At 35.4% G+C, this 576,716-nt stretch overlaps 4 protein-coding genes, 1 long non-coding RNA gene and 2 pseudogenes across 6 annotated transcripts; 1 reads left to right on the top strand and 6 right to left on the bottom strand.

Moving 5' to 3' along the window:
* Positions 1-23,953: 23,953 nt before the first annotated feature.
* Positions 23,954-57,861, bottom strand: RASSF9 (Ras association domain family member 9). Of its 2 annotated transcripts, XM_037028448.1 has the most exons (3): positions 56,746-57,861; positions 51,774-51,824; positions 23,954-26,397 (listed from the first exon to the last, which is right to left on the bottom strand). In XM_037028448.1, exons 1-3 carry the CDS (start codon positions 56,790-56,792, stop codon positions 25,140-25,142), a joined length of 1,356 nt encoding a protein of 451 aa, XP_036884343.1. In that variant the 5' UTR covers positions 56,793-57,861; the 3' UTR covers positions 23,954-25,139. The 2 variants fall into 2 exon arrangements, with proteins under 2 accessions (XP_036884343.1, XP_036884344.1); XM_037028449.1 differs by lacking the exon at positions 51,774-51,824 and having other exon boundaries at positions 56,746-57,857.
* A 3,660-nt stretch (positions 57,862-61,521) lies between these two features.
* Positions 61,522-62,202, bottom strand: LOC118974863 (male-specific lethal 3 homolog; annotated as a pseudogene).
* Positions 62,203-78,215: 16,013 nt separating this feature from the next.
* LOC118974862 (uncharacterized) lies at positions 78,216-82,118 on the bottom strand. Its single transcript, XM_037028436.1, has 4 exons — positions 81,873-82,118; positions 81,567-81,779; positions 79,917-80,458; positions 78,216-79,245 (listed from the first exon to the last, which is right to left on the bottom strand). Exons 1-4 carry the CDS (start codon positions 82,116-82,118, stop codon positions 79,131-79,133), a joined length of 1,116 nt encoding a protein of 371 aa, XP_036884331.1. The 3' UTR covers positions 78,216-79,130.
* Positions 82,119-101,068: 18,950 nt separating this feature from the next.
* On the top strand, positions 101,069-111,811 carry NTS (neurotensin). Its single transcript, XM_037028450.1, has 4 exons — positions 101,069-101,235; positions 103,403-103,464; positions 108,156-108,368; positions 111,479-111,811. The coding sequence occupies exons 1-4, from the start codon at positions 101,163-101,165 to the stop codon at positions 111,629-111,631; spliced, it is 501 nt and encodes a 166-aa protein (XP_036884345.1). The 5' UTR covers positions 101,069-101,162; the 3' UTR covers positions 111,632-111,811.
* Positions 111,812-123,560: 11,749 nt separating this feature from the next.
* Positions 123,561-125,347, bottom strand: LOC118974872 (uncharacterized). The gene is made up of 3 exons (XR_005063965.1): positions 125,243-125,347; positions 124,722-124,727; positions 123,561-123,572 (listed from the first exon to the last, which is right to left on the bottom strand). It is a non-coding gene; the product is annotated as an uncharacterized LOC118974872 (long non-coding RNA).
* A 61,083-nt stretch (positions 125,348-186,430) lies between these two features.
* On the bottom strand, positions 186,431-548,317 carry MGAT4C (MGAT4 family member C). Its single transcript, XM_037028454.1, has 4 exons — positions 548,260-548,317; positions 198,002-198,151; positions 191,635-191,782; positions 186,431-188,917 (listed from the first exon to the last, which is right to left on the bottom strand). The coding sequence occupies exons 2-4, from the start codon at positions 198,143-198,145 to the stop codon at positions 187,776-187,778; spliced, it is 1,434 nt and encodes a 477-aa protein (XP_036884349.1). The 5' UTR covers positions 198,146-198,151; positions 548,260-548,317; the 3' UTR covers positions 186,431-187,775.
* Positions 365,949-368,261, bottom strand: LOC118974877 (hyaluronan mediated motility receptor-like; annotated as a pseudogene).
* Positions 548,318-576,716: the final 28,399 nt, after the last annotated feature.

Genomic DNA, 576,716 nt, shown 5'->3' with positions numbered 1-576,716 from the left:
ACAAAAATAAGTAGCAAAAATAAGTAACTAAACAAAGGGGAGTACATTAAACTAAAGAGTTTTTGCACAATGAAGGAAATTATCAATAAAACCAAAAGAAACCTACTAGATGGAAGCCAATGATACATTCCTAAGGGGTTAATATCCAAAATATATAAAGAATGCATACAATTTAAAACTAGCAAGCAAGCAAGCAAGCAATCTGACTAAAGAAATGGGCAGAGGATGAATAGACACTTCTCCAAGGAGGACACACAGATGGCCAATAGACATATAAAAAGATGCTCAGAGTCACTAATCATTAGAGAGATGCAAATTAAAACCACACTGAGATAACACTTTATACTGTCATAATTGCAAACACTTTAAAACAGTGCTTGATTCACAGTGGGGACTGTGCGTGAGTTCATATTATCGTGTAACCCTGTTCTAGCTGCCAAGCGTATCTTTCTATGGAAGAAAGGCTTTAGGTAGAGTTCAAGGCATAGCACAGAATTTAGGGGACTGATGACCAATCTGAGGATCTCAAAAAGCAGAGCCAGTAAGTGTAGTGTTTTCCGCAAAACCCAGCCTTTCAGGAGCATGCAAGGTGACAGCAATTGAAGATCAGACTTATTTTCTTGTTCTTTTTCCTCTTTCCTGGTAGCTCTTAGAGTATTCTATGGATGTACTTTCAATTTTGTTTTAGTTTACAGTGTCAATTCTTAGTCTGCTGCAAACAAATACTTAGAAAACGTTTGGATTTTGAAAGTAATTTTAGACATCGTTTTACAGATAAAATAAGGCGATTCAAAAATAATTAATTGATCTTTCTTAGGTCACAAAACTAATCATGACAGTTAACCCCACACTAAAGTTAACTAGTAAGACTTCTGTTATTAACTTCATACTATGTTCCATATTCTAAGGTGAATAATAAAAGCCAGAGATCAAAATACTTCCATTTGGGAGCACATCATTATAACCCAATCAACCAGTGATTTAGTGAAAAATGAAATATGTAAATTATAAAAAAATAAATTATGTTAGTACTAGAAGCTACCATGCTGTCCAAGTTGAAATTACAAGGCACAATTTGTAACCCATAATACCTAATAAAATTTCATATTCCAAAGACATCAAAAAGTATGTTGTCCTATGTAAGTTTCACTTGCTTCTCTGATGTTCCATCTCGCGGTGTCGAGTAGCATTCTCTTAATGAGAATGACAATCTGGGGACTCATCCTTGACTTTATCTTCTCTCTTGCTCCTACTTTGTTAAAAAGCCTAATTATTATACCTCATAATCTATTTTTATTTCCTCTTTAATTCCTTTCCTTTTACAATTTCTCCCTAACTTCAAGCTTTCACTAGCTTTGCTTTGATTTTCATCTGTCCTCCTCTTCACTTGTCTTCCAGCTTAGTCAGGAAATTCCAAACCATAACATGAAATATACAAGCCCTGTATAAAGTGACCCAGTCTGCATGTCTAACTCTATTTCTTTCTTTTTTATTTATTGTTATCATATTTTTCCATTACCATTTAGTCCCCTTATACCCCTCTCCTCCTAGCAATCACCACACTGTTGCTCATGTCTATGAGTCCTTTTTCCTTTTTCCTCAATCCCTTCCCCCGGTCCCTATCCCCCAACACTAGCTGTCATCCTGCTGTCCATTGGTGAGTCTATCTTCATTTTCTTTGTTAGTTTAGTTTGTTCAATAGATTCCACATATGAGTGAAATCATATGGTTTTTGTCTTTCCCTGGCTGGCTTATTTCACTTAGCATAATGCCCTCCACGTCCATCCATGCTGTGTCAAAGGTTAAAATATTATTTTTTATCACCAAGTAATATTCCATTGTGTAAATTTCCCATAGTTGTTTTATCCACTCATCTACTGGTGGACACTTGGGCTACTTCCAGAGCTTGGCAATTGTAAATAACGCTGCAATGAACGTAGAGGTGCTTATGTTCTTTAGAATTAGTGTTTTGGGTTCCTTTGGATATAGTCCTGAAAGTGGGCTCTATTTCTCACCAGTACCCTGTCTTCTTCGCTGCAACCCTTCACAGCTGTTTTGTTGTTCTCCAGAAGTGCTACCATGTTCTTATGTTTCCATGACTTTGATACCCTTTTCTGCCTCCTCCTCTCTATTTCTTGTGTTGAGGTTCAAATATCTTCTCCTCTGAATTTCCATATTCTGGGTTAGCCATTGAGGTAGTTATTATCTTGCTGATATCTTCTCAAATCCCCTTCCTCACCTCTTGCAAAGGTGGAGGGGGGAATCAGTTTGGTCACTCGCAGTGTTTGTGCTTCACCGGCAATAGTTACTGGTCTAGAACTGATTCAGCCTGTCCAATTCCAGTCCCTTCCTGGCACGTAGACAGGAAGCGTGTGACTGTAGGTCATCCAGCGGCCATACTCTCTGTCACTTGAAAAAGCCTATCTGTAGGACAAAGAATGCTGCCAAGTTGAGAGGAGAGGTAGATGGTATTGGCAGAGCTGAATCCTCTTCTAAACCCTGAGGTTCTCAGAGATGCCAGGGTTGCTATAGAACTTCCTTTAATTGTGAGAATTTATTTTTCTTTTCAACAGAACTTCTTTTTTGTATAAGCAAATTAGTTAGGTTTCTGTCATTTGCAACCATGGATTCCTAACTAATAAATGTACCCACCCTGGACTACATATATCAAAGCACTCTTATTTTCTATTGCGTTTTATTTGTTTATTTTATTACCCAAATAGAATGAAATTATTTGTGGGGGAGTGAAGGGTGCTGGGGACATGGTGGTGCTTCATGCCTGAGTCATCAAAATATTAACAAAGTAAATAATATATAATTGTTGAATAAATATGTTAATATATCACTAACTTGGCAAAGCTTTAAAAATAAAACACAAACACTATATATAATTATTAACTTTGAAATGACAAATTTTTATAAATTACATTTTGTATTTCTCATAACAAAATTATGCATTATAATATTTGCCTGCTGTAGTCATGTAACCCAATGTTATCATTTTGCAGATGGAATATATAGGTCCTCCCAAGTGATGGGACTTACACAATTGCATGGTTGGTATGTGATAATCTTCTCAAGCTTACACTGGAAAGAGAAAAAAATAGTAAAAAAAAAAGAATTTCCAAGCAAAAATAAATGAATTCAATTAGATAAAATTACTTAGTTATCTTTGTGCGTTTGCTTTCATTTACTTACAGCTGTCTTTATTTATATTTATTGTTTCTGCTTTTAACAATAAGTTTTTCAGAAATTAAAATTCTAGTCATTATAAGAAAATTTATTTTTCTGTTCTATATATTTATAGGTGTCCAATAGAGAGTAAGTAAGAGTGACGAAGACAGTGAGTTTGTCCAGATCACACTCCAGGATACATAATAAGTTCTTTAGGCTTTGACATTCACGCTGAGTAAGTACTGTAAGTATCATCCATCAAGAGTTTTTAAAGATTTTTTATTAGAAAAATAATCAGTGAAAATTGATGTGAATAAGTCTTATAATTTTTTTTCTGAGGTAGACTTCTCATAGAGTACTTAGTGAGAAAAAATCTTGAGAAATATGTGTAAATATTTTAGTGTTAAAGTTATAAAGCTTTCTAAACCAAATAGCATGTAGAGTTTAAAAAGGCACCATTCACTTTTTTCAGTTAAAAATGTTATTTTTAAGAAACCTCTAGTTTAAACCCTTTATATGAAAACTCTGTTAGTAAAGATAGTCATTTCATCTATTTAATTTATATCTGTAAACAAACAAAAAGTCTCCAGTGTCTAGTTAATACACCACATCAATTCTTAATTAGTCTCTGTGCTTTCCTCTCTATTATACCCTACCTTCAGCTTTCTGTTCTACATACAATACCCATAAGGATGCTCTTGTAACATAGCTTAGAAGTTGTCTCTCCTGTGCCTTCCCAGTTTACCCACAGAAATTATAGCCCCTGCAATGACCTGCCCCAGGCCTGTGCAATCTAGCAGTTACCTCTCAGACTTCCAAGTACTAAGTCCTTCTCTGTGCTTCCAACAACCCCCTCCTTCTTACTGTTATCTAAACAAATCACGCATTTTCACAATTTAGGCCTTTCACTTTCTCCTTCCTCTGAAAGGCTCAACACTGTCATTTATATGTATTATTTACTTCTTTTAAGTATCTGCGCAAATGTTACCTATCCACAGACACCTTGAATTACCATTTTATAAACTCTCACACACACACACACACACACACACACACACGTGATCAAGAACATTCAACATGCTTTGATTCCTTATAGCAAGTATCACCAGCTAAGGTGTTGAATATTTACTTGTTTATTTTTGATCTCTATTCACTATTATTATAAGATACAGGAGAACAGGGACTTTTTTTTTCACAGCCCTATCCTGGGAACAAGTAAGGACTCAAAAATATCGACTGGATAAAAGAATAAATGAAATAGCAGCCTCAATAATCTATACTAGCATTTAAGAACATTTATTATTTGTAGCTATCAAAAGTTCAATGACATTCATTTCAAAGTTCATGGGTTTTACTGTAACTGATTTTTAAAAAATTACACAATAAAGTTAGATGTGTGACTTTAAAGTAAGTATGGTAGTTTTTCCTTATCTCTGGTTTTACTTTCCATGATTTCAGTTGCCCACAATCAACCTTGGTCCAAAAGTATTACATGGAAAATTTCCAAAATAATAGTCCATACATTTTATATTGCCTGCTATGCTGAATGGCGTGATGAAATCTCTTGCTATCACCCTCCCTCCAGCCAAGGATGTGAATCATCTCTCCGTTCAGTGTGTCCAGCCCTGCAAATGCTACCCACCTGACAGTTGCTTAGTAGCTTTCTCAGTTATTAGATGGACTGTTGCTGTATCACAGGGTTAGTGTTCAAATCATCCTTATTTTCCTTAATAATACCATATTCACATAACTTTTATTACAGCATATTTTTGTAATTGTCCTATTTTATTAATAGTTATCACTGTGAATCTTTCACTGTATATATCGTAAACTTTTCACATAGAAAAAAAAAACACAGAGTAATATAGAATGGGAAACTCCCCAGGGTTTCAGGCAACAACTTAGAATCTTGGAGCACATCCCTCCAAAACCAGGGGGAAGTACTGCATGGCATGAAAGTGCGTTTCTTCCAGGTTACTGAGCTTGAGAGTGTATCCTTCTCAATGTGAGTCTTCTCAGTGTGAGACCACCTTGCTTATAGCCTGTGAGAGCTTCTGAAGGCGAAGACCCAGCTGCCCTGTTCCCAGGTTGCTGTTGCTGACCCACAGAAACTGTGAAATAATAAAATTTGTATTGTTTTTAGGCTGTTAAATTTGGGGATAGTTTGTTATGAAGTAATAAGTAGTTAATCAGATTAGATAATTTTGCATCAATTTACATGTGGATAGAACCTGACAGGTAATTTTTGTGTGTGTTTCCTAAAAACATGTATTCTTTTTTCTTTTTTGGCAGTTCAGTAATTTATCATTAGCAAAATAAAATTTCTCCCAAAATAAGTTTGTTAGTCCTTGAAGGCATCGTCACCATATCCAAGAATAATCAAAAGTTTGTTGTTTTTTAATTTTAATACAAGATGTTAGATAAATTATTTCATCATATATTATATGTAAAAGTTAAATATGAATTTTTAAAATTGTGTTCAGTTGGTTTCCCTTATACTGTATTTGTTTTTCAAAGTTATTTATCTGGGAAATTTCCACTTCTTACGTCTCACAAAGCCTTTTTGATTGTTTATTCTGTTTTTGTTTTTGGCACATTCCTGAAGTTATTTTTTGCCTAGATAACTTTTCCCGTAATTTTACGAGCTCTCTTTTATTCATGACTCACTATTTTTTTCTTTTGACTCACTGTCATTTTCCCTCACAGTCATGTACTAACTTGTCTTCTTTTACTTTATGTAAATTAATACATTGTATTCCAAAACAAAACCAAGCAAAACCAAAATCAACACCAGAGGCCACCAAGAATGTAGGGGTTCCTTTTATACTTCAACAAAATCACCTTAGGACATCTTTGCTTTAGTATGATAATAGGTTATTTTTATAAGCAAGAAACTCAAGAAGAGATTTTTAAGGGATAAAGAATTGACTATAGCTAATGCTAACAGAACAGAGAAGTTACCAGCACCATTAACCTAACATTTCTGTTTCTAAAACTCTACAAAAGAAGTGGGTGGTCAATATCTTGAGTAGGAAGAAGACCATCAGATCAAGTAAAGTATGCTCAAGTTTCAACAGGTGAGGATTGAAACAGAGTCTTATTAATTTCATCCTAGAAAGAAAACAATTACCATGCCCTTTTCTTCTATTAGTGAGTTGCATTAAATCTCTTTGTATAATTAAAAGTTTACTGTAACCTGGCCTAAACCCTTTACCTCAGTAGATTCCCGGAAAACAAAACAAAACAAAACAAAAACAAAAACTACTATATTTCTTTATCCCCATCACGTATGTCTCTTTGGAGCTTAATTTTGTGTCTTTAATATAACGTGACTCAAACTATTAATCATTTGTCCTTAGAACTCCTTACCTTCAGACATAAGAAAATAAGAAAGAAAGAAAAAACAGGATGGCTTTTCAATCCTGAAAAACAAAAGCATGTATTTTCTTGTTTCAAGTTATTTTCTTTTTTTAAAAGATTTTATTTATTTATCTTTAGAGGGGAAGGGAAGGAGAGAGGGAAAGAAACATCAATGTGTGGTTGCCTTTTGTGGGTTTCCTGCTGGGAACTGGCCTGCAACCCAGGCATGTGCCCTCACTGGGAGTCGAACCGTGATCGTCTGGTTTGCAGGCTCGTGCTCAATCCACTGAGCTATACCAGCCACGGCTCAAGTTATTTTCTACACAGGAACTGGTCTCCAGCAGATACATTCTATTGCAAATGATTAACATCCTGATTTCCTGAAAGTTAAAGTGTTAGTTTGTGCCCAATGAAATTGCATATTTCTTAAGTGAAAAAATGGTTTAACAGCAGTAATTTTGTATTAGTCAACCCAGAAGAATATCTGACTTCTAATTATTCTTTTAACAAACCTTAACCTATATTTGATTTACTGTTCTCTTGAAAGGAATATTTGTTCCCCATATTATTTTTAAAACTTATTAAACTCATTTGCATATGAGATTTTTATCTTCTTCTAACTCAAACATAATCCTATTGCTCAGCATATGATCAGACCTGAGGCAACACAGTATTACATAGAACACCAATTAAAATGACCTGTTGACCCAGGTGTGGACCTGCAGCTGGAGCAGGCTCATATTTGTGTTTCAGTTTTCTGTTTGTAATTTGCTGTGGAACATACGTCAGCCTTTTAAAGCCAGGACTGAGCTTCTGTTGTGATCAGTGGAATATGTAGTCAAGTTGACTTTATGTTTTTATTGCAGATGTAGTATATATACGTTGTAGAAAGCTTAGAATGTGTAATCGGGCCAAACACAATAACGAAACCTATTATTACATGGAATACCCCCATTACTATTCGGATATATGGTCCTCTAGTTTTCTTCTCCTGTATTGTGTGTGTGTGTGTGTGTGTGTATATATATATATATATATATATATATATATATATACACACACACATATTATGTAGTATGGTTGATGAGCCTGTTTACATTCTTTTTCAGAATTCTCATTACTATATTATCCTCTTTTACTCTGCATATATGGGCATTTTGAGTCAAATTCTAACCCATTAATAATTATTTTATATCATATTATTTACAAATGAGTATTTATATATTCCTTTAATGTCAAGATTCAAGTGTGTGCCTCAACTTGTGCAAAGTCAAGTGTAATAAAAATTAATCTTTGTGTATTGAGTTAAATGCAACATAAAAATCAGTGGGCTAATGAATTTAATAAATAAAGGAAAATTGGAAAACATAAGAGATCCCAACTAATTTAACTGCTTCTCATTGAATATGAAAAAAATCATGCTAAAACTGCATTTTAATTTGAATTTGATAGGCCAATGCTTTCCAAAATGTTTCATAAAATGCTATTTTAATGGGTCTTTTCAGGTGAATCAGAAAAAAAAGCGTGTTCAGTAACCAAATAAGTTTGGACATAATTAAGTGAAGCAGATTTTTTTGTTGTTGTCATTGTTATTTATTATTGTGTATTTTTTGTCTTCTTCTTAACACACACATTCTCAAATCTTTTAATATACTAAAGTGCATTGCAAATGTCCATAATAGAAAGTAGGATACAAATTTTGCCCTTGGAACTCCTTCACTCCTTTTATTTAAAAGGTAATATTAGCATTTCAATGAACAATTCTTGATGAATACTTTGGATAAAATTATCAAAGAGTATTTGAACACTTAGCATATTGTTTCCTTTTGTAGCTTCTATTTAGTGGTCTTTGTAGACTAGACTATAAGCCTTATGCAAATTTTCTAAGATGAGTGATAGCTTCACATGCCTTTAAACTCTTTCCATTTAGTCACTTTTACTTCTCCAACTCTTTTGTCCTGAGATATTTTGATATCAATATCTACTTGTTAAATCTAAAATATTTATTTTTTACCACTTTCTCTCTCTTCTTTCTTGACTTGAGACAAGTTCCCAATCACTGGGCATCACAGTATTTCAATGCACCTCTTTCTTTTTTCTCTCACTTTGACTTTGTTAGTGAAAACAATTGGGCCCTGGCTGGTGTAGCTCAGTGGATTGAGCGCGGGCCTGCGAACCAGAGGATTGCGGTTCGATACCCAGTCAGGGCACATGCCTGGGTTGCAGGCCGGTTCCCTGCAGGCCAATTCCCAGCAGGGGACGCACGAAAGGCAACCATACATTGATGTTTCTCTCCCTCTCTCCTTCCCCTCTAAAGATAAATAAATAAATAAAATCTTAAAAAAAACAATTGGAACTACAAGTTCAACCATTTTTATAACATGTTTACTATTACAAGTTTCTCAGATTCTGTTGACCTTCTATTCATCTGTCCTTGTTAATTTCTAAACACGTTTGAATCATATCAATAGCAAACATTTCACAATCACCCATCCCAACTTCTCTAAGTACAGAGCTTTATTGAAAGATGTCTCAAGATTATGCTAATAAGATTTACCACAAATTCCTGTTATGTGTCCTCATTGAGCCTTCACTACTACTCTGAAATTTGTGTGTGAGTGTGTGTGTATGGCTTATTAATAACATTACCATAGTTTTCATGAGACCTACTCCATGCAGACAGTATCTATGATACCTTAAAGCCCTGAGAAAAGTGTCTTGTCTCTTCATTTTTTAGAGAATCCATAGTCACTCTTTCTATTTTTCATCATTTTTAAGAACAAAACTTCTGTGCTTGCTAGGACAAATCCTCTGTATGTATGTTGCTTTTCATTGCTTCTTAACTTTCTCCTGGGTTCTCTTCCTCAGTCTTCTAGATATATCTTCAATCTTTCTCAAAATCCTACTTCTTTTTCTTCAGCTTAAAATGTGCATAGGTCTGCCATAATATGTCACCAAAATCTTCAATTCAATCTTTTTCTTCCTCAGCTCCCAGACAACTTATTTTCCAGTGTTAGTTTACATGAACTAACTCCTTTTTTCAACATCTTGTCTTGCTCGATTGTAACATGACCTTTACTGTATTCCTGAAACTGATTCTCTAATCAAGAGGTACTTGCTTATCAGAAAACCTGAACCCTTTTTTTAGTCTTCTAATTGTGTCTGGAAAGTTTGTCCATTGAGTAGGTCTTCTTCTGTGACTCCATTGCTTCGCCTTTATGTTTTTGCATGTCCACTTTTTCTATCTCTCTGTGGCCTCTAATTCTCTGTTCCCTTTGCTGACTCAGCATTCTGCAGTGAGTGAGTATTGACACAGCAGGCGATGATCTCATCCATAATCACAACTTCACATCTCACCCTCTGTGGCCAGGGCTCCTCCACCTTGGCTGCACAGGTTGAGGGAAAGATTGGAAAATGGTTGAAGTCTAGGTCGTCCTCCATTATTCTGATTTAATTGACCTGGGCACAACCTGCATTTGGGGATCTTTATAATCTTCTAAAAGTCATTACAACAAACAATGGATCCCCTGCTCTGTGGATCTTCTTTCGGTTACAGCAACTCATTGTTTAATTCTAACAAGGCCTCAAAATCAGCACATCAGAATCTTTCATCTTTTATCTGTTCTTGATTGTACTAGGTCCGAATCAATTTACCATTTTATATATTTTTTCTTCTTCCTCAATCATAACCCAATTTTAAAACACTTTCCTACAGAGAATATTGCTAAACATCTCTCATTTTTTCCCTCTATCAGCCCAAATGTAGGCTTCTGTAGTGCTGCATTGCCTCCTGTCTAGAATTTGTAATAGCATCTCATCAGTGATAATATTCACCACAGTCATGGTCTCCAAAAATTCTTGATCATGGTATTGATCATTTATCGACTATTCAAATTTAATACAACCAAATGTATTTATTTATCACTTCTCTTATCTGTTTTCTTTAACCAGACTACACTATTCAGACCTTTTTTGCTTATTCATTTACCTTTCTATTCCTTTGCTTATGATGGTATTTTTCTAACTTTCCAAGTTCTTCAGAGTTCAAAATAAGGCCTTTGATATCATGCATTTAGTTTCAAATCTCACTGTATCATCATGGGAAATTTGCTCTCTTTTTGTCTCAGTTTTTAAAACCTGTGAGTTGGGGGTGGGGGCAGGGCTTGGGATATAAGACAGAAAACTGTACTTGAACAAGAATTAAATTAAAAAATAAATTTAAATTAAAAAAATAAAATAAAACCTGATAATCTTTCTGAATTATAAAATTGAAATAAATTAATGATTGTAAAGTTCCTGGCTAAATACAGATTCTCAAAAATATTATGTTCCTTTCCTAGCTGATTTTCCCTTCCATTTAGGCCTTCCTTAAATTTTTCTCATGCTGTCTTTACCATAGTCATCTCTCAACTCTTTTATGGCTGTATGTTTTGCTTCCTCAAAAAGTTCTTACAGTCTGCACCTGTGTCTTGAATTGTACCTTTTTATATTCACAAAAACATTATAATGTATTACATCCATGGCTGGCATCATAAAACATTTGTTGAATGGCTTTTCCTAAGTAAATTATACATTTTTAATTTAAGTACAAACCAAAATCTTGCAAGTTTAAATTTTGAAAGATTTCATCAGAGTTCATAAATTTAAAAAGCTATGTACCTTTTGGTATTGAAACAAGGAAAGGAAGGAAGGAAGGAAAGGGAGGATGGAGGGAGGAAGGGAGGAAGGAAAGAAGGAGAAAGAGAAAAGAAAAATTCAAATCTTATTTTTGAAAAGAAAATGTATATTCAGTTTAAGATTTGATACTGATATGAGCAAGCCAGAAAACCAGTTTTATCCCTGCCTACAGTGTTCCCCACAAGGTAACGCTGAGACAAAAACACTGATGTGCTATAGCTTGAACATCCCTAAAATGTAGGTAAGTTCACTTTTAACTCTCATCCACGTGAATTGTAATTGTAAGACAATATCATTTATGGATGTATGTTGAGGTTTTTGTAAAGTTTCAAAGGGCTGCATATATAAAGTGATACCATTGCATGTATTATAAGTATTGTGTAACTGTGTTTCTTCCCAGATACAGAATGTCTAATTTGTTCCTATAATTTCTTCTTATTAGTTACGATTTTGTGTTTACATATTCCCTATGCGTACGATCTATCTTCTTCCCTGGCCTCTCTTGCTGACTGTGTTACCTGAAGTTAAGGCCTATCTATATTCTGTTTCCTCACCCATCCCTAAGGTTGTATACATTAAGTTTCAGACTAACACCCAAGATGCCTTTATTATAATTACACTAGAGTACACTCTCGATTGTCTATGATAATGGATTACCGGGAGAGCTGGCTAAACAAATTGGCTTGGATATTTGTCACCTTGAATGAACTCTCCCACACGGGCCCTTGGGAGTGGCAGAAAGGGTTGGGTGAGAAAACAGGCACAGTGACTGAAGCTCCAGCCAGGTAACTTCACAGATCATTCTGGAATGTCCCTGTGTCATTCTCCTCTAAGGAGGAAAAAACTGAAAAACTGAGGTCCTCTAGCAGCAAATGTTTGTAGAGTAAATGAATGAATGAGAGGACAACCTGGAGTGTCTTCCATAAAGGACAGGTTCTTTTTTTTTTCCCATCACAAGTCTGGAGTAAATAAATGCGTTCAAGACGGAAAGACTGTGGTAGTACAAACACTTTATTAAGGAAGCTATACTTAAATGAGATATTTTCTCTCAGATATTCTATAAAATATATTCAAGTATGTTGCAATGAAGGAACACACAATAAAATACTTAAAAACCAATGCTAAATATGGAATAACATTTCCTTAAAGATTGTCAGATATTTATAATATTCAGAAACAGGCCCTCCTCTGCCTTTTTGGAAACTGCTGCTCATTTTCCTGTAGTCGATACACAGAAAAGTACAAACTGATTGTTGAGATAGGTGAGGAGGTACATCCTTGTAATTGTGCAACTGGCTGGCAGGGGACTGAGGCAATTTAAATTGCTTCTAAGGGTGAAGGATTTGAAGTGAGGCTCCAGCTCTTACAGGACTACTTAATACTTTTCTATCTGTTCTGTTGTATTTTCCAAAGAGGGAAATGACGCAAAGGAAAGCTACAGCTTAATTAAAACATTAGAATTGGAATAGCAAGTGTTACTTAGGCAACTGAGTGTGGGGAATCCACTTTTGTATTGGGAATTCAAAGGCCCAGATCTCAGTCCTATTCCTCCATTACCTACGTTAAAAACTCCAGCTGTGCAGGACTCCCTTTACTGTTTTGTAATATAAGAGATTTGGACTACATGAACTCTTAAATTACTCTCAGACACCAGCTGCAATAAGACCATGATAAGAGAAAAATGGCACTTTGAAAAATACACTCACAGATGATGAAACTAATAGGTCTTGGGACATGAATATGACAATTTGATATGAGGAGTCTGAGGAGATTCTGAGGATTCCAATTTGGATTACTGATGTCAAGGTGACATTTTTAGAGAAGTTCATAAACTGTTAACTCCCTCAAAATCCAGGCAAAATGAGGAGAAAGCAGCAGCCAGGGTGATTCACATATTTGACAATGGAGCACTGATTGCCTAGGAAAACTATAACCTTTTTTTTTCTTCCTTCTCTGGCTTGTGTATTCTAGTTCTAAGCATCTGGAAAAATTCCTCTGGCATTACGCATAAAAACTCATTACTCACTTAGCATGGAGAAAGCATAGACACTTCAAGCCTCATTTAACTTGTATGTACAGGGAGCGATGAATATGAAGTATGGGCTCTAATTATGAGTTTGAGATCGTGGGGTGAAGCATAAGGTAGTGGCCACCCATGATCCCAACTAATGATGGCGTCGCATGCAACAAGGCAGAGACAGAGACCCATGGAGCCAGGGGCAGCTGAGTCTCCACGGTGACCTAGGCCTAAACGCAGAAGCTGTCTGTGTGGAATGACAGGTCCCCGCACCAGGGCTTCAAGTAGTTAACTCATATGCTCCAACTCCATTATTTATAGAAAACTGCTTATTTAGCTGTTTGAAATATAAACAAATATATGTGAAAAGTTTGAAATAATTTAAGATCTAAATAAGCAGATAATTTTGTCTTTTTGTAGTGATTGGGAATTCTTCATTCTCAGTCATTGTAATGTATATTTTGTAATATAATAGCAATGTAATTTTTTCCCTCTGGTATTTTTATCAATTGTCTCTCTAACATATTGGTTGCTAAAACAATCCTTTAAAAATTATAACACTAGGATAAAGGTCAGATATGGTCTATTCCCAACTGTTTCGTAACCATCATGTAGTTCCTTACATACCAATTTTAGTCACTGATTGCCTCCTCTCTAGCTCACTAAAGTGAAATAAAATTAGAGGAAAATGGTCAACAATCTCTTGCTACTTTTGGAACTGGGACTTGACTCTGTCATACTTAATGTAATATGTTATAAAACATCTCATAAAATATTGTGTGTTAGGCTCCTTAGGATATAATGGCAGCAGTGGAATCACCAGGTCAAAGGCAGTTCCATTTTTAGTTTTCTGAGGAAATTCCATACTGTTTTCCACAGTGGTTGCACCAGTCTGCATTCCCACCAACAGTGCACTAGGGTTCCCTTTTCTCCACATCCTCTCCAGCACTTGTCGTTTGTTAATTTGTTTATGATGGTCATTTTCACTGGTGTGAAGTGGTATCTCATTGCTTTAATTTGAATTTGCCTGATGGCTAGTGATGCTGAGCATCTTTTCATATATCTCTGGGACCTCAGTATGTCCTCCTTGGAGAAGTGTTTGTTCAAGTCTTTTGTCCATTTGGCAAAATACCTGAACAGATACTCTTGCCCAATAGCCAAGAGTTGGAAACAACCTAAGTATTCATCAGTAAATGAATGGATCAAAAAATTATGGTACATCCACACAATGGAATACTACTCAGCAGAGAGAAAGAAAGAACCCCTACCCATTGTGACAGCATGTATAGAACCAGAGAACGTTATGCAAAGTGAAAAAATCTAGGTGGTGAAAGACAAATACCACATGATCTCACCTTTAAGTGGAACCTAATCAACCAAACAAACAAACAAGCAAAATATAACCAGAGACATTGAAATTAAGAACAATGTGACAGTAACCAGAGGGGAAATGGGAGGAGATAATGGGAGGAAAGGGGGGAAGGGTTTTCAGGAACAACTATGAAGGACACATGGACAAAACCAAAGGGGTGAGATCAGAGGAAGAAGGTGGGGATTCCTGGGGTGGAGGGGGAATGGTGGGAGGTAAATGCAGACAACTGTACTTGAACAACAATACAATAATTAAAAAACAATAAAAAATAAAATACTCTAAAAATACAATGTATTTACATATTTGCTCAAAAACAGTTTTGACAAATAAAAGAAACTCTACATGCGGTAGCATCTTTAACCAACATTTATACTACTTCATATTTTTATTATTACATTTAGGTTTCAGTTTTCCTATTAAGAATACCTAAACTGTTCTATATTGCTTTTGAGCATTGGCAATTATGACTAGTTTATAAATTTGTAAAATACTGGTTTTTAGAACAAATATTTTTTAACTTGATTTCTTTATCTTGAGAAAAATAAAAAATCTATAGTCAATAAATGTTTCTTGCTATAACTTGATTCCTTAATATAATTAAATTAAATATTGCTGAAAATATTTTTCTCCTGAAAGTCAGTCAGATGTTTTTGACAAATTGTCACTTGGTAACTAAGAGACAGGCTTCGCAACACATAACTTACTCACTCTAACAACATCTCTTAACTGAAAATTCTGTCATCTATTCTGAGACTCTAGGCAATTTTACTGCCTTTATTTGCATTGTCTGTTCTGTGAATAAGCAACTCCTTCATAATGTGTTTCAATGATAAAATATAGTGCAACTTTATCTTGACTTAACTGGGTTTTATAAAAGATTTTTTAAAGATTTTATTTATTTATTTTTAGAGAGAGGAGGAAAGAGGGAGCAAGAGAGGCAGAGAAACATCGCTTTGATAAGCATTGATTGGTTGTTTCTCGTATGTGCCCTAACTGGGACTGAATCTGCCACCCAGATATGTGCCTTGACCCGGAGTAGAACTGGTGACCTTTTGCTTTTTGGGACAACGCCCAACCAACTGAGCCATACCAGTCTGGGCAGCTTTTGTAAACCTTTTGATTGTTGCCTCAAATTAAGTATAAACACACAGTCATCCTCCAAGGAAAAATGCACGCACTTCTTGTAAAACTTGTATTAAATACCTTATTTCAGAACTTATTCATGTCCTCTTTTCTCCACATGTACATTTTTAATTTTAATTCTGGATTATAGTAAAATATGTTAAGTCAATTTTTATGATGTACTACAAATTGTATATGTCTCCAGCTAAAATGGCAATGAGATGAATAGATAGACACTCTATAAATAATCCCATGACACTGAAAATAAACACTACAGCATAAGTTACTTTTAAACCTAGTGAGCATCTAAATGTTTTAACTTAAATAGAATAATCTATGCTTCTTTTACTATCATCAGCATATAAAAAATAATAAATTCAAGAAAGTATTGTGGTAGTAACAGTTGCCATGATAATAAAAACCTGCTGTATTCCAGATGCAATGCTAGGTATTTTTTATGCTACGTTGCTTATCCTTAAAGTATTTCAAAAAGTCAGATATTATTATCTTAGTTTTTCAGTTGGGGAAACTCAGGAAGAGAATGCTTTAAAAATTTGACTAAATTCTTAGAGGTAACACAGGCTGGAATTCAAATTTGAACTAAATCCATCTGGCTTCTTGAATGAGAACTGTCTTGGCTATTTTGTAGAAGAAATCACATTTAACTTGAGCCAAGAAAACACAACACTTTTGGACAGTTCATCATTCTTAATATGCAAGCATGTAATGGCACATTTGAGGAAAAGAAGGTAACATCAAAACATCTGCAGTACCCCTATGGCCACACTAGTCCCCGTAACAGCCTGATTTCTTCTATCATTTTCACCTCAAATTAAGCGCTATCTAAAGAGAGGACAATAAACCTCTAGTCCTTGGTTAGGAGTCTTTGGAGTTGCCTTTTAATAAGTTTCTGTTTCCAGATTGCCTTTGGCTTTGGCCCCTAGAACTGTTTATGTCTTCTCTTGGTCTCCTTGAGAATGCTTGCTCTTCACACACACCCTTTCAGGTTTGCTTAGTAAAGGCTGCAGTTGCTCCCCAGCTCTGCTAGAATTAGTAAGCCACACTTGAATGCCACTGCCTTAACAACATTTGGGTAGCTATTTAAAAGCACAAAAGCTGGGGCCACACTCCAGACTTCTTCAATCAAACTTTCCAGAGTAAAGTCCAAGAATCTGGATATTTAACAAATACTTTCTGTGATTCTGTCATGGAGACAGGTTTTGGTAATTACCACAGAAAGACTCAAGGCTCAGGGTGGCCTGAAAGTAAAATCACCAACCCAGGGCGTTCTCCTCTTTAGTCTGTGCTGTTTCGTAATCACCATTCCCAGGCAGCAGTACCATGCCCGATCCCTAATAAAGCTGCTCCTTCTCTCAGTAGGTGGCATTTGTGCATTCTATAGTCATTTGGAAGATGAGCTCAGAAAATGATGTGGTCGGTGGATGCTGAAAAATGATAGTTAGCCCTCCTGTCCATCTTTGAGCTTTATCCCCCTCAGAAAATTCAGGGATTTTTGTTTGTTTGTTTGTTTGTTTTTGTCAGTGTTCTCTACTTGAAAAGCAGAAAAAGCATTAACAGTCATTATGTGAAACACTTGCCCCTTGCTAGAGGAGCATGACTCATGAGAATTTCACATACCTAAAATATAATGCTAAGAAACATTTCAAAATCTTAATTTCAGTTTGGAAAAGGTATAAAGCTCTCTACTCTCTTGTTTGGGAATGATAAATGCTACTTAGAGTTAAAAAACACTTACAATAGGGTTTGGAAAGGTAAAACCTTATATTGAACATGTATCTGTATGAGTACAGTAAATTTGTGCTGGGTGACAGATAATGATTATATATATTTTTCCAAGATACTTAAATAATAATTAAAAATAATTATTTACAGAAAGGGAAACAGGTAGTGTTTATTTTTAAGATAGTATATAAGCATACTTTACCTTAAGAATAGAAGCTTCACTTTTTTATTATTTACATTTAGACAACTATGCTTATATTCTGGCAGATGTACAAGACCTTTAGTTATATGTCTAAGTTTATTAATGTTTCTGGCAAAAACTAGGTGCAAATCTCTGTTAGATACGAGGGAGATATAAAAATAACAAAGACAGGTTACTTTCATTCCCACCTCTATTTCTAGCATAGTTTTTCTGTTCTGGAAACATAATGTTTTTTTTTCCTGGCCATATATTGTTTAACTAATATAACCATGACTCATTTTTCTACCAAGGCCCATACTAATAACTCTACAGCCTTGCCTAACTAATTTAGAAATAAATAAGAGGTAAATGTTCAGAGAGGCAGAGTTTTGAGTTTTACTTACTCTTTCAAGAGTTGTTGGACTACTTTAATTTAATTTTGTATAAACCAGAGATAAAAAGAAGAGTATAGAGCCAAGAACAATAAGCAAATATCTATATTTATTGTGCATGTACCAAATTCATTGAATGCATTACCTTATATAATCTAACCAAGTTGAAAGGACCTTAAGGAATATCACATTTGATTTTTTAACTTTTTTAAAAAATTATTTTATAACTAGGAACCTGGCTTCCTTGGACTCAAATGCTTTGCCTGCAACATTCGGGCTTAGTTCCCAGTTAGCTGATCTTGTCAGTCGTTCTTGTCACCATACATCACTCTGCAGTTGTTTGATATTCCGAAAGGTCTTGGAAGAGCCTCAGCAAGGAAATAAGACAGGTCAGAGGGATATCATATACAGGGTTATATTTAATGTGTTTAAGTTATACGTTTTTTATTTTGAAATATATATATGAAAAAATACACTATGCCCAAAATTATTACTTTAATATAAAAACTCTTAAGAAAATTATGCATTTTCATTTTATATGCATTCATTTTATGGTAGGCCCCAAGTTTCTTAAATCTTAAACATGGTTAATTTATATAGATTTCTTTCATTTTCTTTTTTTAAACTAGATTGTACAGTTGTGTGATCTTACAAGCATCAGAATTGTTTTACAAATTAGTCACATAAATAATACCTCAGAACTTACCTAATACTTCCTCAATTATTGGGCTTTCAATTGGCTGTTATAGGTAAAACTATGATAAATTCCTAAATGATTTACAGTCCTGAAATATTTTCTTGTCTTTTATTATAGGAATACTGACTAAAAGCTATGAATAATTGAGGTTGTTGGTAGAAGTACTCTCCAATGTGCTATATCAATCTCCATAAGCAAATCGAGATGAGTCTCAGGGAAGGTCATTTCTTTCACTTTATTTTCAAAATAGGAAGTCTAGTAACCTAAATGGGGGGTAGCTAGTAAGTGGTATCAGCACAAATTCTAATAACATCAAGAAGCATAAGGACCAAATGCCTGAACCCTAACACAAAAGCATCATTATGGATATATTTAATAACAGTGACAAGTAGATTTTGAATCTTTCTCGCTATTTTTTGCTTTCTTATCTGGCCATTATCTGGAACCTTGTAGCCTTATAATATTCTAACCTGACCAATGACCAAATATTAATGGACATTCTGCTTTATTTACAGTCATGATTATTGCAAATATTACCAGTCACACTTCATGGAATCTGTCTTACATTATTAGAAATGTTAGATTTCTTCACATTCAAATTTTCTTTTATTTAATATTTTCAGTCACAGAGTGTTTCCAGGAGTAAAATACATGGCCAAATCAATGAAATGGTATAGAAAGTCCAGAAATAGATCCCAGATCTATACTAAAGTTTGAGTCGCATTCAAAGGTGATATTTAAAATCAGTGGAATAAAGTTATATGAACAAGTGATGTGGGATAACCAGTAGCTATCAAAAACACAATGTCACACTACTTTTAAACACTGTAACAGAATAAATTGTTGGTAGTTCAAATGTTTAAAAGTACAATATAAAAAACTCAGTATAAAGGAGGCATGAGAGAAATTTATTTTTAAAAATAGTTATGCAGTAGATAGGCCTTTTAAAGAATGACTAAAAACAACTCTCAAGTTTTCTTAATTTTTATTTATTGATTTTTAGAAAGAAAGATTGTCATTCCACTTATTTATGCATTTATTGGTTAATTCTTGTATGTGCCTTTTCCCAAAATTGAACCCATAACCTTGTTATATTGGGAAGATGCTATAACCAATTGAGTTACTTGGCCAGGGCAACTTAAAAGTTATTAATGAAACAAATACACAAAGTCAAATTAAAACATTAAAACTAAATATTTTGCATTAAAATAAAATAAAAAGAAAACACACTGTGGGAAGGAGGAGTATATTTCCAACTCAAGTCATAAGGGGTGAATTTCGTAAGAATAATTAGAAATGTTTTTTTAAACTTTAAAACATCCATTTGACACAACATTTCTACATGTAGTAATCTAGCCTCACAGAAATACATTGATAGGATGACATTGTTCATATAGTAGATGATTGAAAAGCACATAATGTGCATCAGGAGAGGACTTGTGAAATAAGTTGATAATCTTGCAAAGCATTTCATGATGCCATCAAATAGAGTGAGAAGTCTCTATACTGACAATATAAGATTATATATATACCTGTATCTGTATAGACTATCTTCAGAACAACTCATAAATAACACTTAACACTGGATATTTCTAAGAAGGATAACTGGGTATTTTGGACATGGAGTAGAAGGGAGACTTACTTTTCATGGTATGTATTTTTTGAGTAATTTGAACCACAGTAATAATACCAATAATTTAAATATCATATGTCTGTTTTACTTAGAAATACATAAAAATGATATTATATATAAACATATGAAATGTAGGAAAAGCTGTAGTAGTCTTCTGTAAAAATATGTCTGACATTCCACTTAAGAAAAATATTTGATTTTTTATCAAAGTAATTATTCGAGTTTTCACTTTCTGATGTTAAACTTAATTATGAAACTTAAAAATTGTGATTCAGAATCCTAACAGCTATTGAAAATACAAATGAATTCTGGATTAACAAAACTATGGTCTTTCTCTCCTTACTGAGATACACTGGCTAAGAAAATAGTGTTAACTTATTTCAAAGTGTTGTCACTGAATATTACAATCTTTTTTAGATAACCTTTCAATAGTTATTTTATAATGACTTACTGAGTGAGCAAATAAGTTTCCTTATTTTTCAAATGATTTAGTTATTAAAGACAGTCAAAACTAAAGACCTATTTTTAGAAATAAGTGCGGCAGCAAAATGAATAGTAGCAGAAAAAATTTTTACACTAAAATGGATTTTACTTTAGAATGCAAGACACTAGGTCATAAAATCTGCCATCCAGCACAGTAGTCCCCTTATCCACCATTTCCCTTTCTGTAGTTTCAGCTACCCATAGTCAACTGTACCCCTAAAATATGAAAAGAAAAAATCCAGAAATGAACATTTTGTGAATTTTAAGTCATGCACAGTTCTGAGTGGTGTGACGAAATCTCTCACCGTCCTGCCCTGTCCCACCTAGGACGTGAGTCATGCCTTTGTCCAGGGCATCCATGCTGCACTCACCACCCGAGTGTTAGTCACTTAGCAGCTGCCTTGGTTATCAGATTGACTGTGTTGGTATCACAGTGCGTAAGTGCCCTCATTTTACTTAATAATTGCCCCAAGGCATTCATAAAACTTTTATTATAGTATAAAATTATAATTTTTCTGTTATTATCAGTTATTAATCTCTTCCTGTGGCCTAATCTATAAATTAAACTTTATCATAGATACATATGTTTATGAAAAATAGCATGTGTATGTATATACGTATAGGGTTCAGTACTATTAGTTGCTATATATTTATATTGTAATAAAATATCTGATCTGAAAGTGTGTGTTAGCTGACAAATTATATAATTCCAACTGATAGATAACTTTATTTTTAATATACCCAAGTAACACACCCAGAAAAAGCAAGCAATGCCACACGAAAAGGTAAAACTATTTCTTTTTTTATTCTGAATTAGTTACACTTGAAAAAATTATATATATTTTATATTTACCATGTCAGGTTTATTAAACAAATCAGCTAGTATGAAAAAATAGCCTAATATTAAAATATCTATACCTGCATTAGAAGGTTTTCCTTTTGTCATTAGAAAATATATATGTTAAATAAAACAAAAATCCTACTTTGAAATTTATAAAATGTAGCCACAGCGATATATTTTGTCATGCATAGTAAATGTTTAAATAAATATAAAAATAAATTTTAATGAATTAGAATACCTTCTACATTTTAATGAGGGGCCATATTTTTAATGAAAAAGAGAAAGTAGGCATTTCATTTTGGATATTTTAAAGTGATTTTGTGTGTCTACCACTTAAAATTCAACTCCATGAAATGTAACTTTTCTTACATGCATAAAATGCAGAGAAAAGTACTATAATTTAACTATTAAGGGGCTCTTAAAAATGACCCCTGTTTGCATTGTTTTAAACCAGTAACTGCTAATTTAAAATAAAATAAAACAAGAGATACCACATTAAAATTTTTTTTATCATATGAAGATTTAGTACCTCCTCCCCAAAATTTACAAGTAGAATTACTGCTAATGGTTTAAGTCTGCTATAATGCATATTTATATATAACATACACAAGCATCATTTACAAGGATTAAAAACCATTTTTTAAGTCACAATTTAGCAATTGTAAAATCTAAAATTTATCAATTCATTCAGTTCAAAAATTGAGGAGGGGCAAAAGGTTGATTAGAGGGACTAGGGTTAACAAGATAAAAGACAAAGTAGTAAGACAATACATTGGGGGCAGAAAGTTAAGTATATAAATAAATATAAGTTAAGCCACAATATAAATGCTCCTCTCTAAAAGTACACCTAAAATATTTGTATGCTCAGAAATAAAATGTTTGAATTGATTGAACGCAACAATATTTCATAGACGAGATATGCTACAGACTGAGAATGGGTAGAACTGCACTGTGTGGCAGAGAGAGGAAAAGAGACGTTCGAAGTGGAATGGCAGACAAGGCACAGCTGGTGAAAACCGAATTCTCGTTACAGGAAGGAAGGCTAGTAAGGTTGGTTTGCTACTTCTAGCTGCACACAGCAGTTGCAGTTAACCTGTAGGGTTTACTCAAGAATTTATAAACACTTTATTTTAAAGCTTCTATAAAGTATTAAAATATTGAAGTTTATATTAAGTTCTATATTCATGTTATTTAATATTGTTTATATTAAGAACTTAATATTATTATATTAAGTTCTATATTCAAATTCTCAGTTAATTTAATAAACACTAGTTCAGTCTCCAGAGATGAAGGCATGGTATTTTATTATTTTTATTTCTGTTAATATAATACTCTAAATTGGAAATTCACCATAGTAACTGATGACTTAATATTGTCATGAATCAAAAGCACACATTTATTTGTATAACTGAAGGAGACATGGAAATTCTAGACTGAATTTAAAACTCAATTGTACTGCATTCAGACAAGAATTTTTAACATTATTTACTGTAAAAATGTGGGAAATTTGGTTTTCAGAATACATCACTGGGATTAACTGTGTTAATCCCAAATGTTAATTCAAAGTTTCTAAAACATAATTCTCTGGTTTTATTTCTGTATCAGACCCTTTTTTTTAAATTCAGAAAGCTAAGCAAATTATATAGCAAATAAGTATTTTTAAAATTATTTTCTTATTAAAGAGTAATCCAAAGTGATTACTTTTAGTTCAGGAAAACTGATTTACAATTTGTTATTGATGATGATCTAAACTCAATTCCCCAAAGTAACAATAAATATATTGCTGAATGATTTACTAGAATGTTAGGCAAATAAATAACCCTGTTTTAGATGACTATTCAATCTCTTCAAAAATTAAAACCATGTTGGCATTATAAATACTCTTTATCACTGTACTTGTTCTGGAATGAACTTTTCTTACCAGCCAACTTCAAATAAAGCATTCAGCAATATCCTGGTGCAAGAAATAATAACATAGATGCTCCTCAAAAGTGGAATTTTAAAAATTTTCCCAAATATTGGTGAAAAGTCTGGGTGATGGAGCGGTGAAAAAATAAATTAAGAAAGTGAAATAAAAGATGGACTACACAGTAAGCATAAGACTAAAATGGAAGAAATGAAAATTCTGGGAATCTTAACCAATATTCACATATGTGTTACTCACACATAAGTAAAATAATATTTCTACCTACATGTGCACTGACATCTAAGGAAAGTGTGGGCTAAAGAAATAACTAAACTGTGGTGGCATTCACTTCGCAGTACAATGAAATTGTTTCACTGTTATTGTACCATGTGTTCACTGACCACAAGCAAGGAAATGAGAGGAAAAGGGGGAAAGACAGGAACTTCTTAACTAAAACCTAGGCAAATCCAAGCAGTCTCGCATTATAATGATTGTTAGTTAGTCAAGGCATGGTGTAAATAATCCAATTTGTTGTATATTTACTAGAATGCTTGGGGGTAGAGGATTGAGCTCATGCTTTTTTTGTTGTTGTTTGCACCGTAGACAAAGCACAACAAAGGCGATCTGAATTATAGTGCAGCAGAATAAAGTTTTCCTTGTGAGCTCCCCTCTGCGTGGTCAGATAAAATGGCCTACAGAGCTCTATTTTACCCACACAAAGGACCCTGAGTTGCATCCCTTCAACTTTTGTAGGGAGTAAACAAACAGGGCTGTGACCGGGGATTTTCTCTGTAACCCACACAGTACCTTATTCAAGCAATGAAGCTGCAAAGACCACTGGTGTGATCTGGAGACTGGCAATGTTAGCTGGAGAAAGCACATACATACAACTTCAGGATCTTTGGAAAAATCGCTGTTGCATGCAGGACTTGGCCCCTCCTCACCAATACCCCACTCTGATCCACTGCTGGTCTTTGTACACATCCCACCAACAGCCCTTCCCGCTGCTGTGATCTAGGTCTGGGAAGGCAGAGAAGTGCAGGAAGTGACAGAGATAATGTACTTTCTAAATATCAAGAGACAACCCCAAATTTCAATTAATATAGTTACAATAGAATAGCTGTCGTGTACTTTACAGATTTAAAAATTTTAATTATACAGCATTGAAAAAATATATTACAGCATATTTTATCTATTCATGTGTGCAGTTTGAATATATTGCCTGTCTAATAATAAGAATTAAAGTTTATATAAATAATTTATTTTAAATTATGGGAGATTATAACCCCACCAAATTACTTCTCTCATATACTTGCAAGCTATTTGTGTTCCATTCCTAATAAACAGTTCATCCTTTGTACTTGGAATAAGTATCACCTTGGATATCTTAGATCAAAAACAAACTTACACTTTCTCTAGTTTTTATTAACTATGGAATATTCTAGCAGGATTTACATTTTTCAGAATATAATATTTAAAATAAAGTTTCCTATTAAACAAGCATGAACCCAGGAAAGTGGGTCAGAAAGAAGCCAATCAAATTAAGTTGACAATAGCAACACGTCCCCCACGGTTGTTTCTGAGTCCTGACTGTGGTTGGAACTGATGCCAGTGTCCGAGTCTGTGTCATTTGTATATATGTTAAATACTCTTTGAGTGAAGGGAGGAACCTGCCCACTGCTGTTGGGGGCCTCAAACTCCTCCCCTCTATTCTCCTTCAGCTGGCATCCGTCGTGGCTGATATGAAGTGAACTGAACTCCTTGGCCAGGAGCTCATATTCTTTTGCTTTCATTTGAAGCAATGAGTCACTGTATTTAATCTCTTTCTGGATGCCACTCAGGTGAGAGTGGATTTTCAAACCCGCTTTCATGCTTTTCTCCAAATCACACTTAACAGTTTCTAAATTGAGGCTTTCAAGTTCACTCGCAGCTGCCCCTTCTGCATCTTCATGCATCCCACTGCAGACACTTTTTACCTCTTTTTCTATTTCAGTGGAGAGTTTGTCAATGAGCATCCTGTAATATGTTAGTCGTTCCTCCAGCTGTAGGATTCTACCGCTTTTACTTAGGTCCTCCAGAATCTGGTTTTCATCGTACTCCAAGTCTAGCTTTTGCTCAATTTCACTAAAACTGGGCATTAAATAAGCATCCTGGACATAATTTTCTCCATCATTTTCTACCCGATCGAGGTGGAACTTTGCCTCACACTTCTCAATTTCCAGATCCAGCTCTTTCATTCTCTTGACTTGCTGATGAATAGTATGGTCCTGGGAAATAATCAGATGAACTAAGGTCTCCATGGTATCTCGATCATGGGAAACTGTGTCCTGCTTAATTTTAGCCAGTTTCCGGAAAGTTTTTCTGACTATTCTTTTTTGCTTATCTGGTGGTAACGTCTTCATGTAGTTCACTGGACTGAGTTCCCATGGTTTTTCTGTGTTTTGCACTAATTTGGTTTCAGCTGTCCGCCACAAGGGAACTGGTAGAAAAGCATCCGCTTTGACCAAAACAAATTGCATATTGGGCTGCTCATCGCCCCATGCTTTCCAAAGCTTCAGGATCCTAGTCAGTGGAGGAAGAACTCGTTCCGAGCCTCTCCACTTTTCTATGATGCAGTAATCACTGGGCTTCCCCAGAAGAAATCGTTTCTCTCCATATGCAGTCTCATGCTCCTCAAGCAAAGCCTGGATGACATCAGCCGAGGTGGTGCGTTTAGTTAAACCGCAGACAATCTTCTCTTCTTGGCAAACCCAGACCACAATTTCCTTCTCTTCCGAATCCATGTCTTTAGTTGGAGATCTGAAAAAAAAAAACAAATCACATTATATTCCTGTCATCACCTGTGTAAACTCAGAAGGGTGGTTTAACTTTAATACCCTTAAACAGAGACGCATTTTGAGGTTGAGACTACATATAAGCAGAAGTTTTATTGCGAGAAAAAATTTAAAACCATGGAAAATGCCTTAATTTTCTTCTAATTTGTTATTGGGCTCTGGAAAGAGTAAATTCTTACCAAAGGCAACTGAGACTATTTTAAGTCATCTTTAGAAGTCAATGTAAGTAAGCTAAAACTGCTAGAGTTAAGACAATTATCAAAGTGGGAAAAAACCAGTGGAGATGGAATGAGGCTATTTTTGCTGGAGCCTAAGGACCAGAGAATGACTACAAACACACAGGATTGTGAACACTGATGAAATGATATTGGAGTCATAGAGTTGAAAATAGTCCACTTTTGAAACCTGTCATTCTTTCACTCAGCAAATGTTTATTGTATATCAACCATGTGCCAGACATGTCTGACAAGCTAAAGATACAACAATAAAAAAGAACATGAGGACACAAACACAAATGTCTAATTAATATAATGCCAATAGTAGTAAAATGCTAGAAAAATATTAAACTGGATAAAGGGACACTGAATGACTTGGAAAAAGAAGTGTATTTTATTTAGAGTGATTAAGAAAGACTTCTCTAAGAAGGTGACATTTGAATAGGGACGTTAGTTATGAGGAGGCAATCTGAGGCCAAAAGGAAAAAATCCCAAAGGAGTGAACAGACCACAAGGGTCGTGAAATATGTCCGAGGAACAGAAAGAGCATGGATGCAGTTGGAAGCTGAGGACAGTGAAGCTGAGGGTTGTTGCTGGTGGGAGAGAGAGGACAAGCGGCAGGTGACGATGTCCAGTAAAGAGGCACAGCTTCGCAGGCCGTGATCGAGTATCTGGATTTTGTTTTAGGTTTAGTGAGAAGTGATGGGAGAGTTTAAGCAGAGGAAGGATATAATCTAACTTATGTTTTAAGTGTGTCTGGATTCTGTTTATGGAATGGACTGTAAAAAGGGCAGAAAGTAAAGGCAGGAGGGCTCAGCTGAAAGCCTAGTGGAGAGGTCTAAGAAAAAGATGAGAATTGCCTGGACTAGGGTTTTAAGAGTAGATGTACTCAGAAGCGGTTAGAGTTGGGAACACATATATCAAGTAGTGACTTGATAGTAAATTCCTTTATGATATAGAGGAATGCAGGGGAAAAAAGTTTTTGGAAGTAAAAAAGACACAGGTGGTAAAGAAGCAAGACAATTCCGTAATTTCTAGGCTATACCTTTTGGAAAATATTTACAATCACATTTGCATCATAACTGTAAATAAAATCGACTTTGTCTTTCATAACATCTCTTTAAAATAGTGCTAAGAAACAATTGATATGAAATAATCATAATCCATGTGTTTTATGGAGGCATAAGATTTTGGAGTAGTTAATTAGACTAGTGAAAGTTAGTGTCATTTATCACTTTATTCACATAGTACCCTCAAAGTATATGCTGGAAAAAATCTCCCTGGCTTCTAGAATCATTAAATACTTAGAATTTAGCTTATAGTGTTCATGTTTTAGTAGCAATAGTGACTAACCCTATGATAATATCTTTATTTTAAGTTACTGATTGTTATGCTTTAGTTATTGATTCTCCTGAAATCATAAAGTGACTACTAACGAGGAAAGAACAAATCAGTGACACCAAATAACATAAAAATTAGATCTAGTACATTTTTTACAGATTTTATTTATTTATTTTTAGAGAGAAGGGAAGGAGAAAAAGAGGGAGAGAAATATCAATGCGTGGTTGCCTCTTGCATGCCCCCTACTGGGGACCTGGCCCACAATCCGGGCATAGGAATCAAACCAGCAACCCCATTGGTTTATAGGCTGGCACTCATTCCACTGTGCTACACCAGCCATGGCTAGATCTAGTTCTTAAAGAGTACCTGATAACCAAGAGTACCATTTAAATATTCAACTGTACTAATAAACTTTTAAAAATAATTATTCAAAAAGTCATTTTGAGTTGTGATTGCTATCTACTAAAATATTTTATATTTAATGACTCAGCATTGAATAATGTGGTATCTGATAATATTTGGCACACAATGTAATAATCTAAGCAGCAAAACAGTAGGTTATAACTTAAGATAAATTATTGTCATATTTCAATTAGTAGGAAAATGATACACAGATGCATTCTAAACAAAAACAAATATTCTCCAAGTAACTAACACTAACTACTGTCTGACTTGTGACTGACTATACAGGACAGATTACCTCTAAATTAATCCTTACCTTGATATATGATTTAACCCACAAAATAAACAAGTTTAACACAAACTTATTTCTATACTGTGTAGTTAGTTTACTTACTAAGTTGGGTAATTTGAAAAAAATTAACACATACCCAGCGCACATACAGTATGTTAAATTATAACTGATTTTCATATGAATTTTAATAAATAATGGTAAATTAACAAAATAGATGTCATAATTATTAATCTTATGAGATAATAGCATTTGCTATGATGTTAAAACTAAAGACATCTTTACTTATTTTATAGTATTTTTTAGTTTTTAAGGTAAAACTCTAAAAGAAATCCTATTGAAAAAAAGCAGCAATAAAGATTATAATAATCAATTATAAACATTTAGTATGTACCAGAACCTGTTCAAAGCTCTTATATGTATTAAGTCATTTAATCCTCACAACTCTGTGAGGTAGGTAATGACATTATTTTACAAACAAAGAAACTGAAGCAGCCCTGTCTGGTGTAGCTCAGTGGATTGAGTGTGGGCCTGTGAAGCAAAGGGTTGCCGGTTCAATTCCCAGTCAGGGCACACGTCTGGGTTGCAGGCCAGGTCCCCAGTAGGGGCCTGTGAGAGGCAACCACACATTGATGTTTCTCTCCCTCTCTTTCTCCCTCCCTTCCCCTCTCTCTAAAAATAAATAAATAAAACCTTTTCAAAATAATGACTGTTCATTACTGAATTTAGTCAATAAATCTTTCATGCCGAGTATAAGCATCATCATTTTTAAATTCTGCTTTGTAGCAGGCTTAGGAATTTGAAAACTATATTTTATTGTATTGCTCTGACTGAGTTTCCATTGATTCGACAAGTATTTGCTGAGTGCGTCCTGTGTGTCTGGCACTGTCACGGACATGTGGATGGTACAGAGACATATACAACTTAAGAGAGTGTCCTGGCCTATTGGGGGAAAGCTTGCTAGAACTGGACAGGAAGCACATTAGTGTCAATTCTAGTGCTTTTATTCCACTAGTGGTTCCCAGAAGCTATGGTGATGGTCCTCAGCATCATATCATAAAACAAGAATATTCAAATAAAAATACAGAAAAGATGTAAAATATTCATCAAAATTAAAATAATTTGACAATCTGAATACTATTTGTAGAAGTAATTGTTTTCATTTGTTCACAGACCCATGCAAATCTAGTCATCTGATAAAATAAAGAATGTAACCCTAGTACTGGGACAAAAAATGTTTCCTTCCAAATCACTGGAAATTTACTATCTAGTATAAGTAACGGCATCTACAAACACATACAAAACACAGGCTAAAACTACAAACTTAGGCAAGATGAACTGGTTTGTCATGTAGTATAATGTAACAAGCAGTTCTTACCTAATGATTCAAATCTAGTAGTCGAAATGTATAACCTCCAAATCTAATGCAGCAAAATAAAAATAAATATATACATTGCATGCCTAAGAATGCTGTTTTTGCTTTGCTTTGTTTTTGTGTGTATTTATTGGAAAAAAGTGATAAAAATTTTACTGGGTCTTAAACTTCCCAGAGTACATACTGTAACCATATAGAAATTGAAAAATCATATCTCAGTAATTCACTTGTACTTTTATTTTTATCCCAGTGGTTTAGTTCCATTTATAATCATCACTGTCAATCTAATTAGTGTTATTAAAGTTTTTTATTTTTCTTTTTAGCTCCACATACTCTGCCTTTGCTCACTAAATGTTACTTAACAGTGTAATTGTTTTCCTGTATGTCTATTGAAAGTGTTTGTTAATATTTACTGTTTCCAATTCAACAGAGTTACTTTTTATTTTAGATGGGGTTTTTTTTTGGTTTATAGCATCTTTTGATTTTTAAAACTCATGTGTGGTAGTTATTAATATCATTTCCATTTTACAGAGGAGGGGACTGAGACAAAGAGGCCTAGGTAACATGCCCAAAGTCATAAAGCTAGGAAGTAGGAATGTTCCTCCCAAGTCTGGGATTAGAGTTATTTAGTTTTACTTTTAAGACAAATACCTAAAAATAAGTTACAATAGCCATTATGACTATCCACTTAACAAATAATTCCTAACTTATGAACTGCTTTTATTTCAAAAGTGATTTTAAAATTAGTTGTTTAAAACTCAATGCATTCCCCCGTATAAAATTAATGCCCCACCTAGTTTAATCAATTAACTCCTGGTTCGAATGCTTTTAAGCAAGCCTTCTTCAACTTTGCCTTCCTCAACTTTCATTTTGGGCAGGCAATGTAAAGGCAAGTACTGAGGGAGTCCCATACATCTGACTCCACAGTGTTAAGGGAGTGGGGACTCCTTGAATGGCAGCAGATGGTAAGGGTAACATGGATGGTGGTGGTAGGATTCATTCTCTCTAGATACTCTGGTAATAGGTAACTGACAAGTGGGCTTCACCATGGGATGTAGGAATACCACAGGTATTTTCAGGCATATATAAATTACAATTTAGCTGGCTATAAAATGGGAATTTCTTGAACTGTAGGATTTACAAGTTGTGTGTTACATTACAGGGTACAAGTACAAAAAAAGTACATTAACAAGAATAAAGTGACTACTATACTCACATTTAACTCACAATTTAAATTTGGAATCAGGTTAATTTAATAAATGTTCATTCATACAATTCTCAAATAGATATGTAAGCCAGAATTTAGTCAGATTATGGCTTCAAAGTATGGTACTAGCATTCCTAATATCTTATTATCCATTAAATTTCTTGAATAAATTATGTAGACAGGGATATTTGAATCTGTTATCTACATTACAAACATATAATAATAAGGTTATTTTCTTTAAGTTACCCACTTTAGAGAGGCACAACAAGGAAAAATTAAAAATGCTTTAGCCCTGGCTGGCATAGCTCAGTGGATTGATCACAGGCTGTGAACCAAAGGGTCGCAGGTTCAATTCCCAGTCAGGGCACATGCCTGGGTTGTGGGCCAGGTCCCCAGTGCGGGGCCATGCAAGAGGCAACCACACATTGATGTTTCTCTCTCTCTCTCCCTCCCTTTCCATCTCTAAAAATAAATACAATCTTAAAAAAATACTTTAAAATGCCTTATGTAAGTTGGGTATCTCAAATTTTGCTTCTGGTTAAAACAAAAATCTGACAATGAAATAGGTGTTAAAAAGTTGAAGAAGTTATTACTGTGCTTTGACTTGATTTGAACTAGTTTGTCTATTTCAAGAGTGGTTCATAAGAAAAGAAAAAATGCCCATAATAGGTAAAATATGACTCCTGTCAATGCCTGCATGTTTTAGACAATCATTTGTTACTATAGTTGAGTGATGGGAACTGTATTAAAATAAATTTGAAACAGTATTCAACAGACTTTACTATACACTCTAAGCTTAGTATATTATACCACATCTGTAACAGTGCAGTATATATGTATGACATTTTTCATGAACATAGTATTTAAAATTAATTTAATATTTTATTAAATTTGATCATATTGATTATATCCTAAGATTCTCATGAAAATATTGTTTTCTTGCTTAGCTCACTTTTGTTTAACTTATTTTAAAAAGTTTATAATCAGAAACTATTTAAATATTATTTATATATACAGAAGAAAATTTTAAAAAATTCATACGTGCTAAGTATCTATTTTATCAAACACTTTCTTTTTTCCCTTTAAAACATTAATATGATTTATTTGTGAAGATTTGCAAAAAATATAGTAAGCAAAAATGGACTGACATTTTAAATTTATTATATTATCTTAACTATCACTAATATTCATTTTGAGTTGTGATAAATCATTTTTCTTCTAATCCTCTGTACTCTGTAACAATGCAATGGGCATATCTGACTTCCAATTCTCACAAGGTTTCTGTAAATATCAAATATCAAATAAGTAAAAGTGCTTTGAAAATTATAAAAATCAGCCTGATCCCTGGACGTGTAGCTCAGTTAAAGTGCTATCCCAGAATGCCCGGGTTGCTGGTTGGATCTCTAGTCAGGGCACACACAAGAAGCAATCAATGAGTGCTTCAGTGAGTGAAATGACAAATTGATGTTCTGTCTCTCTGTCTGACTCTCTCAAATAAATAAATAAGCAATCTAGCTAAATATGTCTTATTGACACTAATGATAAAATTACTGTTATTTAATTCAGAGCAGGGCGTAGTGTTTTTTTACTATTGTTATTCAGTAACTTTATTGAACTTTCTCTGGTAGTTAACAATATTGTTTTACAAATACTTTCCAACCTATCCCACAATATTTTTTCACCTGTTTCACAATATTTTTGCAGGTATACTTCCATTATTGACATAACTGTTGAGCTAATAAGACATATTTAAAAAACATCATTGATGTAATCTTTGGATCACAAAGGAGCTGAGAATGTTTTTAATATTACTCTGATTTATAATTTTGATATTATTAAGATTGTGCTAATGAGGCATATTGTACCAAAAAGATATATGTATATGTAGATATATGATTATTCTTCTAATTATTTCATTATTCAGTTCTGCCTATATGTAATATACTCATCAAAAATTAAGAAAATTTACATGCTGAATAAAACGCTGTAACAATGTATGTTACCCTCACAGGCACTTTTCCACATTCAGTTTGAGCTAAGAGTGAAAACCAGACCTGAGACTTTTGCATTAACTCTATTATCAATCAGAAACTTAAAAATGGTTCCCCATTGATAAATAATTTAATGCCTATAAAACAATTACATAGAATTAAGATGATTTGGCTTATAAATACAAATGAAACATTCATAAAATATTTCTTCACAAATTTCCACTGAGTAACCACTATGCACAAAGCATTAGGGAACAAGTCAGCTATTTATATTTTAAGTTTTAAAGTAAAATACTGAATATGATATTTCAATGGCAAATTTAAGATCCCATAAAATGTAAAGGATTTCGTGTAATGACAGAGATAGACAGACAATATTTGGCCATGTTTACTCAGTTGTCAAGAGGAAAAGGAAGTGAATTTCGGACACAGGAGAATGTAATGAAGGGCATCATTTCTTCACATATATACATATATAGTAGACATTAGAGTTTAATTGAAATTTAATGAATAAAATTATCAGGACAAATATCTCATATTAAACTCTAGTTTTAAACCAATGGGAATCATTAAAATGATAAATTATTAATTAATAATAATTACATTATTTTTAAATGCCTGTATATGAGCATGAGAATGTAAGCTATAGATATTTATGAAAAATGTTTGAACCTCTGAATGCATTTTTACCTTCAGAACCTATGTTATGATGCAATCTACAGATATGTATAGAAAATGTTCTAACTTTAGAATGCACTTTCCTGTAGAATTTATGATACAGTTATTTCTTAGACCAGCCTGGACAGTATGATTCTGATGCATTCTAGCTGCCATGTATAGGAATGAATTGAAGCAAAATCATTTTACTGCTTGACTCCCTGTAGGACCACATTCTAGGGCTGGAAATCAAAAGTTAGAACTTTTCAGTTCCAAGCTGTCGGTGTCACCTTTACCTGGAGACTAATGGTAGGATACGTCGGATGGAAGGGTAAAGAACTGTGAAGGTTGGTGGGGGTGAGGAGTATCCAAGTTCTCCTTGCCCACCACTCAAAGATTTCTGTTTCCTTTAAATCACCATTACTTATTCTTTAAATTGAAGATTCTCTTCTTCTAAATCAATGATTCTCTACCAGGAATGATTTTGCCAGTAGGAGACATTTTACAAAGTGTGGAGACCATTTTCTTTCTCACATCTAATCTAGGGGTGCTACTAGAATCTAGTGGACACACACAGGCCAGAAACTTCAGCATCCTACCATGCGCAGACCAGGGTCCTCGCAGCAAAAAATTATTCAGCCTAAAATGTCAGTACTCATGCCACTGAGTAATGCTGTTCCAGATTTACAAACATACTTTCATTGTAGCTTCACCCTTTCCATTTTTTCCTACATTTTCTAGATAAACTAATGGTAAAATATATAAAAGCAAAATTTACAAAAAGAGAGACATTTCCAAATTCAAGGGGTCTAAAATAAATGATGGAAGGTGACGCTCTATCGAATGGAACATACATGGACCTTTTTTTCTCCTTTCACCTCTAACCAGTTTTATTCCTGTTGTTATTCACCCTACACGACTGGAATCCCACTGCAGATCCCAGAGCTGTTCCTAAGAAATACTGATATTTGCATTGAGATGCTACAGAAACAAACTCTATCTGGAGTAGGGTTAATTTTAGTTCAGGAAAAAAACTTACATTCACACACTAGTAAATCTCTATTCTTCACTAAGAAATAATATTTGAGCATCTGGTTGCCAAAGATGGGGAGTGAACTGTGGGGTAAAAAAAACATGCAGAAAGTATGACATGATGGTTATGGTCAAGGGCACCAGTGTGGTGCCAGGAACCCACAGGACTGGCCTGAGCAGAAAGGTTTTCACTGTATTTCTCTTTTCCGCCTTCTTTGCAGTCTATTTTGCCCTGAACAGAGGGAATGAAGACCAGATTAGCAATGGGGATTTCTAGGCACACAGAGTTTGGGTGAAGAGGAAGCCAAGATAATATCTGTAGTTTTTAAAGGGTGAAAGGGAAGTTCCCAGAGACAACTGGGAAATAGGATGAGAGAGAGAGAGAAAAAAAAACAAAAAACCCTGTGCTATCACCTAGTAAGTGTTGGAGGCATTGTAGGCAGGTAAGCTGCGCCTGGGTAAGTCAGAAACAGCCTTTAAAGATTCCTTAGCAGTAAAACCACACTGAATACTACATTATCTTGTTTTGGTTACTCAGAAGACAGTCTGCACTGTATCACTGTCCTGAAGTCAGTCTTACTCAAATGAATTGATATGGGAAATGCACATTTTTAAAAATCTTGTTATTTGTACTTTTGGATGGCTGACTAGAAAGCAAAGGCTGCTAATATTTTACATTTGTCAGTCTTCTGGTCAAGTTAAGATACTGCTAGATTTTTGGCATGCAGTTGAAAATAAATATAAATAAACAAAATAAAACTCTCTATTAAGTTTACCGTAGTAATCATTTTTTTGCATGCCGTTGAAAATAAGAAGCTTTGCAAACTTCTCATTCCATAGGGTAATGAGAATCGTGTCCCTCATATTTTCTTAACACATAATACAATTAATGTCATTCGAATTTTCATTTAATATCAAAACACATTTATATTCCTCAAAAGATACAAGTTACCCTAATATTACTATGCAATTCAAAGCCATAGCAAGGCTTAGCCATAATTAGTACAACATACAGTATTTGTTTATGTGTTCTGTGTTTTGAACATGTAATACAAAATAACAATACAAGGAAAAAACTGTTCCTGCAGAGAGATTCTGATCCAGCAGGAAGCAAATTAACCCCCCACAATAGACAAATTTTTAATGGAAAAGATGGATGACTGAGAAGTTATGAAAACCTTTTTTGTGCAGTCTTTTCTCAAAACCTCTTAAGCAAATAAGTTATGAAGTTTCACAGAGAATGATTTCCAGTGTATTTAAAACCCCAGTTTTTAGCTCATTACCTGCAGCCAGAATATCTTAACAATACAAGGTTTAGAAATGATGATTTGGAATGGGAACAATAAAAATGAATTTCATGTCAGTATATTTATCTCAGGCTCAAAGCTCACAGTACCTTGTAGAAATTCACTTTGCTTTAAATCAAAGCACATAATTCTTTAAAGAATAAAGATGAGCAAGAATAAAGAGCAAATTTACTATATTAAGTTCTGTCAAATGTTATAAACCAGTATTTATTTGAGTATGTAACAGGGCGCAACCAAGAGGGTCCCCCCAAAAAGGGATTTGGAATAGGGTCCAGAACTCAAGGTGTCCAGGAAATATTAGAAAGACATATAAGATGTCCTCACCTCTTAACTCTCCCCAACAGGTGTCATTTAGGGGAAGGGACAAAAGAAGTAGGGCCATTGAGAGATGTTTTGCATAGCAGTAGTTTCATAGCTAACCTATGGAATGGTCATTTAACATATCTGTAACTTTTAACTGGTTTCATAGATATGTTAAATAGCTGTGGTCATGCTTTGAGCCAGGAAGAAGGGAGTGACTTCTACCAGGATGTAACTGGGGGCTGGTCCCCTGAGTTACAGCGCCTGCGTGAAAGCTTGGAGTTGATTGGCTCCACACCATGGGGCCACACCTGCCTGGACTCACTCACTATGGTGGCCCAGTAAGGCTGGGGGAATAGGAGAGTCCTGGCAGGTGTAACCAATTGTAGGAGGAGTCGGAAATGGGGCTGCAGAGGAGGACTGGTGCTGGGATTTAAAGGCAGATGGGGTAGCCATTGGGGAGGGAGTTATACAGTTTGGGGCAGAGTGAGGACCCTCTCTTGCCCAAGTGAGAGAGAGCCACGCGGTTTTGGCAGAGTTCGGACCTCCTCTTGGCCATGTGAGGAGGAGTACCATGTGGCTTTGCCAGAGTGGGGATCTCTGCAGCTGGGGATAAAGAGAACCATGCACTTTCAGCCAGATTGGGGACTCCCACAGGCATGTGAGAGAGAAGAATCATGTGGTTTTGGCCAGAGTGCAGACCCCTGCAGCTCTGGTAGAAGAGGCCCACGTGGCTTTGGGGTGCTCCATTTGGCCTCGTGGCCTGGGAAGCAGGAGAGGCTTTGCCTGGAAAATGGGTACAAAGAATTCTTGTCAGTGGGTCGTGAGAAGGTGACACATGCCTTTGGATTAATTGGAGATCCTGCCTGGGCAGCGACAGAGCTCATGGTGCCAGCGGCCTGAAACACAGACATGTGCTTCTTTTCCTGAGATTCGGCACCCTCAATTAGTGCAGGGGGAGAAGGAAGCACTGCAGGTATCCTAAAGGACTTTGAGATATTAATGGGAACATTGGGTCACTACTTTAAGTCTGTATAGCTTTAAATAAACCTTTCTTTTCCTTTTCACAAATCTCTGGCATTGAGAGATGTCTTTCCTCCAACAGTGGACAGACGAATGAGCACAGTAGGTATTAGTATACTGCCCTTGGGAGGGGGCCCTGTTTTCTGTAACAGTTTTTGGCATCCCTGGGTGGGCCAAATATTGCCCCCGCCTTGGATCTCTGTTCTGTAACAAGCATACAAACCCGCTATACCAATTTCAAAATTTAAAATGCTGAGGATGCTGTAAATAATCAGTTTGGATGCTAAAGGTTTAAATTATATGTCTCAGCTATTTTCAGACTGAAAGATCATATTTGAAGTCGCTCTTACTTCAAGATTATACTTCAAAATTTATTAGCATGTTTTCCCTGTAATCAAGATTATCACAGTATAAATATAATTGGTTTAGCTAATAAATTACTTAACTTCACCATTATTATGTTAAAAATTATATTTTGTATAATACAATTGGGTGGCTTTATAATAAGGAAAAAGTGATGATCCAAACACAAACAGATATTTAGAGACAAAATTGGTAAAAATAAAAGCTTGAACATATAATTAGAAACAAAACAAAGTCCTAGGTAAATCAATTGAATCCACTCTTATTTATTTACCCACTAAATAAATGGTTCATTTTGTATTATGGTATATAAATTTTTACAACTTGCTTTATTTGTCAATGGAACTATAGTTTTAGCAAATGGGAACAAGTGCTGAGGAGAAAATGATATAGAAGATAAGATGGTCTTTATGTTCAAGAATTTGTGATACAGCTAGGAGGAGAAAGTATGTCTAGTGAGAAAGAGAGTTGAAAATTTCAAGACTGTGCTCAACATTATTGAAATAATACTATACTCTGTACAAATGTGCTATAAAATTTCAAAAAATAAAAAGAATAAAAATTATGTAATATTTAATAAATAATAAAAAGACATAGACAGTCTCTATATCTCCAAGTCATCCTCAGTTCTCGTAACCCTCTGTGGAATATCAGATTAAGTTAAAGAACCTCAAGAGATTTAATTTGGGACAGGATGCTGACTTGGATCTTGTCAGTAAGGACAGCCCTTTGAAATTGCGACAACATGATAATGTGTGGGCCTGGGAGTTAAGGAACAGGTATATAAGAAACAACAAAGTGACTGGGGAGAAGATGGGTTTGTGTGAAAGCATACATCAGATAATAAATGTTTATTGAATGTTTAGTACGTATCAGGCATTGTTATACATATTAACTCATTTATTTTTCATCAGAACCCTATCAGATAAGCCGTAATATCAAATTCATTTTACGGGTTAGGAAACTGAGGGACAAAAGATTAAGGACTTGTTCAATACTACTTTCAGTGGAAAGTGGGGAAAAACAAGAATATCAAAAAATAATAATACTTTGGATAAATAAGAATTGAATGGAATCATTTATGAATTCTCTATTAAGTTTACTGTAATAATCAACATATTTCATTGTTTTGTCTCTGAAAATGAGAAAGCAAATCAGAGTCAGATATATGAACAGGATTTTATAACATCATGAGAAAAAATATACAAGCAAACAGATTATCACCTACTTCAATACACTGTCAATGCACACAACATCAACTATCAATGCAATATTCAATAACTGATGTTTTTAGAAATCTGAAGGCTTGCCATTACACAGACTCTTAATTCTTTTACCTGGTTAAGCAGCAACTATAAAATTGACTTGCAGTTATTTTGTAGATGCTTGAATAAAATATTAAATTGCCCATTCAATTCATATTTTTAAAAGATTTTTAAAATTGGTTTAAACAAAGTCTCTAGGACATAAAGTTTTCTCATATCTAGGTCTGCTGCCTATTTTTATATAGCCCATCAACTCAGAGTAGTTTTCACATTTTAATACTTCTAAAATATCAAAAGAATAATTATTTTTAAAACATGAAAATTATATGATTCAAATTTCATTGTTGTGGGGGCAACTTTGCCTGCAAAGTCCCCCATCCTCCATGGATGAAAGTAAAACTATCAAGACATGATCTGCTTGGGGAGGAAATGTGGCCGATCCCTCAAAGGAGAAGGGCCAAGAGCCCCTTCCTCAAGGGGCTTTTACTGGGTTCGTTTGCACAAGAATACAGGCAAGGATCAAACTATAGATAGCACTCAAAGAACTATGAAGGCTTATTCTCAGTCAGGGTGAGATAGCTAAAGAGCCATAAAACTTTGAGGAACAAACTTCTTGCTTGGACTCTTATCATTTAAATGAGAGCATTCTAAACAAAGCAGGTTTCACAGGATTCTCCATATTCTTTCTTATGCCTGATCATCGCAGATCCCGCTCTAGCCCACAAAGGGCTGTACCACCTTCCCTATCATAGGTTTTTAGGCTTAAGTGGATTAGAGCCAGGAAGAGCTTCTCCCAGATGGAAATGGGGACTCAGGCTATGTCAGAATAGCCAGGGGGAGGAGGGTCCATCACTCCCTCTTTGTTGCAGCCCCCCCTGAGTCCGTCCATGATGGCCTCCCAAGAGATCATGTTTGGCTTAGGCTAACTGACCAAGCACTGGGGGAAGGGGACAAGCTTTGTCTCCTTAGTGGCTTGCATTCCGGAGGTTGCCCATTCAGCCTTAGTCATGGAGGGCAGTTACAACTCCTAAAACCAGGCAGAGTGGTTCCCAACACATTGTCCATAAAGTTTTATTGAAACACAAGCATACTCATCATTTACACATATTCTACAACTGTTTTCACAATGCAATAACAAAACTTAGTGGCTAAGAGAGAGAGCTTATGGCTAATAACCCCTAAAATATGTATCCGACCCTTTATCAGAAAAAAAAGTTTTCTGACTCCTGGGTAAACAAGGTGAAAAAGGTTTTCACTGTGGATTCTTAGAGCATTTAATGTGCTAATGTTACATGGTAATACCCCAGGAAAAGGAAAATAAAGCTAGTATATAGTATTTCCTAAACTTACTTGACTTTGTTGGTATGGCATCCCACAAAATTCATGATTTACAAGAAACATTTGCAATGCACAGATTTAGCAATTTTCTTTACTATATCAAATGCAATGTCATTATTCACACAAGCCACCACTATTTAATAAAAAATTACAATATTATCTCTTTTATGTAACCAAATAATGATTACACAGAACTCCATAAAAGATGCTGATGTACAGAAAACATTCTAAGTTTTGAAAGAATAGATATTGAATAACAACCTATGAGAGAGTTACAGGTCTTTTTTAAGTTTTAGAGAATTGTTCACAAATGTAATTTTTTGTCTAAAGCACAGTGTGTTCCCCATTCTTTCAGCCTGTAAAAGTTACATTGACCTTTTCTATCAATTTTAAGTGTGCTTGGGCTATTTTCTGTACTGTGGAAAACTGATGGCATTTGGAATGAAGCAAATATGTTTAATGAGATTCAGGGCACAATAGCCCTAAATATGGCACCTTGGTATATTGAATACATTTAGCATACAGAATCGAGAAAATGAGAGAAGGAGGAGGCTCACTCAGACTTTCTACCTGCGCCTATCTCGTGAAACAGGTCATGACACTTTTATGTGAGAGGTGCCCTCTCTATACCTGGAGGAAGGAGCACAATTATCTCTGAAGACAAAAGAACAGAAGAATCCAACAAAGGAGACTTTCTAAGTTTCCTGCAGTTTACTGCACTTCCTTCGTGTTATTTGACTTATTGTACTTCTTCACCATTGTCCACTCTTCATCCAACCTAGCATAAAAATTCACAAGTTTAACCGTTTTTTGCTCTTTGTTTTCTTAGAAAGGCCCCCAGGCTTGCAAAACTTGCAATAAATGTATATCCTCTTTTCCTGTTAATTTGTGTCAGTTTAACTTTCAGACCTACCAGGGACAACAAAAGGGTGGAGGAAGTTCCCCCCCTCCGCACTATACATAAAATAGAAAAGACAATGTTAAATGACAGTTTCAATTGTATTTCTTTGAAGTGTGTGTGTGTGCATGCATGTATGAGCACGTGCATGCATGTATGAGCACGTGCACACAGACACACACACAGCAAAGTTTAAGCAAGTTACAATTAATAAAGCAAGCAAATAGTGAGGCAGGGCTGGACCACAAGCTCACTCTGGTTATTTTCCTCACAGTGTGGCAAGTGGCTTCTGAAATAACATTTTGATATTTGGGGGGACCGCAGAGCTACAGCCCCTGGAAGAGAAAATCACACAACCTCTGAGCCAGAAATAATACATCTTTCTTAGGGCACTAAGAAAATATGAATCACTGTTTTGATGAAAAGTAATGCTATTAAACAGCTTTCACTAAACACAAATCATTAACACTTTATTGTAGATGTGTGGATAAAAAAAAGCTGTGATCCATTTACATAATGGAATACTACTCAGCTATGAAAAAGGGATTCTTACATCATGGATGGACCTGGAGAGTATTATGCTAAATGAAATAAGCAAATCATAGAAAAATGAATACCATATGACCTCACTTATAAGTGGAATCTAATGAACAAAATAAACTAACAATGAATTAGAAACAGACTCATAGACAACAGAGAACAGACTGACATCTGTCAGAGGGGGTGGAGATTGGAGGGCTGGGTGAAAAAGGAGAAGGGGTTAAGCAGAGAAAAAACTCAGACACAGCCAACAATATGGGGGTTACTAGAGGGAAACAGGGGTGGGGCAAGGTAGAAGAGGGAAAAGGGGGAATACATGGTGACAGGAGGAGACTTGACTTGGGGTGGTGAACACACAATATAATATAGAGATGATGTATAGAATTGTACGCCTGAAACCTATCGAATTTTATTAGCCAAGATCACGCCAATAAATTCAATTAAAAATAGTTTTCAAATTGGAGTCCTTCAGAAAATCAAATGTTCTATGAAAAATCGTAACAGTCAAAAATGAATTAAAATTACCCTGAAAATAAAAATTTCACATATATGTGTATATACACACACACATATAACAATCACTATTACATACTCTAGTAGTGCCATCTTAATTTTCTAGGAAGTAATAACATGTGCCAGTCATGGAGGATAAGAAAAACCCTAGACATCCCATAATTATAGAAAAGCCATGATAATAATTCTCATTAACAGAGAAAAGGGGAAGGGATGTATAAAGAATGTGTATTGGAGACTAGTGAGGTTAAGTAAACAAAGCTCATAGTTCAGATTCCGGAAATTGATTATAATCAAAATGCAAATATTTAACCTGTAGTATTTGCCTGATGAAATGCTGAGAAAATATACAATCTCATTGGAAATTCTAGTGCTTATTTTCCAGTGTTACCTGTGCCTGGCAAATAGCCTAAGTTTCCTTATTGATTTGTACTTTGTCAAGAAATATTTCAAACAACAAAGCATAAGCATATTTACTAAAGGAAAGTTACCTTGGCTGAATATTTAGTTTAATGATAGATGTAGTTATGTCAATGTTTGGCATCTGTGTTCCTGTTGGCAGCTAAGTCCCTAGCTGGTTCTGCTTTCTCACTGAAAGATATTTCCTAATGATGGTAATTTTTGACTTGTATCTGCCTGCAGCAACTTAATATTCCCTCTCTAAATGTATCCTGAGATATGTCGGCATATTTGAATGGCACTAGAAATATGTAAGAATTTGAATTATCCCATTGGATAGCTGAAAGTACAAGATGAACTCCTTTGTGCCCGATCTCCACTTTCTGAACAATCTTTGTAGCAAACTGTAATAATGGGAGAGCTCCAATTGGGAACTTATCTGAAATAATTAGCTCTTCACTTTAGTCATAGATAAATTACCCAAAGGCAACAATAAATTAATAATTTGTAAGAACAAAATATACCAGTGCCTGCCCTGTCATTTTGTTAAGAAAAAGGAGATACTGAAACCATGATCGATAAGGGAAAAACACTGTTTATTTGTGTCAAGTGTATCTTCTATCCGTTTACTTTTCCAACATTTTAAACTCTTTAATATTCTCTGAATTTCACAGCCTCCACCTGTGAAGAAATTTGCTTTATCTTTTATGTCTGTTAACCTCTTTTTATCTTCTGCATTTTCCTCTGGTTCTTCATACTAACCTGACACTTTGTAACAACTAGCATTTGACCACATATTCAACTCATCCCTTCGTCACAAACCCAAATAGCAATCCACAGCCACTTTCTCTAGTTTGTCACTTTTACAGGAACAACAGCACACCATCATAAGATGACCTATACCCTCATCCACCCCCAACAGACAGAATTCTTCTTAGGTTTATCAGAGAACTCCTAACTGCCAAATCCAACAGCCATTTTCAGCACTGAGCTGACCTGACCTGTCGGTAACGCTACGCATTGTGACCTTTCTCTCCCATCCCTGCAGCAATCAATTGCTGGATTTCTTGAGTTCAGTCTCCTGTTCCTTCACCTTTCTAGCTTCTGTGTCTCCGTCCCTGAATGAGTCTTGCTTCCTCTGCACACTCAGTAGATGTAGGAGTCATGCAGGAGTAGACACAGATTCTTTGTAGCTGAACGGAGGCTGTTGTTTGATGAAAAAGCCTGAGGTGAAAGACCGGGTGACGAGAGAGACCCAGCCATCTCACTTGTCCCATCTGCACCTCATCCTCAGCCAATCCTCTCCTCATGAGAGCACCCGGGAGAAACCAGCAGAAGAACCACCCCAGTTTACCCCCCAAATCCTCACAAATAATAAAATTTGGTTTTCAACTACTGATTATTAGGATATTTTATTATGCAGTAAGTGGTAACTGATATAATTGGCATCCCCTGGGTTTTCATGACTCATTTCTTGTTTCGCTATACACATTTTATGAGTGACTGTAATATCACCCCCAACTTTATCAACCAATTATATAATAGTTCCCAAATCCAAATTACTTTGCACTTGAACTCTAGTCCCTTATTCCCAACTTCCTTTTTTGCATGTTTACTTGATATTTATGTTTGTATAGTCCAAGACACTTCAGTTTCGACCCATCAAAACTAACCCATCATCTACTCCTCTCATTCCCCAAACTTTTCTGTTTCCTGATTGCCCATCTTACTGAACATGACCATGGCGCCCCCGTCCTGTCTTTCAAGCTTGTAAACTCGGAGTCATCTGATTCTTTTCTCTCTCTCCCTCATCCCGTTATATTATTCTTCCCTCCAAATTTTAAAATATGTATCCTCATTTCTATCACCATTACAATTTAGATAGCTTTCCCTTTTACAACAGATTTCTGTAGTCAGATACTAAAATTATATTATCAACTCTTGCCCACTCACATGTGTGCTCCATGATATTGGCAGACTGCCCTTTTAAACTTCAGTCTGCATGTGTACCCTCCTTGATTAAAATCCTTACATGGTTTCCAAGTCCTTTATTTTAATCACTTAACCTTTCCTTCTTCTCCATCTGACCCCCTCCCCACTCTCTCTGTCTCACCCCCTTCCTCCCTACCCCCAGTCTGTCTCTTCCCCCTTATCCTAAGATTCCTTTCATGATGTGATGACTCCAATTCATAGCCAAGTACTCTTTAAGATGCATATTCATCCAATGATTCCTAACTTTCTGCTGGCCTCTGACAGGTCTAATATGAGGGCAACCTGATTGTCACATATACCTTGGATTGACTATATTGTCATATTTTTGTTTTCACTCTGGGCTTTTCTACAACCTGTTTCCTTGGCCTGAAACACACTTCCTCCTTCTTCTCCATCGGACTAACTCTTACTCATCTTCAAATATCGCTTCCTCTAGGAAAACTTCCTTACCTTCTCTAAATAACACAAATTCTACCACGCCAGATAGAAACAGATTTCCATTGTTGATGTGTTTACAGAACCCAGTGACATTCTGTAATGGAAATTCTACATCTATCTTTTTATAGTTTTTTAGTCAGGTCCTGGACTGAGTCTTTCATCTTTGATGTCTACGTGCCTAACATCAATATTAAATGTTTCTTTCATTTTTGGAATAGTGGTGGGCTGGAAGCTTGGGAGATGGGATTGTAAATGGGAGATAAATGAAGGAAATTTCTTAATCAATCAGGGCCTAGTAGTCACAACAGTTCCACCACATTTTTTGGTAAATAAAGTTTTATTGGAGTATAGTCATGCCCATTTAATTATGCATGGCCTACAGGTGTTTTCACACTATATTGACAGAGCTAAGTATTTGAGAAAATAATATTATGGCTGGAAAACCTGAGATATTTATTATGTGTCTGTTTACACATAAAAAATGCCAACTTCTGACCTAGATGATTTATCTGCACCAAAAACCTAAGTTTTAATTTATTTAAATACTAAAACATTCTTCGAACTCCAGTACCTACACAATGATTCTCAGTCTGATTCTCTAAGGGATACAAAGATAATAACAACATGGTCTTTAAACAGAAGAAATGAACAACCCCATGGAAGTGATGACCGTGGTTAGAAGTCATTGCAGCCAAAGGCAATGGTTAAAGGATCACTAAAGTGATGGCTGCTAAATGTTTCATGGAAACAGGGTGGTTTAATATAGGATTAGTCAGCCTGAGGGCCCTGACTGGGAAACAATGTGTTTTGCCTTTAAAGCCCCATTGCAGGTGCAAGATGTCCCACGCTAATCAGCCTCATATGGATGTTGGAGGTATCAAGTAGGTTGGTTGAAAAGCTGCTTTTGCTGTCCCATCACAGGTGCAGCATGTCCAAACACCAGGTGTTTGGAGGTGGACTATTTGGAAACATTCAAATGGCACCTTGAATTTTTTTACTCATCACCCTGATGTTCTTCCCTCTCCAAGTTATTCTTGCCATTATTTTCTATTCTTTATGGTGACACACTCTATTCCCAGTTACTCAGGCCTAAAACCGTGGTTATCATTGACCCCTTTTTTCATCCTGATATTTTCTACTGCTCCTTGTTAACTCAGTTTTGAAATCCTCTAAATTCTGCCTCTGTCCTGACTCCTAAAAGTAACTGCTACCTGAAATTTTTTGTTTCAAATTGTTTCATTTATTGTTTGCCTGTCTAGGACAGCACTGTACATTCAATGAGTAGTGACCTTGACTCTCTTTCTCACTGTTTTATGCCCAGTGCACATAAATACGTATTTACTGTTGAACATATGTATTTCGTTAGCTTTCAAATGTCTGCCTTGTTTCCTAATTATTTAAGTATGTCTGTGTGTCTCCTAATCAGCAAGCTCTTTAAAAGTATGCTTCATATCTACTTTGTCTTTAATTTTTTAAATGCCCCCCCCAACGTGTGGGGTTCATTTACTAATATTTCTGGATTTTTAAGAATCATTGAATAGCCTTCATGTCGAGTCACAGCATGCTAAATATATACAAGTAGATGCCAAATCTGACAGCCTGGGATAGCTTGTGAATGTTTTGTTTTTAGGTGTTGAGGTAGATAAGAAAGCGATACAACAGAATGCCTGACTTCATAAAGCATTACACACCACAAGCTGCCATTTTACTTAATCCTCTGAACTGTGATTATAGCAAGTTCTCCTAACAAAACAGCAGAGCCACTAAAAATAATCAATATTCTTAAAAAGTAATTTAGTCTGTCTCATGTCTATTATTAATAGTCCTAGGGAGAAATTCTCTGACTTTTAGCACTAGAGGAGATGAGCAGGCAGCCCCGAAACCACAGCTAATGCTGTGTGGTCCGCTGCTGTGAGTGCCTGCCCACGCTGCCAGAAAAGGACTCTCCAAGGCTCCCTATAGCTGTGGAAGTGCTTTTTCTAAATGTGTGAAACTTTTCTTCATGTGAGGTTATAGTTATTTTATGTCTACCCAGTAGAAACAGCTGTGTTTTTCAATAGCATGCTTCAGACCATCCAGGTAAAATTAGGGTCCTATGTGCAGAGCTAAAATTAGGTATCTTCAGACCCTGCTAGGAAAGACTGTGGTTTCCCCAGATGAATGCCCCGCTACTAGATTGTAAGTACCCTCAGTTATCCATACTGCAGAAAATTCCAGAAGGATTCAAAAAGGTCAGAGTAAATGAGGAGCATTAGAATAAATAAAGGCACTTGAGGAGACGAAATGTCTTAGTCACTGGCTGAGAACAAGCATATGTACACTTTGCCGTATACTGATTAGCTCAGACATAAAACTCCTACCAGTTATACAACAGAGTCAATGAGCATGAAAATCTGCTGATGTTAAACCACTATATGCATTAATGGGATTAAAACTCAAAAGGTAAACAAAGTAGTAGAATAACCCAATCCTATGAATTGATAATCTGACCAATCCAACATGATAATTAGAATGAGTAGCAGTTAACTACAATTGACTACAAGTCTAATACTGTTATAAACACATCTTTAACATTTTCCTCTGCACTTCCTCAGTTGTAAAACGTTGTTTTCTAACAATCTAACCAAGATTATAAATTGTCATCAAACAGACCACATTTCTGCCTGCTTCCAAATTCTTCTCTTTTGATTATCCTATCTGAGTCAGTCCTATTAGCTTTGTGTGATTCAAGCCCATGCTACATCCTTTTCTATAACTTATTGTGTCTTGTCCAAGCCTGTCATCTAACTGTAGGAGTTTAATAAGTGCTAATTATAATGATGCTCCTTTTATTTTCCTTAACCTTCATTTATTTCTCTCTTATAAACTTGGAGTCGATCAAAAACATTAATTGAGCACCTAGTGTACAGAGAAAAAGCCTTCCTCCACTCCAAAATATTATACTTTCATTTTCTTAATTGTATTATAAAGATTGTGCTTTTATCTACCCTTTCAAAGATAGCTTCCCATGAAAGAATGATTTAAAAATAAGTTCATGCATGAGATATTTAACTATAATGTAGTTTTCTCAATTAGGAGTTTAATCTCTTAGGAATGGAGTTGTGTCTTTGCATGTCTGGGACAATACAAAATCCAAGAGTTTACCATTCCTAAAGAAGTAAGTTAACAATTCATAAAATTTACACACTTGCTTAGCAGATATTAAACACTCAGTTATTCTTAGATATTATAACTTACAAACTCATCATATCTAATTATCAGTAGAAATACACACATTGACCTTTGCTACCTTTTTCATGGTGGAGGGTATGGGGCAACACATTATATTTTAGGTAAAATGAAATCACACACACACAAATTCCTCTTAGAATTCTTTTTTCTAAAGTTATCCTGAAAAGATAAACAAAGAGAGAACAACCCTAATCTGCAGAAGGTATTTTAGAATTATAGAAGCTCAGACATGAAAAAGACTTTAAATATTTGAAAAAGACTAACCTTATTAAAGAAAAGGCTCACCTATTTAAAATATGTATCTCTTCCTATTATCAAAACTCCACAGACACACATAGGGAATTTTCCCTAAAATCATGCTCTGCTACGCTATGCAAAATCATTCATGGTCTCGCCATTTGGCTCAAAAAAAGTGCAAGCACGAAACTAATCTAAAAGACTTCAGAAGTCATATATTTCATCAAGATCCAAGATGGTCTGCATATTTATGCACTCATTTATCGACTCATTTTTTATTTTATTCACTAATTTATAATCTACTTTTTTATAGATACAGGGGGGAAAGAGATGAGTGATCGATACAGAAGTTTTAGTAAGTCAAGGTTGAGATTTTTAAACCCCAAATATCACATCCCATTTAAGTATTAAAAACTTAGATATACTTTATAGCATTTTTAATCTGACAGGGCTGAACAAAGAGTGAATATTTTGAGATTTCATTACATCCCAGCATTGTGTCATTCATATGGCATATTTAAAAGTATGGATTTAAATTTTTGTCTTTGCCACTTACTTGTTGCAGTCCTCTGTGTCTGTAAAATAGGGACGATAACAGAACCTTCTTCAAAGCATTATTTTAAGCATTGTGTAAATTATTTAAAGCAGGCTTGGCACACAGTGTTATAAATAGTGTGAGCACAGTGGATCCACCCTGGAGCTAATGAAACGGAAGCACAAGGGCTGCCTTATTTGCATGGCCACCTTCCAAAACCCCAGAATGACCTTAGCAATACTTTTATTCATAATTGTGTATTCTTTTCCTTCAAAAACCTCCCCTCTAATGATCAAACTTGGCTTTGACTTTGCATGTTGTTGTTGTTGCTGTATTAGAAAGGTTAAGTATTTGCTCTGGGGCATACAACTAGTAATGGCAGATCTGAGATATGACCTAAGGTCTATGTGAATAAAGAGCTGTAATTCTTAAGCAAGATATTTTTTTGCCTATTTCTAACATTTTTCTTTCTGCCTCATAACTGTAGTTATGCAAAGAGCATAAATCCTTCTTTCATGTGAGAAAACAAATGTTCCACTATCCTATTTCCTGATTCTCTCGAGAGAGGGAGGAAATGCTCACATTCAGCGGTGGTGTACACAGTAGCCATACACCATAGTCTGCCAAACCTCACTTATACATACTTGGTTGTCTAGGGAGCATGAAGTTCAGGAAGAGTATCTCTATTGAAGAATGAGTTACCTTGGTTTGTTTTCTACCTGAAGTCAGGTAGTCTTTTATAGCATCTATTTGTTAGATATGTCCCTTCACCATGTGACAAGAAGGAGGAGTTGAGCTAGGATCAGGAATAAAAAGAGGTTGACTTTGAATTTCTGGATTCATTCTTTAGGTTACTCATGCAACAGAAACACTGGTCTATTACTGTGAACCAAGTAGTGTATGGGAATCAACTCTCTTGGTAAAGCACATGATAAATCAACTTATTGAACTATATAAATATTTATTGAGCACCTACTCACAGATGACCCAGAAAGGAATAAAATAGATAAAGTCCCTGCTCTCACTAAGACTAGGTATACTCAATAAAAACTTTTATAACTATCTTAAGTTACTCTATTTATAAAAAACAGAGGGCTTCCTAGACCTTTGTTTTCTTGATCAGCATATCTAATTCTCATTGATTATTATTATTATTATTGAAATATCTTGTCAGGGCTAAGTATCTTCCCAAAGCTCTATTTAATGCACATAAAGTACTAACTTTACCCTTGGGTAACCATTCACATCAGTAATTTCATTATAACCAACCAATATGCAAACTTTCTCTAGAAAGTTTCCAGAAACTGAAACAGGTTCCAGAAAATGAAATGAAAATTTACTTCATAAAGTAAATTATCAATTCTTAAAGAATCAATGTTTTATGTGTGTGTATTTAACCAAAGGAATGTCTTTAAATCTCTTAAGCAAATTTACATTAAAAAACATGATAACACCTGGCTGGTATAGCTCAAAGGATTGAGCACGGGCTGCGAATCAAAGAGTCCCAGGTTCAATTCCCCCTCACGGTACATGCCTGGGTTGTAGGCCAGGTCCTCAGTAGGAAGCCATGTGAGAGGCAACCACACATTGATATTTCTCTCCCTCTCTTTCTCCTTTCCTTCCCTTCTCTCTTAAAACAAACAAACAGGTGGGATTGCAGACTGGTAAAACCACTATGGAAAGCAGTATGGAATTTGCTAAGAAAACTAAAAATGGACGTGCCTTTTGACCCAGCAATTCCACTGCTAGGAGTATATCCCAAGAGCCCTGAAACACCAATCCAAAAGAACCTATGCACCCCGATGTTCATAGCAGCACAATTTACAATAGCCAAGAGCTGGAAGCAACCTAAATGCCCATCGGTCGATGACTGGATCAAAAAACTATGGTACATTTACACAATGGAATCCTATGCTGCAGAAAGGAAGAAGGAGCTCCTACCCTTTGCAACATCATGGATGGAGCTGGAAAGCATTATGCTGAGCGAAATAAGCCAGGCAGTGAAAGACAAATACCATATGATCTCACCTTTAACAGGAATCTAAACAACAAAACAAACAAGCAAGCAAAATGTAACCAAAGACACTGAAATACAGAACGAGCTGACAGGGTCCAGAGGGTAGAGGGGAGAGAAGCACAGAGTAAAAGGGGATGGACTCACATGAATAAGTATGAAGGACACATGGACAGTAACTAAGATGGGGGGCAGAGATGGGAGGGGGGTGGGGAGCACGGTGGGGTGCAGGGCTGGGAATACAAGAAAGAAAACTGTACTTGAATAAAAGGTAAATAAATAAATTAAAAACAAACAAACAAACAAACAAAAACATTAGAACACAGAAGTACACTGAATTTCTTTGCACGGACATGGTGTAGATATGTTGCCTTGCTTTAGAAAACCCATGTGCTAAAGACAAAGAGATTTGTTTTCAGGAACTGGTACCCACACATACCTGAAAGAGGTAAACTCGTACCCCCACTTCAACTTTCTTCCACTTTCAGAACTAAAATTAAAAGAGCCACATTTTTGTGAATTACTTAACACTATTATCAAATCTCCTAGAAATACATACCAATCAGAACTTACATAAATAAAATTGTTAACCAGCTACAAACTTTTTAAAACTTATTTTCAGAAAAATCTATTTAAGAACTTTATACCTTGACATTTCAAGAATTAGTACAGAGCACAATAATACACCTCATGTAGTAGATTCTAAGTTGGCTGTAGTTGTTTGAGTAACAATTCAAGATTTAACCTAGAGCTCAATTTCACCACCGCTACTGCTCTCGGGCTATTTTTGCCAGGAATGGAGCATTCCAGTCATTGTTCTTAACAAGCTCTCTGCTGCCAACTAGTAGCTACTTAAATTACCAGGTATCATTAGGGGAGATCTCTTTCAGGAACTCCTGGGAACTAAGAAGATGTACATACTCAAATATCTGAAATTCTAACTCCAGTTTGGGGATCATTTAAAATACTTAATAAAGGTTAGACAAAAACACTACATAATAATTTCCCATTTTGCAGAATTCATGAATTACTATCCTTCTAATTATTAAGAAAAAATATCCATCCTGCCAGCAAAACTTAAATCTTCTAACCAGAAACTTAATTGTTCCTTCTGATGAAGCATTCGCGGTATGATGCATTTATAAGAGAAATTTAAAGCGCCTGTTTTTTTTTAAACTTGGCTAGATATGCTTTAATTGCTTCAAAAGCAAATTTTAATACACATTTTATGTATTAATCATAAACGACAGAGCTGAATTTTTATTTCTGATATATTTATTATAAATATATTTTAGCAAATTTTAATCTGAAGTTATTAGGACAGAGTTTCCTATCATCTGGGATAGACCCATGTCCATAGCTATGAGAAAAGACAACGGACAGTCAAGAGCAGACTGAGCAGCACTTGATAATAATTATGAAGGCCACACTAACTGCATTACATCCCACCATAATTATTGTGAATTTTCCTTTCTCTTACAAATCGCCTAAATGAACTATTCTATTCTAAATTTTCAACAAATGTATAAGATGCTGCTTCACTATGACAATTTTCTGTTTCTAGCAAGGTTTGGTAAAAAGTTCAACCAATTCTCTGCCCTCAAATTTCATTAATTAAAACCCCAAGGAATCATGACTCACAAGCAAGGATCCCTAAAAGCTTTACAGTGACATTCTACCTTTCTGAACTTTAACAACAGTGCTGATTGCTATTCAGTAGCACCGGTTTTTGAAACAACCATTATCTTGAAAGCAGAAGGAACATAAAGATCACAAATAAAACCTATGTGAATATTTGAATATGTTAATAATCTAAATCCAATTATTGAATGTTCATATGAATGCTAAGTGAAGTTAGTCTTCATTATTTGCTTCTTAGGCTTTTATATGAAAACCAATATATATCTAGTGACTTTTAGAAAACATTTTTCAGAACTTTGACTAGTTTATTGAAAAGGAAATATCAAGACTCTCCAATAATTTTATTCTTCATGTTGAACAAAAAGCTGCATAAGATCTTTCAAAAGCTCTTGTGAAAACTACTCTTCCTATTAAATATGACTACACTTAGAAAATAAATATCAATTATGATTGTAAACATAAAGAATTTTAGATTGGCTTCATTTCTTTTATTTCTAAGTATCTTAGAAATAAAAGTCATAAAAGGTTTGCATGCTCACATGCAATCATTTTGTGACCATACTCTCAAATTTCCTGAAGATTGTTTCCCAGATTTTTGAATTAAATAATTTCTTAAACTTGGAAGAGATAATCTGATAAGGTAGAATAAGCTTAGTGTCCAAGCTCATATAATTATTTTTCTATCTCCCTAGGTTTTGAATTATATCAAATGCCAACTAAACCTCTATAAAACATTCCCTTTTATATAATACCAGCTGACATCAGATGATGACTAGAAAATAAAATAATTATTATATTTTGGTTTGAGTACAAATGATAATTCCAGCTTACAAAATTATATAAACAACTCTATCACAGGTCCGTGGTGGGTCAGGCACTGTTCTAGGCAGGAAAACACAAGGGTGACTAGACATAAATGCCCCGCCCTCTCCGGAAATCCCAGCTTGCATCTTTGCAAAGTTTTTATGCCACATAAAGTTTCATTTGTGTCTTGTCTGTCTGTAAAACTCTCAGATATCTATGTATAATGAGAATATTTACAGACCTATCTCAGGTAGTTCAATCTTGAATGATTAAATATCACTCTAAGAGAGGAGAGAATGAAGAGGATGAATAGGATGCTGAGAAGTTCAATAAGCAAACTTTCTCAATTTTTTATGATTTCAAATTCTTAATATTCTTTCTAGTAATTTGCATTTTCCCTGATGACAAGGATGCAATTATGTTCAAGTGGTTCTTTTAGTTTCATGGATTATATATCAAGAGGTATGCAAATATATTACTCAAATTCTTCCTTTACATTCTACAAGGCATTTTATACAATGTTTCAGGAATGAATTTACTGTTATCAGAAAAGTGTTTTATTATCAATCACATTTTCTATGAAAGGATAGAAACTTGTCATTTAAGAAAAGATATTTGTTTTTTCCATGTCCTAGTAGGATTATGTAACTCATTATAGAATCAAATATGGTAAAAGAAATAGATAAACTTAATCATGTAACTAAGTTTTACCTGTAACTAAGGTAAAATCATGTAACTAAGTTTGTAACTTAGTTATGTAACTAAGTTACATGTAACTTAGTCATGTAACTAAGTTTCTACCTTCTCAAAAGTGGAAACTTTTGAGAAGGTAGAAAATAAAATAGAAGAAAACAAAAATATCTCATTAATAGCAATACTTAATCTGAAAAAAACAATAGACCCAAATTATATTTCAATAAACCGCATGGCCTATTTACTGCTTAATTTGAAATACAACATATGTACAACATAGTTGTATGTACTTGACTACCCCTGTGGTTTACATTTTTCTAAAGGGTTACAAAATACAAATCTGGAAATAGAATGCACTCAATTATAAGAGGAACTTGATATCCTGTTACCACTTTTGCCAAAACAGGTTCAAAATAAAGCATCATCTTTGGGAGCACCATCCCATTTTCTCAGAGAAACTTGAAATACTATGAAATTCCTCACTTTTTATTGTTGTTTATTTCCACTTTTTTCATAATTTTGCATAAAAAAGTCGCATACTTACCTACTTCCTTGAGCAAAAACTAGTTTTATGGGCAGAGTCGATGAGACGCTGCGGCGGCAAAACTGAGGTAATGACAGTGGAAATGTACTCCCCCGAGGGAAACTCACAGCAGTGCATGCAGAGCTTTAGGGCACTGTTATCTGCCATACCAGTGACAGAATTCTTAAATTTATAACAATAAAAAACAAACCAAAAAAAAAAAATGAACACATGCGCATGCGCACAACGATCCCAAACTACAGGGGAAGTATTCAAAAAGATCCGTATGCTAGAAATACAACTTGTCTTATAAAACCATGAACTTTCCCAAAGTAATTTTAATGTCTTTTGGTAGCACTTAAATAAATATGCTCAAATAATGCTACTGAATAATTATTTTTAAAGTAGTAAGGATTTCCTGTGGACAAGGGGAGTATTGTGGAATTTTTTAATGTACTAAAATACAAACCTACTTTTGAGACTCATCACTAACATATTTTTGATAATACCCAAGTACATATTTGTATTTTACCATATAGTTTTATCAATTACCAGAAATACCATATTTGTGGTGTAAGTTATTAGCAAATAAAATGGATTTAATTTTTTGGAAGTATTAATCACTGCTGTTTTAGTTTCTTAAGCAAACTTAGTCAACTAGATCATAAATACATTGGCAATGAGTTAGAAACAGAATGTTTCAAGAAGACATTCTGTACAACTTAAACTGGAAATTTACTTTAAAGTTGTGTCACTCTACATTCCTACATAGACACTTTGATTGTATCATTTTCTAGCATCTAATTGTATGCTTTTAAATTTACACTAAGTAAATTACAAGTACAAACAGACATGATTGAGAGACGATTTGTGGAAAAGCCCTTATGCCAAAATAAATATATTTAAAAAGTAAAGCCCGTGCGTAAAGTTATTCTCACTTTTTTTGGCACAGAAATATAACATTCGAGATGTTAATAAAACATTTATTAGGACTGAAACACATTATTGGCACACAAAGCATCTGTGTGTGTGAAAGAGTGAGACAGAGAGAGGCAGAGAAACAGAGAGATTTACTTAGACTATGAACATCGAAGGCTTGAAAGAGCAAAAGAAATAAAATCAAATTACAATATTAATAAGGATTAAGGAGGACAGCTGTTTGAATCATCCTTTGGCCCTTAAAATCACCTAAAGTTTGCAAAGATTTTGAAAGATTCAGCTCATGAAAAGTTTCTGCACTGGGCATTTTCACTTCAGGCACTGTTCAGGTTTCAGGATTGCCCTCCTTTAGAGGAGCCAAAGCATTGTTTCAGGATTCTATCAGCCTCTGTGTTTTTCCTTCTAATTAATGGTTAACGAATTTTACTTATATCTTCATAAAAAATTTAACTCATCCTATAACACACTAAAATTTTGTCTGAAGCAAAATGAGATTTGCCAGCCCACTACTCTCAAATATGCCAGGCAACACAAAGAGATTTGGGAGATGCTGGCTGTGGAACAATGGCCAAAGAGGGACAAGTGAATTAAAATAATGATTATCTTCCGCGATCCTTGCCCTGGCCACTGCAGTCATTGTTAGGGAAACAATATCCTCACCAGTTAAGTATAAATACAAGACCTAACTCCCTAGGCCTTTGTCCCCTAAGAACAATTTTCATCAAAATCTAACTGAAAACAACAACAACAACAACACACACACACACACACTTTTACACAAACTCGCGAGCACACACACGCTGGACTTTACCTGTTTTTATGCCGAGTCTTTAGTAAGTTTCTTCCAAAGGGAGCCATGGTCCAACAGACAGTTGAACAGAAAGGATCTTATCTCAAAAGTTATCTGAGGGTGGGGGGTGGGGGGTGGGGGTATCTGGATTTCTGGGGTGAAGGGAGGAGGATTGGGAGCCTCCTCAGACGTTCCTGGCTTTCAGCTCATTCGTAACCGGCTAAGAGGGTTGCTGGAAGTTGTGCAACTGCTTAGCTGGGAACTGCGAGATTGTTGTGGCTGCTGCACCTTTGGAGACCTGCCCAGCTTCAGCCTCGAAGAAGGCTTTTGAAGGCAGGAAAAGAAAAAAGAGAGGAAGGGAGGGGGACTCTATTGTGTTCTGTACTTATTTGCAGACTTGCTAAACTTCAAGGACTGCCAACCCCACAGGCAGGGTAATACCCACGGAATGGCAATTCCACCCCATTTGGAAAACCCCCTCCCTTCCTTCCACACCCAGCCACACAAGGTGAACTGAACATACATAAAAGAATTAAAAGTAAATAACCCACCTCCCAGCAGCTTCAGTCTGTGAAAAGTAATCTGATCGTGGCAAGCGGGAGCGAGGGCCTAGAACACTACCTATGGATTCGATACAAAAATCCCCCGCCCGGGTGTCAGTGCTGGAAAATATGCGGAGGAGGAGCGAAGCGGGAGAATCCAGGTGGTGGCAGACCACTGGGGAATCTGAGTCCCTGACTTCATGATCCTAAAAGTTTCCCTCAAGCCCACTGCTACACACTCTTTTTGGTTCACCTTCCAAGCAAAAGGCTCCAGATCACAGTTTTGGCCTAGGAAGCAGCCGGGGGTTGGGGGTCCGACTTCCGAGGCGTTTACACCAGCCTCTAAGTCCTCTTGGGCATTTACTGGGCCTTTGGGGGCGTGGAAGTTTGAAGGAAGAGTCAACAGTTTGCTCCCACCCCTAACTGAAGTAACTAGTAAAGTAGCAGTAGCGCCTGGAGGATCTCACGGAACTCGAAGTGTGCAAGGGAAGTCAAGGGGCAGGCATCACCGGTCCCGAGCGAGCTCCGTCCTACTACCCGGGTGGCAGGGGCAGAGCTGGGCAAGGGGAGGCGAGTGCGGGCGGCTAGCTGGGCACCGACAGCCCACACGCCCCCGATGCCGTGGGAAAGAACTGTCAGGACGCAAGTGCCTGCAGAGTTTTCCCAGGACAATTTTTTTCTGGGATTTTGCCCCTCTAATTCCCCTCCCTCCTGCCCCTCCTACCCTTCCTGCGTAATGCTTCTGATCATTGGCTTCTGCGGCAAAGGGAGAGGGGGAAAGGAAACCAAAAGACTGCGGTTTCACCCTGAATCACACTTCAGATTAGTGGGTCTCTGGACCTTGGCAGAGAACACGAATGGCTCACACTTTCTCTGGGAGCCCCACCCCACCCCCAACAACATCAAACAAACAAACAAACAAACAAACAAGTGATCTCAAACGTTACTATAATTTTATAGGTACTGATTTATTCAGGATTCTGCAGAGCTCAAAAAAATGAATTTTTTAGTATCTACTACCTTAATTCTTCTCCAGTCCTCTATATCGAATATTTCTATATGTATATATACATCTGTGCACTTTGTATATCATTTAAATACATTATTTTTATAGTTGTGCTTATTGTATATTAAGCTGTATATATATATAATTGTTACACATTAGAAAAGGTTACAATAGCAAATGCTTTAATTCAATTACGATATTTCTAGTTCTGGAAAATAGGATGACTTTTTAAAGACCACTTTTAAAATGGATCTATAGCAATAATACCAAGGAAAACTTTTAAAATACCAAAAGTAGCAATGCCATATTTTGTTTTACATGTGTGTGTGTGTGTGTGTGTGTGTGTGTATGTTGAAGGACCAGAGAGCTCCTGATCACAGCATTGGCATAGAAGACAGCCAGGTTCCTACATTATATAATCACATCTACATTTTGCATACCATAATCTTGGGTATACATCAGTTTTGATTCTTGATTTTATTCTACAAGCACATCACAAAAAAATGATTTAAACTATTGTGGAAGATGACCCAGTTATTCTAAATTGTTCTAAACATAATACATTAAAGCTAAACTGTTTACTTATTAATATAATGCTTGCAGTGATTTTGCAAAAAAATTCATATTTACAAATATATTTTCCTGTAGTTTTGGTTCTCCACCCTTATTAAGATTATTTATATATGCAGTTTTCACATAAAACAGTTTTGACTAAAGTTTTAATGGAGTGAGAGGAAACAACATTACAGTTTTATTAGTATATTTATAATCATACATTGAGTTTCAGGTTAGCACAAATGAATCTCATTTATGATGCTGTTATTCTTCACATAAATTATTCTATTACTACTGTTCATGACAAGCTCTTTGATGTGTAAGACTTAACCACAGGGTTAATGTTCCTCTGATATTAAAAGCTCAAAGGATTTAAAACATAGGCACTAATATCCAAATAGAAAAACAAGCAAATAACAATTTTTAAAGAGAATAACAAAACTAGGCTAAAATTTAACTTTATTAGTAACCAGATATTATATAGGTAAATTGAAATGAGATTGCATTTTGTCTCTACCAAATTGCCTGGTTTTTAGAATGATAATGCTATACTCAGTCAGCGTGATGGTCAGAGTATATTCCTCTACATGAGTAGGATAGGTTGGTATTTCCTTTGTAGAAATGGATTTGGCCATGTACATCAATGATATTCCAAATATGTACACTATTTTATTCAAGTTTATTTTCCTAAGGATTTTCTTACAAGGAAATAATCAGTTTCATAAAAGTTTTATGTGTATGACTATTCATTTGAGAACTAAATGAAATAGGGCACACAAGTGTCAAAAAAGTATTAGACAAAGTACTATTTCTTTTAACAGGAAAGGCAGGGAAGAGAGTAGTGTAAAAAATTATCCTAAAAATAAACCAAACAAATGACTGTATGCCTTTTCAAGGATATAGTGGAGCATTGTATAGCAGTTCCTCCCAAAATTGCTCACTTCTTTGGAAGAAAGCATTTTAAAAAATATATTTTATTTATTTTTAGAGAGAGGGGATGGGAAGGAGAAAGAGTGGGAGAGAAATATCAATGTGTGGTTGCCTGTCATGTGTCCCCTACCAAGGACCCGGCCCACAACCCAGGCATGTGCCCTGACTGGCAAGGAAACCATTGACTTTCTGCTTCACATGCCTATGCTCAATCCACTGAGCTACACCAGCCAGGGCAGAAGAAAACATTTTTTTAAACATACTTTTTACTATTGGTTAAGCTCATACTCTGAAAAATCAAATGTTAAATTAAAAAAGAAGAGCCAAAAATAAATTTTTTTCAAGAGTGGTACAAGTGATTTTTGTTTAGTAGGAAGATAACTCAAAAGGTTATGACTGTATTGCCCTATAGGACATCACTAATTTTATATCTAACTTAGCTTGATTTCTGTATTCTTTCTTTAATTCACTAATTGTATGTAGCAGTCTTTCCTATCCTCTTTTGGATCAGGTTTATAATTCTGCTGGATCTCTCAGTAATAAACTAAGCCAATTGTTATACTTGCCTATAATATATTTGAATGAGATTCATAAATCTCAAAGTTTTATTTTAAATTGTGTTTTTGAAAACTCAGAATGCATCAGTTCTTTTCTGAACCAATAGGAAATCTTCAGTCAGACAAAAAAGATTGTATATAGTCCCTACCTTTCTAAAAAGATAAAATGTATAAAATAAGTTTTGATGGTAGAAAATAGTTAAAATGTCCTATTGCTCATCCATGAGTTTGAAGCTCAACCAAATGAGATAGAAAAGGTGTATCTCCTTATATATTTATTTTTTTAAAATTATTGTTGTTCAATTTCTTCTTATATATTTAAATTAGCATGGAAAATGACATGGAAGATGGTATGTTACACTTGATAAAAAATAAAGGAATGAGTGAATACTTTTGTTGATCAAATGAAGATTATTTAATAAGTGCTTGAGACGATCTCAAAAGCTAAACAGTGTTAAAAGATGCATTGTGATAGAAAACCAATGTTTTGTTGTTGTTTGTGAGGGGTGTGGGGCTTCTGCTTTATTTAGAACATCAAAAATAACATTTTATAGAATGGGAATCATAACATTACACAACAAAGTATAGCTGTAAAATCGCAAACAAGTCAGGCAACACTTCTATCTTTAGATCACCCAAAATAAGACTTTATAAAAGCAAAACTGTAAAGGCAAATGTACAGCCACAAATTTTCTTTTGCCTTCAATATCAATTTTCCTCTCAAATATTTTGGGGCTACTTTGCAGTATCCAAGCAAAACTAAAATTTGTTGGACAGAATTGCTCAGTATTAACATAAGAATGAAAACAGTTTGCAAAACAATTTAGCTTTGTGCTAATAAATAACTAAAAAATGTGGTTGTTGCTAATAACTCCAACGTCCAATGGGAACAGAGCTGCTTTCCCCCCACTGTTACAGATGACTGTACAGTGGCCAAGGTGAGCTGTTGAGACCGTTGAGGCACCAAGGGAGTGAATACCCTTTACCAGAAATAACTGTAATACGTAACAACTCAAACAAAGAGGCCTGCATCTGCAAAGTCCCGCTGGGGTGGACATTGCATCTCCCCCCATTTCCCCACTTCTCCACTGGGAACTAGCATGCAAAGCTACCCAGAGAAGAAGCTCTTCTTCCGGAGCCCTGGAAACTTGAATAAATCTCCATGTGACTGATTCTTAATGCTATTGTGTGCCTCATAGGCAGTTGCCTAGGAAAACTGGAGGAAGAAGTCATCATGTTACTCTTCCAGAAACCTCAGAAAGAGATCAAACTGCTCCAATATAGCCTTCAGATTCTTCAGCTTTCCAAGAATTTCTGGAAGTTTCACTAACAATTGCATCGCTTTGCCCCTGGAAATGTAAGAGGGTAGAGGTGGCTGGGTGACTGTCAGGTACACATGTCCAAAACAGAACCTCATTTGTTTCATGAGTTCTCCTGCCTTCATATCTGGCAAACCCCACTCTCCCTTTCTTGCCTGGGGGCCCCAGGAACAGGTGAGGAAGATCTGTTATTCACACGTGTCTTGAAGGTGCAGGAACAGCAGGGCCGTGCTGGCTTAGGTGTCCTGCTGCAGGCTCTTCGGCTGAGGCATGGTGCTGCTCTCAGACGGCATGTGGCTGTCGGCAGAGAGGCGTGAGGACCACCTCAGAGACTGCAAGGCTCACTTCCACGCCTTTGGAGGGGGGCCAGTTCAACTGTGGTCGCCTGACTCTCCGTGGATTTCGTTGTGGACGGATTCCTCAAACCGGGCTTGGAAAGAGCTCCTCCCGGTTCTTATTAGCGTTTGTGGAACCTTTCCTTAATCAAAAGGGGGAAAAATGGATGATACCACCTTTTTATACTGAACTTGTTCATACAAATACAACACTCTCTCCACTTGCTGCTTCATCCTTCACTACCGTCATCAGGCGAGGGGCTTACTGAGTTCTCATCATTTTTATAATTTCCTTCAACAGGGAGGATTTTAAAGACACGATCGACCAGGCAGCAGCTTTTCCTTTCTTCCTGTGCTAAGGAAAGCTACAGCTTTTCTTGCCAATGTACACTGTAATGCCCGATTTTGACCCGGGTCATAGAGGACAGGATCTTCAGCTGCCTACCTACCCCAGCTTCTTTTCCAACCGTTAAAATGAATCAGATATTCTGGGATCTTTCTGCCTCTTTCATCTTTCCCAACAACAAATCAGCAATCTGGGTCAGTTGGTGCTCTATTCAGAATGAGGAGAGATTGAACAGCGGCCCTCCGGGATGCCTGGACCTCGCTGGTGTCCACGAGCGCAAATCCGTGCCCCAGCCACAGCCTCTCCACAGCGTTTGCGTGAGGCTTCAGACTGCACTGCGCAGTCAGCTGCACTGGGCGAAAGCAGAGACCCCTGTGTCTGAAGGAGGTACAACCACGAAAATACATGTTTCAATTATTGGTCTAGTTCATTGGCGGAACCAGCCTCTATATTAAGGAGCTGTTTGTTTGTTTGTTTTTATTGAATTTTTCCAGTTTTATTGAGATCTAACTGATACGCACCACTATATAAGTTTAAAGTGTACACCATAATGGTTGGATTTATATATATTGGTAAATGATAGCTGCTAAAGTTTAGTTAGCACCCATCATCCCATACAGATATAGTAAAAAGAGAAAACAAAAAAGGAAAGAATATTTTTCTTGTATTGAGAACTCTTGAGATTTACTCTCTTAACAACTTTCATATATATTTATATGTGTAAGTACACACAATAGTGTCAGCTACAGTCGTTATGCTACACATTGTGTCCCTAGTGCCTACTTATCTGGTACTGGAAGTATGTGCTTTCTACCACTTTCTTCAATCCAGCACCTGTCCCCACCTCTGGTAATCACATTCAAGTGTTTTCTTAGTGAACTCCTCTGACTTTTAGCTCTAGGACATAAAACTACTGAAAGGGTAGCAGATACAGGGCAGGAGTTAAGAGCACGAATTTTGAAGCCACGGGGCCTGGAATGCTGAGATGCATGTTGAGTTCTGCCACTGCCTAGTGGAGCTCTGGGATCAATGCCTTAACTCAATTTTCTGATCTGCTAAATGAGGAAAATAATAAAATGTATTCTCATTTTTCACTAAAATAACTTTAAGAGGATTTTTTCTTTAAAAAATATTGTCTTGTACAGGTGTGTTGTATTTTTATTACAGTTCTAGAAGTTACTCTTCACATCTTAATGATTAAATTGATTTACTGGTACTATTATGCACGTCTATGCTGGTAAGACCAGTTTTCCCAGGGCTCGCATGAAAAGCACAGCAGATCCGAAGGTCTAGATCTTGGGTTACACACCGTCACTTGACTCTGAGCTAATCTGTCACTACTTACATGGTAATTTGTGAGGAAATAACATACTATACAGTTTGTTGTAATAAACAAGTTAATCTGGTTTACTCAAAATGCTAATTAAAGATAGAAAAATACATAATCTGTTTTGCTTGGACATCAGAGAAGTACTCAAAAAGCATTGAAAATGGCCAGAGAGTGGGCTCAACACTTGGATGAGAATCTTTGGACAATCAAGATGTGGCAAACGGCACCATGCGGAACAGGGTAGTTCGTAGAAAAGGTAGAAAGTCTCGAAAAAGTTAGTGGAGCATTAAAATAAAACTGAATTCCAGACTTGTTATTTTTTATTATTATCCTAATGAAGATCTACCTTTAGAAGTTTTACTGCCTTAAGTTTGATCATGGTAAAAATAAATCATGTCTAAATATCGGAATAGATATAATTTTTCTCACAGGATCTTTTAAAAAATGGATGTAGATATCCTGGCAGGGAACCAATCTCTCTAAGAGATTTGAGCATGGAAGATAAAGTATCTGGAAAGTTAGGAAAAACCCAGAAGTAGAGAACATATTTCAGCTCTAGGATTCTATGGTGGGAATGTTCTTTTGACTTTCCAGAAAAGTTTAGAACGGCACTGCTAAGCTTTTATAGGACTTACATAATCATGTGTCTAATTAGTCATCCAGCTTCAATAAGCTTTTAATTAATTAAGTAGTATTTGAATAGCTGACTTGTTGGGCGTTGGCTAGATACATATAGTCCTAAATAAAAGGCCAAATTTCTTCACTTTGTAGCCATACCTTTTATTAAGTCTGAAGAAATAAAGTAACAAATAACTACAAGGGAAGGTGTTACTACAAACTGTTCAACTTAAAAGAAAGTGTTGTGAAGTACAAATACTTTATAAAATTAAATGTGTGTATATGAATATATAAACACCCTCAAATAGACGTTCACCCACTGTACTAAGTAATAGGATCATAATATGATATTGTAGTGTTTTACACAAATCATTTTTATATCTGATATTTCATTTGATACCAATATAGTCAGCAAAAAGAAAATATTATTTCAATTTTTTAAATTAAAAAACTGAGATTAAGAGCCATATCATGATTGAACTATTATTCAAAACAATGCAGTCATATCTCAGATTAAGATGACTTTAGAGTAGGTTAAAAAGATACCCTCTATTTAAAGTCCTCATGTAAACAAAGAACATGAGACTTGGAGAGAAATGCACTTGCTGAAAGACATGTTCTAACATGGAGGAAAACCAAGGACAGACTTCGGCACTGTACTAAAAACTCAGATATAGCTTTTTAGTTAACATGTAAAATAGTCTGCAGCAAAAATCTAGAGACTTAAACAGACCATAGAATTCATTCATTCAAAGACCAATTTTTCTGCTATGGACAGCAGACGATAAGTTAATTTCAAAACCACACAATAGTGGGCTTCAAACACAATTATCCCAATTTAGTATTCTTTTGAAATTGTATAAATGTATAAGTTTGTTCTTTTTTATCTTTTTTGCCATTGTTCAAATAAAGTTGTCTCCGTTTTCCCCCAACCACTCCCCAGAACCCCAACCATTCCCACCCACGCTCACAGACCTAAATGACCTCTTTTGTAATTTAAATATTAAATCTACACATTTTCATCCACTCATGGTTTTAACTGTTTTCCACTAATTTTTGCTAAGTTGTGTTTTCACTACTATTTACTTAAAATATTTTTCAATTTCTTTGTAAACTTTAATTTGATCCAATCTGATTCACTGATCAGGTTGGGGTCAAAACACTAGCATTTCCAACAAGTTCACACAGGATGTCAAGGCCTCTGTTCTGGGGACAGACCTGAGAGACCATGGCTCTCAGGATGGTTCCTATTCTCAAGGTGTGGCCTTTCTGAGTTTCTTCACTCCAGCAGTTTGGAAATCTAACTCCTTCCAACACCTGGCTACCTCTAGGATCTCTGTGCTGCTTTCATTGTTCCAACAATCCTTCTGTGCTAGACCTGTGGAGTCAAAGCCTTGCACTGCAATGATCTGTGTTTAGCCAAATGCCTGAAGGGACCACTGTGCAGATTTCTGAGGCCCCTTCTCTGTGCAACTCCCTCACTCTGCTGCTTGTGCCACAGAACACAGCAGACTTGCAGGTCCCAAACAGAACCGCTGTTTTCCCTGCCTAGCGAGGCTGTTCTCTTCTTTTTGGGTTCTTCTCTCCCATGTGGAGCAGTTTGGGAAGTGCCCAGGCAGAAAACCAGGGTGAATGGGGACTCAGCTTGTGAGTTGTCCTTCTCTCAGGAATGACAGTTATATGCTGTGTTGTCTTGGTAGTGTTTACTTTCATCCGTGGCCAACAGGGGGACTTTGCTGGCAAAGTTGCCCCCACAAGTTAGTTGCTCTTCTTTTCTTCCAACTCGTACTTATCACTCTCCAATTCCTACTCTGATCATAAAAGACATGCAGCACAATTTACGATAGCCAAGAGTTGGAAGTAACCTAGATGCCCATCGGTAAATGACTGGATCAAAAAGCTATGGTACATTTACACAATGGAATACTATGCTGCAGAAAGGAAGAAGGAGCTCCTACCCTTTGCAACATCGTGGATGGAACTGGAAAGCATTATGCTGAGCGAAATAAGCCAGGCAGTGAAAGACAAATACCATATGATCTCACCTTTAACAGGAATCTAAACAACAAAACAAACAAGCAAGAAAAATATGGCCAAAGATACTCAAATACAGAACAGGCTGACAGGGACCATAGGGGAGAGGGGAGAGAATCACAGGGGAAAAGGGGATGGACTCACATGAACAGTAAAAAGGACACATGGACAATAACTAAGGTGGGGGGCGGAAATGGGAGGGAGGTGGGAAGTACTGGAGGGCAGGGCTGGGAATATAAGACAGAAAACTGTACTTGAACAAGAATTAAATAAAAAAGACATGGCAAAATATTTAATACTTCGGACTCAATTAAATGAGACCATCAATGTGCCAGAAATTACTCTCTAAGTAGCACTTTGATGAAAACAAGGTAAATAGCAACAAACAACCAGATATCAAGGAATCAGTCTTTTTTTGTTGTCGTTCAATTATAATTGTTCCATTTCCCCCCCATTGTTCTCCCCTGCCCTGCCCACCCCTACCTCTCACATTCAATCCTCTGTCCCAGCCCTCCTTGTCCATGGGTCCTTTATACATGTTCCTTGCCTTGACCCTTTCCCCTCCTTCTCCTATTATTCCCTCCCTTTTCCCCTCAGGTCAGTCAGCTTGTTCTTTATTTCAATGTCTCTGATTCTATTTTTCTCACTTGTTTGTTTTGTTGAGTAGGTTCCATAATAGGTGAGATCATGTGGTATTTGTCTTTCACTGCCTGGCTTATTTCACTTAGCATAGTACTTTCCTCCAGTTCTATCTATACTCTTTCAAAGGGTGGGAGTTCCTTCTTTATTTTTGCTATGTAGAATTCCATTGTGTAAATGTACCATAGTTTTTTTATCCAATCATCTGCTTCGGGGGGAATGAGGCTATTTCCAGCACTTGGCTATTGTAAATTGTGCTGCTATGAGTATTGGGGTGCATAGGTTCTTTTGTATTGGGGTTCATAGGTTCTTCAGGGTTCTTAGGATATAATCCTAGCAGAGGAATTGCTGGGTGAAAAGGCAGATCCTTTTTTAGCTTTCTTAGAAAATTCCATACTGTTTTCCATAGTGGTTATACTAGTCTGCAATCCCACCAACAGTGCACTAAAGTTCCCTTTTCTTCACAACCTCAGTAGCACATTTGTTTATTTGTTAATGATGGCCATTCTGACCAGTGTGAAGTGCTTTTAATTTGCATCTCTCTGATGGTAGTGATGTTGAGCATCCTTTCATATCTCTCTGGGCCTTCTGTATGTCCTCCTTAGAGAAGTATCTGTTCAGGTACTTTGCCCATTTTTTAATTGGATTGTTTGTCTTCCTGGTGTGAGTTCTTTACATATTTTGGAGATCACACTTTTGCCCAAAGTATCATTTGAAAATACATTTTCCCATACCATTGGCTCTCTTTTTATTTTGCTGTTGTTTTCTTTTGCTGTGCAGAAGCTCTTTGATTTGATGTAGTCCCATTTGTTTATATATTTTTTGCCTAAGGGACCTATCAGTGAAAATATTGCTACATGGGATATCTGAAATTTTCCTATGTTTTCTTATAAAACTTTTATGGTGTCACAACTTATATTTAAGTCTTTTATCCACCTCGAGTTTATTTTTGTATATGGTATAAGTTGGTGGTAGATTTTCATTTTTTTGGCATGTAGCTGTCCATATTTCCTAACACTGTTTGTTGAAAAGGCTAGTTTTATTCTATTTTATGCTCCTGTCTCCTTTGTCAAATGTTAATTGACCATAGAGACTTGAGTTTATTTCTGGGTTCTCTATTCTGCTCCAGTGGTCCATGTGTCTGTTCTTATGACTGTCTTGATTACTGTGGTCTTGTAATATAGTTTTATATCAGCTATTATAATCCCTTCTACTTTGTTCTTTCTCAAAATTGCTGAAGCTATCTGAGGTGGTTTATTGTTGTGTATACATTTTTGAAATATTTGTTCTGTGTCTGTGAATATGTCATTGGTATTTTAATAAGGATTGTATTGAATCTATAAATTGCTCTGGGTAGTATGGACATTTTAATGATGTTAATTCTTCCCATCCATGAACATGGTATATGTTTCCATTTCTTTGTGTCTTCCTTAATTGCTTTCTTCAGTGTTGTGTAGTTTTCTGAATACAGGTCTTTTACTTCCTTGGTTAAGTTTATTCCTAGGTATTTAATTTTTCTAGTTGCTATAGTGAAAGAGATTTTTTTCCTAATACCTGTTTCTGATATTTTTGTGTGTCCAAAAATGCTTTTGATTTCTGAATATTGGAATCTGTTTTTGAATCATTCATTTTTAATTCATTCATTTTATTTACATTTATTGAACACTTACCCTATATAAAGCACATAGTTAAAGATGGAGGATTGGCCAATCAATAAGAGAAATATTTATTTTATTATAGTTTTGAGAGATAAGGTCTGAAAGAAAAATCTCATTGTGGAAAAAAAAAAAGAACACTCCAATGGCCTAGATGCCAAGCCCTCTCTTTTGTTGGCATTTATCTTGATGATTTCATCATGGTTTTGGATCCAGAAAACTGTTCATTCCTTAGTTCTAGATATAATAATATCCTCAGCAACAAATTCATGATAACTGAATGTACCAGAAAGTAAACTAGATTAGCAGTTTCTTAATTTACGCTAAGACCTCTAATTACCACAGTGTCTGCACTCTCCCCCTCAGGCCAAGACATTCTTTCATTGAATGAAGGTCTATTACAATCAGGGATTGTTTTGTGAGAATGATGTCAGCACAGAGACTCTTTAATGATAAGAACATTTTCTGGCACCAGGCTCTGAATTGCCTCATCTCCACAGCAATAATTGTTAATATTTATTAAGCCATTACTTTCTCACAGAATTTCAATGTGTTACATACAATATCAATCCCTACTTTATAAATAGAAACACAGGAACAGAGAGCCTGAGTAACTAGTAAGTGGTAAAGCTGGGATTTCAACACAGGAATTAAAGTTCAAGAATTTGAACTCACAGGAATTTGGCTCAAGAATTTAAGTTTTCAACTACTCTGCTACAAGACTATGCAGAATCCAAAATAGCAAGATCTAATAAATTGATTCTTGGGATGGTAGTACATATACTGAGATTGCTACACAACACGTCCCTTCTTTCTCACTATATTTGCATGTTTCAGTGGCTGTCTAATGTCTCTTTAACTAAGTTATTATTTCTTTAGATATAATAATGAATTCAATCATATTTTAGTGAAGTTTGTCAAGTAGCTTTAAATAATTCTTCTCAACCCACTATTGTAATTTTATTTCAGCCTGGACCACTGTGGGTGATGTCTGCTCCCAGAAATATTATATTCGGTTTTAGCATTTTTTAAAATGTAATTTGTTGCTCTGTTTAATATGACAAGATTCCATACTTTTAAAAAATCAGATTCTCACAGGTTCTTTTAAATAAAATAAAAAATTTAGAAATAATGGGCCTACATGCTACAGAGTGGCAATCTACTGGAGCTATCTGCACCACTCTGTTCATTAGCATCGCCTTCTTAATAACTTGAGGCATTTTCATTAGTGATTCTTGATCTATGGTTTAACTTGAAGAAAAATAGAAAAATAATGGCTGATATTATTTCATCAAATTGTATAGGAATCTAACTTATTTTCAATATTCATAGAATTGTTTATAATTGAAATGCATTATTTATTTAAACATTCTCTCATTAAAATACATTCAAAATATTTTGTTTTATGAGAAGCAATCTATTGTAATTGTTAAGAGCATGGCTTTGAAATCTGCTCTGCTGCTAGTAGCTTTGTGACCTCAAGGAAGTTATCACACTTCTCCGCATCCCAGTTGTCCTTATTTATAAAATGGCTATTAAAGAATGAGCATATCTCATAGGCTCTTATAAAGTCTAAGGAATGTCTGATGGATAATTTGTTTTTCACTATTGCATACAGTGACACAAAGTGCACCTTTTGGGGCACTTACACTTATTCCTTTAGGTTAATATTTTCGAAGTTGACCTACTGAGTTAGATATGTGTGGTAAACATTTATAGATACCATATTGGAAAATTATCCCCCCAAATGTTTCAATTAAGTACTAACCAATATTATGTACCCTAGTAAATATCAGGGATTATTGTTTTCTTTTTTCAAATTTGGCCAATCTAATGTTTAAGAATCAACTTTTTTTCATTTTATATTTCTCTATTATCTAGTGAGTTGGGTTGTAATAGTTATTTAACTCTGCGTGATACTGTGATTTATAATAAGAAATACACATTTGGTCTTTGTCCCCACTTGTGGCACAGAGGTCCTAAACCCCTTGGACCTTCCTAAGTGAGAGAGTAGTAAATGTGTCTTCTGTTATCTTAATGAGGTAGATCATGGACCCCATCTAAGGATGAGGGACTGATTCCCAGGAGAACCAACCGTGAGTCTAGAGGAACTTTCAGTCTCCCAGCCCCTATCTCCAGGGAGGAAAGAGGAGTTGAAGATTTTCACTCAACAATGGCTACAGATTGAATTAACCATGCTTAGGTAATGCAGGCTCCATAAAACCCCAAAAGGGCAGGGTTCAGAGGGCTTCCGGGTTGGCGAACACTTGGAGATGTAGAGAGTAGTGCATCCTGAGATGGCACAGAAGCTCTGCACCTTTTCCTCCAAACCTTGCTCTTTCCATCTCTTCCATCCACTGTGCCTAAATTATAGCCTTGTTGTAATATGCCAGTGACAGTAAGTAAAATGTTTTTCTGAGCCACTCTAGCAAATTAATCAAATCTGAGGAGGGGGTCAACAGGAACCTTTGATTTTTTTAAAAAAAATTTATTTAATTCTTGTTCAAGTACAGTTTTCTGTCTTGCATTCCCAGCCCTGCCCCCCCAGTGCTCCCCACCTCCCTCCCATCTCTGCCCCCCACCTTAGTTATTGTCCATGTGTCCTTTATACTTGTTCATGTGAGTCCTTCCCCTTTTCCCCTGTGATTCTCTCCCCTCTCCCCTCTGGACTCTGTCCTTTGATTTTTTTGTCAGTCAGTCAGAAGTGCAGGTAACAACTTGGATTTAAGATAGGAGACTAAAACGGGGGGGAGGGAGGGCATGGAGGACCACAATCTTGTAGGACTGCCTCCTCCAGCACTGGATCTGGTGTGTCTCCAAGCAGACAGTGTCATGATTCAGTTGAATTGTTAGGAGACCCAGCGGGTGTCAGGAGCACTTCTTGGTGGTACCAGGCAAAACCCTTTTTCTTTATCCAGCCCATTGGAATTGTGATGGGGACACAAATACTTTGTGTAACAATTTACCCCAAAACTTAACAGCTAAAAAAATTGATCAACTCAGACAGTTTGAACAGCTTTGCTGGATGGCTCTGTTTCCAGGCCTCTCATGAGGTTTAAGCCAAGCACTTGGGCATGGCTGCCATACCTGAAGGGGCTGGGTGACTTTTTTATAGGGCCACTTCATGTGGCCATTGGCAGGAGGCTTAAGTTCCGCACTGTGTGGGATTCTCCACGGGGCAGCTCACAACATGACATTCCCCATAGCAAGATGGAAGCTACTTGCCTTTTTATAACCTGATATTAAAAAAGGCACAGCATTACTTCTGCCATTTTGTGTTTTAAGGAAGTCACTAAGTCTACCCTACTGCTTAGTGAAACATATCACTAAGACTTGTCTGCCCTCTAGGAGGGAGGAGCATATAAGAATGTGTGGACATGATTTTAACACCTTAGCACTGAGCTTCTTTAATCCTCTGTGGACTGCTTGTTCACAAGTGTGATCATTCACTCCACTACGTATGAGATCTACAAGACCTAAGCCACTATACTAGGCGACAATATAGTCACGTTATTTGTTTCTCCCATCAATTACTTTAGTGAATGCCTGTATCCCCCAGTGGATACTTGAAATAAAGATAGTACTAGACCCTATATATGCTATGTTTATTCCTATACGTACATACCACTTTTTTGATATATCCGAATCGCCAACCTTACTATTCATGTGCTTTGGGACCATTATGAAGTCAGGTTACTTAAATGCAAGCACTGTGGCTCCATGACAGTCAATCCGATACAGAGATGGCTACTAAGAGACTAAGGGCGGGCACTACGTCCAGTGTGGATGGAGCAGGTCAGCAAGAGAGTTCATCACACTACTTAGAAAAGCACCATTTGAAAACTTATGAAATCTTTATTTGTAGAATTTTCCATGTAATGTTTTCTGACCGTTCTTGACCATGGGTATGAAACTTCAGGAAATAATAAATAAGGGAAGACTACTGCATTCAGAAAAATCTAACATTACTGCTCCCTCTCTCCTGCATTTCTCTCCTTATTTATATAACACAGCAGTCCTGCTTATAGAGCATATGGGAAGGAAAATTTAAAAATGTGAACAACGTATTTGCCACTATAGCTTTTCAGCTGCCCTAATTTCTATCGCTCTCACAGGTTTCCATCTCAAAAACTGGATCCACAAAGTCAGATCTGTGCCCGCTGACCTAACATGCACAGATCCCAGGTAGGACAGAAAGGGCAACTTTGAAGGTCACAGATTTCTTTGTTAAGAAGAAACCTACACTAACTAGCTAGAAATTTAGAAACTTAGCTAGAATTTGAAAATCTATGATGGTTGTGTCTTGAAAATTTCCCAGAATGAGTCCTTCCTTGTAAGGCTACAGGTGTTTCTGTAGAACCTTCGTGAGAAAGATACAACCTGTGAACTTCCTCACAGTTGGTTTTAAAACACCCTTAGCAACCCAGGAATCCTGTCAGTACAGAATGGCACTTTTAGTCATTGAGAAATTCTATAGCATTGGATCTGAAAGGGAAGGTGTGAACTGAGATCCATGATCCAAGTGCAAACTCACCCACCTGTTCTCCCAGGATGCAAAGCAATTAAAGGAAATAGTGTCTTTCCAAAAAGCAAATGGTACTATGATGTTCTTCCCCAAGGAAAATTAGTCCAAGTCCATATGCCTCATATTATTGGTGTATTAGTTGGCTCAGGTTATCAAAAATACTACAGACTGTGCAGACCAGGTATCTTAAGCAACAGAAATTGACTTCCTCAAAGTTTCTGGAAGCCAGAAGTCATTCCTCAAGATGCTGGTAAATTCGGTTTCTGGTGAGAAATCTCATTCTGGTTTGCAAAGTGCTGCCTTCTCTCTGCTTCCACATGGCCTTCTGTGTCTCCTCAGCAGAAGAGAGCTCTTGAGTCTCGTCCTATTCCTATAAGAGCACCAGCTCTGTGGGGTTAGGAGTCTACCCTTATGACTTCATTTAACGTCATTTAGACAACTCCCTACATGTCCAGTGTCCACATATAGTAACATTGGCGGTTAGAGATTCAATATATTAATTTTGGTGAGACACAATTTAGTCTATAACAATTGGGTGTTTTGATACATGTGAGGCTAATATGTTCTTTGTACTATAATGAAAGATGGCTGGTAAGGTGGTGAACTAAATTTGCATTCACAAAATCTTTTATAGTTTAAAAAAGGAAACACTTCTAAATTTACTTAAATATCAACTGCTAATTGTATTATGATTCTTAACCATTAATGTTTTTAATGGTTAAGAATTAACCATTGTTATACCAATAATAACAGCTACTTCTCAGTTATTGTAATTTTCTTCAAGTTTCCTTAATAGATTTAATTGCTTTCCTCCCATACCATCATTATACTTGATTCATAACTTAGTTCAAAAAATAATACTTTATATTATTATAATTTTCCATACAATCCAAGTTCTTTGAGAACCAGAAATGGGTCATTTAATCTTTAAATATTAGCCTTTTAATTCAGTGTCTTACATACTCCAGGGTTCAAGAAAAACCCTTATTATGCCAAAGAGCTAATTATCTCCAAGTGAATGCACTTGTTAAACCAGAACCAAACTTACAAGGTAAAGAATATGATTAGCAGATTTATTAAGATTACATTTGTACATTTTAACATTAATAATTTAACTATTTAACCCTTATTAATAATCAGCAGCATTTGTTACTGTAAAGCATTATCTCAAAATTCCTACAGATTAGCTTGAATCATTCACATAAGGCATTTCATAGGATAAGACATATTGAAGGTTTTAATAATATTTGAGGCAAATCTAAGGCTCCTAAACAAATGAATAATTATCTGTTTAACATCTTTTTAAATGCTCTGAGTTAAGGATATTCTAATTATTTTCTACTGTGCAGATATTGACTCCTTTTTAGTATTTACCAATAAAACCTATAACCTAATCAGAAACAAAGAAAGACTGACCATCAATTTGTAATTCATTACAAATAATAATTCTAGCAATTTCATGAGTGAGTAGGTAAGAAAGTAGGAAAAGAAAAGGTGCTCCTACTTCTTCTAGAAACAATGTATTCTAGAAAAATGATTTTTGACTGAGTCATACATACCCCAAATGTCGGGAACTGTTGGGAGATAGAACTAACATGTACTGATTACATATAATATACTTAGTATGTGGTATGTATTAACTATAGTAATATTCAAAACCATGATATTAGGTACAATTTCTATCCACTGGAGATTGGGTAGAAAATTAAGGTTTAGAAAGTTTAAATAAACTCAATGTTTCAATGTCACATACCTAGTAAATGACAGAGGCCAAATTCAAATTCAGGTGTGTTAGATTCCAGAATTCTTGATCTAGGTTAGTAAGAATGTATTACATAGCCGAAGTTCTTTAACTCTCTTTGAGAGTTATCTGCTATTTTTCTAAGGGAAGGGAATATTGACTGAGAGTTTTCTACTACCAGTATAAATCAAGTCTTGAACACTCCCTGTTATATATTTTTATTTACATAAGTTATGCAGTAAAATAGGACATATTCAATGGCTTTGCCTTTACTCAGCCTCTCACCCTTGGTATTATGTAATATCATGTCCCTGAATTTTTCCCCACACTGAGCGTATACACAGAAAGTGTGTCTTTTCTCTCTGGAACTTTCCAGGTAGCTATACGAGGTCTGTCCAGAAAAAGTCCAGCCATTGTTAATGCAACAGGAACAGTTTGTATGACCTCATGACATCAATGTAAACTGGCAGCCAAGGAGAGTGGACTGGAATGTGCATGTGTGAACAATGACGACTTCATTGTACTAGTCAGTGGAAGTGGTAGACACCACTGAGTGAGCCTGTGTCCTGTGTGGCCATCACATTCAGAATTACTGAGTGGGGAGACAAATGAACTGCATCTCATTTTGCATTAAGCTTGAACTTTCCTCCATGGAAACTGTTCAGATGATTAGAAGTCTAAGCTATGGGCAACTGGTGATTGGCAGCTTCATCACGACAATGCACCCACCCACTCATGCATCATATCTCATGCAGAGCTCAGTGACACAACATCAAATTACCCACGTGACTCAGCCCCCTACAGCCCACATTTGGTGCCCTGTCCATTCCTGGTCTTCCTCAAAACTAAAATGACCTTTGAAAAGGGAGAGGTTCAGACCATTTATGCGATTCAGGAAAATAAACCAGGGCAGTGGATGGCAATTGGGAGAACTCTGTTAGACCCCAAGGTGCCTACTTTGAAGGGCACATGTGGCATCGCTGTCATATGTACAATGTTTCTATATCTTGTACCTTCCTCAATAAATTTAGTTTTTATATGACATGGCTGGATACCTTCTGGATAGACCTCATACTTTGACAAACTACCTAATATCAAATGTATATAATTTCATTGTTCTCAGCTTTACATCAATATTTTCCACCATGTCAGCAAGGTTAGAAGCCTGAAACTATATTTCTTGGACACTTTGCCAAACTCAAGTGCCAAATTTCTTTTAAATACTGACATTGAGAAATATGGGCAGAAGTTTTGAAAGTGGGAGTATCTGAGAGATTTACAAATATTGACCCAGCACATTGGAATGCACACTTCAGGTTGTTGTTTTCCAGGAGGAGCCCTGAGCCCTGTACTTTTTAAACTGGTGTGGTTGGTCAAAGAAGTTTCTCCAGCAGGCCAGGAGACATGGCTGGTCTATGGCTTCCTGAGCAGGTGTGGTAGCAGCTTCCTGGTTGTTTCTCTATTCTTTTCAACACTTGCGTAACTCATTCTCTTCACCAAACCTTGCTTGGCTTGAGCTGCCTAAAGTGGTGTTTGTGTCAAGACTGAAAACATAGCATTTTCTTTTCTTATCAGCTTTTATTTCCTTATCAATTTTGTATTTGTTAAAGGATACTTGTGAATTTTAAAATTATTAGTAGTCTTTGACACATTAAAACTTGAAAACTAAATTTCTAGTAATAAAACACATCACATATCCTTGTAAAACTTAATATTTTTCCAAGAAAATTTTGGTAGTACTTCATGAGTTCATTGAAATTCTTGTCACTGGATTATTCTTTGCCCAATCCTCCATCTTCAGCTTTGTGCTTTACAAAAAATATAAATAGACTTAATGAATTAAAAATGAATGAATAATCCCAAAACAAATTCCTTGATATCTGGTTGTTTGTTGCCATTTACCTTGTTTCCATCAGTGCTACTTAGAGAGTAATTTCTGGCACATTGATCGTCTCATTTAATTGAGTCCCAAATATTAAATATTTTGCCATGTCTTATAATCAGGGTAGGAATTGGAGAGTGATAAGTACCAGTTGGAAGAAAAGAAGAGCAACTAGCCATTTGAGAGAACATCTTTCATCCTGAGAGGGTAAGGAGTCACACTAATGATGTATGAGTACACACAGGGCCAGTCTGGCCTCAGCAGAGTGGTTACCTTCCTGCCACACAGGTCAACAAACAAGGACAAAATGTATGTGGCCACTGCGTTCAGGCTGTGGGGAAAACACAGCATATAACTGTCATTCCTGAGAGAAGGACAACTCACAAGCTGAGTCCCCATTCACCCTGGTTTTCTGCCTGGGCACTTCCCAAACTGCTCCACAAGGGAGAGAAGAACCCACAAAGAAGAGAACAGCCTCACTGGGCAGGGAAAATAGCGGTTCTGTTCGGGACCTGCAAGTCTGCTGTGTTCTGTGGCACAAGCAGCAGAGTGAGGGAGTTGCACAGAGAAGAGGCCTCAGAAATCTGCACAGTGGTCCCTTCAGGCATTTGGCTAAACACAGATCATTGCAGTGCAAGGCTTTGACTCCACAGGTCTAGCACAGAAGGATTGTTGGAACAATGAAAGCAGCACAGAAATCCTAGAGGTAGCCAGGTGTTGGAAGGAGTTAGATTTCCAAACTGCTGGAGTGAAGAAACTCAGAAAGGCTACACCTTGAGAATAGGGACCATCCTGAGAGCCATGGTCCCTCAGGTCTGTCCCCAGAACAGAGGCCTTGACATCGTGTGTGAACTTGTTGGAAATGCTAGTGTTTTGACCCCAACCTGATCAGTGAATCAGACTGGATCAAATTATAGTTTATAAGGAAATTGAAAAATATTTTTAAGTAACTAGTAATGAAAACACAACTTAGCAAAAATTAGTGGAAAACAGTTAAAACCATGAGTTGATGGAAGTTTATAGATTTAAATATTCATATTACAAAAAAGAAAAAAGTTAGAAATAATTGTTTTAAGCCTAATCTAAAGAAAATAATTAGGAAGAAAAACTTACATCCAAGTAAGTTAAAGAAAGTGATAATAATGATAATGTTACGGGAAGAACTCAGGCCAAACACTGGAGGAAGCAAAGCGGTTCCTTTATTTACGCGCAAGGACCCAGAGGAGGCAGTCTCCAAATTCCGGCCCCGATCAGCAGGGAGCAATTGCCTATATAGGGTGAGGGGTGGTCTGTCACTTAGACCATTACTTCTGGTGGGAAAGCAAGAAGCAGCTTACAGGAGCGGAATGTTATCTCTCGCACACAGAGACACAATGTGGTCTCTAACACACAAATGTTATCTCTAGCAATCGTTATCTCTGGTGCACAGGGACAAGCAAGAAACAAAGGGGAAAAAAACAACAAGCCATTCCCTGGGAGCTGTTCTATGTTTTAAAATAACTGCCAAGTTCCTCTCACATTCCCCCCTTCTGATGCTACAGGCCATTATTGGCTACTTTAGCATCACCTATAGCTGGCTGTTATCTAGGCTAGAAGACTTCAGTAAGTATTGATTGGTACCTATATTGGTACTGTTGGAGGGCAAGGACCTTTGCTCTGTCCCATCTAGTCACTATGGCCTCTAGAGTCTGGATTATGGTCCACAATATGAAGGGCCCAAAGCTTATTCCTAGGAAGATAATAATTAGGGGTCCTAGAAAGGGAAGCAGCCACTGGAGCGAGGCTTGAGGATTTATTCTCCAATTTCTCCAATTCCAACCTTCTATTTCTTTTACTGCCTCTTTCCTGGCTGCTTCAAATTCTGCCTGGCTAGGGCTACTCAGCTGTGGATAGTGGTTCCAGCAGACCTGTCTACCTGGGGGCCCATGAGGTGCACACTTCCGGCTCTGGTACCCTGAACTCCCGACCATAATACATGTCTGATACAGTTTCCCTCCCCAGCTGCAAAGCGACGAGCCTCTAACACAATCTGAGGACATAGAGGTGCTTGTCGTGAAGTCTCTTGGCTCCATGTACCAGGATGCTATGCTGCCTCCTATCCCGATTCTTTCTCCTGACGTGCTGCATTTGCAAACTGGGGCTGTAGCAGGGGCTGAGCAAGCTAAGCAAAACATATTAAGTATCCAAAGGTACAGACAATACAGAGGTGGGCTACCCCAAGAGCAGCCCGCTCCCCAGAACTCTATTCCGGGGAAGTTACGGTCACTAGTCCAATTTCTAGGATTACTTCCAAGATGCCGACGAGAGTCAGGTATCCCCAGGAAGGCAGGAATCCCCAGGAACAACGATCCATTCGCCGAATCCTTGCTGGTGACTGGTCTTCTCCTTAACCTCAAGGTGGGCAGCCTCGGCGATGGTGTCTCTGGATCGTCGTCAGCCCTCTGGTCCTCAGGGTCTGCTGCTGTCTTGGCTCGGCTGTAGTGAATCCAAGGTGTAATTCCTGCAACCTTAAGGGCAGTTGGGGGTAGTTAAAATGACTAAGTGAGAACCTGTCCGTGTGGGTTGGAGGGGCTCCTTTTTCCAATCTTTTACCCATACATAGTTTCCAATCTTTTACCCATACATAGTTCCCCACTTATGTGAGTGGGCCGGCCCCCCTAGTAGACAGGGTTCTTGGCCTAATCCGGCCTGGTGTATTTGGCTAAGTGTTTCCCCTAGCTTCTGGAGATACCTAGTCTGCCCTGCTTCTCCAAGAACTTTAAGCTCTCCCCTAGGCAGGGTCAAGATAGCTGGTGGCCTGCCATAGACTAGCTAGGTGTGTACCCAGTGGGATTTGGGGCATTCCGAACTCCGAACAGTGCTAATGGCAGCAGGTCAGGCCAGGGTAGGTTAGTCTCTTGATGAAATTTGGCCAGTGTCTCTTTCAGAGTCCGATTCATGCATTCTACTTTTCCTGAGCTCTGGGGGTGGTAGGCAGTGTGTAATTTCCAATTAATCCTTAGCTAAGTTGCAAGATCTTGGATCACCTTGGATCACCTTGGATCACCCACCTATAAAGGCGGGTCCATGGTCACTCCCTACAGTGGTGGGCAGTCCAAACCTTGGGATTACTTCTCTGAGTAGAGCCTTTTCTACTTCTCTGCTTTTCTCTGTCCCAGTGGGGAACGCTTCCACCCACCGGGAGAATGTGCAGACCGTCACGAGGAGGTAGTTGTATCCTTTGCTAGGCTTTACCTCCGTGAAGTCTATTTGTAAATCTTCGAAAGGCTGCAGTCCTTTGTATTGGACTCCCACTGGAGTTTCTGGGTGGCCTGCTGCATTGTTCCGGGCGCAGGTGAAGCACTGTGCTGAGGCTGTAGCACACAGCATAGACATGTTGGGGAAGTAATAGTATCTCTTAAGCAAAGTCTCTAGGGGTGTTTTTCCCAGGTGAGTGAGGGCAGGGCATTGCCTGACCAGGTTGCTGGCTTGGCCCTGCGGGACATAGAGCTGGCCATCTGGCAGCTTCCATATCCCAGAGGCTGTTGGTAGGCAGCCCTCTTTCACTGCCCACTTCTGCTCCTCTGGGGTGCAGTCTGGCTGATTTATATCCAGGTCTATCGGGGGTCTCTGCAAGGCCGACAGCACGGTTGTCACCTCTGGGCTTGTTGCCGCCACTTTTGCTGCCTGGTCAGCCCTCTGGTTTCCCCTGGCTACTTCGGTTTCCTCTTTATCATGTAGCTGCTCCCATCGGCATAGAATGTCAGCTCTGGATTTGTTAGGGGCTGGTCTCGCAGGTCAGGCCGGCTGGCGTGGATCTCCTCCCTCACTTCGAGGCAGTTACGGTCAGGTTCTCCCAACTCCGCCAGGAGAAAGGTGGGTGGGTTAATCTGCCAAACAGTTTTGACTTCTATGCGGGGATTTTCATGAAAGAGGCCCTGATATTGAATCAGTCTTGGGTTAGAGAGCCATTCATGTCCCTGTCCAGCAAGGAGGCTGGTCACCGCGTGTGTCACATAGATATTGATCCCCTGTCCTAGTGTGAGCTTGTAGGCCTCCTGCAGGAGGCTGACTGCAGCTGCTACTGCTCTGAGGCAAGGTGGCCAGCCTGCTGCTATATTGTCCAGTTGTTTGGATAAGTAAGCTGCTGGCTGCTGCCAGGGCCAAACTTGCTGGGTGAGAAGGCCCAGCGCTACTTTCTCTTTTTCATGTGTATATAGATTGAAGGGTCGGCTGGGGTCTGGTACCCCAGTGCTGGGGCTTGACTGAGGTGGTCCTTTATGGCCTGGAAAGTTTTCTTTTGCTCAATGTCCCAAGAGAGAGACACTGTGTCCGGCCCCTTTAATACCTGATATAAGGGTTTTAATACCTGATATAAGACAGGGCAGCATATCCCAGGATTCAGATTCTGCAGAACCCAGCTGCCCCCAGGAACTCTTGGAGCTCCTTCCGTGTGGTTGGGGCTGGTAGGGCTATGATTACTTTCTCTCTTGGCCTAGGACTCGCTTTCCCTGAGAGATGATAAACCCTAGACATTTCACCTGAGTCTGGCATATTTGTGCCTTTTTCCACGACACCCGGTACCCTGTCCTAGTCAGCAGTTCCAGCAGCCGGCAAGTGCCCTCTCAGCACCGGTCTCGGGTCAGTGCTGCTAAAAGGAGGTCATCTACATACCAAAGCAACACCAGGTCAGTCTCCCTGTCGGTGAACGGCCTTAGGTCCCTGGCCAGGGCCTCTCCGAAGAGAGTGGGGGAGTGTTTGAAGCCTTGCGGCACTCTGGTCCAGGTTAACTGGGTTTTAACACAGTGCGGGGATTCTCCCATTCAAAGGCAAAGAGAGGCTGACTTGCCTTCGCAATCCAGAGGCAGAAAAAGGCATCTTTTAGGTCCAGACAGGTGAACCGCGCGGCTCCTGGAGGGAGCTGACTGAGGAAGGTATACGGGTTTCGCACTACCGGGTGTAGCGTGATTGTTGCCTCGTTCACTGCCCTCAGGTCCTGGACCGGCCTATCCCCACCTCCATCTGGCTTCCGTACTGACAGAAGGGGTGTGTTCCACGGACACTGGCAGGGTAGGAGTACGCCTTCTCCTAGATGCTTGCGGATGACTTCTGCAGTGCCTATCCTGGCCTCTCTGGAGATGGAGTATTGTCAGACCTGCCTTGGGCTGGCTCCTGGTTTTAGACCTTTTAGTATAGGCGGATGGTTTTCGGCCAGTCCTGGCGGGTTATCTTCCGCCCATACTTGGGGATAATTTTCTGGCAGGTTGACTTCTTTTTCTTCTGCCTCTCCCTTCCAGTCCCCTTCAGCCCCTGATATAACCGATACTCTTCCTGGGGAGGGAGGCGGGGCAGGACTGCGATGAGTCTTGGGGTGCCAACCTGCAGCTGGGCTTTTCCCCATGGATGGAAAATAACGCGGGCTCCTAGTTTTGTGAGCAAGTCCCGCCCTAGGAGCGGTACAGGGCATTCTGGTAGGTACAGGAACTCACGCTTTATCTGGTGGCCCCCAAGTTCAACAGTTGGGCCTGGCAGAATTGTTTGGGGCTACTGGGCCATCCCATGGCTCCGACTATAGAGATTTCACAGCCCGACAGCGGTGCAACGGGCATAGTCACCGCCGAGTGTTCTGCCCCGGTGTCTATCATAAACGGGAGTGTTTGGCCCCCTACTGTCACGTTGACCACGGGCTCATGGGGACGGAGACTCAGTGAGCCCGGTCCCTCCTAGTCTGAGTCCAAGCCAGCCGGGCTGAGGACTGTAGGTGCCTGTGACCCTGGTTCCTGTTGCCCTCCTGTCGGCCTTCTCCTTTTCTTATTATAGGGGCACTCTCTTTTCCAGTGTCCTTTCTCTTTGCAATAGGCGCACTGGTCTGGGTCTACTTTTGGGGGTGCCAGTCTATTTCCTTTCTCAGATGGCTGTTTTCCTCCTCCTTTAGTCAGCCCTTTCTTGCTCGGTAGGGGGTTACCAAGAGCAGCTGCCAGGAGAGATACCCTCTCCCTCATCTTTTTCTGGGCCTCTGGTGCTGCCATCTCCTCCCTGTAGTTGTAGACTGTGTTAGCAACCTCTATTAACTGGCTTATATTCATGCTGCCAACCCCTTCAAGTTTCTGAAGTTTCCTCCAGATGTCTAAGGCTGACCAGGAGATGAAAGCTGTGTTGACCATTCTCTGGTTATCTGGCCCTTCTGGACTGAATGGGATGTAGACCTGATAAGCCTCACAGAGGTGCTCATAAAAATCCCCTGGGCACTCACTGGGGTGCTGGGTGACATCGGCTACTTTGCACATGTTTGGCGGTCGCCGGGTCCCCCCTCGGATCCCTTGGAGGAGGGCATCCCAGTAACACTGGAGGGTGGCCCTCCCTTCCTCTGTATTGTGGTCCCAGTCAGGCTGGGCCTCAGAAGCCACCATCCCGGCCCACTGGACTGGGTCAAGGATGCCACTGGTGCTGCAGTCTCTAAGTATTGGTGGGTTTCCTGGGGGATACGCCTCTGCTCCTCTGTGTTAAACAGGGTGAGGAGCAGTTGCCGGCAGTCATGCTAGGTGGAGCAGTGGGTCTGCATAATGGACTCCATGAGGTCTATCAGGGCCTGGGGCTTCTCTGAGTAGGAGGGGGTATGGTGCTTCCAGTTTAACAGGTCGGTGGTGGTGAAGGGCTGGTGATAGAGAATCGTCTGCCCTGGCTGTTCGGTGCCATCTGGCCCGATCTGCGGCAGGGCCTGAGTCTCCCTTAAGGGCATCTGGACAGCAGGTCGGGGTCGGAGCCTTGTCATAACCGGGGAGGCAGGTGGCTCAGCTGGAGCTGCGCAGGTGAGACTGAGGGTGGTGGAGTTTCAATCTCTGGGGCCTGCGGGAGAGTTCCCGGAGCATGTGGGGGAGGTAGGCTGACAGGCAGCTCTTCCTCTGGTTCTCCTTTGAAAATGGGGTGGGGGGCATGTTTCTCTTGAGCGGGCAACTAAAACACTGGATTGCGCCCCTTTTCCCCTACCGCCAGCCTTTCCTACCGTCTTAGGCTTCTGACCTGCACACTGACGGCATGCCCTGCACTGATTCCTGCCATCTGTCTATGTAAGTATACTGATCTGGGTGTCCTGGCTTGCCTGTGAGTTTTAGATGTACTGCCCGAATTATCCTTAACTTCAGAGTTCCCTCAGGTGCCAGCCTACCCCAAATGTTGGCCACTCTGATGTACAGAAAGTTTCTAATTGGTCTCGAATCATATTTGGGTTCTGGCCCCCAAACTGATCAAAGCTCTGCAACATGCAATCTACTACTGTTGAGGGTCCTGCGCCCATGATGTCCCTCCCACAATGGTGCAAACAGAAGGATGGGGCTTTCGTTTCACCCGCCTGGCTTCCCCCCTTTTGGGGAGCTTGGGTCTGTCTCAGCTAAGGCTGCCCGTGTAGAATCCGGGTTAAACTCCCAGCCATTGTGCCATATGACAGGCTCCACAGAGTTCCCGAGGCCACCTCACCGGAGGCAAACGCCTGCTCCTGTGAGTCGTCTCCCGGTCAAAGAACCAAAATGTTACGGGAAGAACTCAGGCCAAACACTGGAAGAAGCAAAGCGGTTCCTTTATTTACACGGGCAGACCCAGAGGAGGCAGTCTCCAAATTCCGGCCCCAATCAGAGGGGAGCAATTGCTTATGTAGGGTGAGGGGTGGTCTGTCACTTAGACCATTACTTCTGGTGGGAAAGCAAGAAGCAACTTACAGGAGCGGAATGTTATCTCTCGCACACAGAGACACAATGTGGTCTCTAACACACAAATGTTATCTCTAGCAATCGTTATCTCTGGTGCACAGGGACAAGCAAGAAACACAGGGGGAAAAAAACAACAAGTCATTCCCTGGGTGCTGTGCTATGTTTTAAAATAACTGCCGAGAGAGGAAAATGGCAGCGGAGTAGGACGGAGCGACTGCAGTTCTCCTACACCTGGGAGAAAATCCTGGCAGATTTACAGAAGAACAGCGCAATCAATTCCCCAACCAACAATTCCCCAGCATTTATGAAAATAAGAGACCAGAGATAGTGACGAACCAGACAGCTACAGGTCGTTGGGGTCTCAGGGACGCGAGTAAGCACGGAGGCGGCCAGACCGGCGGCAGCCATTAGCCGGCGCGTAAAGACCTCGGAGCCGCGGCTGCCGCAGCGGTTGGAGCCCAGAGGCTTCCTTCTGTCTGTGCCCAGCGACAGGGACGTCTGCCACGGAGAACTCATCGGGAGCCCGGCAACACTGAGAAAAGTCAAGGGCAGCGGCAGCGGTGGCAGTGGGACAGCAGCCATTGGCCTGCGTATAAAGACCATGGAGCCTTGGCTGCCTCAGCGGTCGGGGCCCAGAGGCTTCCCCCTGCGCCCAGCGACAGGGGCGTCTGACACAGAGGACTCATCAGGACCCCAGCACCTGTGAGTAAAGACAAAAGCGGCAACGGCAGGGCCGGCTGCCCTCGGGAGCCAGGCACCCCAGAGTAAAGTCAAAAGCAGCAGCTGCGGGACCAGCAGCCATTGGCCAGCGCGTAAAGACCTCAGAGCTGCTGCTGCTGCAGCTTCCAGGGCCCAGAGGCTTCTGTCTACGGCCTGCGTCAGGGCGTCTGCCACAGAGGACTCAGCGGGAGCCCAGCAACTGTGAGTAAAGACAAAAGCGGCAGCGGTAGGACCGGCTGCCCTCGGCCAGCCCAAAAAGCCTCGGAACCGCTGCTGCCGCTGTGTTAGGGGTGTAGAGGCTTCCGTCTGTGGCCAGTGCCACAGAGGACTCACAGGGAGCCCAGCACCCAGTGGAGCATTGGGCCGGCTGCGGGGTCCCTGGAAGAGCTGGCTCCCTCCCTCACCATCTAGGTGGGGCTGGGTGGCAGAGACCTGTCTGCCTAGGTGTGCAGGGAGGGTGGCAAGGACAGGGGGCCGTGTTCAGTTGCGATCTCTGTGGTCGCCAGCCCACCAGCCTGCCAGTCCAGGAAATTTGAGAGGAGCTTTGTCCTAACCAGTCAGGTTGGGGACTGGGCTGGGCTGAGAGGCACGCTTTCTGGAGAAGTTTTTACTGGAAAGTGGACTGAGGTGTTCTGTGAAGGCAGCTTGACTTGCTTCTCACCCAGCCACAGGACAGTACCAGATCCCGTGGGACCAAGGCAGCCTGTCAGGTGGGCGGGCGCCTGCACCCCAGTCTGGTAGCCTGGCTGGTGGGCGGGTGTGCGCCTGGGCCTACAACCCAGTCCACAGAGGGGTCCCACCGAAACCAGAAAAACCGGATTGGACAGTTTGAAACCAACAAGGAAGGAGTTTTTGTTGTTGGGTTTTTTTTGTTTTTTTGTTTTTGTTTTTTACTTTTATTTTTAAACTTTTTTCAGTAATCGTATATATTTTTTAATTTTATTGTTGCTGTATCTTTCAGTACTCTGTTCCTCTCCTTTCTTTTTTCCTGTTTTAGTCCCTCTTCATTTCACCCCAAACTTATTGCTTTTTCCTCACTTCTCTTGCCCTTTTTTTGTGTGTTTGTTTGTTTGTTTGTTGCTTTCTATAGCACTGTAAATACTTCACAACACATCTCTCCAGTCTTAGCCCACTTTACAGGTTCCTGAATTCTATTACTGTAGTGATTAACTCTACTTGCTCACACGCTACGTCTATTTACTATTCTTTACTCTCACCTTACCTCAAAATCTGACCACCCGCAACCTCACTGCTTTCTAGATACAACTCACAAGCCTTCCCTCCCCAACAAGAGGCTTATCTTTGGTCTATCCTTTCCTAGAGGTGGCAAATTGGGTTGAAGATTACAGTTAACACTATATAGAGCCTAAAGATCTTCTATCTCTTCTCTGCCAGCTGTGACTGTAAATATCATAAAGTACTCTCCTGCTGTCATAAACCATTTTGCCTCCCCCTCCAGCTGATCACACACACACAAAGAAAGGAGTAGGTGGAAGCAGAGAACATCAAGATACCTGCAGGAGACTGTACCACTGAATTTCACAGGAATTCTACCACAGAAGTTCACACCATAAACCTAGGGAGTCAGAACAGATCAATTTAAGAAGCTGAAGCTAACAAGAAGAGTCTCATAAGCAATGGGAAGACAAAGAAACAATGCCCAAATGAAAGAAAAGGTGGAAGTCTCAGAAATAATGTTAGATGAAAGAGAGGCAAGTCAGCTATCAGATATTGAATTCAAAGCACTAGTTATCAGGAAATTCAAAGAGCTCACAATGAGCTACCAGAAACTAGAGGGGAGCTACCATGAGCTCTCCGCAAACTATATCAACATGAAAAAGGAAATAGAAACTATCACCAAAGGACAAGAGGAAATGAAGAATACAATTTCGGAACTGAAGAACACAGTAGAAGGAATGAAAAGCAGGATCGATGAGGCAGAAGATCGGATCAGTGAGTTGGAGGACACAGTAGAAAGAATCTCCCAGAAAGAGCAAGAAAGGGAAAAGAGGCTCAAAAAGAATGAAGATGGGCTAAGAGAAATGCAAGATAATATGAAACGTAATAATATCCGAATAATAGGAATACCAGAAGGAGAAGAAGAAGAACAAGGGATAGAAAACCTATTTGAAAGAGTAATGATGGAAAATTTTCCTAATTTGATGAGAGAAAAAGTTACACGAATCCAGGAATCACAGAGAGTCCCATTCAAGAGGAACCCAAAGAGGCCCACTTCAAGACACATCATCATTAAAATGGCAAAATTTCAAGACAAAGAGAGAATCCTAAAGGCAGCAAGGGAGAAAAAGGAAGTAACATACAAGGGAGCCCCAATAAGGTTAGCTACTGACTTCTCAATGGAAACACTCCAAGCAAGAAGAGAATGGCAAGAAATATTTCAAGTAATGAGAACCAGAGGCCTACAACCAAGGCTACTTTACCCAGCAAGGCTCTCAATCAAGATAGAAGGCCAAATAAAGAGCTTCCAAGACAAAAGAAGTCTAAAAGAATATGCCTCCACCAAACCACCTCTACAAGAAATACTAAAAGGGCTGCTTTAAGGAAAGGAAGGAAAAGAGAGAGACAGAGAGGAACTGTGGTACAAAAATGGCAATGAATAAGTCCCTATCAATAATAACCTTAAATGTAAATGGATTAAATGCTCCAATCAAAAGACATAGAATAGCTGAATGGATAAGAAAGCATGACCCACACATATGCTGCCTACAGGAGACCCACCTCAGGACAAAAGACCATCACAGACTAAAAGTGAAAGGCTGGAAACAAATTTTCCAAGCAAATGGACAAGAAAAAAAAGCCGGGGTAGCAATTCTAATATCAGACAAAATAGACTTCAAAAAAAGGGCCATAAAGAGAGACCCAGAAGGTCACTTCATATTGCTCAAGGGAAGAATCCAGCACGAAGACATTAACATCATAAATATATATGCACCCAACATAGGAGCACCCAAATATATAAGAAAAATCCTAGAAGACTTCAAGAAAGATATTGACAGCAACACAATTATAGTAGGGGATTTTAACACCCCACTGTCAAAAATGGACAGATCTTCCAAACAAAATATCAACAAAGATATAGCTGCACTAAACAACACCCTAGATGAAATGGACTTGACTGATATATATAGAGCGCTTCATCCCAAAGAAGCTAAATACACATTCTTTTCAAATGCACATGGAACATTTTCAAAGATAGACCACATGATAGGACACAAAATGAGCCTCAACAAATTCAAGAAAATTGAAATCATACCAAGCATTTTCTCTGACCACAAGGGACTGAAATTAGAAACCAACCCCAAAGAAAAAAACCCAAAACACTCCAAATCATGGAGACTGAATGGTATGCTATTAAACAACGAATGGGTCAAAATTGAAATTAGGGAAGAAATCAAAAAGTTTCTGGAAAGAAATGAAAATGAACTCACAACAACCCAAAATACTGAAAGTTCTCACCCAAATACTTAAAGTTCAAGCAGAGTAAATAAAAAATAGAAAGGATAATAAGACAAGATATAGTGAGGTTTATTCCAACCACAAACATGTTAATTTATTATCTTAAAAATCAATAAAAATAATTCAGAATGTTAACAGAAAAGGGACAAAAACTCATATGATATACTAATAAATGTAGAAAAGTATTTGACAAAAATTAAATACCCATTAAATATAAAAACTCCCAGCAAACTGGGAAAAGAAAAAAAGAAAAATACTTGAGTTAACATAAAACTTAATTGTGAAATGTTAAACTCCTTTAACTTAAAATCAAGAATAGGGTAGGAATTTCTGCTCTCACTACTTTATTCAACATTGTACTGGAGGGCCTAGCAAATTTAATTTTTAAAAAAAGCAAGAAAACAAATGACTTAAGTTGAGAAGGAGCACCCGAAAGTGTTTTTCTTGGCAGAAAACATGGTTGTTTGTTTAGGTAGAATAACTTAAAGAATATATTAAAAGCTGGTAGATATGATAGGTGAATTTAACAAGATTTCAGGATACAGTGACAATATATAAACATCTCTTGGGCCTATATATGAACAAACAAAATTTACAACTCAATTTAGCAAACAGAACTCTAGCTGAAAAGTTTGTGCAGTGTTGAGATTTTTCAACATTGTTTAGAGAAGTTAAGTCATAAAAGACCTAAATAAGTGGAGAATATACAATATTGAAGACTCAATGTTTTAAAAATATTGATTATTTCTAAATTGACCTCTAGATTGAAGCAATCCCAAATAAATGATGCTGGAGCAACTAAATATCAAAAGGTAAATTTGAATATGGACCTCTATGGCATTCATTAAAATAACTTGAGATGTTTTATAGAACTAAATTTAAAAGGTAAAATTATAAAGCTTCTACAAGCAAATAAAAAGAAACATTTTCAGAACATTGGGGCAAGCAAAGATTTCTTAGGCTATTAAGAGCACTAACCAGAACTAATAAAGTACTACATTAAGTTTCATCAAATTTAAAAACTTTTGCTTAGTGAAAGACATTATTATAAAGAGCACAAAAGAGTTCACATCATTTGTCATCAAGGAAAAGTAAATTAAAGTCAGAAAATACTTTACACCCAATATAATGGCTAAACCTCAAAAGAATGGCAACACCAAATGTCAGCAAGGATATTGAAGGTGGTGTTTTAAAATGGTAAATCCACATGGGAAATTGTCAGTTTCTTTTCAAATTAAGCACATATCTATCCTATAACCCAGTACTTTTATTCCAGGTATTTATAAAGGAGCAGGGAAAGTATATGTCCAAGAAAATACTTATATCTGAATGTTCAAAGAGTTTTATTCTTAAAATAGCTCAAAGTGGAAAAACACAATGTCCATCCCACAGGGGATGTATAAACAAACTACAGTGTATTTCTAAAAAAAACCCTGATGATCAGAAATAAAGACCTACACACAGCTGATATGAGTGATAATATAAATCAATCTCCAAAACCTATTGAGTGATAGTAGACACTTGCAAAAAAGCACATAGTGTTTCATTCCATTCATATGAAGATCAAAAATGGCCTATGGTGTCAGAGGAATTTACTGGGAATATGCCTGAGAAAATTTTAGTGTGTGAAGAAAATAATTTTCAACTCTATTGGGGTTCAAATTACACTAATTCAAGCACTTGTCAAAATTCATTAATCTTTATTCTTAGGGATCTATACCTTTTATTGCATGTAAATTATATTTCAATTAAAACACAAGCAACCGAGGGACAAAAGTTATGTGTTGGACTACCATTAAAAGCCCTCAAAATTGGAAAGCAAAGAAGGAAAAGAATGTTCCACTTTGAAGAGATGGAAGAAGTACAATGTTCACAGAGAATCTCTGAGATGGGAGTCTAATATAAGATTCAGATATGTAAACCGATATGTATGATTTAAAAAAATAATGGATAAAAATGTAAAGTACCAAGAAGGCAGGAAAATAAGAACAAGCAGGAGGAGTGAGAGCAGCTTACAGTCAGATGCACTGGCTAATATTTATTGAGTGACTGTTATGTATACACCCTGGTATATATGTGACTATATAGGAACAAAAATAGACCATATCACTATCTTCAGTAATTACTATTTTTATATTATAGATGATGAAAGAGGCTCAGAGAATTAAAATCTAGGCTCCGAATGTAGAAAGAAATAGGGTTTAAACCAGGGACCAGCAAAATGGTAAATCTTGAGGATGAATTCAGTACATAGACATTTCAATTTTCTGAGTGTTTAAAAAAAATGAACTAAATATATTTAATTATTGTGACATTTCCATAAAAATCTAAATTTATGGAAAATGTTTTTTCTTTTTATTGAAATATTTAGGGTGACACTGGTTAACAAAAGTGTACAGGTTTCAGGTGACAATTCTACACAGCATCTGTACACTGCATAGTGCGTTCCCCAGCGCAAAGTCAGGTCTTCATTCATAACCTCTACATCCTTGATACCCTGCTCCACCTGCTCCCAGTCCTTCCCACTGGCAATCACCACACTGCTGTCCATGAGTTTTTTTCTCTTTGATCAGTCTCTCCAATTCACCAATCCCCACCCTGATGGCTGTCATCCTGCTCTCCATCTACGAGTCTCTCCCTATTTTGCTTGTTCGTTCATTTTCTTCATTAGCTTCCACATATGAATGAAATCATATGGTATTTGCCTTTTTCTGATTGGCCTATTTCACTTAGTGTAATACTCTCTAGATCCATCCATCCTGTCTCAAAAGGTAAGATTTCCTTCTTTCTTTACAGCTGAGTAGTATTCCATGTGTAAATGTCCCATGGCTGTATTATCCACTCATCTGTTGACAGGGACCTGTCTCCATAGCTTGGCTATCGTAAATAATGTTGCAATGAGCATATAAGGGGGCAAATACCCTTTCAAAGTAGTGTTTTGAGTTTTTTCAGATAAATTCTCAGGCATGATAAAGTATTAGAATATATACTATTTTGGTTCTATGTTTCCACAAGGAGAAAAATCACCTGAAGTTCAGTAGCAAGTAGATGTCCCTTTTTACTAGACTTAAATAGAATGTGTCACCTACTGGTCCTTGTATATATTTGAATAATGACCTCCAATTCGTGACCATGTTTATCTGATTTCAGTGCCAGAGAAAACATAAAAAAGTGACAGTATTAAACAGTGAAAGTAAGACAGAAGGTCATATTAGTGGAGAATCCATAATTTAGGAGATATAAGATTTTTTAAATTAAAAGATAACAATGGAAAGTGATATTGCCAAAAGTACACTATTGTATAACAGAAAAAGACAAAAAATTGAGGCCTGTCCAAAAGGAAAAGTCAATTTTATAGTGACTCATACCCTTTGGATGTTTTCCAACTTGTGGGGAGGCTGTACTAATGGTTAAAAAAAAAAACCTCTCGGAAGATAAATTGATTTTTTTATTTTTCTTTTTTAAACTATATTTTATTGATTATGCTATTACAGTTGTCCTGATTTTCCCCCTTTGCCTTCCCTTGACTTGACACCCCACTCTTTCAGGCAATCCCCCCACATTGTTCATGTCTATGGGTCATGTGTATAAGTTCTTTGGCTACTCCATTTCCTCTACCGCACTTTACATCCCCATGGCTATTCTGCTATTACCCATTTGTACTTCTTAATCCCCTCACCTCTTCACCCATTCCTCTACACCACCCTCCTATCTGGCAACCCTGAAAACACTCTCTATATCAGGGACCTACCTGTCTCTGTTCTTCTTGTTTGTTTAGTTTGTTTTTTAGATTCAATTGTTGATAGATTTTTATTTTTGGCCATTTTATTGTTCACAGCTTTGCTTCTTTTTCTTAAATATTTAAGGCTCTTTAACATTTCAGATCATAATGATTTGGTGATGATGAACTCCTTCAGTTCTTTCTTGTCTGGAAAGCTTTTTAATCTTCCCTTCGATTCGAAATAATAGCTTTGTTGCATAGAGCAATATTAGCTGTAGGTCCCTGCTTTTCACAACTTTGAAAATTTCTTGCCAATCCCTTATAGCCTACAAATGGCTATTTTCTCTTGAGAAATCAGCTGACAGTCTTATGGGTACTCCCTGTTGGTAACTAGCTTCTTTTTTCCTGCTGCTTTTGAGGTTCTCTCTTTATCTTTAAGCTTTGGCATTTTTATTATGGAGTGTCTTGGACTGGGCCTCTTTGGGTCCATCTTGTTTGAGACTCTCTGTGCTTCCTGGACTTAAATGTCCTTGATTTCCTTCACCAAATTAGGGAAATTTTCTTTATATTTTAAATAGATTTCCAATTTTTTGCTCTTTCTCTTCTCCTTCTGGTGCACCTAAGATGTGATTGTTGGAATGCTTGAAGTTGTCCTAGAGACTGCTTATACTATCTTCATTTTTTTAAATTCCTTTTTCTTCTTGTTTTTTGCATCCTTATATTCTAAATCATTGGTTTGATTCCCAGCTTCATCTACTCTCCCGTTGTTCCCCATAAATTGTTCTTTATTTCAGTTAGTGTACCCTTCATTTCTGACTAGATCTGTTTTATGCTATTGAGGTCCTTACTAAGTTTCTTGAGCATCTTTCCAACCAGTCTTTTGAACTCTGCATTTGATATATTGCTTACCTACATTTCATTTAACTCTGTTTCTAGAGTTTTGATCAAGTCTTTCATTTGAGCCATGTTTCTTTGTCTCCTCATTTTAGCAGCCCCCCTGTGTTTGTTTCTATGTATTAGGTAGAGCTGCTTTGACTCTGTATCTTGGTAGTGTGAACTACGGTGTCCTATAGGGTCCAGTGGCACTGCCTCCCCTATCACCCAAGCTGGGTACTTGAGGTGTGCCCTTTGTGTGGGCTGAGTATACTCCCTCTTGTTGCTGAGGCTTGGTTGCTATTGGCAGATCATGAGAGGAATTTACCCTGGCCTGTCAGCTGTGAGGATGGACTTGTTACCACCAACTTCCACCCTCCATGGAGGATCAGCTGTGCAGGGACAGGATGGTGGTTCTCCAATGTGGTCTGTAGTTGACAACTGGGTGTTGTGGCCCTGGGGTTTTCTGGTTGGCGTAGGCCAAGGTCAGCTCCCACTTGTGTTTTGCCCAGGGCCACCCTGCTTGAGCTATAAAACAATCTGAGATGGCTGCTACTTCTGCTGGGCTTGAAGATCCCAGGTGCAGTGTTAATCTAGACTGGCTGCTGCTAGTGCCAGGCCTGGGGCTAACTGAGGCCAGCTGTTGCTTGTTTGATAAAATTTAGGAAGTTGGAAGCATGAACCAAGAGCAGCCATTCATATGCAAAAGCAGCTCCGGTGGTCCTGTGAATTGGGTGGGGCAGAGTCTCTGAGGATCCCGTAGGCGGGTCAAACAGCCTTAGTCAGGTTGGTGGAGTCTCAGATATGGCAGCAGCTTGTTGGTTCTGTGGCAAGGAGGGTTTAGAAAAGGGACAGTGGCCTCTGCTCACCTTGATGCTGAAGACTTCAGTCTCTTCCTGTACACCATTGGTGCCTTTCAAGTTGCTACTCTGGTGCTGGAGCTCAGAGGGATTGAGTCTGAATAAGTCCATGTGTGGGTTCTTTAAGAAGAACTGCTTGGGGCTCCAGAGGTTTTTTCTATTGACAAAATCCCTGTTAATTTTCACAGCCAGAATTTTTGGGGACTTATCTTCCTGGCACTGGAACCCTGGACAATGAGGCCTGGCACGGGCCTGGGACTCCTCATTCCAAAGATATCTCTCCCTGGTTTTTATCCACCGCACGTGAATAAGAGACCAGCCTGTTCTAGATCTGTGCCCTCCTCCCAGTCTGGGTGGATGTGGTTTCTTTAATTCTGTACTTGTCAGACTTCCATTCAACTTGATTTCTGATGTCTCTGAGTGATGGTTGGTGTACATTTTAGTTGTAATTTTAATGTGGTTGTGTGAAGAGGTAAGCCATGTCTCTCAACACTACCATCTTGACCGGAAGAGCCACGATAAATTGATTTCTTAAAATAGTTTGACAAACATTAGAGTAACCTTTCTCTGGGATAAGAAATGGGGTTGGACTTGGAAGAGTTAGGGTCAGATTGGGTCAGTTAGGGACTTGGGAAGAGTTAGGGTGTGATTAAGAATTAGAAAGTAGAGGACATTTTTAACCTACATAGAGTATCTATGTCTGTCTGTCCTCCATAAAATTAAAGTATAAGACTAGTTGTTCCACACAGTCCTTTTAATCTTCAACACCCTTTGATTTAATGAATTAAGGTTACATTACCATGCTGCCTGGTACCCCAAGAGCCCTTGTCTGCTATTTTCCTTCTGTATGTGCTAGTGCCCCCACCTAGAGGACAAAATGGGAAATGTTCTCTTTCCCAGGCCAGTTGCTGTGATGGCCCATTGCTGAGACCTCACTTTTCTTTCTGGTTCTTCTTTGTGTTTTTTCATCTCCCCCACCCCAGTTAAAATGATTCAATGTATGCATAGTCCATTTAAGTACCCCATAGTCTTTATTATAAGAAGAAAGATTCCTAGATAATCAGTTATTTATTTGCTTAATATGTGTAACACACCCAAGCCTGGAAAGGGAACAACAACAAAAGGTTAAAGTGATGAAGTAGGATTATTCTGAGAATAGAATTCAACCTTACTGTTTATTAAGTGTACCTTTAGGTTAAAATGCCATATACTTTTCCACAACATGTTAATACAAGATTTCTTGGACTTGTTATTGAATCCGGCATTAATATTAAAAAGATTAGCTATTGCTTTAGAATTGAAAAGCATTGTGTAGTGTTATTCAAGCTCTACTAAATAAGTATACTTATCCTTACTTAAACTTTCTGTAGCTCTTTATTTTTTAAAGCTACACAATAGGAGAATAATATCATTCTGTGAACGCGGCTCCACAATATGCTATGTTACATGAAGTAAAATTAGCCTGGCACGGTGCCTGTCACAGAGTAGGTTTTTAATACATGAACTTCGAGTTTAATCTTTAGATTACTCAGAGGCCTGTGGTATCAGGTACGGAGGCTGTTCCTAGACCCAGTCTTCTATACTGTTCACTCTAGCCCTCTGCCTGGAACCACTGGCCCCTACCTCTTCTTTCCCCACAGGTTGACTCACCAAATTGGAAACTATATGTCCCTCTCTGACCACCATACTTCCACTTTTCCTTAATGGCAAGTTATAAAATGTCAATTGCAATTCCAAAATAATACTCAGAACTCTCTTTAAGGAAAACATGGTCTCATACCATTTGACTAGGAATCTCTCCAGAAGAGATTTGCTTCCTGGGTTTCACTGTTCACAGGTTGGAGAACAAAAATGTTCTTGTGAGAAATGAGTGAGAGATAGCTAGCCTGAAACTACCAGGGGGAGATGCTACTGAGTGCCTGCTATGGAGAATTATTTCATATTTTCTTTTTTAGTTTTGATAATGGGAGAAGCAAAACAAAAGAAAGATACCTGCTTTCACTTATGAAAGACAAAAAAAATAAATGAACAAATAAAGTGTCTAGAGACTGAATGGGATAGCTGTCAACTACGATCACAAAAATGCTATACTTTTGTGAAACTCAGTTACTTAAAACCAATCATTTAAGCCTCTTCACATGTCTGTAGTTGCCTAGGGTGACCCAGGTTCAAAGTTTTGCAAGACAGCTAATTTGGCTTTGGTTCTTGTTTCTCCTCATTTGGGGACCATGCAGTCAAAGGTTTTGTGGCAGTAGAAGAGGAAGAAGAGGGCAAGCTGCATGAAGTAAACACTTACCAACTTTTTGTTTTTCTTATGTCTGCTAACATCTCATCAGCTAAAGCAAACCTCATGGTCAAAATCATGGTCAAACAGTGGGAAACTATATTCCACCCACTCTGGAAGAAGCAGGAAATAAGTATTTGCTGAACAGTAATCCAACTACAGTCTTTATGGAAGATCTCTGAGAAAAGGGTTGGCTTGTTTGAGAAAAAGCCTCAAGTCCATTGTGCTGGAAGTGTATAGACAGAGGGGAGAATGGTAGGGTTCCAGTGGAGAGGGAGGCAGAGGCCCTCTAAGCACAATACCGGCCACTGTCAGGGATTTGTTTTACGTGTAATCAGAAGTCTTTAGATGATTTTAAGCATAGAATAACATATATAGATTTACATTAAAATTTTTTCTCTGACTACTATGTGGTGACTGCATCAAGACAGGTGAAGACTGTTGGGAGGGACACTGTGTGGCTCTTCCTGCAGCTCAGGGGAGTGATGACTGCTCTGGGCGACGGCAGTGTAGTAAGAGACAGTCCTTGTATTTGGAATGTGTTTTAGTGGCAGATCTGCACTCCAGGGGGTTTTCGTAACTTAGACAAAGGGCTTCTAGTTTTTGGATTTGTGCTGCAACTCAGTCAGTGATGTTTTTAATTACTGAAATGAAGAACACTAGAGGAGGAAGATATTTTTAGAGAGGTGTTAGGAGGAATCAAATGATTCATTTTAGGCAGTAAGTAAAGCTGCTGAGGATGTGATTGGTGACACAATCTGGGTAGTCAGAGATGTAAGTCGGGGGTAGCCAAGGCATAGTTACAATTTAAAGCCATGGGACTTATTAGGGTCACTAGAGGAAGAATCTAATTTGAAAAAATAGTAAAACTACAAAGTGCTATTAATATAAACTATTGTGTTCTAAATTCAACATCTAATGTCTTTTTGAGGTAAAGAAAGTGTTTTACTGAATCCGCTCCTGGTAGCACAGGTGCATCTGTTCGGTTCGGGTGTTACAGGTGCTAAAGCAATTTTCTTAGATTTTGTAACATAAATGAAAGGGGACATTTTTCTTTCAATGAAAATTTATTTCATTTTTTACTCTATATAATTACACTTTAGTTTGTAAAACTAAGGAAAACAAAACCATTAGAAACATTTTTTCTGTAATGATTTTATTGTAGTTTTATAAAAAAGGAGACTTACAAGGCCAATAGCTTGAGCACTAGGCATAGTGGGTAGTTAATTTTATGGACATCACAGTTTTTTAAATATGAGAAACATGATTATAAAAAGATCAGCAGTAACTACAATGCGGAATGTCTTTCCTTTAATACAACTCGTTATCATGTGAATCTCAGGCAAAGCTTGTGTTATAATTATAGTTTAAGTAGGAAATTGTTTTAACAACAGAAATCTATCATCAATTTTTCCAATTGCCTATAAAGATGCAAAAGCAGAGACAGGGAGAACCAAAAGGAAATGAGCTGGGTATTTGTAGAGATTATGGACAAAGCATGGTTGCATACAGATTGGGAAATTGAATATGTGGTTCACATTTACTTAAGTCTCTGAGGTCTGGGTAATGTGCATTTTGTGTAAGAGATAGTATATGAAGGTGAGGGTGTGTGCATGCATATAACTATCCATATGTCTAGAAAATAGACTTTAATTGAACAGAAAAATCAATTCCGTTTATAAAGAGATTAAGATAATTTTTTGCTCAGATGAATTCGGGTTAAGGTTCCAAACCAGAGACTCATTTACAGGAATGATGTAAACCCACAGTTTATCCTAAGCACTCAGCTGCTGAATGCACATAATCCCAGGGTGCAGTTCTTAAATACCTTTTCAAGTTGACATTCCCATTTGGCAAGTGGGTGGGTGGGGAGGCAAGAATGCCTGGAGCAAATGCTGAGAAAACTGACCTAGTTAAAAGCTCACATCAAATATTAAGATTAATAATAAAATAGTTTTAAATCACTGAAATTAGAGATGTAGCTGAAAGAAATGTTACAAATGGAAACATGAAAGACATGTTAGGAATTTAAAATAATCAGTATTTTGATTCAATTCAGTAAATACATATTGGCCTTTTGAAACATGAAAAACGTGTTAGGAATTTAAAATAATCAGTATTTTGATTCAATTCAGTAAATACATATTGGCCATTTAAGAATTATAAGACTTGGAAGAAGCAGATATAGGCCAATGAGTGACGGTTCTTCCCTTCTACAAGTTCCCAGTTATAGGAAAGTAAAAATAATTTTCCCTCCATATTTCTAGGTTCTTGGCTGAAACCCTTTGCAATAAAAAGACAGACTAAGCCCTGGCTGGTGTAGCTCAGTGGATTGAGCACGAGCCTACGATCGTGGTTCGATTCCCAGTCAGGGCACATGCCTGGGCTGCAGGCCAGTTCCCAGCAGGGGACTCACGAGAGGCAACCATACATTGATATTTCTCTCCTTCTCTCCTTCCCTTCCTCTCTAAAGATAAATAAATAAAATCTTTAAAAAAAAAGACAGACTAATAGAACAAAGAAAGGGAAGAACATATTTTTTAAAATACCAACTAGAGGACAGATAAGATATACACTTATATATAATACAATTATATATATTAACTATATATAATTATATGTATATAATTTTTAATTATATATAATCTTACTACAAAAAATATTTGTTTTTCTCCAAGAGAAACACAGTGCATGGCATCTATACAATTTTAAAACATTTGACATATTTTCCTACTTTTCCCAGGCCATGTATTTAAAACAATTCTCACATTGATACCTAATATCCAAGCGATATACTTAATTTTTAAAATTTATTCTCCCCCTCTTTTTCTAATTAATTACAAATAAATATTGTCAACATCTCCATGAGCTTCATGTATTTAAGAAGTCACTTGATAAAAATAGGAATCACACTTTTCTTTTACAATTAGGCCACTAGCTAGCACACATTTTAAAAGATTATTCTTTGTATTTGCAGTTCAAAAGAAGACAAAACAACCAATTACATATCATGCAAAAATACATACTTTCTTTAAAAGTGGTTTTAAAAGTATTCTATCACAAAGATGCTCTAATAGCAAGAAGAAAGTAAGCAAAATCATAATTCTGTGATATTAAATGAAAATAAAGCCTTTTAAACTTCTATTTTGCCCTCTAGTGGCAAGAAAGAAAAATCCAGACATGTATTTCAAATTTCTTTGCCAATTACCAAGTAGCCTTTATATAAAGCTTTCCTCAAGTGAGTCGTGTTCAATATCATGTCATATGCAAGTCTGTAAGCTAAACTAAAAGAATAAAAGCATCAGCTGCTGTTAAATTCCTGAATATTAAATTATATGAATGGCTTGCTGATTTAGGTAATTATGAAATGTTAAAAATTAATTTATTTCTTTAAGTTTAAGGCAAAATGGAGAAGTTAATGTCATAGACATATACCATATAAATCAACTCTCAGTAGAAATCAATCCAGATTTCTTTTCTTTATGGCTACTACATGATTGACAATATCTAAAAAGTGAAAAAGCCTGACACAAATCTTTACTTTCATATATTCACATTCCTGAGAGCAGATGACTCCATGTAGCCTGAAATCTTTAATGCAAATGCAACAGGATCACTTCACTCCAAAAGACATTTTTGAGCAATTTTCTTCTGAGAATTGAGAGAGGGAATGAGTATCATTGTAACTTACAAAATGTGTGAAGATGTTTTCTTAGAAATGTGACTTTGGTGAATGGTGGTTATGTAGGATTGCCTCGTTTCTGGAAGTGCAGCCTCATTTTTATGACCATAACAGGAAAAGAAATGCATGCCGGGGTGAAGAGCAGTGAGAAGGAGGTTATACAATGAACAGGAGTCAAGAATGACAGGGAAAAAAAAGAAAAATATCAGAAAAAAGCAATTGGTGATACAATATTTTCCGCCTGTTATCACACAATTTATAGTTAGATTTCATAAAATCATGAAATTATTTCCCAAAGACAACTAATTAAAAGTCAGCATACACAATTAAGTCACTCTCCCTGTTACTTATTATACAACCTTTTTAATTTATTAGGAAATAATATCCTGTTTTTCTTAGGGTTACTGGTATTTCCTAATTTTTTTGTTTTATCTAAAGTCTTTTGCTTAACCCCAATATTGTAACTGGTTCTCTGGTGATCTTTTACTTTCTTCCTCCTTTTAGCATGTGTTATGTGAGATCTATTTTAGTCCTGGAACCACAAAACATTCAAAAGTGTGAGTTATCAGAAAAGGACCCTAACTCTGTAAGAACTTCCAGACCTAAAGAATCACTCGTGTCAGGCATTCATCTGGAGTTGTTGCTTATTAGAAATGACAGACTTCATGTTTCACAATATCAAAATGACAACTTCTTAGAGTCAAGGACTGGAAGGAACGGGGAAAGATCTGTACAGGGAGTTCTCTTCTACTGTGTTCTCTATAGAATTGCTTTTGAATGATTCCTTCTGTGTCAGAAATCTGGAGTAGTAGCTGCAATTAGGGAAGACGTCACCTTCAGTGGAGGTTCAGAAATGGGAGGAAGACAAAGGAAAAGGGGAGGAGGGAGTGGGAAGAGGGGAGGGATGGAGATGAAAGGAGAGAGGGTACATCCTGAAAAGATAATCCCTGTATACTCTCATGACATCATCCTCCTGCATATGTATATATATAAGGAATGGCCAAAGCAACTCATACTTCAGCCACTTTCCAAATCAGCTGAAGGCAAAAGGAAGCATTAGGGAGAGCCTCCCCTTAAGCCTGTCTCTGACGTTTATGAACTTGGCTCCCTAGGAATCTCAAGGAGATGATGGCAGGAATGAAAATCCAGTTGGTATGCCTGGTACTCCTGGCTTTCAGCTCCTGGAGTCTGTGTTCAGGTAAGCTCAGCTGCATTTCACAACTCCCTGAAGTGATTTCTTTTTCCTATTTTGTAGTGTATTGTTACTTACGTTAATGTATCCAGGGAGAAGAGATTCTCCCTTATTCTGGATTTGCCCTTTATTAATAAAAGGAAGCTGAATATTTTTCCCTTTTTTTATGATTACAAGAACTGAAACATTTTTGTTTTCAAATTTTCAAAGCAATAAAAGGGATTTTAATGAAACACTTCATGTCCCTCTTTGGAATATAATTACTAGAGGGGGAAAAAAAACTCTGAAACTAAAACTAGGCTGGTCCCTGTGTAATGAGAAGTACAGATTCAGTGCCTGTCAAAGTGCGAACCCTTAATTAAAACCCATTCCATTCAAAACGCTTTTCCTCATCCGCAGTTATTCTTTTAAGAGGCAGTGGTTTCTACCTTCCCCAATTTATTTTTAACTGTATGTGTGTTACGATGAAAGTTGATGACTAATGAATAAATGAGGAAAGCATTATTTGTAAAAAATTATTTCCAGGAAGATACAAAAACCTTCCAACTTCTTTTTAAGAATACGTTTTATATAATATTTCTATCATTGCCTGTGAGAAATAAAAAGCATCCTATTAGCTAATTATTTTTGCATGCCATTTAAGTTAATGCAAAATATATTTGGAAAATTAACATTCTTCTTTAAAAAATTATTTACATAGAGTATTTTGCATGTGATAGGAGCAGCCAACTATTTTTAAGTATTCATCAGTAATTTACTTTGAAAATAAGAGTTAAATTTAGAAGAGTAATAAGAAATATAATGATTGTGATAAACTTCACTTAAATGTTTGAAATAATTAAATGATCATATCAAAATAAAAAACAGTAAGTGCAGGAAAATAATTCAATCTGTTTTATAATTTTTATTTTATAAATAAGATATTGAAATGTTTAATTTAGACTCTATGATTTTAGTTAAATTATAAAATTTAATTAAAATATATAAATGCTAACTATCAAAATTTTTAATTCTTTTGAGCTTTAAAAAGACCTTGAACTTCTAAGTTTACAATTTTTGTGAAATAAATACCAAATTATCTACACTTATATAGAAGTATACTTATAGCTGTGAGAAAAACTATTATTAAGTACTTTGTTTATTAAGTTTTGTAACTTCTTGCTCTGATAAGCCAAAATTTGTGTTGATTTTGGTATACATTTTTAATAATGGCTAAGGGAACTTGTCATTCTTTGTTAAAAACAGAGTAGGTCCCTAAAAAATAGGAGAAAATGATCTCTGGTGTATTTAGTTTCTAGATACAGTTTAACAAATGGCTTCTCCAATGTCACACTTCTTTTTAATAAGAGTGTAAAATGCAAGGAACTAATTTCCTTGTTTTAGGACATCTAGGTTAGTGAGTTTGAAGTAAGTCATAATATTGTAGTGTTCTTTAACTTTATTTTTTTACATTATGGTATTTTTAGAATTATTTTCTCTGTAGAATATTTATTAGTGGAAACTGGAAAGGATATTCTTTTGAAAAATCAGAAATCCATTTTAATGATATTGTACATTTATTAATGGACATCATTTTTACTTAAATAATTTTTAATGGGCTATGATAAAATTGTTGAGTATACATAAATCTAAATTCTGGTTTAAAGTAGAAAAATAAACTTTCTATGTGTGTTTTGTAAAATAGTATCTCAAGTTAAGTAAATCTGAGTCTTTCTTATTCTAAAATTATCAGAAAGCAATTCTCTTGTCTTAAAAACTCTCCATACACCCCTTTCATTATGTTGTTTTTTAAATGTCAATATGCACATGTTCTATATATGTAGACTGTTGCCACTGAAAATTAACTAACGTATTTGATGACATTACTGTTATACCATTTAATCACTTTTTTTGATTTTGAGATTTATAGAACAAACAACTCCAAATCATCAATAGCCCTCTGGCATATAATCAGGTTTTCACTGTCTTAGAAGTGCTTCAATTATTCTGGCTTCTTCTTAATCTAAAAGGAAACTATGTGTTTTTTTTTCTGAATACTATTTTAAGTGGAATACATACATAAAAATACAACATACCTCAGATTATTTTTTAGATCTATCTAAAATCTGTAGGTTAAAATGTAACTATATGAAATGTGGTTATATAGTAATCATGTGGTTTTGATTTTACTCAGATTCAGAAGAGGAAATGAAAGTGTTAGAAACAGATTTATTGACTGATATGTACACATCAAAGGTAAGTTGTTTCTTTTTTTAAACCAAAGATTGAAAAACATAAGAACTTTCATTATAAATATGGTATCCTTTTCCTATAGTGATAACTTCTGCAAAAGACTGAAAAGTTGACAGGGAGGCATTTCCTTTTTCGGGAAACTTTTCCTTAAGTTTAAAGGAGTTAAAGGTGTTGATGTGATAAGAAAAAAAAATTATAGTGACTATCAATCAGTATATTGTAACTTTAATTAGATAGTCACATATTATTTATGTGGACATGGACATGTATTTAAAAAATACTGTTTCCATTCTTCTCAAGTTGTGTGTGATGAAAAGTACACTGGCCTCCAACTACATGCATAAATGAGGATTTAGTAAAGTATTTTGCCCTTTTCATTTTATTGGGGAAAGTAAAGTGAAATTCCTAAATTACGAATGAAAGTTCATGCCAATCCATGAATGATGTGTGGTAGAGTGTGAAGAGCCACAGACTGGGAAGCAGGAACCTAGAGATTTATTCCTGCAGCTGTGATTATGGCTTCTTTGCTCTTAACCAAGTGGGTAGTTGACATTGTTTGCCTTCTTTTTTTTTTCCTTTTCTAATTTTTAAGTGCTGCAGTTGGAGTTCATGATCTCTTAGACATTTACATTAAATTCATGCCTGGATTTGCATTCTTCCTATAGTAGAAGCGTTATCTGAATCTGCTCAATGTTTTTATTGAATCAAGTAAAACTGTATACTGGACCCTATTATTTCTCTCCTGGGGTCTTGAAAACAAGGTTCCTAGACCCTAACCTGTACTTAGGAATAAAACTTAGTTAGAGTACACCTGATTACCATGCTACCACACTAGGTTTATTTGTGCAGTGTGTATATAAATGTAGAGTTAGGGAACAGGGTTCCCCGCCAAAAGATATTTCTCAAAGAAAAGTAAGTTTTGGGGATGAGACAGTCACTGCTATAACACTGGGATGCCAAGGCTACAGGAAGACTCAACAGATGTCCTGGTAAGAAAGTAAGTGTCCCAAACTCCTGTCTAGAAACTCAGGTCCTGCCAGCTCAGGTTTGGATGAGCATGTTTTAGATACATCAATTTGTACTAGGTATGTAGAATTATGTTTGCTCATTCTTTGGTGTGCTTTTATTAAGAAAGAGAACCTGGTACATTATTTCTTCAGGCTTTCCAAAAATTGCTGGAATGATGTAATGTTCTATGATAAAATCAATGCATTGTATGCAACACAAATTTAATAAATATTTATGAACTCACAATGGGAATCTAGGATTCATTAACAACCCTCACCTTTTGCATTCAACTGTAAAAACTTCAGGGTTTCACCACAGATGACTTTAATTATTTTAAATTTAGTGAAATGCTTAAATTCACAATTTGTTGAACTCATCTGAGTTCAGTTTATTATAGGTAGTATTAATCATATAGATTAGGTTCCATTTAACTGAGGAAACAGAAATTGACCAGGATTTTATTCAGTATTAGAAAGTTAAATCAAATAATGGTAAGTAGGAACCACAAATATTCTAGTTTTCCTTATCTCAAAAAACAGGAAGAAATGTTATTCTAAATTTCTTATCTATAAGTTTAGAACTATTATAAACATTTGTGTAAAATGATTTACTAAGATTGTTTATTGTTAAAGAAAAATTATCCATAACATTTGTTAAAGATAGTAAGAAAGAGTTTATTCAAGAGGACCTACTACAACGGGGGTTTTGCAGAGATCGGACCCAAAACCCAATCCAATGAGGACAAGTGTGCATTTATAGTGAAGGAGCAGGGTGGGGTCAGTGGATAAAAATTTACTGAGAGAAAGCATTAGGCTAAGAGGATTTTCCTCAATGGTTCTACAAGATTCTGATATTGAGGGGGGGAATCTGATTAACTATCAGATATATCTGGGGTGATCAATACCATGGGTGATAAATTTTCTTTATTCTGACTCAGCAGGATTTGTGCCACAACTGGACTAAGCAGACCAGAGGCAGAACCCAAAGGCTCAGAGGAGCCCTTCTCGGATTTGGTCAAGGAGAGGCTCTCTGTCCTTCTCCTGACTGAAATAGTTTAAACCTTATACTAAACGTTCTCAAACACATTACTTAGACATCCTTTGGTCAAGCGTACTTTCTCTGCTGTGCTTCCTAGGTATAATAGGGGTTAGTTAATGTGACATTCAACAATAGTGTTGAGTGATGTAGTGACTATTTTAACTGGCAAAGGGGAGGATGATTAACTGTTTCCTCAACAACAACAAAAAATAATTGACAACCCTAGTCCTGACAGATACTTTATGAATAAATCATTCTGTGATCAAATTAGTTTGGAGAACATTGCATGCATTATTGGTACCATTGAAAAATTATAACACATGTTTGAAAGTCAAAAGTGCTGAGGGGACCTCCATTCAGAAGACTTACACTTTCGTTTAAATTGAAGGAGTCCAATGGGCTTGACAATGGCATCATTTATTTTTAAACCAGTGAGAGCAGAACCAGTGTTCTAAGAAATACACTATAGAAAATGCTTAAGATGATCTCTGAAGAGCTTCCCAAACGTAAACTTATATTTGTCCCAGTAACTGGCAGAATATAAGGTGTTGTGGCCACACAGTCGAGCATGTTGCCTCTAAGTTTTCATAGCAGAAAAATTCAAGTAATGACTGGCTAATCATACTCAGGTGATATAGGTGAAAGAATTTCCAAACCATTGAAAACATTATGGGGAATGTCTTTGTACTCACAGATTTTCCTGCCCTTACAATAAAAACCTTAATAAAAGATATGAACACTTATGATTTTAATGCATATTGCCAAAACATCCATCAAGAAGTTAGGCCAATCTACACCCAGACAAAATATATTTATGAAAGGAAGTGTCTCTGTCCCCAGGAACCATTGAATGCACTTGTATTTTTTAAAAAATCTGATCTAATGGTAGCTAAGCTGAACATCATTGTATATACTTTTTTCACACGTGATTCTGTGACGTGCTTGCCCGCATTAGTATCCAAGGTTAAATTTAATTTTTTTCAAATTGGGTTATTCACCTATTTTTTGTTGTTTTTTGACAAGCTTCACCTTTGTTAAGAGTACTAACACATTGTGTCAGCTTTCACACTGTAGCTGGTTTTGATTTTAGGTCAGGGTGTTCATTTCCCAGAGAGATAATTTACCCATTTATGTATTTGAATTTTCTTCTTATTTATGGATTCTGGTTGGATATTTGTTTAATAAGATCTTTCCAGGTTTGTAAAATAAACTTTATATATTTACATACCATTATGTTTTTATCCATGTTTAACCCGTCTGGACATTATTAGACTATAATATGTCAAGAAAAGTTATAACTAGATCTATATCCAGATTTCCACGTATCTCAAGAACTTCAAATGCAAACATTGTTATATGCAATACTCTCATATATATCTGGATCCATTATTGAACACTACATTCTATTCTGTTGAGATTTATGTTTTGTTTTATTCTCCATCAACTCCTTTAATTCCTGAAATTTAAAAAAAAAACAGTTTAATAACTGGTAAAAAATTACTCATTACTTTATTTTTCTACATCTTTTTAGTTATGCTCACAAGTTCATACTTCCAAATTAACTTTATAATTATTCTGATAAATTGCCTCTTCTAAATTCCAGTCTCCATATTTTCCAAATTGAAAGTTTGATTTGCAGTTGGATTACATTTGGATAATACAGTGAGAACTGACACCTGAAACTATTTTTACTGAGCCAACCCATGATGGCTCGGCTGTCATTCAAATTTATTTTATGTCCTTCAGGAAAAATTTGTGCTTTCTTTCATCTAAGCATTTTGAAATGTTTATTAATTTTTACAAATTATTTCACATTTAAGTTCTCCTATGTTCTTATCTTTTCTCATTGGTTATTGTTGGCCCATCAGACAAATCTAGAGAATATTATAGTTTGCAAATATATGGTGAGCTGTGGTGCTGCCTGTGGCAACTCTCAATGTGTGAACTAGAGTAGTGGTCTCTCGCTACCCTTATTGTCCACATCCGTTAGTAACATCTTTGTCCCTGTTCCGTTAGACAGCAAACTGAAGTGTAACTAAGAGGGAACGGCACTCTGGCCAGTGTGGTGCAGTTGGTTGGAATGTCGTTCTGTAACCAAAAGGTTTGATTCCCTGCCAGGGCACATACCTAGGTTACAGGGTTGGTCTCTGATCCTCCATCACCCATCTTGGTCCCTACATCACCATCCTCACGTACGGGAGGCAAAAAATTGATGCTTTTCTCTCATATCAGTGTTTCCCTCTCTGCCTTCTGCTCTCCCTCTGAAAGCAATAAAAAAAGTGTCCTCAGGTGAGGATAAAAAATAAAGAAAAAGAAAAAGAGAAAGGTATATTTAATATTTTCATGTGATATTTAATATTTCATATATGAGGTGACTTATGTATTTATATATTTCTAGTTCCTGTCATTTTTTCTTTCTTGTTTTGCTCATATATGAGTGTATGGTATGTCTGACTTTATTTTTTTAATGGATAATGTGAAGTATTGGCTCTATTCGACTTTGTGATATGAAGGTAATAAATTAATGACAGTGTACTTAGGGTGGAGTAATAATTAAACCCTAAAATATAATGGCTTAGCCCAATAGAAATTTATTTTTTATTCAAATAAGGTTTAAATGCAATACCTATTTTTTGTTTGTGTTTCAGATCAGTAAGGCAAGTGTTCCTTCTTGGAAAATGACTCTGCTGAGTGTCTGCAATCTTGTAAATAACCTGAACAGCCAAGCTGAGGAAACAGGCGAGCCCCTTATTACCAGAAGGAAATTTCCCACGGACTTAGATGACTTTAGCTTGGAAGCTATGTTGACAGTATACCAGATCCGAAATATCTGTCACAGCAGGGCCTTTCAACACTGGGAGGTAAACCGAAAATAAAACATGAATATAATTATAGTTATCTCTTATTTATACCTTTTAACATTTTGGTCATTATCATAACAGGAAGACAGAAATATTAAAGAAGAATAAACCACATACTGAGGTTAATATTCCCTCAGGTCTTCAGAGTGTCTTTCAAATGTTTGGAGTTGAGAAAATTATTTTTTCGTTCATCTTAAAAGGAGAATATGCCTTAAGGTGGATTTTGATCCAAATGTTTAAATAAATAGGCAATTTTTTGGTGGTGGTTGTGGTAACAATGCATGAAAAATTTAGAGAAATCAAACTGTTTTCTTAGAATCACTAAGTCATGTGTGTTTATAAACAAACACAAAACCCAGAAAGGTCTATTAGTATTTGAATATGTTAGGCAAATAAAACCAGAATGATAGGGGTATATGTTAATAAATACACACACATGTTTATGTGCATGTATATATGTATATATATGTGTATATATATATATATATATATATATATATATATATCCTTATTTCATTGAATGTGTGGATTGTAGGCATTGGTAGCAGCTAAACCAGAGCTACCATGGGCAGGACAGCCAGGTTTTATCACACAGAACAACAGCAAAGTGCCACATGGAACTGTTGGAGTAAATAATACCCTGGCCACCACCTCTGATTTGGGAAGGTCCTGTTTGTTTGGGAGAGTGACAGATGCTTTAGAGAAAATGAAATACAGAACAGGCTGACAGGGACCAGAGGGGAGAGGGGAGAGAATTTCAGGGGAAAAGGGGAAGGATTCACAGCAACAAGTATAAAGGACACATGGACAATAACTAAGGGGGGTGGAAATGGGAGAGAGGTAGGGAGCACTGCGGGGGTGGGCTGGGATGGGAGTAAAAGACAGAAAACTGTACTTGAACAATAATTAAATTAAAAAAAAGAAAATTTTTTTCCAACAAGAGAAACATTTTTTACTCAGATAAACCTCTAAAAGTTATTTGCATAATGTTTTATATTACAGGCTTACATCAGCTCTAGGGATCTGAGGGGGCCTTCCCTGTTAGTATAAAATTTTCTATAACTATCACAAATACCCTCTGAAAATGAGGAAAGACAAAACAGAAACAGTCTGGTGTTTGACCTAACTCACACTCAAAAGATGTTCTAGATGAATAACCATGAAGTTAGTTATAGTTTTACTTGTTGAACTAATCATCTCTTAATTTGTATTCCAACTAAATGGTTTAGTCCTTGAAATATTAAGTCGTTAATACTTGAAAGATACTAAGGATAGGGAAATGTCAATTATATTTTATACATCCATTGGAAAAAACCTCAATAAAGTATTATACAGACAAATCAAGTGCACATAAGATAAGAACTTCTGCTATTTTTAAATGTTATTGAGTGATCTATAACAACATGATAATATTCAGAGCATGGCACAAGTAATTACAGACTGTATGCAGGGAGAAACAAAAGACTAAGGAACAAGATTGTTTGACAGTAGCTTTTTTTATGCTCTAAAATTGAATAGTTGTGGATTGAAATAAAGTACTGCTGGGACTTGTGATACACTTCAGTGCATGTGCATTAACAATGAAAAACTTAGTCTTCTGTCAGTATTAGTGTGGCATTCCAAATTTTGGAAGTCACTCACCAATATGAACACAATTCTTATCTCAACCACTTATTTTTTAAATTTTATATAAATTATGCACAAAACTCTACAAAGAGTTCTTAAATATGGTATACGTAGCTGGAAGTTTTGAATAAAAGCAGAATTATCAGAAAATATGTTTGGAACTAATTTTAGAATGGAACATACTTTATGAGAAGACCTTTGGGCAATATTCTACCCACAAAGTAACTGCTTTAGTTATTGTATCTGAACTTGCTTTTAATTATGAAACATCCCAGTCTAAAGAGATCTTTACTATTTAAACAGAACTTCTACATGTGTTAATTTATATGACTAAATGTGTTAGTTGGTATTTTCTCTATGATTGAGAAAAGGATCTTTGGGGTGGATTTTAAGTCAAGTCATAAATAATTGAACATAAAATACTGTTGATTTCTAAATTTGTTTTACTAGATTCAACACTATTTGTAGTGATTTATACTATATTTCTATAACATTTTGGTCTGATATGAATTTAAGCCTGAAAAATACTAAAAAGTCCTATTAGGCGTGTTCTTTCAGTTGGAGGTATTAGTGTGTGGTCTTGACATGTTAAAAAAGCTAGTTTGAGGAACTAGGAAGAACACTGAACAGAGAGTCAGAAAAAAATCATTTCTCATTCTTTTTCAGCCACCTGATAGCTATCTGCTCTTGGACAAAAACAAACAAACAAACAAAAATCCAGCACTTAATTGCTTTGCACCTCATACATCTCATTCATATATGTTTTACTGTCTAAATAGTACCTGAGATAAGATGTAGAAAAATACCCTGAAATGGAAGGCCGTGTGCTTGTAAGTTTTATTAACATTCTGTCTCTCTTGCAGTTAATTCAGGAAGATGTTCTTGATAATGGAAATGAAAAAGATGAAAAGGAGGNCAGAACTTTTACATGTGTTAATTTATATGACTAAATGTGTTAGTTGGTATTTTCTCTATGATTGAGAAAAGGATCTTTGGGGTGGATTTTAAGTCAAGTCATAAATAATTGAACATAAAATATTGTTGATTTCTAAATTTGTTTTACTAGATTCAACACTATTTGTTGTGCTTTATACTATATTTCTATAACATTTTGGTCTGATATGAATTTAAGCCTGAAAAATACTAAAAAGTCCTATTAGGTGTGTTCTTTCAGTTGGAGATATTAGTGTGTGGTCTTGACATGTTAAAAAAGCTAGTTTGAGGAACTAGGAAGAACACTGAACAGAGTCAGAAAAAAATCATTTCTCATTCTTTTTCAGCCACCTGATAGCTATCTGCTCTTGGACAAAAACAAACAAACAAACAAATAAACAAAAAACAGCACTTAATTGCTTTGCATCTCATACATCTCATTCATATATGTTTTACTGTCTAAATAGTACCTGAGATAAGATGTAGAAAAATACTCTGAAATGGAAGGCCTTGTGCTTGTAAGTTTTATTAACATTCTGTCTCTCTTGCAGTTAATTCAGGAAGATGTTCTTGATAATGGAAATGAAAAAGATGAAAAGGAGGAAGTTATAAAGAGAAAAATTCCTTACATTCTGAAACGACAGCTATATGCAAATAAACCTAGAAGACCCTACATACTCAAAAGAGGTTCTTACTACTACTGAGAGGATAAATATTTTATTTCCATGTGATTGTGACATCACTTTTTAATTAAATATCAAATTATATCTGTGTGGGAATGTGAGAGAACACAATTCCATTGTCTCTTCTACATTGTGGTTTACTGGATGTAATTATTCTGCACTAATGGAAATTGGACTAAATGTTTTCAAATAAATTTACATTTTGAGCATGATGTGTTGTGTATAATTGGAGTAGATATCGATTATGTCACATAAAATGTTTTCTAATTTTGCAAATAATTTAATGGGTTGTTTAAACAGTCAAAATGTTTGACATTTTAAACCAAATTTTAGGAGATTGTAATAGAGTCCTATGGCAAAGTCTAGCTTATGTATCATTACTCAGAAAAACAATAGTACTTCTTTTATTATTTGACTGATATATATAATCATATATATATATATATATATATATATATATATATGATTTTATTTATTTATCTTTAGAGAGGAGGAAGGAGAGAAGGAGACAAAAACCAATGCATGGTTGCCTCTTGTGAGTTCCCTGCTGGGAACCGGCCTGCAACCCAGGCATGTGCCTTGACTGGGAATCGAACCATGATCATGTGGTTCGCAGGCCTGCACTCAATCCACTGAGCTACACCAGCTAGGGCTGATATATATATTTTTTAAATTGAGGGAAATATGTGGGTTTTTTCCAAGACTCAACTCCTAAATCTCTTTGGTATGGGAAGTAATAATGATAAAATCAGATCATTTAAAAAGAAGAATTAATGAGACGCTAATAATTATGTCTATCTTAATAAATGACTTTCAATTGAATTTTTTGTTAAATGAAATTAATATCCAGTAAAGAGACAATAAGCCGTCAGATTCACATTTTCTCTGAAGATTTACTTCCATCAGAAGAGTTACCATTTATTGTTTTTCCCCTATTATGATTTAGTAAATGATAGCTGTATCTTCAACATCATTGAGGACTGTGACTAATATTTTTCCAATTGGGAGGGAATTTTTGAGGCAAAAAATACTTGAAATACCTCACCGCAAATTATGTTTGAGACCATATTTACAGTGACTTGCAAGCTTTCACAGTCCTGACATTTTGCCATTGGTACTGGCATCCTAGACTCTCTCGCCAATGTCTAAGAGGATCTTTTCTCACAGGACTGCAGCCTGGTCCATGGCATCTGTGAAAGACAACATCAGGGTATAAGTTGTTCTGGAATTAGGTCTTCAGAACTCCATGTCCTTTGACGAGTTTGCCCATCCTCTAGGTTAAACCTCACTCAGTAGTATGTAAGAGCAACCAAATGACCTCTGAGTTTGCCTGTTAGAACTGTGCTCTCTCACAAACACCACCACCACATCCTGTACCATTCTATCAGCTTCAACATTAAAAAGTGCCCAAATCATTGATCCTAAGAAGGAAACTATTTCATAGTGATTGGAGTTCCCAGATTCAGCTCCACTATTCACTAGTAACCTTGGATGGCTTATTTAACCAGTTTGCTCAACTAAAAAAATGTGGGAGTGATGAGGTGTGGAAGAGGATAAAATAATCTGATATATGGAAAATGCTTAAAAGTGTTGCCTGGAACATATTCATAACATACATTTAACAGTTTTTCTGGCCACTTTACACAGTGTTTTCTTTTTCCTTCAAAAACTATAGAGCATAACACAATTTCATGTATTAATTCTTTGTGTTTGGAAAACTGCTGATCTTCTACTTAACCCCTTGCCTTCATTCATTATCCTTGAGGACTTCCACAAGTATTAGCAAGATCTACTCAATAATCTTCCTTCTCAGTCCCTGACATCTTCACTTCCAGTAATAAACATTGTACCTATTTCATCCCATCCAGTTGCTTCCATGGTTGTCCCACAGAACTTCTCACAACCAATAACTTAAGTTTCTCCAAAACACCACTGTTAAGCACGCTACTCTCTAAGCATCATCTTTCTTTGCAGTTCATCTAATCTAACACTCTCAGTACAACATTTATAATCCTACTTAATCCATAGTCCCCACTTTTTTATTTTCACTCTTCACTTTCTACTCATGCCCACACTTTGCTCTTCATTTTACCTAGATTCTATTGTCCAAATTGAAATCACTCTCTTGTGGCCTTCAACCTTCTGTCCTGTATTAGACAAGCCTGTGACAATACTACTGAACTAAAATCACCCCCAATTCTGGCCTTACCTGAGAAGCTGAGCATAGCTGGAGGAAAGCACTAAATGCTGTTGAAAAGTCACACTTGCATTTTGTGTAATCATGAATCTCAAGTAGGTCTTTAGTGCTGCTCAGCACTCAAATCGCATCTGCTTAATAAGTGTTGCCTCTAATTCTAACTGAAGTTCATTTTATACCTTCTCTCCTTTCTTAAGTTGCAACACTCATCATTCTCCTCACATCAGATGACTTTCTTATTATTTCACTAAAAACTAAAAACCACAAGGAGAAAACTGTACCTTTTCTTTACCATCCTGCTTTGACCCCTAGAGCTTCCCTTTCGATGGAGGAACTAACATTTCAATTAGAGAGAGAGCCTATTCTTTCCTGAAGTTCACTCCTTCATGTTCTCGTGTCAGTAAATGTTCCCACGCCTTGGTCGGGCTGAAAACCAAGCAGTCATTCTTAACTCCTCCTATTAATACACACCTGCCATTTCATCCATTAAATACTTTTGTTAGTTTTACACTCGAAATGCATCTCAAACCCACCTACTTCTTTTTTTAAATCAATTTTTGGAAAAAAAATTGATAGAGAAAGAGAAACATCAGCTTGTTTTCCAATTATTTATGCATTCATTGGTTGATTCTTGTATGTGCCCTGATGGGGATTCGAACCACAAACATGGGAATCAGGATGGTGCTTTAACTGACTGAGCACCTGGACAGGATCCACCTACTTCAGCCCTAAGCCACAGTTCTCACCCTGGGACTATGGCAAATTCTTCCTAGCTGCTCCCGTTATCATTTTTATCCATCTACATTCACATAGCCAAATGCATTTTTAAAATTAGGTAAGGCCATATATCCCTTCTCAAAACCCCACAATGCCTTTCCATTGCACTTTGAATAAAACCCACATTCTGTTTTAGAGAGCCTCAAAAAATCTGGCATTTGTCTCCTTCTCTATTCAATTTCACTCATTCTCCTCCAGTCACACTGGACTCTTGTTATTCCTCTAATACATCCAGCTTGTTTCTGCTTATTTTAGCTTTAACAAGTGGGGAAACCTCTTTTTCTGAAAGGCTCTCAGGCAGAGAATGCTTTTTTCCTGAGCATAGAGAACAGACATCCAGGTAGAGACTGCATTTCCAGCCTCCCTGGTCACCTGGAAGGACAGTAGTTGGAGCTAATCAGACATGGAGTGGTGGGGTGGGCGGGGGCTGTACAACACCTGGCTCTTTTATAATGTAAAGAGAAACTGCCTTTCTTGAATTTGGACTTATTTTTCTAATTTTTTGTCTTAAATGTCAATTTATGTTAACCACACAAATGGATACAGTTCTCTTGAGGAAGGCACTGATCAATATAGCTTAAGGCCTTAGCTACTTGTACTATAACGCTGTCTTGCTATCCTGGACCAACCAGATTGTTACTTGATAAGGAAATGCATTTTTAACATTTAAGACATGGCATTTTCAGCCTCACTGATACAACATATAAATAATTATTTTAATTATTACCATCTTCTCCAGGCCTTTCCATAATTTTTTTCTGCACATCATTTAGATATCTGCACATGTATGTATGTACAATAAAATCCGTCCTTTAAAATTTTATTTATTTATTTTTAGAGAGAGGAAAAGGGAGAAAGAAAGAGAGGGAGAGAAACATCAATGTGTGGTTACCTCTCACATGGCCCCCACTGGAGACCTGGCCTGCAACCCAGTCATGTGCCTTGACCAGGGATCAAACCAGGAACCCTTTGGTTCGCAGCCTGCACTCATTCCACTGAGCTACACCAGCCAGGGTGAGGCCTGCCCTTTACTTTAAAAAAATATTTTATTGTTTATGGTATTACAGTTGCCCTCACTTTTTCTTCCTTTGCCCACCTCCACTCAGACCCCCTCCCCTCCCTCAGCGAATCAAGGCCTTTTAAAAAAATTGTTGTTATACAAAAATGCCTTTGATTTCTTTCTTTTTTTTTAGGAAAGTAAACTTAATTTTTGAATATTTTTATTTAATTGTTCAAGTATAGTTTTCTGTCTCTTACTCCCATTCCATCCCACTCCCCAGGTGCTCCTCACCTCCCTCCCATTTCCACCCCTTTTAGTTGTTGTCCATGTGTCTTTTATACTAGTTCCTGTATATCCTTACCCCTTTTTCCCCTGAAATTTCCTCCCCTCCCATGGTCACTGTCTGCCCGTTCTCTATTTCAGTGTCTTTGGTTATATTTTGCTTGCTTGTTTGTTTTCTTGTTTAACTTCTCAAGGCCTTTTTAAAAAGATTTTATTTATTTATCTTTAGAGGGGAAGGGAAGGAGAGAGGGAGAGAAATATTAATGTATGGTTGCCTCTCGTGGGTCCCCTGCTGGGAACTGGCCTGCAACCCAGGCATGTGCCCTGACTGGGAATTGAACCTCGATACTCGGGTTCGCAGGCTCGCGCTCAATCCACTGAGCTACACCAGCCAGGGTCTCAAGGTCTTTTTTTTTAAATATCCTATCTTGAACAATATTTATTTCTGAGTCAATGCAGCCATTTAATTTGCTTTATTTTTCTTCATATTAAAAAAAGCAGCTACTGATAGCCTTCATCTGGCAGCTGGCCTGGCATCAACAGCCAGGCTGTGGTGTTCTCCTGGCAAACGCACGCAATTTCACGGAACTGCAACTTTTGATGGGATCATTCTAACGATGATGGCACAAAACAATAAACAAGGCCACTTTGTAGTCATGTCTGAGCAAAGACAAAAACAGGAACACAACCAGCTACAACAATGATTAAATNTGTTTATGGTATTACAGTTGCCCTCACTTTTTCTTCCTTTGCCCACCTCCACTCAGACCCCCTCCCCTCCCTCAGTGAATCAAGGCTTTTTAAAAAAATTGTCGTTATACAAAAATGCCTTTGATTTCTTTCTTTTTTTTAGGAAAGTAAATTTAATTTTTGAATATTTTTATTTAATTGTTCAAGTATAGTTTTCTGTCTCTTACTCCCATTCCATCCCACCCTCCAGGTGCTCCTCACCTCCCTCCCATTTCCACCCCTTTTAGTTGTTGTCCATGTGTCTTTTATACTTGTTCCTGTAAATCCTTACCCTTTTTCCCCCTGAAATTTCCTCCCCTCCCATGGTCACTGTCTGCCTGTTCTCTATTTCAGTGTCTTTGGTTATATTTTGCTTGCTTGTTTGTTTTCTTGTTTAACTTCTCAAGGCCTTTTTTTTTAGATTTTATTTATTTATCTTTAGAGGGGAAGGGAAGGAGAGAGGGAGAGAAATATTGATGTATGGTTGCCTCTCATGCGTCCCCTGCTGGGAACTGGCCTGCAACCCAGGCATGTGCCCTGACTGGGAATTGAACCTCGATACTCTGGTTCGCAGGCCCACGCTCAATCCACTGAGCTACACCAGCCAGGGGCTCAAGGTCTTTTTTAAAACATCCTATCTTGAACAATATTTATCTCTGAGTCAATGTAGCCATTTAATTTGCTTTATTTTTCTTCATATTAAAAAAAGCAGCTACTGATAGCCTTCATCTGGCAGCTGGCCTGGCATCAACAGCCAGGCTGTGGTGTTCTCCTGGCAAACACACGCAATTTCACGGAACTGCAACTTTTGATGGGATCATTCTAACGATGATGGCCCAAAACGATAAACAAGGCCACTTTGTAGTCATGTCTGAGCAAAGACAAAAACAGGAACACAACCAGCTGCAACAGTGATTAAATACCCGTCTTTCCCACATCATTTGAGTGATTGCTGCTTCTTCATTGCTGCTTTTACTTTGCTTTCTCCTTCCACCTTCGGCATAAACACAACAACCCTAGAATTGTCTTTACTGTCATAAAATATCCAAGCCAAAACAAAACCCCACTTCTGGAATATTATCCAAGTCTTGTAACGCAAGCCTGAGTCCTCTAGTAGGCCTCTATTTGCCCCTGAGGCCCCAGGATTTCCCACAGAGTGAGATCTCTGGCACCAGCAAACCTGTCTTTGAGCGAGTGTCCTCCTGCTGGGGTCTGGCTGGTGGGCACTGGCATGGCACCCAGTAACTTGAAACTGTAGTCGTTTACATGTTTCTAATCTGCCACTCACCACTAGCAGGCGCATGTTTTGTGAGGACGAGGGTTTTTTCTCACTCAAACCTGTGTCTCACGTTGGGAACAAGTATTGGTTGAAATGGGAAAAAATGAATTTGTGAAACACGAAAAGAAAGCACTCACATAAACTGGTACCTCAATGTATATGTATATCAAATCATCATGTTGTATACTGTGTCCTTTAATTTTGTCAATTTTATCTCAACAAAGCTGAGAAAAATACTAAGCCCAGCCCCCATCCTCTTGGAACTGAAATGCTTCTAATAAACGCAGACTTTAATGCAAATCACATTCAGAACTGTTATATTGTATGGAGATGTCTGTTTCAGGCATCCACTTTAGAAATAATAATATTTACAATATAATTTACATATTAACTCTAAAGTCTGTGACCTTGTCATTCAGTTCCTGTATGTCTCTCATTAAGAATGCAACATTATTAATCAGCTTAACAATAACCCACAACCTTCGGACCAACTAAGAATGCAATATTGATGCCATACTTGATATTTAGATGGTGAGATTCTGTTTTTGAAGTTTTAAATAAATAATGGCTAAAATATTTAACTAGGATCTTTTAGTAGATGAAGAAATAAACATAGTAGTAGCACATACATTAATGTGCTAATATATAAATTGTCAAATTAAATATTTTAATAGACTTTAATCTTTTATATATACATCTCAGTAATTAAATGAAGAACTGTTTGAAGACTTTTTAAAGTATTAACTTTTCAGGTACATTTGTTAAATTATATTTATGTATTTCTATTTCTGTTTTCTTTTGAATAAGTTTCTGTTTTCCATGAAAAATATAATCATCAAATGACCATAATTAAATGTCAACAAAATTTTATTTTATATTTTTAGCATAACAAATATGGAAATCTTTTTACATTTTTGACAAATGAAAGGTTAGCTATTATCCATTCACATTTATTTGCATATGAACAATATAATTCAGCTTTTTATTTAATGCCAAAAAGAAGATTTTGGAAAAAAGCCATCTATTTTCCCCAAATGTGAGCTCCTTTGTTGTACTAAAAATAACATAAATTGTTTGATTTTTACCAATCTTTTATTATTTGTGAAACACAACAATTAGTATTATAAAACAAGTCTCTTAATCTTTTGCTTAATGTAAAAATATATTAAGAAGGCTTTTCAAAAAACAACTTTATATTCTTTCTTGCCCTTTACCTCCTATTAGGATGTGCATTGCAAATAAACTGATTCTTCTCGGGCCTGATACCTAGAAAATATAAAACACTTATGAAGATGAGGGCTACTGTTAAGCTAAACTAGAAAAAGGTAAACTTCCTCCCAGCGGACACAGCTTTGTGCCTGGGTGCAAGACCAGAGAGGCCACCCTTGTGCCCACCCACTCTCTGTTCTGGATGTCCTTGTGCAGGATGTCCAGACGTAGGCATTGGCCAGGTTGAAGAACTTTGCTTGTCCACTCAAACATTAGCTGGATACTAATCTGAGTCTTAATTTAGAGTATAAGAACAAAGAAGTTTTCTTCTGAAACTCTGGTATTTACTGTTCAATAAATGTTAACTTATTACGTGATAAAAATGAAAAATTAAATTTTAAGAAAGAAACTTAATTTCAAGTTTATATTTATGCTACAATTAATTTGGGAAGTTAGAGTTGATCCTGGACAAATCACGATTAAGTAATTTTCCCTGAATTACCTCCCAGTACCCAGTTTGATACTTTTTATTAAAATCTCTGGATGACAACTTAGAATGAGGCTCTCAGATATTTTTATTTCTCCATAGTAAGTTTATTAGCATAATTGTAATTGCTTCCTCTTGGAATCAAACCTTAACTCGAAGGGAGGAATCTCTTACTTTGAAACTATTCATAGCAGCTATAAAAATATTAAAACAAATTAGCCTCATCTATTAATTTACTCAACAAATATACCCTGCACTTATTGGGGTAGGCACCACAGTTAAAGCTGTGAACAGGACAGACTGGGCTCTCTCCCCAGGACCTTACAACAAGCCCTGCTGCAACATCCCTCTTCCCTGACCTTCGAGTTTGTGGTCAAGTTTGCCCGAAAGTCCCCTAGTCCATCCATCATGGATGAAGATAAAACTGCCAAGACATGATCTGCTTGGGAAGGAGAGGTGGTCGATCTCTCATAGGAGAAGGACCAAGAGTCCCTTCTTTAATGGCTTTTATTAGGTTATAAGACACAGGAATACAGGTAAAGCTCATCAATCAATGCCAGATATCAAGGATCAAACAGTAGATAACATTTCAAAGAAATGTGAGGGCTTAGTCTGAGTCAGTGTCTGTCAGGTAAGGGGGTTGCAGAAACTTTGGGAGACATACTCATTTCCTGCTTGGACCCTTATCATAAGGATGAAAGCACTCTTAGCAAAGCAGGCTTTACAGGACTTCTAGGAATTCTTTCTTATGCCTGATCACCCCAGAACCCACTCTAGCTGGCAAAGTACTGCACCATCTTCCCCATCATACGTTTTTAGGCTTAAGTGGATTAGAGCCAGGAAATGCTTCTCCCAGATGGAAATGGGGACTCAGGCTATGTCATAATAGTCAGGGGGCAAGGATCCATCACCCCCTCTTTGCTACAGCTCCCTGAGTCCTCCCTTGAGGGCCTTCCAAGTGATGGTGTCTACCTTAGGTTGCCCTCCTTCTGAGGGGTCTTACCCATAACTGACTAACCAACCAAGCCTTGGGGGCAGGGGATGAAGCAGAAGCAGCATTTGCTGCCAGAGATAAGCTTTGTTTCCTTAGTGGCTCACAGTCTGGAGGTTGCTCACTCAGCCTTATCCATGGGGGGCAGTTACAACTCCTGAAACCAGGCGGAGTGGTTCCCAACACAGGTTCTGTTTTTTCTTCCTTTTCACTGATTCTGCATGTAAAGCCCCAGAGGCACGTGCCCTCTGGAACAGCCTCTTCTCCTGTGGAAGAGGAACACGTGTGCTTGTCATAACCATGCTCTCTTTGGTTGGCTGTGAGGGAAGGAGACCTGTGATCCCTCCTATACAATATATTCGACTTCTTCTCAGACAGGAAGGTGGAGATAGTGAAATGACATGCTTTAGGGCCACAGGACTAATTAATTGCAGACTTGAGGTTAGAAACAAGATCTATTTATTCTTAATAAATTCTTCACTAAGAAAGACTTTGTGGTCAAATAAAGCTAGTCCATTCCAAACAATCAAATTAATCACTGAGGTTAGGTTTACTTAGAAATGGAGGGCAGAAGTACCCAGTTAAGGCAGGGAACTTGGTGGAAACTTGCTGTTACTGTGGACTACAGACTCTAGACCAGTAATTCAAAATGAAGTTTGGTTTATTCATCTGATTTAAAGATATACATTCTATGACTTGATTGTAGATTTAGTAAATCAATCTCTAAGAGTTAAAAGTTGATATTTTTATTTTTAATAAGCTACCCTGGTAATTTGAATAGTCAAATGTGGGAAACACTTTGCTATTAGGCATTTTTAGAGACTTATTTTCTACCTGATTAATCTATGCTTGGTTTAAATAGATTCGACTTGTATAAAGTTCCAGGCTAAAAAAAAAATCAGTATTAACTTAGATTAGGAAACCAATAAAGAGAATTTAGGTTGTGCTAAAATTTCCCAGTTTTTTAAATATGGTTATAATGTGATATGTGTGAAAGTACTAGAAATCTTAACATAATTTTAAAAAATTTTAGTATGTTGCCCTCCACTACCACTCACAAATGCAAATTTGTTGAGGAGAGAATAGGGAGGCACCATTTTTTTTTTTAACTTCTCTGCCCTGATTTCTTACTCCACAATGCCTCCATCCCACAATGAGATGGGAAGTCTGCTGAGGTGCCACATCTAGGGCAAAACTTCATTCTGGTAACTGCAGTTTTTGAATCAATAATCTGAGTGACTGTTGAATGGTTGCTGAAGGTACGGAAGTACTCTTGAAATCAGGGGAACCTGATATAACAAAGCATTCAGACATTTTATTTCACAGAATCAGAAATAGTACAAGGGTTTAAAATTGTTCACACAGATGAAACGTAAAACTAATGAAAATGAGCTTGAATTTGCCTGTGCTCTGAATTCCTTTATCAAAGTAGAGCTGGACAAACCACAAAGCCTCTAGTGTGGTGCACACAAATATGTAGGATATGGACTAACTCTCGGCTTCATCTTCTCTCATTTTCACTCTGTGCATTTACACAGATGCTTTTCTTGTGTTTTCAGCTCCACAACTTTTGCCATGCCATTTCTTCTCCTTCAGAATTACTTCTACCCTTGTCCAGGGGATTGTGTCCCATTCTCCTTGAGGCTAATGTAATATGTCACTTTTTGGAAGAATTTTCTAACTTAGCAACTCAACACTCAAACACTCTCTGTGTTTCTTCTCCACATTGCTGTAATGCATCGAGTATGTCTCTGTTAGCGCATTTGCTGCATGGTATCATAATAGACTGAGAGCTTTTCTGAAAATAGTTGAACATTCTTTAAGTTAGCTATTATGGCTCATTCATCTCTTTTCCCTTCACAGTTCCTGGCACACAGCACACAGTCATGAAGATGCTTGTTGAATGAATAGATCATTGCACAGCTAAGGCAGACAAAAGGCATGACTGAAGCCTTTCACCCTCATCAGCTCCTTTGTGGATAACCCTGTAGACACATGACCTCTAGAAAGAACCAGATCTACTCCTTTGTAAACTCAGCTATTAGATCCTCTATGCATACAGGGATTCTACTTACAGCAATTCTCAAATTCTTATTTCAGAATGCCGTGGAGTCCTCCCCAAATACAGTGCCATCAGTATCTTAATGAGAGAGTTGCTCTAGGGATTTACTTATCCAGTTCAGTGTGTGATCAGTAGCATAGACAGCAACGTCCTTTTCAGAGAGAGTAGTCCTAGCTGTATGATATCTATGCAGCAAGCATCCAGAGCTTAATTTTTTTATAAAGCCCCACTACCCTGGAAAAAAATCGATTCCCTCCATTGGGCATTGTCAACCAAGACTAACACGAACCAGTTTTTCTCTGATTAAGAACAACAACCTAAATGCAGTTAGACTTTCTTTGACAGAAAATCTTTCAGTGTGTCCGAGCATTTTGCAAATCATGGCACCGGATTTCACCTTGTTCCAATTTAAATTACTTTGGAGTTTTACAGTGTATTCAATATATGGATTTTCACTTTAGGGCAATAATTCAGATAAATGCTGAAATACCATCCATTGGAAATATGAGCAAATGAAGCTAAATAAGCGTTTTTGAGTTTTCTCAGCAAAGTTCTGCAGAAAAATAAAGTAAGGGAAATGAAGCCATTTCTTACGATCTTATTATCAGTAACTTTTAAAAGGCAGTATGAAGTAATATACTGTGCAGCTGCATTAACCATAGCACAGCCTAATGAAAGACAAGGCACCTGACATTTACAATAAGAGGCTTCATGTTCCTGACTTTAAATTCAATGAGTGTCAAATAACCGTTGGTGTAGCATTGTAAAGTTAATTCCTGCTCACTTAAGTACTTACCACTCCTCTAGTAGACAGAAGAAGCCTGCTGTTTAACTGTATTCAAGGAAGCAATCAGACTCCCTAGCTGTTCTTACCCAAATTTTAATTAAGACAAAGCTGCCTACAGACCGAACAGTTCAGGAACGTTCAATTTCTTTCTTTCTGAAATATCTTCCTGGGATAAAAAATGTGCCCAAATACAACTGAGAATGGCCAAAATATTTTTATGAATTCTCTGGGAAACAGTCATGAAGACACTAGAGTGAGTATCAATTCCACATTAGCTTTCTGAGAACATTATTCTTTGGGGCCTTAGATTTTGTTTCATTTTTAGAAATTTTTCCAAAAATTCTGATTCTTATTTCATGAAGATGGAAAATAGTTTTCTTTTATTATTTTATGTATTCTTTTAATTAATAAGTATTTTCTGAGTATATACCCTTAGAGGCACTGTGCCCACCATGGCGAAGACCAAATTAAAGACATACTTCTTGCTGTATACAGTATCTTTCCAAATTACGTGCTGTGTCTATGAAACTAAGTTTGGCCACTGGGTTAAAAGAGGATGTGTTGACATGGCAGCTTCCTAGTATTTCCTTGAACAGACAACTGGAACTAGTTCTTTGTACTGATGTTTGCTCTCTCCTCCACCCTGCCTCCTGGAACACAGATATCATTTTGCATTTTAATGTCTGGAGAAACATGCTCGGTGTGTCACAATAGTGACCTGGAAAGAGCTTAGGTCCCCCAGAAATGCTGCCCATTTACCTTTCCTGGATCATGTACTTCTGGAGTTTTCATGAGAAATAAATACTTATGTATTACTCAGCTGCTAATAATTTTAATGTTTCCTGTTACTGAAACGATACTGAATCATGATCAAATCACTTCCACTCCCCTTTTGTCTTATAAATCCTGACGTATAGACCCGAGATTATTACTACAGAAAGCATTCTCTGACAAAGCCCAACAAATCAAATAAAATTTAAAGTAAAAAAACAAATAAAATAAAGTAACATAAATGATCCATCACACATAAAAAAGAAAAAAATGACAGAGAAGCTAAGAAACATAGAATATTCCTAACTGTTTATGTCAGCTCTGTGTTCAAATTTTTGAATACTGTTTAATTAATTTGAAGTTATAAAACTGAATGACAAATTTTTAGCAAATGGGAGGTTAGCTATTTCATATATATTACCTGAACCTAATATTTTCATGTTACTTCATGCTGTTCCATGAATGAACATATTCTCTATGCCTGTCATTCTATTAAATGTGCTCTCCATCACATGCCATGAACCCTTATCTGACACCTACACGTTACTCTTTGTAGTTCAACTTAAGTCCCACCACTCCCAGGAGTCCTTTATTATCATCACAGTGCTAAATAAGGTGCGCTTTCTGTGGAATTTCACAGTACTCTGTCCATAACTCGTTCATAGTACCTTCCACACTGGGAAATTATAAAATGTGTTAGGGAAAACTTAACTAGGGTTAGGTTTCCCACGTCTGGTTTTCACAGGGGACACAATTCAACCCATGAACAAATTATAGTTCAGGAGCTGACACTGGTTCATACTGGTTTCTATGTGTGTCTGAGACATTCTTTGATATTCTCAAACATAAATTGCCTAGTAAGTGGTTGAATATAGGAGACAGAGCTTAAAGGAAATAAATAGCAGTTGATGCTGTTACAAATGGGGGAGAGAGAGAGAGACTTGAGTCAGGAGATCTTTCTATCCCACCCTTTGGTTCTTCTCCCTCCCTCAAGAGAAAAATTCAAAGAAGAAAGAAACACGTATAGTGGACATGAGGTAGCAAGTTCATGTGTGAAATACACACAATCATGGAGCTCCAAGTAGGCACCCAGCAAGTCTAAATGCCCCACATATAGAGGAAAGAAAGTTGTTAGTAAGTTAGTGAGTTTGTTTTATACACTTGGGCTGAGGCTCTAAGTGGGTACTCAACTAATCTGAGTAAGCTGACTGAGTATTGGGGGTCAGGGGTTATATACCTCAGCTGGCTTCTAGGTGCCCCTTTTTCTTCCTTTTGGCAATAATGCCCAGCTACAAAGGCTTTCTTTCTCAGTCAGTGAAGCTCTTTGTCCTAGTGAAATTGCTGAGAGGCCCCCTTTCCCATCATAGGCCCCCCTCTTCCTCCTGTGCAGTTCCCACTTCTTCAGGTCACCCGACAATCTTAGTAAGGTTGTTCCAGAAGCCCCTTTTCTCAGTACAGTCTGAGGACTCTTCCCTCCTCCTGTGCTATTTTGCATGTGATGCTTGGGAACCTGGCAAATCTTATCAAACCGAGCTCAGGATTGCTGAGCTAATTGGTGAGACACATCTTCCTTTTGCTTCTAGTCTCCTGTATGAAGTTCTTTGTTAGGTTGTAATGGCCAGGGCCTTGCCTTTGTTTGCCCTCAGGCTATTCATTCCTAGAGGTTACCTAACAATGCCAGATGCATTGCTGACATTAATTCAGAAATGTTAGTGAAAAGAAGAGAATTAAAGACTGCACATTGAGCTTTATTGAGGAAAAATGACTGGGATCATATTCATTCATAATGTAATTATTTAAGTATCTGAAAGAGCATATAGGCAGTTCTACATGAAGACAGAAACATGAAAGTCATTAGTTAAAGAAAACACATTATTTTTTAAAACACAATAGAGAGGTAAGATAGGCTGAAAGTCACTGAAGTTCTCTCATTCCCATAACAATTGACTTAAATACTATTTCCTTCATTGCATGCATATTAGTGACTGATGGTTAGAGGTATAGAAATGAAAATTTGGAATGAAGATATGCTAATGAAAACTTTAAAATAAACTTTACTTTGAAGAATGGGTAAAGTTATTCCAATCTAATGTGTTTTTCCACCAGCCTCTGACAACCTTTTCAATTTTTTCAGTTTTTCAATCCTATTTTGAGAAATAATAAAATAAGTAAACATGCTGAGACTAGAGTCAGAGTCACAATCTCTACATATTTATGGACAAAAGCCCAACATGTACTTTGGACATTTATCGGATCTACAAAGGAGCACGACAACTTCAAAACAATTTCTGATTTCCTGCAAGGAGACTATAGGGAATCTTATTTTTTCCTCTTTCCAGGAACCCAAACAACCTTTGAAACAAGTACACAGCTCTATTTGGATCCCTCAGCAAGATGCAAAGATGAAAAGTACCCAGTATTTGTTGTCTACATCTTTGAAAGGAATCTCTTCATCTCTCTAGTGGGTTATGATTCAATTTATGCCATCTGTATGCCTTTGGCAGTAGGTGATTTCTGAGAATCACTCACTGCAGCTCTTATTGAAGCAATCAGCATGCTGCATCAGTGTAGAGCAGTTTTCAGTAATGATGCAAAACCTTCTGTCGCCTCCATTTTTTTTGTGGCTAAAAGCTGGAGAAGTAGCTCCTAGAAGCATTCTGCCTCTGCAACAAGGTCACATTCATTAACTGCTGGAAAGGGACAGAATTATGCCTTTCCGCAAAGGCTCTGGCCCATGGGTCAGAAAGGTTGCCATAAATACGTAGAGGAAAATAGTCTCTGTGATTTTATTAATGGAGCAGGGAAATTTATGCCAATTTAAAGGTGGAGGAAGAAAGCTTTTCCCTTTTCTGTAGCTCAGTGACAGGGAGTGATGAATCGCTTAACTTTACAATATGAAAAGAAAAATTGAACAAAATACATGGTTTGCTATATTTTGAACCTTTTTTTTTCTGAAATAAGAGTGACCCAAGTTTTACCTCCAGGTTGGAATGTCCTAAAAAATATCAAGTTAGCTGGCATTGACTATATTTATAGGAAAGCAAAATATATACATGAAAATTGAAACATGGTCAGTGTAGTTTCACCCAAGGATTACGTAGAATACATTTTCAGTAAAAATATTCAGTTAATGTAGATGCATTTATTGCATTGCCTAGCTTAGTTTTTCTAAGACACTTAGATATAATACTAGTTCCCTGGAATATTAAAGGTGTTACTGTTGTTTTTTAAAGTGTTCTTCTGATGGAGGAGGCCAATGGGCCTAGTATGGTCAAGTATGGTCATTCCTTGCAAGACACTGCTCACAAATTACATCCTGGGACTGCTACCACATTGTAATGTCAGAAGACCCTCGTGATTTTTACTGTCTGATCATAATTATAACACAGGCCATTGGAAGCATTTATATTGTAAACCCAGAGGTGAGATCTGAGAGGTACAGTCTGTACCATGGACTTTTTGCCACTGTATAAGGTAGTTATGCTGAGATTTCATGGTGACATATTTAGGATACAAGGGGTTTGAAAACATCTATTCTGAGTTTCCAGTGACCTGAAGGACCTCTTCTTCTAGGGCTGACAAAACATGGTAAACAGCTACTCAGTTGTGTCTTCCATGAGGAATTAGGGACTTGAGAAGCCACTTCTCACCAAATATGTCCACAGTGTGAGAACTCCTGAATGTTCTGTTGAGTTTGCCATAATTTTTTTAAAGTTTATTTTCTAGACTCTTCATTTGGGGCAAGTGTACAACCTATTACTCTCAGAAAATATTTCACACACATTTTCAAAAATGCCCTGATCAGCACAGTTAAAACATTCACTTAACTTTAAGATTCTGAAAGTGTTTGATACACTAATATAGATTGAATATCACCATAAGTAACATATAAAGTATATTTAATGAATCAGAGAACTCTGCTATGTCATATTTCTTGAGGATATTCATAGTATATTTTGAGAAATGTCACAGGCACCAACATCAACTTAATATTTTCTGAACTTCTAGTACATGTTAGACAACATTGTCAGTATTAGGGACACAGGCCATTGTTCCTTTGAGTTTATTTTCTAGACCTGGGGACAGAGATAATAATAAATAAACAAACAATGAAATGACAGAAAGATCTAACTTACTAAGTAGGTTTATGAAGAAAAATAAAACAAGATGACATGAAAAATCATGGGGACAACTTGAAGTTGGGTGACCAAATCCTCAGACTGAACATGAAATGGCTACATTCTGGGTTAAAATTTCAGTTTTAAAAATGCATTATACTTGGGTTAATTTTATAAATCTTTGTAAACTTTTGGTTTAATTTTGATGAATTTCTATTATTCTTAGTAAATATAAACAGGAGCAAAACGAGATTAAGTGTATATTTTATGTTAAAAAATTTTACTGGGGAAAAATGAAAGTAGACCATCTTCTTATACTATACACAAGAATGAACTCAAAATAAATTAAAGACTTAAATGTAAGACTCCAAACCATAAAACTACTAGAAGAAAACAGGGAGTATATTCTCAGACATTTCCCCTAGCAATGTTTTTCTTTTTTCTGATATATCCTCTCAGGCAAGGGAAACAAAAGAAAAATAAACAAATGGGACTACATCAAACTAAAAGTTTTTGTCCATGAGAATAAAACTATAACAACAACAAAAACAAAACCAAAAAAATCAACTAAATGAAAAGACAACCTGCTGAATGAGAGAACATATTTGCTAATGACACATCTGTTAAGTAGTTAAATATGAAATTTATAAAGAACCCATACAACCCAACACCAAGACAAAACAAAAGCAATCCAATTAAAAATGGACAGAGAACCTAAATAGACACATCCAAAGAGGACATGCAGAGGGTCAGTAGACGTGAAAAGATGTTCAATGGCACTAAGCATCAGAGAAATGAAAACTAAATCCACGGCGAGATATCTCATGCCTGCCAGAATGGCTATCACTAATAAATTCACTAATGATGAGTGTCGGTGAGAATGTGTAGAAGAGGGAACCCTCATGCGTGGTTGGTGGGAATGTAGATTAGTGCAGCCACTGTGGAAAATGGTAAGGGGGGTTCTTCAGAAAATTTAAAGACATGAAACTGCTTTATGACCCAGAGATTCCACTTCTGTGGATTTATAGAGAAACAAACAAAAAAATCACCTCAAAGCACTGATTTGAAAGAATATATACAACTCTATGTTTATGGCAGCATTACTTACAATAACCAAGATAGGGAAGCAACCAAAGTGCTCATCAATATACAAGTGGATAAATTAATTTATATTTCTTTTATATCAATGAAGCTGAACATTCTTGCATTTTTTTCTGGCTATTTAAATATCCTCATTTTATTTTTTAATACTTAGAAATCAATAATAAGTTAAAATAATATTAAAAGAAAATAAGATATAAAATGCACTCTATTGCACTATAATATAAATATCTTTTAATATTTTGGTGGTGTTTTAAACTCTTTTTAAATTAAAAAGAGTTTAAAATTAGTAGGGTGACATTGGTTAGTAGGATCATTTAGGTTTCAAGTGTACATTTCTATGGCACATTATCTGCATATTGCATTATGTGTCCACAACCCAAAGTAACATAATCTTCCACCACCATGTGTTTGGCCCCCTTTATTTTTTGACTATGACCCCATCTCTTCTCCCTCTGGTAACCACCACACTGTTGTCTGTATCTATGAGTTTCAGTTTTACATTCCACATATCAGTGAAAGCATATGGTTCTTAGCTTTTTCTGCCTGACTTATTTCACTTAGCATAATATTCTCAAGTTCATACATATTGTCACAAATGGCAATGTTTCACCTTCACTTATGGTTGAACAGTGTTTATCATATAAATATCACATCAGTTTTTTAAATTCATTGTTTTCTTTTTCATTACCATGTACCCCCCATGCCCTCTTCCACCTCCACCCTCCCCTGCAATCACTGCACGGATGCTCATGTCCGTGAGTCCTTTCACTTTTTTGCTGGATCCCTCCACTCGTCCCATCCACCCCACCCCAAGCTGTCAGCCTGCTATCTCTGAGTCTGTCTCTATTTTGCTTGCTAATTCACTTTGTTTATTAGATTCTACATGTGAGTGAAATCATACGTGTACCACATCTTCTTTATCCAGTCCTTTATTTATGGACACTTCATCTGTTTCTATGTCTTGGTCACTGTGAATAATGCCACAATGAACACAGGGCTGCAAATATCTTTTCAGATAAATCAATCGATCTGAGATTTTTGTGTGGATACCTAGAAGAGGGTTTGCTGGATCATATGGTAACTCTATTCTTAATTATTTGAGAAACTGATATAGTGTTTTCCATAGTGGCTGCCCCAGTGTACATTCTCACCAGCAGTGACTGAGGGTTCCCTTTTCTCCACAACCTCTCCAACACTTGAGTTACCTGTCTTGTTGATAATGGCCATTCTAAGAGGTGTGATGTGGTATCTCATTGTAATTTTGATTTGCATTTCCCTGATGGCTAGTGAAGTTGAACATCTTTTCATATACCTGCTGCCTGTTTGTGTGTCTTCTTGGAGATGTGTTTGTTCAGGTTCTCTGCCCATTTTTAAAACTGATTGTTTGTTTGGAGTTGAGGTGTGTGAGTTCTCTCTATATTTTGTTGGAGCTGTGGTTTGCAAATATTATTTCCCATTCTGTTGGTTGTTGTTTATTTTTTTGGTGGTTTCTTTTGCTATGTAGAAGTTTTTTAGTTTGATGTAGTTCCAATTCATTTATGTTTGAGTTTACTTCCCATGACTTTGGGGGTTGAATTCATAAAATGTTCTCTGTGACCAAGGTCTGTAAGTTCAGTACTTATGTTTTCTTCTATGTGATTTATTGTTTCAGATTTTATATTTAAGTCTATGATTTATTTTGAATTAATTTTTTGTATCTGGGAACAAACAGTTATCTAGATTCATTCTTTTGAATGTCACTTTCCAATTTTCCCAGTATTATTTATAGGGGAGGCTTTCTTTTCTCCATGGTGTTTCTAAATAAATAATTATTTATAATTCTATTATAGTCAAATTTGTAAATTTTGTCTTCATGATTTTTCTTTTGCTGTCTTATGAATTTTTGTAACTTTCTAGTATTTTACTTTTCCTGTTGAATTCCCACTCACCCTCAAGTGATTTTTGTTTAAATGTGGAAAAAAATGAAATTTTCCCATATGAATATTCATTTTTTCTGAGAATCGTTTATTAAAAATGATTTTCTTACCCCACTATACTATAGTGCCCAACTTATCAGGAGTCAAGTGTTTCTTTACCCTTGGATTATAGTCTATAGTCTCTACTCAGTTACATTGCTCAATTTTCTTTTTTTGAAGAAATATCACACTGTCATTATTCCTTTAACTTCATAATATCTTGTTAAGCAAGTCTATTGGTCTTGCTCTATTGGTCTATATGTCTGTCTTTCTGTAAGTACTACACTGTTTCAATAACTGTAGTTTTGAAGTAAATTTTAAAATCATGGAATGTAGGCTCTCTCACTTTGTTCTTTCTTATCAGAATTGTTTTGGCTATTTATGGCCCCTTAAAATTTCACGTGAATTTTGGAAGGATTTTTCTATTTCTACAAAAATCTTCATTGACATTTTGGTTGGTATTGGATTAAATTTGTAGATTGCTTTGTGTGCTGATATTTAATAATATTAAGTATTTTTAGTCCATGAACATGGATGTCTTTACATTTATTTATGTCTTCCTTAATTTTTCTACAATATTGTTCTGTTTTCATTGTATATCTTTCACCTCCACGATAAATTCCTCAGGTTTTTTTTTATGCTGTTGCAAATATAATTGTTTTCTTAATTTCCTTTTTGGATTGTTTACTTTTACTATAGACGCAACTGATTTTTGGTGTTGATTTTGTACCCTGCCTCTTTACTAAATTTGTTTTTTTAGTCCTAAACATTTTCTTGGTAAAGAATCTTTAGGGTTTTTTATTAATAGGATCATATCATCTGTAATAAGATTGTGGAATCAGCAATTTACCCTGAATGTGTCTTCATTTTTTCTAATACTTTTATAGCAATAAAAATGAGTTGGCATTAATACGCATGGACAATTTTAAAAGGACAATAAATAATGAAAGGCAGTTTGGGGAATGTTGGTAGAAGTGTGAAAGGTTATCTAAACTATAGGTTATCTGCCTTGTAGGTTAAGGGCTTGGTGTCCGTAACCCTGAGCTCCCAGACCGTGGAGTTGACCTGTGCTCCTCAGTTGACTGCTGCTTTGAGTTTTTATGACTCTCAGGACTTAATTCTTATGTATCCTGGTGGGTCTTCAGGACCCTCCTTTAGAATAATCAAAGATGAGGTAAAGAAGAGACTATATTTAAAGATTTTAATTGTTTTGGAAATAGTGTTGTGTTTATTCTTTAAAAAAACACAAAATTTATTTCTTGATCTTACTAGAGAAGAGAGCCTATACATTATATTTCCACATTCTAGTGTTTTTATTTACATCTTTATAGGTTTTATTTTAAAGTTATCATTACTATAACTTTCTGTTGTAATTATGTATGTACAAGTAACTTCACTTTCAAGTGTGTAAGGCAGATAGGGTCTCTTAAGCAATTCATAATTTTAAAGACATGGCAGGGGGAAATAAACACAAAATAGGTGAAAAATACAAAATAGAGTATGGGGTCTAATTCTTGAATTAAAATTTTAGGGAAGCATAAGACTATTTGTGAGGCAAAGCAAATGTAGAGAAATTCCTTTTAAATGATTTTTATTGTTTGCATTATATTGCCACCTAATGGTTACAAGTGGAATGAAAAGCAAAGTTTCTGTTATACTTTGATATCAGAAAGTCTCATCATAATCGACACACAAGGAAAAGAGTGAAGAGATGAGTATAATGCCCATAATCCTTTTGTTAGATTATCCTAAAATTGATCGAAGAGTGGTCACATATTTTCAAATTGGTGGGAGACTGACTCAATTTTAGGCCACTCACATACTTATGAATATGTTATTATGTGCTCAGTTCTTACCTGCTTATTATAAAACTGGATCCTTAGAATCCCAGCCAGATTCAGGAAGGAGATAGAGAAAAAGATCAGAGGAGTTTGCAAGCATAGAGCCTGAGTTTTCAGGCTTTCCCAATCCTTCTGAAAAACTCACTTTAACTGAAAGATCAGTGAGTTGCTGTGAATTCTTTGTTTTGTCAGAGAATAAAATGGATTTTCAGATAAATTCAAGCTTTCTGGTTGGAGAGTTTATTGCTAGAATTAAATTTTAATGAATCAGAATTGTGGCTAAATGTATCCTTTTTTACTTTTAACCTCCTTTGGACTTAAAATTTTGAAAATATCTGGTCATTTATATGTTATCGAGTTTGGTATTTTTAACTAGAATTGACGTTAATCCATAGTTTTAAGATACACTTCTGTGCCACACAGAAGTTTTCCTAGTCACCCTCAACAGGAGACAAAAGAGAACATCAGAGAATGGGGCTTCAGTTTCCCAGGCAAGGGATTCTTTCCTTCTGGGCGTCTCAGAGACCCCCAGGCTCCTGTAGGGGAGGGCGTGTGCTCAGCGGTCCACCAGCTGATGAGGGGAACCCTGACTCTGTCCTGCGTCCTTCACGGCTGTCCCTCGTGCCTACGCACACACCGAACTCTGATGAGGACATTAGTTCTTTAATAAAGGGTTAATATGGGCACTAAAAATCTGCATAGAGGTTGTTGTCTTATTTAGATAACATATACTCATCTGTTCCATGAGCTTATATAAAAGAAGGTAGAAGGAGAAACTAGGTTTGTTACTGATTAAGCTTTCAGGATCCTATGTGTGTTAATGTTCCCTTATCCTATTTTCTTTCTCTTTCAAAATTCACCTCGAATGTTTCTCACAAGTCCTTCTTTAAACTCATCATGATCCTTTTGGCATATCGTCACTCCTCAGAAGATAATTAAAGCCCGGTCTCGTATTCCTTCTTATTTCCTGCATATACTTAAATATATGCTTCTTTCTATTTCTTTTTCTTCTTTCCATCTGCTTACAAAAATGAGCACTGGCTTCCTAGAAGGCAGGAGCGGAACTGGTTCAGGACCTGCCCGCCAAAGTGTATGTAGCTCACTTTCTCCTTTGTTACTCACCTATAGACAAGCATCCACCATAATCATGGATATTGATTTCTTTACAAAGACTACATTGTCCAGGACTTACCAAGAGTATGCCTCCTATTAAATGGCCTTGGCTTGTTATGCTAAAGCTTCAAAATCAGTTTAGAACTAAAATCCTCAGGGAAATTTCAGGGCTATTTCACCTGTAGTGAAAATAGTCATGGTTCTACAAATAATGTGTGTCTTCTACCGCTGCTACAGCAACCCCCCCCTCCCCCAGATTTAGTGGCTTGAACAACACAAACCTATCTTTCCCGTTTGGAAGGCCAGAAGTCTGAAATCAGTTTGATAGGCTAAGCTAAGGTGTCTGCAAGTTGGTTCCTTCTAGAGACTCTGAAAGGGCATCTGTTTTTTTATTCTTTCACCTTCAAGTGGTTGCCCATACTCTGCATGGAGCTCTGTAGCACTTTTCTCCATCTTTGGAGCTCATCACTCCAACTACTGCATCAGTCATGACATCACCTACTCCTCTGCCTTTTACTCCTGCCTTCTTTCTATGAGGACGGTGGCAATCGCATTGGGTGCAGCCAGATAATACAGGGGGGTCTATCACATGACCTTTAGCTTATTTCCATCTGTAATTTTCCTTTTGCAGTACAACATTCTGCAAAGTAACACATTTTTTTTTAATTTGAAGGTTTTGATGCATGAAAAGAACATCCCAGAAACAGAACAGGCATTGACTTATTAAAGATGAAGCACGATATAAGCGCCCTCTCCCTGCTTAGTAATAGTAATATAGTGTAGATAGACGTGAAAGAAGGTGAACACTTCAGGATTAGCTGAAAATCCTAAAGTTGTATCCGACACTCATATGTGGCTTATCCCATAGCAATAATAGCTTCATAACAATGCACATGCCATCCATACTTATTGGTAAGACATGTTTGACTAAAAAGTTAACTAAAATGTTGAAGAGGTAGTTTTGCCAATGCAAGGTGAGAGAAAGGTTTTACCTAACCTTGCTTTATTTTTTCCCTTCAAACACCTGCAACTATTTCTTTCTGTTGTAATTTCCTTCCAGATAAGCCAGGAAGATAATGATGCTTTAGAAGTAACCAATTCAAAACCCTTTAAGAACTGATTTCCCCAAGGGGACAGTGCCACCTTTGAAACTGCTGCTTTGGGCAATAGGAATTGAACATATCTGGGTCATTTATTCAGCTTACTACAGTCTTTATGTAGCTGAGGTACATAGTTATGAATTTTCACTTCAAGTGCAATAATTTTGTCAGCAAATTAAATTACCATAGAAGTATTTATGGACATTGATAATTATCCAAATTAATCTCCTATTTGAATATCAAGTAATAGATTATAAACATTTTCATTTACTACATTTTGTTGAATTCTTACTCTCTTTACATTTCATTTTCTATTCTATCAAGGTTAATTTATTTAACCGGAGTGAAAATTAAAAATATACATTGTTTTTATACACCTCATGTATTTGTGTCATTCTCTTTGCAAGTAACCATGTTCCCATGGGCTCAGGATACTTTTCACTTGCTTTTATTGAAAACTCAAAATTCCAAAGAAAGAAAGATTTTATGGAAAGTAAGAAATAAAGTGAAGAAGGAATAGGCAGAAGAGGTACCTGCATCAAGGAACAATTGGAGAAGCACAACATGGTTGACCACCAGGCAGTATTACCGATCCAAAGAGCTGTGGGAAAATGGATCTCTGAAGCTCAGTTCTTTTGGAAGTTTGTTTGTTTGTTTATTATTGATGTGCGTATGTGTGCATTTAGTCATTTTGTTATTTTTGGCCTAAATTTAATGTAATATTTAAATTAATCAATGGGTAGTTTGACATAAATAGTGTGCCATTAAATTTCAATGTTACATACACATACTTTATACTACACAAACACATTTTTTAAATGCAGAAATAGAACAGTTTATAGATAATATTTCAGTTTTATAAAAAAATTTGTTTCTATATTAAAGTATTGGATTGGCCAAGAATGTTTTTTCTTTTTCTGTAAGATGGCTCTAGGAGTGCTTGGTAGTCATTAACTTCATTCAAAATAATTTTGTCAGATTTTATTGTGACAGCTGTCATATCAGTGTGCATTAAAAAAATAAACAAAAATTGGTGAATTTTTGTGTAGCCATTTTAATATCAATGGTAGAAAAAAATCAGCATTTTCCAGCAGATTATGCTTTGTTATTTCAAGAAAGCTAAAAACACAACTGAAACACAAAAAGGAGACATGTGCAATGTGTGGAGAAGGTTCTGCGACTGATCGAACGTGTCAAAAGTGGTCTGTGAAGTTTTGTGCTAGAGATGTCTTGCCAAATGACGCTCCACAGGCAGGTAGACCAGTTGACGTTGATAGCAATCAAATTCAGAAATTAATTGGAGACAATCAACTTTATACTACGCAGGAAATATCCAACATACTCAAAACATCCAAATCAGTAAGTTATTGTGAAAATGAAAAATATGTATTTTATTTTTCAGAAAAAACCTAACTGTACTTTTTGGCCAACTGTGCTAAATTTTGAGGTAAACATTTAATATTTTCTTCAAGTTTATCCTGCATAAAAATAGGCAAATTAACTTAATGTTTGTAATTCTATAATACTTATTTTTTTTCAAGTTGTCACTATTCCTGTCATATTAAGTAATCTGGTTTGTGAATTTATTACTGCTTAAGAATTGAAATTAATTTTTAAATATGATTAGGAAAACAAAAGTATCTCAGACTTCTGTAAAATGCAGATAACAATGTCCAATTTTCTTTATCTATAGTGATTGCAAAATGATGTTTATAATGGCTTGCCAACCATAATTTTATATATAAGTATATAATTCCTATAATTATAGTAATTATAGACATACTATTATTATAATAGTTGATTTGTGATTGAAATCAATGAAAAATTACTTATTGATAAAAAATGTGTTATCTTCTATGAAAATTCTATACTTTCCTTAGCTCATTTTTAGTAAGATCTCAGAATGATATGACTAGAATAGATGCCATTTTCAAATGGAAAGTGAGTATCTTGTAAGTGACAATGACAGAATTAGACTCAGATCATTAAACACTGGAATGGGCAGGGGCGGTTTGGAGGGAAGAGTTCAGAATTCTAAGTAAGGATCCCACTCCACTATTCATTATTTAACAGCAAAGTGTGCACGTATTTTCAGAGATGTATGCTTTTTTGTAATACAGAAACTCACTTAAATGAATTTTTATTATAAATTGGAAAAGAGTATTTTTGTAGTTTCATACAGGCCACAAGGCTTAGAATTAGAAAACAGGAGCAAATAGTGACCTTATGTTGACTTATTCGTTCTAGTTCTATTAAAGCAGGATTTAAAAAATGTTATTCATAGTAACTAATTCTATTATTTTTTCTGTCATGAAAAGGCTTAGAGAAAGGAGCACATTAGAATTGATCCACTGTATAAAATCCAAAACCCCACCAAATGTTATATGTTGTTTGAGATGGTACTGGGGAAGACAAATGCTTACCAAGGTGATAAGGAATATTCAGGGGAGGAGCAGAACATTTTAGCATAATTACTGAGAAACTCCATGTCAGTTGACCTCTATAATCTGTATCTGAATATAGAGGATGTTAGTATATCTAGGCTTATCAATAGCAATGAGGATGAAAGAAAGAATCTAAGAACAACAGAGGCCAGGTGGTACCAGTTAAATATCAGAAAAACTGGGTAAAATTCCCATAATAATCAGTAAGCTTGGAATGGTGATTAGAGAAACACAATATGTCCACATGGGGAACACAAATGGAAGAGATACTGTTTCCTAGGGACACGATAAATGAGCAGTCTACAAGGTGTAAATTAAAATATATAATTAAAAGGGATCCAGAATAAATGAGTAGAAGCCTGAGGTAGGACTCCATTAGACCATGATGATCTCATGACTAGTTTCCAGGTTTGAATTATTTATCAGACCCAGAATCTTTCACTTGAACAAGAACCCTGTAGCAAAAGGCAAGTCTATATCCCTTTCTATCTCTTCCCAAACGGTATCCAACTGTTTACTCAGATAACTGTACACTAGGGAAACAAAAATATTGTCCTCTGAGAATTTTTTGGCACAATGTCTGTCATAGTTATGTGCTGAGGGTATCCAAAACACTATTACACCCTGTCTCAGATAAGAGATGTGTAGTGGCCAGGTATTCTTGGAGTCCTGGTCTAGTACCATGTCACAATGGGTCCAGTGGTTCCAAAGAGTTAGCTGGTGGTCCTTCCACCAATAGCTGAATGGTAACCTCAGTGGAGGTATTTTAAGTTGTCAAAATTGTCCCTTGGATTTCTTGCTTTATAAACTAAGATCTACAGTAGTAGTCAAGGCCAAGTGTGAACTCCTAAATCTACAACCCCAAGCCAAGAAGGCAAACAAAAGAAAAAAAAATGAATCCCAACAGGAATGACACAGACTAGTGTTATTGTCAAAATTATAAAGAATACGAAGAGGCAATTATCATCCTAACTGTAATTTAAGTCACCATAAGTTCTTTTAAGAACTCTACGGATTATGGCAGATAGCAGTAGACTATAACAAACTCAATCAAAGAATACCCTTAATTGCAACTTCAGTGCCAAATGTGGTATCTTTATTACAACACATTAAAGTGGTGTCTGGTGGATGTTCTAAAGCTGTTGACCTGGGAAAATATGTTATTTTCAATACTCATCAGGAAGGGAAATCAGAAATAGTGCACATTCACTTGTAATGGACAAGTATATATTCATGGTCTTGCCTTTGGGCCATGTTAATTCATCTAACCTATGTCTTGGTGTAGTTTAACAATCTGTATATTTCCTTGTGTACTAGGTTTATTGGATCTGATGATCAAGGCATTGCATATTCTCTAGAGGCTGAGGAAATACTTGCACTCCAGTCTGTAAGAGTAAACCTTTGAAAGAATCAAGAATCTGCCACATGAGTGAAATTATTGTGGTTCTGTGGTCTGGGTCATTCTGAGACCTCTTTTCCAAATTAAAAGCTGAATTTCTGAGCCCTACATCCCATAACATAATTTCACTCATGTGGCAGATTCTTGAGCATCCCATACTGCTTTGACCTACTTATCAGGTAATGTGGAAGGCAGCAGTTCTGTGTTGGACCCAGAACAACAAGTGTCCTGCCGCAGAGTCAGTGTGCTGCACAGGTGGCTGGCCCTGCAAGTGCAGCAATGTAACCAGGCAGCATCAAGGGTGAAGACAGTGGTGATCTGAAACCTCTGGCAAACTATCAGGAAAATTGCATTGTAGATCCCTACATTTTTGGAGAAAGGTGAGGGCAAATACAAGAGGGCAATGTGCATCACCCAAATAGCGGCCCCTTTTGGGCTACTAGGTCTAATCAGGGGTGTCCAACCTGTGGCCCATGGGTTACATACGGCCCAGGATAGCTATGAATCTGGCCCAAAACAAAATCACAAGTTTACTTAAAACATTATGATATTGTTTTGGTGATTACATGGCACAATGTATTTAATGTGTGGCTCAAAATGCCAAAAGATCGAGTATCTCTGATAGAGACAGAGCATTTAACCATTAGCTATCAACTGACCATTGGCTATAACTACCCATTATAAGTCGGACATTTTAAGATCTACAAAGTCAAAAGACAAAGGCATCAATAAACTATTATAAACATTGTAAAACTAACATGGGATATCAGATATCAAGCTTGATCTAAAGGGTACAAGTAAACTACACATTGCCTACACACAAGGCCATTATATAATACTGTGTCCCTAATAGGCAAAAATTGGTCAAGGAACCAAGGACTGGTGTTTCCTGTCATCATGACTTCCAGTTACCCATTTGTAATTTGGAGAATGTATGCTTTCCATTCCTGCTTAAATATCTTTGGGTCAGGAAATTCTGTTCCTAGAAGGAAGAATGCTTCTAACTTGGAACAGAGCGCTAATAAATTCCAAGTTCGCCATAACACTGGTAGCTTGGGGTAAAATTGGCAGGGCAAGTTGAGATACTGCCTGAGGTAACTGACTCAATTCCATGAGGCAGTAGGGCTGCACTTACTTACGGAACGTGCTCCACTGATGCCCTGGGGACACTCCTGGTACTTGCCCAGCACCACCTCGGCAACCGTGAACTGATGAGAGCATGGGGATCCGGGCCACAGATCCCTGAGACGTGAAGGTGGGTCATCCCACCGGGCCACCTAGACTAATTTGTCTTGTAGAATTTGTGGTCAAAGGGGAAAAAAGAATTTATAAAGGGGAATTTATTAGAAGTAGATAAAAATCAGTAACGACTCTGGGAGCTGAAGATAACAATAAAATGGAAAATGAATACATACCTTTAACATTTGGATACATAACCTCACTTGTTGGTCATTGAAAATAAATTAATTATATGGAATTATATTTAAGAACGGCAGAAATGGATATATTTCAGAGTGAGGCAATATTATGTAAATGATTTAAAGACAGGAAAACAGGACTTAGGTGAGATATGTCAGTATATTAAAAGCATTCAATCTGAAAAAGAAAAACTTTGTGTTTTAAAAATATGAGTTCAATTCTTTCCTTATGAAAGCGGCTATATAATATTTACTAACTCAGCCAAAGGCATCTAATGCATGAGTTTGGAGCATAGATCATTCAATGAAAGTCTTAAAATCTGGACTCCACTGCGGCTGCAAAGATACTTTGTATTTTATCCCTGATGGGAGACGAGGTGTTAGGGAAGAGGCAGGAAGAGATGAACTACGCCCCTGTCAATCCTTTGAATACACAGTATGTTAAATGTTTCTTTGCCACTTCTCAAGAGTAGATATATTGTGTGGTTCCTGTCAAGATTATTTCCTTCCTCCCAGTTTGCTTTAATTTTCACACTTTTAAAACTACCTTTTTAGATCATTAGTCATTATCATTGTTAGTTGGATTACAAAGATAAAAACTATAGTTGCATATGTTGAAATTATAAAGTAAAAATCTGAATTTTATTTACTCACTATTGTAGTTCACTACTTAGCTCTAGTAACTACAGTTCAATAATTTGCAGTTTGAAAATGTGAGAATCTGTTTTATGGAAATTATCACTTAATAGAAAAAAACTACTAAGAATCTTACTAATAGAATAAAGTCTTAGCTTTTTAAAACAATAATAACTAAAACAAACTTTATTCTTTTTTTCCTTCTAGGATAAGATGGATGTTTGAATGTGTTATTTTCTTGTCAAGAACATAATTTAATATAGATGTATAATTTTGATGTCATTTTCTCATGTGATGAATTTGTCTTTTGTTTAAAATTTCCAAGAGAGTTTCTAGAGAGAATATAATTGAAATAGTGCAATCATTCAAATCAAAAAGTATGTTGGCTTCAATTATCTACACTTTCAGATTAATGTATTAAACAGGATCTCAATTTTCTACTTCAATTCATGTAAAACAGAAAGGTAAATTCTCTCAGAAGAATTAGAGATTAATGAGGTAGAATGCTGTTATACTATTTATTTTTAAATGTGCTTCATGTCTCTTACCCTTAATCCAGATATGTACCCTGGACACTCTTTGCTGATTGGCTTCTTGTTGGACTTAGTCAATGAATATTAAAAATAACATTTAAAAATATTTTTTTGTTTTCTGGATTAATCCTGCTGTTGTCAGGGAGAAAATCCTGGATTCTTTCAGTCCTTGAAATTTGGTGAGACTTGATATCTTGTCAGTCTACAGTGAATTAAGGTGAAACGCTCCATTCTAAACAATGTTTATTGTATATCTGTTAGTGGGCAGCTTTATTAACATAATCATGGATCAAAAGAAAAAAGACACAATAGCCATTGATGCCAAGTGTTATAACCCTATGAAATAATGTCAGAGTAATGTTTCACGTCCTTATTTGTATTTTAAGGTACACATTAACCTGTTAGCAGATATGCAGAAAAGAATGATACCTGAAAAGCTACAGAACAATTTGCTTTCTTTTCTCTACATATATCATGACATTTAAATGTGTTTTGCTTATATAATTTATGTATTTTTCTTTATATTTGTGAATGATATACTTTTATATCTCTTTTGAGGATTGCCCAAATAACAATTTCATAACAAAGTAGCACAGTATGGAAAACAGTATGGAATTTTCTCAGAAAACTAAAATTGGACTTGTCTTTTGACCCAGCAATTCCACTGCTAGGATTGTATCCTAAGAACCCTAAAACACCAATCCCAAAGAACCTATGCACCACAATGTTCATAGCAGCACAATTTACAATAGCCAAGAGTTGGAAGCAACCTAGGTGCCCGTCAGTAAATGAATGGATCAAAAAACTATGGTACATATACACAATGGAATTTTATGCCGCAGAAAGAAAGATGGATCTCCTACCTTTTGCAACAACATGAATGGAACTGGAAAGCATTATGCTGAGTGAAATAAGCCAGGTGTTGAAGGACAAATACCATATGATCTCACCTTTAACAGGAAGCTAAACAACAAAACAGACAAGCAAGCAAAATATAACCAAAGACACTGAAATAGAGAACAGGCTGATAGTGACCAGAAGGGAGAGGGGAGGGAATTTCAGGGGCAATAGGGGAGGGATTTAGAGGAACATATATAAAGGATACATGGACAACAACTGAGAAGGGTGGAAATGGGAGGGAGGGGGGAGCACGGGGGTGGGATGGGATGGGAGTAATAGACAGAAAACTGTACTTGAAAAATAATTAAATAAAAAATTGGAAAAAAAGCAAAGTAGCACAGCATTATGCATGTAGATCATTTTCATATTCTGAAAAATGTATACTTCAGAAATTACAAGTTATAAATTTCAAAATATTTGCATTATCATTTTTAAATATATAATATCTACCCAACAATTGTAACTAAAAATTCATGCACTGATATACTTTATACTTTTCCTTGACATATACATGACTGCTGAAGATTCACATTTTTAAAATTATAATTTTAAACACAAGAATTATTTTTACCTGTTGCAAATCATAAAAAAGCTGAGATTATTTTATGGTTAAAATCTCTCACATATATACCTTTAAAATAGATGATAGCTCTTTATTTTTATAGTGATATTCTAAAGTCCTTTTTAATTAATGTTTTTAAATTTAAAGTATTATGTTAGGGAATAAGAAAACAAAAGTGATTGCAATTTTTTAAAACTTTTTTTGTAAAGGTTATTTATTTGTTTCTAGACAGAGGGGAAGGGAGGGAAAAAGAAAGGGAGAGAAACATCAATGTGTGGTTGCTTCTTGTGTACCTCCTACTAGGGACCTGTACCACAACCCAGGCATGAGTCCTAACTGGGAATCGAACTGATGAACTTTTGGTTCCCAGGCTGGTGTTCAGTCCACTCAGCCACAACAGCCAGGGTGTAATTTTTTTTAAGTTAACATGATGAGGATTCCTAAGGCAAATAACCTCTATGACCTATAAGTTGGAAGTGAGATAACTGAGTTTGAAATTCAGCCATTTCAAGCAGAGTAAACAAATATATGTCAAATTTACAAGTTTAATCTGATTTTGTTCTTCTTATAAAGAAAAAATATTGATTATTAGGAATTTCTATATATTGTGTTAAGAGAATTAACTTGGATGGTACACAGAAACATCCTTAGGTATTTTTTCTTTTCAATTGATTCATTAAAGATAAATTTCATTGCAATGAAGGAATCAAATTTATGAATGAGTATTTTCTATATGGAAATTAAGGATGTTGTGTCGCTAATATTAAGCTTTCTTTGGACACAGGATACAAATGCTCTTGTGGCAGCAATTTTGAGGCAGTTCTCTGAAGTTTACTAGATATCGTAGGAGTTGTCTCAATGTATACACAAAAACACTCACAGAATCATGGGTCATAGCATGAAGTCTCTACTCTGATAAGGATGCCCATTTTAGGTACTCAGTTGCACATACCAGTTTATTGATAACACAATAAAACTTCCATGTATAATTTTTGCTACATATGTAGAAAACTGTATAAAAATGAATTAAGAGGTAAAATATTAAACAAAAGTCAGACTGTTTTTAAAGGTTTAATGATCTGAATGCCCAGGTATAATGGTAAATAGTCTCCAGATAAATATAAAAGTTACCAGTCAATAGTAATTTGCTAATAATATATGTCAAATATCAATATTTATTATCTTGAAGTGACCTTCTACTCTCTTCCTAGCAGCAAAACAGCTGGTTCTACAGTTGTATTCACATATCTTCTCTGACAATAAAGCACCAAGATATTTGAACAATTTCTCATTAGAAATAACCCAGTAAACATTTCACTGATTTGCTTTGTGACATTATAATCTGTTTTGGACTGTGAAAAACTTGTGGAAATAAGAAATTTGTCTATGAAGGAGAAAAGCAAACCAGAACTGGTAACACTACAATATGGATCCAGTCTCTATCAATAAACATTGCATAAACATTTATTCATGCATGCAAACATGGTTAAGATTGAGTGGAAATTCTACCCACCTCACTTACTTTCAACTTTGCTTTCTCAGTCAAGATTTCAGGTGGATGTGACACACACATTACATTATGAAGCCATAGCCTTTATGATATAGTAACCCTCCTGAAATGTACTTTGGGAAATAATGCATTTTTAAAAATAATTTTAGAGCCTCAAAACTAATTCAGTTAGACTTGCTTCTTATCTGCCGTACATGTCACAAAGTATAATTTAGACCATTTTAGAATTAGTACAATCGTCAATACCATGAATCACTAAAGATTTATACTTCTGCTTCCTGAAGCTCTAACTTGTTGCCTGAGACTAATCCAGTGAACAAAGAACAGAAATCATTTACGTCTCTAGGGAGTTACCAAAATCTAAGGAAAAGCGGGCCTGCTCCTGCTTTCCACAATAGCAGTGGATTCCCCAAGCTGAGGTTTCCTCAGCTGCTGTGAAGACCAACCACATGCAGAGCTTCTGTCTGGGTCCCTCTATGTCATCTTCTCAGAACTTGGGGCTCACAGCACAGGAAACATGCTGATGTTCATGCTGTTTGCTGTGTTTTGAGTAATAACATATTTTTTAAATATTTGAACCAGGAGTCTCACTCTTTCTGGTATCATCCATGAGACAATAATTAATCAAAATCACTAACTTATTTAGCTTGTAAGTAAGGTAAAATAAAATGCCAGTCTTGGACCACTGAAGAACATTTCATAAAATCCCCAAATCTGAACTTTTTACAATTTTCAGAATATCTGTATGAATAACCGGAATCTCTCTGGATACATTCCTTCTATAGCTACTATTGCTATTTAAATATCAATAATATAAAAGCTTTATAATAATTATTTTTTGCCCTGGGTGATGTGGTTCAGTGGCCTGCAAACTAAAGGGTTACTGGTTCGATTCCCAGTCAGGGCACATACCTGGGTTGCAGGCCAGGTCCTCAGTAGAGGTGTGCAAGGGCAACTATATATTGATGTTTTTCTCCCGCTCTTTCTCCCTCCATTCCCACTCTCTAAAAATAAGTAAATAAAATATTTTTAAAAATAATCTCTTGATGGGAAGGAAGTTCAGGAAACTACCTATAAGCTAAATATATACCTTAGACTCAGTCTAAGGATACTTCAAAGTTGAACCTAAGTTGATAAGGCATTAAGTATCTCTACTACTTATTTTTTCATTTAATATTCCTTATCTCTTCCAGTAGCCTCAATTTATTTCCCAGGAGACACTTCTATCACAAATATGTAAGCAAATCCATTGAGTTTATTAATAGATCTGTAATCATAACTTCATACAGGTTTTATATATGCTCAGTTTATTTTGTGAAAGTAGAATTAGCCAATCATAATCCTGCAACATAGAATATGGTTACATGTGGACAACTTAAATAATTCATAAATGACTACTACAAATACTAAGAATGATTTAATAGAAAACTAAAACGACAAAAAATCGTTTCTTCCTTTGGTGCTTAAAATATGGCATGAATAGTAGCATTCTGCACGCAGATAGCATGTAGCCAACAATACAAAACAAAATTTTTACAGCAAAGGCAGTTGAAGAAGAAGAATACATAAAAACATTAAGTTCGATTTTATAAGGTAGCCATTTACCATTATGAATATTAAATATTTTATATATTATTGAGATAATGCTACTTTTTATTTTCACCCAAGGACATACTTATTGATTTTAGGGAGAGATAAAGGAGAGAAAACACCAATATGAGAGACAAACATTGATCTTTTCCCTCTCACACATGCTCCAACTGGGACTGACTCCACGCCCCAGGCATGTGGCCTGACCAGTTAAACCAATGACCCTTCAATTTATGAGACCACTGCCACCACATAAGCCACACCAGCCAGGACAAGATAATTCTTAAAAAATGTTATTAAAATATATAAGAAATATTTATTAATTATTGTACATGAATTATTAAGCTGAGAATGTAACTCTAAATAAAATTAACTTGAAGAAATATTATTACTTTTAAATAAATAAAATAAAAATAAATTTTTCAATTAATTAGAAATAAGTTGGACCCCTTTTATAAATCTAATTATTTTATTTTATTTCGCAATTTAGTGGACGTATACACAATTGAACATACATTTGAAAGACCACATGTGTTCTTTTCTTTGTGTGTTGGTAATCCTAAGAAATCCTAAGAAATCCTAAGAAATCCTAAGATCACTACCAACACATGGGAACTGCAGTTAGCTTACAAGCATTACTCAATAGAAGGTCCTAGGTTTTAAAGTTCAGAAGTCTTAAAATTTACACTCACAAAGTACATAGCTTCAAATAACCTTTATTTTTTCGAGTTCTTAAAGTTTATTTATTTTTTAATTTTGTTTTTATTGTTGACATTATTATGAATGCCTCTTTCTCCCTCCTTTTACCCACCTCTACCTAGCCTCCCACACCCCTTCCCTCTGCCATCACCACACTGTTGCCTATACCTACCAGTCGTGCACGTGTTCTTCGGCTAAGCCCTTCCCCTCATTTCTTCCAGTTCCTCCACCTCCCTCATGTCTGACAGCAGTCAGTCTGTTCCATGTATCCATGCCTCTGTCTCTATTTTGCTTGTTTGCTCATTAGATGCCACATATAAGTGAGATCATATGGTATTCATCATTCTCTCAGCCAGCAATTGTGACCTTCTGGAAAGAGGGTGAGGGTCGTGATTAAAAGGTTTTAAGAATTTGTCATATTCACACTTGTTATGTGAAACACAGGGTGCCAAATGGTGAGCCTGGGTTCACACACACACATAAGGAAACAGTTTCTTTTTCATCAGTGCTGGAGGAAGAACTGGGCACAGCTCCAGAATCGCATGGGGAGGTCGACTCAGAGAGACAGGTAGAGGACCTGGGATGCATAAGGTCCATGGGTTTGGTGTTTTGAGGTTTCCATCTAAGATTGGTCAACTCAGAGAAAAGAGGGGATTGTGATGAGCTCCTTAGGGGCTATTTAAGGGGCACATACAGAGCAGGTGTTGGAGTCAGGGGAAGTTGTTGATCACAGGCTTGTTGGGGAAGGCATATCAGACACTTATGTTTGCTTGTGGCTGCGTGCAGCTACGTAGGGTGTGCACTGCAGGCCTCTGGACCAAACAAGTGGCTGCTGACGCAGGCGTACCACCGAGTGACATAGCCAGACCCTTGACGCACGAGAAGTAGGAATGGCTCTGTGGTGCTGGTAACAGGCTGTTTTTGACTAAGAGGAGTAGTGTTTATATGACTGTGTTCACTTTAAGAAAATTCAACTGTACCCTTTTGATTTTTGTGCTTTTCTATCATAATTTCACTTTCAAAAACCCCCAAGAATTTATAAAATGATTATTATTCATTGTGTAAGCCTATACATTTTTCACTGTATAAAACAAACTGTATATGAAATGGACATTGTCAGGTTGGTACAAACTGAGTATTTTTGCTTCTGTTTTTATGTTTCATGAGTCATGGAGACCCATTCCTGTTTTTACTAAGCCTTCTCAACCTTAGTTTTCTGTATAATTTAATGAGTGAACATGCTGAGATTGGAGACATAGTCTTTTTTATGAACAAAGAATTGACAAGTTTTGTGACTATTTCTAATGATCTACAAAAAGGCACGACGACTTCAAAAAATCTGAGATGCGACGCATGTCAGTCTGGGTATTCTAAGTCTTTTTTTGTGTGTCCTCTTCAAAGTAATCTCAAACTGTCTTTGAAATAAATACACAGCTTTGTTTGGGTCTGTTCGCAAGGTACAAAGATGAACTATGCTGGAAGACCATTGTCTGGTTGATTTGAAATGAATCCCTTCATGTTTTCTTGGTGTACTGTGCAGTGAATTAGGTCACCTAGCACCTTGAAAGCAGGAACATTGTAAGACTGGTGTGGATAACTCGTAGAATCATTCTAGCTCTTCGTCTATGTCCTATGAAACACAATGTAGCATTCAGCTAGACACAGTGTATGTCCTAAAGAACATAAAGACAGCCCTAAATATAAAGAGAAGTGGACCTCTTTGGGTTTTACAAAGGAAGTAGAGGAAATGTATACCAATTTAGGACTGGTGAAAGAAGGCTGCTTCCTCCTCCACTTCCAGGTTTCAATAAAAGAGAATTTAATGTCAATATTTTATTATAAAAAGGAGGTTTGGATAAAATACAACTGGTAGACTAACTAAAATTTAGCTAACTAACTCAGAAAGACTAATTCAAAATTTAGTTGTAGATTGGTGTGGTGTAATGAATAACATGCTGTCATTAACTGTGGTTGCAGGATGGCAAAATAGTTATGTGACGAGTACAGCATGTTATTAAATACAGTTTACTTTTATTGTATTTTATATTTCAATTACAGTTGACATTCAATATTATTTTATATTAGTTTCAGGTGTCAACTTTAATTTTATTAATTATTTTGTCAGTAAAAACAGAGTCCCACGTACCACATATGGATTGCTCATACAGCCCAATTTACAGTTCCTGTGATATTTTTCAAAAACTTGAATTTTTGAAAATATTATTGTGCTCTCTCTACACACTGTTTTACACACTCTCTCTTACACATGCAGTTCGTGCTCCATATACAGACACAAAACTCTATTATTGGCATTCTCACAGGCGTGTGTTCTTTTCCCAACTCACATGCTTGCATGTGTGCCCATGTGCATGTGTGCCCGTGTGCATGTGTGCCCGTGTGCGTGCACCTGATCTCTCCAACAGAGCAGACCCAGGGCAGGCCCGCTCTAGTCTCTTTTTCTAAGCAGTTCGCACGACTGATTGGACATGTCTGTAGACTGGTGGCTGGTGCATTCAGCCTTACACAGCTGTAATGTGAACAGGTATGGTGTCAGCTCACCAATATACTTGGTGCATAACAGTTGGTGCTGTGGAAGAAGAAACTCATAACTTGAACCTTTCTTCACATCAAAATAATACTGTTTGTCAAAGGCAGTTTTAGAAATCTAGAAATGCCCTGGCTGGTGTGGCTCAGTGGGCTAAGAGCTGGATTGAGAAGCAAAGATTCACTGGCTGAATTCCCAATCAGGGCACATGCTTGGGTTGCCATCCAGGACCCCAATAGGGGACACGTGAGGGGCAACCATATACTGATGAAATAGATGAAACAAAGATAAAATAAGCATTCAGGGAATCATTGGAAGAGAAAAGTAAATAACATAGGTATGCGTTTAAGGCTTCCTGGGGAAAGCAGGAAGGTTGTCCAAACATTATTGTGGAGCGGGTGGCAGTGGGACGTGGGGAACAAAGGTCTCCATGACCTCCGGAGACGCTTTTCTCAGGCTGCGGCCTGGACCACTTCCCATCCTGAGAGCCAAACCCAAAATTCTCAGAATGCTATATCATTCCAAGTGACTTTGGAATTAGCAAAGATGAAATCTTATTTACAAAGGTTTAAGAGAAAGACATTCCTACTGCCTTTTAATTGTTTTGAAAAATAGGCTACACATGGTAATTCAATTAAAATGCATTTTCTTATTTTAGAAAAGTCTTATTTATATTTAAAATTAGACAACACCCATTTCTACTATTCTTCAAAATTACATTTGCTACTGAAATTTTATCTTTGGTGACAGCATGGATGGACCTGGAGATTATTATGCTAAGTGAAACTAGATGGTCAGAGAAAAACAAATAACAAATGATCTTAGTCACATGTGAAATCTGATGAACAAAACAAACGGATGGACAAAATAGAATCAGAGGCAAGGATATATGCAACAGTCTGAAAGATGTCCCAGGGAAGGGGAAGCGGGGTGGGGGGACTGAATAAGAGAAGGTGAAGGGATTAGCCAAAGATCATATATATGTAACACAGAGACATAGACAACAGAGTGGCAATAGCCAGAGAAAAAGGATTTAAGTGGAGGTGGGCAAAGGGGGAAATGGGTTGGAAAGAGATTTTGCCTGGAGCAATGTGTGTGTGATGCCATGTGCAGGTGCTTCTTTGTTGAGTTGTACACTTGAAACCTGTGTGTTTTGTGAACTAATGTCACCTCAGTAAATTTTTAAAAAGTAATCTTAAAGGTGGGAGGGAGGTGGGGAGCACTGGGGTGGGGCAGGGCTGGGAATATAAGACAGAAAACTGTACTTGAACAAGAATTAAATAAAAATAAAATTTTAAAAAAGTAATCTCAAAAAACTAAGGAAAGAATTATAATCAGTAGATTCCTGATATGGTCAAGTAGTTAAAAAAGAATTGTATGTATTTGAGGACGTTTTTTTCCCCTATAACCTAACATACTATCCAAAGGCTTGGTAGGAGGATTATGAATATAAATAACAGGGTTTTATTTATGGGTCAAACATGCATTAAATCTATAGAAATAATTCTCCAGGTAAAACTTGTCCTTTAGATTTTCTTGGTTTGTACTTTTCATTACATTGCCACCTAGTGGTTAAATAGATATTAAAAATAAATGTAGTAGTATAATACAACTTCGTATCAAAGGGCCGGCATATAATCAGACACATAGATTTTCTATAAGAGATAGAAATATAATGTATAATGCTATTTTAAGTCCAGAATCTTTAATTCATACTTAAATATTGAAAGAAGGAAGAAACCCTAGGCACAAATGCAATAAAGCTACAAGCAAGGACCCCAATCAATCTATCAAGTAATTCATCTTTACTGATTCTATGTTGGTGCTTGGTGCTTGCTTAGTGTTTATACACCGTCTGTTTTCTCGCTTAGAAACACTGAAAAATCAAGCGGGGGCGGGGGGTGGGGCGCTGCTCAGACTCAACAGAAGAACTTATAAACGTAGCTATGTTTTAGCGCTTCTTACTTTACCTCACTCCATGAGAGACCCTCATTTCTGGCAAGAAAAGAAAAGGAAAACAATCACAAAGAAAAAACAGTTGTTTGCATTGGAATTTTCTAAGTCATTGTACAGTTGCATAGTAATACAAATCTTGTTGGATAAATTAATAAGAGATATTCTTATTAGGGTTAAATTTTGAATAATTAACATAGGAGACATTATGAGGAAATAAGGGAATCTTAATATTAAATATTAGGTTTTACTTATCTTAAATTCATGTTAAGGGTTCAACTTTACTTAAAAATAATATTTTGCTGAGCATGGTTATTTGCCAAATTTGAATTGGATGTCCACCAACTAAAGAACACCTAAGTGTGGAATATATAAAGCCCATTCTTACTATTGGCAAAACATTTGTGCTTTCCCTCTGAGATTGGGACTGAGAGCACTCCATCACTGTTCCTTAGTTATGAAAAATGGTGAAGACTTAGAGAGGGAGGAAGGAAGGCTGGAACATATCACAACCTGAGAAAGTCAGGGCTATTCTGGGTGAACCAGAGGGTATGCTAGTCCTAGCGATGGCTTCCTTCGACACTTTCCTCAATATATTGGCCTAAAATACAAATTACTTTCTTGGAACCATGTAAACTATTACCTATTATTTTGAACTAAGCAGTATGATTTATAGTTTCTGCACTGTAGTGTAATTTTCCCTAGTCTAAATGTATTTTTGACTTTATTGATAGGTGGTTCATTGATTCACTTGAAAAACCACTAGTGATTATTCTTGACCCTGAAAAATTGTTGAGTATACAATTTTACTACAAATATCAAAGCCTGCACTTTCAGCGTCTACCAACATATATATACCATCACTAATGCAACATGTATACTTGAATATCATTGATGGCCCATGGGATAGTGAATCTTTTACATTTTTATGCTTTGTTGTTGTTGCCTACTTGCTATTGTTTAAACTAGTGTAGTTAAATATCACTTGTGGTCTGGAATGAAAAGAGAATGAAATCTGAGGGTAAGTGAGGAGAGAAATGTTATTTTCAGGGCATACGACATTAAGGGTCTATGTGTGTGTGCGACTTTAAGGGGTGTGTGTGTGAGAGCGCCTCCTTCTTTCTGTCTTTCCCAGCTGGCTTTTACCCAGTTGGCTGTTTCCCTGAAGCCATTGCAGCTGTCAGTGGCCCCAGCAGTGCAGGGGTCCCTAAATTCATTCCTACGTTTTCTGATTGGTCTCATTTGCTGGAGTAGAAAAATCTCTCTGGGCCCTGTTTAAGGATTTGGAGTCTGAAGACAACATGGGAAGAACAGGACTGGATATGCCTAATGTTCAAGTTACAGAAGTTGAAAAATCTTAATTATTAAAAAAGAGTTAAGTTGTTTACTCTGTAGACATTTTACATAAGAACACATAGTTGAAATTTTCCTAGTTAAAATCCATATGGATATTTATATTTTATTTTGGGGTATTAGTAATGCAATTTAACCATTGCTTTAAAATTTAAAATATTGCTAAAAGTTCAGATTTAAATTTGTGTGCCCCTGTACCTGCTTGGGGTCATTTCCATTTCAACCAAAAGAGCCACAGCTTCACAAATGATTGATTCATGACTTACAAGAAAAATACTTATGTACTTTAAGTCGTAATTTTGTTCTTAGGTAATTTAATTATCACTTAATTTTATTATGTGGAGAAAAAAATGCTTTTTTTGTCAGCTTCTCTTCAGTAAACACGAATACTTTTTACGGAACTTGATAAACTACTAACGACATCAAACTCCACTAGTGTTTTCATTGAAACTTTGGATGGTGCTGACAAAATGCTGTATGCTTGTATGTATATGTTAGTTTTTCAGTTTATATTGTTTTCCAACTTTCTGTTATTTTTAAATTATTATTAATACTGAAACAGTAAAAGTGGGGATGAAACGATAAAATTTTTTACATGGTGCAATTGTTGACTTATGCATTTATGCTTTTCACTTTTAAGTAATTATGTGGTTATAGATTTAAATGGTTTTCAGAGACTTCTAAAATTTATAAATGATAAACTAAAAATATATTCAAATCAGAACTGAGAATAAGGATTTTTGAGGCACTTATTTGAGGGGATCTGAAGTATGACCACTAGATGGTGCAACTACCCCAAGTATCTGTAATTAGTCTTCAGGAACTATTCCCATATTTTTTAAAAGTTCAGTCATTTTATTAACTTGAGTGAGATTTTTATTTTATTTCATAACACATTTAATTCAGCATGTAACCATTTCTGGTTATAGTTTCATCAATTTTACTCTCATAAAATAATGTTTGTATTTATATGCCCACATAATTTGAAAACAAAAGAATAGAAAGAACAAAATAGATGTTTTCTTCTCATTTCAATTCATATGATTCCTTTTAAAGTTTTGCTCAAGACAAATGCAGTTTTATTTTTCCTTTTGGGGACAAGTACAAGGTTCAGTTGATGAAAATACATATTTATAAAAACATACACAATGTTTTTATACTCTAGTCAGTACAATTTTGTATAATTCTCAATTTGTTGCTTCAAATTAGTCATAAATTGCAAGCACAGGCATAAAAACAGCAAGCATACTAATTCATTATGTTACAGACTTTAAAAATTACAGAGTCAAGATTTACAATAACTATCTTGCTAGCTAATGAAGAAACATTTAGATCATTAGTTTTCTTATATTTATATATGTATGCATTTCAGTCAATAAATGTTGACCATGATATCAATAAAAGGGAATTCTTCAGAACACAATGAACACTACTATTTTTGATGAAATTAAGTTCATGGACACATATAGTAAAAAAGTTAATAGAAGCTTGATTTTTACAAAACCAGATTCACAAAAAGTAGTAATAAATACCACAACTAAAATTTCCAAATGACAAATGATAGATCTAAATGGTAGGTAGTTCTGATAAATTTAATAGTTTTTTCTGTTTGCACATAGCGTTTGATCTTTTGTGGGGGGAAACTGTGGGAATTGCAATAATTTCTTGAAAACTCGCTTATGTTAGCTATGCAAACATAGAAACATCGAATTTTCAGTCCGACCAATTGGTTGCCACCTGTCACACTGGCAGAGAACTGAAATTATAGATTGCCTGATGACCTACTTGTGTGGAAGAAACTTGATGAGCTGTTTACACTGGAGTGAGAATCCCTTCTCCATGGCTTCGGTATTTTGTTTGTGTGAGAAAACAGATATACAAATTATGTTTGCATTTCAGATAACTCAAGGTAAAGATTTTTGAGTTGTCAAAGAAATTTAAAAATCTTACTAAAACATAGTTTAATGATTGGAGAAAACTCACAGAGCACTGTTTGGATTACAATTAATCTTTAGAAAATATCTGATTTAATCAAATAGCAGTACTTGGTATAATGTAGGAAAACAAAAGGGACATTAAAATGTTCAGTTTTCAGCTTGTTGGGTAAGATTTAACTCAAACCGCAGGGGGCAAATTACATAATTAGACAAGGAAGCAGAGGCCTCATTCTATCACCAGCTGACGTTAATCATGAAAATATGAAACAAAAACTAAGAAAACATATAATTCATTACATAAGACTGAAAAATAATCCTAAACCACAAAATTTTATCTTTTCTTTTGTCGTTGCCCAACTTACGGTTGGAATAGATTGTGTCAGGAGCTTTGTTGAACTGACATAAACAAGCACAGAAGTGAATTTTGAAGTAAGTTACAAATTGCTCTGTGGAGGTCGTCCTACTCTGGAAACTGATTTTGAGGTTATAGGTCTTTCAAGTACATACGGAATCATTATTGGTCGATCAGGCAAAGTGATGACAAAATGTAGGTGAAAGCTCTTTGCCAGTGTCAAAGTTTAAAAGATATAGGCGATTATTTTGTTGTGTATATGTTCTCAGAGCAGATCACTTAAAAGATGGCTATTCAGAATTCAATTATCAGAGAGACAATGACAACATCCTCCCTGGTTCCAGGCAAGGACATGCACGAGCTATGTTTATGCTTAATTTTTATTTTTGTTTTCTGGGTCATTTATATGATTAACCTAATTTAATTTTTGTTATCATTTGTGAAGGAACAAGGTTAAGGATCTTGCAGGTCTTTCTGTGATGAGGGCATGGCGCTCTATTTACTGCAAAAGCCCCAGAACTTTGTTATAGTTAAGTTTGGGGGGGGGGGCATGAGCCAGAGGCGTACGTGCAGAAATTGCCCTGCCAGTCTTCCTCTCTCCACACACATGCATTCGGTAGCAGCTAGAAAGGAATTCAGAGTTTTGGAGGTTGAACTACAGCCCTGAAGAGATACTTTGATGTGTCCTGAAAATATCAGTCAGCTACCAAAGAAGAAAAAAAAATGACCTTTATCCTAGGGTCCTTTCTCTAAATATAGCTGAAGGCAGTTCTGTTTTGTCAAAGAAATCCATGAATTTCCCTTTCATTGCAGAGCTGGATAAAAAAGCAAAACAAAGAAACAAGCAAAACAGAAAAAGCAGAACCTATCTGTTGTGAAAAGAGTGATTCCAGACAAACCACATGGTAACAATACAAACTGAGATCTTTCTGTGAAAAGATTTCTTCCTTTTAGAGGAGTACAGACGGTACAGAGTCTTTCAAGACAGCTTAAAGTCCTAGGGCTTACCATGGGTTGTGGGGCAGCATTGTTTGTTGGCTTCTGTTCCTCTTTTTCTTTGTAAATTTGGAAACTACTCACGCGGCCCCAATTATTTTGCTAGATTCCGTCTAGCCGAGTAAGGGAACTGTCATTAACCTGTAACAAATTCTACAGTACAATTCACCATTTCTCTAAATGTGAGACTAAATTAAGTGTTAATTTTTATTATATTTCATATTATGTAAGTTTACACCAAGTATGCTAATCTCTCAAATTCATTTAAGCTCTCTACGGATCAATTTTCTCATTTCCTCAGAGGTAAATTGTCGTAGTACTTCACATCGAGTTTCTACAGTTGACTGTGTATTGTGAATAACAGTGTAATATGTGAGGAATGGTTAATTGATATTTTAAAACTAACTGGAAAACATCAAGTTATTTAATAAACAAGGCTAATCCTATTTTGTTGTCCAGTGAGTGTTGGCCAGTAATAATTAAGCTTTGAAAATTTTATTTAGAATTAGAAATTTTACAGTGACTTATTTACTAAATTGAGCCTCCTTCAAAAAGTGTTAAGTATATTTTTAAGGTTAAAAACAAGTAGCCATGGCAAGAATAGTCAAGTTAACTAAGTTTAATTAACTAAATTGTGCATAATTTTACAAAGCCTATGTTTTAGTATACACCTATCCTCCTAGCATTTTGAAATTTAAAAAAAATGTGAGTGAGTGAAAACAGGAGAATCGTTAGTTACTTTCACTATGTCATTTATCTCTATTTTTAATACAATATGTACATTCAGTATTCAAACTATATTCTTATTCTTCATGTCCTACCTGATAATATGGTATAGTAAAGAGAAATATCTCTATAACTTTAATGAAAATCACAGGATTCATATTCAAGGCATGAGAATTCTTAAGTAACTCAAAATATCTATAGTCAGAAAACTGATTTTTTTAATCTTCCCACAAGGACACATTTTATTGATTTTAGAGAGAGAAGAAGGGAGAGAGTGGGAGAGAGACAGACATTGATGAGAGAGAGAAACATTGATTGGTTGCCTCCCATATGTGCCCTGCCCAGGAATAGAACCTGCAACCTTTTGGTGGGCGGGACAATGCTCCAACCAACCGAGCCACCCAGCCAGGGCTCTTTAGGTTTTTCTAGGTAGGATAATAATAGAAGAGGTATGGAATATAAAGTTGGGCAAATGTGTTTAAATCTTTGCTTTTCAGGTTTTAAGTTACAGATTTTTTTTGCCTGTCCCTCTCTCACTCCTTCATAACTACCTACCTTCCTCTCCCTCCCTCTCCCTGTATCTCAACTTCTTTCTCTCTTCTTCCATTCACTTATTTTTGCCATCTCTTCTCAAGAGCTCTTATAATTTCAAACCTTGAACATTAGATTCGATTTAAAGAGAAAAATACATAAGCAGCTTTAGTCTAAGGCTATTCTACCATCTTACACAAATGGAGAAAACTTTATTGACATGTTTCATTGAAAACACTCTTCAAACCCGACACAGCACTTCAAGCCGTGCTGCAGGCCCACAGAGCCACCTCTGCACGCCCCTCACTCACTTTAACCGTTTTCATGGTTTCTGAATTTTTCTTTTTTTTGTCTGGTGCATTTGAGATCAATATTCATTTTCTTTCAGGTTAACTCTCTTTAAAGTTAACTGAAACAACGAGCTTTGTGATTTTTGTGAAACTACATTTAAGTAAAATGTTGATGTTGATTTATTAATTTTATTATGTTTTATGTTTATTAAAAGATTAAAAATCGCCTTTAAGTCCCCTTAGATCAGGACTAATATTTCACTTCTCTGTAGAATTGTAAAAATAATATCCTGCTCTCCTTATCTTGCAGTTTTATTGCGATGATAAGTGCAGTAATTGCTTTATAAGATACAATTCAGTATCCAAGAAAATTGCTTCAGTGACTGCATTGATTGGAGTGTGATGTTAGGGAGATATAGCTTGTTTCAGTTATTTTGTTTTGCTGACTGGTGGCCACAGTGTATCACTAGCTAGCCCCTGGCAGACTCACAAAGGCCTAATACAACTGGAAGATCGTTTCATCGAACACCCTTATCCTACTCCCCTGATTACACAGATGAAAACAGTGAAGAACAAAAAAGAAATGACTTCCTCATTTGGTAACAGAGTGAGCATCCAGGATATCATTCTTTGGGGGACAAATTAACAGGAGGAGACAGAAGCTGGTGTTTGAACACCACCTCCACTACTAAGTACTGTGTCCTCACTGGTGGAAGGCAGACAATACTTACCACACAGATGTGTGGTTTGAATTAGGTGAGGAAAATAGATGAAAAAATCTAAAACCTGGGTTACCATGAGGCAAGCCCTCAGCCAACCTCCCTCTCTCCTTTTCTTTAATCTTCAAATTACTTTGGAAAGTGATCATTGTTCTGTATGCTGTCCATGATTCACACATAGGATAAGCTGCACTGTCTGTATCTGGAACACTGAGCAAAGTGAGTAATAGAAAAACACGTTGAAGCCTGTCCTGAATGACTCGGATGGGCAGCTTTCAGTGGTTGGCGTTTCTTTGCTATGACACGAGGGAGTCCAAATAGTTAACTTATTAAACTGAATTGCCAAAAATAATAATTTGATATGAAAGTCACAGGTTGAAAGAATTGCCTTCAACCACTGGTTTGACTTTTACTGACCCTCTAATTTTACAATTGCATTTACTTAAATTATAACTTATACAAGATATAGCACTTTATTTTATAAAACTACACTTAGCTTAAAAAATAATTTTACTCACACACCTTTCCAGGGCCGTATGCATTTTTGATAAGATTGATTTTTTACGCCTGATCTTGCTTATGTGAGCATTCCTGCTTCATATTACCTGTAGACAAGTTGATATACACTTTTCATTGGCCCAAAATAATAATTTGATGAAGACAGGGGACTTGGTTCTATTGAACACAATTTGAAGCCCTATTCAATAGGATCTTTTTAAAAAATATTTTATTTATTTATCTTTAGAGGGGAAGGGAAGGATAGAGGAAGAGAAACATCAATGTATGGTTGCTTCTTATGCATCCCTTGCTGGGAACTGGCCCCTGCCGGGAACTGGCCCCTGCCGGGAACTGGCCTGCAACCCAGGAATGTGCCCTGACTGGGAATTGAACCACGATTGTCTGGTTCACAGGCCCGTGCTCAATCCACTGAGCTACACCAGCCAGGGCTTCATAGGATCTTAAAGTTACTCTATGATGATGGAGCTCATGAAGTAAGAATTGATTTCCTATTGTCAAAATCATTCCCCATCTCCAAAACTGAGTACCAAGACTGTGAGTGATGTGCAGTTTTATCACTCTCTTTGTACACTTGAATTAGATATGTGGAAAACACAACAGCAAAATGTATGTACAGTCCCTATAAAAGCTTGATTTTTTTTTAAAAAATATTGATTTTAGAGAAGAGAGGTAAAGAGAAGGTGAAACATTGATTTGTTGTTCCACTTATTTGTGTATTCATTGGTTGCTTCTTGTATGTGCCCTGACAGAAGATTGAACCCGTAACCATGGTGTACCTGGATGACACTCTAACCAACTGAACTACCTGTCCAGGGTCTCTCTTAGGAACTTTTAAAACTGTAATTTATAAAAGTCATCCAAATACATTCCAGGGGTGTGAAACTCATATTTACTGGGGGCCCCAACAGCCTTGCGTTTGCCTGCCAAGGGCCAAATGGAATTTTAGGACTGCATAAATGTACTCTTTAACAGTTCAGTGAAAGCTCGGCATTGCTGCCAGCTAGAAACTAGGTGCCAGACTGGAAAAAACAAGGTAGAGGGTTGGATTTGGTCCATGGGCCTTGTGTTTGCTGCCTGTCCATCAAGAGTTTTTTAGGAAGGAATAAGTTTCCAAGTCAGTGGGCTTGATATTGTCCAGCTAGTGAGTATCAAAGAGAATGTGGAAGACTTTCTACAGTAAGTATAGTAACTTGTGTCAAGACTACTGTCAAATACGTCTTGCCTGTAGTTTTATCATACATCTCCTGCTCTTAAAAACCACCATACCTTTTTTTTTTGAGATCTGTAGAACAAAGTCACTGTCGGAACTTAGGTAATGTTACTGTGACTATTTTATTTCAAGAGTGTAATTGCTAAACCAATGGTTTAAATAATCAAAACAATTTGCAAAGCCCAATGAAGTAAAATTTCATCATGTTATTATTTGAGTCATGAAATAGGTACAGTAATTAAATATTGACAGCTTCATTTTGATGTTCACAAAAATTCAACATTATATGTATTATTACTAAACCTATTTTACAAATCATGTATATCAAATAAGTAATGACTAGATTAAGCCTTTAAATAAAAGCAGCAGTGAAAGATAATAGATTGCATTTATTAAATTTGGTGAAAAGTATAATTTGCACTGTAACTCATTAATATGTCTGTGTCATCAACTACATTTTATATAGTTAAAATGTTTATATAGTAATAAACAAATCTGTTAATTCCAGGACAATATCCATTATAAGACCTTTATTTTTCCTCAATAAACTGAAAAACAAATTACATGTAATTGACCAAATAATTAAACCAAAATATTTAGCTGTTGTATTAACATTGTGAGGTTAATTAAGCTCTTTTTTTTTTACCTTACCTTTGTCCACAGAAAGATTGCATAAACTCCAAGTATTTACTAGGGTTAAAACATTGGTTCTTTTCAATAACAAAGTGTCTTATAAGAATGTAGTTAATATATACTTAACAGTTTTTAAAAAACAGCTTTTTATATGCTAAAGTGATATTTATTATATATTGCCATTAAAATATTTTGGCTACAGAAAACTTTTATTAATATAATTATTTGTGTACTTTCAAATTGTTTTGAAGGCTGTTACAAAATTAAATCCTAAAATGTTAAACTGGACGAATGGTAAGATTAGGTCTATTGATTTCTCATATTTGAAAACTACAGATTGTTCAATTCTGCTTATGTAATGAATATGTTTGTGTAGAAAACATTCTTTTAACAAGACTGATGTGTAGCAGTGGTTCTTAACCATTTTGGAGTTCTGAAACACTTTTAAATGTATTGGGGTGACACTGGCCCACAAAGTCACACAGATTCCAAGTGTACAACACAACATCATCTGCACACTGTGAATACACCCATCGCCTCTAGCAAAGACTCTTTCCATCCCTATTTATGTGCATTCCTCCCTTTCCCACCTCCACCTACCTCTAACCCCCTCTCCCTGTGACTATTATCACACTGTTGTCTGTGTCTCCGTGTTATAGGAATATGTTTTGTGCTTAATCTAGTCATCTTTCATTCAGGCCCCAACTCCCCTCCCCTCTGACAGCTGTCAGTCTGTGCCTTGTTCTATGCCTCCGTTTCTATTTTGTTCAGCAGTTTATTTTTATGATTAGATGCCACATATAAGTGAGATCATGTATTTGTCTTTCTCTGATTGTCCAATTTTACTTAGCATGGTAATCTATAGGTCTATCCATGTTGTCACAAAAGGTAAGATTTCCTTCTTTTTTACAGTAATTGGTATTCCATTGTGTAAATGTACCACAGCCTTTTTCTCCACTCATCTACTGGTGGTCACAGGCTATTTTCAGATCTTAGCTATTATAAATAACACTGCAATGAACATAGGGGTGTTCAAGTTATTATTTTAGGTTTCTTCAGCTAAATGTCCAGAAGTGGAATTGCTGGGTCGTACAGCAGTTTCAATTTTAATCTTTTGATGTAACTCCATGTGGTTGCACCAGTCTGCATTCCCACCAACAGTGCACTAGGGTTCCCTTTTCTCCATAATGTCACCAGTACTTGTTGTTTGTTGATTTATTGATGGTAGCCATTCTGGCAGGTGTGAGGTGAAATATCATTATGGCTTTAATTTTCATCTCTCCGATGATTAGTGACATCGAACATTTTTTCAGGTGTTTATTGGCCCTCTGTATATCCTCTTTGGAGAAGTGTCAGTTTAGGTCTTTTGCCTATTTATTAATTGGGTTATTTGACTACTTGCTTTTGGGTTGTATGAGTTCTATATGTATTTTGGAAATTAAACCCTTATAAGATGCATAATTAGCAAATATGTTCTCCCGCTAAGTTTTTTCCTTTTTCATATTTTCAATTATTATTTTTTGCTGTGCAAAACCTTTATAGCTCTGTTTGTTTATTCTTTCTTTGTTTCCCTTGACCAAGGAGATATACCTGTAAAAGTATTGTTACAAGAAATGTTTGTAATTTTACTGCCTATGTTTTTTACTAGGATTTTTATGGTTTCACAACTCACATTTAAATCTAATCCATTTTGAGTTCATGTTTGTGTATAATGTAAGTTGGTGGTCTAGTTTTATTCATTTTTTGCATGTATCTATCCCATTTTCCCAACACTATTCACTGTGGAGACTATCTTTATCCCATCGTATGTGCTTGCTTCCTTTGTCAAATATCAATTTACTGTAAAGGTATAGGTTTATTTCTGTGCTCTCTATTCTGTTCCATTGATCATATGTCTGTTCTTGTGCCAATACTATGGTATTTTGATTACTATGGCCTTGTAGTATAGTGTGCTATCAGGCAGTGTGATACTTTCAGCTTTGTTTTCTTTTCAAGATTGCTGAACTTATTGCGGGTCTTTTGTGGTTCTGTATATGTTTTTGGAATATGTGCTCTGGATCTGTGAGATATGCCATTGGCATTTTAAAAGGAATTCTGTTGTATTTGTAGATCGCTTTGAGTAGTATGGACATTTTAATTATGTTAATTTTTCCCTTTGAAGAATGATATATTCTTCCAGTTATGTGAATCTTCCTCAATTTCTTTATTCATTGCTTTATAATTTTCTGATTACCAGTCTTTTACTTCCTTGGTTACATTTATTCCTAGGTACCTAAGTTTTTGTTGTTGCAATAAATGGGATTGAGTCATAATTTCTCTTTCTGATAGTTCAGAAATGATGTATAAAATACACTAATTTCTGAATTTTAACTTTGTATCTTGATACTTTGCCAAATTAATTTATAAGATTTAGTAGGAGTTTTGGGGGTGTAGTTTTTAGGGTTTTCTATATACAATATCATATCATCTGCCAATAATGACAGTTTTAATTTCTCTTTCTGCATTTGGATGACATTTGTTTATTCTTCTTACTTGATTGCTGTGGCTACAACTTCAAGTGCTATGTTAAATAAGAGTGGTGGGAGCAGTTATCCCTGTTTTGTTCCTGATCTCAAGGGAAATGCATTTAGTTTTCTGCCCATTGAGTTTGATGTTGGCTGTAGGTCTCTCATATATGGCCTTTATTATGTTGAGGTATAATTCCTCTATTCCCACTTTGCTGGAGTTTTTATAATGAATGGGTGTAGAATTTTAAAAAATATTTTTCTGCATCTATTAACATGGTCATGTGATTTTTATCCTTCATTTTGTTTATGTGATATATCACATTTATTGTTTTGTCAAATTTGTACCAGTATTGCACCCCTGGTATAAATTCCACCTGATCATAGTGTTTGTTTTATTTAATGTATTGCTAGATTTCATTTGCTAATTTGAAGATTTTAACATTTAAGTTCATCAGGGATAATGGCCTATAGTTTTCTTTTTTCATAGTGGTGTTATCTGGTTTTGCAATCAGAATAATGCTGGCTTCGTAAAAAGAGCTTGGAGGCCTTTCTTCCTTTGGCACTTTTGGAATAGTTTAAGAAGGATAGGTCTTATTTTTTCATTGAGTGCTTGGTAAAATTCACCTTTGAAGCATCAGGTCCAGAACTTTTGTTTGCTGAAAGTTTTTCTATTATTGTTTTCATTTCATTAGCTATAATTGGTCTATTCAACTTTTCTGATTTTTCCTGACTCACTTTACATGTTTGTGTATTTCTAGGAATTTATCCATTTCACCCAGGTTGTCTTCTTGCTGGCATATCGTTTTAGAATCCTTTGTATTTCTATGGTGGCAATTGTTACTTCTCTTTCATTTCTGATTTTATTTAGTTGGGTCTTCTCTCTATTTTTCTTGATGAGTCTGGCTCAATGTTCATCAGTCTTGTTTGTCTTTTCAAAGAACCAACTCTTGGTTTCATTGATTTCTTGTAGTGTTTTATGGGGTCTGTCCAGAAGATATCCAGCCATGTAATATGAAAAATAGAGACATTTATTGAAGAAGATACAAGATACAGGAAACACTGTGTGTAGGACAATGACACCTTAGTCCCCTTCAAAGTAGGCAACTTGGGACCCCACACAGTCTCCTCATTACAATCAGCTACACCTTGTATTTTCCCAAATTTTATCGATAGTCTGAAATCTCTCCCCTTTCAAAGGTGATTTAATTTTGGGAAAAGTCAGAAGCCACAGGGTGCCAATTCTGCTCTGTAGGGGGGCTGAATCACCTGGGTAATTTGATGTTTTGCCAAAAAACTCTCTAGGAGATGTGGTGCATGAGTGGGTGTCTTATCATGATGAAGCTGCCAATCAGTAGTTGTCCATAGATATGACCCTCCGAATAATCATCTGAATAATTTTTGCAGAGGAATGTTCAAGCTCAATGCAAAATTTGATGCATTCATTGCTCTATTTGCTCGGTCATTTTGAATGCCAGGGCCACACAGTACATTTGCTCACTCAATGATGTCTACTGCCCTCATTGACCAGAACAGTAAAGTCATCATTGTTCACACATATACATTCCAGTCCACTCTCCATGGCTTCCAGCTTATGTCGATGCTTATTGATGTTATGCAAAGCATTCTCGTTATATTAACAATGGCGGGACNTACACCTTGTATTTTCCCAAATTTTATCGATAGTCTGAAATCTCTCCCCTTTCAAAGGTGATTTAATTTTGGGAAAAGTCAGAAGCCACAGGGTGCCAATTCTGCTCTGTAGGGGGGCTGAATCACCTGGGTAATTTGATGTTTTGCCAAAAAACTCTCTAGGAGATGTGGTGCATGAGTGGGTGTCTTATCATGATGAAGCTGCCAATCAGTAGTTGTCCATAGATATGGCCCTCCGAATAATCATCTGAATAATTTTTGCAGAGGAATGTTCAAGCTCAATGCAAAATTTGATGCAGATTCATTGCTCTACTTGCTCGGTCATTTTGAATGCCAGGGCCACACAGTACACTTGCTCACTCAATGATGTCTACTGCCCTCATTGACCAGAACAGTAAAGTCATCATTGTTCACACATACACATTCCAGTCCACTCTCCATGGCTTCCAGCTTATGTCGATGCTTATTGATGTTATGCAAAGCATTCTCATTATATTAACAATGGCGGGACCTTTTTTGGATGGACCTTGTATAGTCTGTATATCATTTATTTCTACTCTAACATTTATTATTTCTTTGCTACTATTCTCTCTGGGCTTTGCTGTTTTTTTTCTCTTTTTTTCCTAGTTCTTTTAGGCATATGGTTAAATTGTTTGCTGGAGAATTGTCTCCCTTCTTGAGGTAAGACTATATTGCTATGAACTTCCTAGTTGAGAAGGCTTTTTTTTATGATTCATACATTTTGGACTGTATGTCATTTTGATCTGTTTCCAGGAAACTTTTGATTTCTTTCTTGTTCTCATTATTAACCCATTTCTTGTTTAATAACACGTTATTTAGCCTCCGTGTATTTGAATGTTTTTCAGGTTTTTTATTGTAGTTGATTTATACTGCAGTTGATTCATAACATTGATTTATACTGTAGTTGATTCATAACATTGTGGTCAGAGAATGTGCTTGATAACACTTCAATCTTCTGGAATTAAGACTTATTTTGTTTCCTAATATATGGTCTATCTTTGAGAATATTCCATGTGCACTTTAAAAAACTGCATATTCTACTTTTGGAGGATGATGTGCTCTATAAATATCAATTAAATTTATATGATCTAGTGTGCCATTTAAGGTCTATGTTGCCTTTTTGATTTTTGGTCTAGAAGATCTATCCACTGACATCAGTGGGGTGTTAACATCTCCTACCATGGCTGTATTTCCCTCAATCTCTTCCTCAATGTCCATCAAATGTTTTAAAAATATATATTTAGGTGCTAATTTGTTGGGTGCATTTCTGTTTGCAAGAGTTATATTCTCTTGGATCGATTGCTTTAGTATTAGATAGTGACTTTCTTTGTCTGTTGCTATGGCCTTTGTTTTGAAATCAATTTTTTCTGATATAAGTATTGTTACTCCAGCTCTCTTTGTTTGTTTCCATATGCATGGAATATTTTTCCATCCCTTTACTTTTAGTCTGTGTGTATTTGTTGTTCTGAGGCAGGTCTCTTGTAAGCAGCACATACGTGGGTCATTTTTAAAAATCTATTCAGTTATCTATGCCAAGTCATTGGAGCATTTAATGCATTTATATTTAAATTTATTATTGATAGGTATTTATTGACATGTTATTCTTTATACCTATGTTCCTCTTTCTCTGTATTTCTGCTTCTTAAAACAAGTTCTTTAATATTTCTTGCAATACTGGCTTGGTGTTGATGAATTCCCTTGGATTTTTTTTTCTGTAAAACACTTAATTTTGCCTTCAATTTTAAATGATAAACTTGATGGATAGAGTATTCTTGGTTGTAGGTCATTGCTTTTACTCATTTTCAATATGTCATGCCAGTCACTTCTGGTCTGAACTGTTTCTGTCAAGAAATCAGCTGAAAGACTTATGAGAACTCCCTTGTAGGAGTAGAAAATTAGTCCCTTGTAATTTTCTCTTGGAGCTTTTAAAATTCTCTCTTTGTCTTTAACTTTTGCCATTTTAATTATGATGTCTTGGTGTTGTTTTGGGGGGTACATCTTGATTGGGACTCTCTGTGCTACCTGAAATCATGTGACTTTTTTCCTTTATCAGGTTAGGGAAGTTTTTAGCCACCTTTTTTTTCAAATGGGTTCCCTATCTCTTTCTCACTCTCTTCTTCTTCTGGTATCCCTATGATATGGATGTTGTTAAACTTGATGTTGTGCCAGAGGTCCCTTAGATTTTCCTCATTTTTAAAAATGTTTTTTTCTTTCTGATGTTCTGCTTGGGTGCTCACTGTTATTTTGTCCTCTAAATTGATGATTTGACCTTCTGCTTCATTTAACCTGCAGCTGATTCTTTCAAGTGCATTCTTCATTTCAGATATTGTATTATTCATTTTTGGTTCTTTTTGTGTGTTTTTTTCTGTCCTTTTTAATGTTTACTATTTCTTTTTTAAGTTCTCACTGAGATAATCCATTCTTCCCCTAAGGTTTTTCAGCATTCTTGTACCGCTGTATGTGGTATTTTGGTTTTGCATTCCATTTAATTTTTTCTGGGGATTTCTTTTATTCTTCATCTGGAAGCTATGCCTTTATCTCTCCATTTTATCTTTGCTCATTAGGTAAATTTGCTATGATTCCCAAACTTGTTATGATAGCTTGTGATATAGATGTTTTGTTGAGATCAGTAGCACAGTCTTCCACATCACCTGAGTTCAGCTCTTCAGAAACACTTCTTGGGGGTTTTATGCACCCTCCTCTTATAGTTTCTTGAAAGCTGTTGATCCTTTCCTGATTGGAGTTAACCCTTCCAGCTAGTGGAGTATAAGAAAAAACCTTGATCACTGTGTAGTAGTCATAGTGTAGGGGTTGCCCCCTGAGGTAGGGTTGTTCTCAGCAGGGTCTTGAACCTGCTGGAATCCCCTTTTGGTGTGCCACTTGTGTGGGTTCCTTGATTAAGCTCTGGTGTTATCTGAAGCCCTCCACTGGTTGTGTGTGTTGTGTGTCCACTTCGTGGGGTTCAGGTACAAGTTGATGTCAGATGTTGTGTTTAATCAGCTTTGGGCTATCTGTCCGAAGCTACAATGATATCCATCATTTGTGGCTGCAGTTACTGGGCCTGTGTGTGTGTGAATGGGAGGGGCCAATCTGCACACAAGGTTTGGCTTCCTCCAACTTAGAGTTGGGGGCATACCTATAAAAGTCCCAAAGTTCCATGACATCTGCATCTACCTATCATCTTTGCTTCCCCCAGGGGTTGCCTATTCTTTCTCCAGAGCCTTCCAAAGAAAGACTGTTGAGTGGGTGCAGGGTGATGGCAACACACAGACCCATCCACAGATCCAGAGCTCCGTAGGGCATGGCTACTGGTGCTGGGAGGATAGGGCTAGTGGTTCCCTTATTTAGGGGCCACACAGCCAGGATCTTGATGAGGGGACAGTGACTCCTACTCCAGAGCCAATCCACTCAGTCTTTGCCAAAGTCTTCAACTAGAGCTCTTTCAGAAGGAACACACCACAGGTTCAGGTTGGGTGCAACCAGCTGTCTTCTCTGCAGAGGCGAGCTCAACAGCATAGACACTGGGGCTAAGGAGAGCAGATCAAAAGGTTCTCCTGTTGAAGTTAGTGTCAGCCAACTGCAGGAGAGAGCCAAGCACTTCTTCCCAGTCCCAGACAATAGCCTCTGAGAGAGACACATTCTGTATGTACCAGCTTCAAGCAGCACACACAAACCCTGGGGAACTGAGCTCAGTAGGTTGGGGCCACCGGGACTTGGGATGGTGGATCCAAACAATATCTCACTGGGGAATATTACCAGCAAGCCGATAGGATGTGGGCAGGCACTTCTTCCCCTTCCCAAATAGTATGGGCTGAGCTTGCAGGAGAGCAGCCACCCCGTAACGTAACCATGCAACCCAGCATCTGCTGATCTGGACCTGACAAAATTCTTCCCAGGAAACTCTCCAAAAGTCCCCAGCTTCTATGACACTCTGATCCCCCTGAGTGAATGAACCCTGCAGGGCAGGGCGACAGAGTGGCAGGGCAGGCCCAGAGATTCAACAAGTGGAGGGGGCATGCTGATTGTGCGTTTGAGCTGGGAAAGAATCGCTCTTTTTCCAAAGCTGCACAGATTCATCACTGACTGAGATTCCTCAAAAGCTTCTTCTTAAAAAAAATCACCCCAAAGGTCTCTTTGGGGTGTAGCCAGCAGATCCCTCTGCAGGACCTGTGCATGGCAGAGTGGTATAGCCAGCAGCTGGGAGACCAGGTGGCGCACTCCATAGGTTGGTGCTATAACAATGGATTCCCTGACCCTGGGGAGCCGGCAACTGGGTTTCTAACAGACTCTCTTATCTCCCTGGCAGACAGTATGCCTGCTGATTTTCACTACCTAATGTTATGCGGGCTCCTCTCTTCCCATCTCTGTTGCTCTGGTCTGAGGATCCCTGCATGAGGTTGAGACCTTTTTCACTCCTTGGGGGGAAGGGAATTTCGCAGCCAAGAGATCCATCAGCTTCTCAGCTCCTCCACATAGGTGTAGAGGCCTGCTGTTTCTTCATCTCCACCCTTCTTACCGATCTCCATGTAGCTTCTTCAGCAAATCCTTAGTTATATTTCTGTTCAGCTAAAACCTTCAGTAGGTTATTCAGGTTGATTATTCTACAACTTACTTGTAAATCCACTTTGATGCTGCAAGCAGGTAAATGTAGTTTCTACCTACTCTGACTCATCTTGGAATCCTTTTGATAATGTGATGAAAGCATAGACATTCTATCCAGGAAAACTTAAGACACACACACCTGTGGGAGGACATGCACACACACACATAGAGCTTGTTATTAGTTCAAGAAGTTTAAAGGTCCATAAAGACTATTTTTAAATTCATCTTGAGTCTTAAGCACCAAGTCAAAGACTTTAAATTTCTTGTCTCAACAAATATTTGATTGACAGAATGAGAGATTATCAGTGGCTATCAGTGCTGATATGTTTTCAGAGCCTAGTTATCAATGACACAATATCCATCAAAAAGATTTAAATAGATATTGCCAAGGTCCAAAGTTGTGAATATAATAGATAATGCAGAATATCTTGTTTTAATGTATAAGTGGGTGTTGGGAGAGAAAATATGAAATAAAAATGTGTTAAATCATACATACAAACAGTAAAACCAACAAAATAAGTAAAAGAAGAGAAAGTGGAAAGGTAAGGAATTTAAAGTATAAATATAGACAAAAATGAAAGTCACTGGATAAACTTAAAACATTATACTAGATACATAATGTCCATATTAATTATCCCAATGTAATACTCCTAAAGTACCAATATCTTGTGTAGTTCTTAAGTTATAACTAAGATTATGGTTTAGCAAAATAAAATAATCAGAAAATAAAATTATGGGATAAAGTCAAAGTAACATAAAATAATTTCTGGTGTTGAGATAACAGAAAAGATATATCAATTTTCATCTAACCTGTAAAAAAACATGAAAAGATGAAACTTAGACAATTCGATTCTGAGATGATAAAGGTGCCACAAGAGTGTATTAAATCCTAATGCCCTCATCATCTTTTACACCACTGACAAAGTTCCCCAAAGCATTTTGAGATTTAAAAATTAATTTTACTTCAAAATCGTCTATCAATTGTACAATAATTATATGGCAAATTAATAGATTCTGTTTGGTTACCTAATGATTTAATAGTCACATTAACCATAGAAACATAGATTGCTAGGTATGGAGGAATTTTAGAGATTTTTATATTGGGATGGGCTAATAGCATCATTCTATTTCAGGACCTTAAGGAACCTCCCTAAGACTAGACAGCTATCTTGAATAAACTATAATTTAAACCACAAGGGAATCTAGGCAAGAGAAACTTACTAGATTAGAACAAATATATTTACTAATAAAAATATTAACTATTTATGATATTTATTATGTATCTGATATAAAAGTCAGAAAACTGAAGTACTTCTGAAAATTACAATTATATTTTCTCAACATTGTAGCTCGGTTTTAAGCTTTCATTTAATGTTTCTTCTGACACTTCTATAGTAAATGAGAACAATTATCAGCATCAATACTTTTTTCTTACAGTCAGCCATATGGATAAGTAGAATTAGTTGCCACATAGGTAATGTGATTTTTTTTTAAAAGTCATCTTCCTAATTTAGATGTTCTATCTGTGAATTAATGAGCAAAATTCCTGATATTGTACTTGCTTTTCAGGTAACAGAGTGAGGTTCCAGGAAGTCCTTGGAAAATGCAAATAAACTACCCCTTCGAATTATTATGTAGAACTTGATATTTAATTCTTTGTCAAGTGTGGAGGTCATGAATCCTTCCTGGTAGCTAGGGGGGAAACTCATGAAATTTGCATTAACTTCTGTAGATATATTTTCTTTCAGTTAAAAAGAGTTGTTGAATATTAAGAGAGGATTCACCATATTGCTTTTAAATTTGTATTTGCTTTATTGCTATCAAGAACAAGAACCACAAACTTAGTAAAAGGACACTTTGAACAAGTGAACAAGAACCATATTGAGAGCCAGAGAAATAATATTATGAACCAACGTGACTTTCATGAAGCAAAAACTTGAATTTGAAACGGCGTTTGTGCTATATTCTGAATGATCAAATCTTTTGACTGTCTATTAACTTAAATTCACTTAAAACTGACATATGTTGTGTAATTATTTGAGCCATAGTTCATGCCAACTCTACAGATTTAAAATTATCAAATCATTTGCCTTTTTAATTATCTGAATTGTTTCTTCATTTAAAAATAGACAGATTTTTATAGAATATTTCTATTTAGTAAAGGAAGACAAAACACACTTGTAAGGCTTTAGTAAGAAAAGAATATGCCTGGAACAACACAAAACACTCCCTAAATAGCTGGTATATAAGTAAAATTTAGTTGTATTGAAGAATTGGAAGTATCAGTGTATAATTTCCCTATTATCCAAATTTTCTGTTACAGTTATATTATCTATGATTGTATACAAAATAACTTTTAATACATTTATTTTATATTACTAAGAATCAGAGTAACAACAATGCCATTATAGAATAAAAATGATATCCTAAAATTCAATCATTAATTTGAAGGCCATTCTCTAACTATTTACTTATATTTACTCTTATCTAATTTGGTCACATTCTCTCACTTTCTCTATGCTAAACTTACAGATGGAGCTGTGGGTTTTCCTTTCCAAAACTGACATATAACTATATTCATTGGTCTATCACCTGTTTATCTATCTTCCTACCTACCTACCTACCTACCTACCTATCTACTTACCATCACCCACCACCTATCATCTACCTAGATTGAAACCTGTGGCATTGCATAAGAATATGAGTACTTAGTCAAAATAGTCTTTTTATTATTTGTTAGTGAAACTATTAAACACAACTGTTTTATTCTACTGTCTACCTTAACCACATAACCAAAAGTAGTATTTTTTAAAATTTTACTTCTTTGCCTGAAAAAATTTTTTGAAATTTGAAAACTTAATAAAAGATAGAGCCATAGATCATGAAGAAGCAACATTGATATGTGTTTTTGTCTTTGACATTAACTAGCAATAAAAGTGAAAAGAATTGTTGAAACTTCTGACATTTCAGATTCATAGTGTATCAGTTGAGGTATTCAACAATAAATATTTTGTTTTGAGTAGCATTTGACAAGAACAAGCTTTGCTTCATCTTAGAGGGAAATATTACTTATTTTACATTACTCAATAAAACATTTAGATATAAAAATTGGTTATGTTGAATATAAAATACTGATAGGAAATCCATAAGAAATCAACTAGCTTTAAGAAGTATACAAAATCCATAAATTCAAGCTTAACACCTTACATTTTCAGTAGTGTTTGCAAATTACAAATAAGTTACACAAATGAATATTCATGAAACTCTAATTTTATGTAGATTGAATCTGAAAATCACATGAGTCCAATGTAAAAACTGATTTGAAAATATTATGAGGTCTTTTCAAATACCTTGTGCAAAAAATTAAATAAAAATACCTCATTTTAGCAAGAGACCTTGTGCAGAAAAAACTACATTTTGGGATAAGATAAAACATAAAAATATGAATGGATCAAATGCTCTCAAAAAGAATAAATGACTAGATTTTATTAATTAATTTGATTAGATAATGATGTTTCTCTTAGTTGGTATCGATGCACATATATGAATATGCATGTTCATATAGGTATGCATGTATGTGAACATAATTTATTACATTTATTGCCTTTTCTGACTCAAATGTAAGATTTGATACTTTATAGACATGCAAGAAGACACTTTAATTTTTCTGTGGTAACATATATCAAGCTCTACATCCAAAAAGTTCATACTCTCTAAACACTCAGAGCAAGTCATTGTATTCTCTGTCTGATAACTGAATATAAAAACTTGACAAATATATCTTCAAAGTACCCAGTTCCTCAAAAACAAAATGCACTAGATATTTGGATAATATGGGCTATTACTGAATGAGGATATATATACACATATTTATAGAATTTATGAAAAAGTCTACTATGGAAAAGTTGAAACAAAGCTTAAGGACATTGTAATTTTTTCTACATTTTTCTTGAATAAGTTTACTTAACTTCATGGAAAGAAGAGGGTGATTCAACTCAAACAGCTGTGGGAGAAAAGCATTGTGTTTTGCATTCTTGTTACTTTAAAAAGCTAAAAAGATGGCACTGTTAGATGTTATGTATTAAAATGAAGACTAAGATCAAGTGTAAAATGAAGACAACTAGTTGATAATTATTGTGATGTAGATGTCAAGACTCATTTAAAAACACACTGTTTTGCAGTTGTCCCCAATCTAGAATCCCAGGTTCATAAGAAGGCATGTATGGTGACCTCTATAAACTCAGCAATAGGAAATTGGATGAAGCATTTGTTTTTCATTCCAGCTACAATAGTGTTGAAATAATGTGCAAGTACAAGAAAAAAACATGAAAAATTCTGCACCCGCCATTTTGACTTCTAATCTGTGAGTTTGCAATTTGCATAAGTGAGAAACTGTGGAATTTTACTGCTGCACAGTAATTTTCCATTGCATAGTGGTTCCCATTCTGGGTGCACATTAGAGTCATTAAAATACTGATTCCTGGAAATTCCAGAACATTTATGCTAAACTCTAAGAATGACGAGCAGGAATGGGTAAAATTCTTCCTTGGTAAAGTTAACAGCAGCCAGACTAAAATTTACTAATTTGAATGAATTGGAATAAAGAATAATAGTGTTCAGGAAAACTGGGCTTAGAATTTCATTAACAAAGTCAGAGTGTTGGTCCACCTCTACTGTGTAACCTTAAACGAATTACTTAACTCTAACCCTGAGATACCTTATCTGTGAAGTAGGAATAAAAGTCAATATTTACTTGATACAGTTGTAAAAATTTAATGCATGATTTTAGAAAGGAGTTCATGAACCACCTGCATCAGTGTTGACTGGAATATATTAGAAATACCAATTTCTGGACCCATCCAAATATATTGGTAAAAATCCAGTAGTCTGGTATATGCATTTTCAATAAAATATCTGGGTGGTTCTTTTGCATTAGGAGTTGCGATAAGCTTTTTATTGGTAATGGAAGTAGCCATCAGGAAAATATTTAGTGCATATTAAACACTCAGTGCATGTAATCTATAAACTGATTAATGCAACTTTAAAGCTTGTTTGTATTTTCCCACCTAGATTACCTGAAAATTTTTAAAAATTAGGTTAGTCAACCAAAAAACTGTTTTCAACATATTAACAAACTACCAGTTTGGCAGAATAGGGCCTGGAGCTATGAAAGATCATAATATAATGCTTTAATTGAATGCATTATATTACAACTTTCAGAGTCCTTTAATATACCCAGAATCCATACATTTGGTTTATGTCCTAAATAACTAAAATCAGAAAAAAATCTTAGACTTTCAGGCTGTCATTGAATTCAGTGAAATAAATTGTAGTTGTGTCTTATATGTTTAAATATTTTAAAAATTAAAAAAATATGAAAGAACTTCTAATTATCTGTTATTTTTCTTTTAGTATTATTTTATTTTATTTTTTAATTTTTAAAAAGATTTTATTTATTTATCTTTAGAAGGGAAGGGGAGGAGAGAAGGAGAGAAAAGCCATCAATGTATGGTTGCTTCTCATGAGTCCCCTGCTGGGAACTGGCCTGCAACCCAGGCATGTGCCCTGACTGGGAATCGAACCGCAATACTCTGGTTCACAGGCCCACACTCAATCCACCGAGGTACACCAGCCTGGGCTACTTTTATTGTTATTTTAAATATAATCATACTCTCTACATAAGTACCTTATAGCCAAATGCAGTCAATTAATTCATCCAGGTAAGAGTGGGTAGGATCATGGATGTTTGAACTACATAGGCCTGAGATAGAATCCACTATGAATCCCTTATTAGTTTATATGATCTTGGGTGAGTTACTAAACCCCAATTTCCTCTTATGCTGTTAGGCTTAATGATATTCTAATTTTATATTATTGTTTCACTTATTAAATAAGATAATAAAATGAAAAAGTTTTTGTCTCGTGTCCCATAGTTGTTCAGAACATGTTGTTAACTTGTAAGTTGTGTTCTAGATGAAGAGTTTAAGTAAAGGACGTGTAAATTTGAGAACATCTGTTAGTTATGTTTCCATTTGTTATCTTCCTGGATGCCTTTTTTTGGAACTACATGACTTAGTCTCACTCTGTGGTTTCTTCTTTGCTTTCCATTAAGTACGAATTATTAACATTATTATTTGATTACTCAATTTAAAGAAATATTATTAATTAACAATTCAGTGTCAATAGATGGAATTGAATGCCTTTTGTAGGTCACTCAAACTAATTAAATGAGATAAAATTCAATAATTGCTCTAGTCATTTTGCTTGCATAATGAACAACATTTGATTTTTATATTTTATTTCTTTTTAATAGATTGATAATCAATTTCATTAAGGAATAAATCAAGGTAAGTTTGGAATCATCTGTTAGATTCATTAACATAATCAATTCTACAAAAATAAAGTTTAAGTTTTTACAAAATTGACAAAATTGGATTTTTTCCCTAGTATTTCTGGGAAATGTAACTAAATTGTTGGGACAACTCAGTGAAAGCCATTAGTATTTGCTAATGTCGACACATTACTTTAAAATTCTCCTAGACTACTTCAAATCTGTCAGTTTTTAGTCACTATAGTGCAGCTATAACATTATCCTATATTTCTTGCTATTTTAAAGTCTACCTAGACATAACTGACTTCCTTCTATGTACTTATTTAAATAAATTATTTCTCCTGAATATACTATTAAATAAATCAGTAGTTTAATTAATTAAAAATACTGTTGTTAGACTATTAAAAATTCTCAGTGCTTTAATAATCCAGCTATTATTTTGTTTTGAAATCAAGTGGAGATATTGTAAGGAATCTAAATATAAATGATTAATATTTCAAATTATATTTTGTATGGTCAGACCAATATATTGACTAATCAAGAATGTTGACTTAGTATATAAAAATGGTTTCCTAACTTACTAACAATGTTGTTTTTCTATCTATTCAGTGCCTGTCTCTATGACTTTTAAAACATGAGTGGCTAAAAAAGTAAAATTAATCACATATATTATGCAATTAAAACGAAATGAAGCAGTGGCTTGGGACTGTTTGTGCATCTGTGTTGAGTAATATTGTAGCTTGTTCAATTTTATATTGTGAGAGAAATATGTAAATTTCACTGCAACAATTTTTAAATTCATTGATGAAAATCAGAAAAAAATAGTGAAAATTATGTATTTATAATACATTAAATTATTTATAACTTTAACATTCACAATAAAATAAACATAGTTGCAAGAATAAAATAGGTATTATCAAAATAATTTAACAAATACCACTTTCTTCTTATAAAATGAAACAAAGATTAGAGTGACATTGCATGAATACAATTTATGGCAGCTATTTTTAGTAGTATATCAGGTCACTACTTATTGAATTTTGATGATATGTTGATGGTAATATGTAAATTTATCTACATTAAATTAAATTGACAAATTGAGAGATTTGTCAGAAAAAATATTCAAAAGTATCTTTTTTACTTTTAAAAATATTTTATTCATTTATCTTTAGACAGAAGGGAGTGAGGGAGAAAGAGAGGGAGAGAAACATCACTGTGTGGTTGCCTTTCATGCACCACCTGATGGGAACCTGTCCTGCAACTCAAGGATGTGCTCTGACTGGGAATTGAACTGGTGACCCTTTGGTTTGCAATCTGGCACTCAATTCTCTGAGGCACAACAGCTAGGCCTTTTTACTTTTTAAATATGGTAATTTTGCATTGGTTTTATAAGAAACATATGACTCAGATTTGTATTTTTCCAAGTTAATTCAGACATCTTGTTGTAGCATTCCATGATAGGAAAAAAGTTTACTCATTTAGTAAAGTGATATAACTAATCACTTTAGATTAGTAGATTCAGGACTAATCTGGAGTTCTGATTTCCTTAAGAACAAGATTAATCTATTTGGACGAATAAGTAAAATCACTATATTCTCACCTAAATTGTATTTTGACACTCATAAGAATGAAATGTTGATTAGAATAAAAATGTAAGGAGTACATTAGACCAAAAAGATGAACCATATTTTTTGGAATGCTGAGAAGAAAGATAACTTGTTCTAGGCAAATCATGAGGTAAGCTTCTCCTTCAGAATTCCTCCAGCTCCTGTATGTAACAATCCCCCTGCCATGATGTGTGCATTCCCTGGATGCTTAGCGAGCTCTCCTACCACAATGTCTGAAAGAAGTACCTCATCAACAGTCAGAGTTAAATTAGTGATAGGCTGTTATTATCACTCATTTGATAGCTATTTGATGTAATATGGATTATCTTGAGTGGCTGTTTCTTGCCTACTCCGACTTTGTTTAAGAATGGTTATAGTATATGAGCAGAAAGTTAAAAGGTATAAATACTGTAGTTTATGGATTTAATTAAACATACCTCCAACCATTAAATTACAAATATTTCAAATTTGTGCTTAAGTTTTGGAAATCTTCTGGACTATTAGTAAAAAATTTCCAAAACTTTTTCTCAAAGTAATTGGTTCTGCAAAGTGATTTTTAACGAGGTCATGACTGATGACCAAATTATGGTGGATAAAGATACCATATGCGCTAAACAAAACTTTTGTGCCTAGTTACATACAATTGAGAGCTTCAGAAATGTTGCAAATTGTTAAAATTTTATTAACAGAATTAACACAAATAATATGTATATTTACTTCAATTGGGAACACTATTTTAATTTTACACAAAGTTAAGTTTATAGATAATTTTATGGAGAGAGAAAACATTGATCATTCTATTAGCAGAGATTAGTTTGCTCTCTTGAAAATAATTGTCATAGGCGAATTTATATCAAGAACATGACTGTCTAGAAAATTGTTATTTTTATATCTGTCCCTTAACTAGTATTATAATTATTCTTAGACAATTATAATTAATGGATAGAAAGTTATAAGCTCTCAATACCTTCCAAAAATACTAATTGTTGTAGCAAAGGATACAGTTTAAGTTATTGAGTTTATTTAGTTGTGAATAATTTCCTCCCAGTATTATTGCCATATTGTGTGTCCTATAATGAGCAATAACACTCAACTGTTTGATTTATAGATGTAACTTAGAGTCAAAATCAGATTTCTTTAAAAGATAGACACTGGCAAAGGAATCAAGATCATTATTTTACTTTTTGGAAGTGTACTCTGACTCAATGATAAAGTCAACAATATAGAATAACTGTGTTTAAATGTGAATGAATATATTTAAAAGTAGGAGGGGACTATAATGATGGGAAAATAAGATGTCAAATAGTTAAACAAAGGTGAGGTATTTCATAAGGAAATAGGTATGTATAATATTTCAAGAGTGTTTTTCAAATAATGGGACATACCACAGAGAGAATGATGGATTGTTCAATAAGAAAATTGCCTCAGATGAATTATAATAAAGTATGTTTAATGTCTGTTATAAAGTAGTTTAAAATCTTGGAGATTAAAAATGGGGTTTTTATACATTTCTGTGAAGAAGTGGAGGTGCTTTATTTCTTTGGTGACCTTTGGCAAAGTGAAGGAGGAGACAGAAGAAAAATTTCTTACATCTCTTCCAGACTCTTAGCCACAAATTATTTTAAATAATTTTTCAATAGTTAGATGTCAATTATGAGTGATAACATCCTCCATTGTTTTATTTATACACTGATTTGAATTATTCTTATACACTGTACAACATTTTATTTATCTGCAGCTAGGCAAAATGATTTTAGGTTATGTTGGCTTTTATAATTTAAATTATAGTAACACCTAATATATTGAAAGTACAGACCAAGTTTCTGAACTTTGTTTATTCACTGGCATTATTCACCCTTAAACAACCATTAAAGAAGGTGATAATACCCTGCATATTAAGCTTAATGAGTGTATGCCTTATGAGAATACTAATTAAAGACAAAATTGTGAGAATCATATCATTATATCTTTGATTCATCTATTTAAAAGAGATGACCATTTTTTTTCCTGGAAGATGTAAATTTGAACATGCTCTATTCTTAATGTGATTGAATTTTCTAAGAGCATATAAAATATACATATTTTCTCTCATAATGAATTAAGCTTTTGGATAAATGTTTGAAAATAATATTTAGATAAAGTCAGAAGCTGAAGCAATAGTTTGAATAAAACAACTACTTTGGTCTCAATTATGTATATTTTTCAGAATAAATGTTCAGATCTAGTTATTTTTCAAATGATTTCAAGTCTATATTTCAATTTCAGTATCCAAAAGATAACATTAAAACATCTCAGAAGACTTTGAGCCTAATGGAGTGAGTTCTACTCGATTTAAATCAGAGTAAACATGAGCAGAATGATGAAGCAGAAGGGACTAGAATTTCGGGGCCATGTGACTTTGTTATCTTAATATCTTTATAGGAAAAGAATGACTTATAACTTATATTTTAATCTTCAAATGTTAAGAATTCAAGTAAAATAAATATAAACCTGAAATTCTAAAGAGTACTTCCTAAAGAGGAAATACTCTTCTGAGAGATGGGATCTTCTTATAAACATATAAGTTTTAAGGGGGTTAAAGAACCTAAAGGTCACACAAAAATATATAATGAGATATGATTTTCAGAGGACATAACATATTTGAGCAAAGACATTTAACCAAAAGCCAAATCAGTAGGGGATACAACCAGAAAGACAGTGTGTCTGGAAAGATAAAGCCAAGAACAAGTTCAGGTATAGAAGATTAAAAATAATAATAATAATAATGCTAAGGTTACCCTCTCTCTCTGTTTCTCTCTCTCTCTCTCTGTCACATACATAAATACACATATACAAGGTATGTCGAGAAAAAGTTCAAACATTTTTAATATAATGAGAATGGTTTGAGTGACATTGAGGTAACCTGGCAGGCAAGGAGAGTGGACTCCAACTTGTATGTGTCAACAATGATGACCTCACTGTACTAGTCAACAGTAGACACCACTGAATGAGCGTGTCTACTGTGTGGCTATTACATTCAAAGGTAGAGCAAGTAGAGCAACAAATCTTCATCAAATTTTGTGTTAATATTGAACATTCCTCTGCAAAAAACTATTTGGATGATTCAGAAGGCCATGGCTATGGGAAGCTGGTGATTGGCAGCTTCAGGACAACTATTCATCTGCTTGTGAATCACATCTTGCGCAGAATTTTTTGGTGAAACAACAAATCACCCAGATGACTCACTATTCCTACAGCCCAGATTTAGTGCCCCAGGACATCTGTGTTTTCCCAAGACTAAAATCACCTTTGAAAGAGATGAGATTCAGGAAATATGACAGGGCAGCTGGTAGCAATTGGAAGAATTGTGTTAGGTTCCGAAATACCTACTTTGAAGGGAACTGAGGGGTCATTGTCCTGTGTACAATGTTTATTGCACCTTGTGTCTTCTTCAACAAATGTCTCTGTTTTTCATATTACATGGCTAGATAGTTTATGGGCAGACCACTTTTATACACACACACACACACACACACACACACACAGAAGACTCTTATCTACACACAGATAAGCACACACATATATGCAGTGATGAAATTATTTTAGAGCATGTAAAAAAGATGTTCTTTCTGCTTCAGGTAAATAAAAATTATTGAAAACAAACAAAAACAAAGAGTGAGGACTAGTCAAATTACATTTTGTTATGACCTTTATCCTCCTAGCAAGAATATTTCTGAAATGAACAGAGAAGAAATTCAAAACAGTAGAAATCTAAACATTGAAACTAAGGTAGATAATAAAATAAATATTTGTTTTCAAATTTGAACATCATGCCCCAGGTCATTTATAAGCTAGTGCAATAAAAGTCTGGCCAACAATGAGAAAGATAGCAGAGAACAGGAAGTTGACATTTTCCACAAAGAAAATAAATCTGCTCTGTGAGCTTAATATAGAGAGAAAAAATTTAGAAATTACAGAAAAACCTATCTTTTTCTTAATTTTTAAAAGTAAATGATTTTAGGTTTCTTTTTAAAAATCATTAATACTCACAATGGGATCATTAGTAACAAATGCTACAAATTTTGGAAAAGGTTTTTAGAGTTATTCAATGAGAGGAATATAATATATTTTACTTTAGGAAAGCATTTATATAATTCTACACAACACTCTTTGGAACAAACAAAGTTTGGCTGGATGACATTTCTAATGGCTAGTAAAGTTTATGATTTTTATTGATCAGGACAGAGGCCTCTGGTAATGTTTGGAAGGGCAGTATATTTTTACATATACATAACATGGTATTGATTCCTGAGTTTGTTATCTCATTCTGAGCTCTAACAGCTTACACAAGGTAAGCTCTTCCAATTTTACAGGTGTAGGAATTGAGTTTCAAAGTGGCTAAATAACTTTCTTCGTATCTGGAATCTAGTAATTGCAAAATTGGGTTTAAAACTCATGTCTGCATCATTCTTCTATGCATCTCCTCTGAAGACAAAAGGTGTACAGTATCGAGTCTGTGGTGAAATAAAGTGAGGAAGCTAGGTTAAAACAGCAAGGACAGAATAGAGACCTGGAACATGCATGGGAGTCATGGGTCAGAAGAAACAAGGTGAGATCCTCTTGAAATGGATAATTATTAAAATAAATCTTAAAAATCAAGCATGTATAAGAAGGCAGATCATGTTTTATGTATAGACCATGTAACTAATACCACAAAGTTTGGTTGTGGACTCTATTAATTAGTAGCATAGGAATAAAAATAAGTGTAATTCTGTACTAATGGATATATTGATAAGTAGAAAGAAGAAAATTAGACTGTTCTCCATTGCTAGAGGAAATTGAGAGTAGTGATTTCAGTGTTAATGCTGGGTGCCAGGTTCTAAACACATGTTGACAAACTGGAAAACATTGGGTGCTATTTTTTCATTTAGATACTGTTATTGTATTTCTATGAGAGCTTTGCGAGAATTCCCAGAGACTACTGGCTCAGTAAAAAATGAAATGTCCCATTTTTGAGTGTCATTGGTCATATTTTGCTTGCTTGTTTGTTTTGTTGTTTAGATTCCGGTTAACGGTGATATCATATGGTATTTGTCTTTCACTGCCTGGCTTATTTCGCTCAGCATAATGCTTTCCAGTTCCATCCATGATGTTGCAAAGGGTAGGAGTTCCTTCTTCCTTTCTGCAGCATAGAATTCCATTGTGTAAATGTACCATAGTTTTTTGATCCAGTCATTTACCAATGGGCATCTAGGTTGCTTCCAACTCTTGGCTATCGTGACTTGTGCTGCTATGAACATCGGGGTGCATAGGTTCTTTTGGATTGGTGTTTCAGGGCTCTTGGGATATACTCCTAATAGTGGAATTGCTGGGTCAAAAGGCACGTTCATTTTTAGTTTTCTTAGGAAATTCCATACTGTTTTCCATAATGGTTGTACCAGTCTGCAATCCTACCAACAGTGAACTAGGGTCCCCTATTTCCCACAACCTCTCCATCACTTGCTGTTTGTTTCTTTGTTTATGATAGCCATTCTGACTGGTGTAAAGTGGTATCTCATTGTGGTTTTAATTTGCATCTCTCTGATAGCTAGTGATATCGAGCAGCTTTTCATGTGTCTCTGGATCCTCTGTATGTCCTCCCTGGAGAAATGTCTGTTCAAGTCCTTTGCCCATTTTTTAATTGGGTTGCTCGTCTTCTTTGAGTGGAGTCGTGTGAGTTCTTTGTATATTTTGGAGATTAAACCTTTGTCTGAGGTATCATTGGCAAATATGTTTTCCCAAGCTGTTGCTTCCCTTTTTATCTTGGTACTGTTTTCCTTAGCCATGCAGAGAAGCACTCAAATATGGAACAGGCTGACAGGGTCCAGAGGGGAGAGGGGAGAGAATCATAGGGGAAAAGGGGATGGACTCACATGAATAAGTATAAAGGACACATGGACAATAACTAATGGGGGGGGGAATGGGAGGAAGGTAGGGAGCACTGGGACAGCAGGGCTGGGAATATAGGACAGAAAACTGTACTTGAACAAGAATTAAATAAAATTAAAAAATAAAAATAAATGAAATGTCCTATTCTTGTAAATGTAGCTATATGTGAGAAATGGTTCCAAATGACACATTGATTTCTAAATTATGTTCTTATACTCAGAAAATATCTACTTTATAAGTTGCACAAGGTTATAGTTTTTCAATGAGAATGCAAAAGTGCTTGAATTAATGCTTTTTATATCCATACCTATTTTTGCTGATAAAATGTGTATTTTCCAAAAATGTACATTTCCAAATTTTTACTGTGCTTTTACAAGATGTTTTTCCTTAATGGCCATAAATGCTGAAATGGTTTCCTTAAGGAGAAGAATTTTCAGTATAATTAAGCTTTTTAGTCAATTTAAAGTGTATACATTGAGACATTGCTTAAAGTGTATATATTATATTTTTGCTTGAAACCTTTGAACATCTTATTTTCATAGCAATTAAATAACTATTCTTGCCACATTCCAGTATTTTTCAATGGATATTTATAACAAAAATAATGTATGCTTTAAAAAAACTTACTTCAAAAAGAGATCATATAATGCTTACTTAATAACAAATTGAATATAATTAAACCTAAAAACTATCTTTTTGCTCTGTGCTTCTGAGATATGATTACTGGAGCCTCATTCTGAATTTTTAAACATAGGGAATACAAGATTAAACCATGTAAAAAATGTTAGTTTATTTGAAAAAAGGTTATTTGCCTTCCTAACCCTTAAATGGAGAAGGATTCTTTGTCAAAGTCAAAGACAAATACCATATGATCTCACCTATAAGTTGAAGCTAATCAACAAAACAAACAAGCAAGCTGTTGGGAACTGTTCTGCCAGGTTTCAGGAATTGTAACTGCCCCCCATGGATAAGGATGAGTGAGTGACCTCCGGAATGCAAGCCACAAAGAGACAAAGCTTGCCTCTGGTAGCAAACGCTGCCTCAGCTTACTCCCATGCCCCCAAAGCATGGTCAGCTAGTCAAAGACAGGCAAGACTCCTCAGAGACGGGCAACCTAAGCCAGACAGGATCACTTGGGAGGCTGTCATGGAAGGACTCAGGTGAGGGCTGCAACAAAGAGGGAGCAATGGACCCTCGCCTCCCAGCTATTCTGACATAGCCCAAGTCAAGTCCCCTCAAGTCTCCATCTGGGAGAAGTGCTTCCTGGCTCTAATGCACTTAAGCCTAAAAAAAACTATGATAGGGAAGGCGGTGCAGCCCTGTGCTGGAAAGGGTGGGTTCCCTGGGTAATCAGACCTAAGAATGAATATGTAAAATCCTGTGAAACCTGCTTTGTCTAGAATGCTCTCATTTAAATGATAAGGGTCCAATCAAGAAGTTTGTTCCTCAAAGTTTTATGGCTCGTTAGTTATCTGACCCTGACTGAGAATAAGCCCTCATAGTTCTTTGAATACTCTATACTATTTGATCCTTACCTGTATCCTTGTGCAAACGAACCCAATAAAAGCCCCTTGAGCAGGGGGCTCTTGTCCCTTCTCCTTTGAGAGATCAGCCACCTTTCCTCGCAAGCAGATCATGTCTTGGTAGTTTCACTTCCAACCGTGGTGGACAGGGGGACTTTGCAGGCACAGTTGCCCCCACAGCAAGCAAAACAGCACCAGAGACATGGAAATAGAGAACAAACTGACAGTAACCAGAGGGGATGGGGGAGGGAGATAATAAGGGAAAGAAGGGGAAGGGTCTGTCAAGGAACATGTATAAAGGACCCATGGACAAAATCAATGGGTGGGGGAAGAGGATTGAGTGTGGAGAGTGAGGTGTGGATAGGGCAGGGGAGAGTAATGGGGGAAAAATGAGGACAACTGTACTTGAACAATAAATTTTTTTTAAAAGTCTTTTCCCTAGAAAGCTTACCTACATAGTCAATCTACAAATAATACATACATTCTTAGGTGACTTACCAGATGATTCAAACCTGATTTCAGTAATGAAAGGATCCAATTTGAGATTAAATATAACCTTTTGGTGTTTTATTTGCATTTGTAATTCTCTAACAAACACCCAATTTCCTGTTACCCTCAGTAATCTTTCTTGAAGCATTTTCTACATATCAGTGTCAATGGTTGGTCTTTGGAACCACTCTCAGAATACGTAAAAGTTTACAACTCACTTCATGCAGTCTGCCTAGATATTGATATTGTATGTCTTTGCTGTATCCTTTTTATCATTGAAATTGCAGAAAAATATTCTTGGAAAATTCTGAGATATACACAGCATACTATACAACTAATCAGCTAACAAAAGTGTGAGAAAAGCCAAGGAAACAGAATATCACTAAGTGAGTAGCAAGTGTTCTCCAATTCAATGTAGAGATAATAATTTAGTGGCACTATTTATCTTTTCTATGACATTAAGAATTATACATGCTATAAAATATTAATATTTAAGATTAAATATTTAATATTAAGATTTAATATTTAAAGGTTCACATTTCCTCTAATAATATAGCAACTGGGTGCAGAAAATACACATCTATTGTGTCAATTAAAGAAAATTATTTTTCAATAATTTATCTGAGTTTTTAATTTAATCAACTTGGGTAGAATGAGTGACATAATTCCCCTCCTCCCCTTTTTTACTGTAGCATATCAATGAGTCCTAAGGATTTTGTTTCAAGATGAAAGGAAGAACAAGAAGAATTTTTTTCTCGGTATCACAAGTCTGATCTTCACAGACACACATACACACACATTCATCTATATAAACATATATTTGACTCCATAAACACATACAAAGTACTCTTCATTTCATTTTATCATAAATTCTTTTATCTTTGTTGTTTGTCAAAAATAGAAAGGATGAGACAAGCTCAGAATATTCTAAAAAAGCAATGTTTTTAAGATGCACTGGGGTGTCCTGAATTCCTTTAATTGACAAATGGTGCAGTCACAATTGTCCAGTTTCTTATAGCAAAATTTAGTCAAGTTTGCTTACCATTTGTGTACATATACCACAAGAGCACCATTTAGGACACTTTAGGGTTACCCACAGAATGTTAATAGGCTTTATAAAAAATTACACCAACTATTTCCAGATGGTACAAGTCATGGACTGAGACTCATATCAGGGAACAGAAAGCACACATTGTGTCAGGAGCAAGCTCTGTAGGAGAGAAAGGACACTGGGTGTCAGGATATGTGACCTCTCTCTCTGGCTCGGCTTTGCTTTCAACCAGCTCTGAGTACAGAGAATTCAATTGATTTCTTTGTTTCTAACGTTTGTCCTTTATAAGATGCTCATTTAAACTCCCAAAAAGTACATGATAAGTCACAATGATTCCAATCACATGACTTTTAATACAAAACATATAAAGTCAATTTCAAAAACTTCATGTGTATACTGAAAATGTTTTAGGATTGAGATAACTATAGGCCTTCTCTAATTTCTTCTATTAAATGTAGGTACCCAATGTACCCTGTAAATATTGAACATAACTATTCATTTTTTTGCAAAAGGGAAACTAGAAAAAGACTCCCACAGAAAATTTATTGACCACAGGTGCTCAATTGTTTTTATACAATGATCAATGCTCCCTTTCATATAAACAATCAGGGGAGATAATTTTTCTTTCTATAGGCCCACCTACACACAAAATTCGGTTGCAAAGACATCATTTCCATGAGGAGGTATTCACTGTAGATGTATAAGGGTCTGGAAAAACTCAGTGTCCAAAAAAACAAAACCTCCCAATAGATTATTATTCTAACCAACTGTATATTCACACAAAGGGTTAATAAAAGCTTTCTGATTATATGATAAACTATCAGTTATTGAGGAAATGTATACAGTTGGAAAATATTTTTCAAGACTTACCATCCAATAAACTAAAATTTCTCTTTTTAAGTTCTTCATGCCACCTTTTACACACACTCAGTTACATTTTGAAACTAACATAATAACATTAAGTATAAATGAAACTAGTATTAACTGTGAACTTATATTTAACTTCAGAGTTTGATATAAGTGCAAGTGTACATTAGAGTAAAATTGTCATAAAAATGGGTAAATCAAAACTTCCAAGATGATTGATTTTCTTTTGTCAATCTGTTGCTTTAACTCCATCTGTTGCTTTAACTCCATAGGACAAAGGTAGCAAAACAGGAAAATAACAAAAAGGAAACAGGAAGACCTGCTTCAGTGACAGGACATACTGATTTAATTGGCTAAGAAGTCCAAATGCTAATACTCCTAATAATCAGCCATTCCTTTTGGGTTTTGGTAACATATATCCTTATACACTGTATATCAAATGCAATTTTTTGATTCACTTCTGACATTTCAAAGTTTCCATTTTTGAATTCCCCTAGTCTTATGTAAGTACCACATTGTCTACTTTGTTTGAAAAGTATAACATTTTCCCCTACATCTAGAGCTCCATGATGTAAAATGTCATTTTGCCGATCTTCTGTTCCAGTACTCACTTTAATTTTTTTAATCACAATTGGATTTTCAAATATAATCACAAAGACATCTCCTGTTGAAGGTGGTTTCCCCCAAAAGTACTCATCAACACTACTGTAAGCTTTGCTTGCTTCATAATTTTCAAAAACATTCATGTTGGTATATAGTCTTGCAGGAGGGTTATCAGGGATGTCAAATGACTCCTCTTCAAAATCATCATCCTTCAGCTTATTCTCTGTCCCTTTATATGATGAATAATAACCCATGTGCTGAAAGAGAGATGGTTTAAAACGAATAACATTTTTCTGAGCCAAGAGACCCCGAAAATGAGTCAATAGCCAATCACAAGGCATTTCTTGATAAAACATTAATAAAAAATGTGCCAAACGTGGGAGATCATGTGAATGATAAAGTTTTCCAATGTAGCCAAGCTTAGAAAACTCAAGAGTTACCCAGTAAGTTCCTTCTAGAGATGTAATAACTTTCTTGATGGCAGTTAAGAAATTTTTTGAACATCGAACATCGTCTTCAAGCATCACGTAATAGTCTGAAGTATTGGCACAAAAATTAAGCAGAAAAGCATAATCTACATTTTGCTTGGAACGAAATCTGACTCTATCTTCTGGGTCATTGTAATTTCTTTTAAGGCCATCCAGGATTGGGTAATATTCCTCTGGGGCATGTATAACTATTAATCTTCCTGCAATAATATGGTGGGCGAATTTCTGTGTAATATCCTGAACCATGACCTCACGCCAGGATGAATTAAAGTCTGCTAGATGGACCACCACTGAGATTTCCTTCAGCTCTTCATAGCTGGATTGTTCAAAAATTGACTTGATTGTCTCAAGTAAATAGTTTCCTTTTTTTCGTTTCACTGATGATAGTCCAATTGTAAGAAACCCTGAGCAAAAGAATTCAGAAGGATGACAAATTAAATGAAAAATAGGTTTTAAATAACATAGAATAGAAACAAAAAGTTATTTCCCCCCAGGCTTGCTACTGTATTAAGTCAATGTAGTGAATGATTATGTATAGAACATTTTGCGATTAAAATGTTATGTTAAACACATAAAAGCACTAGTAGCTTATACATAATAGATACTTTTTATGGAAAATTGCAGCTTAAGCACAATGATGTATGAGTCTTACTGCTGTAAACAATAAAATGAAAAATATGGTTTAAAGTGTTCTTCAGCTTAATGTTCTCATATATACCCACTACAGAAGATATTTAGATAATACATGCTATTTTTAAAAATCTGAGGAGGAGAAAATTCACAGTTAAAAATGACAGCCTCAACCTATGAAAACATAAATTAAGAATATTCTTTATTTGTCTTAAAATTTTCATAGAAAATACATCATTTTAATTTATCTTTGATTTCTGGTATTATCTTATATCAGAAGAATGCATAAATGGACTTCAAAACTTTATTTTTAAATTTATCTAGTAAGGCAATCAGAATGCAAACAGTATCATGAGCTCATTTTGAAAAACTGCATTATTGCTCAAATGTATGGTACATTGTTCTAAGACATGAATATTAATCTTTTACTTGAAATGCTTTTTATATTGATTTTATCTGGGGAAACTTTTATTCTGATACTAAAATCTAAAATTGGAAATTGAATATATTTAAAAATAAAATTAAACCTGGTGAAATGAAAGTTTGTCTCTGAGAAGTGTTAGACGTCTTTCTATGGAAATATTTTCACTTTTTAAAGTTCTCATTTTCACAACAACTGAGCACAGAATAAAATTTCAGAACCACAATTTGTAAAACAAGAACATGTTTATATTCACTAAGATCAATGTTTTGCTACAGATACCTACATAATGTGAATTGTGCAATATTGGAAAAAGAAACATCTTTCTTACTAGTCTGTCAGCTAAGCAGAGATTTACACATTTTATATAAATACCTGACTTAGTACTCTGACTTCTGAAAGCTGAGGTACTATCTGTACAATTAAACTCAAGCCATCAGTCTGCATTAATGCCCAATAATGGCAATGCTAGTAGAACACTTTCTACAAAAAGGCAGAAGTTTACACATTTTACTTGCAATATGCATCTTAATATTCGTAACAGTCTTGGTCTAACTTTGTGCGTCTCATTCTGCTTTAGAGCTAAGGAAATTGATCACAGCGAGGTTAGGTAACCTGCGCAAAGTGCATCATGCAGTAAGTGGTGTGGTGGCGAGATTCAACTGTCTCCCTCTTACTCTCTGTTCAACATTGCTTCTTTCATATAAAACACTTGGCATATGTGCCAATATACATTAGTAAACTGAGCATAGGAAAAGGGAAATGAGTAATGTTTGAACAAAGGCAGTGTGACAGATGTACACAAAAAAGTTAGTGTCAGTCTTGTGCAGTTAGACAGAAGCTTAAGAGAGGTAGATACTTGAAATGGTAACATGAATGACAGACCTAAAGAAATCTGAGCTGTGTTACAACTTCCTCAATTTGGTCATCACAAATCCACTTACATAAACGCTTCTTAACAGGGAACCCAGTTTTTGTGGTATTCACACAATCTTTTAAGAAGTTCATGATATCACCGTATTTCATTGATTCTCAAATTCATATTTTATGCAGAAATGTTTAAAAATTAAGTTGCATATCATAATTGATGACATCTTACTATTGAAGGTGATCAACACTCCTATTTTCTTAGTGGTATAGTAATTAGATCATGATATTTCCATAATCTGTGGTGCCTTGAAATCACTGAAACATAATACGTTACTTTCTGGATTCAAACTGCTTATAGTAAGTTGAATTGTTTTCTTCAACAATTCGTATATATCTGAAACCTCAGAGTATGACCTTATTTGAAAGTAGGGTCTTTGCAGATGTAATTAGTTAAGGACCTTGTGATGTATTTAAATTGAATTTAGAGTGGCCACTAAATTCAATGACTAGTAACCTTATAAGAAGAGGAGAGGACACAGAGAGACAAAAGAAGACAAAAGGAAGTAGGCCATATAAATACAAAGGCAGTGATTGTGATTATGCTACCACAAACCAAGGAATGCCAAGAGCAATCAGAAACTTGAAGAGGCAAAGAATTCCCCCCTAGACCTCCCCTAGTGTGCCACATGGCCAGCACCGTGATTTCAGACTTCGGACCTCCACCATTGTGAAAGAATGCATTTCTGTTGCTGTAAACCACCTAGTTTGTGGTTTATACATATTATAATATGTTATAATACATTGGGAAACAGATACAATGACTTTCACTAATTAAAAACTGGTGGCAAGTTACAAAAAGCCACCAAAGTTTAAAAATGTAACAATATGGGAGCCATTATTTTGAAAAGATAACTTAAAAATTTTTTAAATTTAAGATGCATTGATTTTTTTCCTAGTCTCTACACACTTCTTCAGCAAACTGTTAAAAAGTTCACCGACAGTAAAGCATTTAATTTTTTTATTAATAGAATTGGATCAGTAATTGTATTTAGTGAAGAAACATTAAAATATTTCCCCAAAATGCATTATAATAACAACCCTGTAAATTTGTATTGCTCTACAAATGAAGCAAATCGTCATTATGTTTAAACAAAATATTTTAATACTCTACCCTTGACTTAAAATTGTAAGGGTACTTACGCTTTCTTTGTAAGGGAGTGGAAGCTAAGTAGCGATAGGTGACATTGATGGCTCCTGAGAAGTTAGACAAATCTTTGAAAGTATGCACATAGCGTTCTGAATTCAGCTGGTGGGTGGATGTTTCCCTTATAAGTTGTTTGTCTCCTTCCTGAGTGCCAACACAGAGGCAGAGGAAATAAATGAGTAATAGATAGTCATGAATTAAAATAAAGTTTCTCCTTATACAATGACTCTATGTGTCCAATATATAATATGCATATCATATAAATCTCAATTACTGGCACTGCTGTCGGTCATTATCTCTCACCTCAATTCCTACCTACAATCTGTGTTCCAGGCTCCCTCTACTCTGTTTTACTCTTCATACTATACTTATGTTTGTTTTGCTATATATACATTAATAATGAAATTATCTTGATAAAAAAAATCCCTGCATGAAAACTCCCAATGCCTTCATGTTAAAATTCAATTCCTTTACAATAATTCAAGGATCCTAAAATTTGATATTAGTCTATTTTACAATTACATGTAAAACTAATTGCTACTAAATTCCCCATATTTGAGTCACATTAAGCTATTTTCTCTTCTTTAAGAACTGGCTCATAAAAGATCACCCATTATTTCTGATTGGGAAATTTTCGGGATAATTAGGAAAATGCAGTACTACATATAATTGGATTTTGGATAATTTTTTTTTAAATATAATTTTTATTTAATTCTTGTTCAAGTACAGGTTTCTGTCTTATAATCCCAACCCTGCCCGCCCCCCNTTAGTCTATTTTACAATTACATGTAAAACTAATTGCTACTAAATTCCCCATATTTGAGTCACATTAAGCTATTTTCTCTTCTTTAAGAACTGGCTCATAAAAGATCACCCATTATTTCTGATTGGGAAATTTTAGGGATAATTAGGAAAATGCAGTACTACATATAATTGGATTTTGGATAATTTCTTAATCAAGAAATTTTAGTCAGTAACTTATTCAGCCACAATAATCGAAGAGTGTTGAGAATGCCAGTTGTGACAGGGCAGTGTCTTATTCACACGTCTTTGAGGTGCCTGAGGTAGAATACATTTGTACCAAGTCAAGAAAAAGTCTTCAGCTCTTCCATTAGCTTTCCCATAATATTTTTGCTCATTGCTTGTGTGTGTGGTATTTTGTTGGAATTGAAAAGTTTGATTCTTTTATTTGTAAGATCCCTTTTAAATGTCTACTTGGTAATGGACTCATGCCATTCAATCTTTGGGAAGGTTTATATGTCAGAAAACATACTCATATTTGGCTAAAATATATCCTGTTAGCCGTCCATTGCTTCCTTTTTCTTCCTTTTAAAATGTAAGTTCAATTGTATATATTTTTTCTAAACACCATTTGATCAAACCTCTATTGGTTGTATATTATTTGCAAAATGATGACTTATTTGGCTTTTGTATATGGTTTACTACACATAGAATATGTTTAGGGACAACTTATTTAGAAATAATGGTGATTCTTTGGCAAAATGTCTTCTGTGTGGTTTTACGAAGACCTATTTCAACCCTTTACTGTAGAATGGCAGGTAAGGCATGTGCAAGCAATTAAAGAGAAAGTGAATGCATTAAATAATTTTGGTCCTCATATTATTTGGCTGTGGTCAATAAAACTTTAATTAAATCCTTGTTTTAAAAGATTAGCAAGCACTCAAATCCAGAATTTATGTTAATTGGAACATTTATTACTTTGTGTCAAATTCAAATGTCAATGGAAAAGATGACTAATCAAACTTTTAAATCTTTGGCCAGACTGGGACTTGCTTAAAAATAAAGTTGAGAATCATTGACCACAACAGGGAGGAGCTTTCAATCTGGTCCTTGCTGAATTGAGATTCATTCTTATCTTCTTTCTGCATATTAAGTTCTGTTTATAAACCTACCTTTGTTTTTTTAACACTGTATTTCTATATTTTATATTGCTTTGACAATTTGAACAAAGAAAAGCTATTTAGTCGTTTACAAGATTTACAGTGAATTTGCCATTTGTAAGTTACAGACTGAAATTATATAAAATTAAAACTTGGATGCTAGATTTTTTTAGAGATATACCAAAGAAAAACTTGATTAAATATCCATTGAATTTGATTATTTAACAAATTTAAATTTAAATATTTTCATCTTTGTCTTTCTGAAAATCTATAAAACATTATGAAAGTTTCACATGAGAATATTTAGGATTGTCACAAATAACTAGGACTCCGTTTAGCATGAACTACTTTAACAGTAATGTAATGGTGTCCATCATCAATATAGTCTAGAAGATATAACTGTAAAATTACAGTAGTCACAGCACTATATTCATTTTACCATTCTGTCCTTGGGTGATGCCACATTCTAAAAGAAATGCAGGTTATTGGATATTACTTTAAGAATTCTATCACCAACACATAAAAATTCATATTTTAGTGATAAGATATAATATGTTCATCTTGATTAAAGGACATAGAATATAAAACATTAAAATGGAATAAATATAAAATAACTTTATAAAATTCTCAAGAATAAGCTTTACCCTTTTCAGCATAAATAAACAATGAAACTTTTACTAGAGTCAGCCTCCTTGGCTGCTTTCCAGAAGCACATACTTGAACAGCCAGGCTCTACCTGGGTACCTTCTTTCTGTAACTCTATGTTATAGTAATAGTTCTCAGTACCAAGACAAAGCTCTATGAAAATCATTTTCTGGGTGGGAATGCAATTCGATGGACTAGCTTTATATATTTATATATAGAAATATATATATTTATACCAGGGTATATATTTATACTCTCTGAAGATGCTCACAGCCCAGAGGCTAAGTTGACTGGACATGCAGAGTCTCTTCTACTTAGTTTGCATTGTGATGTTATTTGTCTTATACAACCACTGAAAGGCACATGTGTCTCTAATATGTGGGCAACACACTGAACTGTTATATGCCCAGGATTTCAGGCCACCAATACACTTCCTAGCAAAAAGAGTAGAACTGAATTTGCTAAGTAAGTCTGGCTACCTTGCTACTTTTGTTACTCTGATTTCTCTGAATTTTAACTAGTATATTCCCTGAAATAAGAAAGACATGAAAAGAAAAACCAACTAATGTGTAAGCTTAGAAAATTGCATGTATTATGTCACTTTAGAGTCAAGAGAGAAAATCAAATCAGATAATTTTGTGGAAAACGAAATAACACAGATAAGGTCAGAAAGGGGAACTGTTAAAAAGAAGCTGCAGTCCTTTCTAGTAGGCGATGAGTTTTTCATGAATAATCAAACATTTTAGAAGAATAATTTTAATGTAATTTTATATTAATATTTAAAGAATGTTTCCAGTATTTATACACAGTAAGTATTGGAATAAATTTTAGCTCAAAATACAAATTAGGCAGTTAATATCATCTAGTACATAGTGAAAGATTAAATGAATAAAATGCTTTCGTTGCATTTTCAATCATGAGGTTTCTTGTATTTTAAATAATTTTCACTCATTTTTTCCAACTTGACTTGGGGTGATCAACACACAACAGTGCAAAGATGATGTGTTGTAAAAAAATTTGAAATTATAAAGCTAAGAACTAATTTCTTCTTTGTACCAGGGCTAATTTTCAAATTTGACTAGATAGATAAGAAGTTTGTCCAGAAAAATTCTTATTATATTAACAATAGATATATAACATTATATTACAATATAACAATATTGTTAATATGCAATATTGACCACGATTGCAATATACAATATACACTATACAACATAATACATGATATACAATTAACCATATTGTTAATATAATGAGAATGGTTTGCATGACATCAATGTAAACTGATAGCCAGGGACAGTAGCCTGCAATACTCATGTGTAAACAATAATGACTCCACTGTACTGGTCAGTGGGGGTGGCAGATTTCATTGAACGAGCATATGTACTGTGTGGTCACAGCATTCAAAATGACCCAGTGAGTAGAGCAATGAATCTGCATCAAGTTTTGGTTTAAGGTCGAATATTCCTCTGTAGAAACTATTCAGATGATTCAGAAGACCACAGCAACGGGCAACTGGCCATTGGCAGCATCATCATGACAATGCAGTGATTCATGCATCATGTTTCATGCAGAGGATTCTGGTGAAACATCAAATCATCCAGGTGACTCAGTTCCCACTGCAGGCCAGACTTGGCACCCTGTGACTTCTGGTTTTCCTCAAAATTAAAATCAACTTTGAAAGAGAAGACATTTCAGACCACTGATGAAATTCAAGAAAATATGATGGGGCAGCTAATCTTGATTCCAGAGTATTTTGAACAGTGGAAGGGAGGCTGGGAGAACTGTGTGAGGTCATAGGTGTCTACTTTCAAGGGAGCTGATGCATCATCATCCTATGAACAATGTTTCTTGTGTTTCTTGTATCTTCTTCAGTAAGTGTCTCCATTAATATTACATGGCTGGATTCTTTCTGGCTAATAAAGCCAGAGGAAATTTCAATGAGAAAGTACTTTTTAGTAAGAGCTACTTAACTAAATTGTATCTTTTACATTAGGGGCTGGGACCTATTTTTAAGTAGGAATATGTAAAAATTTACAAAACAGAGCAATAATATTTGACATTTCATGCATATATAGTCTATATATGGTTCTTACACATTTTCTAATGAATTTAAAGAGGTTTTATTCAAATAGATATAAAGATGTTTGTTGTCCACAGTGATCTTTTTTTGTGTTTAAAATGAAACAATAAAATTGCTCCTGAAAGTGTCTCATAAATGCAGCAAATCATTGAATGCAAGCATCCTGCCAATATCATGTGTTTGATTTACAAGATGTCTCATTTCCTTCTACCAGTAGACACAAAGGCAAGAAGTAATTTTTTATTACACAATTAAATCATTAATTAAGAGCTCCTTTAGTTAATTTATGATCTGTAATTTTATTTTAAAAAGTTGGATCATATGGGCTTTGCTCAATTGTTTTTAATTTATATAAACTTAATAATCAAGTTTCCAAATGTATATCATTATTGAATTTCTCCAGTGCACTGTTTACCTAAATCATGCCTAGTCAAATTATATTAATCTGTGGTGTTTCAACCATTGTGAATTAGCTGAATGGTAGATTGACAAATCCACAAGATCAAGAACTATACCTGAAGGTAAAAGGTCTAGACAATGTCAAGACAATAGGAATCTGGCAGAATTCCACAATGGAAGAAAAATGCAAAAAAAGGCACAGTGTTTTATAGGATACCTTCTAAAAAAAATCTGCACAAAAATCACATGGTTGTCTTATAGGATATGAGATAGTATCTGGAAAATAGTGGATACTTAGAAACTATGTTAATTAATAAAATAAAACATTTTATTGAGAAATAGTTTGTGGCTATTTTCAGATTATCTCTTACTAAAGTATTAATTCAAACTTTCAGTATGCTTGCATAATGGAAAAGCACACTGAAAGTATACTTTTCAGTCTTCTATATGTCCAAATTTAATTTTCTGAAATATGTGAACAAGAATAATAACATAAAAATTAGGATATTTTCCAGATATCTTAGGCTCAGCCTAGGCACAAAATGTGAATAAGCAATAATGTCCATGTTATTCTCATCACATGTAAAATTATTGTATAATTACAATGACAATAAATAATTGAAACAATTTAAGTTCTCACAATTAACCAGAATAAATCCTTTTGGATATTTTCATAATTTATTTAAAATTAATTAATATATTACATTAATTTCTCTTTTATAAACTGCTGAATAGTTTTTGAGATTCTATAGCACTTATTAGTAAATATAAATATATAACTTGGTGACCTTTTAGGGAAATTCAAAATCTAAATGAGATGTCACATATTGCAATAAAATATTACTTCTTAGCAAAATAGCATGATCAATATATGTGCTGCTGAAGCAGGAATGCAAAATAGCACAATTAATATTATTAATTAGACAATGAGATTTTATAAATGTTGATAATATAGAAAAGCAGGAATGTAAGGTGCAATACCATTAAGCAAATTTTGTTCTATATATTTCAAATTAAAGCTTGAATATTGAAATGGTTTTACATAAGATTAATTCAGCACTGATGATAGCTAACTTATTTGTAACTAGATATAAATACTTGTACTACAATATATATAGTGTTAAAAAACATTGTAACATAACATAAAACAATTGTGAAGTTGGTAATATAAAATTAATGCAAAAAGTGGGTAGAAAATATATGTGTTATAATTTTGCTCACACTAAGGTTATTCCAGTAGCCTGGAATTGAAGTTAGGTTCCTAATGAACTATGTCTAATCGGCTTTAGGCCTTACTATAAACAACAACAACAAAAATCAAGCTCCAAAACTTACCAAAACATAGCTATCTTCAATGTATAAGTTCATAAATAGAAGGAAAATTACAAGAACTCCCAAGAATGACACTGTAGAACGTTTTCGCAGGCATCTCATTTTATCCAGTATTTCGAATATATGTTTCACTTGAAATCTAAACATTCTCTCCTGCAGAATAGAGGGACATAATTACTAACAATTAATTTGGATGAAAATATTTCTTCATCATATATACTAAAAACCAGGCCTTTATAAAATCTCATGTTTCAACTGTCTAAACTAAGATTTATTCCAATGTCACATAAAAGATTGGTATAGATTAGCCCTGGCTGATGTAGCTCAGTGGATTGAGTGAACACGGGCCTGCGAACCACACTATCACGGTATGATTCCCAGTCTGGGCACAGGCCTGGGTTGCAGGCCAGTTCCCAGCAGGGGACTCACATGAAGCAACCACACGTTGATATTTCTCTCCTTCCTTTCCCTTCTAAAAGATAAATAAATAAAATCTTTTTAAAAAGATTGGTATAGATTATTAATACATCAACATAAGATCAATGAAGAGGTTTATATTGATGTGGAGCAAATCAAAACGCAACGGGAATCTCAGTTATTTCTGAAAAAATGAATCTTGGTAACAATATTGTAAGAAAAAATAGATTTCTGCCCTGACCAGTGTGGCTCAGTTGGGCATTGTCCCACAAAGTGAAAAGTTGCTGTTTGTATTCTTGGTAAGGGCACATGCTTATGTTGTGGGTTCAGTCCCCAGTTCAGGCCTGTAAGAGAGGAAACTGATTAATGTTCTTCTCTCACACTTTCTTCACCCTTTCCCCTCTCTCTAAAACTAAATAAAAAACATCTTTAAAAAATAGATGTTTAATGAGAAACAGAAGAAAAATAAAGCAAATAACAAACATGTCAACTTTCATTAGTGAGATACAACAATAAAATAACATCTCCCTAGCCATAACATAATGTTATAAAATAGAAGAAACCAGAGAAGTATGGATCTAATATTCATCCCGGATGCACTGATTGTGCACTGAAAAGAACTATCGAGTGGAAATTTGGAGGAAAGAAAATCACAAAGGAAATTAAAGTTTTGAGTGTTAGTCCCGATATATACTGGAGAACTTCTGAGGTACATTTTTTGGTTTATTTTTCCAATAATTCTCATTAGAGTAGATCATGGAGTATCACAGCTGCAATGCCTTGCTTGGCATGTGAAGTAGGAGTTTGGCTGTTTGTAATAATTTATGGGCTGCAAAAAGGCAATATTAAAGCCCACAAGATTAGTGGAGACTTAATATTTTTCCATTACCCTCTTCTGTTTTGTGGTATCCTTCAATCACAAATGCATTTAGATTAATGATGGTTTAAAAAATTAAACATACCTGAAATGATGAAAAGACTAGTTGAATCATTTAGTCAAAAATTAAGTAGTCTGGGAATTGTCCCTGAGTTCATCTTTAGAATGAAGTATTTATATGCATATAGAACTTAAGGAAGTAAAAAAGGCCTGTACCCCAAACCCTTAGAACAATGTCTAGAACATGGCTGGAAATCAAAGTCTATTAATGCAAGAAAGAAGTTTTGGATTCCCACAGGAAAGAATATTAGGAAATGGGAGAAAGGCTTAATGAGGGTAAAGAATAGAAAAATTCTAAAAATTATATTTTATGTATTATTGTCCATTTCTTTTAGACATATTTTTCTCCAGGGCTCTTTTTATTTTCCTTGTTTATGTGTAGCAATTATATATATATATATATATATATATATATATATATATATATATATGAAAATTGTTGCTTATATTGAAAGTATACAAATATTTTTCCCAAGTACTTCTTGTATTTATTTCTTTTTCATATAACTTTTGTTATAGTATAATGTTTTTGATTCAAATTTATTTCACCATTGTGGGATTTTTAAAAAATATTTTATTCATTTATTTTTAGAGGGGAAGGGAAGGAGAGAGGGAGAGAAATATTAATGTATGGTTGCCTGTCGTGTGTCCCCCACTGGGAACTGGCCTGCAACCCAGGCATGTGCCCTGACTGGGGATGGAACCACGATTGTCTGGTTCGCAGGCCCGTGCTCAACCCACCGAGCTATACCAGCCAGGGCAAATTTCACCCCTTTTTTAATGTTTCATAGAAAGTCTCCTTTATTTTATTCTGGGGCTATCTCTGTGGATAATTTTTTAGTATGCCTGGAATTTATCTTTGTGTTTTTTATTTGGTAGTGGAAGAATTTTATCTTATTTTTTCTGTGTGGAGAGCTGATGGTCTCCTGCTCACTGTGCATTGGCCATAACTCCCATGCCTATTTTTGATGTTAAAGATGCATTTTATCTCATTGAGGATATTTCCTTCTACCTTTAAATTCTTGAGACTTTTTATTATGTCTGACTGTTGAGTTTTGTCAAATGCTCTTTCTCCATCTATCGAGTTAATCCTATGGAGTTTGTACTCCTTTATATTTTTTGTTATGATGGATTATACTGATTGACTTCAGAATCCAAACCAAATATAATTATATAATTAATAATTATATTATTATTTCTGTATTTTAGAATTTCATTTTTTAACATTTTATTTTTGCATTTATATTCTTCAGAAACACTGACCCATACTTTTCTATTGTCTAATAGTTTTGTCAGCTTTTGCTGTCAGAGTGCTGGTCTCAGAGAAGCTCATTTTGTCTCACTGCTAAGGCAATATTCTTGAGTACTGATACACAAAATACTGCAAAATTTCTCTATTTAGAATGATGGAAGCATGAATTCTTACTGTCTTTCCATTCCAGAAATTATTCTGTTTCCTTCCAATGATTCTTTATCAGCCATCTTTAGTTTTCACATACATATGAGGTGATAAATTCTCAGCTGAAGATGTAAAAGAAACCCTTTGCTAGATCTCTGGAGCTCTCTCTCTTATCTCTCTGCAACCGTGCACCCCATGTAGCTTTCCCCTCTGTGGTACTCTGTCTTGGATTCCTTCTACTTCACAAGTGCAAATTTTTCAATAATGTGTTCTCAACTTAAAGAGAACACCTGTCTCTGAGTTCACTCCCCTCGCTCTGTAGCATAAAGACTCTTGGCAGTAAGTGGGGCAATCACCTCATTTGTTTCCCTTCTTTCAGGAATTATCACCCTTTTCTGCTTGTTATGCAAGGTCTGAAGCCTCACATGCTTAGTCTAGCTTTATTTTTATTTTTATGTTTTAAGGAGAAATGGTAAATCTGCCCCTTATTTCTCCTTCACAGATGCTTTTCATTTTCTTGAAAAATATTACTGCATTATTGTCTTATTTTTAATGTTACTTTGGAGACAAATACAGTGACTTGTTTTTCTTTCCATTATAAATGACTAGGCACAAATAAATGAACTGATTGTGTTGCTTAGAAGTTTGTTGAATATTTTATCTTTAAGATTGAATCAGATATGCCTTGAAATTATTCATTTTGGTTTATTTTTCAGGAACTACTAGAGAAACTTCAAGTGATAAACACACTTATTAATTAATATGTTTAACTGTAGATCTATTTTTTAAGCAAAAGTAGAATATGTTGGAGGAATAGTGTGTACATGCTCTATGTTCTGACTAAACTAATTAAAATGTAATAAAAGAGAGAGCAAGAGGAAAGTAGAATAAGTTAATCTATATCTACACTGCGTAGATAATATGTGTGAGTCAAAGACTATGATTTAAATAAAATAAAACAAAGAAAAGAACAAAAAATGAAAATACAATTAATGGAATAAAGATAGTAGTAAAATGTGACTACTCAAAAGATATACACAAAAATCTTTTGAATATGAAAAGAAAATATAGAAAAATATCTTCAAAATTTACCACAGAGTAATATCTTATGTATTCCATAATGCATAAATAATTATACCATATGGTAATAGAGTTGAGGCTAAGCACATTGTAGTAACAATAAATGCAAATAAGCTTAAATAATTTTTAAAGAAAAGAGATTTTCGAATTGTTGTGAGTTGTGTATGCGTGCATGTACATAGACACACATGAACTTTAATTTTAAACTGTATAAAAAATAAATGAAACAATGTGATCCATAAAGGTTAATAGTAAAAGCATAGATAAAGTATTTTAGGAAAGTACAAACAATAGTTTGCAATTGTAATATAAAATGTTGGTGAATATAGGCCATAAAACCATGAAACTGTACTATTAAGTCTATTTATAATGCTAAATGCCATGATTCCCAACAACATATGTATGACTAAATAACACAGTGAGCGACTGCATAAATCAGAAACAAAAGGAATTCAAGAAGTCAAAATACCTAATGCTGAGAGCCGTGAATACTCACAGATCAACTCAATTCAGGAGTCCAAACACTGTCAGATATTATAGAAGAAAAATGCATAAATCAAGAATTCTTAGAAATAGAAGCATATATTTATGAATCCACAGAGAGAGTGAGGGATATTAATATTCTTCTCTCAGAATTTGACAGTTTAAATAGTCAAAAAATAGCAAGGATAGAGAATCTAAATAATCCCAACTTATCTCTTACTATTTTGATATTTGTGTGGGTTTTTGTCAACAAAGTATATATGATAGCAAGGGAGCATGACAAATGCTTTCTGTCTGACTATAAGCCAAAATGATTCAAAATAATCTAATAAAGGAAGAAAGAGCCACATACCACAAAAGAGATGCTAATGGTTGAGAATACTAAAGTAGAAAATGGATAGAGAGAAGTGGAGAGATTGGAAAGCAAGGTAACTCTTAGACATAAGGATAGAGTTAACAGGTAGCCCTGTAAACTTAGAGTTTACATAGATACATAGATACCATGTAAAAACATTAGTCTCTCAGGGGCCCAGTGTAAAAAAGTAAACACGTTAAATAAAGTAACTAATAAAACTGATTATTTATTGGAAACTACTAAATCAAAAATGGCAAACACAAGCTCACTATCCTGTGCAAACTGAAAGTATCAACAGCATGTGAACTTTGGGTTCACATTTTTAAACAGATGGGCACATCTTGATAATGTAAACTTCCATACAGCATGACCCTGCTTGAAAATATCAACCACACAAATGAAGACAAATGACTTGAGCAGCATTGTGGTTCCACATTCAACAATATCTTATTTGTTAGAAAATTTCCACTAGTCTTGGAATAATTTTAGAAAGGGCAAAAAGTATTTTTCAAAGGTCATGAGTTGATTATTACAGATTAGGTTCATTTGGAAAAAGTATAACTCATATTTTCATGCTTTGAGTGAATTGTTTTCTCAGGGAGATTCCTCATCTTTATATACCTTAAATGTCACCAGAGATTCATTTGCTAACACATGGTACAATGCACTTTATCTTTTTCAAGTGCAATGGGAAATGCTGAATAAGTTTTGTTTAGCAGCTTTACTGCATTTTCAAATACAGCTCCTGTCACAAGTTTATGATATAATACATTTATGAATACAATTATAGAAAAGAAGAATATATAATATCTCTATATTTCTGCCCCAAATGTATACAGAATTGGCAAAGCTGGTTCAATAAGACTTCATCATTTTTAATGCAGAATCATATTATCTTTGGAGACTCAGGTGCTGAATATTCATATACATATGAAACTACTGTAACCAAACTATTGATATATATATATATATATATATATATATATATATATATATAATCATTCTGATGTAACATAAAGCAAATGATTCATGTCTATATGAAAATAATTTTCACTGTATAATTTCTTACATAAGGATTATTATACATGAATACATGTGTAAATATACTCACAAGTAAAATGTATATTATATATTTATGTATTTACAAAATAATTGAAATTATGAATAGTACATAGCACAAATTCCAATACACTTATATGTACATAATTACATGCATAGAGAGAGCAAGAACTGTTTTCTCCAATATTGAAACAGGTAAATCAATAAAAAGGTATTTTTTCATAATTTAATACTGATCTTATCTGGAATTTGTCTTCTCAAGTTTGTAAACCATCACTAAAAAGGATATAAAACCTTCCAGATAATCTCCTTGTTCTCCTATAATATTGTCCCCTCCCACCTTCTCTTCTGTTCATTCTTTACAACCTGTGGCACCACATAACATATCCTAAAACTGATTTTTTAAAATTTAATTACTGTTTAAGTACAGTTTTCTGTCTTTTACTCCCATCCCAGCCACCCCCCCAGTGCTCCCCACCTCCCTCCTATTTCCACCCCTGTTAGTTTTTGTCCATGTGTCCTTTATACTTGTTCCTGTGAATCCTTCCCCTTCTACCCTGAAATTCCCTCCTCGCTCCCCTCTGGTCCCTGTCAGCCTGTTCTCTATTTTAGTGTTTTTGGTCATATGTTGCTTGCTTGTTTGTTTTGTTGTTTAGGTTCCTGTTAAGGGTGAGATCATATTTGAGTGAACTGCAAATTTTAGACCTCCAGCTGGAACTCCTTGAGCCTAGTTCCAATTTCTAAATAATGACTATTATCTCTATGTATATTTCCCTCTGACCACGCAAACAAAATTAACCTAAAGTTATAAGATAATTTTTCCTTCAGTTTGCCCCTCCTTCCAAAATCTCATTTTTGGTTGGCCTAACTTTCTGTTTGACCAGTTACATCTCAAAAAATATTTGCTCCCTGCTCTCCCCCAGAAACAAGCCAAGCCCTGTCTCCAGTCCTCCCTCAATCTCTCACCTGCCACAAGTTCTCACGGCCCTCGGCCCTCGTTGGAATTCAGGAGTTCAGGTTAATCCTTCCTTTAACTTTGGGGATAGCAATAGATTACTGAGGGCTTTTCCTACCTGTTCACTGTTACTCCTTTATTTTTTAAGTATCAGACCCCAAACCACAAGTGGGATGGACGATGTTTTGGAAGTTCTGCTCCCAAGCCGGAAGGGGGAAGATCCACCCCAGAGAGGTTGTGTTCTGTTTCCAGCCTAGGAGCTTTCAAAAGGTGCCTGCTTAGCAAGGTAACATAGTAGGGGAAACGTAGCAATGCCCTGTTGTGCAGCAAGGCAGAAATAAAGAAAGCTGCCTGTAAACGACTGCAGTCATCACAATGATAAAACAATGCCCTGTGGTAAACCACCCATTAGCAAGGTAGCATACCCATCTCTGCACAGAGCGCCAGGAGGAGGCCCATTCAGACCTGGGTTTTCCGTGTTACCTAAAGCCCAGGATACATGCAGTGAACCGTGTACAGAAAAGCCACATCCAGTTGGTCTGTTTCAGTCCTCCTCTTTGCAAAATTGGGATGAAAGGAAAGAAAGACCTCTTCAAGAGTATTTTTTTTTCTTTTTCAAGTTCAAGAATTAGCTATGCTTTTATTTGTATTCTGCATTTTACGAGAAACTGACACTTGGAAGAAAATTGAGGAGTACTTGGGCAGGTAGAGGAGGCAGCAGGCCTGAACAATTCTGAATCAAAACTACAATTTCTTTATCCTGTGTCCTACTTCTGCTTCTCACTCCTGGGGTATTAAACACACACACACACACACACACACACACACACACACACATGCACAAACACACACACAAAGCTTGTTCTGTTCTGTGATAATAGCTGCAGTTTTATATGAAATTAAAAGCAAAAAAATGAAGCCTACTGTAATGGGAACCCCCATTGCTTCTAGCACTCTCTCCCTTTACTGCCTCCCTATGAGCTGTGTCTGCTGGAGCCTTGCCAATCAGCTGGATTTTGAAGAGGAGCCAAAAGACCAGCGGAAAATGCATTGTAGGCCAGCATCACCTTTCTTGACTGTATGGAAGGCAGAGGCCTGGCATCTTCTGTTTGAGAACATGGACATTTATATAGGTTGTCTTTGCCCAAAGTCACCCACCGAACTGGAAGAAGAACATGTAACGTTGTAAAGTTGTAAAGAAGAACTTGTAAAGTTGCCACCATAGTGAAGTTTGTATCGCTCGTGGCAGGAGCTTCAGTAATTGCTATAGTAACTGAAGGAAAAAATACAAGGCGGAACTCCCCAAAATGGAATTTAGTTATAAAATTGTATATTTATTTATACATGTTTAAACTTCAGTCACCTTCAAAATATTCTTCATTTAATGCAGTATGCCTACTGAGACTTTTTCCGCTGCACAAAACAGCTTTTGAACTTGATTGTGATGTCTTTTACTGCTTCTGCTATTTATTGTTTCATCTTTTCCACAAGGCAAAACGTTTCTATTTGAGGAATTTTTTCACTGGGGGAAACAAAAAAAGTCACTTGGGGCTAAAACAGGTGAATAGGGAGGGTGGGGCATGGGTGTCATGCCATATTTGGTCAAAAACTGCTGAATGCTCAGTCTAGTGTGTGCAGTTGCACCATCATGAAATAGGCAAACACTGAGACTTCAAAAAAAATCACTGAAGCCCAACATAGGCTCTCACAAAAAAGCCATCGGGTATACTGATATACATGGGTTCCTAGAACACTCAGCTAAAGGGGGAAACCTGTACTATAAGAGATCTGCCCCTAGAAGATCATTCTGTTTATTTTTTGGTGGGAATCCAGTCTCCTATAAAACTTAAGTAGCTTCACCCAGAGTTTCAAGATGGGAAATCAGCAGATGTGAGCTGCTAACTCCAATAGCCTCTCTTTGAAATGTATTGTTCTTAAAGGATCATCTTCTAATGTTTTTGTTGCATAAAATTCCACATCTTTTAAAACCCAAAGCTAATGATTGCAAAGACCATTGTTAAACTAACTTTACCACTTTGACATTCTACGAGATTGACCATCTCTGTGGTTTGAAAACATCAGAGTGTGCGCGATTGTAGGGACACAACTCCACAGAAAGGGGCCTCATTCTGTGCTCTTGCATGCAGCCCTAATTAAACTACTGCAATTCTTTCTATAGTGAGTGTCAGTGGAATGACTGACAATCTTCCAGACAATCTAAAAAAATAGCTAAGTGATTACATTTGCTTGAAGGGTAGGCCTGTGAAGAGAAAGGATTGAGGAAAACTTAAAAAATTATCTTTTTGACAATTGAGTCCATATTTTTGATGAAATGGCTGCTTCCCACAAATGATTAATTGCAGAACAGCCAGTCAGGTTGGACAATACCTTTTTAAATTTTTTTTAATTAATTAATTTTTGTTAAAACTTATGAGCTGTTTATTTCCAAAAAAAATTTATGTGATATTTTCAGAACATGGTTGACCAAGGGAAACTGAAAACCCAGACAGGGAAGCTGTGGATAAGAAAGGGGAATATGTAATAAATCTCTCTTTTTTAAACTTTAGTAAGAAAAGTTCATACAGTTCATTGGAACTTTCTATCCTAGACATCCGATGTTCTTGTATCATTGTTTTGTCACAAAGTTTACATCACCTGTCTCTAAACAATTTCAGAACCAGGATTCATCACAAAAAGATGATCTGATATGGACAGGACTTGGACTCACTTGGTAAAACCACTGTTTGAGTGCAGACCCAAGCTATGGAAACTGACATTGTGTGCAGGTGGTATAGTTTTGGGGGAACTATGCAATTTCCTAACACCAACATCAGCATGCCTGTAACTGGAAATAGCTCCTGGGGAAACGTAGCAGATTTCCATGAAAGACCTGTTGGACCCTCCTTTGGAACTCAGAATCAGTCCTGTATTAGAAGTAAAACTGAGTAACATGGTCGTCACAACTATTCTGCATGTTAGTTCTGTAATCCCTACCCCTGGTTAGAGAAATTTAGGAATTGTACTATTTAGAAGGAACAAAGACCAAAGGACATTATTTGGTGCAACACAATTTATTTTATTTTTCAAAGGCCTAAATATAAATTGTTTTATGTTTGGACATGCTTTCCTATATCATTCCTTCCCTACTTAGTCTAGGTATATTTTCTGTATCATTTTAAGACAAGTGTTGTTCTCCACAATTGCCTCATGTTTAATCTCCATGTATGTGCCCCTTTCTATTACCAGTTCTTGGATTTTGGATTTTAATTTTTATGTCTCCAAAGTGCCATCTTCTTACTAGAGATTTTTATGAACCTATGTTAAGTCAAAAATCGTTTTTCACTTTTTAAATCCTCATCCAAGGGAGTATATCTTTATTGATGGGGGTGGGTGGGGAGAGAGAGAGAGAGAGAGAAATCCATCTGTTGTCAGCTGAATGTGCCCAATAAAGTATCAAACATGCAACTCAAGGCCATTTTTCATTGCTTTGAGGGAGAGAGAGAGAGATTGGTTTCCTCCCATCCATGCCCCAACTGAGATCTAACCTCAGTATGTGCCCTGACTGGTGATCAAACCTGTAACCCTTTGCTTTATGAGATGATGCTCCAACCAACTGAGCCACACAAGCAAGGGAAGAATCTATATTTAAATTTATTTTTATTGTTGACACTATTCCAGATTTTCCTCCCCTTTGCCCATCTCCACACAGCCGCTGCCCCTCTTTCTTCTGGCCATCATCAAATTGTTGTCTGTGTCTATAAGTTATGCATGTATGGTCTTTGGCTAATCCTCTCACTCTCTTCCCTCACTTCTGACAGCGGTCAGTCTGTTCCATGCATCCATGTCTCCTCTTCTATTTTGTTTGTCAGTTTATTTTGTTAATTATATTCCACATATAAGTGAGATTTTATGGCATTTTTCTTTCTTTGACTGGCTTATTTCATTTAGCATAATAATCTGTAGGTCCACCTGTGCTTTTGCAAAAGGCAATATTTTCTCCTTTTTTATGGCCATGGAGTATTCTATTGTGTAAATATTCCATTAATGAACTGATGGACACTTGGGCAGCTTCCAAATCTTGGCTATTGTAATTAATGCTGCTATGAAAATAGGGGTGCATATATTCTTTCAAATTGGTGTTTTGTAATGTTAAGGTAAATTACCAGACGTGTAATCTCTAGGTCAGAAGACAGTTTCATTTTCATTTTTCAAGGCAACTACATACTGTTTCCCACAGTGGCTGCACCAATCTGCATTTCCATTAACAATGCACTAGAGTTGCCTTTTCTCCACTTCCTTGCCAGCATGTGTTGTTTGCTGATTCATTCATGGTACCCATTCTGGTATATATGAGGTGATATCCCATTGTGGTTTTAATTTGCCACTCTCTGGTGATTAGTGACATTGAACATTTTTTCATATGTCTATTGACCATCTGTGGGACCTCTTTGGAAAAGTGTCTATTTAGTCCTCATCCAATTTTTTTAAATTGGGCTCTTTGTCTTTCTGGTGATGAGTTGTATAAGTTCTTTATATATTTTGGAAATTGACCCCTTATAAATGTATATGCTTTGTTCATGGATTGGAAGAATTAACATCATTAGAAACTCCATGCTACCCAAAACAACCTATAGATTCCATGCAATTCCTATTAAAATACCAGTGTTGTATTTCACAGAACTAGAATTGCTCTAAAAATGTCTATGGAAACCCAAAGACCTTGAATAGCGTCAGCTATTACAAGAGAGAAGAACAAAATTTAAGGCATCACACAACCTGATATCAAACTACACTAAAATGCCACTGTAATCAAAATAGGCTGGTACTGGCATTAGATGAATCAAACAGAACAGAAACCTCCAGAAATAAACCCATACCTTCATGGTCAATTGATATTTGGCAAAGGAGGTAAGAACATACAGTGGGATAAAGGCAATATCTTCTATTGGGAAAAATGAATAGGTAAATACAAAAAATGAAATTAGACCACCAACTTACACTATACATAAGAATAAGCTTAAAATGGATAGAAGACTTAAATGTAAGCTGCAAAATCATGAAAATCTTAGAAGAAAACATGAGGGGTAAAATCTCAGATATCTCTCATAGCAATATTTTTGCTAATATATCATCTAGGGAAAGGGAAACAGTAGAAATAGGTAAATGGGACTACCTCACACTAAAAAGCTTCTGCATAGCTAAAGAAATCATCAACAAAATGAAAAGGGAACCCACTGCGTGGGAGAACATATTTGATAATGATACTTCTGATAAGGGATTAATTTCCCATGGAACTCTGGAATCTTGCCTAAGAGCTTTCCTGCCATGACCCAAACCTACAATGCTATCTCTAGACCTTCAGCTGTAAAAATGCAAATGACTGTATGAAACTTAACTTTGTTCTTTATCAAACCACTATAGACTTTTTTTGTCTCATAATTTTATTTAAGCAAGAAGTAAGGATAGTACCACTTGTTAGTGTCATATTTTAAGGGATTAAAATACTTTGTAACTGAGATAACACAAAATCTTTTAGGAGGTTTAGAAATGCAGCATAAAAAATTAAAGTTGACACTGTGGGCACTTAGTAGACCAGCAACAGAATAGAGTGGTTTATGCCAGGGAAGCCTCAACTGGAGTAATCTAACCTGTTGATTATCAGAATTTAGATATGCTGCAAAGTTGTAGAAGACACATAATTTGCAGATAGATAATATTTAAATATTTTGGAACATCTACTTTATCTTTATTACCTCATACACTTGCATATATATGTAGAAATAAATATTCTGTAATGGTAACACTGTGAATATGCATTTTTTTAATCTCAAATTGTTGCTCAAATATGCATTTTTTTAAATCTCAAATAGGAGGTAGATAACATATTAGTTGTACAAACACTTCATTACATTTCTTCTTGGGAAGACACAGTGTGAGAATTTGTGTGTTAGTTTTCATCAACTCAAGAAAAATATCCATTTATGAAAGAATTGATGCTGATGTGAAGTGACAAATGAATTATTACACTGTAGGGCTATTTGCTTATAGTGCATATGCTTTAGCATGTTATCATAAATTCATCATGTCTTATGCCATATGGATTATATGCAACAAACCATCCAGCTCTGTAGGGTAAAATCACACTCCTCCAGTGCCAATTCTTTCATGGTTGTGTAAGGCGATGGAAAAAAAGGAAAGCCTTATCTATCAGAATGAATGTGGCTACATTAATCTTCCCCAAGGCACTAAGCTGTAACTTATATTTTATTTAACAGTCTATTTTTATAACAACAGTCACAATGCAAAAGGCAATCACATTCCTCAACACATATGGGGTTGTATTCAACATTTAACCTCACATCAGGGGAAACATGAATGAAGTCTTGCAGTCAACAGTTCATCTGTCTGACATGTACCAATATGTGCACCTGACTTGCTTGGCTTGCCTTTTTAAATTCTTGCTCAATTTGTTTTTCTACTTCATTCAGTGGAAGGCTGCACATGCCCTAAGGGCAGTATGTAATTCTTTCTGATGAACGGAAAGAATGTTGCTGACCTAACAAAAGCTTCACGGAGCCACAAAAATGAAAAGGGTCTTATAAAACGTGATTATTATTCCATTTAGCATAAAAGGCTCAGATATTGATAGGAACAGATGTAATTATTTTTTCATTTAATATATTTGTTTTACAGTCTTTAGTTGTGCTGGCCATTTGTCATAATATCGGTAGTAGCAAAGTGGAAAACTATAGCAGCTAGACTATTCCATAGTGTTCACAATGATGACCAGGAAGATTTACTTTCTGGTTCATGCCAAGCTTCAGCACAGATAGAATATATGTAGCATTTACAGGCTGGAAATTTTCTGCCACTGACTATAAAAATAGTAACACTTGATGTGAGAAGAGGAAGAAAGAGTAATCTCTTTGAAACTGAAACTAAGACAAGAAATGTGCTTTATTTACTAATTTCTCTTTTATAATACCATTCCCTTATGATTTCCACTTTATTTTCAGTGAGCTGAAAGAGGCCTGGCTGGAGTGCAGGTGATGATAGTAGACACTGAACTAATGCCTTTATTGAGAATACAGGAGTTAGGGCTAAGAAACATCATAGCCTGACAGCTGTTTGGAGTTGTGGGGAAGAAAATGATGATGACGATAATGATGATGATAACTAATTCAGAGGGCTGTGAAATATATTTTTCTGAATCTTCCACAAACTCACGCAATAAATAAGAATGTATTAATGCTTATGCTCACATTACAATAAGGAAATTGAAGATTGGATAGATTAAGTGGCAGAATAAGTGAATGGACAAGGTATCTATAGCAAGTATGCTGCATAGTTATAATAAATCACAGGTCTTCTTTCTAAATCTGACATTTCAGATCAAAGAGATATAAAAATTAGGTGCTTCTAAATCAACTTTAACTTGATTAAAACAGTAATATTGAAAGGCATTAATAATAATTATAACACTAATATGAAGAAATAATACACAACATGATTGTTATCCCAAAGGATCATACAAGCATTTATGCACAATTTCTGGTATAGTATGAAAGACTATAATACATTGTCTCAATAAAAGTGCCATGAGTATTTATACAGTCATAGATGAGGTAAACTTTAAATTGAATCCAGTCATACTAAATACAATTTGAGTAGATAAATACAATATAGTCATAGATTGTTTCATCATTTAAATAATATGCTCAATTAGAATACCAATTATTGTCCTTGTCAAAAAGTTTTTCTTAAGCTTGTTAGTAAACTCTACAATTAGAATAAATAATTCTGTTATAGGTAAGTCATTACCATTCGAATATGGAGTTTATACTAAGAACAGTACCAAGTATTTGTGCTAGGCACAATGGCTACAGTTTCATATCCAGCTTGACAAGAACAGAAAACAAATTACAGAGGAAGTACAATAAAAATGTATATCATGGTTAGAAATACTTACCTGGTGGCTGTTATCAATAATTTTGAGAAACATCATTAGTGATTGTTTAGTCTGTGCTTCCCTAGATGTTAAATACTCCTTTTGTTCTTTTAGTGTTTCTTGAAGCTTCACTATGTATATAAAATTTTGGCAGAGGGAAAGGTTAATAAGTCCACGTTCTTGCACTACTGTTTAGTGCAAGGTAAATGGAAGGTAAATGTGTTACAATTAAATCCTAAGGTGTGACAGGTATGACTGTAGAGATGTGCACAGATCATAATAGAGCACAAATTGAGAAGAAGGAATACGTCCCTCCTACTGAGAAGTGGACGTCTTCTGGAAATGTTCCATAGAGGGAGTGATGGCAGACAGGAAGTGGGCTAAGGGTGGGAAGATTGCTGACATAGCGCACAGCAGAAAGCCGCATGTGCAGTGTAACATTTCTGCACCGTGAAGCTGCTTTTTCTCTTTTGTTAAAAATCTTCCAATTATCTAACCAGAAAGAATACAAATTAATACATTGCAAAGATCTTGACAAATACAATGAGCTGACTGATTTCAGATGTCTACTCCATAATAATTTTATTAAAAGGAAAGAAATGACAAAATTCATTGAGACTTTAGAAGGGGGAAGTTATTGTTCCACAACTGCAGTTCACAAAGTTTTTTTATTTTTCAGGGTCATAATATAATATGTTATTCTGATATGTAAAGTCTTGGGAAACAAACTTAATTTTTTAAAGTATACTTAAAGATGTCCAGTAAGTCATTTTAGAGATGAATTCAGTACCGAGAATGAAGAGATTTGTTGAATAGGACTGCAGTTCTTTTATCTAGTTTTGATGCCAAATTAAAGAAACCAGTAGGACTAGGTATTCTCAGGTAGAATTTAAGTCTGAGAAGTGGAGCTGGACTTTGTATTAAGTACTACAAAGATCACTCCCTCTTTTGTACCTTCGAATTTTCTGAAATCAAGAAATATATTAATAAAGTTGTGCTTGGTCTTCAAGTGGAATATATTGTCTACTGTTTATAAACACTTGAAGTATAACTAGGTTTCTTCCATGGAGAATTGTTTTCAAAAGCTATAACACTTACATAGTTTGGAGTTTACAAGGACAGTTGCCAACAACTGGTTGTTATTTATTCTCATCAGAAATGTAGAGTCGAGTTGGGGAATTTACAGGTCACTTTCATATCAAAAAACTTAAGAAATTAAATTATTTTTTCTATCTTTACCACTATTCCTGAATGAAAATGCCCAATATCTTGTGTTATTAAATTATTTCTGCATATACCTTGTTTACAAGACCTGTACCTGTTACTATATGTTTACTATTCTTAAATACACACAACAATTTAACTATGCAAACATGCATAGAAAAAAGATTAAAGACTGCAATGACATAGTAATATTGTATGCATGTAATACAAGTATGGATGGTTGCTACTTTCTCCTTTACACACTTATCCATTTCTTCATTTTATTTAATAGGCATATAACATAATTAAAATATATTTGTTAACAGGGGCCTAATATTTGACCTATAACATTTTAATAAATTTTATTAATTATGCTATTACAGTTCTTTTTTCTCCCCCTTTTTGCCCTCTGCTCTTACCACCCTTCCCACCATCCTTCCTCCACCTTAATGTATGTCCATGGGTCACACATGTAAGTTTCTTGGATTCTCCATTTTTCATACTATTCTTAACCTCCCCCTATTTTATACCTACCATTTATGCTTCTTATTCCCTGTACCTTTTCCCCTATTTCCCCCATCTCCTTCCCTACTGATGACCCTCCATTTGATCTCCATTTCTGTCGATCTGTTCCTGTTCTAGTTGTTTGCTTAGTTTGTTTTTGTTTTTGCTTTGTTTTGTTTTTAGGCTTGGTTATTGATCATTGTATGTTTATTGTCATTTAACTGTTCATATTTTTTATCTTTTTCTTAGATAAGTCCCTTTACCCACATTTAATATAGAAAGGGCTTGGTAATGATGAACTCCTTTAACTTTACCTTATCTGGGAAGCACTTTATCTGCCTTTCCATTCTAAATGATAGCTTTGCTGGATAAAGTCATCTTGGATGTGGGTCCTTGCATTTCACAACTTTGAATACTTTTTTCCAGCCCCTTCCTGCCTGCAAGGTTTCTTTTATGAATTTTTTTAATTGCAAAAAAGAATGAAATAAAAATAGTAGAAAGGATTACTTCTAAAAATATAATAAGTTCTGACCTTGTTTTGGCTCCTCTTTCTCTTTTCATATTTAATACAATTACTGTGCATATATTAATTTTCTGGAAGATATAGTTTACTTGTAAAATATTTTTTACTACACATACTCCAATATCTAAATGGACAATTTAGGTAATAAAATCTACATCATAGAGTTTGATTGATAAATAATTTCAGGTTGGCAAGAGGTGCTAATTCACATATAAGAAAATAAATATGCTACAACCTGCCCTTGGTGAAATCAAACCAGTCATTTCCATAGCTGAATGTTTGAATGCTAAGCTTGTAAGCAACTGTGTACTAGGGACATCCATAACAATAATATAATAGACATTTTTAATTATGTGCATAAAAGTATCTATTTTCTTTATTCACTTTGTTATAAAAATCTTAAAGAGTTCTAATAATATATCAGTTTAATTTTTTTTCAGTTTCCAGACTCTTGAGGTGAAGTCTAAGCCTAGTAACAGTAGCAGTTGTCTGACAGTTTTAGTTTGTTGGCTTTACCCTCAAAAAGAAGTATACTCAAGACTTTGTTTTCTCCCCCACAACTGATTTCTTTTTTTTTTTTAGATTTTATTTATTTATCTTTAGAGGGGAAGGGAAGGAGAGAAGGAGAGAAATATCAATGTATGGTCGCCTCTCCTGTGTCCCCTGCTGGGAACTGGCCTGCAACACAGGAATGTGCTCTGACTGGGAATCAAACTGCGATTCTCTGGTTCACAGGTCTGCACTCAATCCACTGAGAGCTACACCAGCCAGGGATGCTTTCTTAAAGTAGATTGTAAGATGGTTTTTAAAAAGAAATAACTGAACTTAAAAATAGACACATTAACTGAGATTCATTACCAGATTCCTAAGCATAATTTTTGTACCAAACTTTCAGACTCTCTTAATTTTCATTCTCCCATGGCATGAATTACTTTATTGATCAGGAAGCTATGGTCTGAATGCACAATGAAAATCTATAAGAAGAAATTTACTTCAGAAAGAAATTAATAATTTTAACAGTGAAAAACAGTTTTCTTGTGCTTGATCTTTTAATCTATTTTCCATTATTTCCCAAGTGTACTCCAAACATCACTAATTTATGGCATTGTGCAGATAATCAATTTAAAATGAGAGAATTACACAGAATATGTTTCCACAAGGCTAACTTTTAGCTCTTTCACTAAAATAGTTATAGTATTGTATGCAAAAGCTAAAGAGTTTATAATAGAATTATACTGTTTTGCAAATATATTCAGCATTGAAAATTAATACAATAACATTTCCATATGTTGTCTTAGGAATTATATAATTTATTGAAGAAAACAAGCTATTAATATAAACTATCAGTGAGCACAAAAATTCTCAGTGTTAGAGCCATTTGTAATATGGTAGGCATTCAGTTATAAGACTTTCTACATCCATAATCTATTTTCATCCTCCTAAAACTCCAATAAGCAGGTTTTGCAATCCATTTTTTTTACAAAAAAAAAAATTAGTCTTTAGGGAACATCCAACAGTCTTATTCAAGTTCTCATAGCTGAGATTCAAACCAAAGGTATACCTAACTTTACACAGTCTCCCTCTCTCTCTCTGTTCATATAGTTAAACTAATTCATCATCAATTCATATATTCTACATATTCTATATATATATTCTATATATTCATATATTCTAAAGTGTAATCCCACTAACAGTACATTACGGTTCCCTTTTCTCCACAACCCTAGTGTACTGTTGGTGGGATTGCAGACTGGTACAACCACTGTGGAAAACAGTATGGAATTTTTTCAGAAAACTGAAAATGGATCTGCTTTTTGACCTAGCAATTCCACTGCTAGGATTAAATCCTAAGAACCCTGAAACACCAATCCAAAAGAACCTATGCACTCCAATGTTCATAGTAGCACAATGTACTACTAGCCAAGTGTTGGAAGCAACCTACCTAGGTGCCTATCAGTAAATGAATGGGTCACAAAACTATGGTGCATTTACACAATGGAATTCTATGTAGCAGAAAGAAAGGAGCTCCTACACTTTGCGACAGCAAAGATGGAACTGGAAGATACTGTGCTAAGTGAAATAAGCCAGGTGGTGAAAGACAAATAACATATAATCTCACCTTTAACAGGAACCTAATCAACAAAACAAACAAGCAAGCAAAATATAACCAAAGACACTAAAATAGAGAACAGGCTGACAGAGAGCAGAGGAGACAGGGAAGGAAATTTCAGTGGGAAAGGGGAAGGGTTTGCAGGAACAAGTATAAAGGACACATGGACAAAAACAAGGGGGGCAGAAATGTGAGGGAGGTGGGTAGGGTTGGGGTGTGGGCTGAGATAAGAGTAAAAGGCAGAAAACTGTACTTGAACAAATATTAAAATTAAAAAAGAAGAAATGTATAACTTTAACTTTTAATTAATTACACAAGGTAAGCAAGAATACGTAAAAAATAGAAACAGTGAATGTTCCCTCCCATGCCACCCCTAAAATCCTAATAGAGATAACAAGTTTCCCACATAATGTAGTTTTCTGGGGCCTATTCTATACACAAATACACATACCCTTGCTTAAAATTAATGTGCATTGATTGAACTACATTATATGTTTTGCTTTGTGTCTTTTTGTCTCATAATATATGTTGGAAATCTGTTTATGTCAGTGCAAACAGAATATTCTTTTAAATTGATTAATTGCCTAGTTGAAATATTTATTTATTGTAACCCCTTATAAATAAATATGTAACTTATTTTCAAGTGTTGCCTATTACAAAAATAAAGTAAAAATATTGCAATTTACTTCTGTGAATAATTTTTAGATACAATTATATAAGTAAAATTTCTGGGTCAAAGGGTAGGTGCATTTATGATATCTACTGCCAACTTCCTACATTCTTGTAATAGACCTCTGTGTATTAAATGTAATGCTATTAGAATCAGTTCTGTGTTTTTTGTGAGAATTTCAAATAGATGTCCCCACCTCCCAGTAAATTTAAGCAGATCTAAGAAATTGTTGTTGATAGCTTAGTAAAATAAACTTTCTCAGCACTTCCAATTTGTGTGTTTATAATTCTTCCAGGGATAGAGAGATCTCTAAAAGAGGTCATTTCTACTTAAAGTAGCAACAGCAATGCACTTTTAGATGGTACTTCTTACTAAATAGAAGGTACTCTCCATAGAAAAGTGAATGTTTCAATCAGTATTAGATTGCTTTCTAAAATCTTTATTACCAATTTTTGATGTATTTCAAATAAATAAGTAAACACTTAAAAGAAAAAAATAGTGACAAGACAAAGCTATAATGAACCATTATGAGAAAATGTTCATAACATAACATAACAGAAGGTCAAAGGCGCTGCAAGGAAACCTTGGGTATTTTTCTGATGGGCATTTATAGCTGAGCACTAAAAAAATACTTTTCTTATCTTTCATGTATGTATCCTTAAAAAACAACGGTCAGTGACTATGTTGAAATATCCTCGCAAAAAGCATTATTTAACAATAAATATTTTTGTATCTTCAAAACTTTTCTTTTTTATTAAGCTTTCATTCTGAAATTCCAATTTCAAAATTACTAGTTTCTCATATGTACTTCATTGGCTACTATAATATTTAATTAATTGCTTAGAATTATAGTGTAATGTGCTACACACAAAATATTATAGTAATATGCTATATTACTTGTCCAGACTTAAACATAGTTTTCCACGAAAATAATATGATAAAAAATAACTGAGAATATGGGTTATTACAGAATGTACATTTAAATAGCTTTCTTTCCAGTTAAGAATTCTGGCCCAATAGTAAAATATTCTGGTTAATAGGAAAGTATCCTTGTCTATTATAAGTGAAAATTTTGGAATTAAGGGGATACATATAACACTGAAGCAATGTTTAGCATAATATTTCATGATTTATAAAACAATTTAGAATCATTGCTTTGTAGCCACCATTATAGCTTTTGCTATAATTTTCCTGAGGTTTGATTATTTCTAAAATTCACTTTATTTTGCTAAACTCATCTTGGAAATAACCATTTAAGATATAATGTTCATTTTTTTCTAGAAAAATATTGTATAGGTACAGTAATAATTTAGCAATATAAAATACTATATATTATAATTGCTTACAACCAGTATAATGATTGTGCACATTCTCTTTTGATCCAAAGTATCAGTCTAAAGACTAATTTTATCAGTCTTTAAAAGTAAGTATATCTAGTCCAGAAAGTAGGAAACACAGCTGTTAAAATGTTCCATAATTGACTGTCTCTAAAGACTATCTTGCATATTTCAGATCCTTCTGCCACACTCCTCACAGTCAAAAGGGAGAAAAAAGAGAGAGAGGGAAGGAATTCATGGACACAGACGATAGTACTGTGATTGTTGTGGGGAAGGGTGTGTGGAGGTGGAAGAGGGTGTGGAGGGATAAATGATAATGGGAAAAAGTCTGACTTTGTCACTCTCAAGAATGAGACATTACATAATTCCATTTGCTGAAGACACAAATTTTAAATTCTTTGGCATATCTTTATAAGTTCCTGCCACCTTCTCCTGCATTAGAGTTGACAGCATTTCCACCTCAGAACAATGTTCCTTGTGCTAAATACTCCGCACTCTCCACCTCATCAGCAGGAGTGATGCTCCATATATGACACAATGCCTATTTTTTCCCTCCTCTCTGTGGAAGTGACCAGTACCTTCTTTAGGTCCTATGGGTAACTGTAGCATGTCCATCACATCATTATTAATAGTTGATTGTAATTATTTCATTACCTAATTTCCCTAAATTATGGAATCATTGAAAGTGAGGAAATATCTTTATAATTATTTTATTTAGAAAAAGCACACCTCGGAGATGTTAAAAATTTTTGAACAAGAGTTCTGGCCAAGATGGAAGCATCTTGGTAGAAATCCTTTGCATACCTGCACAACTAAAAGGAAGATAACGATCAATCTAAAATAAATAAACAACCAGAATTACCAAAAAATCAAACTGCATGGAACTTTGACAACCAATTAAATAAATCACCCAGAACAACCTGACCAATAAGGCGGCAGAACATGTGGGTGGACTGAGAAAAACTGTAGCTAGGCTGACTTAAGGAGAAACTGAGACTCAGAGCTAACTGTGGACTATGGAGGGGGTTGCCAAGGTGAGAAAAACTCCCAGTCTCACAGAAGTTTGTTGAAAAAGGAGCTAGAGATGAGTAGACAAGCTACACTGTTCCCTCTCTGGCTCCTCCCCCACAGGCAGCAAAGAGGGTTGCCCTGCCTGGGTGAATATCAAAGGCCCCGCCTCTTTACAACTTATCACCTGTGCCAAGACAAAGAAAAATGGCCCAAATGAAAGAACAGAGTAGAACCTCAGAAAGAGCTAAGTGATGAGGAGAAAGCCAACCTATATGATGGAGAATTTAAAGCCCTGGTAATCAAAATGCTCACAGATCTAATTGAGCTTAGTTGAAAAATGAAAAAAAATAAATGAAAGATACTAAAAAATGAAATAAAGCAAGATATTCAGGGAACCAACAGTGGCAGGAAGGAAACCAGGACTCAAAGCAATGATTGAACAAAAGGAAAATATAAACATCCAATGGGAACAAAGTGAAGAAACAAAAATTCAAAAAAGTGAATAGAGGCTTACAAACCTCTGGGGCATTCTAATACCAAATTACAACCTGAAACATTCCAATAGCTGAATTATAGGGGTGCCAGAAGGAGAAAAACAACAAGAGATTGAATACTTATTTGAACAAATAGTGAAGGAAAACTTCCCCACTCTGGCAAAAGAAATAGACTTGCAGGAAGTCTAGGAAGCCTAGAAAGTCCCAAGGAAGTTGTACCCAACAGGAGCACACCAAGTTATATATCATCATTAAGTTAACCAAGAGTAAAGACAAAGAGCGACTCTTAAAAGAAGCAAGAGGAAAGAAGAGTTACCTACAAAGGACTACCCATAAGGCTATCAGCTGATTTCTCAAAATAAACCTTGCAAGCAAGAAGGGGCTAGAAAGAAATATTTGAAGTCATGAAAGGCAAGAACCTACATCTAAGATTACTCTATCCAGCAAAGCTTTCATTTAGAATGGGAGGACAGATAAAGTGCTTCCCAGATAAGGTCAAGTTAAAGGAGTTCATTACCACCAAGCCCTTATAATATGGAATGTTAAAGGGGCTTATCTAAGAAAAAGAAGATAAAAAATATGAACAGTAAAATCACAACAAACCCACAACTGTCAACAAATGAACCTAAAAGAAAAAAAGAAAAACTAAGCAAACAACTAAAACAGAAACAGAATCAGAGAAATGGACATCACATGGAGGGAATTCAGTGGGGAGGAGGAAGGGAGGAATGGGGGGGAAGGTACAGGGAAAAAGAAGCATAATTGGTAGACATAAAATAGATGGGGAGGGATAAAAAGGGTATAGAAAACAGAGGACTCAAAGAACATATGTGTATAACCCATGAACATGGACTAAGTGGGGAGAATGCTGGAGGGTTGGGGGGAGGGGCAGAGCAGAGGGCGGATAAAGGGAGAAAATGGAAAAATGTAATAGCATAAATAAGAAAAATTCCTAAAAAATAAAAGTAAAGCCCTGGCTGGTGTAGCTCAGTGGATTGAGCATGGGCTTCTAAACCAAAAATAAAAATAAAAATAAATTTTAAAACTAATGTTTAATTGATAAATTTATCATTTGAGAATACAGACTAAATTACATCTTTAATTAAAATTTAAGAAACCTCTAGTGGAACTTCAAGGTAAAAGTTATAATTATAAGACACTATTTTACTTTTCTGTATGTTAAACTCTATGCAGAAGTGTGGGTGGGAGTTTGTTGATGTTGGGAGATTCCGTGGATTGGGAGTAGGATCACTGCATTAAAACCAAAGCTCTGCACATCTTTTCCAACATTTGTTATTACATTTCTTATTAACAACAGCCATTTTTATAGGTGTGAGGTGGTATCTCATTGTTGTTTTCATTTGCATTTCCTTAATAGCTGATTTTGAGCATCTTTTCACATATGAATATCTGTTAGCCAGGAGCCCTCATTCATGGCTGGTGGGATTGTAAACAGCTACATGCAAAGGTGCTCAGCTTCACTAGATATTAAAGAAATGCAAATCAAATCTACAATGAGCTACCACCTCACACTTGTGGGAATGGCTATTATCAGCAAGTCAAGTGACAATGTGTTGGAGAGGTTGTGGAGCAAAGGGAGCCCTTGTTCACTGCAGACGGGATTGCAGTCTGGTGAAACCACTGAGGAAAGCAGTATGGGGGATCCTCAAAAAATTAAGAATAGAGTTACCATATGACCCAAGAAACCTTCTTCTGGGTATTTACCTGAAACATTTGAAAACAAGTATTTGCAAAGATATAGGCACCCTTATCTTCATTGCAGCATTATTTATAGTGACCAAGACATGGAAACAACCAAACTGTCCTTTGTTAGATGATTGGATAAAGCAGATGTGGTACATAATGCAATAAAATACTACTCATATAAGAAAAGATGAAATATTGCCACTTGTGACCATATGGTTGGATCTTAAGAATAAAATGGTAAGCAAAATAAATCAGACAGGAAAAGTCAAGAACCATGTGATTTCACTCATATGTAGGATACAAAACTAAAAGTAAAAAATGTAAAAATTAAGAAGACACAAAATTAAAACTCATAGACACAGAAAATAGTACAATGTTTACCATAGGGATGGAGAGTTGGGGGGTAACAGGGGTCAAATATATGGTGACAAATGAAGATTTGACTTTGGGTGGTGAGCACATAATACAATATGCAGAGGGTGTATCATAGAAATGTACACTTGGCATCTATAAAATTTAATTAACCAATATCACCCAAATAAATTTAATAAAAATAAGTCATATATAATTATACCTGTATGAAAGATTTATGTAAATCGGTAAATAAAAATGTTTCAAATATTTTATTATGCACATTGGTTAATGTATGACTAGGAGCAAAGTCAATAAATTGTACTTCAGTGAAAAATTAAAAGCAAACAAACCTAAAAACATAAACAAAACCTTTGGTAAAGAAATTATCCATATTATAGGTAAGAACTGACTTAAGATTTCTCATTATATATATTTATTTATCAATATTTTCATTTAACAGGTAACTAATGTGAACTTTTATTATAACTCTGATTATTCAAACAATATAATCAAATCTGCATTTTCAATTTTTTAATTACTACCTGCAGTATTTGACATAGTGAGTCGTATGATTTGCATAAAATTCCTGATACTTTCAAAGGACATGGCATAAACATTAAAAGATAATTTCAAAATTTACATACAGCCAGCATATAAGCTTTTAGTAAGTGCCAGGCTATGTGTGAAGAATTTTAAGAGCTGTAATTCATGTAATCTTCACAACAAACTGGTAAGATAGGCACCATTATTATCTTTGTCATTTTACACATGTGGAAACAGGTTTACTAAAAATGAGTATCTTCCTTAAGAATATGCAACCTAGAAGTGATAGAAATAGGGCTTGAACTAGAAGCTGCTTATTTCTGGGCCTATGGTCAGCACTTTTTTGAATTTTGGGATGAAAGGAGTTACCAATTCAACATAGAATGGTATAATGCAAAACAGTTTTTAGTACATTTTTGAGACTTTAGGTTAATTTAGGAAAGAACAAATGAGTTAAAAAGAGAGAATGGGTTTGATAAATTGGTCCCTAAATGCAGGGATTTGGTAACATCACCCTAGGGAAATCTTGACAGTGTGTAGTAGTGGGACGATCATTGTGTATGAGGATATGCCTTTTGAAACAAATTGTGTTAAGAGAAAAATAAGGGAAAATAAGTCTATTAATTATTAAAGATTACATCTGATTTTTTTTAGAATAACTAGGTGTTTCTACTAGAATCATTTTTACATTCTTATGAAGAAGTGGTCTCTGTTGTGTGGTACAATTATTTTAGAATCATTTGATTTTGTATTCTCACCCATGAACTTTTTTTTCCATTGTTGTTATAGAAAGAAGAAGGGAAAGCGAGCAACATGGATGTGAGAGAGAAACACTGATTAATTGCCTCTTGTTCATGTCCTGGCCAGGGACCATTTTCACCTGGAACCAGGGGGACCAGGGATGGGACTGGGGATTGGAACCACAACCTAGGTATGAGCCCTGATGGGGAGTCATGCCCATAGCCCTTTTGTTACAGGACGGCACTCTTACCAAGAGAGCCACAACAGCCAGGGCCTAAAATCATTGTTTTTTTATCATTTAATTTGAAAATGTTAATTGTTATATAACAAAAGATGTCTGCATATAAATGCTCCTCGCATAATGTACTCACTTATTTTCAATATAGTACTACCAGAGTCATATTTTTAGAAGTGATTTTTGGAAAATAAAATTGAGTATTTTTATTCAGATAAGATTATGTGAAGAATTACAACTTTTTGTATATTCTTTCTCTTGTATTTAGATTGCATTATTTAAAGTATTAACTTATTAATTTACTTGTCACATATTTGTGCTCATTTACCTGGCCAAACTATGAGGATGCAAATATAAACATAGCATTTCTCCCCAAGAGGTTTAGAGTCTCTTAATGAAAAACCTTTTAACGTTGTAATTGAGTAACAACTTATGCTTTGCTTAAGAAGTATCTCTGTTCAACACAACTATAATTAGAAAGTGAACCCAAAGGAACCTGTAAACCTAAAACTTTAGCCAAATCACTAAGACTTGCATCTATCAGAGATGTGGTATAGTCAAATAACAGTAAAGATGGAAAGCTGAAGAAAGTTTCATTATGAGAATCTTACTGCAAGTCAGTCACAGAGCTACCAATAGCACTTTCTTCAAAATATATTTATTATTTTCCATAACAAGCTTGTTAAGCACATGTGCAGTATTCACCACTATTCTGCTGGAGGTTGAAAACAGATGCATAACCCGAGAGAATAACGCTTCGGCCCTTCTACAACCTGCCACCTATAGCAACCAATTTTCTGGATGTATACACATCTCTGCCTGGATGTACAGACATCTGCAATTTAGTATGTCCTAAATCAGATTCATTTTCTTCTTCTCCCCTCAACTCTGCCCACATGTGTCCCTGGGCCTGCTTTCCTATTTCGGTTTACAATAACACAAGACTGTGCATTACTGCTCGAAGTCACTAACAATTTCCACGTCGTTCCTACGTTTTCCTCTGTTGCCCTGATTATGGCACACACCATCTCACGTGCAGTAGGTAATCAAGTTCTGTCAATTATAACCCAAGAATAATGGCATTTTTATGTTGATCTCTTTTTACTGGTATTTTTTTTCTGGCCCTTCTATCCTTCTAGAATTTAGACCCCTGAGAGCAAGAACTTTTTCTGTTTTATTCACTGCAGTATCTAAGTCCTGGACAAGCATTTGTTAAATGAACAAACTGATTCCTCTCCCAAAAATAACATGACAAGTAATATTTTTAGGAGATCACTATTTTACCAGGCACAAGGATATGTGCATGGTAAAGGTAGTCATACTTAATCTCTAAAATTACTCTAGGAGAGATTGGTATAACAAGGTGGTTGGAACTCAGAAGCCCATGTTCATAGCCACAGGGTTTTACTTACTGGCCCTGCCATGCACCACTTATTTCTAAAGTCCACCTGTCACATTGTTATTAGCTCCATGTTAGGTATATTATAACTTGACTACAATCTACATTTCCAGTCTAGTTCTCACGGATTTCATTTCAAAAATCAATACTATAGCTTTGAGGTCCTCCTCAATTCCAAAATCAAGCCACTCACTTCATACATGTGCCTTTGTTGCTATTGATTTCTGCACCTGGAATTACTTGTTCCTTAACTGTTTAATTAATTCCTATTTATCCTTAACAACTGAACTATGAATCTTATTCTATATCTACTTTAAAGAGATAATGTGGAAGACAGACACATCTTAATTTGCATCCTGGATTTTCTACTTACTGGTTGTATGATTTTAGGCAAAGTCTTAGCCCTCCCATTCTTCATTTTATTTTATGTTTATTTTGTTTTCTATAAGTTGACATACGATACTACTTTCTATAGTTGACATACGATACTACATTAGTTTCATGTATACAACATAGTTCAGGTTCTTCATTTTAAAGTTGGCATATCAATACCTGGCATCTAGAGTTATTTCTTTGACTACCTGAAGAAACAAAGCAACCAGAACTTGGCTTCCATTTTAAAAAAAAGTCTATCAGGCTTCCAGGCAAGATGGTAGTATATGCAATGGTAATACTTACATCATCCCACAAACACATCAAAATTAAAACTAGGTGCTGACTGGGTAGCTCAGTTGGTTAGAGTGTCATCCTGATAGGGCAAGGTTGTATGTTCAATCCCTGGTCAGCGCACATCCAAGAATCAACCAATGAATGAGTAAATAAATGAAACACCAAACAACAAATTGATGTTCCTCTGTCTTTCTATTTCCCTGCTCCCCTAAAAATTAATAAATAAAATGACAACTAAATTAGAAATCAACTATCACACATAATTTCTGGAAATCTAGCTGACTAGAACTCCTATAAGTAAGAATATACAGAAGAGGCCACATTAAAACTGACAGGAAGAGCTTAGATGCAAATTGGCTGGTCCCAAAACCACATGTGGCAGTTAAAAATCTGGAGAGATATCTTGACCACAGAGATTTCTAATGAGGAGTAATTGGTATCTATCTGCCCCACCTCAGACTCCCTAGCCCTGGGAATCCAGTGCTGGGAAGAGAAGTTCCCATAACTTCTAGCTTTGAAAATCTGCAGAGATTGGGGCTGAGTGAAATAGAAGCCTGCTAAAGTACTAAACACTCCTTTTAAAGGTCCACACATACACTTACCCAGACTCACTCCCTCTGAGCTTCGGCTTTGCTGGAGTAGATTGAAAGGTACCAAAGATATATAAGGGAGAACTAAATTGTTTGGCATCAGGGTGAGAGCTGGGTGGGCAGCTTTCTCCTAGGCAGAAGTATTGGCAGAATCCATTGTTCCTTTTCTAAGCCCTCTCCCCAGTAGAAGATGCCATATCTAAGTCTCTATCAACCTGACTCACACTGCTCACCCTGCCCTGGTGATACCTTAAAAGCCCTTCCCACCCTATTTTTGGATCCACCTAAACTATTTCCAGTGGCTCTTCCATGACAACAAGCTGTCTTGGTTAAAACTTAAGACATTACTAAAATCTCTCAAAGATTCACAAACCTCAAACAACCAATATCTGACCTCAGCATGCCTCTTAACTCTCACTAAGTGGCTCCGGACCTGGCACTAATGGCATCTGGCCTTAGTTAACAGCTTGGAGATGCCTCTCCCTGGTGTCTCCAAGCCCAGAATAAGTAGCATCCATCTTCAGATTGCTCTGTAGCTCATGTTGGGTGGCCCCAGTCAGGGCGCAGATGTTGGCTTATCCTCATCTGCATCTCCTGGGAGCCCCAGAGCCAGCACACGCAGCTGACACCTTCACACCATACTGGGTTACTACTCAACTATCTCCACAAGCACCATATTCAAGGGGCAGACTAATCTAGGCACCAGAATCCTTTCAAAGCAAGTCCTGTTCCATGGAGTTGGCCACTGCATAGCAGATCCTTCATTGTGTTCTTAGCTCTTGCAACTGACTTGCCTAGGGGTAAATCTCTCTCATTATGTGCCAACTGCAGTAAAGGTTCAACTGCAACAGGAGGGTTCACACACCCCACAGGCAGTGAACCATGAGTAACATGTGAGGTTGTACCCCTAGGCCCTACAAGACACTTACTACATAAAGTCACTGTACCAAGCCAGGGAGGCATAGCAGGTCTATGTAATATACAACCAAATGCAGGGAGGCTGCCAAAATGAGGAGACAAAGAAATGTGTGCCACATGAAAGAACAAAACAAAACCCCCAAAACCCACCAACAAAACTAAAAAGGAATCAACTCAATTGGAGAAGATATTTGCAAACAACAACTCCAACAAGCAATTATATAATTTATAATTGTTCTTTATATATCCAAGATATATAAAGAACTCATATAACTCAACATCAAACAAATAATTCAATAAAAAATGAGCAGAGGACCTGAATAGATACTATTCCCAAGAAGATATAGAAATGGCCAATGGATATATGAAAAGATGCTCAACCTCACTAGCTATTAGGGAAATGCAAATCAAAACTATGCTGAGATACCAACTCACACTTGTTAGAACAGCTACTATCAACAACACAAGTAATAACAAGTGTGGAGAGTTTGTGGGAAAAAAGGAACCTTCATTCACTGCTTGTGGGAATGTAGACTAGCAATGCCATTATGAAAAACTGTATGGAGGGTCTTCAAAAATTAAGAATAGAGTTACCATATAACCCAGCAAACCCTCTATTGAGTATATACCTGAAAATGGTGAAAACATTTATTTGCAAAAATATAAGCATCCTTATGTTCATTACAGCATTGTTCATGGATAATCAAAGAGTCCTTTGATAGGCAATTGGATAAAAATGTGGTACACATATACAATGGAATACTACTAAGCTTTATGTGAGATAAAATACTGACATATCAATAACATGGATGGACCTTGAGAATATTGTATAAGGCAAAATAAGTCAGACAGAAAGAGCCAAGAGCCATATAATTTCACTCATATGGTGGATATAAAATAAAGCAAAAATGAACGAAAAGAAAAGCAAATAAGCAGGAACTCAGAGCTATCGACAAGAATATGTTGGTTGCCGGAGGGGAGAGAGGCTGGGGGTAGTAAAGGATCAAGTGGGTCAAATGCTATATGGTAACAGAAGACGGTTTGACTTTAGGAAGTGAACATACAACGCAATATACAGATCATGTATCACAGAAGTATACACTTGAAATTTATATCACCTTATTAAGCAATGTCACCCCAGTAAATTTAATTAAAAAACTAAAAAAAATGAAGACAAACTACCAGATGAAGAATTCAAAACACTGCTGATATGTGTACTCAGTGAATTTAGGGGAAAGGTAGATGAATTTTGAGAACTTTAACAAAGAGTTGGAAACATAAAATGAATGTGAGAAAATATAAAGAAACAGTCAAAAATGAAGACACATGAACTTAAATGAGGAATATATTACAGATAATCAACAGAAGAGTAGATAAAGCAAAAGAGAAAGAAACAGAAAACACCAAATCATAATAGCAAGAATAATTAAAAGCAAAAAAATGATATTGGTTTAAGGAGCCTCTGAGACAACTTACAGCATACTAACATTTGCACAATGGGGATACTGGAAGGAGAAGAGAAAGAGCAAAGAATTGAGAACCTATTGTTAAAAAATGACAGAAAACCTCTCTAACATGGTGAGAGAAATGGACACACAAGTTCAGGAACTGCAGAGTTCCAAACAAGATAAACCCAAAGAGGTTCACACCATGACACAATTAAAATGAGAGACATTAAAGACAAAGGGAGAATCTTAAAAGTCTCAAGAGAAAAGCAGCTAGTTACCCACAAGGGAGCTTCTATAAGACTGATTTCTCAAAAACAAAAGCAAAAGGAACAAAAAAATGAAAGAAAGAAAAAGCCTTTCAGGTCAGAGGGGACTTTAATATTTAAGGTTTTGAAAAATTATGCAAGAACCTATAACCAAGATTACTTCACCTAGCAAAGCTATCATTTAAAATTGAAAGACAAATAAAGAGCTTCCCAGACAAGAAAAAGCTAAAGGAGTTCATCACTACCAAATCAGTATTAGAAGAAATATTAAAAAGTCTTCTTTAAGATTAAAAAAGACAAAATATCAAAAATATGAGTAATAAATGACAATAAATACATATCAATAATTTAAATGCAAATGGATTAAATATTCCAATTAAAAGACACATAGTAGCTAAGTGAATAATAAAACATGATTCTTACACATACCACCTATAAGAGACTCACTTCAGATAGAAAAACACACAAAGATTGAAAGTAAAGGGATGGAAAATGATATCTCATGAAAATGAAAGCAAAGCAAAAAAGCTACTGTAGCAACTAGTACCAGACAAAATAGACTTTGAAACAAAGGCTATAACAAAAGGCAAAGAAGGTCCCAGTAATTCTATTTTCAGAGATTTATTTGAAGAATCCAAACAGACTAGATCAAAGATATATTCACCTACAGTTCATTGCAGCATTATTTGCAATAGTCAAAATAAGGAAGGAACCTCAGTATACATCAACAGATGAATGGATACAGAACTTGTGTGCATATATACAATGGAATATGCCTCAGCTGTAAAAAAAAGAAGGAAATCTTGCCATCTACAACAACACAGATGAACCTAGAGGGTATAGTGCTGAGGGAGATAAATCTGACAGAGGAAGACAAATGCCAGATGATCTTATTTATATGTAGAATCTAAAGAATAAAATTAATGAATGAACATTGGAAACAGACTCATACAAAAACATTTTGATGGTTTCCAGATGAGAGAGGGGGTTGGTGGTATGAGTAAAAAAGTGAAATGATTAAGAGGTAGAAATTGGTAGTTACAGAATAATCATGATGATATAAAAAACAGTATATAAAAGTAGTCAATAATATTGTAATAACTATGTATGGTGTCAGATAGGCACTAGATTTATTGGGATAATCACTTTATGTAAAAAGTCTAATCACTTTATTGTAAACTGCAAACTAATAAAACATTGACTATCATCTGTAATTAAAAATATTTTTAAAACATTTTTAAAATGTCTAGTAGACCAACTCTTCACCCTGACATTAGCAGTTGAATAAACTCCTATTTAGTTCACATTTGTATTTCAAAACTTGTAGAAGAAATTATGTATTTTTTAATTCCCACATTTAGCCATAGCCATCAATTAGAGAGTAAATGAATAAATGTTGAAATTATTGATGCATGTAAGATATGACACTTTAATAATAAAGTACACTACACTTTCTTAAACCAGGTGAAATTAATTATTATTCTTTTCTGGTAGTAATAAAGAATTAAGTAATTCTGTGTTTATCTAAGTTTTCATACCTTTTGCTTTAATACTACCACACAATTTTATTAGTTCTGCTTTAAACAGTGAAATAAATAGAATAACTAGATTCATAAAGGTCTCCAGCCCTATCTGGAATTTTTATTGTGTAAGGCAAACATATATGTTAGTGTTGGGTCACAAAAGATAGAGTTGAGAAACAGCGTGGGTCTCGGCAAAGAAAGGAGTACCGAAAGGCAGTGCATGGTCACCTCAAGTGTGAGGCTGCATCTGCTACCTCTGATGAGAATAGCTGTGGTGGAAGCTTTGCTGATCCGATGCCAAGTTTAGTATGGTTTGTAAGTAGCCTACTGCTTTTCAGCTGAAACTCAGCCCAGTAAAAACTAGTAGTCTTCCGCCAGTGTAAGCATAAAAAATGTCACTTCTGTTTCTCATAGCAATCACAATTTTCTGTTTTACAAAATGTCAGGAGGCTGGGTCCCAAAGAAAAGAGGAGGGGTGGACCTGCAGAAATAATTTTTGAAAATTATTAATTTATTGTTTTATTTGGATTTATTTTCTTTAAAGAGGAAGAAGCCACTTACCTAATTTAAAGATTTTGCCCATGATGTTAATGATGACACATTATTTACTCCTAATACAAGATAGCTGTATTATAATTAGATTCTGGATGAGAGTTTTCCTTTTATTCAATGATAACCATGTGTAACTGTCATTAGTATTAAAACAGCTATGAAAATGTAATGATTATAGATTAGAATGTATTTAGGGGTTAATTCTAGTTGTATATAATTGTATTTCAATGGATAGTTAATAAATAAGCATTTAATTTTAATAGCTAAATTTCTTAGTTACAAGTAGCAATTGACTTGGGCAAACTTTTTTGTGTCTACAATCCTATTAAAAAGAGTACTTTGGAAATCTGAATTTATTTTTTCCCTCAGAAATATCTTTCATGACAACTACTGATAAAGGAGAGGCAGAAAAAGACAGCATAAGTTTAAGTCACATGCCATTTTACAGAAGAAAACCAAGGAGGCTATGAGATTTAAGTAATTTGTTCATGTTCATACAACTATTAAGTGACACTTTCAATGACCAGCAGTGCCCACGGCATCATGAATGAGACATGAGACAAATTCACAGGGACTACCCAGTCCTGTGGAGGAAAAGGGCCATCATGGCTACTCCCCCAAGGGGGAAGATCCTCGGAGCAGCCTGTCAAGTCTCTCAAGCGGAGAGAGAGCACGCTGACCCTTGCCTAGACAGGCTTCTACTGGTTTTTTTTGCACAGGAGTTCAGGTACAACTTATTAATCATTGTCAGGCAGTAAACAGTAGATAGTATACAAAGAACCATTAAGGCTTCTTCTAAGTCAGGGTCTTCTGTAGCTAAAAGGCTACAGAACTTTGGGAACATAAACTCTTTTTCTGCTCCAGCCTTTATCATTTGACTAAAAGCATTCTTAGCAAAGCAGTTTTCACAGAGTTTCACATATTCTTTCTCAGGCCTAATTACCCAAGGAGCCCGCCATTCCCAGCACAAGGCAGCATCACCCTCTGTCATTGTTTCCATGCTTAAGTCAGGCAGAGCAGGCAGGTAACAAGGAATTCTCAGAGTCTTCTCGCAGGCAGACTGAGGACTCAGGCTTCGTCAAAGCCAGGGGGTGAGGGTCCATCACCCCCTTTCTCCATAGCCCCCAAAGTCCTTCCCTGGGGCCTCCACATGACCATATGTGTCTTAGGTGATTCCCCACTTGTGGAATCTTTCCAGTCATTGGCTAACTGATCAAGCATTGGAGGTCAGTTATGGAAAAAGGAGCAGAAAAGGCGCTCTTGTCAGGGCGATAAGCTTTGTCTCCTTAGTGGCTTATGGTCCGAAGGTCACTCACTCAGCCTTAACCATGGGGGTGGGGTTCAGCTCCTGAAACCAGGCAGGGCAGTTCCCAACAATTAAGTTACAAAATAAAAATTAATATTTAGTTTTATACATATTGAAACTCTATGCTAACTGGTGATAAAAATTGCATGTGAACAATTTGTGTTTCTATACTGTGGTATAAATGTTTGGATCCCCCTGAAAATTCATCTGTTGAAAACTTAATGCCCAACATGACAATGCTATTCAGAGGCAGGGTCTTTGGGAGTGGATTAGGTCATAGGAATGGAGTCTTCATGAATGGATTAGAGCCCTTATTAAAGAGGTCTCAGATAGCTGGATTATTCTGTCATGTGAAAATACGACCAGAAGCTTGCAATCCCCAAATGAATCTTCATCTGCTCATATTGACATTTTATTCCTGGATTCCCAACCTCTAGAACTATGAGAAATAAATATCTGTCAGTTATAAGCTATTCAGTCTGTGGTTTTGGTCATAGCTGCCCGGATAGCCTAAGGCCTCTAGTTGACACTGAGTTGAAATCAGTATGATTGTGGAATAAAAAAGATAATAGTCTATGCTAGAGATCTTCAGTTGGCTATGAATGTAAGAGATGAGGCTTGTAATGTGACATAGCATCCGTGAGTGTGACTACCTGTACATATGGCACTATGTTGGATAAAGCACACGAAATGGAAAAGTTCATCGATATCAATGACAAACACTTGAGAAAACTATGCACAAAGCATTGCATTGTTTCTTTTTTAAAAGAAGGTTGAAGAGACAAGGCTAAAAATCAATTAGATGCAATAAATATTTATGCACGCTTTTTAAATCATTGGTCAATTACAATTGTCCCCATTTTTCCCTGATTAGTCTTCTTTGCCCTACCCACCCCAACCTCTCACATTCAATCCTTGCCCCCTGTAGTCTTTGTCCATGGGTCCTTTGTACATGTTCCTTGATGACCCCTCTCCTTCTTTTTCCTGCTTTCCCCTTTCGCTTTCCCCTCTGATCCTTGTCAGTTTGTTCTTTATTTCCCAATCAACACAAACAAAAAGCGAGTAAAATAGAACTGGAGACATGGAAATATACATTGCTTTTTAAGAGAATATTAGTTACATTGTAATCTGGAGAAAAGTGTTTGAAAAGTGTTTGTAAGTGTTTGTAATTCAGTAGTGCTAAGCACATTTTATTTTTTATTAAATTATGAAGTAAATGACCAAAAGTCAAATAAATAATTATGGAATATTCAAGATACAAAAATGTGAAGATTGTTAGTCTAACTACAACTTTATATCACAGGAAAAAAATCAATGCTAAAGAGTCCAATTGACTATTTAACTTGTTTTCATAGGACAAAGACTAGCTTGAGCATTCCTGACAATCAATGTAACACATTTAAAAGGGTTCAAAATTGTCTTTAGAGTCTAAAATCATAGTGCCTCATGCAGCCATTAGATTCAATGTTACCAGCTAAAGCATAAGACATGTATAACAAAATGAGAGTAGAACTTTATATTAGGCTTACCACTGATATTCTATCAAAATTTGGATTCACCCACAGTCAGTGGTTTTCCCCACATATTAAATGAGTGTGCTTCTTTTTTCATTGAGTACCAAATAAAATCTAATTGAGTTTGGCACCATGTATGAAATACATGCTTCTTAAGCACTAGAGTGACATTCTTTCGGGTGAGTATGATGTTTATACACAGGAACTGAAAATCACTGAGGCGAGAGCACACTTACCTGTTCCATTCCATTCTCAGGTTCACCATGGGGTATACCAAGTTAAATGATGGGCAAAGCTGCCTACGTGCAAATTCATATAAGTTGTTATTTCTGCTTTTCTTCCTTTCTTTCTTTCTCTGATTTTTGGTGACCTTTTACAGTTTTATTTATTTAAGTTTGCTTAAATGTTTCTACCCTTTAATGCATCAAAACACAAGATTGCATACATTTTTAAAGAGAGAGCAAGATTAAATTATAAATAAGTATACATAGCAATATTAATATAACAGTACTGATATACATGAGCATCAATAACAGAGCAATATATCAACTGAAACAAGTTCTAAAAAGCAGGGATTTTATGACAATATCTGCAATGTTCAAATGATGTTGGTTTCACAACAGTCCCCTGAGAGAGAATCAAGGATTGGATTAGTCCATGAAATGTACCAAAAAAAAAAAAAAAGAACTTCACTTACATATCTATATTTCTTTTGAAATTAGAGCACACAGTAATAATGGGCTTTTTCCCCTCATATTTGTAACTATTGGCTGGACCTAAGTAACAGCTAATTCCATGTAGCTGGGAAAGGCTCTCTACAGTTTCCTACAGTCTTCCCTCCTTCCAAAACCTTTATATTTTACTGCCCCACTGCATCACTCATCTGCACTACCTATATGATTGCAAACATCTGATCCAGGAAAGGGTGCCCAAGCTGTAAAACAATGTGGGTGTTTTTGTTCTTAATGGTATGTTTTTTCTTGAAGTATAGAGACCTGCAGTATACATACTTTAAGCATTTTCCATCCTGTTAGAAAAGAAGAAAAACAAAAATATATTATCATTACATTTTGTTCTCTTAGCTAAATATCATTAGAACTTTACCCATCTTGCCTTCTGTGGGTACTTTGATAATAAAAGAAAAACATACTGATTTTTGTATTTATCTTTTAAGAAGGAGATGTATTTAAATAATGTATTTTGCATAGTTTGGTAAATATTACTTGGCTATAGTGAGAAATTTTTGTAATTATATACAGACACTTCCAATATAAATAATATTTGTATTTTTTATTATGAATTAAGCAATTAGCAAAGTTGTTACCCATTCCAGTGCTTTATGTGTTTTATTTAATGTGCCCTCATCTCTTACTATTTGATTATATCTGAGGCTATGTTTATACCTAAGCATTTACAGTGCAGGGCCAAACAAATAAATTTTGGATGACAGAACTATTATTTTTAAATTTATTCTTACAAATTGGTACAATGCATAAAACATAATTAAAACAAATGAAAGTGAGACGAAGAATTAGTTTTACTTTGTGTGTTGTTGGGAATATAGGATGCTATGGTTGATGGACTTATAAAATGTCCCAAACTTTTCACCCTTTATTTGTATATTCCTGTGTGTGCACCAACATGACTTTGTAATATGTCCCATCAAGAGGGTAGGTCTGTTTCCCATGATCAAATTCAGATTAACGTTTTAATATATTTTGTCTGAAAGAATGCTTTAGAATTAATAGTGTTCAACTCTAATTCTAGAAATCAAGAGGCCTTTCATGCTTTAAGCTGCTCTCCTGAAACCCTCACTGTTGTAGAAACAGGCCAGGCTGGCTTGCTGGAAGGACAGAGGCCAGGTGGAGAAAGGACCCATCAACTCAGCGAAGCCCAGCCTGGAGCAGCCAACTCACATACAACCCAACAGTTGACTGCAAATACCTGAGTACACAATGTGCACCCTAGTGCACATTCCCACCAACAGTGCACTAGGGTTCCCTTTTCTCCACATCCTTTCCAGCACTTGTTTGTTGCTTTGTTTATGATGGCCACTCTGACTAATGTGAAGTAATATGTCATTGTGGTTTTAATTTACATATCCCTAATGGCTGGTGATGTAGAGCATTTTTTTTCACGTGTCCATGGGCCCTCTGTATGTCTTCCTTAGAGAAGTTTCTATTCAGGTCCTTTGCCCATTCTTCAGTTGGATTGTTTGTCTTCCTAGTATGGAGTCATGTGATTTCCTCATATATTTTGGAGATCAAATCCTTGTCCAAGATATCATTAGCAAATATGTGTTCCCATATGTTTGGTTCCCTTTCCATTTCATTGATTTTTCTCTAGTTGCGAAGAAACTTTTTTAGTTTGATGTGGTCCCATTTGTTTAGTCTTTGTTTTACATCCTTTACCCTAGGGTATGTATCAGTAAAAATATTGCTGTGTGTGATATCTGAAATTTTCTTGCCTATATTTTTCCTCCAGTATGTTAATGGTGTCACAACTTACATTAAAATCTTTTATCCAGATTGAGTTTATTCTTGTGTATGGTGTATATTCGTGATCTAGTTTCTTTTCTTTTTTTTGCTTGTACTTGTCTAGATCTTCTAACACCATTTATTGAAGAGGCTATTTTTACTTCATTTTATATTCCTGACCCCTTTGCCAAATACTAACTGACCATATTGACATGGGTTTATTCTCAAGCTCTCTATTCTGTTCCATTAGTCTGGGAAAAATATTCTTTTAAATCACTAAGTCATCAATTTTCAAAATGTGGTCTGGGCTCAACCTTTATCTGGGTAACTGCAACATCAAACCTATCTTTATAGTTATATTGTCTTCTAATTCTCCTTCTGTCAGGGTATACAGTGGAGTTTTCCAAGGGCTTCATAACATTTGATAGTAAAACAGTGCATACAGAAGCAGATACAAGAATACAGCAATCTTCCATTAAGCCACACTTAAGAGATTAGCAAAAATGTAAAGCCACTAAGAGACACTACTCTTTTTATTCCTGCACCATTTCCTTATTATAAGAATAGTAGTTATTCAAGTAAAAATCAGTATACTTTGTGCCACATGACATAATTCCTCTAATAAATACTGAGAAATTCTACAGCTTCAGCATAAATAGACCAAGGATATACTTTATTTTCATAATATTGAGTCATTCTCAGCCTAATCATTTTATACTTGAAAAATGAGACTTATTTTCTTTCGACAACATAAGGAAATATTGACTATTGATCAATATTTATTAATTAATTTATAAGTAAATATTTACTTGCTGTTTTTATACAGGGCAATGATTTCTATGTAACATAGATACATAAAAGCTGAGACTTTTAGCTATGAGAGCATCCATTCAAGGTTTTGCCAAATTTTGCTTGAGGTTAAAGGTGGAAAAATCCTGCTGGAGTTGGGCTAAAGATGCACCTGGGGAGGTTAAGTTGCTCATATATTTTATTACATAAAAATGAAAACTAACACATTTTGAACTTTAAATGCCCTGAAACTCTAATTTTATGTTAAGAAATGAAACAAAAAGTGAGAGAATGACAAATTAATCCCCAGGAGCCCATATTTATAAAAAATGACAGCCAGGTAATATGGGATCATATATCTACTATGATGAAAATGTTATGAAGATTTAAATTTTTCTGTGGGCCAATATTGCATATTATAATGCATCTCAGCTCACTAAAATATCTCCACTAAGTTGACTAGTTCAACTAAATTTAATAAAATAGATTCTTCTGGTTAGTACTTTATTATTAACTCCTTGGCTTACCATTAGGTAGCTGCAGTAGTAGGAAGGCAAGTGGTACAACACACAATTGAGCCCTACCCTTCAATGCATGAAAAGAAATGAGCCACATACACTTACAAATATTTTGGAAGACAGAAATTACTGTGAATTCTAGTTGCTACTAGAATTAAACATCGTTTAACAATAACAGTGAAAAAATAAAACAGCTTGTGAAAATATCTCAGCACTGATGGATTGAAATTTAAATTTTTTAAAAAATATATTTTATTGATTATACCATTACAGTTGTTCTATTCCCCCCCTTCNTTGGATTTCATGACTTGGAATACTTCTTTCCAGCCCCTTCTTGCCTGTAAGGTCTCTTTTGAGAAATCCGCTGACAGTCTGATGGGAACTCCTTTGTAGGTAACTGCCCCCTTATCTCTTGCTGCTTCTAGGATTCTCTCCTTCATTTTGGTCTTGGCTAATGTAATTATGATCTGCCTTGGTGTGTTCCTTCTTGAGTCCAACTTCTTTGGGACTCTCTGAGCTTCCTGGATTTCCTGGAAGTCTATTTCCTTTGCCAGACTGGGGAAGTTCTCCTTTATTATTTGTTCAAATAAGTTTTCCACTTGTGGCTGTTTCTTTCCCTCTTCTGGTACCCCTATAATCTGGATGTTGGAACGTTTAAAGATGTCCTGGAGGTTCCTAAGCCTCTCCTCCCTTTTTTGAATTCTCATTTCTTCATTCCTTTCTGGTTGGATGTTTCGTTCTTCCTTCTGGTCCATTCCATTGATTTGAGTCCCAGTTTCTTGTCCATCACTATTGTTTCCTGGACATCTCCATTCATTTCAATTAGTTTAGCCTTCATATGTTCCTCTAATTTGTGACTATACTCAACCAGTTCTGTGAGCATCCCGATAAACAGTGTCTTGAATTGTGCTTCTGAGAGGCTGGCAATCTCTCGGTCGCTTAGAGTTATAGGCTCTGGGACTTTGAGTTCTTCTTGTGCCATCTTTTGGGCTGTTCGTGCCTGTTACATATCAGGATCGGAGCCCTAGGTGTTCACCAGAGCAGGGCAACTCAGTCACTGGGTTTTGACACTGTATGTGGGGGCGGGGTCAAAGAGGAACAATGGCGTCCAGTCTGCCACCTCCCGCCTCGGCCCCCACAGGTGGCCAGTGCCGCAGCTGCCATTGTCACCTGGGCCCGTGTGTTTCGTCCCACTGCACGCGAGTGCACCACCGCCGTTAGCCCTCCACTGGGTTCACCTCCCGGGGCCTGGGTGGTCGGTCTCACTGTGTGCAAATGTGCGACCATGGTCAGTCTGCCCCACACCCTGACTGGGTCCGGGCTACTTGTGGGCCTAGGTCTGGGGATCTTTTCTGCCCGACCCTGCTCTGATGCTGGCTCCGTCCCTCTTACTGTCCCCGTTGAACGGTTCGTAGTTGTCGAACTTCCGTATAATTAAATTTTCTGTTCTTTGGCTGTGTCTTTGTTCTCCAAACCTCTGTTGTATTCAAACTTGGTTGTGGGAGAAGGCACAATGTTTCCACCTATGCCTCCATCTTGGCGGAAGTCCTGAAATTTAAATTTTAAAATCTCTTGGTCTCTCCTTCAAAAGACAGCCTTTTATAAATTGAATGTTTTCATAATGGCATTTTCATATTATATTTTTTTGGAAAAACAGGAAAATAGCATTGTTATATATTTTTAAAAATCTGTTTTATCTTAAAAACTGTAGCAATAAACAATATAATACTATTCTATACAAATAAACCTGGCTGATTTAAACCAGTGCAGAAGTTCCAGACTTCAAAGGAAATAAACAGACATTTTTGATATTTATGCAAAAAAATGCTAACAACAGTTGCCGTATGTACACATCTTCCACATGAGTAAAGAGATGACGAGGCTGTATACATTTCTTGTTCAATTTTAGCCTCCCTTTTCAACTTCCATATTGGTAATTTCACTAGCGAGTCTGAGTAGGCATTTTATGAATTGCCCACTTAGTTAAACAATAAGCATTAATGATAGTTACAAGAATTCCTAAGGCTATAAAATTAATATAGTGAATTTAGGAAGTCCAAAAGATTAGATGTATGATTCTAAAGTCCAAAAACAATGTATGCTTTTTATTTCATTGAAAAGAAGAATCAAACAAAAGCTGTACTCATTTTCTCTGTTGACATGACTTAATAATTTAGAAAGATTAATATGATAAGCTCCTGGCTTTAGGGAAGAGAGAGGCATAACATATGCTTATATCAATATGTTTATATTAGAATTATATAAGGAAAAGTTTGGAGACTTACAAAGCTAGGAAATTAGTTTGAATTAAAGTTTTAACAGAGGCCAATTATTTATGTTGAGTCAAAACAGAAAAATTATTGTTGTGTACAATATCTGCAAAAGGTAAAACATTAAGTATTACTATCTTTTTAAGTATATGTTATTGATTATACTATTATAGTTGGCCCATTTTTCCCATTTACCCCTCCCACCTGGTACCCCACCCCTTCCCTCCAGCTATTCTCTCCCACCCCTGTTCATGTCCATGGGTTGTACATACAAGTTCTTTGGCTTCTCCATTTCCCATACTATGCTTAACCTCCCCCTGTCTCTTTTCTACCTAAAATTTATGCTTCTTATTCCCTGTAACTTTCCCCCCATTCTCTGCCTACCCCCTTCCAGCTGATAACCCTCCATACCTATGATTCTGTTCCTGTTTTAGTTGTTTGCTTAGTTTGGTTGTTTTTATTTTTAGATTCAGTTGTTGATAGCTGTAAGTGTTACTATCTTTATAGACCCCCAAACAATTGACTTTCAGCTTCAAGCAAGTGTAATGGATCTGTATACTCACAATAAGTTTTCTGATAAAAGATAAAAGCAATTAAAGTAAAGTTATGTATATGCATACTTGACATGAAAGAAAGAAATCTGCAAAGACTCAGATCAAAGCAAAAGTGAGAACCTAAGAGGTGATTACTCTCAGCCAGCTTTCAACAGGAGAACTTCTAGTGACCCTTGGAAGACTTGAGCTTCCCTATTGACTGCTTCACAAAGAGCAGAGGAGGAAGAATAATGGGAGATGTCTCCCATAAGAGGAGAAATAAAGCTCATGGGGACAAGGCGTCTGAACCTATAACTTTCACCAACAACTTTCCACATATGTGAGATCATAGCCCAAAACAAAGATACACAGGAAAATAAGATTTCATGAGTAAGAATATGGAGAAACAGCAGAGTACAATCATAACCACAGATTAAATATACTGAGATTAAATATAAAAACAAAGAAGAGATTGTTACATTTGTAAACTATTAAATGAAGTTTCTCAATATAAAATTAAAAGAATAAAAAAAGATTTATTTAAAGTAAGTCACAAACGTATACCAAATCACTGAAATGAATGTAGATTTTAAAAAATGTAGCATTAAGAAACAATTAATTGATTTGGAGAAAAAAGAGACATAAGAGAGAGAGAGAAAAATGGATAAAGGCACATTAAAGGAAAAAAATACAGTGTTCCAGAATTGCTGAAAAAACATCTATCCTCAGGTTCAAGAATAAAATAGCAACAAAAATAAAGTAGGATACAAAAACTAATATTGAGACACACCATAACCAGCTTCAGAACACCAAGAATCAAGAGATTTTAAAAATAGCTAAGAAGAAATAACAAATTACCTCACAATTATAGCAACCAGACAGACAATTGATATTTCCACTAATAAACAGAATCTAGAAAATAATAGAATCAAGTCTTCAATGGTGTCAGAAAATTAACTGACATGTAGACTTAATCCAGATCAATAATTTCTAAGAATGAAAGCAAAATACAAATCCTTTCAGAAAAAGAAAAACTAAGGGGTCTTTATTAAAGGAAACTCTAGAGAATATATATACTTTAGGAAGATAGATAAGGTGGAATTTCTGATAAGGAATGACAAAATAGTTGTAAATATGTGAATGAGTGTAATATAATATTAATTTATAATATAATAGTAACAATATTTAAGTGTTGGAATAATAGAGTAAAAATATTCACAATAGCCCTGGCTAGTGTGGATCAGTGGACTGAGTGCTGGCCTGTGAACTAAAAGGTCGCCAGTTGATTCCCAGTCAGGGCACATGTCTGGATTGTGAGCCAGGTCCCCAGTAGGGGGTGCAGGAGAGGCAAACACATGTTGATGTTTCTCTCCCTCTCTTTCTCCCTCCTCTCCCCTCTTCCTAAAAATAAATAAATGAAATTCTTTAAAAAATACCCACAATATTAACACAAAAGTCTGGATGGATCATTAGAATTCAATAGTCTAATATACCTGTATTTTAGGAGAAAGTTAAAGATAACATGCCTGTTAATGTGCCTGCGAATGTGTACATTTATTCTGGGAGATATTGAATTGTTAGTTGAATTAGTACATTTTGTTTTTGTTCTATGATTTGTTTTGTCTTCTAATATCATTGCATTTCCAAACTTTAATAAAAATATCATTACATGCTTTTATAAAGGCAGAAATTTTCAGTACACATTGTCTAGAGTTTACTGTGAAAGTAGCAAATTTACTGTGAAATTTGTTCAATTTGTTGAACAAATTGAACTTTTTCTATAAAACTGCTGAGCAAACACCCCCCAATTTAGGCATGTGTAGCTATTCCAAGAAAATTTGACTTGTGGAATATCTTTGATAATATATAAAATGTTTATATCCCCTCAGAATTCTATTGTAAATGACATCAAATCTCACCTTAAGAAAGAAGCTGTCATAAGCTCTTATACAGAAAATATTGATACACCAAAAAAAAGTCCAATGTTATTAATGTGATCCTCTGCTTTATGATTAATGAAAGTAAAGCAAAAAATGTTCTAGATAATTAATTTCTGTGCAACTGTATTATGCTTATATTAAAATTTTCTAAGTTGATAAAAATATAAATGTTTTAACATACTTTATTTTATATATGTATATTAAATAATATTGCTTTATAGTAAGTTAAATTATTCTTAAAAGTAGTCAAATAAAATTTTAAAGTACACATTACATAATACAAAGATATATACATTATTTACCTGTTAACATTACCATTTATTTAATTGTGCTAATAAATTTGATACATTTTTTAAATATTCTACTTAAACACAGTATTATTTGCTCTTAGGAAGTTCCTTAGTCCATATTAGCTAGTTTCACTTCATTGAAAGAGTGCATAGGCTAGTTTGCTACATGTTTACCCATGTTATCGATTGTTCCAATATATATAAACACTTACAATATTCAAGAGTCTGTTCCTTCCTGGAACACAGTTTGCTATTGAATATCTGCCAGGCTAGTTAACAAAGGTATTCAGGAGAAAACTGTGCAGTTATAACACAGTGGTTACATGAAGAAAAGTCTCAAAAGTTAATGTCTCTAAAGCCATGTGTGTATTCTTTAAGCAAAAGTAGTTTGGAAAATAAATATGTTGCCACTTTGCATTACTTCTCTCCACTACATTTAAAATAACTATTTATATTTTTAAAAATTTAGTATTACTGTTGGCTATTTAGGTGCTAATAAAGAACTGACACTTATTTTTTGAGGTTTGATGCTAATGTAAATATTTATTCTTTTAGATAATAGTTAATTGTGAAAATTCACATGTTTTTGAGGCACAGATTTCTGCCCTTTCTGACATTTCCATTAACCATTTCCATCTATTTAGATGTGTTGTGGGCAGCTTTTGTGGTCAACAGTATCCTCACTGCAATTTCTGCATTTTCCCTCCATTTTCTTCTGTATCTTACAAGTACAGCGAGAGTAGTCAAAATTGAGTCTGTCTATATTTTGCTTGTTGATTTTGTTCATTAAGAGACACATATGAGATCATATGATACTTGTTTTCTTTGATGGGCTTATTTCACTTAGCATAATAATCTCCAGGTCACTTCACGGCAGTCACAAGAGGTAAAATTTTCTTCTTTATGACCAGTAGCATTCCATTGTATAAATGGATAACAGCTTTTTTATCCATTAATCTACTTTTATTCCTTTCTTTTTCTTTTCTTTTTATAATGTATTATTATTTATGATGTCACAGTTGTCCCAATTTTTCTTCTTCACACCTCTCTGCCCAGGCTGCTCTGTACCCCCACAGTCAACCCCACACAGTACTCTATGTCCATGGTTCCTCCTTCATATATGTTCTTTGACTAATCCCTTCACCTTTTTTCAAACAGTCCTCATCTCCTTCCTCCCCTCTTAGCACTGTGCTGTCAGTCTATTCCATGAATTGATGCCTTTGGTTCTCTAACATCTATTAGTTTATTTTGTTCATTAGATTCCTCTTATAAATAAGATTGTATGGTATTTGCATTTTACTGATTAGCTTATTTCACTTATCATTGTAGTCTCCAGTTCCATTTATGCTGTCACAAATTGTAGGGATTCCTTTTTTTCTTCTGCATAGTATTCCAAGGGGCCACTGTATTGTAGTTTTTTAATTCACTTGCTACTAACGGGGACTTAGAGTGTTTCCAACTCTTGGCTATTTAAATAGTGCTGCTGTGAACATAGGGGTGGATAAATTCTTTTGAATTGATGTTTTGGGCTTCTTAGGCTATATTCCCAGCAATGGAAACTCTGGGTCAGTGGAATTGCTGGGTCAAAAGGCAGATTCATTTTTAGTTTTCTTAGAAAATTCCATACTGTTTTCCATAGCGGTTGTACCAGTCTGCAATCCCACCAACAATGGATTTGGGTCCCCCTTCCTCCACAGCCTCTCCAAAACTTGTTGTTTGTTGCTTTGTTTATGATGGCCATTCTGACTGGTGTAAAGTGGTATCTCATTGTGGTTTTAATTTGCATCTCTCTGATAGCTAGTGATACTGAGCATCTTTTCATGTGTCTCTGGATCTTGTGTATGTCCTTCTTGGAGAAATGTCTGTTCAAGTCCTTTGCCCCCTTTTGTATTGGGTTGCTTGTCCTCTTAGAATGGAGTCATGTAAATTTTTGGATATTTGGGAGATTAAACCCTTGTCTGAGGTATCATTTGCAAGTATGTTTTCCCATGTAGTTGGTTCTCTTTTTATTTTAATACTGTTTTCTTTAGCTTTGCAGAAGCTTTTTATTTTGATGAGACCCCATTTTAAAAATTCTTTCTTTCATGTCCCTTGCTCTAGGATTATATCCTAAAAACCCTGAAACATCAATACAAAAGAACCTATGCACCCCAATGTTCAGAGCAGTGCAATTTACAATAGGCAAGTGCTGGAAACAATCTAGGTGCCCATCAGTAAATGAATAGATCCAAAAACTATAGTACATATACCCAATGGAATTCTATGCAGCAGAAAGAAAGAAGGAGCTCCTACCCTTTGTGACAGCATGTATGGAACTGGAAAGCATTATGCTGAGTGAAATAAGCCAGGTGGTAAAAGATAAATACCATATGATCTCACCTTTAGCAGGAAGTTAAACAAGAAAAAAACAAGCAACCAAAATATAACCAAAGGCACTGAAATACAGAACAGGCTGACAGTAACCATAAGAAAGAGGGGAGGGAATTTCAGGGGAAAAGGAGAAGGATTTACAGGAACTAGTATAAAGGACACATGGACAACAACTAAGAGGGATGGAAATGGGAGGGAGGTGGACAGCATTGGGGGGTGGGCTGGGCTGGGAGTAAAAGACAGAAAACTGTACTTGAACAACAATTAAATAAATTTTAATATAGGAGAAAAAAAAAGAAACTCTGGGTCATAAGTCAGGTCTATCTTTAGTTTTTTGAGGAAACTCCACACTGTTTTTCACAGTGGCTGCACCAGTCTGCATTCCCATCAACAGACGGGAGGACATACCTTCCCATCAAAAGGAAACTAGGGCTTCCTTTTCTTCACAACCTCACTAGCACTTGTTGTTTGTTGATTTATTAATGAAAATCATTTTGGCAGGTATGAAATGACATCACATTGTGGTTTTCATTTGCATCTTCTGATGGCCAGTGATGTTGAGCATCTTTTCATATATCTATGTGCCCTCTGTATGTCCTCCTTGGAGAAATGTCTATTCAGGTCATTTGACCATTTTTAATTGGATTGTTTGTCTTTCTGCTGTTGAGTCATGAGTTCTTCATATAATTTGGAGACCAGACCCTTGTCTGATATATCATCAGCATATATGTTCTCCCATATAATTATTTCCACTTTCATTTTGATGATGGTTTCTTTAGCTGTGCAGAAGCTTTTTTTATTTTCATTTTTATTATTGTTCAAGTACAGTTGTCTCCATTTTCACCAGAGGTTTTTAATTTGATATAATCCCGTTTGTTTGTTTTTTCTTTGTTTCCCTTGACCTAGGAGGTACATAAGCAAAAATATTGCTATGTGGAATATCTGAAAATTTACTGTCTATGCTTTTTTCTAGGACTTTTATCATGATTCATATTTAAGTTTTTATCCATTTTGGGTTTATTCTGTTGTGTGGTGTAAGTTGGTGGTCTACTTTCATTTTTTGCATGTACCAGTTCAGTTCTCCCAACACTCTTTATTAAAGTGACTGTTTTTACTCCATTATATGCTTGTGCTCCTTTTGTCAAATATTAATTGACCATAGAAACTTGGGCTTATTTCTGGGCTCTCTATTCTGTTCTATTGATCTTTGTGTCTGTTCTTATGCCAGCACCATACTATTTGTTTACAGTAGCCTTGCAGTACAGTTTCATATCAATTATTGTGATCCCTCCAATGTATTCTTATTTCTCATGATTTTTGAAATTAGTTGGGTTTTTTTTGGTTCCATGTAAATTTCTGATATATTTTTCTAGATCTGTGAAATATGCCATTGGTATTTTTATAGGAATTACATAGGATTTGTAGATTGCTTTGGGTAGTATGGACATTTTAATGATGTTAAGTCTTCCAGTCCATGAACACAGTATATGCTTCTGCTTATTTGTATCTTCCTCAGTTTCTTTCTTCGGTGTCCTACAGTTTTCTGAGTACAGGACTTTTACTTTGGTTAAATTTATGTCCAAGTGCTTTATTATGTTGTTGCCATAATAAATGGAATTTTTTTCTTGGTTTCTCTTTCTGATAGTCCATTGTTGCTGTGATGAAAGCTTAAAATCTTATCTTGTTCCTGGTATTAAGCTAAACGTTTTTTAGTTTTTTCCCATTGAGTATTTTGTTGGCAGGTGTGTGGGTTTTTTTTTTTTTTTTTGTATACAGCCTTTATTATATTGAGGGATCCTCCTTATACTCCCACTTTCCTGAGTTTTTTTGTCATAAATGGATGCTGGGTTTTAATCAAATGTTTTCTGCACTATTGATATGATCATGTGATTTTTGTCTTTGATTATGTTTTGTGGTATATTACACTCGTTGATTTGTGGATATTGTACCATCCTCGCATCCCTGGAATAAATTCTACGAGATCATGGTGTGTAATTTTTTAAATGTATTGCTGTATCAGATTTGCTAATATTTTTTGAGGATTTTAGCATCTATATTTATCAGAGATAATGACCTGTTATTTTCTTTCCCTGTTGTGTCTTCACCTTGTTTTGAAATTATGATAATACTGGCCTTATAAAAGAGCTTGGGAGCTTCCTTCTCCTTGAATTTTTTGGAATAATTTGAGAAGGATCAGTGCTAGCTTTTCTTTGAATATTTGGTAAAATTTGCAGGTGAAGCCATCTGGCCCAGGGCTTTTGTGTGTCAGGATTTTTTAATCACTGCTTTAATTTTGCTTGTTGTTATCTGCCTCTTCAGGTTGTATGCTTCTTCCTGATTTAGTTTTGAAAGATTGCATGTTTCTAGAAATTACCCATTTTTCCAGGTTGTTCAATTTCTTGGCTATAAATTATTAGAAATTTTGTCCACAGAAGACTGTAGCAACAATTAATCCAAATCTCGGTATCTTTGGTATTGGTCACAGCAGGGATCTGGCCTATGCAGTCTATGTTTTCATACTTATGGACAACATATTGAAGGAGAGAGTCCAGATATTAGGGGAGATTCAGATGAGCAGGCCATTATAAAATAACTGTATTGGCTTTGAAAATGTTATAACATTTTTCAAGACCATGTATCTTGTAATGGACCTGTGTCTTCTGAGGCTTTCCACTCTCTAGTGACGTGAATTAAAATACACTTTCAAGTATGTTTTAACAATGCATCTGATCATTTACCATAGTGTTGATGGATTTCTGAAAGACTAATTAACAAAATGAAAGCTGCTGATTTAACATTGTACGCATATCTCCAACTGGAGACCTGAACACACAGCATAAGCACAGGATCATCAGAATCCAATTGTGGTTTAAAAAAGTTACTTTATAATTGTGCATGTGTACTGGGAAAAAATGTCAATGGTGTGTTCCTGAGAATAAGTAAAGGAAAAATGTATTCAATTAAGTAATAGCATTTAAGGAAAAATAAATTTATATAAATTCAGTTATAGATTTTTATAAATATTATTTTGATACAAAATATAATTTTTATTATAAGAATTTGTCTTATTGGGTAGGACATCAAGTAGGAAATAAAGAGTATAAAGGACAATGATTTTAATTTTACTGTCAGTTTCTTATTAATATTTAGCATTTTAGATGGCCCTTTCAATGTGACTTAAAGTCTAATAGATACTGTTTAGTTATATTTACTTTTATTTTGGGTGACTTTCTGATGCATTATTGTAAACAATGGTTAGTTTTATATACTTCTAGTCTTTAGCATGTTAAAAATATTTTGAATTAAACTAAAAAGAATTGTTAGAATAAAAATTTTGAAAGAATTAAACATAGTTGATTAAATTATTTCATTATTTTCAACAAATTTCTAATATTTAAGCTATAATAGTAAATATTAAATATTTACTACTATAGATACTTTAGTATATAAATATTTATAAATATATACATTTACTCAGGTTTTTACAGTAAGTAAATATAAATTTCTACCATCTTTAAATATTATGAATGTAAATTTTATTTCTGTATAAAATAACATATATGTTAGAAAAAATTTCAGGGCAATGGGAATTGACTAAAGCATTCTAAAAAGAAATAATAAATCTATAAATAACTCTAAAATTTCAGTGATTATGAAGGATTTTCAAGATAACCAAACCTCAGCAAGTGAAAAATAACTATACATCGGCTTTCTGAGGAATATGAAACCTTTCATTAATGATATGTATTTGAATACACATGCAATACATCTCTAAATTTTAGATAAATGAATTGCCTCCATCACATAAATATAAAATGTCACTTTATTGTATGTTAAATTAAGTAATAAAATGTGTACTTTCAGTATTATTCTCAAACAATTTTCTTCATGAGCACTTGAACCACTTCAGGAAACAAACTGACAACACTACATCACTCAGTGAATTTATGGCCAGCACGTGACTGGATAAAGAAGACATGGCATACACACAATGGAATACAACTCAGGCTTAAAAAAGATGAAATATTGCCACTTGTGACAACATGGATGGACCTTGAGAATAGTATGTTAATCTAAATAAATCAGATAGAAAAGGTTAAGAACCATAAAATTTCACTCCCACATGGATATAAAACTGAAATTCACAGACACAAACAATAGTATGGTGGTGGTTACCAGACAGAAGAAGGATTGGAGAGCATTGAAGAGTAAAGGAAGGCAAATACATCTATATGGTGGGAGATCTGACTGTGTGGTGCACATATGGTGCCATATGCAGTTCATGTATCATAGAACTATACACTAGAAACATATATAATTTTGTTAACCAATTATACCCCAATAAATTTAGTTAAAATAAAAATAAAGGGATACAAAACATGAAAGAGAATGGTAAGGTAAACAATCCAGTTAAAAAATGGACAAAGGACCACTATAAAGACTTCTCCAAGGAGGACAAACAGAGGGCCTAGAGACACGTGAAAAAATCCTCAACATCACTAGCCATTGGAAAGATGCAAATTAAAACCACAATGCCATATCACTACAAACCAGTCGGGATGGCCATCATTAATAAGTCAGCAAACAACAAGTGCTGGCCAAGTTGTGGAGAAAAGAGAGCCTTGGTACAATTTTTGTAGAAATGCAGATTGGTGCAGCCACTGTGGAAAACAGCATGGAATTTCCCCATAAAATTAAGAGAGAACTGCCTTTCCATCCAGTTATCCCATTGTTAGAACTGTGTTGGGAACCACTCCGCCTGGTTTCAAGAATTGTGACTGCCTACCATGACTAAGGATGAGTGAGCAACCTCCGGAATGAGAGCCACAAGGAGACAAAGCTTGTCTCTGCTTACTCCCCTGCCCCCAATGCATGGTAGGGTAGTTAGAGACGGGTAAGACCCCTCAGAGGAGGGGCAACCTAAGCCAGACACAAACACTAGGGAGGCCACAATGGAAGGACTCAGGGGGCTGTAGCAAAGAGGGAGTGATGGACCCTCCCACCCCCTGGGCTATTCTGACATAGCCCGAGTCCCCTGTCCTCTGGGAGAAGTGCTTCCTGTCTCTAATCCACTTAAGCCTGAAAACCTGTGATGGGGGAGGAGGTACAGCCTCTTGCCAGCTAGAGTGGGATCCAGGGTGATCAGGAATAAGAAAGAATTCCTAAAAGTCCTGTGAAGCCTGCTTCTCTAAGAGTGCTTTCATTCATATGTTAAGGGTCTGAGCAGGAAATGAGTCTATCTCCCAAAGTTTCTACACCCCCATTTCCTGACAGACACTGACTCAGACTAAGCCCTCAGATTTATCTGAAATGTTATCTACTGTTTGATCCTTACTGCCTGTATTGCTGTGTATTACAACCCAATAAAAGCTGTTGAGGAAGGGGCTCTGGGCCTGTTCTCCTCTGAGAGATTGGCCACCTCTCCTTCCCAAGCAGATCGTATCTTGGTAGTGTTACTTTCATCTGTGGTGGATGGGGGGACTTGTGGGCAAAGTTGCCCCAACAGAACTACACCCTAAGATTCCTGAATCACCAATTCAGAAGAACCTATGCACCCCAATGTACACAGCAGTGTTGCTTATAATATACATGTCCTGGAAATAGCCTAAGTGCCCATCAGTAAATGAGTAGATAAAAAAAAAATTGCAGTACATTTACACAACAGAATACACGCAGCAGAAAGAAAGGCAGAACTCCTACCCTTCGCAACAGCATGGATGGAACTGGAGAGCACTGTGCTAAGTGAAATAAGCCAAGCAGTGAAAGACAAATACCATATGATCTCACCATAAGGGGGACCTAATCAACAAAACAAATGAGCAAAATAGAACCAAAGACACTGAAATAGAGAACAGGCTGACAATGACCAGAAGGGATGGGGAAGGTGGCTAACAGGGGGAAGAAGGGGAAGGGGCAAGCAAGGAACAGAAATAGAAGACTCGTGGGCAAGGACAATGGGTGAGGATTGGCTGTGGGAGTGGGGAGGGACAGGGTAGGGGTGAGCAATGGGAGAAAAGGTGGGGCAACTATAACTAAAAACTATAAAAAATAAACAATGAAAGACAGAAAAATTACATTTCTCAAAAAAATGTTCATCTTAAATTTTGTAGTTTTTCTTCCTTCATATCATTCTTGAAGCAAATCTTATAGGAAACAAATGGGTTAAACTGTGCTTTGCTGTCAAGAGAAACCCATGGTCAGGGACATATCTAATTTCCAAAGCTTTCATCATTAATATTTTATAAGTCTCACTGATCTCATCCAGAAGAAAAATTTATCTTTCATTTGTGAAGCACTGCCTGCCAAGTAATAGATTTCATCTCTATAAGCTTAGTGGTGAAATGTAAATGACAGCAAAGGTAAGAAGAGATAGTATTCACTTTCTATTTTGCTGGAGTCTGGGTGTGCTTTCCCAGAGGTGCTGAGTCAGCCAAGCAAAGTAAAAAAATTGGGGGGAAGTACGAAGATTGTCAGCTCTGTGCCAATATACACATGATTGTCCACATGTTCAAGCTGACTTCTGAATGAAATGATTAGCTATGGTGACTTAACTTGAAAAAGTTAAGCTTTTTAACAAACTTTTTCAAGGAAGTTTTGTGCCTACAACATTGGAAAATCATTAGCTCACCCTTGAAAATTTTCTTCATTATAGATGATGTAACTGAAAGTCAAATTAGTGATCTTTGAACACTTCGAACTGAAAAAGCAGAATGTCTTGCCCTTCAGTTGAGTGTGGCTTACCTTAACTGAACTAACATTGCCATGTCACCCATGACACTGAAGCTGAGTATGCCTGGGCTGCATTTATTCACAGAAAAGTGAAACAGTGAGGAGGTCCGAGATCCCCCTGCACACTCAGAAATACACCAAGTATCTGACTGTTAGGTCCACCTTGACCACAGATTCAACTGGGTTTGAAAGGAAATGGAATGTGGTTCCCTCATGTGTTTGAAAAGATAATTTCAGGAGAAATGTATTTATGTATAATGAAAAAAAATTCTGGTTTCAAGCAAGTATTTGCCTTTGCTAGAGTATATAGAATTCAAAACTATGTAAAACAACTATTTTCTTCCAAGTTCTTATTTTGATTTTAGTTATGTGTTAACTTGTGTGATTATTTACCACCTTTATAAAAGATTTCATTTATTCATTTTTAAAGAAAGGGAGAAAAACATCAATGCCTCTTGTGTACCCCAAACTGGGGACCTGGCCCACAATGCAGGCATGTACCCTGACTTGGAATTAAACCAGAGACCCTTTGTTTTATAGGCTAGTGCTCAATCCACTGAGCCATACCAATCGGGGCTGTTTAACATCTTTCATATCATAAATTGGACCCTATTTATTTTGGTGTACAATTGTACTCATGAAATCGTATACACTCTAGGCAAATTGTAGATTGTTCATAAGTGTTTGTTAAAAGATTTGGATATTTTTAGATGCTCATCAGTGTCTACCAGCATGCTCCACATAATAATGTTTGTGGTGAGAATAATGATTATTTTAACTGCATCTAGTGATCATTAATTCACCTAAGGCATTGTGTTAGAAAGGGGATGATACTAAAATGTCTAAGACTAATTTTTGAAGCTCAAAGAGTTGACCATCTGTTTGAGGAAACAGGAGTATGTGTAAAAATTATACAAAATACTACATATTAAGTGACAAGAGAGAATATTAATTGCAGCTGTACACAGGTGTTAGATACCCAAATGAGAGGACATTCCTGATAGAGAGAACTACATGAGGAAATACATTGGGATCAAAGGAATATAAATCCTATGTAATAAGGACATTAAGAATGATACAGCTTAGAATTACTGACAGGAGAACACCACCCCAGTCTATAAGAACCATTTCAACTTAGCTCTCTCATTGATTTGTTTACTAACAAACTTTCACTAATTTGTCTTTCTAAGATTTTTTATTACAAATGATCAATGTTTCACACTCATGCCATTATATTACCAGAAACATACGAGGATGTATCTTTTCTCACATTCCAGCTGGCTGCTGAAGTGTCCTCAAACTTTTTAAATCTTTGCCAACCTAAAATGGGTAGGGTTAGAAAGAGAATGCTCTTTGTTCAATTTGATCTTTCCTTATGATAAGTATTTTTTCTGATCTTTATTGTCACTTCTCTGAACTTAAGTCATTTTTCTATTTCCCTTTTCCCCAGTTTGTCCAGTTCCTTAGCATGTTCATCCAGACTACACAAATGGGAGTGCAATAATCCTTTTTATAGAAATGCAGACATTTGTAGATGCTCTCTAGCTCAATAAAATGATTGATAGTTATTACTGATCAATGGGCTTTCTAACACACTAGTTTCAACAAATAAGGGGCTTTTTTCTTTAAAATTATTTCAATTTATGTTTTTAGATAATTTTAAATAATTTAGTAGTAATTTAAGCTTCTGTTTTGCCAATTGCTAATTAGTTCTATTATGCCAAATCTTTTCTTAGTTAAATTTGGCGTCAAGTTGTGAAAACAATACTATTTTAACCAAGAAAAAATGCAGTATGTTAAATGTATAATCTATTTAAAGCAATAATATAAAAATTAAAAGTTAAACCCTGATTTTTATGGCTCAGTTGGTTGGAACATTGTCCTGTAGATCAGAAGGTCTCAGGTTTGATTCCTGGTCAGGACATATACCCGGATTGTGGGTTCAATCTCTGGTCAAGGCACCTATGAGAATGCAACCAATCACTTTCTCACATCTATGTTTCTCTTTCTGTCTCATTTTCTCTTTCTTTCTTCTCTCGCTCTTTCTCCTCCTCTCCTTTCCTCTCTCTCTAAAAGCAATTAAAAATGTCCTTGGGTAAAGATAAAAAGGAAGAAAAGTTAAATAAGCAAATACAACATGCTGATCAATTTTTTTCAACTAAAAATCTAACATCTAATTATTCTATTTAAAAATAGAATATCCTTTAAAATTTCTACACCATGAAAATTTCTTTTTTCCCAATTTTTTTATTTAATTATTTTTCAAGTACAGTTTTCTGTCTATTACTCTCATCCCATCCCACCCCCCCATCCTCCCCCCTCCCTCCCATTTCCACCCTTCTCAGTTGTCCATGTATCCTTTATATAGGTTCCTCTAAATCCCTCCCTTATTTCCCCTGAAATTCCCTCCCCTCTCCCCTCTGGTCATTGTCAGTCTGTTCTCTATTTCAGTGTCTTTGGTTATATTTTGCTTGCTTGTTTGTTTTGTTGTTTAGCTTCCTGTTAAAGGTGAGATCATACGGTATTTGTCCTTCAACACCTGCCTTATTTCACTCAGCATAATGCTTTCCAGTTCCATCCATATTTTCTGATTCCATGAAAAATCTGTGAAACTATGTAAACTGCTTCACTAATTGTTTTTGTTATTTCCATGATTATTTGATTGCTTTTGTATGTGTTAGAACAGGCAGCTAGCAATTAATAAAGGAAGGAAACAAAAAGAAGTGGACATTAATAAGCATAACCAACTAGGGAGCACAAATCTGCTTGTTCCACCAGGAAGTTACAGCTCACACACGCCCCAGGGAACCACTGGTCAGACCCAGCAGATGACTGGAAGAAGAAACAGAGCAATAACGGGGGAGGGAAGCAGATGTGCAACAGGAGCCAAGATGGTCACCACAGAGGCCTATTAGTTTAGCCTGGAAAAGCAATTATTTGGGTAAGAGACACAGCCCCAGAAGATATAAGAAATACATTGGCTAAGGGATGGATCCATCAGAAGCCCAGGAAATCTTGGGCAGTTGATTGGTTAGTTTGAAAAAGCACCTTGTCATTCCCAAGACCCAGATAATAAATAATCCCGGTTAACAAAGATTTGGGCCCTTCTCTCTCTAGCCCAGTAACATGTTCTTGCCCCATTCATTTGCTTCTTCTCTCCACAGCAGCCATGTAGGACTAGCAGGTGCTTCTGGCCCAAGCATCACTGCAGACTCAAACAACAACCACAGCAATGCAGAGCTGGGAAAAGAAGCTAAGCTAGCTGGATAGTGATAAAAGCCAGACTGGGCTAATCTTTAAACACAGACTAGACTTGGCACAACACAGAATCCCTGTACTCTGGTTCTACTTCATTTCTGGGCCCAATAAAGGCAAGACTGGACTTCTTCCATGTTGGGACAGATGGTAATGGAACACTGGAAACCCAGAGGAATTTACCTGATTTTGCATCTGGCACCACAGATAAATCTTATCACTAGACCTCATTCTCTTGTGTGGGTCTCCAGGAATGCTTTCCTTGAGATACCACAGGGACCCCACTTCCACCAGCAACATCTGGTTATAACTTACTTATAATTCCAACAATCTTGTCTTTTGTTCAAAACATCAATTATCTGAATTTAGTTTTTAAATTTCTTCTCTTTTTCTCTTTCATCATATCTATCACCTACTCTAATGCTGGGCTTTTTTTAGAGTCACAGTTTCCTACATAATTAAAGGGTTTTTTTGTTGTTATAATCATCCCATGGTATTTTTTGGCTTAAGAACTTATCAAACCTGGCACTGGTAGCATTTTGATGAGAAAAAAAAAGGTTTTAGCACTCAGCGGTTGTTTCCCACTCGTCATACTTGCTAAAACTTGTGTGAGTCACGATGCCACCCCACAAGATAAAATGCTCATCAGTTGTCACTTGCTTGCCACTTGTTGGAACAAATTAATAATGAGTACCAAGCTACTGCTATATTTGCTTCAATGTGTATTGACTTTTTTGCTAGGTTTTTAATCACTTAATAGTTACATGTCTTTCAAAGACCCTGGAACCTTACTAAGTTAAACTGAAGTATAAAAACTGAGAACTTGACTAGGGGTATTCCCCTTGTAACTCATTTTTTTGTCCAGCAGGCGAAAGCTTTTAAAATTTGTGTAAAACTTACTGTATCATGTGTACTTTCACAAATACTGCTGAAAAACTGTGAAAGTTAAAATCACAAACTGCAAGGAGGAAACATATAGCCAAGTCCAGGAGTAGGGCAGAGAGTTCATTGGTGAAACTGGGTGGAAAAAAGTGGAAGTAATATCTGAAACTACTCTTTTGTGACATAATGGCATCTAAAAATGACATTGGGGAAATGTTGTGAATTAAGGAAAACATTTCTCACTATGACCTCTGAGAGCTCTCTTTTCCAAAGCACTGAGACTCCAAGTAATGTTTCTGTTCTCGGAGCAGCTACCCTTTGACCTTTCAGTACATTCCTAAACAAATGAGGCTTGTTGTCCCTTCCAGCCAAGTAGGTAAGTGAGTCAGATAACTCTGCTGCCAAAATAATGTACTAAAATGCAAATCTGGTCATATAACCCTTGACTTTGATCTTTTTTTATTGGTTTTTAATTGTCTGTTTGGTTAAATACATTTTAGCCATATATTTTACTTCCACCAACAATCTTTCATACACTGAACTACCTGCAATTTTTCAAACACGTTTCAAGTGAACTTTCAAGCTTCAGTGCTTTTGACCATACAATCTGTTTTCCTAGACAAAACTCTGTTCAAGTGTCACCTCTGTTAGAAGATCTGTGACCCCTGTATCAGTGTAGTTCATGGCCTTCCTTCATGAGACAATGACTAAAGAACTAACCACTCTACATCTTAACTGCAGTCTTTCTGTATGTTCCTAACACTGTACACGCAAGGACAGAATCCATATGCCATCTTCGTGTTTGAAATATAATAGACACTCAATAATTGTTAGAAGGATAATATAATGAATTAATATGGCATTTTCCTATGAACTGGAGCTTTTCAAGAGAAATACTTTGATGTGGTCATTTCTCTAGCAGACAGAATTTTAAATTCTATACATTGCAATTTGAGAAAGCATTTTTGATATAGCAGTCATTTCTGGACCTCTTAAATAATATATAGTAGATTTATTCAAGTGTAAGAGCTTTTCAAGTCTAGATTTTAATCTATATTACTTTACTTCTTTGCTTAGTTAACAAAACTTTTGCTAGGTATTTTTATGAGAGAAAAGAAGTTATAAATGAAAAATCACATTTGAATAAATGTCTTTTTATATCTATTTTTAAAGATAATTATAGAAATGCGGGGCCTAAATTATCCAGAAAACTATATTCTTCTTTAACAAAATAGACACATGTGTATGCTATAATAAATGTACTAGAAAAAAACAGTGCAAACAAAAAGCTTCATCAGAAAGATGATAGTTGTTTTTCTATTTTTTTAGTAGTTTGTATAAGTATGACACATCCCCCCAAATCTATAAAAATATCTTGTATCATGTTAGATAAAATGTTTAAACTCTTCTTATGCTCTCTTAAAACCAAAAAACCCCACTAAATTTAGTAGTCTACTAATAGTGATAAATATTTTCTTCAGTAGTTTACATAATAATAATTTAATTATATTTTAAAATGTACAGTATTTTAAACTAAAAAATGTTTTCAATAATTACTGTCATAGATGCTTAAACTTAAAGTCTTATGAAGCAGCTTGATAACTTTTAATATTATCTTTAGCTTTCATATTAGAAAAGTGAGGCCAAAAGAGATATGATAGCTTTCCCAAGGCAACATATAAAATGTATCCTCTCGGTATGAATTAAAATGAATTTAATATATATTATGTGGAAAAGTGTCTCTCCGACTTATATTACACAGTCTCTCCATGATTTGAATACAAAGGTAGGCCCCCACATTAGGCCCCACATTTCTATAATTATCTTCATTCAATATGAGCAAAACATGCCTAGCACCTGCCCTGACTGGGGTGGCTCACTGGGTTGGGCAACAATATGGAAAACAAATGTCACAGGTTTGATACCTAGTCAGGGGACATGCTTTGGTTGTAGGCCAGGTCCCAGGTTTGGGGTATGCAAGAGACAACCAATAGATGTTTCTCTTTCTCCCTTCCTTCTCCTCTTTCTAAAAATAAATAAATAAAGTCTTACAAATCATGTGTAGGCAGCTAATTTAATATTTTTATCATATTTTAAATACAAAAATCTTATTTGCAAAATTTTCCCTCAGATGCTTCCCTATTTCAATTTCATTGATGGACAGTAAATTTGTACAAAGCATTTGCAAAGATATCCACATTATTTTCTTAAAATATTTAATTTTAAAAATCTAACATTTTACACAGATATTTCATTTATTTCACATGCATGGCATTTCAATTTTCCTGGAAGACTTAACACCTCTTTTTAATGTTCATACTAGCTCTTTCTTGCTGGTCTATTTTTCCTTTTTTTCATATATCTTCATCTCTTTATTGATTCTCCTCCCTATAGAAGGAATCATAACTGTTTAAATATAATTTCTTGTATGACACTGGTTAACAAGTTATACAGGCGCACAGTTCTACAACACATCATCTGTACACTGTATTGTGTGCTCACCACCCCACATCAAGTCTCTTTCCATCACCATTAATCCTGCCTACACCCTCCTCTAGCTCCCTCCTCCCTCTCCCCCTGTCAATCACCACACTATTATTTGTGTCTATGAGATTTTCTCTCTTTTTCTTTCTTTTTTCTCTCATTCCCTTTACTGCCCCCACCCAGCCACACCCTCCCCACCGCTGACAGCTGTTAGCCTCTTCTCTACTTTTGAGTCTACTCTATTTTGCTTGTTAGTTCATTTTTTCATTAGATCTCACATATGAGTGAAATCTTGTGGGGCTGGGCTGAGACCAGTGTTTCCAGTTTCTATTCATCTGGTTGGAAAGACCTCCTCTGTTCTCTCTGAGATGCAGACAGCCCACTCCACCCCCCACCCCTTCCATCCTCCCTCCTGGAAGATACACCCATGCTGTAGGGAGCAAATGGCTACTCTACCTGGGCGGTGGTAGCAGATGTGTTTACTTTTTGACACAAAACCACAGCGTGAAAATTCAATTCGAGCTGATTACAATGAACTACACTGAGAAGGGCTCTGTCCCTTTGGTTTTTGCTCCTCTCACTCATCCATCTCTCTGTGTGAAGAGCACCAGAGCAAGCAGCCCTAAACAGGACTTTAACACTTGTACAATAAGTTATCACCCCACACTATCTACCTTATAATGCAGATCAACACATTTAAAATGACCAGAAAAATCAGAGGCAGAGGTTTCATGCAGTATGGAAACAGAAATAAAGCAGGAAGCCAGAGAATGAACACAAAGCATTGTCTTTGAAAACTTCTTTGTTCTCAATTTCTTGGAGGTGAAGAGGGAAACGTGGGAAAATGGATATCGACTTTAAATAATGCAACAGGTATAAAATAAAATGAGGCATACAGCTTCAGTTTTTCCAAAGGAAGTAGAGATATCCAGGTATGGACCTATATACAGCTCGAGGCCTCTAATTGCTTTCTTGGTGCATGGAAGGAGGTCTCTAGACAGATGAACTAACCTCTTCTACACTGTCGTTTTACTCAGGGAATAATTGTTTTTCCCTGCAAGATTTTCTCAGAAACTCAAAGTCTTTTTTGTTAATCAATAAATACTGTCTAGGTGAAGTTCAGGAATCTTTTACAATTTTCTTATAAGCATTTAGGGAAAAATGCCCTATAAAGTTTAAAAATCTATCTAGTTATTTAACTACTCATTTAAAATGCCTATTTTAATTTACATATAGCTATATAATGAGATAATAACAGAAGATTTACCAACCTAAAGACACCAATAAATTGGAAATAATTTATCAAAATAATTTTAATTATTAAAATCACCATTAACTATGCAACTCTATACCAAGAATGCTAATTCTGCCAAGCCTCAAGTTCAACAAATGTATAAATTATCTAACTCATAGCTGTTAAAAGTAAAAGAAAGAGAACACAAAATTATAGGACATTTCTTGCTCAGATTCTGGATCTTCATAAGATTGACAGGAAGAATTCAGCCCAATAGCGGACTTATTTTTTTCAGGAAAGAGTTGTATGGTGTGAAATCCTGGATTTGGACAAGGCTGACAAGGAAAACTCTTGGTGGGCCAACATTTCTCAATGCTAATAGAAGATGGGACTGGTGAAGAAAATCTTCTGTAGAAAGTAATGAGGAGGGGGGAGGTCAGTTTTCATATGCTTCCCAGAGGAAGGTAAAGGAAGAAAGGAGGTCCTTTTTTCATCAATTTCCTCCTTTGCTCTATTCCCCAAATCAGGTTCCAACTTGGTGGTGGGGTAGAGGGAGAAAATCTGGGTTAGGATCTTTGTTTTCAAGTAAAGAGACAAATAGTAAAAATGTAAATTGTCAAAAACATCACTAGTATTTATTCCTCTGAACTTCATTTTTTGAACATTAAGTTTATTGGGATGACATTGGTCAGTAAAATTATATAGGTTTCAAGTGTACAATTCTATGATACATCATCTGTATATTGCATCATGTGCCCACCATCTGAAGTTGAATCTTCTGTCACCATACATTCAGCTCCCTTTACATTTTACTACTCCCCACTCCCGTTCCCTCTGGTAACCATAATACAGTATCTGCACTTATGAATTTTTATTTGCCTTGTTTGTTTACTTGTTACTTTCGATTTTATGTTAAGCAAAATAAGTCAGAAAGAAAAAAGTCAAGAACCATATCATTTCACTCATGGCATTTCAGGTTTCTTCAGATATATTCCCAGAAATGGCATCACTAGGTCAAATGGCAAGTTTATTTTTAAATTTTTGAGGAAACTCCATACTGTTTTCCACAGTGAGTGCACCAGTCTGCGTTTCCATCAAAAGTGCACTAAGATTCCCTTTGCTCTACATCTTTGCCAGCATTTGTTTTTTATTGATTTATTGATGGTAGCCATTCAGGCAGGTATGAGGTGATGCCTCATTGTAGTTTTAATTTGCATCTTTCTAGCCATTAGTGATGCTGAGCATTTTTTTCCTATGCGTATCAGCTGTTTGTGTGTTTCCTTTGGTGAAGTATTTATTCAGGTCCTTTGCCCATTTTTAAAATTGAATTGTCTTTCTGGTGTTGAGTTGTATAAATTTTTAAAGTAATATTACTTCTAAACATAATGGTAGGCAGCAGAGAATATGACATGAGAAAGCACGAAGAGAGTACAGAAGTTCACTTGATCATAATTAAGTATATTTTGAAAATAGTGCAGTAAAAGTCCATTTGACATTGAGAGATAAAAATACCAAAGCATCATGGGAATATGTGGACATGGAAAAAGTACAGATCCAAAAGAAAGTCAAAGCTTAAAAAAATAAAGACAAACTCTTTCAGAGGAAAATAATCAAATAAGCACTCTAAAGCAAAAATCAGAAATAAACAAGGCAGAAAAATTTGTGGAGATAGTCCGAATTCATTTTTCACGAACAATACAATTATGCAAATAATTTATTAAAGATGTTTTGGAATTGGCTTGTAACAGTTTCAGTTAGGCATGAAATATTTATTATCTTTCCTTCCGGTTGTCCACAGAAGCAATAATGATTAACATTTATATGTAGCTCTGGGAAGGGCTACTGGGTTGTACAACTCTGGGGGCCATAGCCTATTCACATATAACACCGAGTAAATGATTTTCCTTAGCATCAGGGGATGCGGTAGCAACGACACTGTGTGGTAGGGCTTTACTAATGTTGTTAATTGGTTTAATTTTCTCAATAACTGTCCTGGTTAATTTTTTTTTATTGCAAACCCTGTATTAGTTCCTCTTCAGAGAAAGAGGGCCAACAGAAAATGTTCTCTCTCACTCTCTGTCTGTCTCTGTCTCTCTCTCAATACTACCTCTTCTAAACAAAACAAGACTTATTGAATACCTTCAAAGTTTTCGGCACTATTCTTAGTGCCAGAAATCAGCAATGAACATAAAAGCAAATCTCTTGCTCTCATGGGCTTTCATTTCTATAAGGGTATTCAGACAATAAGTCAGAGCTAGTGCATAGGGTGTTTATTGTGTGCCAGACACTGTTCGAAGCTCTTTATAAATATTAACACATTCGATCCTCATAACAGCCCCATGAAATAATTACCACTATTATTCCTCTTTGACAGAATTGAGAACCTAATGATTAAGTGACTTGCCCAAGGTTATAGATCTGGTAAATGGCATTTCTCCCACTCTTTGTTACACTCTCTTAGTTCTATTGCAACAAATCAAGAACACTCATGACATGAAACAAATATTCAGAAAGCTTTCTGAAGCAAATGCAAATTTCTAGAAATACCTTAGTTTCTCTTTTTAGCTGTTATTTCCCCACCATACTTTTAAGAAATCACTGGTGAGACCAATGTTTTCATTATGAAAGAAAGAGAAAACTGTATCATTGAGAATAAGAACAATTAAAAGGGCTAAAGATATGAATATACAAAATGTGTCTACACAAATATCTATATCTGTGAGTAATAAATAGTCAGCCACACATATTTATACACATGTAATCTTTTCTCATTTTACCTTATATATGTCACCTTACTCAAAGCAAGGGAACATGGAAGGATGTTTGGATGGGTAGATGAATAGATGGATTGATTAGATGGGCAAAAATAATAGGTAGGTAAGTTGGAAAAAGAGAAAGACAGAAAAACAGAGGACAAGAGAGGAAAGTACATATACTAATAAACTGAATAAAAGAAATATACAATTGAAAATAATTACAATTGAAAAGAAATTGCAGCTTCTGTGCCAATATACTCACCAACTTTTTTCTCAAGGTAATGGATCTAGGAGAAATACCTAATTTCCTAATTTACTCAGATAGTTTTCTTCTTTAGAGAAGAAAAATATCAAAGACTCTTTCACATTTACCTGGAGTTTCATGTCATTAATAGTATCATGATATTGGAATATCAGAGAGAGCTAGTAGATACATTATCATTGCCTGATGTAATGCATATTTAAAAACAAGCCCATATAAAAGGATAAAAGTTAAGTCAATTATTTAGGTTTTGAGGAGACTGAAGAGTCTTAGGAGGCTCCACAGTGTATCAATACATTCAACTGCAATGCTGACTTGTTCTAAAAGAAGGGTGGATTGTTCCACAAAGTACAGACTCTAAGTGCTTACTGATTATGACATATTATTCAGCAGTAATGAGGAAGGAAAAACAAGTATTTTCAATGGGTACTTTTGTAATTAAGTTCTTGAGATTTCTGTAAGTGATTCAAGTTGATGAGGAATTTTTTTAAAGCAATTATTTAGTGCATTGAGAAGTGCGCATTATATTATCAGAATAAAATGCTCAAAAATTTAAACAAATAATTCAGAGCTTTTATTTATGTTACCATATCTTCTAAAACTATGAAAGGAAGAGTTACATTAGTTATTGCAGTCTATGAAAATAAGAATTCATAAATCTATTCACTTCAACTTCCAACTCATATTCCACAGTGGAGGTCCACATACATCAGTATCTTCTTTCTGGAAAACATTATATTTTTCTAAAGAAAGCAAAAGCAAATTTCTTGGTAATGAACATCAGTTATTTTTATTTTAAGTTTTAATTTGGCATTTAATTTAAAATATATATACAAGTAAATTATCTTACTTGTCAACATAATGACAAAGAACCGTAGATTAATTATCAAGTGTTCTTTTATATATTTTTTTCCTCAGACTGAAGAGCATCCAAAGAAGGCTGAATGAAGTCTGGTTAAAGGCTGCCAGACTTTAACCTGATTTTCTTATTACCCTTAGTTCTTTACTCTAATTCTACCAACTTGTTAATTGTAAAATCGAAAGATATGATTTTAATAGTTCTCCCAATGGCTGTGTTCCCCAAAATGATTTTTCAACTGGCATGAAGAATTCACATTGAATGCTAAAGAGAACTAATTCTTAAACTTTTTTTCAGCCCCAATATAGTACATAATAGACGATGATGACAAAGCAAGAATAATCTACAGTGAGAAGTACATACACTGAGGAGTTTTGTAAAACCCTGAGGAATATCTGATATGCCTAGTGTCCTTAGTTTATTACCATTTTTTAGTATAAAAGATGTTGTTAACATCTGAGCAAGAATAGTAACTAATTTTATTAATATTCTTAATTAACTATTTTTTTCTAAATTAGTCCTACTGGAGGCCATGTCTCAGAACGAAGATTCCACAAAGCAGAAAAGAAAACACAGGGTGCAGAAACACTCTTTGTTGCTGTTGTTGTTGTTGTTGAGGGAAGAAGATTTACATCAGTACAGTTGTGTGAGCAGATGGAAAGTTCAAGCTTATAAGAGTAGTGTTTGCATATTGGCTCTCTACTTAAATCATGGCAATAGATGGTACTTGATAAATATTATTTCACATAAATGAGATGAAGAAGGATTCACTCAAGAGAGTAAAAGAACACAGAGAACAACATTAGTATCTCCTATGATTGTAAAGGACCTGAGAGACTTTTTCTCCTATTAATTGTTCCATTTAAGAATTTTGCTAAAGTATAATCAACAAGAAGGCAAAGAAGAGAATATCATAGCTGACTGGCTAAGAGTTCAGGTAGCAGTTTGAAATGCTAGGATCTAAGTAAGAGAGCCAAAGAAAAAGTCAAACTGCAACAAAAGAATGGCACACTCAGCAGTCTTTTTAAAAATATCTACAGACACCCAATAGTCATTATTAAATAGTACCATATAGTATGAAAAACAAATACGTGTGTATATGTGCACATATGCATTTCTATACATATATATACACACAGATATTGTGAATAAAGTGAAGTGGAGACCAATGAAAGTAGATTCATAGCTGTCAGTTCATTCATTGTCAATTCATTCTCACTCTGAGTTATGTGCTCCTGGGCTAAGTGCTCATGAATGGCTAAGTAACGAGCTCTCTCTCTCTCTTTCTGCTTCTCTTCATTTTTTCTCTTTTTTTTTGTACTTCATTTTCTACCCATTCTTTCTCCATCCTTAGAAGGTGCTTTAAAGCTCTTTATCATGTTGTTAGTGCTGTCACAGTAAATGAGCATAACTAAGGCTCTCCATGCCTTCAGCTTTGGCTGTGAATACTCCTGTAGGGGACTAGGTAGATGCTTGTTTATTAGAAGTGACTGACTCACAGTACCCATTGGCACATTACTATGCCAGTATTTGACTCCTGTTTTGGCAAATGCTGTTTACCAGGCATCTTCTCCTACCAGAGTATGAACTGTATTTTTTATCTCTCCCTTCTCTAATCTTCCTGTCTGCATTGTTTTTTAATCTTCTTGCCACAGGCTTCATGTACATGTTCTGGCTTTGCTAAAGTAGCAGCTTTGTCTTCCCCAATCCAATTCCATCCCCCTTTTTTGGACTGGAAAAGCAGTAGCAGTTATGTTATTTGTGGGTCATTTATTTGAGCTGACTTACCCTTTAGTTGCAGACTCAAGCTTTTATTACATACTTATTTTTAAATTTTTCCTTTATATTATTGACATTTTAATTTTATTTCAATTGCTATGGAAAGGCAACATATACTTTTATGTTTTTAATTATCAAAAAGAACATTTAAATATATTTGGAAAAAGATGAAGTGTTTATTAAAGAAGCAGCAGAAAGAGCTTAAAATATTAACCACATCTGAATACTACATTAATCTTGTGAGCACACACACACACACACATACCTTAAATGTACCATGAATTCACCTGAAATCAAGACATTGCAACTTCTGGTGAAGATGGAGGATTAGGTAAACACAGCTTGCTTCCTTGCACAACCACATCAAAATTACAACTAAATATAGAACAGCCATCACTCAGAACCATCAGAAATTGAGTTGAATGGAAATCCAACAGAGTTAAAGAATCCACATCCATCAGATCTGGTAGGAGGGGTGCAGATGCAGGATAGGCTGGTCCTGCATCAATGTGTGGTGGAAACTTTGGGAGGCATATCTCAGAAATGAAGAATCCAAGTCCCACACCAGGACCCCCAGCCAAGGGTTCCAGTGCCCAGAGGATAAGTCCCCATAACTTCTGGCTTCAAAACCCACTGGGAATTGAGTAGATGGAAGAAACTTCTGAAGTCCCAAGCAGTTCCCCTTGAAGAATCCACAAACAGACTGAATCACACCCAGTACCTCTGAGCTTTAACACAGGAGTAGAAGCTTGAAAGGCACCTATGACATATGAGAAGAACTGAAGTGTCTGCTATCAGGCAAGAGCTGGAGGACAGCTTTTTCCCAGACAGAAAGATAGTCAGAAGCCATCGTTCCTTTCCTGAGTTCTCTACCCAGAGGATTATCTGTGAGGGGTCATATATGAGACACCATCAACCTGACTAACACTGTTTTTTTCACACTAAAGATCCCCTGAAATTCTGTCTCATTCAACTTATGGGTCCAGCCAAACTGTTAACCATAACTTTTCATTATGAATGGCTGGTTGTGGTTCATGTTTCACAACTTCTTAATCCTATCAAACAAGTGACAGCCAGCCTCAGTGACACTCAGTTCCTGTATCTCTTGTTAAGTTATCCAGGCCTAACATTAGCAATTGCCAGCCTACATTCACAGCTTGCTTTGTTTGGGAATCTCTAAGACCAGTATACATAGCGACCATCTCAGATTGCTTTATACATCTTGCAGGGTGGCTTCAGGCAGAACACAGGTGGAAATTGATCTTGGCCTGCACCACTGAGAAAACCCCAGAGCCTGCACACCCTGTGGAGAGCTACAGATCACACTGGAGCACCACCTACCTGCATCTGTATAGCTGATTCTCCATGGAGGACAGAGGTTGGTGGTCAGTGATCACAGCCAGTTCTTATAGCTGACTGGCCTGGGTAAATTTCTCTCATTGATCTGCCAACCACAATCAAGGTTCAACTACAAGAGGAGGTTGTATTCAGTCAACACAAAGGGTGCACCTTGAGTACCCAGGTTGGGTGGTAGGGGAGGCCATGCCATTGGACCCTACAGGACACCTACTACATTAGGCTATGCTAGCAAGAAATTGAGTCATAAAATTCTACCTTATACACTTCCTCTGTGTCATACCTCCTCTGTGTCATAGAAACAAACACGGGGAGACTACCAAAATGAAGAGACAAAGAAACATGGCTCAAATAAAAGAACAGATCAAAATTCTAGGAAAAAAACTAAACAAAATGGAGATAAGCAATCTATCAGACACAGAGTTCAAAACACTGGTTATAAGGGTGCTCAAGAAACTTAGTGCAGACTTCAACAGAATAAAAGAGATCCAGACAGAAATGAAGGATACAGTAATTGAAATAATGAATAACTTACATGGAAACAACAGTGAAGTGGATGAAGCCAAGAATCAAATAAATGTTTTGGAAAATAAGGAAGCCAAAAAAATCAGAAGAACAAGAAGAAAAAATAATTAAAAAAATGAGGATAATGTAAGCAGCTTCTGGGACAATTTTAAGCAGTACAACATTTGCATCATAAGGGTGCTATAAGGGGAAGAGAAAGACAAAGAAATTGAAAATTTATTTGAATAAATAATAAAATAAAAGTTTCCTAATTTGGTGAAAGAAATAGACATGAAAGTCCAGGAAGCATAGAGAATCCCAAGCAAGATAGATGCAAAAAGGCCACTCCGAGACACATAATAATTAAAATGCCAAAGGTCAAAGACAACGAGAGAATTTTAAAAGAAGCAAAAGAAAAGCAGTTAGTTACCTACAGGGGAGTTCCTATAAGACTGTAAGCAGATTTCTCAAAAAGAACATTTTCAGGCTAGAAGGGATTAGCTAGAAACATTCAAAGTCATGAAAAGCAGGGACCCAAACCAAGATAGTTCTACCCAGCAAAGATATCATTTGGAATCAAAGGGAAGATAAAAAGCTTCCCAGATAAGAAAAAAACCAAAGGAGTTAATCATCACCAAACCATTATTATATGAAATATTAAAGAGACTTATTTAAGAAAAAGATCAAAACTATAAATAATAAAATAGCAATAAATACATACCTATCAACAATTGAATCTAAAAAACAAACTATGCAAACAAGAATAGACACCTGGGTCATGGATATAGAGAAAATTTAGGTGGTTTCCAGATAGGAGGGAGTATGTGGAAGAGATAAGGAGATTAAGAAGTGCCAATAGGTAGTTACAGAATAGCCACGTGGATGTAAAGTACAGTATAGAAAATGGAGTAGCCAATGATCTTATACACATGACCCATAAAATTGCCTGAGGAAGTGGGGGGTACTGTGTGGAGAGGGGAAAAGGGGATCAATTGGAATGACTGTAATAGCATAGTCAATAAAATAATGTTTAAAAATCAATAAAAATGTTATGCTTTAAAAAATACATTGCAGCTAGAGATTCATTTCTACTGCTATAATAATGGCAGGTGATTAGAGCTATATATAGTACTCAAAATTACTATGTATGGATAAAAAGAAAGAGGGGTTTATTAACTGGAGGAGAACATATTCAAAATAAATAAGTTGCCTGAAAAACTAGCTCTCAGTGTAGGATTAAAAACACAGTTATATTTGTTCATTATTGCAAAAATTTTTGGTGAACAGAATAAAAGTACTTCGAGAATAGGCTTATGCTGTTGGAATGAAAATATGTTTTTAAAATTATATATGAAAGCAAGGCTATAAATAGTGCAACTGATATTTTTTTCAGGCATTAACTTAAGATAAGAAAAAAATTAAAAGTGAATGAACTTACTTGAAGTGAATGGATATTACCACTGTTCATTATTCAGGAAATATGGACAAAAAAGTATGTGACATAATGTAACCTAGTTTTTGTAGTCCACATCAGAGAGAACACATGTGGTTATTGCAGTAAGAAAGAAATAATAGTAAACTATAAATTTTTAAAAATTAGCCCTCTCTGGTGTAGCTCAGTGGATTGATCATGAGCCTGTGGAGGGTTGCCGGTTTGATTCCCAGTCAGGGCACAGGCCTGGGTTGCAGGCCAGGTCCCCAGTAGAAGACACATGAGAGGCAACCACATATTGATGTTTATCTCCCATTCTTTCTCCTTCCATTCCCTCTCTCTAAAGATAAATAATTAAAATATTTTTTTTAATTTGAAAAATCCCTAGATGATGAATTATGTTCCAAAAACATATCCTAGAAACCTACAGAAGTTAAAAAACAGTAATAAGTGTTTGTTTTTATTTTCATGGATTTGTTGCTATGGTAACTTTTTGAAATAATGAGAAGGCAGCATAGTCAATGGTTTAAATCTGGCAGTCTGTTATCAGACCAGAGGTGGATGTTCATTAGACAGAAATTGGGGATCCCATTTTAATTTTTGTACATGCTACTTGTTATGGTTTGACATTTATTTTGATAGCTTTTTTGTCTGCACAAATTTACAAATTCATCATGAATACAGATTACTTGTAGTATTCAAGAGATGATGTTCATCTAGCACAACTGATAACACTAGTGAACAATATATGCAATACAAAATGAACAATATTTATTATAAGAACTGAAAAAAGTCTGAGCTAACATCTCTGACATTTTTACCATTGATATGACTAACTTTGACACTGAGACCTTGCTCAGTTGCTCAGCTACAGAATAGGCCAGAGAGATCATCCTGATTTCTAATAGGAAAAAGAAAAAATGGGTTAGCAAAAGGAAGGCCAACTCTTTAGAAACATCTCACTCCTGTAGTCTTAAAACATAATTGCTGAGCATGACAGGTTATAGGTTCTGTTTCTTGGGACATGGTACAGAGGGTTACACAACTGAAATGCTTGTTTAAAATTTCCATTTAAAAAGTCTACATTGTGAAACCTACATGTCACTAAAAACATTGAGCTATTCTATAGCTCATTACAGTAGGCACAGTGCACTGTTTAGAAATCACTTGCCCAGTGGGAGTTTTCGGTAGCAGAATCCCTGGCAGGAATTTTTCTGTAGGCAAAGTCTTTCTGTTAGAAATGCTGTGAGTCACACATAGATGCTTTATGAGAACTCTCTTTGAGATTATCATGAAGTAGACCACAGAACAGTACAACAAAAAGAGCACTAGACCCAGAACCTGAGGACCTTATGAGTAATTCTGGCCATGCCCTTAAGCCAGTCATGTGACCTTAGGTTGGCCTCAATTTTCTCTTCTGCAAAATGAGAACTTTGGACTAAACCATCTGTAAGGTCTTTCATCTCTAAAATCTGATGATTCTTTTCTGCATTACTATATTTATTTTCCTTTGATTACTGGAACTAAAGCAAAGGCTTATACTGAAAAAAAAACTGGTGGAGCATAACTTTTTTGTCAAATGTCTTTAGGTTCAAAGAGATTTAGTACAAACACATATCTACCACAGTTTACATCTTTGGTGGAAAAAGAAAAAAAATAAAAGTCCAGGACATTTGTAAATGGTAATTATAAGTTGCACTACAAACCTATCAAATAAAATAATTTAACATAAATATCACACTATTACAAATGATATGAAATATACTTACAATTGCTCTTTCATAAAATGTCTTTTTGGGTACTTTATACAAAAATTGATGGTGTAAAATATGAAAAGGTATTTATAAACCCAAGTTTAATTTGAATCTTTCAATGGAAAAATGATTCTAATGTACTGATTGATTTTCTTCTCCTGCTTTTTTGCAGTCTAACATGCCATAGACTGAAGTGTGTGTCTCTTCGAAATTCATGTTAAAACTTAACCCCCAATGTGATGATACTTGAAAATGGTGGCTTTTGGAAAATGATTAGGCCATGAGGTTGGAGCCCTTCATGGATGGAATTAGAAGCTATTGTGAGTATCTTTGTCTTATTTTGATATTATTTAGGGACACTTTAGAGTTTTGCCATTTAATTAATGTTTGATGGCAAAATAAATTTCAAAGAAATTTCTTGATCATGTTGGAAGACATTTAGTACTAACATGTGCAAACTACAGTTTAGGCATCTTCTCTTCAGAGAAAAGAGGAAAAAACTAAACAAAGTTGTAAATGGTAAATTGTAAGTTTCAGTACACAATTCTCAAACAGAAAGCCTTATATAAGTAGCGAATTATTTTAATGATACAAAATATAGTTATCTCACATCTTTTGATTTTAGTCTCAGAAATTGTTAAAACATAATGAAATGTGTTTTTTATTTTATTGGCTCTTCATCCAAGGAAGTATGCTCTAGCATTTCTATATTTTCAATCCGTTAAAGCTTCATTTGTAGCCAACTTCTTGTGTATGTTCCATATGCACACACAATATACATGCAGGCATTTTTGAAGATCAAAACTGTGTGTGGGATCAGCCAACATGGCATGGGCACATGCCTGTGTTAGAATGAATTTGTTTTGTTTTATTTTTAAATTAAAATGATGTTCTTCCCTTCCCCCTGTGCCATAATTGGATTGCCAATTCTTAGAAAAATTATTTAAAAATCCTATTTCTAAGAAAAATATTTGTAAATTTACTGTTTCTCTTTGTATTTCAAAAGTGTTTTGTTTTAGGTATTTCTTTTTTTCTGGTCATCTTGGTGCACTGTTTATTATTAAAATGATAAATCTTTTTACTATTTAAGGTATTGTTTTTAAATGCTATGACATCCAACTTAAAATTACTTACTTCTTAATTGTTTATCATTTAATTTGAAATAGCTTTTTGACATTTCACTTTAGATATGTTTTTCCTTGGTAAATTTTACTGTTTGTATTTATTTATACAAAACTGAGTATTTATCAGAGAACATTATATTATTCAACCCATTGCTTTTCATAGATGCTAATATTTGCTCTTATTTCTTTGATAACGTATATTTTATGCCATGTATAAGTGTACTAGGAATTTTATGTTTAGTTTTTTTCTTAGCATAATCTTGCCTAACTAAGCAAGTTTTCTTGGGTTTTATTTATCTTCATAAATATTACTCCTCATAACTACAAAACCGTCTTTTTGGGATTAATGAAAAATGTAAGTGTATTCACTAATCATCACTGTGTCTAATACACAATATCCTCCACATTGAGATATTTTCTCTTATTTAACTTTCACTTGAGTGCAGAAGACTTCAACTAGTTGCCATGGAGAAGACTCATGAGTAATGAATAGACTTTGAATTCTTGAATGTCATGTTGTGGTGACTCTTAGCCCACAAGTAAAAAATACATATCAGCTGAGCATAGATTCTGTCTAGTTTTGTAGTACATTCTTGCCAAATGTCTGTAAATGGTCTTTACTTTTTTCTAGATTTCAATGTTTTAATGAGAATTCTATATAGGTTTATTATTTTCCAGAAGAAAAAGGTTTATTTTGATATTAAATTCTTGATACTCGCCTAAATGTTGCAAGAGCATAATTTAGTATCTTTCTTAAATCCCAAAGTCACACATGTGTTTGGATTCTTCTTGCAAGTTAGATAGGTCAGCTTAAGCTTACATTTTGAGAAATGTAAACAGGAGAAGAAATAATTAGCATATACTTAAGCTGTCTTCCTATATTCTTCCAAAATTATATATTTTTTCTTATCTTATTAGCCCCAAACGACTGTTTAACTTACCATTGGAGACAAAAATTCCTAGAACACTTGTTTGTTCACTTATTGAAATGATTTACTTAAAAAGTTAAACATGTACCTTCCCCCATTTTTCCTATATAATGTCATACACATTACCAAACCCAGAAAGCAAACAGTACAAATATTTTAAAAAGAAAGAATTTAAAACAAGTTGAAGTATCTATGTTAAGGATTATTCCAGTTTATGATTCTTAAATAAGAATATTTTATAAGAAAAGTAAAGATATTGTATCCTTCAATTTTTAAAAGAGAAATTTAGTATGAAGGAAAGGAAAAACACAGTAGTCTTGGATAATATCTACTTCCTATGAATTGTCTAAAGGAGGCAGAAACACAAAACCTTGATAGGTTTTGAAATCTCTTAAAATGAATATTATGATGGGCTGTTGCAGTTGTTGAAATCTCTTAAAATGAATATTATGATGGGCTGTTAACCATGTCCCCCTACTAGTTCCAAATATTAACATTACTATGAAAATACTCAGGATATATTGTTTTATGTGAAACATTAATGCACCTTGATATCACTAGACAAATGCAAAAGAAAGCAGAGCATAAAATGGCTAATAAGGCAGGAGAAATTTAATTATAAATTACAATATCTAGAGACTAGCAGACCTTGTCCTGAAATAGCTGAAAGTCTTAGGAAAATAATAAACCTCAAACTCAAAGAAATTGTGAGAGCTTGAAATTTATAGCTTTATAATTTCTCTCTTCTTTTATGTGATTCCACTGAAAAGTGACTTAAATATAGAACTGCAGAACGTAAAGTGATGTTCCTTGACACAAAGGTATAATTTCTGTGTATCTCTTAACTCGATGGAGAGCCCTTGAGGTGTTTATTATCTTTATGCTGCTACAGAAGTTTCATATAACCTGCAAGTCCTACCTCTGGCATTCACCAGACACACAAAGATATTATGAAAGGGAAGCTAGCCTTCCCTTTATTTAATAATAGCTCCCCAGAGAGAATCCTAAAGGCAAGCTCACTAGTATCACAGGAAGAACTAGATATTGTCTTTCCATGACTTTTTAACTCTATTCTCTAGAGCAAAAAAATAACTATAGTTATTCTTGTCACCCTACAATAACCTCTTAGCCCGATTTTCTTTGATATATGACAGAACAAAAATACCTACACAAACAAAAAAGGATATTTGTTTTTTATTGAAGATTATAATTCTCTCTAACCACAAACCACCTCATGTTCACATTTAATATGGTGATTATAGACTACAAAGTAATTTAAAATGTCTTTGATGTGCAAACTCAAATGTCTCATGATTGTGCACTCCATTATCAACCTTTTATAATACTCATATAACTTAGAAGTAGCTTGGAAAAAGGATGGAGATAAATCTTTACTGGTATATTTTTCTTGAAAATATATTTTATCGATGATGTTATTACAATTGTCCCATTTTTCCCACCTTTATTCCCCTTTGCCCTGCACCACCCCTCCCAGCCACATTCCTCCTCCTGAGTTCATGTCCATGGGTTGTACAGATAAGTTCTTTGGCTTCTCCATTTCCCATACTATTCTTAGCCTCCCCCTGTCTATTCTGTGCCTACCATTTATGCTTCTTATTCACTGTACCACTTCCCTCATTCTCCCTGCTCCATCTCCTCACTGATAACCCTCCCTGTGATCTCCATTTATGTGATTCTGTTCCTTTTCTAGTTGTTTGTTTAGTTTGTTTTTGTTTTTATTTTTTAGGTTTGGTTGTTGATAGTTGTGAGTTTGTTGTCATTATACTGTTCATACTTTGATCATCTTCTTTTTCTTAGATAAGTCCCTTTAACATTTCATATAGTAAAGGCTTGGTGATGATGAACTCCTTTAACTTTACCTTATCAGGGAAGCACTTTTTCTGCCCTTCCATTTTAAATAAAAGCTTTGTTGGATGTAGGTCCTTGACTTTCATGACTTCAAAGACTTCTTTCCAGCCCTTTCTTTCCTGTAAGGTCTCTTTTGAGAAATCAGCTGATGGTCTTATGAAAACTCCTTTGTGGGTAACTGTCTCCTCTCCTCTTGCTGCTTTTAAGATTCTCTCCTTATCTTTCATCTTGGCTATTATTATTATTATTATTATTGATTGCCATTAATGTAATTAGGATGTGCCTTTGTGTGTTCTTCCTTGGGTCCAACTTCTTTGGGACTCTCTGAGCTTTTTGGACTTCTTGGAAATCTATTTCCTTTGCCAGACTGGGGAAGTTCTCCTTCATTATTTTTTCAAATATGTTTTCAATTTATTGTTCTTCCTCTTCTTCTGGCACCCATATGATTCAGATGTTGGACAATGTTTAAAGTTGTCCTGGAAGATCCTAAGCCTCTCCTCATTTTTTTGAATTCTTGTTTCTTCATTCTGTCATGGTTGAATGTTTGTTTCTTCCTTCTGATCAAACCCATTTGAGTCCCAGTTTCCTTCCTGTCACTGCTGGCTCCCTGTGCATTTTCCTTTATTTCACTGTTCATAGCCTTTGCTTTTTCCTCTGTTTTGCAACCATTCTCAACCAGTTCTGTGAGCATCCTGATTACCAGTGTTTTGAACTGTGCATCTGATAGGCTGGCTATCTCTTCAACACTTAGTTGTATTTTTTTCTGGAGCTTTGATCTGTTCTTTCATTTGGGCCATATTTTTTTTGTCTCAGCGCACCTGTTACATAGTGAGGGGCGGAGCCTTAGGCATTCACCAGAGTGAGGCAACCCACGGCTCTGCATTGTGATGCTGTATGTTGGAGAGGGGGTCCAAGAGGGAATAGAGCTGCTTGATCTGCTCTCTGCCAGTTTTCAGTAATATCCCCTTCTACACACAAGCAAACTGGGCCTTTTTGGTGCTGATTCTCAGGTGGGTGTGTTTTTTTTTAATGTTCTAGGACCCTGCGAGTCTCCCCAATGAAGTCTCCTATGAGGTTGGGAGTTTCTCCTGCTACCACAACTTCCACAGGTATTTTCAGTCAGAGGCTTTGAGGCTTTATTTCCTCACACTGGAACCCTGGGTTTCTTGGTCTGTCTCATCCCCCAGTTGCTTCTCCTGGTTCATCTGCATGCAAATGTGGGACTGCCTGGTCCTCCAGCTGCTATGTTGCTGCCAGTCCTCCTGGCTGCCTGTCTCTGCCCCTACTGGTCTGAATGAACACTTTATTCTTTTATTTATATTAACCCAAGGCCCAGAGAGTTTATGCGATTTAATTTCCAAATATTATTTTCATAATCAGTGATAAAAAAACTAAAAAAGTAAAAGTATTATATTATTAGCATTGAGGATTTTTACATGTAAAACATGTGCACCCTAGAAAAATTTTAGCACAATGCATATAGATTTATTTTAACTTTTTGCTTAATTATGTTTTTCATGTGTTTTTAAACTTTTAGTGGACTCTCCATCTTAACCTTAATCATCCTTTTCAAGGTTCTAGACCCTCTTCTCATTACCATTATATTTAACTGAATCTTCAGTGCTGGCAGTGTGCAAACATCCAAAGAACTATGACAAGAATTCATCATTTAGCAGACATGTCATTTCTCCTTAACAATGTATAAAGCTGTCCCTCTGATCCTCCTCTAAACCTCATTGAAACTTTGTGTCTATCTGTGTTCTCATCTACTATATAATGCCAGAGGAAAATATATTCTTTTTTCAAAGCCAATCATGGGCATTCTTGGACTCCCCTTCAAAACTTCACTTTTCTTATCATTAAATTTCTTGTTTAAAATACCACTGTGTCCCTTTCTATTTACTCTTTCCCCTACGTCATAACATAACTGAATTTCTCATGTTTTTCAATCTCCCTTCATCTTTCTTGATTCTACAGAAGCAACACTTTCTCTCTTCGCCCAGCGTTCCACTTACTCCTTTGACAATATGTTGCCAGAACGCCCTTTCCTCTGTGACTGACTCCTGAAGCGTCTCATAGACAACGTGTTCTCAACACCCATTCTTCTGTGTCTCTCTCATGCACTAGTTGGAGTGGAATGACTGCATGGAAAACAAAAATATCTATTTAAAATTCTCATCACTCCTCATTATTTGTTTTCAGTATATTATATAAGATCATTTTGCTATGTTCTATAAATTATACACAGCTATTAATAACAAGGTAATTAGTGTATTGGTAATACCAAATAAGAGACATTGCACACATTATAGTGTAATTAATTCTTGGTGTAACGTACTGTATTGAGCACAAATTTCTGGTAGCATTGATGCATTTGAATTTCTTTGCCTCCCAAATTTATTTCTCTCACACTTTTCAGAGTAGTTCTCTTCTTGATACTCCAATTATTTCATAACCCTTATCTAATGTTTTTCATTAACTTATCTCCATCTTCTGCCACTTTATTTCTGGCTGATAAACAGTCCTAGGTCTTGTTTTTTCCTGCTTTATTTCTGCTGTGTTGGTATCTATATGTTTCACTAACTGGCATTTAAATGCCTATGGTTTAGATATCTCTATTTCCATCATCTGTCCATATCTCTAGTGTCATCTCACATATGGCACTGTGAAGTCTACTAATATATCTTATGATATATCCCAAAGTGGACTTGATTCTGTCTAAAAATCATAAATGTGACATGCGGTTTACATCAAGCTTACTGATACTAACTTCATTCAGGTTCCCATAGTTATTACCTGAGATTATATGACAACTTTATTTAAATGTAACTTTAAATATCTGATGGTTTGTTTATTCACATGGTTCAAAATTCAAAAAGTACAAAATGGTATATTGAAAAAAAAGTTCCTTTATTACTTGTTCCCTAGCTACCCAATTTCTCTCTAAGACACCAGCACTTTTGTTTGTAAAATTATTCCAGGCCTATAGTAGAAAATAAGTGTATACTTCTATTTTTATTTGCTTTTAAAAATAGCATGCTACATACATTCTTTTGCTGTTTTTCTTTCACTAAATGCATCCTGGAGTCTGTCTTATATCACTCCACAAAGAGGTTTCTTTACATTTTTTTTCTTTTTTAAAAAAATATTTTATTTATTTATTTATTTTTAGAGGGGAAGGGAAGGAGAGAAGGAGAGAAACATCAATGTATGGTTGCCTCTTGTGAGTCCCCTGCTGGGAACTGGCCTGCAACCCAGGTATGTGCCCTGACTGGGAATCGAACTGTGAATGTGTGTTTCGCAGGCCCACGCTCAATCCACTGAGCTACACCAGCCAGGGCTTCTTCACATTTTTTAAAACTTTCTTTCTTTTAAAAATATTTTATCTATTTATTTTTAGAGAGAGTGGAAGGAGAGGAGAAAGAGAGGGGGAGAAACATCAATGTGTGACTCTTTCTCATACACCCACTCCTGGGGACGTGGCTCCCAACCCAGGCATATGCCCTGACTGGGTATCCAACAGGTGACTCTTTGGTTTGCAGGTGAGCACCCAATCCACTGAGCCACATCAGATAGGAGTCTTCACATTTTTTAGTATGTATAGTTTTTTAGTATGTATGTATATATCACATTTCATTTAACTAGTGACCTACTGATAGACACTTAGGTGAGATTTTGTTTTTTACTAGTATAAGGCTGTGACAATCATTCATGAGTTGTTTCTATAAATATATCTAACAGGTAAATTTTTGGAGTAAAATTTCTGGACCAAATAATATTTGCAGGTGCAATTTGGGGAGAAAACATCAAATTATCATCCCTAGAAAACTTTTCCATTCAAAAATCATATCAGCAATGATTGATAGTACTTTTTTCTCCACATTCTCCTGGACAGATCAAGAGAGGAAGGTTTTAATCAGTGACAATCTGAGTTACAAAATATTATTGCAGAGTGGTTTTAAGTTTTTTTATAGTAACTTTTTAATCTCTATCTCCTCTCTTAATTCTTCCTTAAACATTTCTGATTCTACTCTGTTACTTACATATACATGAAAGTCCAAACTGGCATACAAAGATTTTCCAACCTGGTGACAGCATTTCCTTCTAGTTTCATCACTCATGATGATTCTCCAGCAAGTTAACACGCCCAAAATTAACACGCCCTTTATGAATTTCTGTATTTGTGTTTCTGTTTCTCTCTCCATGAAATACCCTTATGATTCCTTTTCTTTTCCTGAAAAACATTTGCTCATGCTTTCTGAATACTATATCAGCTCCTTAAATGTAGTTTTTAAAAATTTCTTAGGGAAAGTTAGTTTACATTTTTGTGTTATTTTTACTATGCTGTGCATTTCCTATTCCCTGGATACTCATAATTATTTTTTTATTTTTATGTTTAACTCATAGATAGTGAAGCTTTATTTGTGTTATCAAGCATAATTATTAATTTTATGTTGAAGGGTGAATAAGGTAGTAACTCCTTTAAAGAAGTTGAGCAAAAATGTTCGGTAAAAGAAATGAAAAGAGGAATTTGTTGGTGCAGGTGAAAGTTCACACAAAATAATGTGTGAGTGGTGAAAGAACAAATGAATTGGATGGTATTATATAGACAAAAGAAGAAAGAAAGAAGAAAGGAAGTTATAAAGAAAGAAGAAAGGAAGTTATAAAACTACATTGGTGAAGACTCTTGAATGTTGGCCAATGAAAAGAACTGTGATGTCAGTAGAGCGTGTTTTTTCTCCATAGGAATTGAAACAGGTCATTACAGAAATTATTCTTTTTTTTTCAAATATATTTTATTGATTGTGCTATTACAGTTGTCCCATTTTCCCCCCTTCACTCCCCTCCGCCTTGCACTCCCCCCCACCCACATTCCCCCCCTTTAGTTCATGTCCATGTGTCATACATATAAGTTCTTTGGCATCTACATTTCCTATACTATTCTCACCCTCCCCCTGTCTATTTTTTTCTATTTTTTTATTTAATTATTTTTCAAGTACAGTTTTCTGTCTATTACTCCCATCCCGTCCCACCCCCCATCCTCCCCCCTCTCTCCCATTTCCACCCTTCTCAGTTGTTGTCCATGTATCCTTTATATAGGTTCCTCTAAATCCCTCCCTTATTTCCCCTGAAATTCCCTCCCCTCTCCCCTCCGGTCACTGTCAGCCTGTTCTCTATTTCAGTGTCTTTGGTTATATTTTGCTGCTTTCAACTGGGTGGAAGGAAAGTTAGTATGCAGGGTAGTTTTTTTTTTTTTTCAATTGAAAGTCAATAAGCTCCACAATGACTGTGTTGTATCTCTGTACATACCAAGTACATGAGAAAATATTGGTAAATGTGAATATGTACACGTCATACACTGCTACACATCTTAAATATTATTTTTTAGAAATAAGAAATATGCGCTGGCTGATGTAGCTCAGTGGACTGAGCACAGGCCTGTTAAGCAAAGGGTAGCTGGTTCAATTCCCAGTCAGGGCACATGCCTGGGTTGCAGGTCGGGTCCCCAGTAGGGGACACATGAGAGGCAAACACACATTGATGTTCCTCTCCCACTCTTTCTCCTTCCCTTCCTCTTTCTCTAAAAATAAATAAATAAATAAATTTTAAAAAAGAAATAAGATATATATCTTTAAAGCTAAGATATTTATCTAATACATTGGTAGGTATTCCAATCTTGTCATTCCTTTTGTTATTAAAAATAAGATTGTTACCAAGATGATTGCTCTGCTAAGTTTCACAATGATAGCATTTTCTTGACTATGATTTTATTTATTGATCAGTTGAGAAATACATTGATTGGTTGCCTCTCATGTACTCCTAACTGGGGGCCTAGATCACAATACAGACATGAATGGGAATCGAACTAGTGGGAATGAAAGTGGATGAATGTATTTAAGTAGCTTTAATTCATTTAAAATTACCTTACTATTCTTTGAGATTGGTCTTAGGACTATGTTTTTGAATATATCTTCTAGGGCAAAGACAACAAAAATAAACAAATGGGACTTTAATAAACTAAAAATCTTATGCCTTTCAAAGGAACATTTCAACAAAAGAAAAAAGGCAACTTACCTAATGGAAGAAGATTTTGCAGATGATATATCCTAGAGATTAATACCCAAAATATATAAAGAACTCATACAGTTCGACGTAAAGAAAAACAATCTGTTTGAACAACAAAAAACCTGGTAGACATACAGATGGCCAACAAACACGTCAAAAGTTGCTCAACACCACCAGCCATCAGGGAAATGCAAATTGAAACCACAATGAGCTATCACTTCACACCTGTGAGAATGGCCATCATCAGTAAATCAACTAACACAAGTGTGGTGAGGACGTGGAGAAAAGGGAAACAACATGCACTGTTGGTGAAATTATAAATTTCACTAGTATTTGGAGGTTCCTCAAAAATTAAAAGTGGAATTGTCATATGACTCAATAATCTCCTGGATATTTACCCAAAGAAATCAAAGCACTAATTGAAAATATACATGCACCCCTGTGTTCATTTTAATATTATTTACAATAGTGGAAATATGGGAAAAGCCTAAGCGTCTACTGACAGATACATGGATAAGGATTGTGTGGCACATTTATACAATGCAATATTACTCAGTCATAAAAAGAATAAAGTCTTGCCATTTGTGGCAACATAGGTGGACCTGAGAGCATTATGCTAGGTGAAAAAAATCAGACAGAGAAAGACAAATACCATCTAATTTCATTCATATGTTGAATCTAAAGAGAAAAAATAAAAAAGAACAAAGGACAGAATCTAAAGAGAAAAAATCTGAAAAAGAACAAATAGGGCAGAAATAAACAGAAACAGAGAACAAATTAATGATCACCAGATGCGGAGTATGAGTGAAATGATTACAAAGTACAAATTGCCAGTTATGAAAATAGTCACAGGTATGTAAAGCAGAGCACAGAGAGTATAGTCTGTGACATCATAGTGAAAGCGGATGGTGTCCGGTGGGTGTTAGACCCATCAGGGTGAGCTTGTAAGTCATGCACATGTCCAGCCACTGCTGTACACCTGAAAATAATATAATGTTGCATGTTGATTTTAATTGGAAAATAATTTATAAATAAATAAACAAAATTAGCCTGTTATTTTCATTATTGAGTAATTTCATAAGAAGTTTTATTCAAACTAGTTCTTATAACAATGGAAAACCTTAGGTATCTTTTAAGTGAGAATTATTGTCTATCTTGAACTGCTAGCACTATATGCCATTACTGCACCTTCCCCTGAAAAAGCATTTTTGCTTTTCCACCAGCTAATGTTTCATTTCCAACATAATTTAATTAGAAGTTTGGTAAAATAGAAGGCAACAACCTGTCATTTGACACATACTAAGTGAAGAAACAATCTCTCTGAATTTCATTTACTATCAGTTAGTAGAGGTTTTCTACATTTTAAAAATGACAGAAAACCATTTGTGATATATAAACTATACTTTATAATGTCTACTAAAAATTAAAGTATTCTTATGAAAAAGTTAAAATCATTTTTTTCACTTTACCGCCTTCCATCCCGATTTTTCATGACCCTTCATCATTTTTTTTTCCTTTTCTAGATTTCAATACTGGGACATGAATCTCATGGTGCTGTATTTTCAAATCAATTTATTATTTTGTCCCTCCTCTGCTATCTGTTACAAAAGGGTCCCAAATGATTTGAGCACATTTTGATGCAACTAGCTAAAAGTTCATGTGAAGTTGGAACCTTGAGGAGTGTGTGACTGAGTGCCAATGGGGCAGGTTCTGGCACCGTCATACATTGCCTCCATTCTGTGAATTGTTTCATTCAGGTTTGCCTTGCCATGGTACTTTGCAAATGGCCAGAAGCCAGAGACTGCACATTAGATGCTTTTTGTACTTTCACTCTTTCTAGTACAGATTTATGTGACATAAAATACAATACTCCTTCACTTCCTCTCCTTGATCATAAATCTCTCTATAGCTAATCCTTCTAATGCTTTTCCTATATATGTGCAAACACTTGCAAACATAGATATTATAAAATAAAAACAAAATATACATACATTTGTATGCATACTTCTATAACATTTTGCTGCTATAGCCTTATATGATAATGCATATAAGTATGGATAAATTCTGATTTTCACTATTTTCTGGAAAAATAAATGCAATAAAGGAACCTGCAGATGGAAAAATAAAGAAAAAGAAAGAGACAATAAAATCAGATAAAATAAAAGGTACAATATAAGAAGGAGCTATACCAGTGAAGATACATTGGATTCAGCAATATCATCTTGTTTTCTATTATTTATTTGCTCTTGGTGCTGTTTTTTTATATCCTAATTTTGTTGGAGAGATTGAGGACTTTGAGGTACCATTTACTTTTACTTGAATAATTTAGGATTTATACAAATAATTTCTATTTCCCTGAGAGTTGCTATTGAATTAATCATTAAACATACAAACTTTAAATAGATTTTCATGAATATTCATTATTAATCAGTATTTATAGATAATTTCCAAAAAAACAGGAACCTCCTCTGCAACCTGTTCCCCATTGTTCTCTGACGCCTCACACACATTCCCATGTTGAGCTCACCTATATTTTGTTAACTTTTAAAATATAATGTCACCCAATTAACTTATGCCAGTAGTTTGATAATTTCACTGCTCCCCACTATTACTTTGTAGAATATAAATTATTTGTAATTGATACACTCAAATGTACCTAAATGTAAAAATTATTACAGATTATTCATTTTCTATTAAGACACCAATTCTAAGCAAAGTAAGAAAAACTATCATTTCTAGGTAAACTTGGTCAAATAAAATTTTGGATTTTTTCAATTTTTTTCTTTTCTGACATAAATATTAATAACCAGGGTTAACAGAATAGATGAATATTAGTGGAGAAGTGAAGGATAGAGATTATATACTTTTAAATATTTTTGGTATACAGAATTGTAAGATGTTACCCAAGATTTTGCATCAAACTATAAGCTACTGAATAAAAAATTAGGTTAACATAATAACTACTGACGTCAAAGTGTATTATTATAATTTTTCCATTCACTTGTAAACTGTAAATTACAAATATATTTTAAATTCATTTTTGTTTATAGATAAACAGATATAGATATCCTTACAGCTATAGATATGCTTACAAGGATATCTATTTTTTCCTTCAGCAATTCATTAAAATAAATGCTGAGTATTTGCAACACCCATTAATATTTTGTAAGACATGGTTGCTACCTTCAATATGCTTAGTTTTTAGTTAGTGAGATAAGACTGTAAAATGTTAATAAATAAGGGCTTAAGAATAGTTCAGAACACATTGGAAAAAATGTGAACATAGATAACTTCTCATTACACTGTTAGCTGCGTTAGTGGAATTCCAAAGAGGGCAAGACCATTTCCTCATGGGAGTAATAGACAGAAAACTGTACTTGAAAAATAATTAAATAAATTTTTAAAAAAGAGAATAAGAGTGTTGGAAACAAAATCTAAACTGTACTTAAAATAAAACAGTGTGCGGAGGGCAGGGGGCTTTCTATGTGGAGGAGTTGACATAGTAGATGTATAGAGATAGAAAATAGTATAGAGACAGAAGATTTTCACAATTTCCATTGTAAAATTGTGTTTAAATTGATATCCTTCAAAATTTAGAGATAGTTCATTATGCGTAGCTGTCTTCAAGACACATAGTGTTAACTTGATTGTTCCAGTCAGGGTAAATCATGGTGGCACTTCAAAACCATTTATTTAGGTAGAAAAATTAAGTATGACAAAAGCTGCATTTAGTTTGGGTGGTGCTGGTGAGAGAGGTGGTATAAAAATGTGATTTAGTCTCAACTCTAGGAAAATCAATGGACTCCTGCCACTCTACCAAATGACTGTGAGTTACATGAGAATATGTGTGCATACAGATTCAAAGTCTTTGTGTACATTTTAAGTTTGTCTTTGCAGTACATTTAATGGAAAATGGAACCAGTGTCTTAAATCCCCAAGTTGAAAACTTCTTACTAAATTTCATATATCATACAATGCTTCCCAAAAACCATTTTCTGCTGAAAACTTAGCTTTGAAAAGAGTGATTCCAACTCAAAATATGTGTTGTCAGACAATGTAACTAATTATGAAACAATGACATAAAAAAGAAAAAATACAATATATAATGCCTTTTATATGTTAGTGAAAGGACAACCAACACTTCATTAAAATGGAAACAGTTGGTGGGAAAAAAAACAAATACTGATGTAAACTTAAATACTAAAGTACAGGTTAAAGGAAGACCATGTTTATTGACAGAGAAATGTAATGGAGTGTATGTACTCTTTTGTTGTAAATACAAGCTAAAACATTTCTAAGTTTAAGAGAGATGAGGGAGCCAAAAATAGCAAGAGTGGCACTAGCTATTTTCCTAGTTGTTTTAAGTACTTATATTTACCCAAGAACTATTTGACAAATAGTTTAATACCTGAAAAGAGAAACCATAAAATATTCATGAAGAAGAAAATGAGATATAGCATCCTAATACAATTATTCTTATTAGTCTTACCCAACAATAATCTAATTAAAACAAGATGATAGTTTTTACCTTGATAACTCCATTACAATACTTATAAATTTATTGTTTGCTATTTTTATTAGCTCTTTAAATTTAATAGTATTTAATACACTTTCTACCTCAGACTAGAACAATAGGAATGTTAGCATAACTATATCACATTTCTTGCATTTGTTTATCCTGTTTAAGAAAGGTAAATCTATAAATTGAAAACTAATATAATGTTGGTAAAATGATAATTATCAATATAATTTATTTTTATTCTTAGGACTAGAGCTGCATTACAGTCTATTTGGCCACTTGAAGCAGTAGCTAGTATCTCCACACTGGCACTGTGTTATAACTGGAGTCACAAGTTACTGCTGGTGTCCTGACTCACCTGGAGAATACATGTCCTCTAGGAGGATGGATCCTGCAGTGGGCTGAATGATGGCTCCCAAGAGATGCCCATGTGTTTAATCTCTGGAATCTGGGATATTACCTTATGTGGGAATTAGTGTGATTATGGATTTTGGGAGGAAGTATACTCTGAATTGACAGGGAGGTCCTAAATGCAACCACATGTATCCTTATAAAAAAGAGGCTGGGCAAGTTTTGAGATGATCACAGAAAAAACGCACAACACACACAGAAGAGGAAAAGGCAATGTAAGCACAGAGGCAGAGGCTGGAGTAACACAGCCACAGCCCGGGAATGCCTACAGCTACCAGAAGACGGAAGAGGCTTCTCTCCTGAAGAGTCTGTCTGTAGGGGTTGTAACCTTTTCGTTTCTTAATTTTAGATATCTGGACTCCAGAATTGTGAGAGTACATTTCTGTTTTAATCCACCCAGTTTGTAGTGATTTGTTAGAGCAGCCACAGGAAACTTCAGGAGAGCCTTTTTGGTTGTTTTTGTCTGTCTAAACTACTGGAACTAGTATAAAGGACACATGGGCAACAACTAAGAGGGGGTGGAAATGGGAGGGAGGTGGGGAGCATGGGGGTGGGCTGGGATGGGAGTAAAAGACAGAAAACTGTACTTGAACAATGATTAAATGAAAAAATAAACTAGCATCCCTTTGTGTCCTGTATTTTGAATGCACGCTCCTATCTTCTTGTAGACCATAGACGGGGCAAGGAGGGAACAGTTGACCCCAGCTGTGCCTGTCATCATATCCTTCCCTCTCTCACCCATGTAGCCATACTTGATTACTTAGGTTGGAAGCAAATGTGCCAAAAGTTAAGACAAGTAGAATGCTTCTCTGGACTTCATTTTTTCTCCTTAACTTAGGAACTTCTGGTGCCACCTTCTCCTCATGGCAAATGTGGTGAATGTGAGTCTGGGATCTTCTTTTTTAAAAAAATTTATTTAATTATCTTTCAAGTACAGTTTTCTGTCTATTACTCCCATCCCATCCCATCCCACCCCCCGTGCTCCCCCCTCCGTCCCATTTCCACCCTTCTTATTTGTTGTCCATGTATCCTTTATATTTATTCCTCTAAATCCCTCCCCTATTTCCCCTGAAATTCCCTCCCCTCTGCCCTCTAGTTACTGTAAGCCTGTTCTATATTTTTGTGTCTTTGGTTATATTTTGCTTGCTTGTTTGGGATCTTCTGACCATGTTTTCAGAAGTCATGGCTGATGCTAGGTGAATAGAAAGTAACAGTGAATGGCTACATCGCCTGGGTCAGAAATCCTCCAGTTCAAGATTCTTATGTTCCTCATCTTCCATTCATCTTTGCATCTCTACAATTTAGTTGTGCCAGTCACATAATAGGTAGTTAATAAATATTTGCTGAACATGCTACATATTTAAATTAGTTTTATTTTCACTGTGAAATCTTACTGTTCCCAATTATTTCAGAGCCTTTAAAAAGATTCAAAATTCTAACAGTAAACACAGATATTCAGGAAGATCTTAAGTTCAGAGATCTGATCTGAATTTCATTTATCTACACACTAATTTTTATCAGCTTTAATTGGGAAATGCAAGATTCACTAATCCAAAGTTGGCAGTTGGAATGAAATACATTTTTAAAAGTTTTTTTCTATAATTTTAATAGTATTTTCATAAAAGTCTCAAGTGACTTAATTTGTGGGGGGAGCAGGTGATAAATTTAAAAGGAATTAAAATTATCAAGCTAAACTACAAAGGTCACTTTTGCTATAAGTCTTAGAAACTCCATTGTTAAGTTTGTAATACTTTTAAACTTTGATAAGTTTACCCTTTTAAAATATTAAATTGTATTTAATAGAAAATTGAAATGACTGCTAGTTTGTTGAATGAGAATTTATATAAAATGATGTTTTCTGAACTAAAATAATATGCAGATTTTTTTGTTTTACAAAAATATGGACACTGGTTATCAAAGCACTTAAATAATGTGTTAAATTTAAAAATACATGTGCAACCTGATATTTCTTACAGATTTTAAATGTTTCTGAATTGACCTAGACCTAATAAGCAGGACTCAGGGCTCGAGAATGGTATGTCTCTTCATCTTATCCCTTCTACCTATTAAAATACGATAGAGAGAAGTGAAACAATAGATAGACTGGATTACTAAGTTATTGACATATTATTTTAATTTACATCTCCTTTTCATAAAACTCTATCTAAATTCAAGTAAATATGCTCTGCCAAATGCATTATATTAAGGCCAATAGGTAAATCATTTAGGATGATTTAATGAACTAAAGGATGCTAAGTTTACACTGACTGGATAATTTTATTTCTAAGATCTGTTTTCCCAAGTTTTTCATGATTAATCTAGAGTAGACTATTTTATAGATCTGATTAATAACGTTTTGGATTTAGGGAACCTCCTTCATGTTCCAATAACACCTAACTTTATAAACTCTGGCAGTATCTTACTGAATGGCAGAGAATGTCATGGAAAACAAATCAATCCCGACAACAAAATTGGAAACAACAAAGAGCCTCCAAAATCACATTCAGTACATGATCTTACAGGAAGAAAATTATAGATGTAATTTTTCAACTTCTCATATAGATTTCATTATTGTCAATGTATAGATTCTATTAAATCAATAAATCAGTATGAGTAATATTTTCTAATTTTGACATGTAGTAGTTAATTCCATATAGTAGGAAACATATATCTGGGATTTTCTGAAAGACAGAGAGAAAAAGCACTGAAACATATATTAAAAAACAAACACACAGGAGAAAATGGCGGTGGAGTAGGACGGAGCGACTGCAGTTCTCTTACACTTGGGGGAAAATCCTGGCAGATTTACAGAAGAACAGCGCAATCAATTCCCCAACCAACAATTCCCCAGCATTTATGAAAATAAGAGACCAGAGATAGTGACGAACCAGACCCCTGGAGGTTGTTGGGGTCTCAGGGATGCGAGTAAGGACGGAGGCGGCCAGACCGGCGGCAGCCATTAGCCGGCGCGTGAAGACCTCGGAGCCACGGCTGCCGCAGCGGTTGGAGCCCAGAGGCTTCCTTCCGTCTGTGCCCAGCGACAGGGGCGTCTGCCACGGAGAACTCATAGGGAGCCCGGCAACCCTGAGAAAAGTCAAGGGCAGCGGCAGCGGTGGCGGCGGCGGCAGGACGGCAGCCATTGGCCTGTACATAAAGACCTTGGAGCCTTGGCTGCCTCAGCGGTCGGGGCCCAGAGGCTTCCCCCTGCGCCCAGCAACAGGGCGTCTGACACAGAGGACTCATCGGGACCCCAGCACCTGTGAGTAAAGACAAAAGCGGCAGCAGCAGGGCCGGCTGCCCTCAGGAGCCAGGCACCCCAGAGTAAAGTCAAAAGGAGCATCTGCAGGACCAGCAGCCATTGGCCTGCGCATAAAGACCTCGGAGCTGCTGCTGCCGCAGCTTCCAGGGCCCAGAGGCTTCTGTCTACGGCCAGCGTGGGGCGTCTGCCACAGAGGACTCAGCGGGGGCCCAGCAACTGTGAGTAAAGACAAAAGCAGCAGTGGCAGAACCGGCTGCCCTGGGCCAGCCCAAAACGCCTCAGAGCCACTGATGCCGCTGTGTTAGGGGTGTAGAGGCTTCCGTCTGTGGCCAGTGCCACGGAGGACTCATAGGGAGCCCAGCACCCAGTGGAGGATTGGGCCGGCTGCGGGTTCCCTGGAAGAGCTGGCTCCCTCCCTCACCATCTAGGCGAGGCTGGGTGGCAGAGACCTGTCTGCCTAGGTGTGCAGGGAGGGTGGCAAGGACAGGGGGCCGTGTTCAGTTGTGGTCTCTGTGGTCGCCAGCCCACCAGCCTGCCAGCCCAGGAAATTTGAGAGGAGCATTGTTCTAACCAGTCAGGTTGGGGATTGGGCTGGGCTGAGAGGCACGCTTTATGGAGAAGTTTTTACCGGAAAGTGGACTGAGGTGTTCTGTGAAGGCAGCTTGACTTGCTTCTCACGCAGCCACAGGACAGTACCAGATCCCGTGGGACCAAGGCAGCCTGTCAGGTGGTCGGACGCCTGCACCCCAGTCTGGTAGCCTGGCTGGTGGGCGGGTGTGCGCCTGGGCCTACAACCCAGTCCACAGAGGGGTCCCACCGAAACCAGAAAAACCGGATTGGACAGTTTGAAACCAACAAGGAAGGAGTTTTTGTTGTTGGTTTTTTTTTGTTTTTTTGTTTTTGTTTTTTACTTTTATTTTTAAACTTTTTTCAGTAATCGTATATATTTTTTAATTTTATTGTTGCTGTATCTTTCAGTACTCTGTTCCTCTCCTTTCTTTTTTCCTGTTTTAGTCCCTCTTCATTTCACCCCAAACTTATTGCTTTTTCCTCACTTCTCTTGCCCTTTTTTTGTGTGTTTGTTTGTTTGTTTGTTGCTTTCTATAGCACTGTAAATACTTCACAACACATCTCTCCAGTCTTAGCCCACTTTACAGGTTCCTGAATTCTATTACTGTAGTGATTAACTCTACTTGCTCACACGCTACGTCTATTTACTATTCTTTACTCTCACCTTACCTCAAAATCTGACCACCCGCAACCTCACTGCTTTCTAGATACAACTCACAAGCCTTCCCTCCCCAACAAGAGGCTTATCTTTGGTCTATCCTTTCCTAGAGGTGGCAAATTGGGTTGAAGATTACAGTTAACACTATATAGAGCCTAAAGATCTTCTATCTCTTCTCTGCCAGCTGTGACTGTAAATATCATAAAGTACTCTCCTGCTGTCATAAACCATTTTGCCTCCCCCTCCAGCTGATCACACACACACAAAGAAAGGAGTAGGTGGAAGCAGAGAACATCAAGATACCTGCAGGAGACTGTACCACTGAATTTCACAGGAATTCTACCACAGAAGTTCACACCATAAACCTAGGGAGTCAGAACAGATCAATTTAAGAAGCTGAAGCTAACAAGAAGAGTCTCATAAGCAATGGGAAGACAAAGAAACAATGCCCAAATGAAAGAAAAGGTGGAAGTCTCAGAAATAATGTTAGATGAAAGAGAGGCAAGTCAGCTATCAGATATTGAATTCAAAGCACTAGTTATCAGGAAATTCAAAGAGCTCACAATGAGCTACCAGAAACTAGAGGGGAGCTACCATGAGCTCTCCGCAAACTATATCAACATGAAAAAGGAAATAGAAACTATCACCAAAGGACAAGAGGAAATGAAGAATACAATTTCGGAACTGAAGAACACAGTAGAAGGAATGAAAAGCAGGATCGATGAGGCAGAAGATCGGATCAGTGAGTTGGAGGACACAGTAGAAAGAATCTCCCAGAAAGAGCAAGAAAGGGAAAAGAGGCTCAAAAAGAATGAAGATGGACTAAGAGAAATGCAAGATAATATGAAACGTAATAATATCCGAATAATAGGAATACCAGAAGGAGAAGAAGAAGAACAAGGGATAGAAAACCTATTTGAAAGAGTAATGATGGAAAATTTTCCTAATTTGATGAGAGAAAAAGTTACACGAATCCAGGAATCACAGAGAGTCCCATTCAAGAGGAACCCAAAGAGGCCCACTTCAAGACACATCATCATTAAAATGGCAAAATTTCAAGACAAAGAGAGAATCCTAAAGGCAGCAAGGGAGAAAAAGGAAGTAACATACAAGGGAGCCCCAATAAGGTTAGCTACTGACTTCTCAATGGAAACACTCCAAGCAAGAAGAGAATGGCAAGAAATATTTCAAGTAATGAGAACCAGAGGCCTACAACCAAGGCTACTTTACCCAGCAAGGCTCTCAATCAAGATAGAAGGCCAAATAAAGAGCTTCCAAGACAAAAGAAGTCTAAAAGAATATGCCTCCACCAAACCAGCTCTACAAGAAATACTAAAAGGGCTGCTTTAAGGAAAGGAAGGAAAAGAGAGAGACAGAGAGGAACTGTGGTACAAAAATGGCAATGAATAAGTCCCTATCAATAATAACCTTGAATGTAAATGGATTAAATGCTCCAATCAAAAGACATAGAATAGCTGAATGGATAAGAAAGCATGACCCACACATATGCTGCCTACAGGAGACCCACCTCAGGACAAAAGACCATCACAGACTAAAAGTGAAAGGCTGGAAACAAATTTTCCAAGCAAATGGACAAGAAAAAAAAGCCGGGGTAGCAATTCTAATATCAGACAAAATAGACTTCAAAAAAAGGGCCATAAAGAGAGACCCAGAAGGTCACTTCATATTGCTCAAGGGAAGAATCCAGCACGAAGACATTAACATCATAAATATATATGCACCCAACATAGGAGCACCCAAATATATAAGAAAAATCCTAGAAGACTTCAAGAAAGATATTGACAGCAACACAATTATAGTAGGGGATTTTAACACCCCACTGTCAAAAATGGACAGATCTTCCAAACAAAATATCAACAAAGATATAGCAGCATTAAATGAAACTCTAGAAGAAATGGACTTGACTGATATATATAGAGCGCTTCATCCCAAAGAAGCTAAATACACATTCTTTTCAAATGCACATGGAACATTTTCAAAGATAGACCACATGATAGGACACAAAATGAGCCTCAACAAATTCAAGAAAATTGAAATCATACCAAGCATTTTCTCTGACCACAAGGGACTGAAATTAGAAACCAACCCCAAAGGAAAAAACCCAAAACACCCAAAATCATGGAGACTGAATGGTATGCTATTAAACAACGAATGGGTCAAGATTGAAATTAGGGAAGAAATCAAAAAGTTTCTGGAAACAAATGAAAATGAACTCACAACAACCCAAAACTTATGGGACACGGCCAAGGCAGTCCTGAGAGGGAAGTTCATAGCAATACAGGCTTACCTAAAGAAAATAGAAACATTTCAAACAAACAACCTAACCCGACGCCTGCAAGAACTCGAAGAACAACAACAAAGACAGCCCAGAGCAAGTACAAGGAAGGAAATAACCAAGATCAGAGCAGAATTAAATGACATAGAGACCAAAAGCACAATTATAAGGATCAATGAATCCAAGAGTTGGTTTTTTGAAAAGATAAACAAAATAGACAAGCCTTTAAGTAGGCTCATTAAGAAAAGAAGAGAGAGGACACAAATAAACACAATCAGAAATGAAAGAGGAGAGATTACAACTGATACCACAGAAATAGAAGGGATTGTAAGGAATTACTATGAAGAACTGTATGCCAAGAAATTTGAAAACCTAGGTGAAATGGACAAATTTCTAGAAAAATATAATCTTCCAAAACTCAATGAAGAAGAAGTAGAAAGCCTGAACAGACCAATAACAGCAAATGAAATTGAAGCAGTAATCAAAAAACTCCCATCACACAAAAGCCCCGGACCAGATGGTTTCACAGGAGAATTCTACAAAGCGTTTAAGGAAGAGCTAACCCCTATTCTTCACAGACTATTCCAAAAAATCCAAAATGATGGGAAACTCCCAAACTCTTTTTATGAAGCGAGCATTATCCTAATTCCAAAACCAGATAGAGACACAACAAAGAAAGAAAATTACAGGCCAATATCACTGATGAACATAGATGCTAAAATCCTCAACAAAATATTGGCAAATCGCATCCAACAATACATCAAAAAGATCATACACCATGACCAAGTGGGATTCATCCCAGGGATGCAAGGATGGTTCAATATCCGCAAATCAGTAAATGTAATACACCACATAAACAAAAGCAAGGACAAAAACCACATGGTCATATCAATAGATGCGGAAAAAGCTTTTGATAAGGTACAACACCCATTTATGATAAAGGTACTCAGCAAAGTGGGAATAGAGGGAGCATTCCTCAATATAATAAAGGCCATATATGAAAGACCTACAGCCAACATCATACTGAATGGGCAAAAACTGAAAGCTTTTCCACTAAGATCAGGAACAAGACAAGGTTGTCCACTTTCACCACTTCTATTTAATATAGTATTGGAAGTTCTAGCCACAGCAATCAGACAAGAAAAGGAAATAAAAGGCATCCAAATCGGAAAGGAGGAAACAAAACTGTCACTGTTTGCAGATGACATGATAGTGTACATGGAAAATCCTATAGACTCTACCAAAAAACTGCTGGAACTAATAAATGAATTTGGCAAAACAGCGGGATACAAAGTCAATATCCAGAAATCAAAGGCATTTCTGTATACTAACAATGAATCAGCAGAAGCAGAAATCAAGAAAAAAATCCCATTCGATATAGCAAAAAGAAAAATAAAATATCTGGGAATAAATCTAACCAAGGAGGTTAAAGACCTGTATGCAGAAAATTACACAACACTGAAGACAGAAATCAAGGAAGACACAAACAAATGGAGACGTATACCGTGTTCATGGATTGGAAGAATTAACATCATCAAAATGTCCATACTACCCAAAGCAATTTACAGATTCAATGCAATACCTATTAAAGTACCAATGGCATATTTCACAGACATAGAACAAACACTTCAAAAATTTATATGGAACCATAAAAGACCCCGAATAGCAGCTGCAATGTTAAGAAAGAAGAACAAAGTAGGAGGGATCACAATACCTGATATCAAACTGTATTACAAGGCCACTGTAATCAAAACAGCCTGGTACTGGCATAAAAACAGGCACATAGACCAATGGAACAGAATAGAGAACCCAGAAATAAACCCAAATCTCTACAGTCAATTAATATTCGACAAAGGGGGCAGTATCATAAAATGGGGTAAAGATAGCCTCTTCAACAAATGGTGTTGGGAGAACTGGACAGCTACATGCAAAAAAATGAAACTCGAGCACCAACTTACATCATACACCAAAATAAATTCAAGGTGGATAAAAGACTTAAATATAAGCCATGACACCATTAAAGTCCTAGAGGAGAACATTGGCAGGAAAATCTCAGATATTTCACGCAGCAACATTTTTACTGATATGTCCCCTAGAGCAAGGACTATAAAGGAAAGAATAAACAAATGGGATCTCATCAAAATAAAAAGCTTCTGCGCAGCTAAAGAAAACAGCATTAAAATAAAAAGACAACCAACTGTATGGGAAAACATATTTGCCAATGATACCTCAGACAAAGGTTTAATCTCCAAAATATACAAAGAACTCACACGACTTCACTCTAAGAAGACAACTAACCCAATTAAAAAATGGGGAAAGGACTTGAACAGACACTTCTGCAAGGAGGACATACAGAGGATCCAGAGACACATGAAAAGATGCTCAATATCACTAGCTATCAGAGAGATGCAAATTAAAACTACAATGAGATACCACTTTACACCGGTGAGAATGGCTATCATAAACAAAGCAATAAACAACAAATGTTGGAGAGGGTGTGGGGAAAAGGGGACTCTGGTCCACTGTTGGTGGGATTGCAGACTGGTACAACCATTATGGAAAACAGTATGGAATTTTCTCAGAAAACTAAAATTGGACTTGCCTTTTGACCCAGCAATTCCACTGCTGGGATTGTATCCTAAGAACCCTAAAACACCAATCCCAAAGAACCTATGCACCCCAATGTTCATAGCAGCACAATTTACAATAGCCAAGAGTTGGAAGCAACCTAGGTGCCCGTCAGTAAATGAATGGATCAAAAAACTATGGTACATATACACAATGGAATTTTATGCTGCAGAAAGAAAGAAGGAGCTCCTACCTTTTGCAACAACATGGATGGAACTGGAAAGCATTATGCTGAGTGAAATAAGCCAGGTGTTGAAGGACAAATACCATATGATCTCACCTCTAACAGGAAGCTAAACAACAAAGCAAACAAGCAAGCAAAATATAACCAAAGACACTGAAATAGAGAACAGGCTGACAGTGACCAGAGGGGAGAGGGGAGGGAATTTCAGGGGAAATAAGGGAGGGATTTAGAGGAACCTATATAAAGGATACATGGACAACAACTGAGAAGGGTGGAAATGGGAGGGAGGGGGGAGGATGGGGGGTGGGATGGGATGGGAGTAATAGACAGAAAACTGTACTTGAAAAATAATTAAATAAAAAAATTGGGAAAAACAAAAACAAAAACAAAACACATTTCTAATTGTATTTCCTGTTAGTAAAAGAAAGGAAAACTTGTTAACCACATGCAACTCATGTTTTTATCTTTCATATTAGTTATTGTTTACTTATTTTTTGATTCAATAAGCAAGTTTTATTAAATATATACTATAAAAAGTAATCTACTAGGGACAAGATCATGGTTGTTAGAAAAAGTGAAATATGTGGTATATTCTTTCAGCATAGGAATCCTGACCAAAAGTTACCAAAATAATTTATCCCTTAGTTAATAAACATTTTGTTTTCAATTTTATAATTCATTATTGAGTGTATATATTCCTCAAGTTGGCTTGAGGAATGATTAAAAAAGTACTCTCATGTTGAACCTGATTGGGAGTCATAATCTCTAACATCACCTTCAGAAAAAGATTCTCCCTAGTTTTCTTCCAAAACCCCACAAATTCCTCTATGTGTCAAGTACATCAGGTTTTCCAAATGGTTTTAAATTCTATGGGTGATATATACTGTCTCAGATTTATTAAATTCTAGATGATACTATTTATAGGTTTAGTTTTATATTTTTGATGAATATTGTTTGAGATTTCATTTTACTTTGCACTACAATTTTAAGAATCATATTTTCTATTCTAAAGCAGCATTCTCTGGTTTTGATTATGTTAATGGTAAACCATTTTCTTCTGAGTGATTTAAACTTTTGTGCTAATTATTTCTACAGTATATTTAGTCATGTAAAATTATGTCTCAGGAAAATTTACTGTCATTTCAATGTCTGATGGTGAGTCCAATTTCTTCCACTGATTATGATGAAGTAACAAATTTTTTCCTAAGTAAGATCCTGACTGATTTTGCATTTGAAGCCAGAATAATCACTGTTTTCCAAAGTGAGAATGCAATAAAAATCAATATTCCTTAAAGTTTTAGGGAGTGAAGCAGCTCTTGATTCTCCAGATAGTGGGGCTGAATCACCAGAGGAGACGAATACTTTTCTGTCCGGTTACTGAGCCTTCAAGATAGGCTTTTGTGAACATTTACCCTGAAGCAAGATGTTTTACTTTGGTCAAAAAAGTTTTTAAAAATTTTTTTATACTTAAAATTTTGCTTCAGATAAATGTGTAGTTCAAAGTTGAGAATTTTACATCACTTGATAATTTTGCTCACATATTCACATTCACTACAAATGTAAAGTTCTAATTAAATGAGCCCTGAATTTAAAAAAATTCTAGTTTCAAGCATTGATAAATGGGGTTATGTGATTCTTTTTTTTAGTTTTAAGAAACAAGACGACAATCCACATGAAATACTGCATACATTTAACACTATAGAACAAGAATAAATGAGAACTAAACATAATGTTTAGACTTATAGTTTTTAGTATTTGTATTTTAGAATAGAATATGAAAGATGTCAACATAAAAATGTTTCTTTCATAGGCTTTGTAACCTGCAAATCCTCTACTTAGAGAACAAGTATTGAAGAACATCTCATATATTTCTGGTTTGGTATTAGTATTGTTACTGATATTGATAAATTACCTGAATTTTGCCTAAAACTTCTCCTAATAAATAGGTAATCGTTTCTGTTGCCTGTCAGAACTAACTGGAGAATTAATGTAAGTTGAATGCTACAAAATTTCCAATAAATTTATTAATAGAGAAACTAGTTAAGTGACTAAAATATTATGCACCATTAAGATAGTCTTATGTACCTCCCTTGGAGTTTTAGATGTGATTGAGGAAATATTATTATGATTGGATTTTATTCAATACATTTTTTACAGAGCAAAACAATTATAAAGTTTAGTAAAGAGAAGAATCAGTCATCTGATGATAGTTTTTCTCTGCATGCAAAGTTTAAAAAGTTTATCCTGCGTGTTCACCGACACACGTTAGATGGAGGGCCTGGAACCACAGAGCGGACTAACGAGCGTTGCGAGACTCTGGAAGAGCGCAGAGAGCCTGTGGGCCCTGCGAATGCACGCAAGGGACGCAGGGCACCACTGCTGAGCAACTGGAAATTAGCGGCTGCCTTAAATTAGTCAAATAATGTTTCTATCACATAGCATTAAGGAAAACAGTAGTCATTAGGCACTAACATCAAAAGATTTTTTTTATATCTTCTTCTATCTTGTCTTCCAAGACAAGTTTTTAACAATGAGAAATTAAACCCATTTACAGTGAGTTCACAGAGACTTTGGGTTATGGTATTGTAAAGTAATGCAATGTTTTCACAAAACAACTTGTCAAAATATAAAAATGTCATATTCTTAAACTAGATATTATTTCCAGAAAGTGATTTTTAAACAATTAACAGAACAAAACAGCAATGTACATAAAGATATTCATATCAATCTTATTTGTAAGTTTAAATACTTAAATAACTTGAATTATTCATTATACAGTGTATTGACTTAGAAAAATAATGATACATTATTATTATTATTATAATTATTGTAATTCATTGTTTAAAATGAAGAAAATCATTTTTAGATATTAAAATGTTTATGGTATAATTTTAACTAGAACAAAGCAGAATGTAAATTATATTCATTTATTCTTTTACTTCTAGAAGTATTTATTACGCGTCTATGTGTGATTGTCAAAAAAAAAGTAAACAGTGAGAAAATGTATAAAAATTTTTTATGGTATGGAGCTTTCAGGCTACCGGATGATGGAAATGAGAAAAAAACAATGGCACAAAGAGTTAATTACAATAGTATTGAATAACACTGGGGAGAGTGACAAGGTGCCCTGCGCAGTGTACCAGGATCTAATCGAACCTAGGGTACAGACAGAGCTTTTGTATGAGGGGTGTTAAACTGGAGGATGAATAGGATTTGGCCAGATGAAAAAGTATGAAAAGAGTGTTCCATATAGAAGTAAAGCCATCGGCAAAGGCCGGGTAACAATAATAATTTCAAAATTTATGAGAGCAGAAAGAAGGTCATATGACCATGTTATTATTGCAACTACATGAAAAATAAGCACAACCTACACATAGTCATGGAGTTGACAATGAAATTGACAAAGACTCTGAAAGTAGAATTTTGAGAAATTTCTTTTTGAAAGAGAAAGCTAAGTATAACGCACGATGACACTTTCACTCTTCAATTATGTCTACATTTTAATGAGAAAACCATGTCTTATAAACACATATGAAGTAATTTTTAGAATTTACTAACTCTAGTTTTGGGCATAGTAATAATTTTTACAACAAATAATGCTTTCAACAACATAATCCTTAAACCTTATAGTCTATTTTCTTAGTTTTAATAAAACTTTTATATAAATAGTATATATTTTCTAACTATGTTATATTTATAATAGAAAGTAGATTTGTGAAAATTTTGGAAAGTCTAAAGTCACTTTGAAATCAAACTTCCCTTTATAGAATTACAAGACTCAGCTGAGCGTGGGTAAGAGTCATGATTACCTGGTCTACTATGACTTTGAGATATGCAGACTTTCTACAGTAAGATTATAGTTATCTTTCTCAGTTTCCATCCTTGTAAAGTTTAAAGAGAGTGAAAATAACTTATTCAGCATGCATTTGAGATACATTATTTTATTAATTTAGAAACATAAGCAGCATAACAGTTTGCTTTAAGATATACTAATCCATTCTATAAATTTGATAAGATTTCAAAGTAACTTATTTTTAAACCATAGAAAGTTTCTGGATTTTTAAGAAGACTAATTTTTTCTCTATATGAAAATCAGTAAAATTGCTACATTACAAAAGAGACTTGATTACATACATAAATGTATAAGCAAACTAACCTAGAAGTGAATGCATTAGAATACTACTGGGCTATAAAAAAGAAGAAAATGTTACTCTTTGGGACAGCAGGGATGGACCTGTAGAAACATTATACCAGTTGTGGTATAAATCGGTGAAAGAAAGTGAAATAAACCAGTTGGAGAAAGACAAATAACCTATGATTTTACTTATATGTGGAATCTAATGAAGCGAAATAGAGACGACTCATAGATAGCAGGCTGACAGCTTGGTGTGGTTGGAATGTTTGAGGGTGGAGGAATCAAGCAAAAAAGGAAAAGAACCGCTTGGGCATGGACGACGTGGTGACTGTGGCATTGCAGGAAAGGAGGGTGGACATGGAAGAGGGCATAAGGGGCATAATGGTAATGGAAAAATACAATAAAGTAAACTATTTAAAAATAACTGAAGAAAATGAGTACAGAAATTTTAATAGAGGCTATTAAATGGTTTTCAGGAGTCTGTAATCAGATTAAAAAGGTTGCTATTTGTCCCTCTGCAAATGAAGTCAAATGTCACTCTTTTTATGTATTTGAAAAATAATATCAGTGTTCATCTGTATAAGTAACATTGAATTATGGAGCAAGAATTTGCCATTTACATCTGAAGTTTTATAAAATCAGATTTAATGTCTAGATTTTTCAGAGAGATATCAAATACTTCTAACAGTCTGGTTAATTATTTTTAGAAAAAAGGATTTCGGAAACTGGTTGAAACAAGAGAACTAACGATTACTCTTTCCTGTATATATGGGCTTAGTTTCCTTTAATACTAGTGAGAGCCATGTAAGCACATTAAGAAAGAATTATAACCTAAGCCTCATTTCAAACATTTTCTTAAAGCAATTTTTGAAAGCTTAACTAGAGTGGCTGCATGTTTTCCATCCACACTTAAGCACAAACATTTCCAAGGGGACCATATTTTCTATAAAAACCAAATGGCAGAACCACGTTACATTAACCAAGTTCAATAAAAGATTCAAATGGAATACAAAGTATCTTTTCAATATTTCAGTAATCACTTCTGAATGGGAAAGAGACCCACCTGGGGCTGCTATGTTTTACTTGTCATTTTAGTAATGTAATTATTTGAAAAAAGTGTAACTACCAAAACTATGGCATTGATACAAGACACCAAATATGTACACACATATACATGTACATAATGTATAAGTAAATATAGATATTAGATAGATAGATGATAGACAGAATTAAAGCCCAAACTTTCAAGCATGTGAATAAGTAAATATTGTCTGAATACAAGGGAAGAGAGAAAGGCCACAGTGCATATTACCAGCTTATTATTCATGAATGGAAATACTATGATCAGGGGCTTATAGTGAAGTGAGCTTCAAGTTTATGGCAAATTTAGTTCTCTAGCCGAAATCTCTATCACTTAGAAAGAATAGATGACATTTCAATATTCCTTAAGTAGTGCTATGAAATTTTTCCTTTTTCCTTTTTCTTCCTGACTTTCAGAATGTTTCTTTTTTTAATTTAATCTACAGATGTGCTTAATGTCTTTGTAGAGCCAATGCCATGGGCAGCTTGGAAAAGACCAATGATAAAAGAGAGTGCTGTGGCATTCCTTACTCAGATTTGCAGGGAAGGTGGAAATTGATTAGTTACCCTGCAGTTATATGTTAAATGTCCATTAATGCCTTCTATTTTCTTAACCAGTAAAGCCAATACACACACAAAAAATAGTCTTTATTACATAGTATCTGTCATAAATTATACATAAAATAAAGACTAATAAATGATTAAGCCAGGTCATAAAGGTGATTAAAAATGTTTGACAAAAATATGAATGTGGGCTTTAGCTGCCAAGAAATAATTCATGAATCAGATAGGTTTCCTCAAAGAGGAGAAAACAGAGTGTAACTGTGCGAGGAAAGAATGACAGGGCATTTGTGAGTTGCCAGTCTTTTTGAAACAAAGCACATGTTGGGGAGCATCACATGGTGGGGAAAATGGAGACAGGGAAGATTAGGAGTGATTATGAAGGGGGTTGAAAAGCAGAGGTATTGGGAGAAAATGGAATCGATGGAAACACATTACACTGTTTTATAATCAGTGATCTAGAAATGTAAGAGAAAATATAGTTGAGTAGGGTAAGGTTAGAAACAAAAAATTCAAAACCATCACTATACTCTGCACATGATGCAGTGAGATTGTGGGCTTAGGTGGAATTAAAATATGGGAAATATGTACCCTTAATAAGATGCTAAGCAAATGCTTTAACTTACCTGTGTAGATATTGCTAAACAAGATATACTAATTTTTAAACATTTTATTTAGATTGAGAAGACTGAGGAAATATATAAATCCATCAGTTTTTAGAAGAAAACATTTTTAAGACTTATGGACTATCAATTATTCTAAGTGACTTAAATAATATTGATATACACATTATAGTATATCATACTCTACATGTAATGCACTATTTGATTTGCTACCTGAGTTTAGTCAAAGTATAAGCATTATGGCTACTTTTTTTCCTTCTTTTTATTTATCCTGTTTTATTTTCAGTGAATTGTTTCAATCTTAAGATGCAGAAAATTCTTCATTTTGGGAAACACTTATTTTTAATTCTTGTGCCAGTAACTTCCCCCTTCATTTTTTCTCCTTATTTATTGCACTCATATTAATTAGCAGTTATACAAGCTGAGTACTTTCTATATTTTCCATCTTATTTCGTATTTTTCAATTCTGTGTTTTTGCTCTGTGAAATATTGTCAAATTTAATTTCTGACACAGCAACTGGATTTTTTATTATTTCTAGACATTAAATAATCACAAGAGCAAATTGTTCTTTTGGGTAGAAGAGATGTGTAGGGTTTTTATGCTAATTTACAGTTGAGAATGGGAATGCTCTTCAAATAAGGTAAAATAAATATTACAGAATAACCACTATTAACATATAAAATAAAAAAGGAAATCAAAACAAACACATAGGAGAGAATGAAAGTCAAGAGAGCAATGAAACTTTTACTGAAGTTGGACACTCTGAACATCATAAAGGGATAAAAAGAGGCACAAAGAAAACATAGGCAGTAAAATGTCAGACATGTGTCTTAGTGGTAATTTTTCTAATATATCTCCTCAGGCAAGGAGAACCAAAGAAAGATAAACAAATAGGACCATATCAAGCTAAAACAGTTTTGCACAGCAAAGGAAACCATCAACAAACAAAAAGACAACTTACTGAAGAGAAGATGATATTTGCAAATGATACATCTAATAAGGGGTTAATATTCCAAAATTACTTACAAGCTCATACAACTGAAAACCAAAAAAATAAAAAATAAACTCCAAATAATTTAATTAAAAATTGGCAGAGAGCCTGAATGGACAGTTCTCTAAAGAGGACAAACAGATGACCAATAGACATATGAAAAATGCTCAATATTACTAATCATCAGAGAGATACAAATTAAAACCACAATGAGTTATCAGCTTACGCCTGTGAGAATAAACTTCATTAATAAATCAGCAAACAACAAGTGCTGGTGAGGATGTGGAGAAAAGGAACACTTACACACTGTTAGTGGAAAAGTAGACTGGTGCAGCCACTGTGGAAAACTGAAGTTCCTCAAAATATTAAAAATGGAACTGTGTTATGATGCAACAATTCCACTTCCTGGTATATATGCAAAGAAACTAAAAACACTAATTCAGAGAATATATGTATGTCCATTTCTGCTGTAGTATTATTTAAAATAGCCAAGCTATAGAAACAACCAGGTGCCCATCAATAAATGACTGGATACAAAAGCAGAGGTACATGTACACAATGGAATATTTCTCAGCCATAAGACTGAAATCTTACCCTTTGCTACAGGATAAATGGGCCTAAAGGGTATTATGCTAGGTGAAATAAATCTGTTGGAGAAACAAAATGAGCAGGTCACTTCATTTTGGAATCTAAAGACAAAATAAACCAAAACAACAACAACGGCAACTGCAAAATAGAAATAGGTCCATAGTTATAAAGGTGTTACTGATAGTTTCCAGAGTCTACTGGGTGAAAAGCTGAAGGTCTTAGGAAGTACAGATTGGTAGTTACAACATGTCATAAGGATGTAAAGTGTAGCATAGAGATAATAGTCAACAATATTGTGATGACTGTGTGTTGGGCCAGGTGGGTACTGGAAATATCAGGGGAACAGTTTGTGAAATACATGATTGACCACTACACTGTACACCTGAAACAAAATAATCTTAAATGCAAATTGTAATTGAAAAATTTAAAAATGCACAAAATGTCAAAGGATAATGTTTTAGGAGTGGTATAGTGAAAGTAGCAAGTTTCAAGAATTGTTAATTTTCTTTTTCAGTTTTTATATACCACATAATAGTGAAATCATATATGTCTCAACATTTCCTGTCTGACTTATTTGGCTTAGCATTATATAAAACTGAAAGGGACAAATGGATGAAGTCGGAAACAGACAAAAACTCCTAGGCACAGAAAACAGTATGGTGGATACCAGAGGGGGAGGTTGGTGGGTGGGTGGTACAGGGTGAAGAGGTCAAATATTCAGTGAAGAAAGATGATTTGACTTTGTGTGGTGGGCGCATAATGCAATATACTGATGACATATTATAGAATTGTACCCTTGAAATATATATATATAGATTTATTAACCAGTTACACAAATAAATTTAATAAAGTAGTTTATTGGAAAAGCAATTGGTAATTACATCAAAAAATCAGATTCTGGGTAGAACTGAGTTTCATTTCATGATACCATTATATCTTGCATTTATATATTTTTAAAATAATAGTAAAAGTGAAAATAATGTGGCAAATTTTCAATTAATTATAAAGAGCATTAAGACTGTTTAATAAAAGATAAAAATTACTCTATTTATGAATTTATTTAGGTTACTATAAATGATAGCTCTGGTGGTCTCAACAATAGTCAAAGTAAATTTAGAATAATTCATTTTATGTATTATTTCAAAAAAATTAAACATAAAGCCCAGATTTCTGTATAGAATGATGTTAGAAGGAAGATTAAAGCATAGAAGTTTTTACTGCAGAGGGGAAGACAAGATAAAGGAGATAGTGGAAGTTGAGGACAATGATTTTCTAACATGACATTCATTTCTAATAACAAAATTCTATTTCCTCATACTTCTGGAAGGTAGAAGTCCAAGACTAAGGTGGTAGCAGAGTTGGTTTCTTCTGAGACTGCTCTCCTTGCCACATACACAGCTGTATTCTCTCTGTGTCTTCACATGGTCTTCCCTCTCTGTGTCTATGTATTGTTTCCTCTTCTTATAAGGGCACCAGTGATACTGGCTTCTGGTGGACCCTAATCTCATTTTTACTTAATTTCCTTTTTAAAGATGCTATCTCTATACAGTCACATTTTGAACTACTGAGGGTTAGGACTTCCACATACGAATTTTGGAGAGGCACTTTTCAGCCCATGGCAATAGCCATGTAAAGAACTGATGAAATTATCTCCTGTTCTAATATTTTGTTTAATGTGTCAACGAAATAGCAAGAATGTTGCTGCGATGAGAGCATAGCAGGAAGAATGGCAGATGATGAGATTGAAGAGTCACCATGAGCTTAATTCACATAGAACCTCAGAAGAGCTGGCAAGGAGTTTACATTTTGCATCATTTACAACAGAAACCAAATGTAGGGGTGGAATCAAATGTAAGCTGAATTGTTCATTAATGGGCCTTCTGGTTTCTCTGTGGACGATAAAGCAGAGAGAGCAAGGAGAACTTTTAGAAGTTGCTTCAGTAGGCAGTCCAGATAAAAGATGATGCTGAGTTGAACTAAGCAGCTGTAAATGTGGTCAGTTTACTAGTGGTCAGATTATACATTAAAAATTGGAGGTATAATCAATGAGACAAAAATAGATGTTAGGTGGGAAGAAAATGGAAACATTAAAAATAGTCATCAGTTTTGTCTCAGCTTTTAAATTGGGAACAGAAGAGACAATCTGTGTTACTGTAGAAAATTTAGCAAGGACAAGAATGTAAATTATACAAAAGTAGATAAAGTAGATTTAGTAAGAGTTTAGGAAGGTTTTCAACTAGAATCTTCTGAAATCACAATAGGTTGTATTGTGAGAAAATTGATATCTATAACCTGCCTTGGGCAAGTTGAGCAAGGTAGAAGATTAGATAACATCTAAACTTTTTCAATTTTAAGACTGTATGATGAGAAGAAATCAATCTAGGGATGCTATCAGCAATCATTTACAGGCTTATGAATATAAGTATTTATCATGATTTAACCATCACAAACTATCAATACTAGTGCTTTGAGGAACAAATTCCAGTGGATAAAGACCAGTGAAATTGGCTTTCAGAAGATCAAATTTGTTATTTCTCAAATATATCATGGAAGCAGTTTTAATGAAACCATTATTGCGTAAGTGAATTATTTTATTGTAAGAGAAGTAGGGTTAATTTATCAAAGTAAATATTGATGGTAAATTATTTGTTGAAAGCTTTGAAGCTCTATAGGTCATTATCTCACTTTAGTCATTATAAAAATTCAATCTGGGGCTATTAACTAACAAAATTGGTTTAGAGAATCAAGCTTCATTGTGGCCCCAGAGGAGGATACCAGGGTTTCATTAGCACTTGACATGTAAAGCTGGATGGCACTGCTTGGAGCAACCACCATAAAATCAGGTATCGTGAACACAGTAGAGTCTCTTTACCAGGCATAATAGAAACATAGAATATTATATAGATAACGCCAGGGAGTATTTAAACAATTAATTTTACTGGGGGCATAAAAATAGAAATCCAAATACAAATTTTGATGCCTTTTGGGATTGCATTCTGTTCGGCTTATCAGACGGTCCCCGTTGAACCAAACTCTAGTTAGCCAGTATGACATCCATCTTAATGATGTTCCTTTGCATTGGTCTTTCCTCCTTTGTTTTGCTCTTTATAGTTCTTTCATGTTCCCTTGGCTCAATTCTTAAATATAGAGTGGTCTATGGCACTTGTTTCTCAGAGGTAGTGGGTAAAGACATAAGAAACCCAGGTTAAGAGATATTGTACCAGAGGTAGTCACAGAGTATGAACCCTAAAAATGGAATTCTGGAACAGAATTACTCACCATCCAGGCAGTAATATGGACCCCACTGCTGATGGTAAGTGAGGTGTTATTAACCCTTCAACAATAGAATCACGATTACGAAGAAAATCCCAAAGACGGATAGGGATAGAGTACAGATGTAGTGTGATACACTAATGTATAAAAATTATTCTGCATTTGTTATATGAATTGGAGAACTGTCACTGAGTATGTTTACCATAGAGCCTATAGAAAATGCTTTCAGCATAATAATGAGGACTCTACTGGTGATGAGAATACTCAGGAAGTCTGATTTCTGGAAACTAGAGCTAAGAATATGTGTATCAATGGGGTTGATAGAATATTAGAATGTCAGTGATCACATGATACTACTTATCTATCAGAGATCCAGTGCACTAAATCACCATAATGGGCATCATGGTCAGAATGGCAACTAAAGTGCCTTGAACTATAGAAGTGTGTGGTGATGCCTGATTGGCCATAATGTTCCTAGTGGTGAGAGAGATGCACATTTGTCTGGAGTGAGTTTGACTTATCTAACTAGGAAAAATCACAATCTGGCAAGCAGAAGGCAAACCTCTGCCACCAAAATGGAAAGTTGTAATTACTCACCAGTTTCTAAATCTAGGTTAAGATATATAGAACCTATATATTAATTGAAGAAAAAGGCTGAAATCTATCACTAGTATTTGTAAATATTTTCCCAATTATTTTCTAAAGGAAATTATTGCCTTTTCCTAATGTAGCTGTGCACTGCAATAAGCAAAATACTTAGATATTTGGGAGCTTTAGAGGTCATTTTATATACACATTATTTGTGAGAAGTTGCCAAAGGTTTTACCTTTTACTTGGGGTCCTCTGAGAAAGGGGACTAGAGTATAATCAATGAGAAAGTCTGGGAAGGCAACACTGGAGTGAGCATAAAGTATATGAACTTTGCATGTGTTTTATGTTAGTGCTGGTCAGAAATACTCTACATCAGAGAACTGGCTCAGTAAGCATGTGTACAAAACAATACTATCTTATAAATATCATCAACCTTCTCATTCACTACTCACTGCTCTTGCAATAGGCCCATAAAATATTTGCTGAAATAGGGTTGTATGAAACCGAAATGCCATGGTATTGACCAAGGGCTTCTTCCACCACATTCACCCTTCCCACCAATGCACTTTTAATGCCAAATGCTATCATCTATCTTTGAAAAGACTGATGTATATTTATAGACCAGGGGCTGGTGACATCGAAGTTAAATACATTTCTTAAAATAAGTGAAGATCACTATAGCCATCATGGGTCATAAAAATGAACTCACGTAAAATAAAATGCATTTTTTATTTTGGTTAAATTACTAAAACAGTGAATGACTAGAAAGCAATATAATTATGTTATATACCTGTAGGAGAAATATTTTCATGAGTTTTTCCTAATATTTTCTGTAGATACTAAATAGTAATTCAGTATTTAATAAAAGTATGTATCATTTTAATATATGAGCTGTCTTCAGTGATAAAACTGGACTCATCATATCAAAAAACTGACTTTGAAAAGAATATTCACTTAAATTAGAAGACCACATTAATAATAGGGTGCAATAAAAGCTAATTTATAAGATAAAATATAAATTTGCACAGTTTTCTTAAGTAACATGGACACAACTTGACATGAAAAGAGATTTTAAAGAGTAATTAAAATTTAATTTTAAAATTATAGTCATTTCTTAGTAAAATGGTGAGCCTGAAAAAAATCTTCATTTTATTCCTACATTAGTGATGCTGATGTAGGAGTGGGAGGTGAGGCCTTGGCCTCCAAAGGGAAGGATTCACTCTCCAGAGCAAGGCCAATGGAGGTAAGTTTTCAGCTATGTTGTTTTTACTAACAACTATTTCTAAAATGTCCTCAACAGGATTTACTCTAAAGCACATTCTGAAAGAATTAACAAACTAATTTTTAAGTACTCTTTTAATAAAGTGTTACAGTGGGAAAAAGTAGGTTCTAGGGACATGACAAAAAACAGTTTGGATGATAACACTGTAGTAATTTTTTATTTGGCTGCATCTAAGGATTCATACTGCTCAAAGTCTTCCAGGTTCACAAAAGTATTTGAGAGTATTTTGCTTTTGTTTTGCCATGCAAATAATCAATAAGAGCTCTACTTCAAAGGAGTCACTCTTATAATTAAGTATATGTTATATTTATAGAAAAAGTAGGTGAAGTAAATAGAATACATGTTTGTGGAAATAAAAGATTATTTGTTAGAAATGGGTCACATTTTAACCTTCTATGTGTTTATCAACAATTGGTCTCACTTAAAGAAGCTATCTACAACTTTGGAATAGAACTTTCCCCAAGGTTTACACAAATTGCTAATTTCAATAATATTTTACAATTGTGATATAAACAGTCTGCTTAAAAGCAAAAGAATAATGAATTGAAGCACAAAGACACTAATACAAATATATTATTTTTGAATGCTTTGTTGTCTAATTTTATTGAAATTGCTAAAAATAATTAAAATTTGAACAAAACAGCTATATCTTTAAACTATACCTGCTATTAAAATGATAAAATATTGAAGTACCATGTCATTGTTAATAGCTATTAGAAAATCAGTGCTGTGTTTCCCAAAAGGTGATATAATTGCTGTAATAATTTGGAAAACCAACTTTATAAATTTTGAATAATGAAGACTTAATTAAATGCATGACTTTTTAAAATAAATGCCTTTTATTAACATGAGTACATGTTACTGATTTTTCACATAAAAAAAGAAAAATCAAGTACTATAGAAAACACGAAACTATTTTTACCATTTTGTTCAACATACTGAGATGTAAAATTTAATAGATTTTGTCACTTATTATTTTGTTCTATTTCTCAGAATATTTTATGTGGCAACCTCATAATTTTTGTATTATTTTTACAACTACAACTATGCAAGAAATTATTGTAACTGAAATGCTTAAAATTTATAGTGTACTTTTCATCTTATCTGAGTTTTAACTACTTAAACAAGTGATTAATCCATAACATCTCTAAAGTGGTGTGCAAGCATTTCATCTAAGTTAATTACAAAAATTTAAAAATTAAACAGTATACTACAGAAATGTAAACACTGCAGGAGTATCCAGTGCGATGGAAGTAGTTCCATCATGCTTCCGGTTATGTTAGTCTGCTAGGAGACGGGATAAAGTGTATAAAAGAGGAATAAACAAAACCACTAAAAGAATAGCTAAAAACAGCAGAAAGTTCTTTTAGTGTGTGTGTGCATCTGCTCCTTCGTGTGTGAATATACAAAACATAATGGTATTTTTATTTGAAAATATATTTTCTTCATCATAACTGTGGCAATTATACAGTTATATGTCCAATAACTAAAAAGTGAGCCATCCAGTATGTCAATCATGAGCAGAACATAGGTAAATCAATGATGGAAAAAAGTTAATCTTTAACTTAATGTCTCTTATAGGACAATATATACCCAAGGGCATATTGTCCTTAGCACCTTCTAACCTTTGCTCAGTGTAAATAAATTTTGGTAATATTTAATTAGCAGTGATGTCTCAAAGTACCTGAAAATATATTCTGGCATGATCTCGAAGTGTGCAGAGGGAAATGAGATAATGATTTAGCTTAGATCTTTTTTCCATGATATCACTTTGTCAGGGTGGAAACATGGTGACTATTTGCAAAACAGAACCAGCAGAAGGTAGCATTCGGACACAATACAGCATAAAACATTGCACAATGTGTCTCAACACAAATACCTTTTTATTCTGCATATTTCAAGCTAATTGTAAAAAGGAAGTGAAATTAATATTGACTTTATAGCTGCATTAAAATATACCTTGAGGAAAATTGCCCAGTAAGATCTCACTGCTGATGGTTAAATCTAGAGAAGTCAGTATTGTACTAAGATAAGGCAATTCATTCTACAAATACATAATGACAAATCAACTCTATATTAAGCCATTATAAGTGCTGAAAAAAGGTGAGTATGTGTCCTCACAATAATTCTTTGTTAAGTTACTTTATCTTTGTTCTCTTGTTAAATTTTTGAAATGCCTCAATCAGCTTGAAAAATGCAGAGGCAGGGTAATCTTACCACTCCTTAGAAAGTTACTAGAAATCCTTTCATATGTGCACTTTCCTTAAGCCAATAAACTGAGATAAAATTAAAGTCCTATTAACTTTATTTTTTAATTCTTAGATGTTCATCTCTATTTATTTCTATTTTTAATTTTTATTGAATTTGTTTAGGTCTCATTGGTTTACAAAACCACACAGGCTTCAAATATACAACTCAGGAAACACCATTTGCACACTGCAGCATGTGGCCAGCGCTCCAAGCAGTCTCTTTCCATCCCCGTCATCCCATTCCCCCTCTCTGCCCCCTTCCACATACTTACCACCTGCTTTCCCTCTGGCTATCACCACACTGTTGTCTGTGTTATACATATTCTTTCATCTTTTAATTACTTTACCTTCTTTCACCCAGCTCTCCAATGTCCCTGCCCTCTGACAGCTGTCAGTCTGCTCCATGAATACACACCTCCGTTTCTATTTGAATCACTCCCCAAATCTGTTCTCTACAACCCCACAGATAGAAAGGTCAAAGCTTTAGTTAATTTTCCAAAGGTAATTTAATGTAAGCCTTTTACAGGTCCTAGAGATCTAAGAGTGATTAAAGAAAAATGTAAGTATAATTTTGACTAAGCACTCTTTGAAATGGTAAGATTTACAAATATAACCTCTGAATTGTCTTAAATCTTTTTTTATGCAAACACTTTATTCTATTGTTATTTATTAATTATTATATTATTTTCCACATGAACAGCTGTAAATCTACTTATATTCTGTATTTAATTATTTATTTTTATTTATTTTTATTTAATTCTTATTCAAGTACAGTTTTCTGTTTTATATTCCCAGCCCTGCCCCCCAGTGCTCCCCACCTCCCTCCCATTTCCGCCCCCCACCTTAATTATTGTCCGCGTGTCCTTTATACTTATTCATGTGAGTCCATCCCCTTTTCCCCTATGATTCTCTCCCCTCTCCCCTCTGGACCCTGTCAGCTCTTCCGTATTTGAGTGTCATTGGTCATATTTTGCTTGCTTGTTTGTTTTGTTGTTTAGATTCCTGTTAATGGTGAGATCATATGGCGTTTGTCTTTCACCGCCTGGCTTATTTCGCTCAGCATAATGCTCTCCAGTTCCATCCATGATGTTGCAAAGGGTAGGAGCTCCTTCTTCCTTTCTGCAGCATAGAATTCCATTGTGTAAATGCACCATAGCTTTTTGATCCAGTCATTTGCCAATGGGCATCTACGTTGCTTCCAACTGTGGCTATCATAAATTGTGCTGCTATGAACATCGGGGTGCATAGGTTCTTTTGGATTGGTGTTTCAGGGTTCTTAGGATATACTCCCAACAGTGGAATTGCTGGGTCAAAAGGCACATTCATTTTTAGTTTTCTTAGAAAGTTCCATACTGTTTTCCATAATGGTTGTACCAGTCTGCAATCCCACCAACAGTGAACTAGGGTCCCCTTTTCCCCACAACCTCTCCATCACTTGTTGTTTGTTTCTTTGTTTATGGTAGCCATTCTGAGTGGTGCAAAGTGGTATCTTATTGTGGTTTTAATTTGCATCTCTCTGATGGCTAGCGATATCGAGCATCTTTTCATGTGTCTCTGGATCCTCTGTATGTCCTCCTTGGAGAAATGTCTGTTCAAGTCCTTTGCCCATTTTTTTAATTGGGTTGCTCATCTTTGAGTGGAGTCAAGTGAGTTCTTTGCATATTTTGGAGATTAAACCTTTGTCTGAGGTATCATTGGCAAATATGTTCTCCCAAGCTGTTGCTTCTCTTTGTATCTTGATACTGTTTTCCTTAGTCATGCAGAAGCTTTTAATTTTGGTGAGATCCCATTTGTTTATTCTTTCCTTTATGTCCCTTGCTCTAGGGGATGTATCAGTAGAAATCTTACTGTGTGACTTGTCTTAAATCTTATTGTATTACCTTCAATGTCATAAGCATCTGCTGTTCTCAAATACAGATTTGTATTTTTCACATTTCATTAATATACAATACACTTTAATTTGATCATGAATGTAAATTGTTAAAAATGGTTATTTACTAGTATTTTTACTAATTAATAAATGTCAAGTGTCGTGCTAAGTGCAGAAAAAAATCAACAAAATATAAAATAATGTAAAAGCCATCAGAGCACTATAAAATAATGAAAGGTATATTTCCCGTTTTAGAAATTGTGAGAAACTTTTGATAGGAGTAAAAATAATGGAACAAGTGTGAAGTATAAGGAATTAAAGATAATTTTCCATCTCATGAAGCAAAACACTGCTAAGAAATAAATCCTGTCCTGCTAGTGCTCACACACAATTCTAATATGTAGGGGGAGAGCTAACGGAGAGGGGAAGAGATGTGACTCACACAGCCTGGGCTGCACATCACACTGCCATTACCTTTTGAAAATAAAAAGCTGAAAGAGGTGGCTTCAGGCTCTAGGATGGAACTTTGAGAGACTTGTAGTTTATACCTGGCACAGAGACCAAGCCATATAGCAAATCTGCTTTACCAGACATGGAGAAGACATATGCTGAAAAAAATTCCTTTTTGGATTGAAGGTATCTCTCTGGGACCATTCTTATCATGTTTTGGTTTTGCAAAAATTTGTGTTACCTCTGAAAAATTAGAAAAGGTGGTATCTGCAGTCTATATTCTTGAAGAAATTTTTACAAAAGAGAATGTATATATAACCAGAATGACATATGAACTCAGCCAACAACTCCCTGTTTTTAATTTTTCTTATTGGTAAAATTGGCCAAATTCTAACTAAATCTTACTGGCCTAAGTTGGAAGGATGAAAGCTGGGCATGACAGGGTTCTTCATGTGTGTGTGACAGAGTTTGTGGGAGTAAAGCTGTTGGGAAACAAATTTGAGTCTCACCAGCACCTCTGGAACACATACCAGATATTGTTGGAAATCATGCCAAGCAGGATTATGACTGTGTGTGCTAGACACAGATGATGGCACCTATCAAAGGACACAGAACATGTTCGCCTGAGGTAGCCCTAGGCTGCCACATGTTATCAAAGAAGTGGCTTAATAGGAAAAAGTGAAATCTACCTGTTTGTGGTGCCTTTGAGTCTCATTCATTCTCATGTTGCTGCATTTCTGAATTGATGAGTTCAACCAAGTAAAGTTACTATTCTCACTTTTCCTTCATTGGCCCCCATAGTGTGTTACAGAATAGGTTAACATATTCAATTACTTAGCAAAAAAAGGAAAAGAATAAGCAACAGAGAAAGACAAACGGGGTAAAATAAACAGGGATTTAAAACCAAAGGGACAATGCTAAGGAAGGAGAATAGATTACTCTCTGGGTTAGAATTATTGCAAGGAACAGTATGGCATTTTAGAAAACATCTGTCTTTTAAAACATGATTAGAGAAGACAGTATGCTAAGAAATTTAGAGCAAATTATATGTGATAAGCTAACATCTTAAAATAGAAAAAAACTTCCTGGAGACAGAAAAGTAATGTCAATTTTTTAAAACTAGTAATTCAAAATAAAGGTGATGGATTAGAGCTGCAGATTTATATAAATTAAAGAAGGACTTGAACATGAATCTAAAATTTTCTACTGAAAAATCAGAAAAAATGTTGCTCATTCATTCATTCATTCAACAGATATATACACATATACCAATTATTAGACATGAAAGGATGAGAAAATAAAGCTAAAATGGAAAGTATTAAATAAGCTAAAATAGAAAGTATTAAATAAAGCTGAGTTAGAAACTATTAATTATGACTACATAAGAATCTGGTTTCAGTAGTGTGGACATTTATCTTCCAATCCATGCAGACTGGTGCAGCCACTGTGGAAAACTTTATGAAATTTCTTCAAAAAACTGAAGGTGGAACTGACTTTCAATCCAGTGATACCACTGCTGGGACTAAAGCCTAAGAATTCTGAATTACCAATTCAAAAGAGCCTATGCAGCTCAATGTTCATAGCAGCACTGTTTACAATAGCCAAGTCAGGAAACAACCTAAGTGCCCAACAGTAAATGAGTGGATAAAAAAACTGTGGTTCATTTACACAATGGAATACTATGCACCAGAGAGAAAGAAGCAACTCTTGCCCTTCAAGCAACAGCATGGTTGGAACTGGAGAGCGTTATGCTGAGTGAGATAAGACAGGCCATGAAAGACAAATGCCATATGATCTCACCTTTAACTGGAACCTAATCAACAAAAACAAACCAATGAGTAAAATAGAACCAAAGACATAGAAATAAAGAACAAACTGACAATGACCAGAGGGGAGGAGTGAGATGATAATGAGGAAAGTAGGGGAAGGGACAAGACAGGAACAGGAATAGAGGACTCATGGGCAAGGACAATGGATTGGCTGTTGGAGTGGGGAGGAACAGAGTAGGGGTGAGCAATGGGGGAAAAGGTGGTACAACTGTAACTGAATACCAATAAATTAAAAAAGAATTTTAAGAAAATAACTTGGTAAAATTACCTATGAAAAGACAAAAGATTTCCAGATTGATCACAAAACAAAATTTAACTAGAAATAATGTATTAGGGACAAAGTGAAATGATGTTTGAGAATGAAGAAAAGTACTTATGTAACTTAGTATTAATATTTAATATAGAAAACAGAATAATTAACAAATTAAATAAAGTAAAATGTCTTACAATTTTAATACAAAAACTTATATGAAAGCTATAACGAATGCTAATGCAATAAAGCACAGCATGTAATACTTAGAAAACAATAATTTAACAAAAGCAGTTTTAGTGGAGGACTCCAGTTCACAATTTATTAGTCCTTGACGGACTAGAACAAAATACATGTAAAAATTAGCGGTATATAATTAATAAAGGCCACTTAAAAGTTGTATTGAATTTACCATGCTATACATCAAGAAAAAAACATTTTTCCAAAGCCACAAAACATGCTCAAAATTGATTATACCAAGTCACATGTAGAAATGACTTATCACAGATTCTCACATTGTAATAAAGCTGAATGCATTTTTAAAAAATCAAAAGAAAATTTATAATACTAGCATATATTTATTAATATACAAATATATATTTACTAATATGTATATAAAATAATAGTATATATGTGTGTTTATATATTTACATATTCATAAATATATATACATATAAATATATGCATATATTTATACATTCTATAAATCTATATATTTTTGAAATAATTCAGGTCAAAGAGAATAAAAAATTACACTTGCAGACTACTTGGAAATAGCTGCAAAGACAAATATACAAACGTTATGGAGCTCTTTTCAAAGAATAAAAAAGAATAGAACTCAGCATTGTAAGCTGCAGAAGGCCAACACAGATTTTTTTAAAAATATGAGCCAGAGGTGAGTGCCTCTGCTGAATATTGTAAAGAAGTATAAGAAAGAAATGCAAAAAATTTTGAATAAGATTGATTACAAATTAAACTAATCAAAAGCAGGTAGATCAGAAGTCCTCTAATTTTTAAAGACATTTTTTAATTGCTAACAAAACCACAAGAAAGACTTAAGATTTCTTTTATTTATTTTTTAAAGTATATTTTATTGATTATGCTGCTAACAGTTGCCCAATTTTTCCTCCCTCTTATCCCCCCGCCACCAAGCACCCCCCTCCCACCATCATTCCCACCCTCCTTATTTTATGTCNCTAATTTTTAAAGACATTTTTTAATTGCTAACAAAACCACAAGAAAGACTTAAGATTTCTTTTATTTATTTTTAAAGTATATTTTATTGATTATGCTGCTAACAGTTGCCCAATTTTTCCTCCCTCTTATCCCCCCGCCACCAAGCACCCCCCTCCCACCATCATTCCCACCCTCCTTATTTTATGTCCATGGGTTGTACACATCAGTTCTTTGGCTTCCCCATTTCCTATACTATGCTTATTCTCCCCCTCTTTATTTTGTATCTACCATTTATGCTTCTTATTCCCTGTACCTTTTTCCTCCATCCTCCCTCTGCCCTTCCCCACCAGTAACACTCTGTGTGATGTCCATTTCTGTGATTCAGTTCCTGTTCTAGTTGTTTGCTTACATTTTTTAAAGGTTCAGTTATTCATAGTTGTGTTAGTTGTCATTTTACTGTTGATAGTTTTGATCTTCTTTTTCTTGGATAAGTCCCTTTAACATTTCATATAATAAGGGATGGGTGATGATGAACTCCTTTAACTTTACCCTACCTGGTAAGCACTTCATCTGCCTTTTCATTCTAAATGATAGCTTTGCTGGATAGAGTCATCTTGGATGTAGGTCCTTGCGTTCCATGACTTGGAATTTTTTCCATCCCTTTCTTGCCTGCAAATTTTCCTTTGAGAAATCAGCTGATAGACTTATGGGAATTCCTTTGTAGGTAACTCACCTTTTCTCTTTCTGTTTTTAAGATTCTCTCCTTATTTTTAATCTTGGGTCACATAATTATGATATGTCTTGGTGTGTTCCTCCTGGGGTCCAATTTCTTTGAGACTGTTAAATTTCTCAAAGTCAATTTCCTTCACCGAATTGGGGAAGTTTTCCTTCATTATTATTTCAAGTAAGGTTTAATTTTATTCTTCTTCTGCTTCTCCTTCTAGCACCCTTGTGATTCAGATGTTGGGATGTTGGAATGTTTAACATTGTGCCAGAGGTTCGTAAGCATCTTCTCATTTTTTGAGTTTTCATTTCTTCATTCCGCACCAGTTGAATGCTTATTTCTTCTTCCTATTACAAGTCATTGATTATGAATCCTGGTTTCCTTCCCTTCACTATTGGCTCCCTGTATATTCTTTTTCATCTCACTTTTATAACATTCACCTCTTCCTCTCTTTTGTGCCCATACTTAATCATTTCTGTGAGCATCCTGATTACCAGAGTTTTGAACTCTGCATTGGAGAGCTTGGCTATCTCCTCATTGCTTAGTTCTTTTTCTGGAGTTTTGATCTTTTCTTTCATTTGGGCTATGTTTCTTTGCCTCAGCTCTCCCATTAGATTGTAAAGAGAGAAGCCTTAGGTATTCACCAGGGCAGGGCAACTAACTCTGCTGTGTTGTGGTAGTGTGGGAGGCAGTTCAGAAAGGGAACAAAACTGCTTATCTGGCTCTCGCTCTATTTTCAGTCACCTCCCCCACTGCCCATAAGTGAATTACACCCTTCTGGTGCTGATTCCCAGGTGGGTGGGTTTGAGTGCATTGTAGGACCCTGTGGGTCTCTCCAACTAACTCTCCTTTGAGGCTGGGAGTTTCTCCCACCAGTGGAATCTCCACAGGTTCTTATGGTCAGAGGTTTTCAGGCTTTAGTTTCCCACACTTGAACCCTGGCTTGTGTGTTCTTTCTCACTCCCCAGTTGTTACCTCTGTTTAATCCACATACAAACATAGGACCTCCCCATCCTCCAGCTGCTGCCTTGCTGCATGTTGTTTCTGCACTAGTTGCCCATCTCCACCCCTCCACCAGTCTGGATGAATGTTTCTTCTTTAATGCCTTGGTCATCAGACTTCCATACAGTTCCATTTGCTGGCAGTTCTGATTGATTTTTATTTTTAAATAAATTTTTTTTAAAATTTTTAAATTTTTATTGTCCTTCTTTTGGTTGTGTGAGGAAGCAAAGCATATCTACCTATGCCTCCATCTTGGCAAGATATCTAAATAATTTTTCTCACTTTCTCCTTGTGTTAGGTGTGGCCACTGCAGTAGGAGCAGCAGTTACATGTGCCAATTCTAGGTCAGCCCATGAAACTATCTGTGGGCTTCTTCAATTTGCTTTCCCTTTTCTTATCTGGATGCAAACTTTGATAAGGACCAAAATAATGACTTATGCAAACACAAGATAGAAGAACCGTGGTCCACTGAATAAAGCTCATAGCACAGTCACCTGCTGACTTCAATACACATTGAACCTCCCAAACCCTCCTGTAATGTTTGGCTAGTACATATCAGGATCTATATTAGTTACAGGCCCTTGGTACACTCTAAATAATGAACCAGGCAAAAAGAAACAAAAGTATTAGCATATGAACTGATATAATGAAGATAAAATAATAATCTGTATGTAGGAATACAAAATTTAAAATCCTGAATTAAATATCACTGCTTTAAATAAGGCACTAAGTAAAAGGACCATATGCAATGAGCAAAAGGAATTTATTCCAGGAGTATTTTGGTTTTATACATGTAAATGTTTAATTAAGAGCCCCTCTTAGAATTCTAAGTGGCATCTTAAACTAATAATGTTCTTAACTACACTATTATTTTTCTTCCAATATCTGCTCCTTCTTCACAATTTTCACTTCTTTGCAAGTTAATCATTTCATCAATTGCTCAGGCAAAAATAATACTTGCTGTCCTTGACTCCCCTCTTTTTCTCCCATCATACATCAAAACCAGAAAGACCATGGTGTGTTGTTCCTATAGCTCGGGGGACAGCTGACTTCTGAGCTTGTATGTTTTCTTAATCAGTAGTTTTCATCCAAAATGCCAAACACCACATTTGTCTTCAACACAACTTTCCTTGACAATATTTGCTAGTTCTGGTGTGTAAACATTACATGTCATTATAACACCACGAACACCACCAACAACAAACCCATACAGAAATCCATATTGATATTAAGTATAAAAATGTTAGAAAAATAATTTCTAGGGGACATATTCTAAAATGGCTTAAAGTAAAATTTTACAAAGACAAAACCACATTTTATATTCAAAGCTTTAGAGCTCTGAATTTCTTAGGGAATTTATATCAAAGAAAAATAAAATCTCTATATTATAAAATGGGTAATATAAGTTAATACATTCCTTACTCGATACAAATGGCTTATTGAACATGATATGCAAATAGAAAAATTCGCCAGGGTTGATTTCTCCTTTATTAAGAACTCTGATAGGAATTCATATATAAAAAGAGTAAATAGATGACCGTCATATTAATTTAAACTCTAGCAGTAGGTATGTCCTTAATTATTTTTAAAATAGATATTGAGTTTAATATATACATTATTTAACACTAAAATTTATATTAATACCTGGGTATAATATTGATTTTACATTTATAAAACTCTAGTAAAGTGGTCAAAACATTTCCAACTGAATGAAAGTTACCACTGAACTAAAAGTATATGTATTTAGTTTGAATATACGTTGATGTAATCAGTACTACCTAACTACTATTCCCATTCTAATTACCACTACCACAGCTGTTACAACTTCAACATAATTACTGATACCACCACTACTATTACTATTATACTATTTAGTATTTTTAAAAGATTTTACTTCTTTCTTTTTAGAGGGAGGAAAGAAGGGAGAAAGAGAGGGAGAGAAACATCAATGTGTGGTTGCCCCTCAGGTACCCCCTACTGGGGACCTGGCCCACAACCCAGGCATGGGCCCTGACTGGGAATTGTGCCAGCAACCCTTTGGTTCACAGGCTGGTGCTCAATCTGCTGAACCACAGCAGTCAGGGTGCTATTTAGTATTTTTTTGAGGGTGCAACTCTTAAAACAGTCGTTGTTAAAAAATAATGCATACTTTTTGTTAGTTCTGTAGCAACTGGACTCAAGTTTTCAGTCCAGAGAAAAGGCAGAGTGTTTGTTAGGAACCCCCGGTGTCTGCAAATTCCTGGCTGTGTGACTTTGTTTTAGTAAGAAACAGATAAATTCTCTCCTGGCTTCAGTTTACTCCTTTGTAAGAAATGATAATAATGTGTATCTTTTAGTTTTGTTAAAGGTAGTAAGATAATGTGTTTGGAATACTTAGATCTACTAATTGATCATGTATATATTACGCTTGCAAATCAATAAGTATTATTGTTTTTCTTTCCCAAGCAGTTGACCCTTATCTTTCTGTCCTGGTTTTAAGGTGTTCTTGACAGGGTGAGTCTTCCATTTATTTCATAATTTTATATAACCACTCATGGGTTTTCTCTAAGTTGATTACACTTTCTAGAAGCAATGTATCTAAATAAAGCCTATTATGATTCATATACATGAAAGGTAAAACATTTTGCAACACCTCAAAATTTTAACAAATTTAGGTTTATTCTTTTGTCATTTATAAGTTATTTCGATAGAAATTACTTTTAATATTCTACAGAAAAATGTGTTGAAATATTTCAGTGAATATTTACAGGTTTTAATTCACTACTCAGATTTTGATGTTTGTCTTCCCAGACTCCTAATTCTTTAATGATGATTTACTGACAAGCAAGACAGTAGTACCAAAGTTAAGAGGTAATACATGTAACAGTTAATGTTTTTCAGTCTATTCAACTATTAAAAAAATGCATTATATTTAATTTGAAAAATAAGGAATGTGGGCTGTATATCATAGCTAAAATTTTAGATGCAATACAGTAGCTATAATTAATAGTGTTCCTCAAATGTAAACTTTTGGGTAGGCTGTTTAGTTAAATCATAAGAATCAAATTTTCTTGTATGTTTTCAAAACAGGATAATACTAAAAGCAGTAAAATCATATGTGGCTGGCACAGATGAGTAAAGTAAATAATTCTACTTTGGTATAAGCAGTAAAGCTCTCTCTGGACAGCTTTCAACACCAAGTTATTTTAGGAACTGCCAGTCTGTGTAGGTTCATGAATTTTTGTTGTAATGTTGAAGCTTAAAAAGAATCTCTTCATCCTGAAACTAGCATCAATGTACTCAATGAATACTCAATAGATACTTTTTAATCGACTGGCTGGAATATCTGAATAGTTGCTTTATTTGGAAGGAAATACAAAAAAGTAACTTTTAATGGGGTGAATTGAACAGCTTCGTGCTAAGTAGAATATAATTTTTTTCAATATAAATTGATTCTGAAAGTCAATAATATTTCAACGCTATGGCCTAAAGTTTCCTTCTTATTGAACTTTAACCCAAAATAACTATTCCTCTCACCAGTTCTTCCACAAATAAAATGTATTAAAAATCACTCTATTTTTAAAAACATGGGATGAAAACACAAATGAAAATTGACAATGCTAAATGTTATTATTTCTGCTCTCAAAAGGATTCCAAACTGATATGCAAATTTAGTCTAATGGCACTGTTCACTTTTTCATTATCTTCATAAATTCAGTTTCTTTCCTGAGCCTACGTATTTCTTAGTCTAGGACAGAGTGACTATTTTCTATAGTTCCCTGTTTGGAGGAATCATTTGCTGGCTATTTGAGGTTCAGTTCTTTTTCTTGGTGTGTGAAAGAAGCACTTCTGTTGATAATTACTCCAAAGACATTGTTTTTTAATTAAAAGAGTTATAGAAAGACATAAATACCAGTTGATTTCTGTTCAGTCAAAGTTATGCTGGATAGTATCACTAGTGGTAAGTTGGGAGAAGCTGTTTGACAGAACATGAATCAATGCTAGAATATAGAAGATACTCTTGCAAAATAAAACACATGCAATATATTTAGAATTAGGAAGCATAATAACTAAATAGAAGAGTATTAATATAAAATTCATTGAAAGATAAAACTTAATGGTTAATAAAATACAAGAGATATTCAGATCCATGATAATGAAAATGAATATAAAACAATGATAGCATTCAAATGATTAAATCACTAAACATTTAAAAAATCCAATATTATACAACTTTAGTGCTGTTTAGAAATAGCTTTAGAAACTATTGGAAAATACGCATATTGGTGTAGCTTTCTGGTAGAAAATTTGATCATCCTAAAATTATGTATATGTACACCCATGACTAAGAAACCTCTGTGTTTTTCAGAGAAGCTTTGGCTTAGGGTCCTGAGCAGGTGGCTGTGCCACATTCTGTTTGGTAGCAGAGCACAAGGTTAGATGGATCCTGCATGTGTGTACAAAAGGAAACTGATAGATGATGTACATAAACACAGGCTGTGTAGCAAAATTATTCCTAAAAAAGTTACTACAGAATTCATCTACATAAAATGCCCAACATGCTGATACAGAGAAACAGGTTACATTAGTGGTTGCCTAGGGCTGAGGGTGGTGATGAAGAGTAACTAGTGTTGGGTACATGATTTTTGGGGGGGCTGTTGGAAATATTCCAAAATTACATTGTGGTGATGGTTGTACAGATGTATAAATACACTAACAGTTGTTGAATTACATGATAGAAAGGTGTGAATTTTATTTTATGTAAATTATATGTCAGTAAGGCTAGTAAATGTGAAATAAAAATGAGATTATAACATAATATTATATATTCTTGCTGAGGCAAATATACACAAGGTTCCTACAAATCCAACATCTATACCACCTACTTCAAGCAGATTCTTATAAAGAAAGGGGAGGACGAAAGGGAACTGGGGTGAGGCCCAGTAGGACAGCGCAGTGTGACAGTCAAGAAGCCTGGCCCGCACGGACGGTGGAGCAGCTCGGGCTGGCGATGGTTAACGCAACTCATCTCTGAGAAATAGTAAATACACAAAGCAACTATAAATAACGGTATTTGAGGAAAACCCAGGAGAGAGTACAACTTTATTAACATAGGTTTTGAGAATTCAAAGTGCTGTGCTGGTTGTTATACTTTCCAGAGGGTGGGGAGGGCAGGGAAGGATCCTGTGTGCACTGGAGATCAGAGCAGCACAACGAGCATGGACGATGAGCGGTGGGCATGAGGAAACACAAGTCACTTCATGTGAAAACCATACATTTTTCACGTTGATTATCATAATTGTCCTTTGTAATAACTACGGAAAAGCCAGACGGACTTGAAAGTATTGAACTATTTAAAGACCTAAAAAATTCTCTCAGGAAATAGCCATCAACCAAGAAGCTCATCATGATCACTGTTTTTTTTTTTTTTAATGTTAGGATAGGAATTTGATTCTAACCATCAGAATATAGGATATGTTTGACATAAAATTGAATTTGTAAGTAAACATATATTATGGTAATTATTCTACTCTCTGTAAAGGAAATTTACATATATCAATTGGTTAAGCTACTAGTTAACCTCTAGACATTGTGTGGATTCTCTTCTTTGTTTTTCTTGTGAAAGCGCCATAACCTTTGGTTAAGCAGCACCATTTAATTCTGCTAACAATACAATATGCCTACAATAGATTCCAATACAAACACACTACAATGTCTCTTTTTTATAATTATTCTTTATTTGGAAAAATGGCAGGTAATATGTACTCATAAAGTGTAGATTGATTAGGTTGCGCTTCAACTGCACCTGAGAGAGTTCAGAGCAGAGAGTTTGTGGATGCTTAAGCACTGGAGTAGTCTGTCAGTCATTAAACTCAAGTTGCTTTGTAAACTTCTAGCATCCTTATTTGTAAATGAAAGCATTACTGTCTTCTAAACTTTTGGAAGCATTTGGAACAAATTACTTTATGTGATAGAGCATTTGGAAGATGTTTTCTTAGTAGAAAGAGTGCAATAGTTTAGATGGATAAATTATTTTCTTTATATGCTGTTTTCGCCTCTAATATTAGTCAGAGTTACTCTAACAGAGTCATAGACAGATTTAACCAATGACTATTGACACTTACTTATTTCACATATTATAATTATGCTCTGCAACTACCTATGTTAGCTTCTCCCTTTGTAAATGAATTCAAAATCCTTTTAGTAAAGAGCCAAAAGAAGCCCTGGCTGGTGTAGCTCAGTGAATTGAGTGCGGGCCTGCTAATGAAAGGATTGCGATTTGATTTAGTTTTAATTTCTTGTTGAATTCCTAAAATATTTATATGGAAAAATAAATCTTTTTGGTATGGTGTCTTTTGTTGTAATTAATGTTTATAATAATTTTAATGAGTCCCCTGACCCCCTGAAAAGTTGTTTAATATTTTTTCATAGTAGGTTTCTTGTATCTAATAGTAAAGTTTTTTTTTTTTCTACTTTCATCTTTCGTACCCTCACAAATGAAACTGGTCATAGTTTTGGACCCCATATCATTTAGTCATAGAATTATAGTTCACCCTTTCATAAAAGAAAATTAGAGAACTGCTGAGTGTTACAGATATTAATGGTTGTTAGAAAAGTACAATAAAAGGCTCTCTTTACAGAACGATGGTAAGCTTTTATGTCATTATTCATGAATGACTAATGCATTCAAAGAGAAAAGTGCTGATCTCCAAGGCTAAGATAATAGACAGTAGAGAGAAAGAAATTGTATAAGAGAAAGCTGCTTGTCATATGTAAAGATCTAATACCAGTCTTGCCTAGAATGACATATTTCAGCTAAATTTAGAAAAATATTTTATTACATGTGAGGCTATCGTTAATGGTATCTCAGATTGCCAAAGACAAATCTGCTGGACATATTTGGATAATTGAATTTTTAAAGCATATTAACAACCCCAAACTTTAGAAAACAATAAATAGGATCTTTAGTAATACCTGAAACTACACTATTATTTCTATTCTCTTACCAGATCAAATATATCACTCTCAAATTGTGGACAGCAAAAAGAGTCATAAATAGGGTCTCTGCACTTGTTGTTCTTTGACTGTAAGCAATGGAAATGAGCTCTGGGTTAATTCATGTGACTTTATTAGAAGGATAGAGAGTAGCTTCCAGGATCCCAGGAAAAACTGAAGATTGGGAAGACAAGGATGCAAAGCAGTTTCTGGAATCATGGTAAGAGAAACTAATGGGCAATCTCATTAGGGTAATACCACTAGTAAGAATTAGCTATAAGATTTTTTTTTATCTTAAATGAATTTCATTTCAGAATTCAACTTCTGGAGAGAAACAGCCATGTTACCCTTAGAGGAGAGTGTGACTGATCTTATTTGTAAAGTTGTATGCACAGGCTGATAGGTGTCACTATCCAAGGGAATATTGAGGTAGTATTACTTTGAAAAGAGGGGTGGTGGATGAATGCTGGTTTGATAAAAACAGAGTTGTGAACTATACCTGGACTCTGAAAATAGATCTTTCAGATCTATTTTTTGTGCATATGCAACAATCATGAAAGTACACAAAGTAGGATTCACACAGTGCTCTAAGCTACATGCCTTAGAGTGAGACAATGATTAGAATTTGGCTCTTATAGGATGTCTGTACTGCCTGTGATCTAGCAACACCTTTACATCATGTAGAAACATACTAATTTATTAGGATAGAGTATAGGCTTCTCAGATTGAGGAAATGTATCACTGCATTAATTCTAATCACATCATTGCTAAATTAACAGTGGAATCTAGTTACAGATTAATTACTCATCAAATGCTTGATCAATCTTTGTTATGATTTTCTTAAGAATAAAGTTTAAGTGTGGAAAGATTATATAAAAAAGCCACTTGATTTTTTTAGACTAAAATTGTTGTCTTGGCTTCCTTAGATCAACTCAAGAATTTGTATAATATTTAGAGAACCAGCTTTAGCTTTTTTAAAAGTAAATTTGTAACATAAAAAAGAAATTTTATTCTGCAAACAATATTGTTTAAAATGATAAAAAGTAGAGTCCATAAAATAATCACTCTGTAAGTCTATCATACATATTAATGAATATGATAAATGTATTCCTGTATTTAAAAATTGCTGAGCTTTTTTCATGACCCAAAAAAGATTCCCTCTGATATAGTTTACCACTTTCAAGCTAGAGTATAAATTTCCAGCTCATTTGTACTGAATAGGGAAGTTTTTTTAGGATAAATTTATCCTTTAGATGTTTCCTAAAGAATCAGACTAAAGTTTACAAGTTGCTTGAAATTGCACACTTGCTTTGATTTACTCCCTACTCCCTCATCAGTTTCTCCATGAGCACTTGTTTTAAAATGAATCACAAGAATATAAATCCAAGATCTGCTTCTGAAGACATGACCTAAGAGACTATTCTCTCCTATTTTCCCCTCACACCTCTGGTTCCTCTTCGTTGTTCTCTATTGCCAAATTTTCCTTATCCATATAAATGCCAGAGTTCCTCAGCACAGAATCTCAGATACTTTTCTCATTGTATTCTACACCTACTCCCTGGGCATTTCATCTATTCCAATGACCAATACTACAATCAATATCCACTCCCCCTGACACTCACCTAGACTCTCTTCTAGGTTTCAGACAATATTATATCTAACACTCCCCTCAATAGCCTCATCTGAATTTTTCTACAGGCAACTCAAATTCAAAACATATAGAATAAAATCTTACTCTATATCAATTTCCATTCCGTATATCAGGTGATCACAATGTGAAAGAAAATCAACCACAGACTTGTTAACATAAAAATCTGTGTTAAAACAATAGGAGCATTTCTATTGAAAAGTCAGCTGCTAGTCTTATCTGGGCTCCCTTGTATGTTACTTTCTGTTTCTCCCTTGCTGCCTTTAAGATTCTCTCTTTGTCTTAGAATTTTGCCAATTTAATTTTGATGTATCTTGAAGTGGGCTTCTTAGGGTTCCTCTTGATTGGGAGTCTGTCTTTCCTGGATTTGTGTGACTTTGTCTATCATCAAATTAGGGAAGTTTTCCATCATTACTTTTTCAAACAGGTTTTCTAACTCTTGCTCTTCTTTTTCTCCTTTGGGTATCCCTATTGTACAGATATTATTACATCCCATGTGGCCCTGCAGTTTTCTTAACACCTCTTTGTTCTTTCTGAGTCTCTTTTTTTTCTTGCTCTTTCTGGGTGTTTTTTCTACATTGTCCTCCAGTTTGCTAATGTGATCCTCTGCTTCATCCAGCCTGCTTGCAATTTCTTCTGTTTTTTTTTTAATTTCTGAGATTTTATTACTAATTTCTTCCTGGTTTTTGTTTATAATTTCTATTTCCTTTTTCATGCTGATGAATTTTCATATGGTTGCTTGTCAGTGTCTGTGAGTTCTTTGAGCATCTTTATAACCATTATTTTGAATTCTATATCTGATAATTTGCTTACCTTAATTTAATTTAGTGCTTTTAGTGAGGAGTATTCCATTTGTTTTGATTGCATGTTCTTTTCTTGCCTCCCCATTTTAGGTGACTCTTTTTGTTTCTGTGCTTCCTGATGTTTCACTTTGCTAGCTGTCTTTGTAGGGTGAACTTTTATGGTAGGAATTCTATGGGATTCAATGGTGTGGTCTCTTTGATCTCTTTGTCTAGGTGCTTTAGGTTTGTCTTTCTTCTGTTTGTGTGGGCACTCTTATTGTACTAGAATTTTTACCATTTGGTGGTTCTTTTGTTGATGGTTTCTCTCTTCTATCAGGTATATCAATGTTTACAGCTCACACCTATTCTTGTATGTGATCAGTGGAAGAGGGTAGGCAAAATGTATTAACACAGCTCAAGAATATTTGATGGGATATAAATTACCAGCAAGTATAAAAGAGATAAGAAGGAAAACATATTTGCCAAGGGTAGTTCAGATAAGGGTTTGATCTCCAAAATATACAAAGAATTCACACAACTCCACTCTAGGAAGACAGAGGACCCAATTAAAAAATGAGCAAAGGGCTTGAACAGAGACCTCTCCAAGGGAGGATATACAAAGGATTCACAGACATATGAAAAGATATTACTCATTGCTAATCATTAGAAAGATACGAATTAAAACCCCAGTGAGATACCACTTCACACTGGTGAGAATGACCATCATTAACAAAGCAACAAACAAAAAATGTTGGAGAGAATGTGGAGAAAAGGGGACCCTAGTGCACTGTTGGTGGGATTGGAGACCGGTACAGCCCCTATGGAAAAGAGTATGAAATATTCTCCAAAAACTATGAATGGAACTGCCTTTTAACCCAGCAATTCCAATGCTAGGATTATATTGTAAGAACCCTGAAACATCAACCCAAAAGAACCTATGCACCCCAATGTTCACAGCAGCACAGTTTACAATAGATAGCTAAGTGTTAGAAGCAATCTAAGTGTCCACCAGTAAATGAATGGGTCAAAAAAGTGCCCTGGCTGGTGTAGCTCAGTGGATTGAGCACAAGCCTGTGAACCACACGATCGTGGTTCGATTCCCAGGCAGGGCACATGCCTGGATTGCAGGTTGGTTCCCTGCAGGCCAACTCTGAGCAGGGACGCAGGAAAAGCAACCACACATTGATGTTTCTCTCCCTCTCTCCTTCTCCTCTAAAGATAAATAAATAAAATTTAAAAAAGCATGGTACACGTACACAAAGGACTACTACACAGTAGAAAGAAAGAAGGAGCTCCTACCCTTTGTGAGAGCATAAATGGTAGTGTAGAGCATGTAGTGTAGAGCATTATGCTAAGTTAAATGAGCCAGGAGGTGAAAGACAAATACCATATGATCTCACCTTTAATGGGAACCTAGTCAACAGAACAAACGAGAAAGCAAAATAGAATCAGAGACATTTAAATTAGAAAGAAACAGACAGTAACCACAGCAGAGATGGGAGGGGATAATGTGAGGGAAAGGGTGAGGGTTTTCAGAAACAACTATAAAGGACATATGGACAAAATCAAGGGGAAGTGGAATCGGGAGGGGGTGGGGATGGCTGGGGTGGAAGGGGAGAAAAGAAAAAGGCAGAAAACTGTACTTGAACAACAAATTTTTTTTAATAATAAATAAGTAAGTAAGTAAGTAAATAAATAAATAAATAAAACAATACAGATGAGAAGTCTCCCAAGAAATATTTAATTTTAAGGAAGCAGGGTGGAAAGTTTTATTGGGCTACATTCAGGATTAGATGAATATTTTATGTGGATTGGCAGGAATTACACCTTCTAGTTTTTATCAAGAGGAATAGAGAGGAAGAGATGGATGCTAATATTAAGTGCAAAAGGACATGGGTGGAAAGAGCAATTATATGCACACAGCACAACAGAAAATTCTCAGTCCTTCACAGTCACTCATAACATCCTCCTTCTGAGTCCTACAAGAACTCACCATTTGGTTTGCATCACCCTAGAAGAATTCATTAAATTTTTCTGAATTATTATTATTGTTTATTTTTTATTTAATTCTTGTTCAAGTACAGTTTTCTGTATTTTACTCCCATTCCAGCTCACCCCCTCCAGTTCTCCCTACCTCCCACCAATTTCCACCCCTGTTAGTTTTTGCCCATGTGTCCTTTACATTGTTCCTGTGAATACTTCCCCTTTTCCCTTGAAATTACCTCCTCTCTCCTCTCTGGTCCCTGTCTGCCTGTTCTGTATTTCAGTGTCTTTGGTTTTGCTTGCTTGTTTGTTTTGTTATTTAGGTTCCTGTTAAAGGTGAGATTATATGGTATTTGTCTTTCACCACCTGGCTTATTTCACTCAGCATAATGCTTTCCAGTTCCATCCATGCTGTTGCAAAGGATAGGAGCTCCTTCTTTCTTTCTGCAGCATAGAATTCCATTGTGTAAATGTACCATAGTTTTTTGATCCATTTATTTACTGATGGACACCTAGGTTGCTTCCAACTCTTGGCTATTGTAAATTGTGCTGCTATGAACATTGGGGTGCATAGGTTCTATGATGTGAATTATTCTAATAAACTCTGAAATAGTCTGTATGCACTCTGACCTTACTAAGATCTATTTGATATTTTGTGAAACATTTGGAAGTTACAAAACATCATTAAAATGTATGAGGCTAAAATAAAATGTATGCGGCTAAAATAATAAACTTTTAATTGATCCATTAGCTAGTTTTAAAACATCCCCATGTATTTTCCTGGATCCTATTTCATTTTGTCTTCACACAGATATGGGCATTGTCTTTAGTTTTAGTTTCTTTTGCTTTTTTAAAATGTTTTTATTGCTGTTCAATTACAGTTGGCCCCATATTCCCCACATTACTCTCCCTTGCCCTGCCTACTCCCTACCTCCCACATTAAATATCCTCCAATTGTCTTTGTCCACAGGTCTTTTATGTTCTTACTGTCTTTAAAACTTCATTATTTATGTGTGTCTCTAAAATATATTGTTTATGTCTCCTGTGTTTAAAGTGTTGACTATAAAATGGCACTTTAAGTATTCTGCTATGACATGTGTTTTTCACTGAAAATCACATTTCTCATACTCATGCATGTTATATAAAACTGTTGTCATTAAAATTCCCACTGCTATACAATATTTCAGTGTCTATAAGTATAACTTATTCATTCATTCTGATGTTGGCATATTTTTGGAATTGTTCTTTTATAATTAATTAATTAAATAATATTTATAAAAGTCATTTCAATGAACATTTCTATGTTTCTTATGAAGTATGCATATAAGATTCTCTTCAACACTTAAGGGTAGAAATAGTGTGCTTTTAGAAATAGTAACTGTATTAGACAGACAATGTCAAAAAATTTTCAAAGCCTTTGTAACAAATTTAGATTCATACATGAGCAATTCAATTTCTCTACATTTTCCCCAAGACTTGATAGTATGGCTTAATCCATCTTCATCCAGCAGTTACTGTGACCTTTTACAAATGCAAAGCTGGTTAAGTCACTCAAACCCTGCCTAAATTCCTTTAATAGTTTCTCACTGATCCTAGAATATATTCCACAATGTTTTCAGTGTCAAAGGATTTTTTTAGCATGACCTCTCCATCATTTAATATTTTATAACACTTTTCTTGCCTGCTATCTCCAAACTGGCCTTTGGTATGCCTTTTCTCTACAAGATCCTTATACATAATAAACTTTTCCCCAGAACTCTCTTTATTCTACTTCTCTTTCTGATTAACTTTGCAAATTTAACCATATGTTAAATGTCACTACCTCAAGGAAGATTTTCTGGACTCTCTGGAATTTGGTAGGCCCCCTTATTAACTGCTGCAGTTGTACAGTGTCTTTTCTAAATACAGTATTTATCACAGAAAAATGATTATGAAATGTTGTATGTGTGTTATTTTTTAAATGAGCTTAATAATGACCTTTAAATACAAATAAGGTCAAATATATTTCCTGGTCTGGTTATTCACAAATTTATTTTGAGTAACTGCAACTACTTTAGTAAGAGCCAATGCTCAATATATATGTTGAATGGGAATGATGAGTCCCTATACCCACACACACATTATATATACATTCACACATTATATTCATCTTAATTTCAGAACTGTTAGATTAATATTTAGTAAATATTCAGGTCCTCCCTACACACCCAATTCCCCCAAGATCTAAGCAAGGGGTTTATTTTCTGGTGTTACCCTTGACCAACAAACTGTGGAAGGCAAGATATAAGCACAATTTTGGAATATGCTTGTTGTTTTAACCATGACACCTTGCTCTCCATTACCACCATGAGAAGAATATGCTGTAGCGGGCTTACTGGTTCCTTGTGAACAAGGAAGTCACGTGAGGCCACACCAAGGCCATTGTAGATTGGCTAATAAACATGTTCTGATTCAGAGATCAAGCTATAAGTGCTTCTTTTTATAAGCCATTGTGATTTGGTGTTTAATTTCAGAAGCAAGATTTAATAGACTCACTAGGTTAATTTTGAAAGATATAATTCTTGAAAGAAGACAACAGACTTAAGCTTTCTCAGTTAACTATCAATAAAATAAAATGAATATATAATGTTTAAATATAAATAGCTATTCAAAACCATGTTTTTCAAAATAATTTAGATGACAATAAAATAAAAATTAAACATTGGAAAACTGAAGGAGTACTTTATATTAAAGTATGATTATAATCCTTTTACCACATCAATCTTTTATGTGTCTGGACATAAAACAATTAAGATTGTGACCATTATGAGCTATAAATGACAATTTTCTTAACATTTTAAGGCATAGCTTTAAACTAAACATTTTCCATTAGCTTCAGAGAAAGGGTTTTAAAATCTTTTTTGGGGCGGGGGACAATAATGACCTCTACTTCTCGAAACTGAAGTATAAAATACTGTTAACCAATTATGAGCTATACCCAGTGTTCAAGTTTAGCTTTTTAGTCATAGAGGAAAAACATTTATATTTCAAAGGTAATGAATCTATCATAACTGAAAACATACAATCTAAGTCATTCAGATAACACAATCCAAAGGTATCGGGTAAAGTCATTGGTGATGAAAGTAACTTCTGCAAGCTGGAAGTATCTCCAAACTCATAGGTCAAGGAGTATAAAACTAGAGAAAGTAGTCTCTACTTCACCATGACATTCTGGCTGATGCCAGAATCTGCCTCCTTTATTAGGAGAGGCAACACCCACTTCTCACAGGATGGAAGTTGTATGCTAGATTTCAGACAACGTTCACATGCACAAGCAGGGTTCCAAGAAAAAATCAACACTTCCTTGACCATAGTCAGTTCTTCCAGTGACAAGCAACCAATTGACATCCTGCAGGAAATACGTGCCTTCTGGAAACAAGTGCAAGCAATTACCTGGCATATGCAGTCTTACTGTCTCACATGCCCATGCCCCTGAAAACCAGTTATTTTAAGGTAGGTGTCAAATTACAACAAATAATTCAGCTACTTGTTACAGGTAACAGGAATTTCTTTCTTTAATTAGGTAAAATTTTCGCTTCTTATTCTCACAGTTCTTTAGCCATATTAAGTGTTTGTACTATATACCAAGAGCAAGAACATCTCCTTTATCTTTCTCTACTTTTTGTGGCCTCACTTTTGGAGTTGAGGAGAAAAAATTGTCTTAAGGGTATAAAAACCAATTTGACTTACTTTGGAAAATGGCAGCTCTACATTAAGAAATGTGAACACCCTTCTGCATTGAGGGGAGGTATGTTAATGCCTAGAATTTTCATAAAGTGCATAATAAAATAATCTATGAAAGTAAAAGGAAAAACATCGGACTGAAGTCAGACCAATTCTCTATCTGAAAAAGAAGAATTGGAAGTTAGGGTTAGATAATTGACTTTATTGTATATCTTTAGAAGACAAGTGATATAAATATTGAGCACCTTCCAGTAGCTGCTATGTGGGTGCTAAAGACAGAGAGGCCATGCATGGAAAAGAACACCAACCACCGTAGCAGACATGCCAAAATTGAAGGTGAAGCTTCCTGTCTTGGCTCCTGAGAGTGTTTTAGTTCTTTTCTCTGCTTTGCCAAAAGGCCTACGTACATGTATTTATTTTCACATAACTAAAAGTAGAAATGACATAGATATTGGTTAACCAATTTCCCTGTCAGACTTACCTGTAAGCAAATGAGATACTTCATATCAAAACCTAATAGTTGTAATGTCAACAATCAGCTACTAGGAAATATCTCTGTATATGTAATATACATTTTGCTTTCTCTTCTCTCTTAGCTGAGCTTCCTTGTGCAAAATCTAACCACTTTTAGGTAAATGTATATTGAAAATTAGATATATATTGATGTTTGTGACTGTTTTGGAGAGATGGAGGCATTGTAGTACACTCTACATTTGTGTAGTGGAGAAAGGTTATTGAAACTAAGAGATTTTCCTCCATTTTTATAACCAAAGGACATTACTGTGGACTAAATTGTGCCCATTCGCAACCAAATCATCATGCTGAAGCCCTAACCCTCAATGGGAGTGAGTTTGGAGATTGGGCCTCTCAGAAGGTAATTAAGGAGACAGGTGCTATTAGCAGGTCAAGAGTAGAGGAAACCTCATTAGAATTAGAGTTCTTGTAAAAAGAGACACCAGGCAGCCCATGCACATGCACTCTCTCTTCACTCAGCCACAGCAGAAAGACCATGTGAGGACATAAGAAAGAAGGCGACCACCTACAACCTGGGAAGAAAGCCCTCTTAATAGAAACCAAACTCTCCCTTCGGTCACGAACTTTCCAACTTCTACAACTGCAAGAAAATACATGTTTGTAGCTTAAACCACCCACTGCATGGTATGTTGTATGGCAGCCGAAACTGACTAATACAGATACTTAACAGTTCCCATGCATGAATGAGGCCTATTTCTACCTGTGAGTCCCAAAATTTATACTGAAGTTGAATAACAGAGCAATTTTTAAGTTAATGGAACATCTCCCCTTGGGTGAATATTATCCATAAAAACACTTTGCTTCCACAGCACAATTAAATATAATATTTTTCTTGGACAAAAATGATTTGTATTTAATACATTACTACCCAGACTTATATTTGACTTTCCAACCTGGAGTATGCCATGAAGCAAAGGAAGGACACTCATAAACAACAAATCGTAACAACGTAATGAGTGCTCTAAGAGAGGCCATGGATTAGAAATAAAGAAATATTTCATACTTAAAAATGTCTTCCCTCTGGGAAAAATGTAACCTCTTTCATCTGAAAAATAAAATTTGTGGGCATTTACATTCTTTGCTATTGTAATTTTTATTTTATTTTAATGTATCACCATTAATTTGCTAGAGAAAAAACCAGAGAACAAATCAATATAATCCAATGAAAACAGATATATAATAACCTGGGTAGAAGAAAATAGAGGTAAGAAGAAACATAGTATCTTTATCAGAAAATTTAATTAATAAACGTGCCTGTATATCACATTGTAGGTATTGTTGAGCCCAACACATGGAGGCAGTAAGAACCAAGGTAAGGAAGGGGGAGAAAGCAAAAAGATCACAGATGAAGGGTCTCATTGGGGTAGTAAACAGTTGATGTGGCTGGTTCCTGTGGTTTCCCTCTTGCAGGTGGGAATCCTATTGACTTCTTTTTTTATGAACTCAGCCCTGCGGAGAGTGCTTGGTATATAATATGTGTTCAATTAATTCCAGTAGGTACATAATATATGTTTAATAAATTCAAGTGAAAAGAATAATGGGTATAATAAAGTCCAAACACCGGCTTTGTTGTAGAAGGAACCAGTAAAGTGTACTGGGCAACCAGGTGAAACCATGGGACAAATCTAGAGGAGATCTTACATGTATTTTAGACTTTTAGATAATACTGACATTTTTTATTTCAGCTTTGACATATAGTCACTGTAGTTCATGTTAATGAATGCCCTTCTACTTCAGCGTGTGAAATATTTCTATTACCAGGAAAGCTATTATGCAGTGAAAATGCCGTGAGCTCTCTCTAATTGAAACGACACTGCTGGTTATACCCTTAAGTGCAGGTCTTATATCTCTTTATTCTATGATGCCAAGAATCATGGCATTATTATTAAAATGGAGACAAAATATTCTTCAGGTTACAAAAAATCAGTGTGTGTGACTGAGAGGATTATGCATTACATTTCATCACTGGGTTGTCACTCTTGTGATAAACTGTAGGGCACTAAAAGCTATTGTTCCCATAAATTATAACCCTGATACCTCCACTGTAAGGATTCATTTTATCAGGGATCTCAGTACTATACATCACCACTGTAATGTGCAACATATTTACAGCAACACATCTTCATGATGTGCTACAGGCTAAAGTAGAGTAATTATCATTCTAGGAAGGTTTTAAAAGACACTTTGTGTTTTAATTCCTCTGTTCCAAGTTATTTAAGTTGTTTCTGTAGCGAGAACCCTAAAAAGAAGTTATATTGTAAAATCATTCCTTAGGGTTTTTAAATTATTTTCAATTTTTAAGAGGTCCTTTTTATGAGAAAAAGCATTTCATCAATAAGACAATAAAAACTTTCAACGCGTGCTCTTTACTTTGCACCGTTTCAGCTCAAGCCAAGTGACTTTTTTTTCAGGAAAAAAAATAAAGGAGGAAAAATATTAAGGACTCAATTTGGCTATACTAAAATAAACCATAAGCAACTGCAGAGACAGAAAGCTGTTTAAAAGAAAAAAATTTGCTAAATTTTCGGTCAGGCCATACACATTTAAATGCTGTCTTAATGTCTTAAGCATATTAAGAGATAAATCTCTATAACTGTAGACCGTCATTCACCTCTAGCTTCCAAGGTAAATTCTGGCCTGCCTAGCCATTAGTGGATAATTAGGAGTGACATGAGAGATCTGGCATTCAACACAGACTTGTTTTTCCAGCACAAACGTCTATTTACTTTATACAAATTGGTAGAAGACCATTATCATGCAGCCCTGGCAATCAGCGTTTAATTTGTTGATAGCCTTAACAGTTGTGGCAAGAGCATAACTGGCATGACCTCTGGTGCAAAGAAGAAATAAATTGGATTGTGCACAAAACTAAACAACATAATTACCAACAATTAGGCATTATGAGAGAGCAGATTCTCAAACCCTTTCAAATTAGGCCAAAGCTAAACATAATAATATTTTAATGCTGTGAAAACATCCATACTCCTGAGATTATCAGTTGTTCAGAGGTGTGTGTTATAGAATTTGTGTTTCACAATATATTATATTGTGCCGTGTTAACTATGCTTGTATTTGGGATAATCTAATAATCACAAAAATCAGTGAGGTAGGATTTATGCTAACTTGGCTGCAATTTATCTACTTTACATACATATGTATTTCATTTGATGAGTTTTAAAACACTTATATAAAGATATGAAAACTATTTTAGAAATATATAAAACATAAAGTCTCATTGATGATTACATTAAGATGAGAAGGAAAAAAAGGACGTTGAAAGCAAATATGTAGCCTCACTAAGTCACTTTCACCATAACAAAGGAACCCCGTCCACTAGCAGATGCCAGAGGAGCATCGCCAACCACATCCTTGGTAATAGATTTGTACTATCAGGTGGGCATGAAACAGTGTTTCTATGAAAACATTTTAGCACACTAGTACTTCATTATAATTATTAATTAAATTTATGAGAACTTTTTAGGACATGAGAAATGCATACATTCTTTGTATTAGAAATATAGATGAAGAATATTCTCAAATTTCTACAATGTATGAATATCTGAATAAATGTTTCCATGTTCTGCTTCCTATGATCTGAGGACCTGAGGTTGTGGTCTATGAGTTTTCCCACCAGCCAGTGATAGTACAATCCATCCATTCTTTTAGGTCTACATTCTACGTCCTTGTGACTGCCAGGTTACTCTGTGCAGATGACCACAGGTAAAATGAACATCCATGTTGGCTTGGAGGAACCTATTTTTTCTGTCCTACTTTTTTACTTCAGTGCATATTAACTTGTTCAGTTAGGCACGGGTATACACTCTGTTTTTCAAGAAAATAAGAGACATTTTTTTTACATTAGTCCTCCTAATTTCTATACTTCACATTTGTGTTTCTGGATTGATAATTAGAAGTTATCAATCTATATATGTATTTATATATTAAATCAATTTTAAAGTAGTTTAAGTAGCATATCATTTTCTGGGTCCTGCTCCATGTTCTCTTATTCCATTTACTGCTAAATTTCTCAAAGATCTTGCAAGTTATCCAACCCAATAGCCCCTCCTGAATCTTCATCCCAGACAAGACAGCACTGGAAATGTCTGAGTATTTCCTATTTCTTGAAACCTTCTCTTTCTACTGATTCCTCACACTATTTTATAAATTGGTTAAAAATTAGGTACTTTTTTAAAAAAATTATTTAACTTTTGTTCAAGTACAGTTTTCTTTCTTGTATTCCCAACCCTGCACCCCCCCAGTGCTCCCCACCCCCCTCCCATCTCCGCCCCCCGTCTTAGTTATTGTCCATGTGTCTTTCATACTTATTCATGTGAGTCCATCCCCTTTTACTCTGTGCTTCTCTCCCCTCTACCCTCTGGACCCTGTCAGCACGTTCTGTATTTCACTGTCTTTGGTTACATTTTGCTTGCTTGTTTGTTTTGTTGTTTACATTCCTGTTAAAGGTGATATCATATGGTATTTGTCTTTCACTGCCTGGCTTATTTCGCTCAGCATAATGCTTTCCAGCTCCATCCATGATGTTGCAAAGGGTAGGAGCTCCTTCTTCCTTTCTGCAGCATAGAATTCCATTGTGTAAATGTACCATAGTTTTTTGATCCAGTCATCGACCGATGGGCATTTAGGTTGCTTCCAACTCTTGGCTATTGTAAATTGTGCTGCTATGAACATCGGGGTGCATAGGTTCTTTTGGATTGGTGCTTCAGGGTTCTTAGGATATACTCCTAGCAGTGGAATTGCTGGGTCAAAAGGCACGTCCATTTTTAGTTTTCTTAGAAAATTCCATACTGCTTTCCATAGTGGTTGTACCAGTCTGCAATCCCACCAACAGTGGACTAGGGTCCCCTTTTCCCCACAACCTCTCCAGCACTTGTTGTTTGTTTCTTTGTTTATGATAGCCATTCTGACTGGTGTTAAGTGGTATCTCATTGTGGTTTTAATTTGCATCTCTCTGATAGCTAGAGATATTGAGCATCTTTTCATGTGTCTCTGGATCCTCTGTATGTCCTCCTTGGAGAAATGTCTGTTCAAGTCCTCTGCCCATTTTTTAATCGGGTTGCTTGTCTTCTTTGAGTGGAGTCGAGTGAGTTCTTTGTATATTTTGGAGATTAAACCTTTGTCTGAGGTATCATTGGCAAATATGTTTTCCCAAACAGTTGCTTCTCTTTGTATCTTGATACTGTTTTCCTTAGCCATGCAGAAGCTTTTAATTTTGATGAGATCCCATTTGTGTATTCTTTCCTTTATATCCCTTGCTCTAGGGGACGTATCAGTAAAAATATTGCTGCGTGGAATGTCTGAGATTTTCCTGCCAATGCTCTCCTCTAGGACTTTAATGGTTTCCCGGCTTATATTTAAGTCTTTTATCCACCTTGAATTTATTTTGGTGTATGGTGTAAGTTGGTGCTCGAGTTTCATTTTTTTGCATGTGGCTGTCCAGTTTTCCCAACACCATTTGTTGAAGAGGCTATCTTTACTCCATTTTATGTTACTGCCCCCTTTGTCGAATATTAATTGACTGTAGAGGTTTGGGTTTATTTCTGGGCTCTCTGTTCTATTCCATTGGTCTATGTGCCTGTTTTTATGCCAGTACCAGGCTGTTTTGATTACAGTGGCCTTGTAGTACAGTTTGATATCAGGTATTGTAATCCCTCCTACTTTGCTCTTCTTTCTCAAAATTGCAGCTGCTATTCGTGGTCTTTTGTAGTTCCATATAAATTTTTGAAGTGTTTGTTCTATGTCTGTGAAATATGCCATCGGCACTTTAATAGGTATTGCATTAAATCTGTAAATTGCTTTGGGTAGTATGGACATTTTGATGATGTTAATTCTTCCAATCCATGAACACGGTATATGTTTCCATTTGTTTGTGTCTTCCTTGATTTCTGTCTTCAGTGTTGTGTAATTTTCTGCATACAAGTCTTTAACCTCCTTGGTTAGGTTTATTCCCAGATATTTTATTTTTCTTTTTGCTATATCGAATGGGATTTTTTTCTTGATTTCTGCTTCTGCTGTTTCATTGTTAGTATACAAAAATGCCTTTGATTTCTGGATATTGACTTTGTATCCCGCTGTTTTGCCAAATTCATTTATTAGTTCGAGCAGTTTTTTGGTAGAGTCTATAGGATTTTCCATGTACACTATCATGTCATCTGCAAACAATGACAGTTTTGTTTCCTCCTTTCCGATTTGGATGCCTTTTATTTCCTTTTCTTGTCTGATTGCTGTGGCTAGAACTTCCAATACTATATTGAATAGAAGTGGTGAAAGTGGACAACCTTGTCTTGTTCCTGATCTTAGTGGAAAAGCTTTTAGTTTTTGCCCATTGAGTATGATGTTGGCTGTAGGTCTTTCATATATGGCCTTTATTATATTGAGGAATGCTCCCTCTATTCCCACTTTGCTGAGTACCTTTATCATAAATGGGTGTTGTACCTTATCAAAAGCTTTTTCCGCATCTATTGATATGACCATGTGGTTTTTGTCTTTGCTTTTGTTTATGTGGTGTATTACATTTACTGATTTGCGGATATTGAACCATCCTTGCATCCCTGGGATGAATCCCACTTGGTCATGGTGTATGATCTTTTTGATGTATTGTTGGATGCGATTTGCCAATATTTTGTTGAGGATTTTAGCATCTATGTTCATCAGTGATATTGGCCTGAAGTTTTCTTTCTTTGTTGTGTCTCTATCTGGTTTTGGAATTAGGATAATGCTCGCTTCATAAAAAGAGTTTGGGAGTTTCCCATCATTTTGGATTTTTTGGAATAGTCTGTGAAGAATAGGGGTTAGCTCTTCCTTAAACGCTTTGTAGAATTCTCCTGTGAAACCATCTGGTCCGGGGCTTTTGTGTGATGGGAGTTTTTTGATTACTGCTTCAATTTCATTTGCTGTTATTGGTCTGTTCAGGCTTTCTACTTCTTCTTCATTGAGTTTTGGAAGATTATATTTTTCTAGAAATTTGTCCATTTCACCTAGGTTTTCAAATTTCTTGGCATACAGTTCTTCATAGTAATTCCTTACAATCCCTTCTATTTCTGTGGTATCAGTTGTAATCTCTCCTCTTTCATTTCTGATTGTGTTTATTTGTGTCCTCTCTCTTCTTTTCTTAATGAGCCTACTTAAAGGCTTGTCTATTTTGTTTATCTTTTCAAAAAACCAACTCTTGGATTCATTGATCCTTATAATTGTGCTTTTGGTCTCTATGTCATTTAATTCTGCTCTGATCTTGGTTATTTCCTTCCTTGTACTTGCTCTGGGCTGTCTTTGTTGTTGTTCTTCGAGTTCTTGCAGGCGTCGGGTTAGGTTGTTTGTTTGAAATGTTTCTATTTTCTTTAGGTAAGCCTGTATTGCTATGAACTTCCCTCTCAGGACTGCCTTGGCCGTGTCCCATAAGTTTTGGGTTGTTGTGAGTTCATTTTCATTTGTTTCCAGAAACTTTTTGATTTCTTCCCTAATTTCAATCTTGACCCATTCGTTGTTTAATAGCATACCATTCAGTCTCCATGATTTTGGGTGTTTTGGGTTTTTTCCTTTGGGGTTGGTTTCTAATTTCAGTCCCTTGTGGTCAGAGAAAATGCTTGGTATGATTTCAATTTTCTTGAATTTGTTGAGGCTCATTTTGTGTCCTATCATGTGGTCTATCTTTGAAAATGTTCCATGTGCATTTGAAAAGAATGTGTATTTAGCTTCTTTGGGATGAAGCGCTCTATATATATCAGTCAAGTCCATTTCTTCTAGAGTGTCGTTTAATGCTGCTATATCTTTGTTGATATTTTGTTTGGAAGATCTGTCCATTTTTGACAGTGGGGTGTTAAAATCCCCTACTATAATTGTGTTGCTGTCAATATCTTTCTTGAAGTCTTCTAGGATTTTTCTTATATATTTGGGTGCTCCTATGTTGGGTGCATATATATTTATGATGTTAATGTCTTCGTGCTGGATTCTTCCCTTGAGCAATATGAAGTGACCTTCTGGGTCTCTCTTTATGGCCCTTTTTTTGAAGTCTATTTTGTCTGATATTAGAATTGCTACCCCGGCTTTTTTTTCTTGTCCATTTGCTTGGAAAATTTGTTTCCAGCCTTTCACTTTTAGTCTGTGATGGTCTTTTGTCCTGAGGTGGGTCTCCTGTAGGCAGCATATGTGTGGGTCATGCTTTCTTATCCATTCAGCTATTCTATGTCTTTTGATTGGAGCATTTAATCCATTTACATTCAAGGTTATTATTGATAGGGACTTATTCATTGCCATTTTTGTACCACAGTTCCTCTCTGTCTCTCTCTTTTCCTTCCTTTCCTTAAAGCAGCCCTTTTAGTATTTCTTGTAGAGCTGGTTTGGTGGAGGCATATTCTTTTAGACTTCTTTTGTCTTGGAAGCTCTTTATTTGGCCTTCTATCTTGATTGAGAGCCTTGCTGGGTAAAGTAGCCTTGGTTGTAGGCCTCTGGTTCTCATTACTTGAAATATTTCTTGCCATTCTCTTCTTGCTTGGAGTGTTTCCATTGAGAAGTCAGTAGCTAACCTTATTGGGGCTCCCTTGTATGTTACTTCCTTTTTCTCCCTTGCTGCCTTTAGGATTCTCTCTTTGTCTTGAAATTTTGCCATTTTAATGATGATGTGTCTTGAAGTGGGCCTCTTTGGGTTCCTCTTGAATGGGACTCTCTGTGATTCCTGGATTCGTGTAACTTTTTCTCTCATCAAATTAGGAAAATTTTCCATCATTACTCTTTCAAATAGGTTTTCTATCCCTTGTTCTTCTTCTTCTCCTTCTGGTATTCCTATTATTCGGATATTATTACGTTTCATATTATCTTGCATTTCTCTTAGTCCATCTTCATTCTTTTTGAGCCTCTTTTCCCTTTCTTGCTCTTTCTGGGAGATTCTTTCTACTGTGTCCTCCAACTCACTGATCCGATCTTCTGCCTCATCGATCCTGCTTTTCATTCCTTCTACTGTGTTCTTCAGTTCCGAAATTGTATTCTTCATTTCCTCTTGTCCTTTGGTGATAGTTTCTATTTCCTTTTTCATGTTGATATAGTTTGCGGAGAGCTCATGGTAGCTCCCCTCTAGTTTCTGGTAGCTCATTGTGAGCTCTTTGAATTTCCTGATAACTAGTGCTTTGAATTCAATATCTGATAGCTGACTTGCCTCTCTTTCATCTAACATTATTTCTGAGACTTCCACCTTTTCTTTCATTTGGGCATTGTTTCTTTGTCTTCCCATTGCTTATGAGACTCTTCTTGTTAGCTTCAGCTTCTTAAATTGATCTGTTCTGACTCCCTAGGTTTATGGTGTGAACTTCTGTGGTAGAATTCCTGTGAAATTCAGTGGTACAGTCTCCTGCAGGTATCTTGATGTTCTCTGCTTCCACCTACTCCTTTCTTTGTGTGTGTGTGATCAGCTGGAGGGGGAGGCAAAATGGTTTATGACAGCAGGAGAGTACTTTATGATATTTACAGTCACAGCTGGCAGAGAAGAGATAGAAGATCTTTAGGCTCTATATAGTGTTAACTGTAATCTTCAACCCAATTTGCCACCTCTAGGAAAGGATAGACCAAAGATAAGCCTCTTGTTGGGGAGGGAAGGCTTGTGAGTTGTATCTAGAAAGCAGTGTGGTTGCGGGTGGTCAGATTTGAGGTAAGGTGACAGTACAGGTTAGTAACTGGGTGTAGCGCGTCAGTAAATAGAGTAATAGAAGTGAGGCACCTGTAAGGTGGTCTAAGGTCCGAGAGATGTGTTATGAAGTATTACTGTTGTACAGAACAGCCCTTATTTACCCTAATATTAGAGGAACACTCAAGTGATAAATTTTATGTGATCTGTCTAAATGGGGGTTATAGAGCTTGGGTAGTATAGCAAAGGAAAGCACGTGAAGTATAGAAAATCAGCAAAACACTGTGGAGGAAGGAGCAGTGGGAACCTGACAGGTAGTACAGTATACCCAGCCAGGATTAAAAAACCTGTACAGAAAGAGGTGTGATACAAAGATATTCTTGAAATGAAAAAAGGAGTAAGAATAATACAAAAATAATAATAATACACCTCAAAAGACAACTACGCAACGCACAAACAAACAATCTGACACACACACACACGCAAAAGTCAGGAGAAAAGGGGAATAAGCAGAAAATTTGGGAAGAACCGAAGGACTAAAACCGGACAAAAAGGAGAAGAAATGAGGGACAGAGTATTGAAAGATAGAGCAACAATACAGTTTACAATATATAAGATTAATTACAAAAGAGGTTGCGAGAGAAAAAGAAAAAATAAAAATAAAAAATAAAAAATTAGAAATAAAAATAAAAATAAATTTAAAAAAAGAAAGAAAAAAGGGGGGAATGGAAAACACACACACACACAGACACACACTAGAGAGGGAGGCAAAAAGAAGAGAAAAAAAAAAAAAGGAAGCACCCTTCCTTTGTTGATTTCAAACTCTCCAAACCGGTTTTTCTGGTTGCTGCGTCTCTGAGGGCAGGTTTGCAGGCCCGAGCTAGCAGGCTGCTGATTGGTCTGTGGTCACGCACAGCCCCGAGAAGCTGCCTGTGGCCCACAGTATCCGGACGGTCCTTCTCTGTGGGACCCAGGCTTTCCCAATAGAGACTTCTCCACAAAGCCTGTCTCTCAGCCCAGCCCAATCCCAAAAGACCAGCAATGACAGTGTCCTTCTTAAATCCTTCGGGCTGGCGGGCTGGCGACCGCAGTGTCTGCAGTTGCCACCCTCTACGTTAACCCAAGTCCACGGGTCTCTGCCTGGCACTAATCCGCCTGCCTAGACGGGGAGGGGAGAGTCAGTTCTCTCCAGAGGAGTGTGCTGCTGGTCCACTGGACGCTGGCCCTCCAGCGTTCTCCCTGTCACCAGCGCCCCGGCCCTGGATTCAGACAGGCCGACCCTGGATTCAGACGGGGCTCCTGTTTCCCCCTGATGGTGCCAGCCCCCTTTGCGCGCCAATTCTCGTTGGTACTCACGCTCCACCGGAGTTCGCCTGCCCTGGGAGCACCTGGCCGCTGCAGCCCGCGGCCTTCCGCAGGCGCGCAGCCGCTTTTATCTTTACTCTCCTTCTGGATTCCTTGCCGACCTGCGGCTGTTTTGTTCCTCCGTTACACTCTCTGATCTCCTATTTTCATAAATGTTGGGGAACTGTTGGGTGATTATGCTATTCTTCGGTAGATCTGCCCGGATTTTCCACCAGATGCACGAGAGCTGGGTTCCCTAGGTGCTACTCTGTCGTCATCTTAACCCTCCTCAAAAAATTAGGTACTTTTTCAATCACTATTACCATTATTTAAAGGTTATCATCACTGAGATTCAGAACCTTTAAATTTGACAACATCTACCTTACTTGACACTTCCTTTGTAGACATTAACTTTATTTTCTAGATTATAACATACACTTTTCTATCCATTTGCCCTTATCCTTGTTATTTACACACCTAGAAATATCTTGCTTATCTTAAGCTTGATCAACCTTATGAAGTTTTAAAGTCTTCCCTACTACACATCACTCAGAAGGTGGACTAAATTGCTGGTCCATCTAAAAACCTTGTCTTTAGAATGCCTCGCAAAAGATTTGGCATACTGAGAATTATTAACTGTGTGTACGTGTGTGTGATTTTTACTTATTTGTGTTTCATTTGAAGTGCTTATGTGCCTTGGACCCAGTGAAAAGTGGGTCTAAACACTGAAGTGTCTGAGAGTGGGTGGGGTGAAGGTAAAGAGAAGCAAGGTAGCAAAATACATGTCAATAAAAGGAAAATTTTATATAATACAATTATTAGTTAGGGTAGTTCTTGCTTCTCCATAGCAAATATCCGGATCAAATGTAAGCCTTATCTGAGTGGGGCATGAAATATGTTTGCAGAAGAAAATTTGGCCCTCCTCCTTCGAAGTTAGAGAGATTACTAAACTGTGGCGAATCACTTGAGAAGGAAGAAGCTGGAGATCACATTGAGAGAACATTTCCATATGTAAGGGCTAAACCACTAGTACAGAAAACATGATTACACTGAAATTAGTGACTTATGGAGAAATCTCTGTGGATTGTAATATTTAGAAAGGGAACCCCTTTTTGAACAATGTACACACAGAAAATAAAATGGCCCCTCTAAGAAAATATTTGAGAGACAAAACTATGATTAAATCTCAAACATCTGGATTTCGTAGCTTTAATTTCAAACAGACCATTTACTGGGTTCCAGTGAGAGGAAAACAAAAGAGAAATACTTGAAGAACCAAAACAAAAGAATATAAAAATATCAACAGAAATTCATTTTAAAGCATTTTATATGGAAGTACCAATTTTGAAGAGAAAAAAGTCAATGGCTAATTAAAGAGTCAATTTTGAAAAGACTTATTGCAAACATTTTTATATTAAATAATTATGCCTTTACCAAAATTTCTGGAAATAAATTTTATATGCAAATCGGTGTCTCTGTAACTGTCTAAAATCAGCAGGACCGACCACTTACATTCCCAGAAAGAAGGGCATGGAGCTAATTGACCCTGCCAGAGACTAAATATGCCCACCATGTTTCAATTTGGGACGCAATTATATGCCTGTGCAAGTGTTCACATGCCAATTATTGCACTTCAAAAAGTCTACATATCAACAAATATCTTGTTTGCAACAAAAGAGGAAGAAGAGAATTCTCTAAACAATACAATTAGAGCAGTAGAGACAATTAACTTTGCTATTTAGTATAAAGTTGAGAGCACTAAAGCCAGAAGGAATAAATATTCACAAACACTTTATCATTATACAGAATTGCAGAACAGTCACACATTTTTAATACACAATGCAGAAGTCATATTATTAAACTTAATGGCATCTGAGAAATGATGAAATGTGCACAGCCTTGAGCTTGTAATGAGATGAGCTTGTGGCCTGATCACCATGCATACAAATCATCTCATCTGAATAAAATTAATGTTTGATTTTTATATCTCTCCTAAAGCATGCTGAGTCTCTCTTTTCATTTTTATGAGCAGTTATAGAAGGGAAAATAGAAGTTTAGCTATGATATGATATATCAATGGGAGGGTCTATAATACATTGGAATTTTAAGTTCATACCTCTAGTGCCAAATGTAAGATTTTATGTATATTGAAAATATAAGCATGGATTTGTGATGCTAAATACACTGTGAGAAATCTTTTAAAGCTTTCATATTGATAAAATTGTTTGTTTTAAGTGTGTTATATATTCTGAATTAATAATAATAGCATTTCAGTATTTAATGTTAAAATAATTGATATACATAGACTTAGTTGCATTTTCTTCTGAAAGCTTGATATTTTCTCAAATCCCCAGTTTAAAAGCACAATACTTGAGATAAGAGATAAACTTGTCATATGTCCTTTTAAGGTCAATTGAAAGAGAAAAATTATACACTTCATTTTTATTTATGTGATTAAGTTTACATTTAACATTTAAATTCCAAGTTAGACATTTCCTTACATGCTTTTTGAAGTGAGTTAGTTGTCAAAGGTTTTACTTAAAACATTGCAATTATCTCAAGGTAGGACAGTATGCTCTTCCCTGAACATTTTATACAGTGTCTAGTCAAATTTATCATTCTAGTCTGTAAGAGTATAAAGCACAAAATCACAATTTCTATTTCAAAAACTTGCACTGGGAAAGAAAACTAAAAGGGAACCATTTAAATTGGAAACTTCTTATAGGATACCCTAGACCATAATTATTGAACACTGTCTCAGGTTATATTAAATTTCCTTAAAACATGATGATGTTATCTAGAATATCAGTGTTACATTTTATTTCCAAAAATGAAGTTATGAAGAACTACTATGGTCCTCAGTGAAATAGAGATTTAAGCCTTCCATAAATTGAAGAGAACATTAAGAAAAAATATTTATATAATAAGCTAAGTTGAAAACTCAAGCTTTTTTTCTCGAATTGCCCTAGCTTACTAATAGATATTTATTTCCCTGTATTCATGTAGATATCTTCTAAGTGACATGACTAAGGGTGAAGTGATTTAAAACAAAAAACACATACGATAAGGCCTGGCAAATAATACATGCTTCATTAAGTGTCAGTAATTATTCAAGAAGAAGTATTCCTGCATGTCAGCTCCTTCTACACCCACTAAGATTCAATTGTGTTACTTCTCATAGCTGTTTTTGCAAGCTGAACTTTCCCTTTAATTCAAGAATCATAAAATTTGGAAAGAATCTTCAATCAGACTCCAAATGCTACTAACTTCCTCTTCTTAAAAAAAAAAAATCTCTCGCTCTGGCTAGTGTGGCTCAGTGGATTGAGCACAGGCCTTGAACCAAAAGATCAGTCAAGAAATATTTTTTTTTATAAATGATGAATTAACTCAAGGCTTAAATCATTAAGGACTTTTTTTTTAAATTAAAAATAGAGCCCTGGCTGGTATAGCTCAGTGGATTGAGCGTGGGCCTGCAAACCACACGATCTCGGTTCGATTCCCAGTCAGGGCACATGCCTGGGTCGCAGGCCAGTTCCCACTGGGGGACACATGAGAGACAACCATACATTGATATTTCTCTCCTTCTCCTCTTCCCTTCACCTCTGAAGATAAATAAAATCTTTAAAAAAAATCTCTTAAATATTGTAATGCATAATGTTAATCGCTTATATAGAAAATTTGCAGAGGTCTTCCAAATAACCCTCAGGCTCAACACTCACTACAAGGGCTCCTGGGATGCAACAGAACTGTTTTACTCATAGTTATAATTTGTTACTGAGAAAAGATATAAATTAAAATTAAGAAAGGGAAAGGTACAGCAGACAAATTCTAGGAGAAATCAAATGGTACCTCCAGGTGTCTGTCTCCTTGTAGTGCAGTGACATGGGAACACACTAATTCTCCCATCAATAACATGTGGCAACGCATGCAATGTGCTACCAATCAGGGAGAGTCACCAGAGCATTGGCATCTGGGGTTTCTATTGGAGGTCAGAAACACAGGCGTGTGTTGCCTACAGGACTGGCCTCTACCACTCACACTGAAGCATCCCTCAGAGCAAAAGCAGGCATTTGCCCAAACTCACTTTGCTAGTTTAAATGTACGTGGTCAAACTGGCCCAGCATAGCCCAAGACATCAGTCACACAAGAACAAGCATTCACCTTAGAGACAGAGTGGCCTATGGCTGCGGGCATGTAACAATACTCTTATCAAACACAGTATTTCAAGGACTCAGTTATTTCCTATGAGCCAGTCTAAGGTCTGTACTTAAGAGAAACACTTCCTTGGAATGTTCAGAGTTTGAGCAACCCAAACCTGCCGAGCTAACTCTTTTCTGGCCTAAAATGGAATTTAAATTAGTTGATCAACACAGAGAGAAAAAAATATCTCAGCCCCATATGAAAAGACTAAAGAATGAATATATTTATGTGTTTTATTAAAATAAAATCTTGTTGCTGAGCGAAATAAGCCAGGCGGTGAAAGACAAATATCATATGATCTCACCGCTAACAGGAATCTAAACAAATCAAACAAGCAAGCAAAACACGACCCTGGAACAGGCTGACAGGGTCCAGAGGGGAGAGTGGAGAGAATCATAGGGGAAAAGGAAATGAACTCACATGAACAAGTATAAAGGACACATGGACAATAACTAAGGTTGGGGGGTGGAAAGGGGAGGGAGGCGGGGAGCATGGGGCGGGGGGTGGGCAGGGTTGGGAATATAAGACAGAAACCTATACTTGAACAAGAATTAAATAAAAATATTAAAAATAATAAAAATAAAATAAAATAAAATAATTAAAAAATAAAATAAAAAATAAAATAAAATCTTGTTAAATAATTACAACTTTTGAGAATAATATTACGTTTTAAATCAGTTTTCTCATGAACTGGCCAATTTTCATAATTCAGTCACTCATTATTAGGCATGACTGATATTTGTAACTTGTTGTCTTGGTTTACACCTTCTCCTGATTCTTTAAATGAAGCCTCTCCTTGTTTCTGTCATTGAGGTTATTCTATCACCTTGTTTGGCCCTATTTCTCCTTTTAAAACTCTAGGCCCAGGATCTAGACTCCCCAGGTCTGAGATCTGACTGATATGATTCAGCCTATCTTCCTAGGCTCATATCTACCCCATATTTGCAACTGTCCAGTTCAGCAATCCTGCCAGAATAGGACCCACTGCTCGGGACCCACCAAGACTGTCTGCCTGAACTGCCACTTTAGGTTCATCACCTTGATCTCCTGCCATGTCAGATGGGGCTTCTTTCATTCTTTAAAGTTCTCTCTGAAACATTGTCCCTTTTGCAATTGGCAAGTAAACATTTTCTAGTCTTTATAAAGTTTCCTCTTTTTACATGGTAGCTCTCACAGGGTTATATGTTCAAAGAGAAATTTACCTCTTAGTCACAAAACATGCATTCAATAAGTATTTAGCGATTCTCTGAGTCACCATTAAATATCAGGCACTTTTCTAGTTCCAAGAGATATATGAATATGTAGTTCAGCAATTGAATGTCTATGTTAACATATTCATTTTCATTATCACATACATAAAGTCCTAGCTTTTTCCTTAATAAAAAAAATAAGATCAGAATGTAGAACTGACTTTCTTTTTAAATTGTGGTTCAAGTATAGTTTTCTGTCTTTTACTCCCATCCCAGTTTTCCCCCCTCCCTCACATTTCTACCCCCCCCCCCAGTTTTTGTCCATGTGTCTTATACTTGTTCCTATAAACACTTCCCCCTTTCCCCTGAAATGTCCTTCCCTCTCCCCTCTGGACACTCCCCTCTCCCCTCAGCCTGTTCTCTATTTCAGTGTCTTTGGTTATATTTTGCTTATTTGAATGTTTTACTGTTTAGGTTCCTGTTAAAGGTGAGATCATGTAATATTTGTCTTTCACCACCTGCCTTATTTCACTCAGCATAATGCTTTGCAGTTCCATCCATGCTGTTGCAAAGGGTAAGAGCTCCTTCTTTCTTTTTGCTGCATAGAATTTCATTGTGTAAATGTACCATAGTCTTTTGATCCATTTATTTACTGATGGACACCTAGGTTGCTTCCAGCACTTGACTATTGTAAATGGTGCTGCTATGAACATTAGGGTGCATAGGTTCTTTTGAATTGGTGTTTCAGGGTTCTTAGGATATAATCCTAGCAGTAGAATTGCCATGTCAAAAGGCAAATCCATTTTTAGTTTTCTGAGAAAATTTCATACTGTTTTCTATAGTGGTTGTACCAGTCTGCAATCCCACCACCAGTGTACTAGAGTTCCCTTTCCCCCAGAACCTCTCCAACATTTGTTGTTTGTTGCTTTGTTTATGATGGCCATTCTAACTGGTGTAAAGTGGCCTCTCATTGTGGTTTTAATTTGCATCTCTCTGATAGCTGGAGATATTGAGCATCTTTTCATGTGTCTTTGGATCCTCTGTATCTCCTCCTTAAAGAAGTGTCTCTTCAAGTACTTTGCCCATTCTTATATTTGGGTTGCTTGGCTTCTTAGAGTAGAGTCATGTAAGTTCTTTATATATTATGGAGATTAAACCTTTGTCTAAGGTATCATTGGCAAATATGTTTTCCCATATGGTTGATTCTTTTTTATTTTAATACTGTTTTCTTTAGTCATGCAGAAGCTTTTTATTTTGATGAGATCCCATTTGTTTATTCTTTCCTTTATGTCCCTTTCTCAAGGGGGCATATCAGTAAAAATGTTGCTGCATGAAACATCTGAGATTTTCCTGCCTATGTTCTTCCCTAGGACTTTAATGATGTTATGACTTATATTTAAGTCTTTTTTCTACTCTAAATTTATTTCGGTGTATGCTGTAAGTTGGTGCTCGAGTTTCATTTTTTTGCAGGTAGCTGTCCAGTTCTCCCAACACCATTTGTTGAAGAGGCTATCTTTACTCCATTTTATGTTATTGTCCCCTTTGTTGAATATTAATTGACTGTAGAGAGTTGGGTTTATTTCTGGGCTCTCTGTTCTGTTCCATTGGTCTATGTGCCTGTTTTTATGCCAGTACCAGGCTGTATTGATTACAGTGGCCTTGTAATACAGTTTGATATCAGGTATTGTGATCCCTCCTAATTTATTCTTCTTTCTCAAATTGCAGCTGCTATTTGGGGTCATTTATGGTTCCATATAAGTTTTTGAAGTGTTTGTTCTATGTCTGTGAAATATGCCATTGGTACTTTAATAGGTATTGCATTGAATCTGTAAATTGCTTTGGGTAGTATGGACATTTTGATGATGTTAATTCTTCTGATCCATGAACACCGTATATGTTTCCATTTGTTTGTGCCTTTTTTTCATTTCTTTCTTCAGTGTTGTATAGTCTTCTGCATACAGGTTTTTTTTTTTTTTACCTCTTTGGTGAGGTTTATTCCTAGGTATTTTGTTTTTCTTGTTGCTATATCAGGTGGGTTTTTTTTTTTATTTCGGCTTCTGCTGTTTCATTGTTGGTATACAAAAATGCCTTTGACTTCTGGATATTGACTTTGTATCCCACTGTTTTGCTGAATTCATTTATTAGGTCAAGCAGTTTGGGGGTGGAATCTATAGGATTTTCTATGTACACTATCATGTCATCTGCAAACAGTGACAGTTTTGTTTTCTTCTTTCCAATTTAGATGTATTTTATTTCCTTTTTTTGTCTGATTGCTGTGGCTAGGACTTCCAATACTATATTGAATACAAGTGGTGAAAGTGGACAACCTTGTCTTTTTCCTTATCTTAGTGGGAAAGCTTTTAGTTTTTGCCCATTGAGTATGATGTTGGTTGTAGGTCTCTCATATATGGCCTTTATTATGTTGAGAAATGCTCCCTCTATTCCCACTTTTCTGAGGGTTTTTATAAAAAATGGGTGCTGTACCTTATCAATTGCTTTTTCTGCATCTATTGATATGATCGTGTGTTTTTTGTCTTTGCTTTTGTTTATATGGTGTATTACATTTACTGATTTGGGAATGGCGAACCATCCTTGCATCCCTGGGATGAATTCTACTTGGTCACAGTGTATGATGTTTTTAATGTATTGTTGGATGCAGTGTGCCAATATTTTGTTGAGGATTTTAGCATCTATGTTCATCAGTAATATTGTCCTGAAGTTTTCTTTCTTTGTTGTGCCTTTATCTGGTTTTGAGATTAGGATAATGTTTGCTTCATAAAAAGAGTTTGGGAGTCTTCCATGATTTTGAATTTTTTAGAATGGTCTGTGAAGGAATAGGGGTTAGCTCTTCCTTAAATGTTTTGTCCTGTGAAACAATCTGGTCCGGGGCTTTTGTGTGATGGGAGTTTTTTGATTACTGCTTCAATTTCTTCTGCTGTTATTGATCAGCTTAGGCTTTCTGCTTCTACTTTATTGAGCTTTGAAAGATTATATTTTTCTAGAAATTTGTCCATTTCACCTAGGTTTTCAAATTTCTTGGCATACAGTTCTCTATTGTATTTCCCACAGTCCTTTGTATTTCTGTGGTGTCAGTTTTAATCTCTCATCTTTTATTTCTGATTGTGTTTATTTGGATCCACCGTCTTTTTTTCTTGATGAGCCCGCTTAAAAGCTTGTTGATTTTGTTTATCTTTTCAAAGTACCAGCTCCTGGATTCATTGATCCTTAAAATTTTTTTTTCTGTCTCTATGTCATTTAGTCCTGCTCTCATCTTGGTTATTTCCTACCTTCTACTAGCTCTGGGCTGTCTTTGTTGTTATTCCTTGAGTTCTTGTAGGCATAGGGTTAGGTTGTTTTTTTAAAATGTTTCTATCTTTTTTAGGTAGGCCTGTATTGCTGTGAACTTCCTTCTCAGGACTGCCTTTGCTGTGTCCCATAGGTTTTGAGTTATTGTGAGTTCATTTTCATTTATTTCTAGAAACTTTTTGATTTCTTCTCTGATTTCATTCTTGACACATTTGTTGTTTAATAACATGCTATTCAATCTCCATGATTTTGATTGTTTTGGGGTTTTTCCCTTGGGGTTGGTTTCTAGTTTTACTTCCTTGCGGTCAGAGAAGATGCTTGGTATGATTTCAATTTTCTTGAATTTGTTGAGACTTGTTTTGTGTCCTATCATGTTGTCTACCTTTGAAAATGTTCCATGTGTATTTGAAGAGAATGTGTATTTAGCTTCTTTGGGATGAAGGGCTCTCTATATATCAGTTAAGTCCATGTCATCTGAGGCTTTGTTCAATGTCACAATATCGTTGTTGATATTTTGTTTGGAAGATCTGTCCATTTTTGACAGTGATGTGTCAAAATCTCCTACTATAATTGTTTTGCTGTCAATATCTTTCTTGAAGTCCTCTAAGATTTTCTTTATGTATTTAGGTACTCCTACATTGGGTGCATATATATTTATAATATTTATGTCTCTTTGGTGGATTCTTTCCTTGCATATTATTAAGTGATCTTCTGGGTCTCTCTTTATGGCTGTTTTTTTTTTGAAGTCTATTTTGTCTGATATGAGTATTGCTACCCCAGCTTTTCTTTTCCTGTCCATTTGCTTGGAAAATTTGATTCCAGCCTTTTACTTTTAATCTGTGTAACTCTTTTGTCCTGAGGTGGGCCTCTTAGGCAGCATACGTGTGGGTCATGCTTTGTGACTCTTGCGGTTCCTGGATTTGTGTGATTTTTGCTCTCATCAGATTAGGGAAATTTTCCATCATTACCTTTTCAAATAGGTTCTCTATCCCTTGTTCTTCTTTTTCTCCTTCTGGTATCCCTATTTTACAGATATTATTACATTTCATATTGTCCTGCAGTTGTCTTAACACCTTTGTTTTTTCTGAGTCTCTTTTCCTTTTCTTGCTCTTTCTGGGTGTTTTTTTCTACTTTGCCCTCCAACTCACTGATCCAATCTTCTGCTTCATCGATCTTGCTTTTGATTGCTTCTACTGTGTTCTTCAGTTCAGAAATTGTATTTTTCATTTTCTCTTGGCCTTTGCTGATAGTTTCTATTTCCTTTTTCATGTTGATGTAGTTTGCAATGAGTTCATTGTAGTTTCCCTGTAGTTTCTGGTAATTCTCTGTGAGTTCATTGAGCTTCCTGATAACCATGACTTTGAACTCAGTATCTGATAGTTGAGTTACCTTTATTTCATTTAGTATTCTTTCTGAGGTTTTCTACTTTCCATTCATTTAAGGATTGTTTCTTTGTCTTCCCATTGTTTGTAAGACTCTTCTTGTTAGCCTCAGCTTCTTAAATTAGTCTGTTCTGACTCCCTGTATTTATGGTGTGAACTTCTGTGGTAGATTACCTGTGAGATTAAGTGGTGCAGTCTCCTTCAGGTATTTCCGTGTTCATCGCTTCCACCTACTCTGTTTTGTGATCAGTTGGAGGGGGAATGAAAAAAGGTTTAAGACAGCAAGAGAGTATTCTATGGTATTTACAGTAACAACCATAATGAAGAGATAAGAGGTCCTTTTACTATAGTGTTAACAGTGATATTCCACCCACCTAGTCACTTTTTAGAAAAGATGGAAAGAAAAATAAGACTCTTGTTGGGGAGGGATGGATTGTGAGTTGGATCCAGAAAGCAGCGAGGTTGTGGCAGGTCAGATTCTGATGTAAGGTGAGAGTAAAGATAGTAAATAGGTGTAGTGTGTGAGAGTTAACCACACACTAATAGAGTTAACCACTACAGTAATATAGTTCAGGAAAGTGTGAAGTGGGCTGAGATCTGGGAAGGGTGTTGTGTAGTATTTACAATAGTATTGAATAGCTATTATTTACAATAATATTAGAGCAACAATCATATGACAGAATCTATGAGATCTAGATACCAAGAATACGGAGTATAGGACCTTGAGTAGTGTGCTAATGGAACAGAGGTGAAGTAAACGACAGTAAATTAGCAAAACACTATGAATGAGAGGACAAGGGAAGCCTGTTATATGATACAATATAACCAGCCAAGCAAAGAAGACTAAGCAGAAAGAAGGGTTATACAAAAATATTATTCAAATAAAAGATGTAAGAATAATGAAAAATAATAATAGGAATATGTGATATCTTGCAGTTTCTCTGTAATAGCAAAGTGAAATTTATCTCTCTGTCTCAGCTGTTGGGATGCTCCCTTTTGGGGTCAAACTCTGGTCTTTTCACAGTTCTGAGTTTTTTTTCTCATTTGTGGGTTTTTCAAAAAAAGATGAAAAACAGACTAAGGAAGGTAGAAGAGATAAAATTGGAAAGAAAAAAAGAAGGAATAAAATAGAAAAGAAGAAAAGAGAAGCAAAGGAATTGAAAGATAAAAATAATAAAAATTTAAAAATAAAAATTACTTTAAAAATCAAATAAACCAAAAAGAAAAACACAAAAACAACAACAACATCAACAACAACAAAACTCTTGCTGGTTTCAGTCTGGCCAAACTGTTTTTTCTGTTCTTGCTGGCTTTAAGAGGATGAGGGGCAGGTTTATAGATGTGGGATCTCGGTCTCCAGAGGCACTCGTGCTCACTCTGGGTTTACCGATCACAGTTGCCACTCAGACCTTACTCCCCACTCTGTGACTTCAAGCAACCAGGTCTCTACCAGTGCTGCTCAAACCCTGCTTGGCCGGGGAGGGAGTGCTGACCCAGCTCTCTCCCAAGATCCCTGTGGCTGGCCCAGTGGGCTTCAGGGCCTGGAGCTGCATCATCCCTGGTCCCTGCGCTGATTCCTGGGCCCTTATTGCCCTGAACCACTCTCCTTACCATCTGGTTTTTCAGTGTCTGCTATAATTTTCAGTTTCTTATTTTCATATATGCTAGGTTACTGTTGGCTCTCTGCTCTGTTCCTCCGTAGATTGGCCAGGTTTCTCTCCTGTGCATAGGGGGAAGTGGAATCTGCTCCCTCTTACCTAGGCTCCATCTTCTCTACGTAGAACTGACTTTCCAATTAGCCTCTTGTTACTACTCTTCTTACCTTATAGTTTCTCCCGGGTCTTTTAGTGCTTTGTTAATGTGTTCAGTCCTGCTCAGATCACTTTTCAGTCCCACTAAAGAATGTGTACCCTGATCCTGAAAGTACAAACCATTATATTTTTCATTTACAGATTCTAATCTGCACCATTGATTGTAAAACTAATACTCTTTGCCCCTGCAAGCCCAAGAATGCAGTGGAAAATGCTATAAGGTCGCAGCATATCTTACATTAAAAATGAAGAATGAAAAAATGAATTGCCTTCTCTCAACATAAGCAGCTATAAATCTGACAAGTATATGACCCCAGTTCTTCTGCTCCTGAAAGTCATCTTTTGAATTTACTGTTATTTGGACTCGTGGAGAAAAATATCTACCTCAAATTAAAGTATCAACACACACTAGGCAAATATAACAAAATAAAACATTTAATAGCTAGCCCATGAGGTAAATAATGGGAGTATAACCCTGAGAACAACATAGTTGAATATCCTCCTTAACAATGAATCCTCAAAAGACTCAGTTCACATTTCATCTCACACATTCAGTGATGAGCACAAAGGGTGGCCAAAGAGTCAAAACACTGCACACACTCTGTTCTCCTTGTAAACATGCACTTCACAGTGAAAAACAAATTCTGGTGTTGACAAAAATATTTTAGTAATGTGAATAACTATCAATTAAAGCATATTTGAAAGAAAAATGCAAGTTATAGGGATTCATATTGATACAATATATATTGAGTACCATGAAAAAAGTATCTATTTGATGTTGAATATTTATTGAGTAAATTCCAATACCTAAAATTATAACTAAAAATGTAACCCATTTTTCTGACAATATATTTAGATTTAATTAAAATTTTAGTTATAGCCAGAACTAAGAAAAATAAATGAGTTTAGTGGTTAGTGGACCCTGCAATTTTCTACTAGAAACTCACGTTTATTGAGTGCTTAACTTATTAATAACTTCAGCCATGTCACTCATTCATTCTTTCTACAAGTGGCATGTGTTGAGTATACACCATGAGTCTGAGTCTTTTCCAGGCCATGAGGACATGGTGCTGAATCAGACAGTAACACAACTCTTCTCATGGATATTATATTTCAGTGGAAACAAGACAAGCTAGTAAAAATAAGTTATTGATGTTGTGTTTTTAAGAAAATAAAGTATTATGACGTGATAGAGAGTAATGGGAGAGTCCTAAAAGAAATCAGGTGGTTAAGAAGTGACTCTCACAGTGGTGATACTTAAGCAAAATTCAAAGAAAAGAAGATGATCCTGGATGAACAGTACGGAAAGTGATAAAATATAGTTAAGATGGAAAATAACTTGGAGAATTAAAAAAAAAAAACAGAATGATCCATGTGACTGAAAGACAATGAGTGCATAGCAGAGAATGGTGGAAGGTAAACTTGGGAAGTCAGTCAAAAGCCAGATCACAGAGCCTGTAGGAAAGGGTAATGATTTCATATCTAAGTGCAATGGTAGACATTGGAAGGTTTACTGGTATGTGTGGAAAATGAATGGTAAGAGGTTAAGGCTGGAAGCAGTTAGGCAGTCACAACAGTGATGTAGGTGAGGGATGGTACTGTGGAGAAGAAGTAGTAATACAAACAGTGTAAAATGAATTAGTCTTTAAACAGGACATAATGGTGGCAGTGTGTAGGTAAATGGGAAAAGGGATTGTCAAAGATTAACAATGCTCAGATTCAAGGCTTGAATATATGGAGAGATGGCAAATTTACTCACTGACATGGAAAACCAGAAAGAAATAGGTTGAGTGCACATGTGTGTTTTATATAAGTTAACTCTGATGACACTATCAGACAGCCAACTGAAAATGTCAACTTGGTAAAAATAATTATATATACTTTATACATACTTATATATAATATAATGTGCAATTATATGTAGTCTCTATGTGTGTGTATATATGTGTATCTCTATCTACACACACACACACACACACACACATATATATATATATATATATATGCAGATAAATATATAGAGAGATAGATACACACACATATACACAGATTTAGATGACAGAAACTTACCCAGAATTGGAAACAAATAAAAAGCTTAGAAATCTTATCCTAACATTCTTTTATTAAATTGCATATTATATACATGATGCACACATATTGAAACACTTGCATATGCTTTTTGGGCCAAATTTAGTATCCTGTAATTAATTAGTTAAATAGAATCTTTGGTACATGTTTCTATTATCCACATGCAAATAAAAATATCCACATCATATAAGCCTAAAACACCAATCCCAAAGAACCTATGCACCCCAGTGTGCATAGCAGCACAATTTATAATAGCCAAGAGTTGGGAGCAACCTAGGTACCCGTCAGTAAATGAATGGATCCACAAACTATGGCACATATACACAATGGAATTTATGCAGCAGAAAGAAAGAAGGAGCTCCTGCCTTTTGCAACAGCATGGATGGAACTGGAAAGCATGATGCTGAGTGAAATAAGCCAGGTGTTGAAGGACAAATACCATATGATCTCACCCTTAATAGAAAGCTAAACAACAAAACAAACAAGCAAGCAAAATATAACCAAAGACACTGAAATAGAGAACGGGGGACAGCAACCAGAGGGGAGAGGGGAGGGAATTTCAGGGAAATAGGGGAGGGATTTAGAGGAACAAATATAAAGGATACACGGGCAACAACTAAGAAGAGTGGAAATGGGATGGAGGTGGGGAACACAGGAGAGGGTGGTTTGAGATGGGAGTAATAGACAGAAAACTGTACTTGAAAAATAATTAAATAAATTTTAAAAAGACTACTGAGCTTATGTTCTTGAAAGTGATAATGTGATCGATGTGGGGGTTACCTACATGTATCTGGAAACCATTGGAATATAGATCATAGCTATGAATAAGTAAATTTGTATCAAGGATTTATAAAGAACTTAAAAAAATTCAACACCAAAAAAACAAACATACCAACTAAAAAATGGGCAAAGGTGCTGAATAGACACTTCTCTAAAGAGGACATACAGATGGCCTATAAACATATGAAAAGATGCTCAATGTCATCAATCATCAGGGAAATGCAAATTAAAACCACAGAGAGATATCTTCTCAGACCTGTCAGAATGGCTATCATTGATAAGTCAACAAACAAGTGCTGATGAGGATGTAAATAAAGAAAAAACAGTTTTGTACTGTTGATAGGAATCACCAAAAGTGATTGGTGACGCAGATTGGTGCGTCCACTATGGAAAACAGTATGGAGATACCTCAACAAATTAAAAATAAATTTTGTTTTTTACTCAGCAATCTCATTTTTAAGAATATATCAAAAAGAACACTGCCCTGGCTAGTATACCTCAGTGGAGTGAGTGCAAGTCTGTGAACCAGATGATCGCAGTTTGATTCCCAGTCAGGGCACATGTGTAGGTTGCAGGACAGTTCCCAGGAGGGCACACAGGAGAGGCAACCATATATTGATATTTCTCTCCTGTCTTTCCCTTCCCCTCTAAAGAAAAATAAATAAAATCTTTTTAAAAATTAAAAAAAACCAAAAGAACGCAAAACACTAATTCAAAAGAACATAAGCACTCCTCTGTTCATTGCAGCATTATTCACAATTACCAAGATATAAAAGCATTCCAAGTGTCCATCATAGTTAGATAAAACAACTATGGACATTTACATAGTGGAATACTACTCAGCCATAAAAAATAAGAACCATTTTACCCTTTGAGACGGTATGGATGGACCTGGAGAGCATCATGCTAAGTGAAATAAGCCGGAGAAAGACAAATACTGTGTGATTTCACACATATGTGAAATCTAATGAACACACTGAACTAACAGGCACAACAGAGACAGACTCATAGATGGAGAGCAGGATGACAGCAAAGGAGGAGCATTAGTGGGTGGAGGAATTGAGCAAAAACAGAAAAGGACTCATAGACATGGACAATAGTGTGGTGATTTCAGGGGCGATGGAGGTATGAGGGAACTAAATAGTAATGGAAAACTAAAATAAAGTACAATAAAAATATATCATTTCTGTCAATAAAAACAGAGTTAATACTAAAAATATATGAAAATAGTTCTAATTCCAGAGTACAGGAAACATATATGTAAATTTGATTATGTGCTTAATAAGCTTCTAATGTCTTCACTTTTCTATTAGGTAAATTATGGATCAGAAAGCTTGAGTAGCTCTTCCACAGTCTCACAACTAAAAAAATGTTAGAAAGCAAATATAGCCATGGTCAGACTGACTCAAAATTTTAGCTTCATTTTTCACAAGAGCCAGATAATTATCCAGAAGAAAATAACTTAATTTGTTACAAAGCTAATAGGCAGTTTAGTCATTCTCCCTTCTCTTTAAATCTTGCCCCTCCTGGTGTGTGTGATTGCTGTAATTTAGGCCTCGCATACTATAGAACTCTCTGAACCTCCATTTTACCCAATGGATTACATCATAATACATAAATACAGATCATGTAGTAAATGCAAATATTCCCATGGTTTCAGATATTTTGGAATAGGCAAAATGTGAAAAACAAGTTCAAAAATACTTTAAGATTTTTCTCATACATAACTGTAAATGTTTTAATTGAGTTTTCATGATCTAGGTAGATGATCAAATTCCCTCTTTTTATCTTATGATTTTCTATTATGCATTCATAATATGCATAATGCTCATCACTTAATCCTGAAGGTAAAATTATAATTAAAATTATAATCAATTATATCCATATAGAATTTAAAGTATAATAATTTAAAAATATTCCTTCGTCAAATGAAAAAATCAATTCACAATGAGATTAAAGACTATGCATAAAGAATATATTATGTAATGCAAATTAAATAAATGTCATTATTGCTCTCATAGTCATCTCATTCTTTAATATGCATGTTCATGTTATGCAGATAGACAAAAATAGATTCCATAATCTTGGGGAAATGATAAGTCTACTTACATGATTTAAATAATTCAGTGATAAAAAATGTTAACTAGAAAAAACATAAGATACTATCCTAACCTTGAGATATTGTAATCTGTTTTAAACCTGTGACAACTACCTCACTTCAAACAGCATAAAAGAAAATGACTGACTTTGGGATTTAAATTCTAAACATAAACTAAACCACATAAAAAAGTATATAATTTTACTCTTTTCTTGGAGAGCCAGCAGTAAAAGTGATTGAAAATGATAATGAACACACCATATTGCTCTAATGAAAGTTTAAAATATACCAATTTCATTGACAATGATACTTAAGGTAGAAGCTAGCTCATTGAATTTACATATACATCTCCTTCTGATAAACTACAACTGATCAAAAAGCAAGGCTCATAATGATATTTCACTATATTTCCAGAGAACATTGTGAGCCCCTGATAAAAATACATTAATGTGTCCACTTAGTGTGCATGTCTCATATATCATTGTTCCACCTTCCAAGTCTTATCAGAACTTGAAAAATATAAAAGTATAAAATTATATGTACAGTATATGTACAGTATAAAATTACAATTTTGAGCATTTTTACCTTCTAGAGATGTCCACTAATTAATTTTTAAAACAAACTTTATTAGAAGAATAAAACAATTGAATGTTGTAATTTGGCTGCTCTAAACTAGGGATAAAATATTAAAATGCAATTGTTAAAAGATTTAAAAAGTAAATGTTCACAAAAATAATAAAATGGAAAATATATAAATTAATATCTAAGTATGACTATTTCATTTTAAAAGAATTAACAACATTGAAGTAGACACTGATGGTCTGCTGTCTCTTCTGTCCATTTAAGAGAACTGCAGATAATTACATACATTATTTAAAAATTAGTTTTATGAAAACAATGAATGCAATGTGTAACTATATCATTAAAGAAAATAAATACTTCAAGTTTATTATAATCATCTCCAAAAATGTGATTGAGGATAATGCTTTTAAAAATGATACCGAGTCAATGAATGTTTATGGAGAGCCAACCATGTGTTAGATAAATGTTATGAACTGGGAAAGTCATTATTTGTAAAAACTAAGTAGAAATTTCATAGAACCTAAATAAATTATTTGTTTAAATAACTTTTTTCTACTAAAAATAATTGTCCCTCAGCTCTAATAATTTGTGAGATGTTCTGCTCAGACTTCCCATAAATGTAGAGACCAAACTTTTTATCTTTAAATGCTATGTTCTTAATCCTTGCATTATAAATTTTGTAGGTATCCTAAATGGCTTTATGTCTGCTATCCACCCCTAGAAATTCTGGTTTACTGAGACTGATATAGGCCTTAGGAATCTGCATTTCAATAGGCAACCAACACAAACTTGATTTAGATGTGGTGTGGAGGTCTCTGTGAGGGATGATGGAGGGCCAGGTAGGGGAGCACCACCAGGAAAAAGTGGGACAACTGATTTTTGTTTGAACAACAAAAATCATGCCAATCTTTCCTTGAAATACTTTTCATCTCTAGACCGTAGTTAAAATATTTTTATATAACTTCACTTCTGTGTAATAACAATCAATTTTATCATAATTTCTACATACAGCCTTTCTTTAGGATGTTCTAAAAATTAATTACCATTAAGACTAATAATTGTTAGAGGCCCAGAACCTGCCCTTCTCGCAAACTTCCACATCCTCACTATTGATCTGACTGGAACATAACAAATTTATTTATTTAATTATTAAATAAATCCATGTTATCGCTGGATTTCAATCCTGGAATATCACTGTTTTAATCAGATCACTCTCTGTATAAAAAAGCTTACTGGCTTACAATCAGAAAAATTAACACTTTCTAAAATTGTAACGAGAATATCAAGTATTTGTTTTGTTAGATAGACTAAGACATCATACAAAACCACTGAACTCACATTGGTACCAAGATTATATTCCATAATTTTTAATATCAATTCCTAAAGCTTTAATTTCAATGCATCTATCCATTAATCAAAGTTTCTGAAAATTTTCATTAGTCATATTATTTTTCATAAAACATGACTCTGTTCATATGTTACTCTAAGGTCCAATTGTAGGAGACAAACACACACATAAAGACATGAAAGTGTGAATGACTATAAGCAGCAAATTCTCAATTATACATATAGTAGAAGAAAATGAACATGCCACTGGGGTAGTTATCTAGAACTGAAGGAACATGACTAGGTTTTATTTTATTTTTATAATTGTTTTTATTGTTATTCAGGTATGGTTGTCTCCATTCCCCCCCATTACTACGCTTGCCCCACCCAAGCATAGTTACAAACTAAATATGTGACGAAGTGAAAAAGTTTTTTTACAGACTTGCATAAATAGAAGAAAATGAAATGCCTTTGGGAGATAAAAAAGTAAATCGTTTTGGCAGAAGTAGAGGGCTTATCGAGAGTAAAGTATGAAATAGAGTGTAAAGGCTAGTTGTGTTTTCAGAGACTATGTCTGTCAGGCCAAAAGATTGGGAGTTTATTCTTTAAGATGATGTCCAATGTCTTTATTTTAGTTTTTAAATTTATTTTAATTTTAAATGTCCAATAAAATACTTTATTATAAAAAGCTATTCTGGTTATTTTCTCTGTTGGTCCTTCAATGGAGAAATATTTTTTAAACGTAGCTTATGATATATACTAACTATGTAAACTAGAAATTTTAGATGGAGAATTATCACTTTCTAAATATTTTACCACTTGTAATTCTAAAGACAAGGTAGGGAGGAGAGGGAGGAAGTCACAGATAATAAATAATTGGGTTAATGACTTAATATGTGATTGTTATTTCACATTACAGAAATACTAATCAAATACCCAGTAGTTGGACTGATGCCAAACAGTATAAGAAAATTCTCTAAAGAGTTAAGAGCAGTTTTTCTCAGATTTCTGATGTATCAACAATTAACTGCAGAGTTTAAAATGCAGATTTTCAGGCCAAAATTCAGGCTTTAATTTAGTAGGACTGGGATAGAATCTAGGTATCTATAAATTATTAACCAGCTCAGTGACCCTGGTAAGAGATAAAGAAAATACTATGGAATTAAACATGCTTTTATTATAAGAAAGAGATGATGAAAAATATGAACAGTGAAAGGACAGCAAACTCACAGTTATTAACAACCACACCTAAAACAAAAGCAAACCAAGAGGACAGCTAGATCAGGAGTGGAACCATAGAAATGAAGAACACATGGAGGGTTAGAAACAGGGGGGTGGGAGGAGGAGAAGCGGGGAGAAGGCACAGAAAATAGCATAGATGGTAGGTAGAAAATAGATAGGGGGGAGGGTGAGAATAGTGGGGGAAATATAGAATCTAAAGAACTTGAGACACGTGGTTATAAACTAAGGGGGGGAGAAGGGTGGGGGAGGGAGTGTGCGGGTGGAGGGGAAAGAAGGGGGGGAATAGAACAACTGTAATGGTATAATCAATAAAATATATTAAAAAATAAAGTATACAATTCAAAAAAAACAGAAATAAAGCCATAATGAAACACTCAAAAAAAATAAACATGCTTTTACTTCTTACTTGAACTGGATAAATGGATGATGGATAAAACAGAGTGAACATTATTGAGGGAATTGAAGTTAAGACAAGAACAAGCCAAAGTGCTTTGTCCTAGTTTAAGAGGTTCAGATTAGAGAAACCTTCTAGGATTAAACTAAAAAACCTGGGCATTAGAATCTTGAAACCACCTAAAGTTTCAGATTATGTTACTTGCAGTGTTATTTACAATCATCAAGACATAGAAGCAGCCCAAGGGCCCATCACTAATTTAGATGAGTGGATAAAACAACTATAGGATATTTACACAATGGCATTCTACTTGACCACAAAAAAGAAAAAAAATTACCCTTTTCAACAGCATGGATGGACCTGGAGAACACTATGCTGAGTAAAATAAGCCAGTCAGAGAAAGAAAAAAAATACCGCATGATTCCACTCATATGGAATCTAATGAACAAACTGAAGTAATAAGCAAAACAGAGACAGACTCATAGGCAGCAAGATGACAGCTCTGTGGGGGGCAGAATATAGAGGAAAGAGGGATCAAGCAAAAAGGTAAAAGGACTCACTGACTTGGACAATGGAGTGATACAGGGTGGAGGGCGGGTATAAGGGCAATGGAAAAAAAACAGTGAAAAAATCAATCAAATCTACACACACACACATACACACACACACACAAACCCTGAGGATTCGCATGTTGATACCATCTAAGGTTTCAGAGTATGGGAATAATATCAGTGATTTTTAAAGCAATGTGGATTGATGGGGGTGAGTTATACAGCTGGCAAGCCAAGTAGAAGGTTTAGGATGAAGTGATCAAAATGAGCAGCAGGGAGGAGTTACTAAAAATAGAAAATAAAATGTTAGAAGACGTGTTGGTAAAAATATTGAACATGCTCCCAGATACATAAAAACAGTAAGTAATATTAAACACACTTAAAAGTATTCATTACTAACACAATAATAATAGCAGTAACAAAAACAAAAAATAAGAATAAAATAATCTTCCATTTGTTTTTCAGATTTTTACTTGCATGATTCTTGAAACTCCATAGGAACTCAATGGCAGCTTGTATTGCTTCTTTTAATGGGGTTTTGAGAACAAAATTTTTCTTTACTTTCATGAAAAAAAGCTTTAGAAGGTATCTAAAACTTTATTCAACTTATCCTAGAGTTTTCTCTTGCTTTGTTTTATTTGAGTAACCGGAGAGCAGAGTGTTGACACCTCTGATTTTAATTTTGGCTTTTAATTTCATAACATACTTGATTTTCATTCTTTACATTCTGAAGACCTAATACTTTAGCATACAAATATCTATTAGTTTATTTAGCTGTTCCTAATCTGCACCATGTTCATTCCACAGAATCTGTTTCTCTGCTTCAAATACATCCAGCTGTAGCTGAAGAGGTTTTCTTTTATTATATAGTTCTACATAAAGGAGGTGCCGCATATTCATTTCTTTAGCTCTGCCAGCGTATTTTCTTCTCCAGTTTTTCTTATTTTTTCCTCTTCCAGCTGCTTCTTAAAGTCTTCACCTTGTTGCTTGAGTTGGTTCTCCAAATCAGTTATTTTTTGGAGAAAAGAAACTTTGATTTCTTTAATTTCTGCTTCTTCAAGTGTGATCTAGTCTGAATATCCTTGGATATTCTTGATTTGAGCTCTGGGTTGCCAGTATCTGATGCTGAACATTCCAGCCCTTTACCAAGCTTTTTTCCTTAAGCAAAGAGGCTTCAGCTTAAGAACTATTATCACACTAGCTGTTAATGCTCTATAGCCTTCAAACTGAGCACTAACATCTCCAAGGTTTTGCACCATTATACCTTGCCTGAAAAAGCAGGGTGGCCTAACTTTGAGCAACTTACTTTTCTCAAATTCAGTTTTTCACCTTCAGGCTTTCTTCTAAAAGATACAGTTCTTAAGCACCAGCTTTTGTTTCTTCTTCCAGTTGTTTGGCCAGGTTTTCAGCTTGCCCCTCATTTGGCTGTAATTTCCTTTTGAAAAGAACATAGCTTCTGCTGAAGACTAGAAGATAACCCCTTCCTTATTGCAGAAGTGAATCAATTTCCAACGCTTTTTATTGTAGCTTTTCATGTTCTGGTTTTTCAAGAATAAACTTCTCTTTTAAAATATTTTATTTATTTATTTTTGAGAGGGGGCAGGGAGCGAGAAAGAGAGGGAGAGAAACCAATGTGTGGCAGCCTCTTGTGCGCCCCCAACTGGGGACCTGTGCTGCAACCCAGGCACGTGCCACGACTGGGGGTGGAACTGGCTACCCTTTGGTTCCCTAAGCCACACCAGCCAGGGCTAAACTCTTTTAAATTTTGCATTTCGGAATTTAGGTTTCTATTGTTCTCTGTCCTTGTTGATGAGGTCTTTTTTCTTTTTCAAGTAGCTGACATTTAGGATTCAGATTTTTTACCTGCTTAGACAACATAACATCATGTTCTTCAAGAAACTGCTTAAGGCTTAAAACTTCATGACTCCTCTTTCAAATTTTCTCCTAATTGGCCACTGTCTAGATTGTATTTTTTTAGCTTGTCCCTCAAATAAAGCACCACTAATTTCTTCAATGTATTCTAAGAGCTTTTCTGTTTTAAGATTTGTCATCAATCTTTTTTTTTATGAAGTGAGTTTCTCTTGAGTTGTGCTTTCCCCTGAGACTCTTTGAGATTTTCCTGGGTGACCTGCAGGTTCACATCTATGCCTTATTTTTTGGCCTTCATACTATTCATCTTAGTTTCTCTTCTGTTTCTAAGTTTCATCAACTCAAGGCTTAGAATTCTCAGATTCTTCTGGTTACCATCTTCAGAAAACTTAGACTTTACTAGCCCTGACAAAGCACTCAGACTTTACTAGTTCTAGTTAATTCAGTAGCCCCTTTGCCAGTGTAACATTACTTTCAGGGAGACTTTTTGCATTTACAGTAGCATTTAGCTTTGCATTTACAGTAGCATTTAGCTTTGCTACCACCTTCTCCAGCTCAGCTTCCAGATCCCGAAGTCAGAGTCATTTGTTCTGAGCACCGCATTTCTGCCCAAGGACACGAACCCCCTTTGCCAACATCTTCAGTCTTTAACATTCTTTTGAGATTTCTCTTTTTAAAAGTGTTTTACTGATTTTCTTTTTAATCCAAAGTCAACTTTTCTTGCTGAAGCTGAAGAGGGAGTATCTTTATTAACAGGATTTTTTTGAGATTTTTTTTGTTTTTAAATCTTTGCAATTTTTGAGAGGATACTAGTGCTTCAATACTTCTGAACTTTTCACATCATCAGCACCTGGAGAAGGCACACCCCAGGCAGGTCACTGAATCGTTTCAGCGGCTCCTCAGGAGAGGACATGCTGACGGCCAGTTGCACAGACGGAAGGGTGCTAGCGCTCCTGGGCGACTTCCTTTCTAATGTCTTTAAAATTGAAAATAAAATATTTTGGAAAATCAAAATGCAAGTATCTTGATATATGTCATTATACATTCAATCAATGAGCATTTACTCTATGCCAAGCACTCTACTACGTGATGAGAACACAATGCTGAGCAAAAACAACACACATGAGAAAGCTTGGTTTCTAATGCGAGAGGCAAACACTAATCAAATAGTCACACACTATCTTTGTAACCCAAAACTGTCCTAACTTCTGTGGAAAATTAAATGGTGTTTCATGAGTATATATTAAGATTTCAGAAATGGTTTTGCTAAATAAGTGACCAAGGTGAATTCTGATAGATTTGTAGAAATGGGAGTACGGGCTTGGGGAGAAAGCAGTAAAGGCAGAAGAAAGAATATGCACAGAAGTCCTAATATGCCAGGGACACACCTGGGAAACTGAAGAATGTTAGTGTAGCAGAGAGGGAGAGGGTTAGACAGGTAAGCTGCAGAGGGAGGCAGGAGCTGGTTAAGCAAGCTGTCAGGGACATCTTCATTGTGTTGGTCTTGAAAAAAGAAGTGGTGGCGTTTGCTTTTTTAAAAAATCATTACATGTAGTTTAAGCATAATTTTATAAGCCTATGTTTTTCATATATTTTTGTTAACCTATCATGCTCTAGTCAATAAATACCAAATGTACTGAATACCAAAAGCTATATGGACTAAACAATAAAACATTTTGCCTCTTTAAAAGTAGTTCTATTTGTGCATTAATTCACAAAGTTAACCACTTATTTGAAACTTCACAATGTCTGGAAGTATGTGGTAGGTAAGTTCTTTCATTATTCCTCCTCAAAATATTTTGTTTTCTTAATCTAGTATATTATTTGAATTACTTTTGTCACCTTAGAATTATGCTACCAAATGTTAAAAAAATCCCCTGTGGGATTTAATATTCTTTTTTTTAAATTATTTTAGACAGAAAGGAAATCAGGTATACTTAATATTCTTTTTTTTCAAATTATTTTAGACAGAAAGGAAAGGAATAAGAAAAAGAGGGAGAAAAACATCAAATGTGTGGTTGCCTGTGGCACACCCTCCTCTGGGCACCTGAACTGGCCCCACAACCCAGGCATGTTCCCTGACTGGGAATCAAAGTGGCAACCTTTTGGTTTGCAGTGCGGCGCTCAATCCATTGAGCCACCTCAGCCAGGGCCTAATCTTCTTTTTAATATTGCACTTTCTAAACTTATTTTGCTACCAAAAATACCATAATGATAAAATGTAATGATAAACAAGTAATGTTCCTTATTTAATTAAAACAATGGATGGTTACTTTATCTATTTTTATAAGTATCCAATACTGAAATATAGAAAGGAGTTTATTGGCCATATTGGGATTGATTCTGACCTCATCAATATTAGGGTTTGAAACTATTAAGCTAAGCATTTGCAAATTATTATGTATATCAAAATCACTAAACTTAAAAATTAAGTAATATTTAAATTATGCACTTAAATTTGAAGGTTCACTATGCATGCAAAGAAAAATAATATGCTGAAAGAACCTGTGTGCTGCTTTTCTGTGTTCATTTTTTGTTACCTTAGTACTACAGCAGAAATTATCTAAGTGTATTGGAGGTTGAAAACAGAATTACAGAAGGCGCAGAATTACAGCCAACTGTAATGGACTAGATCTCAGCTGAGGATGAACATACCTTCTGACAGGCTGCAAATCACTTAGAAAATTATCAAAGTAATAAAATGCAACTTCAATTCCAAACTGTTACTGATCCCAAACATGATATAGCATTTTCAAGGATGAATTTTACTTTGAAGGAAGAAGAGTACCCAACTCTGTGCTTGAAATAAAATTTGACTACATAGCCTTAAACTATCATTAAATCCCTAATAAACATAATGTAGTGATATTCAGAGATGTAGGTAACCCTTACTTCCCATCATATCGTGGCAGCAGCATATTATATAAAGTATAATAAAAACACTCAAAATACTAAAACCAAAATAATTCAAACATATACGAGAATAATTGAGAAAAGATAGCAAATTCTAATATTAATTAAGAGTCCAAAATAAAAAAGCCAGGTAATGACACACTAAACACACCATGGGGAAATGTACGTCATTATTTAATAATCAATTTAGCTTCGCTTGCTCATTTTGAATTTAAATTTATATCTTCCCTCTTGCTGCTTTATATCATTTACATTCATCTTCATAACAACCCTGCTTATGAAGAAACCAAGACTCATGAGTTTATGTGAAGTGCTTATAGTGACATGTCTAGAAAGACATATCCATAGCTGTAACTAGACTTTTGATCCTAATATTGAAACCCATATGATTAATACATTTTCTATGGAAAATTTGGTGTTGAATAGCATATTTCTACTAAGGGATAGTAAAATTGGAATTATAAATTACAATAAACAGTACAATATAATTAGCTGGTCGAGATGATAATATCCCTATATTGTAAATTGTATTTTTTCTGGTTCACATATCATCTTCACAGTATTTATCTCAAGTATTCTGAGAAGCACTTATATAGCTGGTGGTTAATATTTACTAAATTAGTAAACACTGAAACCTCATTAATCAAAACTAATTGAAAAAAGCTTAATTTGAATTAGTGAACATTCAGCGTTCAAGATTATCTTTTTAAACTATAATTAAATTCTAAAACATTTATTGAGGAATGCTGTGAGCTAGACCTTGGTCACCCAGTGAATAAAATGTATTGCTTACCCTTCATTAGCTTACAATCTTTTCCAAATATGTTAAGTGGTTTGATAGAGAATTGCACAAGAAGCTGTCAAAACTAGGATTGCTGTTTATGATAAAATCCTAAATGGAGTTAAATACAACTCCATGGATACTTTACCACAGAGTAGATACCACAAGTGGATACTATTTGTAACAATGAATTTTTAATTTATTCAAGAAATAGTCAACATCTTCACTCTAGCACTGCTTTATAGATGTAAGTACATTTTCTTTAATTATATATCCCTATAAGTTGTCTTTTTCATTGTATGCAGAAAAGTAAAATTTAATAAAAAATTAGCCTTATTAACTGTAATATTTAAACTTCCCAGACATAAATATATAATGTTAAATTATTCTGTTGGTTTATTGAATTCTTTCGTGAGCAAGTCTCATTGGTAATGAAATAAATTCACAGCTGTGTTTTCCTGTATAATGCACACTATCCCTGTGAAGTATTTCTGTCAAAAGACCACAAAATAGAAACTTGTGAGGAAACAACAGACCATAATTATATGATGTTTTACAAAATAACTCTCCAAAAATGTCAGTGTGTCAAGAACTGCCAATAATAATAATAATAATAATAGATAATAGATAAATAGGCTTAGGAAGTGTCCTGGATTGACTCACATGACAATTAAATTCAATACATGATTTTGAATTTTTTTTGTGCAGTAAAGAACATTCTTGAGACAATTGAAGGCATTAATCAATTTGAGATATTAGATAACAATGTTGTAAAAGTAGTAATTTCCTGATATTTAAAGTTGTACTGTGATAATGTGCTTTCCACCATTCCCGCTGCTTGGATTATGAGAGGGATGAAAGCATGTGTGGAGGTGGTAAGCACAGACAATATGAAACACAGAATTTGGTGTAATATCTTCTTTCCTAAGCCTTTTCTTTGAGCTACTGCTCAGATTCTGTAGCACTCTGGCTTCCTTTACTATGTTATAGCTCCTTATTGAGTGCAATCTTGTAGAATCACAGCAGCACCATATACCTCCCAACATAGGGTAGGGAGAAATGCATACAGCATACAGCACTTTTCTCTTTCTGGTTTGCTTAAAAGTAAAATGTATGATGGAGGTTTTGGAAAGACCTATATGTTAGTCAAATGATAAATACAACCACCACCAGCTTTCACTATTTTTTTTTTTTACTGAGTGCCATCCTCATTGATTTTTAGTGATGATGGAAAAGAGAATGCATCACTTTCTTCTATTATTTTCATTCATTTTTAATCAAATTTGAAGATCACAAATGAACAAGAAGATGACCACAGTAAAGATGAAAACACAGAAGAGAGTAATGGTTTCTATGTCTTGGGTTTCTATAGTCCCACCCCTACCTGGTTTGTAGCCTAATTTCTGGTTGGGTCTTACTGTTCCCCTTATCTGATTCTCTATCAGTTCTGAACACACTAATATGTTTTATAACTCCTATATAATTCTTGCTGACTAGTGATGGCAACTTGACTCCCTAAACCTCTTCTATTTGGAGAACAGTTATTCATTTTTTTAAACTGAAGCTGGAGCTTCACTCCATGTAAATTCTTTCTTATTCATTCCCTTACTTCAGCTGACTCTACCCTGCCAATTTATTTTACCTTTTTTTTTTGTTTACATATGGGTATCCTCAATGGTAAGTTTACTTTACTGTCCGATCTCTATACCTACACCTAAGAAAGAGCCAAGCATGTAGCAGATGCCCGTGAACAGCTAAATTTTTAAAAAATGAGAGACATATAACATATAGAAAAGTAGAAATAAAATATGCATAAGCAAAGCAGATCACGTTTTCTGGGCTATGTACACCTTTGGAGGGATTAGAGTATATTGCACACTAAAAGAATAAAATTAAAAAATAAAAATAAATAAAACACCAAAACTAAGAAGCAAAAGTGGTATGGAGAAAGCAGAATAAAGAAAAAGTTCATAGAATGAAAATACATTAGAAAGGGAAATAAAAGGAGTTGCATATGTAATGATCTCCCAATTTGCCACACTTTCTCATATCTGAACTCAGCAAGGGAGATGTTAACAAGGTCAGAGGGGTTCTATGTAAATATAATTCTTATGACAGACAACGCATGGGTTAGAAGTGAAGAAGAGATGAGGAATTTTTTATTGTCCAATATATTACAGAAAGCAGAAGAGAAAGTATCATTAGTTGCTTGGCTAGCAATCTCCCACTAGGGTTCTTTGAACAATGGTGATCAACTCTCACACTTGCCCAGGTTTGAGGAGTTTTCTATAATTAGGACTCTCAGTGCTGAAACTGTGACAGTCCTGAGAAAACCATGATGATTGGTCAGGCTACCAGGATGCTTATAAAAACTAGGCTGCAAATTTGGTGTTTAAAACATCACTAAAAATGGCCTTTTAACCCCAAAGTCATGCCATTTAAATCTAGACAATTTTACGATTCCCAGTCAGGGCACATGCCTGGGTTGCAGGCTGGTTCCCTGCAGGCCAACTCCCAGCAGGGGATGCAAGAAAGGCAACCATACATTGATGTTTCTCTCCCTCTCCTTCCCCTCTAAAGATAAATAAATAAATAAATAAAATCTTTAAATCTAGACAATTTTATAATACCCTCTATTTGAGAGTCTTCCCTAAAGTGTAGATTTCTTTGAAAAGCTAATGCTTTGATGTCATTAATGTGTTAATAAATTCAGTCAATGAATACTTAATTTTCACTATATGATTTATTATGTGTCACTGGTTTGCAAACATTTTTTCATTTTCTCATTTAGCAATCCGATGAAGATGCAAGGCTGACTTTATTGCCAAAGTGTGCTGCCTAGAGGAATTATGTACCAAGAGGATATGGTGCTGAGAGGCATGTAGTTACACACCAAATTTAGAGGAAAGTGATTATTTTGGGGGAGGGGGAAATTCTAGACACCAAGTTTAAAGGCAAGTAATTATTTTTTGGGGGGGAAATCTTAGTGCTATATATTCCCTTTATCAGCCTACAAATTTTCACCCTCTTTCCTTAACACAGAAATTAGAACCCCCCTCTCTCTGGGTAAATTTAAGCCACTGATTATGTCAAATAGCAAATCACTTGCATGCTCTATCTCATTGCTTCTTTTTTTAAGTGCCCATTTTTTAATTAAAATATATGGCTTCAAAGCAACCTGATTAAGTAGTCTGATATTATTTTCATATGTTACTTTTAGAAGAACAATGTCAAATTGGAAAAAAATAAGCCATTTTCCCAAGCTGACAAAGCTATTAAAAGAGAATGTTTCCCTATATTGGAGCTTAAATGCTTGGTATTGATCCCTAGGGAAAACATTCTATGTGGCATTTTCCGGATATTCTGAGATTTTCCAAAATGTATGAAGCACAGTTTTCAAGTTTACTATCATGGAAGTTAAATGTAGATAAGTAGTTAAGATATCACTGAAAATTGGCATAGCACCCTGTGTACATGGCCCTTTCACAAACATTTTGTCAATCAACTATCTTCATAGCTCATTAAAGCAAGGATAACAGGAATTTGTAATCCCCAGTTTAACAGATCAAGAATATGAGGTTCACTGTAACATTATCCGTGTTGGCCAAGACAAAGAAAGAAATGAGTGTCCTTCAATAGATGATTAGATAAAGATGTGTTACTTACTACAATGGAATGTTACTCACACACACACATACACACAAGAAATAATGCCATTTGTGACAGCATAGAATGGATTTTGAGAATATCACGCTAAATGAAATAAGTGAGACAGAGAACGTCAAGAACCATATGATTTCACTCATACATGGGATATAACACTGAAGTTAACAAACAAGAAAACAAAAACTCACAGACACATTCAGCAGTATTGTGGTTGCCAGAGAGAAGGGGCTTGGCAGAACAGCAAAGGGTAAAGTGTATCAAATACATGGTGACAAGGAAGCTTTGATTTTGAGAGGTGGACAATGTGACGTACAGATGATATATTACAGAATTATACCCTTAAAACCTACATAATCTTAACCAATGTAACCCAAATAAATTTAATTAAAAAAGAATCTGAGGTTCAGATAAACTATATGACTGTTCAATGGCTATTGACATTGTAGCTAGAAGTTAGAATCCAGGATTTTTTTTCTTATAGGCTAGTCTTTACTATGCTGCTTCAAACACTCATTAATAGGTCATAACTGCAGTATAGAAATTTCTCCTGACTATGAATTTCATTAATCATTTATTTTGATATGCATACCCCAGTCTCATCATACTGTTGAAACTTTATAAATGTTTGCTGAATGAATGCACTTGCATTATAAGAGTATTTCTCACCCCTAGTATTCACTGATGTGCTTTACATCCTATAATTATTTAGAGCATATTCACATCGGGAACAAGTTGTTTCATAAATAGAAATATCTATCCTGCCCTGGCTGGTGTAGCTCAGTGGATCGAGCGCAGGCCTATGAACCAAAGGAATGAGGTTCGATTCCCAGTGAGGGCACATGCCTGGGTTGTAGGGCAGTTCCCAGCAGGGGATGCACGAGAGGCAACCATACATTGATGTTTCTCTCCCTCACTACTTCCCTTCTTTCTAAAGATAAATAAATAAAATCTTTTTAAAAAGTGCTCTTTAAAAATAATAAAAAAAGAAATGTCCATCCTGAAAAGCTGTAAAGCTTAGTGTCTAAAGGAAAAATTCTGATGCTAGACTGGCTTTTTAAATTCTACCTCTTAAAGTCTCTATTTGTCAGGAGCTTACTTATCGAAACACCCCTCTCTCTCTCTCTCTCTGACTCATTTTGCCCTCTGGTAAAATAAGACTAATATCCTACTTATCTCAGAGGTTTTTATTTGAATTAAATGAGCTGATATGAGTAAGGGTTTAGAATAGGGTCTGACATTTGGTAAATATTATTTGCCTTAGTTATTGTTAAAATCATGGTCTCCATTATTATTTTACTCAGAAAGCTTTGATTGTATACAGGCTCATCCACTTGTTTGACCTTGGGAACAGTGTTTTCTATCAGTAAGCTCAATTTCTTCATCTTTAATATTTGATATTTACAAAAACAAATACTGAAAATACTCAGTGTTTAACACAATATAATTGCCAATTAAATTTAAATGTATTTTTTACATTTAATAAACATTGAGTAACCACAGTGAATCAGGCCTTTGTAGAGTCTCTGTAGACAAAATGCTTTTTAAAGGCAGGAAGGATTCTTATTTTCTGATATTTTAATGAAGGATACAGACATAATAAACTATGTTCACAAATAGTAATTGCATATAGTAAATCCATACACAGCCAGAAAACACTCAATTAGAGCTAATACGTGCAACACATAATCTATCATCCACTTGCCTTTTGATTAATGGACTTAATTGTCTGTACATTCTTTAAGTTTGCTAAGGACACTTGTTAGATTTTTCAGCTCAGAGCAAAAAAAAAAAACACCTTCATATACACTGCAGATCATATTTTAAATAATTAGAACTTAATTAATTTTTTTCTTACGTTAGTGACGATAAAGGAAAATTAGATCACGTGTAATGATGCTGGCCAAATCCCAAGCCCAGGTGTTCTGACTCAATTTATCCTACATATCTTTGTAATAACCAGTATCAATGATATTGGTTATTACAAAGATAATTTATTAAAGTTGTTAAATCTATTGATGACATTTTCAGGTATAAATTATGTACCCATTAAATTTTAAAATATAATCATAAAATTATATGCATAGAGGTCATACATATACATTTTTGAACATGAAACTGTCACAGAGAAAAATGTTAGCTACAAAATATACATTAATAAAATCATTAATGTTCTGCAGGAGATTTCCAGTTCAGGCCAGGATAAATTGTGATCATGGCTATAAATTGCTTAGTGTAAGGGAGTAAATAACCTAAACAGGAATTCATATATTTCTCTAGAAGAACTTCCTGTTAAGCCCTCACCTAATAATGAATTTTATTACTATGAGTACTTAGTTTAACTCTGTGTTCAACAATTTTACATTGGACAAGTAAATTTATTATATGTGAACACTTATATATTCTGAATATCACTAGAACAATATGACTGACCCATCAATTTATATTAGTAGAATATATTTTTATAAATGTCACTTGTCTGTAATTATCATCATATATACCTTAAGCAGTAATGCCCAAAGTAGAGCAATTATTTTAGGATATTCCAATTAGCTACTTATTTTTATTCAAAATGTTATTTTTAGTCTAATAACATGCAAAAGATCACCAGAAATTGGTCACAGTGGGCTACAATATTTTATACAATTATATCACATTAATTTGCATTTCCTAAAATACACTTATGCACATAATAGTAATTTGATATTTTTTTGACCTTTTGCAATATTGTTTCTAAATAGTAGAATGTTTTTCTAGTCCTTTGAAAGGAAAATATTAATATACAAGGTCTGGCATAAGTAATGTCTCTATTTATTACAAAACTGTAAGCATGCAATTCTATAACATAATATCACAGTCAAGCACACTATATGACATTTTAAGTGAAATGTTCAAATTGAAACTATAAATTATTACAACCATATTATTACCCTACCAACCACACTCAAACAGTCATCACTTCTGCTGGACCCTGTGTGTGTGTGTGTGTGTGTGTGTGTGTGTGTGTGTGTAAAAAGCAATATTTTATATAAATGTTTATATAAATGTGGGGAAGATGTATGAGGTCTGTCTGGAAAAAAGTCCAGCCACTGTTAATATAATGAGAACAGTTTGTGTGACATCAATGTAACCTGACAGTTGAGGAGAGTGGACTGGAATGTTCGTGTGTGAACAATGACAACTTAACTGTACTAGTCCGTAGGGGCAATAGGTGCAGTTGAGTGACCATGTGTACTCTGTGGCCATCACATTCAAAATGACTGAGCAAGTAGGGCATTGAATCTTCATCAAATTTTGTGTAAGCTTGAACATTACTCATGGAGACTATTTGGATGATTCAGAAGGCTACATATGTGGGCAACCTGGGACTGGCGCTTCACCATGATAATGTGCCCCCTCATGCATCATGTCTTGGGCAGAGTTTTTTGGCAAAACATCAAATTACCCAGGTGACTCAGCCCCACTGCAACCCAGATTTGGTGCCCTGTGACTTCTGGCTTTTCTCAAAACTAAAATCACCTTTGATAGGGAAGAGATTTCAGACTATCAGTGAGATTCAGAAGAATAAAAATGGGCAGCTGATGGTGACTGGGAGAACTGTGTGAGGTCCCAAGGTGCCTACTTTGAAAGGTGCCCATTTTAAAACCAAACTTTCCTTAGGATTCTGCTCTTATTTCTTTCTTTCATTTTTATGGTAGAAGTCTGTGGCTTTACTTATTATAAAAGTGTTAGTACCTCCTATAACCCAAACACCCCAATGAATTTTATTAAAACAAGCTTTCCACCATTCATCCTATGATAAAAAATGCTACAATTGATTTTAAGAAGTTGAGGAGAGACAATAATTTTTTTCTTTTTTTAAAGATTTTATTTATTTATCTTTAGAAGGGAAGGGAAAGGGAGAGGGAGAGAAATATCAATGTATGGTTGCCTCTCATGTGTCCCCTGCTGGGAACTGGCCTGCAACCCAGGCCTGCAACCCAGGCATGTGCCCTGACTTGGAATCGAACCACGATTCTCTGGTTTGCAGGCCCATGCTCAACCCACTGAGCTACACCAGCCAGGGCTAAATTTTCTATTTTAAAAACAAGAATAAAGAATGTGATGCATCGTCTCGTACTTATTCTTATTTTCTATAATAAGCTTGGAGTTCATGTTATTACACTAATTTTAAAAGATATTAACATTAAACTGCTTGCTAATTAAAATTATATATCATAATAAATTTGATTTTTCCAAAAATATTTCCATTATATATCAGCTGGTAAGTATAATTTACTATTTATAGTGTAAGTGTCTTATTACAAACAAGAAACTCAGTTGTCACTTAAATAATTTCAGATTTGGCTTAAACCAAATAAAGAATGTATAAAGTTCAGATAGAGTATATTTTTAATAAATCCCTCATAAATAATTAAAATATTAAAAGATAATATATACAAACAATACTTGGCAATATATTAAATACTTTTGTGTATGATTCCTTTACTTATTTAACAAAGCTAGAAACCTCAAAATCAATCAAAGCTCACCCCTTTACCTTATGCTTCTATATCTTATTCATATCTCAATGTTATACCCCAGTTTTCTCTTAAATCTCTATTTTAATCTATTATCACCATACTTAATGTATGGAAAACCTCATCAGGTCTCACCTGAACTGCCAAAATGATGTTGATTGATATTCTTGCTTTCCTTTATGTCTCCTTTCAGTGAATCTGCCAACAAATTATTTTAAATGCCAAAGATTTTAGTGCAAACACTTAGTGGTTCTTAAACTTTAATGTGTTTCAGGATCACCCAAAAGTTTTTAAAAAATATTCCCAGGACCCTACCTCAGAGTTTCTGATTCAGTATTTTGGAGTGGGCTTTGAACATTGGTCTTTCTGACAAATTTCCAGGTGGTGTGGATCTTGGGGCCATACTTGAGAACTTCTGCTTTACTGTGAGTCAAAATGCTGTCCATGACCTCATTTGCCTCATTTTCAAACCTGATCTCTTACCATAGTCTCAAACTTATGTATTTTCCATGTAGGCCTAAATATTGTGTGCTCTTGTGCATTTGTATAGAGGATCATATGTTCATTGTTTATGAAACATCCTTTATTTCATTACTCCATTGTTCTGCAACCTTGTCTACTTGGCTTGCTAATGATCACATAAAGAGTTAGTTCAAACACAGTTTTGGCTTGGGAGCATCACCAAACTCTTTTATTTTTCTGCATGATTCACAGGTCAGACAGCACTTGTGTATAACTCTTCATTATATCTGCCAAAATGTATTTAATAATTATTTCTTCTGATTTGCAAACTATTCTTTTGAACTCTTCATTTTATTTCTCCACATATTCATAAATGTTTCTATCATTCCAGGTGTATAAATATTTACCATAAAGTAAAATATGCACATGCCAATCATTAAGAAAGAATATGAAAAATAAGAAATAGGAATATATTGATAATAGTGTTCTTAGGTGTTTTCTCTTTTAAGCTTCTTTTAATGCTATTCTTACTTTTTATAAATAAGGATGTTTTCTTGTGTGTTGTGAATTTTAACAATGACAAAATATTTGTTAAATTATACATTACATCCTATATAATCCTTTTTTAAAGTAAAAATATACATATTTTGCTTTTTTGTTTTTCTTATTCAGCAAGTTCTGAAGTGGTAAGGAGAGATAATGTTTATATTAAGTAACTGTTCATTATTACATTAAATTAAAGAATCTGTTAAGAGCTTACTATGTGCTAGAAGCCCCATTCTAATTTATTTAATTTCCAAAATGGAGAAGCAGCATGTAGTATTTCTGACCTATTTCCTATTCCATCATCTCTTCTCCATCCTATGTCGTGTGGTTGGTTAAATTTGTGTAAGAATACCAGTTTACCATTCAATAAAAATAACCTAGAGCTCTTCCAATACTTATGCTGAGTACAAGGTCCAGCAAGAAGATGCAGGGATTGAGGAATTCTCATCAACAGAGCAGAAGTTGGTGGGAGATGGAAGACATAATCAGGCAGCCTAATTAGAAAAAGCAACCATAATAGTCAATATGGTGGTAGATATCATAATGAGATTAATTTCCCTGAGAAATCTCTATTTATGTTTCCCTAATTTTATTGAGGTATAATTGCCAAATAAAAATTGTATATATTTAAGTTGTACAATATGATGACTTAATATACACATAAATTGTGAAATGATTATCACAATTAGGCTAATGAACACATCCATCACTTCATATAGTTATCTTTGTGTGTGCATGTGTGGTAGCAACACTTAAGAGCTACTTTTTCAACAAATTTTAAGAATAAGATACAATACTATTAGCTATAGTCACCATGCTATACATTAGGTCTCCAGAACTTACTTATCTTAGAACTGAAAGTAGATCTTTTAGCTGACATTTCCCATTTCCACCTGCTCTCCAACCCCTGACAATTACCATTTTACTCTCAGCTTCTGTGTTCAGCTTTTAAAATTTTCATATGAATAAAATCATACAGTATATTTGTCTTATTTAATTTCACATAGTGTCCTCCAGGTTTATCCATGTTATCACAAATGGAAGGATTTACTTTTTTGTGGCTGAATACTATTCCTCTGTGTGTGTGTGTGTATAATCAAACTGTCTTTACCCATTCATCCATTGACAGACACTTAGGTTGCTTCCATGTTTTGGCTATTGTGAATAATGCTACATGAACATGGGAGGGCAGACATCCCTATAAGATATTAATTTTATTACTTTGATATGCATATATAAACCCAGAAATGGTACTGCTGAATTATATGATACTTCCATTTTTAACCTTTTGAGGAAACTCCATAGTGTTTTCTATAATGGCTGTACTAATTCACATTCTCAAAAACAATGTACAAGAAACCCATGATATTTCTAAAGATGAAAGTGTTCATTTTAACTTTCTTTACCATAATTTGATGCAAAACACCTTTAATAATTGCAAATTTCAACATGCACACTAAAAATATGTTGAAAGAGGAACACACAGAGTAATTCGAGTACACCTACAAAATGTAAGAGACATTCTAATGGATGTAAGATTTCTCTAATATCAAAGAAATAGTGATGGGGCATAAACTTTTTATGTATTTGAATTCATAAAAATAAAATATTTATATCCCTGGCTGGTGTAGCTCAGTGGATTGAATGCCAGCCGATGAATCAAAGGGTCAGGGTTTTGGGAACAAGAAAAATAGTCTCAGCCCCAAGGAGCCTTCGTCCCTAGCAAACATCCTGTAAGTTGATTGCCATCTGTTTAGTTTCAAAATTTTCCTTTCAGTTGAGTCAGACCCCACCCTGTTCCCGAGGGCTCTGTAAGCCAATAGCTAACCACCACATCTGCTTCTGTGCAACACTTGCTTGCTTGCCTCTATATAAGGACTTGGCTGTAAGCACTAGGTGCGACTCTCATTTGCAGCCCTTGTGGGCACTGTGTCTCTGGACACTCTGGGAGTTCGCCCCTGCGCAGGTTAAACTTGGCCAATAAAGTAACATCTTTGAAACCCTGAAAGTCTCCGACATTTGTTCTCGCGGTTGGTGGATGCAACAGGGCACATGGCTGGGTTGCAGACCAGGTTCCCAGTAGGGGGCATGTGAGAGGCAACCACACGTCAATCTTTCTCTCTCTCTCTTTCTCCTTCCCTTCTTTTCTATCTAAAAATAAATAAAATCTTTAAAAATATTTCTTAATTATGTCATCAACATCCTAATATTTAATACAATATGCAAAATACTTTTTGAAATAAGATATTATTTATGAAATAATTGAAATAACACAAAATGATTTTCAAAAAACGTGATTATGGTGACTAATATAACATATTTTGGGATATGTCTCTTTCTAAAATCATTTACTTCTGAATTTTAGCCTTCCATTTTCATGCTTATAAGGACATATTCTTATTATATTGTGATTATCCCACTAGGTTGAGATTTACTATTTAATATTGAACAAAAATTTTAGCCCATTAGGACAGCCATTTTATTTTATTTTATTTATTTCATTCATTTATTTTTAGACAGAGGGTTAGGGAGAGAGAAAGAGAGGGAGAGAAACATCAGTGTGTGGTTATCTCTCACTCATCCCCTACTGGGGAACTGACCTGTAATCAAGGTATGTGGCCTGACTGGAATTGAACCAGGGACCTTTTGGATCACAGGCCTGTGCTTAATCCACTGAACTATAGCAGATAGGGCAGGACCGTCATTTTAAAAATATATTTATTTCCTACTAATAATGTAGAAGGCAGCTTGCTTACATTTATCATTGAATAAGAATTTAATATTTTAAGATGACTTGAGAATGTGAAAAATGTAAGCACAATAAATTTATTGATGTGAAGAATATTAAATTGACAATTTACAAAGAGCATATTGGCTAGGGGAAGTGTTTTTAAATCTCTTCACTCCTTCACTGAGTGCAAGGATACTCACAGTTATACTGAGAATTTGATTAAGAGCAGAATGTTGATTTTTCCCTCCTTGCTTTTACTATTCCTAGAAAAATTAAAATAACACTTCTTGCCCTACAACTTTTTATTCATCACATGTTTAGTTACTATTTTTGTTGATAGTTCAGGAACCTCAGCAGAAATTTCACTCTCAGACTGCTCTCCCTTTATTAAAAATGCCTGTTCAGCCCTGGCCAGTGCGACTCAGTAGGTTGGAGCATCCTTCGATAAACAAAGGCTGTGGGTTCAGTTCCCAATCAGGGCACCTCATTTGCAGGTTTGCTCCCCGATCTAGGGGACATGCATGATCTGTGGTCTGAGTGCACACAGGAGGCAACCAATTGATGCTTCTTCCTTGAATCTATGTTTCTCTCTTTCCCTTCCTCTCTTTCTTCAAGCAATTAAAAAATGTCCTCAGGTAAGGGTTAAAAGAATGTTCTGTTCATTTCCATGGTGATGATTATTTAAGCGGATAACTCCCTATCACTGGATTTGGGCCCAGACAGAGAAACATGTAAAACTCTTGTTTTAAAACCATTAAATTCATATTAAGATACTTGCATTAAGACTTGCCTCTCCTTTCATTGCTAGTCATGTTCTGAGCACTTTCGTTCTGTTTGTTTTAGCCAGTGTGTGTCTCGACAATGCCTAAGTTAACCAACTCATACATTCCTATCTTGACCAAGCTCCCAAATTCTGCTCTGGCCTTTATTATCCTGCCTTTGTTATGATGCTGTAGTTTTCTGATTTTTTTCTGGATCCTTAGATCAAAACTTGTTCTTTGATACTTGTTTATCCAATACTGTATTCTTCATATTTTAGGGATACATTAGTTTCTAGATTAAAGTCTGTTTTGACAGTAACTGAACATGTGCCTTACCAAAAGTAGCTACACAATTCTGGCATTGATAGGATTATCATATAAGGTTTGGAGGAGATATAACCTTATGTATTACTTTGAGATAAGAAAATGGGCCCTGGCTGGTGTAGCTCAGTGGATTGAGCATGGGCCTGCAAACCAGAGAATTGCGGTTCGATTCCCAGTCAGGGCACATGCCTGGGTTGCAGGCCAGTTCCCGGCCCCTGGCAGGGGACACACAAGAAGCAACCATACATTGATATTTCTCTCTCTCTCTCTTTCTCCTTCCCTTCCACTCTAAGATAAATAAATAAAATCTTTAAAAAATTTTAAAAAAAGAAAATGGCAACAGTTGTATAAAATTCAACACAGAGGCAGTCAACTAGCAGATTAAACTATATCATAGATATAATTATATTAAATTATTTGTACAAATTTTCCATGGAATTTGTAAGATGATGAATGCTTCTTGAATCCTAAATATATTAACCTATGTAATGCAAATTTTAACAACTGATCTGAACATTTCTGTGTCTAATAATCAACAAATTCTATCATGACTAATAGCACTTTGATCATGAACATTAGAATTAGCTAAACTATGAAAAACTAAGAAAGATTCTGGAAGAAATCTTGGTAAGAAAACTATTTTTTTTAATTTTGCTTATATTTTTTGTTTATCAGATAAGAGCAATGTCTCTTTTTCTTTTAAGCACTTCATACATTTAATTGGCTCTGATGCATTATGAGTTATATTTATATTAAATGAGATGTGTTAAACCATTGTCAACATTTTAATTATACTTCTATAGTCTCTTATGTCAGTTATCTTATTCATCATTAGTTTAGAGCATACACTCTGAGTTTAACAGAGCACTGTTTGAACATATTTAAAAGTGGAAATTATATTCTTCCCACTTCATTGTACTACAGTGAGTTTCACATTGAAACATTGTAATCCGCAAACCAGCCTAATTTATGTAATTGAATTCTCCTGAAGGTTCTCTCTGATATGGCTTTATTTTAATTCTATACAGCTTGAGCCCTCCATTTATATGAATTTAGTGTTTTATAAAACTTTTCTTTCTGGCATGAGATAATATTTACATGTAGTAAAACCATCCCTTTTAGACATAAAAGTGAATTTGACAAATGGTTGAAGTAGTATAACCACCACCACAATTAAAATAAAAATACATTTTCATGGTCCCAAAAGATGATTTTCTTACTCTTTATAGTCTTTCCATATTTATTACCCATTAGTTCTCACAACCACTGATATGATTAGCATTCCTATAGATTTGTCTTTCCTAGAATGTTACAGAACAAGATTTTCTAAATAATAGCTACTTCATTGTTATTTTAAGAAAATCTATAATGAGAATAACAAATTGTTGTAGTGAGACAGAGTATTGTGACTTTAAACCTAGATATTGTGTTTTCCTACAAAGAAAATGTCATTTTCCAGGCTTTCAGGCCTGAAAATATTAAAAGGGAGTCATTTATCTAAGTTGCACTTCATTAAAAATATTTCATTCAATTTAAAATTGGAAAATCTCCAGAAATTCAAATATATTAATAAAAAAGGAGAAAATTCCTTTGACATATCACATGGAAAATTTTTTTCTGATGGTTTCCAAATGAGATAATCAAAACATTAACATCCTAAGGATACTGTCATGGAAGATAAAACATATTTCCTGCTGAGATGAGAACATATTGATGCTTTGCAGAAATTCAAGTACATTTCTTTGAATGAGCATTGATTGGATTTTTCTTATCTGCTTCAACTTTTCTGCTCAAGGTATGGTAGAGAAGTATTTTTTCAAAAAGGAGCATGAAACAACTAAACAGAATTACAATAAAAAATTGTCATTTGAAAATTGCAGTCATTTTAGGAAAATGGAATTTAAGTTGCCCACTCAAGCATAGAGATTATTTTCTACTGCAGAAAATAAGCCTGAAATTTGTGTACATAGTGATTGTTTGGTGGCAGAATGCAAAATAATTTTTGTAACAGCATTTAAAATTTCCTTAGGAGTATAAACGTCATATCTTCCTTGTTTGTGGACAGCACGGAGTAAAATATAGTGCATACACTTGGAATTCTGGTTGAGATGGTGGATTAGGTAAACATGGCTTACCTCTTCACAAAACCACATCAAAATTACACCTAAACTATAGAACCAATGATCACTCAGAATCATTAGAAATTGAGCTGAATGGAAATCTGGCAACTACAGAATCAAAGAAACCACATCCATCCAGGTAGAAGACAAGATGGTATGGAGGGGCTGAATGGGCTGATACCACAACAATGGGTGCTCAATAAAATATTGGGAGGGATATCTCAAAAGTGACAGATCCTGGACCCACATCAGTCCCCCCAGACCAGGGTTTCAGTACCAAGAAGATACGCCCATATAACTTCTGGCTGCAAAAAAACTGGGCATTACATTGGTGGAAGAAACTTATGGAGCCCCCAAAAGTTCCTCTTAAAGAACCTGCACGTGGACTTACTCAGACTCACTTCCTCTGAGCTCCAGCACCAAGATAGCAGTTTGAAATCCATCAGTGGCTTACAGGAAGGAACTGAAGTGTCTGGTATCAAAGCAAAACCTGGGGAAAGCTTTCTCACAGAAAAGCAAGCAAAGGACATTGTTCCTATTCTGAACCCTTTCTACACAGAACCACAGAGCTGGCAGGTGGGTACCATAGCTGAGACTCCATCAATCTGGCTAACACTGCTCTGCCCTGGAGAGCCCTGGAGCTCTGCCCCACCCAAATTATAGGCCCACCAAAGCTGTTAACAATGGCTTTTCCCTATGAACAATTGGTCTTGGCTCATACTTCACAACTTAAATTCTCTGAAACAGGCAACAGTTGGTCCCTAGCCCCCATACCTCTTGCTCAGTGGCCCCAGTCAAGGTACTACCAGCAGCCTGGGTTCACAGTGTGGCTTCATCTGGGAACCTCCAAGCCCAGCACAAGTAGTAGCCATCTGCCAATTGTACTGTAGCTTATGCAGGGTGGCCCTGGGCACAACACAAGGGGGATGACAATGGCCTGCTCTAGCCAGGAAATCACAGAGCCTGTGCATCCAGTGGATAGCTACCAACGACATTGGAGCACCACCATCGTGCTCCTGCACAGCCAATCTTCCACAGAGGGTAGAGGTGGGTGGTCAGTGGTCACAGCTAGTCCTTGCAGATAACTGGCCTTGGTAAATTCCTCCCATTGACCTGCTAACAGCAACTGAGTCTCAACTACAAGAGGTGAGTGTACTCAGCTGACATGGAGGGTGCACCTTGAGTATCCAGCTTGGGTGATAGTGGAGGTTTTGCCACTGGACTCTACAGGACACCTACTACATTAGCCCACACTGACTCCCCACCATAGGGAGTCATAGCAACTCTACCTAATACGCAGAAAGATACACAGGGAGTTTGCCAAGATGAGGAAACAAAGAAACATGACCCACATGAAAAAACACATCAAAATTAAAAAAAAGAGAGAACCAAACAAAATAGAGGAAATCAATCTACTAGATGCAGAATTCAAAGCACTGGCTACAAGGATGCTCAAGGAACTTATTGAGGCCACCAACATCATTAAAAAGACCTATCCAGAGGGGAGAGGGGAGAGAATCATAGGGGAAAAGGGGATGGACTCACATGAACACGTATAAAGGACACATGGACAATAACTAAGGGTGGGGAGCGGAAATGGGAGGGAGGTGTGGAGCATGGGGCGGGGGGCTGGCAGGGTTGGGAATATAAGACAGAAAGCTGTACTTGAACAATAATCAAATAAAAAATATTAAAAAATAATAAAAAAATAAAAAGACCTAGTCAGAAATGAAGGATACACAATTGAAATAAAGAACAATTTACAGGGAAATGACAGTAGAGTAGATGGAGCTGAAAATAAAATCAATGATTTGTAACATAAGCAAAAAAACAACAACATCAGAACAAGAAGAAAAAAGATTCCAAAAAAATGAGGACAGTGTGAGGAGCCTATGGGACAAATTCATGCATTCCAACACTCACATTATAGGGGTGCCAGAAGAAGAGAAAGAGCAAGAAAATGGAAATCTATTTGAAAAAAATAATAGAAGAAAGCTTCCCTAATTTGGTGAAGGAAATAAACATGCAAGTCCAGGAAGCACAGGGAGTCCCACACAAGAAGGATCCAAAGAGGCCCAGTCTAAGACACCATAATTAAAATGTCAGAGGTTAAAGATAGAGAATGTTAAAAGAAGCAAGAGAAAAGCAGTTAATTACCTGCAAGGTAGTTCCTGTAAGACTGTCAACATATTTCTCAAAAGAAATTTTGCAGGCTAGAAGGGATTGGCAAGCAATATTCAAAGTCATGAAAATCAAGGACATAGAGCTAAGATTGTTCTACCCAACCTAGCTATTATTTAGATTTGAAGGGTAAAGAACTTCCCAGACAAAAAAAGCTAAAGGAGTTCATCATCACCAAATCATTATTATATGAAATGTTAAAGGGACTTATTTAAGAAAAAGAAGAAAATCAAAATTATGAACAATAAAATGTCAATAAATACATATCTATCAACAATTGAATCTAAAAAAAACAAACAAACTAAGCAATCAAGAAGAACAGAAACAGAATCATGGATTACAGAGAAGATTTTAATTATTGCCAGATGGGAGGAGGTTATGGGGGAATGGTGAAGAGGTGAGAAGCTTAAGAAGTACAAATTGATAGTTACAGAATAGCCAGGGGGATGTAAAGTATAGTATAGGAAATGGAATAGCTAAAGGACTTATATGCATGAGTGATGGACATGAACAAAGGTATGAGGAGAGCCTGAAGGAGTGTGTGGAGGGTGCTGGGTCAAAAGGGATAAGGGGAAAAAATTCAGATAACTGTAGTAACATAGTCAATAAAATATAATTTAAAAATGAAAAAAAGAACATGCATGCAAAATGAGGGGAAATTACCAAACAGGAGGCCAAACATGCTCATTCAATGGCTGTGGTACCAATCTGGTCTGCAGATTTTTGGGCACTAGACCTAGAATGCATAAACTCATGCATAGGAGAAATACTCCCAGAGGAATCTGACCATTCAGAACAAATAAATGTGTAACCTCAATTCCACTAAGATTAAAAATAATTCTTTCTAAACTTTGTGGCAGATATGACATCTGAGACATTTGAAACATAGGATGTGCATTTTAGTATATAGTTGTGGCCCTAAGGGGAATTCATGAACTAATATAGTTTAAAATCCTAATTCAGTTAGAAGAACATCAGACACAGACTTTCTGTGCACTTGAATATACATACTGGAAACAAAAAATAGATCATTAAGCCTTCCTTATAATGAAATTATAAAAACATTAAATAAATGTTTAATGAATATTAAAACACTAATCATTAAATTATAAAATTAAATAAATAATATGAATAAATAAGTTTATAAATATATAACAAGTTTTTATTACATTTTAAAGAGTTTATGTATTTTTCAAGTTAAGTTAGGGTGACTGAACAGGATTTGATAGGTTTTGAGTGGAGGTAGAGAAATATATTTTATAGACCACAGACTCACTTTTCAAAGTTGAGTCTGGTAACGATTTTTTTCTTTTTAGATTAAGATTAATACTCCTCTTTTTCTAGAATTAGGAGTAATTTTAACTGTCTTTTCTATTTGAAAAATAACACTCCAAAGCAAACACCAGACTTCCTACTCCATTATTCAACTTTTCATTCACCATGGAGAAAATTAGTGTGGCAAAATTGCTTTGTTTTCTTATAAAATTACTTTTCATTTTTGTTACTATTAAAATATCAAAACAATTTTTTATTTTTTTTAATTTAATTATTGTTGAAGTACAGTTTTCCATCCCCTGCTTCCATCCCAGCCCACCCCCCTGTGCTCCCCACCTCCCTCCCATTTCCACTCCCCTTAGTTGTTCTCCATGTGTCCTTTTTACTAGTTTCTGTTTTAATATAACTAATTTATTTAGGTAACTAAAATTCCTAACTGAATGATGTATTTATTTTCAATCTGTAGTCCTTCTTTTGCAGTAATAATATATTATGGTGGCCACCCACTTGAAAAATATCACAATAATATCCCATAATATCACAAAAGGAAGTTAGTATTGTGACAATGAGAATAAGAAATACCTAGAAAAATAAATCATCAAAAGACAATGAAAACTTTTGCACTATTTTTTTTTATTTAAGGATTTTCCCTTTTATACCATTTTTAGCATAGGTAAAAACTAAAAATTAAGAAAAACAGTATTTTATAAAAGTTCCTGCCAAGTGAAAATTTTCTATTGCTTAAAAACACATCATGCTTGAAAATACCTTCATATGCAAGGATGCAATTCTCACATTTGCAATCATAAATACTATATTCCTCTTTGAAAGTAAAAAAAAAATGGAGTAGTCAAGTTGTGAGAAATATCCTGCAGTTCATTTTCTAAGTCCTTTCCTATTGCCTCCAAAGCCACTTCTTGTATTCGTGGAATGACAGTACATTCAGATAGCCAATCATGTGTTCCATTTGATAGTGCAACATAGAACTCTTCAAAAGAATTTCAGTTTCCTCTTTTTCATACATACATTTATGCAATACTTGGTCCTTCAAATGCTTAACAAATTTCAAAAAAGGAAGACTAAATGTGTGATTCTCATAGGATTTCACTTGATTGTAATTTTGATTCTTCAGGGCAATTGATGACATTTTTTCTTTTCATGTCCAAATTGCAACTTCTGAGTTGCTTAGTTCTATGTAGGTCTCATTATACATGGGGGAAAATGCAGAAATAAGAACAAAAAAGAGGAAATACAAAGTCCTAAAAATCTTATAGGATTGATATTCACTAGTATGCTACCCCAGGATTATAGAAAATAAAGGCACATCTTCTCTTTATTTTGCATGTCTTTATTATATTGTTGTGGTTTAAGGGAGTCCACGCCTAGCCTAGAAAATGGAACATACTTCTTTGACTTAATATATTTAATATAAATCAGTACCTTTACCATATTAATCAGCATATAGACCTTAGAACTCCTATTTCTCCTTACTCTTACTACTTACCTCCATTTTCACCTACCTTCCTAGCTTCAGTGGTATATTGTCATGTACTTTAATTCTGTATATAATTAACATTCTTATTAATATTTATTTCTTCTTGTATTTGTACTTCTAGCTTTAATTATTTCCCATTTCAGAAAAACTCACTTTATTTGAAATGTCTAATAATAAATTTTCTTCTTGTCTTTATAAAAATATTTTGCTACATTTTCATTTTTTAAATATTTTATTTATTTATCTTTAGAGGGGAAGGGAAGGAGAGAAGGAGAGAAGTATCAATGTGTGGTTGCCTCTCATGTATCCCCCACTGGGAACTGACCTGCAACCCAGGCATGTGTCCTGACTGGGAATCGAACCGCAATCGTGTGGTTCGCAGGCTTGCGCTCAATCCACTGAGCTACGCCAGCCAGGGCACATTTTCATTTTTGAATGACAGTCTCAGTGGCTATAGAATTCTATGTTAGAAGTAATATTTTTCAGCTTTTTAGTCACTTAATATTGTCTTCTAGTTTCTACTGTTTCTATAAAGAATGCTGTAAGTGACATTGTTGGTTCTTTAAAGAAGAACATAGTTTAAAAACAGATACTTGTTCTGTATTTAGCATTTAGAAATTTGAGGTTTTATTTGTGTATGTCCTACCTGATGTACATAGATAGCTCTTCTCAACTCCGGGATTTCTTGTTGTGCTGTCATTTGATAAAATTTTAAGCCACAGTTTTAACTCACTGCCTTCATTTTGCTTCTTGCCTTTCCTCAGACTGTCCCATCTCATTTGAAATCAACTGTCTTTCTTTTTTTCCTTACCTCCTCTGTTTGTCTCCCTCTTTTGTTTATTGCTCTATCTAGAAGATATACTATAATTTTTCATCATGTATTGATCTTACATGCTGTTAACTGTATTTTCAGTGTACCCATGGCTTATTCTATTTCCTAAAGACCTTTCTTTCTACGGACTAACCCTTACTCTAGCTATATCTTAAATTGTGTTCTAAATATCAGGTGTTCTATAGATTTTAACTTTCTTCTCACATTTTCTGTTTTGTTCATACTTGTGCATATTATTGTTACTAAAAATCCACATACAATAATTCCAATAATGATATTTTTAATTCCTTTGTTTTTATCATTTAGTCCCACTTCCCATACATCTGCTAATTTTTGCTAGAATGCTGAACATTGTGTATGCAAAACATTTTGAATAATTTGAGTTTCTGAATGCCATTATTTTCAACCAGAGAGCATTTTTAAATGTCTAGCAAGCAGTAGATTAGGGGCAGATTAATTTAATCAATCTGGGATATAACTGATTCAAAGCTGGTTTTTCTGCTTTTATAAGAGGATTTATTTGGGTTTGTTCTTACCCCAGTTGAAACCTAAAGTACTTATCAGAGCACATCTTCTTTGGCAGGTTTGTTTTTTTTTGTTTGTTTGTTTGTATTTCTTTATTTTTAATTGTTGTTCAAGTGCAGTTGTCTCCATTTTCCCCTTCTGCTCCCCCTGCCCCACATACCTCCACCTCCCACCCTCGATCCTAACCCCTTTGACTTTGTCCATGTGTCCTTTATAGATGTTCAGGTTCTGAACTAAATGTTTGTCACCCCTGCCCGTGAAATTGGCAAAAACTCCCTTCAGATTCTTAGCATTTTGGATAAAGCTTAAAAATCAACAAATGCTTAGGCAGGCGCCAAATACCATTAGATTCCCTTTTTTGCTTTCTTCTTTCTTTCTGTGTTCCTTGCACCTCAAGTTCCTGCTGCCCTGGCAGATATCAATCCTGATTTTCACTCTGTTAGTGCCAAGAGTCCTTCCAAAGTGCTGGTCAATTTTTCAGCACCTTTGTTCTTTGCACAGTTCTGTAAGGAAACAGTGGCACAGGAAGTAGCCTCTGCTCAGCGCAGGTCCCTTCTCTTTGGGATCTTGGTTCCTCTAGTGCTGGGTACCAAAGTATTCTCCAAAATATTGAAATAGATTTAAATAAAAATAGGTTTTATAGTTGCTTTGACAGTATATTCTCCCCCCCCAAACTAGTGTTTTCTCATTAGACTATAATGATTGTATTAGGATATCAATAAAATAAAATATTTAATGCAGGAGATATTGGGCATTCTAAAAACATTTAGAAAATTTTTTGTTAGTTTTATGAGTTAATATCTTTAAATTCACAACACAATAATTATCTTAAACTACGGTGGCCTTGTAATGCAGTTTGATATCAGGTACTGTGATCCTTCTTGTTTTGTTCTTCTTTTTCAAAATTGCTGCAGCTTTTTGGGGTCACTTGTGGTTTCATATAAATTTCTAATATATCTGCTCTATATCTGTGAAATATGTCATTGGTACTTTAATCAGGATTGCATTGAATCTATAAATCACTTTGGGTAGTATAAACATTTTAATGATGTTAATTCTTCCAATCCATGAGCATGGTACATGCTTCCATTTGTGTCTTCCTTAATTTCTTTCTTCAGTGTTGTATAGTTAGCAACGTAAGTACCCATCAGCAAATGAGCGTATCAAAAAACTGTGGTGCATTTACACAATGGAATTCTACACAACTGAGAAAAAGAAGGAGCTTATACCCTTTGCAATAGCATAGATGGAACTGGAGAGCATTATGCTAAGTGAAATAAGCCAGGCGGTGAGGGACAAATGCCATGTGATTTCACCTTTAACTAGAACATAATCAATAACAAGGAAAAGCAAACAAAATATAACTGGAGACATTGAAATTAAGAACAGTATATCAATAGCCAGAGGGGGAGAGTGAGGGGGCAATGAGGGGAAGGGTTTTCAGGAACAACTATGAAGGAAACATGGACAAAACCAAGGGGGAGTGTGGAAGCAGGGGAGGGAGGTGGGTTTGGCTGGGGTGGGGGTGACAGATGAGAAGAAAATGCAGACAACTGTAATTAAACAACAATAAAGTAATTAAAAATAATATTTACCATAGACTGTAATGATAGATATTTTTGGAAGTAAAAAGACTAAATTATTTCAGATTTACTTCTTATATCTTCTGAAAGAACATCATCTATTCTACCATACTCAGATATAGGTAACTGTATTTATCCATATATGAGAGAATTGACAATTATAAAAGAAAATAAATATTTGAAACTGTGCATTACATTGAACCATATATTACAATAGTCAGACACAAATATTGTTGCTCTTCCACATGCTTCTTATAGTTGTGTTTATCTATATATGCGAAAATATACATCTATAAATATAGCATATTCATGTATGCATACCAACTGTATGCACACAAAAATATACATGCAGACATAGCAAGAAGTATAGAAAGAATAGAGAAGCAGCAGTTGCTTGAAACATTCTTTTTCATGTGAATAAAGAATGTTTTTGTAATGGCTCCTAAAATCAATATTGCCTGTTCAGTTTCAGTCTCTTGATTCTGAACTACCTGCATAATGTGTGGAATTTTTTCCAGTGCCTGATGCTAGGTTCCTATGCTTTGTGTTTTGGTCCTGTAAGGTGCTTTTACATATATTACCAAGCACCTCATTTCCTACTGTATAAATTACTCCATTGTTAACTCTACTATGATCCAAAATATTTCATAAGCATAGGGCTGCCAAAAGCTAAAAATAAAATAATGAGAAAATATTTGCAAATACGTAAATTTCTGACATAAAGGGCTTTAGGAAAAAAGATTCCAAAATAGTTCAGGTGTTTAAATAAACAATTTTGGCATGCAAACCTGATCACATATATATGACAAGTTCATATGAACTTGTCTAACACAGGAGTTGGAGGAAATCTGGAGATGACATATTAAAACAATTCAATAAAAATACTGTGATAAAGTATCAATCATTTTATTAAATAAGTTGTCTAAAGGGTTGTGAAGCATTTCTGATAAGTTATTTGTTCTATCTATATAATTGCTTCTAATTATTTCAATTCATTAAACATTTATTTCAGTTGATATTGGGAACCACTCTGCCTGGTCTCAGGAGTTGTAACTGCCCCCAGGGATAAGGCTGAGTGAGTGACCTCGGACTGTGAGCCACTAAGGAGACAAAGCTTGTCTCTGGCAGCGGCACTGCTCCTGCTTCATTCCCTGCCCCCAACGGTAGGTCGGCTAGTCAAAGATGGGTAAGACCCCTCCGAGGGGGGGCAACCTAAGCCAGACAAGATCACTTGGGAGGCCCTCAAGGAAGCACTTGGGGGGCTGCAAAAAAGAGGGAGTGATGGATGCCTCACCCCCCTGGCTGTTCTGATATAGCCTGAGTCCCCATTTCCATCTGGGAGAAACACTTCCTGGCTCTAATCCACTTAAGCCCGAAAACCTGTAATGGGGAAGATGGTGTAGCCCCTTTCCTGGCTAGAGTGAGATCCAGGGTGATCAGGCATAAGAAAGAATTCCTAAAAGTCTTGTGAAGCCTACTTTGCTAAGAGTGCTTTCATTTATATAATAAGAGTCGGAGCAGGAAATGAGTATGTCTCCCAAAGTTTTTGCACTGACTCAGATTAAGCCCTAAGATTTCTTTGAAATGTTATCTACTGTTTGATCCTTGCTGCCTGACATTGATTGATGAGCCTTACCTGTTTTCCTGTGTGTTACAACCTAATAAAAGCCATTGAAGAAGAGGTTCTTGGTCTTACTCCTCTGAGAGATTGACCAACTCTCCTCCCCAAGCAGATCATGTGTTGGTAGTTTCACTTTCATCCATGGTGGACAGGGGCATTTGCTGGCCAAGTTGCCCCCACAAGTTGATTTTTAACAATGACTCGATGTTCAAACCTTAGCACTTAGTCCACACAATGTTTAGCATAAAGCAAAATAGTAAAATGATTTGATTAAACTGTCTAAACAAAACATTCAATGAAGTAGCTTCAATGAGCCCTGGCTGGTATGGCTCAATGGATTGAGTGCTGGCCTGCAAAGCAAAGGGTTGGTGGTTTGATTCCTAGTCAGAACGCATGCCTGGGTTTGAGGGTCCTGTACCCAGTAGGGGGGCATGTATGAGAAGCAACCAACAGCACATTAATGTTCCTCTCCTTCTCTTTCTCCCTCCCTCCCCTCTCCCCTCTCTATAAATAAAAACATAATTATGTAAATAAATACTTAAAATAGCTGTAATGCATTTTGTAAATACAAATTTTGTTTGAATTAAAGAAATTGTTAGTGAAAACTATAATCTTTCAAATAATTGTGAAATGATAATAAAAATCTATCATGGTGAAAATAAGTGTGCTTAATTCTATTATTGATATGATCTAAAACCAGAGATTGAGACTTATTTTTTGATGCTTACTCAAGGATATGTTTATTGATTTGAGAGAGAGAGAGAGTAATATCGATGTGAGAGAGAAAGCTTGATCTGTTGTCTCCCATACACACCCCAACTGGGGCTTAAACTCACAGCCTAGGTATGTGCCCTGCCACAACCTTTTGATATACAAGACAATGTGCCAACCAACCGAACCTCTTGACTGGAACAAGACTTAAGTTTGAGCTTTTTCCATATTTTAAAGTTGTGATTTGTGCTTTTCACCAATATTAGTCTCTTACTGTTAACTAAAAGTTTTATATAATGTCAGCCAAATGATTCTAAAATACATCCTTTCCATGTATCAAACACAAATACAAATATACATAAACAGTAACCTGTATTTTTATTTTTTTGCACAAATATGTGTGTATTGCAGAGGAAAAGTCCTATAGTATGTATTATCAATTTATAATTCCTTACTTTGCAAAGGACAAAAGTGATTTTCTTTACCAAGTATAGATGGTTTGTATATATTCACAAGACTGTATAATTATGAAATATATTTTGGATGGGACATTTGCTTCTTCTCTTTTTTTAAGTAAGATGATATATAGATAGATGATAGATTATAGCTGATAGATAGATAACACTATTTTAAGTAGAAATATCATAATCTGTTTTAGCTGAAAAAAGTAGATGGGTTTTTTAGTAGAATTGCTGTCAAACCATAGGCAGGACACCTCACAGTATGGGGTGATGTACAAGGATAAGAGTGAAGTCTCATGAACATTAAAATGACGTATTATTCAAGAGATGTATCATTTTTTGTTGATTGACAATTAAAGAGAAATAGGCCAAAATATGGTAAATTAAGATATTGTTAGAACAAACAACTCAGTAGATGGAAATTGTAAAGCTCATGTATTTCATACACTAAAATCAGAATTTTATGAGAAACTTCATTTTTTATGGATATTTAAAACACTGGCTAATGCATTTAGGGCTAATAAAATATTTTAAAACATAAAGTTCCCAATATATTGTTAATGTGATAAATTAAAAAATAAATAACAAACATTTAACTGGATTATACAGTCTAAGTGGATGTATTAAATACATAATACATTAAAAATGCTGCAAAAATATATTTCCATTTATCAGTAAGGTCTAAGACTATTGAGTCACAAGTTTTTCATAATATTACCTCTAATTCAAGACATCAAATAAATATTATTCAAATCTTATTTTCTATTTTCCACAAGCATAGTATTTGACTTTCTGACTTTTTAAAATAACTTTCTCAATAGTTACAAAGTATTGAGAGTTTTTAGATAGGAAATTATTTTGATGTATTTGTGTGATATATCTTTCCCACATTTTCATTGTTCATGACAGACATCTCTCTCTATTCAACCAATTCTTTTCATTTTACTAGGGTGTTTGAATAAGTTTGAGTAATAGTTCATAACTTTTATCAGATGAGACTCTCCTGTGGGTAGAATTTATACTTTGCTTAGGAATCCTAGTTCAGGAAGGACTGATTTTACGACACAGTCATGATTTGAGAGGATTTCTCTGAGTATTAGCTTTACTGCCACCCATTTGTTGCCCTGCTCAACAGTCCAGCACACCCTCATACTCAAGTTAAATCTCCTGTTTCTAAGGCACCAAGGATGTACTACAAGGTACGCCATGAAAACTACTGGGCTTTGGAAGCTTAGGTACCACATATGGCTCAACAGTAGACAGAGATGCAGCAAATGTTGAATTCTGTGCCAGAGTCTGCTGCTTTCCTTTCACTGGAACTTTCAAAGAACAAATACCATCTGTGTGAAATAATCACTACTGAACAATTTAATAGCCTTACTTTTATAATGATTATACCTTAGTGATTATTCCAAACTGATCTGTTCCAAATTTTATTCAGGATTCAAACATCCCGATAGACTGTTACTGCTGTGTCTCTAGATCTTTAGTTTTGATACGCTAAGAGGAAATATTAACAGAAGAGTGAGAATGCTGGTAAGACCTTAACAATAGAAGAATAGTGAGTAGTAACTGGAGCACCAAGACTTATGACTGAGGCAATAAGGAGTTGAAGCAGAGAGGAACAGAAAGGAGCCAGGAGATTGCTGGATTGGTGATAGAGATGATAAGTTTTAAAAAATAATTTAGGAGAAGAGAGTTGAATTTCGCTCTGAAGAAACTGTGTTCTGAATTCACCAATGATTCCACACAATTTTGTAAAGATTGTTTGAATTTTCCAAGTCTCATTTAAATTCCTCATTCATTCTGTCTAATTAATTTCATCATTTAGCATCTATATAGTGCATTTAATATATCATGTGTGTCTGTTGTAGTCATTGGGGATATATTGGTAAAACAAAATATTTTTAAAAACCTCTTTATTAAGTTTATAATGGTCTGTGCAATTGGTAATTGATAAAACAGGTATCACAGTTGTCATAAGTGCTAACACAATGCAGGCAAAATACTTCATAAAGTGTGAAATATGTAAATATAAATACCTGAATAAATGTAACATTACTTGGGTGAATGTATGTCATTGTTGCTATATCAAAAAGTGACAAACTCAAATAGAGACCACTTGCTAAATTTTTTCATTTAATATTTTAAAAATGTTTGTAAATTGGTGTTAAATTTACATACTTTAAAAAGCACAGCTCTCAAATGTTGATGGATTTTGGCACATGAATGAGGTTTGTTCGGAAAAAGTCCAGCCATTTTTGATGTAATGAGAATGCCTTTTGATATCGATGTGACCTGGCAGCCAAGAAGAGTGGATTGGGATGCTTGTGCATGAACGATGATGACTCCGTACTAGTCAGTGTGGCCATAGTCACAATCAAAATGACTGAGCGAGTAGAGCACCAAATCTGCATCAAGTGTTGCATTAAAGCTTGAGCATTCCTCCTTGGAACCTATTCAGGTGATTCAGAAGGCTTTCAGGCACAAGGCAATGAGTGCAGCACAAATGAAAGAGTGGCACAAACACTTCAAAAACAGTTGGGAATCTGCTCAAAGTGATCTGTGTTCTGGAAGGTCTGTGGCAGGCAGAACACCTGAGAATGTTGAACGTGTACGGGCTGTAATCAACAGAGATCAACAGCTGACAGTGTGAGAACTAGAAGCTGACCTGGAGTTTCCAAACACTACTGTGTCCCAGATATTGATGCAGGATCTTGGCATGAAATGTGTTGTGGCAAAATCTGTTCCTCAACTGTTGCTACCAAAGCAGAAGAACCATTGTACCCCAGTTGTTGATTCAGACTGCTACCAATGAACCAGATTTCCTCCAGAATATCATAATTTTGAAGGGGACTGAGGCATCATTGTCCTGTATGCAATGTTTCTTGTATCTTGTATCTTCTTCAATAAATGTCTCTATTTTTCATATTACATGGCTGGATGCAACTTGGACAGACCTTGTATACACCAGCAATTTTCAACTATTGTGCTCCAAGAATTTTTAAACATGAAATAATTGACTATTTGGCCAGGGTCACTTACCAATGTCCCCTTAGATTGTCAAATAAAATAATGACAATAGCCAACAACAACAGGTGTCAGATATGAATGACCTCTCTTGAACCATAAATATATAGGTCATGTAATAGAGTTGCATCTTATTCGTTGTATCACATAATGAGTTATCAGAAATTCATACACATATATACACACACACATATATACATACATATATATGTATGTATTATAGGCACCTGATTTTTTAAAGTCATTTTGGAACAAAAAAGGTAGGCAATTGCTATTATTATTTTTATAATTTAATAAAATTATTCTTATTTAGTCAGATCAGCAAAATCCTTATTTTTGTATGTGTGTGCTACAGAATTTTAGTAACTGTTTTATGTGAGTCATTAAATAAATAGCTTGGGAATCACTGGTATACACTATGCAGTTACTAGCAAGTGAAAATATAGAAAAGTTCCATCACCAGGGAGTTTATTTATGACCCCTTTCTGTTAAACTCTACTCTGCATAGGCAATCTATGTTTATTTTCATCTCATAAATAAATCTGGACTTCTTAACCTCATAAAATGACGTCACATAGTATGTACTCTATTGTGTCTGGTTTCTTTTTTCCATTGTGGTTTAATTACAGTTGTCCCCATTTTCCCATTATTCTCCCCCTCCCTACCCATCCCCTACTTCCTATATTCAATCCTCCTAACCCTGCTGTCTTTACCCATGAGTCCTTTATACGTATTCTTTGACTTGACCCTTCTCCTTCTTTCCTCTGTTAAGCCCACCTTCCCCTCTGTTCACTGTCAGTTTGTTATTTATTTGCATATCACTGGTTCTATTTTGCTTGCTTGTTTGTTTTGATCAGGTTGTACTTACAGGTGAAATCATATGGTATATTTCTTTCACTGCCTGCCTTATTTCATTTAGCATAAAAGTCTTCAGTTCCATCCATGCTGTCTTGAAGGGTAAAAGTTCCTTCTTTCTTTCTGTTGTATGGTATTCCATTGTGTAAATGTACCATAGTTTTTTGATCCACTCACTTACTGATGGACATTTGGGCTGTTTCCAGCATGTGGCTATTGTAAATAATGCTGCTGTGAACATTGGAGTGCGTAGGTTCTTTTGAATTGATGTTTCAGGATGCCTAGGGGATATATCCCAGCAGTGAAATCACTGGATAAAAAGGCAGTTCCATTTTTAGTTTTCTGAGGATATACCAAACTGTTTTCCACAGTGGCTGCACCAGTCTGCATTCCCACCCACAGTGCACTAGGGTTCCCTTTTCCCCATATCTTCACTAGCACTTGTTTTGTTGTTTTGTTTGTGATGGCCATTCTGACTGGTGTGAAGTGGTATCTTATTGTGACTTTAATTTGCATCTTTCTGATGACTAGAGACACTGAGCATCTTTTCATGCATCTCTGGATTCTCTGTATGTGCTACTGGTAGAAATGTCTGTTCAATCATGGATGGGACTGGAAAACATTATGCTGAGTGAAATAAGCCAGGCAGGAATGAAAAATACCATATGATATCACCGTTAACAGGAATCTAAACAACAAAACAAACAAGCAAGCAAAATGTAACCAAACACACTGAAATACAGAACTTGCTGACAGGGTCCAGAGGGGAGAGGATCACAGGGGAAAGGGGAAGGACTCACATGAACAAGTATAAAGGACACATGGATAATAACTAAGGTGGGGGGCAGAAATGGGAGGGAGGTGGGGAGCACAGGGGGGCTGGGCTGGGAATATAAGACAGAAAACTGTACTTGAACAAGAATTAAATTAAAAAAAAAAGAAATGTCTGTTCAGGTCATTTGTCCATTTTCTAAATTGGATTGCTTGTCTTTCTGGTGTAGGGTTGCCTGACTCCTTATGCTCACTATAATATTATGGAGATCCCTCTATGTTGAGGTATCTGTAATTCATTGCTAGATGTAGTATGGTATTACATTTTATTAATATATTATAATTTATCCATTTTCCTATTAGTGGATATTTGGTAGTTTCCAATCTTTGATTATTAATCATGAAGTTCTCTAAAAATCCTGTGCAAGTAATTTTATAGATATTTTTCATTTCTCTTTGGTAGATATCTAACTACTTAATGATGTAGGTGTATGGTTTACTTTAAATAAAAATACCTACCAGGTACTTTTCCAAAATTGTTGAAAATGTTATATACCACCAGTGCACTGAGAGTTTATGTCCATAATTTTTACTTTTGTCATTTTAATCATAAACATTCTGGTAGGCAGAAAGTCATAATTCATTGTAGCTTCAATGTATACTTCCCTGGTGACTGATAAAGATGAGCACCTTTCAGTGTTCTTATCAAACATTCATGTAAACTTCACCCATTTTTTCCCCAAGACATGTCTTTTCATGCAATTTAGATGTAATTCCTTTGTCAAAGACATGAAGAATGAATATTTTGTCCTAGGTTGTGGTTTGTGTTTTCAAGAATACCATTATTTTGTCTGTTTTTCTCTAGAAACTTAATGTGATGAAAAGCTTTATATTTATAAATAATTCATCTCAAATAATTTTTGTATGTAATATGTTACTGACTGACCTATCTTGACATCTTCAGTATCAGTTGTCTATATGTGTTTATTTACTATCGTCTACTATGTAGAGACTCTACTCTGTTCTATTGTTCTATTTGTCCATTCTTCTGTCAATAACACAGTCTTGATTAATGAAGCTATAAAATGAGTCTTGAAGTTAGACAGCAAATGTCCTCCACATTGATGTCTGCCTTTAGTATTTTTCTGACTATTCTAGGTCCTTTCCAATTCTGAAGTAATTTTAAAACAGTTTAGTCAATTTGTAACAAATTTGGCTCTTGAACTTTTTATAAAGGTTGTTTTAAAAATGTTGAGTAACTTAAATATTTTAACAATACTGAAGCTTCCAAGACATGAACATGGTTTCTTGTAACTGACTTTTCTTTAATTTCTCTTAGAAATTTTTTCAGTTCAAACATATTGCATGTTTTTCAATAAGTTTATTCATATTATTTTACATTAGTGCTATTAAAATTGTATTGTTTTCACTTAATTTTTCAATCACTTTTGCCTTCATACACATTTTATATACTACTGTATAACCTGTGAATTTTAATAATTTGACATTTATTGCATTTTTCAAAGTTTTCAAGGTTTTTTACATATCCAATCATGTCCTGGTAAATAAAGAATGTTTTCTTTATTCTTCCCCTTTCGGTCATTAAACTAAATCTCCCCCCTCCATTTTTCTGCCTAATCTCACTGTCCTGACCTCCAGTACAATATTAGTAAAGCAACAAGAATCTTCAATTTACATAATTTTATTGACTTGTGATTAATTAAACTAATTCTTTTTTCTAAGTGTCTAAAATGTCTTTTAGACCTTCTAATACATTTTCTTTATATATATATATATATATATATATATATATATATATATATTGCACTTTTTTCTAGTGCAGTGGTACATCAGTACTCTTTGTTAATTTGTTTCAATGAATGGTGAGCATGGGCCAAGTGCTGAAACCTTTTTTTCTCATTAAAATGCAACAAATTCCAGGTTTGGTGAGTTCTGAAGCCAAGAAGTACTGAGGTATGACAGTATTTCCATTTGATTTTTATAACTTCCATTGCTTTGTCATTCCACCAACTAGGCCCTAATATCTCTGTATTAGGGATAACTAATACAGAGATAACTCCTTAAACATTTTAAGAGTTATGTTACAATTAGTTTCGCAAATTCAAAACCTACCTCATTTAGCAATATGTTTTTACTGACTCTTTTTGTTGCTAATTATGCAACACATGTTCCTCCTTTCCTAAATAGTTAGGGCATTTTTAATGTTGTATATTGTCAATATTTCTTTGAGTGAAGAGATATTTTCTTTTTTTCAGTGGCATTGATTTTTGTTCTGATAGGTTGTAAAATTTCTGAGAGGCCGTACTAATGTTATATTGACACACAATACACAAATGTTGTGCATACTTCAACTTGATGGGTCCGGAGATAAATATACATCCGTAAAACTATCACCACGGTCTATGCCAGAAATATATCCATCATGTTAGGTTTTATTTTATGCTTAGTTAGGATGGGGTCATTTCTATTGTCTCCACCATTCGAGGATTATGTGCTGATTTAAAAGTGACATTCTCCTTCCAACAAGTGCTATCTGGATTCTCAAATGAATTTCTGAGGCTAAACTGGAACTCTAGTGATACCAGTACTGGTATGACCTCAGGTACTTCCATTTAGATCTGAACTGAACAGTAGCTACTATTTTCTAGGTATAGCAGAGAGTCACTGTGAAGATGTGAAGCCCACCACTTAGTGGAAGATCCTCAAACAGTTCCAAAAGAGAATTCTAGAGTCCTTCTTGGGTAGATCATGTTCTCTCTGTCACTCTGATCAAATTTTAGTTGCTTCAGTGGCTCCAACCCCCTGCCTCAATAGTGCTCTATGGAAGTTAATAAAATGTCCCAGGCAAAATGCCAGGTTAAATAGAGGATTTGCCTCTATATTTTTCTTTTTTCAGGAATAGTGTTCCCCACAAATGTAATACATATAAACCAATTGCTTGATGCACTATAGATAACCTCTAGACCAACAAAGACTTTAAATCATAAAGAAGAAAAAATAAATTTAATTTAAAAAATCTAGACATGATAGCATACTTCTCAACAAAAATATATTTTAAGAAATAAATCAAAATTTAAAAAATGTTCAAACAAACAAAAACTGAGAGCTTTTCCACCAGTACACCCTCACCTCAAGAAGTTTTGATGACAATGGCATAATTATTTAGAAAGAAAATTTTGCTAGAATTGCTGATATCAAGAAAAAATAATAACCACACAAGGGAGTAATATATGAGTAAATTTATGAGTAAATATATGAGTACATTCATTAATTTATATAATTAATAAATATTAGTGATATAAAATAATACTTATGTGTATTTGGGGCTTAACAAAACAAAAAATAAATCATCAGTATGATAAAAAATTAGTTATATGTTATGAATCACACATAATTCAAAAGAACTGAAAAAAGTTACATAATTGAAAAGACACAAAAATGTTGAACTTTTCACATATTATAGTGTACTAATTCTATTCTAGAAGTGTATAAAATTCAAAAGTAAAAATTTAGATTTAGCATTTTTTATGACAGCAATGAAAGTTAATTCTCAGAGAAGTTTAAAAATCAACAGTTTATATAATTCATGGTGAAATTGCAATTAAACAGAAATGATTCATTCATGAAATGATGAATTGTAGAAATTAAATATGTTTAAAATATAGCCAGGATTTATTATAGTGAAAGCACTGAAAAATTATTTCTCAGTTTGATAATTAAGGATTATAATTAATGCTGGTTAATTTTTTTCAGAGTGATTTTATCACATTAAAAATTAGCACATGAAAAATTGGTCTGTTAAAATACAATATTCAAATATAAAATTGGAGAAGTAATAAATAATTTATCTTTTAACCTGTGATACAATATATATAATTTTAACCATTTTTTAGTGCCACCATGTATTTTAAAAAGCTAAAAACAATATTTATATATTTAATTAAAAAGTTAAATGTTCATAATGCTAATAATTATTATTCTAGGGATCATGCTTCATTTTTATAATTTTCTTATTGAAGCATACTTGATGCTTCAATAAGAAAACACATAATTGATAATTTATAATTATCAATTGACCTAATTTATAATTTATAAATTATAATCATAATTTATAATTGACCTAACTAGAATATTATATTAGTATTAAATTTATAACATGGTGATTCGGCATTGATATATTTGTGATGTGGTCAGAATAGTAAGTCTTGTAACTATCTGTCACTGTACAAAGTTATTACAATATCACTGACTATAGCTTATGTTGTATATTACATACTCATTAGCTTATTTATTTTAGAACTGGAAATTAGTACCTCTTAATCCCTTTCACTTTTTCACCAAGTCTCTGCCCCTCTCCCTCTAGCAGCCATAAATTTGTTCTCTGTATCTGAGTCTGTTTCTGTTTTATTTCATTTCTTCATTTGTTTTTCAGACTTCACAAGTAAGTGAAATCATATGGTACTTGTCTTTCTGTGTCTGTCTTATTTCACTTAGTATAATACCCTCTAACTCTATCCATGCTGTTGCAAATGGCAATGTCTGATTCCTTTTTATGGCTGAGATTTACATAAATGTGTGTGTGTACATAAAATTGTCATTTTATATATACGTAACATATATAATAGGTTATATTTTGTATTATAAACATATATCTATATAATCACATTTTTTGTCCATTCATTGATTGATGAAAGCTTAGGTTGCTTCCATATCACAAAGCTATTGCAAATAATTCTTCAGTGAACATGAGGCACATATACATTTTTCAAATTAGTGTTTTGGATTTCTTCAGATAAATATCAAAAAAATAAACTTTCTGCATCATAAAGCAGTTTTGTTTTTTAAGGACCCTTCATAGTGTTTTTTCCTAATGGCTGCACCGATTTGCAGTTCACCAACAGTGCACATAGGTTTCCTTTTCTCCACACCCTCTCCAGCCTGTTTGTTGTCTTTTTGATAATAGCCATTCTGACAGGTGTATGAGGAGGTATCTCGTTGTGGTTTTGATTTCACTTCCCTGCTGATTAGTGATGTTGAACATCTCTTTTTGTGTTTATTAACTATCTGTGTGTCTTCTTGGGAAAAAAGTCTATTTAAGTCTTCCATCCTTTTTTTAATCAGAGTATTTTTGACTTTGAATTTTATGAATTCTTTATATGTTTTGGATATTAATCATATCAGATACATTATTTGTGAATATCTTCTATTTAGTATATTGCTTTTCTTTTCATTGATGGTTTTATTTACTATGTAAAGGCCTTTTTAGTTTTATTTAATCCCATTTGTTTATTTTTGTTTTGGTTGTCCTTATCTGAGGACACATACACAGAAAATAGTTCTAGACCAATTGTATGTTGATTAGAAAAAGACTTTACAATTTACTGAGGACTTTTTGAACAAGAATTGGTCAGAAAAAAAGATGGCTTTAAAAATAGATATAAGAAAATTGGATACTTTTAAAACAAAAGAACTAATTAAGTAAGAAAATAAGAGTTTTATAAATGGATGTTTTATCTTTTCGTGTTAGGCAATATTAATGATTCATTACCCAATAGTTATAAGCAAGCTGAGGTGTTGACTGGGCCAAAAAGGTGGTAACAGGTAGCAAGCTTTGGGGGCAGAAGTATTGGCAGGATGCACTAAGTTTTTATCACAGTGGAAGGTCATGTTTATGTGGACACCTCCTGATTTTTCTTTCCTTTTTTGCCTTTTTCTTCCTTAAATTTTAGTTCCCTCATCTCTTTAATGGACTTTCTTCTCCTTTTCTTTAATTCATCACTTTTCTCTCTCTTCTCTCTCTCTCTATCTCTCCCCCTCCCACATTCCCTTTACCTTATCCCACCCACTAAATGGACTGTTATTAACTGTATATTATGTGAAAAGCAGAGAAAATTCACAGACATATACTGTGTTTAAGGTGTCATATTGGTATATTTAACGTTAATCTCAAGAATCTGGCAAAATACTCCTAAAAATGGTCAGAGAATAAATTAAACTTTAAAAAAAAATTTAGCTTCTTTTTCTTTTTCTTTTCTTTTCAACAAACATTTACCAATTGCCTTCTGTGTGTCAGGCACTTTTCCATAATACTGACAATCCAATCAGGTGGGAAGGCAAAGATATCGAAATAGAATTAAGCGTTACATTTTGAGTATTTACTTGAAGGCTAAATAGTAACCTGGAATACACAAAAATCTTCACAGGCATAGGAAAAATACTACTACTAGTAAAGCAAGGAGAGAGCAAGAACAGCAGTATGTCTAAGAAGAACAAGGCAAGATGATTTGCTAATGCTTATATAATACAAGCCAAAGGCGAGTTCTAAATACATACAGAAATCTCATAATGATACAATAATCATATGTAGCGTGTAGGATGAAAGGTGGTAAAATTAGGGCATGTCAAGTCTTAGAAAAAAGTAATAATAAGAACCTCAATCTGTGCTCTCCATGGAATGAATAATTAATGAGCACTTATAACTCATTAAACTCACTAGGAAAATTTTTAAATAACATTTATTTAGAAGACAAGAAAACATGGGTACAGTAAGAATCACTTTGAATTAATAGCATATATTTTTAATTGATAGTAAAGAAAAAAAACCCTAAAGTTAAATCAGTGATAAAGTCCATCATTCTGGGCTTTTCCTACAAATTTTATAATTGACCTGGATGACTTCATGTCTCCCTCCCCTTTCTGCCTTCAGGGCCCTGCCCTCCTTCTCTCTCCAACCCTTACGGAATCCAGATGGCCTAACCATAGAGATCCTTACTTTTCTTAGAGAATTTACTTTAGAAAATGTGTCACTATAAATCACTTATTTTCCCTTTTGAGATGTAAATCTTTTTAAAAGACTCTTAGGAAGGTTATAATTCGGGATTGCCTTTCTCAGCAACTTTGGAGTCACTCCTTTGAAATGCAATCATCAGGAAGATGGTGCTGCAGTCTCCCAGCCTCTGGAAAGGCAAGAGCATGATGAACTTGAAAAAGGCTGGGAGACCGGTCCAAGCACAAAACCATCTTTGGTCATGAAGATACTAGGGAAATTGACTTTTCCTGTGGGTAGAACCAATGAGCAAACACAGATGGCCTTTATTCTGGCACCACAGCTCTTAAAAAACCCTCTAGTCTTCAGTTTTAGAAGAGCTGGGTCAGGCAATTAGCAAAGATTTGGTGCTGTCAGAAACATCCATGGGCACCCCTGATCCACCAGTTATTGGTATTTGGACCCAACCAAAATGTCAATGCTTAGATGACATCCTTGGGTTCATATAGCTCATAATATTCACTTTCATTTTTGATTAACAGGATTAACAGATAACAAATATTGTACTATCATGGTTTATTGATTCAATAATTGGGCTGTGTCTATGTGGCCAATTATAACCCTTCTTGCCTTGATAGCCCAGCTGGTAATGGGAGACAAAATTCAGTAGGTGGGTCGAGGTTCCAATCTTTTATAAGAGTAGGATTTATATTAATTATGGAGCAAATGTCTCCATGGACATTTCGAACAGGATAAAATTTCAAGCACCTTCTGGCATGGATTAAATATCTCTGTGAAAATTTTGGACAAGACCAAAGTCCTATAAGGGTTCTGACTGCATCCCCTATTGCAATAGCCTAGGACAAAGTCTTTCTTACCTATTTAACTTTGTTAAGTACAGTTTTTTTGTGTGTTGATGTAATTATAATATCCCCAACACCAAAGATAGTAACATTTTGGAGAGGAAATTTCTGGATTCAATTTAATCCAAAAATTTAAAATTTCTACTATGTACTTAATGCTCTACTATGTACTTGATTATCCCCTAAAAATAAATATGTTCAAGTAGCTAATAAGAGTCCATGTAAGTACAAAATAAATTTGATAAGTAACTAAAAGTTTACTATTTTATTTTTTAATATTTTATATACTAGTTTCAAAAATGATTAACAATCTTTAATTTATATGTACCTTTTCATCTAAATCTTTCATTAAAATATATTACATTTTTCCATCAAGAATTTTACTAGCAGTATACATAAGAACCTTGCATTAATAGGTTTTTATTAGACCCTTCTATTAATTAAAGATAATAGAGCTGAACAAAAGCCAATAATGATATTCTGTGCACAAAAGTCTTAGAGAAGATCATATTTCATGTTCACCAATATTATACAATACTAACAAAATCTACATTATTTTTTTCTCTAAAAATAGATTGAACTTAATGGAAATGATGACATGTAATTGAAACTTACATTGTGTTAAAGTCAGGTATCCTTTTGTAAAATAATATTTGTAAGTATAGTGAATTTAATTCTATATTGTGATTTATGATTTATGATTACTAATACCTTCAAAGCCACAATCTTACCAATATTTTTTATCCATCTAGATTTACTTTCTTCTAAAGAAAACATGAACAGAAGGGTATCACAACTTTTGACAGTTATTTTTTATAGGATTCTTATATTAGTCCTAAAATTGCAATAATTTTAGCATCTTTCAACACTTTTAATATGTTTAACATCGTCATCATGTATTAAAACACACAAAATTCTCCTGAACAACCTCATGTTTAATTAATTTAATACATCTTAAGCAAATCAATCCACTTTTTAAATGATTTTAATAAACATGACATATTTTCCATCTTACTCTGGACAGAGATTCAAAAACAAGACCAGGCATTGGCAATAAAAAGAGGCATGAGAATAAGGAATCTAAGTTGGCATAAATGAGAATGTGAATTTTCTACTTCACAGTTCCATAATTCCCACAGGTTCACAGTTCTCTATTCCACAGCCACCAAAGATGAAGGTGAGAAAGAGCTTTATTATTCTATAAATAGCAATATACAACTCATCTTGAGTAAGAGTTTTAGAATATCATTTTTGCACTTCAGTTAGAAATTCAAAATACTTTCACTCATCTGACGGCTATTTTGCCTCTTCATAATTCTATAGGTCATGACTGTTATCCCCTCAAAGATGAAGCCTGAAACTATAGACTCAACTGTCACTTTTCCTTTTCTTGAAACCATTTTTGCTGCCCACACTATCTACTTAGCCCATTAATCATCATGTCCTATCAATTTCAAAATATTCTATTTGAATCAAGGATTTTATACCTTTCTTCTCAAGCTAAGTATAGTAGACAATTAGTGTAACTTAGGTGTCTCTATTTTCCTTCAATAAATACATCCTAATCAAGCTGTAATGTTAATCCTTACCTTCAATATAAATCCTTGTTAAATGTCTGGATTTACTTTAGGGCAAAGACTGACTTGCAGGCGCAATGTCCAGCACATCTCTGACAACAATGTGCAGAACTGTAGTAAACAGAACTGTGAGAAATAAATCAGTTGACTATACAGAATTGTGATGTGAGATGTCAGCCTCTGTCTTATTTCCCTTGGTGACAGCTTTCCTATCCTGAGGCTGGCATCATCTGACATTCACCCACAAGCTCAGCTTTAGTCCTGGTCCATGGCACGATCCTCGTGAATCTCTGGAGTTCTAGCTCACCAGCTTCCCACTAGGAATCCATGAAGTTACCTAGAAGCATTAATAAACTACTTTCAACATTTCAAATTACCTAATTCACAATTATCATTTTATTTAAAACAATTTACCTGTGCATTTCCATTTTACCTCCGATTTTACTCCAGTGTAATACTCATTTTGGTTTTGGATGTTTACCTGATTACTTTCTGTCTCTCAGGGTAATATACTGTTGAAACTTGACTCATTCATTTGACAGATAGTTGAAAAACAATTAATATATTTCAGATCTTGTACTAGGCACTAGGGATAAAGAAATAACAGACTGCATGTTGCTTTCAGTTTGCACAAAATCTGATTACAGAGGGAAGTAAGCCAACAATGCCACAAGGTGATTAGTATATTAACATGGTGTGTTGTAGTTCTATAACAACATAGAAAACAAAGGGATAACTCAGACTGAGCAGAGATTGGGAGAAATACAGGGCAATATGTCTCTTTGCTTTCACTGGTCTTTGAAAAAATAGTCCTGTATTCTCATTCTCAATATGTTCTTATCTTAAATCCTTGTTTTGTCAATATCTTTCCAATTCTTTCTACTAGTTTCTTTTGTTGATAATACTCTGCCTACAGAGCTGACTGAGACAAGAGTTTCTTCTCTTTCTACTTGTCTTGACCTTATTTCTGCATCTGTTGAAAAGTGAGTACAATTTATGTGATCTTAGCCATTTTTGTTTGTATATTATAGTAGAATCCTTTCAGGAACTATTCTCAGATTGAAGTTTAGTCCCTGTAATTTTTAACTGCTGTTGTGTCTAAGGAGGGGAAAAAATCTTTTGCTATTTGCTAACATTTTCATTAAAAAGAGAGACTGTTTTTTTTTTCTAAAATGCTTGTAGGCCTAGAATTCTTATTCCTTTATGGAAGTATAGAGGTGAGAAAATAAATGAAAGGATAGTCATCTCGTTTGCATATTTGTTAACCTATCCTTTTAAAAGTAAGTATAAGTTTTCCTCTAATTAAGTAACATTTTATCAAACTCCCTATGAAAATATACCTAACATCTTAATCTAATCCACTGAAGGACACTGAGTATTATATTACTTTTCTTATAAAATACTTATTTTATTATTACAATTTTAGGCTATAAAGGATATATGTGTTTGAACAAAACAAAGTAAGTGAAAAGTAAATACAGCATTCTCTGACATTAAAAAAAATCACTGTGCCATTTTTTGCCAGAACTCAAGAACACATTTTAAGAATTATATTCCTTTATTGACTTTTACTTTCATCAACTAACTGGTATTTTAATATCAATTTATATTGTAGACTTCCTGCCAAGATGGAGGCGTAGGTGGAAATACTGTGCCTCCTCACACAACCAAGTTTAAACACACAAAAAAATTTAGTAACAAAAACCAATGAAAACACAGAAAATTGAACTGTATGGAAGTCCAACAACAACAAACAGCCAGACCAGTAGGAGGGGCAGAGCCAGCAGCTGGAGGAGCGGGGGCGCCCCCAGAAATAGGTGGCCTGGCCAACCCAGGTGCACAGGCTGCAGTTGGCGGATCCCTGGTGTGGGGTGGCAATGGGTGGACCCAGTGAGGGCATGGGGCAGCTGGCTGACTGAGGTCACACATTTGCACTCAGATAAACAAGGCAGAGGAGCTAGCAGTGAGATAGACCTCACAACCCAGGGCCGCAGCAGGAATTAAAGCCTAAAAGCACTAATTAGAAAAACTTTCGGAGGTCAAGGTGCTGGGAGAGGCTCCCAGCCTCATAGAGAGTTCACTAGAGAGACCCACAGGGTCCTAGAGGGTGCACAAGCTCACATACTTGAGGACCAGCACCAGAAGGGCCCAATTTGTTTACAGGATGCAGCAGAGGGGACTGAAATCTGAGAGAGAGCAGAACAAATGCCATTGCCCCTCTCTGACCCTGCTCCCACATACAGCATCACAACTGAGCAACTGGGTTGCCCCACCCTGGTGAACACCTAAGGCTCTGCCCCTCATACATAACAGGCTTTAACAGACCAAAACACTGTGGCTCAAGAAGAACACCTCAAAGCCCCAGAGCCAATACTTCTAGGCAACCAAGAGATAGCCAACCTATCAGATGCACAGTTCAAAATACTGGTGATCAAGATGCTCACAGAACTGGTTGATTTTAGTCACAAATTAGAGGAACAAATGAAGGCTAAACTAAATGAAATGAAGGGAAATGTACAGAGAACCAATAGTGATGAAAAGGAAACTGGGACTCAAATCAATAGAGTGGACCAGAAGGAAGAAAAAATGGCCAAACAGAAAAGAATGAACAAACAAGAATTCAAAAAAAAAAAATGAGGAGAGGCTTAGGAACCTCCAGGACATCTTTAAACGCTCCAACACCCAAATTATAGGGGTGCCTGAAGAGGAAGAGGAAGAGCAACAAGTGGAAAAGTTATTTGAACAAATAATGAAGAAAAACTTCCCCGATCTAGCAAAGGCAATAGACTTCCAGGAAATCCAGGAAGCTCAGAGAGTCCCAAAGAAGTTGGACCCAAGGAGGAACATACCAAGGCACATCATAATTACATTAACTAAGATTAAAATGAAGGAGAGAATCCTAGAAGCAGCAAGAGATAAAGGGACAGTCACCTACAAAGGAGTTCCCATCAGACTGTCAGCGGATTTCTCAAAAGAGACCTTATAGGCATGAAGGGGCTGGAAAGAAGTATTCCATGTCATAAAAGGTGAGGGCCTACATCCAAGATTGCTCTATCCAGCAAAGCTTTCATTTAGAAAGGAAGGGCAGATAAAGTGCTTCTCAGAAAAGATCAAGTTCAAGGAGTTCATCATCACCAAGCCCTTATTATATGAAATGTTAAAGGGACTTATCTAAGAAAAAGAAGATAAAAAATATGAACAATGAAAGGACAGCAAACTCACAGTTATTAACAACCATACCTAAAACAAAAGCAAACTATAATGACAGCTAGATCAGGAGCGGAACCATAGAAATGGAGACCACATGTAGGTTTAGCAACAGGGGAGTGGGAGCAGGAGAAAAAGAGAGAAGGTGCAGAGAATAAATAGCATAGACAGTAGGTAGAAAATAGAGAGGAGGGCAAGAATAGTAGGGGAAATATAGAATCTAAAGAACTTGTGACACATGGACATGAACTAAAGGGGAGTTTGGGGGAGGGGGTGTGTAGGGTGGAGGGGAATGAAGAGGAGGAATGGGACAACTGTAATGGCATAATCAATAAAATATATTTTTAAAAAGAAAAGAAATAAACCTCCTAAAATTTATATTGCAGATAGTTATATAAAACCTTTAAATAGTTACAAAAAGAAAAGTTAAGAACGACACTCATTGCTTGTTAGTAAGATTATTTTGTAATTTTTCTAATTTTCAGCAAAAGTTTCTTTCATGGACTGTGCCTTTAAAAACAATCATGAAAAGAGTGTTTTCTGTGGATTCAGTTGGACACGGTTCCCCATGGAGTTCAGGGTGTGACATCTCCCTTACCAGCTCAATAGCTGAGCTCTTGGAGCATTAGCTTTGTGTGCTGAAGGATAAGAGAATTTGTGGCTGGAGGATATCTTTTTAATTAACTTGAGATTTCCTGATAACCTGCCTTGCAGTTTTTTTTTGGCACCGGTGATCTAAATTAACAGATCCTTTGGGGGGAGAAGCATGCACTTGTCAGTTCTTTCCAAAAGTGAGTCAGAAACCTAATGCTGATTTGTCCTATTCAAGGCCATCCCTATTGGGGACCACTGCAGTGTATTGATTGGTTCACACATTGGGGCAAAATGACTACACAGTTGTAAAGTCATGCTGGTACTATATGGTAAGTCAATGAAATGGATACCTCTTAGCCAACTAACAAAATAGTTGTAGACCTCACAGTTAAAAGAAATAGTGGAAACACCAAACACCACCCTGTGTTCTTTTACTGCTGTATGTAGTAGTTATGTCACTACTTAAAGAACAAACTTAAAAGAAGCTCCATTTATTAAACTCTTATGATGATGGTTAAGTTTGTTCTTTAAGTTTATGTTTCATGGTTCTCTAACACAGATCAATTTAAATATACACTAGGGTATCAATCTGAAAATGCATGGAGACATTAGCTATTTTAATTAAAAAGTATATGTATCAATGTTAATTTATTCCATACCTATATCAGTGGATTACATGGTATGTGATTAAAAAGAGCTTTTGCACATTCAAATACAAGTTAAAAGTAAAGAAGACATATTGAGGTAGTTTACGAATAAGAGAAATAAGGTTACATGGAGATAGGAAATGAAAAAAATTGGGTCAAGTTTTGATTTTATCTCTGTGACTGGCTAAAGTCAAATCCCTATCACCACTTTACTAGACTAAGGGAAGTGGTCTTCCTGCTTCTGTTAAGTGCCCATGGAATCCCTTCTCCACCTGGGAGTCTACATGATCCTTGTGACAATGAATTAGGCTGTTGCACCCTTCCCTAAGTTTCCATTTCTCTCTATAGACTACCCCGCTCTCCTTTGGGCTCCCACACTCCACATCTTTTCCTGGTCTCACCTCTCTGATCTCATTTCTGACATCTTAAAAGCTCTTTCTATACTCCAGATATAATAAATTTACCTTTGTTTCTATAAGTCTCTATGCTTACTCATGTTTATGTGTCTTTACACCTTTTGTACCCTCTCCATAAATCCTTTTCCTTTTGGATTATATTTGTTATTCTTTCTACAAATCAAATCAATATAGAAACCTTCCCTTAGCAACCCCCATTTAAGCAACTTATGCTAATCAGTTCCTATCACATTATTCTGCTTTATTTTTTTCAGAATATTTGTCACTCTGAGATTTTTATTTATAATCTATCTCCACCACCTTTGGAAGTTTTATATAGATAGATATGTTGTGTATCTTCTTTTTTGTTTTATTCCCTTTGTCTAGAGTAATACCTGAAGCAGAGTAAATATAGAATGAATATTTGCTGAATGATAAATGTAATAAATTTCTTTCATTTGGAGCCAATGACCTGATTTTAAAGTTAGGTTAAATTACATTATATCCATTTTTTGTGGATTGTATTATCAGATTCTGTGACTTCAAATGGCCTTATGTCTTTATCTCTATTCCCTAATTCTAGAAGAATTCCACAGATTTTAAGCGAGTCTCTTCTATGAGTATGCTATGATTTATAAGATCCTTCTATAATACATTCAGGGTAAGTTATGATATAAATATACTTCAATTAAAAGTAATCCATAGATATATTGATATCGTCCCTGACATCCTTTTCCCGTAAGCTATGGATTTTGTTTGTGTAAGTTTACATGACCTAATTTCTAGGATGTTTAAATATATTTTTGGCACTTTCTATGGTTCTATCATAATGAAAAAGGCAAGATCCTTCCATAAGAAATGGAATCTTTTTATGATTCATCTTGTTCAACAGTATATACATACACATATATACACATATACCTGAGAATAGTACTTATAATATAGTTTATTAGAAATCATTGTATATATATACATTTGTGATTAATAATGTATAAGCAAAAAACAAGAATTCTGAAAGAAACTCTGTTTTAGTACACATCACACAGGAATAATTCACGGTTTAAAAAAATATCTTTGAGACAAGAAAACAAGAAATCCAAAATTTCTGTCTCCTCTTTAAAAGATAATCAGTTGTAATTTAAGGAAACCTATGCAGTATATTTAAAAATCAAGTGTGGTGCTTTAAATGTATCTTTTTGTGCAGATAAGAACATCAAATTTATAAGCTTTTAAACTAAACAGTGAGCTTTGGTTAACTGAAAATCAAACTGAAACAAAGAACTGAAGTAAGGCTAGATTCATTATATTCTGTTCTCCATCAAGAGTGACAGATTTTTTCATTTTCCTGTCATTGAATGAAATAAGAAAAAAGGCTCTTATTGTTACATTGTTTTATTGCAAAGCCTGTTTCTATCCATCTAAATTATACCTTTATATTTGTATGGAAGTCAAAGTTTGAATAGCATGTTTAATTATGTAAAACCACACACACACACACAAAGAACTCTGTCAGCTAGAAGATGAACTGTATATAATTTTAATATTTTCAGAAAAAAATTAAACTCAAAATGAACTTTTAAGACTTGGAAATTTTCTGTCCCTGCTGGTGTGGCTTAGTGGATTGAACACCAGACTGCAAAGCAAAGGGTCGCTGGTTTGATTCCCAGTTAAGACACATACATGCTTGGGTTGCAGACTAGGTCCCCAATGGGTGGTGCACAACAGGCAACCACACATAGATGCTCTCCTCCCTCCCTTTCTCCCTCTTTCCCCATCTCTCTAAAAATAAATAAATAAACAAACAAATACATAAATAAAATAAGGAGCAACCTCCCAAAATTTTGGGGAATTTTTTGTCTTTATTATTCATTTCTACCTTCTAGCTTTTTCCCCCAGAAATATATACATACCACTTTCCTTTGTGGTGATGCAAACAGAAAGCTTAAATAAAAGTACTTATAATAATTTCTAATTCTAAATACAACATACAACTTTAAAGACAATTTTAACATGCAGATTTGTTGGCATTCACTGAATTAGCTTTTCATTGAATTAATTTTTTGGAAGGAGAAAGCACAACAAAACAAAACTGCCTGCATGTAATCATGGATCTATGCCACTTTATAATGTGCAGCATGTTCCCACAGCCACAGGAGATAGAACACTATCATGTGAGGAATACACAGCCTGTAGGCAGAGAGGAAAGAACTGTATGCAATATAATATGACAAATACTAGGATAAGACCAAGTGTAGGGTTTGTATGAAAAAGGCTTCCTGGAATTAAAGTTGAGGCTTAAAAATGATTTAAAATTATACAGTTCTCATACTAAAAAAATAGAATTTTCAAAGATATCCATTGTGAGATATATTCGAAGAGTAAGAAAAAATTATGTGGCTGGAATACAGTATATGAAGAGGGATTTTTTTGAAATTTGCATTTACAGACAAGAAACTCTTGCTCATTTCCTTTCCTTCCTAATACCTGGAAATAAGTCAATTCTGATGAAGTTATATATTTATCTCCTTAAGCCTCTAATATGTCCTATCTCTTCTCTGCCCCATCTTATTTCTTTATATCTTATTTTACTTAAAAAGTAGGAGAAATCAGGTGGGAACTTTTCTATTACTGCCTATGCCTCAACTCAAATCACCAAATACACCAGGCTACCTACATAATTAACCACATATTAGTCCTTTTTCCTGTTAAAGTGAAGAAATCAGGTGCCTGATATCAACTCCTCTGCTAAATGGTCCGAGTTTCATCCCCTTACACATATTCTTAGGCAATTATTTTGCAACTGGTTTGTTTCTTGCTTTAGTGTTATTGATGTTGATTTTTTCCTCTCTACTGTAATGTTCACATCAAATATTGTAATTATAGAAGGTCCCCCCTTCAAAAAAACTTCTTTCGACTTGACAGTTCACTCCAACTCGAGCTCCCTTTCTCTGCTCCCATTTATGGAGACACACACATTCACAAAGCAGTATACATTCATTTTTTATGCTTGCCTTCACCCACTCTTTTTAATCTCCCTCCATATAAACTTTGTTGCTTTTACAACACGAATATTCTCCTATCAAAGCCACCAATTGCCTCCATGTTGTCAAATGCAATGGCACTTTTGTATTTTTTTAGTTATTAATAAACCTCACCTTTTTCAAAATTTGCATAATTTTTTAATTATTCTGTAGTTCAGTACTCTTATCGTAACTGCACTTTGAAGAAGGTAGAATTGAGAATTTAATATATTGCAATTGGAGTTGCATTTGGCAAAATTGGTGAGATACTGCTGTCATGTGTAAATTCTCCATTTTTTACATAAAAATCCATCAGATAAGAATGATGTTCAAGATCTGAAATATCTGAAAAGAAGGTGGTTTTAAAGTAGAAACAATAGAAACAATTTCGCATCATTTCTACTTTAACACTATCAAACATTCTCATTTTGTATTTTTACTACCTTTAATAAAAATTAAATGCATTTAATCACTTCCTCCTTGTTTTCTTTATTATCAAAATGCCACCCTTTTCTTTCTCTTCCTCTCTCCATTGACAACTCTTCTTCATTGCTTTCCTGGTTCTTCCTCATTGTCCAAACTCCAAATAATGGAGTGGCCTGGTACTGAGTCTTCAACTACAGTCTCTACTACCTACTAGTCCCGAATTCAAGCAGTTGATATCACCTCCATTTCCACAATAGTAACCTTAGTCCATGGCACAATCACTTCTTACATGATCCATTACTTGCCTTCTCCCCTTCCAGGATTGTTTCTCTCAAGGCATTTTCTCTCTGTGTTGGAATATACTTACCGAGGTGTTTCCATATCACTGCTTTCACATCCCTGAACAAAAGTCATTTTGTCAGAGATCTTGATATAACATATTACCTAAAACTGCTGCTCTGTCCCCTTGTCTTCCTTTATTTTTTCCCAATACTTGTCATGACCTGATGCAATTGTTATTTTCCACCTATATTTACTAAAATGCAAAGCATCAAAGAGCAGATTCTCTTTTGGTTTCTCGTAAGTCTCTAATTTTTAGAACTATACCTAGAAGAGACTTTCTACTGAAAATTTCACACTGAATTATCATATAAATCTCACAAAATGGGATGGAAGGAAGAAAGAATGATTTGGTATTCTAAAAAAGGTTAGGAAGTAGTGAAAATGAAACTGAGCCTGAAACACTCTTTTGTATACAGATGACTTTAATGTGTTGAAATTCTAATCAAGTATTCAAATATTACAGTTCATTCTTAAAGATTATGTTGGACTTGCCTATTTTTCTTTTGATAAACTGAATTTTCCTTCAACTTTGGCAGGAATGTCAGATGGGAACTTACGGTTTCTAAAAATAAACATATTACTGATGGTAAAATGTTTTAGGTATAAAACGTAACCCCTTCCATTTCAACTGTTCAAAATTCCTATCTTTCTCCTCATGCTCATGCACATTCCCAACTTTCTGATGTGTACACAGTTTAAATGTTCTAAACCCTTTGATGACAAAGTGCAAGCACTCAAATTAAATATCTGCACCGTTACCTTTACCAGACAGGCATTGCTTCCTTTGTGTTATAAGAGTCAGTTGTTTAAGTGTTTTAAAACAAATCAGATTATTTCAGACTTTATCTTTAAAAATTGAAGCAGGAGTGAAAAAACTCAGTATAAATACTGCAAACCAGAAGGTATTCTCCCATAGACCTAACCAGGATTACTGCTAATATTCAAGGGAGTAATATTTCACAAAAAGGATGTAAGAGAGATAATTATGTTCTTACTGGAGCCCAAAGCATATGGCCAGGAGCAAAATAGGGATACATTCTGTGAATTAAGCATTAGACAATTTTATTTTCTGTGAACATCACAGAGGGTACTTACCAGTGAATGGAGCTTGCAGGACTGGAAGTTGTTCTGGGTGAGTCAGTCAGTAACTGATGAGTGAATGTGAAGGCCTAGAACATTTGTGAACACTACTGAGGACTTTAAGAACATTGTACACTTAAGATACACTAACTTAAAGCAACACAAGTTTAAGGCGGGCACAGGAGAAAAGAAGAGGTGCAACGAAGAGATGTGGAAAGTACAAGATATGTAAGTCTGCTGCCGGCATGACCCTGAAACTCTTTTACAGCAAACTATATTTTTATAAGTAGAAAGAATGCACTCTAGAATAATGACAAGTATAGTATACTAAAAATATAAACCAGTAGCAAAGTTGTTTATAATCATTATCACATAGGAGGCACTGTACTTAATTGTATGTGCTATACAGTACTTCTACATGATTCTCAGAGCAGTGCATCTGTTCACACCACCATCACCACAACGTGTATGTAGTGAGTAATGTGCTGCAGTATGACACTATGACAGTGATGATGTCACTAGGTGATAGAAATTATTCAGCTCTATTATAATCTTATGGGACCACCGTGGTATATGAGATCTGTCATTTACTGAAAAGTCATTATGCAGCGCATGACTATATTTAGTTTTTGTATAGTAGTTTAACTGCCTGACAGTAGTCATTTTCCTACCATCAGTCAAAAAAAATGAGTTTTCATATTGTGTGTTTTAAATCTGTTCCAAATGTTTACATTTAGAATTTCAAAGATATGATGAGCTCAAAGATCATCTGAAACACTGAAGACATGTTAGATGGAGAGACAAATAAATAGAAACAAGATATAGAAGTTGTCAGAGCATAAATCATCTGAACCAGGCTAGTTTTGCCTACCCTCATTGTTCCTTTAAAAAAAAAAAATTCACCCAGAGACATACTCATTGATTTTAGAGAGAGGAGAAGAGAGGGAAAAGAAGGGGGAAAGAAACATTGATGTGAGAAACATCGATCCAATTGTATGTGCTCTGACTGGGGACCAGACACTCAATCCAGGCTTGTGCCTCAACTGGGAATTGAACCTGTGACCTTTGGTTTATGGGAGGATGCCCTAATCAACTGAGCCACACCTGCCAGGGCATTCATTGGTTCCTTTTAAATCTATATTACAAACAGATACTTACATTATTATTTAATGTGAAAAATAATCTAACTAACTATACTACAGAAAATCTGAACAATAGAAAAATATATGTAAATTCAGCAATATGACACAAACGTTTATATTGTTTTTGTATAAATAATTCCCAATTTTCCCATGCATTTAAAAACATATATAACTTGTCTGTGTCTATACTTTTGTTTGTTTGTTTGTTTTGATTACCAGAGAGGGGAAAAGATGGAAGGAGGTATAAGAAGGTACAGGGAAAGTACATGACAATGGAAGCTGACTTGGAGTGGTGAACACACAATACAATGTATACATGGTATATTATAGATTTGCACACCTGAAGCCAGCATAAATTTATCAACCAATGCCACCCCAATAACTTCAATAAACATAAAAATAAATAAAATAAAACATATATAACTATGCTTTCTCTTATCCTGCTAATGTCAGACTAACATATAAAAATGCCTTTCTCTGGATCACCCTAGCCTACTCATTTTAGGATCTCTAGTCTCCTCAAATCACTTCCCATTTTGTTTTATTTTCTCCAGGAACTGTCTCAAGAGTATTTATGATGTAGTTTTGCTTCCCCTGGCTTTTATCATTTTGTTCCTTACAAGTATTAGCTCATAATTTTAATCTGTATGGAGATGTCCATGCCACTGTTCTTTCCATCTGCATGGTTCCTGAAGCCTGCCTCAGGCACTAATAAATGTAGTGTGCTTCTTCATGTACTCTAATTACATCTCTCCCAGGGGCAATTCCCTCGCCTGGGTAGTAACTACAGGTGGAGATCTAATGTCTGGTCCTCACCACCTTTGCCATACTCTTCTAAATGTTAGCATGTATCCCAAGGTCTCACTAGAGGATGTCAAAATGCTCCTGTGTAGAATCTGGGAGTCAGACACAGTTTCTTCAGGATAAAATGATTGGCACTTCAAGTGACTTAGTCCCTCATGTAAATGAAATGTTGATAGGTCCAATATCATAGTCCTAGTATTTTAATGTGCATATAGAATACATTTCTCAGATTTAGGCCTTTGAAAAACATAGCTATGAGCACACTGTATTATCCTTATTATTTTTACTTAACATTGCATAATTAGTATGTTTCATTAGTCTGCACTTGAATATAGTGTTCATAACAGTTCAGGATATGTATTTGAGAAGATTCAGTGCAAAAATAGGGGTATCTGATCCAAAGGATTCTCTCTCCTGATTTGAAAACACTATTTTGTGTGCATGGCATGGAAGAGGAGGAATGAAATAAAAAATTAGTGTTGTTATTCCATAATGGAATTAAATGATATAGTAGGACATCAAGAAACATAAGCTCTAATTACTCACATCTTAATGTTAGAACTTTATATTCCAAGTTTCTGATCTATAATTTATTTCCTTACATGTCTCTCTTCAAATACAATAACGTGTTGATTTGGGAGATCTTGCCCATGACCTCCTTGTACAGCTTGTTCACCTCAACAAACATTTACAGAACTACGCGGTGTCAAACACTAAGTTAGATAATAAGGGAACAAAGGATAAATAACACATGGACCCTGCTCTGAGCCACATGGCTCCAGTTTTCTTTGAAAGCTGCATATCCATATCCATCACTTCTATCTACTGTTCAGCAGATACGAAAACAGAAATCTAATAGAAAAGGAAGATGAAACCAAAGGGATTCAATTAAATTTTCCTCAGGGAAGCTCATTGAATAAAAACAGGAAGATCAAAAGAGGTCAATCGCCTAAAATTGTACCAGAGTGCTCTGCTCTAATTTTAAAACTATGTACATATAATTTTAATTTAAGATGCCTTTTACACCTATTTTATATAAAATCTAAAATACATACAATAAATGCTTTTTGTAAAAGTGCCTTTTAAACCAATGGAATAAATGTCTTTGGCCTAAATAATGAGAGCTTTAAACTCCAAAAGAGAGTTCCTAGAGCTGCCAACCAGAGGAAACATTTAAAATTAATCTGGAGGGAGAAAAAAAAAAGAAACAAGGGTAAATTTAACATTCACAGGACTTGTCTGCACTCTAATAGAGTTAACACTATATTATTCCTTACATTTTGTCTTTGAGACAGAAGAAATGATGATTTGTATTTTTGAAACCAATTTCTTATGCCAGTAAGCCTTAATGCTTTCTTCTAATGTATGGAAGACTCCCATTTAAAACAATAAACAATCATTTAGTCAGCAAGAAACAATTAGATATATGTCATTACAATAGTTATATGTTCACCACAGCTAGGAGAATTAATTCTTATTAATATCAACAAAGTCGAACTAAACAGACTGAGCCTGTCAACTGACACACTCTTCAGGGAAATAACACACAGTATCTAATGAATGATACCAGGGATTATCAAAGCCATTGTTGAGAAGATATGAACTTCTAGCTTCTTATGTCTAGCAGGATTATGAAATGTATTGAGATTAAAAGAGGAAAATAATTAGCTGATGCTTTTTATAATTTTCCTTCAAATAATATAAGTGGTATTGACTGTATATCAATAAACAACCTGAATATTAAAAACCATAGAAGTTTAAATATATTGGAAAGCAAATGAATAATAAAGCTATATAAATAATAAATAATTAAATATAAAATAGTTGTAATCTCTCACACAATAATAAAGGTGTACATGTTCACAAAATACAATGATACAGACAACTTTAGAAACACACATTTCTAAAATGTAAATTGTAGGGATGATGTTAAAAATAATATTATATCAATAGAATATACATAGTTTATTATGACATTTTTCTATCTTCTTGAGCAAAACAGTTCACTATGGAAATCTGAAACTATAGCTCTGCATCAAATATATTGGAAAGGTACAGGAAATATTAAGATATTTATGTAGACACAAATACATGACATTCAAAATTATATTGAAATTCAAGTTGGGAACTAAATAGAGAATAACAAATAGTGTGTATGTTATTTTGTCTAATGCTTAATTTAGATTGGTTATATTTCAACTTAATGCAGTAAATATCCATTTGGCATGAGCCATGACCATGAGTAAGATCTCAGAGATAATGGAATCCTGACTCTTGCATGGTTTCTAACTTTAAGTAGCTTGAAATATAGTAATGGTATAAAGAAGCATATGATTAAAAGCAAAATGGGCATCATAGAAGAGATTTTTTTAAAGGGTTAAGAGTTTTTAAGGGTAAATAGCCTTCTGTCAGAAATAGTCAGGAAAAGCTTCATGATGAAAGTGATGAAAAAGAATGTGTTTTATACAGTAGGAAAGAGTATTGTACTTTACTGATATAAGCAAAGTATTAGCTTTTATAGTAATTTGTAGCAAAAGCAGTATTAAAATTATAATGTAATTATACATATTCTCTTCAATATTAGCACCACAAAATACTGTCCTTATTGAAGAAAGGAAGGCATGCCTCCTCCACCTCCATCCCCACCCACCCCTGCCCTGCAAATTCTCATGGGAAGAGAAAATTCAATCTTATTGATTATACTCTAAAATATTATAATTTCCTCATTAATATTAAAGCTTCCCATGAGGGGAAGAATTTTTTAACTTTATTAAATTTATTGGTTGATATAGGTTAGTAGAATTGCATAAGTTTTAAGTGTACAATACTATTAACACATCCTCTGTATATCCCATTGCATAGATTTGACCTTAGGTAGTAGGCAGGGAATTTTAGATGTGTGCCAAGATGCTAGAACGTGCCTAATATATAATAAAAGTGCTTATAAATGTGTGTTAAATGAATTTAAAAGCACTATAAATGGTGGTTATTATGTGTTTTTAAGTGGTGGTTTTTATTCATTAGACTGTCCTATAGAATGTAGGATCTACCCCTTATTTGACTTTTCTCAACACATAGCTGTACTGGGCAATGTTTAATGTTTTAGAATGAATGGATGTCAGAAAAAATATTAATGAAGAAGCCTACAATCTACATGAAAAGGGCAAATGTCTTGGCATTTCAAATAAAATAAATTCAAGTAAACAAGCTATCAGGCACTTTAAAGTAAGTCAAATAGGTTTTGACCTTTTCAATTTCACTCATCCTTTAACTCAAAGATGTTATTAGCACATAAATTACAATGCTTGTATAAATGAACTTCAGTTCAACTAGTTATCTTTGGGAGAAAACAAAATGTGTCCTCTGTAAGTTATCTAATTATGTAGTAGAAAATCAGAATTTGTCACAAAGGAGATGCAAATGATGCCAATATATTGTTATTTGGATTAGGAAAAGGAACTGAAAATACAATAAATTGTATGTTCATGCATTTATGTGGGAACACTCCAAAGGGGGGGAAATAACAAAAAAACTTCTGAGTAACACAGAAGGAAATTTATCTGTGCCCCTGTAAGATAAAGAAAAGGATTTTATTTTATTTTACTTTACTTTATATTACTTTATTTTATTTTATTTCTTAGAGAGAGGGAACAGGATGGGGAAAGAAGGAGGAAAGAAACATTGTGTGAGACATGCATGATTACCTCCTGTATGCCCCCAACGGGGGCGTGGCTCACAACCCAGGCAGGTGTCCTGACTGGGAACTGGACCTACGACTCTGATTCACAGGCGAATGCTCAATCCACTGAGGCACATCAGCCAGTGTGAAGCAAAGTCCAATGGATAATTTATTTCCCCATATTTGTAGCAAACATGTCTCTGGAAATTTGACTTTTAATAGATGGCTATTCACCTGAAACATTCCCTTTCCCCTCCCCCACTCTTTTTTTCACTCCTTTCTCATCTATGTGCCAAATGGGGAGAGTAATTTCCATTACACTATGAACAGGTCATCCCTTCCTCACCGCATGTTCTCTGGGTCAGAAATCAGGAGCAGTAATGGATGTCTACTGCAGTCGAGGCGCTAGAAGAGCCTAGCCAAAGTGAAATAAAAACCTACCAGAAATGTATGCCTGGAGTTTTAGTACCATTCATGGCTTTACTAATCAGATGCAGTGCGTTAGAAATCTATAAAAAGTATAAATCATATTTTTCCACTAATAACGACTTTCTAAAGTAACCCTTTTAGTAAATTATTTGCCAGGAAGTGGCCCAGATGATATTTGCCACAACATTAAAAAGAGAATGTTTCTGGCACCAAGTAATCTTTATGCTCAAAGAGATGACTTATCCTTAGGCAACACTTTTCAGACATATTTTGATTTCTTTTTCATAGGTTTCATACCCTTGGGGTGTATGTGAAAGCCCTGCTTTATTATATATGTGTACCTAACTGGCGGGTCATACTCTGCCTTTCTGATTTTCTGGACATCTAATTACCATGTAACGTTTAGAAGGAAACTACTTTATTGTGGAGTAGAATGTTTAATTCAGCAAAGAATAATCTAATTCTGGAAACCAAATATATACAAGAATCATCATAATCTAAATGCAAATAAATAATGCTTTTATGTCACTAAGCGGGACTGAAAATTTCAGAATATATGTATTTGACTTTTTTACTGAATATGTATAACTAACTTAATGTATTCATATATTTCTTATTTGAAGTTTTATTAGATTTGCCTAACTTACAGAGGCTATAAAATTCTAATTTTTCATTTTGGTAACATTATAATGGCATTATTTTGCATTTTGAAAGAAATTTATAATTGACAATAAACATGTGCATTAATTGTATTATTCAATCTCAAACAACAATCTTCTAAAAAAGGCAAATATTAGATATTCAAAGTCTTTAAATTCAGATTAAAGCTCATAGTGTGGAAGTGACTTGTTAATGTTTCACAGTTCAGCAAGATAGTCCCACTTCTCTAATTATTTATGGGAAAAATTAAAGTTCAATGTTTATTTAACCAATCATTATGAGCTCAATAACACTAGTTTGTTGTTGTTGTTGCCTCACTATGAACTCACAAAGTGACTCAAGAAAGTTCTTCTCAAATACATTAACATAAGACATATCACCAAGTGTTTCACATGTGGTCAGATCTGGAAGAGAACGCAGTAAAAGCAGAGTATCTGAGTGCAAAGCTCTCAGTCCAGTGGGTCTTAGTTTAAACCCAGCCTAGGCTAATGACCATGTATAGCATGGGGGAAAAGCGGGTTTACTTGTTTGTATGGAAAATAATATAATAAGTAATAAATAATAATACAACAATAAATTGAGTTTCACATACTCCCAACTGTAAACCTACTTCTGCCCCACCCTGTTTATATGTTCTTGGACCTTTTTCTCTCTCTTCTTCACCCAGCTCAGAAGGCAGTGCTGTGATTGAATGCAGTAAATCATACACAAGTTTTACTAAATTTCATATTTTAATCTAGTGAAAAGGAGCTCAGAATAAAGAGTAGTCCCCTGCTCACCTCGTATTCAGTAAATATGTATGTACATATTTATTTATATCAAAGGGAAAAGAAAAACAACGTGGACATGCTGGATAATAGGAAATAACAAGGTTTTCTGGTGAGGGAACTTGCAGGATGTTATTTGATGTTATGTGGAGAAGCACTCTTTGGTGCTATACAGAAATAAATGTTTGGCATTACCTACACGTTAAATGATAAAGATCTCACAAACTGTAGGAAAAAGAAAAACAGCTGCAATACTCAGCAATGATGCAGGGACTCAGGGATACATGTAGTGACTGAGAAATTTAGGTTACTCTGTTCTAGATGTTTAGATCTAAATTTTTCTGTTGTATTATGTTGTGGAACCTTCCGTAGTTTGCACAACTAATACCCTTGTTGGTCAATGCAAATTAAATAAGTTTTAGAAAAGCAAATGATATTTTACAGGAAACAATTTTTTCTATAATACACTTATATGCCAGTCGTCTGTTTTCAAGGAACTATGATAAAGTTTTCAGAGCTTACCCCATGAGCAACTAAGACTCTGGAAGCAAGCCAGGTGGTTGATACTCAACCTTTTTAAAGCAAAAGCCATGCTCTGGCTGGCAGACCCTTTTATGTTAATGGCACATTAGATTTACTCCTCAGACCTTGGTTACAAGGACTCCAAAGGCACAGCCTTTGATAAGTGACAGCCTTGCTGTGTTCCAATGGGTGGAACCTCTAATCTCCCTCTGGAATTTGAGATTTCACCGTGGCCTTGATGGATTATTGGTAAACTCCAGGACATTTTCTTTCTGCTATGACTAAAGAGAAGAGTGAGCTACATGTCCTTAATAACAAGAAAGCAGAATAATGCAACTTCATTTACTTTACAGCTTATTTTTATTATGATTAGGAATTTTCTTTCTAAATAGGTATAATATGAGCATCTAATGGGATCCATAAATTTTGGTCATTAAAATAACTATTTTTTCTTTTTATCTATATAATCTTTCATAATAAGTTTTTTCTATAAAATAATACTTAGTAAGTATGTGTATAAATTGTATTTCTAGCATTTTTACTATTGAAATCAGTTAAAGGACCACTCAGCTATGTTATTTTTATTTCATTATGGTTTCAACAGTTTGTGATTATTTCTTAATATTTATGTTTACTACAGTGTAGGAATTTTGAGATTGATTAAGTGCTTTTATCTCAAACTAGACATTCTAGTCTCTCTTGATACTTGATAATAATTATTTATTTTTGTATTCAAAATAATATATGTTATTATAGCAGCAATAGTGATAATGAAAGGCATGAAGTTGTGATAAGACAAAAATGTCTTATTTAGTACATGCAATTCAGTTTCAAAACTCATATGACTTGGTTTTTCATAAAAATGATATATTCCAATAATGTTTATCCTAAAGAACATTTAAAGATAACATTTAAATTGAGTTATTTTATATAATGATATAAACTCTTCTTGCACTAATATAACACCGGCATTAGCGGGAAAAATTACAAGCAAAGAAAACTAAAGATCTGAGATGATTTTCACAAAATGAGAGGCAACCCAAGATTAATAGACCCAGCCCTTAACTGCATCACGTGGGTGCTTACTGAAGAATGACCGTGCGCCTAACACGGCACTTTGCATGCATGCTTGAGAGAAACTCTCCATCAAGTATGAATCAGTGTGCTGAGTCAGCATGCTGTTGTAGTTTAAGTATCATTCTAAATGCAAAACAGGTACCAATCTGTGTCTAGTAAACAGTATATATGTGCTCATAAGTCCCAGTTCACACTGGCAGTTCTTGGGTACATAGTCAGAATTCTTGACAACTCATACATCAGGGTACAGCGCTTGGCCGACACTACCTGTCCCCTCTACTCAATGCCTTCTCTTGCTCCCTTCACATTAGTAGGTTGAGTTTTTTTCTCCCCTTATTTTCCTCTAATTTATTTCTAACCGTCCTGCTAATTTGCATTCTTCCCACACTACTCCACCGAAACTGCTATTTCCAAGGTCACCAATGACCTTGTTTTTGCTAAAACCATTGAACACTTCCCAGTTTTAAACTTTCTTTCACATCAGCTGGCACTGCCTTTGACACTTGTCTCCTCCTACTTTCATGTAATACTGTTTTCTCTTAACTCTTATTACTTTTAGGGGTTTTTTTTAATTTGCTAATTTGGGCTGTCTTTATTACCTTTGCCTTTTCTAAGTGTTTTCATTTTTCAAAGACCTGACCTTAGTTCTTTTCTATTTTACTTTTTTTTCTTTTTATATTGCTGAGATATTTCCTTTATTTCCATGGGTTTATTATATTCTTATTCCCAGGGAAGCTCATTTAATGAACTGCAGTTCAGTTGCTTAATGACTATTCTTCTGATCACACTGCTCAAATTCCTCTGCCTCTCTCCCAAGCCACAGCCTCTGTTCGGACTGCACCATATCCTTCCTCAATAGCTCTTAACAAATGTTAGGCAGCGATCTCTGCTCTAAAGTTGTCTACTCCCATTCCACCCACAGAAAAGCAAAGAATATGTTTCCAAAAAATACAAATATATGTGTCATTCCTTTAATAAAATTTTCTAGTGATTTCTTCCTTCAGACAGGAAACCCCACAAATTTCATACTGAGGCTTTAAAAGTGTCTCTTCGCAATATTTTCTCTCCCCCCTACCAACTTCTCCAGCCTCATCCTTCCCCTTGCCATCTTGTTCCCGGCCTCTGTCATTTAACTGAATGCTTCTGCCATACTGATTTTTTTGTATACTATTCGATAAGTTTTGCTGTCCCTTCTCTCTGAGTGTTTGTGTATGCAAATTAAATCCCATGTCATTTTATTTGGCTATATTCTACTCAGTTTTTTTTTTATTTCAGTCTAAGCTTAGAAGGTACTCCTCTTGGAAATCTTCCATTGATATTGTAGACCAGATTATTAATCACCATATCGTGAATCCCATAGTACTTTTTACTTACTCCTAACCTGACAACTCGCTTCCTTCCTTTACGTGTGGCTCTGAAGGCTACTGCTTCATCTTATTCAATGTAACTTTCCTTAGAGGATCTTGAATAAAGTTGCTGGTAAATAAATTGTTGTGACGTGAGTTAAAGATCACAACCAGTAATAACTACTACAAAAACCTGAGTCTAGGCTCTGTAATAAAATGTCTTAAATATATTAAAATATGGTCTTGGACTAATAAAGCATTATGCCCCAGTTCTAGGTAAAAATCAATCTTTGCAGCAGACTGAAAGGTCTCATATGGCCCCTCAGGATGTGAGTGTAGACGTGGTACTGACATCACACAAACATATGGTTCATAGTCCTGAAAATACGTATGTTTTCAAAAATATGTACAATACAAAGAATACATGAAGATACAAATAATAATGAAGGGTTCAGTCTCCCCTAACAGTCTAAATGTAGGGCATTTTCAGGATTGGTTCAAAGACCTGCATTCTCTTCTGGTCTCCAGGCTCCTATGCTAATCGTTGAGGGCCTCTGACACTTCAGGTTGGCAAGACAACTGCCGCAGTTCCACAAAAGGGATTTCATCATCTCTGTCTATTTTAGGAAAAATAAATCTCATCAACTCTGTTCTCATCCCAGCAGGTTCCACTCATACTTTGTAGACAGAGATTAGGTCCCCGTCCTATTGCTAAATCTCCGCCAAGGTAGGTGGGGTTACAATGATACCCTGAATCAATAGTGGAGAAACAGAAAAGAAAGTTCAAAGAGTCAACCACCATGACCAATACAAAACCGAAGATCAAGAGAGTTACCAGTGCTTCACTTCTAAAATCAATACTGTGTGTAGGATGCTTCTTTCTTACACAAGATAGAAACAGGGGGTGACAGCTGTTAGGCAGTCAATTAAAATGTTAGCCTTCTAAGCAGAGTTACTGACTTAACAATTCAAAAACCATTTAAGGTTCAATTTGTAGGAGAACAAAAGCTGACTGCTAGAGATTACAGAATTGGACATCTTAGTACGAGCAAAAATATTTTGCAATCATGAGTCTAAGAAACAGTCATTCCTTGTGATTACCCTAGTAAATAATTGCTAAGGAGGGTTTCAAAAAATCTCACCTGAACTTGTATAGCTGGGATAAGCTTTACTTTAAATAAGGTAAGTATGCTAAATGTCCCATTAACCTAAGCTTTTAAAAATTATATAATTTGAGAGAAAGAGAGTAAACAGAGTATGAAAATGTAGTTTAATATAAACATGATATGGATATAGAAAATACTCACACCATACACACATGCACACACGAACAAAATGACAACTTATTACTTAAGAAAAGAATGTGATAAAGGTTCTGGAGATAGATGACCAATTTTTAGTTCGTTTCCCAGTTCTATCATTCACTAGCAATACGACCTTCCTTACTAATAGTAGGTTTTCTTATCAATAAATTTGTAATAATAAATCATTTTCAATTCTTAGAGCTGTAGTGAGGAGGAAAAAATGGCTGTAAAATGTTTAACATAGTGCCTAGCATATTGTAAACATTATATAAATATTATTTATAATATACTAGGTATAATATTTATGTTTAATTAATAATAGTTAATATGATACATTACCCAATATAATATATTATGTGTAAGTTAAACTTAAAATAATATTATAAATAATACTATTAGTTTAAATAATATCCAGAGTAAAAATGTAATATTATTATTTAAAAATTGTTGATAAAAATGTTTTAAAATCAGCTTCTATACACAGACCAAAACCACAGCTACAATAGGTTTGTTTTCTTCCTCTTATTTATCTCTTTGTGGAAGTTAAATTGAAAAGGTACATCATTCAGAAGGCTATACATGTATTAGGAGAAAAACTAATCTTGATTCAAGTTTTCTGAGATTTACAATCTATTTATAATAAAATAAAGTTTCATGAAAATATAAGTCAGGAGATAGGGCAATGGGGAAGATAGAAAACAAGACACCTATAAGAATACATGGAAGCTAAACAACAAAACAAACAAGCAAGCAAAATATAACCAAAGACACTGAAATACAGAACAGGGGGACAGTGACCAGAGGGAGGCGGAGGGAATTTCAGGGGAAATAGGGGAGGGATTTAGAGGAACATATATAAAGGATACATGGACTCAACTGAGAAGGGTGGAAATGGGAGGGAGGGGGGAGTACAGGGGGTAGGACAGGATTGGAGTAATAGACAGAAAACTGTACTTGAAAAATAATTAAATACTTTTTAAAAAAGAATACATGGAAAGTGACATCATAAAATTAACCACTAAAGAGAAAATCGTGAGCCCCAAAAATGGCACCACTGTGATAAGGCCCATGACAGCAAACCCATGATAGATTTAAGACCTGACCTAACTGCTCTTTCAAACTCTCCCAGAAACATAGTCTCAATCAACGAGTCTAGAATTTTTCAGTCAACACCAATGAGGCCATCTGTCACATGAGCCCTGTTTATACCCCACAGGAAAAAAATGTAATTTGTATTAAAAAAAAAACCTGGTGATTCCTTCCCCCCCAAAAGATATCTTAAATAAAATTAACCCTTTCTCTTCTTTTGTTAACAGTTACCTTACCTTACGCTTCATCCTGTAATAACCTATTTTGTCCAACTCTCCTCAGTGCCCTTCTGCCACCTGGAGGAGATGTTGCCCAGCTCATGAATTGCTTAATACAGCCAATCAAACCTTCAGATTTATTTGGTTGAATTTCATGTTTTAATAACTGTAACAGTTAATCCATAAATAATTTGATGTTACGATCTTAAAGGACAAAGCGTTTGTATTTCTGTATCTTCTAAGGCCAGCCTACTTTACAACATTAAGTGGTTGCAACATCGAGGTGGTTGTCAATAATGTTGTATTGTATGACAAATAATACTTTTGTAATTTTTCATTTCCTTAAAAATGAAAGTTTGCTCCATAGTCTACTGTTTTCTTCCTCTGTATTTTGTGGGCTTGTCATCTTATATAAGTGAGTTTAAACTATGCATTTCTCAAATATAGAATCATTCATAATCTACAGAATTATTTTGCAAAGTTGAGATTGTTTTTAGTTAGCATTTATTACAGAATTATACTTCGGCAATAATAATGTATAGCTGATATGTAATTTGGTCATTTCTCTTTACTTCTTTAAAAGCTGTATGAACTCATGATAAAGTTAGAAAGTTATGATTAAAATGCTTTAGTGGCTCTTCTTCTCCAATAATGTCCCAATTAAGGGGCCTGCATCCTGAATATTAGAGTTGGCAGGCCTCATCTTCTTTCAGTACATTGTGTAGTCAAGTAATACAAAAGTGTGAAAACGTACAGGATTCTTTGAGCAGTCTACAAAGAATTACCTATAATTGAAAGAATTTAGTTGCCTTGAGTGTTAGCTTGTTCTATTTAAAAATTTTCCAGTGTTCTCTTATTTATTATGCTACAGTATATGATGGTTTCTATTACAGTCTTCAAGTTTACCCAAAAATGAAAAGGAAAAAGCAAGGCATCACAGTGTCACTGAAAGCACATGCACCCTGCACTGTTATTGAGCTCATTTGAATTCAGCTTCCATGATTTCAGGGTCAGCAGGAGCCATGCTGTTGCTGGAGGGACAGCTCTAATGTACCAGGAACCCTGGACAGCACAGATAGAAACTTGTAGAAAGTAGATTTAAATGTGTATTGTATGCCATTTTCAAATTGTTCTGCGTGTTTATTCAGTAATCAATATTCCGTTGAGCACAATCATAAAACATAGAATTATCTATGGTTACAATTAAGGTAACTTCTCATTCACAAGGGGAATGGAAGAGTTACTGGAGAGGCGATGTGATTTAATGAGAAGACCATTGAACAAGCCACAAAGGCTCTCAAATAAGATCATAAATGTGAAAGCCACTGGAAAGAAGATGAAGTATTACACAAACATAGTATGACTGTTAAGAATCTAAAACATTCAATGCCAGCAAACCTCCTGTGCTCCGAAGTTAGGAGAATAACATTAAAAATTGTTTAACCCAAAGAGAAATATATGAAACTGTGAGAAACGCTAAGATCCATGTTTCAACTTCAAACTTAGAATTTATTGCTTTTGTGATCTTAAAGGTTGAGCCTTAACACCCTTTCTACACACAATATTGTAACTTTGTTTCTGTGTAGTGGTATTCTACTGATGTTCTCGTCCTTTTCCTTTAGGAAATGTTCCTCGACAACTGCATTATTAAACCTGGACATGTTCCAGAAGAGTTGTCTGAAACCATGGCAAACTTTCATTCAATGGCAGTGGAGTAACTGCAAGGTAATTGTTCCACCGTCATCACCTTCTAGATGTCTCACTAAATCTGACTTTGATGAAATGTGCTTTCATGGAAGCCTGTGAGGAAAGGATTATGGCCACATTTGCTGCGAGATGCCAAATTACACAGAAATTCCAGAGAGCCAGAGAAAGTCTTAAGAAGTTAATGTAAGAAAGCTATCTCTCTTCTGTTTTTCTTCTGTATTCTAATGTAAAAGAGAACCATACATTCCTCCACATGTATTACCTATCATTGATATGGGCTTGTGAATTTTTATTTTGTTCAAGAGCTTATAATTCATTACTGTGCTTCATTATTTTGGTCCTCCCTCTTCCCAGAGTGGGTCAGGAGTCCGGGATAGAGCTGTCCTGCCCACGTTGGAAACGCAGCCAAAATCAGCAGTGAGGGCTTCAGTGGTAGTCGACCCAGGGCTGCCCCAGATCCTAGACCTGTTTGGCTGCTATATGTGGGAAAGCACTTTATAAAGTATCGCCCAAATGCCAAGGACACCTTCTTCAGCCCTAACTGCAGGTGATTAAGGACATGCCAAAGCTGTCTGGTTAGGCAATGCTGACAAGCCCTTTGCTTCACTGACTGTTTGGCTTGGTCCCTCCAGGCCACCCTTCCTGAGCCTCACCTGCACCTGCTGGACTAGCCCAGCCACCAGCATCACCCAAGATTAAGGAATAGGTCATTTGTGCTACTCACAGTGGCCTCCCAATGCTTAGAACTCCACTGCCCACCTCCTTTTTACTATCTCGTCAAATCACCCTGGGTGAAAAAGGTGAAGAGATTGAGAAACACAGATTGGTAGTTAGAAACCAGTCATGGGGATGTAAAGTACAGCACAGGGAATATAGTCAGAAATATTATAATAACTATGTTCGGTGCCAGTTAGGTACTGGAAATATCAGGAGGGATACTTTGGTAAGTATATGATTGTCTATTCACTATGCCATACCCCTGAAACTAATACAAAATAATACATGGAATGTAAACCATAATTTAAAATAATTTAGAAAATTAGCCAGGTGTCTCCTTGGTCTGGGCCTTTTACACAGCTTCATGAGATTGGTCAAGAGCATTTAAGGGACACTTAATGAAATCTGAGTTTTTTCCAGGACCTCAGCAACAAACACATGAAGCCCCCCTCTGCACTGTGCACAGGCCAGAATTGGTCAGGGTGATGTGCCATTCAGCCCAACACAAGAGAACGTGTGGCCAAATCTCTCTATTTATAGGATCCAGCAATATGAATGCACAGAAACTCTGTCCTTCCTTTCCGCTGTTTTTGCCAAACACTGATGCTACTTCAGGTTCAGTCTTTCACTGGAAATTGCATCATGTCTCATATTTAAATGACCGTGTAATGCACTGGTAGTTCTCTCGGATCACCCAATTTTAATGCTTTGTCCCCATGTGTGATAGACACGGGATCATACACAGGTATCTTCTCTGTTTCTCTCCCTGAATATTCCACATGTAATGACTCCTTTTCACATCTTATAATTTTGTATATCTGGACACTACACTTTGAACTATAAGTATCAATAGCCTTTACTAATTTGGTTTGGTTTTCAAAGAAAGTACTTTATAATAACGTATCATGATTTTTCAAGACATATTAATAGAAGGGGTAAAAGAGAAGAAACAGAGGAGGGAAGCTGCTGAGAGACTAGCTGTGCCACTCACCCCCATCTGTATGAAGCTGCTCAGCAGTGGCTTGTGAAGGCCTTAACCTCCAATTGCCACCGCCACACCTGCACACATGCCCCAGCTCCTTAAAGGCCCTGCTGGCCCCTCAGAACACCCAGCACTGCAAGAGAAAGAGAACTGGATCTGGCTGCTCTAAGAGCCCAGAAGCAGGAGACCACTTGGGTAATTTGCCTTATTAAGCGGACTAACAACAATAGTGACCCAAGTCAATATTAGCAAAGTGCTTCTCGGTTGCCGCCCTCTTGATAATGGATTGAAAATATGGGTCCCTAACCCAAAATATTTAATGAAAATCAAACAACTCAACATGTTGCCTCAGCTCCACACATCTGCGATAAGTACATGTTGCTAGTTTTTCCTTGTTGAGAGGTTAGGAGGAGGCAGCTGGCCATCTTTCTGACTCCAATTATCACTTTCTCATTCAAAATTAGCTCTTCTCCTGTTGCAAATTTGGAGAGATTGGTAGTAAGCGGTACAAATAGTTAAGCAGTGGTATTCATAGTCTCAGAACAGTGTGATTATTTCCTGGGGTAGACAGTCCCTCAGGTGACCTTCAAAGAATCACTTTCTTGTACATTTCCCCCCTCGAGTATGGGCAGAAACTAGGACTTACTTACAGCCAATGGAATATTGCAAGTGATGAGATCCCACTGCCAGGGTTGTGTTGTTAAATAAGACTGCATATTACCAGATTCAAGCAAGGAACTTCCCTGCTGGGTTTGAGAAGTAGGCTGCCATGTTGGGAAAGGACATATGATAGAGGGAGCCTCCTGTCCAGAAACTGAGGCAGCTTACGGGAGCCAGGAGCAGCCCCCGGCTGACAGCCAGCAAGACAGAGACCTCGGTCTTATAGTCACAAGGAACAGAATTCTGTCAGAAAACACCAGGGCCTGAAAACAAGCCTGAACTCCAGAAAGAAACACAATGGAATAATCACTTTTATTGTAGCCTCTTGAGACTCTGAGCAAAAAATATCTATGTAAACTATGCCTATATCACTAGCCCATTAAAACTGGGGGATAATGTCTATTGTTTTAGGTATCTAAATTTGTGAAAATTGTTTTACAAAGCAGTAGAAGATGAAGACATCCTCTGTGCAGTGAAAAGAGCCAGGAGGAGAAAGGAGGGGCTGCAGTCAGCCTAGCCCCTGTGACTACTAAGTTCAGCTCTTTGGGACACTGCCGGCTTTAAGAGCCTCACCTGATTCCAGCAGATAGCACTGCTGTTAGAGTTCTTTGTTGTTTTTCTCATACAAACCAAGAAGTCTAAAATTTTTTAAACAAGAGAGAAGAACTTCTGAATACTCAGAATAGAGTCTTGCATAAGGCTTGCTCACAAGCAGGGGATGCTATATACTGCCTAGTTGTCACAACCCTGCCACCCAGTACACACTGGATAAAAGCAGAATCTTATTGTCATGATTAACCTGCAAACTCCATGCTCCAGCTCACAGCTCTCAAAGTCACCTCCGGTGTTTGTACATGTTCCCTCTGTGGGGCCAATTCCTTTGCATCATTCACATCTCAGTTCAAATGTCACTACTCAGAGCGGGGCGGGGAGATACATCCTGTCCTTCCTAGAATGACTTGCTTGTTTGCTCTGGTTCTCTGCTCTGGCCATTCTCCAGGACCATTTACACCAACCAGACTGGGGAAGATGGTGATGCCACAGTAGCTTGGTACAAGATGTCCTCAAAAGGAAAGCTGCTCTTACAAGAAAGTAGGCAGGAATTAACAGAGGAATAAATGACATTGCCACCTTGTGAAAGAGACCTCCGATCCTCTAGTTCTTGCCCTCCAATTACTAGGCCCAAATTAAGCTGTAACAGAGAAATCCTTCCAGATTATGGCTCTCCAAAGGGATCTAAATCTGAGGTCTCTCACCACATATCTATTTAATCAACATTTAATGAGCTTCTACTCCTTGCCAGCACTGCTGACACAGCAGTGGATATAAAATCCAAAAACAGGGAGGTTTGAGTCAAATGGGAGTTGCAGAGGAGGAAATGACAGTCAAAATGCATAGTAAGAGATGTGCAGGTGCTGTCTGAGCACAAAAGAGGGTCACCTCACCATTCCAGGGTGGTCTGGGATGCAATCCCAAGACCCCACCCATAATGACACTTGAGCTGAGATGTGAAAGATGGAAAGGAATTGGCACCAGAGAACAAACATGAACTGGCACCCAGAGGTGAATTTGAGAGCAGTGGGCTGGAGCATGGATCTCATAATAATAAGATTCAACTTTTATCCAGCCCGTACTGGGTGGTACTATTGTGCTAACTAGGTGGTATACTGCATCTCATTTGATCCTCAAAGCATCCCTTAGTTGAGGCAACTGAGACACAGAAAGGTTAAGTGCCTTACGGATGATGAGACCATTCATAAGTGTTGAAGCCAGGAATTAATGCCCAGCTGACTGGCTCCAGGGATGACACTCTTAATACCTACTTCCATGCCCCACTTTATAACACAAATGAATAAACCACATTATATGGTGTCCAATCAGGCCTTTGTCCTTCAACAAGAGAGCCACAACTCAATCCAGAGGTTCAGATCCACTGCAGATTTTGGAACATGTCTGACCTCAGCATCTTTGTCCAGTTCCTGAGTTTTTGTCAATAACTGGGGCCTAATAAGACCCCTCCCAGTTACCAGGTCCCCTGTTAGCAATTCAGGCTTTGCCTCCCCAGACTTTCTGGAAACTGGAATCTTGAGTCTGAATCTAATCACATTGCATAGATCCCTCGTCTCACACTTAGCCACTGTGCTTTGCCCTGTTTCATCCTCCTTCCTGTTTTGGCTCCATGGGTATCCTTAGATTGTTTGGGGGTAGCTGTGTCCCTGTATTTTTCAGACTCCCAGACTGAGGGGTCTAGTCCTCTCAGTTTGATCTGACTATAAACCATTGCTAAGGTCATATGGAAGTGGTCATAACTTTCCCAAGAAAGATAACCTTGGACAAGTTGTCCAAGGTTCTTTTTTGTCCCAGTAACAAAACCCCTCTTTGACTTCACTGTTCTCAAATTCCATGGCACATCTCAACCCTCCTTTCGTGTTGGCTGCTAGATTTAGCAATCAAAATCTGTAGCTTTCTTTTCAGACTACTTCAAAAAGAGGAGAAATATAATTTCCCTCTTGAGTAAAGATGTCTTGCCTTTCCCAGCAAGAACAAATAAAATGTTTTCTTCCTGAGCAAATGAGAAATCTCTTAAGAATAACGCTATAATCATGTAGAGTTACCAGAATAAATAGCTCAATGTGCAGCCAACCTTGAAAACAAAATTTTCTACCAATGCATGTATATTTTTATAATTTTATATGCATATGCATTTATTTTTGTTCATACTTGAATATTATAGTGCAGTATGCTCTCTATTCATTCAGAGTTTAAATCCATATCTTCTACATCTCTCCCTCTCTCTTTGGATTTCAGTTAATTCCATCAAGCACTTAAGGTATGGGGCCTTTTCTATTCAGCAATGGACACAGAGATGCCTCCTTAAATATTGTGTGGCCTTCTAGAGGGTCCAAGTCTTAATGTCAGGATACTTATTTGTTTATTTGCTTATAAAAAAAGAATTGCTTATTGTCTATAAAGATGCTGCTACATGATAAATTAAAACCGAATATTTTTATGAGAATAGGTTAACTGCTGAGTACATAATCCCCACAACTTTCTACGTTTTTTTGGATATATTGCTGTATTTTTAAATATAATAAATCGAAAATATATAGTTCTTTATTATGGTTGGTACAAGTTATAAAGACAGATTTAAAGGATAAGTGATATTTAATATTTTACTCATCTATCCATTAAGTAAAGTTTTTCCATTTATGAAGGAGTCAACATTTGGCAGTTCTGTCCAGTGGGTCTTTATTTCTCTTCAGTTCTGAATTGCTTGAGCATGATTTCAATTCTTAACAATCAATTTCCTGCCAGACTCCTTACAGTCTAGCATCTCAAACCACTTTCTTTAAGGCACCAGTGACCTTACCTTTGATTTAAAGCATAGTTTTCTCTGTTCCTACATGTTGAGTCTTTCTGCTTGGCCACCGCATTCTCAATTACACTCTTTCTGGTCTCAGTCACATCAGTTCTGCCTATTACAAGTCATATATATGTTTGCCCAATTTCTATACCCTTTGCTGAGTCTACACCTCTTCATTTTCTTCAACTACCTTTGTGTTGCAAAGGTCCCTTGTTATATTTCTATCAAAAGCTACCACTAGATATTGATAGTATTTTTGTTGTGTGGCATATAACTCAACATGCACAAACTATACTTTTATTTGATATACTTATGTACTATAATTAGTTACACAGTCATTTACATATTAATGACAAGGAGGCTATAGAGATGGACAAGTATTTAATACTCTAAAGAAGTCCATTCACTTTTTCTTTCTATAATTAAGATTCACTAGCATCTCAGTGTTTTTATTTTCCTCTGGTGCAAATGTATATTTTCGCCACTTTATACCTACACCATCTAGTTAGCTGCTATCTTTACTCTAAGATGTTTTGCTAGATACTGATGATTCAATGGTGGACTCAAACCAGACTCTGACATTACTTTCACAAAGTTCAAAGGCAAGTGGTGAAGATCAAAATTAATAATTTAATCAACTGAGAAATGCTGCAGCTGTATCTGTTGCAAGTGTAAAATACTGTTTTAAGAGCCTATAATTAGAAGATTTGGTCTGGCCAAGCAGGTCAAGGAGGACTTCCTTAAGGATGCACTTCTTTTAATGAGATTTAAATGATGAGTAGTAATTAAGTCTGTGAAGAATATTGAGAGGAACCTGCTAACATTGAATGTCATGAGATGAATTCAATGGTGGGACAGAAAGGACCTTGTAGAAAACATGAAAATAATGTGAATGTTGCTGGAATGCACAAACTGTTTTGCCCTTGTAAACTATATTATTTTGTCATTATCTGACAGAGAGCAGAACGCTATTGAAGAGTTTTAGTGACAAGAAGATGAAGAAAGGCTATGAGAGAAGAAAAAATAATGCAAGTTCAGGATAGTTGTTCCTGCATAAAGGTTTGCACAAAGGTCTGAGTGGATTCTCTAACCTTTGCAATGTCTTTTCCTTCTGGATATAAAGCAGAAGGGAAGTTCTAACAGTTTAGATTTAGTTGTACTGAAGCAAAGTCTTCACATTCTGTTTATTCTTTGCCTGTTGGGCCTCCTCTTCATAACCTTTAAATAGTGAAACTTTCTGTAGCTTCTTCTTCAGCTGATGCTCTTCTGTGAGGTTGTGTTTGCATGTCAACAATTTCGAGACGGTTACTAAAGGGCTCAGCTCCACTATTGTATATCCAACAGCTACACAGTGTATCTTCTTTGCTCTTTCATGAGCATCTCAATCAGCATACCCCAAATATATGTATAAAGGGAAAGAACACCCGTTTCTATTCTTCCTTCCCTCAGGCAGTCATGCATTCATTTAACCAACATCTGCTGAACCCCTTTCCAGGCCATGGGTATTTAAAGAAAAAGTAAGCAGAAGCCTGGACTTCAAGGGAATAAAATATTCTCTATACTAAGGTATCATATTTCCTCTGCGTAACTATCACAAGCCTGTGTGCTAGTGAAATTTTTTGTCATACTTTTTTTCCCACTTTCCCTAAAATGTTTACTTCCCTGGTGGTAATCTCCACCTCTCCAGTACCTCACAGTTCCTGCCTATTTCTCACCCTCAGAATTATTTCTGTTTCCTAAAGTTATCACTACCATCACATTATGTGATCGTACTCAGACTGTGAATACTAAAGTTCTAGGCAAGCAGGAACAAGTTCTGCTAGAGACAGGCAGGCAACTCTCTTGTCTTTCCTGGGGTGAGTTGTTCTATTGTCTCTTGTATCTTGCCATGACACGCATATTCTTGGTGCAACATCAACACCACACTTACCTCTGTCTGTCCACCACCTACCACAGTGCCTGCAGCATTGCAGATGTGGGGGCTGTAGATAAAGCCTAATTGATTATGCACTTATTCCATGCCATCTCTCTCTTCATAGTGGAGACTCATCACTATTGTATAAATGAATACATTTAGAACAACAATTTGGGGGACAGTTATGAAACTAATTAGTTTATGATTTTCACTAATGCTCTGTACCTCTTTTTCTTTTACTAGTGTTTACTATAAATCACATGCCCCCTAAATCACAGCCAGAAAGGAATAGAATGATAGTTCATCTTTTTCTGTTAAGATAAATTTTTAATAAATCATTTTTATATAATGTTGTTCAAGTAATTTTAAAGATAACTACAATGAATTTGAGTCACCTAATAAGAAGGGAGTTCGTTCCTCTGGACCTTCCATGTGACATTAGCCCATCATTGAAACACTGAGTCATACAGAATCAGGTATTTTGTATTCTTAGCTGATATTTGGTCAAGATCATCAAGTGTGAAAAATTACTGACTTGAGGAATCTTTCACAAATTCTAATATTCTCTATTCTGTCATGTGTTTCCCTCATCTGTGTTCTTGCATAATTAGTTATCCCATTTGATATCACACATTATTTAAAATAAATTAATAAAATGGGGAATCTAATAATGCTATCTGAAATCTAATGAAGTGAGTTCTCTGGGCATTTTTGCTCCTTTAATGTGTCAACACTGCTTTAAATAGTCTCGGTTAGTCTTGCTTTCTGTCTCTTTTAGAAAAGCATTGCACATTTACTCTAAACTGCAATGTTCTATCTCATCACAGACTTCCCAAAGTATTTCAATTTAGAAAAACTAAATTGAACCCTCCAGTCAAGGCATATAGCTATGCCCAGGTTGTCCCTACTGTTTTTTATAACCAGCATATGTTCTGATACTTCAGTGCTAAATTTGAATCCTCCCTCACACCTGCCTCCAGCCACAATGAACACTCACCTGCATGTACTGTTTCATCCTCCTCCCTCTCTAACTTTGTGCACACTGGAGGCCCTCACATCTGAAATAACCTTTTCTGATCTCATCTTGGAAAATCCTCTACTCGTTTTTTAAAACTCCACTAAAGGAAAACTTACTTTGGAAGACAATAATTATATTTACAAGTAGAATAAGTCCCCCTTTTCTATGTTCCTTCAGTGCTCTGTTTTATTCATGATATAAATCTCACAACAACATATATAAATGTTTATGGTTAACTTCGTGTTGACTGGTAGATGATGAGCCCAGTGAACACAGTGGTGGTGATCTGTTCATTGCTGATATGCCACGGGTGCTCAATGGTTGTGTGCTTATTCTTTAAATAATACGCAGACTGAGAGCAATCAGAAGTTATGAAAAATAAGTTAGTGCAATTTAAGGATTGTTATTTTATGTTTTACATATATATTAACAGCTCGATCTCATAAGATTATAAACTCTCGGTTAGAGGATTATTTTCTTTTTTGTGTGCTTGTTTCTCTTGATTGAAGGTTGAGCACACGTCAGATGCTCCACTAAAATAAAACAAAACAGATTTTTAAAACCACAACACTCTTTTTCTGCCCTTCAGAGTATGTTAGGGATACAGAATAGCATGAGCTAGAAAGGGACTTTAGCTTAGTTTTATCACCACTTCATCACCCAGGTAAGACAATGAGCAGCTGCTGGAAAGCAGGGGAGTGCTGCTTTCTGCCTATATCAGAACACATAGAACCTTTTATAACTAACAGTTTCAAACTCTCATCAACTCATAAAAATATTAGGATATGAGATAAAGACAAATAGAGTAACATATAAAAGGGAAAACAATAAGACTTCCCATTTCTTTCACTGACATGCATACTATTTTAAAGCTGGGAAACACTCCTAAAAACTATCAAATCCATTTTTTACTTAAGTTATTTTTGTACTTAAAATGTGAAATCTAAGACATATCAGAAATGTTATGTGCACTAACTGGTAGGGCTATAACTCGGACTAGAAACTCCTGAAATCGATCTCAAGTTTTAAAGAGGAATTAGCATGATCATTGCCCACAGGTTCACAAACACAGGTTTTGTGTTTGTGGTATAATAGTGGGGGTTTTATAGTTTCGTTTGTGAAGATCGCTTTTTAATGAAACACCTGAATTGAAACACACACACACGATACTAAGTCAGTGCCCTGGAAGCACTAAAGGAGGAAGCACTGATTAAGCACACAGGATACATTAGACACTGTGTGCAGGGCTGCGATTCGTTTGCAAAACTTTCACAACAGCCCTATGAGGTAAGTACTTGTATTTTCCCCTGCTTCGAGATGAATAAATAAGGCCTGAATCGGGTGCAGCAAGAAATTATGTGCAGGTAGTCTGTTCCCAGAAACCATATTCTTACTACAATGCATGCAAACAAACAGACAAACAAACAAAAAAACATCTTTGAGAACATCTGCTATTTACTGCTCTACTGAACAGGACTGTTTGCTCATCCAATCATTCTCTAGACACTTAAATTAGAATAGGGGAAAGTTGCTGGAACTTAACTTTGCACCTCGCTTGTCAATCACAACAGATTTTATCAGATTCTACCACACACTATAAATGTTACCCAGCTCAATAGCACATCTGGCTGTAACAACAGGTACAATGCAAAGTACATTTTTTCACATTGATTCACATGCTATGGCTCACTCCTGAGAGGTTTACAGTGGGCCACGGCAAAAGGCGAGAGAACACCGTGACTGAGACTGTCTCCGCACTGCACTCAGTTCCTCGCACCTAAAATCGGAATTGCAGGACAAACCACCAGTCCTCTGCTTTCAGTGGATTTTGCAGTTGAAAAATCACACACTAATGTCAGTATACATTTTATTCATCACGAATATTATCAAATTAATTATGGAATATTATTAGGTAAAAGTAGCTGAATTCAAGGCCTAGTATCTTATAAAACTTTTTTGGCAAAACATCCATGGCTTAATATTCCTTGAATTTAGATAATTTATACCTTTAGTTATTGCATTTTAATTTTACTCTTTCATTCTGTACATTTCAAATATCCTTTAGTAAAGGGTATACATTCAGGTATATAATTTTATTATTTTCAGTATCAGGTATATAATTATGTTATTGTATAAATTACAAAGGTAAACTTGTGTTAGATGAACTATGTGCAGGAAACTTTGAACTTTTTAATAATTTATATGTATGTCACTAGATAAATTCCTTAGTAGATAATTAAATGATACCATCTAAAATAGTTTATCCTCAACAGATAAGTTCTATATACAGATTGATTTTCACTGAGGAAGTTAAGATTTCAGGCTTTTTCTCCTTCTGCTTCTTCTTTTAAATCACTGGACATCCATAAATAAATTCAATGGATAGTAAATGTTATTTTATCTCAACTCTCCTAGAACTAATATTAATATATGCAAAATTACTGAAAAAAATGAATGTTAAACTTCAGATTATTTCTTCTTTGCTTCTTTCAAATAAAAACAACTATTGTTTAGAAGATATTATTAACTTTAAAAAAGAAAATAAAAATTCATCTATTTCTCAATCTCTTATATATACTACCTAAACCCTATCTAAAGACAAACAACTTTAAACTAAATGTATTATGACCATCAATGACTTTATTATAAAGTAAGATAAATATATAACTATATTGCCTGAATGTACACTACAAATACATATTGCTTTGTCCAAAAATGTTTTCTGATCCATTGTAATTTAAACATTTTATTTTTGGTAAAGTTGCAGTGATCCTATTCAGAACCAAATGTGAGTTATAAATTAATTGATAGACATTTATCAAAATACCTAAATGCATTTACAAATCTATGAAACTTGATACACAAAAAAACAGAAATAGAAATAATTTCACCTCTCAACGTCTTTCCTATTTCTTAGCAAGTTCTCTGTTTTATTAAGCTATACCTTGAAATATATTCTATACTTTTCATAATTTAAAGATAAGAACTATATAGAAAAAGAACAAAGATCTTTCATATTATTTGGTTGGGAATGTTCAATAAATCCAATCACCTAGACAAGAGCTTGGAACAGAGTAGACAATAAAAACCATTAATAACTAGTCTGCATAGCCTTACATACAGAAGAAGATGGGGGGGGGTGACAGAAGAGAGAATGATTGATTGATTGGGGGCACTACAATTTGAAAGCCTGTTTCTGAATTCTGACTTCTCCATTTACTGATTTACTTATTGGGTGATCTTTGGCAAGAACTTAAAAACCATGTTTTTGTTTCCTTAGTAGCATAACATCAATTACTTTATCACAGACCAACTAATAACAATAAAGGACGTTATGTCCACAAAACAGCTTTTCAATTTTAATGTATAAACATTACATTTATGCACATGAAGTATACACCTGAATATCAATGCATTCACATGAATTTCCTCAGATGACATCATGGCTACTACATTCCTGACTTAACTAAAAAGTTGGCCATGGAAGTCCAGAATTTTGCACTGTTAAGACAAGCACAGAATTAATGACACATCCAAATGCATCAACTGAAAAGGCAGAAAACTAAATGGTATTATGCATTCAATAATTAAAAGAAGCTAAGGAATGTACTTACCTAAACATAGTTGTAGAAAAGGATTAAGGTGTACAAGAGGAGTAGAGTATTATTTTGGAGTAAGTGATAATTTGAAGAATAATTTTCAAAATAAAATGTTACCCTCAGCCTCTGGGAAATGAAGAGAACTTCAGAAGAGTTAATAAGAATATTTCTATCACTGTGCACTTTTTCCATCTCTTAAGACCTATAAAACCAGTCACTTAGTAACATTTGACTTGGTAAACCACATATAAACAACTATATTAATACAGAGAAGAAAAATGCAAAAGGAAAAGATAATGATTGCATAATTTAGACTAGGAACATATGTATTAGAAAGGAGGCAAGAAACACAGAAATGCATGTAGCATCCTGTATCTTTTACCTATGGCTTCTTGCACTTTCTTCCTAGTGAATGTGAGGTATGGAAAACTGTTATGATCCCATTGACATCTTCTCTTTTGAAAAATGAAAAAAAGTAAAAACTTTCTGTCACTGAAGTTCACCATCCAGATATATCATATTATGCATATATTTGTTGTACAAAGTTATTCTAAGGAAAAGCAATTCTAACACTGCAGTCTCCACCTAAGCAGAGCATTTTTGTGATTAGAGACACTAAAACTGAGAGAAGCATCCACACACTGCAGAAAATGCAGTGTTCAATGTCTAGACTGTTCATTGCCTGAGTAAGATTTTCTTCATTGTTGACAGAATAATATATATATATATATATATATATATATTTACAGAATTAATTTTTGAAAACAAATGCTTTCCTTGGTCAACATCGATCACCTGTAAAAATGACAGAGTCAATGCCCTTGGATTATTCAACTCCACTTTAAAGTACTTAAGGAAAAACAAAAACCTCATTTCAAAGCAGTGAATCATTATCCTTTCAAGTGCACATTATCAAACTTTTGGATTCCCATTTTCAGATTTTGAAATTCACAGACTAACCAACGTAAGTCTCCCTGCAAAAAAATTAACTCCGGAAACATATCTGTAAGCTTTCCAGACTTAGCTGACTGTATATTGTCTTGCCTGAGACAATAAAGCTCAGTTCCTTAGAGTCCATGAACACACATCTGATGCTTTCTAGAAACTCAGTGCTGTTCTGATCTGAATTGACTGAGGAGACAAATCGAACAACAGTGATGTCAAGCGCTGCCAAGCAGGGCTGGGCTAGGAGAAGACTGAGAAGTGTGACATAGGTGAGAAATGCCTGTTGTCTGTAAGTACAACTTCAGCACCTCCAAACCCTGATTGCTAGTTATCCAAATTACTGTTTTACATAAGCAGAACTATTTGATGTTAAAGCAGAGTAAAAATAAATCTGAAAAGCATGAGCATATTGAAGCCTGATAGACAAGTCATTATTCAAAAGTTTTATTACCCTAAAAGAGATGGAGATGAGAATATGTTATACCAAATGACAGCTATTTACACTTTTCTGTGTCTTTATACACAATTCTATTCAATTAAAATAATAACCGTCTGCTCCTTTAGTGTGATAATAAACAATATCTGTGGCATTAAAAGTAATTCTAATTCATTTGGTAGCATGTGGACATTCTGTCAATTAAAAGCTTTTATCATATCAGATTTTTCAGGATCCTTGTCAGATTCATTCACTTATAATCATAGTAATTTAACAGCTGTAAATATATTTATTTTGCTAAAATGCTGTAAGGATCCTTAAGTGTAATATTATTTCTTATAAACATTTAAACAATTGAAAGCTTTCTTTTCAGGGTTCAAATATTCTGCAGGAAAATAAAGCACAGTATTTTGTTATGTATTTAAAAGCATCCAAAACAACAAATGATTTTAACATCCTGAAATTCCAGAAAAAAAATACCCACTCTATTCCTTAAAACTATTTGTTAATATCACTTAAAAGTGATATTTCAGAAGCTACAGTTTTTGCTCGCTTAGTAAATTTTGTTTTCCTGTATAGACACAACTTTGGAAAACTGTCCCAAAGAACTATCATTTAAAAATTACAAAGTTTGACTCATTTTAAATTTATAGCATTACGACTTGGATGATCATTTCTACCTCTACTCTCTGCTACTAACAGCAAAACAAAAAGAAATGAAGCAGAGTGGTATGCATAGCCATATATATATATATTACAAACACATTCAAAATAACAATCCTGTGCTAGCAGTTACTTTCCTTTTCCTAAAGAAAAGCTGATTTGCCTGCCATTCATTTTCTACAGCAAATTAGTTGCCAGGTACACGTTAGCAAGCTCTTTTTCAATTCATTTTGCTAAATCCATACTTCTTCTTAATAATGCTAAACATTTCTTTGATTCAAAGCTTACTGGATAGTAATCCCATTCGCCCCTGACACCAGTTTCTTATCCTGTTTGCTCTGTTACATACGTTTACCTTTATTTTGAAAGAGAAGGTAAAACAGAAGAGGCTCTTACCAGAGACAGGGAAAACAATTCATTCAGCTAGATCCAACACTGCTCTGTGCAGCCTGGCAGCATGAGTGATCTTTGGGCCTCACACAAAAGCAAGATAATTGGCTCTCAGTGAAGAGATGTAAACATCCATCATAATGGCACTGGGGCTGAAACTGAACGCTACCTCAGCTGTTCTGTGTACTCCGACTGGAAGATGATGTCACAAACATCAACTGGGTATACTCTCATTGGCTTCTGTTACCTGGAATCACATCTTAACCCTAAACTGTCAGCTGCAAATTGAAATGCTCATCTCTGACCATATATATATTTTTGTTTTGTTATGTTTTTGTTTTCATTTTTGTTTTTGCTTTGTTTTGTTTTGTTTTTGCTGAAAAGGGAGTGAAAGTGATGTTGAGCTACTGGATGAAAGCAAACTGAAAAACTGCTCCCAGAGAAGCTAAGAAAAATTTGCATGCTTAATTGATTCAGATCTGTGGGAATTTTATTTTCCAAATATGCTCATCAATAACAGCATTTATAGAAGATATTCCACAGGATGGATATTAAAGAAAAAAATTAATGTATTTACAATATCCAGAACATTAAAATTCCTAATTACTCTGCATTGATTTTACAGAACTACCTCATGAGATTAGGAAAGTTGAGAATAATTACAATGTAGACAATCATACAGTAGAGTATTCAATCACTTTGGTCAGAGCAACCATCTGTATTTTTAAATCTTCTCATTCAAATAAAAAAAATTGCATTGTACTCTCTGAGTGTTAAACAGTATGGCCAAAGTTTTATGTTACAGAGCTTAAAGTATGAGGTGTCAAAAGCATAAAATCACTAAAATAATAATGTCAAATAGGAGTTTTTATAAAGAATAATTTATAAGTCACTGGAACTATAGACAAATGCATTTTAGTAATTATAGGCTACTTTTGATATAGTTCTCTTTTCTTTGTGCACAAATGGGGAATAATTACTACCCCCAAGCCTCTATCCTGACAAAAGCCCTGGACTTCTCCCTAGAATTAAATCAGAGGGAGTGGGCATAATGGAATAAACTGGTTGCAGCAGCTTCCTGCCAGAAGGACAAAACTACAATCACCTTGAAATATATCCAAGTCCCCCACCCCACCGAAAGGAGCTGTCAGCTGCAGAACTGTGAGATACAAACACTTAGCAGAGCTATTCAATGGCCAGCTCCCTCTAAATCCAGCCCAGTGTATCCCAGGGCAAGCCCTTTCAAAGCTGTGCAGCTCAGCATGCAAACAGTATAACCACCTGAAGAGAGAGTGAGAAATCCCCTCATCCATCCCCACCTTAGGGAAAACAGGTGACCAGCAGTGCCCTTGTGTGCACATATGTTGGTTTATATCCTTCTGAATAATGGATTTAGGGCAAATAGTTGTTTTAATCCCTCCACATTTCCAATGACAGAAACTTAGTTTGATTGCACTGCTCAATGAGAGTTCTAAATGTTGAAAATATGTGGAAAGATACCGTCATAGACCATATATGCTCAAGATTTTCTTCTAGGATCTGACTTCTATAAACATGGATTTGATCATTTGATTACTCTCAGCAGCAAGTTAGTGTGTGATCTAGGGGCGAGATTTCTAGATTGAAGTTCAAAATATCCACTCTCTAATCCTCACTGTGTCACCAACTCCCTGTGAGAATTCTGGAAAATTAGTAACACTCACATATAGAATGAGAATGAGAATGCTATCTATAGAAGAAAGTTGATATAGGGACTGAGATGAGGCAGTGTATGGAATATGTAAAACAAAAAGTATTACTTAAGCATAACATGGTTAATATTATTGCGGTTGTTCAAAAGACCAAGTGTGTTCCTTTAAAAGCATTTGGGTAATTTAAAAAGAAGAGTTAATCCAGTGCCTTCAAAATAGTAAAGGAAGAAATACTATCTTAAACTCCTAAAATTTCAACACAAAATAATGCTGTAAATTAACTTAATTTATAAAACTGACTGATTTAGTAATTTTTATGTTATTGCCCCTCCCAGTATTATTTGTAATTTAATCATATTAGTCAAGAGCAAGAAGCTAGACTGAAAAAGACTATTTATCAAAATGTACTTTGGGCCAATGTGGGAGACACTGTTCATTTATTTCTGTCTAAAAACATGGGGGTTTAGATGGAAATGTGTATAAAAAAGATTCATTGCCATGCAAAATGACATAAAATTGAATTACAGATCAGAAAAGATTAATTTGGACAATGGGAATGTCAACTCTATGTCAGGTAGACAAATGATAAAGCTAAGACATTGTAATTGCTAAGAAGATATGTCATTGGAAAATAATTATCTACAAAATAAAATATGCTCCTCCATGTCATACATTATATAAAATTTTAATGGTATAAATATTTATTGGCAGAGATGGATAAATAGCAAAATTAGATTGTATCTTGGAGCACGTAGGAATCATGCTGACATATACCATTCAGTTAATTGTTTAAGATAAATGTATGTTCTGGTGAATTTAATAAACATAGATTGTAACCTTTTTTCTTTTATTTTGCATTTGGTGCAACCTTGTCACACAGACAGGAGACATGGTGATGACTGGAAACTATGAACCCCCAGAGCTCTGCAGGAGTGTGCATCCGACACCCACTCCCTCCACATGATCCATCAACTAGCTCGTATGTTGGTAAAAGACCCTCGTTTTGTGTTATTAAAGTATGTTAATATGATTTTTTAAAGCATGTAGATTTTAATGCTTAAATAACACACAGGATCAAGACTAATCAATGCATCAATAAAATTTTAAGTGAGTTCACTTACAAAATATGGAAACAAATGTTTGAATTGTGTACAAAATAGGAAAATTAATAGAATATAATTTAATTTGGGGGCAACAACTAGAAGAAAAGGAAAACATAGTAGAAGAATTTTAAATTAATACTGGTTTATAATAATAATAAATCATAACCCCATGCATTAAGTGGATTTAGAATTGTACTAGGATTAACTGGGAGAAAATTTATATGTACATAATTTATAGTTATAGAATTTATATTTTAATTGTAAATGATTACATCTATACACTCAAGAATGTGTCAGCTAAATATAGTGTAAAACACATAGAGAAACAATGTGGTTGCTCTGAATAATCTTTTGCACACAATGACAGAAAAATCACCTTCTCTTATAGTGTGCAGTAATCATCTGAAATTAATGATGAGTGAAAGTTATGAAGTTTTTAGTAATTTTTTAGTTGTTTTTCTTTAGGAAGAGCTGGAGTACTGAAGGTCAGAGACTTTCAGGGGGTGTATTTGCAGTATGTTTTTTTTTGAAAGCCTGACATTTGAACATCAGAGTGCACATGCATCTGGGTTAAAACAAAAAATAAGATGGTAAATTTGTAACATGTAATGTGGTACTGATTACAAAAAAATGAAAATTCTTTTTTTAAATATTTTATTTATTTATCTTTAGAGAGGAAGGGAAGGAGAGAAGGAGAGAAATATCAATGTATGGTTGCCTCTCATGAGTCCCCTGTTGGGAACTGGCCTGCAACCCAGGCATGTGCCCTGACTGGGAATCAAACCACGATCGTGTGATTCGCAGGCCCACGCTCAATCCACTGAGCTACACCAGCCAGGGCTAAAAAATGAAAATTCTTGCTACTGTCATAAAATTGTATTGGTAAAAAACCAAAAGTCCAACCTGGTTATATAATGTAAAAAAAATCCCAAATGTAAAAATATTAAAACATTGACTGTAAGAAAAATGAAAGAATGGTATCACTTTTAATATACTATTTATCATATTCATGTAGAAAGTAAAATACATTTTTGTCAGGATTTTAAAAATATTTCTAGTTTTTAATAAAGTTCAAATAACAAACACAGCATTTTATAATCAATTTATCAACATTTTCTCATTATTTTTACATTTCTCCAACTAAAATGCCCAGCAGTTCCAGGGAACAGACAAATATTTTAATTATAACAGCTACATACAAGCTTAATGAAAGGGTAGGGGGAAATTATGCGAATGAATCCAGGCTTTAGTCTGAGTAAATTTATATTAGTGTATGTTTTCTAATATAAAGAACATGGAATCTATTAAAATATTTTCAAGAAGGCCAATGAAAGATGTTTTGGAGTTCAATCCAAGTACATATCAATTTTATTACTGTACTTACATACTATATCTTTCCCAGGAGTTGAAATCATTGCAGTATTTAATTGCCTGACAATTATTTCTGTTACATCAATTTTGTGGTTAAACTAATTATTTGTATTATCAAAACAAATCAGCACTAGAAGTTAAATAACCTGGGGGGACCAGCCTCTAACAGTTCCCAATCTACACATAAATATTAGGTTATAGTTTTAGGTTAACGGTAATGTCAGAGGAAATGAACACGTCTTCCAGGTGATAATTTGTTAGGCAAGACTTAGGACTTTAAACAGGTTTCATACTCTTGTGAGCATGATTACTTACCTGGGAAGTTAGAAGTATTAGAATACAGCGTTCTACTGCACCCTGCGGCATCAACAACTAGTCCATTGTTAAGGTATCCACAAGGTGGCAGCTCTGTGCACGTGTCCACTAATACTCTTAATACACAGTTTATTCTTTTTATCATTATTCAAAGAGATATAGTATGTAAAGTTTATCAGAAACTTACGTGTGTGAATGCTTGTATGAGGTAACATCTCAGTTTAAGAAGAGGAAGAGGTTAAGAGTATTAAATCCTGTTGAAAAGCAGAAATTACTTGTCATCCTAAAACATGTGACTTCAAAACTGCTAGCACAATGCTCAAATGTTGCATCGCTGACTATTTTAGAGATTAACTTATTTCTAAGAAATGGTTTTATTTTGTTTCATAAAGCCTTTTATATTTTTTAATGCAGTGTTCAGAATAACTGGGGCTGAATCAGTTATAACACACTAGTAGTAAGACATATCTGAGAATTGTATTTTCTATCTGCTAAATTCTAGGCATAACCAAATCTGATAAGATTGGTTAACCTATCTAATTATTGACCTTGCTTGCATTTCTCTTCTATACCTCATCATAATCACTGCCATTTTTTTCTTACCTTAAATCTATTGGGTGGCAGCTGTGACATGTTACATTTATTTCTGTTTCATGCATAGATAAAATTTTGAAAATGCTTAGGCCACATCACTTTTCTTCTCTGAGAATAAATATCCTTTAGATACTTTACTATGTTTATATATCAGTTAATTTTACTCTAGAGAAGGAATAAAATGACTAAATAGGGTGAATAAGCTCTCCCCTCTTATATGTTAAGGACAAATGAATTCTCAAACATGAAAGTTCAAAACTCATGTCACTTCAGTGATTCAGCATACTGGTATTTAATGCAAACTGAAAAAATTAGCTTATCATGAAAAATATTTTGATTTAATATATACTCTGTTTTACTACATTCCCTTTGAATATTATGGTTAATTTCTATTTTTTAGGAATTATTTTAATTCTTTTTCTTTTAATTGAGAGACAGAGAGACAGAATTATCAGTTTGTTGTCCCATGTATTTATATTCATGCATTCATTGACTGACTCTCCTTTGTGGTTTCCCGAGGGGATCAAACCTGCAACCTTGCCATATCTAGGACAACTCTCTAACCAACTGAGTTACCCAGCCAGGGCTTGATGGTTAATTTCTGTAAGAGACCTATATTTCAGTGGTAAAAGAATTTGTTTTACACCATATTCTCTAAACAACTGTATTTTCTGTTTTTAAAGTACCTCTTAATTAAGATACTTGCTTTCTTATACATATATGAGGTCTGCCCAGGAAATGTCCAGCCATTGCTAATATAATAAGAATGGTTTGTATGATATCAATGGAATGAGGCAGCCAAGGAGAATGGACAGGAATGTGCATGTGTGAACAATGATGACTTTATTATACTATTCAGTGGGGTAGTAGATGCCACTGAATGAGCATGTATACTGTGTGGCCGTCACATTCAAAATGACTGAGCATTATAAAGGACACATGGACAAAACCAAAGGCAGGTAAGATCAAGGGTGGGAAGTGGGGATGGCTGGGGTGGGTGGGGAGTGGCAGAGGGAAAATGGAGACAATTTTACTTGACCAACAATAAAAAAAATTTAAAAATGAATGAGTATGTAGATCAATGAATTTGAATCCAGTTTTTCATTAAGCTTGAACATTCCTCTGTGGAAACTATTCTGATTCAGAAGGCCATAGTTATTGGCAACTGGTGATTGGCAGCTTCATCACAACCACGGGCCTGTTTATGGATTACATCTCCTGCAGAGGTTTTTGGCAAAACATCAAATCGCCCAGGTGACTCAGCCCCTCTATGTCCCATATTTGGCGCCCTGTGACTTCTGGCTTTTCCTAAAGCTGAAATGACCTTTGAAAAGAAAGAGATTTCAGACCATCAGTGAGATTCAGGAAAATATGATGGTGCAGCTGATAACGATTGGGAGAACTGAGTGAGGTCCCAAGGTGCCTTGAAGGAGATTGAGTCGCCATTTTCCTATGTACAATGATTCTTATATCTTGAATAAATGTCTCAATTTTTCATATTATGTGGCTGGGTATCTTCTGGACAGACCTCATATTTACTTTAACACCAACTGCCTAATCTTTGTTTCATGATGATCTGTGAGCAGTCGTCATTTTAAAGTACTCATTTAAATATGACATTATTTCAGCATTTTTCCAAATCTTCCTTGTCTTCACTAGTGTGGGATGAAAATAACTTTCTTTAAATTTGTTGTTTGATCACTATTTAACAACCTCCTTTTTATTCATGGACATTTTACTTTTTTCTCTATTATTTCTCTAATATCTCTATCTGATATTAGCAAATGTATTTTTCACTATTAACTAAAATAATTCAGTAATAGTGTAATCCTAAACTATGGGCAGAGGAATAAAAAATGTCCATTTTAGCCATTTTAAAAACACAGTTAACTTATGGCCATTGTTTTGATCACTGTAGAGAGGCAATATGAATTAATGACCTTTGACCAAATCTTCATTGGTTTTTGTCCAGGGTCTCATTGTTCAACTTAATACATGATCTCGCTCTGGCTGGTGTGGCTCAGTGGATTGAACGCAGGTCTGAGAACCTAAGGGCCACCAGTTGGATTCCCAGTCAGGGCACACACTTGGTTTGCAGGCCAGGTCCCCAGTATGGGGCACACGACAGACAACCACACATTGATGTTCCTCTCCCTCTCTTTCTCGCTCCCTTCCCCTCTCTCTATAAATAAATAAATAAATAAATAAATAAATAAATAAAGCATGATCGCATCAAAGGGATAAATGCTATAGTAGTGTCTGTCTTGTCAAGATAAATAACAAATGGGTATGGCTTCAGCTTCTGTGCTATGACTGGTATATTTATCTGTTACTTCTGTTAGTCCATCTTTGAAATTGTAAGCCAGGAAAACGTACTCTTTACAGTTAAATCGTTAAAAAAGTCAATAAGTGGACAGTGTGAAAATGTAGGAGATAACTTTTTTTTTCAGTCAAAAGTGTTTCCAGCTCCTAGTCCATCTGCTTTAGGTTGTGATGAACAGAAGGTCAGAACTGCCTGTAGGTTAGAAGGGAAATGTGCCCACCTTGCTTCCATCCTGGATTCAGAATCAATTAAGAAGGTGTGAGAAATAGACATATGGCTAAAAGTATGCTGTGCTGGTTTTTACTGTAGGCCTCATAGGGTACGCAGTATACTCCTGACCAGCCTTCTAGATGCCCCCCAAATTCTCAGTCTTGGACTGAGGCACTAGTGGCTATCGTCTGTGGGTCTTAACTGTGGCCTGTACTCTAGAGAGAAGAAGTAACATTAGAGTCCATCCTTTCTGCTGCCAGGCTGCATCTGGGTGGCTCAGTTTATTTCATGCTCAATTAACTTATTCATCCCCCAATACTATCCCTGATGCAGAGTCATGTCTTTTACTGATTGTAGATTTAGTTAGATTTAACTAGATTACTCTAGTTAAAACCTTACCTTATCTTCTGTTTAGTCTTGCTCATGAAGTCTGAAAAAATTTGCCTCATATATTACTTTACACAAGTCATGCCTAAGGACCTTTAAAGTAAAAATGGCATTGACTAACAAAGAGAAGTCCCTCGGACCCCAGGCTCATCCTCGATCATTCTTCCTCAAATGGCACAGAGTCATTTTTCTACCTGATGTAATCAAGTGAATGAATGTCCTAGATGGACACATATTTATAAGCTGAAAAAAATCTATGAAAGCCCCAGAAAAATAAATGAAAAATCTGCATTAAAGCACACCATTATGTAATTTAAAATCATTGGGATTATAGAGAACCCTGAAGGTCTGAAGTAAGAAAAAATTTAGTCAGATTAAAAATTTTAGGAATCAGAGCAACACCAGACTTCAAAGCAGAAAAAAAAATGAGCAGGGGAAAAAGGAATCATGAAACAGTGGATACTTACAAGGCTATTTTCAATACAAAAATGTATACCCATCTCCTTTACCAATTAAGTCTGAAGCAGTAAATTAGGACATCATTAGACAGCCAAATTCATAAAAATGTCACCTTCCACAGCCTCTCTTAGGATGCTGCTGCGGGATGTGCTCTATCAGAGCAATGAGTGAGGCAGGAAGGAGGAAATGCGAGTTCAGGGAGCAGGCGTCCAACACTTGAAGGTGGCCTGGGAATGTTCCTGAGGAGGATGGCTCGAGGGAACCCTAGGATGGCAGCAGGTAGCAGGCCCAGACTGTAATCACGTACAAACTAGCATATAAAGGCAGTTTTCTCCAAGAAAGATATTTTAATAAGAAGTAAGTTTAAAATATTTGGAAGATTATTTGAGGTATTTAAACATATCGAGAAGAAGTGCATTCTTCTGAGGAAGTCCAAATCCAAATTAAAGAAAGGTTGTAGAAAGCTAAGAGGTGCATTCTTCGGAGGAAGTTCAGATCCAAATTAAAGAAAGGTTGTAGAAAACTAAGACGATCAATAAAAACTGGTTACTGAATAAGGTAAGGAAAATAAAAAGTTACTGAAATATAGGGAATTTGCTGCTCTACTCTTCTTACTATTCCTCCTATAGCAATAAAAACATAAAAAGCTAAATACTTATTTTTAATGCATGGGAACTACATTGGAATTGTAGGAGACACCAATGGCCAAAATGCTACATCCAGATTTTTAAAATATAATTGAAGAAACTTCAGGTTTGCAGTCCAACCTTGGAAGGAACCACTCCATCTTAATAAGTGTAAAGTCAAACAAAATGAAAAATTGTCTACTTTAGTAAGATTAATCATAGAAGTAAGGCCTTGGGGCAAACTGCTGGCCTCCACCTCCATGGACTGGAGAGACCAATAGGTGGATACCAAGAATTGCGACTTAACAGAGCAGAAATCTACCAACTAAATCATCCAAAGAAACCAGTGCTGGGATAAGAAAGCTTGAACTACAACTGAAGAGTTGCTGGACACTCAGCATGAACAAGTCTGAGAGATAAAATCTATAGCAGGACCAAGTCACTAGAGAGAGGGGCATACTTTGGTGGGTTTTTTTTTAACTACTAGAGTTCTACCAGATTCTCACAGTGAATAAAGGGCAAAAACCTGGTTGTGCTTCTGGTGGTGGGAAGGGGAAAAACATTTTAAATACATCAAAGCCCTGGCTGGTGTGGCTCAGTAGACTGAGTGCTGGACTGAAAACCAAAGGGTCGCCAGTTCTATTACCAGTCAGGGCACATGCCTATGTTGCAGACCAAGTTCCCAGTAGAGGTTGCATAAGGAGCAACCACATATTGATATATCTCTCCCTCTCTTTCTCCCTCCCTTCCTCTCTCTCTAAAAAATAAATAAATAAATAAAATCTAAAAAGGCTAAACTCCTTTAAAAATAAATAAAGTAAACGTACATCAGAGGACTCTCTGCTTCATAATGCCTTTTGCCCAATGAGAAAGTTAACCAGAACCTAACCTGTGGTAGTCTTATCAGAGACTAACTGAAGTGGGGGAAGAAAACTAAGCCACTCCAGCCTTGTCTAGCCATGCTTTTCATCTAAAGGAGGAAAACTGAGAGCACATATGAAGCTCACAGTCAAGAGGGACAGGTTCACAAAAGCCAGACCTTAAAACAGTCCCCTGCCCTTACATCTTACAACCAAAATACTGAAAGATTATTTATAGCAGTTCCTTTTACTAAGGTAATCATGTCTGGCTATAAAAAATTTATGAAACATACTAAAAGTTTTTTAAGACATTTTGAAAAGGCAGAGTAAGCATCAAAAGTACACTCAGATATAGCAGAGCTGTTGGAATTATCAGACCAGAAATTTAAAACAACTATGATTAATATACCAAGGGCTTTAATAGATAAGTGGACAACAGTAAGAATAGTTGTCAGTGTAAGAATAATTGGCAATGTAAGCAGAGAGTTGGAAATTCTAAGAAAGAACCATTAAAAAATTATAGCAAAAATAAAGAATGTTTTCAATGGGATTATGAGTAGACTATATATGGCTATGAAAAAAAATCTCTGAACTTGAGGCTCTCAATAAAAACCTCCAAAACTAAAAACCAAACAGAAAAAGGCTTACAACAAAGGAGCAAAATACCTAAAAAGTATGAAACAACTACATAAGGTATTAATACATAATGAAAATGTCAAAAGGAGAAGAAAACAGAAAAAAAGAAACAAAATAAACATTTGAAACAGGTATAACAGAGAATTCCCCCATATTAATGCTACTTATCAAACCACAGATCCGGGTTTGGATGAAGCACAGAAAATACTATGCAAGATGAATGCAAAAAAAAAAAAAAAAGAAGAAGGAATAAAGCTACCCTGAGGTATTATTTTCAAACTACAGGAAATCAAAGAAAAAGACAATTTTCTGAAAGAAGCTGGGAGTTGTGGGGGGAAGCAAAGGGGAAACAAACTGTTACCTATTGAGGAACAAAGAAAATAATTACATCCCATTTCTCCTTAGGAACTATGCGAGCAAGGAGAAAGTAGAGTTAAATATTTAAAATGCTTAGAGAAAAAAACCCTAGAATTCTGTACCCAGTAAAATAATTCTTCAGAAGTGACAAAGACATAAAGATGTTCACAAAAACGAAAAGAAAATGAGGAAGTTTATTGCCAGTAGATCTGCCTCATGAAAAAATGTGCAGAATTTATTTTTAAATAACAATTTTAAAATTTTATTTTAAATAAAAAATTTAAAAATCCTGTCAGAAATAAATAATTCAATCACTGAAAGGAAAAATGATTTACAGAAAATCAACAGAGAGGTAGATGAAATAGAGGATCAAATTAGCTATTTGGAAAATAATGAGGCAGAATATATCAAATCAGGATGGCAAAAGAAAAAAGAATCCCCAAAACTGTGGATAGCTTGTGTGGCCTCTGGGACAACTTCAACTGTACCAACTATGATGCTATTTGCACCATAGGGTTGCCAGAGGAAGAAAGGAGAGCACAAAAAATTAAAAACCTATTTGAAAAAATGATGAAAAACATCCCAACCTGGTGAATGAAATAAACAAAAAGTTCAGAAAGAGCAGAGAATCCCAAATAAAATTAATTCAAAAAAGCCCACACCAAGACACATCACAATGAAAATGCCAAACATTATAGACGAAGAGAATCTCAAAAGCAGCAAAAATATTTAGTTACCTACAAAGGAGCTCCCTTAAGAGGGTCATCAGGACAGAAAATATCCTGGATTGGCACAAAATATTCAAAGCGATGAAAAGCAAAGACCTATAACAAAGATTACTCTACTCAGCAAAGCTGTCCCAGACAAGAAAAAAGCTAAAGAAGTTCATCACCACCAAACCAGTATTATAAGAAAATGCCAACTACTTTAAATCCAAATGGATTAAGTATCCTAATCAGAAGACATACAATAGCGGAATGGATAACAAAAAAGACCTTGCATATGCTGATATACGAGAGTCACTTCAGATAGAAGGGTACACACGGACTGAGAGCAGAGAGATGGAAAAAAAGATTTCATGAAAATGAAAACAAACATACATAACGCTTGGATAACAACACGTACATTGGACAAAATAGACCTTAAAACAAAGACATTACTAAGAAACAAAGAAGGACTCAGCAATTCCACTACTGGGTATTGATTTGAAGAAACCCAAAGCACTAATTCAAAAAGACCTATGCACCCATATCTCATTGCAGCATTATTTATAACAGCAGAGAGAAGAAAGCAACTTAAATGTATATTAACAGACAAATTCATAAAAGGAAGTGGTGCATATATATAATGAAATATGACTCAGTCATAAAAATTATGAAATCTTGCCATCTGTAACAACATATATGAACTCAGAGGGTATTGTATTGTGCTGCGTGAAATGCACATATGTGAAATCTGAAATACAAAACAAACAAATAAGCAGATCAGAAACAGACTCATAGAAGCAAGAAACATTTTGACAATTGCCAGATGGTGGTGAGGAATTGAGGGCATGGTGAAAATTATGAAGGAATTAAGAATTACAAATTGGTAGTTACAGAACAGTCATGGGGATGTAAAGATAGCATAGGGTGTACAATCAATAATATTATAACTATATAGTTTCAGATGGGTACTAGATTTCTCAGGGGGATTACTTCATAAGTTATGTGAATGTCTAATCACTGTGTTACACAATTAAAACTAGTATAATATTGTATATCAGTTATAACTGAAAAATAAACACATTAAAAATAAAAATAAATATGCATAACAATTAAAAGAAAAGAGATAAAGATCTATCATGCTAACACTTATCAAAGAAAAATAGAAACTGAGAGTAACCATATTCATTTTAAACAGAGCTAACTTCAGAACAAAGGAAATCACCTGGGAGAAAGAAGAACATTGTATAATGATAATGGGGAGAATTCTCCAAGATATTACAGTCTCCAATGGTATGTGGCTAACACTAGAGCATCAGTATATGTGAAGCAAAAACTGAAAGAATCAAGAATTGAGGGGAGAAATAGATGAATCCACTATAATAGAGGTTTAACGCCCCTCTCTCTGAGATGGATCGACTGTGCAGAAAATCAGTAAGGATGTAGCTGAACTCAAAAACATCATAAATCAACTGAATATAATTGACATCTACAGATGGCTTCATCCAACAACAGCAGAGTACAGATTCTCAAACTCACATGAAACATTCACTGAGCTATATCACAATCTAGGACATAAAACACACCTTAAATTTAAAATAATAAAAAATCATACAATGCTTGCCATTAAACCAGAGTGAAATATGGTGATAGAATAGAAATCAACAGCTGTCACTAAACAAGACAGTAGTTATAAAATCCCCAGATACATAGAAATTAACATACTGCATAAAACACAGATAAAAAGAGAAATCTAAAGAATTATATAATAAAAATTTGAATTAAATATAAATAGAAATACTATTTCTCAAGACTAGTGGGATGATGTGAAAGTAGTAAAAGTTAAAGGAAATTTTATAGTGCTTTTCTGGTTTTGATATTTGGTACTGGGTTGGGTGGTTAGGGAGAGATGAGGAGACAGAGCATGGACATATCATGTGATACTATACTGATGGATGCATGTCATTATACATTATCCAGACACACAAACCAAGAATGTGAAACACTGAGAGTGAACTTTAAGGTAAACTATGGACTTTGGATGATTATGAAGTGTCAGTGTAGGGTAATCCTTGACAAAAATGTGACATTTCATCGAGTGACATTGATAATAGGGATGTTATATATGTTTTGTTTTGTTTTGTTTTGTTTTGCTTTGTTTTTTCAGAAAGAAAGAAGGAGCTACTACCCTTTGCAACAGCATGGGTGGAATGAGACGTTATATATGTTTGAGGGAAAATAGGATGTGGGAAATTTGTATGTAAACCTAAAACTGCTCATTTAAAAAATAAGTATTTTTTAAGTAATGGGATAATTAGTTAATTATAAAATTTAATTTGTATTGAAAATTTCATAAACTGGAGTGTAAAAATGGGGATGTAAGAGTATTAGTAAAAATAGCCCTGGATGGAATAGCTCAGTGGATTGAGCTAAGGCTGTGAACTGAAGGGTTGCATCTTTGATCCCCAGTCAGGGCACATGCCTGGGTTGTGGGCCAGGTCCCCAGTGGGGGCCACATGAGAGGCAACCACACATTGATGTTTCTCTCCCTCTCTTTCTCCCACTCTTCCCCTTTCTAAAAATAAGTAAATAAAATCTTTAAAAAATAAAAAATAGTAAAAACGTAGGAAAAAACAGAGAGACAACATGCTTGTGAGAAGATGCTCATTTTTTCGCAGCTGAATCTCACATCTCTTATAGGTTCACCCACCTGCTTCTGGTTTTTCAGCTTCTGAGCCTTCCACTAAAACTAAGAACATACCTGAGTCTTAAAATACTGTCTTAAGGGACAGGTACTCTCTTAAACCTTCTGAAAACAGTATTTCCTAACTTTCTTTAAAATGAAATTATAATTGTAATTCATCACAAAAGGTTCTTAAAAGTTATTTTAAAAAAATAAATTATGTAAATTCTTAATATTATTTAGCCTTTGCTAATTGTTCAAAGAAGGGATGTCTTTTTACTCCAAATCACACTATATTTGATATGATAAATTATCTTTGAAACAGAAAAAAGCATTGAACATACATATCCATCTATTTATTTTAGTTAGAGGAAAATTTGTTCATTGAACAGCATTTATAACTACTCATGAGTATTCAACAAAACCAGGAGTGTCAATAGGACATGTGGTATAATTTTGGGAGTTCTCAAAAAACCTCTGTATGCAGAATGACATCTACCAACAGTTGTGAGGAACTTATAAATAAATACTTGTCTAGCACTCTCGTGTTCTGAGTACATACTTATTAAATAGTTATTAAATTGGTAAGACATTTTTGGAATTAGTGAAATGTTGTAGCATTTACTCAATCAACTACTATTGATGATCTTACGTTGCATTGATTGCTATCATACAAACATGACTATGTCCCATAGTTTAGACTCAGGGAACTTTTAGTTAAGAGAGAGTTTAAAACATTAAATAAAATACAGCAGACCAAGGTTCTTATTGGTTAGTTAAGATAAAGATAAGTTTACCTAAAAGGCTCAACTGTCAAATATTTGCCTCATACTGAATAGTAGGATCCCTGTGGTCCACTCCCCCAGCAATCTATAGGAAGCAATTCTGGAGTAGAGCAACCTTTAAGATGTATAGCAATGCCACTATTTTGCAACCTGTATACCTATACTACTGTATCAATTTTCAATATGCACAACCAAGACCCCGGGAAGCCTGTCAAGACCCTCAAGTACCTTCTGAATCATCTTGGATTGATTAGATATAACAGAGTTCGTGATTAATTGAGAAGCATACCAGAGGTGTATTTTACTGTAACATTGGATCTGCACTAGAGAGGAGTAAGAATCAGAGCGAATGGAGATTGTAATGTATCAAATCATGAATACCCCACCTCCACCATGTCCATGCCTTGCTTAAAAATCCTTCAAGGATTCTGTTGTTCTTTACCATGTCTTGTCTGATCTGGCCCCATTCACTCTACCTCACTTTCTCTACCAGCTGCTGCTGCTGATTCTCCTTGTTCTTCTTCTCCCTGCCCAGCCTTTTCCTTTTCTTCTTTCCTTCTCCTTTTCCTCCCTCTCCTCCTTTTCCTCCTCTTCTTCCTCTTTCTCTTTTTTCCCTTTTATGCTTCCCCTTTGTTCCCTTCTTCTTCTTCTTTAAAATCATTTTTCTTTTACTGATAGTTTAAATTCAACCAAGCCTCAATAGTGAATAGTCTGAATTACAGTCAGATGAGCTCCTAGAATCACCGAAAGGCCAGTGATGACACCAAATGACCTCTATGTTCAGGATGATCTCCTTCACTCACCCATATCACGATCTCACCCTTTCCTCTAAATCAAATGTTAACATCTTCAGTCTTCACGACGCAGGGACAGACAACACGAGTGGTCACTGCTGGGACTGTGGCACACCAAGTGAGGATAGAGTTTGGAAGGTTTTGAGTTTACACAGGATTCTTTGCCAACTACATTGAAAACATGTTTCCAAGAGAACTCATTTCATTCTACCTACTGCCAGCTAAATTTAACTCCACCGAATTTAACAACATGGAATTGTTACTTAGGGACTAAGCCATTTTCTGAGTGCTTTGGCCGTAACTGACTCTCTGACTGTGATTCACCCTCATTGCTTCGGCTGCAGGTCCCTAAACCAAATGTGTTCTTTTCAAGTTTTATGTACTTCGTGTCTTGCTTCATTCTTTCAAAGACAAACATGGTTAATTTGGAAAAGCAAAATTGTTTCTTTCCCTCTTTCTTTATCGAATAGTTTTAATTACAATACCATTAAAAGAATTCCATTATGAGTCGAGTCATAGCACACTACTCTTGCTCAAATTTCTCTGACGGCTTCAAAACACTAGGCAAAAGTCAAAGTCTTTACAGTGTTTCCTGTGTAGGCCCACAGATCTGTCTGGCCCCTGTACGCACCATCTCCCTCCACACTGCCCCTGAGGGTCCTGGCTAGCCACCAAGCAAGCTCCACCTCAGGATTTTTCCACCTATTCATACCTCTGCTGGGATCCTGTGCGCCCACTGCCACCCCATAACTGCATAGGTCTTCCTCTACTTCCTTCAAATGTCACCTTCTAAGTACGCCTTTCCGGGCCACTGCACCTTAAATGAAAACCGCAATTACCTGCCCACGTCCTGACAACACACATGATTTATTTCTCTTCTTTTTTGTAATTTAAATTTTAAAATTATTGTTGCTACCAAACTTCTTGACTTCATCCATATCCTTCTTTTTCTCCATCTCAGATCGAGATTTTGTCTCATTTCTTGCTATAATGCTTTTTGTTACAGGGCCTGCTTGTATACCCAGTTTCTTCTGACCAAAATGCCCTTCATATTTTTTTTCATATTTCTACTTATCTCACTGACAGCCATTTTAACCTTCTACAATATTATTCACTGGTGATCATGTTGTATCCTTTGTCTATAGCCGATGGAACATATCCTTGTCAAAAATCTTTTATGTTTTGTATTGTTCAATTACAGTTGTCCCACATTTTCCCCCATTGCTTTCCCCTGCCTTGGCCTCCTCACCCCCACTCCCACAGTCAATACCAACCCCTTTGCCCTTGTTTTTTATCCCACCAAATACTTTCTATCCACTTCATCTTCCTCTTCATCTAGCTGTCTCTACTCATCTCAGATCACCTATCCTTTTCTCAAAGTCTTCTCTGACCTCCCTAATTAAGTCAAATCCCTATTATATGGTATTATAGTCTAGGCACATTTCTTTTGTTGCATTTATCATTATAATAAACAACTATTTTGTGACTTTTAAATGATTGTGTCTTCCACTAAAATACAATACAAGGTCCTTAAAATCTGATAGCCTACTTACTTTTGCTTAGTAGGTTAGGCATTTAAATTTCACTGTATGACAAATATAAATCTTTGACATATATTTTAAATTTTCTACATAATTTGCATTTTATAATTCTTTTAGAAAGTAATTTTTACCTAATTTCAGAATTAAAGGAAAGATAGGCTGTTTTGATATTTTTTAAAGACTTCATTAGAGAGGGGAAGGGAGGAAGAAAGGGAGGGAGAGAAGCATCAATGTGTGGCTGCCTCTCACACAGCCTCTACTGGGGACCTGGTCCACAACCCAGGAATGTGCCCAAGACTGGGAATCAAACCAGCAACACTTTGGTTCACAGGCTGGCACTCAATCCACTGAGCCACACCAGCCAACATTGTTTTAATATTTTATAACATGTCTTAAAAAGGTTTTATCTATTATTTATATTTTTAAACTTTTGCATTTTCATATTAGGTAGTGCTTTATTTTCAAATGGACATGATATTTATGAGAACTTTATTATTGTCTTAACAGATTTTGTTTGAATAATTTCTTCTTTTAAAAATATTGACTTTTACTATGTCATATATAGGTAAATTTTCTTTTCAAAAGTTACCTGTAGGTGTGTGGTAACCCATAAGTTAGTAGGTAAAACCAAGAACCAGAATTATGCATATAGACCTATGTGTTTTTTTGAGAGCCAAATAAATGTCAATTAAATAAAATTTTATTAATTTTTGATTTTAAGCTATTTTTTCAAACATCTAGTATATGCATTAGAATGTAATACTTAACAAAATAGGAATACATAAACTGTAAAATTGAGTTTAAAGAAATAAAGGCATCCAAAGGCATCACAAGCCAATATTAGGCCTTGGCTGGAAAACACCTGATTAGATGCAGAGTAGAGTAAATGTAGATGCAGAGTAGAGTAAATGTATTTTTAAAGAGAATATTTGGGTTTTTCTTTGTTTTGAAAGAGAAGTTGTTGAAGCCTTAGAACTGAGTTTTCACTTACAAGATTCATAGAAATGTACAGAAGTATGTATTGAAAACAGGCAATGAAATCCTAATTATCTCTAGAGCGGTTTTTCTTGGCAAATACAGGGTGGGTCAAAAAGTTGTGAGTATGTGAAACAGTTCATCCTTCTACTATTATTAATTAATTATTTTACTATTTTCCATAGCAACAACTGTAAACCTACATTTGCCCCAGCCTGTAACAGTAACACAATGGGGCAGATACAGTTGTTGGTGGAATTAGAATATGGTGAAACCCACAGACATTTCCAGATTACTCTGGTAAATTTGGTTCTGAAGTATCAAGGGATATCTTCAGAGAAGATGCTTAGAAAGATGGCTGTGTATCCCAGCCTTGAATTATAATTACTTTTTGTCATAAGGAGAATGTTTTTATTACTCAATAGTCTCACAGAATTATAGATCTGCTAGTGGCCTTAGAAATGATTACTTTCACCATCTCCCTCTGATTACATATGCTGCATAGGAAAATTAAAATTCAGGATTTCTAGCCAGTAGCTCAAGGTCTTATTAGCTAGAAATATCCTTATTAGGAAGCTAGACTTACTAACTGGCTCTCCCACTCATGTTACTTTATAGCACATTTCCCATCTTAGATTCAACGAACCTCTCACAAAAGAATTGGTTACTATTTCAAACTGTTGGTCCCATAAACAGACAAAATTGTATTTGCAAAATGCCTGATATACAAAACATCTTTTTCCATTTCAGTGAATGTATATTGAGATCTGTTTTCTCCCTTTTTAAACCTGATTATCTACCATATTTAGTTAGGACTTCATAGAATTTTTAAATATCTGTTAAAAACATTAATAAAAAGAAGGTACACTCACATCAAAATATTTTATTTTACTTATTTAATTGGTATTATTGCTCAAAAAATAAATAATTTTTAACTACATGTGTGTCCTAGTTCTGTACCATAAACAAATTAATTTTTATCTTTTAGTTCATTTTTTATCTATATGTTATTTTCTTTAAAAATATTTGAAGAAAAATAGTGTGACAATTTTTTTAAGATTAAATATAATAAAATAAATTTAAATTATAGATGTGTATATATAAATATATATACATCTTTAAAACAAACAGCAATTTATGTATAGTTGTATGTTTTCTTTTTTTGTTTGTTTTTCCAATGAAACAAGAGGAGAAAACCTACTCACCCCACCCACTCAGCACACTGGCCTTTTTCATATATGCCATATGTGTGCATGTGTCATGAGCACACACACTGTGTGCTCATGACACATGCACACGTTTTTGACAAATGTATACGTTTGCCAAAACGGCAAACGTATATGACACATGCATATACGTTTTTCATTCTCACATCATGTTAAGTTTTATTCACTACATGTCATGTTAATTGTTGTGAGACTTCAGCAATCATGACTTCTTCAAAAGATGAGTAAAAAATTGTAGAGCACAAATTACTTATACTGTATCTGTATAGAAATAATATGCTTAAAATCTTTATATCACTAAGTGAATAAAATATCTTTAAATCGGTCTTATCTGTTCTATATTTTACCTTTATTTTACTATCGAGGTATAAGGTTTATTTCTATTTATTTTTAAGGCATTTAAATATGATTTTCCTCTGACATTCTTGGGCTTCACTTATCCATATGTTACATTTTATCATCTGCTTATTGAGTGTTTTGTAAAACCCTGCGGTTAATTTGATGCAATTACAGTGAAGTTCTCCATTAGTTTAAGAGAAATTAATACCTAATTTCTTTGTAATGTATGTGAGTCATCCTAATGGTTATTCAAATATATTATAAGTGTATACTAATGACAACATGCAGAATTGGTACTGGTGTAGTAGGTAAATTGACTGAGGGAACAGAAAGAAGGATTTCAAATTNCTGATTATCTACCATATTTAGTTAGGACTTCATAGAATTTTTAAATATCTGTTAAAAACATTAATAAAAAGAAGGTACACTCACACCAAAATATTTTATTTTACTTATTTAATTGGTATTATTGCTCAAAAAATAAATAATTTTTAACTACATGTGTGTCCTAGTTCTGTACCATAAACAAATTTATTTTTATCTTTTAGTTCATTTTTATCTATATGTTATTTTCTTTAAAATATTTGAAGAAAAACAGCGTGATAATTTTTTTAAGATTATATATAATAAAATAAATTTAAATTATAGATGTATATATATAAATATATATACATCTTTAAAACAAACAGCAATTTGTGTATAGTTGTATGTTTTCTTTTTTTGTTTGTTTTTCCAATGAAACAAGAGGAGAAAACCTACTCACCCCACCCACCCAGCACACTGGCCTTTTTCATATATGCCATATGTGTGCATGTGTCATGAGCACACACACTGTGTGTGTATTATATACGTTTTTCATTCTCACATCATGTTAAGTTTTATTCACTACATGTCATGTTAATTGTTGTGAGACTTCAGCAATCATGACTTCTTCAAAAGATGAGTAAAAAATTGTAGAGCACAAATTACTTATACTGTATCTGTATAGAAATAATATGCTTAAAATCTTGATATCACTAAGTGAATAAAATATCTTTAAATCGGTCTTATCTGTTCTATATTTTACCTTTATTTTACTATCGAGGTATAAGGTTTATTTCTATTTATTTTTAAGGCATTTAAATATGATTTTCCTCTGACATTCTTGGGCTTCACTTATCCATATGTTACATTTTATCATCTGCTTATTGAGTGTTTTGTAAAACCCTGTGGTTAATTTGATGCAATTACAGTGAAGTTCTCCATTAGTTTAAGAGAAATTAATACCTAATTTCTTTGTAATGTATGTGAGTCATCCTAATGGTTATTCAAATATATTATAAGTGTATACTAATGACAACATGCAGAATTGGTATTGGTGTAGTAGGTAAATTGACTGAGGGAACAGAAAGAAGGATTCCAAATTGACCCTGGCATTTACACAAACTGAGACAGGCAGTCCTTTCTCTGTGCGGTAGTGCGGAACCACGTAAAGGACCGTACGCTGAAGCCTGCCGAACAATCTTGACAACCCATGGGGACAATTATGACTGTTCATTGTGAAACATTTTTTGTCAAAACATCAAAAATTATCTTAGTGCTAGTTAGAAGCATATAAAAATAAAAATGTTAATACTAATATTTAGTACACTGTAATTTAAGACAGAAACATCGAGAATTAAAAGGCCTATTTACTTGTAAATAAAAATCTATCAAGAGTGAAAGAAATAAAGATTGCTCATTTTCTTATTACTGCATTTTAAAGTTTCTTTATGTATCTTGAATAAAAGTATCTAGCCAAATGCTTCAGAAGACCAATGAAGATTCTGAGAGCTCATTTTCTATAAGACTCCTCCTTCTCCAGTACTTTGCCTTGCAAATTATAATCAAATCAGAACCCTCAGACTCCAGCCTCTGCCTCTTCAACTCGGCAAGATGCTCTGCTCTGTTTGGAGGCCTCTCCATTCAAGAGCATAGAAAGCACCTACAGGCAGAAAGTCAATCACTTGTTTGTTTTTCCCTCGTTCAAGATTCACTGTCTTGTATTGCAGATTTCCCAATTTATGATAATGAATAATTCATAGAAATTTTTAAAAACAACTAATATTTTTCTAAAATTTTCATTGCTGGTGGTCACTTATGTAAGTTTAGCTTTGCTCCCTAAGATCTACTGATGTTTCTTGACAATAGTAAAAAAAATAATTACATTCATTAAAATGTAGCTGTCAGTACATTCCAGCCATTGTTACTTGAGACAGAGGCAGTTTCTCAGTGGTAACTCAGTTGCCAGTTGTTGTATTAAGGATCTTTTTCATTGCCAGCTGTATTAAGGATCTCCATTATGTTTTGCTTAACCCCAAGTCTCTTTCTTAGAAAAATGATTTTGAAAGGGGTTCTACCACCTTCATGCTAAATGAACTTGATGAATCATTACCCTCAGGTGGATACTTGGGTATTTGAAATAAGAGATCTAGGTATTTACCCAAGAGATCTTGGGTATTTGAAATATTGGGATCTAGGCTGTATTAATAGGGGAAGGAGGGCACTGAAAGTCAAAAAAGTTCTGCTATTTACGTTCTTTATGACTGTCGTAGTTTCCAACCTTCTTGAAAGTGGCATTCAACTAATCTCATGTTTCCATCAGAACTTTTTTTATTGTGGTAAAATGTACAAAATATAACATTTACCCTTTTAACCATTGTTAGTTATACAGTTAAATGATGATTAGTATACTACATTGTTGTAAAACCATCACCAGGATCCCTGTCTAGAATTTGTCCATCTTCCCAAACTGAACCCTGCACCCACTAAACACAATAATCCTCTGTACCTTTCTTCCCTCAGCCCCTGGAAATCCCCACTCCACTTTTTGTTTCCATGAATTTGACTACTCTATGTATTTCATATAGGTGGAATTGTGCAATATTTGTTTTTTTGTGTCTGGCTACTTCATTTATACAATATCTTCAAATTTCATTTACATTGTAGCACTGTAGCATTGTCAGAATTTCTTTCCCTCTTTAAGGCTGTATATTAAATTGTATGTATAGAAAAAACTTTGTTTATCCATTTCTAACATTTGGGTTGTTTCCATTGTTTTGTGAATAATGCTGCTGTCAACATTGGTGCACCAGTTAGATTGGGTTTTTTAGATATATACCAAAAGCAGAATCATTGGATCAAATGGTTTATCCCTTTGATGGGTTTTTTAGATATATACCAAAAGCAGAATCATTGGATCAAATGGTTTATCCCTTTGAAACTAAATAACCCCCAAGTAAGGAACTAATGCAATGACAATGTCCAAAATTAATCCATGCATTAATTACACAGAATCTGATTCAGGTTAGTCTAATAATGACACTATTGTGCATATGCAACAACACAGCTCTTCTTAAATATTAATTGTCAGTCATTTCAAATCTCCCTACAAGGGAAGAAAGGGTAAGTTAGAGGCTTTTTTGTGGTCATGGAATGTAAAGCATGTTGGCAATTAGGGTGGAGAAATATTTGAAAAATAGACTTTGTGGGATTAGTTTCCTGGATATATGATGATAAAAGGCACAGAATCTTGAACTAGATGCTTGGCTTAAAATCTAACTTCATTATTTATTAACTGGGTAAACTTGGACAAATTTGTTAAATTTTCTGAGTCATAAGCTTTTTTATCTATAAAATGAGAATGATAATAATATCTTCTACATTGGAACTTTTCATTAACTAAATAAGATAAAAGGTAAAGCTTTTAGAACTAGAACATAGGAAAACCTATCTGAATATTTATTAATTAAATATATTTAGAAGAAGAAAACATCAATATTTCTTCCATGGTTTATGGCAAAACAATTGAGTAATACATTTGCTATGATAGAAAACAACAAGAACATGGAGACTTCTGACCAAGATGGAGGCATAGGTGGAAATACTGTGCCTCCTCATACAACCAAGTTTAAAGGCAACAAAGATTAAGTAACAAAAATGCAACCAAAACAGACAGAAAATTGAACTGTACAGAAGTCTGACAACAAGGAACCATTCAGCCAGACCGGTAAGAGGGGCGAAGTCAGCAGCTGGCAGAGCAGGGTCGGGCTGAAAAAAGTGGCCAGACTGACCTAGGCATGCAGGTGGTGGTTGGCAGATCCCAGGCATGGGGTGGGTGGCAGACCCAGTGGGGGTGCAAGGTGGCTGGCTGACTGAGGTTACACATTTGCACTCAGACAAACCAGGCAGAGGAGCCAGCAGTGAGACAGACCTCACAAACCAGGACCCCAGCCACAGGAATTAAAGCCTAAAAGCACCGATTGGAAAAACTTTTGAGGGTGGAGGTGCCGGGAGAGGATCCCAGGCTCACAGAGAGTTCACTGGAGAGACTCACAGGGTCCTGGAGGGTGCACAAGCCCACACACCCAAGGGCCAGCACCAGAAGGGCCCAATTTGCTTGCGGGAAGCAGCAGAGGGGACTGAAATCTGAGAGAGAGAGGAAACATGCCATTGCTTCCTCTTTGACCCTGCCCCCACATACAGCGTCACAACCCAGCAACTGAGTTGCCCCACTCTGGTGAACGCCTAAGGCTCCACCCCTCATACATAACACGCATGAACAAACCAAAACATTATGGCTCAAGAAGAACAGCTCAAAGCCCCAGAGCCAATACTTCTAAGCGACCAAGAGAGAGCCAACCTATCAGATGCACAATTTAAAACACTGATGATCAGGATGCTCACAGAACTGGTTGATTTTAGTCACAAATTAAATGAATAAATGAATGCTAAACTAAGATAAATAAAGGGAAATGCACAGGGAACCAATAGTGATGGGAAGGAAACTGGGACTCAAATCAATGGAGTGGACCAGAAGGAAGAAAAAAAAATGACCAAACGGAAAAGAATGAAGAAACACGAATTCAAAAAAATAAATAAATAAAGAGAGACTTAGGAACCTCCAGGACATCTTTAAACATTCCAACATCCGAATTATAGGGGTACCAGAAGGGGAAGAGGAGGAGCAACAAGTGGAAAATTTATTTGAACAAATAATAAAGGAGAACTTCCCCAATCTGGCAAAGGAAATAGACTTCCAGGAAATCCAGGAAGCTTAGAGAGTCCCAAAGAAGTTGGACCCAAGAAGGAACACACCAAGGCACATCATAATTACATTAGCCAAGATTAAAATGAAGGAGAGAATTCTAGAAGCAGCAAGAGATAAGGGGACAGTCACCTACAAAGGAGTACCCATCAGACTGTCAATGGATTTCTCAAAAGAGACCTTATAGGCAAGAAGGGGCTGGAAAGAAGTATTCCGAGTCATGAAATCCAAAGACCTATAGCCAAGATTGCTCTATCCAGCAAAGCTTTCATTTAGAATGGAAGGACAGATAAAGTGCTTCTCATATAAGGTCAAATTCAAGGAGTGCATCATCACCAAGCCCTTATTATATGAAATGCTAAAGGGACTTATCTAAGAAAAAGAAGATAAAAAATATGAACAGTCAAAGGACAGTAAACTCACAGTTATTAACAACCACACCTAAAACAAAAGCAAACTAAGAGGACAGCCAGATCAGGAGCAGAACCATAGAAATGAAGATCACATGGAGGATTAGCAACAGGGGAGTAGGAGGAGGAGAAGGGGGGAGAAGGTACAGAGAATGTGCAGCATAGACAGTAGGTGGAAAATAGACAAGGGGAGCAAGAATAGTATGGGAAATATAGAATATAAAGAACTTGTGACACATGGACATAAACTAAAGGGGGGAATGGGTGTGCAGGGTGGAGGGGAATGGAGGGGGGAAATGGGAAAACTGTAATGGCATAATCAATAAAATGTATAAAAAAGAAAACAATGAAAGATGAACAATGAAAGATGATAAAAACAATGAAAGACAGTATGTATTCATATATATTTATATGTAGTCATTTTTATACGAGACACAGAGAGGGAGAACATGTTGAATTTTATGTATTGATATCAGATACATAATTGAAAATTTTGAATAAAAATTGGAATATAAGTGTATGAAAATCAAGAAGATTAAATTTAGAGTGTAAATTTGAAGCATCATATAAATTGCATGTTGCAGCCTATGCTGAATACATGATTCTGAAAAAATAGAGCCTATTAGTGAGGTTCCAATAAGTCCAACATATCATGATAACCACACATAGTTTTAAACAATAGCTTAATGCACCTCTAAAGCTCAAAATCTTTAATAGCTCTTTGTACTGCTGATATTCTAGTTTTCCAAAGTGATTTCAATCTAAATAATAATATATGTGTATAAGCTTCTCATTGATAAAACTGGCATTGTGTCAGAAGGTAGTATTAAATATGAATTTGAGTTTAACATAATGTACAGCAAGGTGGGTAGTATACAAACCACATCAGTTTGTAGAATAAACATAGAATAAACTATCAAAAGGTCATTGGCCACTAAGGTTTTGTACCATAAGCAAAATTTTCTTGGCAGATCTATAAATGAAATATTCTAGAACTGAGTTTTCAGGGACTGAGGAAGAAATAAAACCAGTATTTACATAAGGATGCTTAGCCATTCTTTGTTAGTATTATATATCCAACTTGCTAGCATGATTCTATTATTTTAAGGTGAAAAATAACATTGGGGGCAGTTGTTTGCCACCAAACTTGCCAGGGCAGACCATGAGTGGTTTTCTTCTGAAAATCAATTTCTCCTGAACCTAACACAATTCTCTGAAAGAAAGAACTTGAGAAAAGTGAACAGTCATAGAATTACAAAAACTCCTCTTAGCAGAAAAACCTCAGATCATCGGATAGCAAAGACTGGCTAATGTGTAGCCTAACGTGGTAAGGAACTCAATAGACATTTTGATATGGTCATTTGGATTCTGGGCAAATAAAATTGTTTCAAGGAGTTGATAAGTTTGTTCAAGGGAAACAACACTAACCTATAATTAATAGTTCATCCATCTTGACTTAATTTAATAGGATACCTGTGTACTACTTAGAACAAATGAAAAGTGTCACTTGAAAATTAAAATAGAGTTAATAGAGCTCTGGCCAAGATGGAGGCACAGGTAGAAACACTTTGCTTCCTTGCACAAGGAAAAGGATACAACCAATTTAAAAACAATAAACAAGCAGACCTGCCAGGAAATCAAACTGCATGGAACTCCCACAACAAAGGAGTTAAAGAAATATGCACCCAGAGTGGTAGGAAGGGCAGAGATGTGTAGCCAGGTGAGCAGAGAGGACCCTAGGCAAGGTGATGGATCATGCAGGTGAGGCTGGGCTGGTTGATTGGGAAACGAATGACTCAAAACCTCTAGCTTTGGAATCCTGTGGGGGTTGTGAAGGCAGAAGAAGGCATAGGAGAGTATGTTGTAAAGTGGGGCTGAACCAGAGCAAGGGAGTGGCATTGTTCCCTCTTGGACCCCCCTCCCACAGACTGTGCAACAATGCAGCCAAAAGGGTTGCCCTGCAGGCTCTCCCCTTACAACGTAACAGGTGTGCTGAGACGAAGAAAAATGGCTCAAACAAAAGAACTAATCAAAACTCCAGAAAAGGAGCTAAGCGACAGGTTTGTGGTAATTTGATATTTCAGCAATAGGAAAGTAATATATGAACATATAATAATTCCATAATAAATGTTAGCTGAAAATATTGAAACAAAGACATGGACAGTGCTACATAAAATGAGGAATGTGGTTTTTAGGGGAAGAAATAATTTTATTTTTAACTGTCTTAATTTGTAAAATGAAACCTATACATTGTAAAATATTTGAAAATCAAAAAACTATAAACAATGAAAATGAAATTATCTTTTCCATTCAATAAATCTTTGTTAAGATATTATTGTGTATCTTTTCCAAAATGTTTCTATATGACCATATTTAGAACCATTTTTTCTAGATTTATAGCTTTAGATTTTGTTATATAGATTCTTCTGCCTACCTCTTTATTTTTGTCTGTCACTGTTACTTATGTTTTGAACCTCTGTTATTTGCTTACACATTTGATATTTCTAAGGTTTCTTTTTTGATAAACTGAAATTTTATCATTATAAAATTACTTCCATTTTATTTTTTAAGATTTTATTTATTCATTTTTAGAGAGAGGGGAAGGGAGGAAGAAAGAGAGGGAGGGAAACATCAATGCGTGGTTGCCTCTGACACACCCCCTACTGGGGACCTGGCCTGCAATCCAGGCAAATGTCCTGACTGGGAATTGAACCAGTGACCCTTTGGTTCACAGGTGGGCACTCAACCCACTGAGCTACAACAGTCAGGGCTAAAATTACATTTAAAAAAGCTTTGTTAATACACTTTACACTTGAATTAACCTTGCCTGAATTATTAAATCTACTGCAGCTTTTTACAGTTTGTGTGTATAAACTATCTTTTTTCATCTTATCACTTTTAACCTTTTTATTCTTTTATATTTGGTATGTATTCCTTATCAAAAGCATAGGTTTAAAAAGTTTTGTAAAAAGGTACATTTGGCAATATTTATCTTTTATTTACACTACATATTCTATTTACATTTAAAGTTTGGCATTGTTTTATAGTCAACTTACTATTTATTTTTGTTTATTTTCCCCTCCTTTGGGTAAATTTTATTATTCCTTTTTATTTTGGCTGTTATTGTTTTCACACCATCCTTCTCTGCTTTTAGTGGCTTCTTCATGAATTACAATAGCATCCCCTTTTTATCACAGTGGTCAGTGCTGAAGACTGTTTTAGGCATAATTTAAGGAACCTTGGTATATTTCCATTTTCCTTCTAGTTCTTTATACCACTGTTGGCATGCAGCCTCCACTCTCCACACATTTCTCTCTTTTTCTGAAAATGAATTATTTTAGACAATAAATTATCTTTGGAAGAAATTCAGATTTTATTTTATTTTATTATTATTTTTTGTATTTCCCCAATTGATCTTGGCTGCCACAATGAGACAGACAGACAGCACAAGGACCCTTTTTTCTTGCATATGCACTGGAATTTTAGCAGCAGACACTAACTGCCCAGGTCTGTCAATAGATTAAATTTTGATTTTAAAAACACATAATTATTATATCCACCTCTTCATTTTTTTGGTGTAGATTCTACCTTCCATCTGGTGTCATTACCATTTAGCCCAACTACCCTGCTTCAACACTCATACAGTGCATTACTGCTGGTACTAGATTCTCCGAGCCTTGCTTATGAGAAAATATCTTTTTGTTGATTCGTTTTGGATGGTATTTAAATGACACATTTCTGGACTTTGAATTCCATTTCAACAATTATTGTTCCTTGTATCATTAGCACGTTACCCCCACATTTCTGCTTTTAAAATGGTCTTTATATCTGGCTTTCAACAGCTTGACTATATTGTGTTTATGTGTAGCTTTTATTGACTTGCTTGGGGTTTACTCTGCTTCTTTAATCTATAGGTTGATATTTTTTTTCAAATAAAAAAAATGCCCAGCCATTTTTTTTCCCCATATACTTTCTTTTCTTTCTGGGATTTTAATGACACATATATTAGACTGGGTGATATTGTCCCACAGATCCCCAAATTTCAAACACTTCATAATCATTGAAGTCTCACCCCTGCTTCTTCAGCATTGTGAAGCCACTGTGCTTTACTTGAACTTCATTCTTCTGTCCTCTGTCATAATCAGGAAAATTCCTTCAGGCAGAAAACCAATGAAATTTTGAGGTTCATCTCCTGTTTCTCACAGTCCTGTACCATTTTTCAAATTATGAACACTGTTGCTTCACCTGTTAGGCTGGCCTCACAGTTCTTGAAAGTGGGAGAGCTGTGCAATAGCTTTTCTTTTATGCATAGAAGTAAAAATTATAGATATGTGTTACATGTATGTCTATATATAACATATACAGATGATTCATATATATGTCCATAATCCTTTTTAGAAATTGTTCTTTCTTCTCTGAAATACTAAATGAATTTGCAGTTTTTAAAACACTGATTATATTTTTTATAAAAAGACATAAAATAATAAAATAATTTTTTTTAAAATCTTTCATATTGAAACAAGTTTAGTTTATTCCTTATCATTTTACCTTTTATTAGTAACTATTGAATGTGAAATCAAAGAATAATAACTATTAGTGTGTTGCATGCTTTGTGTTAATCCTGATATATTGACCATTGGCAATGTATTGTTTGTTGGTTGTCTTTACGTTTTTGAAATTCTGAGTTACAAATACATTTTGCTTTCAAGTATCTGCCAAGAGCATAAATAGTTGGGCTTTAAAATGACAACTAACTACGTCTCTATTTGTCTAAATAAATGTCGGTATTTGATATGTTTATAACTGGTGCAACACTTCTTTTCTTCACCCTGACAGGTCTGTGGAGATATAGTATATCACTATACAGAATTCACAGCGTGTTCAACACTTTGTGCTGAGGCATCGCTACTTCAAAATGTTTATGATTTGATCTCTGCACCTGTTGAATCTACTATGACCAACATTTCATGTTGCATAAACTATATGGCTGAATTGAAGGTAAACACAGAGTTCTCAAAATACTTAAATGGGCTCAAGCATAAATGTTTTTGTATCAACTGAGCAAAATGTAGTGACTAAAAGGTCAAAAAGATGTTTATGTGAATAAAGCAAAATACAAGAAATATACACATGAATACATTATCCAGCCTTGGGAAACAAACTTATAATTAATATAATAGATTATTTTAATAAAATTGTATATATATAATCATATATATATATATATTTCCCTTTAAAAGTTTAAAAGTAACTAATGTAGTCCTTGCAAACCTTCTTTAAAGACACTTCTTTAAGTAGTGGTGACTTCAAATATTTCTAAGATCTAGCTCAGAATCTTCCTATTTATTAGAGTCTGAATTGTAAATTAGTCTGAGGAGAACTGCCAACAATTATACCATAAAAGTCATATTTTCTAGGGCAAACTATTTTGTAAATCACTGTCATCTTTCAAACACCATAATTTAATTAAAATTGTAACTCCCTTATTATCAAACACTTTGGTTGATTAAAAATGAATACTAGAATAAGACACGAAACCATGAACAATAATCTATGCACGTATTAGGTATTTGTTTTGACATGAACCATAAAAATGTTCATGAGTTTGTGTCAGTTTATGGTTAAGGGTTTTTCTTCTGGCAATGGTCTGCTGATTAGAGTTCCATGAAATTCTTACCAACTAAAAACATCCACTGTGAATGTGTATTCTATAACTTCCAGTTACTTTTAATTTGAGGTGGAAGAAAGATTTAATAAGAAAGTCCTGAGTGCATTTGTCTTCTAAACATTCATTATTAAAAAAATAAGATAAACAATTATTTTTCATTCATTTTTACCTAATGTAATAGTAATAATTGTAGCAACTAAGCATTAAGTTTTTCTTTTTTAAAAAAAGATTTTATTTATTTATCTTTAGAGAGGAAGGGAAGGAGAGGAGAGAAATATCAATGTATGGTTGCCTCTCATGAGTGCCCTGCTGGGAACTGGCCTGCAACCCAGGCATGTGCCCTGACTGGGAATTGAACCGCGATCGTGTGGTTCTCAGGCCCGCACTCAATCCACTGAGCTACACCAACCAGGGCTAAGTTTTTCTTAATTTTAGTCCAAAGTTGGGTAAAAAAACTCATAAATCCACTTTATTATATTTTATTCATCTATCTGTATTTTTGAAATTATGATATTATTAGAACAAGAAATCTTGAGAAGATGAAGGGATTATCAAAGAACTTATATTCATAATTCATAGACACAGAGGACAGTCTGGTGCCAGCCAGAGGGAAGAGGGGGTGGGGGACAGGTGAAGATGTGCAAAGTGGGGGAATGGAGACATCTGTAGTAGTGTCAACAATAAAAAAAGAAATATGGCTTTCTACCTTTATAAGAATATCATATCTATGTAAACATAAAGCCAAATTTTCTAGAATAAATACATAAATTTGTGATTGCATTCATCTGAGTGTCAGTAGGCATACAACACAAATGAAAAGAGCAGAAATGTTCATTACACTGGATAGGAGCCTCCTGGCCAGGAGCTTCCAGTGTCCTGTCTCACTTAGAGCTACATTTGCAATAAGAATGGAGGCTGGTTGATTAAGTGGGAGAGTCATTTATGTGGAGGCATGTTAACATAGATTCTATGATACACGTTCATTGTCAGTTATTTTGTTAATAGTAAACTTTATCATGTCAGGGATCTTGCCTGTTTTATTCACCCCTGTATCTCCAGTGTGTAGCAGGGTGCATTGTAACTAGGAAAAATATCAACATATTTTTAAGGAAGAATACTCATGATCAAGCTATTTATAAAATACACACATGTGCAGATTGCTTAGAAAATTATTCAGCATCACAGGTAATTAAATAACAATTTTGAGAACTAAACAACAATCAATTTGACAATATTTAGAAAGCAATAATAATTATGGGAAATATGATGGAATAAGCACACTTGTACATTGTTGGAAGAAGTGTAAAGTGATACATTTATTCAGAAGGATACAATTTTATAGTATGAACTCAAAAGCATTGAAAACACTATATATATGTATCAAGATTTTTTTCAGCTATATTCTTGTCAGTAAAAAGCTGTACATTACCTAAATTAATAGTAGATTGATGATGTCAATAGTGTGATGTCTATGTTCTAGAATACTATGCAAGCATTTCAATCATATTCATACTATATTTAATAATGTGGAATGACAATGGAAATACAGAACTTTATATTTAGAAAACCACATGTATTTCATACACACACACACACACACACACACACACAGAAAAGAAAACAGATTATCTATTTGGAGATAATACAGTCTGGAGATTTTTGTTTCTTTTTTCTTTTAGCCCTCATTTCTTCTGCATAATGAGCACATAATCAACAAATAAAGATAAAAATTGCCCTACAAGCCTTTTAATTTTACTTTATTTTATTGTTGTTCTATTACAATTGTCCCCATTTTCCCCCATTGCTCTTCCCTTTCCTTCCCACACCCCTTCCCACATTCAACCCTATTCCCATTGTCCTTGTCCATGGCTCCTTATACACTTTCCTTGACTAGACCCTTCCCCTACCTTTCACATTATCCTTTTCCCTCCTCCCTTCTGGTCACTGTCATTCTGTTCCTTGTTTCCATGCATCTGGTTCTATTTTGCTTGTTTGTTGGTTTTGTTCATTAGGTTCCACTTATAAGTGAGATCATATGGTATTTGTCTTTCATTGCCTGGTTTATTTCACTTAGCATAATACTCTCCATTTCCATCATGCTGCTGTTCCATCCATGCAGGTTATCAAAAGTCATGGCATAGAGTAATTTCTTACAACTTGTTGTATTTCTGTGGTATTGGTTGTAATTTCTCCTTTTTTGTTTCTTTCTTTCTGTCTGCTGCATGGTATTCCATTATGAAAATGTTATAGTTTCATATAAATTTTTGAAGTGTTTGTTCTATGTCTGTGAAATATACCATTGGTACTTTAATAGGTATTGCATTGGATCTGTAAGTTGCTTTGGGTAGTATGGACATTTTAATGATGTTATTTCTTCCAATCCATGAACACAGTATATGTTTCCATTTGTTTGTGTCTTCCTTGATTTCTTTCTTCAGTATTGTGTAGTTTTCTGCATACGGATCTTTTACCTCCTTGGTTAGGCTTATTCCTATGTATTTTATTTTTCTTTTTGCTATATCAAATGGGATTTTTTTCTTGATTTCTGCTTCTGCTGTTTCATTGTTGGTATACAAAATGCCTTTGATTTCTGGATTTTGATTTTGTATACTGCCATTTTGCCAAATTTACTTATTAGGCTGAGCAGTTGTTTGGTGGAGGCTATAGGCTTCTCCATGTACACTATCATGTCATCTGCAAACAACAACAGTTTCAGTTCTTCCTTTTAAATTTGGGTGCCTTTTATTTTTTTCTTGTCTGATTGCTGTGACTAGCACTTCCAATACTATGTTGAATAGACATGGTGAAAGAGAACACCCTTGTCTTGTTACTGATTTGGGGGTAAAAGCTTTTACTATTGCCCATTGAGTGTAATGTAGGTCTTTTATATGTGGTCTATTATTTTGAAGTATGCCCCTTCCCATTTTGTTGAGAGATTTTATTATAAATGGGTTCTGTGCTATATAAAATGTTTTTCAGCATCTATTGATATGACCATGTAATTTTTGTCTTTAACTCTGATTATGTGGTGTATTGCATGGATTGATCTGTGAATATTGTAGCATCTGTGCATCCCTGGATGCACATCTCTGGATGAATCCCACATAATCACGTATGATCTTTTTTAATGTATCACTGGATCTTGTTTGCCAATATTTTGTTGAGGATTTTAGCATTTATGTCCATCAGTCATATTGACCTACAGTTTTCTTTCTTTGTTGTGTCTTTGCCTGGTTTTGGAAATCGGATAATACTGGCTTCATAAAAAGAGTTTGGGAATCTCCCCTCTTCTTGAATTTTTTGAAATCATTTGAGAAGGATCAAGATAGCTCTTCACAAAATGTCTGATAAAATTCTCCTGTGGAGCACTCCAGTCCAGAGCTTTTGTGTGCTGAGAGTTGTTTGATTACTGCTTCAATTTCACTTACTGTTATTGGTCTATGCAGGCTTTCTGCTTCTCTTTTTTATTTGGTTTTGGAAGATTATGTCTCTAAAAATATGTCCATTTCAACCAGGTTATCAAAAGTCATGGCATAGAGTAATTTCTTACAACTTGTTGTATTTCTGTGGTATTGGTTGTAATTTCTCCTTTTTTGTTTCTTAGTGTATTTATTTGGGCCTCTCTCTTTATTCTTGATGAGCCTGGTTCAAGGATTGTTGATTTGTTCATCTTTTAAAAATACAGCTCTTAAGATTTATCAATTCTTTGAATTATTCTTTTAGTCTCTATGTTATAGAGACTAAATTATTCTTTTAGTCTCTATGTCTCTTCAGTTCTGCTCTGACCTCAATTATTTTCTTCCTTCTACTCACTCTGAGTTTTGTTTGTTGTTGTTCCTCTAGTTCTGGTAGTTATAGGGTTAGGTTGTTTCTTTGAATTTTTTTTTCTTTTTTAGGTCGGCCTGTATCACTATGAACTTCCCTCTCAGGACTGCTTTCACTGTGTCCCATAGGTTTTAGGCTGTTATGTGTTCATTTTCATTTGTTTCTGGAAACTTTTTGATTTCTTCTTTGATCTCATTTTTTAATATCATGTTATTCAGTCTTCATGACTTGGAATGTTTTTTAGTTTTTTCTTAAGTTTGGTTACTAGTTTCAAGCCATTGTGATCTAAGAAGATGCTTGATAAGATTTTAATTTTCTTGAATTTGTTGAGGCTTTTTTTGTGTCCTGACATATGGTCTATCTTTGAAAATATTCCATGTGAGTTTGAAAAGAATGTGTATTTTACTTCTTTGGGGTGAAGGTTTCTGTATGTATCAATTAAGTCTATTTGATCCAGAGTATTGTGAATGTCACAACATCCTTGTTGATTCTTTGTTTGGAAGATCTATCTATTGTTGAAAGTGGGATGTTAAAATCCCCTACTATGGGTGTGTTGCTCTTGATACCCTTCTCGAAGTCTTCCAATATTTTCTTGATATATTCGGGTGTTCCCGTGTTGGGTGTGTATAAGGTTACAATGGTTATATCTTCTCAATGGGTTATTCCCATAAGTGTTAGTAAGTGTCCTTCTTTGTCTCTTTTTATAAACTTTCTTTTGAAATCTATTGTGTCTGATATGAATATTCCTACACTAGCTTTTTTTATGTCAATTTGCTTGGAATATTTTTTCCATCCCCTCACTTTCAGTCTGTAGATATTTTTGCCTGAGGTAGATCTCTTGTAGACAGCATATATATGGGTCATGTTTTCTTATCCATTCAGCTACCCTGTGTCTTTTGATTGGATCATTTCATAAATTTACATTTAAGGTTATTATTGATAAGTACTTATTAATTGCCACTTTTCCCTCTGTACCCATGATCCTCTCTGTCTCTTTTTTTTCTTCATCTTGTTATAGCACTCCCTTTAGCATATGCTGCTTCGGTGGAGATGTATAATTTTAGCCTTTTGTAGGGGGTCTGGGAAACTCCTTATCTCGCCTTCCATTTTAAATGCCTTTATAGGTAGAATAGTGGTTGCAGGCCTTTGCTTTTCTTTACTTGGAGCATTTCTTGCCATTCCCTTCTGGCTTATAGTGTTTCTGTTGAGAAGTCAGCTGCTCTTGTCGGGGTTCCCTTGTATGTTACTTTCTGTTTCTCCCTTGCTGTCTTTAAGATTCTCTCTTTGTCTTTAAAACTTGGCATTTTAATTATATGTCTCGGAGTGGGCCTCTTTGGGGTTCTTCTGGATTGGGACCCTCTGTGATTCCCAAACTTTCATGGCTTTTCCCCTCTCCAGGTAAGGGAAGTTTTCTGTTATTATTTTTTCAAACTGATTTTCAATCCCTTGCTCCTATTCTTCTCTTGCTGGTATCCTTATTGTATGGATATTATTATGTTTCATGTTGTCCTGTACTTCTCGTAAACATTCTTTGTTTGTTTTGATTCTTTTTTGTTCTGTTGCTCTGCTTGAGAATATTTGTTTTTTTCTATCTTGTCCTCCACCTTGCTGATTTGATCCTCTGCTTCATCTAGCCTGCTTTTAATTCCTTCTATTGTGTTCTTCTTTTCAGATATTGTATTTTTCATTTGCTCCTGGCTCTTATTGATTGTTTCTATATCATTATTCATTCTGATGTAGTTCACAGTAAGTTTCTTGTAGCTTCCCTGGAGTTCTTTTTAGTTCTCACTGAGCTTCTTGAGCATCCTTACAACCATTATTTTTGAACTTGATGTTTGAGAGTTTTCTTGCCTCAATTTTATTTAACAGTCTTTCTGGGGATTCCTCCTTTCCTTTCAATTGGGGGGTTGTTTATCTGTCTACCCATTTTAGATGACTTTTCTTCTGTGTTTCTGCATATTAAATTTATCTGCTTTGACTCCCTGTCTTTGTGGTGTAACCTTCTGTGGTAAGAAGCCTATGCGGCTCAGTGGTTCAGGCTCTTTGATTTCCTGAGCTTGATGGTTCTGGTATGCCTTGTATGCCGTTTATGTGGGCTCTCTCATTGTAATTGGGTTTTGATTATTGTTGGGTCATTTTTTGTTGGTCCTTCCCTCCACCTGGCTAAGAGTCACTCTGCCCACCATGTCTGCATACTGTTGTATAGGTGCTGCCAGAACAAAACCAAACAACCCAGGAAACACACCCACACCTGCACAGGTACCCCCCCAAACAACAAAACTATTAACATCAAAGGAGCTAATATTAATAAAAGTGTAAAGAGATTGACTCTTATAAGAAAGGCAAAACAAATATGAGATGACTTTTGGAAGGAAAAATGATTTTGAGACATGTATATGTAAATTTATATATAAAATTTATTTTTATAGTGAGAGAGAAAACAACAAATTATATATATATAGATATAGATATATCTATATATATATATGAAAAGATCTGTCGCAGTGATATCAACAATTAACAAGCTAAGATTTTTATAAGTGGATTGGGAATAAAAGGAAAAAAAAGAACAAAGAAAATCTTAGGAGATGTCTAGAGGAAAGAGAAGTGCTTTTGAGAGGATAGAGGGAGAAGAAATACTAAGAGTAAGAAATGAAAATCATGCCAAGACAGGGGAAATTAACATTTAAAATGAAAAAAAGAAAGGTCAAGAAGAAGGAAAATGGAGTAGGAGAGGGGAATGGTAAAATGTGAGATTTGAAATATAAGAATAGTGACTATCAAAAATAAAATTGCAGAAATACAACCACAACCTACTTGCAAATATTGATAAAGGTGGAGAGAGAATGAGGGTATTTAAGAATGGGAAAAAGTGTGAAATGACTAATGACAAGCAAAAATGATTTTGAGAGGCTGGAGGAGAAAAATAGTAAGAGTGTGGAACAGAAACAAATTATAGCAAGAGAGAAAATGGAATTTAAAACAAAACTAAGAAGAGGAAGGAAGGGTAAAATGGAGTAAGAGAAGGGAAGAGAATAAGAGATTTAAAATAGACTATAATATAAAACATGGTGACATATTAAGGCCAAACATGAATGACAAGAAATGAATGCTAAAAGCTATGCAGGAGAGAAACTAGTACCAATCATAAAGACTGAGGGGATCAGGGCCTAAAGAACTAGGTAGCTCATAGTGTCTGGTGAAAGGCCCTTTCAGAGCTCTTTCTTCTTTCCCCTGAAGAGATGTACCCAGCAGAAGACTTCTGAGCCTGGCCTCAGCGATCTGCAGAGCCTGTAATCCCTCAGGTTGGGGTTGGGCTTGCTTGTCCGTGAGGGGAGATGGCTGGCTGCGGCAAATTTCCATCATTCAGCTCCTGCCTTCCATTCCCAAGCCTGACACTCTCTCTCTCAGGGGGTTTAGCCCAAATTCTCTACTCTGAATAGCTCCCGCTTACAAGCCATGCTGGGTCAGGTCCTACAGTTCTTTCACTGGACTTTATCCCACTGACTTTTTGGTTAGCAGAACTGCTGCACTTGAACATGCGTGCAAGCCCATATCCCTGCCAAGTCTCACATTTCACCTCAGCCCCCCTTTTGAAAGACTTTCTGTGTGGCCCCCATCCTGCAGCCATGGTCCCTGAAGGGCCTGCTGTCTATGCACTTCCCTTCCCTAAAAATCACAGAATCTCTTGTAGTCAGGGATAGCCACAGCCTTTCAGAGCCTCTGATAGTTTTAAATAAAGTGTCTCTTTGGATTTTTCCCATATGGCATTGGGAAGAACCCCACAGCTACACTGTAACACATGGTAGTGGTGCAGTGCAGACCCTGCTACCTCCAGAAATCTTCAGCCTCATGTGGACCTCCTCCCACCACACTGTTTCTGAAGTCTGCTCCTCCTAGGTTGTCTCTATCTGGCCCATTAGCTCATGGCTCTTTGGCTGATGCATAGTCACCCCCAACTCTCTACAGCCAGAAGTGCTGGGCTCAGCAGCTGTGGCAGCTCCACTTGGAAGCCTGGGCTGCCACCTCCCAGATGCCTCACAAGTGGGCAGGTTCTTGCTTACTGCCACTTGTTTCCCGCTCTCTTATTCATGTTCGGGCTCACTCAGAGACACTCTCACTCATTCTCCACTGGCTCTCCAGTCAAATGCTCTGTGTTTTGACTGCAAGACTGGCCTGGGTCTGAGAGCAAGTGAATGAAGCCTAGTATGACATCTGCTTAAATCTGAGTGTGCCACAGTTGATAAAATGTTAGAAGTAGAAAGAACACTAGAGATGCCCTAACTAAACCTCCATCTTTAGCAATATGAGGCCATGCACATTTTCCACATTAAGCTTACATGAAAATGTGTTTAAAAATGGGAACATTCTTGTACTTATTTGGAAAATAAAAACTAGAATGTATAAAATAATACAACTAATGGGCCAACATTCTTTATTCTGAAAGGCACCCACACTTTAAAATACGACAGTAAACTGAATATTTATTAGGCATGAAGACTACAAATTGACTATTCATGATAATTTGACAATAGTTTCCAACTGGAAAGTGAATTTTTTCAAAGGAAGTTAAAGTATAGAAAAATAAAATAAAATAAATAAGAACATTTTCACTGTATAATTAAAGTGTTATTTTGCATCCTTATGTTTCTCATTGGAGGTATTCACTGTTAAGACATTTATTTCTCAGTTAATAGCTAATCTATTTTTCATACCCTCCTTTACACTTATGTTGAGAACATATGGCTGGAAAGTGAAATATAGTAATTCATTCATTCATTTATTCCTTTCTCTATAAAAAGAGTCATTATAGATCATATTTAAAAATGATAAGGTTATGGGATGTAAGGATGCTGAATCAATAAATTGCTTTAGTTTATTGTTTTTTATATAAGAACTTCTCAGGAAAGCTTTATAATCAAAAACATCTATGCCAGACTTTGAATGAGTGAGAACAGCACAAAGGGTTTGAGATTATTTATTGCAGCATCTAGCATTAATTACACTGATTACTACAAAGACCAGTACCTTGAAGTGAGACACTGACATAACAAAAATTACAATATGTGATAACATTTTAGTAGTATGGCAGTGGTTGGTAAGAAAACAGATAAAGCAGGTATGTCAGTTGGTCAATGCAACGAAAAGACAGTTAAAACCTGTCACCTGTGGTAGCTTCAAAGGCAGTCCAGAGCTAAGTGAGTTTGTAGTTCTAGAGATGCCTGGAGAAAAGATAATTAGTATTAGTATTTTTATTAACAATTTTAGCAAAATATTTCAAGAAAGAGAGAAGCTCAGAAAGTAATTCCCAGGCTTAAAGTAGAATTGAAAAGGAATAGAGAAGTTCAAAAAACAAGAGTCGACTTTGAGGAGGACCTAGTGAAATTTCTCAGCTTCACAGAGTGACTCAGATTTGTGCCAAAGGTCAGATGGAGAACATCACTCTGCCAACTCAAGCTTGACAACTTCAAGATTATATGACCTTCAGTTGAGATAGAGAAAGGCTTGACAGCAAGTAGTAAATGTGTCTAAATGGAATACATTTGAGAACAAAGTCTGGTTGTTTTAACTACTTGTACCTAGAACCGAGGGGAAATAAATAGTTTGCCAAGTTTTCAAAATAATTATATGGACAGAGAGCCACAGGTCCATTAAAAAGTCTTTGACCCTGAAGTTTTTAAAACAGCTATTGGATAACCTGAAGTCCATAAGCACAAGATGGATTTTGTAAGTTGGGCAGCCAAGAAAGTCATTTGTTAATAGTCACTTTAGATGTGGCCATGCAAGATAAGAAGGAACTGCCTCTACTGCATTTGGTTTTCTTAACGAAGCAGTTTTTCCCAAGGAAAATAATCTAGCCTAATTGAGGATCTTTCTTTTGTCTCCAGGGTGTGGGACTTTATGATATCTGTCTAACTGTACTCCATAAATGTCATATTCTATATATGCCAAAACTTCTGTATGCCTCCTATTATCCCATTTTTCAAACAAGACTTGCTGTTGAGATTATTTTGTCTTTGTTAGTATGTGTATATGAAGGATCAGGGGTCTGAAAACATTATTTTACTCTTCAGATTTTAGCATAATGGATATGTTTCTATACAGGGACCTGATGAGTACAACTGTCATTATCCAAAGACCCCGGAACATAAACCCGATGCTGTGACTGGATGGGCTTTTAGGTTGTACATTTGGAGAAGTTGAGAAGATGGGAGGTGGTATGAAAGGAGTAGAATGGGAGACTGTAAAAATGATAGCAATATATATATATATATATATATATATATATATATATATTAAACCATTTCCCTTCCTCCTGGATGCATAATGAAACCTACATAATTAGTCTCCATTTAAATTAGTTTTTGAAAATATGACTAATTTTTGCCTAATCCTTGAAGTTCCCTATTTCTTTTTTTTCCTTTTTTAAAATTTATTTAATTATTTTTCAAGTACAGTTTTCTGTCTATTACTTCCATCCCATCCCACTCCCCTGTGCTCCCTCGTCCCTCCCATTTCCACCCTTCTTAGTTGTTGTTCATGTATCCTTTATATTTGTTCCTCTAAATCCCTCCCCTATTTCCCCTGAAATTCCCTCCCCTCTCCCCTCTGGTTTCTGTCGACCTGTTCTCTATTTCAATGTCTTTGGTTATATTTTGCTTGCTTGTTTGTTTTGTTGTTTAGCTTCCTGTTAAAGGTGAGATCATATGGTATGTGTCCTTCAACACCTGGCTTATTTCATTCAGCATAATGCTTTCCAGTTCCATCCATGCTGTTGCAAAAGTTAGGAGCTCCTTCTTTCTCTCTGCTGCACAGAAGTTCCCTATTTCTTTAAAAGGAAGATGGAAACCTTAGAGATTGGTAGGAGCCTGGTAACTACTTGGAGGCAAACGGCTCAGAAAGGGATGAGCAACCACAAAACATTAACCAAGATTTCTGGGGTTCTGTTGTTTTGCTGCTGCAGCAATTAGCATTCACCAAAGCTAGAGAGATACTTTTTTAGGGAAAAATCATCTTATAACCAAAGGTTAACATATTATTTTTAAAGAAAAGCGCATAGCATATTTTAGATATACACATATACACATATTTTATTTATTTATTTATTTATTTGTTTATTTATTTAAATATAATTTTTATTTAATTCTTGTTCAAGTACAGGTTTCTGTTTTATATTCCCTGCCCTGCCCGCTCCCCACCCCATGCTCCCGCCTCCCTCCCCTTTCTGCCCCCCACCCTTAGTTATTGTCCATGTGTCCTTTATACTTGTTCATGTGAGTCCATTCCCTTTTCCCCTATGATTCTCTCCCCTCTCCCCTCTGGACCCACATATACCTATATTTTAAATGTGCAATATAACTATTATTTTAACTATTACTATGGAGAGGTTGATGCTTGGTAATTTTATTTCTGCTAAAACAATAACATTCACCATTTTTCAAAGTTTATTATTTAAAAGGAAAGGAAACAATTACTAATACTTGTTCAGCAAAAAAATCAGGTGTACTATTCCATTTGGCAAACACTGACTTTCACTAGGGAGGACTTTTCCCACAATTTATGGAACACAAAATGATATGGATTTTAGAGATGTGGTTACAGGTGACTGTCTAGAAATAATTATTAACTTCTGAAGAAGCTGTCATGGTATATGTGATGTCTTTAAATTAATAACATTTCGTATTTCCCAGACTGTTTTCCACAAGGACTGTTGTTCCCTTCTATTTGCCCTAATTGGGAGAGTTGATGACAGAGCTTGGAGTGCTGCTTTACTCTCAAAGGAACCGCATTCCTGACACAAGAACACAAAACACCTGTGACGAGTTAGCTATTATTAGTGGGGAGACAGAAAGCTAAGAAAGTGACTGCTTGTTATTTTAACTTGAGACTTTGAAACTTCTAGATCACAAATAATGGTTTATTAATGATTTTAAAAGTTTGGGTTAATTTCTAAACAATTAATAAAGACTAGGAGATGGATAATTTAACCTGAAGGAAAATGTGAGAAAATCAGTTGGATACAGATTAGAAATACATACAAGTAATTCAAAGTGAAGAGCGTGTTTGAAAATGTTCTAAACATTAGTGCAACACCTAGAAAACAAGATTTTTATGATAGAAAATTGTCTTAGTTATAGATGTGATTACTTCTATTTTCACTAATTTGAATGGGTTGTTTGTTTACTGTATATGTGTGTTTGTGTGTGTGCATGAGGAGTGTTGGATGTCAAAAAGAAAATTGATAGATATTACTAATATAATATTTAATGTTTATTTATGAGATATGAGCTGGTAATTCTAAAGAAAAGCATTATGCCTTTCACCTTCTTCACCATTATTTGGTATGTTCTCTTTTACTCTTTCTTAAATAGGAAATTTTTTATTTTAATTATAGAAATTGTAGGAACCTAAGGTTTTCACTTTCTTTGATAATGAAATAATATTTATTGCCCCATTGAGGAATTCAGGATTATGAATTCTATGGTAGCATTTTCTATTCCTTTGTTTGCTTGTTTTAAATTAATAAATACAGTTTTAATCTTAAAGCACATTTTTAACCATTGGCTCACTTTTGTGTATGATATATTTGCAGTTCAGTATATGAAAGCAATCCATACCTTCAATACTGTCTCACTTTTCTTCTTTAATTCTTTTGCTCTGATCCCTGGTAACAACATTGCCCATCATGTAGCGCTAACTCCACCAGGGTGCATGGAAACCATAACAAACCCTCCAGGACCAAGGAGTGTGCTTGGCATGGGACACTTCAGAGTTTAAAAAAATATATATATATATTATGCAACCCAACTGTGTCTGAGATTTTTCTAGGAGTTCTTGTACTTAGCTAACTATTAGCTAGCCAAATTATTACAGGAGTTGTTATTTTCCTTGGGCTTCCTACCCCATCCTTCATTTGTCATATCTCTAATTCAAATCTCCCTTAGCTGTATTTGTACTCTGCTATCTTTTTTCTTTATCACACAGGAAAATATGTTATTCACAACTCATCAAAGCTGCTTTTTCCTAAATTCTTTTTATCACTTTCTTATTCTAGAATTTTGCTGCCAAATGTATTCTCTTCCTGTCTAGCACTTGCCTCTTCAACTTAACTCATTCTCCTTGCCTGCAAAGACACAAATGGCTTGAGTATTCAGAAAAAAAGGGTGGGGGGAGAAGAGCAAAAAGTACTTAATTTTATTCTATACACTTCCTCCCAGATAATCTGTTTTTCTTCTCTGGGCTATGCTGCAAAACCTTTACAACAACTAATTAGCAATCATAGTCATCCTCTGAATGACTCATCCCCTTTCTTAACTATATAAACTTGTATAAACTGACTTCTGAACCAATCACTCGAGAATAAAAGTGCCCTCTTAGTTTCCAGTGTTTTCCTAAAAATAAAATTTTATTGTAATTTCTTTTTTTAATTTATTTGAGGTGATATTGGTTAATAAAATTACACAGGTTTCAAGTCTACAAATCTATACGTCACCTGTATATTCTATTGTATGCTCACCACCCTAAGTCACCATTTATCTCCCCTGTACCTTCTTCTACTTTCTCCTACCCTTCTTTCCCTCTGGTAATCACCATACTGTTGTAGGTGTCATGAGTCTTTTTTTTTTTATTTCTTTGTTTAATCCCTTCACCTTTTCCACCCAGCAACCCCCTCCTCTCTGACAGCCGTCAGTCTATGCTCTGTATCTCTTAGTTTCTTTACATTTTGTTACTTTATTTTGCTCATTAGCTTCCACATAGAAGTGAAATTACACGAGACTTGTCTTTCTCTGACTGGCTTGTTTCATTTAGTATAATTATCTATGGATTCATCCATGCTATCACAAAAGTTAAGATTTCCTTCTTTTTTATGGCTGAATATTATTTCATTGGGTAAATGTACCACAGCTTTGACATTCACTCTTCTACTGATGGACACTTAAACTGCTTCCACATCTTGGCTATTAAAAACAAAGCTACAGGGCCCTGGCTGGTGTAGCTCAGTGGATTGAGCGCGGGCCTGCGAACCAGAGGATCGCGGTTCGATTCCCAGTCAGGGCACATGCCTGGGTTGTAGTCCAGTTCCCTGCAGGCCAACTCCCAGCAGGGGACGCACAAAAGGCAACCATACATTGATGTTTCTCTCCCTCTCTCCTTCCCCTCTAAAGATAAATAAATCTTAAAAAAAAAAACAAAAAACAAAGCTACAATGAACACAGCAGTGCATATATTATTTTGAATTAGTATTTTGGGATTCTTTGGATATGTCTCCATAAATGGAATCACTGGGTCATAAGACCCATTTTTAATTTTTGGAGGTAACTCCACCCTGCCTTCAGCAGCTGCACCAATGCACATTCCCACCAACCCAACAGTGCACTAAGGTTTCCTTTTCCCCACATCTTCTCTAGCACTCACTGTTTGTGGACTTATTGCCAGTAGACACTCGGACAGGTTTTAGAATATCTCATTTTGGTTTTAGTTTGCATTTCTCTGAGGATTAATGACATTAACTATCATTTCATGTGTATTGGCCATCTGTATGTCTTCTTTTGTTTCTGTATTCTCATTTTTAAGGCTTCCTACTATATTTGCTGTTTCCTTAATGACTTTCCTTCATTGACTTATTGAAATCCATTCCATTCTGTGGTAAAATAATAAATTCATAATTAATAATTAATGTCCTATGGAAAGTAACGTCACAGGGTAATTTGATCATAAATTCCTAATTGGGCAACTCATGGTGGTAGTAATGATCCAGGCATGTAATTTCTCTACTAAAGGTTCATCTTTGCCTTAAGCAAGCCTCGTCTGCAGTTTCTGTGCATCTAGGTTAATACACCTTTGAAATATCCCGTCAGACTCCTTTCTTGCTTTCTCCCACTTTCATGTAATCTTTACATCTTGTCCTTCATTTCAGATACCTAAAAGAATCTGCACTTATTTCAGTTTGTTGAGATCTTGCTTCCATTTGTATGCTCTGCTCAGCTTAAATGAATTTTTATAAAAATTATCTACAGATTTGGACATTCTTTTTTTTTAATCTTCTCCCTAAGACATGTTTTTTCATTTTAGAGTAAGAGGGAGGGAGAGAGAGAGATGGATGTAAGAAACATCAATCAGTTCCTCTTTTATATGCCCAGACTAAGAATCAAACCTATAACTAGGTATGTGTCTTAACCAGGGACCAAACCTGCAAATTTTTGGTGCACAGGACAACATTCCAACCATGTGGTCACCGGCGACCAAGGCCAAGTTTGGATATTCTTATGTTGACAGTTCTACACTTGTACCCGATCTTGATTCAGTACCATTTCCCCCCAGGTCCTCTGAGGCTCGTCTCTTGCATTTTACCCTGACCTCAAAAAACACTGTTTTGGGCTTTGGCCATTATACTTGTCATTTTGTATTCTTCTTCTCAAGATTTCATGGACTAATTTGGTTTCATTTAACTACACTCCAAAACATATATCATCATTCCTATCCTTTCATTAAAACTCTAGACATGATCCCAGTTTCTAATTGAACTGTCCTTTCCACAAATGACATATTTCTAAAGCATACATATAATTTTCCCATCATAGCTATTTACACCATCATGTTAATCATTTACCACATCACTAGGAGAATGATCCTTTCAAAACACAGTTTAATTCTATAACAATCTTAAAATCCCTTAAAATCTTAAAATCCCTTAACTACTTGCTATGAATGCTTTTCTCCTATTTATCTTTCTATTCTTTGAGTTAAAAGATCTGGCATATAAGTTTCTCTGAAACATATTAAAGCTTTCTGAAAAATAAATAATTTATTAAAATAATATATAACTAAATTTTCCTACTTTACATGAATATCGTGTTTTAATCTTAGTATTCTTTAAACTAAATGTCTAAATTATAAAACTATTTTGTAACTTATATTTGCACCACTTTATAAAAGCAACAGTCAGGAATTAAAATATTTACTTGTAAAGGAGCCAGAGGAAGACAAAATAAAATTGTAGATTTTCATTTCCTCTGGTAAAGAAAACATTTCTAAAGTAAAGTAAGGTAAATCTATAGTAAAAAACTTGACAGAAAATATAACCCCAATGAAATGAATAGGAAATCTACCCACAGGAGACTAAGTTATACTGAATTTTCACCAGTAACAAGGTGACCTGGGCTTTCAAGTATTTCACAAAAGCTCTGAGTTATCAATATGCAAAGATGGTGACATTAGCTTGTGAATACTTAACAAGTATGATGATTATGTCTTGGAGAGTTATCCTTTTAAAAAAGAAGCAGAGGTGTATAAAAATGATATAACTGATAGCATATATATATATATATATATATATATATATATATATGCTACACGTACATAAATACAACTAATAAAGGAGAATGTAGGGCAGTATATTCAAGGTCATGTTTTGGAGAAAAGCTATTAAGAGCCCAGAAGATTGAAAAGCAAATAATAAATAAGAAAGCTGAGTTTAACTGTATCAAAACAATTTTTACTCAACAAGAGACAAAATTCTATAAGAACACATTTGCAACACAAATCTGGCAAAAACTTAATATTCAATACATTAAACTATCACAAATAAAGGAGCAGAAAAGGAGAAACTAATGAAAATCGGCAAGGCTATAAAATGAAGTTCACAGAAAACATGGAAGGCAAACTCACTGGTAATTAGAAAAATCAAATTATCACAAGAATGTGAAAAAGTGAGAATTCTCACGCATTCTAGTAAGTGTGTAGCTTGTGTTGTAGCTTACTTTCAGCAAGAGACATGTTACACAAGTGGAAGTCCAAATGATTGGTAATGATAAAATATTTCATAAAAACAAAAATCCAATGGAAAAGTTTTTTTTCATGTATTAAGTCACCTACTATTCTAAAATAGAGTAATATTCAATATTTGCAAGTGTTTAACAAATGAAAACTTATATTTAACATTAGAAATAATGTAAATTTTCTGGAATCTTTCTGAAAATCAATTTTACATGTGCATCAGGAACTTTAAAACCTTTATAGGTGTGATGGTTAATTTGATGTGTCAGTTTTACTGGCCAAGGAATTATCTAGATTAAACACTATTATTGGGGGGCACTTGAACTGATGATTCTGTATGGTAAGTAGATGGCGCACCCCAACAAAGGTGAGCCCCATTCGTCCCTTTGAGGGCCCGAATAGAATAAAAAGATGAGAAAGAAGGAATTTGCCCTTGTTTTCCTGCCTTATGATTAAACTGGGACATCTCACCTCATCTCTCCAGTCCCAGGAATAAGTGTGACACTATTTCATTGGTTCCCCTGCCTCTCAGGCTATTTGATTCATAGTGAACTATGCCACTGCTTTCCTGGTCTCCAGCTTACAGATGGCAGATTATGTGACTTCTCAGCCATGTCCTTGCATAAGCCAATTTATCATAATAAATCTCTCTATATATACTTATATATGATGTATATCTTTTTTTCTGGTTTTCCAGAGAAACAGAATCAGTAGGATATGTATACACTCACAGTAAATCCTATGGTACAATAACCTATGTTCTAGGAATTCTACTTTTACCTGCTATAAGGGGCAATCAAAACATAAATTAATGTGTAACTATATTTTTTGGAGTACTATAAAGTATAATGAAAACTGGAACATTTTAAAACCTTAATATCATGACAACTTAGAAAGCATAAGTTCTTATACTCAAATGCAGCTATAAAAAATATGTACTGAAAAAATTCTAATGAATTAAGAAAACCTTTATAATAAGGAGGAAAAAGCATAATGAGAAATACTATTATGCTGAAAAGAAATATAATAAAATATTAACAGTGGTGATCTATACTGGAAATTGATAGTCAATACATACTGCTTTTGTTGGGAAGATGCAAAAATACTGTCTTTTATTTACCTCTAAAAGTTTGACACTGTGTCCAGTGCTTGGTATGTCCTAGGCACTCAATAAACAGTTGTTAAGAGAGTAAGTTTGAATTTCAATTTATTTATTTGTTTTTTATACCTTTATGTAATTTGGAAATCCTCACCAGTGAGTAATATTGTTTTTATAATCATAATATATGTATTATATAAAACAGATATGTGCTGGAGCCTTCTGTAAGGTTTATATATTATTAATTCTAGTTGTTTTATTTTGTCAATTAAATTTTATCCTTCCTATATTAAATTTAATTATCACAAAATACTTTCACATTCATGAGCTTGATACTCAGCTCATATAATGATATCACACAGTATTTAATTTAAAATTTTGGAAGAAAATTTGACCTTGGGTTGTGGACATGTAATGCAATATACAGATGATGCATCATAGAATTGTATACTTGTAAACAGAATAATCTTATTAACCTATGTCACCCCAATAAATTTAACTAAAGTTTTTCCATTTTATACCTAAATTGTATTTTCTTAAACATATTACAGAATAATACAAAAGATATTTGCTTTCGGACAATAATGTCAAATTATATTTTCCCTATTGAGCTATAATGGCATAGAAGAGTATATTTTACTTCTTCTGTGTGCAAACAGATGAAATTGTTCAAACATTTAATATTATGTCTTTATTACCATTTACTGAGTGATAATTACTATGTCGAGAGATTAAGTGGAAGGAGAGACTGGAAATATGCAAATAATCTGTAATAAAAATCAATATTTAATAAACTTTGCTTTTTAGGAAAAAATGAGAAAGAATTAAATATGCCCTTTGCAGTAGATTTAATTCAAACTTTTCAATTTAAGGCTTGAATTTCAATTTGCTGAGCAAACTTTCTCTATTTGAACATGTTCTCTTCTGGCTCAGTTCATGTCTACTGATGCCTAAAGGATTTGTGTGAGTTGGCTCACATTTACAAAGCACCAGTGTGAAATGGCATTTTACTCCCAGTGCATACTTTTTTTCTATTCCTTTCCTTTGTTGTTAATTAGGAATTCAAACAGGAACTTCACACTGTGATATAACTTATCAATAATATCTAACATAGAAGAAAAACATACTTTATTCTATTAAAAAGTAACTTATAGCGGAAACTAGTTGTCTTCTCCAGATCATCAAGTAATGGTCTTGAGCTTCTATAATCATTTCAGAAATGTCATCGTCTCTTAAAGTAAAATAATGAAATTGAACATAGCTCTTGAAACCAAATAAACAGAAGCTGGTTAAAACTTGTCTACATGTGTATAGAGTATTTAGAAATGGGGTGGGAAAGACAGGGAAGAATGCTTCTTTTATGACAAGGACAGATTTGAAGCAATTATTTTATCCAGGAAGTAAGAGCATTACTGAGCAACTTCAAATTCCATATAGACTCGGTTTGTCAACATTCTGTCATTGAAAAGCATTAGTTTGATTTTTATAGTTATATTTGGTATAACCTGTGATGTAGCAACAGCCCTCTATTTTTCTGAATGTCTGTGGAACTCAATTTCACTTGCATTTCATGGGCTGAGTATAAAATAAAGTTGCACTGTGTAACACTATAGAATCAAGTCAATTGGGAGATTCTACTGTCTCCATCCATAACATTGAGGTCTCAGTAAAACTGAAACAAATGATATATGAGGTCTCTCTAGGCAAAGGTTGACAACTTCAGTCAGAGGGATAGGATATATATAAATATATATGTAATCTCCACATCTAGGATGAAACAGAGCTTTTATCTGTTTCCATGTGAGAAAACATTAAGAGATACAAATTCTATATTACTTTCAAACATACATAATATTCTAATGATATAAAATTGAATGTGTTCTCCCAAATACAGAAAACTTGACACTTAAAATACTACTGTTTTTGTGTATTAACTTATTTCTTAATTTCAATTTATTTAAATGCCAATATTAACTAGCTTGATCACTAACTACAGGTGAAAGTCATCTTTTTCTTTTTTTCTCAAAACTCACTTTAAGTATGCATTTCTTCATAAATAATCCAAAATATCATTTTAAGTAATTTTAACACTTTTTAATGCCTACTATATTCCAGACAATTTATAGTTTTGGAGAGATAAAAAGTTATGTTAGATATGATTCTAACATGTAGACTTTTACAGCCTAAAGAATGACATCTAAGAATAAGCAAATCGATCCAAAGCAGTGTCTCAATTGCTCTAAAATGTGGCCCAACACAAAATCATAAATTTACTTAAAACATTGAGAGATTTTCTTGTAATCACATGTCACAATGTATTTAATGTGTGGACCGAGACAACTTTTCTTCTTCCAGTGTGGCACAGAGATACCAAAAGTTTGGATACCCTTGCTCTAAATAAAATATTTCTGTGTGTTATTAGGACTCAGAGCAGAAACAGCAAATCTAATCAGGTGAAGGCAGGAGGGAACATTGAGAGATATTAACTATTTTTTTAAATTTTATTAAACTTATCAGTGTGACATTACTTAATACATTTATGTAAATTTAACTGTATAATTCTATAATCCATCATTTGTACATCACATTGTGTGTCCACCACCCAAAGTCAAGTTTCCTTTCATCAGCACATGTTGTACCCCTTTACTTTCTTCTGCCTCACTCCAACCCCTTCTCCTCTGGTAACCACATACTATTGCCTGTGTCTATGATTTTGTTGTTGTAGTTTGTTTTATTTGTCTGTTGCTTTCTGCTGAATATACCACATGTGAGTGAAATCATATAGTTCTTATATTTTTCCATTTGACTTATTTCATTGAGTATGATATCCTCAAGATCCATCTATGTCATCACAAATGTCAGTATTTTATATTTTCTAATGGCTGAGTAGTATTTTGTTGTTTATATGTACCAGGTATTTTTTATCCAATCATTCATTTAAGGACATTTAGCTTTTTTTCTTTGTCTTGGTCACTCTGTATATTGATGCGATAAGCAGAGGGACACATATATCTTTTTTAATATAAACCTTATTTTTATTTTTTATTTTAGAGAGAGGGACGGGGAGGAAGGAGAAAATGGAGAAGAAACATCCACAAGAGAAAGAGACACCAATTGGCTGCCTTCTATACATGCCCCAACTGACAACTAAAACAGCAAACAGGCCTGTGCCCTAACCCGGAATAAAACTAGCAACCTTTTAATGTGTGGGACAATGCCCAACCGAGCACACTGGGCAGGGAAGTGGTACATATACAGGGTCCAGAAGATATCCAGCAACGCAATATGAAAAACAGAGACATTTATTAAAGAAGATACAAGAAACATTGTACCTAAGACAATGACAACTCTGCCCCTTCAAAGTAGACACCTTGGGAACTGCATACACAGTTCTCCCAGTCACCATCAGCTGTCCCACTATATTTTCCTGAATCTCATCAAAGGCCTGAAATCTCTTCCCTTTCAAAGGTGATTTTAGTTTTGTGAAAAAATGGAAGTCCCAGGGTGCCAAATCTGGTCTGTAGGGAATGGTGGGTCACCTGGGTGATTTGATGTTTTGCCACAAAACTCTGCATAAGACATTATTCATGAGCAAGCACATTGTCATGATGAAACTGCCAATCACCAGTTGCCCATAGCTATAGCCTTCTGATACAATTGAGTCGTTTCCTCAGAAGAATGTTCAAGCCTAACATAAAATTTGATGCAGATTTGTTGCTATACTGGCTCAGTCATTTTGAATGTGAGGGCCACACAGCACACATGCTCACTCAGCAGTGTTTCCCACCCCCACTGACTAGTACAGTGAAGTCATCATTGTTCACACACAAGCACTCTAGTCCACTCTCCTTGGCTGCCAAGTTATATCAATGTCGCGCAAACTGTTCTCACTACATTAACAATGGTGGGATTTTTTATGGATGGACCTCATTGTATTTTTACAAATAAGTGTTTTCAAACTTGGGGGTTAGATATCCAGCAGAGAGCTTGCAGCATATACAGTAGCTCTATTCTTAAGTTTTTAAAGACTTTATTTATTTATTTTTTTAGACAGAGGTGAAGGGAGGGAGAAAGAGAGGGAAAGAAACATCAATGTGTGGTTGCCTCTTGTGTGCCCCATAATGGGGACTTGGCCTGCAAATTGGGCATGTGCCCTGATTGGGAATCAAACCAGTGACCCTTTGGTTCATAGATTGGCACTCAATCCATTATGCCACACCAGCCAAGGCTATTCTTAAATTTTCGAGTAACTTCTATACTGTTTTCTACTATGAATGTGTTGATTTACATCCTCACCAACATGTTTCGTGATCTCCATAACATCTCCATCACTTGTTATTTCTTGATTTCTTGATAATATCCATTCTAATGGGTATGAGTTAGTAGCTCATTGTGGTAATGATTTACATGTAATTGCTAAAAAAAGAATAAAAAACTTAGGAATAAACTTAACAAAGGACATGAAGGAATTATACACTGAGAATTACAAGGCATTATTAAAAGAAGTAGGGAAGACACATATAAGTGTAAACATATATGTTCATGGATTGAAAAAATCAACATAGTTAAAATAGAAATATTACTGAAAGAAATGTACAGATTTAATGCAATCACCATCAAATCTCAATGACATATTCCAATAAAATTAAATAAAATATTTTCAAACTTGAACCTTTTCTGAATGTTGAATTTAAATTTTTCCTCAAGCATACTGCACTTATTATTAATTTCATATTAGTACAACTTCACCATATAGTGTAATTAATGAATAGTATGTTTCTCAGTACACAAATTTTTCTGCTTTTACACTTATGTGTTTTCTTTCAGCAAAATTCATGACACAGTATTTCCACAAGTGCTTCTTTCATTTTACAAAAGACATAATATACTCTCATTTTGTCTGCTCTTTCTTTACTGATGGATTCTGTGCTATACTGTAGGATGTTTGAGCATATACCATTTTGTAAATTGTTTCCATTTTAGTAAATTCAAAACATGTTCTAAAATATCACATCATAGTCTTTTTTCTCAAAATAAATTTCTCATTTTAACATTGCTAAAATCAAGATTCATTCTAAACTGCTATGGACATTAATACAATTTTTCACTTAAAACTTACAGTCAAGAATTCTGGCCAAGATAGAGGCATAGGCAGATACACTTTGCCTCCTTGCACAACCACCAGAAATAACAACAAATCTAAAAACAACAACAACAAAAAAACCAAATTTGCCAGAAAATCAAACTCTGTGGATGTCCAACCACCAAGGAGTTAAAGAAGGAACATTCATCCAGACTGGTAAGAGGAGCAGAGACGGGCAGCCAGGGCAGAGAAGACATGCAGCAAGGCAGTGGCTGGAGGGGTGGGTGGGTGAGGTGGCAGCTGGCAGACAGGGAAGTGCCACATTTGCATGTGGATGACCTGGGAGTAATAACCAGAAGCAAGGCAGGCATCACAACCCAGGGCTCTAGTGCTGACAAATAAAGCCTCAAAACCTCTGACTGTAAAAACCTATGGAGGTTAAAGTGGCAGGAGAATCTTTCAGCCTCACAAGAGAGTTTGTTGTAGAAACCCCAGTATCCTAGAACTTACAAAAGCCTACCCACTTGGGAATTAGCACCAAATGAGTCCAGTACTTATGGGTAACAGTGGAAGTAACTAACTGGAAGCTGGCCAAGAGCCAAGCAAGTGGCACTGTTCCCTCTCAGACCTCTCCCCCAAGTACAGCACCACAAATTACCAATGTGGGTTTCCCTGCACTGACAACTACCCGATAATCCCCTTACTATGTAAGAGGCACTCCAAGACAAAACTATATATACATACATACATATATATTAGATAAAATACATACTATATAATATATTTATATTTTATACTTATTTATATAGTATATAGTATATAGTATATATTATATATTACATATATATGTGTGTGTATATATATGTCCCAAATAAAATAACACATCAAAGATCCAGAAATAGAACTAAGCAATGAAGAGACAGCCAACCTATCACATGCAGAGTTCAAAACACTGGTAATCAGGATGCTCACAGAAAATGGTTGAGTATGGTTGCAAAATACAGGAAAAAATGAAAGCTATGCAAAGTAAAATAAAGGAAAATGTACAGGGAACCAACAGTGAAGGGAAGGAAAGTGGGACTCAGTTCTACCATTTGGAGCAGAAGGAAGAAATAAATATGCAACCAGAACACAATGAAAAAACAAGAACTCAGGAAAATGAGGACAGGCTTAAGAACCTCTAGGACAACTTTAAATGTTCTAACATCTGAGTCATAGGGGTACCAGAAGGAGAAGAGGAAGACCAAGAAATTGAAAACTTATTTGAAAACAAAATGAAGGAGAACATCCCCAATCTGGAAAAGGAAATAGACTTCCAGGAAGTCCAGGAAGCTCAGAGAGTCCCAAAAAAGTTGGATCCAAGGAATCACACACCAAAGCACACCATAATTACATTTCTCAAGATAAAAGATAAGGAGAGAATCTTAAAGGCAGCAAGAAGAAAGTAACCTACAAAGGAGTTCCCATAAGACTATCAGCTAATTTCTCAAAAGAAACTTTACAGGCAAGTCCTTTGGCTTCTCCATTTCCCATGCTATCTTAACATCCCTGTCTATTTTGTACCTACCATTAATGCTTCTTATTTCCTGACCCTTTTGCTCATTCTCTCCCCACCCCCTTGCCACTAATAACTCTCCCTATGATCTTTACTTCTGTGAATTTGTGCTGTTCTAGTTGTTTGCTAAGTTCATTTTTGTTTTTGCTGTTTTAGGTTCAGCTGTTGATAGGTGTGAGTCTGCTGTCATTTTTCTGTACATATTTTTAATCACTTTCTTTTTCTTAAATAAGTCCCTTTAATATTTCATATAATAAGGGCTTGGTGATAATGAACTTCTTTAACTTGACCTTATCTGAGAAGCACTTTATCTGCCCTTCCATTTTAAATAATAGTTTTGATGGATAGAGTAATCTTGGATATAGGCCCTTGCCTTTCATGAATTTGAATACTTCTTTCCAGCCTTTCTTCCCTGGAAGGTTTTTTTCTGAGAAATCAGCTGAGAGTTTTATGGGAACTCCTTTGTAGGTAACTGCCTCCTTTCTTCTTGCTGCTTTTAAGATTTTCTCCTTACCTTTAATCTTGGGAAATGTAATTATGGTGTGCTTTGGTGTGTGATTCCTTGGGTCCAACATTTTTAGGACTCTCTGAGGTTCCTGGACTTCCTGGAAGTCTAATTCCCTTTCCAGATTGGTGGAGTTTTCCAATAAATTTTCAATTTCTTGTTTTTCTTCTTCCTCTTATGGTACCCCTATGATTCAGATGTTGGAACATTTAAAGTTGTCCTAGAGGTTCTTAAGCCTGTCCTCATTTTTTCGAGTTCTTGTTTTTTCATTGTGTTCTGATTGAATGTTTGTGTCTTCCTTCTGCTCCAAATGGTAGAACTGAGTCCCAGTTTCCTTCCCTTCACTGTTGGTTCCCTGTACATTTTCCTTTATTTTACTTTGCATAGCTTTCACTTTTTCCTGTATTTCACAACCATACTCAACCATTTCTGTGAGCATCCTGATTACCAGTGTTTTGAACTCTGCATCTGATAGGTTGGCTATCTCTTCAGCACTTAGTTTTATTTTTTCTGGATCTTTGATGTGCTTTCATTTGGGCCATATTTTTGTCTCTGCATACCTGTTGCATAGTAAGGGGCAAATCCTTAGATATTTGTCAGGGCTGTGTTGTGGTGCTGTATTTGGTGGAGGGGTCTGATAGGGAACAATACTACTTGCTCAGCTCTTGGCTGTCTTTTAGTCACTTCCTCCACTACCCAGAAGCAAATCAGGCCCTTCTGGTACTGATTTCTGGGTGGGCAGTTTTATGTACATCCTAAGACCCTGTGGGTCTCTCCAACAAACTCTCCCATGAGGCTAGGAGTTTCTCCTGCCACCTCAACCCCCATAGGCTTTTACAGTCAGAGGTTTTGAGGCTTTATTTTTCTGCACTGGAACCCTGGGTTGGGCAGTCTGTCTTGCCCCCAGTTGTTCCTCCCAGATTATTCTCACACAGATGTGGGACTGCCTGGTCTGCTAGTGGCCACCTTGCTAGCCCCCGTCCTCCAGCTGCTGCCTTGCCACTTCTCCTCTTCACCCTGGCAGTCTGTGTCCACCCCTTTTACTGGTCTGGATGAACGTTCCTCTTTAATTCCTTAGTTGTCAGACTTCCATGCAGTTTGGTTTTGTGGCAGTTCTTGTTATTTTCTGTTTTTAAATTTGTTGCTGTTTCTTCTGGTTGTGGGAGGAGGCAATGTATATCTATCTACACCTCTATCTTGGCCAGAAGAAAAAGCATTCTCATTTAGTCAGTTGCTAGCACAGTATTCAGAAAACTATCACACTATCCCAAACCTCTAATTTTTAAATTGCCTGCTAATCCAAAATAGAATCAAATAAGTATTTTGATTTACTTATAAAGCCTTAAATTGTGTGGATCTAACAGTGCATGCAGAACTAAACAACAACTGGATCCAGTCAAGCACTCTCAGCTTCTTCACTGATGCCTAACACTACAGTCTCTAGATACAAGCCACTTATTATTTTTTAAAAAAACTGTTTTCCAAATTGATGGCTATGATGTCTGAAAGTTCCTCTGAAAAAATAAAACCTGGAGACCAAAAAAATAAGAAATGGTAGTATTATCTTTTTTCTTGATGATTTTGTTGTTCTTTATTAAATAAACCAGATTCTAATAGACTTTAGGGAAGTTCAACAATTTAAAACTAATTTTACCTTTCTCATGTTTTTTCTCAAATGACTATATAAGGTCTGTCTGGAAAAACCCACCCATTGTTAATACAACAGAGAGGGTTTGTGCAACATTGATGTAACCTGCCAGCCAAGGATAGTGGACTGGAATGTACATGTAGAAACAAAGATGACATCACTGTACTACTCAATGGGGGTGGTAGACACCATTTAGTGAGCATGTGTACTGTGTGGCTATAACATACAAAATGACTGAGCAAGTACAGCAAAAACATTGCATCAAATTTTGTAGTAAGCTTGAACATTCCCCCACAGAAACTATTTGGATGACTCAGAAGACCATAGCTATGGGCGACGTGATTGGCAACTTCATCATGACAATGTGCCTGTTCATACATCATGTCTTGTGTACATTTTTTTTTGGCAAAACATCAAATTACCCAGGTGACTCAGTCCCCCTACAGCCTAGATTTGGATCCCTGTGACTTCTGGCTTTTCATCAAACTAAACATGCCTTTAAAAGGGAAGAGATTTCAGGCCTTTGATGAGATTCAAGGCAATACAATGAGGCAGCTGATGGCAACTGGGAGAACTGTATGGGGTCCCAAGGTGCCTAATTTGAAGGGGAGTCAGGCATCATTGTCCTATGAACAATGTTTCTTGCACATTGTATCTTCTTCAATAAATGTCTCTGTTTTTATATGACATGGCTGGATATATTCTGGGGAGACCATATGTATTATACATGTAGTCCTCAAGGAAGAAGAATTGGTGGAAAATTAAGAAGAAAGGTTAAACTGACAGGAAAAGGAGGAGGGATAAATCTAAATTAGAAAACTAAATATAATAGGAAATAGGCAGAAAATGAAGGATGGTGTAGAGAAATCAATGAACTAGGGGTAAAATGAGGTGAGTATATTTTCAAGCTGGGGTCTCCAATCCAATTTCCTGTTCTGAGGCCAGAGAGGTAATTGAACTGAGTAAATCATAGCGGAATAAGACAACCATCATCCTCTTTTTATAATTTCCCTCTCCCCACATTTGATAGATATATAAAAGTAAATTATTCTCTTAAAAATGAAATCAGAGCAACATCACCCTCTGCTCAGAGAATGGTGGGCAAATCCACGTTCATTCTGGCACTGGAAGAGAATGAGAAGTAGGTACTATACAGCTCTGCCCAATATTGAGAAACTTCTAATTTTTAAAGAGAATTTTTTACCAAAATGCTATGAGAAATTTGAAATGTTAAAAATCTATTTAAAATAATCAAATTTATGTGAATACTCTCATCACCCCTTACCAACTCCATAGCTACAGGTGTGGCTTTGGCCCTTAGGCTACCTGATTATACACTTAGTAATAAAAAGTTAAGGGGAAGGAGAAAAAATAGTGTTCCTAAGTTTACCTCTGTCTGTTCTTAAGGCCTACTGGGCCCTGCTGTTTTCTTCATTCCGCACTAGATTACCTTCCTTTCCATGAGATTATTAGTGCATAGTTCTCTGTACATGGTCTGTAAGAAGTAGCTCTATGTTCTCACTCATTTTCTGCTTCTGTCAATAATTTTTTAAAGAGTTTAGTGTTAGCCCTGGCCAGGTATCTCAGTTGATTAGAGCATTGCCCAAATATGCCAAAGTTGTGGATTTAATCCCCAGTCGGGTTACATAGAAGAATAAACCAATAGGCATTAATAAAGCATAAATAAGCATAAATAGGCATAAATAAGTGAAACAACAAATCAATGTCTCTCTCTCAAATCAATCAATCATGGGTTTATTATTTTGCTTTAGTCTAAATTCATTTTTAATGAGAGCCTCACAGTGTGCAATTCTGATTTATTTGTAGTTGTTTATTATCTAGGACCATTCAAGTGAACTGAAGGAAACAGGCAACTACAGCCCATCTCTAGGAATATGTCCTATAAGAAGGGCTGGCTTCACAGCTAAGGGGTCACCCTAGTTGCAAACAGTTCAGCTCTCAGAAGGCATCCTGGCGTTTAATTGATTTTTATGTGGCTGCTATTAGGAAATTATTAATAGTTTTACATTTCAATGTGCTCTGTAAATGAAGTTTGAGAGGATAATGGATCACAAGCCAGTGGCTTAGTCACACTCACACATGCCATCCTGCTTCATGCTTCCCACCATCTCCCTGCCCCTCCAGGAGGGGCCGTTTCTGGTGGCTCTCCCACTCTTGGGTACAGGAGTGGCAGGAGTTAGGGGTAGGCATGGGAACCCCATGGACCGAGTGGTGGAGCTGGTCCCAGGTCCTATGAGGTACTAGGCTCAACCTGATATGCCTGAGAAGCATGGCATTAAATAAAACATGAAAGCACCATGACAAGCACACGGAGACCACAGAAGGAAAAAGAAAAAGACTTATTTCTGCCTTTTGAGCATTGAATCCTAGTTTTATTTTATATGAAACTCTAAAAATAATGTAGCTGGCCCTGCTTTCCAGAGTACTTTTTTACTGTTGAACTACACTTTCCCTTGTACCCACACACCTCTTCTCCTCTGCCTAAACACATAATATCAAACCAAGATGTCCAGGGAAACGTAGGTGTTTTTAAAATCTAGTTAAGAGAAATGGGAGGCAATTCCTTTTAAATGCCAGAGTTACTGTGCCCCAAATCTGTAAAGTGTGAAAAGCAAGTGTTTGTATAATAGCTCACTTAAAAAAAAACACACACGCATGAATGCTCACTTTAGTTTCCTCACACGAATAGTGTGTACAAGGCAGGGCTGTGAGGTACTCATACAAACCTCATTCAAATTCCATTTCTGCCACTTGCTAAATAGGTAACCTTGGGCAACTTACCTAATCTTTCTTAGCCCATTCCGGTCTTCTACAAAATGACTGTAACAATGGACTTGCAGAGTAATTCAGGTTGAATGGTAAAAAATGAAACAAATATATAGTATAGCCTCGGCCAGGTAGTTCAGTTGGTTAGAGTGTAATCTCCATACATCAAGGTTGTGGGTTTCATCCCAGGTTAGGACACATGCAAGAAGCAGCCAATGATACATAAATAAGTGAAACAACAAATCTACGTGTATATTTCTTCTTTCTCTCTCTGTCTCTCTCTCTTCCTTTCTCTCTTCCTCTCTCCTCCCCAAACTCCCTCACTTCTTCTCTCTCTAAAATCAGTAACTTGAAAAAAGGAAATATTGCCTTGGCTGGTGTGGCTCAGTTCTTGAATGCCAGCCTGTGAACCAAAGGGTCGCCAGTTCCCTTTCCAGTCTAGGGCACCTATCTGGGTTGCAGGCCTGGTCCCCAGTAGGGAGTGCACAATAAGCAATCACACATTGATGGCCCCTCCCTTTTTCTCTCCTTTTTTCCCTCTCTAAAAAGTAAATAAATAAAATCTTTAAAGAAAAAGAAAATGCATAGTATGTTTATCATATAGTACAGAAACAGTAATAAAAGGATACATATACAATTTAAAGACTATTTTATAGTTTTAGTATTTTCACCAAGTTTTAGTATGCACCAAGATCAGGTGCATTCAGGGTGGTATGTTCATAGACAATTTTAGTATCTCAATGCATACAGAGTCAGTTCATTTTGTGCCATATACAAAGAACCCGTAATTTTAGCTGAAGTGATCAGAAGCCATTAAAAAGTATTCCTAAGGTCGTGTCCATTGAACCTGGATATGCCCAACAACTGTCATAGTGTACGAGAGTTGCTGATGGACTGCTTTCCATCAGCAAGTGTGAAGTTAATTTAATGGCTTCGGTACCCCTGAGCCCCAAGCAAAGTGTTTGGTCTTTCAATGACACGTATTTTTTCTTACATAGTGAGCATTTTCTTAATTGCTTTGATATGTGAGAATGTGGTTTATAATAGTATCAGAACAGTGATGAATGCCTGTTATAAGGTACAATTACCATAAGCGTGAATCCAGATATCTTTTTCACTTTTATTATGCAGTGAACAATATTTGATAAATTATACAGTTTAAATGTAATAAAATTAAATTCCAAATAAACCATAATTCCTTATTGGGCTTCTTTAAATAGAGTCTGAAGGATTACGGAGGGTATTGACAGCACCTAATTTGTTTGGTCTCCTAATAGAAATTCACAACTTAGGTCAGAGCATGGAAAAACAATTTGTGCAGAGACAAATTATACTTGTATTAAGTTTTTACGAATTCTATTTTCAATATCATGAAATTGTCATCTTAGGCTTAAATAACACAGATTCTGCTCTCTAAAAGATAACTCGTAGTTCATAATAAGTGTAGTACACTATTATACCCACTAAAAGTACAGACTAAAAGTATAGAAATTAACAGAAGGCAGCAAAAGTCCTCTAAGACAGCTAACTGAAAGCAAAACAACTCACATTCTTGAAACAAGAAAAGCCAAGAGAAAACTTTTAATTAGTCTCTGGTAAACTTGGGAAAAACTGTGCAATCAATAGGGAACAGAGCTTATTAGGAAAGATGGGCAAATTGTTTTAACACAATTTATTCAGTATTTATATGTGAGTAAGTTACCTAAATTACATTTTAGCAAAGAAATTAATATAATAAAGATAACTAGGTTTTAATTACTACTAAAACTATTAGAAATAATTATTTAGTTGGTAATAAATACTATAAATAAATGGTAAAACCTTAGGAATTTGTTTAAAACATTTCCCAAATTATCTACAGTATTTATAGAAACAGGGTTAATACCATGAAATGAAATGCACAATTTTGAAACAAGTTTAAATCATTCTTCAAATTGTAGGTACCAAATTATAGTTGAAATTAATTTTGGTTGACGTAACTAAATAAATAGCTTCTGCTTCAATGAATTAAACCAAACCATATTTTCTCTAATCTAGACCTACATTCTTCTATTCTTTATCCAAAGTAAATTGGAAGATATTTCCTTTCTTATTGAAAGAGAGCAAAAACTCATCCTCAGCTTTCTCATATATGTTCTATCTTTTGGTTCTATTCACTCTTCACTTCTTTGTATAGGTCATTAAAAGCTTCACACTATAGAATGAAGTTTGTAGAATGTTTTAACAACATAGAATGGAAAATAGAAAGATAGAGCAAGAAAAAAGAAGAAATAGGGTAAGAAATACTATTGAAAATAGAAGGTGAAATCAATAAAAAATGTTAAATCTAAAAGTATTTGATCTCTATTATGTGAAGTGCATTGTGTCTGAATTCACAAAATCTTCTAAAATCTGTTTGATTAAAAAATAAGAAAAATGTAATTATTTTACTTCTTTTTCAGGGCTTTGTTTTATAAAGAATATTAAGGGATACCTTAACAAAAAGTTTTTCTCTTTAGTTTTTTACCCCTGCAACATTTGCTATCTAATGATGATGTGATATCTTTAGGAACTGTGATGTAAACACTCAACAGAGATATATTTTACTTGGGAACATTTGAGAAAAATAATGCTTGTCTTCTAAAGTTCATTATAGTTAATAAGAAGCAGCTTAAATATCATTAGATTTCAATATTGAAGAATGCAGTTCTTAAACATCCCAATAGAAATATAAGCATGATATTACTGATAGCACTTTAGAAAATGACTAGTTAATAGGACTAGAACACCCCCAAGAAAACAAATTCTTAACTGACATCAAAAGATAAGTTTAAAAAATATGATGCCATTTACCACACTCCATTTACAATAGCAATGATAAAGCTATAACTTATCCATGCATTAATTAACAAAAGAGAGGTGAAACTTATGTGCAGATGATCATAAACTATTACTGAAGGAAATTATAGAAGATATAATAAAAATTCAAAAAACCCATTTCCATATGATTAGAATGATTTATTATATTACAAAGATGTCTATTAATCAGAATTTGATCTGTAGAGTCAGTGCAATTCCAATCAAATACAATCAATTTATTTAAAAATGAAAATATTTAAAAATTAGAGAAATGCAAATTAAAACCACAATAAGAATATTAGTCAGCCTAGGTTGCCATAATAAAATATCATGAATTAAATGGCTTAAGCAAATGAAATGAATTTTCTCATATTTCTGGAGGCTAGAAGTTCAAGATCAAGGTGCTAGCATGATTGGCTTCATGTAGAAATTCTTTCTGGCTTGTAGATACTTGCCTTCTGTCTGTGTTCTCACATGGCAAAAGAAAGAGTGCACGCTCTCTGGTATCTCTTCATATCAGGATACTGATGCCATCATGAGGGCCTCATCTAAAACTGATTTCCCAAAGGCCCCATCTCCAAATAATACACATTGGGGGTTGCAGTTCCAACATAGGAACTGTGAGAGGATACAATTTAACCCATAGCAATTATAATAGAGGTACATAGTTTTTCAAATTTCAACATTTGAAAAGACCTTCTTGCAAGATTGGTATATGACATCCTTATAGTTAACAATACTGTAACATGAACTTAAAAAATTGATAAAAGGGAAGACCTTATATTACCTGTTTTTTAACTACATATAAACACACACAGGAGGAAAAGAAAAGAAAGAATATATGAGGATTCTGATGAGAATGTGGAGAAATTGGAATAGCCATACAGTTTGTATAACTACTTTGAAGTTTCTTAAAATTTTAAACATATACCTGTTTTTTTCTTTTTTAAAAGATTTTATTTATTCATTTTTAGAGAGTGAGGAGGGGGAGAAAGAGGAAGAGAGACATCAATGTATGGTTGCCTTTTGCATGACCCCACTAGGGACCTGGCCCACAACCAAGGCATGTGCTCTGACTGGGAATTGAACCTGAGACCCTTTGGTTCATAGCCCGAGCTCAATCCGCTGAGCTACACCAGCCAGGGCTGCCTGTTTTTTTGTTTTGTTTTTTTTTTTTTTATCAAGCCATTCTATTCCTAGAAGTTTACATAAGAGAAATGGAAGTACATGTCAATACAAAGACATGTACATCAATGAATATAACATTTTCATTTGAAATAGTCCCTAACTGCAAGTTACCCCAATATCTACCACAGGTGAATAGATGAAAAAATTGCATTATGTCCATGAAATCAAATACTACTAAGCAGTAAAGAATAAGCTACTAGACAAGGATATTCAGGACTGTGATTCCTGAGGAATAAGAAACAAATGAGCTGACCCCTATGCATGTTCAGGATTTCTGCCTGATTAAAGACAAGGAAAGGGGGTTGAAAGTAAAGCATAGCAGCCTTGCTAAGCTGAGGAAATGAAATCAGAATTCAAGGAGGCTGGAGACACATTACCATATAGAAAATGTCTATACAGCAAAAGAGCCCAAGAAATCTGCACTTGAGTCTGACTAAGTACTGAGTGGCAGAAGCTTAGGGTGTGAGTAACATCGGAAGAGAGATAAAGACAACTTCTGCAGAAAGAATAACAACTTGGGGCAATTAACCGAGCAACTCTCTTGGGTGACACAGGACTGGGAGAGGCTTAGCATGCAAATGGCCATGATAGGAAAATTTCCTTATTATGAGAATACTTAATATAGGTACCAGAAAAACTAAACATTAGGAAAAGGGTTACACTATCCTTAAAATAAAGGCTATAGGATAACTAGCAAATTTTAAAAACAAGCCTTGAAAAAAATCAGACAATTTGAAAATAACTGACAAAATAAAATTCAACAATTTTTAAAAGGAAAACAACAAGCTGCAAGAGACTCATATATAAGACAATGTATATCAAGCAAGCACATAATTACTAGAAGGATCAGGAAAATATGACTCAGTACAAAAGAAAAATCAGTTACTAAAAACAGACCCAAGATGACAGGAATAATAGTTTACCATTCCATGTTATGTATATTGCATGGATTTCACGTAAGATTAGACACTGGATAGAATATAAGTGCAAACAAATACCTAGACATTGAAAGTGCTCCAAATGAAAAATCAGAGAGTTAAAACAAAACAATATGCCCTGACCTGTGGGATAATATTCAGCCATCTAATGTTGATATAACTGGAGTCTCAGAAAGGAAATTAAAGAAACGATGCTTGGCCAAATTTTAATTTTAAAAAATTGAACTGTGAGAGTGGCTGGGATAGGGCAGGGGAGAGGAATGGGGGAAAAGGCAGAACAACTGTAACCGAACAACATTAAAAAAAAACAGCCCACAGATTAAAATGCACAGACCACCCACATAATGCACAAAGAACTGGAAAAATAAAAAAATATATTTAGACAAACACTCAGAATAAGTACAGAAATGTATTTAGAAGAATCATGGTGAATAACATGTTAAAGGCTTTTCCCACCCCCAAAAAAGAAGTATAGGTGAATAAATAAGAGAAAAAACTCACCAGAGACTTGAAAACAATGGAAAAGAGCCCAATGGAAGTAGGTTTTGAGGTACAAATTCCTGAAGGAGAGAAGGTTTCTCCTGGGAGACACAGTCGTGGTCCCTTCACAGCATGAGCATTAGCGGCTGTGTGGCCCTGCCTTTCATGTTGAATGAAAGAAGCCAGATTCAAAAGAGTACATTCTTTGATTCTATGTATATGAAACTCAAGAACAAGCACAACAAATCTATGGTATATGAGTCAAGACAATGCTTGGGTCTGGTGAAGGAATACTGGTCACTGGGATGGGGCCGTGATCTTCAGGAAGCAGGGCTGCTCTCACACTGTGCAGTTGGCTTGGAATATGTTTGATTCACAGATACTTTTTGTCAATCCCTTGCTTCATACTGACAATATCGGACAAATGCAACAGCCCTGCCTGAGAAAAGCAGCATGTCCAAAGGATGAAGGTCTGGGTCAAATGACTAAGTTCACTCCAGGTAGCAGAGGTGAGGGCATTCAGAATGGGTAGTGGAGGAAATGTACAATAAATAACAGCTGCAACCTGAGACCAGCTGCAGTGACAAGGGTTTTCTCTCCCAGGGTTCCTCAAAAAAGAGAATGCATTCCACTCTCCCCCACCTACAAAAAAATCTCATGAACACAGACTACAGTATGGTGATTTCCAGAGGGAACTGGGGTCAGGGGGAGGTACAAGAGTGTATGGGGGGATAAACGGTGGTGGAAGAAGCCTGGACTTGGGTTGGTGAACACACAGTACAATATATAGATGGTGCATTTTAAAACTGTGTACCTGAAACTTATATGAATTTATTAATCAATGTAACTCAATAAATTGAAAAGACAGAAAGAAAAAGATGAATGAAAAAATGTTAGAGGATCCCAGGGTGCTTGTTATCAACTGTGGTGGATACTATATTGTACTGCACAGAACTTTCGTTTGTTTTATATCCTTCAGTTGCTGGGGTGATGCAGGCAGAAAGCCCTTATCTTTTTTGAAATATATGTGTGTGTTTTTTCATTTGAAAGATTTATTTATTTATTTATGAAGTGGGGAAGGGAGGGAGAAAGAGAGGGAGAGAAACATTGATGTATGGTTGCCTCTCATGGACCCCTTACTAGGGACCTGGCCTACAACCCAGGTATGTGCCCTGACTGGGAACTGAACCAGCAACCCTTTGTTTTGCAGGCTGGCACTCAAGCCACTGAAACACACCATCCAGGGCAGAAAGACCTTATCTTAATACTCTTTTTGATGTGGTTGTGATCGTGAAAGCTACTTCTCAAGGCAATGTCCCCTTTGTAGGGTTGTACACATCTAATGAATGATCAATGGGGGTATAAATTCTCACCCCCCATCCTAATGAAAAATATGCTGAAGGATCCTCCCAGGTGAAGCTTCAATAAGGCTGAATCTGAATTCAAATTTCTCCTAGGTCCCACCCTATTTCCTTCTCTTTCTTAAATGTTGATCACAAAAGCACATCCCAAATCTTCCTAATTGCCAATACCAGAGTTTGTTTTCCAGGAGACACAGAATGGGTATAGGATACATTTGAAAAACATAAATAATCTTGAGAAGAGTGGCTTTAAAAGTAGAAAGGAACAGAAGGGAATTTCTACACTATCGTTCATGTTTCAGATATAAAAGCACTCCATTCTGGATTGGAGCAAGATGATGAGAAACCCTGAAACAAGAGCAGTTGCAATTAAATGGGAAGAATAAAAAAAGGTAAGATTGAGCTGAAAGATCAAGCAAATGTAAAACAATGTTTAAGGTAAAAAAAAGCAAGGTAGTATTTAAGAAAAACACAAGTATATAAGAAAAAAGTGCAGTAGTCACTGACTTCAGTGAATCAATTTATATAAAGCTAATTTGTATACTAATGTTCAACTACCCTGATTGATCTATTTACAAAGGATAAAGGACAAGGATGGTTTCAAAAGACTATTTGAGCGCTATAAACCTGAACAGAGCAAAAGGTAACCACAGATGGCAGAAATCATGAGTCAGAAGGGTAGATTGCTGAAGGAAAGAGATATCACTGTTTTTCAACTCTTACATTATATTGAGTTATAACATACCCACAGTAAGCTGTGTAAATCTTGTGTGTACAGTTCTTTGGATTTCTACATATAGATATATTCTACTGAGCAACACCAGGTCAAACATTAGAAAGTTCCCTGGACCCAGAGCTTCCTCCTGGCCCCATCCCAGTGACCAGTGTTCCTTCACCAGAACCGAGCATCGTCTTGACTCATATACCATAGATTTGTTGTGCTTGTTCTTGAGTTTCTTATACGTAGAATCAAAGAATGTACTCTTTTGAATCTGGCTTCTGTCATTCAACATAATTCCTGAAACTCAGCCATGCTATCTTGGGATATCATTTCAGAGAAGAATGTCAAAAGATAACATCACTAGTTGTAGAAACAAGAAATACAAGTTTGGAGGCTAAAAATAAGGATATAAATTCCTGGTAGAGGAAAGGCAGGTGCTTTCTAAAAAATGATAAAATACAAGCATTTTATCAAGGGATTTTTAACAATTCAGAAAAAAAATAACACAAGTGTAAGTAAAGCAGTGTTTTTTTCTGGTGAATAGTATTGAGAGTCCAAAGGAAGTTTGCCTGCAATGGGAATTTTCATGTTGGGCATCTATTATATAGATGACAATGTAAACTTTTTGTGTGTTTGTTTGAGAAATTAGTATATTTAGTCTGGGGAGTTAATTATGGGGTGTGAGTCAAATTTGGCTGAAAATACAGAAGTATTTTCTGATGAGTGACTAAAACACCTTATCAAGGAGTGGATTTTCATAAGGCAATTGAGGGATGTTTCATACATGTAGGAGACAGTCATGGGCATTCTATGGTTTAATGTGCCTTTAGCAGAAAAATTTCCAAAGAACTACTATTAGATGCCAGTGCCAAATTATTTTAAAATAGTAATGTTTAAGGTCATTTTATAATAAGAAATTTCACAACTTCTCCTTCTCCATGTACACCTTATGTTAAAGTAACTTCAGTTATTAAAAGTATAACAAATTTAACTTAACTCAAGGCAAAATAAAACTTCATATTAAATTTCTATGCAGGTAGTGTTGCTGAAAACTCTTCAAGAAATTAAAGGAAATGGAAGCTATAAATACATAAACAACTTACAAAGCAGAAATTGGCTCTGTGAGGACAGATTAATCTATTTTAACATGTGCTGAGTAATAGAAAATACACAATATACTTCATGAGGAGTTTCATATTGTCTATACGCAGTTCAAATTTACCCCTCAGAGAAAAAGATATTGTTGATTCATTCTGATCAGCCTGAATTTTCTTTCCTAGCACTTTCCCCAAAACTGGAATAATAGTACTAAACAGTACTGCGTACTCTTGGGGGAGCAGATATAACACAGCTGGGTGACCCCTAACTTGCCCTGGTATCCAAACACATCTGGAATGGAAGCTGGCACTCTGGAAGGGATGGCACCGGCCCATTTTGTTCTTCAACCAGTCTAATCATTGAAACATGCTTCTTCATATTGAGCCCACTTTGTAGACTATACAAATTAAATAGATTACTTTTCTTTCGAGCATTACAGTATTTACTACATAGTTGGATTAGGAAAAAGTTTCCAGATCTAAGCCATCCACAAAAAAAACTCCTCCTTCACTATTATGTAATATTTAAAACAGAATTTGCTTCCTCTGAGCAGCCACCCACATCCTGATGGCACATCTTCCTCCTGAATGACACAAACGTCCACTTTATATTCATTGTTGAGAATCTTTCCGGGTCCTTGTTATTAATGCATTTAGGCTGTTATTACTCTCAAGAAGTGAGATTGCCTGTTTTATCTCTGACTTATACTTACACTGTCTTACACTTTAGTTGTAAGATGTTAGTGACCAACATGTTTTCCATATCTGTTTTTTCCTACTTTTTCCATTTTGCCTGATATTTCAACTTCTATCACCTGACCCCGTTTCTCAAGATGCAACAAATCCCAGCCCTTTATAAAACTTCGGTTAAATGTTTTCTGTAAGAATGCATTTTTTGACCCATCGCTGATACAATTTACTACTGTTTGTACCCCACTGAATCCCACCCAGATCGCTATCAAGGAAGAGCTCATTACAACAGACCACTCTATGCTTCCAGCTCCTCCAAGTACCAAATCATTGGCCACATTCTGACTGTATGATTTCCTTCCATAATACCTTCCCATTGTTTTTAAGGTAAAATTAAGAGGATTTAGCCCACTTAGCATAGAATATAATGCTCTTCTTCATCTGGTCTTAGGCTATTTCTTTAGCTTTATTTCCTACAGTCATCAGATCCCTGTAGTCAGCAGCTCTCCTACCACCTTAATATTTAGCTGTTAGTAAATTTCTTAACATTAAAAACAATCCTAAACTCACGTTTCCCCCAAACCACTAACATTTTTCACTTACTTTCTCAGAGGGACAGTGAATGATTCTTTCATATCATTTAGATCTACATTCACATATTATTTCTTCAGAGAGGTGTTTATTGACTCCTCTATAAAAAGGTATTCCTCATCACTCACGTCCCTATTTTTATTCACTTAGCACTGTTGCAATCACGTGGTAATGCTTTTTCTTTTGGGGGAGAAGAGGGGATCTTCTTTCATTTTAAAATAAGTGTAATGATAGGGATTTTTTCTTGTTCTCTGCTCTATTTCTAACACCTAACACACTGTCTTCTGAGGGAATGAATAAATGTTTATGTAGTGAATGAGTAAATGTTTATTTAGTGAGTGAATGAATGTTTTATCAGTTACCTAGGAAACTCACTAGTGTGTCAACATCTTAAACTTTCCCTTCTTCAATTAGCATCAGGTATCTGAAAATTGGAAAGAACACAGTGGACCGCTCTCTCAAAATGTTCAATATTTTTTATCCGATAGGCAATAAATTTCAAGGCTGAACTATCTACTTCTACTCTAATTTTAAAAGGCATAGTGCAATTTCCATAAATTAGCAAGAGTATAAAATCACAATATATGAGTCGAGTAGGCCTTATGGAAAACCTACTGCCTGGTCCTTATTGATTCCCTTCTGGCCTTGAAAGACTATCCATCCCCTTGCTGCTCTGCACTAGGAACCTCTGACCAAGCCACCTTCCTGTTACTCTGAGACCTCCTTCACCAGACCTTCTTCTAAATCCACTTATATTTACAGGAGTCTCTTTCCCTCCCTCCCAGGAAGGTGAAGAGAAACTAATCTCATAGTTTTATTTGATAAATATGTTGATGTATGATAATGGTTTAACTCATCTTTTTTCAGAGGTTTGTATTTAAAATAATTATTAAACCAAAGAAATGAGTATATGTCTCAAGCTTTTGGTTCAATTCCTAGTAAGAGGATATATTATCTTTCAGCTCTTCAAATTCTGCTCCATAAAAAGATTCTTTGTATAAAGATAATCTAGGTTAACAAAAAACTTTGCTCAGATCTGCTTTCTTTTAATACTATGAGTTTATTAATAGCTAATGTTTTCATGGTAGTAATGTTACCGTAGATAGTGAGCTAATTATTCATAACAAAAAAGCAAAGGAAACCCTCGTTGGTGTGGTTCAGTGGATTAAGTGTCAACCTGCAAACCAAAGAGTTGCTGTTTGATTCCCAGTCAGGACACATGCCTGAGTTGTGGGCCAGGTCCCCCCGTGCGGGGTGCACAGGAGGCAACCACACATTGATGTTTCTCTCCCTCTCTTTCTCCCTCCATTCCCCTAAGAGTAAATAAATAAATAAAATCTTTAAAGAAAAAGAATTACCATTTAAAAAAAGCAAAGGAAAATGGACATTGTTGAGCCTGATAGGTTGGGGAGCATAAGCCTGGTTGTTTCATCAGGAACCTACAGTTCCGAATACTCCAGGGGATCACAGCATTGGCCTGCCAAGGATTAACTCTCCACCTTTCCTCCTCCCATAGCAGATTGTTGTGGGGAGGTAAGTACATGTGCAATAGAAGTCAAAATGCTGCAGGCGGAGGTGCTTGACCATGGGGGCCATCATAGACCCATTAAAAGCTCATGAAAGTTTGGGAAGTTGACTGATTATTTTTCTAAAAAGCTTCTTGATTCAGCCCAACCTAATATAATATAATCCCAAGGGAACAAACAAGCTCACTCACTCAGTGAGCCACACTCACCCGAGGTGCTCAGATACATTCCCTTTCCGTACCATGTGACCCTAGCAGCTGTACAACTCTAAACATAGACTCCAGGTGGGAGCCTGGGTAAAGCAGAACTGCATGGATGGGGACCGAGACTGCTGAGCAGCTACCTAAGGGCTCCAAAGGAAGAAGCTTTAACATGAAACAGAAACGGTGGGGGCGGGCCTTTCTTTTGGCCTTGCTGAAGACACAGCTGGGCTTTTTCCACATTGGGATGGACAGAGATGGGACACAGGGGCAGTCCTCCATCCAGATAAATCTTGCCACACCACAATCTCCCATGAGTGGGCTGGTGAATAATAACTAAAATTTATTTAGAATTTAGCGTGTACCAAAACTGTGCTTTCCAAATACATCTCATTTTACTTATATAACAGTGCTACAGGAAGTAACTTTTATCACAGATTTATAGGTACAAAAATAGGCTTAAAAAGAAGTTAAATGGCATGCTTATTGCCTCACTGCTGATTGGTGATGAGGCTGGGACTCAAATTTTAATCTTTATGATTCCAAAATCTTAATGTACCATAGCCTCTCAAAAAAGAGAGAAAGTTTTATAATTGGGTTATATCTTGTCTTTCATTAAAGCAGTGGATAGAAAAGGGGCCACAAATGAACCTGGCGAGCTCTGGGAAGGCTTACATGGCAGCCTTACAAACTCAGAGACCTCAAATTGATAGAGAAAAGCCCCTTTTCCGCTAGCCTAAGAACGCCCCGTAGGAGAGTCTAACTTCCTCATTCCACTTCTGTAACCTGCTTCTACCACGCAGCCAAAGAGAGCCACAGCACCTCAGATATCCCCAAATAAGGAAATAGACCTAACTTTCCGCATTCCGCTTCTGTAAGTTGCTTTGCCACGTAGACAGGAAGGTCCTGCAGGCTATATAAACCCCAAGAACCCTTTGTTCAGGGCTCAGAATTTGGAGATCACCCTCCTCTGGGCCCGTGCATGTAATAAAGATCGTGCCCCTGAACCCTCGGTGTCTGGTCGCTTCATTTTTCTGTAACAAAATAACCACATAGGATGGTCTGAAATTAAAACTTTCTAACTAAAAGCAGGCCATGCTGGGTAGTCATGTCTAAGGCCTTTATTTTCCTTAATAGTGGTCAATCTTTACCTTAACTGAGCTCGTCTGTTGTCTATTTTTGCATCTACTATAACATACCTGATAACATACCTTTGGAATATCCAATTTCCTGGAAGCACAAACACAGCACCAGAGTGCAGACCACAGGTCCTTTCATTGTTATTATCATGTTAATTGTTAACTGCTAACTACCCTCTACCCACAAATGTAAAAGAAGCATGTGTCTATTTGTTTTACTTTTTATCAAATACCAGAGATTTTCCAGCTTTGCTTTCTTCTGTCTCTCTGACCTATCACTAGTGAATTTTATGTGACCTTCTTACGTTTTCCCCTTTGATTCTGAAGTGTAAAATAAGTGGCAAAACCACCAGCTTCTGGGGCATTTTCTAAATTTGTTGGGGTTTTGCTTCCTGACAATTGCTGTCAGTTTGGTTCAAATAAACTCATAAAAATTCTTACAGGTTTGGATATTTCTTACATTGACAAAGCTTATGTATAAAACCCCTAAAAAACAGCTTTGAAATGCGGTGTATGTAGTTCCTTTTTTGTGGACAATGGAAAAGTAATATAGCATTGTAAAGTACAACTGATTGTTACCACATCATTTTCCTTACTGGATCAAAATCTACCACCTATGTATCATTCACGATTTAATCCTTAACAAATAAAATATGTAAAATCAAGTAGAGGACTCCCAAAGACTAAAAATATCTCCAAGTTGGACATTTGGTAAATTTCTGTAAATCTTTTAACAGATGTAAAAATCTCTGGATAAATTTAAAAATTATCGCTATAGATTTTTAAATTTACTGAAAGGTACTACCAGTATGCCTTTTTCAAAATGAAATGCTCTTAAGGTCTCAATCCTTGTATTTTTCAACATTCTCTGAAACCTATGTGTGCAAAATTATTTTAAAAATCTGAAGATTAAGAGAAAAAGATAAAATGCTACAGATTTTATTTGAAAACAAAAGGCCGCTTAAGTTTCATCTGCAAAAATCATAATCTAAGGTGAGTTGCCCACTTCATGGGTTGTTTCAAATTCTTAAAATATGATTTAATTCTGACAAGTTAATACCAAGAGTTAAATACAGTTTCATTGCTACAGAGTTAAGTCTTTCAAAATTTTGCAATCCAGTAACTAACAAATAACTTATAAATAACTAATATCAAATTAATTAAATAATTTGCAAATATAAGAATCTAAAGTATGCCGTTAAAGACTAGAATATATTGTATCTACAATGTAACATTTATATTTTTGTCTTTCTACTTTCCTATTTTAATTTAATTTGAGATATGCTGACAAGATCAATCATTTATTTCCCATTATATGTATAAATAAGAATTTATTTTTAATTTTCCAGAATAAATGACTTTAAGAAAGTATCTTGAAAGTTTGAATTTTTTAAATTATAAAGTTAATGAAAAAAGGAAGGAGATATCACTCAAACAATATTAGGTGAATAGTTTAATGAAATGCTGAAAATGGGTCTTCTAAAGTATATTGTTTTATTCGAGTACCACTGTGTTCTTTTTAAAAATAATCTTAAACTTTATTTTGTATTCAGACAGCATCCCATACGTTTCTCCATTCTAAACCATTGCTTTAGACATCGAACCAGCATAGTTACTATTCATAGCCAATAGGTTTTTTTTTATTTCCTTAAAAGATGGAAACAATGTAAGTGTTATATTAAATTTGTTTAGAAAAAAAGGAACTTAGAGGTTCCTTTAAATAAAAATTATTAAAGTCCTGGCCATTGGATTGTCACTGTTGCTACTTTGTTGAAATTCAGTGGAAATGGTCAACAGGAAGGCTGATTCAGTTGCTTTGACTTGCGAAAAAGAAAGCACATTTCCCTGGACACGACCTCTCAACATTTGTGGTAGGTCGGTACAGTGTTCATATACCAGTGGTGACTTTTTTAAACTGCAAAGTTGTAGGGGCACGAGGTAAGGCACTTTAGATTTAGGCTGTATGTTAATTTTGTATCCTGTTGCCAGGTTCATTTATTATACCTAGTAGTTTTTTGGTGGTGTATTTATCAGTTTCAAATTTATGATCATACCTGCTTCAATTCCTGTGTATGTAGTAAAGTGTATTGCTAGAAAAGGAAGGTTTAACTCCGTATTTTATTTATTATACAAGTAATCATTTAAAGGATTATCAATGCATCACAAATACAGCTTATTTTTACTAGCTTTACCTCAAAGCTTAAAATATCATTGTAAAATTTAGGAACAGGTAAGTTTCCATTATTAGTGTAATTTCAAAGAGACTTGAAAACCTTAACAAAGCTCACAGAAATATTATCATCAAAGTTGTCTTTTCACTCCTTATACAACAAAAAAGAAAAATGATTTTTAGAACTTTAAAATATCTCAATGAAATTATAAATAAAATACATGTATAATTGAAGTTGTATATAAAAATTAAGGCATTTAGAAAAATAATTACAGTAATGAGAATTTAACTCTCTCCCTTTTATTACTGATCAAACATTCACAATTTTCATGGTTTTTTTTTCAGGAAATGCAATTTCGATAGATAAATAGGTATAGCAAGAGATAAAAATGGTGATTTACAGAATGTTCTCATTAAATAAAGTGATGAAGAACAGATGTTTGACAAAGTACTTAATAAATAGCCTCTTCCTCACACCACCTATTTCCTTTGTTTCTCCTAATTTCATTGTCTCCCATTCCTTTTTCCATCAGATTAGAGCAAAAAGAATTTCTAAAAACACATAGTATTCAGTCTTTTTAAATCCATAATCATTCTTTCTTTTAACCTCTAGTACATTAATTAATTAATTAATTGATTTTCTTATTAGAATGTTTTTAAACTTTAAAAAAATTGTTGTTCAAGTACAGTTGTCTCCACACCCCCCCCTCCCTGCCACCATCCCCACTTCCCACCCTGGATCCCACCCTCTTTGGTTTTGTCCATGCGTCCCTTATAGGTGTTCCTGCAAACCCTGCTCCCTTTCCTCCCCATTATCCCCTCCCACCTCCTTTCTGGGTACTGTCATGTTATTTAATTTCTGTTTGTTCTTAATATCCATGTCTCTGGTTATATTTTGCTTTTTTGTTTGCCTTGTTGATTAGGTTTCACTTATAGGTGAGATTATATGATATTTGTCTTTCACTACCTGGCTTATTTCACTTCTAGTACATTAATTTAAATTCCTAGTGTTTTGTTTTTATCCTTTTCATTCATCAATTCATTTAGGGAATGTGTATTTTTCTCAGGCACAACTCTAAGACCTTATAATGTCTGAAAATAATCACATCAAATACAAATTCCTGCTTTTACAGGAGTTATATTCTAATGGAAGAGACAAAACAAATATAAGGAAATAAATTATATAATAAAAAAATAGAAAATGTTATTATTTACTATTAAAAAGTAGAATATGCCCAGGCTGGCGTAGCTCAGTGGATTGAGCGTGGGCCTGGGAACCACACGATTACGGTTCGATCCCCAGTCAGGGCACATGCCTGGGTTGCAGGCCAGTTCCCAGCAGGAGACTCAAGAGGAGCAACCATACATTGATATTTCTCTCCTTTCCTTCCTCTCTAAAGATAAATAAATAAAATATTTTTTAAAAATAAAAAAAAGTGGAATAAATCCTGGTTGGTGTAGCTCAGTGGATTGAGCACAGGCCTTCGAACCACACGATTGCGGTTTGATTCCCAGTCAGGGCACATGCCTGGGTTGCAGGCCAGTTCCCAGCAGGGGACTCAAGAGGAGCAACCATACATTGATATTTCTTTCCTTCTCTCTTTCCCTTTCCTCTCTAAAGATAAATAAATAAATAAATAAATAAATAAATAAATAAATTATTTTTTAAAAAGTAGAATAAGCTGAGTAGACCAAGTAGAAGAACCTAAAATTTCTATTTTAATGGGTGGTCAGAATGATCATCATTATCATTTAAGTAAAAGTTTAACAATGTAAGGAAACTAACCATGCAGATAGTGAAGTAAGCTCCTTCTGGAGAGGGGGATGAGCCAGCAACAGCAACATTAAGAGAGATGGAATCTAAAGAACAAAATAAATGAACAAACAAAACAGGAACAGACTCATAGGTGCAGAGAAAACAGAGATGGTTTCCAGAGAGGAAGGGGTTTGGGGACTGGGTGAAAAAGGTGAAGGGATTGAGAAGTACAGATTGGTAGTTACAACATAATCTTGGGGTTGTGAACTACAACATAGGAAGTATAGTCAATAATATTGTAATAACTATATTGCCAGTTGGATACGTGAAATATCAGGGAACACTTTGTAAAGTATACAACAGTTGAGCCAATAGGCTGTATTCCTAGAATTCATAAAATTAATATTGAATAGAACTGTAATTTAATATTTAAAAATTTTTTAAAGGCAGAAACTTGTATATGGCAAAGATATTAGTTTTCAATAGTTACTACAAAACTAGAACAATTTAGTTTAATATAATACAGTTATATTATCTTACAGTTTGGATGCTACAAGTCTAAAATAACGTTCACTGGGTGGAAATCAATGATCAGCAGTGCTGTGTCCCTCCCGTGATTCTAGGGGGGAATGTGTTCCTTGCCTCTTCCAGAATCTAGAGCCACATTCCTTGTGTTCCTTGGCTTGTGGCCCTCATTTAAGTCTTCATACAACCTTTTTTCAAAACTTCCTTTTCTAAAGACTCTTGAGGTTAAATTTTAAGCCCAAATAATCCAGGATAACCATCCACCTCAAGATGTTTAATCTACTGATAAGACACGTGGGCTGCTTCCAAATTTTGGCTATTGTAAGTGATATTGCAAGGAACATAGGAGTGCATATATTCTTTCAAATTAGTGTTTTGGGTTTTTTTAAAATGAATTCTCAGCCCAAGTGTCAATTGGTAGGTAAGTGGATGAAAAGCTGTGCTATGTTTACACAACAGAATAGTATTAGGTCATTAAAAAACAAGGAATTTTGCCCTTTGCAACATCTTGAATAGACCTGGAGACTATTATTACTCTAAGTGAAATTAGCCAGTCATAGAAAAAGAAATACTATGTGATTCCACCTATATGTGGAATCTAATGAACAAAATGAACTAACAATCCGAATAGAAAAAAACCTCATAGATAGAGAGCAGGCTGACAGCTGTCAGGGAGGAGAAGAGATCTGGGCAGCTCGGGGTGAAAGGACTGAGCAAACAAAGAAGAAAATAGAGAAAAAACTCATGGACGTGGTCAAGATTACCAAGGGGAAGGTGGTAGAGAGAAAGGTGGAAGAGGAGATAGGAAAGATGAATGGTGGTGGACAGAGCCTTGACTGGAGGTGGTGAACACACCATACAATGTACAGATAATGTGCTGTAGAATTTTGCACCTGAAACTTACAGAATTGTCTTTACCAGTATCCTGTGAATAAATTAAATAAAAATGCAATTAATATAATATAATATAATATAATATAATATAATATAATAAAAAAGAGAGAGGTGCTCAACATAATCTCATCTACACAATCTATTCTGTCATAAAAGGTAACCAGGATTCAGGGGTATGATATGGGTACCTTTGAGGATCATTATTCAGCCTACCATAATCATGAAGATCAGGAATGCTAATTAAAATAATTATCAAAATGAGCAACTGTCAGTGTGAAAAAAACTCTGTGACCCTAACATATCAGATATCATTTTTATATAACACAATTTCTAGATTTAAAAATATAATTTTGAATGTTTCTCTATATATTATATAAATTATACAAGATCTGTCCAGAAAGTATCCCTCTGGCCATGTAGTATGATACAAGGTACAAGAAATATTGTAAATAGGATTACGATTAGTCCTCTTCAAAGTAGGCCCCTTTAACCTCCCACAGTTCTCCCAATTGCCATGAGCTGCCCCATTGTATTTTCCTGAATCTCATCAATGGTCTGAAATCTCTTCCCTTTCAAAGGTGATTTTAGTTTTGAGAAAAGCCAGAAATCACAGGGCACCATATCTGGGCTGTAAGGGGCTGAGTCACCTGGGAGAGCTGGTGTTTTACTAGAAAACTTTGCACAAGATGTTGATGCATGAGCAGGCACATTGTTGTGATAAAGCTGCCCATCACCCATAGCTGCAGCCTCCTGAATCACCTAAATAGTTTCTGCAGAGGAATGTTCACGCTTAGTGCAAAATGTGATGCCAATTGATTGCTCTACTGACGCAGTGATTTTGAATGTGATGGCCACACAGTACACATGCTCACTCAGTGGTATTTACCACCCCCACTGACTGGTAGTGTGGAGTCATCATTGTTCACACATGTGCATTCCAGTCTATTCACCTTGGCTTCCAGGTTACATCGATGTTGCACAAACCACTCTCATTATATTAACAATGGCTGGAATTTTCTGGACAGACTGTATGTATATTATACATATGAATATATGCATATATAAATATATATGGTATAAACTTAAAATTTACGCACACATTACAAAAGTAATAAAGCTACTACCATGTGCAAAATGTATAGTTATATATATGTGTGTTTATGTGAATATGTATATATATTTCTAACCTCAACTACTTAGCCTGTAAGGAGAAAAAACAGGGAATAAATAACAAGGTGTATTAACAAAGGCTTTTGTGTATTTTCCTCTTACAATATCTAGTTTTGGTTTTCCTAATTTGTGGTGAGTAATGTAGTGACTAATACAAGTTTTTTGTTTTTTTTTAAATATTTTATTTATTTATTTTCAGAGAGAGGGGAAGGGAAGGAGAGAGGGAGAGAAATATCAAAGTGTGGTTGCCTTTCATGTGTCCCCCACTGGGAACTGGCCTGCAACCCAGGCATGTGTCCTGACTGGGAATCGAACTGCGATCCTTTGCTTCTCAGGCCCGCGCTCAATCCACTGAGCTATGCCAGCCAGGGCACTAATACAAGTTTTAAAAATTTTGTCAAGAATTGTTATCAGCCATAGGTATAGCATTTCTGCAGGCTCCTGCAGAAAATATATTTAAAAAAATATATTTAAAAATATATATTTAAATATATTAGATATATACATCCCCAAACTTATTTAATATATATAATATATTATATATTTATTATATATAAATCTATATTATATATTTATAAATATATAATTAAATTATATATTTATACATTATATGTATTATATACATAATAAATATATACTTTTCTAAATATATTAGATATATATATCCCCAAACTTGTTTAATCTGCTAAAATTCAACAAACTATTTAGAATTGCATTTTCATGGTAGTAATGTTTTAAAGCACAGATATCAGAGATATCTATGCATACACAGCCTAAATTGATGTATACAAATTCAGATTTTCTTAGTACTATCTGGAGCAAATTCTTTAAGTTACAACAGTCACATTGAATTAGCACCTAACAAATTCTTTGAGACATCCTCACATATGGTTATTGTCTCTTGCCATTTCTGAATTGTCCTTGCCCTACTTTTCCTGTATAAACAGGACAAGTCCTTTAGGGCATGGCCATCTCTCTCCCCATTCCAGATTTCTTTTAGCCTGAGAAGAATGGTTTCAGGTTGTTTTTGATTATAAAGGATCCTGAGGTCAGAAAGTTTTTATGTCATTGACTCAGACACCAGCCCACAGTGTCCGTGTCTTTATGGATGAAATGAGATATTCACACGGACCACCAAGTCTGGTGGAAGAAAAGGAACAGCAAGACCTTTTCTCTCAAGGGGAGCAAAAGCCTTGGCCCTTGCCAAGACTGGCCTTTATCAGGTTTCTCTGCACACTACATGATGGTCCTCATTTACTATGCACAGGTTGCTTCAGAGGGTTACCTTTTACAGACAACAAAGGAGCCAATGCCGCTAACCACATCACAGAAGAAGGATATTTGCAAATGAAAAGGGCAAAAGTGGTTGAACCAGTTGCACTCATCCTTGGAAGGTTTAGCATGGATTTTAGGAAGTTATTTTGCAGTAAATGTTTGCCACTGAGGGCTGGGTCCATGCCATGCAGAATGATCTCCTACATCTCATTTAATATATTATCCCTTTATTGTTATTGTATTATGTTGTATACCTGACATGTGGAAAATATAACAGATGGATGAACATATAATGTTACATACAAGAAAATTCCATATATTTATTTTCATGGTGGTATTTATTGAGGAACTAATAAAAAAGGAATAAAACCGATGATAAATAATAAAGTACAGAAGTCGAGTAGTATAGTAGAACAAACTCTTAGCCTATCAAGTCCTACATAATAAATTGAGAAACAGTACTTTACTGCATGATAAGCAAAAGATTAATAGCAAGGAGTCCCATGGCCCAATATCAATATTAAATATCTTAAAGTACTGAATTCACAGAGGTGAAACATGAATCTTCATATTCTTCATCTTCATGTCTCTGTGGAGGTTTTCAGCTCTTCATTATAATTAGACCACAATTCGAGTTTGCTTCAATAATGTGGTGTAGCTTCCACATTGATTCAAGTCCTTTTCTCTGTAAAACCTCAGTTCCTTCTTTCTTTCTGGGTTTGCTTTATCCTTATGCTGGCCTTTTTCAGAGCGGTATGTTTTATTATTCCTGTCAAGGTGGGAAAGAGTGCGTCTCTTCTTCCAACAGTAAGCATAATGACAGCTATTCGCTTTGGTTAGATGATCCCTGAGAAATCACAAATTTGTCCAAATGCTGGTTTAAACTATTTTAGTTCAAACCTGTTTACTGATTCAGATGGTAAATATGCATGATCTATCAGTAGAGAGAAGTAAGAGTTTAGATTTTATTATGAGACTCTCAGGCCAAATCCTGAGTACAATACTTCCTAGCTCTGGGACACTGGACAAGTTAATTTACTTAATCTCTAAAATGGGGATAATAATAGTAGTTATATCAAAGAGTATATTATGGGATCTTTATGTCACTCAGATAAAATACATTATAAAAATCTGCTTAATAGTGTATCTAGCTATCAAATCGATATATAATTTAATCATAATTATGATTAATTATATGTGCTCACGTTAATTTTGTCATGGGTCAGCACAGGTAACCAGGTTCTTGGTGATTGGGACAAAGATTTGAACTGAACACCCAGAGTTTATAGCAGAGAACATGGGAGCAGGCCAACTCCAAGCAGAGATTGACCTCATGGGCTGGAGGGACTCTATTCTTATAGGGTGGATCCTTCTTGGCTAGTTTTGGTAGGCTTCTATTGCGCATGTACAAGTAGTTGTATTACTTTAAAGCTACTGCACATGTGTTCTCTCATGGTTTTCCCAGATTGGCCACCAGAGAAGGGGGTCCCACAATGTCACCTAGTTGACCCCCCCTTCTCTGGGGTCCCCCTGTACTAGGTTCACCTTTCCCTTTGCCAGAGAATTATAGCTCTCCATGTTAGAGACTGGTAAAAAGGATTTATTCAAATTATTCAGACTTAAGAGTAATGTCTTAATGTCTTCATCAGAATCGCAAAATCCCTTAAAACACCCACAAACATACACAGTCCTTCTTTCCCCCTTTGCCCAGTCCAAGGTACCGTATCTCAGGAAAAGAAATAGAAAGCCATCTTATTGTTATTGTGTTTTTTTCTTTTGGAATCAGTGAATGGTAAAGCATAAGATTAAAATTTGTATTTATAAGAAAATATAACCTGATCTTTCTCTAAAATTACATCAATTTAGAGTACATTATATCTACATTTTAATATTTTACTTGATATATTTTAATCTATTAGTGGTTAGTGTGATAAAATTTTAATATATTCTGTATTTATTTTCTAAAATAAAATTAGATAAATTACAGTATAAAAAAAACCATAGCCATTTAAACTCACAAAATTATTAAGGCAGTTTTTAATATGCAATAGGCAAAGAAAAGATTAAGTATGTAAAACAATAATAACATGGTTAATGTAGTTGAAGAAAAGTATAATATTTTTCTTACAGATGTTTTTGCAATTACAAAATGAAAATTCACAGTAATGAAGAGCATAACCATATTAGTTAAAAATAAATTCATAATATTTTCTATATTATCATTAACATTATTTAAATTTAAATATTTATGCTTTATGCTTGCTTTCTGACTGAATAACATCCAATAAAATTGTTAATGCTTTCCACAATCCTTTTTATACCAATTTGATATTTTAAATCAAGTATCACCAAAAACTACTAAATCTTACATACTAGCTTAAATGAATAAACATGGTTTTACTCTCAGAAATTATTCATGATTATAAAATGTAGAAATCAAAAAAAATGCTGTATTTGGAGGCAGGCTATGTTACATTTTTTATAGAATCAAAAGAAACCTGGAATAAATATTTTACGTGAACTAGTTTTATTCTTTAGTTGATTTATCAATAGAAGCAGAATTTTTTTCTTTTTATCTGAATGTAGTAATGTAAATCATGCACATCATCATAAACTCATCAATCTTTTCTTAACTAGCAAGTTTGCGGCTCTATTGTTAAAAAAATACAGTTTTCCTCTCTCAGGTTGGTTACATATGGCTCCTCTACCTCAGTTATCTCACACACGTCTGCAGGTCCCCTGTATAGTGAAGGAGCTGTTGATGCCGCCGTGTTGTTGATCACAGTATTGTTTCTGATATGTATTTCCATGCATTCTCTTCTCTTTTATACTTTTTGTCCATTTTAGTTACTCAGTGTAAAATATAGTTCACATTTATTTTTGTTTGGTTTTGATATGTCTAGTCCTTTTTTATTGGTTTTTGCTGTAGATATTATTGCTAAATGTGATTTTAACTCAGGAATAATTAGAACATATTTCAAATATGTCACTTTATTAAGTGTGAATTCCAAAGGGAAAATCATATAAAAACATTAATTGTATAACTTAGAACATTTTAATTCTGCATTAGGAGGTAAAGTGAAAGAATATAAATATTTTGATAACAAATCCATAAAGAAACACATTTTTTCCACTCTCTAAGACAAATTAGGAAAACATTCAATATTTCTTTTCCAGAAACATTTGCTCTCTGCCCCAGATTTATGCCTGGATGTTCACTTGGTTTGCATTATTCTTAAGAGATATAGCTTATTAGAGCCACTTGGCTGAAAGTCTTAGAAATCTGATGACAATTTTTTTTCCCAAAGAACCACTTTCTAATGATTTTTATTCATCCATATAGCATTAAAATGACAAGTTCTGTTTTAAGTGAGAGTTTTAAAATTACTTTAGCTATTCTAATACATGTTATAAAATAAATGTCAATTTTTCTGACCTACAGTAGATATTTAGAAGCGAATCAATTATTTTAATATAATTGTTTTCTAGTTCACTGATGCTTTACACAAGCAGGAATAACATTTGAAGTTACCAGATCAATATCATGCACATTTATTTGCAGAAGGTAGATATGCAAACACACAGATTTATTTTGTTGATTTATGTATGGTTATCTCTAACATAATCTAGTTCTTAGTAACTGCTAGTACTGAGGATTATAAAGGGTTGTTTTTCATTCCACGTAGCTGTGTACTGACTTTCTTCCGTGTCTTTCCATGTGAAGTTCTCATTACTCATTACACACTGTAGGGGCATACAAAGCAATTATTACTTAGAATTTATAGCTTCACACTTCAAGGCACAAAAACCCTTAACCAAATTCACAAATAAATGTACAATGGAATGATTGACAAAATGGTCCACTTCTAAATGTGCATTAAAAAGATCGTGGTTCAGTCCTGACTTTCTTACTTTGACCTGGACCTGGCTAAATCCAAACCTCTCCATAGCTCAGTTTATTTATCTGTAAATGAGCACAGTAAAAAAACCTAAAGAAGGTACTGTACTAAAAGCAATAAAATCAGTGTCTGACAGAGGCCTCACTATGTAGTCCTTTTAATTCCATTACCATCAAGGCGATTGCATTCTTAATGTCAGCATGACGTGGTAAATGAACACTGCATGAACTTTGAAGTTAGAAAGAGGATCTTGACTCTGCTAACTGGCTGTGTGACTTTGAGAAAATCATGCCATCCACATGAGTCTGCTTATTATTTAAAAATGAAGATTATGGTTTCTTTTACATATGTTTTCAAATGGTCAAATGAAATAACTTAACCTTTTTTATAATTAGTAGTCAATAAATACTACTTTTATTTTCTACCCAGCCACTCAGACAAAAGATAAATCATAAAGCCTTAAATCCATTTGATTTTGTATAAAATGGTAAAATTTATATTACAGAAAAGGTATATACAATTACTAAAAAATAACTTTTCATTTGTAAATACACATGTAAAATATTTTATGTCACAAAAGGAAGTTATGTTTGTAGAACCAACCCATCTAATCATTTTTTTAAGATTTTATTTATTTATCTTTTTGAGGGGAAGAGAAAGAGACAGGGAGAGAAATATCAATGTATGGTTGCCTCTGGTGTGTCCCCTGCTGGGAACTGGCCTGCAACCCAGGCATGTTCCCTGACTGGGAATTGAACCACGATCCTGTGGTTCTCAGGCCCGCGCTCAATCCACTGAGCTACACCAGCCAGGGCTAATCATTTTTTAAATCAAGAAACGTGCTTGAACTTTTATATCTCTGGTAGTGTGCAAATATTGCACCAGCTTTTACTGTCCATGCAGAAAATATCAATAGAATATGAACAATGAGAAATGAAAGCAGTTAACAATTAAAGCCAAGATATTTTAACTAATGAAGGCCACTCTAACAGAGCCTTACCTCACTTCCCTTCAACAAGAGCAGCACCAATAAGATAGTCAGGTAGTTAAGAAGGATGACTTAGAGAAGATGTATTTTGATGTCAGGGAGCTTCTTATACAATTGCCTCAAATATCAGAACACTGCTTGAGGGCTTAGGCTCCCATTCTTAAAATTTCCCGTGAAGTAACTAGGGCCATATAACTATAATGATTATAATCAATTATATAAGTAAACTAAAATAAAATCATGCAAGTATTAATACAAAGAAACTGTAAAGCATGCTTTTTACCATAATTTTACTATCCTTCTAGAAACACAATATTTCACAATCACCTTCAGGTTCTGGGATGCTCCATACTGTACACAAAATGGTGTCACCATGTATATGCAAGAATCAGAAAATTTATATCAACTAAAGAATGAGGTTCTTTTTCTACTAGTTTTCCACTTGCTACCTGCTCCACCTGACCTGTTGAAATTAAAGGTATTTTCACTCTTTTTTTAACATAATGTATGATTTTGTTTACTTATTTTTTAACATTTTTTATTATTGATCAAGTTTTCTGCCTTTTCCTTCACCCCTCCCCACATCCCTCCCCTGCTTCCAGCCCCATCTTGTTATTGTCCCTGTGTCCTTTATAATAGTTCCTGTAAACTCTTCACCCTTTATACCTATAAGCTCCTCCCTCTCCCCTCTGGTCACTGTCAGTCTGTTCTCAGTTTCAGTGTCTTTGGTTATATTTTGCTTGCTTGTTCATTTTGTTGATTAGCTTCCTATTACAGTTGAGATTATATGGTATTTGTCTTTCACTACATGACTTATTTCACTCAGCATAATGCTTTCCAGTTCCATCCATGCTGTTGCAAAAGGTAGGAGATCCTTCTTTCTTTCTGCTGCATAGAATTCCATTGTGTATATGTACCATAATTTTTTGATCCGTTCACTTACTGATGGGCACTTAGATTACCTCCAGCACTTGGCTATTATAAATTGTGCTGCTATGAACATTGGGGTGCATAGGTTCTTTTGGATTAGTATTTCAGGGTTCTTAGGATATAATCCTAGTAGTGGAATTGCTGGATCAAAAGGCAGATCCATTTTTAGTTTTCTGAGAAAATTCCATATTGTTTTCCATAATGGTTGTACCAGTCTGCAGTCCCACCAACAGTGCACTAGAGTTCCCTTTTCTCTACATCCTCTCCAACACTTGTTTGTTGATTTGTTTATGATGGCCATTCTGACTGGTGTGAGGTGGTATTCTTATTGTGGCTTTAATTTGCATCTCTCTGATGGCTAGTGATGTTGAGCTTCTTTTCATGTGTCTCTGGATCCTCTGCATATCCTCCTTGGAGAAGTGTCTGTTCGAGTTCTTTGTCCATTTTTTAATTGAATTGCTTGTCTTCTTGGAGTGGAGTCATGTGGGTTCTTTATATATTTTGGAGATCAAACCCTTGTCTGAGGTATCATTGGCAAATGTTTTCCCATATGGTTGTTTCTCTTTTTATTTTAATACTGTTTTCCTTAGCTGTGCAGAAGCTTTCTATTTTGATGAGATCCCATTTATTTATTCTTTCCTTTATGTCCTTTGCTCTAGGGACATATCAGTGAAAATATTTCTGCGAATACCTGAGATTTTCCTACCTATGTTCTCCTCTAGGACCTTAATGGTATCACAACTTATATTTAAGTCTTTTATCCACTTTGAATTTATTTTTGTGTGCAGTGTAAGTTGATGCTCAAGCTTCATTTTTTTGTGTGTGTGTCTGTCCAGATCTCCCAACACCATTTGTTGAAGAGGCTATTTTTACTCCATTTTATGTTCCTGCCTCCTTTGTTGAATATTAATTGACCATAGAGACTTGGGCTTATCTATGGCTCTCTGTTCTGTTCCATTGGTCCATGTGTCTATTTTTATGTCAGTACCAGGCTGTTTTGCTTACTATGGCCTTGTAATGCAGTTTGATACCAGGTATTGTGATCCCTCCTACCCAGCTCTTCTTTCTCAAAATTGCAGTTGCTATTCGGGGTCTTTTATGGTTCCATATAAATTTTTGAAGTGTTTGTTCTATTTCTGTGAAATATGCCATTGGTACTTTAGTAGGTATTGCATTGAATCTGTAAATTGCTTTGGGTAGATGGACATTTTGATGATGTTAATTCTTCCAATCCATGAACATGGTATATGTTTCCATTTGTTTGTGTCTTCCTTAATTTCTTCAAACAGATGAACAAGAGCTAGAGAGAAGCCTCAAAACCTCTTTCACATTTTTTATTGTTGATCGAGTACAGCCATCTCCATTTTCTCTGCACCACTGCCCCCAACCCCAGGCATCTCTTCCTCCCACCCTTCATCCTATCCCTCTTTGGCTTTGTCTGTGTGTCCTTTATATGTCCCTTCAGATGTTCCTGAAAACCCTTCCCCCATTCTCTCCATTATTCACTCCTACCTGCCCTCTGGTTACTGTCATTCATCTACTTTTTTAGGGCACAGTGCTAAGACTGGGATAGGTAGGAAGGTCTGAGGAAATATATTTTCCTCAACATTTCAAGATATTTGGGGAGGTCCTACAAGTGGGAGTTGTGGATCATGTTTGAAGCTTGTTTGTTTCTTTGAATATTTCCTATATCATCAATTCATGTAATGAGGGAAACCTGTAATAATAAAAAAGATCTTTATGGACACCTTCATATATTTGTGCTCCAGACTACCCTAGTACATGCCTTGACTTTCCTCAAAATCCTTGATTTTTAGCTCAGTAACTCATATAGCTATTTTGAATCTTAAGAACTGAGGACAGTTATTAAAATTCCATAAGACACTCATGCTTGCCACATCAAATAGTTTATTTCATGTGAGTGACAAATGCCAAGATTTAGAAAAGTAAAGTTGAATTTGAAGCCTTAATTATCAGGGAGTTTTAAAAGGACTTGGATTTTTCTAAAGAACTTTCTGGTGATTTACAGATAAATTTCTAGGTATAATTTTATGATATAACAGTGTTTCTGATATTTTTCTGGGACATAGCAAAAATGTATGTGTACATTTATATATATTTGAAATGAGCAATCATACCTGCATATTTTAGTATTCAAATGATGCACTTTTCAATTTATACCCAGATGATAAAGCTAATTATGCTATAACAATGCCTAAAATGATAGTTATGCTACAACATGACACACACAATGAAATATTCTTTTGAAAAGATCCATTTATTTGAAAGTGTTTTCTAAAGTCACCCTGTGAAATATTACCATGTAGGTCAATTGCTGAGTATCACATTTTTTCTAAAACATATTTCACATCTTCCATGCCATTATTAGAAACTACTTAAGATAGGATGGAGACTGAGCAGGTAATATTTTTTGAAATGCTTATATCTGGGCAGAAAGAATACAAGAGATGAAAGTAATTCTTTTCCTTTATCTTAAAATAATAAAAAATATTCATGCACACTCTCAGAGAGGATTAAATGGGGTAATCCATATAAGAGAATTCAGACACATAAAACTAGCTGTTATCATTATTCAAAAGCACCTAACATGTTGATGTTTCACAATAATTTTTTTTATTGTTGCTTTCATGACTCATTCTATAATTGTATAATTGTACATCTCTTCATCTTTTGCTCTCCTTCCTGGGAATTGTTCTCATTTACTATCTAGTTCTATGCTGAGCCATACTGAGTCTGAGGCAAAGGGATATTACCTTTAGCATTTATAATTTTATTATATTTATGCATTAATTTTTAAAAAATATTATATTCAAATGTAATTTACTTAGCTTACTGAGTTAATTGCTTTGCCCTTCGATATTGCACTTGAGTGTCTCACTTATCTACCTTAGTTCCAACCCTGCTTAATTTTCCCTGATGTGTATTGTTTCTTAAAGCTCAGTAAACCTAATGCTGATTGAAGACTCTAGTGCTTCATGAGTTCACTTAATTTTTAAAATAGAGAAACAAATATTGGAGGAAATTGAGATAATAAAAAGTAATATTTCAAAATAAAATTTCTACTTAATATGCTTAGAATATATGAAGACACTGCCACCAACAACTGGAGGCTATTTTCAAAACATAAAAAAATATCTAGAGAATTAACATTCTTCACTCTTAACCTATTTCTTTTTTGGCCTCCACCCTACCTCATCATTTACCTGTAGTACTAGAGGTATTTTGTGCTGCCAATAACTAAAAGTTTGGGGAATTCTGCAGTTTCATGTCAATTATATTATTATTCATCTTTCCCCACTGACAGCTTAGAGTCTATTTTTCTCATGTTTTTCTTATACCTCTACTTCAGAGATCACCCATCTTGCAAAATACTGTTGCTTGTTCTCAACTCTTAGTCTCCCCTAACTTGAAAGTGTGTGTTTGAAATGAAAACAAAACACTTTTGTGTCATCTTAGTAGAGTCTGACAGTGGAGGAAACTGGGGTAAGTTTTCAGTTTACCACCATTACATGAAATTTGACTTTTTAGATGTTTTTTTTTGTGTGTTTATACAATACTATCATCTTTATGAGCAGAAAACTATATAAATCAAAATTTCTGCAATGAGATGCAAGATGTATAAAGTATATTCATTCTTTCATGGAGGGTTGTAAACATCTGCTAGGTTCCGGGTGCTGTACTCTCAATTGAACATATGATCTTTAAGAAAAGTAAGAGATATATAAATGAGCACTATGTATAGTCTGAAAGGTGTTCTATTAGAGAACATATCAAGATATTATGAGTACAGTCAGGAAGAAGTTAGACCAGGGCTCAGCAGTTCAGGGAAAGTCTTCCAGAAACTAAAACTTATAAGCAGGGCCACTAAAAAATTAAAACTAAGTGATAAAAGAATAACAAGGATGAGAGGGACTGCTCCAGCTAAATATAACAACCATGCGTATGTGTAATTCTGCAAGGATAACAGAGCACGGCAATGAAGAGAGCCTGGTGTAATCCATTCAGCATGTTTAGAGCTCAGAATGAAAGGTGGGAAGGATGAGAATTGCAAGGATAGATTTTTCAAAAGGAAAAGTCACCTATTTTTAATGTTATTGACTTAACCGTGTCTTTCCTAAATAAGAACAGTACATACTGATAATAGAAATGCAAGTTCAATTTAAATGGATAAGTTTGCTAGTTGACCTGCCAAACACTATGTTTCATTTTTAGGTTTATTGAGGAAGAGAATAATATTTGTAATAGATGCATTGTATATGCAAGGAACTTAAAACTATTCAACAAATGAAGAAAACATGACAACCAAATGCCAAAAACAAAACCTCTAATTTACCTTCTGTGGAACTGATCCTAAAATACATAATTGTGTTAGAAAGAAACACTAAAAGCATAAACTGATTCTTGACATTCCATTAAGATGCTAAGGCTAGAGTCCTGACAAAGCTTTTTGATAAACTAATATGACCTATCATTCCAGTGAGGATCTCTCAGTGCCTTAAATGTGTCATCATAGAATACCCAGTCAACAAAAGGAATTCGGGAAAATAGTATTTTTAAAAAAACGTATTGGTTTTCAGAAAGTTAAAAACAACCCTGGCTGGTGTAGCTCACTGAATTGAGTGCAGGCCTGTGAACCACATGATCGCGGTTTGATTCCCAGTCAGGGCACATGCCTGGGTTGCAGGCCAGTTCCCAGCAGGGGACTCACGAGAGGCAACCACACATTGATATTTCTCTCCTTCCCTTCCCCTCGAAAGATAAATAAATAAATAAATAAATAAAATCTTTGAAAAAAGAAAGTTAAAAACATATTCATAACCAGGTACTAAGTGCTTTGTCTCTTTTCCATATTGTTAGAAAATAAAATGACTAAGAGCTCATTTTCTAAAGGGCTTAACTATACCTTAATTGCCACATTCCTAATGCACTGTTAAAAAAGACATTTCAACTCAGTGGTTTTCTGCCAAGAAATTGTTCCTTTCATTTCTCTGTCTATATATTCATGATTAATTAACCCTTCACTAGTTCCATTAAGACAATTAATATAATGAAGACTTTGACATGTACTTTTAAAATTATTAAAGGACATAAGAGTCATACTCAAGGCCACTCAAGCTATGTATAATCACATTGGGATGTAAGTTAAACAGTAGTGTCTCTTCTCCCCATAAAATAATGTGGTATTTCTTGGACTTCTGCCAAGATGGAAGCATAGGTGGAAACACTGTGCCTTCTCCCATAACCAAGTTTGAATACAACAAAAGTTTTGGAGAACTAGGACACACCCAAAGACCAGAAAACAGAATTATACAGAAGTCTGACAGCTACGAACCTTTCCATGGGACGGTAAGAGAGGCGGAGCCAGCAGCTGAGCTGGGTCGGGCAGGACAGATCCCCCGACCCAGACGCGCAGGCAGCCCGGAACCAGTCGGGGTGCGGGGCAGACTGACCAAGGTCGCACATTCGCGCACAGTGAGACAGACCACGCAGGCCCCAGGGAGCAAACCCAGTGGTGGAGGGCTGACAGCAGTGGCACACTCGCGTGCAGTGGAACAAAACGCGTGGGCCTGGTGACAGTGGTGGCTGCGGTGCCGGTGGGGGTCGTGGCAGCAGGTGGCAGAGGGAAGCCATTGTCCCTCTTTGACCCCGCCCCCACATACAACATCACAACCCAGCGACTGAGTTGCCCTGCTCTGGTGAACACCTAGGGCTCCGATCCTGCTACTTAACAGGCACGGACAGCCCAGAAGATGGCGCAAAAAGAACTCAAAGTCCCAGAGCCAATAACTCTAAGCGACCAACAGATTGCCAGCCTCTCAGAAGCCCAATTTAAGACACTATTTATCAGGATGCTCACAGAATTGGTAGATTACAGTCACAAATTAGAGGAACATATGAAGGCTAAACTAATTGAAATGAAGGGAGATATCCAGGAAACCAATAGTGATGGAAAGGAAACTGGGACTCAAATCAATGGAATGGACCAGAAGGAAGAACGAAACATCCGACCAGAAAGGAATGAAGAAATGAGAATTCAAAACAATGAGGAGAGGCTTAGGAACCTCCAGGACATCTTTAAACGTTCCAACATCCGGATTATAGGGGTACCAGAAGGGGGAAAGAAACAGCCACAAGTGGAACACTTATTTGAACAAATAATAAAGGAGAACTTCCCCAGTCTGGCAAAGGAAATAGACTTCCAGGGAATACAGGAAGCTCAGAGATGCCAAAGAAGTTGGACCCAAGAAGGAACACACCAAGGCACATCATAATTACATTTGCCAAGACTAAAATGAAGGAGAGAATCCTAGAAGCAGCAAGAGATAAGGGGACAGTCACCTACAAAGGAGTACCCATCAGACTGTCAGCGGATTTCTCAAAAGAGACCTTACAGGCAAGAAGGGGCTGGAAAGAAGTATTCCAAGTCATGAAATCCAAAGACCTACAGCCAAGATTGCTTTATCCAGCAAAGCTTTCATTTAGAATGGAAGGACAGATAAAGTGCTTCTCAGATAAGGTCAAGTTCAAGGAGTTCATCATCACCAAGCCCTTATTATATGAAATGTTAAAGGGACTTATCTAAGAAAAAGATGATGAAAAATATTAACAGTGAAAGGACAGCAAACTCACAGTTATTAACAACCACACCTAAAACAAATGCAAACCAAGAGGACAGCTAGATCAGGAGTGGAACCATAGAAATGAAGAACACATGGAAGGTTAGAAACAGGGGGGTGGGAGGAGGAGAAGCGGGGAGAAAGCACAGAAAATAGCATAGATGGTAGGTAGAAAATAGATAGGGGGGAGGGCGAGAATAGTAGGGGAAATATAGAATCTAAAGAAATTGAGACACGTGGTTATAAACTAAGGGGGGAGAATAGTGGGAGAGGGAGTGTGTGGATGGAGGGGAATGAAGGGGGGGAATAGAACAACTGTAATGGTATAATCAATAAAATATATTTTAAAAATGTGGTATTTCTTTTACTATGAATAGTATTTACTCAGGTTATTTACTTCTCACCTTTCTATGACACAGGCAAACACTCATATACTCTTGAGAATATTTGATTCATGGGGCAGGGGATTCAAACTGGAAACAGTCTTTTTTTCTTTCCCCAAAGTAGAAAGAAAGGAATACAAAGTTATATTTTTCATTATATATTACAATTATTTTATAGCTGAAAAGTGATGGATGGGGTCTCATAATCGTTAATAGTTTCCATACAAATTCACACTGATTCTCCTCAATCTATTTTGTCAAATAAAGTCAGATTAAATGATACACATACACCTATACACACATTTGTGGGGTACATGAATGTATAAGTATGCATGTGTATATAAAGCACATACAAAAGGAAAATCCTATAGTATCTTGTACCAGATTTTTATAGATGATTATTTAATAAACCGCATTTTTATTTATTATGCTTGTAAAACAAGAAGAGACTGTATATATTCAGAGGATAGGGCTCTATGCCAACGGAATCCCAATTATTCAACTAGAGTTATATCTTCCTAATGTACTTTCAAGTGTGACTCCTTTCTGTAGCAGCTGGCAACAAATACAATATATCCTTCTTCATGTAGCTGGTAGAGCTGTTGGAATAAGCAACTAATTCATGCTAAACAGCTTCTTCGTGCCTTTTTTTAAATGTCATTCCCTGTGCTAAGAATTCCTACAGCTTTCCTAAAGTTCAGTGTCAAATTACCCTCGGCAATGGGCTGTTGTTATTTCCAACATCTGAAAACGAGCTCTAGTTCTGCTAAATATTATTGACATTTTCAACTTCTGCTTTACAGTTAAAGCTCTACTGTATTTTTGAAAGTACACATTGAATTTCCTTACCATATTGATTTCACCAGGTGAGAGTTAAAACAATTCACAGTAGTAACTCCCTGATCGTCTTTTGTACACAGTTTATACACAGTCAACTCTCAATAAATGCTTGTAAAATAAATACATATTTTAATAATTATAGTTATTTTGTTTTTCTTTATTGAAGAGATATTCACAGAAAAGTTTATAATTACTTAGGCAATACTAGTTATGTACTCCATAGCACTAAATATCCAATAAGTTTTGGTGGGCTTTAGTCATACAATGAAGAAACTACTGAAAGTTTTGAAGCCTGCTGACTTCTCTACATGTACATAATGCATATTTGTAATTATTTTATTTAACAATTTGTTGATTATATAAAATTCAATATTATATATTTAATACATATACAATATATGATTTTTTAAAAGATTTTTTATATATTTTTTGACAGAGAGGAAGGGAAGGAGAGAAATATCAATGTGTGGTTGCCTCTCATACATCCCATGCTGGGAACTGGCCTGCAACCCAGGCATGCGACCTGACTGGGAATCGAACCAAGATCGACTGGTTCACAGGCCTGCACTCAATCCACTGAGCCACACCAGCCAGGGCAATATATGATTTCTTATGTTCTTATTTATGGTTGTCATTATCTGACTTCATTCATTCAACAAATCTTGTTGACTTTATTATATTTTAGGCAATATTCTAAGCACTCAATATGCTGCTTAAGTTCTGTGGAAGTGATACAAAACAAATAGGTAACTAATTCTCTTCTCTATCTTTTTCTCTCTCTCTGTATATGTACACACACATAAAATATAGGTAAAATGCTTAAAGTTATAGTCAATGCTGTGAGATTAAAGAATCCGATGTGGGGGAAAGAGTGAAGGGTTTTCAGGAACAACTATAAAGGACACATGGACGAAACCAAGGAGGGGTGGAATCAAGGGAGGGAGGTGGAGATGGCTGGTGGGGGACAGTGTTGGGGGCAAAAAGCAGACAACTGTACTTGAACAACAAAAATTTTTTTAAGGAAAAATAAGAATTAAAAAAAGAATCCATAGAGATAATAGTTAAATTTGATAGCTTTAGAAAACACTTTTTGGGGTGGTGACATTATAGCTAATTAAGCAGATTCTGAATGTGGGGACTTTCACATGTAAAGATTAGAGAAAAATTCATAATAAAACAGTTTTAAAATACCATTATATTCTGAGTAACAAAATACTCATTAAATTGTTTAAATGTCTCTAACAAAATGATTGTTTGTTTGAATTACTCTAAAAATGATATAAATTCAGTCTGTTTTAAATGGTTTTCCAAAAAAAGAGAGAGAGAAAAAAAGACAATACCTCACAGCAAAGTACATAATAGGTTTTAATAAAGACATGGAAAATTCGAAGTTTAGACATTTATCATTATCTATGAAAAAACTAGAATGGAAAGAAGAGAGCACAAACATGCTTAATTATGTATACTTTGAATATGGTATAATATATATTTTTTAGTTTTATGAACTAGTTTTGTTTCTCTTTTTTGAAACACTAAAATAATATGAAATATATTTATTTCTTACTTCTGTTTATTAGAAAACACTAGATGATTTTAAAGTCATAATCTAATTTAAAATTTGGATAATGTGAAGAATATATTATTTAAGTATTATACATTAGGCATAAAAGATTTAATGGGTTCCTATAATACTGTCTTAAGTATGCTTTAATTAATTAATAAGAAAATTCTAGTTTATGCTAAATAATTAATATTACAACTGGGAAAAATTAAAGATATACTATATAAGTACAGCATAAAATCATCATTTTCATCCAGTTGGAAGTGTTTACCCTTTGTAACTCAAGAAAGTTATTTTTTTGCATTGAAATACAGAATACAAGGAATAGTTCTAAATTAAAAAAATAGAGAAAACATATCAGTTTTTACTGGTAATTTATCCACAGGTAAAACAACAGCCATACATGCTAAAAACCACTTTAGAAGGATTTAACTAATTATTTTCATTTAACTACCTCTTTGGCATATACTGGCTTAATTTTACATAAAATAGAGCACATTTAAAATCCAAAGGAAGCAATTAGGTTACAGTTTTACATAACTCATCATCGACTTAACAAATAGAGGAGGTATTTTTGCACTTGCTAAATATCCCACATTCAAAAATAAAGAAATAAAATAATCTATACTGAAGTTCTTCAGCACAATTTTATATAGAAATAAGCATCTCTTCTTTTTTATGATCCTTCAAATTTGAGCCAGTATCTGTCTCATTCTTCAAAGTATGTTATTTTCTTTCAAATTATATACAATGATAAAATAAAATTTCTACTATAGAAAACTATATTGAAAATAGAAAAAAAAATTTTTTCTAAAACTTTTCCTTTAGAAAAGTAAGGTTTGCATTTTTCTAGTATAAAGTAATGCATTTTAGTACATTTTTTGTTTAAATAAATAAAAAGCATAACGCTGCTTTCATCAAGAGCTAGCATATTATTGGAAAACATATCTATGACTACTTAATTATCAGAATAAATGCTAAGAGCAGGTGAGTCGATTAATTTTTTGTTACAAACACTTGTATATTAATAGATAGTTCCGTTTTTGTCAATGTTTTTACTATCAAAAATTTCCCAGAGATTGTCTAATACATGTTCAAGTTACTTGTCTTCTAATAGAAGGAAATTCAGTAGCAAGATACTGTATGATTCAGGCAGGCACCTTCGCACTGCACAGATCCGACAACCCCTGACTACAACCTGCTCCCAGAGGAAACCGATTTAAGGCTTCATCGCACACAAAACAGTATGTATGAATCAGAAAACCTCCAGCTAGATTAGTGACAAGTACATCTGAATAGAATTCCTTCTAAGTCGCTTATCTGCAGCCAGGCAAGCTTGTTTCACCCTCACTTTCAAAGATAAAGCCACGTGGTATGTTACCTTGGCAGATTCTCACAAAGCAAACAGCCCCCACCATCCATTATTGGAGGGAAAAACTCCCCTTATTATTTCAGGTACTGTGACAGCAGATAGGAGAAACTGCAAACTATCCATCAGGGGAAAATTCACCAGTCCATATCAAGCCTCATGTCTCCTCTAACTTTCATAAGCTGTGAGCTCCGTGATCTTTCACTTTTATTGATGGCAGTTCTGATAACCCAGAGCTGTAGCCATGGCAAAGATCAAGAGCAAGACAGCTGGTTATCAAAGACAATGTATCAGGGGCCAAACAGGGGCAAATGATGCCAACAATTAGTAAGTAGCTGGAAAATCGATCTGTCACAGAACAAGGAAGAAAAGTGCACAAAGCTTTCACTTTGGATAAACTTCTTGTTTCACTTGGGAAAAAAGGGAAAAATGAAAGACTAAATATATGGAATATTAGTTATAGAAAGTATTAAAGTAAATTATGTACAAAATAACATGGGAATTTTTTACTTGTAAAGGATCATGTGTACATATCTTATCATAAATAAATTAGAATGTTAAAACTGTATGTTTTACACTAGATACTGAATAGCACAAATGTATTATCTTCTTCAAAGTTAAATATCTGTAAATCACTACAATTATTTTAAACTGGACAACAAAACAGATACATCAGTTCTCACTTGCTGCATTTCTTACAGTGCACAGTAATGCTTGATGAAGACTTTTATTGTATATTTTAAAGGCCAGGTCATATCACTAGGTCAGTTATACAAACTAGAATTCACTAGCACAAATCGACAGGACTCACGTTTTAGGGTCTGTTGATAGTCTTTCTCACACAAAATCAGGGATGTGCTTTCTGGGTGAGTCTGTGCAAAATCAAAAGACAAATATTTCAGTTTCCCTTGACAGTGCCAGTAAGATGCATGCAAATAAACTGCCAGTTATTCATGGAAGAAAACAATACATTAAAGAATATTGATTTGTAAATGGGGGTCCTTTCAAATGTAGATAACATTTACCCCTTCTCCCATATATTTGCAAAATTTCTGCCCAATTAACTTATTACTTCAGAAACTCAGCTATGACTGTGATCTGTTAATGGAATTTAGGTCTGAGATGAACTTCCATAAACGTGAACAATGGTGAAACGTCTACAATTAGGAGAGGCAAAGGTGATGCTGGGAGGGAAAAAAATTCAGAAAATGTACAATATTCTGTATGAGGTTATTCATAGTATTCTAAGTGTGTAAATAAATAGGCAAAACTACTTTGAAAAAATGCTGATACTATATCTAATGACAATTTGGGGAATATAAATATCACTCCTATTAAATCTACCTTCTCTAAACTAAACAGGTTTAATTAGACTGGATCTATATCCTTGATAGACACAATAATTCAAGCATCATTAAACATTATTTAAAATGCATAAGAACTTTAGCTAGCAGGCATAAAATTGTTTCTCCTCTATCAAGCCACTGTGTTTATATTGAGTCATTTATATACAATGCACTTTAATGTCATTAGTAATTTCTTTGAAGCTACAGTATAGGGAGAACTAAAATGATCAAGTAAAGTATTAAACTCTATTTGTGTATCACCATATTATAATAATGTTAATTTACTTTCTAGAAATTACAAAAATATAACAACCTAATTAGAACCATTAGATTGAATATTTTAAAAGCCAAGTGTCCTGTGTGTATTGCTCAACACTTTATTTACTAAATCATATAAATACAGAGTCATATAAGAGTTCTTCATCACTACATGTCAAGAGCTTTTACTGTACGAGGGAATATTTGAATTTTCTGGTTAATTATTCATTAATTCAACAAACAGTTCTTGACTGAGATGGTCTTACAATTCAGCTCAGCTGGAGTAAACAAACCGCACACAGGTTTCTTCCCGACTCTACTTGTTCCTGATGACTTTCTCTTAAAACATTTACTTTAAAATTGAAATTGTAAATTATTTTTCTTCCTCTTTGAGGTTTAAATCTTCTCCCAACCTGTTGGCAGTTTTACAACCCAAGAAGGTCTTTCTCCAGGAATTGGGAGCCATTTTTATGACATGTAATCACCAAGAAAGATGATACCTCTATCTCTTAGCTTTGTTAACAATAAGCACAGTTAATAAATACAGATAACCTGACCACATTAACCTACCCTCTCACCTAACGAACATCTTCTAGTATTTTATACTAACTCATCTTATCTCTTACAAAATCTCCCACCTTATATTTCTGCAGAGTTAAGGTCAATATCTTTCCACCTTTGCAGTAGTCTTGAATAAAGTTCTTTTTTTGCTTACTTAACTTCATCTGATGCAAATTTTCTTTTACATTCTGAAGTATCTATTATGTTGGAACACTAGTAATTCAGTGGTTGAGAAGGTAGACAACACTGTGGCTACCTTTATAGTACCTGCAGTCTAGTCTGAGACTGAGAGATGTGAATTGACATTTGAAATAGAATGATTGATGCCATGAATGCAAGACCAGAATGGTGCACTTAATATTATAAGCGGTATAGATGATGAAAAATATAGTAGAACAAGTGTCCTTGAGTCTAATACTTCACTGATTGGTGAGGTATCATCCAGGTAAATCTGAATGGTGAAAATGTGTCAAGAAGAGGATCCAGCATTTATGAAAACCCAATGGCAAAACTAACATTTCAATGCAAAAAAAAAAAATCAGATCAGAATAGCTGGCTTCTGTGCAGTGATGTAGGTGAGTGACAAAAAAGAAGCTGAGATGTAACTGGAGAGAGAGAGGGAAAGGTTCTCATTCAATCACAGAGGTGTTCATTTTTTTCTTTTAATCAACGCATTTGTAATAGAGGCAGTATAACAAGGTTTAGTGCCAAGAGCTCTGACATATGGCCTTAAAATCTGACTCTGTATCTCACAAATTGTATGATATTAGGCAATTTGTCTAAAAACAATTAACCTCCATGTCTGCATTGCATAATTGGGGATAATAAAAGCATCCCAATGGATATTCCACATAAAATATTTAGCACAAGTCTTGGTACACAGATAGTGATCTATGATGATGATGATGGTGGTGGCGATGATAATAAAAGGTGATCTATAATGATATTGATGATGAAGTACATACTCTATATTCTATAGTCCATGAAAGTCATGGAATCTGAAAAGATAAACTGTTAAAACATTTTTAAATGAAAAAAATATCATCAACTTTCAATTTTAAAATAACCTTCTAATTGCAATTAGAAGAATATTTTGAAAGTTAAGAAATGAGTCTGTAGTCCAAGCCTGAAAACAGGTAGTAGTAGCTAAAACTGAGAAAATAGCTGCTGTCAGTGTGCACAGAAATTACGGGTTTATAACCCGAATGCCTAAACATAAGAAAAGCATACCTCTGTTTATTAACTATGGTATGGTTGTAATTATTAATTGCACAGACTTTCACTCATTAAAGTGTCCCTGTTTGAATAATATATTATATAGTAGATGTCTTTGTGGGTATCAATTAGTATGTTTTATTAAAAAGTTTTGTTTAATCAAGTGAATCAGTTGAATGAATGTCATCTCCAATATACACATATTACGGTAATCATAAGAGAAAGAGCTAATATTTGTTTTAGCATATTTATTTATCAGGCATTCCTTTATGCTACTTATATGTATTAAGTCATTTAGTCCTAACAAAACCAGGTGGCTACTATTGTTATTCCCAGGTGATACATGAAAAAATTGGAGCACATAGAAGATAATATCCCTGATTGACATAGCACATGGAGGGTCACAGATTTCCATGAGATGGCCTGAATCCAGGGCTATCTTCTTGTGAGAAGTGCTATACAATAGTCTCCCATTATCCACAGTTTCACCTTATGTGGTGTCAGTTACAGTCAACCGTGGTCCAATTACATTGAATGAAAGATTCCTGAAAAAAATAATTAATGTTTTAAATTGTGCACTATTTGGAACTAAATCTCATACCATTCTGTTCTGTTTTACCCAGAACAAGACCTACCCCTTTGTCCAGCAACAACACACTGCATATGCTATCCTCCAATTAGTCACTCAGTAATCGTCTTGTTTAGTCTAGTTTATCAGATTGATTGCTGTGGTTATCTCAATGCGTGCGTCCAAGTAACTCTTATTTTACTTAACAAGTGCAAGAGCAGTGATGCTGACAATTCAGATATGCCAAAGAGGAGAAGAAAAGTGCTTCTTTTAAGTGAAAAGGTAAATATAATATTTTGATAGATATTACAGAGAGAGACTACATTAATGAAACTTTTATTATAGTCTGTCATTATAATTGTTCTATTTTATTATTATTATTGTCAGTATCTCTTACTATGTCTATTTTGTAAAGTAAACTTTATCATAGGTATGAACATATAAGAAAAATACTGTATTTAAGGTTTGGCATCCACTGAGGGTCTTGGAATATATTTCCTGAACAAGGTAGAAAGCACAAAAGATAAAAAGAAAAACACATTTTGGTGGATTTTAAATAAGAATAGAATTATTCATCTCCTTGAAAATCAAAGATACTCTACTTTAAGGAAAAAAATCTGTAATAGTATCTATTTTTTTATCCTCTCAACTAGATATAGCCACTCAATCTTCTAAGTACTCTTGTGTTTACTTAGCATATGTAAACATATGTTCACTCATCTCAAATAAATCTGCAACTAACAACTTTCTCATGAACTTCTATTATGTTTAAATAAAATCTAAAGTTCAAACTCTTTATTATAGTTTCTGTGATTATAGTCTTTCCTATAGTATACATGCAGACACACACATAAAGACTAATTTGCATGTATGAGGGGAGACCCCCCCAAAACAAACTTTATTTTCAAAAATTTTGTATTTATTCTTCCCTGTTTAAACCCAGTCACCTTCAAAGTACTGTCCATTTGGTGCAATACACCACCTATCAAAACATTTTTTCCACTGCTCAAAACAGATTTTGAACTTGATTCTGATGCCTTATTTTTTTTGTCTCACTGCTTCCACATAGGCAAAACTTTTCCCTTTGAGGACTTTTTCAATTTAGGGAAACAAAAAAAGTCACTTGGAGGAAGATCAGGTGATAGGAAGGATGTGACGATGGGGTCATGCCGTTTTTGGTCAAAAACTGCTAGACACTCACCTGCAGTGTGGGCAGGTGCACTTGTAAATCACAAATCATGAAATGGGCAAAGGCATTGAAAGAGTCTTCAGAAAAAATCTACTAAAGCCAAATGCAGCCTCTCACAACAATGCTGGTACACTGACACAAATGGGTTCCTAGAATACTCACCTAGTGGGGAAAGCCTGTACTTCAAGGGCCCAACCTGTAGTTAATTCTGTTTTGGGGGGTGACCCCCTTGGTATAGCACATGCCAACATCCAGATACTTCCATCACAATAATTGTTGTTGTCCTTAAACATACTAGATTTGCAGTTTCTTTTGTTGGTGGAAACTTCACCCAAATTTTATATTACTAGATATAGCTCACATATTTCTTTTCCCGTGTCTACTCCATTTAGTAATATTCTTTAAGGTGTGTGTGTGTGTGTGTGTGTGTGTGTGTGTACACTTTTTTAAGGGAAAACATTTATTCTTTTAAGAGCAAAGGTATATCATTAGAAACCAAGGCTTAGATTACCCACATTCTTATATTCCCATTTTCCATATAAAGTACAAAAGTTCAACAATGAAGACAGCTGGCAGATAAGAATTCATTTGAAATACAGTGTTGGAAGAGAGCTCTGTGGATACCCTGGACTGCCAGAAAGATGAACAAATGGGTCCTAGAGCACATTAAGCCTAAAACATTGCAGGAGGTAAAAGTGACAACCTGAAGTCTTTCTTGGGTACATCATGAGAAGGCAAGATTCTTTGGAAAGATAACGATGCTTGAATAGAAGGCAGCAGAAAAATAGGAAAGCCAAGGTATAACATGAATTGACTCCACACAAAGAGCCGTCAGTGTGACTTTGCAGTAGCTGAGCCTGGCTGGGGAGGATGTAACCTTGCAGACATCACTCATTCATAGGGTTTTTCCCAAATGGAGCTGACTCCAGGCACATACCACACAGGGCATTTATTCTTTGCTGAAGAAATTGCATTTTGTTTTTTGGTGGGGAGAACTCTACTTGCTGTACACCTTGGCATCACCACCCTCACCACCTCCTTTCACAGTATCTAGGAGAAAAGAGTCTCCCCCTTAACAAAAGTCACAGTTGTCATTTTGCATGTGTTTCTCCTTTTTTCTCCTATTAATCCATTTTTTGTTAGTTTAATTTGCAGGGCTCAGCACTAAACCTAAGAGGGTAAAAGTTTATTCCTCTACTATTATCCCCAGTACCTAAGCAATGCCAGACTCAATAAATATGTGATAAATGTTTGAATAAATGATGTGTGACTAGCAAGGAAACCAAGCACTTGGAGTGATTAATTCATAGTAATGGCCAATGAAAATCATTGATTGAAATTACTAACAAGATTGTTGCAAAGAGAGTGTACTATGTTTTATGTCGTCCTTATTATTATGGGTGTTTCTAAAAGGTACATGAAGTCCAGGTGTAAATAACAAAAATAATAATAAGTAAAAGTAAGTAAATAGATGAATGATAGCTAAATAGATATAGGTGGATAAAATGACTCAAGTTAGTTTGATATAGAAGTTCAGGTATTTTTTTTCTTGGCAGCTTTGTAGTCATCAAAGACCCAGGAGCTTTTCTAAGAAATATGAACATACTTTTTTCTCTTATGAAAAGTACCCATTACTTTTTTGAGCATTTTATATCATAAAACTTTGTTTTATCATTACTAAACATTTAGGAAGTGAGTCTTGGCAAAATAATTTTCATTACATATTTTCCTTTAAAACTCCTGCTCCAACAATGCTAAACAATGAAAGCTTGAAATTAAAACTGGACTCATGTCTCAAAATATCAAGAACTGTAAAATATCTTATGGTAGCACAAAGCCAAACCTCAAGTGCACGGCAAATATGCACAAGAAGATACTAGACAATCTCTGGTACTCTACCTACTTTTAAATATATCCCCATCAGCAAGCAACCTAATGAGACCTTATCAGTCTCCTGTCGCTGACTACCCCCTTCTCAAACTCTTATGAAGCCTCATTCAGTCAATTATTGATGTTACAAACTATGGAGGTTAAGCCACAGCAACAGAAAGGCATTTTTCTTTGCTTTTGAATGTGTTTTTTATGTGTCTGTGTGCTCAGAATGAGTGAATGCTTGCTTCTTTGGCTATTCTTTTCACACCAAACCATGAACCCATATAGGGGTGACCCGAATTTGGAGATGTTTGGCAGCTCTATCATTTCTTCATTCTGACTCTTTGTTAAACTTCCTGTTCCTTATTTTAAGAGGAAAACAGAGTTATCCACCAGAATGAAATGAGGTTTACAGATTCTTAAACGTATCCTGTATCCCTTCTTCTCCCAGAAGTGGTCTGATACTTGAATTTCAAAGGCAATCTCTTCATGAAAATCAAATTGATGGAGTAGAAATGTCAAGGAAACAAGCACTTAAGAAGAATACAGGCCCTCTTAAAAATTTGAGAGGAAGATATTCTGTCCACATACCAGGAATGAATATAATTTAAAGTGAAATTATACTTGTGCTTTTACTTGTTAACTTATTTTAGGGACTCTTCTCTAAAACAAAAATTTATTTTCAGTTGATTAGGTAAAGCCCAAGGAACAATACTTCTTTATTGAATGATAGTTTTTTTTTTATTTCAAAATAAAAAAGCTTACATATGGGGCCAAAAAGAACTAAAAATAATACTCTTTAAATTTTAGTCAAATATGGTTAAGAAATAAGTTAAATAAAATCAAAATTAAATTGTCTTCCTCTATTTATTTTTTGTACTTTAAAAGTATCAGACAGGTTCTAAATAATTGTATGTACACTTAGTAGCCATGTTTCAAAAACCCTTAAAACACAAAACACTAATTTGAGGGAAAAGCCCTTTATTTTAAGTGGCAAATACCCAGCAATGCACAGGTCTCCCTGTTCTCAGTGTGTGTATCTGTTTGGGGTGGGATGGCATCCAAAGGACATGAGTCTCCCAAGAAGATGCTGCTGTGCACTGGATTAATTATGTGACATCTTTGGATATCAAACAACAGCTTGCTTCTATTTTAGTTTGTGACTATTTGGGACAACTATTTATAGATATGTACATTTCTTTTAGCTAGTATATATGGCATAAAAATTTCTAAGAAGAATAGTGTAGTGATAAACTCATTAAAGAAATAATCCAATACTTCTGTGGCATAATCTCGGGTGTTCATTTTTTTCTCTTGAAATATTAACACACAATATTCTAGAAATAGCAATACCTTTCAACATAATAAACTCAAGATAATATAACGCATTCATTTGAGAAACGCTAAGAGAAAAAGCTTCTGCAGAGCAAAAGAAAACATCTACAAACCAATGTTTATAATATTTAATAAAAACATATTTGCTATTTTACTGAATGATTTTTTTTAAAAAGCCCTGTCTGGTGCAGCTCAGTGGAGTGAGCACAGGCCTGTGAATCAAAGGATCGCTGGTTCGATTCCCAGTCGGGGCACATGCCTGGGTTGTGGGCCAGATCCTCAGTAGGGGGTTCGTGAGAGGCAATCATACAGTGATGTTTCTCTCCCTCTCTTTCTCTCTCCTCTGTAAAACTAAATAAATAAAATCTTTTTTTAAAAAAGGACCTGAATACACATTTCTACAAAGAGGACATATAGATCATCAATAGACATATGATAAAATGCTCAGTGTCACTAATCATCATAGAAATGCAAATTAAAACCACAATGGGATATCACCTCACATCTCTCAAGATGACTACTATCATCAATAAATCAACAAACAGGTAGTAATGAGGATGTGGGGAAAAGGCAACCCTAGTGCACTATTGGTGGGAATGCAGACTGATGCAGCCACTGTGGAAAACAGTATGGAGTTCCCTCAAAAAATTAAAAATGGAACTGTCTTTGACCTAGCGATTCCACTTCTGGGGATATATACAAAAATTCCCAAAGCATTAATCAGAAAGAATCAATATACCCCCTATGTTCACTGTAGCATTCTTTACAATAGTCAAGATTTCGAAATAGGCCAAGTGCCCATCAGTAGATGAGTGGATAAAAAAGCTATGGTAATTACACAATGGAATACTACTTGGCATTAAAAAAAAGAAGGAACTTTTACCTTTTGCAACAGCATGCATGGACCTAGAGATTGGTATGTTATGTGAAATAAGTTAGTCAGACACAAATACCTCATGATCTCACTTACATGGGGAATCTAATTCATAAAATAAACTGACAAATAAAATAGAGGCATAGATACATGGAATGGATTGACAGCTGTCAGAGGGGAAGGGGAAAGGAGATTAAAAGAAAGAAGGGGAAGGGATTATTCAAAGAGCATATATGCATAACCCTTGGACACAGAACAGGGTGGTGATGGCCAGGGGAAGGCTGAGTAGGGGCAGGGTGGAGGTGGGAAAGGGGAGGGGTGGGGGCATCTGGAGTAGTGTCCATAATAAAAATAAAGAAAAATGATATTAACTCTAAAATAATGCTATCATACATAAACTTTGTTTCCAGCTTTATTAAGGTAAAATGGATAAATAAAATGATATATATTTATTTAATTCTTATTATATGATGTTTTAATACATATTTGCCCTGTGGAATACCACAATCAAACTATTTAATACTGTCACAAAGTCACACAATTATATATTTTTAATTTTTTTATTGTTGTTCAAGTATAGCTGTCTCCATTTTCACCTCATCACTTAGCCCCACACCACCCATCTCCACTCCCCACCCTCAAACCTACCCTCTTTGGTTTTGTCCATGTGTCCTTTATACATGTTCCTTGGTGACCCTTCCCCTATTTCCCACCACTATCCCTCTTACTACATTTTTGTTTTCTGTGTGTTTGTGAGGTGAGACTTTTAAGATCTACTCTTTTAACCAATTTTAGGTATACAATACTGCATTTATTATCTTTGGTCACCATGTAGAACATTAGCTCTCCAAGCTTTATGGAACATAACGGAGAATATATCCAATTTTTCTAACATCCCCCTATTTCTTCCATCTATCTAATAACCACCATTCTATTTTCTACTTCTGTGAATTTGACCGTTGTGGATTTCACATGTAAGTGATATCATGCAGTATTTGTGTTTCTGTGCTTAGCTATATTAACTCAGCAAGTTGTCCTCCATGTTCAATAACATTGTCACAAATGAAAGGATTTCCTTTTTTAAGACTGAAGAATAACTAATTGTATATCTTATTTTTTAATCCTCATGCAGGGACATAATTTTTTTATTACTTTTAGAGAGAGAGGAAGGGAGACAGAGAAACACTGAAGCAGCAGAGAAGCATCGACTGGTCCCCTCCCATATGTGCCCAGACGAGGGAATGCACATGTCTGGACTGGGAATTGAACCAGCAACCTAGTTTGATTGAGGGTCAGTCCCTTGCTCATCAATCAAACCTGCAACCTTTCAGTTATAGGATGATGCTCCAACTGAGCATCAGTTGGAGCCACACTGGCCAAAGCACATACCAATTTTTATTCCATTGTGTGTGCACATGTTATATCACATTTTATTTATCCATTCATTCCTTGGTGGATACCTGGGCTGTTTCCACTTATTGGAAACTGTGAATATAAGGCTGCAATACACATGGGAGTACAGGTATCTTTTAAAATAATAATTTTGTACCTTTTGGATATACACCTAGAACAGAATTTCTGAATCCATGTGGCAGCTCTATTTCTAATTTTTTGAAGAACTTCCATCTTATTTTTTATAATGATTTTACCTATTTACATTCTCAATAATGATGTACAACGTTATTCTTTCTCCTTATCTAGGCAACAGTTGTTATCTTTGGACTTTTTGAGAGTAGTCATCCTAACAGGCGTGGTGGTATATATCACTGTAGTTTTGATATTCATTTCTCTAAAGATTAGCACCGTTGATCATCTTTTCATATATCTGTTGGCTATCAGTGTAGCTTATTTAGAAAAATAAAAATTCAGACCTTTTGCTTATTTTCATTTGAATCATTTGTGTATTTCAATTGAGTTGTATCAGTTCCTCATATATTTTGGATATTACTCCCTTATCAGGTGTATGGAAGGTACATTTCAAGAACTAAACCCACTTGATGCTCAAAACTACAGATGGTACCAAAGCCTATACATATGGTGATTTTTCTTACTTGTATACACCTCTTGTCAAGTTCAATTTAAAGGTTAAGCACAAAAAGATATTAAAAACCATAACCAGAACAATTGTAACAATATACTGTAATAAAAGTTACATGAATTTGATCTCTCAAATTATCTTCCACTGCACTCACCTTTTTCCTTGAAGGAATCTTTCTAAGGCATCATTTTGTTATACCTAATTTGCAAGTAGTATGCATGACCTTTTGCCATCATTAAATAAAGTAAGGGTTGCTTGAATACAGGCACCGCAATTACTTTGACAATTGATAACAGGTGGGTAGCCTGTGCAGCGTGAATACACTGGGTCAAAGAGTTATTTGTCCAGGGAAGGACAAAGCACTACAGCTCAAGATTTTATCATGTTGTTCAGATAAGCATACAGCTTAAAACTTAGGAATTCCTTATTTCTGAATTTTTTATTTAATATTTTTTTACTGTAATTGACAGCAAGTAATGGAAACTGCTGAAAGCAAAACTGCCGACAAGGAGGAACTACTACACACATATTTTTTCCCATTATAAAATAAGTTGTAATTCAAATTAATAAGCTACGATCCCACCCTAAAAAACTAGAAAATGAAGGGAAAGTGAAACACAATAAAGGGAAAATGATACATGATGAAGCAGGAAAAATAATAAAGATAATGTTGAAAACCACTGAAATTAAAGGCAGAAAATAGCACATAAAAATCAATAGACCATAAGTTGTTTCTTTGTAAGACTGATGTTTTAATAATGTTGATGAACCAAAAAAAGAGAGATGAAAAATTGCTGACCTCAGTAACAAAAAAGGGGTATCTCTTAAATGTAAAATTAAAACAAGATAATAAGAAACTCTATTAACCATTCCATGCCTATAAATTCAACAACTTAGAATAGATGGACTGATTCCTTGAAAAAGAAAATTATCAAATTCTATACAAAAATGTTATCTTCAATAGTCATCTATCTATAAAATCCACTAGGTTTCTAGTTAAATGTCTTTGAATAAAATTATAAGGCCAGATAATTTTGTTGGCGTATTTTAGCAAATATTTAAGAAAGAAATTATATGTCTTACAGAATCTCTTTCAGAACATTGAAGAACAAAAAATACTTCCCAGTTTGTTTTTGAAGGCAGTATTCTTTGGCTACCAAAACCAGGATGAAAATTAGAAAACAATATACCTCATTAATATTGATGAAAAATTAGCACATTCAATCCAGTGTTTAACCCAGAAATGCAAAGATAATTCAACATCTTAAAAGTCCATTCATTAAACCTTCCAACTAGTAGAATAAATTGGATAAAAAACATATTATCTCATGTGTAGAAGCAGATAAAGCATTTGAAACTATTCAACATTTGTTTATAAAAAAATTAACCTCTCAAGAATTTAGGTATAAAAGTGAACTTCTTTAAAATATTAAAAGCATCTACAAAATCCTTCAGCTGACATCACACTAAATATGTTAAAGGTAACATCACAAAGCTAATAAAAAATAATGGTTCTGTATGTTATTATAACCTTGGTTGTGAAGTAGCTTTTTAAATGAGAATTAATAAATACAAATAACAATATAAAGACTATTGATATTTGCTATACCAAAATTAAAGAGTTGCGTTCTACCAAAGTTAATATGTTGCACATTGAAAAAAAAATTTGCAATGTCTAAAATCGACAATAATATATCTAAAGTCTACAACAAAATTATACAGATCAATAGCCTTGGCTGAATATTAATAAAATTCACAGAAAGGAATGCTTGCCTAACTAAAAAATGTAAGACTTGACTCCAAACCTTATCATTAATTCAAAAAATGAAGACAATAAGATACTACCTTATATTATCCAGATGGGAATATTAGAAGTTGGTTAATAAAGAGTGTTGTGAAGAATGAAAGGGCATAGCTTTGTGTGATCAATCTTCAGAGCAACAGGAAATAAGAAAATGATGTGTGCATATGTATCCTAATTTCCAGAAATCCCACATTTTCACCAGAAAGAGAAAACTCTCACTCAGGTTCATAAGAGGACTAATTTTTTTTATTCTAATAGAATGCGTAATCTATTAATCAGCGAACTTATTCTATTTATACTTAAACTACATTTGTTTTGATTACGGATGAGGTAACATATATATTTTTTTTCATTTTATTTTTCTCTCCCATATATTATTGTTTTTTCTTCATTTTTTAATCCCTTTTACTAAAATAAATTATCTAAGTGTTTTTTATTCCACTATTGATTTTGGAATTATATATTCTTTCTATCATTATAGTGCTTATTTTTACATTGTAATTTGAAAAGTATATTCAACCAAGTCTCAAGCTACTTCAGCATCACTCCCCTGCTTTAGTGCATCCCCCAAACCAAAAAGAGCCACAGGATCCAAATTGCTCATGTAGGTTTGTGTTCAAATGACACCTTTTTCATAAACATCCTGCTACTAATTATTGACATGATTATTTTAGTTATTGCTTTTTTTCTCACTTTTCAGATGAAGTGTTCACCAGTTAATTTGCTTACCATTGCTTTTGTGTTCACCTTTGTCTTTCTGGGTTCAAATATATATATATAAAACAATGTGTGTGTGTGTGTGTATATATATATATATATATATATGTATATAAAACATATATGTGTGTGTATATATATGTATATTTACCACCACCATTTTCTTTTCTCCTTTCCTCTTCTCTGCAATGTCTGTTTCTGAGAATCTACTGCCTATAAAGTCTGTGCTAGTTCCAGGGCTTGCAAAAGTTACAGGGGCAAACAAAACACATGTATATTCCATCTTCACTGAGTTTAGTCAGAGTTTGACTGGGAAGGGAATTGCATGCTCCTACTTAACTTCTTTCCACTGGGCATTGAACTCCTGAAGGAAAGAGACTTCTCCCCTCTCTACCCTCTTCTTAAAACAGATTTCATACTAATAGTAATTTTCCTTTAAACATTTCAAGATACTGGACCTTAAGAATTCTGTTTCAGATGAAAACACAGCTGTTGTTAAAATTCTAATATCTTTCTAAATAATATGCTACTTTTCTCCAATATTCTTTTATTTTTCATATTTTCCAGTTTTATTATATAATGTTTAGATGTGGCTCTTTTTTTTCTGGTCAGGTAATATTTGATTCTTCACCCTAAGAATTTATGACTTTTATCTATTCTGGGAAATTCTTCAATTATAACTCTAAATGTTTCTTCTCACACATTATCTCTTAATGAAAATTACCTTACTCATATGCTGGCACTTATAATTATATTTTCTATATTTCCTCACCTTTTATTTTTGTTTTTCCTCTATGTTGAATCTTTTAAATTTTCTAAAACTTCAATTACATCAAAACAATCTTTATATTTAGATACATTCAATCTGCTGTTTAACGTATTAAAGTTTTATTGGCAATAAGTCGTTGCTAAGAGTTGTATTTGATTTTTTTAAACATGTGTTCCCCTCTCTTCAAACCAAAATGCTCTATCACTTTATGTTATTTTTAGCTTGTTTTTATTTATTTTGTTATTTTGTGCATTCTTATTTTATAGTCTCAGACCTCTCTATGACCAGAGGATACGAGGATACGGTTCTTTATTCATGATCTAATCTCAGTCTCTCTTTTGATTTGGAACTTCCTGGTGTGGTCACACCCTTCATTCAGTTGTAGGAGAGGCTCTCTTCAGATTCATTTTGCATTTGCTTCTCTCCTGCATTTCAGGGTTTTACAAAATGAAGAGATTGTTATCTGTTACTATTGCTGCTGTTCTCTCGGCTTCTGGTTCCCACATCATCTATGTAATGAAAATTTGAATTCTGTGCCCAGAATACTCTGAGAGCTTGTGATGGCACACTTGTTTTTTTTTTTCCTGGAAAGCCCTGAATAGTGTTAAACTTTCTTGCTCCTTTTTTTTTGCAGTACACCTATAACACCCTTTCCATGACAGGTCCACTTCTCCATTCCCTTCTGGACCTCAGAAACCCAGCTCATTCAGGAAAGTGTGTCTGACTCTGATTTCACATCTGGCTACCAGCTGCAACTGTATCAGCTCAAAAGCTGACTGCTCTAGCCACAGTTTCTTTCCCATTTTTGACACCTGCTCATTTTCCTTTTGTTACTTTTTAAAACCCACCTATGATTTACTATGTAGTTTATGATAGTTTATCCAATATTTTAAAATGTTTCTGGCAAAAGTGAGAGATCCACCTTGAAGGAGAGCTTCATTTTGCCAAAATAAGAGTTATATATGGTTCTAAGATCAAACCATTTCATTCTTCTCTTTGCTATAATAATAAATTGGCAATGTCCATATTCCTTTGGGGTTCACCTTACATAAAATGAAATCAAGGCACAGATTACCCTTTTCTAACAACATTGAGAAAATATAAAATAAAATATTTTATGCATTTTTGTAGTTCTAACTTACATAACGCATTGCTTGCTGACAAGAAATAAATACAAAATGTCTGCTGTTCAATTTAAAGAGCTACCTTAAAAAATTCAGTATACTCTTTATCTGTTAGATTCTTAATCACTTTGTAAACACAGCTTTAGTCCTGTTCTTTCTGATCTCAGTTGAACTACATTGATAATAGGTATTATTCTACATCCTACTTAATAGGTTCTTCTTCCTTTTTTATTTTTTGAGTCTTAAAACTTTTTAGTTATCTATTCTTTTGTGTTTTCTATTCTCTTTTAGGAGAGGGAAGTGGCATTCATGATACACAAATCACTGCTTTATTAGAAAGTAGTTGAATCAGAAAGTTGACAGAAACTTAGTTTTAGGTGCACTTATTAGTGATCACTGAGTGCCAACTGTGTAACATTTACTGAGCTAGAAACGAGGTACATGCCAGAGTCAAAAGTGGTACCGTTAGTGTACTATGTGTTAGAATAGAGACACATTATGGGAACAAAAGGCAGGAGATTTCATGGAGACGTCAGTGACAGGGAAGGCTTAGCCAGCAGGGAAGCAGCGCAGAGAACACAGAGCACTGACGGAAAGTGCTTGCACATGATACTCATCACTCAGTGAAGGAGCTTTACAGCCTCTAAGTTTTTGTTTTTCTACTTGACTTTTTTTGGCCTGTTAATTCTCCAAAGATTTCTGAGTCAACATGCATGCGTAATTCCCAAGTACATTTATTTCAAAAGTACTGACTATGACTCATGTGTGAAGCACTAGAAATACTGTGACAAGATAAGATTTCTGCCTTCTCTAAATCCATGCACACATGATTTAGAAAATATTTACTTGGTTGGAAATAAAATTTTCACCAAGACTTGCAAGATTAATAAAATTGCAAAAGGTTCTCACTCCCCTTGGGCTAGTATTAGTGATCACTCCAGCTAAAGAGAACTGAATGTTTTAAAAGTCCTCTTCCTTTCTTTTTGTCCTTCACCCCCACCTCCTCAATCTTTCAGTCACTAAGGCTTGCTGTCTGCTAATGTGCAGTGTGAAGGTGGAAACCTTTAACTCAGACATTTCTCTTAAAGTCTGCTCTTCATTTTCTTTCTACTGCCTCTACTCTCTCACCAACTTGCACTTAAACTTTGGTAATTACCTCACTTGAGGACAATCAATCTTCTATATTGCTGCTAGAGGGATCTTTCCCAGAGATAAATTTGTTCTTATGATTCTCTTGCTAAATAAATAAATAAAACAACTAAGGCACTGGTAGGATTCTATTGGCTTCAGGGAGAAGTGCAGAACTCTCAGCAGGTTGCAGAACAGCCCTCGCTAGGTGAGCTGACGCCCTTCATCAGCCCTCTGTTGCCTTTTCCCCTACAAATCCTTCAATTAAAAAAGTGTCTTTGTGTGTAAAGCTTTACTCTCTATCTCGAAGACAGAGATAGAGAGGAATATGAATTATAATTACTTTCCCTTTTACATGAAATTGCATATATGCTGTTTTCTCTTTTGACTGGATAATAAAAGGTAAGAAATGTATTTTATTCATCTTTGAAATGCACGTACTTGGTATAGTTTCTGGCCCTGTTTATGTCATGTTGAAAGTATGCCATACATTTTAAAGTGAATTAAATAAAAGTAAATTAACCCACAGTTGCAAACAAGACCTAGACGTTAAATAATATAACAAACCATGAAAAAATGTTCAGGAGCAGAGATGTGAAGAATATCCCTGTAGAATACTTCTGTATTTTAGTATTCAACATTTGTTTTTGGACTCTTCGGAGTTAATCAAAATTTTTTCTTTCAAAATCATTGAATAATTTTTAGAAAAGAATAACAAAATATCCCAAGTAGAATAAAGGCTTATGTATAGTAACCATATCATTAGGCTTTCACAAAGGGTCAACTGAATAGAATTCAAAGTACTGAATGTTTGCATAGCTACTCTTTTCTTTATTTGAATTCAGAATATATCAGTTCATGTATTTTATTATTTTTAATATGACATCAAGACACTCCAGGGTATATTTTATTATTCCACTTATTCATGCCTAGGGTACATTATGAACTATAAACCTAAAGCCTAAGTGCTTTAACCACCCAAATCATGTATTAGTGGATCAATAAAAGACACCCTGGAGTACCTTAACCCTGTAATATGTCTCTTACTTCTTATTAAAGGGGGGGGGAGCAATTAATCTCAAACAAAATGAAAACTTTAAAATGACATCATTCTGCTGTTACATATTTCATACAGGGTATAAATGAAAAACAATGGCAGGTTCTTGGTATGTCATTACTAAAGAAATGAATTATGCAGTCTAGCTACTGAAAGAATCAGAAGTATTTCTGCTCTAAAAGCCTTCATGCTTTACCACAGATAGACAGCCCATGTCTTTGAGATGTGTGATACGTTTAGATCTGGTGTGTTCTTACATAGTGGCAATCCAAAACAAAGGAATTAGACAACGGGGTGTTGCATATAATTATATATCAAATAAACTGTTACTTGCCATCTATTTCAGACAGTTTTATATCAAATTACAATAGCTTTAATCAACTACAATTTCTTATTTATTTACTTTTTTATCATTTTATTGTATTTTTTCATTCCCATTTAATCCCTTGTACCTACCCCTGCCCACCTCTCACAATTACCACACTGTTGTCATGTGCATGAGCCCAATATCTCTGATTATATCTGTTCTCTCTGTCCCATGTTTGTTCTGAGATTTTTCATTGTCACTAGATCTATCACACCCAACATATTGATTCTCATATTTAGGTGCTCAACAAATACTCAGTTTAAATAAAGGAATAGTGGTTGGGCATCATCCTGCAAAGTGAAAGGTCACTGCTTAGATCTTGGGTTATGGGTTCAGTTCCTGGTCAGGGGACCTGAGGAGGGGGGAAGTTGGCCACTGAGTAGGATGGAGTGGATTCCAGCTCCCGTACCCCTGGGAGAAAATCCTGGCAGATCTACTGAGGAACAGTGCAATCAACCAACAGTTCCCCAACATTTATGAAATTGGGAGATCTGAGATTGTGATGGATGCTGAGGGACCAAACAGCGGCAGATCAGTGGGATCTAGGGGACTTGAATCTCAGTGGGACCCGGGGAGAATTGAGAGGCACATTGTGGTCACCGGTCTGGCCGGGGATTGGGTTGGGCTGAGAGGGGGGCTTTCCGGAGAAGTTTCTTTTGGAAAGTGGAATGAGGTGTTCTCCTGAGCAGAAACTTGGCTTGCGTCCCACCCAGCCTGGCAACTATCCAGAGGAGGGGCGGAAGCACTTGAGTTCCGCCACAGAACTGGGAAGGACCTTGCCAGGTCCTGCGGGACCCAGGCAGCCTGGTGGGTGGGTGAGCGCCCGCACAGAGGACCACAGAGAGGACCCCCGGGGAAGGTGCTCTGAAAAGAACCTAGATCCCCTTAGTGGAGTGCTGGGGAGAGGCTGGCTCTTGAGAGAGCACGCTCAGAAAGACCACAGCAATTGACCCTCAGCCTGCTGCAACCAGAAAAACCGGTTTGGACAGTTTGAAACCAACAAAGGATGTGTTTTGGGGGGGGTGTTTTTTTCTTTAGTAACTTTTTTTTAGTAATCATAGCTTTTTAATTTTATTATTGCTTTATCTTTTAATAGTTTTTTCCTCTCCTTTCTTTTTTTCCTGTTTTAGTCCTTCTTCCTTTCTTTTCAAACTTATCACTTTTTCCTCCCTTCTCCTGCCTTTTTTTTTGTTTGTTGTTTTGTTTTCTTTTACCCACAAGTGACACAAATAACTGGGAACCACGAAAAGACCAGAGTGGGACCCAAAGAGAGGGCATCCCAACAAGTAGAGACAGAGAGACAAATTTCACTTTTCTATACCAGAGAAGCCACAAGTTGAGGCTTATCTGTATTATTATTTTTCCATATTCTCACTTCTTTTATATTTTAATAGTATCTTTGTATTCCTCCTCTTTCTGTATAGGCTTCTTAGTCTTGTCTGGTTATACTGTATTATTTGACAAGTTTCCCCTGTTCTCTCCTCCACAGTGTGTTGCTCATTTTCTATACTTCATGCCATTTATTTTCCTTTAGCACACTACCCGAAGTTCTATACCCCTGTTCAGACAGATCACAAAGAGTCTGTCATATAATTGTTGCTCAAATATTATTGTAAATGATAGCTGTTCTATGCAACTGTAAATATTTCACAACACATCTCCCGGATCTTAGCCCACTTTAAAGATTCCTGAATTCTATTACTGTAGTGATTAACTCTATTTGCTCACACAGTACACCTATTTACTATTCTTTACTCTCACTTTACTTCAAAATCTGACCACGCCCAACCTCACTGTTTTCTACATCCAACTCACAAGACTTCCCTCCCCAACAAGGGACTTATCTTGTGTCCACACCCTCTTAAAAGTGGCAAGTTGGGTTGAAGATTACGGTTAACACTATATATAGCCTAAAGATCTTCTATCTCTTCTCTACCGGCTGTGACTGTAAATATCACAAAATACTCTTCTGTTGTCATAAATCATTTTGCCTCCCCCTACACCTGATCACACATGTACAAAAAAAGAGTAGGTGGAAGCAGAGAACATCAAGATACCTGAAGGACACTGCACCACTGAATTTCACAGGTATTCTACCACAGAAGTTCACACCATAAACCCAGGGAGTCAGAACAGATTGATTTAAGAAGTTGAGGCAAACAAATAGAGTCTCACAAACAATAGAAAGACAAAGAAACAATCCCTAAATGAAAGAAAAGGTGGAAGCCTCTGAAAGAATGTTAGATGAAATGGAGGCAAGTCAACTATCAGATATTGAATTCAAAGCAATGGTTATCAGGAAATTCAAAGAGCTCACAATGAGCTACCAGAAACTACAGGGGAGCTACAATGAACTCACCACAAACTATATCAGCATGAAAAAGAAAAAAGAGACTGTCAGCAAAGGCCAAGAGGAAATGAGAATACAATTTCTTAACTGAAGAACACAGTAGAAAGAATCAAAAGCAGGATCAATGAAGCAGAAGATTGGATCAGTGAGTTGGAGGACAAAGTAGAAAAAAAATCCCAAAAAGAGCAAGAAAAGAAAAAGAGGCTCAGAAAGAATGAAGAGGGATTAAGAGAAATGCAAGACAATATGAAACATAATAATATCCAAATAATAGGAATACCAGAAGGAGAAGTAGAAGAAGGGATAGAAAACCTATTCAAAAAAGTAATGAGGGAAAACTTCCCAGATTTGTTGAGAGAAAAAGTCACACAAATCCAGGAAACACCAAGAGTCCCAATCAAGTGGAACCCAAAGAGGCCCACTTCAAGACACATCATCATTAAGACACATGGCAAAATTTCAAGACAAAGAGAGAATCTTAAAGTCAGCAAGGGAGAAAAAGGAAGTAACATACAAGGGAGGCCCAATAAGGTTAGCTGCTGACTTCTTTCTTCTCCAAGAACAAAGAGAATGGCAAGGAATATCCCAAGTAATGAGAACCAGAGGCCTACAACCAAGGCTACTTTATCCAGCAAGGCTCTCAATCAAGATAGAAGGCCAAATAAAGAGCTTCCAAAACAAAAGAAGTCTAAAAAATATTCCTTCACCAAGCCAACTCTACAAGAATTACTAAAAGGACTGCTTTAAGGAAAGGAAGGAAGGAAAAGAGAGAGACAGAGAGGAACACAGGTAAAAATGGCAACGAATAAGTACCTATCAATAATAACCTTAAATGTAAATAAATTAAATGCTCCAATCAAAAGACATAGGACAGCCAAATGGATAAGAAAGCATCACCCACACATATGCTACCTACAAGAGACCCACCTCAGGACAAAAGACCTACACAGACTAAAACTGAAGGGCTAGAAACAAATTTTCCAAGCAAATAGACAAGAACACAAAGCCAGGGTAGCAATTCTCATATCAGAGAAAATGGACTTCAAAAAGAGGCCATAAAGAGAGACCCAGAAGGTCACTTCATAATATTCAAGGGAAGAATCCACCAAGAACACATTAACATTGTAAATATATATGCACCCAACATAGGAGCACCCAAATATAGAAAGAAAATCTTAGAGGACTTCAAGAAAGTTATTGACAGCAGCACAATTATAGGGGATTAATTAGGACAGTAGGGGATTTTAACACTCCACTGTCAAAAATGGACAGATCTTCCAAACAAAATATCAACAAAGATATTGTGACATTCAACAATGCCCTATGAAATGGACTTAACTGATATATATAGAGAGAGAGCCCTTCGTCCCAAATAAGCTAAATACACAATCTTTTCAAATGCATATGGAAGATTTTCAAAGATAGACCACATAATAGGACACAAAACGAGCCTCAACAAATTCAAGATACTTGAAATCTTACCAAGCATTTTCTCTTACCACAAGGGACTAAAATTGAAAACCAACCCAAAAGAAAGAAAAACACCCCAAATCATGGAGATTGAATGACATGCTATTAAACAACGGATGGGTCAAGAATGAAATTAGAGAAGAAATCAAAAAGGTTTTGGAAACAAATGAAAATGAACTCACAACAACCCAAAACTTATGGGAGCCAGCAAAGGCAGTCCTGAGAGGGAAATTCATAGCAATACAAGCCTACATAAAGAAGATAGAAACATTTCAAACAAACAACCTAACCCTACGCCTGTAAGAATTCAAGAAAGAAAAACAAAGACAGCCCAGAGCAAGTAAAAGGAGGGAAATAACCAAGATTAGAGCAGAATTAAATCACATAGAGACTAAAAGCACAATTATTAGGATCAATGAATCCAGGAGTTGGTTTTTTGAAAAGATAAACAAAACTGACAAGCCATAAAGTAGGTTCATCAAGAAAAGAAAAGAGAGGACAAAAATAAACACAATCAGAAATAAAAAAGGAGCGATTACAACTGACACCACAGAAATAGAAGGAATTGTAAGAAATTACTATGCAGAACTGTATGCCAAGAAATTTGAAAACCTAGGTGAAATGGACAAATTTCTAGAAAAATATAATCTTCCAAAACTCAATGGAAAAAAAGCAGAAAACCTGAACAGACCAATAACAGCAGAATAAATTGAAGCAGTAATCAAAAAACTCCCATCACACAAAGGCCCTGGACCAGATGGTTTCACAGGAGAATCCTACAAAGCTTTTAAGGAAGAGCTAACCCCTATTCTTCACAGACTGTTCCAAAAAATCCAAAAAGAGGAAAAACTCCCCAACTCTTTTTATGAAGCCAGCATCACCCTAATTCCAAAGCCAGATAGAGACACAACAAAGAAAGAAAACTTCAGGCCAATATCCCTGATCAATCTAGACACTAAAATCCTCAATAAAATATTGGTGAATCACATCCAACAATACATTAAAAAGATCATACACCATGACCAAGTGAGATTCATCCCAGGGATGCAAGGATGGTTCAATATTCACAAATCAGTAATTGTAATACATCACATAAACAAAAACAAAGACAAAAATCACACGATCATATCAATAGATGCAGAAAAAGCTTTTGATAAGGTACAACACCCATTTATGATAAAGGTACTCAGCAAAGGGGGAATAGAGGGAGCATTCCTCCATATAATAAAGGCCATATATGAGAGACCTACAGCCAATGTCATACTGGATGGGCAAAAACTAAAAGCTTTTCCACTAAGATCAGGAACAAGACAAGGTTGTCCACTTTCACCACTTCTATTCAGTATATTATTGGAAGTTTTAGCCTCAGCGATCAGACAAGAAAAGGAAATAAAAGGCATCCAAATTGGAAAGAAGGAAACAAAACTATCATTGTTTGCAGATGGCATGATAGTGTACATGGAAAATCCTATAGACTCTACCCCAAAACTGCTTGACGTAATAAATGAATTTGGCAAAACAGTGGGATACAAAGTCAATATCCAGAAATCAAAGGCATTTATGTATACTAAAAATGAAATAGCAGAAGCAGAAATCAAGAAAAAAATCCCATTCGATATAGCAAAAACAAAAATAAAATATCTGGGAATAAACCTAACCAAGGAGGTAAAACACCTGTACGCAGAAAACTACACAAAACTGAAGAAAGAAATCAAGGAAGACATACATAAATGGAAACACATACCCTGTTCATGGATTGGAAGAATTAACATCATCAAAATGTCCATATTACCCAAAGCAATTTACAGATTCAATGCAATACCTATCAAAGTACCAATGGCATACTTCACAGACATAGAACAAACACTTCAAAAATTTATATGGAACCATAAAAGACCCCGAATAGCTGCTGCAATTTTGAGAAAGAAGAACAAAGTAGGAGGGATCACAATACCTGATACCAAACTATATTACAAGGCCACTGTAATATAGTGGTACTGGCATAAAACAGCCTGGTACTGGCATAAAAACAGGCACATAGACCAATGGAACAGAACAGAGTCCAGAAATAAATCCATGTCTTTATGGGCAAGTAATATTTGACAAAGGGGGCAGTAACATAAAATGGGGTAAAGATAGCCTCTTCAACAAATGGTGTTGGGAAAACTGGACAGCTACCTGAAAAAAAAATGAAACTTGAGCACCAACTTACACCATACAGCAAAATAAATTCAAGCTGGATAAAAGACTTAAATATAAGCTGTGACACCATTAAAATCCTAGAGGAGAACAAAGGCAGGAAAATCTCAGATATTTCACGCAGCAACATTTTTACTGATATGTCCCCTAGAGCAAAGGAGATAAAGGAAAGAATAAACAAATGGGATCTCATCAAAATAAAAAGCTTCTGCAAGGCTAAAGAAAACATTATTAAGATAAAAAGAGGACCAACTGTTTGGAAAAACCTATTTGCCAATGATACCTCAGACTAAGGTTTAATTTCCAAAATATACAAAGAACTTACATGACTCCACTCTAAGAAGACAAGCAACCCAATTAAAAAATGGGCAAAGGACTTGAACAGACACTTCTGCAAGGAGGGCATACAGAGGATCCAGAGACACATCAAAAGATGCTCAATATCACTAGCTATCAGAGAGCTGCAAGTTAAAACCACAATGAGATACCACCGAATGGCCATCATAAAACTAAGCCACAAACAACAAATGTTGGATAGATTGTGGGGAAAAGGGGACCCTAGTTCACTGTTGATGGGATTGCAGACTGGTACAACCACTATGGAAAACAGTATGGAATTTTTTCAGAAAACTAAAAATGGATCTGCCTTCTGACACAGAAATTTCACTGTTAGGAGTATATCCTAAGAACCTGGAAACACCGATCCAAAAGAACCTATGCGCACCAACGTTCATAGCAGCACAATTTACAATAGCCAAGAGTTGGAAGCAACCTAAGTGCACATCAGTAAATAAATGGATCCAAAAACTATGGTACATTTACACAGTGGAATTCTATGCAGCAGAAAGAAGAAACTACTACCCCTTGCAACAGCATGGATGGAACTGGAAAGCATTATGCTGAGTGAAATAAGCCAGGTGGTGATAGACAAATATCATGTGATTTCACCTTTAACAGGACCTAAACAACAAAACAAACAAGCAAGCAAAATATGACCAAAGACACTGAAATACAGAACAGGCTGACAGGGACCACAGGCGAGAGGATTTCGGGGGAAAAGAGGAAGGAATCAAAGGAATAAAGAACACAGGAACAAAAACTAAGGGGGTGGGGGAATGGGAGGAAGGTGGGGAGCACTGGGGGTGGTGCCTGAGATGGGAGTATAAAGCAGAAACTGCACCTGAATAATAATTAAATAAATTTAAAAAATTAATAACATATTTTAATAAATAAAGGAAGAGTTATATCAGTAAACAACCTGAAATTCTAATTTGGACAGACTTGCTTATAAAAGAAATTAAAGATATACACAACATATACATATATAACATTAGTGTCCAGTTATCAAAATGTTGTTATAATACACAATAGAAGGCAAAATTATTTAAATAACCTCTGTTAACAGTATATTCACATTATTTGATTTTCACAGTGAAACTAGACACAAAGCCTTGTTATACCTGTACAAATAATAGTAAGTCAGATGCAAAATAATATTAAAACCACTGTCCCTGTTAGTAATTAATAGTACTAATATTAAAGAGGAAATAGATACAGAATGTGTGTAATTTCAAACTCATTTTTATTTCCCCTGTAACATTTCTAAACTAAATGTATTAATCCCTTTACACTTTTGCAAAACTCTTCCAGCTTTAACGATTCAAACATGAGTCTGGGACTGATGCCATTGTGACACACAGTGTTACTACAGACCAGGGAAGTGGAACAGAGAAGATTCACTCCATACTGTACTTGCTGTCTGTACCACATGTTGAATTTCTGAGGCCTTTATTTCCCCCTCATATTTGTACATAAAAAAATTAATGGTTTAAACTTGGGTAAGTGGATAAAAGAACATCCTGATTGCTCCAAAGATTTTAGCAATTATGCATAAATTTGCTATAAACATTCATGTGCAGGTTTTCATGGAGACACAAATGTTCAACTAATTTGAATAAATACCAAGGACTGCAATTGCTGGATTGCATGTGAAGAGTACATCTAGCTTTTCTAGAAACCAACGCACTGTCTTCCCAGGTGGCTGCACCCTTTTGAATTTCACCAGCAATGACTTAAAGGACTTCGTTTTTCTACATGATTGCCAGCATGTGGTGATGTCAGTGCTCTCAATTTTGGTCATTCTAATACGTGTTGTGTGTTCTAATAATGTTTGTTGTTTAAATTTGCATTTCTATGATGACATGCAGTGTGCAGCATCTTTTCCTTTGATTGAAATGCCATCTGCATAACTTCTTGGGTGAGGTGTCAAAGTCTTTGGCCATTTAACTGAATTGTTTTTCTTACAGTTGAGTTTTATAAGTTCTTTGCATTTTTTTGGTAACAGCATTTTTATCAAATGTGTCTTTTGCAATTATGGCTTTTCTTCTTACAGTCTTGATTTTGTCTTTTACAGGGAAGAATGTTCCATGCACTGTATCTTTGATATTATATATTTTGAATTATTTTGAGTTAACTTTATGAATGTGTAATGTCTAGATCTAGATTCTTTTTTTTCCCATGAAGATGTTCAGTTGGTTCAGCACCAATTGTGAAAAGGCAATCTTTGCTTCAATGTATTGCCTTTGCTATTTTCAGAGTTCAGTTGACTACATGCATGCAGATATATTTTGGGGCTCTTGATTACATTCCAATCGATTTAACTATTATTTTGGCCAGTAAAACAGTGTTTGTTTTTGCTTTTGTTTTTTGTTGTTGTTGTTGTTCATTTACAGTGATACTTGAATTTAGGCAATGTCAATTCTTCAAATTGTTCTTCCTCTACAATAGTGTTGTTGCCTAAGATGGGTCTTCTACCATTCCATAGAAATTTTAAAATGTTTGTCAGTATTCACAAAATAATATGCTGGATTCAATTTAAAATTGCATTGAATTTATAGATCAATTTGAAAAGAATCAACATCTTTAAAATATTAAGCCTTTCTGTATATAAACATGAACTATTTATCCAATTATTTAGTATTTTTACTTTGTTTTACCATAGTTTTATAGTTTTCCTCAAATAGATCATGTATATGTGTAGTTAAATTGATAATTAAATATTTATCTCTTCTTTTTGTACTAATGTAACTAATATTTTATTTTTAATTTCCAAGCTTATTTATTAAATGCTAGTATATAGAAAAGTGGTTAACTTTTTAATGTAAACTTTGTATCCTGAAACCTTTCTGTAATCATTTACTCATTCCAAGACTTTTATTAATGATTTTTTTCAGATTTACTACATAGATAATCATGTTGTGAAAAAATCTGTTTTATTTCTTCCTTCTCAATATGTACATCCTTTATTTCCTCATCTTATTATACTAGAAATTACAGTATTATATTGAAATGGAGTGATGAGGTAGACATCCTCATCTTGTGCCAGGGCTATCAGCTGCTTTTGAAAGAGAAACACCATAGACCAGGAGGGATTGGCATTAAATATTCCAAGTAATGAAAAGAAAGGACCTTCAATCAAGGATACTCTATCCAGCAAGGCTCACATTTAAAATGAAAGCAAAATAAGAGTTTCCCAGGTTGAAAAACAACAACACGCAAATTCTCAGCTTAATGGGAATGCTTCAAGTTTCTTACCATTAATTGTGATGATAGTTATAGATTTTTCTTTTCTTTCTTTTTTGTGGATTTCTTTATCAATTTGAGGAAGTTTTCTACTATTCCTAGTTAATTGAGTGTTTTTATCATAATTTAGTGTTCAATTTTAAGTGCTTTTACTGAATCTATTGATATTTTCATGTAATTTTCCTTTTTTTAGTCTAATGATATGATAAATTATATCGATTAAGTTTTGAATGTTGAACCAATTTAGCATACTTGAGATAAATCCCACTTGGTTGTATTGCATAATTCCTTTTATACAGTGTTGAATTCAAATAGATAATGTTTTGTTGAGAATTTTCACATCTACATCCATAAGAGATATTAGTGTAATTTTTTTTCAATGTCTTTGCCTTGTTTTAGGGTCATGTTGCCTCATAGAATAAGTTAACCCTCAGAGAATAAGAAATATACACTTTGATTCTATGCCTTCAAAGAGATTGCTTAACATGTAATTTCTATGTTAAATTTTTGATAGAATTTACCATATAGCCCACTATGCCTGGTGCTCTATTTTGTAAGATGCTTAATTACTGATTCCATTTCTTTAATAAATATAGTTCTATCTAGACCATCTTTTCCTTCTTATGTGAGTTTGGTGTAGTGTGTCTTTTGAAGAATTGTTCACTTCTTTCTAGATTATAAGATTTGTGGGCATAGAGTTGCTCATATCATTCTTGATTATCCTTTTGCTTTCCATTGGATCTGTAATATGTCCCATAATTTGATTTCTGATATTAGTAATTTGTCTTCTCCTTTGTTTTTCTTAGTCTGGATAGACATTTATTTTTATTTATCTTTAAAAAGCTGCTTTTTCATTATACTAAGTGATATAAACCAGGTGATGAGGGACAAATACCATATGATTTCACCTTTAACTGGAACATAATCAGCAAAAAAAAAGCAAACAAAATATGACCAGAATCATTGATATTAAGAACAATCTAACAATAGCTAGAGGGGAGGGGAAGGGGGCAGTGGGGAGAAGGGTTTTCAGGAACTACTGTAAAGGACACACCACAAAACCAAGAGTGGGGTGGAAGCAAGGGAGGGAGGTAAGCTTGGAGGAGGTAGGGGGAGAGGTAGAGTGGGGAAAAATACAGACAACTTTAATTGAACGACAATAAAATAATTTTTTTAAAAGCCTCTTTTTGTTCCAGTAATTTTCTCTATTGATTTTCTGTTTTCAATTTCATGGATTCTGCTCCAATTATTGCAATTTCTTTCTTTCTACTTACTTTGTATTTCATCTATTCTTCTTTCTTTAGTTTCCTAAGTAGAAACTTAGATATCAATTTTAGACATTTCTTATTTTCTAATATGTGCATTCAATGTTATAAATTTTCTTCTGAGCACTGCTTTTATTGATTTCACAAATTGTGATAAGTTGTATTTTTATTTTTATTTAA

This window comes from Sturnira hondurensis, unplaced genomic scaffold (genome assembly GCF_014824575.4).
Source record: "Sturnira hondurensis isolate 20B ecotype Veracruz unplaced genomic scaffold, ASM1482457v3 Scaffold0019910, whole genome shotgun sequence".
NCBI classification, from domain to species: domain Eukaryota; kingdom Metazoa; phylum Chordata; class Mammalia; order Chiroptera; family Phyllostomidae; genus Sturnira; species Sturnira hondurensis.
This window is presented reverse-complemented; position numbering and strand designations above follow the sequence as displayed.

Excerpts from the sequence above, each read along its gene's own strand:
- RASSF9 (XM_037028448.1), bottom strand. The coding sequence starts at position 56,792 with ATGGCTCCCTTTGGAAGAAACTTACTAAAGACTCGGCATAAAAACAG. Across the intron at positions 51,825-56,745 it reads AAGACTCGGCATAAAAACAG|TTCTGAAAGTGGAAGAAAGT; the intron begins GTAAAGTCCAGC and ends TTTTAATTTTAG. Across the intron at positions 26,398-51,773 it reads TACGAGTTTACCTCTTTCAG|ATCTCCAACTAAAGACATGG; the intron begins GTATGTGTGGGT and ends TTTTTTTTTCAG.
- LOC118974862 (XM_037028436.1), bottom strand. The coding sequence starts at position 82,118 with ATGGGGAAAAGCCCAGCTGCAGGTTGGCACCCCAAGACTCATCGCAGT. Across the intron at positions 81,780-81,872 it reads CAGGAGCCAGCCCAAGGCAG|TGTCCGTGGAACACACCCCT; the intron begins GTCTGACAATAC and ends CTACCCTGCCAG. Across the intron at positions 79,246-79,916 it reads ACGGTCTGCACATTCTCCCG|GTTGCAGGAATTACACCTTG; the intron begins GTGGGTGGAAGC and ends ACTGCCCTTAAG.
- NTS (XM_037028450.1), top strand. The coding sequence starts at position 101,163 with ATGATGGCAGGAATGAAAATCCAGTTGGTATGCCTGGTACTCCTGGCT. Across the intron at positions 101,236-103,402 it reads CTCCTGGAGTCTGTGTTCAG|ATTCAGAAGAGGAAATGAAA; the intron begins GTAAGCTCAGCT and ends GATTTTACTCAG. Across the intron at positions 108,369-111,478 it reads GGGCCTTTCAACACTGGGAG|TTAATTCAGGAAGATGTTCT; the intron begins GTAAACCGAAAA and ends TCTCTCTTGCAG.
- MGAT4C (XM_037028454.1), bottom strand. The coding sequence starts at position 198,145 with ATGTTTAGATTTCAAGTGAAACATATATTCGAAATACTGGATAAAATG. Across the intron at positions 191,783-198,001 it reads TTGAAGATAGCTATGTTTTG|GAAGGAGACAAACAACTTAT; the intron begins GTAAGTTTTGGA and ends GTTGGCACTCAG. Across the intron at positions 188,918-191,634 it reads CACTCCCTTACAAAGAAAGC|GGTTTCTTACAATTGGACTA; the intron begins GTAAGTACCCTT and ends TCTTTTGCTCAG.